The 576,716-nt window shown below is 43.4% G+C and overlaps 6 protein-coding genes, 1 long non-coding RNA gene and 5 other non-coding genes across 15 annotated transcripts; 4 read left to right on the forward strand and 8 right to left on the reverse strand.

Moving 5' to 3' along the window:
- Positions 1 to 73,997: 73,997 nt before the first annotated feature.
- Positions 73,998 to 95,765, reverse strand: SCARB1 (scavenger receptor class B member 1). 2 transcript variants are annotated; one of them, XM_052796847.1, is made up of 13 exons: positions 95,543 to 95,765; positions 91,463 to 91,620; positions 89,903 to 90,044; positions 89,243 to 89,446; positions 88,833 to 88,928; positions 88,113 to 88,225; positions 86,018 to 86,184; positions 85,248 to 85,366; positions 83,501 to 83,574; positions 82,510 to 82,561; positions 81,887 to 82,033; positions 79,388 to 79,513; positions 75,950 to 76,057 (listed from the first exon to the last, which is right to left on the reverse strand). In XM_052796847.1, exons 1-12 carry the CDS (start codon positions 95,660 to 95,662, stop codon positions 79,388 to 79,390), a joined length of 1,518 nt encoding a protein of 505 aa, XP_052652807.1. In that variant the 5' UTR covers positions 95,663 to 95,765; the 3' UTR covers positions 75,950 to 76,057. The 2 variants fall into 2 exon arrangements, with proteins under 2 accessions (XP_052652808.1, XP_052652807.1); XM_052796848.1 differs by lacking the exon at positions 79,388 to 79,513 and having other exon boundaries at positions 73,998 to 76,057; positions 95,543 to 95,763.
- A 3,277-nt stretch (positions 95,766 to 99,042) lies between these two features.
- UBB (ubiquitin B) lies at positions 99,043 to 100,572 on the reverse strand. The gene is made up of 2 exons (XM_052795575.1): positions 100,355 to 100,572; positions 99,043 to 99,822 (listed from the first exon to the last, which is right to left on the reverse strand). Exon 2 carries the CDS (start codon positions 99,814 to 99,816, stop codon positions 99,127 to 99,129), a length of 690 nt encoding a protein of 229 aa, XP_052651535.1. The 5' UTR covers positions 99,817 to 99,822; positions 100,355 to 100,572; the 3' UTR covers positions 99,043 to 99,126.
- Positions 100,491 to 120,644, forward strand: LOC128145462 (uncharacterized). The gene is made up of 3 exons (XR_008236481.1): positions 100,491 to 100,581; positions 102,989 to 103,229; positions 120,111 to 120,644. It is a non-coding gene; the product is annotated as an uncharacterized LOC128145462 (long non-coding RNA).
- Positions 103,706 to 103,777, reverse strand: TRNAA-UGC (transfer RNA alanine (anticodon UGC)). The gene has a single exon. It is a non-coding gene; the product is annotated as a tRNA-Ala (tRNA).
- On the reverse strand, positions 104,137 to 104,208 carry TRNAD-GUC (transfer RNA aspartic acid (anticodon GUC)). Its single transcript has one exon. It is a non-coding gene; the product is annotated as a tRNA-Asp (tRNA).
- Positions 104,446 to 104,518, reverse strand: TRNAF-GAA (transfer RNA phenylalanine (anticodon GAA)). The gene has a single exon. It is a non-coding gene; the product is annotated as a tRNA-Phe (tRNA).
- TRNAD-GUC (transfer RNA aspartic acid (anticodon GUC)) lies at positions 104,955 to 105,026 on the reverse strand. Its single transcript has one exon. It is a non-coding gene; the product is annotated as a tRNA-Asp (tRNA).
- On the forward strand, positions 105,257 to 105,328 carry TRNAA-UGC (transfer RNA alanine (anticodon UGC)). Its single transcript has one exon. It is a non-coding gene; the product is annotated as a tRNA-Ala (tRNA).
- Positions 107,294 to 126,529, reverse strand: DHX37 (DEAH-box helicase 37). Of its 2 annotated transcripts, none has more exons than XM_052795571.1 (27): positions 126,382 to 126,529; positions 123,814 to 123,983; positions 122,599 to 122,711; positions 121,530 to 121,857; positions 120,657 to 120,805; positions 119,757 to 119,849; positions 119,160 to 119,256; positions 118,649 to 118,762; positions 117,819 to 117,920; positions 117,199 to 117,313; positions 116,718 to 116,813; positions 116,022 to 116,095; positions 115,137 to 115,275; positions 114,799 to 114,875; positions 113,979 to 114,211; positions 113,429 to 113,540; positions 112,727 to 112,833; positions 112,134 to 112,322; positions 111,880 to 112,004; positions 111,476 to 111,592; positions 111,178 to 111,350; positions 110,664 to 110,778; positions 110,097 to 110,234; positions 109,652 to 109,746; positions 109,122 to 109,195; positions 108,305 to 108,402; positions 107,294 to 107,702 (listed from the first exon to the last, which is right to left on the reverse strand). In XM_052795571.1, the coding sequence occupies exons 1-27, from the start codon at positions 126,506 to 126,508 to the stop codon at positions 107,620 to 107,622; spliced, it is 3,453 nt and encodes a 1,150-aa protein (XP_052651531.1). In that variant the 5' UTR covers positions 126,509 to 126,529; the 3' UTR covers positions 107,294 to 107,619. The 2 variants fall into 2 exon arrangements, with proteins under 2 accessions (XP_052651531.1, XP_052651532.1); XM_052795572.1 differs by lacking the exon at positions 126,382 to 126,529 and adding an exon at positions 124,771 to 124,959.
- BRI3BP (BRI3 binding protein) lies at positions 125,201 to 131,678 on the reverse strand. The gene is made up of 3 exons (XM_052795574.1): positions 131,452 to 131,678; positions 130,450 to 130,552; positions 125,201 to 129,794 (listed from the first exon to the last, which is right to left on the reverse strand). Exons 1-3 carry the CDS (start codon positions 131,638 to 131,640, stop codon positions 129,376 to 129,378), a joined length of 711 nt encoding a protein of 236 aa, XP_052651534.1. The 5' UTR covers positions 131,641 to 131,678; the 3' UTR covers positions 125,201 to 129,375.
- Positions 131,679 to 138,370: 6,692 nt separating this feature from the next.
- On the forward strand, positions 138,371 to 182,492 carry AACS (acetoacetyl-CoA synthetase). The gene is made up of 18 exons (XM_052796778.1): positions 138,371 to 138,601; positions 141,932 to 142,035; positions 146,556 to 146,676; positions 149,668 to 149,781; positions 158,402 to 158,499; positions 162,360 to 162,474; positions 163,038 to 163,119; positions 163,807 to 163,954; positions 168,203 to 168,283; positions 169,404 to 169,528; positions 172,193 to 172,257; positions 172,440 to 172,562; positions 173,936 to 174,049; positions 174,559 to 174,684; positions 176,295 to 176,364; positions 177,292 to 177,350; positions 178,198 to 178,400; positions 181,121 to 182,492. The coding sequence occupies exons 1-18, from the start codon at positions 138,484 to 138,486 to the stop codon at positions 181,256 to 181,258; spliced, it is 2,004 nt and encodes a 667-aa protein (XP_052652738.1). The 5' UTR covers positions 138,371 to 138,483; the 3' UTR covers positions 181,259 to 182,492.
- A 19,877-nt stretch (positions 182,493 to 202,369) lies between these two features.
- TMEM132B (transmembrane protein 132B) lies at positions 202,370 to 462,857 on the forward strand. 2 transcript variants are annotated; one of them, XM_052797177.1, is made up of 9 exons: positions 202,370 to 202,625; positions 272,233 to 273,112; positions 315,178 to 315,318; positions 384,620 to 384,806; positions 417,764 to 417,907; positions 449,399 to 449,604; positions 457,707 to 457,980; positions 459,389 to 459,580; positions 460,848 to 462,857. In XM_052797177.1, the coding sequence occupies exons 1-9, from the start codon at positions 202,541 to 202,543 to the stop codon at positions 462,000 to 462,002; spliced, it is 3,264 nt and encodes a 1,087-aa protein (XP_052653137.1). In that variant the 5' UTR covers positions 202,370 to 202,540; the 3' UTR covers positions 462,003 to 462,857. The 2 variants fall into 2 exon arrangements, with proteins under 2 accessions (XP_052653137.1, XP_052653138.1); XM_052797178.1 differs by lacking the exons at positions 202,370 to 202,625; positions 272,233 to 273,112; positions 315,178 to 315,318 and adding an exon at positions 383,210 to 383,293.
- Positions 462,858 to 576,716: the final 113,859 nt, after the last annotated feature.

A 576,716-nucleotide genomic window follows, 5' to 3' on the forward strand; every position in this document is an offset into this window, starting at 1 on the left:
AGGAACTGGGCACTGAGGCAGCCCAGGTTGCTCCCACGCCATTCCCATCTTCCAGTTTCACACCCCAGCTTCTGATTTTTACTAATATCCCGCTTTTTCCTGCTTTTTCTTCCCCTCCATCCTCCCAGGGGGACCAGGGAGGTCATGCCCCCTCAGCCACCACCATTTCTGCTCCACCGTTGGGTGCCCCCTGCCCGGATGAATCCCCCCCCCCCCCCGCCGCAGGTGATCCACCACCCCAAAAGCTGGAAAAGCGCCTTGCAAACCTCCACTTCACCCTCCCAGCTCCAGCAAGTAGCAGGCAATGCAGGCAGAGGTGGACACTCACGGGTTCCCTACTGCTCTACCTCCCCGCAGTTTATTTATCTTTTCCTGCATCTCCACGAGTGGCATTTTCCTGGGGAGCGGGATAGCGGGGTGGGCAGCTCACGGCATTCCTTGTCCCCGTACAGCTGTGCCACTGCCGCGGGGCAGAGGGACTTTCCCAGGCCCAGACTCAGACTCCTTAAGTCACCCGACTTGATATGTAAGCACAGGCGTGTGCCCCCGTACAGCTGTGCCACTGCCGCGGGGCAGAGGGACTTTCCCAGGCCCAGACTCAGACTCCTTAAGTCACCCGACTTGATATGTAAGCACAGGCGTGTGCCTCGGTGCAAGCGTAAACGTCAGGAGCACGAGTCAAATTGCCTCAAAGGAGCCCAACGCACCAGGAAAAGTTGCCCTCCCCTGCCTGCAGCAGCTGGGTGTCCGGCGACTTTGGGCAGCACCTTCCATGCGGTTCAAGTCGTTGTTTGTAAGCGTTCATCTCACAGACTGACCATCTTGTGAAGCAAAGCGGCAGATCAAATCTTCCTCTCAAAGATGTGATTATCTTGGAAGATAAAGGACCGAATTTATCCGTGTTGCATTGCAGGGTGTCTCTGCTCCAGCCATTTAGCATTTCTTGAGCTGCTTTTTTTTTTTATATATCTGTGACGTTTCACTTAATGAATGAAAGGCAAGTCCCGTGCCGTGGCAAAAAGACTCAAGACATTAATTTTACAGGAGCCAGGAGCCAGGCTTTTAGATTCCAGTGACCTTAGAACAACATTATAATCAAATGTATTTAAAAAAACCCCTTAGGGTTGAACAGACTTTCCAGCAATGCTGAATATCCTGCCAGAGCACAGATGGATTTTTTGCCCGTGTTCCTGTGGTCCAGAAGGCCATGGTCCCGAAGGGAATCGCTGGGCTGGTATTGCAGTGTGAATATGGGCTTTTCACTGTGCCATTGCTCTTATAATAGTGGGGACGATTTCCTTTTGCATTTCTATGTCTTCTGGCAGCCTGGCCATCTGTAACTAGCAGCTACCAGATCCCAATGGTGTTTATAAAACCATTATGCAAAACCACTGCACCCAGTAATCCCAAAATACCAAAAATAATACCCAAATTATCCAATAATACCCCAAAATAATGGTTGCCCCAATGTTGTGGGGCTAAGTGACTTCAAGTGTGGGTCAAGACCAAGCAGTGAACCCCTCCGGCCCAGATCCTGTCTTCATCATCCTCACCTTAACAAGCTCCTAACGAGGAGCGTGTGACTCTCCTTAATGAAAGAGGCTGGACGTGTTTTTACAGTATTGCTGATCCCGGGAAAGCAAACCCCTTCCACGTCTCAAAGCAAGAACAACGAGCTTGGCTTTAAAATAATGACCTTGCAAATACCAGACAGCAACAGTGTGCTCTTTGCAACGGGGGTTCTGGCTTTTGGAACCTCGAGGCTTCGTGATTTCAAGTTTTTTCCCTGCGATCGTGGAAGCTGGAAGCTTCTTGTTCTGGTTAAATCATAGATGAGATTGCGGCAGCACCCCAAGGCTCTGGGACCCGCGGTTTCATGAAAGCAAAAACTATGGCAAGCCTGCCTTGAGCATCACGGAGCAGGAGGAGAGCTGGTGCGGGTCGCCGTGCCACAGCCAGACACGTACACACGCATTAAACACAGGAGACAGAGCCGGGCTGTCGCTGTAATCAAAGTATATCTGCGCTGCGAGTCTGCAGATAGCTTACACAGATTTTCCGTAGTGTTTCACTTCGAAGCTGCCGTTGATAGCTATTCCATCAGATAAAATGGTAATGCGATGTGCCTCTGAAACGTCCAGCAGCAAAGACAGGGATTTCAGATCTCAGTGGAAAACTGGAGTCTTGCCTCGGATTCTTGAGATGTTTTACATTAAACTTGCCCCATGCCCGGCACAAATGCAAGAAATTGGGCTGTTTTCTCACTTGGATTCACCTAAACTCCTCCAGGAAAAGAAGTGAGATGCAAAACAGGAGCCACCCTCACTTTGAAACCACCCTCCCATGGAAAGCTTCAGGGGAAAGTAATTACATTTAAAGCAAGCCGCAGCCTTTAAACTAAGTCATCCTGTAATTGACTTTATCGGAGCATCAGCCCACTAGGACCAATGTGTGTGAAAACCACAGCGGGGCTTTACCCTCCACGGCCACGTGTGACCCATGGTGCCGGCACAGAAACATGGGGGCTTGGACCCCCCGGGGGGGGGGATGTTCAGCAAGGGGTGGGGGCTGCAGGAGGTTTGCACCCCTGCCCTGCATGATGCAATGCGGCTCCCTCCAAAGCACCTTCCCACCACCCCGGTGACCTGCCTTTACTTGCTCCGGGCATGAGAGGAATTTGGTGGGACTCAGGCGGTATGAAAGGCCAGAGTTCACGTTGGGGAAGCGGATCTGTTTCGGAAAAAAAAACCCCTAAAATAAAGATCTCTGCCCGCCACCGTGGAGGAGGAGGAAAGAAAAAGCCTGGGGAGGTGGCTGGCGGTGAGGGGGCTTGCAACAGCTCCCCACAGCCATGCTCCATCTGCAGGAGACAACTGCTCCTGCCTTTTTCCATGCTTGCCTTCAAGCTGGCAATGGTTTACGGAAACAAATGACGCAACATGAATATCCTGAAGTAGGTGGCACTCAGCTATGCGCCAAGAAGGGAAAAACTGAAGTGATCCTGGATGGTGGCTGTAAAATGGGAAATGATCTAAGCAGTACCAGGGCTGCCTTTGTCCCCGAGGTGCAAGGGCGATCCCACCCGTGTGCATCAGCCCTGCTGTGGGGAAGGGACCCCCCATCAGCATCCCAGCATGCTGCGGTTGCAAAGGGGTTGTGCTTTCCCGGCCAGACCTGATGATGGCCACAAGGTTTGGCCTCTCCTCTTTGGCCGTTTCCTTGGCTCCCTCTCCCAAATGGCTGGGCCAAGACGTCCTGAGCAGCTGTCCCGTTCCCCCCCCGCAGTGGGTTTGGGTTGAGTTTGCAAGCCCCGTGCCAGGGCCCAGCAGTGGGTAATGCTCCATCTGGCTGCCCCAAAACACCCGTCACCAGCAGACCTGCACACTCGCATCAGCTTCTTCCAAGTCATGCTGAGGCTGCCTGCAGGTTTTAATGCGTCGGGGGGCAGACAGGACCCCAAGAGGGTTATGTCTCTCCTGAAGGGATCAGCTTTTAAATTCAGATAAATACAGATTGCTTTTAAGTTCAGCTAAAAGCAGCAGATGCATTCATGGTGCAAGGGCAAATGTTGTTTTCTGCTCTGCCATGGGGATGGGCAGAGGGGACATTTGCAAACCAACGGGGCTGGAGGGACATGAGGACTGGACTACCTGGCAGGGATAGCAAGCAGGGGAGAGCGGCTGGCTCTGGCCTGCAGCACACCATTCCCGGGCAGTAGTGCCTCTTCCCAAAGGACCTGCAGCTCCTCGGTGCTGCCGGCTAATATCAGATGCAGTGGTAGTGGCTAGAGACAGCTACCACGTTATTTCAATAAATGGCACGGGAATAATGATAGAGCGGATAGAGTGAATGCATTCAACTCCAGATCAGTTTGGAGAAGCAAATCACCTTAAAAAAAAAAAAAATACTCAAAGCCACCCAATGGCTCTTGCTGGGGAAGAGCCTTGAAGCAGAAGCATTTGTGCACTGCCCCGTGCCAGTGCCCTGGCAATGAAGGCATCGGGCATAGGAGCACGTCCTGCACCACAGAGGAGGCAGCCGGCCGTGCTCCGGTACCCTCATCTGGCACGGCATCCTACGGCGGGCATGTGTGTAACAGCGTGCGGCGACAGCAAAGTTGCTCCTCCAAAAAGACAGAAAAAGCAAACGTCCCTCACCAGGCAGCAGCGTGCTTTCCTTTGGTGCCAAATAAATGATGGTTTTACGGGCATCAGACAGAGAAATGGTTAAAACGAGCAGAAGATCGGAGCGGTGATTAATGCGCTTCGGTAGAAGCGCGGCGCATTCTCTGCTTCCTACCCACAACAAAAGGGCTGTGGCCCCACGGCTCAGCTCACCGTGCCTTCGCACGGCATGCCGGCCCGACCCCCTCCAGTGCCGTCCCCAGGGACAAGAGGTGTGCGGGGAGATGCTCTCCCCACCCGCAAGATGCATGATGAGCCCGGGGCTAAGCTGGCGCGGTACAGCGCTTGAATTTGGAGCCAGGTGCCAAAGCTGTCCCCATCAAAGCCAGCGATGGGGACACCGATGGGCAGGACGCAGGCTCAGCAACCGGTCCCACATGCATTTTGGCCTCCCAAATACACACCTCTGGCAGACAGGTTAGTGCCTCCCATGGTGCTGGGGCAGCTCACAGAATAACTAACTAGTCTTTACCACAGAAATAAATGGCCACAGCTTTATTAAATCAATATTAATTCATAATCTTTAACAGACAATTATAGTTATCTCACACACAAAACTACCCACCTCTTCAAATCTCTGATCTGACAGGGTTATAATTAGCTTATTACTGGCCATACATCTGCTAATAACTTTTCCCTCAGCCCTGTGAAGTGAATTAAGGAGCACTAATAAACCATGGCTCTTAATCCATTTATATGTCTTACGCTTTTGTCTAGGCACCAAATTTAAAGATACATAAAAAGGGGGTTTCTCCTTCCTTTCTTCCAAGGTCTCGCTACCCGGCAGCCCCTGGGTGCTTGCTGTGGACAAGGGTGGCCTCTCGATGTCCCGGCAGATGCCATCCTCGCCGGGAGCAGGATGCAATGGGAAACTTGGGAAAGCATTTTACAAACTGAAAAAACTCAGAATATTTGAGAGCAGGTATATTTTCCCCAATGCTTTCTTATTCTCAGCCCCAGTGCCTGGCACAAGGCAGAGGGTGTTTTGGGAAGGTCCACAGGCAAGGTTGTGAACCCCAAAAATATCACATGGGAGGGAATAAGGGGCAGACAGGCAGCAAACACGGGCTCTCAGCACTGTCTGCTCGCACTCCACTGCCACGGAGCATTACCGGTGTTGGTCATTAGCAATAATGAAAGTGAGATAAGACGCAGTTGGGGGTGGAGGGAAATGTTGATCTAAAACGATGGCCGGTAATAAAGGACAGTGGAGAGGCACTGTGTGATGTGACGAGATAAAAGCAGATGGCTGGCTGCTGCTTCTAATTATAGGTCCCTGCTAACGAAGAGGGTGCTGATTAGACTGACATTGTCCTAGGACATGCATTTCTAGAAGGATCTGACGCTAGAGCTCGGGGTGCATGGGTGCTGTGATGGGGGTCCCCACTGCCTGCCGGGAACTGCCCCAAAACCTGTTTCTGCCCCATCTCTGTTCCGCCACCTGCACCCACACCACCTAATGAGGTTTGCTCCTGCCACGGGGACAGTTGGGTCCAGGGGACTGTGGGGATGCCCGGTAAAAGCCAGCAGTGATATCCCCATGTGTTCAGGCTGTGGAGGGTGGGAAAGCCCTGAGGTCCACCAGCAGCCCAGGGAGGCTCCGAGGTCTGAGCCCCTGAAGACAAAAGGAAGCTCCTTTTGAGTAAGACATGTGGTTGAGTCTCATGGGTGAATAATTTATGGTGCTTACTGTAATAAGACAGAAAAAAACACATTCAGTTCTGGTTTCATCATATTTTTGGCTATGAGTAAAACAGTAGAAAATGATGAGGGCTTCCCACAGCAAAGCCAAACGCCTGAGACTGAAACTGGTAGCCAGGCCACTGCTAACCAGAGAGTTGATCTTCTGCATATTTTTGGTCACGTTGGCGCTTTTCCTCCTCCATGGAAGAGATCTGAAGTGTATTTGTAACCACAGCTCTGTCTCTTTCTCGGCTGAGCTCAGCCGGCGACGTGGGAGCCTTCCCCGACGGCAGTGAGGAGGGGACCCAGCCTCACCCAGCCTGCCACGGTTTGGTGGCAGCACCCCGGCACGCATCCACGCGGGGTGGCCCCTTTCCTGGGGAGCTCGAGTACCCCTTCACCAGCATTTCAGTCCATGGCCTCACTCTGCACCTTTTCCTCCCTTCCCCACGGTGGCCTTTGGGGACCTGACATGGCCCCGGAGCAATAACTCCTGCAGAAGGGGATTGCTCCCTGGCACGTGATCCCAAAGCCTCCCCATGCTTCCAGCCTCTGGCCCTGCAGGGATAGCAGGGTTTGGTTTTCTTCCCCAAAAAGCTGAGCTGAAGTCAGAGCAGATCCAAAGGCCCTTCTCGCCCCTCCAATGCCGTCCTTACAAAACAAGGGCTTCCCCACTTTGGATGTGCTGCTCTGTGCATGAATTGGGAAATTTTGTTTGTGGAGGTTTTTCATTTTAAAGAACATTTGGTATTTTTTGAGACTGGGAAAAACATATTTCCCTCTTCTGTACCCAGTTAAACTCCAGTGAGGGCCCTGCTTTGGGATGGAGAAGCATCTTTTAACAAAAGACAGAAGATGTGCAGCCCAAGGAGGAGCAAGAAAAAATGGGGCAGAAACTTTGCAAGCCCTGCAGACAGGAGACGGACAGAGCAGCTGGCCAGCAGCTGGCTGAAATTTGGCAAAATCTTGAAAAAAAAATGAACTCAGCAAAACCAAACTTATGGTTGGGAGTCAGTCTCTAAAAAAAATCCAAATATCTTTCAGGCAATGAGTTTTTCCAGGTGAAGTTCACAGGAATGACCCACAGGGCCCTGAATTGGTATTTTCAGTGTGGCTGGAAAGGCACAGAAGAGGCACACAGAGCGGTGGGTGAGGTGACACAGGACGGGGACCTGGGCACCAGGTCCCCAAGGGGCAGCTGCTCCTGTCTAGGAGAGCTGTACTTGCTTAAATTAGAGAAGCTTTTCAGGAAGGATCCTGTAGCTGTCAGGCACCCGGCTACAGGCATCTTCCCATGGACAGGGAGCTGGGCAAGTGCCGGCAAATTCCCCACACAATGACTGCAGCAATTTCAAGCCCTGCTTAGAGAGGAGAAGCAGTTGCCGGGGCACCCAACCTTTTGACGTCTTAATGAGCAAAGAGTTGAAAAGGAATCTCACCAGGATGTTGGGGGTTTTTTTTCCTTTTTTTTTTTCTCCCTTCTCAGAGAATGCAACTTTTCATCTCCCTCCTCCCAAGTACGAGACAGCCAAACAGGGGGATAACAAATGAGCGTCTCACTCCACCTGAGGAGTTCAAGCCGCAATCATCCAGCTCCTTGTAGCTCCAAAGAGCCGGGAAGCGCCGGCGCACTGGAGAGGAGATGTAATTAGGTGCAATTCAAGAACAGCTCATCAGCTATATTTAACAGACGGGCCGATTCCTCGGCAAGCAAAACCCCACGGAGGAGCTGGGCTGCGGCAGAGCTGTGCTCCCCTGGTCCCGGCTCTCCGGCGCTGGACCGGGCAAGAGCCGGTTGTATCACTGCCTGAAACACTGTTTATTTTGCAATTTTTTTTTTTTTATTTTGCAATTTTATTTTGTAATGCTTGTTTATTCTGTAAACATCTCATCTGAGCAGGACCCTCTCATCCAGGTTTTTTTAGTATTTAGAGTTTTCCCTTCACCGGGATTAAAGTTAGTTGGAGGGAGAAGAGGACAATAGCCCCTTTTATCCTAATCTCTCCGCCTGGAACAGATGGGAGAGTCCTGCCTGAGCCACGATGACGTGCCACAAAGGACACGGTAACAGAGGAGATACTGTGCCTTCTGCTGAGAGAGGGGAAAAGCGCGTGTGTGTGCACTGGCACGGGAGCACCGAGTGGGATGGGAGCGCTGGCACCCGGCTCCCTCCAGGTCCGCTCCCTCAGCCCGCCGGCCAGGATTAACATGAGGGACCTGGAGATTTGGGTAGCCCCCAGGAGAACTGGACACTGGGCAGGGGGGGTTGCAAGGCTGCTGCGGGTTACGGTGACTCTGACTTGTTCTCAAACCCCCTTGTCTATTTTCCATCTCAGCCACCGCCATGCTGGGAGGTGCTGCCCGCAGGGAGAGAGCCCTCCCTCAGTATCTCTGCCAGACCCCGTCCTGAGTCCTCATCCCAAATAACACCCGGAGACGAGGAACAGAGAAGTTCAGGAACCAGCCATGGCCCGCAGAGGAGCCACGGGCGAGGCCGAATCCGGGCTTGCCTGTCTATGAAGACCTCTTAAATACACAAACTGCATTGAAGTACCAGCTTAACTACAAAAATCACTGAAGTAACCACTGAAGCTCCCTGGAGGAACACTCATATTCTTCTTATTAATGAAAGTCATCAAGTGGATGGCGTATTTGTGTGTCAAACTTTGGTGATGCCTTCCCAGCCATCACCTGCCAGAGGATGGGACTGATAATTACCAGCAAGATGCTCAATAGCTGCAAGCAGCAAACCATGCTGGTGCCCAGGAAAACACCCCCATTCCCTAAAGAGACCCCCCAAGTTCAAGGACATGCTGACCGAAAGAGATACCAAAATGCCCAGGGCAGAGTCCTCTGGCCCATGGGGATGGGTGCTCGCCTCCAGCAAGGCTGGAGCCGAAGCAGGCGAGTCCATGGAAGGCAGGGCATGCTTCCCTCCACAGGGAAGGATAAAAGAGCTATTATGGAGGTGCAGGCTCTGTTCAGGCTCACACTAGGCTCCTTGCAAGCAGAGGGTAAAGAGCTACTTATGCTGGAACATAAAAGCTGGGAGACAGTGGAGTGCTATAAATAGGGCATATAAACTTTCAACTGACAAGGCTCTGATTTTGTTATTGGAGAAAAAAAAAAGAGAGAGGGAGAAAAAGTGCTTAGATGGAGCTGACAAAGAGGGAAATACATGCAGAATACAGGTTTGTTCCCAGTAACGCGCTTATTAGAAGTCAGATGTAGTTAGAGCTATTACTTTAGCTTCAAATGAATGGAAGGAGAATAAATCTGCCTTTGTGCAAGGCTGCCTGCAAATAGCATCTCCCTCTAGCAAACCTGCAATTGTGTTCACATGAGACATTTGTTAGAATAAATGCAATTTAAAAAGAAAAACAGTTCACACCTACGGCAAGGGAAGGCTGGTGGTATGAATGGCAACCGGCAGAGGAGGAGGGCGAAACAAAATGGGCTTCGTCAGCAGGGGGGCAAAGCCTGCGGCACTGGAAGGGCCTCTTCTGGGGTGGCTGGAAGGATGGAGATCCTGTGAACAGTTCATCCTCAGTCCCCGTGCCCATGCGTTACATCTTTACACCAATCACCCCAAACCACTGAGCCAGTTTCAACCATTTTCCCACTTTATGTCCCCAAAGGATGGTGTGATTAAACACAGGTTTTCTAGGGAAAGGATGAGGCACACTGGAGGTGGGGAGGAAGCATCTTCCCCCGCTGCAAGCAGTCGCACCATCACAGCCTTTGGGACCAAACCCTGAGGTTTGTCCTGCATCCGTGCAGCCGGGGCACACGGGGATGGGCATCCCGGGAGGGTCCTGGCACACTGCAGCTACACAGACACCAGCACTTTATGAGCAAGAAACGCATCCTTTAACTCCCTCTTTGTGAGCCGAGTGAAAAAGGAAAGCACTTCCTTAGAAGTTTTTGATTTTGCATCTTGTATCCCTAAATAACTTTCCCAAGGTATTGAAAGTGCTTGTGAGTTATTTTTTTCTATTTCAAACAAATAAAGGTTTTTTTCTCCCAGAGTACATCACCACCCCGTTCTGACCTCCACCCTGCACAGGTGCAGCAGCTTCGGGGAGGGGACCTGGAGGGGTGGCACTTCTGGGAGCTGCTTGTCACCTTGTGATACCCACAGGCACGTCCACGTCCACTGGCAGTGCTCCCCCCGAGCTGCCACGACATGGATGGAGTGTGGCCTTCGACTGGCAAATGCAGCAGCTTACTTGGGCGACGGCCTAAAGAAAAGGGGAGAAAACCCTCTGCAAAGTCCCCTTTTGCCTTCTTCTGTTATTATTATTTTTAACATTATGCCCACTGAATTTATAGGAGCAACTGCCTGGGAAAATGACTTTACCTCTGGTTCCTTCATAAATTTTTAATAGGGCAGGAATAGAACCAAAAGGGATTTAAAAAAAAAAAAAAATGCGTTAGCGTCAAACTCTGGCTCTATTCATAATTAATTATACTTTCAGGGGGAGGGGAAAAAAAGAGGAAACATAATTACAAGCTTCTAGTGAGAACATTCATTATCATGCTAATGCAGAAATCAGTACTGCTGCGCCTCTGTGTGTGTGTGTGCGCGCGCGCGTTCGGTCTAATTACTCCGCAGTGATGTGTGTCATTCCCACATTTACCTCAGTGCTGCATGGGATTTTGAAGTCAAAGTTAAAAATGAGAAGATTAATCGCAGCCTGGATCGATGGGGATTGGGACCGGCCAGTGCCGGAGGGATGCTGCACCCCCGGCAAGACAAGGGGCTGGGTTTTGCCTGTTGTTTCTCAGCACCGGCTCCCCGGACACGCCAGCCAAGGTGCCCATTAGTGAGTAACATCCCAGCTTCGATATTTTGGGCTGACAAACCATTACAGGGGTGTTAGGAGGCATTTCAAGGTGTGAAGAGCAGCGCACACCAGGGGAGGGAGGAACAAGCCAGGCCAGGAGAGGCAAGAACCCAGAGAGAGGTGGAAGAGGAGAAAAACAAGGCAATGGTTCAACTATTTAGTGCCTAACAGGTTCCTGAATTTGCCATGCCAAGGAGATGCTCACCTTGCAAAGCAGATCCTGAGCATCCATCCCAGGAGAAGCACTTGGGCTCAGCCGGGCTGCAAAACCGGGCAGGGCAGCCCGGCTGGTCTCAAATGCCAGGGAGGAAAGGGTGATTTTCTATAAAAGAAGAAGAGGCTCAATTTAACCCTAGACCATTGATATTGCCAGCAGTAGGGTTTTTTTTTCTTTTCTATCCTGTTCCATTAAGAACAACTGATGCCGGTGCCGAGGCTGGCAGTGTGCCCCAGCGCAGGACTCGACTGCCCAGCTGTCCCCCAGCTTCTGCATGAAAAAGCAGCCAGGAACCTGGGAAAAACATATTCCTCAGCATCACAGACCCAAACTGAAGGGCCCGGCAGTGCCTGGTGGGGTCAGGCACGCAGCCGAGCCTCGGCACATTCTGCTTGCGTTGGACACTTGAAGCTCCAGTTGAAATCAGGGAGGAAAACTGCAGGCTTGGATCCACGGCTCGAACATCAGGTTCAGTCCCAGACATGTTTATAGACATGAGTTATCTTAATCATATTAAACCTAAGTTAGGCATCTGCACAATCTGAGCATTTCTCTGGAATAATTAAACGGATCTCCCATTATTTCTCGAGCTGCCAAGCAAATGCCCTACTTTATAAGTTGGAGCACTGCATTTCCCCAGCAATAAATTCTCCTGCAGACTGCAGGAGCCAGAGCCTGGCAGGCAGAGCGGAACCGAGGGGGGACGGGGTGGTGGCGGGACACCCAGCCCTTCTGGGTATCTTAAAAGCCTTAGAGCAAAAGAGGTCTAAGGGCTGTGCCATGTTATGTTCCTGTCTGCAACTGCCTGCCTGCAACAGCCAGTCGGCGAGAGTGCAGTGATGGGCAGCTGGAGAAACTTGGGGCCAGGAGCAGCCAGTGCTGCAAAAAGGGATTAAAGAGGGGAATACGTGGAGCTGAGTGTCAGTGCGGTGCCATCTCTAATTCAATAATCCTCTGCTTGGAGGAGAAGGATGGTAATAATTAAAGCAAGATCACCGTTTCCCTTGCTCACGTGGGAAAAGCAACTCTTGTAGCAAATTGGAGGGAGAAAAGATGGAGCCAGAGATGCATGCTGTGGGATTCGCCGTGTCCCTGCCTGCCCCCAGCCCCCTGCAAACACCTTGTTCCTGAAATATCCTCCTACGCAGGACGAAAAATCCTCCTGGGCATTGCCAGGATCTGGGCTGTCTGCAGGGCATCACAGGTCCCAAGATGCAGAGATTCTTCTGGAGAGCTGCCGAAAAGGGCTGACAAAACTTCCTCGGAAAAACTCTCCCCCAGGCGTGGTGGCTCTCCCAGACCTGCGGCCTGGGGGCAGCGAGGGGAATTACTGTCCTAAAAACCAGTGGGTGCTCTGACACCCGCAAGCCTGTGTTCAAGCACCTCAGAGCACCCCCAGCAAAGCAGCATCCAACACCTTCAAAATTAACCAGTTTTTCTTGGCATAAAAGCAGCTGCTGGTGTAATGGGCTGAGCACATTAAATTTAAGTGGGAAAGCATTAAAAAACCTGAGAATTGTTTGCACAAAGAGCCACCGTTATCCAGGCACGACAAAAGTTCCCCATCCAAAGATGCTCCACTAGCAGCACCAAGACCTTGCTGTCGGCAGGGAGGGTGGGAAGAAGGGAAAGTTAATGCCTGGAGTTCCGAGGATAAGGTTGGAGATTTTTTTTTTTTTTTCCCCAAAGGTGGGCTTTGTCCAACATCTGGGAGCCATTCCCTTTCATGTGGGCTCGGGCAGCCGGGCAAGGGGCCCCTCTGGCCCTGCTCGAGTTCCAGCTGTGCCTAATCCCAACATTTAGGGTTGCCTTCGAAGCTCCCCGACCCACACCAGCCCTGGACAAATGGACTACGCAGCATTTTCGGCCGGTGCCCAAGCTTGGGGCTATTTGGGAACCTGCAGCGTAATTGCTCTGAAGAGTCTGCCAGCTGCTTTAAAAATATCCACCCCACCTCAGCACACCGGCACTCCCATTTTTATCCAAAAATGTATTTGGGAGGCGGAGGCTAAGACTAACACCGGGTGCTGTGGCCTTGAAAAGAGCTATTACAGGCACTGCAGGGAAAATAAGAGGAAAAAAGGATAATTTGGCCATCTCCAAGGCGTTGTGCAAGTGGTGCTCAGCGTGGAGCGTGGCCGGTGCTTGCACACACGCCTCGTCCTGGGGATCGGGGTCGCAATGGCTCTGCGGCGTCCCCAGGCTCTGCTCTGCCTCGTTAGGGCACTTTCCCAAGCCATAAAGCAGATCTCAGGTTTTCCATGAGGGTCTAAAATGAGTTATCACACAAGGGAGAGACAAGCCTACCATGCCCCCCTCCCTGAAAGCCCTTCCCCAGCAGATAAAAGGGCCTCACTGTTCTTCAAAATGATGAAATTGGAGCCAAATCCCCTGAAAGAAAACAGATGACCTCTTGTTCTGGGAACCGCTACAGTCCCTCCCTTTAACTTCATCACCGACTGAACCCTGCCCAAATGAAAGGCAATAAGCCGTGACATGAGCATCCGTGTCCCAGCCGCAGACGGGCAGGAGGGAGGGAGGCATCTCCCACCTGACCCCTAAAGAAGTGCTTCATTAGGGCTAATGGGGCCAAGGCTCACACATCCACCAGCCGGGCTGCCTACTTTCCCCAGGGTGTTTTTGCAGGGTCGATAGTTGCTCTCTGCTAGCGCAGGCTGATGTTTAAGGCCTTGGTGCAGCCCCCGGTGCCCACAGGAGTCATGTTTTTATGCAGAAAGGTCATGCTGAGCATCTCTCCCCTGCACCAAAATGTTGCCGGCTGCAGAGTTTCAACACCCATGTTTCATGCAAAGTGGATGCCGCCCAGGCCACAGTTCAAGTTTTTTTGCATTTCTAGCCAAGCAATGGGAGAATAAAATTGGATTGCGCACACGCTTTTTAGAGATGTTTTACGATGTATGAAAATAGCCCTAAAGCTTTTCCCAAAATCTCCCTGATGGGATTTGAGAACAGCCAGCCGGGGACAGTCCGGCTGTGCCAGGGGACCCGTATCCACTAAGCATCCCCGTCCTCCGCCCTCCACACGAAGGCCGTGGGAGCAGTCAGCTTTCCACTGAGAAAACTTTGCTACCAAGAAATGTTGTTGGGGATAACTCCCAAAATACCTGCTCATGGTGGTTTTTCACAGGACTGGCAGCTGCCCGTACAAGGATGCTGTGCCCACACTGCACCTACCCTGCGGGCAGAGGCAGCATCTGTCCCAGTGTGGGGTCCTGCCACAGCCTCCCCCGTGCCCAGGGCAGGGCTTTGGGAAAACACTGTAACTACGAGGGCACGGACAGCCCAGTTTTGCAAACTCCTTTTCTTCTTGTTGCACTTTCTCCATCTGTATCGAATAGCAGAGCTATGAATATTCAAGAGAAAAATGTGTTAAAAATTGGTGACATTTTCAGGATTGGCTCGCACTAGCCAGAGAACATCATTTACAGTAATTATGAATAAAATCCACAGCCCTTCACAGATGACAACAAATCCAAATGGCCTTTTTACACAGTGAAAATATTAGCCTTAACACTTTTTTTTTTTAAAATATCTTCCAACCAGTTGCTGCTTTCACAGGCACCTCTGAGCGAGCCGATTTCGGAAAAACTTCTCCCATCACGGTTGCATTTGCTGCCTCGTACAGAAAATGAATAGCACTTTTTTTTCCTCCCTCTCATTTGAGAGTTTTCTTGGTAGGGATGAAACCATGAAACAGAAGGCCGCCTAAATGAAATTATTAACCCAGAGAAACCACTAAAGGAACTTGATTAATTTGCCAAGTAACAGAGCCCGGTTTGTTCTTTTAGGCAACACATCTTAAAGTAATTGAATCACCCCTTGAAAAAAAAACAGTAGATGATTGAGCCCTGAGGTACACTCGTTCACTATCCTTAATAAATCTCTCTTTATGAAGGAGGTAGTACGCTTTTCTCATCAGAAACCTGTTAATTTTTTTCTCTTTTAAGTAATTGAATACAAAGTTCAAAATCTATCTGCAGCATCCTTCAAGAAAAAAAAAAATCAAAGGTTTATCTCCTGTTTCATCTCAGCAAGTTAATTATGGTCTCATAATTGAGTTAAACCAGCAGGTTATTAAAAATACCGCAGGATCATTTTTGTTTTTTTTAATGAAGTACCACAAGCCCCAAATCTTTGGCAGAACCAAGTATCCCAAGACCTGGGTCGTGCCCTGCACGCTGCAGGAGGTGCCCAGGCTGGACCACTCCAACCTCATCTAATTTAAGAAAAGTGGCTGGGGTGGTTTTTTCCTCCTTTTTCTGAAGCAGGAGGACGGGCCCACCCTCAGTCACGTTATCGTAGCCTCCACCGGAGCTGCAGAGCCGCTCGGCATGTCCACAGGCATGTCCCCAGCCCAACGGTGGCTTGCTGAAGGCAACGGTGCATCTCCTGCTCTGTCTCAGGACAAGCAGGTCTGGCTGTACAGGCTCCCACCATAGAATAGAATCATAGAATCACAGAATGGTTTGGGTTGGAAGGGACCTTTAAAGGTCATCTAGCCCAATCCCCCTGCAATGAGCAGGGACATCTTCAACTAGACCAGGTTGCTCAGAGCCCCATCCAACCTGACCTGGAATGTTTCCAGGGATGGGGCATCTACCACCTCCCTGGGCAACCTGTGCCAGGGTTTCACCACCCTCATTGTAAAAAATTTCTTCCTTCTATCTAGTCTGAATCTACCCTCTTCTAGTTTAAAACTATTACCCCTTGTTCTATCGCTACAGGCCCTGCTAAAAAGTCTGTCCCAATCTTTCTTATAAGCCCCCTTTAGGTAATGGCAGGCTGCTATAAGGTCTCCCCGGAGCCTTCTCTTCTCCAGGCTGAACAACCCCAACTCTCTCAGCCTGTCCTCATAGCAGAGGTGCTCCAGCCCTCTGATCATCTTCATGGCCATAACTGAGATATCTTTGACTGTTCTCCAAGAAACCTATGTTGAGCTTTGTCATGCCCTGGGATGGAGGAGGAGCGCCCAATGCTCCACCATGACGTGCATGGTGCTTCCAACTCAAGTATATTTCTAATCAGCATTTCGCTTCAAATTTTACCCATTCAACTAATTCCACTAATTCTAGGGAATTACGGAAATAATTGCTATTTTCCAATAGATACAGGCCTGCCTCTCGAGACAGAAAAAAAAAAAAAGGGCAAAAAAAAAAATCAATGAAGCACTGTTTAAGGAAAGTCAAAATAAGCTATTTCCATCTCCTCATTTGCAATTAACTTCAGAGCATAACACAGTGGGAGGTGGTTCATGGGAAAAGTACGACTTCATTGTAATCCTCCCTCCTTTTAAGTGGAAAGATCGGCGGAGATAGATGCACCCAGGCAGCTGCTGCTCCCTGCCAGGTTGCAGCCGCCTCGCTCCCTCCGGGCTGCCTGCCACTGGGGAGAGGCGAGGGCAGTGAGACCTGCCGGCCCCACGCTGCACCCCTGCGGTGCTGCCCTGGCAGGGTGCTAGGACAGCATCTGGGCTTCCTCTGATTGCCTGTGGTCACCACCTGCACCTTGGGAGACTGGTTCTGCGTGAGATGCTCCATCCCTGTCCTCAACCCCATCCCTGTCCCCCTCCCTGCCCTCATCCCCAACCCCATGCCCATCCCCATCTCCATTCCCATTCCCATTTCCATCCCCATCTGAACACAGATCCCACACCACAGTCCCCAGGAGACACCTTCTCAAAGCAAAGGGAGGAAAGGGATGAAAGGCTGATAACAGCCTGGAAGAGCAATCATCTTCTCCGGGAAAAATAGGAGCTGGTGCTTATCAGGTTGAAGCTGGCAGAGCGAGCGCAAGGCAGGGTGGCAGGGTGGAGCTGCCCTTCCTCTCACTGGGCTGAACACTGCCTAAAAGAGGGCTGGTTGTTATTATCATCTGCTTTTTTTCTTGCAAAAATTAAATCAGGATTTTTCTGCAGCAATGTCCTTTTCTTCTTCTCCACCAATGACAGTACCACCATGAGAAGAGGTGGCCCAGCAGCACGTCCTTCCCTGGAGAGCTCTGGGTACCCCTTGCAGCAGGGTCCCAGCAGGACTTTTGCTCAGTGGGGCACTTTTTGACACCGCTTTGGCTTGCATCAGCCCTGCTTCACCTAAAAAAAGCTCTCTGCTTATGGACGTTTCAGCCGCGTCCCCAAAAAACCCAGGCCAAGCAACGGTTTGGGGGCAAGAGGGACCTGAAAGAGCTGGTTCCCCCACATTGTCTCACAGGGCTGGGAGCTTTTCCCTGCCTTCCATGCAAATGCTCCCTGGAGGAGGAGGCCCAGACCCAGCCATGCGCTGGGAACCTCCTGCCAGTCTCTGCCCGAGGCAGAGAATCCAGACTGCGACGAGGATGTCCGTCATGTGCCTCGTCTGACTTTTGGGTTGTGGGTTGGTTGCAAACCAGCAAACGAGTGCAACATGCAGCTCAGAGGCTGGTGCCCGTTAGCAGAGACAGCACCCACCGGCTCCTGTACCCTGGCCTCGCTGCAAGCAAGAGCAGAAACTTGCTGCCGTTGCAGGATCCATCCTCAGGCTCCCCCTCCAGCGCCCAGTGACCTTGGCTGGAGAGGAGGGTGCTCCGTCCTCCAGCAATCACTTCCCATCCTTTGCCTTACAATATTAAAAGGACCGCTGACGTGGCGACCTGCTGATTGTGCATTAAATATTCACCTACATGATACTTCCTTTGAAGAATTTTCCTTTTAACTGTTCTATTTTCATCACTGTCTTCATCTCTCTGTAACGCCTCATCTTTTGCTTAAGTGTCGTCTTCAGATTTTGTTCCCAATTAATATTTCTATGGCAACTGCATTTAATTTTGAAGTGGTAGCACTCGCTCTGCATGGGGACAGGAGCCTCCTCCCCACCTCACAGCTCTATGCCCATGGTGGACATTTATGCCGTTGTGTTTGGTTTCAAAAGCCATGGTCCTCTGGAGCAGCTTCACCTGCTTGCACAGCCTTGGTGCCCCTGCCTTGCCCTCTCGATGCCAGCCTGGGTACAGCCAGCAGGTTGGTCCAGGCAAGGCTGAGCTCAAACCCATCCATCATCTTGTGATCCCTCATCACTGAGGACCTTTATTGGCCACAGCATGGGGTAAAGCACAAATATTTGGGAAACGCACTCGGTAGTATCGAGATTTTGGGAGCGTAATATGGACACACGTGGTACACCTCGGGGAGTGGCAGGCTTCCCAAGCAGGACAGCCAACACTCTGTGAAACAAGAAGTGATTGGGAATGCAGGAGGTGGCAGAAGGAATTGCTGTGTTTAGAAACCCAGCCTCGCCCCGTGTCCAGCTCCAGATGATGACCAGTGCTGGGTGGAGAGCTTTTGCCCCGAGACCCCGAGCTGTGAACCCAGTGTGATGGGGTGCAGACACCTCCCTGGCTTCTGTGGCCACCAGGCGCTCCCCAAAGTGATGGGGAAGGCACCCACTCGTGTCCCTGTGTGGGTGTCCTCCCCACTCAAAAGGTAGAAGCAATCCATGAAGGTGACCAGCAGCAGTGGGATGGGGACATCCCCCCAGCTCAACGCCACCGAGTGCAACCCAGGACCCTCCCGTGGGCTCTGCGCTGGCAGGAGGATAAAAATGGGCACTGAGTGGTTAAAATAAGCCTGAGTTATGGCCTGGAATGAGAAGTATTTGTGTGTGCTGGTTTCCCTGACATGGCTGCCTTTTGGTCTGTGCTGAAACCTTGCAGGCATCTCTGGAATGACAGAAATGCTGAACCTCCTGTTAATGGAGTTTTGCATCCGTCAGCACAGCCTGGCTTGTTTGTGCAGAGGAACCTGTCCGGGATCTGGCCCCGGGGGGGTTGGCAGCCTGACAGATGTAAAGCTGGGCTATTGCATGTATAACACAAGAGTTCAGAGATTAAGCTGTATAAATCCACCTTCAAAATCATTTTGTTCTGAGCCAACACCCCTGCCGTCGCCAATTCCCTCCCGGGCACTGTGAAAGCACCTCCTCTTCACACGTGGGGACGATGCATGCACAGAGGCCCCCCCGGCACCGAGCTGCTCCTCCAGCAAAGATCTCACGCAGGACGGTCAGAGGGGTGCACTGGGGTGTGGAGACAGTAAGCGCACATCCCTGCTAGTGCATGAGCTCAAACTAGAAGAGGGTAGATTCAGACTAGGTAGAAGGAAGAAATTTTTTACAATGAGGGTGGTGAAACCCTGGCACAGGTTGCCCATGGAGGTGGTAGATGCCCCATCCCTGGAAACATTCCAGGTCAGGTTGGATGGGGCTCTGAGCAACCTGGTCTAGTTGAAGATGTCCCTGCTCATTGCAGGGGGATTGGGCTAGACGACCTTTAAAGGTCCCTTCCAACCCAAACTATTCTATGATTCTATGAAACACACATCCAAGGAGCTTATTTTGCACCCTTTGGTGTCACCCGCTGAAACGATCACCACTGCAGTGGACCAGGGCTTTCATTCAATGAGCAGAGCAAGCAGGAGGCTGGAGGGGATGTCGTTGCTCATGTTCTGCCTACGTTGGGCAAGGGACATCATGGCTTGTGTCCCTTTGCTGCGCACAGGCTGTTTTCTGCAGCAGCTTGGGGCATCCCTGCAGATGCACCATCCCTGGCAATGCATGTTTCCATGTTTCTCTTCCTCCCAAACCATCTCAGACACCCCCAGGGGATATTCTGGGGGTTGCTCTGGTTTTGGCCCCGCATGTAAAGTTGGCATCCAGCTTTCTGATCCCAGACTCTGTTCCCTGCAAAGTGACTGGCTGAATTCCTGCCTTCACCCAGAGCCTCGCAGGCAGCTGGGACGCCCACCCGCCCGCTGTTCCCACCGTGCCACCGCCACCCAGCAAAGTGCCACCAGCAACGCAAGCGCACCCGCCGTAGGTTTGGTTTTACAAGCGCCTCCCAGGCAGGCTCTGCTCACAATATCTACATTATTCCACATTCAAATGAGGGAACCACAGAAAAATGTAATTTTGGAAGCCGAGTAACTTAACTCCCTGCAGCTGTGCCTTGGGCTGGGCTCCAGCTGCTCGGCCGCCGGCAGGGCTCCTCCACGCTCACACAAGCACCGGATTCCTCCTGAAACTCACTTCCCAGGATGGGCACTTACCATGAATGAAATATGGGACTTGGATTTCTTTCCTCAGCCAGTTGGGCCACCCCGCGGTGGTGGCATGAACATGGTTTTTTATTGAGCTCACAACTGGAAGTGGCTTATGGGCCACTGCCCTTCCCCAAAGATGCTGTTACCCAAACAAGTCAAATAAGATGCAAACTCTGGAGAGGAACAGATTCCCCCTCCGCGCTGGTTGAGCGTGTTTTTCCCTGCTCGCCCAGCCCTGCACCGCCAGGCAGGGAGACGCCTTGCAAAGCCCGTGCCAAGATGTTGGCTATGGATCTGACCTCACCCCTCCTGCGAAATAATTATTCCTATCACAATAACACACCAATATCATACCCAAAATCAGCCCCCCCCCCGTTGCAAGGCTCCACGTGCCCTAGAGATAAGACACAGCCTGGGGCAGGGTGACAGATGAGGGACAGCACCTGGGGGGGTCCAGGGCAGGGTCACCCCCACGAGACAAGCCCCTCTCTCCTCCATCTAACGCCGCAATGATGATGCAGCCGGGAGCACCGTTGCTGCGGTCCCTGAAACGCTAACTGCCCTTCTCATCAAATTACTCGGCTTGGCGGTGAAGGGCTGCTGCCCTGCCACAGCCTCCTGGAGAAATGCGCGCTCGCCAGCTCTGTAGCTGGGGGAAGGTTATTAATGCCTTTCATCCTGCTGCCAGGCTCCCGGGCAGGCTGGTGGCAGCACACGTCCCCCAGCCATGGTGCCACAGCCAAGCACGTCCCACATCAGGAGCTGCCGCGCAGCCGGCGCATGGCAGGGAGCGTGCCGCAGCGCCCTTGCCCCGTCGTTTCTCATTAACTTGAAGCAACTGTTCATACGGCTCGCTCGGTCAGGAGCTCGCCGGGTCCGTACACCCAATGTCATCCTTAAAACGCAAGCGCCGTCCTCCCCCGGGGCTCTGCATCAGGACGCAGGGGTGCAACGGGAAGGCGAGTGCAAACAGAGGCAGCTCATCGCTGCCGTGAAGTGGTTTTATCTGGTGTAATTTCAAGCGTGATCCATGCCTTCTGAGCTTCCCAGTGCATCCATGCCCTGACATCTCTGCTCCGGCTCACGTGTGGATGACTGCAGCCACAGCCTCCCTGTCCAGCAGCCTGGCACTGGCCCTGTGTCCCGGGGTTGGGTTTCCACCTCCCAGCAGCTCCCGTGGGTTTATCAGGGCTGGGGACCCCAGTGACACCCAGCTCAGTGCCGGCACTGCCCGATGGAGGCAGCGCCGCAGGAAACCCACTTAACAACCAATGCACCTCCAAAAATCAGTCTGATCCCTGTACGCCTGTCTTTGTGGCTGAAGGACTCCACACCATCCTGGTGAGCACCTGGGGACAGTAAATCACGAGTGAGCTCAGAAAACCCAGCTCGTGCACCAAAACCTTCCTCCACGTCTGCACTGGCCATGAAACACAGCACCGATAATAATGGGCACTGGCTCTCTTTTCAACCTGAGATCCTTAAGAGTGATCAGCAAATTTGAGAGGCCAATTAAGGAAAATCAGCACTTCATTAGTTTCCTGAAATGCAGCCACCGCTGGTACAAGAGACAGCAGGGCTCAGCACAGTGCTAACCTTCAGTGAAATGCGCAGGAGAAAAATGCTCCAGCCACTACAGAGAGAGAGAGAAATCATGATGCCTTACTGAGATGCCGTGCCATGGGACTGCGAGTGTCAGAAGAAGTCGGGAGTCCCTCGCTTGCCGGACACGGCATCCCCAGGGCCTTGCCAGCTCCCAGGCTGCAGACCGGCGCTGGGGGAAAAACAAATACAAAAAGGCATGGCTTGTTTAATGGTGTAAAATACTTCCCCACCACTTGTGCAGGCTGGCTTCTTTCCATCGAGTGAGGTCATTCTCCATCACACTTCCAAACCACTGTGCCGTGGCCCCAGTGCCGGGAGCTGGCAGAGCCACAGTGCCACCAGCACAAGTTAACCCCAGCCCAGCTCCAGCCATCGGGAAGTCCATCTTCCCCAGCAGATGAAAGGGAAAACCCTGAGGTTAAGACTTGGCAGTGAAGTGAGATACCGCTCCCTTCCCTGCATCCCTTCCCTGGATTATGGGAATGCTTTGTTTTCAAGACAGCCTTGCAAAAATGGCATGAAAATTTAATCGCCCCGGCACAAAATCTAATAGCAGCTCTTCACATGCACTTCACCACGATTTATTTCTTCTGCTAAAGGCTTCAAACTCACCACCCGCTTACAGCAGCTCAGCTGTCCCCAGGGAAAAGCAGTACCCGTACCACCCCAGCCTTTCCCCCGGTCATGGCACTGGGTTGCACTGGTCCTCGTGCTGCTGAGAAAAGGTGACCGAGCAGCTCCAGTCCCCCACAGGGTGGAAGGGCTTCAGGTGCAAAGAGCTTTTTACGCCTCTGTGAATATTGCTGTGAGCACAGTGGGGGGCTGGGAGAGTGCGTAGCATCTTCATGGGCCCGGACCACCCCAGGACGGTGGCATTTCCTGGGCAGGAGTCCCTGCAAGGCCCCACGGATCGCTCCCAGCTTGCCATCAGCTGCAAGGAAAAACTCCTCCATGGAAACCAAACGTGCACAGTGAGACGCCCAGTGCTGCGGGCGATGGGCTTTGGCTCTTTAACGTTCCCCTGGACTTGTGCTCAAGGAAAGCCGTGACATTTATCACGAGAATATCCTTCGCTTAAAACCAGAGACCTGATTCTGTTAACAATTTGGTAATGAATTAATGACATTTTCCAGTGGAAAAGAAATTGTGAAACTCTCCCGGGAGCTTCTGATCCGACCCAAACAATCTGTCAAGTCAAGCTGACTGCAGTCTCGCCGCTCGGCGTCTCGCGCGGGCTCTGAGCTCATCGCCAGCCTAACGAGCAATAAATAAGAAACCAGGAGGACGACGGCGGACGCCAGTTATGAGTCGAGGGTCTCTGGCTCCATCAACACCCCTCAGTGAGAAGACTCAAGGGAGGTGGAGATGCAGGTTTGCAGGAGCTCAGTGTGTTGGATGGTGGGTTTCTTTAAAATATCAAGACCTAACAATTTCAATATTCCTTAAAATCTCAATAAACCCCATGGTAAGGGTGGAGGTGCCACAGTCCTTCAAAACCTGGACTGCAGCACCTCCAAACCCAGCCCCACACGGTGAGTCGCTCCACTTTAGCACGGACATCCCTGGCCACCATTGACAATAATATCAAGAAAGAAAAGATGCTTAAAGCAACTAATAGCTAGAGCTAAAGGAGAGATTATCATTATCCAAATTGCCTGCTCCTTGGAGAGAGCTGGGCAAACTTCCAGGGATGCAGCAGATCCTATTTCCCTGGGCGGCCAGGGGATGCTGTGTGCTCCCCCGAGCAGGACGGCTCCGTGGTGGCACTGGGGTGATGGGGTGAAGGGCTGAGGACCCCCATAGCGTAACACCCCATGGGATCCCCGCATAGCAGGAGACAACCCGGGAGAGGCTTTCTGGAGTCAGAAGAGGATTGCGGCTCATTGCAATTCCTCAGCAGCATCTTGGTTGCGTTAGGATGGAGCGAGAGCTCAAGGGCGCTATATAGCAAATGGCCAGCTTATAAACAGGGAGATAAATGCTTATTTCTTGAGAAGATCTGCTATTGTGTCAGTCCCCACGTCCTGAGTCCCCTGATTTACAGTTAGAAAGTTTGCATTGACTGTGCTCAGAATCATTAAGCTACAAACCATACACTAATTATGGTGCCCTGGGCAAGAACGTTAATCCAAAGAGCATAAAATTATAATGACTTTCTTGGCGTAATTAGACCAAACAAGACAAACAGTCCAAATAGCAACTGCAGCTTTGGCACATTTACAGTCCCAGCTCAATCCCCCGCATGGCTGCAGGATGGTGGTGGGGAGCAGCGGGAGAAGGTCCCACCGTGCCCGTTCAAGCTCGCGCTAAGCCTGGCGTGGAGGTTCCCCATGGCAGCGGGGATGTTCCCATCTTTCACATCAAGCAGACCTACCCTGTGGTCCGGCATTTCCCCAGCCACCACAGGGACCAAACCCAAGCCACTGGCGTGGATGCAGTGAGGATGCAGCCACTGCCACCACCGCACCGTGCATCCCTCCAGCCAAACCGCCGCATGTCCGCAGGGACAGCACACCCCAGCACTCAAACCCAGGCCAAAACTCCCATCACATCAAGGCAGGCAGGGCTCGCCCTGTCTGCTGAATTCAGGAGGAGCCGCTCAGATCCCTGTGCCTCTTACCAGCCCTGTGCCAAGGGGCCAGCGGCCAAGCCCGGGGGCCCAGGGAAGTGGCCTCAGGCACGGTCAGTGGAGCTGTTTCCAAAAGCACGGCTTAAGTGTAATGCTCATTTATCTGCCTCTTTATTTATTTATTGCTGACTGGGAAGTGCAATACAAAAGCTAATTATTTGATAAAAGCTTTGGGCAGGGTATTAATGAGCCAGACTTCTAAGCAGATTTCTAAACCTCTTTTCTGTCTCCGGCTGCAGAGCGGAGGTTGCCGGGTTGGAGCGGGTCGGGGTGGCACAGGGCCCCTTTCACACGCGGCTGCAGCTCGCCCTGCTATGGCACGGGGTGGCAGTGCCCAGGGACAGGTGTGCCGAGTCTCCGCTGCAGTGGCAAAGGGCTGTTATCCCTTTTTTTTCTCCCTCCTGGACGAATGCCAATTATTCCTAGTGCTGGGGCCTGAAAGGAGAGGGCAGGAAGATGACGATGGGCATGTGGTTCAGTGGCTGAGCCGCAAATGCAGTCGCCTGCAAAAGCTGCGATGCAACGGGTCCTCTCAATACATAACCCATAAGGCCATATGCATTTAGCAGGGCTATATATATTTAGCAAGCTCATACGTATTCAGCAGGAGTGAAGATGACCAGCGGGGAGCTGCAATGCTGAGGAGGCCCAGCGTATCGCAAGCATCACCCTGCAGTAGGGCATCAGCAAAATCAGTGCACGGGGTAGGGCGAGCAAGGGGCCCCTGCACAGTGCATGGAGCGGCTCAGCCCCAAGGAAAGCAAGGAGGGGGGGGATGATGTCCAGCGTGCGGGCCCCAGCCCTCCCCGAGGGGCCACTGGGACCCGGCACCTACCTCTGACCCAACAGACCCAGGAGGAGCATCAGCATCTCCTTCCCAGACCCTGTTAGGAAGTTTAAAGCTGTTCACAGCCTCTCGCCAAGACAAGCCTTTGGACTCATCGTGTCCCTGTATCCTCGAAGCCGTTTTTTTGCCAGAGTACCCAGAAAACAAAAAGAGGCGGCTCGGTGCTGGCATCCCCTCTGATATGCCCGAACTGCCGACCTCAGGTACAGGCAGAAGCCCGCCTGCAGCTCAGAGCCTGCGGTGAGGGCAGGGTGCACGCAGGGTGCAGGAGCTGCTTTCTGGGCCAGAAAACCCCAGTTCGGCATCCCAACTGACCACCCCCGTGGCCGGGCCAGCGGGGCTTTCCTCTCCCTCCTTCCCTTCCCTCTGCCTCCATCACCAACGGGCTTTATGGGCACCAGCCGGAGCCATTCCCCTATAACCTGCTGTTAAATCCAGCCGTAAATCCCAGCTTTCAGCTCATTTCTGCCGCTCAAGGTGACACCCTCAAGATGAAAAGTTGCTCATATTTGTGGCCACGCTCAGCAAAAAAGGTCAGACCAAAAGCATGTGGCTGGAAGCCCCGAGGAGGGGATCCCACCCCTCCTCCCCAGGCTCTCCTCAGGTGCTTTCAGCCCACAGCTGGTGTCAAAACCCACCTGCAAGCCTCAAGTCTATTTTTTGGGGGGAAAATGAAATAAATTCATCTCTTTTTTCCTGCCGGTTTGTCTCCACGTGGGGCTGGGGAAGCCAGCCCTTATGGCAAACCCACCTCCCACCCACTCAGGGCAACGAAACCACTCAAACATTTTAAAAATAGCACGTTAGCTGATAAATTTTGTAATCACAATATAATGGAGACTATCTCCAGGCAGGTAAGAGATTAGGAAGATAAATGACCTCTATAAAGGGCATTTTAGCCCAAAGCAGGTCTATTTAAAGCGCAAATGGGAGATTGGGGGGGGGGGGCAGATCTGCGGATGATGGGGCTGCCCACAGGCAGGACTTGGCCATCGAGGTTTCGTGGGGGACTTTGGCCATCGTTCCTGGGGTGCTGGAGGGTTTCAATGGTTTCTCCTCAGGCAGCCCAGCCAGTGAGCGAAAAATTACTCTTACACTGGAATCTTTATTGGTTGAATAATTTGAATTTCCTGGTAATTGGAAAACTTTTGTTAAAATTTAGCGTGCCTTGAAACAGCAACAATTTCAAATAAGGGGGAACAACTGCACCTACGCTGAACCACAGGCACTGCCCACAAGCAAAGTGCATCTTCTATGTGTGGAAATGCAAACCCCTCATTTGTCCCAGTAATTAAATCACCATCAACACTAAAATCAATGCGTGCACACATGCCCTCCCTCCTGTCCGTGCTTATAAAACTCCCCATAGGGACACCCACCCAATGACTTCCATAGCCCACCACTTCTCTTTTTTTTAGTAAAACTTCAGGGTTTTTTAAGGATGTGACACATGAAAGAGGGCGACAATGAAGGGGGTAAGCAACATGAAAAGCCAATTCCAGATCTTGTGTGAGCAGAATGAATTGCTCTTAAAAAAAAAAATCTAATCAAGAACTTCTCCTTTCTTCCCCCCTTTTTTTTTAAACAAGGACGGTATGTGATGTGTATAGTCTCAAAAGGAGATTTACTAGACACCGCTGTGACTAAGGCAAGATGTAATTAGAAAAGGGGAGGAACATTTATCATTTGCCAGAGTGAATTAGGTATTTCGACTTCTCAAAAGAATTGAACACAGAGGGTGAATTTTTTTCCAATTTCTCTCACATCTCCAATATTATTAAGTTCAGCTAGAAAACACTCGAGACAAATTGACTCATCTGAGCCCATCTCTTTATAATTGTTACACATTTTAAATTGGCTTAGTTAAATGAATGCTTCGCATAGTGGTTGACAGGCTCCGTTGTCTGGATGCGATATTAAAAATATCAAAATCAACACGAGAGCTAGAGCAGAGCTTAGGGATATTGCTTTTCTGAGCGCTGTATATTGCTTTAGTTGAAATGTAGCATATATGTATGACTTTAAAGGTGATTTCAGACATAGATGAAGAGATATTATTCCTTTCCTATTAATAGTAAAGCATTTTTTTCTCTTTTCTTTCTACTTAGCAAGAAGTTTATAAGCTCGTGCTCTAAACGATGGGGCCATCAGCCATGGATATGTGTACAGAAATCATCCCTATAATGCATATTCACTGTGCAAGCCTACACAGAGTGCAATGCCTCAACATATAGTGCATTTGCAGTCGTTTGCATGGAATACATTCATCTTCATTCACAGCAGTCAGGAACCTCAAGCTGCCTGATCCTGCCCAGTTTTTAATGTACCCAGCAAGTGGGGACCGGGGACAGCCAGCACTGGGGGGGGCTCCGGGGCAGAGCTAGAGATGCTCAGCATCTCCCCAGAGCCCGGCAAATTCTTTCCTCCAGCTCTTTTCCCCAGTGTTGGTGCGCACGTGAGATGTTTCATGAATCTTATCTAAAGGCTACTGAAAGATTCAGAGAGAAGGGAAGGATTTGGGTCTGTGCTTTGCCAGCGTGATCTCAGATCGCATTTGCAAGACTCAAGAGCTTTGTGAAAACCCAAAGCCAGGCAAAATAATTGCTGATACAGAAACATTTGAGCAGCTCAGGCATGCATTAGATAAGGGATCTTGTTTCTTCTCACCCTCCCCTTGGCTTGCGTGCTTCCTTTCCACATTGTTTTATCATGAACAGAAAATAACCAGAGAGAGACAGAAAGGGAGAGCCTGCCAACTGTGTGATTTATGTTGACTTTAGAGCTGGAACCCTTGATAAACCATCCAAAGCCTTGGACGACTACGAGCGGGGGCTGCAGCAAAGCCAGGTACCTTCCTGCCCTCTCGCTGCCTGCAGAGCTGGCAGTGGAGGAAGGGAATGAGGGCAGAAACACCACAGCTGTGCTGGTTTTGTGCCGACACTGGCCAGAGACGCAGCAATGGTGATGTTGGGTTGGGCTCTCCCAATCTCGGGGTCCCTTCCTGCACCCACACCCACCTCTGCTCGAGCCCCTGAGTCAACCCACCCATCCCTGCCCTTGGGAACGACACAGAGAACTGCCTGCTCCGAAAAAAGGAAAAGCGGATAAAGCACTACACACCGAGGACACGAGGCTGCAGCCCGATGTTGATGATAAATATCACTCGGCTGTTCAATGTCTTGCTGTAAAATTCCCCAAAGATGGAGATGGAGACCATGTGTCTATGGTGGGATGGAGGGATGTGTCTCTGCAGGGACGTGTCTATGGCGGGATGGAGGCTTTGTAACTTCACAGCCCAGTTTGCTGCAGAGTTGCACAAATAATCATGTTTGCAAAATTTTTCACAGGCCCAGGATGGAAATAAACGGGTTACCAGAGCCCGATGTGTATTTATTCATTCCTATCCCAGCAGAAAGATTTCTCCCATATTTAAATAGCGTCTCCAAGGGCCTTACCCTTACTCATTTAATAAAGGAGCGTGTCAACACGAGTTCTGCATCGCAAAATGAAGGGCACTCAGCGATTCCCCCATGGGACAATTAAATAAAGAGAGAAGAAAACAAAGGATCAACTCCACACGAGCAAAGACCTCTCATCGCATGCGGCACCGCGGGGCTGGGGGGAGCGGGATTTACCCCGTCTGCACGGGGCACATCAGGCGAGCGCTGCCCTGACCAGCTTCGAGGGCAGTGGAGCCGGACGAGGGAATTAAGGGCTTTAAACCCACAAAATAAAAGCTCAGGGCTAATCCTCCAGGTGGGATGGATAGGGGGCTCCAGCAGCAGCACAGGACTGCCTGGCACCGCTGCACTCACAAGGGTCTAAATCAGCGGTGCTTTGAGGCTGAAACGGGAATTTGCTGATTTAGAGCAAAAAGCAATAGAGCCATGCAAACCATCTCAATTTTGTGTTGGGCCTAGCGACGCTCATCCTCGCACAGCCTGCCCGCAGCCCATCTACCTTTCCCCTTCCCTGCCCTTTTTCTCCCCCAGATATCTGCAGACAGGGTCAGGCAGCGGCAGCATCCCTGAGTTTAACACTGAGCTTTTTTAATTCTGTTTTTTTTTTATGAAAACACTTGAGTGCTTTTTTTTGCACGTCTCTGGCGAGTTGGTTGCCCAACAAAAAAAGGACAATATTTGCACTTGGAGGGTAGCTGAGACATCACCACCATTGGAAAATACAGTGCTCATATCCCCTTTGCACAGGAGAAGGGGAGGGAATGCCTCCTTTAAAGTGCCTTGAAATGAATTTAATTTAGAATGGATTTCACATTCGCGTTTGATGAATTAAAACCAGTGTGGTTTAACAACTATGTAATGGGTTATATATATGATCTGTTAAACAGGTGTTTGAGGTTTAGCAATTATCTAATAAGAGACTCATACATATTACAGTAGATAAACTTCAATAAATATGTTCTTAATCAACCAGAGAGCACTCAACATACAATTACCGTCCCTGCCACATCTTGTTGAAACGAGCAGCTGATTCAGTGCACAACGGGATTTTATGTGCTGCTTAAAAAAACCCCCTATGTCTCTTGTTTGTGCTGCCAGGGTGGGGGGCTGGACAGGAGGGGGGGCTCTGTGCTTTCCACCCAGGAGCTGGGGCAGCTCCAAGAGCTGAGTAGGAACCTCAGCGGTTGATTATCCCCCATGGGATATCTGTGATGGGGAGCCGTGTGAGCAGCACTAGCTCCTGCCCTCCTCTCCCCACCTCGCTACACACATACGTTTATTCACTGAGAGAGATGGAAAGGGATGCAGGATGGAGAGTTTCATCCCGACGGATGGATTTGCATTAGGAGGCATCAAAAGTGGAGCAATAGGCTTAATGCGCACCACAACGCCTCGAGGTTTTCCCCGTGGCTAGCCATGCCGGTGATCCATGCCATGCTCGTGCCTCCCAGGTTGCTCCGGGGAGGGATGCAGAAACCCAGCCCTGTCATGGGGTTAAGAGTGCGACACTTTGGCTAATTTGCCACGTTCCTAGCTCGGGTGTTAAATCTAATTAGCACGTTAGCGCTGGCTTTCCCAGCCGTAAAACAGTGGGGGGGAATCCCCACAAACTGCTGGAGACAAAGGCGTGCATCGTTTCGGCGGCTTCCCCGCATCCCTGCACCCCGGAAAGCTGGGTTTCGCCCCAGACCGGAGCACAAGCGGACAAAGGTGCCGGTGCCACGGCCTCCCACGGCCAGGAAAATAAACATGGGCTGTTGTGTCAATCAAGAGAGTACCCAGAAAGCACCGTGGGGCAAGCAGAGCTCATTTTATTTTGTGCACAGACCTCATGCAAAAGTTCGCAGTGGGTTTGAATCACTGCTGGGACAGAGCAAAATTCAACCCAAGGGGATGCAAAATTTTTACTTCAAACCACAAGGATCTTTGCACAAAAAGGCTTTTGAGCATCCCAATGGGGGAGTGGCACATGCCCTCATGTAGCTGTCTTGAACCCTCTCTTTCCCGGCCCCTAATCCCCACAAAAAGCCACGAAACCATCAAGCAATGGGGCAGCCCAAAGGGCCTCCTCTGGGTATTGCAAACACCCACAGCAACATCGAGCCAACCTCCAAAATTGCATCCACCACTCCATGTTCCCCCGGGACCTCCACCAGGTCCTCCTCACCCCACATTATAACCAGGTGAGCATCCCCTGCGCTGAATTAACATCCTCCCCTCCGCAGCACTGGTGGATTTACTCTCTGCAGCCCTTGCTGCTGAAATTGGGGAGGTTTGGGCCGTGCATGGGCTGCAGGACCCCCTCTCCCCCCACATACAAGGTGCGAGACCCCAGGGACACGATGCTGCTGACAATAGGCACAGCAAGGCAGGGAAGGCAGTGATCCCTCTTCCCAGGGAATTTTCCTCTCTCTCCCCTTGACTGCACAAGATGAGCACATTTTTAAATATAGCATTAGTGCTGTCTAATAGCCAGCTCGCTCCGGCTTGGAAATCTGAGTCGCTCTCATTGATTTCACAGCAGCTAAATGCACGGATACCAGGCATGCCCGGGGGACATGCAGCTCCTCGGGCACAGCCTGCCCCGGCTTAATGATTTCTGCCAACACACCATGGCTGTGGAGCACTCCCTTGCTGTGTACAAGTCAGTAGAGCTTTATATTCTTCTGGTGGTACTTTTTTTCCATCATTACCAGTGCAATTTTGTCGATAGCTGTATTGCTGGCTATTTAATTATTCCCTTTTAATCCCTTCAAGCAGATGAAACATAAAAGCAAAGGCCATTAGTGACTCTGGAGCGATGTGCAGGGGCATTAGCCTGGCAGGCAGAGCAAATCCCAGCTCGGATCATGCCGCCCACCTACCATCTCAGCACTGGACAATCACGTGGGAAGAGGCATGCCGGAGGGAGCAGTGCTTTAAATAGAGACATCAAAGGGGGAAAAACAAGGAGGAAGGTGCCAAGGGTGCCCCAGTCCCGATTTCCACCCTGCCGGGGGACCCCAGCCCACAGCCATGGGCACCCGTTGCAAAAAGCAGCCAAGGACTGAGCATCCTGGGTAGGTTTTTCTGCTGAGTCCATATTCACAGCACCCCAAACCCCTCCGGTTCTGCACTGGGGAAAGTCCCACGAGGCTGTCACCCCCGTCACCCCTCGGGGACACCTGCCGTGGCCCCACTGAGTTTCAGCTGACAGGCTCAGGTGGAGGGAAAACAAAAGACATTTTCTTCTTTTTTAGACCCGAACAGAGAAGTTGTACAATTTCAGCTTATAAATAATTGAAGGACTAATGTGATCTCAAACTGAGCACTTATTAAATGGAAACGTCCCTGTTGACAGATGAATTCCTGTAAATTTTCTTTGGTTGAGCTCAGATGCCCGTTTTCTGCTTTGAAGCAGATGAGGTCACCCTGGCTGGACAGCACACACTGTGCCTGGCAGGGATTTGGGCCTATGGAAAGAAAAAAAAAAAAGATAATAACAATAATAGTAGTAATAAAGGACTGAGGTTTTAAAGGCTGCAGAACGGCATATGCAGGAGCTCAGCGTATGCGTCTGCTTCTCCTCTTCTCCAAAGACCCAAGGAGGGTCCTCTGGGACGTCCCCAGGCAGTTGGGGACGTCCCTGGCAAAGCCACCGTGCATCACCCCGGGGACCGTGGTCCTGGCAGCACGGGAGGGATGGGGGGAGGAAGGTTGGGACCCCTCAAGGACGGGCAGTGTGGAGCTGCGGCCGCCCTGGCGTGCCATCACCTCCCCCCACACTGCCGCTGTGTTTACGTTCTGCCTTCCTTCAATTATAATTAATAGTGGCTCATTATCAGGAGGGGACCGTTTATAAGATTCAATTAGAAGCCATTTATTTTAATGCTTTTGAACACAAAATGAGTTTGATCTCAGGAAACATTTCATTAGCATAATCTTCCCATAACAAGATCATCTTCTGAGCTTGACATATTTACAAGCTGGTACCAGGAGGAGGAACCGTGTCCGAGCGGCCGTGGCCCTCGGATGCCGAAACTGGAGGAGGCGAGCGAGGCGCTGCCTGCACCCTGCCAGCTTTTCCCACTGTTCAGGGATGGGCATCCTCGGCCAAGGGCTTGGCTGTTTTGTGGGAGTTTGGCTCTCACCTTGCACCCTCTCCCCATCACCGGCACCAAACCACGGCTCTCAGAGCCGGCTCACCCTGGCAGGCACCAGCGTGGTCCGTCGTGCCGGAGCCACAAGCCCAGCGCTGAGTCACCAACAACCCTTTGCCTTTGAACAAACACAAACTGGGGGCTGTTGGCAATGCTCCCGCTGCCCTCCCCAGCTGGAAACTGGCCTGCTCCAGCTCTTGCGCAGAGCAAGAAGCTCTCAGCAAACCTCTGCCATGGCACAGAGAGGGAGTGAGATCATTTTATTTGACTGTTCAGCTTAGGAAATTTAGTCATGAAGCAGGAATGAAAACTTGCGCCTACTCCAAGTCAAAATACTCAATACAGCATGGCCATTTTTTTTTCCCCAAAGATAATCATCTCTGATTTGTTGCCCATATGGAAGATGTATTGGTTTTCCATACACCGGATGAGTTATACATTTCATAAACTAAGCTGTCCATATATTCAAAGTAATATGAAATCATGCACTTACACTTAAGCTGTATAGTGCACTGCCATGTATTTTGGGTATAAAATTATGCCATGAACATATTTTTAAATGCTTGGTCTTGATCAGAGCCCTGTCTGGAGCTATTGCCTTTCAGAGAATGATGCTCACAATGCTCTGCCACATCCACTGCAAAACAGACGGCTAAAACACCTCGACCCTCCCGGCAGGCACCGAGCCCAGGCAGCGCCTGTCCCTGGCAGGGGCCAGTTCGGCTCCAGGGCTTGTGGATACAGGGCTGCAGAGTGCAGCAAAACTGTGGCTTGTTTGCTGGATGGAGAAGGATTCCCTTTTGCCCAGGGTCCCTCAGACCCCACCTCCAGGCTGGGCTGACCCTGGGCTCAGACGTGCTTTTCCGTGCCTGGTGCTACCTCCCTGTTTAACCCAGGGGCAGGCGGGTTGCAAACAGGCAGGGATTTAGGTCCCCAAATCCTTGCAAATGAAGAGAGGAGAGGTTAAAAAAAGCATATTATTATTATTATTATCATTATTAGAGCATTGGCATTAGGGAGTGGGCATAGGCAGTGCCTGTGCTGCCAGCCCCTCCGCTGCCCTGTACCTCTACAGGCTGCCCAGCTCCAGCACGGGGCACGAAGCCAACCGCTCACTTCCCAGCTCTGCATTTCCCAGGATCGTGTTTTAAAGCCATCTAAACCACAGGGAAATAAATTCTCCTCCAAAGAAATCTTCGGTGCCACTGCTCCAGATTATCTGCTAGTACAGGAGGCAGTTCTCAAATATTTTAAATGTATGGGCCATAAGTTCTGGGAAACATAACATATACAGCGAAAAAAATATTGCTTCCCCATATGGGCTTGGAGAAGCCGTGGATTACAGCACACGGAGCCAGATGGCCGGTAACTCAATGCAGCTGAACAAAAATCTCCAGGCCAAATTCATCCCCACCACAACCACACCGAGCCTGAAAGGCTTACGCCACAGTTTTGCTTAGCTCCTCACGTTTGACTCCTGCAATATGTGAGTTATCTGCTCATGGAAGTTATTTTATGACGGGTAGCTGGAATCTTGTTTCTGCAGTTGTTCCTCCCACTCTAGCGCAGGTCTGTCCCTCCTCCCCAAGGTGTGGGAGCAGATGGAGTCCCCCCGGCTCTCTCACTCCTGGGCTGAGAACGGGGCAATTTGGGCAAAATTAGACAACGGATTCAGAAATGCCTTATTGCACCAAAGCGTTTCATGTATCCACCCTATAGGCTCTCCCTCCCTCTCGGGGCATCAGGTGTCCTTGGTTTGGGACTGACCATGTCCATGCGCCCACCTCCTCGGCAGCTGCCACTGCAGCTCTGTGCTGCTGGACACCCCCACCTGAAGCTTGTGGCTTTTTGACGTTTTGGACAGAATAAATTAACATAAAAATCTATTTTTGTGCTTAATTTGCCACATAGCTGTGGTGGTGAATAATCCCCGGGCAGCCCCTGCAAACCCTCTTGATGCCCACACCAGAACCAGCCGGCACCTGCCCGCCGGTGGCACGGGGCTGCGGTGGAACCTGGGCAGCACCGGTACGGCCAGGGCACCAAAACCGCTTCCCTGAAAGTCCCGGCGGTGCCCAAACCCACGAGGGGCAGAGGGGGTCCTGCAGCCATGGGGGGCAACAGGCATCTCACGCTGACGGCACCCGCAGCAGGATTAAGCAACCGATTGCACATAGGGATTGAAAACCAAGATAATTCATAAAAGGTGATTAAAATGCCTGTTGATACTGCACAAGATTTGTTTTCAGCTGTTACGCCAATGAATAACTGGCTCGGGAAGGAGTTAAGGCTGGAGCCGGAGCTCCCTGGGCCCCGGGCGATGCCAGCACTGCCGGGGCAGGCTAAGCCTCCTGCCGCCTTCGAGACACCGTTTTTTCCTTGGGAAGCTGGAGCGCCCGGCGTGCCGCGTCCTGCCCGGCAGCTTGCTGTGACTCACCCAGCGAGTCTCCCCGTGGAGGCACCAATCCTGCACCTCTCCCTTCGCTCTCCGTGCGTTACCATCGTTATGAATCATTAGTCTGAAATAAGGACACCAGATGCATGCAAAGATGAGTCATTTGAAGGAGGTGAAAGGAAAACCAGACCAGCCACATATTAAAACTCCCTGCAACGATAAAAGGACTGTGTACGTAAATCAGTTTATTTTGACTACGGCGAAAACGCTTTGCTGAGAACACGCTGACTTGCAGAGGGAACACTGAGTTGGACGTGATCCTGTTCCCCAGCCAAGGGCAGTGCCCTGAAGGCCACCAAACCCAGTGGCTTTTCTTAATATGGGGCTGAGATGGGATGCTGGGGGGCCCGGAGCCCACGTGGCCTCGGAGCAGGCACCCTGGCACACCGCGGTGCTGCCAGGACAGACTCTGCTCTTTTAAAATGGGTATGGAGCGGCTCCATGTGCATTTGGCCCATGTTAACACAACCCAGACACTTGGGCAATGCCTTCACCTTAACAAAGTTGAATTTAAACATAGCTCAGGGGTGGAACAGGTCCCGCGGTGCAGCACTGGGGTGCCCAGGTCCCATCTGCATGGTGCACGGGAGCCTGGGTGCTGCTGCAAAATCAGATCCCTGGGCTTGGGGACACCCACTGAAAACCCAGCCGAAGAGAAACAGCCCATCGGCACCACAGGTAGCTGCTGCTCAAGCCAATCTGCCCACCGAAGGGAAGGCAGGAGCTGCGATCATGGGATTAAAGTCAATTTACTTTGTGACATGGATTTAGATTACCGCCTGGTTACGGCGCGATTAGATGGGCTCAACGTCACCCCAGGGGGGAGGGAGGGAAGAGAAAGGGAGATGCTGCAAAAGGCCTGGCCACGCATTTAATGAAGAAAAAGGACACTTCCCCTCGTTGGCCTGGCTCCGTGATGGGACCGAGGGATTTTATGGGATTTTTTGGAGTACCGTGCACATTTGCAATCCCGGAGAAGGGGAGAGGGGAAGGAAGAGCCCCTCGGTGCACCGTGCCCTGCTCGGTGCTTTGCTGGTGTGGGGGCCTGGGGATCACAGCTGGTGGAAGGGAGCCCTGGCCGTGCCAGCCAGCACCTCGGCACTGCCGGCTCATCCCAAATTGTTCACATTCCTCCCCTAATCTCCAGGTTACCCACGCTGCTCCCCTTGGCACCTCAGAGGAGCTGGGGGCTGTTTTCTCCCCTGCCCTCCCCAGCACTTGCTGAGGGAGCTTTTGCACCAGTCCCAGAGAAAGCAGAGGATGGGACGGAGACCGATTTGGGGCTGACGTGGGCAAACATGCCCTTGCTAAAAAATAATATCCTTCCTCCAGCTAACAAAATCACTAAATTGGAGCAATCTGCTCCTCCCAGACCATATAGCTGAGGCAGGCATGCGATGCAACGCTGCGTTTGCACACTCGGCAAGGCAGTAAATAATGAAGTGTGGTCCTCCAGCAAGGAAAACACCAGGGAGGAGAGCCATTGCCAGCCAGCAGGATGCCAGGATTTGTGCATACTGAGTCTCTTACGTGGGTAAGACAGAAAGGAAGATGCAGATAGAGGTACGGAGAGCTCTCTGCAATCCCTCCGGCTTCACTTCACCAGGGTCTATGTTTACCAAGCCAGCTGCCTCCCTGCCAAATGCAAACATGATCCTTAGGGGAATAACAGAGCAAAGAATTTGGATGAAGAAGCTTTTAAAAAAAAAAAAAAAGGAAGACATCCACAAATACTTAAGGGAACAACTGAAGAAGAGATTTCCAAAAATTCAGAAGCATAAGGGGTTGCTCTTAGGGGAAAGCCAGTCTGAGTGGTCCCAGGAGCCGCTGTTTCAGCCCTGTGCTGGGATACCCCTGCCTGCCCCAACAGCCTCCAATGCCCAGTGAGGTTGGCTTTATTTCTGAGTATGCCCAGTGGTTACCCACCAACAGAAACCACAGAAACAACCTCAGGACATACACAGCAGCTTTTTAAAAAAAAAAAAAAAGAAAAGGCAAAACCAATTCCTGCACTTTTCATCTCAGAGAAAGCCCAAGGTCCTTCACCACCCTGTCCTGCCCTACAGGCTGAGCAAACCACCACGAAACCCCGCACACTTTCTGCAGGGCAGACCACAGCATAGCCTCCCAGCGACTGCGAGCCCCTGGGGACTGTGGATAAGCCAGACTTAATTACCTATCTATCTTCCTTTTTTAATTTTCTCTCCCTCTGGTCCTCTGTTTCTAGACCACAGCCACTGCTCATCCTCTGTGGCAGTGGAATGTGATGGTGTCCTCTCCTATGGCCCCATATATAGGATGCTGTGTCCGCTGAGCACATGGGGGGCTTTGAAACATCGACACCCACCCCCAAGGCTCATTCTCCGTCTGCCCGGCTCCCCGCCAGCTGACAGAGATGGATGGCCATCGGCCTGCAAGGTCTGAGCAAACAGGAGAGGGTCGAGGGGAAGGGAGCCTGCCCTTGCTTTTATTCACCCGGCAGCAGGGTCACGCTGGGGATTTGGTGCATTAACTCCGTATCGGTCCCGGCTCTGCCGCCCCGGTGCCATCCCCTGTCCCCCCACACCGCAGCATCCTCCTGCTGCACATGTGCCTGCCAAACAGACATTAAAGACCATCGTTCACATGCATTTAAATAAATGATGCTGCTGCAATATTGATTTAGCTGCGTGGTCCTCTGAATGCTACATTAGAGTCCTATTAACAGAGAGAGAAAAACCTCTCCTTCCCCCCGGCTGGGACGGAGGACCTGCGGAGCAGCCCAGCAGCCGTCGTGGTTGCTGCCCTTGGCAGGGCCAACAACGGCACTCGGGAGGATTGAAAGGGAAGTTTGTTTTCAAGTCAGCTCAGTCCAGGTTTCTGGGTTTTCCAGATGGTTTGGCCGTCTGGGGATGCCTCTTGATGCCTTTCACAGAGTGAGCCCTCCCTGGAATATGGGAAATGTGAACTAACATTGAAGTCCAAAGACAGATTGCAGGAATATTTTCTTCTATTCAAAGCAGGAGACTAAAAATACAGATGTGTCAAGAAATCGAAGGGCGGCTTTTCCCCTTCACCGCTATGGTTGTGGGATTCTTTTTATAGCCCGAATACTGATGTAAAATGAGCCTTTCCTAAAATGTCTAAAGTTAAGAGCCTGTTCCTGCAGAGGAAATTGCTATTTCAGTGCAGGATAGTCCCGTGTGCGCAAGAAACAGGAGGCTGGAGGAAAACCAGGGGATTCCTGGGGAGAGCATCCCTGGATGAACCACGGCCACCGAAGGGATGTGCAATATTGCAGATGGACTAGATGATCGTTGTAGGTCCCCTCCAACCGAACTGTTCTGTTCTGTTCTATCCTGTCCTATCCTACCCTAATATGTTTGTGCTGGTGACCACCTCTGAAGTAGCAGAAGCATCTCCAGATGCCTGTGTTGTGCCTGGGCAAGCATGGGATGGGCTCACTCCAGCCACGGCATGTCCAGCAGCTCCCACCGAGCACCTGAGGAAGCACCCAAGCCACTGGCCCATTTCATCTGTCACCCCTGGAGCCGGCAGTCCTCACAGGGACCTTATTTTGCACCCACAGTCCTTGGAAAACTTCCATTTCCACTTGCTGTTTTCAGGGAAAGTTTCTGCAGCTCCAGCATCAGCCCCATACAGAGGAGAAGGCACGCTCGCTGCCTGCTTTAAACAAGAAAATCCATACATGGTAGAAAAGTTTTTAGAAGGCATCACCATTTCAATCTCAGATAGAGCCAGCATGTGATGGAAAGAATTTCACAATTAGCAGGGCAGAAGAATCAATTTAAGGTGTTTACACAATGCAAAGCTCCCAGTGTATAATTATCATTTTATAGTCAATCAATTGTAATTCCGATCCAGGAGTGCAGCATGGGAAAATCAGCATTCAGGAGCACCTTTGATAAATTAGCGAGGATTATGGAGTCTGTGTTTGCAGAGATTTTGGTCTGGCACTAGGGGAGGATTTAAAAATGGCAAAGTTTTTGCCTCTGCAGCTGAATACACCAGGGGCTGAGGATTTTAAAGCTGTTTAGTTCTGGAAGAGAAGTGGGATTAAAGCTATGGAGAGAGGGCAGGGATCTATTCTGTATTTGATTAGGAGTTTTATGATGCAAAAAAGCTTTGGGGAACGCTTCAGCTCTCCGTGCACGGGATTATACACATCACTGTATTAATTATTAGTATTAGAATAATACCTAGAAACCCCAGCAGTGTGCAGAGCCCTCCTGTTCAAGGTACTGAATATTTCAGGTTTGATCCAAATCCTGCTGAAGCAACCCAGGATCGGAGCCCACCGATCTCCCCGGAGTCTGGATAAGGCCCCTGGAAGGGATGGCTGGACTCAGTGAAGGTGCTCAGCAGCTTCCCAGGGACCCCTCGCTGCTGCCACTGCAGATCAGGGCGGCCCCAAACCAGGCGCAACAAGAAGCTGCTTTCCAAGGAACAGTCAGATAATGATGAAGTTACCCCAAATCATTCGAGTGCAGCCACAAATCTTTCCCAAATGAAATCTCAGGCAGGGGTTGATGAGTGTTTCCAAAAAAGATCTTGCCTCTCAGCATTTACCCTGCAAGCCTACAAACCCGACATCATCCTTTGCCCCACACACATTCCTGCAACAGGTCCGTGTCCTCGTCCCCAAGAGCTGGATGCAGCATTTCTCCCCACCAAGGTACCATTTTGCAAGGGACCCTTGCGACCGTGGGGAGCGGTGCTGAGCCTGGGTAGATTGGGGTGCCTGGCGTGCGTTTCCCATGGAGGGACTGTTTTATCTCGCGTACCCAGCTCAGCCAAAAAGGCAACGCTCGGCTCCTTGCAGCAATCTCATGACCTGACCCAAGACCTTTTGGCAAGCTTCGGTCACCACCGGGCTTGCTTCAAACATGATGCGGACCAGAAACGCAGCCCTTTATTTTCAAAAAGGGAAAGTATCCTCAGCAGGGATGAAAAGCCAAACCCTCAAAAGCTTCAGTGGGGACTGATGAAACCAGCAGAAAACTAGTCCAGTAAAAAGAGATGTTTTTCTGCCAGGTGAATGACTTACACAGGCTCACAGACTCTGCACATCGAAAAGCAGCTTCCAAAAGCTGCTGAACTGAGAAGCTGAGGGTCAGGCTGGCTGCTGGCAGGAGGGGGGCTGGAAGGAGACATCTGGGGATGGGCAATACCCTGCACACCAGCCTGCCCCTCTGAGCCTCCGAGCCTTTTTCTTTTGGGTAAAGGAGGAATTTGGAAACTCCCAGCCCCAGAGAAGCCAGGCAGCCACCAGGCTTTCCCCCCACCCCAGCCTGTCCCATCACACTCCTTTTCTAAAGTGCCTTTTAGCAGCACAATTAATAGACAAAAAGGGATGACGAAAAAAAAAAGAAGAAGAAAAAGGGCCCCAAGCAGCAGCTGGGTACAGGAACTGTATGACCCACACTCCCTCACCAGCCCCAAGACAGTGCCAGGCTCTTTACTGCAGGGAGGGGAAGCTGCTCTGTATGCACAGCCCACCCCTCATCTGTGCTGGCTTTATCATGGTAATACCGGGAGCCCAGTCTGGTGGCAATAATATCCTCATTCTCTGCCATTTCCTCAAGGGGGTAAAGATCATGGAGCATTAACACAACGGATGTGCACTTTGAACCAGAAGCTGTTCCCTGGGCTATAAATCAGAGCCTGCCACCGCAGCACAATGGTCCTGAAATTAATTACCCTGTCGCTTTGCCAAAGAGAAAGCGCCTTGTGCCGCTGCGGATGCACGCACCGGCAGGCACGGAGACCTGCGGGACAGCCCTGGGGACGTGCCGTGGGGTGGCCAGAGCCACCGAAGGTGCCCAGAGCCACCACTGGTGCCTGGCTGCTGGCCGGAGGCAAACCCTTGCCGCCAGCCCAGGAGTTTTTTGGACACATATCTCCTTTGAAACCTCGTTGGCCATGTGGCTGTGCCTAGGAAGGTCTGTCCTGCTCCCTCGTCATCCCTACGATGCTGCTGGAGCTCCAGGAGAGCAATAAAAATACCAAGTTGGGCCACGAAGCCCATTCATCTTGGGGTAAATCCACATGGTTTTGGTCCCTGTGCTGATGTAATTAGCTTGCCCACAGACCAGAGAAACCTGCTTTCCACAGGCTTGAAGACCGGCTGCAGCATACAGCCCGGGCTTACGGGGAAGGCAGACTTAAAGAGCAAGCTGATAGCAAAAAAGGGCAGGGAAGGAAAATATTTTTTTCATTAAATCCTGCAAAACACAAGATATTTCTAAACGTTTTCAGTTTGAAGTGTCATCCACTCTTTTTACACCTTTCCCATCCTTTCTCACAGGCAGAAGGGAAGGGAACAGGGAAGAGCTAGGTCCTCGCACCAGGTCTCCCACAGCTCTTTTCTGGGAGACTCTTGGCTCCCGATAACAGGTCCCTGCTGGAGATTGGCCTGTTGCTGTTTGTCGCCCCAATTTGCCCATCGCGCATTCACCAGAAAGTCTCCCACCACCAAGGGATGCCGCCTCATCCCTGCAAACATGTACTTTTCCATCTAGCATTTTTGGCTGAAGCTCTCTGCCAGCAGACATCCCTCAAGACCCCCCAAAGAGCCATCACTTGCCAAATTTCATGCCCAGGAAGACACGGTGTTGCAGCGGGCATGCCAGCATCGCCAGGAGGGAGCATTGCCTGGGCACGGCGATTGGCAGCTGACACCACCGGCAGAAACCAGAGGCAGGGCTAGCTGTGAAACGGGGTTACCCTTGGGCTGCTCTGGGAGATGCTTTCCCTCTGCACCTCCTGCTGTCATACAAGATTGCTATTTATGAGAAATAGAAACCTGCTTTCCCTTCCCCGCAGCCAAAAAGGTCATATCAAGTAAGTGGTGAGATTTCCAGCTTGAACAGACTGTTCGGGGGTTGTTTGCAGTAATTTTTTTTTTTTTTTTTTAACATCTCGAGAAGTGGTGCAGCAGAGACCGTACGTGACGTTTAGTCCTCATCTTTCATGAAATAAAAGAAAGAAAAATCAAGTTACTGTGTGGTCCACCTAGAGCATCTCCTGCCTGGCTTCCAGATCCTCCTCTTACCCACTGCAAAATCTCACCTCGACTCTTCCCATCTCACCCTTAGTGCCAGGGCTGGCAGTGCCATCCATCCGTCTGCACATCCCAGCAGGATGACTGCTCCTCCGAGACATGCTGACAGCAGCCGTAACGAGAAGCCAAAAGCATCACTGCCTTTGGGAGCCAGCACAGCAAAATTTATGTGAAAACGAGACCTAAAAACATTGGTGCTAATGGAAGGGAGAGGTTGTATAGCGCAAATAAAAATATGATCCAAGTGATGCACAGTAAAATGGCAGCATCCATCAGTTCTGAGATGTTTGCTTGCAAAGTGGAGGATCTGGCTATTAGTTTTGCAACCATTACAAAAGGGAAAGGGGAAATTACCATGCTTTTTCAGCCTGGCATTCCTCCCATCTGTGCTGTGCAACCCATTCCTCTCTGCACAAAAAGGTGTAAAAGGACAAAGAAAGATGAACCAGGCAAATAAAACATAAGCCAAGTCCATTTATTTAAGAGACATTTACGTTTTAGGAAAGGAAACTAAATCCGTCCCCAAACGAACAGCGGTTTTTAGCTGCCGCTCCTCTCTCCGTTCCCATTGCAACCCAGCACTGACAGCTCAGTAAATAATAAACTACATCTCTTTTTCACCCATCATGAAACCCAAATACAAGTTAGGCAACACCTCTTGGAAACCTCCAGCTAAGTTCTGTTGGTCCATTGCATAGTGCTTGCCATTTAAAAAAAAAAAAAAGGTTTTCTTGGAAAATTAAGAGAGGAAAGACAGAAAAGCCAGCAAGGCAGCGCCCCACACCCATGCCCATGCAGGAGCAGCAGTGCTGGGGAGCACAGCTCCAAATTCACCATGGTGAAACCTGCCAGGATGTGCCAGCACCAGCTCCTCCATGGAGATGCTGTATCAAGAAGGCATCGTACTGGGAAGTTAAGGGGAGGTGGCCAAACCATGGCCTCGAGACACCTCTGCCCATGCCCTGGAGTGGGGCAGCACCGAGAGGAAAGCCCACTATCAACCATCACCAAACAGTGCACCCGTCCTGGATGCGTTTGCTCTTGGCCAGGGTCATATTCAACATCCAGGAGCTGCCTGGAGAGACAAGTTTTTAATTGTGTATTGTTCTTCAATTAAGAACCGCAATGCCCAGCTCAGAGACGACCCAGCACTGCAATCACGCCTGCCCTGCGGTGTACTTAACATGGACATAGCTGTCTTTTAAGATGAAAATCATCAGCATCTCGCAGGGGCTGCGGGCTCTGCACCCAGAAATACAAGGCAACCATCAAATACATTTTCAGGGCAATTCCCCTAGAAAAACCTCTTTGCCTGACATTTGCTACTGCAGCATTAATTCTTTCTATTCTGCTGCTTTATAACTGGGACAGAAACCAAAGCATTTTGTACGTTGACTCTTGCAGGAGAATCTCTAATAGCCGTTTATAGCTGACATGATAGAGCGAAAATAAAAACCCCCGCGCTCAGCAAAGCGAGGAACATCTCGCCTCTACGTTGCCATTTTTAGCTGTCCGATCGTACACGAGTATTCAGAGGCAGAGCCCGGGGAAGGGCCCACTTGTCAGCCATGGAGTAACTGATATTGATGGAGGAGAAAAAGCCAAAGCTCTACCTGGCTGCGGGGACGCTGCACCCAGGCTGTGACTAACGGCAGAGAGCATTTTCTGGGAAGAGACCTTTCGTTTAAATTAAACCCTGTTTTCTGCTCACTCACGGTCACACATCCATTGACAACCTGAGCCGATGTGACCACTTGATGAATTATTTTTTTCCTCCGAGTGTAAATTAGACCCAAAAGGAAAATACTGCCGTCCTTCCCCGAGAAGGCTGCTGTCACCTGTCCCACATTCTCGCTCACCGCTGAGTTGGATTTGATGATCCTTATGGGTCCCTTCAACCTGAGTTATACTATGATTCTATGAGAGTTTCTGCTACTGGAGCCATTTTTGGGGTCCAGAGGAGCCGTTGCTGCCCAAAGCCCTGTGTCCCTCCCAGCTTGCACGTGCAGGCTTTGCTACCCCGTAGACACCCCGTTACACACCTCAGTACTGATGTGCCTTGAAATAACCTCCTGATGGACAGAGCAGGAAAAATACATTTTTAATTAAGTGTTTTTGACTGTAGTTTTTATAACCTAAAGGCCCCAGAACAAGAACAAAAGCTTCCTTTCAGGCAAAATAAATGTTTGATGAGGAATTTAATCAAAACCAGCACAACTTTGGGGGGGGGGGATTGTGCAAAGACGGTGTGTTGCTGCATTTTGGAGGACATTAGGTCCCCTGGCCCAGGCCACCCAGGACAAGGCTCGCTTCTCCATTGGAACAGCATCTCCCCAACTGTCCTGTGCCTCCCGTTCCACCATCCTGATTTTACAAGAGACAAGCAACCAAACCCTGGGGCTCTCCTCAGAAACCCACAGGGGACCAGGGCTGGTCCCTTATGGAGGACCCAGAGCTGGTCCCACAGAGAACCCCGCTCCACAGGGCTGCTGAGCCCCCCCAGCCCCTCACCTTCCCAAACCAAGGCTGCTGCTTCAAAGCCCCAGTTCAGCAGATGAAAGTGGGGAGCTGGCTCTGGGCTTACAGGGACCCCACACCTCTTCGTCCGCTGGAGAGGATGCTTCAGGCCTCTTCTCCTCTTCAGCAAGTGACCCATGCAAGCATCACCTCATCCTGCTGTAGAGAACAGCCCTCCCAAAAACCTGTATCAAAGACCTGCCTTGAATATATATAACAGAATTTTTTTTTCCTTCTAATAATAAAACATTTAGTTCTAGGTCACTAAGCAGAGGAGATGGAAGAGGAGAGGGAGAGCTGCTCTGATCTCTTTTGCAGCTTTTTATAGAGAAATGTTCTGCTTAACTGCCTTTCTGAAGAAAAAAACACTGCCCACGGTATAAATGGGGACTGGCCATCAGCCAAGGCTGCCCAGCTTTAACCTGGCAGTGTTATCAGCTCTGGGGTCTCGCTGGTAACCAAAGGTAAGTAGTAATTTAAAGGAATGGTGTAAAAGCCCATTTTTCCTGGCTGGAAGAGCCAGATATTCACAGGAGAGCTGAACGGCAATAACCAGCCCTAAAAACATCCATTTGCAGCAGACCCTGAGCAAGGAGACGGGGAGAAAGGGCCCCAGGCCAGCTCGAGCTGGGGGTAGCGGGGCATCACCCGGACTGGGATCCCCCACAAACAAAGCACCCAAAGCACCACGGAGGCACGAGACCCAGTTCTGCCCCTTCCCTCCCCCGGTGCCCCAGCCCCATCCAGCAAACCATCACAGCTCTCTGGTGACACAACTCCCCCTTCCCACACGGGTCCTCGATTGCTTATTAATCATTTCCTATCAGTCACGCTCTCCATCACTTCACCGGTTTTTATTCCCCTTGCCTAAATTTCCTCTAATTTGTTGGATATTCCTGATATGAAGAAATAGCTCACGGGTGGTTTCTCCACCACCATGAGCTGCAGCACATCGTGGGAGCCTGGGCAGGGGCTGAGGCATCCATAAAGCAGATGGGGAAGAGGATGGTGCAGGGCTTTGGGTAGCAGTGGGTGATGTGAAATGCCAGACACGCAGGCTCAGACCCCAAAACCCACCAGGGACCATGACATGGCCAGGGCCACGTGCAACCTGCTGGTGAGACCCCGGAGAGCTCGCCCAGCTCTGCGACCCAGCAAGCCACCTCCGAGACCGCCGGCCACAGCGAGGGATCCGGATTTAGTCTTTTACTGACGCTTACGTGCAGGTAAATACTGCAAGAAATCAACTTGCTTTGCCACAAATTGCAGCGTTATTGCAGGAATAACGCTGCAGAAATAAAGGGAAGGGGAGCACGGAACTAGTGCTGGGATTCACATGGATTAAGCAGAATATGAATTTAAACTACTGGAAGTTTATACACTCCTGTAGCAATATCCTATAAAGCTTTATGCATATTGATTTAGATAAAGAACAGTTTGCTTATTTTTTACTCCGCATTATAAACCAATAAGCGAGCGAAACCCAAGTCATTACTGAAAAGCAGGCGCTCACGTAAGCCTTACAGAAAATGTCTGTCTTGTGGCTTGATAGCCATAACAAAAATGATTAATAATCTGCTGCAGACACTTATAATTGCGATAGCTTCCTCTTGTGAATTTAAATAGCTTTCTTGAATTACTGCCTTTGACATAATCAATAAAGCTGAGTTATTGCTTTATCACGCGGTTCTGTACAGCAGGGGGGAAGCAGAAACCTGGGGAGCCAAAATCCCTCCAAAAATTCAAAGCTGGGGGCTTGTCCCCAGTAGGGCTGGGCCACCATGGCCACAGAACCCCTCTGGGCTTATTTATGTCCCTTTAAACAGACTTGACAGAGAGCTAGAGACAGAATGGGAACCCATCACAGCCCAGCAACAAATATTTAACGACTACTTATAAACCCAAGCAATATGTTTAACTTTTCCCATTCCCTATCAAAGGGCTCTTATTTAGCCTAAGCGGGCTCTGAAGTTAAATATAGGGTATTACGGCATGCCAGGGACTCGGGGGGACATGGGGAGAGTTTCTCAGTCAGGATTTCCATCCTCTCGACGTGGAAAATGGCATGAGCTTTGTCCCAGGGTAACCCACACCAGCAGCACAGGGCAGCAACTCTTCCCTGTCCCCAAATGAGACTTTTCACAACAACCAGCAGCAAGGAGAAATATTTTATTTTCTAGTTTCAGATTAAAACCAGGAATTTATAGATTTTTTTTCCCCCCTCCTCTGAAGAAAATAATAATATTTCTTTCTAATAGGCAGAAAAAAGCAAGAACTCATTTTGAGCTTTCAGGAAAGTGCTCTGATTTGGCAAAACCCTGCTTTAATTCAATACCCTTTCACATAAGCTTCATAAATTAAAGAAAAACGCTCCAAAACCATCAACTAAATAACTTAAAGACCAGAGCAGAAAGTCCCAATGAGATGTTGCCCCGTGTACCTTCCCTCTCGACTTGCCAATGTGACCATCACAGCATCTGCTTCTCCTCCTGCCCCTGTAAAGATGGGTCAGGGTGGGTTTGAGCAACACCAACAAGCTCCTCAAGCAGCCCAGCAATGCTTTGGGGACAGATCCTGCCTTCTGGCCCCATCCCACTCTGGTGGGAAGAAGCCTAAAAATGAGATCATCTAAAAATAATCTCCTTGAGGTCAGCAGCATCTCGGGGAGCAAGTGGTCTCACAGAACAGAAAGGTTTCCATTTTTTAGGCCAAACTAAATGTTGACTTTTCATTAGTTGGGTTGTTTTTTTTTAAAGCTAGTTATCTCATTCCCTGACCGGGGATGGAAACAACCACCCTGGTGAGAACCCAGTTTCAAATTTGCCTACCCACCACAAACAGATAACGCATTGACAAGATTTTATGGTCAGATAAAGTAATTTTTTTTGTTTCTAAATTCATGCCTTTGATAGATTCTTTGAAGTGTAAAATATTTCCTTTCAATAAATGCTGCACTAGACTAGCATTAAACTAATTTTTTCCATGAGAATACTCTGCTAGATCTCCCCAGCAAGCAAAAACACCCCCAAAATTAGGAAAAAAATTCTCCTGAGGTTAAGGATTTCCCATAACTCACTCTGACTCTCTGCCCTAATAGAGATGGATGAGTCACAGGTGGGGCCACTCAGAGAAAAATCACATTTTTCATTTTGATAGCACCTTTTAACAGGAGCTCTCAAAGTGCTTGAAAAACCTTCAGTGCCGCTTCCCAGGCATGGGTCAGGGAGGGAAATTCCCCTTCAGGGAGAGGACTGAGGCAAGCTTTCTGGTTTTGCTCTCCCACTGCTCAATCCAGCCCAAACTCAGCCTGATTCCACGGAAAGCCTCATCGGTGCGGCACAGGAGCTCACACCGTGCCCTAGAGTCAGCATCCTGGACCAGCATTTCCCCAGATGCAGATGAAGACATCCCCAAGCTTTCCTGGGATCCAAAAAATAATAAATAAATAACATAAAAAGCACTACCGTTTCGCTCCATCTGTGCTCTCAGTACCGCAGGGGAGACAGCACAACAAATATTTCCAACAGGATCATTTATTTTAAAGAGATAAATGAGCAAAATCTTGTTAAGTTGAAGACTAGAGACAAGTATAAAGTGGGATTTTCCTGTCTGGGAAGGAAATGTTCCTTTTTCTTGACTAACCAAACTGTGCAGCATCTTCTCTTGTCACCTTAATTCCCCAGTTGTTCACACCGCACGTTGGGTAAAGCCTCGCGCAGCAGGAGAGCACCTACCGCACTCCCCGGAACATCTCCTCTGGGGCGAAAAAGGGGATTAACACACATAATCAAATCCAAGTTTTAGTGGAAACCTTTCTTTAATTTAATTAGCACCACGGATATTACACTAGTGACATGTTAAGCTAATATACGGGGACACCGTTGCTAAAGAATTAAAATGATTGAAAACCAGAGGCAACACGGGGGTGGTGGGACGGCTTGTGGAGATGCTCGACATCTGCCTATGGGTTCACCCGACCCTGAGCCCAGGCAGTAGGTCCCACAGTGCCCACGGAGGAACACACAGCAGGGAGATAAAGCTAAATTTAGGAGCATCATTTTGGGTATGAGCCGGTTTTTCCTTTTAGATGGGAGTTAAGCAGTAAGATGAAGCTGAGGCATGAAACAGCCACCAAATATGCCCTCAGCAACACACCCATGTGGGTTTTGGGTCCCATCAGAGGTGAAGATGACCAGACCTCAAAGCTGCCAAATGAACTACCTCAAACACAGGCTTCGTTTGGTGAACAAGATTGCCCGGCCCAAAAGCAGCTCCCGTATTCCTAGCTCAGCCTCAGAAAATCTCAGGAAATTAAGAAAAAAAAAAAAGCCTATTGCAGCAGTGACTGCCACCGAGGAGGCTCTGCGGGAACGGCAAGTGCTGGCAAGCAGAAGGCAACGTTCCTGTGTTAATGCCGGGGAGATGACATCTTCTTCAAGGACAAAAATTAAGATAAAGTTCCCATCCCCAGCCAAAATGATTGACGATAGCAAGGGAAGGCACAGGTTCTGGGGAAAGGGAAAAAAGCAGCCTGAAAATGCCTGGAAATGGGAGATGCTCACTCAGAACTGCTGTGCAGAGTAGCGCTGGGCCAGGTCCTGCCCCACGTGGGGTCACCCCAGCTGTGAGCCTGTGCTGCTCCTCACCCGCCTTCGCCCTGGCTTGTGTCCTCCCGAGGGGCGGCTGCCCCTCACCGGGGCCTCTTGGCACTGGCGCCAGCACCCTCCCCCTCTTCCTCCCCCCACGCTGTACCTTGTGGGATTGTGAATTTTTAGGTCATTTCCACAATGAAATGATTTAAAAAGCAGAGGGGCCAGCTCCTGCTCTTGGCTGCACAGAGGAAATTCCTGTCCATCTCTCAGGGGCTTTGCCTCATCCATGCATCAGCTCTGGAGTTGCTCCCACCACCACCTTTTAATCATTTTTAACTCTCACTTCCCCCAGCAACTGGTTCAGCTGCTCCAATCACCAAATCTCATGAATCCCTGAGAGCAATAAAAAAAAAAAACCCAACCAAAAAAATCTATTAATGCTGAAAATAAACCTATTTACAGGCTGCAAATATGAGGCTGAGTGATGTGGAGCAGCAGAGCAGCAGAAGAACAGCCAGAAGAGCTCTTGCCCCAGGGAGAGCCCTCCGAGTCCTTGGGCACGGTGGCCAAAAATTGTAACCACGGCATTCAGTGAGCGCTGGGACTTCCGTGAGGCGACTGCAGAAGGCGGCAGGCAGGATCGGAGCAGAGACAACGCGTGCATCACCCCTCACAGCCCTGGTCTGCTCCTCTGGGACGGAGCCTGCAGCGATGCCAAAGCAGAGCCCACGGAGCACGTTAAAATGATCGGGGCTGGTTTAAGTAGTCCCAGCCTGGCTTTCAGCAGCATGGTTTAAATAGGGGGTAATTGGCTCTTTGGGGGAGTTTTTGCTCTGAATTCCTAAGAAAAACAACTGCCTTAGCATCCCCCACCAGACAGGGTTGCAAATAGCCCTGAACTGACACCAGAGCATCCCAGGGACCACAAGGTACAGCTCCCAGGGTGAAAAGCTTGCTCTGAATAAGGCAAAAGCTTATGATGGGGGAAAAGAACTTGTGTTTTTTAGGCACAGATACAGCAAAGGTGCAGCAAGACGCAAATCAAAGCACAAGCCCTCCAGCCTCCCCCTCTGCCTTTTCCAAATAGGAGGGAAAAAAAGGCAGTGAGAAGAGCCGGCATGCTGGATTTAAGAGGATACCTCTGACCTGGTGCTTTCCCCAAATGAAGGCATCAGCTGAGGATGAGGGAGGAAGGCAGGGGCTGAATTCAGGCCTTGGGGATAGTTAAGGAAACATCCCCTCCCTCCTATTAGCGAGGCCTGGAAAAGCCCCAAGCACAGCTCCGGATGGAAAGTCTGGAGGTTGACGTGTTAGGTTTCCTCTTGCTGCTTCATGTGCCTTCTGCCATATCGCCATCATCTCTGGAACATTCACATCTCTCAAGCTGTAACACGCACGTGTGCCAAGCAGGAATATTTTAAGCAACCTTGGCACCCAGGTGCAATCGTACGTGCAATTATGGATGGAGGAAACCTGTAGAAATGATGATACGCGGCGCGCTCAGCAGAGCCCGGTGCCAAAACATTTAAAGGAGTTATAAGCTGGCTGTAGGAGCAGGCTTTCTGTAGTGTAAGAGTTATTCTCTAAAGGACAGGCAGGGATCTGGCAGATCTGCACTCACGGACGGCCACGCAGCGCTCGCCAGTCAGCCCATTCCCTGGGCACCCGGCTGCGTTTGGAAGAGCAGCCACGTAACAAGCCTGTCTCCATTTATTAATGCATATAAACATTTTTGTGCTGAAGTTTTTATGATCGCTTTAGTAGCAAAAATGCAAATGGAGCCTGAAGATACACAGGGTTTAACCATCTGCCTCGTGAGGCGGCTGCAAGGTCTGGCTGTCGTTGTATGCCATTGCTTCATGTCACCCATACCCACGGTGATGCTCCATGCCACCCGTACCCACACGGGGGACCATTGAGGGCTGGCACAGCTCCCTTCCAGCAAGGGCACCCAGCGGGCTCTCCGCTCTCACAAACACATCTGAAACTTGGTGAAAAACCTGCAAATATCCAAAGTCCAAGGACTTTTGCCTTTGGCTTCTTGGGAGGTAGCTGGCCTGGGGCACTGACCTGCTGGGTTCCTCTGGCTCAACCCAGAGCCAAAGCCCAGGGGAGTTAAGGGGATACCTAAAGAAGCAGGGTTTTTTGGGCGGGGTTGGTTTGGTTTTTTAAACCTCCAATGATCAAAAGACCTTTTCCAAAGCTTGACCTTGTGACACAGACCCTGGGGCTGGGGAAACACCCAGACTTGGTGTTTCCAAGACCCAGACAGTGCTTGCAAGCCCACAGAGGGGCCATGGAAGAGCATCCAGGGTGCCCCAGAGCTCCTCTCGCCTGGCCAGGCGTGGGACCAGGCATCGTGTCCTGCCTTCCCACAGCACAGAAAGGGAGGAAAGGAGAAGCACCTTCTGCCTGGCGACTGCCATCTCCCATAGACACATGTCCTTCAATGGGAGCAATTCCCCCAGCAAACGCCCACATTGCTCAGGCTGCATATTTAAAGGAATACATTTAAAGGCAGCATCTAGTACAAGTAAGTCGGTCTTGACAAGAACCAGTTTCTCTGTTTCTTGGCTCTTTCTCTGAACTTGTGGGGAGGTTGAAGCTATCACCTGCTATATTAAGCATGATATGTAGCTTAATGGCCAAAAAACGCAGATCTGGCCTTCTGCCTTCTCTCCCACCCATGCTCCCAGCTCTTAAATAATTTGCTCCCCTTAATGTTTTTATGCGAACAGGTTTTCAGGCATGGCAGAAATCCACCGTCAGCAGTTATGGAAAGAAAAGGAGAAAGAGACAGACAAGTTCTCTAAACCCAGGAAGACCTTGTTTGCAATTCAAGATAAGCAGGCACCATATAGTCAGACAATGAATCCCCGGCTTCCCACAGCTTTGGGACCTGTCCTACTGCAAGGGCACGCTTGGGGCCAGCCCCTGACATCCCAAACCCACACCAATGTTGGGGAGCACGTTAGCCCTCAGACCTCTGCAGAAACACAGCCCTCTCATGATATACCAGAAATCGGACCCCCCAAAATAAAGGCATGAAAAGCCCTTTGACTGCCGTAGAAAAGGAGGATTCAGCCTCCAGCAGCAAGGACAAGCCTCCACGGCAGCCTCTCGCGTGCCGTCCCCATCCCAGGAGGACGGGGAAGCAGCCCCTGCCAGGGCTTATGCCAATTAATGGGTAGTTGAAATACAAATTGCTTAAACCAGCAGCCGGAGGTGCCGGGGGACTGCCGGGACTGCCGTCCATCTCCCCCCGCACCCCGGCGGCAGCTTCAGGCTGACAAGAGCTTAATTGCAGCTGGGGGGAGAGAGGAGCCCTTCCCGCTTGCAGCTAAGCTGCACATCCCTGAGGCATCCTCCCTGGCGAGCGCATTGGTTATTTAATAATCTGCCAGAGTCAGGCACATTCCCAGGCCCATGAAACACCTCTTCATTAAGGGAAGGGAAAGCAACAACTTTTCCACCTTCCGAGCAGCTGCAGGGCTCACACCAAAGCCCCTCGCCCATGCCATGCAGCACGTTTTTCTCATCCAGGGGACCACTGCCATCTCCACTTTTCATCGCTTCACCATGGTGGTTCTTGCAGGCAATGAGCCAAGTGCATCAGTGCCGCAGCCCATCAGCCGTCTGGCTATGCTGGGTCGTCCTCCGAGATGCCAGCCCAGCACAGCCCCGCTCTCACCGGTGATGGGCATCCCTCCCGCACAGCTGCCCACCACCTTTGCAGAAAAGGAGGGGAAGTCTAGCGAATTAATCTGTGCGAAATGCATTAGCAATTTAACAGGGGGAAGGAAAGGACCGCAGATAAGCCTTAATGATATAAATGTATCCTATAATTAACAGTTAACATGCAGCGAACATAGCCCTCAGATGGAGTCATTGCTACCAAGGAGAAACATGGTCATTTATATTCCGTGTGGGTCCAGGAGCAGGCGAGGAAGCTCCCACACACACCACAAGCACTTGCGTGTGTAAATAACGGCTCCTTCCAATGAGGGAAAGAATATACAGCAAACAAAATTTTGTGCGCTTGCCCAAGTATCCTCTGTTTAAATAATACAAGCTAAGTGATGCGTTTCTGCTCAGGCACTAATCACTGCCAGGGGCCCGCAGCTCCGTTAGGGAAATTGCCGTCTTCAATCATTTAGGACCATCTACAGCTTCTCTGGACCCAGAGCTGTTCGTTATTAGTCTCGGTGTTCTCACTCACACATGGGTTTTTGGGGAGAAAATCAGAAGTGGGGATTTAATAGCCCATACATGACTCGCAACCGGCCTGACAGCTCCAGGTGGCTCTCAGCATCCCCCTGCCACGAAGCCTGGAGAAAGGAGCTCTGAAGGAGACTCCGTCCCCCACCTTCTGCCCATCTAATGCATCTCATCCAAGCCTGCAACACAGCCCCGAACCTCAGCCATGCCGGAGAAACACTGCGGTGACCTGTCAGTGCGGGTGGAGAGGGATGCCCAGAGGAGAAATAAAGACCAGAGCAGCTGAAAGCAATTTCTAGCGAGTGCAGCAAGTGTCTTTTCTTCTGCAAGCATACTCAGGGCTTTCATTGCCAACCTAAACATTATTCTAACTGTGAAACTGAGACCATAATACATGTCACGGTTGGAGACTAGCAGGTTTTTATAACCAAATCTGGAAAACAACAGTCGCACACTTATATTTAATACATTGCAGCTTTTCCCTAACCAGGTAAGAGGAGGAAATCCTTCCCCTGGGGCCTCGTGAGCTGCTTGGAGATGGTGGATCCCAGAGCAAACCAGCTGAGGGGTAGAGAGGACACACAGCCACCACACAGCTATTAAAGCTGTTGTATTTTTCCAATGGCTAAAATTGCAAGTACGCATTAAATATCTTATTGAGACTATCAGCACATACAATTTGCGGTCATTAAATGCATTTCCTTTATGTTTCCCTGAGGCTAGAACAAACCTTACTTTCAGATCATTTGCAAGAAAACTCTCCGAAGACTATAATTTACCTGCTGCCAACACCATAAATCTTTAAAATTAGTTAGTTGACTGTTTGTTAATGACCATAGATGTGTTCGCTAATACAGCTACTTTTTAATTAGCTCACAAGGAGACATTTGAGTGGAGAGGAATGCTCAGATTTTTTTAATGGAAGTCAATATTATCCCAAGATACCCGAGACAGCACAAGTTAAAGCATGCAGCCTCCTTCCCGCCAAGCTCCACGGTTTGGGGGTAATAACCCTGTCCAGTCTCGGATAGCCGGATCTGGGCTTGTTTCACTGTCCAGGGCTGGCAGCACACACAGGTACACCGGAGCAGCAAATAACCCAATGAATTGTGGAAAATGTGGGATATTCCCGCTGTCAGGAGGGCGGCGGGAATGCAAAGAGCGGCTCGGTCCAACGCGGTACCTGGGCACCAGCAGGACACGGCGAGAGGCACAGGGACCAACAGGGTTCCCCTGAGCCCTACATCCCCCTGCATCCCCACCCCAAAGCCATTCGCTTCAAAGCCGGCTCCATATGGTTATGCTCGCCTCCCGCGCAGGGCAACAGTTCTGCCTGAATTCCCACATTTATTCTTAATTACCTCGTGAAGAAGCCAGATATATTGACCGCTCCCTGTTCGATACATAATTCATGTGCCAGGAGAGGCAATTTCCAAAAGTTCACCTTGTTGGATCCTTCCAGGGGAAGGGAAAGTGGATTTTTTTCTGGGTGTCAGCAATTGCATGCTGTTAGCAGAGATGGATCCCTGCACGCTTTACAGGGGCAGCAGATTTCCAATCACTGTCGCAAAACACGGGGGCTGCAAATATTAGCGCTCAGAGGCATTTTGCAAGGCAGACATTTTAATTTAAATCGATGAGTTATTGATTCATTTTTCATGCTGGAAGGAGAGAGCACAGTGTGTATTTCTGCCACTCGATCTGTACTTCTGATGACCTCAGGCATACAGTATAAACCTGATGTAAAATATTTCCTTTCCTAATAGGGGAGCTTTTATGGCCTTGGACCTGAGTGAGCAGAAAGTCATCTGGGAAAGGATGCCTGAATAGGAAACCGTGGCAAGGAAGGTAATTAATGTTCAGCGCATACTCTCAAATTAGCCTATCCCTGAATAGGAAGGAAATGAATCACAAGTTGAACTTTTATATAGCCTCAGGGTCTTCTCAGACACTTACAAAATTTCCTGGTGTACAGGAGCTGATAAAGGGCTCGGCTCCCCACGCCTACGGGCTTGGGGAAGAGCAGCGGAACAAAGCCAGGGAGGAGGGACTCGTTGCCTCTCGGGGAAGCTGCCCCATGCCCACTGTTTGCTTTTGGAAATCGGGAAGCTGGCAGGGATTTTTAGGGGAGTATCTGCATTAGGAAGCTCGGGGGACACAGGGAAAACTGTCATTTGAGCACAACTCATCAGCACAATCCCTCTGCAATCAAAAAAAAGCCCAAAACATCATTGATCCTTCCCGCTTACTGATGGGAACCAATCCCTTAACCAAGCGAGAGCATTGCTTACGTTTCAGGCAGGGTCCCCCACTGTGTTCAGCCGCGGCGGGCAGGAAGGGGAGCAGGTGCCTTTCCCTGGCCATACGGAGAGGGGGACAGCTGCAGATACAACACTGTCTCCCAAACAGCCTGAGATTTGAGAGGACATGTGAAAGACCAGCCTGGCACAGATGTCTGCCAGAGGAGGTGCCTGACCACTCCTGGGATGCCTGGTTAGGAGGTACCTGCCATGCACCCCCCTTCCCTGAGCTGGGACCAGGGCCTGTGTGCAAGGTCCCTAAGGAATAGCAAGCTCCCACCCCAGGGACCTCATCAGAGCGCCAAAACCCAGCTGGAGAGAGGACATGGGGCAAGACAGAGAGTCAAGGCGCAGCTGTGCCCAGCACTGCCTGCAGCAGGAGTACTGCCCAGCTCTCGTGGGAAAAACACTCCCTTTTCCAGCCATTTTGCACTTTCCTGAGACAATTCTCCAGGAACGGCTCCTGTAAGTTCATCCTCTTTGACCCCGAAGCCATCATCCAACATTGGCAACATCACAGTGACTTCCATGGCTAGTCCTGCCATGTCATGGGGGATGAGGAAGTCCAGCCAAGCAAGGCAATGATGACCACAGGCACCAAAGACCTTGCTTGACTGCACTCTTCCCCAGAAATCAGAAATTTCAATGAAAATAACAGAAGTACAGCCTAGCTGTGGAATAGCTCTGAAGGCAAGGGATTTTCCACAATTTTTCGTGAGATATCAGCAGGTCTTTGCCGAGTCTGTGTAACTGCGTCCTTTGAAATCTGGCTCATAAAACAGCAACAACAACAACAAAAGTCACTTTCATGTCTCTAATAAAGTAGAACTATAAAACCATGAGCCAGCTTCCAAGAAAAGCTGCCCTGTGCAAGTCAGGGTGCCAGCCGGGGTTTTAACTGATTGCGCGGCTGCAGCCGAGGAGGCCAGGAGGAGCTGGAGAAAGTGGCGGCCGAGACAAGCCTGAGCGATGGGGCTGTGCCGGGGAGTGTGTCCCATTCCCACGTGGGATGTGGCACAGCCCGGGGGCTCAGCCTCACTGCGGTCACGGTCATTTGCACTGGGTGCTGCATCTTGGCCAAACCCGCAGGCAGAGGGAAGGATTAACACTGCCCCGAGGTGCAATGGAGCTGCAGAGGTACTGGACACCTTGTGGGAAGATTTGGTTTAGAAAGTCATGGAGGAAAGCCATGGTTTGAGAAGAGTGCTCAGCATGGTCCTTCTGGGTGTTACCAGTGTCCCCCAGAGCATCCCACACATGTGGGTGCCCATGGCCAGGCTGGTGCACCCCAGCGTGGCACCCAGCTCCGCTGGTGCACTGGGGCTAGGACCAGGGCTGCTCAGTAGGAGCAGGCACCCAACTCACTGCATTGCAGGTCCCACCCTGCAGATCTGCTTCAGTCATTACGGGAGCACACGCAAAGACATTTTTGTGCTGTCCCTTTTGAGAAATACTGTGGTTTAGGCCCAAAAGCAGCTGCCATGTCCCACCTTTGGCTGCTATTCGGGGAAAGCTGCACGCAAGTCATCTGTCTCCTTTTGTCTTGTACCACAGCCCACGCAGTGCTCCCGCAGCATCTGGGTCCTGCTGAACACCAGTGGGAGCTAGGGATCACCAGGATCAGCCCTTTTCTCTGCACTGGAGGGGTCTCAACCAGGACAGAAGCCCAGGTGGCTTCTGCCCCACTCTGTGCCAGCCTTTGGGGACAGGTTTCCTTCCCCCTGGGTGCCATGCAACATCTCAGCACTCATCTGCAAGAGCAAGTTGTCACCACCATGATAAGCAATGCAGAAGACCTCTATTCCCAGGGGCACAGCACGCCAGTACCAGTCCCCTTGTACCATCCAGGGGTGTCCAGGCACCTTGGTGGCCTTCATTCACCCCCAAATCCTTCCTCCATAGAGATGAATAAGGTCCAGGGAAACATTTCCCTCAGCTGCCAGATGAGAGATGCCAATGGGAAGGTGCAGTCCTGAAAAAGTCCCTAATGCAACATCTTCTGCAAGAGCACAGGTGTAGGTAGGTGCCGCATCGGGGCAGCCTCGGCTGGTTGTTAATCAAGGCTTTTCACTGAAGGAGACGTTGCGTCAAGGGCAGTTTTTCTCCCCAGCACTACAGCAGAGCACCAAACAGATGCCGAGAGAGATCTTTGCAGGTGAAGGGAAGAGCTACCTAACATAATCTGGATAATCATTTGGGGGATGTTTGTAGAAGAAACCCTTCTGGTAATATTAAATGATAAATTATGTGCCAATAACTTCCCCGGCACCGATCAGAAGACATTTCAGAGACGAGCAGGAGATGGGGCCAGTCCTGACAGTGACAAATTGGAAGTGCCGGCAGACACACCGCCCTTCCCAACGAGACGGTGAGGAAATGCCGTGTGTCAGCATTTACAAATTAAACCTGCAAGCGGCTGCCGCAGCCCTGCCAGACACAGCCGCCCGGTTCGCAAAATAAATTCCTCTGAGTCACTCTGGTTCAGAGGCGTGTCTCTCTGAAATTAGGCTGACTATGGGCTCATTTGCAGTGGGAAATGCAAAAAAGCCACATTTGTCATGCACCAGTGTCCCCAGCTGGCAACAGGGCTCTGCTTTTAACCCCTTGCTTTCCTGTCCCCATAGCTTCCCAAGAGGCACATTTTGGGCATTGCATTTTGACCCAGACCCTGACTTTGAGAAAGGCTTTGATAGTAAAGGACATTAAGAGATTTAACGCTAGAAAGGACATTAAGACTTCAAGCCCATAGCTCAGAATATTGCTCCCATGAAGAAATAGCCAGGGGCATCCCCAGGTCCCATCCCTGCCAAAGGATGGGGGCACTTCGCAGTGCAGGCTCACTGTGGGAAACTTCAGGATTACGATTAAACAAGGCAAAACACGAAAAGAAAATCCAAGCAGTGCCTTTGTCAAGGGACAAAGACTGCTTCAAACGCACCTGCACTTGCCAGCAGAGCAGAAGGACCCTTGGAGAACCCGCAGAGTGCTCCAGAAGCACAGCTACCTCGCCAGAACACAGATTCCGGAGCAAACAATAGCTCTTTGTATTGCTAAAACACACCAGATGGCCGATGTTGTGAGGATCCAAGTTTAAGAGATGCACTAAGCTGATGCAGAGGAGGAGCAGGGGTGAGGAACAGAGCAGAGTAACCTCAGGCTCAGCCAGTACTCGGGGTGTGGAGCCATAAGGAGAAAGGGCTGCAGAGAAAACGTGGTGTAAAATTCATCCCTGACTCACTGAGCACCCTTGCAGGCAAGCTCCTGCTCTGCCAAGACCTACAAATGCGTTCAAAGCCAGTGAACGTGGTCTACAAAGAGACCCAGGGAAGAAGCAGAGCCTAGAGGGGAGATGATTTACCAGACTCCACAGGGAAATACACCTCTTACGTCTCACAAAAGCAGAATGTAGATGTAGGAGAAGTAAATAGCAAAGGAGAAAAAATAGCAAAGGCTCATCCCTAGCGTGCTACAGAGAAAAACCTCTCCCAGAGAAGTGCCCTGTATGTGCTACCCCCTGCAACGCTTCCAGCATGAGGACATTATGCCAAAGTTAGCAGGCCGAAGGGGGGGAAAAAGCACCAAGTAGTGAGTCAGAGGAAGAGATTTTGCCTATAGATGGTAGAAATGCAACACAGAGTACGTGAGATGTAAAGGGGGCAGGTGGGGGGTGGAAATGGCCACCAGATGAGGTGACACATCAAGAGACACAACGAGCCACGAAATGCCAGCTGTAAAGCAGGACGAGCAGGGGAGCTGGCCTGAAGATCTCCACATTATGCAAGGCAAGACAGTAAAACTATAACAGCCCAGCCAAAAAACTTGCATTCTGCAGTGCTGCTGTCATTGTCCCAGCGGGCACTATAAACTGCAGAACAGCAAAGGAAAGATACAGGCGGATATTTTGAGTAGTGGAAAACCAACAATAATATCAGTTATAACCAACTGGATTCATGAATCGAAAGCGCCCAAAGCTGAGGTGAGTGGTTCCTACAAAGGAAAAAACCAAAATTCATGCCCAGAGCTGCTGAGACCCAGGGAGATCTATCTGCACTAGGGTTACCAAGGCATCACTGGAAGGGATGGGGCATCTCCTGAGCACAAGAAACAGTTTGTGCTTGAAAGTGTGAAACTGTGGCATCAGCTCTGAAAGATGTGCGGGTTGCACCCTCCGACACCTGGGACTGAAAGGGACAGAAGATGCACAGGAGGAGAGGACCAGGCACAGCCAGAGGATGCACAGGAGGAGGGGACAGGCACACACAGGCCTTCCTCACCAAGCACAGCGCCACAAGTCCAAACATGGCACCAGAACAGAAAAACGCCATTTTCAACCTAAAAACACTAGCGGAGCCACGTGCAGGCAGGCGCCTGGGTTAGGGAAAGGGGCCACTCGAGGTGGTGGCTGCTGCACCGCGCCGGGACGGTGGGTACGGGAGCTCTGCGTCCGCTGCAAAGCACGGGAATGTCCCCCGGCAGCGGGGTTTGGAGCGTGGCCAGCGTGAGGCTGTGTTTCCACTCTCTCATACCTGGCACCCAGCTAAGCTCGCCCAGAGCAGCCTCCAAAGAGTTTAATGCTTCCCTCAGCCGCCGAAAACCACATGCAGGTTTGCACCCTCACAGCCCTGCAAGACCCACCTGGCCCCTGGGACAGTTGTGCCCCTTAACCCATAATAAAACCCAAGTTGTTCTAAGCAACAAAACAATGCTTTCCCATGAATTTGTGCAATTTGTCCTGGCAGCCCATGCGTGCTCCCTGCCCACGACATGGGCAGGATGGCGGCAGGGAGCCGGCAGCGCCAAGGGTGCCACGCTGCCGGATGCCGCTGGGGTCATCGTGGGGCAACACAATAAATCTCCTGCAAACCCTTGATTTCCGCCTGTGCCTTGCTTTCCACCCCCAAATCAGACATGCTGCAGCTTTTTTTGCTGCAGCTGAACTCTAAGACAGAAGGAAGAAACTTCTGGTGATTTATTTCTCGACCCAAAGCTATCCTCTTCAGAGGAGGTCTCCCATGCCAAGTCCTAACTGGAAAAAAAAAAAAAAAAAAAATCACATTCATTAGTCAGCTCACTTGGCTGGATCTGTAATAAGAATGTAATAAACTTTCCATATGTCTCTGATAAACTAGACAGCTTAAGTTATGAGCAGAAAAAGGCATCAATTTTTTTAAATGTCAAAATTTGCCATGTAACTTGGGCCAAGCACTTGTTCTTAACGAGGCAGTGGAAGGAGTCGGATCCAAGTTGAGAGTCAAAAGAGCCTGAGGAGCGCATGCCAGCTCAACTCTTGTGGCTCCTTTTAAAGCCCCTGTTTTCACCAGCAGCATCCATGGCAAGCACATTCCCCTGGTGCTGACAGCTGGCTCTCCCTGCTCCCAAACCAGGACCTGACCCCATCCCACCACAGCTGGGACATGCTGGTGACTCCGGCAGGGCATCCCTCAGCACAGACCCCAGCAGCCCCAGGACGCTCCCCCAGGCATGGCCACCCCTTTGCTGCAGGCACAGAAGTACAGTTTGATGAAGAAGCTTTGTGTGTCCAGGCATGGAACTCTACCCTTTGCCCTCCAGCCCCAGGTATTCGATGCATTTACATTCACACTTGCCCCATCGCAGGAAGAAGAGAAACGGCAACCTTTCAGACTGGCGTATGTCCGAGGCTCCTTACCGTGAGTTCAGCTTTGATGAAACCCTGTATTTTAGCGTGCACGAAGCTAGCGATGCTCCTCTGGAAAAGGGCTCTTGAGAAGGACTGACACCCTCAGGCATGGCCTAAACTTACTCCAGCAGTCAGACTCACATGCAGCCATGGTGGGAGACCTTCACCTGCCAGATTCCTGATGCTGAGCCCCGTGAACGAGCTGTTCAAGGGATGGGGGCAAACCCTCACCCTGGCCTCTGAGCAATGGGCGCCATGCATGGTGCCCATGGATGGTAGCACAAGGGATGCAGCAGAAATGCAGATTTGGACCATGGGGTCTATCAAACAGTCTGTCCGGGTACAGACTGGTCCCCGGTCCCCATCCAAGCCACGGGACAGCAGGAGCAGGATGAGAACAGGCTGGGATTGTGTCTCTATATATTTTGCAACCTGCCCTCCTTGCAGCTAGGCACAAAGCCTGACCTCACCCAGGGGGTGAATCTGAGCACCATCAGCCTCAAAGAGCGATGGTCTTTCAGCACTTTAATTACAAAGCAGTAGGCGAGAACAGCCTGCCTGACGTTCAGCAGGAAATTGAACTGCACAAGCACGGCAGACATATTCCTGCATGGCTCCCCTAGCAACTCTGGGAAAGTTTCCAAATTCCTGCACCATTAACATTTAAGGAATCGTCTCTGAACTCTGGTAGTTAAACAGTGAGGAGAAACAAGACACTGTAAATGGATTTGTTCAGTGTAGGTCAGTTACTGAAGGGGCTGTTTAAATCAGGGCTTGCTGTTTCACACTGACAGCAAAGGTCTGGCTCAAAACACTTCATCATTTCAAGTTTTCAACCTATGTTTTTTCTCTTCGACCACTATCGGGCAATGGCAATATCTTACAGTCAGGCCCTCCTGCAGCACACAGCAACAGAGAGGAGGCAGAGCCCTCAGGTGAGGGTTCCTGTTCATATCTGCCCTGAGGCCACAGTGATGGGTGGCCCAGCAGGGCAAGCAGCCTCTTTGCAGTGAGCTGGTGGTCACATCCCAAATGCCCAGGGTCGGTCGGGTCCGTGGCCACGTTACAACCACGGCAGTCAGTGCTGATGGGAAGGGGCTGCAAGTGGCTGTGCCCGGCATGGGTGGCACACAGGAGCCCTCGCTCCCAGCACAGCACAAATCTGCAATCACAGCCCACCTCTCCTCTGCTCCCCCTTACACCGCACCAGAAGACACCTTGGTGCTCTGGGCAGGAAAAAAAAAATGCCATGATTTATTTCCCTGCACGCATCAGCTTGACATCTTTATTGGTGTTTGCAGGAGGAACAGACCTTGGTGCAGGAGAGGGACTGTGCATACAGACCCTGACATGCAACTGCGTTTTTTCTGATGCCCAGCACAGGGTGCTCTGGGGTCTCTGGATGCCCTTGAGCATCCCTCATTTGGAGTGAATCATTTCCTGGCTAAATCGCCGTATGGCTGCAGCTGCCAGGATAACAGCATGTGCAGGAGCTTGCTATGCCTCAGGCTGGGGTTGGCAGCTACAGGGCAAGGCTTTCTTCTGGGTTTTTTTCTCGAGCGCCCATCTTGTATTTGAGCTTGGTCTGAGTGCCCGCTCTCTGAGGGTCAGTGAGTAGGAGGCAGTGGAAATTGTCCCTTTTCAAACAAGTTGGAGCTCTCTGGCCTTAGAGATTAACACCAGCCCAAAAAAGACATAGTTTCTTCCCTCCCCTCTTTTAGTTAACCTGTCCAATGCTACACGGAAGCATAATTATAGTCATAAGCTCCTGATTCAGTGTCCTCAATCCCAGCTGGAAAACCAGTTCTCTATCTCCACTATCCTCTTGCAAAAGCACCAAGCCCATGGATTTGGGTATCTAAATCTAAGAATCTAATTTTTAAAATTTTTTTTAAAGTCAGCCATGAACAAAATGCACTGGTATTGGAAGCCAGCAGGTTCTGGGCCAGCTCTGTGCTGCGTTTTGAGTCTCCCAGTGCCGCAGCATGTTGTGAGTGGTGCACCCAGGCCAGGAGAACAAGCAAGGCAGCAGCACCCTCCCTGCTCCCAAAACGCAGCTCCCTGCCACGCTGCCCGACAGCATGCCGCAGCACACACATCTTTTACTCTTCCAGCCCGCCCTGGCATGCCTGGCTTTGCGAGACACCATTGTCATATGGCCAGGCTGCCCCCAAAGCAGCTGTGCTGGGGGGGCTCTCCGCAGCCACTTTTTGGGCCTTTTAAGGGCCCTTTACGTCACTTTGTGCCTTTCGGTCTCCTCCTGTAATAGTCTGAGCCGGTCTCACTCCTCTGCTGTGGCCATTCACGCGATGTTCACAGGGGCGATGTTCATGGGGCTGTCCTGGTGCAAGCTGCCAGGCAGCACACCCTGATGTGCCCCATGCCATGCCACAGCAGAAAGCCACAGCCTCCTCTGAACAGAGCATGCTCTCTATGGCCTCTGCCCCTTCCTAGAGCCGGCGAGTGAGAGAAAAGAGAAAAACACAGTCCAAAATGCACCCCCGCCTCAGCTGAGCTGCCCTCCCCATGCACCCAGCAGGATGCGCTTGCCTGCTCTGAGCATCAGGAAAAGCAGCACCATAAGGGCAGCTGTCTATAGTGGAAGGTTACAGGAACGACTGAGAATTCCCCAAAGCCCAGGGAATCTGCATGTCATTACACTGGGGATAGAGAGCACATGAATGCCATTTGCAGGCGGTTTCAGACTCACAGCACTGACCGTCACTGCGCTGGCACAGCCACTGCCTGACCCCAGCTACCTCTACAGATCTCTGCTGCTGCTCAAACATCAAGGGCATTTCTCTTCCTGCCCACTGTGCACTGCCTGCACAGTCAGCTCTGCGGACCACCTCCACCCCCCTGGCAGGCAGCCTCGCTGACGAACTCTGCTCAGGTGGCGAGACACACAGCTGGGAGTTATTGGGGAGGGAGCAGCTCCCCACCCTGCTCTGCAGGGAGACCAGGACCACCCAGAGCTTCAAAAAGCAGAGTCTGCACCCAAAAGTCCACGTGCATCCCAATTCTTGTCCTGTGTCCAAGCTGCTGAGGCATCTCAATGTAATGTACTGCAACAGAGGATTAATGGCCCAGGGAGAGGAGAGGAGAGGACAAGTTAACCGAGCAGATCGCTTGTCTGGACACCGCCTGCCACCATGGGGCTTTGATCCCGTTCAGGCCCTTCAGACTAGGGGACGATTTAAGAGTAACCCTATGTAATGAAGTCAAACTCACCTCCAATTAGTTCTTCCAGGACCACCCTGCATATAAAATACAGTTAGTTATGCTCCAGCCTAATCACCCCGCCTCTCCTGCAAAAGGCACAGAGCATATTGGCAGAGGGGACCGTCCCCCAGCAGGGCCGGGGGCTCGTGAGAACCAAATGTGCTTGTGCCAACAGGCAGCTTCTGTGCACAAGGTACCGGTGGCTGCTTCAGAAAAACAGATTTGCCGTTTGGAGACAGTACAAAGCACTTCTGTTCCTCTGCAGCCCAAATGTTTGCTAGATACGTAATTCTCTCCACTAACAAATCCAGGAGGAAAAAAAAAATAATTCTGGAAGGGCTTTTGTACACCCTCCTGGGACTTTGCTTCAAGTCTAATTGCCACTTACACATCTTTAATTTCAGGTGTTGACCTTGCAACTTCTCCTAATTCAAACTGAGGATGCACTGCAGAAGCTGCTCCTCTCCCCAGCCCTGGAGGCAGCAGTGATTGCAGCAGGTGTTGCGTCAGACAGCAGCGGCTTTGCCAGCTCCCCAGCCTTTCACAGTGCCAGGGACGGGGCTGGGGCTGCCCCAGCCTCTGCCGAAGGACCTGGATCCATGGACACTCACCTCGGCTGGGCTGTGGGCATTTATATTTGGCAGCACTTCAAACATGCATAAAGCCAGCAAGGTGCTCAGCCCTGTGCTGAGACACCAAACAAGCATGACCAGAAGGGCACAGCCAGCCCTGATGCTCAAAGGGGGGCCCCAAAAAACCTCCAAAGCAGTGTGAAATCAGGCTGGGGATGGGAGCAGACCCTGAAACTAGCCCAGCATGGTTAACGAATGAGCAACCCTCCAGCAGCTGCTGCAGCAGCAGGGCAGACACGGCCCCGAAATGCATCCTGGCCAGCCAAAGCCAGCACACACACAGCACTATTCACCTTTAGAAATAAAAAATCACATTTACTGACACACACTCACATGATTCAGCGCTCCTCAATTTACTATTATGTATTTCAACAAGTCAAAATTCACCTGGTCAATAATGCTGCAACGAGAGCCCATCTCTCAGCCGTACCCACGGCTCACAGGCATGATGATGCATTGGCATCAATCACCGCATGCAGGAGAAATAAAAGTGCTGGAATATTGTTGTCCCAGGATTAATGCCTCTTGCTGTGAAAACAAACGTCCCAGACTTGCCTCAACATTCATTTTTGATAAATGATTTGACTTCGCCTTGACACTCCTGTAGCAGCAGGAGACCATTATCCTGAGACAATGTTTTATTCTATTGACATTATCTCTTAATTATAATGTGAGTGATATCAAGGAGAGCAAGAGCCCACCAATTCCTCAGGCAGAGTTTTGCAGTTTCTCCTGTCAGGGTATCTGGGAGAGATTTTACTACAGCAGTTCAATGACCTGTTCTAGTCCAGCCTGTAAAGGGCCCATCGAGGAAGGGCAGGATCCTTACCTGACCCACCTCCATCACAGCCATGGGAGCTGCACCAGTTCATGCAAGCTCAAGGATTATATATTTTTATCCAGTAGCAAGTGGTTTGGCTTAGTGTGGTTTTGGGTTGGTTTGTTTGGTTGGTTTTTTGGGTTTGTTTTTTTGTTTGCTTGTTTTTTTTTTTAATTTCAGGAAGCGGGGAGCTTTTTAGAAAGACAGAAAAGTTGTTTGCGTATTTTAAAATGAGATTTTTAGGAAGATTCAAAAGGGATTTGGCATTTACCATACCTCAGAATATAGTTAACATTCAGGTAATTTTTTTGGAAGGGATCATAAACCTTATGCCTCAGGGATTATGCCAGTTGCTAACTACTGGCAGGAAACCAAGGAGGTGAGTTACACACTCACCTTTGCTATTCTGGGGTGCTATTCTGCACCCAAGAGCAGGCAGAGCCCAGACGCTGCCATGCACGGCTCAGCCCATACTCCGAGCAGCCGGGACTGGGCTGTCAGCAAGTCTGATTGGCACTAATTGTTTGCAAGATTTTGTTTTGCAAAACCGTTTTGCATGTGGTGAATAAACAAGATGAGGGGAAACCAAAGCACCCTCATCCTTAAATCCCTGAATCAGAGAAAGTCTGCCTGCTCCCATCTGAGAGCACTGCAGAGCAGCACATTGCTGCTCTTGAAGGAGGAAAATATCAGAGAAAGCGTTTTTAATATTTAAACTGAGCCAACTTAATTAACTTGCAAGAAAAAAAATGGCACAGCATTTTGTACTGGGATGAGCTTTCTCTACAGCAGAAAACAAAAGGGCTTGTCTGCTCACCAGCTCGGGATCCCATCAATGCCTCCCTCCCAGCAGGGCTGGTGCATGGGGCATAGGTGCCCGTGCAGCGTGGCGGGAGGGCTGGACTGGGAAAATCAGCTGTGACATGTTCAGCCAAGTGGGATCAGAGGGAAATCATGGGGCTCATCATAACATCTTCATTCCTACTCTGCAGCCTTAAGCCAAGGCATCTTTGCCAGTGACAGACAGCGCTGCAAGTCCCCCCTGTGCTGCAGGGGCAGAGCAATTAGCAGTGCCCTAACAGCGCAGGCAGGGTCAGGCATCCCTCAGCCACACGTTATGGGGGAGCACACTGGCAGGTAAGGACATCCCTCAAATAACTAGGAGCTCCATCAGTGACAGGGCAACGGGGACCAAGCCCTGTCTCAGTTTCACGGCAGCACTTACTGCTCTCATACTCAATCCATACCCAGTTCTCCATCAGCAGTTTGAAACCCGAGCGTGAAGCTCTCCATAGGGAGCACGTGTTGATTTGTTTCACGATTTCCATTAATTACCAGGTAAATGAGATCGCTGCACACTCCTTGGGCACCTTGCCTCATCTGTTAGGGCTTTTGACAGCTGCTGGAGCAGTAAGTATGTTTTCATCACATGATGCCTGGCAGGGCATCCTCTCCCTCACTCTGACCTCCAGAATCATCCCATCTGCTTTATTTCAGCATACCCCCTTGGAATTTGTTCTCAGCAGCTAAAATCCATCCTGGTACAGGCAGGGGAGCTCTGAGCCCTCGAGGCTTCAATTAGCTGGGGAAAAGTACCTTGGAGCCTCAAGGCTGGCCACGGCTCTTGGACGAACGCCATCTGGTACGCTGAATTTAGGACCTGGCGCAGGGCTTGCGTCAGGCTGAGCTAACGCATGTGAGGCACCAAGTGAATCGATTGCTGGTGCGTTAAACTTTCTCTGCTGAAACCTTTCCTGGAAAGCCAATTAACAGCACCTAGTGCCCGCTCTGGCTGCTCTTATTTTGTAATTAAAGTGAGGCCACAGCTGAGCAATAGTGACCTTTGGGGGGAGGCAATGGTGAAGAGGGGAATAATCTTTGATTTATTACAAGGGAGAGAACCCTTAGTCTGGCTGCACATGGGACTTGTGGAATGGCACAGGCTCAATGACTTAAAACCCTATTGCACAGTGGGGGCCAGGGAGGGAGGCAGGGCTGCTGCACAGGGCAGGGTTCCTTCTCTGTCCCAGGAGACTTCCAGTGATGGAAAGTAAACCGAGTAGGGTGGGAGGTGCAGAAGATGCACATGGCTGTGACTGCACTTAGCCACCAGGCAGCCCCGGTTAATGGGTGACTGAGGGAGGTCCTGGGGGACAAAGGCAGGGGTGAGCCGGGAGCACCCAGACCAAGGCACCTGGAGGACACCAAAACCATCCCCAAACTGTATCCCTAGGGAGCTACCCCTTGAGGGGAGCCCTCTGCTCCAGTCCCACATGGAAACGCACCTCCCAGGCCAGGCACGCTCCCTCCCCACCATCTATAATGACCCCAGCCCAGCAAGCTGCATTTCTGATTTAACAAGGATGGTTTCTTTCTGGGGCAGAGGGACCTTTCAGATCAGATTAAGGAGTGGGACATGCTCATGTACCCGCTCATTTACAGCATGTGACATGCCCCAGTGATTTACAGGCATGCAGAGGGCCTGCAACCCACTGCGGCTTTCAAGGATTACTTAACAGAGGATGAAGTAGATCAAATGCAAATGGGTGGATGGTATGTGAACTACTCCAGCCAGCCAGGGCTGCTAAACCCTCTGGTTTCTTTCACAAGGCTTTGAAATGGGGAAATGGAGCTTCAGATAATTTATTTGCTAGGGGCACTGGGGAGGGCAGGGGAATATTTATGAGCCAAGGAAAATCCACAAGGTATGTCTCTGGGGATGCACCCGCCAGGGCACCGGGCACTGTTTAGGGAAGGAGGAGGAAATGTGATCCCTGCCTTCAGCCCTGGCTGCCAGGGAGAGGGGTCACCTCCTTGGGAGCCTGGCCAGAGCCCCCCAGCCACCCCCACCAGGGCATGGAAATTAATGCTGTGCACAGAGCATCTTCTAGAGAAGGGGGAAGAGCAAACAGGGGGCTGTTTGGCAGCTCTCTGTGGGCAAGCAGGGACTGCCCCTTGGTCTCTGCCTCCCCGTGGGGTCAGACCAGCTGGATGGTTATCAGAGGTGCAGGCGAGATGGACCCCACAGGGGATCTTCTCTACACAGCTCCAGGATGCTCAGCACATCTGGACTCAGAGCAGGCCTGCGAGGGTCCCAAGTTACCAACACTGAGAACTGCTGTTTGCTAAAATAGTGCTCAAAACAAATCCTAATCACCATTTCTTTTTGTTGGCACTGAACGCAGTTTCACTGCTCCTTGTGGCATCCAGCACACTGGAAATATCGTGCTCACAAGGGAGATAGCTAAGAGGGAGCAGCTCAGCATCATAATTAGGAGCACTTGATGCAGATAAGAGCCATGTACTGTGAACCTGGCCAGCACCGACCTCCAGCCCCACCCCCCACCCCGACATTCCCATGGATCTACTCCGCTCCAGTTACTACATACATGGCCCCAAGCCAGAGCCTTACTTGGAAAAGCAGAGGAAGTCTTCAAGCGACGGGGGAGAGGGTAATTCCTTGAAATGCTGTCTTTGGGGATGGGATCTGCAGTTGCTGGAAATTCTTTCCCTGGAAGCTCAGTTGCAAAGCTCAGCTCCCTTTCCCCTGATGGCTGCCAGGCCCATGCATGCCTCGTGCTCTGCACTACGTGCAGCCGGACACCGCGACCCACGGCCCCACGGTTTGTGGGCACAAGGTGAAGCCTCCTGTCCGTGGCACCGGTGCGCTCAGCAGGCAATTTCCTACAAGAACTGGTCCAGAAACCAGTTCAAATGGAAAAGATAGAAAGCAGCTGGGTCATGTAGGGAGGTAGGGTTTTTAAGAGAGCAGTGCAGCCACAAGCAATGTTATTAAGCCCAGAAGTTCTGGATACCCCCAGAAATGGTGCTCAGCAGCAACACCTGCAGTCGCGGGGGTGGACAGTGAAGACAGGAAGGATCACCAGCCTAGGAACCATGGCTATTGCCTGCTGGGGATTGCATCTATCCGACAGCAATGACCATGCAGGGCTGGCAAACCCCCCGGTCCAGGATCAGCTGCTGGGGATGGTCCCTGGCCTGCAGGACCTGTGAAGCAGCCGGAGCAGGGCCAGGCACTGCTCTGCAGACCCTCCACACATCCAAAGCGGCAGCCTGTGCCATCAGCATAAAATCTGAAGCCAGCTTGCGTCTGGGAAAATCATGAACTTACAAAAGGTGAAAATAATAAACTTGAAAAAAAAAAAAAACAAACCCTCTAAAATAGCATTGTGTGCCTGTGTCCTAATCTCCAGGAACTACGGGTTGAGAGATCAAACTTTATTCCTCAAGGGACTGATATCACCATTTGGTATCAATTTTCCATGACTGCTCCTTTTTAGGAATTGTTTCTCTTGCTCCAGAAAACGAGCGCTCCCAGGGAGCCACGAGTGCAGGGAGCCCTGGCTCCATGCCTGCTGCACGTTGCCGCTCTGAGCCCCATGGCCCTGGATTGCAGCGGGACCTCCCCTCCGGGCACCACCCCACACGGATGCACATGGAGATGGGAAAGGGAAACAGGGACGCAGTACAGGGCCATGGTCTGGTTTACCCTAACAGAGCCAACGTTTGGCATGTGAACTGCCATGGGAAGGTGATGGCAGGGTGACTTGGGGAGCCCCGTGCCCACAACAGCAAGGATGGAGCATCCCAAAGAGACCATCTCTGATGCTCTGTGCAAAGGGCTAAGGCTATGGCTCTCACTGCCGGAACACAGCAGCATCTCGGTAAAAGGAACTGCTCAAAGCGGGGAGTACATTTTGGTTTTTTCCTTCCCTTTTTGAAGGGCAGGAGAATCTCTGACAGCCCCAGGTGGAGCTCATTCACACACAGGCTTTTTCCCAGAAATAGTCCAGCTCTGACTTTGGTGACTAGCAAGGCGATAAAATTAAGCTCCTGTGTCCTCACGAGCAGGAGGTAGAAGGACATTTAGTCACACTCTTTAAATGAGGCATTGAACACCATAAAGTTTAACGCCGACATTCAACGCACACTTGGGAGCAGAGACTTCTCTGCCAAAGCCCAGCAGCCATTATTTGCTTTCTGCAACGATAACACACTCGACGCGGGTCTCAACACATTTGCATGTGTGGAGGGTGTACCCAAAGGCACGGCTCACGTTGGGGGCAATACCAGGATCCCCCAGCACTGTCCCTCTGCCGCGCTGCAAGGGAAGGGATGCGGGCAGAGATCTCTGCATCATGGGGCACCTCTCGGGCAGGCTGGTTGGCAGCCAAGGCAGCAGACGGCAGCGCAGAGCGCTGTGCTGGCCAAGCACAGAGGGCAGCTGAGGGCCAGGGCTGCCGGGCACTGCTCGCGCCAGCACTGCGGCGCAGAGCAGAAAAACACTTTGTGCTCGGTGGCAGACTGAGAAAGGGCTTAAACCAGGGCAGATCCCCATGCACACCCTAGAGAGGGGGGCTCCAGACTGAACCCCCAGCTCGCACGCAGGAGGGATGCTGGTTTAAGCTGCACGTACCCATCCAGGACCCGAGTCCTGCACCACAATGCGACACAGCAGAGATCCCTGCCCAAGATAGGATTAAACCCAGCCAGCATGGGAGCACAGGCAAACCCCGCAGTGCCCAGGCACGGGCAGGCCACGCAGGCTCTCCTCCAAAATCACACAAGCTTCTTGTCCTCCCTCCAGCTATTTCCTCTCAGACAGAAAGGTTCATTGTGGCTAACTGCAAGAGAAACCAAGTGCCACAATTTACTTCATCTCCTCCCGGTACCTCTTGCCTGGACTTTGGGCCCTGCAGTCCCACACTGCAGCCTCACACAGGTGGCTGCATGCACATAAAGCTCAGTCCCCTATAGCTGCCAGGGAGAAAACCACTTCCCCATCAGACACCATGATGCCACCCCTATAAATGCAACAGCATCAGCTACACATTGCTTTTTTTGTTTGTTTGCTTATTTTTTGTGTTTTGTTTTGGGTTTTTTTTAAGCAATAAGAGCCACAGCTCTGCCCCAGGAGACGTGCCTGCCCACAACCTCTGCAGCAGCAACCTCACTTACCACCCTACGTTGCTGAAGGATTTTGTCACTGCTGTAAGATTCCTGCACACAGGGGACCGGAGCCTCAGCTTGTGCATGTTCAGGCGCAAACCTGGACGCGATGAGGAGAAGCAGAGCAGCTATGCATTACAGCAGAGCAAAGGCTTGCTGGGGCTCAAACCACAGGCTCAAACCAGACCTTCTTCTGCCTACTGGGGTTTTAACCCAACACAACCAGTGATGGGCACCTGGGAGCACTGGGACACAGGTGAAGAGGATAACAGAGAGGCTGCTCCTGGTGCGGGAGGATCTGAGCTGGGTCTGATCCCCCTCCCGAACCCTGCAGCCCCAGAGGATGGCTGGGCTGGGGGGTGCTTCAGGGAAGGTGGGATAGGGCTGGAGAAAGGGAATGGGAACAGTTCCCGTGCTGCATTTATACCATGTTTATAAAAGCACCCTACCTCCCATGCAAATGGGGAGGGCTGCGTTATCCATGGTCTGTCTTCCAGAGGAGCCGGTGGAGGGTCCGTCATACAGTGGGGGAAAATAAAGTAGGCACCAAGCCCTGAAAGTGCCCCCCCGTCCCTGCTGATCCCCCCACCTGCACTGCTGCCCAGTCCAAAAGGCAGCTGCTCTCAGCTGGAGACACTCTCGGCGATGAAGCACCAGGCTGGGTGAAAGGAGACTCCCAAGGCTCTGCACAGTAAAATGAGATTGTTGTGATAATTACTGAGCCTGTGGAGGCCAATTAAAATCCTTGGGAGAATGTAAATGACTTCAACCCAGCTTGGTGCAGGGAAGGGAGAGGAGATGCTGTGCTGGTCCCTCTGCAGTGAGGGAGTGTGTCGCATCAGGGGCGCGGGCTGTGGCTCGCTGGTGTTTGGGCTGTAACAGCCCTGAACATCATGTACAAAGGCAAAGGGAATTGGCCAGGGAGAATGAGTCAGGGCCAGGAAAGGACTTGGGGGTTACGAGAAGCATTTTAAAATGAATTGGAAACTTCACAAGCAGCCAACAAGGTGACTGAAGCGCAGGAGAAATATAATTGCAGTGTTGCGAGCTGATGAATAACCATATTGCAGCGTGGCCGACCAGCTGTGGCCGCAGCCAGTACACAGGGAGGGGGGACGAGCGCCAAGGAGCTCTGCTGATCGATCCAGCTTGGCAGTGGTGTAAATCAGGCAAGCGGGGGCTGCTGAGGCTGGAAAAGGGCCTGACAGCCTGCCGGGCCTCCTGCGCCCATCCAGGCTCTGGTGAGCAGGCCGGGACCTGGGGCCCTCCGTCCCTGCCTCAGCTTCCCCATCGTCACCGGGGCACCCCGAGCAGGGTTTGCAAAGTGCCCTGAGGTTAACGCATGGATTGTGCGTGCGCAGGCACCTCGTCTATAGGTGAGGGTCCCTCCCGGCTGGGGGAGCTCACGCTCCCCAGGGTAAGGAGGCCTTGGCGCCCGGCCTAGCCGGGCAGGGCAGCGGTGAGTCCGCCCCAAGGCTGCGTGGGGGCTGCCGGCCTTGTTCCTTGGGGCCCCCCCTCCCCGGCCGCCTCCTGAAGCCACCAAGCCGGGGAGGGGACGCCGGGGGCAGCACCGTCCCCCGCCTGCCCGTGCCCGTGCCCCGCTGCCCGGCCGCGGCCTCCCTCCTTCTTCCCTCCCCGGGCCCGGCCCGGCGCGTCCGCGGCCCCACAGCGCCCCCCGGCGGCCGCGCGGCAGCGCCGCAGAGCCCCGACCCCCCCCCACCTAACACCCCCAGGGCAGCCAGGAACCCCCCCAGGACAAAGGCTTACTACTGCAACGTGCAGATCTGTATTAAAAATAAGAGCTCTTGCACCGTGTTTTTCTGCAAAGACCAAAAAAAAAAGCTTGCCCTAGGACCGGTATTCCAGTATTTTATTTGTTTTCACCTGTACAACAGCAATTAGCACCAGTACATCATTAAAGCCTCAGGCAGGTGAGCCCAGGGGTAGTTATCTTTGAGCTACCGTTAGCTTTGCCGAATGCCGCCGGGTCTTATCGTGTGAGTCGGTGGGTCAAGTGTTCTGTAGTGCCTTGTCCGAGACGGTGCCTCTGCCCTCTTCCCATCTCACAGGTTGTGAGCCACTGTTTGCAGGTGGACAATTTTGGATTCAAGGCCAGACAGAGTTTACAGCTGTAGTTTAAGCAGCACCCTCAGCGAGGACTCATGCCATGGAAATAATCCAGCAGTACTGGCCACAAGAAGGGACTTGGCTTGTCCCACCTTAACTGTGAGACTCGCTTTGGGCATCTAGGCAAGTCCAGCCTATGGACCAAGTTCTGGGTAGCCGCTACCCTTCCCCTTCATGACCCGGGCTATGTCACAACTGCTTCCATGACAAGACAGCCTAAGCCCTGCTGCAGGACTGGGGACACGGCCAGTCAGGAATGCACCAGCATAGGAACTGCTGGTGTTGGTTTTAGCTCCTGTGCTCTTCCTGCCTAGCAAGAGAGACAGAGACGTAAGAGGAAAAGTAGTGCCTACCCCCCAGAAGGTCACAGGGCTGTCCTAGACAATTGCAACGGTTTCTAGACCACGACAGTATCCATGCCACACGCAGTGCAACAAGTGCCCAGGTCCAAGAGAGACCAGAGACTCCCCCCACTCTGTTTTGTCCTTGCCAGAGGCACCAGCACTGGCCCCTTTGGTTTTCCCAAGGGCTACCCCAGCTCCTGGTTGGAAGCAGGGAAGGCAGGTGTGGTAGACAACTACTCATTGGTAGTTAGCCAACACTATCCCTGGGCTTTGGGCTTCTTTCCTGCTGAAGAGTAACCCCAGCCCACTCAGATCTCCCAAGACATCATTTCAGAAATCTGCAATATTTTAATCAAAACCTACTAAGGCCATGGTTACTTTCACGATTGCACATAACTTCCTCCATCTCAAAAGCACAAGTTTCTTCCTTAACGTTCAAGGACAGGGTCAAACTTCTGCCTGCGCCCTTCCTGCATGCAGGCAGCATGGCCAGAGCGATGCGATGGCCCCCCAGCACCGATGGTGCATGGCCAGAAGAGCTGACCCTGGATGGCTGAGCAGGCAGCAGGGACAACTGTCAAGAGCTGAGTGACAGGTCAGATGTACCACCGAGTTTTTTGGCAAGGCTCATCTCATGCAGTCACCTAAAGCAACGAGAGGCTAAGTAAAAGGGCTGTGGGCTGGAATCACTGGAGCGCAAGGTCATGGCACAGAATTGGGGCTTTAAAAGTCACCACTGTACTCTCCAACACATGCAAAGGCTGGAGCAAAGCTGGGCAGGCTCCAGCTACCCTGGGAAGAAACATCATTGAAGTGACAGCACCCAGAATTGATTTGCGGTGTAGTCCAGTCACATCAAGTGGCAATAAAACCGTAAGTGGCTTCAGGATAGCAAGCCCCATTCGCGTGAGATGAACGGTGGCTTTTAAAAAGATCACTAAATCCCATCAGTGCTACGTATACAAACCTCATTTATTTTAAAGGCTCCTATTAAAGTGCCTTTTATTCCTAGCAATAGGCAGTTTTAAATTGCAAAATAACGACCATCTTCATTCCCGCTGGCCCATGGGGAGAGAGGCTGTGGCAAAGGCCGGCACCATGGGGACAAGGGTTCTTGAACACTGTGTTTCAGGTGTCTGGATGAGGTCTCCCGTGCCCCAGTGCGGGAGTGCTGGTGCAGCAGTGCTGTCCCGTGGCTTTGCCGTGGTGTGCAGGGTCTCCACAGAGTTGCCCAGGACGACTTCACCTTGCGGAGACCTCTGGGAATCCAAAGCAGGTCTCACCCCCAGCACTGACGTGTCCGGGTGGCATCGGCTCAGGCCTCGGCATCGTCCTGGCTCAGGGTGTCAGCGTCGTGTAGGAGCGGCGTTGTCTCGGAGGAGGAGGGCGGTTTGCTCTGCGTGGTGGGGTGGCGTGGGCTCTTCTCGGCAGTGGTTCTCTGAAGAGAGGACAGCGGTTACAGCCATGCGCTCGGCGGTGGCATTGTGCTCAGACCTTACAGTGTGCAGGTGTCACCACATGCCCACTTGGGATGTGCGTGCCCCAAACCTCACGGACATTAATGGGGCTAAGAACCCTTTTCTGAAGGCGGCTTAAATTGAAGATTTTTGCATCTCCTCTCCTAACAAAATGAAGTTACTTCCATTCCTGCTCACTGACACTTGTAACATCTCCCAAACACCCAGCCTAAAGGGCTGTGTCATCAAGTGGAGGAGCTACGGGACAAAGTCAGGATGCTGCACAGCATCAAAGAAGACGGAAGGGAGACAGACAGGGTCTTCTCAGAGACACGACATCTTGAAGACCCCCAGACCCCAGCTGCAGTAGAGACACAGACAGCACCCATCCCTAGTATAAAGGTAAGCACAACCTCTGGGGAAGGTGAAGGGTGGAAGCTGGTGCCTTCTGGCACCAAGAGGAAGGCTCCTGCTCCACGTAAAGGTTTACATCTACAAAATAGGTTCACCACCCTCAAAGTTGAAGAGGAGCCAGATATGCTTTCATGCAGATCATGTGGCCCCCCCAACCCTAAATCACGCAAGACCCCCCGGAGGAAGCAGCAAGTGACAGTAGTGGGTCATTTCCTGCTGCTGGGGACATAGGCACCACCTGCCCACCCATCTAGAGACGTCTGCTGCTTGCTAGGGACCTGGATCTGGGGTGTTGGGGAGGGACTGCAAGGCTTATCCAACCCTTTGGCTATTACCCGCTACTTCTTCTGTGTGGGCACCAAGGATACCACCAGGGCCACCTGGAAAGTATCAAAAGTGACTACAGAGCTCAGGTGGGGGGAGATAATCAGGGCAAAAAAGCTGGTTGATATTCAAGGATCACCTCCTCCAAGCTCAAGAGTAGTCCATCCCAACAAGCATCCCAAGTCAGGCAAAAATGCCAGCAGGCCTATGTGGATGAGCAGAGCGCTCCTGGCCACACTCAAACGCAAAAAGAAAGCACACAGAAGGTGGAAGCAGGGACAGGTAACCTGGCAGGAATACAGGAGCACTCTCCCAGCATGCAGGGATGAAATTAGGAAAGCCAAAGACCAGCTGGAATTGAATCTGGCCAGGGATGTCAGAGACAACAAGAAGGGCTTCTGTAAGTACACGGGTGACAAAAGGAAGACTAGGGAACATGTGGGCCTGTTGCTGTATGAGGCAGGGGACCCCAGAGACCAGGGGAAAGTCTGGAGCAAGGAAAAGGTACCCTTGGTGGAAGAGGTTGAGGTCGGAGAATACTTAAGCAGCCTAGACATACATAAATCCATGGACCCTGGCGGGATGCACCCACGAGTGCTGAGGGAGCTGGCTAATATCACAGCAAGGCCACTCCCCATCATCTTTGAACAGTCCTGGCAATTGGGAGAGGTGCCCAAAGACTGGAGGAAAGCAAGTGTCACTCCTGTCTTGAAGGAGTTCAAGAAGGAAGACCTGGGGAACTACAGGAGGCCAGTCAGCCTCCCTTCAATCCTTGGGAAGGTGATGGAGCAGCTAATCCTAGGAACTATTTCCAGCCACATGAAGGACAAGAAAGTCATCAGTAGTCAGCATGGCTTCACCAAGGGGAAATCATGCTTGACCAACCTGATAAATTTCTAGGATGCAATGACTGGCTTGGTAGATGAGGGGAGAGCAGTGGATATTGCCTACCTGGACTTCAGTAAGGTTTTCAACACCGTCTCCCAGGAGAACCTCATAGAGAAGCTATGAAGTATGGGCAGGATGAGTGGACAGTGAGGTGGACTGAAAACTGGCTGAACAGCCAGGCCCAGAGGGTCATGAGAAGTGGCATGAAGTCTGTTTGGAGGCCAGAAACTAGCAGTGTACCCCAGGGGTCGATACTGGGTCCAATCCTGTTTAACATCTTTATTAGTGATCTGCAAATCTGCTGATGACACAAAACTGGGAGGAGTGGCTGATACATCAGAGGGTCATGCTGCCCTCCAGAGGGACCTCAACAGGCTGGAGAAATGGGCTGGCAGGAACCTCAGGAGGTTCAACAAGAGGATGTGCAAAGTCTTGCACCTGGGGAAGAACCACCCCATACACCAGTACATGCTAAGGGTCACTCAACTCTTAAGCAGCTTGGCAGAAAAGGACCTGAGGGTCTTGGTGGACACCAAGTTGAACGTGAGTGAGCAATGTGCCCGTGTAGCAAAGGCAGCTAACCATCTCCTGGGCTGCATTAGGAGTGCTGTCAGCAGGTCGAGGGAGGTGATCCTTCCCCTCTATTCATCACTGGTGAGGCCACACATGGAGTACTGTGTCCAGTTCTGGGCTTCCCAGGACAAGAGAGATGGAGCTACTGGAAAGAGTCCAGCAAAGGGCCACTAAAATAATTAAGGGACTGGAGCATCTCTTACATGAGCAAAGGCCAAGAGAGCTGGGACTGTTTAGCATGAAGAAGAGAAGGCTCAGGGGGATCTTACCAATGCATACAAGTATCTGAAGGGAGGGTGTAAATACAGAGCCAGGCTCTTCTCAGTGGTGTCCAGGGGACAGGACAAGAGCCAACAGGCACAGACTTAAACACGGGAGGTTCCATCTGAACATTAGGAAACACCTTTTTTTTTTTTTTTTTTTTACTGTGAAAACTGTAAAAACTGAAACAGGGTGCCCAGGGAGGCTGGAGAATCTCCATCCTTGGAGATATTGAGACAAGAGAGATCTGGACATGGTCCTGGGCAACCAGCTTTAGGTGACCCTGCTTGAGCAGGGGGGATGGACTAGATGACCTCCAGAGATCCCTTCCAACCTCAATGATTCAGTGATTTTGTGATCCTGTAATACAAACCCAGATATTTTATACATCAGAAATTCCCTCTTGAAAGCCTTTCTGTTGAGGCTCCCTGCATGCAGGAGGGGAGTAACACCCACCAGTTGACTACCTCTGTTACCCCCATGAGTTTTTACCCATTCAGAAACTTACCTCTGGATCTCAAGCACTTAGAAGGGGGAAAATAGGCAAGAAAAGTGTTTCCTCACACCAATCCCACTTTTCACCCTGATCCCTGCTGATATTGTTAGGGCTGCAGATCAGGTACACCAGGAGAAACAATAAGAGCATGTGCTTGCAGCCTGCTTAAAGTGTGAGTATTAAGACATCTAAATTGCCTTGAATAAAGCCATGAGACAACATCATTATATCAAAGCTTGCCAAGAGGGCATGTCTGGTAGATGTGGACAGTAAACATTTCCATTTGATTGGTTTTAAGCACAGTTTAATCACATCAGGATGAGAGAAAAGTGTGTTACCTGGACTGGGTACCCACCTACAGTCGGGCTTCCCGCAACACCGTCCCCTTAACCGGAGGCAGATTTTTGCCAGGGGTGGCCTGGTTGGTCTTATTACTGTTAGAGTTCTTTTTATTGCTACTCCAAAATAAAGAGCATCTTTCCTAGAAAACAATCAGGCTAGTTTATGGTGCAATTGGACATGACTTCCATGAAGGTTCCAATTTTAGGAGGAGATTTTAAATCACTGTTTAACTAGAATCTAGTTTTTAATGAAGATTTCAAAATTTAGGTTAAACTAAGTCCTATTTAAGATTTTGGTCAGTGTCAAGCCAGTTTTAAAATGGTCTGTTTGCCTTTTAAAAGTGTCAAAGCCTGTGGTGTACAGGTTTTAGGCCATGTTAGCAGAGGAGAGCTACAATGCTGCATCTGGGCATGTTTTACACCTGTACAGATTTATGCATTTTTTAGAACTGTGGGTCCAACAGATGCATTTCAAACTGGTTCCACTATAAGCTAGACTAAGATTTAAGCATTTCACAGTACCTCATCTGGACTGGGTTTAGAGCATACTGCTCCCTCCAGAAGCCAGCGGCACACAAGATACTCCAGGCAGGGGTTGGGTTCAGGGAGACCTTCACACTGACAGGCACGTGAAGGTGCAGTCAATGCCCCCGCTCAGTGTCCTCTCTGACATCGCCTGTGACTTCAGGAGGGAGGACTGTGCATGATTAAGCAATCATTGCTAGATCAGCCACACTTCAATCAAATGAGGAACACACCTTGGCTGCAAATTGCCATCTTCCAGCTCTTATCCATTCATTAGGCAGAGACTTTCATGTGTTGTTGCACAGCTTCCTTAGAGATTTATAAGGTCATTGAGGGTTTTTAATCACTTTCCAGGTAGTCAGGCACTTCCTGCGGTTGATTTTTAGTTCTAGCACTTCATGACATTTTTGGCTGAGCACCCAAATACAGCTGGCTTACTCTTGGGTTTGGGATATTTCACAAGCAGATATTCAGTTGACTTGAGTGAATTTAAATTCCAGCTTTTCTTCCTGAAAAGCTTTCCTTTCTTCCCTGCCCTTTCTGGCATGGTTGAGGCTCTTTGATACCAGGAATTAAGACTTGCACAAAGCAGGGTGAGGAAATGCCAGCCCAGGGCTGCTTAAGGTCTTACAAATAGCTGCCTAGCAAATACAGACATTTTTCAGATATGCCTGTGCTATGCAGCAGAGCGAAGTCTGTTTGCCAGCAACCACTTGCTTTTGCCAGAGCAGAGAGGCACACAAAGCCTGACCATCCCCAGAGCACAGTCAGGGTTTAACGCTGAGCCCTCGGGTCCTAGCATCGCTCCCACCCTGCAGGGAAGTGCGTGGAGGAACAAGGGGATTTGGGATCATGTGTTTAAGTCAATTAAGCAGTTGTAGGCTTGGTTAAAATCCAATTACGTGATACTCTGAGAACCCTGGCACTATTTAAAGTGGGTTTGCGTTAGTGTTTCAGTAAGGGCAGTTACAGGAGGTTGAGAAAAAGCAGTCCCTTGCACGTGCTCTCCCCTTAGCCCGCTCTCATCCAAAGCATTGCCTTTTTATCCCCACAAGTAGCCTCTTCACTTCTGTAGCTTTAGAGCCAGCTCAAGCCGTTTGACTGTAGTGCAAAACTAAATAAGCTTGCTTTGATATAGGTTAGGGTAGGGAGCTAGATCTCTAAAAGCTTTAGCTCTTGAAGTAGAGAGCTTAGTGTTATCAGATGAATGTTTTGGAGCCGGAGCCACAGATCTCCATCAAGTGTTTTAGCTGCTTTATATTCTGTCCTTACAGCTCAGATCAGACTCGTGTGCCAGCCAGGCACCCTCCCTGCCCGCCCCATCACCGGCCAACTTCTACCCAGCTCCCCGCAGGTTTCAAAGGTCTTCGCTTCTCAGTAAGCCCAGATTCACAAAGGCCCTGAAGGTTTAACTGCCAGAGCTATTTGGAGTAGTTTGCAGAGAAACCAAGCGAGTTTCGGGAAAAGACAGAGCTCAGACTGGGTTGAGAAGCAGCCACGGTGTCTGTGCCCCTTGTGCAAGAACACAGCAACTGCATTTCATTTGTGAACAAGCTGCGCTCAAGTAGCTCCATCCCCTCGAGAAAGCTCTGTTCAGATTAGAAAACTGTTGGGACCCTGCAGAGATGCACAGATTTGTGCAATGGCACAGACCTGCTGCTTTCTATGGAGGCTGGGTTGATGAGCCAGGCTTGTTCTTTTATTAGCTGGATGAGCTGAGAAGTACCTCCTCCTACAGGAATCCACTTCTGTCACTGTTGTGCACTGAGAAGGCTAGAAATGCTTTTATGTTATCTATTTGCAGCCCAATTTCTAGATGGCCGAGGAAGTGCTGCTGCTATGTGCTGGCACCTGGCACCATTAGGACATTGTTCGTGGCATCAGCCAATGTTTCCTCAGGAGTGTTAGATTGTCAGCCCAATCTACATCATCTGATTAAGTCTGATTTGACTAACAGCATTTCCCATTAGACATCTGCAAGTTCTTACCTGACTTGTTGCCATGAGTACAGCTGCTGACATAATGAGCAGGACACTCAGCCCAAGGAAGATATACTGCAGGTAGTCCAGCAGGGACGGGATCAGCACCAGATTGGTGTAAAACTGCTTTAGGACTGAGCCTTCGATAGATCCGCTCTGCTCAAAAAAGCAAAGTTGTCAGTGGCATTTCCCTCCCATCCAGGGCTGAGACAGACCAGCTGCACAACTCCTCTCCCACCACCTCCCAGCACAGATTAGGTAATTTATGCAAGATTCAGTCAGGCTAGAAGCTTTTACTAAATAATTGGAGTCAGCTGGACACGCACACAGCTGGATGCTGCACTCCCTAGCCCACATTAGCATGGGGATGCTGGCAGCTCTGTTCTGGGCCCTATTTAACCCCACATCTAGGACAAAGCCAGAGGTTTACCAAGTATAGTGGAGGGCTTGTTCAGCTCAGAGGGATTAATGACATAGCCAAGTATTGCAAAGCCTTCTGTTGGTGCTTAATTAGTCTGTCTGGCTTAAAGCTTTATCCAAAGTGGAGTTTCCCCAGCACTGGGTGATGGGGAAGCAGTTCCCCCCTCCTGCAGGAGAGGCTCTGCAGAATCAGGTCGAGGAAGGCAGCTCACCTCTGCAAACCACAGCAGCGGCAGGACCACCGGCTTAATCTTCCCTGTTTGACTAGGCAGGGACGAAAAAAAAAAAGAAAAAAAAAAAAAGAGAAATACACACTTAGATTTCTGGTTGATCCAGGCCACAATTAGTGCCATAGTTCTTCCTAAAGGGACAGGCCTGACAGACTGATAGCGGCCAGGAAACCAGTGCAAGGAGGTAGCAATTCCTGCTGCTTCAGTGAGCTGCTCCCTTCCTTGAGGGACCAGGTCCAACTTGGGCCCTTCATGCAAGAGCAGGCCTTACGCTTCCATTTGTGCTTAACTCCCTGATGACAGCAGTAAGTGCCATCCCAAATGTGGGCTCCAGGGACATGAACTCAGTGAACTGGAATGCTAAACTTCATACAGCTCCAAGACATCTCAGTCACCTGCATGGTACCAGAGGGCGGTGCGGCCAAGTTCATGGTGTCAGGGCTGTCTGCTGGTGTATGCACTCGAGCCAGTCAAAGCAGCAGGAGCACACTCCCACCCTTTTGCGTATTTAACATCTGGCACCACACAACTTTGTTACAGAGCCCTTCTGTTTGCTTTCATAGAGCTGAAAGTGTCTTTTTGGACACAGGCTTCAACTGTCAACCCTGTAGGCAGAGTGTATTTTGCCTCTCCATGTTGGATGTAATACCTTCTGAGCAGCAGCCCAGAGCAGGCAAACCGCTCCTGTGCCTCACCAGGATCAGTCCATTCATCGGGCTGTCCAGTCAGGCGCAGGAATGCTGCAGGAGCCAAGCAAACAGGCAGCCACATGTTGTGCTGCTAAAGGATGGCAGTTTGAGGTCACTGGAATAGCTGTCATTTCACCACATAAGCCAGCTGGCTTCTGCAACCATGACAACTGGTAATGTTAAAGGTACTTCATCTTTGGGGAGAGTAAACTCTGCAGTGATCCCAGCATCAGCAGCACACCCTGCTCAAGGGAGATGGACATTTCCAAAAGGTGACTACTTACATTATACCAGACACCTGCTTTATGTACAGGTTCAGCTGGAGCTTGATGGAGCAGTTCATGGGGATGCCCGTCATCTGCATAGGAAGAGACAAATCAGTTCATAAGTGAAGCCAAGATTTGTCTGGAGAGTTTTGCAGAGGAGCAACCCTTTGCTTTCCATCATAGCTGTTCTGGGCACCACCTTCCAGAGCAATGGATTGGATCATCCAGAGATCCACTGCAGGCAACACACAGAAGACCAGGAGCATAGCTGGGGTTTCCACCAAAGCACAAGCATTGGTCAACCAGGTACCAGTCCCCAGGCCCTGAGGATGACCACTCACGAAGGGACAGCGCTGTCCCCATGGCACTTTGCAGTCTGTCCCCTTCACTTGAACGCTCACAGCAGCATCCAGAAGGGCTCACCTCCCTTGGGGCGGTCTGAAGGCACAAAGCGAACCTGAACGGACGTGGCTGCTGCAGAAGGCAGCGTGCATTCAGCGGGCAGACAGCATGAACCAGGGAGGCGTTGTGTGACCCATGGCTTGTGAGACTGAACAAAAGCAAGTTCAAATTACCAAGTAGCATATGCAACCTGTAAGTGATTCCCTAGGCAGAGTGTTTTAATAGCAACTTCAGTGGTTTTTGAAGCCTGATAAGCCTCTTCTATTGTTCATCCTACCAGCAGCAGGATGGAAATGCATCAATGCAAAAGATTCATGCACACAGCAAAGAACAAAACACATCTCATAACTAGGAACCAACAGACATCACTGTCCAGCAACGCCCTAAGACCATGAAAACACACTACGAAGTTGGTCTTGCTGACACCCATTAAGGCATTGGTTTCTCATGACACTGCAGTTTCGCAACACATTTTTGAGGATAGAAAGTTTTTGTTGGATTGCCCCATTTGTACTCAGCAGGCCTCAGCTAGATAAGAATTAGTTAACTGGACTGTTATCAGTAGATGTTTGATACTGTAATAAACTTAGATTTCCATAACTGTGATAAGAAAAGCAGAGAGAACCCAATGCCTAGATAAGCAGCACAGCTTACCTTACCTCAAAAGGGGGATTGGTTTCTTGCTTGAGCAAACATCACTGAACATTTGGAAGATCTGACCACATGCAACACAGGCCATGGGTGGAAGATCCCAAAGTCCCCTCCCCATCAGTAGCTGGGACAACGATGGCTCAGGACACCCCAACTCATCACCACTGGAGCGGTGACTTCACCCTTATGCTATAGACATGTGAGAAGTGTAACACAGCAGCAGTCCAGTGCGAAAGCAGCCAGTTAAGATGGGCAGGTTGAGAGACTGGAAGACACCAGCCCAAAAATGGTGGTGACAGCTTCAGCTTCAGCTACAGTGTGGTCTTCAGACTTTGCCAGTCAGCTCTCATGGCAATATGTGTTTGCAGATATGGGGTGTAACTGGGTCGCTGCTAGATACACTTCCTGGTGTTATAGACCTGAGTCAGTAGAAAGAACTTGACTGTCCTTATCAAAACAATTATGCTTATAATTAGTTCTGCAATTCTCTAGAAGCCAGGCTAGTTATTCAATTAGTTTATGGCTTTGACATTTTTATCTGCACATGTCCTCGCCAGTCTTTGCACTATGGAACCTGCTCAAATAGGTGCCATGAGAACAGAGCAAGGCCACCACACAGCCGGTGCAGGCTCCCCCCTCCCCAGCCCAGGCTGGACCCCCGGGGCAAGGCGAGATTCCTCCACAGGGTGAGGACCCCGGCAAGCTCACTCACCGGGTGCACGTCAAGGAAGAGCGCGTGCTGGTCCTTGCTGGGGTGGAGACCTTCGACAGCGTTCACCAGGGCTGGGTCAGCATTGTAGAAGTGAGGATGGGAAATGAATATTGGTGCATCTGGATGAGAACAAAGACACCTTAAGCTCATCTGAACCCATTTGAGACTTTTTGTTGAGGTTTTTAAGCCATTGCAGCACTTCTTCTGAACAGGCTTTTATAGTTTTCTCCTCCCAACCAGAAAGCTCCTTCCCTCCCTGAAGCTCATTCCATTGCTCTGGGAGGGTTAAGACTCAGCGTTTAAGCCACTGTCTCCCCCCAGGCACCATGCGATGCCGTGGTAACTTGCTGTACCCAGACATGGGTTAGGACACTAAATCTGAATTCTCACTCCACGTGACCTGTGCTCAGCATCCAAAGTTAACATTTAATTCAGCAGTTACATGACCTGTCTCTTCCTACCCTTGCTCCCCTGCCTGCTCCCTCCCCAGCCCGGGGGACGTAACGCCCCCACTGTATCCTTGGGAATTCCCACAATCGCCAGGCTGTCGTAGGGCCATGGACCAAGGGGACTTTGAGCACAAGGATTTTCCCTCTTTCCCTCCTTGCCGAGGTGCCTGCAGGGGTTGAAGTGAGAATGCAGACCTCAGCAGTACCTTTTAGCACTCCGGCAGATAGCAGAGCCAATTTTTCCAGACAGCCAAGTTCGTATCACATCCCCACAGTTTAATATTGGTACGGCAGGTCGAGCCCGGGGAGGAAAGGACTTACTTAGCCTACAGGTACTGACATTCTGGATGCCAGACTGCATGCAGGGGCAGAAGCCTTTGTTGGGTGGATAGTCCGTGCCATTGGCAAAGAGAGTTTTCGGTGCCACGAAGCGATAGGTGGGCACACCCTCGAACTTCCCAGATCGCTCGTACACCAGTGTCATGGATCTAGAATGGTTTCAGTGGAGAGGCATCAGGATTAGCCAACAGGTTCCCAGCCCAGAACTGGGCTCTTATCTTCACTGAATAAGACGCAGTTGCAACGTAACTTAGACTTTGAGATCAAGATAAACTCCAGAGCAGTGCTTTGGATAGGGAATGAGTATTTAAACCATTTGCTTTCCATGTTTTAAGCACAGATAAAGGGTTGGTCAGGACTAGTTATGAAGACAAACCACAGGCTTCTAAGTCTGTTTGCAGTATCCAGATGAGATTTGTTTAAAGGCATGTAGTAATCCCCAGGGCTGCTCTCCAAAAGATAATACCCTCTTTGTGCAAGCCTTGGCTCCGAGGTGCTCTGTCACAGGGCATGGACACTGGCTAAATCTCTTTTGCAGCACAACTCCAGCATATAGGCTGTCAGGGGAGTGGAAAATTTTACTACATTATGCAGCAAGATTTTTTCTTGATACAACAGGCTAGTGATGTTACGCTGCATTATTGCTACCAGCTGGCCAGGACAGATGCAAGTTTCCAGGAGGGAATTTTGCTCCCTTCACACTCCAGTGAGGCTTGCAAGGATGCAAACAGCCTGGGCAGGCCAAGGGGATGCTTATTCCTACAGCTGCCTTCTGACACCAGGACCAAGGATGGGGGATCCAGGGCCTGTTCAGCAGTTATGTGCATGCCTCTCAGCTGTGCTCACCTTCCAGCAAGGAGGCAGAGGCTGCTGCAGCACATCAGCAGGATAAAGCCTTGCCTACCTTGCAGGGACATCCAGGTAGTTGCATCTCAGCATCAGCTGCACTTAATGTGCAAACAGCATAGGAGATGAGCCCTGCATGCCCTGCAGCAAGGCAGATATGCTCTTAGTCTATCAACTGAGGTTTGTGACTCCTTCCTAGCCAGCCGGGCTAGCAGAGAGGCTGAGACAGAGATGTGGGGAGAAGAGACAGCACTGGCTGGTGAAGAGGCAGAGCCACTTCCCCCATAGCGTTATCCGGCAGGAACCTCCTGCGCTAACAAGAAGCCAAGCTTGGTTTCCTCCAATTCACTATATGCCTTGCCTGGAAACATGCTCTGTTTCCTAGAAGATTTCTGCAGTTTTACAGAAACAGGTATGTGTATTTAAACTTCGATTACCAGTAAACTTCCCTGTAAGTCCTTGGCTCTGGGCCATTTTGGTATTTGCTGATGTCCCTTGTGTAGAGGAATTCCTGCACTAATACTTGGCTCAGCTGACTTTGCTTGTTCCGTTGAAGAGGTCATTGTCCTCTATTCAGCAAGAGCGCTTGCTTGTTTTGCAGCACAATCTACAAAGCCTGAATTAACTTTATCTTCCCCAAGCTGGGGACAGGATTGTGTGCCACCTCCTGCCTCCTGGCTTCCCTTCCTTCCAGCCTCAGGGAGTTTCCACACAGGCAGGCTCTGCTGGATACTTTAACCCCTGTGTGATCAGCTAAGGTCAGGGTGTCTTATACAGGACAGACATGCACAGCAGCACATGAAGTAGGCAGCAAAAAAAGTGAAGCAGCCTGGAAACAGTGGCACAAGCCCCCCCATCACTTCTGCAAGCATTTAGTCAGCTGAAATAGTTCCGCAAATAGTTATAGCTGCATTTCCTTGTGACGACGCTTACTTCACCCTCTCACCTCCCACATCTTATCTAGACTGGTTATTTTCTACTGCTTCAACATGGGCAAGTTAGACTTCTCCGCTGATCTGGAAGGTATTTATGAATACCACAAGATGCTGCTAGTTAGACAACTACGCTGTTCGCAAAGCTCAGATACTGCAATGCTGAACGGCAGCTGAACTTTAACTACAGAAACAAGTCCTGAGCCCTCTGTGTCGCTGCACAGGTATCCTGTGTGCACGGGATGAGTGCTGCATCTCCTGGCACTTGCACAGGGACAAGCTGGCAGCTGTGGCCTCACCTGCAGGCATCAGGGCTGTAGAACTCCAGCGACGTCGGGGACATGAATGGTGGCCACATCTCCCCTGCGGTCCCATTGATCATGTTGCACTCGCTGCTCCGCCAGTAGTTCACCTACGGGACAGATGTAGAGAGAAGAGCTCAGAATGACGAGCTTGCTGGAGAGTTGGCTTCCACCCCTGCATGGGACGTCCACCACTCTACACTGCTTCCATAGCAACTTGAGATAGCAACACTAAAGAGCTTCCAAGATCTTTCCCATTCTAACATCTGGCCAATTATTGGAAAAACAGGACAAGATCCACCTGTCCCAAGTGTTCCCACAGTGGTTGATCTGTAGATTCAGTTGATTTTAGTTAGGAGTGGAATTCAACAAGGGAAGAATAAGCACCCCTTTAACAAGGTTATTTAAAGTAACGCCTTAAACACAGGCCACAGGAGCCTGGGACTTCAACCATTAGAAGCAACCAGCTCCAACAGCATTTCAAGGGAGTCAGAGTGACACCGATGATGAGCTGAACTTCATGCTTCATGACAAGCTTCTTGTCATATGGCTGCCTTCTGGCAATTTGCTAGAACAGAAGTTGCAGCAGTTGAAATCCCATAGAAACCTGCCTTCAAACCTACAACTCAAACATACAACATCACCAAGAGCTTTCAGTTTATCTTGCTTTAGATCAGGCATTGCCCCTGTGTTAGAGGTTTGTTGCCTGACACTCACCTTCTTTAGTCCATTCCATGAATCCACCATGTGAACTCTACTGATGTTCTTCATGCCCGTGTTCACTGTGAACAGTCCTGAATTGGAGTTATTAAGCTGCAGAGAGAAGAAACTAATTTTTAATCCACTATACACAGCAAGACTGCAATATGTTAATGACTTAGCATGCTTCGTCAGTTCTAGGGCTGTTTCACATACTGGAAGGTACTGAACTTTTACTTATTTCTGTTGCCAGCGACAGCTTCCAACACATGTGTTTCTGCCTGAGGGGAGAATTAAGGCAGCCTTACACAACCACCACCAGCTACACATGGCTGCTCCAAACGGTTTGTGAGGGGACCGTGTGTCTGGGCTATCCCCAAGACCAATATTGCTGTAATTTTAGTGTTCCCCACCAACAGTTTACTCACCTCTATAAATAAGCCAAACTTCCCCTTGAAAGGGATCAGGCCAGGAACAAACATATTTATTGTGTCTACAAGAGGGTCTTCATACCCCCACATGATCTCCCCCACTGTCCGGTTCATGAACGCCTCCTGTTTCAGGCCAGCCAGGGCTCCACTCAGTAAAAGCTTCACAAAGTTTGGCAGGTTTTCCATCATTACAGCCGCTCCCTGGGAAAGAAATCAAACCTCTGAGATGAGAGCCCAACCTTTACTAAAGCAGCAGCAATGCATCTTCGGTGGTCAGCAAGGTCTTTCTGCTGCACCGCTCTACAGCCCTGGAGAAATCCTTTGGACAAACTGAGGTTTGTGATTTATCCCCAGTTTGGGATGAAAGCAGTTGAGGCCTCACAGGCTTCATTTGCCCAGAGGATGCTCAGATGAGGTTGCAGACTCGAGCCCAGCTGCTTTGCCAGCCACTCTGCACACTCTGCTTTTAGAAGGGTAATAGCCCAACACGACAAGCAACACCCAGAAAGCAGAAAACTGTATTTTGTAAGCTTAACCCACCTCATGGCTTGATTAGCCTTAAGCTCTACAAGAAAGTAAGCTTTGAGTCAGCGCTGGGCATTATCACCCTCCCCGCAAGCTCAGAAACTGGTACCCATCCACGGAGCAAGTCCTTACCATCATCAAAATGTTTGGCACAACGATGTACTCATCTTCGCTGCCGTTGGACAAGTCCGGCTGGAAGAAGAGTTTCCGGTACTCCAGGAAGGAGACTGTGTCATTGTCATGGAAAGTGATATTTGTTTTATACCTGAACTCTCTGCAAAGAGATGGGAGTGATCAGAAGAACCTTCCCCCACGCAGTAACCCCGCAACGCCTGTGGAGCAAGGATGGGCTGCACAGGCCTGGGCATGCTTCTGAGGAGCAGAGGAAGGAGGCCGGACCCCAGCAAGAAGCCATGGGACAGCAGGGGAGGCAGCGTGCTGGGGAACAGGCAGTGTCAACCTCACACCCCAACCAGGGTTAGGGTCTAGCAGGAGGAGATGGCAGCCTGGGACCGAGGCAGCCCTGACAGATGGGATTCTGCAGCAACTCGCAGACACCAAGTGTTTCTTCCCAGCTGACGAGAAGGGGCTGCAATGCTCCACAGTAGCATGGTTGTCCCCAAAATCGTGAGCCTGTTACAGCTCCCAAGAGAGCTGCAGCTCAACCCACCAGCAAAAACAAAGTCCTTTATTGTGGAGCCTCTGATTTATGGCCCACATTAGGGAAGGGCACTAATCTTGCTCAGCGGGAACACAAGGACACTAATAAGCTTTGCCCCCTTGTTTATTCTTATTTACGGTAAGTGAAGCCTTTTCCCCAAGCCAAGTCACTGATGCGATCACAACATACAGAATCCACATGGTCTTATGGTGTGACCTGGCAAGCACAGGGGAAATAAGAGCATATACATACTGCCAGGTTTCCCCCAACGCCAATCAAACAGCTTTGGATTAAACCAGTAATCTCCCCACATGAGCTTGCTTAGGCTGCTGACCTGACTTTGCCTACAAGTGTAGGCACTAATGTGTTTAATATTGCTATTTATGGGTAAGTTCACACGCTCAACTCAACATCAACCATCACTTCATGTTTCGGGTTCAGAGAAGCATCTGGGGCTTCAACCACCATCCTCAGCCATAGCAAATAGACCCAGCCTTGCTGTAGGTGGGCCTGACCAAGTTTTAGTGCTCCATAATGGTTCTCATGGCCAGAGCACTCATGTTAGGCAGATTCTGGGTCTCATGTTAAATAAGAGGTCTTAGGCCAATCCGTGAAGTTTGATATTGAAGTGACTCCAGCTCTGGAGCTGGAGTCTTAAATGCCCAGTGAAGATGAAACAAGTCCATTCGGAAGATAAGGGCTGCCCACCACCACACCAACACCCCTCATGCCTACGTTTGGACCATATCGGCCCAGGTCTGGCTGCCCAACAGGTCCCCGCACGGGACTGAGCTCCACAATTCAGTGAAGCACAGACCAGCCTTACCACCCTGGAAGCCAGAGGTCCTACTTGTGGGTTTAGCAAGATCAGAGCAATTAGAGCACATTTGGGTTGCTCTAAAATCCTGTGCCACTGGACTCACACCAAGTATGCTAATGCCATGCCTTCCTGCCACAAGAGTCAGCCAGAAGCCTGGCAGGCAGCACAGTGGCCAGGCTCATGCCTAGCTGGACCACAAGCGGTACCTGACCTGTAAACATAGGGTCCACGCTGGTTCAGCACCGGCTTTGCGCCCTGGAGGACCTCCTTGGGGTTCAACACTTCAAAGAAGTGCACCGACATGTAGAAAGGAACGGGAATGTCTTTCCACATGCTGAAGGAGATGCTGCTGGGGTCGATCCTGACATTCTGCAAGGAAAAAAAAAAAAGAGTAAGGACACACAACTCTTGGGCTCAGTGGCTGCAGCTGAGCACATCCACCTTCGGCTCCATGGCAGGCCCAGCTGAAGGCAGCAGTTCCAGCAGGGGCTCTCCAGAGGATCCAGGCATGCTATGCAGACTGAAACTGAGCCAGATCTAACCCAGGAACTCTTACGTATGCAGAAGCATCAAGTTCATGCCACAGGATGTCTGTAGGCTTATTTATTCAGGCTCAACTTTCCAGATCCTACCCACAGGATTTCAGAGCTGTTTTGATGTGCTGGAGGCTCGCTCTGTGCTAGACAAGCCAGCACTGAATTATTCACAGCTCTGCATGTTTGACTTGCCTGGCAGAAACAACCCTGTCCCGAAGGCCTCTGCTCGCCTGCCGGGTTTGGCAGCTCCACGCAGCCAGAAGCACGCAAGGGCTGGGAGAGGTGACACCCATCTGCACAACTGTTTGGGCACAGGCCAGGGAGGGCCTGCTAAATTCCCCAAAAGCAGATCAAGAACTGGGATGGCAACCCAGCTGTGTCCTGACAGTGCTGCGCAGGACACCTTCGCTTCCTCTGAGCTGCCATCCTGCGGTGACTCGCAGCTGGTCATAGGGCAGGTCAAAGGCAACGCAGAATTGGCGTTTCCATATCACTCTCCTGTTTGCTGGGAAATGCCTGCAGGACCCCAAACATGACTTAAGCCCTCACCAGCTCCCCAGCCCAGGAGCTGGCATCTGGGCACATCTGTCTCTACTCCCTCCCTGCCTCCTGGGGTCTGCCTTATGGACAAGTGCCTGTTCCTTCTTGAGCATTTATTTTGGGTGTGTTCCATCATAATCTTCGCTTCCTCTGCAAGCACAAGCCCTTGCCGTGGTTAAGTAACCCAGCCAGCTTATGGAAGTGGGTTTGATCCACTAATTGGTGAAGGCACGTGGGCATTATCCCACTGCAGCTTGGCAGCCCCACAACAGCTCTCCTGCCCTGCAGCAGCTCGATCTGACTGTGCATGTATTTTCTGCCACAGGGGGTTGAGAAGGAAGGCTGCTGGAGGTTTCCCCGCAACACCCCATCTTTCTTTAGCCATTTCGTGGCGAGGCTGTGCCACCCACAAGCAGCGGGGCTTTGCAAGCCCCTTGCTGAAGCCCAGATGCTCCAAGCCCTACCCCTGAGCAGACATGTCCACAGTGCAGTGTAACCCACCTAGCAAACCCTCCCCACCTTCACGTCAGCACCCACCTGCTGTTGGCCAAGAACCTCCGTCCTGCCAGCCTCAAGGATTTCCATGGCAAAGCAGCAGTTAGATGACGAGACCCACTCAGATTTTATTTAGCCTGCTTTATAATCCCTACTCCTGAGTGTCCAATAGAGTCTGAAGCTGCTTTCCTTTACTTGCTTATTCTGCCTTGCACTCCCCAGATCCCTCATTGCATATGCATTTATTTATGTAATATGTACACAGTCAGATGGAGCTGCATCCCAGCTCCCTGCTACCTTTCTCAGCCCTCTCCCATCTGGGCACAGCAGCTCTAGGTACTCCACCAACGCTGCTAAGCAAGATCTACTTAACAGGGTAGCCTTACAATTAAGCTACCTGTAGGTCAAAACAAACATGGTCATACGTCTGAAATAAAAACAGAATATTTTTCACTTAGATGGGTTACAAAGTGTCACTGAGATGTTTGACCCCTCCTGACCAGGCTGATCTCTGTTTCTGAGGAAGCGCAAGGAACTGGCTACTGCCTGGCTCCTCCAGACAGCACCAGAAGAGCAGCAGCTCCATCAGCAGAACCCAAATCCTGCTTCTCCGGAGGCGAGGCTTCAGCCATCCTGCTCAGTAAAACCGAGAGTTGAGGTTTCCTCTTCAGATTGAGAGGAGCAGTCATGCTGTGTGCAACCACAACCTCAGTGTCACCCTCCACATCCTCTCGCCACCGTGCTCATCACCCTGCTAAAACAGCAAAGACTGTCAGTCTTCTCCCAGCTTTCAGGCAGGACAGCACAAGAGCTCCCGGGTGGAGCAGAAGTGGCAAGCGGCAGATGGATGAGTCCATGTGGTCTCACAGCGTTAAAGCTCATATCTTAGACAGGTCTGTGGCACTCCAGGTGCTTCCAGAAAAGCAATGTCCCCAGGTTTTGCAGGGCCGATGCCGCAGGCAGCCCAGCTGCCAGGACAGCTGCAGTTTCTGTAAATGGGGCAGGAGAGAGGCTCCAAGTTCCCCATTTCTACTGCATGTTCCCGTACGGACTTTACTCAAAGATATCCTCAAAACTACAATCTCTTTGCAACTAAGTGCTTTCCCATCAGGATACACCATCCAGACAGAGCTCAGGAAGCCAGGATGGGCAAACCAGCCTTCCCCTGCCTACCCCAGCCCTTCAAGGCCCAGCTCCTCTTACCTACACCACTCTCAATATCAACCCAGGAGTTTCAGTAAGGCCCTGGATATTTCTCATCACCCTAGACATCATTACTCAGTTATGTTTTCCATTTCAGATTAAGCCTCATAGGAGCTCAGGACTGTTTTGGGTCATGCTGAAGATGTGGAGACCAAGGGCTTGAGATGAAGGGAGACCTGAGGAGAAACAAGGGCTGGTCTTTTCCTCATCTTCTGTTCTCACCGCAAGTTCTTGGGAATTAGCTAATCAAGTAGAAAGAATCAGGTCTGGCTAAAAAGAAGAGGGCAGAAAGGTTTTTGCACCAAAAATGTCGTTCCTGTTCTGCAGGGGCCATTCAGCCTTTTCTTTGCAGGTACCAGCTCCTGATGCCCATGAAACTGGACAAAGATTGACCTTTACTGCTTAAGCCACAGGACTGTCTGGCTTTGCCCAGCCAGCAGCACTTCCAGAGGACAGAGTTAACTACAAGTTTGGTTTAGGCAGAGACTTTGCAGCACACGTAACCACAGCCATTGACTATGGGGTGTTTATTCACCTCTTTCATCAGAAGCACATTTCCAGGTGCTGCCCTGGGTGGGTGCAAGCTTGAAGAAATGCCCAGGCAGGGTGCACATCTCCTTTGGGTAGGGAGAAAAAGGTTTGGCTAAATGTGGGAATGAGCCCAATGGTTTGTTACAGCAGGATAACTGGTGCCCCAACAGCAAGGACAGGAGCACTGGTTCCCAAGACTGTGCAGCAGTTACTGGACAGACCAACAAGTCCATCCACAGCCCCATATCTTAACAGCGAGGGACAAACACCCCTTCAGCCCCAGAGCCTCCCTTGAGGTCTTCAGAGAGGCAGCTCTTTAGGTTTTCAGTGAAGGAGAGAATGACTTGGAGGTTGCTCCATGCACAAGGCTCCTTCAGAGCACTCGTGCACACCATCTGTGCCATTTCCAGTTTGGAAAGCATCTCACCAGAGTACATCTGAGCCTGCCAGTCTGCACGCCTATATGAAAGGAACAACTAGCGCTGCAGGTAAACGTAGTAGGGACAGGAGGAAGGGCTGCCACTTGCGGCAATGCTCAGCCCAGCACCACCAGCACCATCCCCCTGGCCGACTCCAGCTACGCAAAAAGCACTTGCTAAACCGGGGTGAGAGCCCATTCAGCCCAGGCACATTTGCTGTAACCAAGGGTGGAATATCCCAAGCCCGGATTTGCCCGCACTAAGATTCTGAGGCTGCTCAGAGCTGCAGCAGCGACACCGACGCAGAGACCCTTCGGTGCTCAGCTGTCTCGCGTTCCTCTGGATTACGCTGCACAAGGAGAACATGCCCACGCACCATCAGCCCTGGCTGCACACCGGCTCCGGCACACCGCGCTCTGCACCACCATCACCCCTGCACCTCGCACCGGCCGCGTACCAGCCCCATACCAAGCCCCCAGCCATGCACCGCCTCCACCCCCCCTCGGCCCCCATGCACCAAACGTGTACACCCCCCGGTCCCGGTCCCCCCCCTCCGGCCCCGCTGACCTTGATGACCTGCTCCTTGATGATGAGGGGCCCCACCAGCAGCAGGCTGACCCCCAGGAGGGCGCAGGCCGCCCCGGCCAGCCCCAGCCCCACCGACACCCTGCGCCGGGCCGCTGCCATGGCGCGGCACAGCAGAACGGAGCCGGCCCCCACCTGCCACCGCCGCTTTATGTCCCCGCGGCGCGGCCCGGCCCGGCCCGGCCCGGCGGAGGGGGCGGGGCGGGGCGGGGCCGGGGCGGAGAGGGGCGGGGCCGGGGGCGGAGCGGGGCCGGGCCCCGGCGGCTGGCTGAGCGCAGGCGGGGCGGGTGGACCTTACGGAAAACGGAGCCCTGTGTATAGGTATAAACGTAAAAACGTGTATTAATGTAGCAACGTATTTAAATAGACAAAAATATACAAGTGTGTGTGTGTGCACACATATATATGTATATCTATACATACATACGGCCCAGGCCACCCCCGGGAGGGACCAGGTCCCCCCGCGGCCACCGCATCAGCAGGCAGGGCGGCTGCGAGCCTGTTGTCACTGCAGGTGTCTGGTGTCTCGGGAGAGGGGACAAGAGCGGGCGGCTGTAAGGGGCTCAGCAGGCCGTCGGCCGGCCACCCAAGGCTCAACCCCAGGCTGTCCCCGAGGGGAAAACATCCATCGCCTCTTCACCCGCCTCTGTTTTGCCAAGGAATTGGGTGTTTTGTCTATCTTGTGCACCTAAACCGGCCCTGAACAAAAGCCTGGTCGAGACTCATCCCTAAAAGTCAGCAGAAAATAAAAAACGAAGGGAAGAGTCCAGCTTGTGACAGCCTATTTTAAAACTATTAGATGTATCATCCTGTTGTCCAAACTGTAAGTTGATCTGAGCTAACGGGTCTAGAAACTGGAGTGCACCTACCTCCAAAATGCTGTCCTCCGTGATGTGACGTATGGGTGCCATGGGGAGACACAAGCCCACGGGCTCCCACCAGCACAGCAGAGGACCCGACTGTTACCACAGCCTTCACCTTGGTGGAACACCTGTATTTGTGTCTTTACACTTAATTGTGTCTTTTTTCATTCTAGACCTTTTTCCTTGATAGTTGCCTTTGTTTAATTGCTGGAGCAATTAACATGTCTCTGTTCAATACCAGCCAGGTCTTCACAGGGGAGGCAGCTGCTGGCTGTACTCTATTTCCCCAGCAGCAATGCTTTCAGACCCAGCACAATGTAGGTGCTGTGTCTTCCTTCACTTTAAAACATTTTGCTAGAAAGAAATCCTGTGAAAGGAGTTTTCCTTCAAAAACCAATAAACCCAAGTAAGATCCAGGAGATACCCTGAGGCACCACGTGAATTGTGTGAAGCCGTCTGAAGCGAGACAGCAGGTACTTTCACGGTTAGAACAAAAGACATCCTTAACATTTATGAAACACTTTGCTGTTTTCATCAAACACTGCTGTTCTGTGGTTTATCCTACCCAAGCTGTGGTCTCCGCTCACGGGTGCCACGCTCTGTAAGTGTTTGCACTGCCACCGTTAACAACCCCTTGAAGTTCATCAAATCCAGCAAGGCGACCTGCTGAGATCAGTGCTTTGACACAGTTTACGAGACCATGACACAGGTTTCTCCTCCAACAAGCTCTCTGCTGCTCTGGTTGCAGCACATCCACTTGGATCACGCTCCAGGCCGTTACGTATTTGCACAGCATTATAGTTTTTAAGTACGGCATTGCAGGGTTTTTCTTTCACTGAGGCATTTAAAATAAAAGAATTTCTTAAAACACAGCACTGCAGTCTTCTGTATAGGCTTTTGACATTCCTTGAGTGTCCCCATGTCCTCCTGCAGCTCTTCCCCCCACAGCAATTGGGCCACCTTCAAATCGGAACCACTTGCAGTTGTTTTTTCCAGCTTTTTGGGGTTTTTGATCACCAGATTTCGAAGGAAGAGCTTCCCAAGCATGTAGAGAAAGAAACTAACCAGGCTGCAGCTTCTTCCTTTTTACATAAGACCAGCTCCATTCCAGAAACACCCACCCCTGAACTGGATCAGTCATCCACATTTAAGGAGCCCCATTACAGCACACCCAGAACTGCTGAAGGGCTGCTGAATTTTTAATTGCTGCATAAATTCAGACCACTCAAGAGGCCACAAAAACCATACAATGGCAAGCTTTACGGTTTGCATGTGTTGAGGGTTCGGTTACCTTAGTTAAGGACTACATAAACTGAGCGAGGGTCTGCTGTCCACCGCGAGGGCATGGCACCAGCACCACCCATGACGCTCCCACCCAGCCCACCAGCAGCACCAACCACCCTGTGGAGCCCGCATGCGTGTGTGGGCAAGGCCTGTGGACAGCCCCCCCGGGAACACACCAGGAACTCAGCGATGGCAGGACTCCAACTCTTCTTACCTGGCACAGGCTTCAGCTCAGCGGCATGCAAAAGCTTTCTCCAATTCAGCACGTCTCGATTATCCTGTTCCTTACAGGCCACAAAGCACTAAAAGCATCTTCCACCGTTCTTACCAAGAATAACGGACAGTTGGTGTTACTTCAGTCAAACCCTGCTATCCCACCCTTCCAACCTGGATGGTGTAAGGTCCCTTCACATCCCACTGAGGTCAGTGATCAGCTGAAACCATTACTCCAACTCCCACCACATCCCCTCCCAAAGGCAAGCCACATCACCACTCACATCCAGGGTATTTTGGGGTTTTGACTCTTCAGCATCCCCCTTTTCCCACTTCCCCAAGCCCAGTGCAGCACGGTCAACTACTCACAAACTCCTATGTTCAGCAATCTCTGCTTCACCACAAAATACTTCAGTGGAGACTTCCCTTTTGCCAGTGTTTTTACAGCATATGGGAACTGCTCTGTGACATTTTAGCTCATTAATACTGTATTTCCACTCAGCTCACAGGAGGAATGAAAGCTTGTTCCAGGCTAGTACATCTGAAATTACAAAGTTCACTTAATACACTTAAGCTTTTCAAAAAACATGGTATATCCTGTAACTGGATGACTCCTCACACTAGCCCTAACACTTTTCAAGCCCCTGGCCAAGGGCTGCAGGATCAGCAGCAACATCCTACCACCACCCACCATGCAACCACCCAACCATCAGAGCAGGCTGCTGGCCTTTGATAAACTGCCAGATTACCCTTTTGCTGTTACCTCATTACTGCAAAAACACTAGGGGCAGGACCTGGCAATTACTGGGCAAAGCAGTATTATCAGAGCCTGCCAGCTCAAACACAATAGCAGTTCCACATTACATATGCATACTTACACAACCCCAACAGCTGCATAACATCTGCAGACTCGCATTGAACTTCAGCCAGTGCTTGAGCTAGTTATGAAAACACTTATACAACCTCAGGAAAACCACGGCTGAAGGATCAGTTACGCTTGTAAGCCTTACATAAAGCAGTTTTGCAATACCTTTGTCTGTGGAAGCTATGTAATTGCAGTTTACGAGACAGCTAGATTTGGCTAACGGCATGAATAGTTGTTCACATAACTCGAGACATGAATTTTTGTGGATGCAACAACTTTATTGGAATGAACAAGTGCAGAGAAATTTTTACTTGGAAGGAAGCAAGCAACAACCAGCCAGTTCAATTACCACCCCTCAAGCGCAGAACAAGATGCAGGGTGGATTCCTTCTGGATGTTGTAGTCGGACAGGGTGCGCCCATCTTCCAGCTGCTTGCCAGCAAAGATCAGCCTCTGCTGATCAGGGGGAATACCTTCCTTGTCCTGGATCTTGGCCTTGACATTCTCAATGGTGTCACTGGGCTCAACCTCAAGGGTGATGGTCTTGCCAGTCAGGGTCTTCACAAAGATCTGCATGCCACCTCTAAGACGCAGCACAAGATGCAGGGTGGATTCTTTCTGGATGTTGTAGTCGGACAGGGTGCGCCCATCTTCCAGCTGCTTGCCAGCAAAGATCAGCCTCTGCTGATCGGGGGGAATACCTTCCTTGTCCTGGATCTTGGCCTTGACATTCTCAATGGTGTCACTGGGCTCAACCTCAAGGGTGATGGTCTTGCCGGTCAGGGTCTTCACAAAGATCTGCATGCCACCTCTAAGACGCAGCACAAGATGCAGGGTGGATTCTTTCTGGATGTTGTAGTCGGACAGGGTGCGCCCATCTTCCAGCTGCTTGCCAGCAAAGATCAGCCTCTGCTGATCGGGGGGAATGCCTTCCTTGTCCTGGATCTTGGCCTTGACATTCTCAATGGTGTCACTGGGCTCAACCTCAAGGGTGATGGTCTTGCCGGTCAGGGTCTTCACAAAGATCTGCATTTTTCTCTGGAAGAAGAGAAACCACTTAGCTTTGTCACTTTTCCCCTTCCTTCCCACGGGAGGCCGCAGCAAGGCCAAGCCGCAGGAGCCCAGCTCCCCCGAGGCAGCACACCGGCGGGTGCCGCTCCACGCCCTGTGACGTCAGAGTGAAGGATCCGCCCACACCCCCAAGGGAGGCGGGGCCACCCGCCTCGTTCCTCTTCCCGCCCAAGGCGCTCGCGCCCGCCACCATCTTGAAGGACCGCTGCGCCTGCGCGGCCGCCATTTTGCCGCTGGCTGCTCATACTCCCCTCTCCCGCCCATCTCCGCCGCCGGCTCGCGGTGCTGCCGCCACGGGGGAGGGGAGCGGAGCGTCCCGGCCCACGCCCCGCCCGCAGCCCGCCATCTCCTCCACCCGCACCCCCTCCCCCCTCAGCACACACGCGTCTCCCGCCCGGCCACCCAGCACGCATCTAAGCCCTGCCGACGCCACGACAAGCGGCTCTACCCTGCGCTTTCCCCGCGGAGGCACGGTGAAGCCAAGTCGCGCAGTACTCACCGCGGGGCTCGCAGGCCAAGCCGACGGCACAACGCTCTCCGAGATTTACGCAGCTGCAACTGCGCCACACATTCCCCTCCCGCCCCTTATATAGCCTCTCGCGCCCCGCCTCCGCGGATCAGATCACTCCGCCAGGCACTATTTCCCCTGTGGTGCGCGCCGTAGCTCTACTGTGCGAGTGGAAGGAAGCGAGGCCCGGCAGCGCGGAGGACTCAGCGCGTCGCGTGGTGAGGCGGCCTGGCCTGGCGGGCGGGGGGCAGCGGTAGTGAGTGCGCAAAGGGGCGTGGAGAAAAACCTGGCGTGGAACCCTCGGAGCGGGGCCGGGGGCTATGGTGCCTCAGCGAGCCGAGCCCTCTCGACTTCAGAGACGTCCCTGTGCCTAAAGCTTCTTGTCAGCGCCATACGTTTTATTCAGGTATTTAAACCCCTACAGTTGTCTCCCTGCTTCAAAAGCACCTCCTTGATTTTCTTCCCTCGGGCAGGGTGAGGGGCAGCTCTGCCCACAGGCCTCGTGGGGAGACAGTTTGTGAGGCGCCTGTAGGAAGAAAGACTGTTGTTTCAGTCAGAAGGACGCCGTGTAGTTCTATTGAAGAAGCCTCTGATGTGTTTTAGCATGACAGAGGGAGAGAAGTGGCAGGGGAGCCTGGTGTCCCCCACCCGGGACCGGTGTAAGCAGGCACAAACCTGCTGGGACCAGCACGGGCGAAGCCTGTGAGCAGGTTTGTGCCAGGCCCTCTGTGCCACCCTGGCCTGTGGAGCAAGGGACAGGGAAGACAAATCGCTGTCCAGCCGCTATAATGATGCCGGGACACCCGCCGGGGCCCGAGTCCCGGGCAGCGTGAAGGGCAGAGAGGGCACCAGGGCAGGGAGGCTGCAGGAGACTCCTGCCAGGGGATGGAGATCAGGCAGCCCAGAGACGGGAGAGCTGAAGTGAGGGACAAAGAAGGCCTGATAGATAAAGAGATCAGAGTCCTGCAGTCTGCCTGAGATATAATCAGTGAGTATATATATATGCATACGTAAAGTGGACTATGCATCTGAGATACAGTGGAGTTTATAATGCAGGACAAAGGCCTTGCCACTGGGGTAAAATCAATCATAAATAGAAATAATAATGCCCATTTCTTATTCTCTTCTCACTTACAGAGCACCTTCGGTAGATTACTGTTGCACTCAGTTGGCTCCTGTGCCATCCTTGTCAAACTATACAGCAGTTCAAGGGCATAGCTAAGAACAAAATGGGGCTTTGTTTGCAAGATTCATGAGATGCCATCCGGTTCTATCTGCCTACAAAATCCTTCGTTTGCCGGCACCCAAAGAAAACCGCTGCCTACCAGACGGACACAGATAACACTCTGGGCTGCACACCAGTAGGAAAGGAGCAGAGGCCCAGCAACAGCTTTGTGATTGGTTCGAGGGAAACCAGCCTGCATTTCCCTGACATATGGAGCTTTTAGAGGAGGGGAATGCTCTGGGGAGCTTCTCAACTGCTGGTGGGCTGGGTTTGTATTAAAACTCAGCATTGCACTAGTAATAATAATCTCAAACACCCGGGTTGTTCAACTGGGAAAAAAAAAAAAAAAACCAAAACCCCCACAAAAGTCTTTTGGTTTCTTCTCAGGTTAGAATCATGTTCAGTGGCTTATATTGTGTGCGTTTGGAGTTGTATAAACATAAAAGACTGGAATAGCCTTTCAGATTTAGGTCTGCCTCATCTGAAAGTGAATAATAATGCTAAGCTTATTCTTCTAGTTACAGAATGAGCACATAGAACTGGTCTGAAAATAGTCAAAAAGGCACGTGGCAATGTATTTTGTGACAGACATGATAATAGTTTTGTAATGGGAAAAAATTAAAATGATACAGTGCTGATGTTCATCTAATTAGGGTAGACAGCCAACCATTGAGCATCCTGAGTGAGTTTGTACCTGATGTCTGAAACAAATGGTGGAGCAGCACACCCCTAAAAGTTCAGATTTGCGTTATATTCAGGTTGCAAGGCAGATGTTAGGCCCTAATGCAACAGAGTCCTTAAATACGGCTGGCTGGTTTGCAGAAGGAACACTGCTTTCCCGAGCTGGGAGGGGCTTTCTGTGAACAAAGCCACTCCGTGTTTCTCCTACACTGTCTGTACAAGTACCCCTTGCTATGATTTCAAGACAAGCTTGGTGAGCAGTAGGATGTTGGTCCTAACAGACCATGACCTATTATACTGACAAATACTTATTTCCTGTGCCAAAAAGTCTTGTTACTTTGTCCCTGTTACTACAAACTCTCTGGGGCAGGAACCATCTCTTTCTTGTATTCCTGAAGTACAGCTGCCCAGAGAGATCCTGTCCAGGGAGTTATTTACAACAGGGATCTTCACACTTACTAGTGCTGTAGCCAAGCATTTGGCTCAAAATAACAACTAGAAGCAACACGAGTAAATGAATAGCACAAGGAGCATTTTAACCACTCTGGCAGGAAATGTCATTTTACATCTGTCGGTAGTCAGCTCTCCCTACCAGAGAGAGCTGGATACGCTGTTGATAACTGAACAGTGCAGATAAAACAGCTGGTAACTGAACTGAGTAGATAAAAGGTGTTTCAAGCTCTGCATGTGCTTTGGTCTCTCTGTGCCATACATTTCAGCTCTTGTGGCTCTGAAGAGTTTCCTGGGTAAGAGAGAACCGTGTGAGCCCGGCCAACATGAGGAGATCAAAGCAAGAGGGCTTTCCCGAGAGCTCCTTCTGACCTGTTCCCAGTGAAGCCTGGTCACGCTGCCAAGGAAGGGGCTACCACTGACCCTCCAGCTGGAGCAGGACAGCAGATGTGAGCGGACACCGCAGAGCCAGCTCAGAGCCAGGGAAAAGCTCCTGCACCATCACAGCCAGTGAGTCCAGTCACCTGTGGTGTGCTGGCATTTGTGCCTTCCCCTTTGTCTCTGGCTCTGCAGTGCAGACACCCTGAGACTCCTCTGTGCTGACTGCAGGTTTGCACGTAGCCAGCTCTGCTAGGTTCTGGGGTGGAGAGGTATCAGGCACGGCTGACAGGCCAGCATCCCCCTGCGTTTCAGGGTTTAGTGCTTCCTTCCTCCTTTCAGGCTGCTCTGCGTCTGCAGGGCCTTAGTGTGGCAATGAAATACCCAGAGAGACATGAGAATCCTGTGTGTTTGCATAGTCCTGAGGAGAACCGACTGACAAAAGAAAAAAACCCACAATTTTTTGCCACTAGGAAGCTGCCCACCGTAGAGCCTTTTCGGGCAGCAGGTTCAGCGTGCAGTTTTCTGTTGTTTAGTGTGACGTGGCAACTTTAACCCTCGATAAAATAAATCACGGGGGGGACGGAAAAGAGGACGAGGGCCTCTTCTGGAGATGCCGGGGATTGAACCCGGGGCCTCATACATGCAAAGCATGCGCTCTACCGCTGAGCTACATCCCCCTGCCCCGTGCGGGCCGCCCTGCCCAGCGGCCAGGTCCGGGAGCCGCGCTTTCCTTCCCTGATGGGATGGAGGGGGGAGCAGCGATGCAGGGAGGGCAGAGAGGTGCTGGGCGCGGACGGCACCCCGCGCCGTGAGGGGACACGGGCAGCCATGGGCCTCCCAGGCCCGGGATCGGGCTGTGAGCGGTGTACGGCGGTGTACAAAGCTAGGTGTGAACTCCAGGCAGCTCTTAGAAGTACCGGAACACTCTGGGTCCGCACACGCAAAACTGTACTACTTTTTTTTTTTTTTCCTTCGGAAATTAGAAAAATCCGTTCCGGAAGAAAAAAATAACTCAAAATAAGAAAAATTATGCAATCTCCCCGTCGGGGAATCGAACCCCGGTCTCCCGCGTGACAGGCGGGGATACTCACCACTATACTAACGAGGACGGCTTGGCGACTTCTCCCGGCGGGCCGGGCCGTACCCGAGCGCCCGCCGCTGGGCAGAGGTCCTGGCAGCCGCCCACCGCGGGGAAGCGGTTGCTGCCGCAAAGCCCCCACACGCGTGAGCGCTGACACCCGGGGCAGCCGCCCCTCCCCCGGCACGGGGGACCGCAGACCCGGCCCCCGCTCCGCTCGGCGGCAAAACGACCCGCCGTCAGCCGCGCGGTGAAAGAAAAAGGCTCTGCCGAAACCCGGGATCGAACCAGGGACCTTTAGATCTTCAGTCTAACGCTCTCCCAACTGAGCTATTTCGGCCGCAAGAAGCCCCCACGCTGGCCGCAGATACGACCCCGCCCAGCGCACCCGTGGGTGCCTGTGGCCCCGGCCCTTGCCTGCCCTCCCCACGCGGGTTTCACCCACGCAGAAGCAGCGCCCAGTTCCCGGGGCGTTCAGGGGTTCACCCCCTCCCCTTCCTTCCCACTGCTTTCCAACCTCCCGCAGGGCGGGGACGGGACCCCAGGCACACCCCCTCCCCCCCCAATAGCAGCAGCAGGGTGCTCAGAAAGCACCCTGGGAAGAGCGGCGGACCCCGACCCCCCCGACCCCCGGCACAAAAAGCAGTTCCGCCTGCTTTACCTCACCCCCCGCCGCAGGCTGCCCCGCAGCCCGTCGGTTCCACGGCCGCGTCACAGACAAATCCCCGCGCGGGGGCCGCCGGGGAAAAACGGCAGCCGGGGACAAAACAAATGACCTCCCCGTCGGGGAATCGAACCCCGGTCTCCCGCGTGACAGGCGGGGATACTCACCACTATACTAACGAGGACAGGCACACGGCAAGCTTTTCCCGCCGTCCGCTATAAGGCCGCGGCCGCCCCACGCAGCGCGGGCCTCGCCTCGGGAAAAGCTGCCCGCAGGCCCCGCGCTGCTCCCGCAGACGCTGCCGGCGCCGGGGCGCGGCGCGGGGAGGTGCGGGGCGGAGCGGTCCGCTCGCTGGGCCTGACGTGCGGCCCGCAGCATGTCTGTATGTGCTGCGCAGAAGTAATGCTGCAGCGAGGGGATGTAGCTCAGTGGTAGAGCGCATGCTTTGCATGTATGAGGCCCCGGGTTCAATCCCCGGCATCTCCACTTGTTTTGCCCCCGATCTGCCAAGCCGGTTGTTTTTGCTTCCTCTCGCCCAGTTTTCCAAAGGAGCCGTTATTTGTAAACGAGCTCGATATCGTCCTTTTATTTCCTTCCCTCCCATAAGCACAGAGCAGTTTGCAAACTTCTGCAATTCTTGCTAGAGAAAGGTGCCCAGCCAAGAGCTCACAGCACCCTCCTGCCCACAGTCATTGCTAAACACTATGGCGTTGCAGCATGTACATTATAAACACACAGCTACAACAGGCTTGCTTGAAAACAGAGGTTGCTGTTTCATCAGCATTAGATATTTTTAACACTTGCCTGTGTCCTGGCCTGCAGCCCCCGAAGCACGTGGGAGCAGAGGGTGCAGGAGTGCCAGCCTTTTCTGTGCTTGGGTTGCACCAGCTTCCTCCAGAACACAAGGACAGGAAGGTCACTGCCCACACCTCCTCATATTGCTGTATTACAAGCAACAGCAAATTAACACAGCATAAGCGCAGGGTTTACCAAGGAGGAAAAACCTTAGGTGAAAGGTGAACCTAAGCCATCCATTTTCTTCTGGGACTACCACACATTCTTGCTGCAAAATCACCAGATGGCATGGTTAGTCTGCCCCATTTCCTAAAAGCTGCTGCATTCCCAAAAGTGCTCCAACCCACAAAACGCAGGGTGGCTCAGGAGCACCAGGCTCTACAAAACAGTACTGCCAAACCATATGGCAGAGCAATGGCACCAGGAGATCTGAGTGCTTGCAGCACCAAAGCAGGTATGAGGAGAGATTTGAAAAAAAAAAAATACTGAAACCAAGATTAATGGATACTCTGAACTCATGGCAAACTCATAGAGAAGCAGGAAAAGAAATACTAGGACTGTACTGGGTCTGGCTGGGCTGGAGTCAAATTCTTCATAGCAGCCCATAGGCTGCTGTGTTTTGGATTTGTGACTAAAACAGTGCTGATAACACACCAGTGTTTTGGCTGTTGCTGAGCAGTACTTACACATCAAGGCCTTCTCTTTTTTTCCCCCATCATGGTTTAACCCCAGCCAGCAACTAAGCACCACACAGCCACTCACTCACTTCTTCCCCACCCAGTGGGATGGGGGAGAGAATCAGGAAAAAAAAAGTAAAACTCATGGATTGAGGTAAGAACAGTTTAATATAATAAAATAACAAAAGAATTGGAATACACAAAACAAGCGATGCACAATGCAATTGCTCACCACCTGCTGACCGATGCCCAGTTAGTTCCTGAGCAGCAATCCCCCCCCCACCAACTCCCCCCAGTTTATATACTGGGCATGATGTCACATGATATAGAATATCCCTTTGGCCAGTTGGGGTCAGCTGCCCTGGCTGTGTCCCCTCCCAACTTCTTGTGCCCCTCCAGCCTTCTTGGTGGCTGGCACGAGAAGCTGAAAATTCCTTGACTTAGTATAAACACTACTTAGGAACAACTGAAAACATCAGTGTGTTATCAACATTCTTCTCATACTGAGCCCAAAACATAACACTATACCAGCTACTACAAAGAAAATTAACTCTGTCCCAGCCGAAACCAGGACACCCACCTTCTGCTGCCCCCACGAGCAGGCCAGGGCTGGGCAAGACACTGGGAGAGGACACAGCCAGGACACCTGACCTGAGCTGGCCAAAGGGATAGTGTGTGCTGTATAATGTCAGTCATGTTCAGATACCATTTCGATTTTTCTTCTTTGTCTTCTTCGCTTCACTAATTAAACTGTCCATCTCAAACCCACGAGTTTTCTCACTTAAGCACTTCCTGTGCTGCCAGAGGGATAGGGAGCAAGCGAGCGGCCATGCGCTGCTGAGCTGCTGGCCAGGGTCAACCCACCACAAGGACCAAAGGTTCAGTCTGCATTTGGATCTGCAGTGACACGCGAGGAAGAGTCCACAAAGGTCTGAAATTCTGCTTATTGCAGCATCCCACATAGAAAACATTTCTCCCATCCAAACCAAGAACTATACATATTTATTACAGTCCATATGACTAATATAGTCCAAAGAGAAACTTCAGATTAAAAAAAAAAAGTCTGTAAAATACAATGGATAAAATTATCCAGACATTAATATTACAAAATACCAGCAAAAGAGCTGGTAGGGCTTCTGGGAACACAGAGGGCTTCCCAGAAAACCAGAATAACACCCAGTTCGCTTACAAAAAAGTATCGCTAACAGTTAGCGAGTCCATCTGTGTCATCAGATTTCCAAGGAAACACAAGCTCTCAAAACATCTTCAAGAAAAGGAGTCCCATCAAGAACAGAGCCAGGCACTTCACAGTGCTACTGGTGGCCACTTCTGGGCTAGATCATCATGCATAGCTTCGGGGATCCACTGACAATAGGCTGCAAGCAAATCTAGAATGAAAGAGAGGAGTGATTAGACAGCTATGGGAGTCAGGGACTGGAGCTGTTTTGCTGGAAAGACAAGGTCCTGTGGTGTCACCCTGCTGAGAGCAAGAACCAACTTTCCATCACTGGGACAGTGTTGGAGCTTGGACACCTGCATGCAGATATAAAAGTATCAAGTATGGGAGAATTACTGTGAAAGCCACCACTGCATCACTTTGCAGCTGCTTCTATGAAGAACTCTTATAATCTGGTACCCTAATATTGAACAAAATCCATTTTACCTGGAAAAAAAAAAATTTCCCGTATCCACTGACAGTACTGTCGTAGCCCAATTTTTCAAAAGTCCAAACCAAACATTTTAACTGTGGTTAGAATTACAGAAAATAAATTCTTAAAATACAAATAAATGTTACTTTCTAAAGTACAGGGAACTCCAGTTCTTCACAAGACCCAAACACAGAGCATTACTGTTTCTGGTGAGAAAATAGCAAGTATTTGGAGCTTATCAAGTGAAATCACCCATTTTTAAAATTACAGTTCAGCAATGCTCAAGGTACTACAAAGTCTGCGCTGATGTGACTAATAATTAGAGCAAGCAGAACACTTACATTTAGGATTTTTCTTCCATGCAGCCAGTAAAGCATCACGATTATCACAATTTTCTGCAACTAGAGCCTGCAGGAGGGATTCTGTCCTGGGCTGAAGTCTAAATCAGCCCAAAATAAAATGGTGCAATAAAACAATGTTCATTAGCACAGTTTAGCAAAGTGTTACAGCATTCACCTTACCTTTCTGAATTTACACTCTTAGTATTTTTAACAGGCTAAATATAGATGTAGAAATACATGACCTCTGGATACAGAGACATGCCATTGGCTCAAGAAAGTTCACTAGAAGTAGTATGTTCTCCCCACCACAACTTTATGTTGTTAAAAGAAGTAGCAGGTTGCTTGGTAAACAAGAGAGGATATTGCAGGGATAGCAAGGGAAGCAATAGCTGACAGTCCTTTTGAAGGTCACAGTTCTATAAATGTAATCAAAACCACAAGAAAAACACAGTCTGTTGCAAACATGTTTTTGAAAAGAAATAAAGACAATATAATTGGCCAAACTGCAAAGAAAAGCAAGGAAGGTAGTAGTGCTCATCTGACAGTTTCTTACATGTGAGCAATTTACTTGTATGAAGCAGCCTGCAGAGGTCAGTGTGACCAGTCGGTTGCCTGTTCTTCCACACTACGCTTAGAATAGCCCAATTCTCTTGAGACACAATTTTTCTTGGTAAGAAAACTCATTTTCCTCTCCCTGCAGCTACAGCCAAGATGACTATCTACAACACCCTTCCCAGCATTGAATTTTTTTAATGTAAAAGGAAGTTAAAAGTGTTCGGTGGAGACAACAACCTTAAGTTTGGTTTTAACAACTTACTTGGACCATGTCTTCAGCATTATGAGGGGACTGGACAGCAGACACGGGCTATAAGAACGCAACTTTTCAATGACCTGGAAGATTTGTTATAACAAGTATATAATGAACAATGTAAATTAACTGTTCTGTGGAGACAATCGTCAATGAACGTGGGACTGCTACAGACTTCCATCCCATATCCTCTATTACCACCTCTCTCCCATCCATGTGTCCATACCAATCTTGTCCTTAGTGGCTTGCTAGATGACTCTTGTGTCTCCAAATAGACAAAGACATGAGCTATAGTTTTTTTTTCCTTTGCAAAAACAGGACTTAAATTTGGGGTCACTTTCACCCAAATGCCGATTTTCATGTCGTTTCGTATTTTAAAGATATCTTCCCCACCCCACCAATTGCAGCAAACTCCTCCAATCACCAGCCAGTTATGAGGAATGGGCATGTGCACAAAGGCCCACAAGGCCCATCTCCAAAAACTGGGCTAAAAACTTATTGCTAACATCAAGGGAGTAGCGCAGCTGGAACACACTCACCTTTCCTTCAAGCAGGAACCTGGCAAAGTATTTGTAACGATCAATACCTTCTGGGTAATCAACTTCCACAGCAGGGAGCTGCCAGCTAACTCGATCTGGAAAGAAAGATCACACCAAGTCTCCTAAATGCTCGAAGAAGAGGGTACATTTCCAAGGGAGATGTGACAACAGAGGTGCTCAGAAGCGGCAAGGATACTGCCACCACCCAGCCAGCCTTGCTCCTTTACAAGGGAGCAGATGGGCATAAAATGCCCATGCCAATGGGAAGATGCTGATATTTAAGAGCTACGAATCTCATGGAGCTACTGAAACCACTGTTAAGCTCTTTGAGCAGTCCAAGCTGAGCTTGACCTTTCTGGTCTGCTGATAGTCTTGTTAAAAGCAGCATGACAATAACTATAGAGCAGCTGTCAGACAAAACTTTGACACTTTTCAAGACACTTACAAAAGACACTTGGTCTGTGACATCGAATTCGGCCTGTTTCGGAGCAGTAAGATGGAGGAGGATTTTCCAGAGGCTTCCCAAAGTGGCAGTATGGTGGCAGCAGGGCAGGAATCCACTCGGGTTCAACTACAGACACACCTTAGGAAGGGAAAACACACATCTGAATGCAGGCTTGCTGCCAAGGGCTGCCACCCACTAGCAGTCCCATGAGTACACTGCATGGTCAGGATCTCATCTCCACAGACTTACTTGTATCTCATTTTTCAAGTCAACTTTTTTACATTCTTCTGTTCAGAGACCAGCAATAGGTAGCTATTGCTGACAGAGCTGGTGCAGAGCAGCTATTTCAGAAGCTGAGCTTTGCTCCAGCCAATTCTGCTAGACAAAGAATAAACCAGGCCAATTTTTCTCCTGATCCAGATCTAGAAAGCTTAAGGATCCAAACCCCAGGAGGCACGACCACTCTGTAAGAACACTCAGCCACCATAGCAAGGGACACATACTGCTAAGGCATTTCTGAATTCCTCGCCATACCTGTGGAACAAGTAGGGACCGCAGCAGTCTCACCTTTCATATACAGTTTTGTAGTCTCAAGAATTTCTTGATACACCACAAAGTCTGGGAGTTGTTTGAAGAGGACTGAGCTCGGATGGATGAACACTGGGTCGTCCAGGAGAGCAGTCTTTCAGAAAGCACAGAAGATTGAAGCAGAGTTAAGATGAGTTACTGGCAATCCAATTTCTTGATTGCATTGAATTTCAGTCTCTCTCAGATGTACATTTATATGGTTTCCTTAAGTGATGGAGTTTTTTAATAACCCCACAATTTTCTGCTTCACCTTCTCTGGAGACATCAAGCACTTTGCAAGATGGACTAATGCTACTTCTTAGCTCTTTTATAACAATTCCTACATGAGGACTGGGAAATTGCAACACTGGAAACTTAAACTCTATGGAAAAAAGTTGTAGAAAGCCAGCACATGCAGTCCCAACGCTGCATGCAGCCATAAGCCCAGGCTTTGCACAGGAGTGTCTTTCTGCCACAGAGGGGAAGAAGAATTCAGTCAAATGAAGCTGTTTACCTTGTAGGCATTTTTCCATTTGTCATCCAGGAGCTCTTCTGCCTGAACCCTTCGGGCAACGTGATCCCCCAGCCCCGCCAGCACAATCTGTCTCAAGTAAGTTGCTTGAGCTTCTGTTGGGGGCTTCATCTTTGGATCAACATAGAGACCAGCATCAGTGCAGACTGAGTTCACTGCGAGGAAAAAAAATGGTGAGTTAAGATTCAATAGAAAAAAAGGTTGTAACAAACAGGCCAGTTGATTTGTCACCCCCTCCGAAAGAGAATAAACACAGCAATTCCTCTCAAAACCCACTTACCTGTTGTTGTCAGCTGCCCTCTCAAGCGCCTGATTTCCAGCATTGCTTTGTATCGGAGCCCATTTTCTTCACAGAATTTACGGGTACACCCAGCATATTCACAGGCTCCCACTGCTCCTGGAAGTGAACATTCAGGTGGAGAAAACGACTTAGCCGATCAGTTCTCCTAATTAAACCAAGTGTGGGACAGTACTGTCATAGTCAACACGTGCATATCACAGTTCCCACTCGTCATTAGCCTGGGACGCTGGCAGGCTGCCCACAGAACAGCCTAGAAAATATACTGCTGGACTCAGTCCTGCAGCACAAGGATGCCTTTGGTTGTATAAAGCTGAGAGCTCAGGGTAGCAGAGACGAGAACAGAATGGAAGTTAACAGTACAGGGAAATCACTGTCTGCAATACCTAACATCACCATGAGGTCTCCTAGCTTTTGCATCGGCCCCTGCCCAGCCCAGATCCTTTGCATCTGTAAAAGCCTTGCTTTCTTCCCCTTGAGTTTCGCTGTCTCTTCCTCACTTACTGCTGGCCTAAAAGAAACACAAAACAGCATAAATGAGTATTGTGCTTACGTGCAGAGGGGCCTCAACGTTAAGAGAGGCATCAGCTGTGACAAGGTGATGCATCCTGTAAATAGGATGTCAGGCTAATTCACTCGCCTGTCAAACTCTTCAAAAAGCTCCCGGACGGTCATGGCAGACACTATGGTAATGGCATATGGCAGGCAGTCGTGCTGCCTGCTTAATGCCAACATCTTTGCATAGCGGGGGGCTACAGGAAAAGTGGCCATTATTCTGCCCAGGGGACTAATAGGGCAACTCAGCTTTGCTGCCAGCTGCTGCTTCAGCCTGGGGAGAGAGAGAGAAGTCATGTAAGGAAGTAACTTCAGCATTAGAACAAGTTTGTGTTTCTGGTTGTGGCAGCCCAATTAATTTGATGTGTTTTCTCAGATTTTGTTATGTGCTGGTCCCAAAGGCTGGGGGAAAGATTCCTCTTCCTCATGCAGCTCCCACCTCCCCTGCACGGCACACTCCTAGCACAGTCTTTCCCTGCCCAAACACAGACAGGGCCAGTAAAACAAACACAGGTGAACCAGAGACTGTTAAAATGATGCCAGTCTCTGTACAAAAGCACATCCTCAGATGTGAGGGCTGAGATGAAAAAGCAGGCGGGGCGACAGCAGTGCCCACTGCCTTGATAGTGGAGGCCAAGCAGCAGTGCCAAGAGATTTGTGGGGGACCACAGATGTTACCTTCCCGTCATAGGGGGTTCCTTCAAGGCACCCAGGGCTATCAGCAACTCCTCAGCTGCTGCAAGTGCTTCTGTTGGAGGTGGTGTTGGGAATGGGAAGTTGATTACCTAGACACACCAAGAGAAAATGCCTCTCAGTACATCATTGACATGGCTCCCACTGAAAAACAGAGTCTGAACACAGTAAGAAGTCCTGGAAGGGAGCAAAACCCTCCCCTCCGGTTACATACGCCAAAGAGAAACATTTAGGATGTTTGCCAGAAGCAAGAGGAAAGGACATATAATGAGAGGAAACGCTTAGAACAAAAACATTAGGAAACAGGAATACCAGCGTCACCCTCAGCTGCCACTGACTCCAGGCACCGCCTAGGGCAGGCTGCTTTAAGGCCTAATGTTAAGTATTGTGCTTTCTGAAAGCGCTCAAGTATCTCTAAAACACAACCCCTGTTTGGACAGGGTTTTTTTTCACTACTAAGAATGTAAGAAAGCTCTTATTACCTGAACAAACATGTCTATTAAGGCCTGGTGGAATTCATAGCAGCTTCTGCAATTAGCAGAACCAAAATCAAGTCCCAGGATCCTCATTTCTAACACAAGGCACAGCCTCAAGCAATGACAAAAGGCATTTATTTGTGTTTGTTTCTGGCTCCTAGGGGCAACCACTTTAATGAGCACTGTAGCACAAAGCCAATTTACACCTCACCTTTTCTATATTTAATGCCTTCATTTGCAGAATCAAGTCTTCTACCGGTCGCTTTGTTATTTCTGGAGCAGAAAATTTCTCGAAGTCCATGAAGACTGCTGAAGAGTATAACCTAGTGGACCAGAAGTGCTGCTTAAAGACTTAAAAGAAATCTTAACTCAAAAGATACACATGAAAAATTGGCAAGGGATTTTAAAAAAAGGCAGCTGCGGGTACTATTTACATAACCATGTAATTATTTAATGGTTGGGGCATACCACCTTATTCACAAAAAGTTGACTTGGCTCGGAGTGGAATCCATGCTAATCTGGCCACCAAAATAAGGGTTTTCAGCCCCTGAAAAGCCAAACTGTCAAAGCAACATCACCAGCGACAGTTCATGTTTGGCTTCACCTCTCCTACTTGAATGAAGAGCAGACAAAACCAAAATGTTTCAAGCAGCGCTAGGTCCTTGTGAAAGGGGCAGCACGATGACAGAAGCTGTCAAATTCACACCAACACTCGTTGGGCTTTTTGTTTCTCCTAACCCTCTCCATGGCAGGTAGCTAACCTGTAACAGTGCCCTGGTTCCGTCCGGCCAGCCCGACCTGCTCGCTGGTTAGCTGAAGCTTGAGATATCCAGGTGACTCTGAAAGACGAAACCCCAGTAATTTTGTCATAGAAACGTTTCTTGACCTTTCCACAGTCAACCACATACTTGATGCCTGGGATGGTAAGCGACGTTTCAGCCACATTGGTGGCTACAACACACAGTCTCGTGCCAGGAGGAGGAGCCCTGAATACCTACAAGAAAGAGACGGGCATGTAAAATGCACTGCCAACAATGGAAAAAAGACAGGCAGTCAACTCAGATGGGTTGCAAAGGGACGACAACACATATGGCATTGCAGGCGAAACCCAAGAGTGAGACCAAAGACTTAACTCTGTCTCCAGCTCTAGAGATCTCTATCCAACTCAGTTAATCCCTCAGAAACATCCACAGGGATTCCAGGTGGAACAGACACCAGCATTGAGTCGTATTTAGACATACTGCTGCCACCTCCAAAGCCCAAGAGGGAATGCAAGAATTTGTATGAACTGCCTGGCAGCAGCATGATCCTGACGTGTCCCAGGGCCATGACTGATTTTAACACGCTGCAGGACTGTCACTTTTCATCTCTCCCAACCTGCTGAACTGGCACATTAGGGAGATCCCAGCCTAAGCAAGGCCTGCTTTGATTCCATCCCAACTTGCCTATTGGGCCATTCAAGTCTGCCACTGATGGATAGTCCAAGATGGAAATTTTAACTCACAAAGCACATGTGACTTTAGACAATGATCACACATATCTATAAGGATCATTTACTCACTGTGACAATAAATTCTTTACCTTTGCTTGTTTCTCTGGTGCTAGCAAAGAATAGAGTGGGAGCACATAGAGTGGAAGGGACGAATCAGATTTCTCATCTATGAAGAAACAAACCAATATTGTTAAATACACAGTAAGTCAACTTCCAGGCTTAGTCCCAGCAATGTCTTCACAAACATTTGTTTCATTTAAAACCAGTAAAGTATTTGGTACAAAGCTGAAGATGGAAAAATTTAATAGCTTTTCCATGACACAGGTCTGCTGTGTTATCACACCAGTTTAGCAAAGGACAACTAGCTTATGTTGCACATTTCACAGGTGACAGGAGATATGGAATTTTTATTTCATAAGTGCCAAACCTTCTTCTGAGTCTCCATCTCCTAAATCAAGGTCAATATCAGACCCTGCAATATCATCATCAGTTTCAGCATCTCTGTCTTCATCTCCTTCATCCACTGGTACAACAGAGTAATTGTCCAGATCAATTTTGGGGAGTGCCTGAGAAAGACAGGAAAGATGACCACAGAGCATTAAGGGGGGGACACAAACAGCACTTTTTATTGCTTTGAAAGCAAAGCTGAGCACTTACTCCAAACATTTGTTGACCTGAAGGTGAAAGAGGGATTGAGAGATTTCATTTGTATTTTAAGGCTGAGGATCAGCATTTTGTAATTGTGAGAGGCGGGGGGGAATAACCCAAGTATTTCAAACAATATTTTGTGACGAGCCAAGCTTCTTCACTTGGAGGACAGTGGGAAAGGGTAAAATTTCTTTACTTCAGGCCTCTTCAGCTACCAGGATCCAACGTCAGTGGACAGTATATCTATAACATCAAGATCTCCTGCTAACAAAGCACATGTAGGACTTGGGTGGAAGCCAAATGCTACCCTTCCTCACAGATGCATCAGTCCTAATTTTGGGTAACAAACGGCAAGATGAGGAGCAGCCCTGGAGCCGGCAAGTCTGGAACTCCTTCCATTACAGTTTTAATGGTCAGTACTCAACTGAAATCAGTCTCCTGCCCATAATATCCAGGGACATATTTTAGCACTCTGCTGCTCATAAGGCAGCAGTTATCAGCGTAGGTAGTATTACTGGATATCCTGAGGGGACATATGTAGGCTACAAGGCTTCATGCATGCCTAAAACAGTCTGGTGCGAAACAGCTACACAGGACTACTGTTTTGCAGGGAGGTACCTGCTCCTTCCTGTCTCTTGGAGGAATTCTAGCCATCGCACATTACCGTAACTTTCTTCCGCTTCCTTGATTTCTTAAATTTTCTGATTTCTTCCACTGATTCTTCTTTGTCATCATCTCCTACAAAAACAGGCAGTGAAATTACTGTTAGCTGAGCATGCTTTCCCTCGGAGAAGGCAGTGGGGAGAGTCTGGTCCCACTCCCATCTTTTGGGGGATTCAGAAAGTGTCACAGTGTGAAAGAAACAAACAGTCACATTGAAGGCAGAGGAGACAGGGATGACACACAAGTTTAATGTTGTAATTCCATTTAGGAGCCATACAGAGGATCGACAGCATCACACACAGCAACTGTATGCCTTGAGGTTTAGGAGACAATCAGCTGAGCTATATTAGAATTTGACTTTCTAAAGTCATCTTGGGAAATTCCACTATCCTGAAAATAAACAGTCACCAACAAGCAGCAGCATTTCCACTTTAATTCACAACCAACAGAGTAAGTGAAGAAATGCAATGGATTCTGGGGAACTGGAAGGGATCATACACACAAACCTTTTCCCCAAACTCAAAACAGCACAAACTTAATGATCAGTCATCAAAATCATCCACAACAAGCCCTTTCCCCAACCCTTGATTTGGGTTTTTTTTTAAATAAAAACTTATTTTTAGGTGCAAAGCAAGCTTATCCCACTTCTCAGTGGGATAAATTCAAAGTTTAACAGTCCTTTATTCTATAGCATTACCTGCAGTGTTGTTTTTTTGGAACGGAAAGGCTTTCCTTAGCCTTCTACAGAGAGCATGAACTTCTGCCTGGCCTGTTAAAAACACCAAAATCCCACCTGCAAGAGAAGAAATCACTCTCAACCTCAGCATAGATAATTCACCTTGGAAAGCTTCAGATCGCATGATTGATAAAAGACAGGTCAAATATACTGTGACGTAACAAGGAGGAACAGGGTGTTTGACTGCATCTGTCTTCTACTACTCCCTCAAGAAGCATGCTAATGCTATGATTTAATTGAAGGGTAATTTTCACATCAAAAGCCTTCGAAGTAAAAGCACACCATACATCATTGCAGTCCAATATTTAAACTTACAAAAAAACCCACCCAAAAACAAACAAAGAAAAGAAAAAACAAAAAAAAGCTCCCCCAAAAAACAACCCAGAAAACTTTAGACATGTTAAGTGTAAAGAATTTGAGAGGTTCTCAGCAATGACCTTACCTGAGGGCAACATTCGATGGATTTTACACACCTTCCTGAAGCACTCCCCACTGTAGTCATCTAGGGGAGTTTTCTTGTTAAAATGAACAGTTACAGGGAATTGCCTTGCATCTACCTAGAGAGGAAATACATAAAAAAGGGTTGGTTTGCTGTTGTAACTCAAGCACAATCATTACAGCTTTCATGGGAGAACTAGAAAAGCTCACCCTGTATTTCTGTTCAGCTCTTGGTTTTGATAACCTACAAAACACCAGACCCACAGAAGTTATCAGTGTTGTCTACCCTGAACACCACAAAACCAGGCTAGAAACCAAAAATTTCCTCTCTTTCAGATCAACTCAGACTGAGGCTTGCTAGTTCTCCTGAACTGTAACTTACAGTTTTTCAAGATAACCAGATTCTGCCAGGGCAGTTTTCTGATAAAAGTGGAAAGAAAAACACCAAGTCCCAAAAGAAACAATAGTCTAACAAAATAACTATTTTTAAATTGATATCTGAAAGATTTCAGCACCAACTGGAAAGATCAGAGTGCCTCTATTTTTTAATTGGTTTTATAAAGGAAGCCCTCACTGTATTTCAGCTGTTACATCTAATGCAGATCCCAGTAAGGAGAACGATACCTGAATAACAGGAGGTGTAACAGAAAACAGCCTGTTGTTATCGGTGAAATCTTCAACACGAAGGGTAGCCGACATGATGATCAGCTTCAGCGGCAGCCCTTTCTGCAGGGACATAAACGTGTTATTCTGTGCCTGAAAGCATGCAGCAGGTAAGCTACACAACACACAAACCCAGAGCTGTTAGCAGGACTGGATACAAGTTTCTGCACCAAAGCACTCAAAATCTAAGACAACAAAAGCACTGTGTCAAGTGACAGAGGATACACACAGCCTCAAATGCAACGTGTCTTAAAATACACGAAACCAGACGCTGGCAATCCTGATGCTGAGAGTGTCCTGCCTCTCAACACTGCATTCTCTCTCTATCCTAAGTAAAACAAACACAAATGCCAAGCACTGCCCTGCAGTCCACCAGCCCCAGCATCAGGCAGGATCAAACACTCCATGATGTCTCCTCCAAAACTAAGTCCTAAGCACTGCTGTTCGCAGCTTATTCCAGTGCAACAGTAAGCATCTTGCTTTCTAACAGGCTGCCAATTTTATTATTTACACGTGTCTTGTGGCACTGTAAGTCTAAAATTAACTGCATATTGCCTGAAAAATTATCTGTTGGTACTGATATGTACTATTTTTCCCCTTTTTGTAGGCTCTGTGCTTCTTCGATCATATGGAAAGACAAACACATTATCTGAGCATTATTTCATGGTTTCCATCAGATTTCCATCAACTGCCACACCACACAGAGTCCCTCCTCCCATAGAGCCTCTTTGTGTCTAACACCCTCCTCCCCAGCACATCTGCATCTAATACATCAATACTGCTTCTCTTACCTTTTCACGAAGAGGCACAATGCGAGACAAGAGGCCTATCAAGATATCAGTGTACATACTCCTTTCATGGGCTTCGTCAATAATAACGACTTTGTACTTTGAAAGCAGAAAGTCCTGAGAATAAAGATTGATTTCACCACATGAAGCCTCAACCCAAGGACATTTTTAAGTCAAGACAACCTATGGCTACACAAACACTGACCGCTCCCCCCTTCCCCCATCCTTATGGCTGCTGTCTCTCCCACATATTTAAGCACAGTTTAATGCGTTTACCCTACATGAAGCAGCCTAGTTCCCGAGAGTCTCCTCCTTGCTCTCATTTTACACAGCAATACAACCTAACTTTGAGGGACTTGGGCAGGAATATAAAGGGTTGAGATGAAATACATCTCCGGTGCTGAAAGGGATTTTGCTTTGAAAGGTTGGCAACAAATCCACACAAAGCCAACCGGCTCTCTTCCTAGCTATACAAAATACTTTCCTTTTTATAACACTGAGGACAGCAACTTACCTTCTGAATTTCTTTCAGCAGCACACCATCCGTCATGAACTTGATTTGTGTTTCATCTGTAACATTCCCTTCATATCGGATTTGATATGAAACCACTCTGTGAGGAAATGCCAGGGTAGCCACAAGAAAAAGCATGGTGAGAAACAGAAAATTCACATTCAGACCAGGAGGCAGCCTTCAGCCTAACTAAATTATGACTTGATGCCAAGACAAGACAAAAAGCATACCATCAGCTCCCCAGAGCCTAGCACACACAAAATGCTACAAGCTGGGATACACAGCAATGTCACTCTGAATTATTTCTCTGTTATGGGGTGCTTTCTCACATGGAGACAAACTAGGACCACTTCCCAAACTAGGACCACTTCCCAAACACCACCTCCACAAAGCTCTCTCTAAAAAGTAACTTACAACCATTAGTAGCAACAAATCTGGCTTTTTTATAGACAACCCCACAGAGGAGTTTATAAGTAACTTCCCCACAGTTCTTCGCCAAAGACTGAACAAGCAATGTGCAAGTCTTGATTTCAGTCTATGCCATACACAGAGCATCTCAGCCTTACCTTCCTAGCAAGGTCTCAGCTTTTTTCTCCTCACCTGTGTGACAAGTTCATTTCCTTAGCAACTCGCTGGGACATGGACACTGCAGCCACACGCCGAGGCTCAGTGATCCCAATAGTACCGTTTGAACTAAAGGGGTGAAGGAAAGAAAAGGAGGGGTTGTTTGGCTGCTTGTTTTAAAGGGAGAAACACTTAGAAAGATGACAACAGGATTTCTGCACAATGGTTCTAAATTAAGTAGCATCACTCACACAGTATCACTTCTAGTTGTAGTTAGAAGAAAAAGACAGAAAGAAAGCTTTGGGATTACCCTTCTATTATATGTGTATTGATCTGAAGATGCATGTATCACAGGAATTTTTTCCCCAAACATTGTCTCTCTAATTGCAGCTCACTGAACTCCAGTCTCCCTGGACATCCTTCTGGCAACAGGGTCAATTTCAGAAGAAACTCAGGCTGGGGCAGCAGCACAGAAGCTGGATACAACCTGATGCAGCTCGCAAGAAGCATCTTATGAAGTGCCCAAGCTTATAAATGCTACTAATAGTGCCAGACGAGCCACAGCTATTTTCAAAGATGTTCTTAAGAAATACGCACATTTTCTTGCAAAAGTAAAAACAAACCTCTGGAAGCAGAGGTTAAACTATGTGAGATGGGCAGACAATAAAGCCCCTCTGTAAAAAACAGGCCAGTGGCTTTGAAGGAAATTTTTACCCTAGAGGTTTCAAAAGATTGCTTACGTGGAGAGACTTTTGGCAAGTCAGTCTTACTCCCTTCAGATTTTTTAAAAGCCCATTCAACATGGCCACTACCACTGCACAGAAAAGACCAGGTTCAGTTCAGCCATATCAGAAGAAAAGAAACAAAATCAGAAGTGACTGAGCTGAGCTTGAATTCTTCTAATTACATTTGCTGAATATAAAAGACAACACATACCTGGCATAGCCAGCTTCATAGAGAAACTGAGGTACTTGTGTGGTTTTACCACTTCCCGTCTCTCCACATATGATCACAATGGGATTCTCACTAATGGCTTCCATGATGACTTGCTCTTCAGCAAGGATTGGAAGCTTTAGTCTTGCTTCCTAAATAATATAAAACACATATTTTAGTTGCACTTTTTTGTCTCTCTCTCCCTTTTTGTTTTCTCCAGGATTGAAAACTGATTCCTTTATCAGATTACAAAACCCAGAAAAAGGAATTCTGCAAACTTTGTGGCTCAAAAAGCTCTAAACCAGCTAATATCACACCAGCACGTCCCAGAACTGGAGTCATCAGAACAGCTTCCCAGAAAGCAGCTGGCAAGCCCTGCACTTTAATTTGTGAAACCAGAGTCCCTGGAGTTTACTAATATAGCACTTCAAGGAAAAACTCATTTCACAACTCTGTCTCGTCTGTTCAGATACATGCAGAGCTTTTCCCATTTGTACAGAATGCCTTACCCACAGCAAATGGAATAAAACTATCCAGCCTAAGATACAGCATAATGGAGAGCTGAAAGTGACATCACAAGATTTTCCAGCAAAGAATGATAAAAGACTGCTAATAGATTCTATATTTAAAACCAGAGACAAACGCTTATATCCTAAGACAAAACTAGTTTTCCTTCCGCTAGATTAGACAGGCTTAAAGCTCAGACATGTACATGCACAACTTGCCAGAACACGGACCCTAACTGCACGCTGCAGCCATGCAGTATTAGCAAGAGACACAAGATAATGCTACAGGGTCTGCAGTGACCTAATCTTATGGAAGATACCATAATTTCCAACCCCCTTGATAAGCACTTTCCTGTTCACAGAGTCTCACCTGAATCTCAGGAGACCTGTCCACTGGAATGAAAACTGCAGGCTTGCAAGATGGTTTGTTGGAGGCTGGCTGGCAAACTGGCACATGAGGACTGGCCAGCTTCTGGTTAGTCACTGCCGCCTTCATGCCTTCCTCTGGCTTTTCAGCAGTATTCAAATCACTGGCTGACGACTTTTCAATTTCTTGTTTGTGCTCTTCCTTCTCCTCCTCAGAGCTACTGGGTTCTTCCTCAGGCTCCGATTCTGAATCTGAGCTGTGTCTTCTCTTGTTTGCACCACTGATGCTCCTAATCTTTTCAGGTACAGCAGTCCCTGGCTCCTGTATCATCCTAGAACAAAACATCAACACGTGAACTACATTTTGGTCAACATTCTCCAGGACCTCAAGCCAGACATGTCTTCAGCACAAACCAGAAAAGTCACACCATCAAAAGTCACTGGCTGAGCCTGAACCCAGGTTTTACTCAAATAGGGAAAACTTCTACACCTCAGCTGTAGTGCAGCGCAAGAAGATGTTACGCAGAGAGGTTAACCGAGTTCTCCACAGATCTCCGTTCTTGGAGGTTTTCGCATCTCTGCTAGGTAAACCCTCAGCTGACCTGATTGCTGGATTCATATCTAAGCACACTCTATACTGATATTTACTCATTTCTTCAGAATATATGTCTGTAGTTTAATTTATTTCAACTTCTGCCAAAATGCAACTCTCGATAAATCCAGTAACTAAGGACAGCATCAATCAATATTTTCCAATACAACAAAAAAGTAAACGTTTATCCACCAATTATGTAGTTTGACATAAGAGTATGCAGATGTAATTGTCACCCGCCTTGTCCCTTATGAAAGGGAAGACCCAGTTATTTTAACTAACATCCCCTCAAAAGATTGTCAAACAAAATAACTACCATACTATCAGATAAAAATAGAAAATTATTTAACTCCATCCATTCTGAAGAACCTGTAAGCAGTAAGAAGAAAAAAAAAAAAATCAAGCAAAAAAAGCTAAGGCGGCTGCCAAGTTTTCAACCACAGTGATTAACCAGAATGGTTCTTTCCAAATAACGCTTTACCTTTTAGTCTGATACATGCGCTCCCCAATACCCAGTTTGGAAGTAGTGTACAGGAGTTTCATTTCTGCCTCAGAAGCTTGGACCTCATTCAGCTTGTTCAGCCATTCCGCTCGCTATTTGGGGAAAAACAACGAAAATCAGTGCTTATTTTCACCAGGAAATAATTTCCTTTCAAGATTTGCACTTGAGTTTTAAAGGGTGTGCTGTGGCAAATCTTGCTGGGAAGTTGTAAAGACGTTCCTGCTGCTACATGGTCAGTCCTCCTTGATGAAGATTTCAGCCCTGCACTAGAGCAAAAATACAAATGCAGACTTGACCCTTCATCGCTGCAATGAAAAGCTCAGCTGCACCCTTGAAACAACAGCAAAGAAAATGGATTTGAACTAAAATGCTGGAGTGAGGACTGGAGCAATGGAAGCCTCCCTTCAACTCCCACACGTGGGACATAGCGCTGACAGGAGGTCAGACAGACGCAGTCTTAAACCACCTCTAAAAATAGAGCTCGTTTGTCAAAACCATTATTCAGACACTAAAATGAACAGGAGTTTTGCCTGGAAAGCTTTTACAAAGACAGAAAAGCTCTATTTGCATACAGAAAATATACAAGAGCTGGAAATAAGTATTTCAGAAACACCAGCAGTAGCAGAGTTTGGGGCATCAATCTCTGCATTTTGCAGAAGGACAAAGCTTCTCATACAATCTGTTTCACAGAACAATGTCATTTACTCTGCTAGTGATGTACTTCATGAACTCATCTATTCACTCAGGGTCAAAGAGGGAATGGGAACCAGGACCCAAATATGACAAGTTCCTGCAACACCTGATCCATTGAGAGGGAGGGGAATGCTTTTCCCCACTGAAGTTAACACTGAAGAGTCCATGGGTGGTGGCATGTTTTTGACCAAAACGCCCAGCAACAGGATATCTAATGCTCTTGTAATGTGAACTCTTAAAATTCAGGATCTGCACGTCCTTGAGACACCCCTGAGAGTTCACATCCCACACACCGCTTGCTGGCACTGCAGAGTGGCTGCTCCACCTCTGGTTTTTCACACCAGCAACACAATCGCATCATGTATCGGGGATTGCCAGAGTCACAGTGCAAGGGAAACCTCAAAAGCTGCTTGTTAACATCGACCTTTTCCACAAGCCGATATTGAATTATTGTTTTAACAGAAGTCACAAAGCTGGAGTTACCAGCATGCAGCAACATACCTGTCTTTTCTTCTCCTTCTGCTCTAAAATTTTATGCAGGTTTTTCTTCTGTTTCTTGCTTAGGGGTTTCTTCTGCTGTTGCACAACACATGCTACTTTTTTCTTCTTTGCTTTTTTGGCTGGCAGGACCAGGGCATTACTTCCATCAATTCCCTTCAGCGTTGCTTCATCTAAAAGCATGTGTTTGATTATTCACCTGTGCCAGGTGGACTATTTTCAGCACACTGCTTCACAGTCTTATCACAAACCATGCTAGATTTAGCTGTTTTAAACAAACACAATCCTCACCCCCAGCCAAAAAAAAAAATCCCACATCATCAGCAAGGGCAAAAAACTGAACCATGAAGCTGGGTACATGATAACCCCGTGCTTACTATAACCGTGAGGATAATTTTCCTTGACTTACGTAACAACACTATGAAATCTTTGCCGTTTTCTTTAATTCCCCCAGGGGCAGGGGGCAGGGAAGCAGCCCAGGACACAGCGTGTCTCCGGGTGACCCCGCAGGCTCCGGGCTCTCCCAGACATAGGTAATTTTTAACCCTACAAATCTGTTCTGCTAAAGTTTGAATAATAAAAATAGTATAATAAAAGTGGTTTTTTTAAACTAACATTTGAGAACACAAATGGTAAACATATTTTTAGTAACTGCTTTGATTAGGAATTACTTAAATGCAGTAATGGCTTCGATAGAGCTATTGACGCAAAGCCTGTAAGGTACTTAGACGCTTCCAATAAAAGTATAATAAAAACACAGTAAAGGCATGACCAGAATTCTCATCTCAGCGACTCTACGGTCACGCTAGCAACGTTAACAACCCAAGTTTGCATTAACGAACATAACGCCCGAGGAGAGGGAAGGGGAGGGAGAGGGGAGGAGAGGAGAGAGCCGAGCCGAGCCGAGCCGGCCCGGCCCGGGCGGCCCTGACACGGCGTCCGGGCCGTGACCCGCCGCACCTCCCAGCTCCAGCGACAGCTCCAGCGGCTCGGCGGCGGGCGGAGGCTGCGCGGTGCCCTGCGGCAGCCGCGCCTTCCAGTTGTGCCTGCGGCGCGCCCGGCCCATGATGATGATGATGATGATGATGACGGTGATGATGATGGCGGCGGCGGCTGGAGCGGCCCCACGTGCGGCTGCCAGCGGCCGCCGCTTCCGGCCGTCTCACCGTCTCGCGAGAAGGGGGCGGTGCGCGCAGGCGCGGGGCGGCCGCTCGGCCCCCGCGGGGGCGGGTCCGGGGCGGGTCCCGGTCCCGTGTGATCCGGCGGGCCGGGCCGGCGTTGCCGGCCGCGTGTTTGAGGGGCGAGTCGGGCCCCGCACAGACCCGGCTCCCAAACGCCCCTCCGGGAAGCGTCCGGCGAAGCCCGGTCTCAAACGCGATTCATTTCTGGGTGCAAAGTTTCAGTAAACATTTATTGTAAGCTTTGTCACAATACCATAGTTGATTCGTGAAACCAGTCTACAAATATTTAACTACAGAGTACACTGATTGGGTGGTCAGATAAGTAATAAATAAAGGCATGTATAGCTCTGTAAAAAATAAGTTGGATAGACTTGTAACTACTTAACAATATTATCAGTAGAATCTAGTACTTCCCTACAGATCATATGTCAAAAGTATACATACATCACCTCTTCAGACCAAGTTATTTTTTACATAAACACAACTGTACAAACTTAAACACTATAATCTTGAAATCCGATGTACAAAACAGGATGTGGAATCACTAACATCAGTGCCGACAATGAGTGCTACTATAGCAAATACCATTTCTCATTAAAAGGAAAAGATCGATTTTTAAATGTGCTGTCATTACCGTTCAATGGAGTTATCCAAAAGTTTAAAATACATGCGGATACGATAAAACCTTTTGTTTTCCCAGACAAAGAGAACTTATGGTCATTTACGTCATTAGCTGCCAAATACGGATCAGTACGTGAGGCAAGTCACACTTAAAAACTTCTACACCATCAAAGAGCTAAGATTGATACTGGCCTATTTTCCACACTAACAATGCAACGAGTCTTTAAAAGCAAATCACAGTTTGAAGGACGCACTATTAAGTACAGCACTGAATTACACCAGATTTTATACATTCCACTCTGACACCCAATACCACTTTTAAAAGCATTGCATTCCAAATACAACAGATCAGTTACCTATAGGCGAAGCATGTACTTCCAAAGAAATTGCTACGGATGTTAGTTTGGCAAAAACGTGAAGGTACTGAAAACACTACAGTAGTTTCCAATATTAGGTCTTAAAGTACGAAGTTTAGAACACTCCAGACCCTACCAGCATTTCTGATACCAGACAGCCTGCAGCCCATCCTAAAGGGTCACGTCGGCCGATTACAGAAGGCGACATTCTTTCAAGCAGCAGCCGCTGCCAACGGGAAGGTCGATAAACAGGAACCATTCCGGATGGGTGGCCGAGGGGGGAGAGGACAGATGGGCTGCGTCTCCCACCCACCTGCCCCTCAGCTAAGCCACGCCACTTGATGAGCAGCTTGCACCAGGCCCGATGCCAAGGGAAGCGGACGTTAGAGGAGTGCATAGATGCTGCTACCCACCTTCCATTAAGCTTCTAGTGGTCGGAGCAAAAGGCTGGGAGCCGCAAGATCTGGGTTTTATTCTCATTTCTGCTACCGACTCAGGCAAGTCTGTCAAATTCTGTGTCCCGGTTCGATACCTGCACATCTCTGCAAATTCGTACGAGACGCTCCTAGCAATGGCAACACAAAAGCAGTGCAACCACTGTCATGAGAACGAGTTCTAAAAAACAGAGCAAAAACCTCCATGGATAAACTAGATGACTTGGTATGGAAAATATTTGTAAAAGGTATTTACAGAAGTTGAAAGAGATCAAGTACAATACCACATTCATATCCCAAAAGCGCTTTCACTACAGTGCATGTTTAAAAATACAGAGCATTTTTAAAGTATATATATATTGAAGATTAGATTGTGCTTTAAAAAAAATCATACTTCTGATTCTGACTAATGTGAAAACTGAGCGCTGGGAAAAATACTGATTAAAAATATCCAATTTTATACATATCGCTTTTCACATAACATTTTGCTATACATGGGATGCAAGTAAATATAAAAATACTTTTTTTCAAGCAGCAGGGTGATCAAAATTAAGCATATTAATATAGGAGGGCTGATTTTACAAAACTAAGATAAATGATTAGAGCGAGACAGGGAGAAACTATAATCCAAATTAACTTTTATATAGTATTTTAAAAGAAATCTTTATCATAGACAACTCTTAATATATAAACAATTCAGTATTTTTAACTTCAACATTAAATATGGATTACATAAAATACAATCTATGCAAAACTGACTCATGCAGATCGTCCTACGGAAGTCGATGGAGCCGCTTACACGAGCGAGGTTTGCAGACTTTGGTCCTCAGGCCTCAAATTTAGCAAAACATGTAAAGACCTGACAAGCTTTGCTCATCAATTTCTAATTTCCAGGTTGGTGTTTTAGCCCAGTCCTCTGTGCACAACAGTAGGGAAAACTGAGTTGACAGGGAAGACCTGTAATACTATGGAAAATGAGCTGTAAAAAGGAATATACCGTAATTTACATTTTCAGCTTTACAAAGCGGACTATTTGTTGCCACAGTACTTAATCTGTTCATGGGAAAGATTTTAAGTTAGGAAAAGCAGTTACTCGGCAACTCTAAATGTATATTTCTTGAAAAATCAGGTGCAGGGGGATTTACAGGTGACATAAAAAATTAAAATGGATTACAACGGTGCCAACTGCATATGAACTTCAACCGTGTTGAACTTAAGTGATCACAGTTTGGAGTAAAGGCCATTAACATGGATTTTAAAATAATCCCTCATGTAAATGTCACATACAGCCCAAAAGAGGTCAGGCAAGTAACACACATTTTAAGAAGAGTATTAAACTTCAGCATTAAGAGAAAAATAAATTCACCCCACAGTTACATTCAGTTAAGTGTCACATCCAACAAAAGCTCTACCCAACGAAACACCAAGCCCAAGCGCAAGCTGTGCTCAGCTGCCCCTGGCCGGTCCCACTGGAGCCGGCGCTCGCAGGTGAAGCAACAGCACATGGATCACCTATTCGTATTTGTTCCCCTTCCTTTTTAATCAGTCCCTGCCACAGACCAGTTTTTGTTGCGTTTTTTTCTTTACTTGTTCGTTTAGACGTTATGGAATATGTAGTTCTTCAGCTGTGGTCCATTTTACCTCTCACGGTATTGATACTGTGCTCATCGCTGTAGTTTAGATGCTTCCCCTCCCTCCCCCCATTTATACCCTTGGATGCTATAGGTTACCAAGTTAAACCACTTACCGGACTTTCTTCCCTGAGGTTACCTTTGTTTCGATGCATTTCAGCAAACCTTACAAAGCCAGTAGTAGTCTACCAAGCTAATTGATTCTAAGGTTACAAATACGTAAAATCCTTCAAAATAAAATTGCTTCTAAGCTCCTACACCACTTTGAAATGTGACTGTTTAATACAGCCTTCTTGTAAGGTGACTCACTTTCCCCAAAACCCAATATAGTGAGGACACAGACTTCAAGCAAAAAGCTCCTACAAAACTATTACAATTTTAGAAAAAAATCCAGATCTTCCTGAAGATAATTTATTGCCGCTTATTGGTCCTGAGAAAGCTTTAAGCAACAATACATTTGCAAGTGTTTTAACTGCTGCCTTTTTTGAGAAAGTTTGTGGGTCCTGAGATCAAAAATGTTTTATTCTATGCGCTTATGCTTGGAAAATGCTTCACCGTGAAGATGAAATATGAGTTACAATTTGCCAGGCTACATCTCTTCCCTTTGTGTCAATTTATTAAAACAGATTTCCTTTCAGACACCAAATTAAAGTTCTCGAGATGAAACGCAGTGAAATAATGCCACACGTGCACTTCTCAATTCCTCATACTGGACTGGCATTTATGGACTTCAAATTTATGAAATCTTCCTTCTCCCTTATTCCCCACCTCCTATTAAAAGCTATGGTGCGAATTTTTTGGCCTGGATACCAGAAAATTCCTCATCTGATACTCTATGAAAGGCAACTTCAAGGCAATGAAATAAGCCAACAATAAACCAAAAACATTCACAAATTTGAAAAAAAATGCAGACCCACAGCAGTTACTTCTCAATGGAAGTGTTTGGTAGCTTGATTTTTTTTTTTTCTTTTTAACTTTTTAAGTGTCAAATTTGCATATGTTTAGCTCAATTTCAATATTTGAAAGACTACTCAATTTGCTTTTTATAAAAACTTTACAAAAGATGTTTTAAATGCTTGTAAAAGTAAGCGTTTATCTACTGAGAAAATTCTAGTACTGGATAAAACTCTCTGAATATACAGCTGAATTTTTTAAATGTTTTTTTTTTTCCTACAAGTATAATGGCTGAGTGTATAATCTAGATAAATTAGTCTTACACATGATGAAAAGTTATAACTTTGCACACTTTTTACCATGTGATGTTTTGTTGCTTTGTAACTTCGAATGAGACAGTGCTTAGGAATTTTCTAGAGCTGGTGTACAGTGGTCTATAGGGGTTGGTTCACTGGTCACTGCCTCTGTCCAGGTTTTCAATCACCCTAGAAAGACGTATGTTCAGAAGTCTGATCTGACTATCAAGGTGGTCCATCTTCTCCTCAAGGCTGCTGTTGCTGTTTCTTCTCCAGTAAAATCCAACTGGCCCCGTCATGAAGTAGACTGCTACAACAAAGCAGAGGGGCAGGACTGCGTGTTCTGGGTCACCTTCATACTTCTGGAGGATGTACACACACGAGAGAGTGAAAAGGGCAACCCTTGCAATCCAGAAAAAGCGACCAAACAGCATGTGCAGGAGATAGAAGAAGAATCCAAGGAAGAGAGATAAAAACCAATAGGCAAGTAAAATGGCACCAATCAGCAGAAGAGCACGGGTCGGATTGTTGGCAATTGCAGCTGGGCTGAAATAATGAGTCAAGTTGGAGGCTGAAAAACAAAGGAAAATTTACAGAATATTAATGAGTGCACGCCAAAGTGGTAAGGGCAAAAATGCAAGCACAGCTTTAAAGGGTCATGCAGTGGGATCATGGCTGTGTTTTCTGAAGGAAGGGGTAAAGCTAGTTCCTCCATTTCTGGATGGACCTTTTTCAAATCACTGGCTCAGCTCCAATGGTGCAATTGAATTAGTTCCTTTAAGGTAGAGGTGCTAAAGGTTCTTTGAAGACAAACTACCATAGGGCCTAAGGTCGAAGTTCATACTGAGGCTAAAGATCCTCCTTTGTAAAAGTTACATTCTGAAGGCTCTCAATTGCACCTTTCCTTCTTCCAGTCCTCCTCTATTTCCCTGCACCGTTCCTGGCCATGTGCATCCATTTAACAATGATACCAAGAAACCAACCATGACTTGTAATGAGTTTTATAGACATCCTACAGATACATATGAAGAAACGGAATGGCTGGTTTTAGTCCTCTCGTTTGAAGGTACTAATAGCAAAATCAAAGCCACGTGAAGCAAATAGAGATACCACTGATGGATGTTTAATGCAGCGTGATAAAATGTAATTATTTTCCTACTCGGCCTATGCTTGTAAACATTGATACAGGCTGATATAGTTCAAGAGTTAACAGGCATCACACTTACCATCAATTCCAAGAACATCTAACAAATCAGTCCATATTCTCCAGAATGTGTCCATTAATATATCCACCCCATTCACAAACCTCTCTGTCAACCTTGAGAAAAACTGAGAAATAAAATTGAAAATTAAAAAAAACCCACCTCAATTCCTTAAACACACTTTGAGACTTATTAGTCATGAGTAGACTTATAATTCATTAAGCAAGAATTGCAGGCTATTTTGAAGTCCCTAAGGAAAAAATTGTAACTCTGTAAATGTTTTTTAACTCTGCAAATCATAAATTTACTTATTACGGTTGTCCTTATTCTAGGTATTTTGGCATGTAAATGTCTATGGTGACAGGATTTTAAAAAGCACTTCATTAGCTTTACCATTGTTCTGAAATTTAAAGAAAACACTATTGCCAGCAATGGACATTGGTAAAGCAAATGAGAGAATTAGTTTTATAGAGCAACTGAGAGACGTCCCCAGCATCACACCCAAATGTCAGTTTTACAGTATTTATTATGTCTTCCTACTGGCCGAGGAAAGAAGGAAGAGAGGAATGTATAGATCCGTCTGCCTGCATGCCCGATTTCCTGCAAGTTCATATGAGGCCCCGCAAACACAGGATGCTCTGCTGATGCAGACAGACCATATTTCAGTTGGAGGGCTCCTCACCGACAGCGGTCTGCCCTGGCCGCCTCCTCCACCTAAAATAATCTTTATTTACAGATTTCTGGTTTTAATATTTTTTGCCGTTTGCTCCACGTCAAGCCTGGCCTCCCGTCTTCCTTCCCAAAGCAACGCTCCAGCCGTTCCACCGCCTCACCGGCAGCCGGGCTCGCACAAGAGACGAGGCCGCCGCGGGTCCAGCACCGAGCGCCGCGCCGGGGGCGGCCAACCGCGGGGCTCTGCCTCACAGAACCGCCCGGTCACCCCCGGGAGCAACGGCGCGGGGAGAGGGCGCGAAGGGAAAAGAAGCGAAGGGTTTGTGGGGTGGGGGGAAGCGGCCGGCGCCTCACCTTCTGCAGGGCCCGCACGTTGTCCTCGCCGAAGAGGCCGCTGACGCCCTGGTAGAGACCGCTGGCGGCGCGGCGGAGGCTGTTTTGCTTCTCGGCGCCGCGGCTCCGCGCTGCCCAAGCGCCGGGTCCCGCCGTGCCGCCCAGCAGCAAGGCGAGGAGCAGCAGCGCCGGCAGCCGCCCCGCCGCCATGGCCGCCCGCGCTGCGCCCCGCGGCCAGGCAGCGCCGCGATTGTAGCGCCGCCTAGAGACCGCGTCGCGAACTCCGCCGGCGTCGGGGGGGGGGGGCGGTGCACTCCCAGAGTGCACCGCCCCCCCCCCTTAAAGCAATGGGTTTATTGAAATCACAAAATAAGAATTTAGGTTGAAATGGGGCAGCCGAAGGTCTTCCTGTGCAGCCCCCCCCGAGCCAAAAAGGTCTATTCAAGTCTATTGCTGTGTCCAGCCTCCGAGCAACCTGCCCCGGGATTTAGCTTGTCCTGGTCCATAACCCATCCCGATACATTTAACCTCTTCCAATATTTGACCAGTCACAGTATTTAGCCTATTCCAGGCTAAATTTTATATTTAATAATCCACTTGGCAAAATTTTTTTTCCCTACGTCTGATGTAGGGCCATTGACTCTCCTGCCGTCAGCGTGCACCTTCGAGAAGGTTCTGGCTCCGTTTTCCCTGTATCCTCCACTCAGGCAGGTACAGGCAGAGGTAAGGTCTTGCCTTTGCCCTCTCCAGGCACTCTCGCCCTGCTCAGTGGCCTCCGTTGGACTCGCCCCAGTATCAATATCCATCTTGCAGCGTGGAGCCCAAACCTGGCCACGCTACTCCAGACGTGGTCTCGGAAGTGCCAAACCGAGGGGAAGGATCACCTCCCTTGACCTGCTGGCTATGCTCTTACTAACGCAGCCGAGGATGCTGTTGGGCTTCTTTGCTGCAAAGGCGCATTGCCGACTCATGATCGACTTTCTTGGCCCCCAGATCCTCTCCTGCAGAGGTTTTAAATTATTCAGCTGTGTATTTGGGCTCTTGAGACTCATTACAATCTTTACATAGAGTACAGCAAGCTGCCTTTCCTGCGAGGGTATCCCTCCCTCTCTGAGGAGATTCCCAGGCTCAATCCCCAAATGACAAAGAGAATACAGAAGTTTAATGTCAAAAAATGACATCTCTCTTTTCAGTACACTGTCAACTTCAGGTCAAGGGTTTCTGAAGGACTCTCGTGTCTTTACCCTTGAGAAACTCTGACTCAGATGTATGTGCCGAAATTCAGCATGCTTAATTGTGCGACTCCCTCTTCTGACAGGTTTTATGTTGATTTTTCGTGACTAACAAGACTAACAAAAGACCACTTGGGAAGTATAAATTAGACAATGTTATCTGCTCTTGCTGGGTAGTGAAACCCAACCAGGATGTTAGCAGAGCGAAGTAAGAATCCCCAGGAGATAGAAAAGTACTTCATTGCCTACAGAGCACGTTCTGGTTCACCATTCATTGACAGGAGGCTGAGTTAGACAAGATAGGAACACAATGGTGGCAATATAAAACCAGATCCATAGGTCTGTAGTGTAGATTCTGCACCGACTGATGACGTGAGCTGGGGCAGAAAATGTTTGCTAAATTGCCCAACAGTAACTTCAGGGCACAGGGGATCCTGACACCCTCCCCAGAGCTTCTCCTTGTGCTTGGGAAGGTGTAGGTGGCCCATGACCATGTCTGCGCACCGTTCAGGTTCTCTGCTCTGAAAATTACAGGGCAGAGCTCTGCTTTTACTGGCCCCTTCCTGGGGAGTTCCCACAGAGTCAGGGGTGCAGCTTGTAGCTCTCCCAGTCACTGAAATAACTTGAAGTATCTCCTTCCGATTTTATACCCTGTGTCCTGGATGTTTAAACCTCATGGCTCGGCCTAAGCCCAGTTGCTGAGTAGCTGAGTAGACATCTAGAATACAGACATCTTTGCTATGGCCTTTTCCCCAGTTTTAGTCTGGCCAAACCACTTATTTTCACATTTAGCAGAATGGCCTAGACTTTTTAGCATTTATTTATATTTGGCCCTGAAAGGGTTGGGCCCAGATCCAGGAAGGTGCTTAGGATCTTACTTGATTTCAGTAGGATATAGATTCTTTATATATTTATAAATGGGGCTTTCATTCTCTTTTAAGGTGGTCTTGAAATTGCTGATATGTTATTACCTGTGTATATTCTGAAATCTATCTCATCCTCTTCCAAAAAGGGGCTGCTAATTGATGACAGGTATTTTTGAGGCTCTTACGAGGTTTTTGGTTATCTGCCCTCAGTGTCATGCTGTGCCTAGACTCCCAGCACACAGTAAAGTGTCTGCTTTGGGGCATTTCTTGCATGTAAAGAACCTTGCAGTACCAAAACACGACAGTAATGTAATTAACTGTCATGAGTGTTGTTTTCTGTGCCAATTATAATTCTTTGATTTGCTTCCATTTGGCATGGCCTTTTCTGGGTCCCCTTGTGCTGCTTCTGGTCCGATGGGTCTTGTTTCTGCGAATTTGGGGACGTTCTTATTTCTCTACGCAAGTTTACATTGTGGAATCCCCTCAAAATCACTTCAGCAAAGTGCTTGTTGTTTCTTTCCATCCATTCTCAGAGGCCTATTTTAGTGGCTGCCTTTGGAAGCCTGCGCTCAGGGTTGTCCTTCATATGAGGTCAGGATAATTTGGGAATCTTCCCTGGTATTTAATTGATTTCCTGACCTGTCTCAATGAGCCTGTTTCAGGTACATTCATCTCTCCAATTCCACAGCTCTTATGAAATTACACAGTATTTCACCCTTCTCGTTTAAATAAATGAAATCACGTCTGCTCAAAGAATACATTGCATCATGGCATGAAATACTGATCTCAACCACATTGAACTTGTTAATTAGGACATCTGTGAGGTTTCCAGAAAGGTCCTCTGATGGGGGTCTTACTGCACAGAAGCAGCATAAGTGTACTTCTCTCTTTCCTGATCTGCACTAGAAACTGCGTAAGATGTCTTACTCAGATATAGGGATTTGACAACAATCTGAACAGTGTTTAGAATAAATTGGGGTCTTCTAGATGTCAAAGTTTTAGCAGATCATAGGGTTCTCTCTTTTAAAATAATTTTTATGCTGAAAAAAATGGCATAGCCTTAAAGAAAGACAACCGGTGTTACTGTGGACCAGTCCTTAACCTCACTGACCTTTATTTTTCTGTCTTTACTTAATCTCACAGCCTCAACTTGTCACAGTTGATGGCTTTATGACCTTTTGTCATTTTAGCCCTTTTCTCTTCATGTTTTACTGCTAGGTCTGTGAGGCTTTTCTTGCAATGTGTCACTGCTGGTTTTCTTTTTCTCTTTCTCTTTTCCTTTTCCTTTTCTTTCTTCTTCCCTTTCTGCAAATGCTTTTGATTTTGATTCTGATTACTTGTCCTCCTGACACCATGTAGAGATTGCAGAGGTCATGGATGTCAAATGAGCCAGAAGTTTCTTATTCTTATATAGACTCTTAACCAGCTGGTTGCCACTCTGAATATAGGATTCTTTTCAAACTTTCCAAAATCTTTAGATTTCCTAATCCAGGTGTTGGATCAATGGATCATGGTCAGGCCTCAGCATACTGCACAGATTGCTGTGAGGAATTGTTACGAAACCTTTATCTTACAGGTCCATGCATTTCATCACTCATTTTAATTTCAGGCTGACTGCAGATTAGTTACCTCATAGACCACAAACGAGGTAGTGCCATCATCATCGTTATTACTGCTAATCGGTTCTGAAGCATCTTTTGACGGGCCCCTAATCTAATCTAAAGCAGAAAACATGATTTAATTTTTAACCTATTATTACTATTAGTAGGTATAAAGCACGGCTTACAAAGATTTGAAAATGGTCAATCCCAGTTAATCTTATTCAGGCTATTTTCCTCCAGCTATCCTAATCTAGTCTCCAAACTATGGTTAGTAGTCACTGCAGTCCTCTTAATGCCCATTTTCTCAGTGAAGGCTTGTTTAATTTTCCTTCTTTTTCTTCCCACTTTTCCAAAGTCACTTTTGAAAGAAGGAAAAACCAGCTTGGATAAGGCAAAACTGGAATGATGGCAAGGAACATGGAGGCATACCTCACTCCAAGCAAGGTTGCAATAGTGAAACTGCTGTTAATAAATGAGCTCTGTCAGGCTTTCCTAAAAGCCCAAGTTTTATCACCGAATTCCCAGTGCACCTCTTCCTCCTTGAACAGTAAGTGGGTCAGTACATTTTAAACTACGCCTTTTTCAGCTCAGCGAGAGGATTTTTGGGTCCCTTCTCAGGTGATTTGGCTGCGCATTTTCTTTTTAGATGCACAGGCCGCTTTGGGTGGAGGAAGGCTGCTGGTTTGCTGCTGCCTTTTTAGCTTAAAACGGGCAATACCGGCATCGCCGACGTGCCGCGCCGGTCTCGCCTCAGCGCTGAGGGGAATCACGGAGAGACCCCACCCCCTCCTGCCGAGCAGGATGAGAGCTCTCCTCCGATAAGGCACACCTCCCCCTCTTCCGGTCGCTCATTGGTCGTCAGAGAAGAGGGTTTGAGAAACCTCTGCGGCAATTGGTTCTTCATGGTGTCAGCTCTTCTCCCGTCAGCCTAGCCGTGAGGAGAGCGGGCTCTGGGCTGATGTGGGGCCAGGCGCGTGGCAGCCAATCAGGCGCGCCGGCGTCGCGGCCGCCGTGCGCCGCGCGGGATCCGTCCGCAGCGTGGGGCCGCCCGGTCCCACGCCGCCTGAGGGGCGGTGGCGGCTGGCGGCCTCCTGGGCGAGGGGACGGCGGGAAGCGTGGGGGCTGTGACTCCCTCGGGGCAGGGTTGGGGGGCGGGGGGCGGCCTCAGAGTCCGGCTGGATGAAACAAAAGTGAGGTAAAAATAGGAAATGACAGGTTTGCTTCCAGTACTCGCGGGGAGCGCATAACACCGGCCATGACAGGTTCACCAGGTATTTGCGTCAGGTGTAATTCTCGGAGAACTGTAGAAAACCTGACCAGAAGCTCACCTTTACACCCCAGCACAGGACAGACTGTAAATAAGTTGGGGGTAGACAGATGCGGAGCGCTAGGGCTGCCCTGGAGATCCCTCGCAGAGGGCTGTGGTGCAGGCGGGAGGCAATACCCTTGTAAAACCTGACCTTGACAGCTGCACCCCAAGACTTTGTGTCCCAATCCAGTATATATCCACGCTGGTTAACACTCTGCTATCACAATAAATGTCTTCACAACCCGAAGGGCAAAACCCAAAAGTTATCTCTTCCATGGGCGTGCAGAGATGGAGTTTCTAGATAGTTTGTTTTCTCCACCACAGGCTGTGGCTCCCAAGCCCAGCTGAAAGGGTGAAACGGCTGGGGCCCGTTCACCGGAGCACGCGTCCTTGTGTCCCTCCCGTACCTCGGGGCCTTGGCAGGGTGACTGTGCCGCGGGTTTCACACCTCCGCTGACCTCTCCGAGCGCCGCTGCCAAGGCGAGGGAGGAGCATAGAATCAGATAATGTGTCCTGATTCCAGCCCCAGCCTCTCCAGGTCCGCTAGGCTCTGGAGAGAGGTGCTTAAAAATATGCTATATATAAGGTCTTTCTTGAGGTGAATAAAAACTGCAGGATTGTTCAAATCATGTTGCCATGGCCTGCAAATCTAATAAAGTAGTTGTAGTCCAGTAGCACAAAAATCTAAATGAAATTTATAGCAAGTATACTACTATCTACTACATGTATTTTACTTTCACATTTACACTGTATGCCTGTACAATTCACCATCAAATTCGTATTTTTCAAGGCTTCTACGAATTAGAAGGGAAATCATGACCCAGAAAGTAACAGTTACATAAGCAGCATACATACACAGTGACTTGTGCGTTGTTACCAAGTACTTCGTTACCACCACTTCTTGGCTGAAGTCGGCCGTTGTGACATAGCGATTGTCAGTAAGGGGAAGACCTCACATTTTGGACGGAGAGAGGGGATCGAGTTTAATCCAAGGTGCAAGATAACGTAGGCAGAGAGCGTTACAAAAGCGTAACTGGGATAGCGAGGCTATGGAGAAATGTGTTTCTTGCCTCATTATTGGGTCAAAGACATTTGCCAGCGGGGACTTCTTCAGACCTCTCTCTCGGCGGTAATTTTGCAGAGGTGCCTTGAGAAGCGCGAAGCGATGGTTCCTCCCCGGTGCCGACACGGCGTTCGATGACCTTTAGCGGTGGCGGGGACCCAAGCGGCGGGTCTCCGCTCTCCAGAGCGCCCCGGCGGGGCGGCTCGTCGGCCGTGCCCTGACCGGCCTCCGCGGGCGGGAGATGGCCCCGACGCCGCAGGGCCCGCACGACACCTGCCGCCGCGGGGGCACGGGCGGGATCTGCCGTTTAATCCTGTCACAACCCGGTGGTTAAACAAAGTCCCGCCGCGGGGCTTCTGTCAGGGTGGAGACCGCTGGGCCGGGGCTGCCCCGGGGACGGGGGGGAGGGGGGGGGACACAGGACGCGGTCACTTGGCGGGAGGGACCCGGGGGGGGGGTGTCGCTGCCACCTGAGGTGAGGGACCGCCGAGACCCCCGTCAGGGAGCGGCCCGGCCCTGCCGCCGTGAGGGGCCTCACCGCAGTCCCCGGCTCGGCAGTGCCGTGGCCGGGCGCCAGCCGCGCCTGCCCCTCATTCATTCCGCACCGATCGCGCCTCCCCCCGCTCTCCTGAGGGAGCCGGAGGGGGATGACCGCCCTCCCCCGCCGCCCCCGCTCTCCGGGCGGGGACCGCTGGGGCGGTGGCGGAGCTGCGCCTCGGCGCCCCGCCGTGCTCGGCGCCCCCTCGGCGGGCGGGGGCGGGGCGTAGCGCCCCGCACTCTTTTCTCTCCGGCGGAAGGTTACGGAGGGAGGCGGATCGACGCGCCTTAAAGTGTGCGCCCGGAGGAGGGGCCCCGTAGTCAGGGCTGAGGGGCGGCGGTACGCTGGTGCGGGGTCGGCGCCTCCGCGGGAGGGACGGTTGCTCGCTCGCTCCGGTCGTTTGCTGCTGCTGCTGCTGCTGCTGCTGCTGCTGCCGCCGCCGCCATGTCCCGGGAGCCCGAGATCATGGAGTCGCAGGTGATGTGGGAGCCTGACACGAAGCGCAACACCCACATGGACCGGTTCCGCGCCGCCGTGGCCAGCAGCTGCGGGCTCCGCCTGGGTGAGCGGCGGGCGGGGGCGGGCGGGCGGGCAGCGCCCAGGCGGGGAGGCCCTCTGGCTTTGCTCGGGGCCGTGCTCTGGCTGTGGGGGCCGGCGGGGCTCGGCTTCCCCGGGGCTGGCCTTACCGCGGGTCCGCGGCAGGGCTGTGGGCCGTCCGTCTGTCCCTACCCCAGAGAAGGAGGACAGGGTGCCCGTGGGGTGCCTGGACACCCCCCGCACCCCGGAGGCAGGAGGGGGCAAAGTGGTCCAGGCTGCGAGTGGGATGCTCTGCTTGTGCCTCCTGCGGAGGCCTCCGGTGCAGCATCTGGCTTAGTGCGAGGGTGCGTGCTGATGGGAGATGCAAACAGCCTTATCTGTTACCGGTGCTGCTGCTGGGTGTCAGCCCAGGCAGCGTCAGCACTGGTACCTGCTGTGTGCTCCTGTCTGCTCGTGTGTGTAGCTGAGGCCCTGCTTGCAGGGATTTCCTGCGGCCAACAGCAATCCTGAGGGGACTTAATGTTTTAAGGGGATGTGGGAAGGAGGGATCACTGCCATCATGGCTGTGAGGTTAAGGTAAGCCTTAATATGGTGCTTTAACAGCATACGTGTGTGAAGTTTGAGTGAAGGCTGTGCTTGCATCCTCATCCTTGTTTGTGAAGAGTATGTCTGTAATTTCTAAGTATGCTGGGAAGTGAAAGGTGATGTATAATTTGGTTCAGTGATGGAAGCCAAGGTTTTTTGCTGTGTATCTGCCCAAGCTCTTGAACTTCAAGCTCTGATTCATGCTCGTTTAGAAATACCTATATAGCTGTGAATAGGTGTGCAGTGCTTTGACTTGAAAACAACCTATCAACTTTGAATTTAGCCCTGCTTTGAGTAAGGGGTTGGACCTCCAGAGGTGTTTGTCAACCCAGATTGTTCTGTTTCTTCAATGACTGCTAACTGTAGGTGGTGTCTCCAGGGTATTGGGAGTCAGTGGTGCCGGCTGTGTGGGCTGATTCACATCTTGAACCGGGTGGGCTTAAGTGCATGTGAGGGTCAAACTCTCCAGTTCTGACTAGCTTGTTTTATGCTGTGTGTTCTCCCTAAGTATTTGGGGACCAGGTTGCTTGTGTAGCTTTTCTGTGATAATTTGTCTGATGGGGGATGGAGGGAATAGTTTTGGCAAATGGCCTGACAAGTTTGCCTGTCCAGTATATGTCTGTGGTACAAGCAGGGGCATTCTGGAGTAGTAGCAATGTATCTAGTGCTTTTAGCAGTTCATGTCTAGAAAACAATTGTGTACCTTGATTGGGAACTTGCTATGTAGGCAAGCAGGTCACTATTTTGACTGCTGGGGGATTGCCCATTTGAACACGAACTTATAGTGTCTAACTCTCCTGCTGCTTAGGAAGCAAGTTACTAAAGGATTTTAGCTAACTCCTGGGTAGAAATGTCATCTAACTGGTACTCATATGATCAAGACGGAATGCAATTTCAGATGGGCTGCCCGTGTTTATGGCTGTAACAACTAGAACTCTTTTCACCCCATTTTGAAGTGGCTATCTGCATCCAAAGTGGATTCCTGTGCATATATAGAAACCTTTGTCAACTTCCATTAGCTCTGAACTGATGTTCATTGGTCTGTGTGCTATTCAACAACTAAGAATGGATTCTTTATGTAACATCAAGATGTGGACTGACTGAGGAGAGCTAAGGGCAATATAACCCTTTAAACAGCATGGCTCTGCCCCACCCTGAAAATGTAGTAACAAGGTGCAATATTTAACTGCTGAATACCAGGCTTGTGCCCTGAAGGGCTTGCATGCTAAAGCTCATTTGGGGACAAACTGTATAGAAAAGACAGAATAAACTCTTCATATTGTAAAAAACCAAATTAGTGTGATTTGTAGCTTTTTGCATTTATCAAGTGATTCAGAGCATGCTGTACAACTGGTTTTTGAAGGAGGAGATGGAAGCTTGAACTTTCTTATGGTAAAATCTTATCCCCACACCAGCTGATGTGCAGTGTATGGAATAGTGAAGAGTGACTTGGGTGGAGTGTAAAAAAGGGTATGTGGGAGGCTGAGGTTGATGCAGTATGTAGGCAAAAGCTGAGTTATGGAGAAGAGTCCTTGCCTTTGCTTCTACTATGTCAGTAATACCTAGGGAGTAATCTCACAATGATGGAAAAGACTGAGTAGAATAAGATGTGGAAGGGACAGACTGGGTGGGGAAACGGCTGTAGTGATCAAGTGTGAGGAACAGTGTAGAGATGGTTTTGAATGTTTTTTCTCTTGTAAAGCTGGAGGATGTCCTCCTTGTAGGAAGAGGTTGCAAAGATAACTTCTGAAGCAATCAGCTGGATAACAGGATGACAAACCAAAGATAATTGGAGAAAATGACTTCAGGTGCTTTAGCTGAAAGCATCAAATAGGGAACACAGTTGGCAGAGCAGAACACTGTTACTGCTGTCACTGATGGCAGGTATTCATATTTAATGTGGCTGTTGACACAGCTTCAGACAGCATGGACATGACTTGGGAATGTCACTTTTAAGCTGATGATGAGTAGTCAGCTTCAGTTATACCTAGAACTGCTGTACACACTGAGTTTCAGTATTTAGTTTGAATTGTGGGGTTTTGGTATGCATTCCTCAGGTAACTTCACCTGTCTTGCAGTCATGTAAGACTTAAACTGCTCATTTCCATGTTCTTAATGCCAGGTCATGGTTTTGATATCTGCCTAGTAAACATCTTGTTTCACCTCATTCATGCTGTTTTAGCATGAAAAGGTAAGCTGCAATCTGTCAGACCCCTTGTTTATTGAGGAATAATGTGTGCTTCCTTTAACAGTGCTGTTGATATTACAGTTAGATAACGAGTGCATCTAATCTCCATGTTACTGTGCTATTGGAGGTCTTTGGTCCCAGACTAGAACCATACAGCAAATGTCTTTTGTCAGGAAGAATTGTTTATCTTTTGCTTTATGAAAGCATCATGTTGATGATATGATAGGGAGTGGAAGTGTCAGTAAGCAGGACTCCATCCTGCTGTCTAATCTTCAGTTTCACTGGTGGGGGAAGGGGGGTAAATGTTGCATGGAGTTATTAAAGGCTCCTATCTCTGTGGTGGCAAATGGCTTGTAACGCAGTCAGGTGAAATGATGCCATCTGTTCAGGTGTTCAAGTAGACTATTTCTGTTGATGCCATAGTCGTGTGCCTCGAACAGAAGTGATCTATCCTGTGTGATCAGTTTTATCTTACTGGTTTTTTTAGCCACAAATTTTCTTTATCTGGGATATCCCTAATTGTAGTTTGTCTAAATTCCTGTGATTCTCCACATAACACTAACAGATATCTATTACTTCTAGCGAACTACGATGACTTATACCACTGGTCAGTGGAATCCTTCTCAGACTTCTGGGCAGAGTTCTGGAAGTACAGTAACATCATATGTTCTCGCCTATATGATGAGGTAAGTGTTTATCTTAAACAGTCAAGTGCAACACAATAGGGAGGTAAACCAGTTTTACAATCAATCTTTTGACCTGTTCCTGGAATCTTTGCAAGTGATACAAAGAATCTGTCAAGTGTATAGTCCTGAATTTGCTTGTGGTGGATGGTGGTGTTCTGTTGCTGGTACACTTTAGGACAGTGACAATCCTAGAGTTCTGTTGCCCTAAACAATTCTGCTGTAGTGTCCTTGTGGTCGTGTGCTCTCAAATACCTTGGCAGTCCTGGCTGCTTGTGAGGAGTCTACCAATATACTGCCTTCTGCTTTAGGATTATGCTGGTAGACTATTGTCTTGATTTTATAAATGCTGGCATGCAGTCAAGTTCATGTTTATGTTCCCTGAGTCAGCTTACCTGATAAGCACACCTGTTTCACTCCAGTTTTGTAGAACTGGTTATGGAAGTCTCTGCAATCAGATGTAGGCTTGAAATATCTCAGGGAATTGTAGTGGTTGAACACAATCACAAGTGGAATACTAGACCATGCCACAGTGTTGCTTTGAGGTAAAGGTGACTTCCTCTTGCAAATGGAGGACAAGGCTGGAGCCCTTGTACAGTCCTGGCATAGGATATCAACACCAGCCTGCAGTTTTCCATCTGAGGAAGATGATGGTCTAATTCCTTCAAAAGCCTGATGCAAAAGAACCTTTCTGGGACTTAGTAGAGAGAGGACTGGACTTGTACCTTAATCCCTGGAGGCCTTCTGTTCCAAGAACACTCAAGAGTACTGGCAGTTCTGCAGAGGGAACTGGTAAGTTTCTTTTGCCTTTTCCAGTCTTACAAATTTTTGTACTGCATGGTATGATAGATCAAGTGGTTCCTCCTGCCATGAAACTGCATGCTTAGGTGTCTTAATGTGACCCTTTAGAAGAGTGAATTTAGCAAGAATGTAAGAACTAGCCTGCTTTTTGAAGTATGTAGTCTGAAGACTGTAAACACTTAATCTTTTACTTTTTTTCTGTAGATGGTAGTTCATAATCTGGCCAGATTGTATTTGGGATACTGTCTATTTTCTTGACATAATCTGTGCTGCTAGCAAGGCTATTTTTCTGAATTTCCACATGAATGAAAATTGTCCTGAGCAAGCAGTTCAGAGGAGCTATTTTGCACGCTTGTATCTGTACTGAGCAAGCTGGACAGTAACTCTTCTTGTTCTCTTGCCTTGCAGGATTGGCACTTCTGGAAGTCTCCTCCAGACACCACCAATGGCTGGTGAACTGGAAGGGAGATGGAAGCATGCAATGGTGGCCTAAAAATGGATGTTTCTTGAGGATGAGAAGCAAGAAGATGGGGATGTCTAGGAAGGCTTTAACTAGACCACTTGAGAGCTTCTAGGCCCCTGCATGCCTATTCTGCAAGGGTCTTGCTGCGATGCGAGATCTTAAAACAGGAGAGGCAGAGTCAGCTAGTAGACAAGTACTGCAGAAGAGGATACTTGACTCACTTTTCCTGGATATTGCCGTTTGCCTCAGTGTCAGCATAGTGTCAGCTGCAAGGCTTGACTCCAGCTTTGCTGAGTCTCAAAGCTGACTTGCTGTTAGTCCTTACCATTGGTCTGTTTCTGTTGCATGTCAGGAGGAGAGGCTGATCAGAGTATCTGAGCTGTTCTGTGGTAGCTAAAGAGCTGAAAAGTTTGATCTGAAGTGTCTTACAAGTTGATCCCTGCTGCTTGTTGGAAGTAAGCATTATGCTTTGAGGAAAATAAAATTTTTCATGAACCAGAGTTGACTCCTTTGTTCCTAGCCAGTGGAACAGTTTCTACTTCCACAGGTTATTCTAAAAAAAAAAAAACCACAATAAAACATTGTGTATGTATGATACAGGCAGCCAGTGTTTGATTTAGACTTATAGACATGCTCATGTCACTCTATAGCAATTGATATCCATGTCACTTCTGAAAAGAACAAAGGTACTTCCAGTGTACAAAGCTATCCTGGCATGGCAGCGCTGGCATTATGTGAAGTTACAAGTAGCTGTTCATTTTAAATGAGGAATATAGTCTAAACTTATCTCTCTTTTTGCTACAAGAAGCACCTGACAGCTGTTCCTGTGGAGGGGCTGCTTTGAGCATTCTGATAGTATCTGCTCTCTGGCTTTGCATGAGGCATGCTCTTTTGCTCTTCAGGTCATACAGAGCATCACATGTACCATAGTAAGGCAAGGATTATCTGTCTCATGGTAATGGTGAGATTCATTCTCAAAGGTACAGTCTCTGCTTAGGATAAGCAGAATCTCTGGGGCATGATAATGCGTGGTTGTAGCACAATTAGCAAACCACTTCAAGGAGGGGGGAAATGCAGTAGAGGTGTGGACAGAGGGTATTGCTAATGTGATGCTTATTTGTAGTTGTTGAGGCTTGGGAAGTAGTCACTGATTAGCTGCTATGAAGAACAATGGTAGAACAGGAGCTGGTGGCATGGGAGTACAGCTGATAATTGGCATGTTCCCCTAACCACTCAAATTGGCCTTGTATGCCTTAATGCTGCTGTGAGTAGGAGTAAAGCCTTACTCATTTAATGAGGATGGCAGTCAGCACTATAGATTGCTCTTCCTTCCCTTACCTCTAGCCTTGCTAAGGGTTTGTTAGGACTGTATGAAACAAAAGGCTTGTTGCAAAGCTCTGCATTTTTACAGACTTGCTGGAACTGGGATCTTCCACTAAATAATGAGCAGACCTGGAGTTTCTGTTGCTTGGTGAGAACTTACCTCTAAGGGAGAGATCAGGTTGTTACATAACAAAGTACCACTACCAAAGAGACTGGGCTTAACTAGGAGTTATAGGTGTTACCCAAGTAGAAAATAACTGAGCATCGAGTATGTGAGTCCAGCACCTTATGGTAGTGGAGCTCTTTGAAAGGATGTTCCACTTCAGGAAAAAACAGGGTTAAATTAGATCTTGTCCTGGAAAATGCTGAAAATGTTCTGCTCACTTTTCTTCAAGCTAAGGAAGTCAGTAATGAGTCAGTTTTAAGAGTGGCTTCTAATTACCACAGTAATATTTGTTGGTATACAAAAAAATATTTCTGCAGCCTGAGCTGATAAACTGTAAATGTTGTAATGCAGTTCTAGCTAATTGTTACAAGCAAAGAAATCTACTTGAGTTTAGAAAATTCATTTGAAATAAAGTAATACAGTAGAGCATGTCACATGAGCTTTAACTTCTCTTATAAAAATTAATTTTAGGATTGCCTCCAGTAATACATACACTGCACATCTCAAAGCACAAAAATATTAGGTTTTCTGGAGTGGGAGGTATTTTGAGTTCTATCTGGCTTTCAGAAGAGCCTTTTACTTGGTCTGAAAGCATGCTGTTTCTGTAATGCATGTGTAGTCCATAAGGGAGAACCTGAGGGTATAAACTGAAGCTTTCAAAAACACGACTATAAAATAAAGTCTCAATTTGAAGATTACAAAATGCGTGTGCTGCTGGGCAGCTGAATCTCTAAAAGAGTGGGGCATTTTGCAAGGAGTTTACATACTTTTGTGGCTAATGCTAAGGGGCTCTTTACCTACCACTGATTAAAGTATAGTCTTAACTGCAACTTATCACAGGGTAATTTAATATTTTGAGGCTTAATTAGTTCAAGGTGAAGGGAAGTTGTTTCAGCTGAGCATATTTTTGTGACTTCTTTTCATTACATTTTTCAATTCTTTGCATGTCATAGTCCTAAATGGGGAATTGCTTAATATGGGTTTATTAGGTGGTTGGACCCTCTTTTTAGAAAATGGCAAATCAAGGATGGTAGAAATGTGCACTTGCACAGTTTGTAACACAGTATTTGTTAGTTGTAGAGGTTAGTAGCAGTACTTTGCATTCTGGATAAAGCTTTGGATTACTTGAATGTTTACTGCAACTTAATTGTAAAAAACGGAGAATTGGAATAAAAAGCTTGAACTTTTTGGTTACATTTGACTATACCATTCACTTATTTATCCTAGGGTTAATTTGAATTACCATTGTCTAAGTTCCTGATGTTGGTCTCTGTACCTTGTGACTCATGCTGGGGAAGAATGGGTACTCACCTTCCTACCTTTGGTTTTTGTAACAGGGAGGCTGGAGTGTATGGCCTGGTAGAGAGCTACAATATGCTGTAGCTCAGTCTCTGTTCGGCATCTTCCCAGAGGCAAAACCCCAGCCTGCACTGTGGTTTGTGTGTAGCTTGTGGTCTGGGTACAGTCATAGTGGTTTGCTTCACTTGTGTATTTGAGGCTGGTCCGAAGGTAGAACTGTCAGCAAGGAACTTTTTCTAGTTTTGTTGTAATGTCTTTGCTTGTGACAGTTAACAAATAATTAATCTTTCCAGGCCTGTAATTACAGGATTTAGTGTCTGTTTGCTATCTGTAAGGCAGGAGAAATGATTGTTGCCTACTAGAGTGTATAAAGAGCTTGGAATTGATTAGCTGATTTCTGTATGATGCTCTGAAAAAGAAATCATATTACAGTTTTCAAGGAATGTTTCTTTTTTTTTTTTTTTTCCTCAGGTGGTTGATACATCTAAAAGTATTGCAGATGTCCCGGAATGGTTTAAAGGTAGCCGTCTGAACTATGCAGAAAATCTTCTGAAGCACAAGGACAATGACAAGATTGCACTGTATGCGGCAAGTAAGAAAAAATTAATGGCTTGTATTTATTTATAGTTCATAGGACTAGGCCTTATAAAACAGCTCTGCTTTTTATGAAACCTTGAAATAAACTGTCTTAGATGAGGAGTAAAGAGGAAAATAAATTCAGTAACTCTGTAGAGTCTGTGATACAGCTCTACAAAAAACAGCAAAACATGCTCTGGGAATATAGATAGTTCTGAAAAGTCCTTGGCAAACTACATGAAGCTTTCTTAGAATGTGCTTAACTGCATTAAGGTAGTGGAGATCATGTTGTGTTTAGGCTCACTCAGTATTTGAGCTATTACTTCACATTTGTTATAAACACTTGCCTAATGCTTGCCTTCAGGAAGTATTTTGGCACATTTGCTTGATATTGTCCTTCCCACCCTCTTCCTATGCCTTTTATCTTAGGAATACTAAAAGAACTACATGGGGTGTAGGTAGGAATTAACTCTGCTTTTGACAATACAGAAAGGAAGGACAGTTATGTGCATGGAAGACTTGGAATTTCACTTTTCTGGAAGACTAAAGCTCAGTCTTAATTTTTTGTTATGCTGGACAAGATTTAAGTCTAGTGAAATCTGGGTATGCTCATAATGAGGATGGTAATGTTAAGACAAAGTCCTTTCCCTATATCTGCTGACTTTGGTAACTTTAAAAATTGATTCTAATCACTGTTAGATGCGATTAGCTTCTGTGCAGGTGTGTGAGTGCTTCCTTAGGGAGTTATATTCGGAGCTTCCCTTTTGCTGGACCTAATCCTTATCATAAGACAGACCAAGCGGTGATGCTTCTTAATAGATTAACAATAAACAATGCAGTCTTACAGCTCGTTAGCAGAGAAAATTATGCAGAACTATGGATTGATTGTGTAGATGTTAAGAGTCTTAGTTTCTGATTTCTGATGTGTGGAGATCAGTTTTTGAATTACATATGTATTACTGTTATTCTGATAGCTGTTTAAAAACAATGTGAGACAACAGAATAGTCTTTTGTAAGCTTACTGCTGAAGAAGGAGATACTTCTCAGTTGCATTTTACTGCTTAGAGGTAGTGAAATAAACCTCTCTGATCTCATATAAAATCAACTACCAGTTCAGAGAGAATGGGAAAATCTGTGGCCCAGTTTTGGTGTAATAAGAATTGATCTGGTGAAGTCTGATAGAAATGAGGCTTGTAACAGAAAGCTGGCTTCAAAGTGATGAACTCATTGCTTTCAAATTTTGAGATCATTAGAAAAGCTTCTTATATATTATTTAATGGAGAAAAAAATGTAATTAAGTACATCTTGTGCAACAGCTAAAAGCCAAACACTGATTAGTAAGTCAACTCTAAATGTATGTAGAATTGATGTGATTGATTTGTTAATGTTAGAAGCTAAACATGCAACTTGAGAAAAAGTGGAGTTGAACTGAAAGTATTTAAATTATTGAAGGAATTATCAACTTAGTGAATTATTTGGTTTGACATGTGATTATATTGTCCCTGTAGATCTTGTTTCTTGTTAGGAAGTCATGGGGTATACCAGAGATTTACTGGTTTGTGTTGCATAATCACAGGTGATGATACCAAAAGGAGCAAAATTTTTTTCCAGTTGAATAATGTTATCAGTGCTGGAGTGAACACATCTACTTCTCTGCAGTGAACAGACTTCCACCTGTATTTCTTTTCATGACCTTCTGCTGTATTTAATCTTCTTAAGATCTCTTAAGTCAGAGTATTTTTTGTTAACCCCTTGCTGCTAGGTCAGAGTGGTGTTCTGGGAACCTGTCAGGTGTGTGTATTCACTAGGGATGATTCTGTGGGAACAATGTAGGTGTAATAGATCACAGGAATGTAAATGTAACTTTCCTAAACAATTTCGCTTGTCACTGGCTCCCACTGTGAATCTCTTGTTTGTGACTCCCTTCTCCTGGGGGCTTTAATAATGGAGCAAGATCAGAGTCCCATTTCCTGTTGTTCTATGGGAACACAGAACCTGTTGTCAGTCCCTGCTCAGCTTATGAACTACATGTTACATTGACTTCTGTGCTCCTTCCCATCACAGCCTGCTCAGTTGCTCTGTGCAAGTCCAAATTTACTGGGGTGGAAGTTTAAGAAGGCAAAAGAGTGAAAAACACTGTTTGCTGCTTAAGGAAATCAGACTGATGGTAGTTCTGCAAGGACCCGCTGTAACAGGGCATGCAGTACGTTTTTGTTGTGACATCCTTGGCATATGTGTTTTCATAAGAAGTGCTGGATACTGGAAACAGGACAGGCCAAGTGGTTTGCAGGAGTCACATTGAGGAAGTGCAGGAAGGGACCTTTAAGATGACAAACTTTGCCTTTCATAACATTTAGATTTGTTCATTTTGTTTCACGAATGATTTAGTAACAGCTTACCTGACAGTACAAAAATGAAAACAGCCTGCAGGTCTTTTCAGAGATGCATGGAGTCCAGTTTAGTTTATTTGCTTTGTGGTATGCTGGCAAACACAGATGTTTAAAAAGCATATTGAAAGTCAGACCTTAGGAACTATATGTGCATGATTTTCTAGTCAACAGTGACTTGCTATAATAAAACCTAAAGTTGGCACCTTGATGCTGTTTCCTAGACCTAATGAGAAAATGGAGCAAAAAGGGAAAATGAGGTTGTTCTTTCCACCTTAGAAAGCAGCCTTGGTGAGTGCAATCTATTTATCATGAATGCTCTTTGAGGACACACCTTTCTCCAGTGAATAGTTTGCATTTTTGCAGATGTGTGTTCTGTCTTTGAAAATGTCCTGGTGCCTACTGATTGAGTATTACTGATTACTGCTTGATTCTCATTAAATAGGAAGGCTTGGTACAGCATAACAGGAACTTGAAAAACAAAAATCATGATTATTAGTGGAAACTCTTCTCCTAAAATTGCTTTGTATTTTTTCTTCCAGAATTAGTTGTTTGTACTAGTCTCTGCTTATGTTGTCATGCATAACTTCTGACTGGTTGTTTTAATTGTCTTTCCTCAGAGGAAGGCAAAGAAGAAATCTTGAAGATTACTTTTGAAGAGCTGAGACAAGCTGTAGCTTTGTATGCTGCAGCCATGAGGAAGATGGGAATAAAAGTAGGAGACAGAGTTGTGGGTGAGTAACTTTTTTCTTTTTTTAAAGGACAGGAGTTGAAATTTTCTTGAAATATGCAAGTGAGTAGTCAGGGTTACAGGAACACGAATATGAAATACTATTTCACAGAAACATTCTAAAGAAAAGGCTCTTATGCTGCTATGTTTACATTTGTATGAAATACACTTCTAGAGAGAAGGAACCTGGATTAGCCTGCAAGTTCTCTAGCACTGGAGGGGGAAGAAAAATACCTCATTCATAGCTTCACTAAGGTCTGCTTCATAAGCACTCCATGGAAACAGAAGTGATGGAGACTTTACATCTAGCTGAGCCTTGATTCACAAGGTCTAGCAAATTCACACGGGGGCAATCTTGGAAATTACGCTCCCAGGTTGGTTTTTCTAGTGCCAGCTGGCAGTTGCTGACCCTGCAGCCCCAGGTAATACGGTGCACTGTGAATTGCAGTTCTTGAGGAATGCACTTGTACTACCTTCTGCCACCAGTGCTTCTGGGAGTAGTGTCTTCTAGAATGGTGGTAGTGAACAGCTGGTGCACAGTAACTTTTCAAGTCATATCAATGCAGAGCTTAGTAGTTAGAAGCCTGTGATCCTTTCAGTAACTCACAAAATTTTCTGGAGTAGTATTTTCTGTCATAAGACTGTCATGTGGATTTTTCTGTATGAATAGTTTTTTGTCTTGTGAACAGCATGTATAGTATACAGTCCAGGCATAGAAAGGAGTTACTCAAGCTGGTCTCAGTCCATTTATTTCTAAATTCCAGGTTTTATCTTCCGGCTGAGCCACTTCATCTCTGTTTCATGTGCTCTGTAACATACTCTCTTCAGTTTTGTCAGTATGGTCAAAACTGCAATATCCTTGAAGCTCCTTCACTCTTACTTGGTAGTTCTGTTGATGTGCATATCCATCTTACTACTGGAATCACATGTTCTTTGAGCAATACTTGGCCATTATCCTAAGTATGTGTAAATTCTTATATGATGCAAACCCAAAGTGATGAAACTGGTTTGTTTTCTGCATGTTACAAACCAGAACTTGAACCCATGTCTTCAAAAACAGAAGGGTATGCATTATTATTTGTATTAAACCCACAAATATGACCTGCAAATGTAAAATACACTCAAGAGGGCTCATACTTCATGCATATGGTATGAGTATTCTATGGAACTGGTAACTGAACATTTAATTATCATAGCCGGTGGCTTGGTTTTTTACACAGAATTAGAGCTAAATCCTTAATTGGGTATGAACTGTCCAGTAAAGTCAGGAAGGTTTGTCTGAATGAAGACTTAAGATGCTCTAATTTTGTCGCCATTTTCAATCTTAACACTGTCACATTAGTATCTGACAACTTGTTGAGGAGCAAGTCTCTGTCTGAAACCAAACTAATGAATAAGAAAACTTACACTCTACAAAGTCTAAGTCTTTAGAACTTAAGTGTGGTGTTTCTTACTACGTGTCCTCTGATGTGTACATCAAATGGTAAAAGTGGGTTGCGTGTATTTTAAAAAGTTGCCCCAAAGACATTGGTAAAACAGTATGTAATTATGCATATAACTGGAAACTTGGACATTATGAAACCAAAGTCCTGGTCAGGTTTTTGTTGACCCCTTTTAAATGTTTTCTGTAAATGTTGTTTGTCATCGTGAAGCACACCGAATGCGCTCTTTTTTGACTTTTGCAGTGAAATTTCTTCTGATGTGTACAAAACAAATTCAAATGCTCTGTTTTGTAGACCGCTTCTGTGGATTTAATACACTATTCCTTATTGTTTTATAAGTAAGTAAAAAAAGTCATAACAGGGCTCAAAACAGTTCTCCCATATGTATTGCTGGTTATGCTAAGCTGAAGGATTGGATCTCATGTGTAAGTGGAAAAAAGGGTGCTCTGTACCAGTTTCAGATCCTGTAATATGATGAAATGTGTTGTGGGAAAGTGATGGACAATGCAGAAGAGTAATTACTGGATATGTTTTCATATTTTGTGTGAATGAAAACTGTGTGTGAACACACTACAATGGGGGAGCACAGTAGCTGTAAACTTGTGAGTAGCAACAGCTGTAGCTTTGATGTGTTCCTGTGAGTAGGAACCCGCTGTTCTTTGCTGCTGTCCTAATTCTCAGGTTAAAGTCCATTTCTTAGACTTTACGTATTGATGTCTGATGCTAGAAGAGAGGGTTTTAATCTCTGGGAAGAAAATACTCCTCACTAGGATAACAGATGTAATACTAATGTTTAAGTATGACCAGGTGCAGTCACATTTAAAGGGAACATTGATTCTGAATTATGATTAAAGAATTTTATCAACATTGTTTTGTGTTCTAAGGTGCAAATTGAAGTCCTGTTCACAACCTGGTTATCACTACTAGAACTCTTCTAATCAAAACCAGTTACAAATACTACGTTTGGGAAAATAAGACAACATATGATGCTGTCATTTTGTGCTCATCTTGTGAGAAGTTCTTAGTAAGGTATACTATGCAGGGGGAATGTGCTCTGTAGCTGGAGAAAACATGCTATTGAAATATAGCTGTAGTCAGTGGTGCTAATAATTAAGCTAATAATGCTATTATTGTAATTTTAATAATAGTTCCTTTTAGTTAATGGCTGTATTTTGCTTAGCACAACTGGAGGCTGGCTGACTCTTGAATCTCGTTTGTTGTTTTGGCAGCTGGCTTACCTCTTATTTAAATTAGAAAGTGTAGTTGATACTTTAAAAAAAAAGATTGTATGAATAACATAGTATATTTAGATACTGCTTATTTTTATTTATACAGGTTTTTTACATGCAGAAGGTAGCAATTCCAAGTTTCTGTTGAAAATTCGTCATTAATGTCAGGGCTTCCTTTCACAGAAAGGGTAGGATTTTAACCATGCATTTTGTCCTGTTCTTGGGAGAGAAAATGTGCGTGTTGACTCCAGTGGGAAGCATGGAAAGATTATTAGTGATTTCAAGAGGAGGCATAAATTGCAGTCTCTGGCTGTCTGGTGGTGTAACTGTTATTAAAACAACCAAACAAAAAACCCAACCACACCCAACATTGAAAATACAATGAAAAACAGTATTTGGATCCCAACTCCTTAAATCTCTGGAGTTAAGCTCCCATCATTGGAGTAAGCTGTAGCTTTGTTTTTTCCCTTGGCCTTTTTGTGCATTTCCTGAGCAAAAGTTTCCTGTCTGGCACTTCCACAGCAGAGACCTTTCTGCCCAGCTGCTGTAGGTACCAAGTATCTGTGCTGGGCCCCTTGAGCATTTCAATAGCTTAAGCATGTCTTTATGAGCAGTTATAGCTTATTTGTGGAAGCAGGCTTGCATTGTGCTTAAAGCCCTTACAAAGGCCTTTACTTTTGATAACAGAAAAGATTAATCAATCTAGGCAACCTCTTTGTTTCCTTAAAATCACAGTATGTTTTTGGGCTCAGGTAGAGCTTTTTAAATTATCCAGAGTCTTCATGTGCTTTTTTTTCCTTCTGGGCAATTTCTCACATTCTACTTTTTTCCACCCTGCCCTCTTAACCTGGCTGGTGAGAGACACTTCTTGTAATGTTCAGTCAGATGAACCTGTATCAGCTCCCATCAGTTGAGCTGTTGTGCAGTTCCCCCTCCTTCCCTTCCCCTGGTGCCCCCAGTCCTAGACTCCTGACTCTGACAGATTGCTTTGCCTTGGGCAGCAGCCCATATCTAGGGAGAGCTTCCCTGTTGAAAGAAATCTGATGGGCTTTTTAACAGCAATCCAACTATTTAGAGATTACATATGTATTTTTTTTTTTAAATTGGGTCTTGACTTCTTTCATATGTTTCTCCTGTGCCAGAGGATATTGCAGTCCTCAGAAGAGCTAAACTAACATCACAGTCAGAGGTTGAGGTTGTGGGCTTTTCTCCAAATTCCAAATTGAAATGAGGGAGAGATGTTAAGTGTGGGTGGGAAAGTTTGAGTCATACACCCACTTGTGGTATCAAGGATCAGGCTCTCCAAAGCTTGCCGAAATCTACTGGAACCTAATTTGTTCCAAAAATTATAGCAGGTGGCAGAAGGAAGGGTGATTCTTCATGTGGTTTATAGCAGTAATACAGGGCATGCTTTTACTGCTTCCGAAAAATCAGGTTTTAAATAGAAGGGAGATAATTTATTAATTTTATTATAGTTGCCTAACACCTAGTCAGCCTGCCAGGTTCTGGTGCCCTTTGTTGCCACTTTCTCTTAAAATCACTTTAAAATCTTGAGCTGTTAGAATTATGTACAAGACCATTAACATTGCTTTCTTCTTCTGAATTTCATCTCCATGCTTTACTGCCTCTAAGACAAGACTACTTTAACTTTTCATTATACTTAACATATCCCCTAGTTTGTTCAATACAATTTGTGGTTGCATCATGACAGTAATAGTATGTTAAAGTTGGAGGTGGGTGAATGTGGGTGGACAAGCAGCAATGTCAGCACTTTTTCAGCTTGATTTCATCCTAGTCTTCCCTTTCCATCACTAGGGAGATAGCACTTAATAGTAAACATAATTGAAGCAGATGGGTGGTGAAACATAGCTCTTTTTCTGAAGATGTCTTACAATACTGTCAATGATGCTTGAACGGTTGGAAGAGACAGATACAATACTTAACGCAAGCTACACAGATCCACATGTGAAGTACTTCTGGTCTCCCACTGGCTGTCTGTTTGGCAAATAATAATGACTGTAGCAGGAATAAAATAAAACTGGGAGTATCTGTGTTTTTCATCTCTGGATAGGTTGCTTCTATTATATCCCTGTAGCCAGCTTTGTTCTGTTACAGGTCAGCAGTTAAAAACAAACTAATCTTCCCCATGTGTTCACACAAAAAATCCTCAACAAAACATCAGTGAATTACATTGTTTAAAGCTGGTATTTTATCTATAGTAACTGTATTAGCCCCACTTGCTTACGTGGGTTTTAAAGCTAGCTTTGTAAGAAGATTAGCATGTTACTAATAGTCTCAGGCTGTAGTAATGTTAGGTAGGATGTCCTACGGGAGTATGAAATGCTGTATTAATATCAAAAAGAGAAACTGGAAGTCTGGTCTTTGAATTTTCTCTTCTGTTTGAGAGCTGGTGTAGATCAATAGTATAAGCCATTGAGAAGATATTTCAGTTGCACCTCCTTACTTCCCTTCTTCCTGATGCATTCTTTCAAGGCTCAAACTAAATCTTTGATGCAGGGCCCAAGTTTGGGTTGGTTGTTTGGTTTTTGTTTTTTTTTTTCATTCAGATGACTACAAATGTTTGGATGCCTCTGAGTACCCATTTATTCTACTTTATGAAGGCATTAGATGCTTGCAGGGCATGTGTTCTCAGAACTCTGAGAAATGAGACTTTTGATATAGTTTCCAGCACGATTATACCAGAAATTTTTGGACTACAGTTTTCACCTATTCTGTTGGTAGTGTAGTGTAAATGAACAAATCTAAGTTTAATCTCAGTGTATGGTAGATTAAGTAAATAGCAACTGACAGAAAATGCTGTCCTGAGCAGATCAAGCTGTAAGTGCCTCCTAAAAAAATCCATGTGGTGTTTTTAAGATGCCACTTGTCCTGCTTAGAGATTTGTCACAGGTTTTATGTCAAAGTAAAGATTTTATTTTTGTCCTTACGGAGATTTTATACATACTTAGGAGTCAGGAGGAGTGCTGCTAGGACCCTTGGTATGTCATACTCTGAATTCCTAGTTGCTGGGTTCCCAAATACTGTATTTTGAACCCTGTATTCTATTGCTTTCTAGTTCACCCAAAAAGGGTATGAAGATCTCCTCTTTCTAGTAACAGAAAGTAGTTTCCACCTTTCTTAGCAGCTTCAAGAAGGGGGTAAGTTAAGATACAGAGATCGAGAAGAACCTTCTGTAGACCTTTGTTGATGAATGCTAGTTTTGATCCTTAGCTGAAATACTGTATCAAGGAACATGGAGGCTCTAGTTCAATATGATCAAACCTATGATGAATATTTAAATTAGCTGTACTATTATCCTTCTGTAGTACAGAAGCTCTGTATTACACTACTGTTCTGTGACCCCTGATGTGAACCCAGTTGGATTTTTTTTAATCCTTTTTGTTATCCTTTTTATCCTTTTTTGTTAGCAACATTCCAGTTTACTAAGTTTTAGACACTTAGGACCTGTGTCAGCCTCCTGGATGCTTTGAGGACTCAGTTGATATCTCAAGGGGCACAGTCAAATGGAGGGAGTTTCATGTACATGACAGTTGCTGTAATTGGTTTGCAGAATCTCTGATGTGAGAAAGGGAGAAATCATTTTTATTTCTGAGAATCCAGTTTTAATCTGAAAGGCTGACGGGAGAAGTAGTTTGTGCGATCTAGAGTTGGGAGCTGTTGAGAGAAAAGCAACATGAGTTCTTACATTGCTATGTTTGGAGGATCTCTTTCCAGAATAGAACCACATTTTTATTCATAATACCTGGTGTTGGGGATTAGGACAAATATGTGAAAATCCCAGTGAGCAAGTAGGCTGGATGCCTGCAGTGATTGGGTGAAGATACAGAAATGCAGAGTAAGTTGCCTTGCAAGTTTCATACCTTTTGGCAGTTTTGGCTGATACTCTCTAAAACTCAAATACCACCTCAAAGCCAACTGACAAATGAAAGTAATGACTTAATTGTCTGGCTTACAATAATAAGCAGAGATTTGTGTTCTTGCCTTGAGGGCTTTTGTAGGAGTGGTGAAAAGGAGAACTTGCTTATAATAGAACTGATGCTTGTCAGCTATGGTAAGGTAATAACTGCTCCAAAGCATGAAGAGATGTTTTTCAGTTTTCATTGCACTCTGGCCTCCTGATAGTCCCATCCAAGAAATGTGCAGTGGAAATATTTGGCATCAATTAAAAAAGAACTGCTTCCATCACACAAAATTACATTTTAGTCTGTTCTGGTTCATGTATTTCAAATTTCAAATTATTGTTCACAGAGAAAGATTTCTCTTAGAAGAAAAATCACTAAAATTTTGGGATGCTGTACCTTGTATCATAAACTTTGACCCTAAGGGAAAAATAGCAAAATAAATAATGCCTTTATGGGTGTGAGGTGTTGCTGCACTTCATGTACTTAAAATCTTCACTGAACAAAACACCATAAACTGTAGGCAGTTCTAGGGAGTAATTTATATCTTAACATGATATGAGGTTTTTATTCACAGCTTCGTTTTCCAGAAATAGTTGAGCTTAAGTCATAATGCTGTTTTCAAAGTTGCTGCTCCCAAAAGTACAGCAGCTTACAGATTAACTGAAGTGGTCAAGCTGGTTTAAGAAAGTGATTTAACTGATTTTTGAATTGTGAAGAAAAACCTCGGTTTAAATTAAGACTTACTTTTAAAGTGTACTTTTTACGAAGTTGAAAAAGGATAGATTTTTTTCAAGCTGTGTTGACAAACTGGCAAAAATGAAGCTTAGTACCCTCCTACTTGATAAAGTTAATGTAACAGAAATTGCTACTAAGATCTGTGATCTTAGTTTCTGTCCTGTAACGTACATCCATAAATACCTTCGAGAAGTGCCTAGCATTAGTGAGTTTTTGCTGTCTGGTAGATAGTTCTGGAGCACCTGCAACTTGTACTGCAGTCCAAGATCTATCAGTGCTCACCACTTTGGTTAAATGGGTTGGAAAGCATTTTTATTGCCATCTAAGTTTGCTTTCAAACACTGAATTCAAATTAGATGTTGAAGTACTGCAATTAGGCCTGTCATGTGCCTTTTTTTAAGTACTTGGACATCTTTTTGTTTGCTTAAGAAGGGTGCTCTGAAGCTCCAGATCTTGGATCTGCTTTAGTGTAGTTTGTGAATTTCAGTTGTATGTTTTCATTTGTGGGTTGGATTCTGATCAGTTGAGAGTCAATTTTGGTCACCTAGCACCTTCTGGAGAGTTGCTCAAATTGAGCCCACTGAAAATCTAACTTCCTTGACATCAATTTCTTCTGTATGCCTTGATAAATTGAATTTGAGTCTTGAAATCTTGCTGCTAGCTAATGACATAAACCTGAAGAGCTACAATTGTGTGAGAATGTTCCAGGACTTGTCCCACTGTATTATTCCCTTATCAGCTGAGACACTGGTTTTGCTTGTTTGTGTTTAAGATTCTGGCAGTGTCTACCAGACAGCTTTGTAAAGCTGAATCTCTGCTTTTGAACTGAGTATTTATAATCTTTCCTTCCAGATACTTGTCCCTTCTCTAATGGCTGTTTCTACAGACCTGCTCTATTATTCCCCTGCATGGTGCTGTATTCTTAGTCTCTATGTACCCTATTCAATCCACAAACTTGCTCTCGTCTCCCAGTTCTTATTTTCAGTGTGCTGCCATCTTATCCTGAAAGTCTCATTAATTAAGCAGAAACATTTGTAAATTGGAAGTAACCATGTAGATACAAAAACTGATACAACTGTTTTTATTAATGGAATTATTTCTAATTCCTTGTGTAACTGATTTGACTTTGAAGGAGGACATTATAATTGTGTGGAAAACTTTTTAAAGGATGCTTCAGTCTAGGATTTTTCATTTTTTTGATCTGTTTAACCTGGCTATTGTATACATTACATTTACTGTAAGATTTAATATTTCTTAGTTTTCTTCCATCTCTAACCACTCAAATTCTGCCATAGGTTACTTGCCGAACAGCATTCATGCGGTGGAAGCAATGCTGGCTGCTGCAAGTATTGGTGCTATCTGGAGTTCAACATCACCAGACTTCGGCATTAATGTGAGTAGCCTTATTATTGTGTGTTGCAGAAAAGCTATCATTGCGTTTCAGCCATCTGTGAAGCTGATAAATTTAAGTGGCAGATTAGATTCTGTTCACTTTAGTCTTACTGCCACCTCCTGGCAGAACCAAGTACACCAGATTTTTTTCTAGCTGCCGCAAACTGAACAAAACCCTATGCTTTCAGTTGTCAGTAATGACTTTCAGCATAGTAATTTGAGTATCTTTAGCTAACTCACTGTTGGGATATTTTCAGGCAGAATCCATAGTCTTGGTGAGCTTTTATTATATTAAATGTGCAAATGAGCAGCAAGAGAATTGTCTGGGGCTTGGCCCTTCATTCCCAAATCTTTCCCCAGGCTGCTTAGCCACACTCCAGTTTCTTTGCCTAAGTAGTCCCTTCCTCTGCCTCCTAAGTGGGTAAACTGAGCAATACCCGACTTGGTCTTTTCCAGAAAGCTTTGTTTGCCAACAAGGTGAGGAATTTCAGGCTAATATCACTAACCTGTTTAACTCTTTTTTTAGTTAGGAATTTATTTGGGAAGAAATGCTGTGTGTAAGATACAGTAAAAATTATCATGGTATCCAAACAGACATTACAGTGTGCCCTGGAAGCTTTGGGAATATATTCTGCTTTCTTTGGAAAGTCTTTAGCACACATCATAAGCAGCAACAGATACAAATAACTTCTAAAGTGGAGTGTTGAACCTGTCTTCTATCTAAAAGTTTGCATGAAAGCATTTGGAGAATGTACTCTTTGTGCATTGCAGAAGACAGACAATACCAAAGTTTTTTAGGTAATATATATACTCTCAATCTCCGTGTTTAACTGCAGTAGCTGGTTAAATGTATGGAACTGTCATCTCTGGATTAGCGCTAGAGGGCAGCAGCATTCCACTTTCTTAGACTTGAGGTTGTGTCATTGGGGAAAAAAAAAGATTAAAAAAAATCATTACAGCATGTAATGATCAATCTGTTCTACAAATATTTTTTTGCTTGCTCAGAAAATGACAGTATGGAGTATTTTCTTTGCAATGTGATTTGATCTCTCATCTGAGGGAAGATTGTTCATTTTGCTTGCATTACAGAGTACTGGTATGTTTTCTGTCCATGTTGATGTGCTGTTATTTTCAGTGCCCAGCTTTATTTAGTTTTTGTGATAGTTTTTTAATGAAACTTAGCCTTGGAGCAGCAGTGCTGTTGATACCATTTATTCTCCTTTGGCTTGGCAGCATGGCTTGGCATGAATTCAAACCCCAAAATCTTGAGGGAGACCAGCAGAGGTCCTCAGGGGTATTGGCTTCCATGCTAAGGAAAAGATATTCCTCCTTGTGTGTAGCTGCATTGGTCCTCTTAACATAAATGAAGATTTTGTGTTTTGGGAAATAGTGTAGTGTAGTGTTTTCAGCATTTCAAATCCAATTGTGTATGTATGTTTTGTGAAGCTTAGAAATGTCACTTTTCAGAACTGCCTACACATTGCAGGCTTTGAATGCCATACATCCAAAGACTTTGCAAGCGTTCAGGAAGTCTGCTGTCAGAGAACCAGCGAGCTCCCTCCCACACAGAATGCCACTCTTGGCAGCTTTTGCTTCATTTCTCTAGTCCCTGTTATCCATTTACATGTATTAATAGGAAAGTGGTTCTTTGCAGCCTGTGCATAAGAAATTGTTGGATATGTAAGTTTTAAAAAGAGGCTCTGCTCTTAGAACTATGCGAGAAACCTTTGGTGAGCCCTAGCAAAGTCAGTGCAGCTCCGTTCATGGGGCCCTGCACAATTTTTAGTACTGGATTTGAGGCTCATAGAATGGAACGAGCCGTATCTGGTATACCTGAGCTTTTCATGAAAGCAATTCCTTGCTGAGCCATCTGGTTGGATTAAAGTTCCAGTGTAGCAATTACATGTTCCATCTGTTTGTATTGCCTTTGTATCGTACCAGGCTGCCCTGTGGGATTTGATCCTGCCAGTGCTAATGAATCCAACTGGGTGTGTTAGCAGGATTAGTAAAACCCTGAGAATTGTAGTCATCTCTGTTTCTGTTCACACTTCTGTTCAGATTTGATTCTTCTGTTAGAGTACCCTTAGTCCTCTCACTGGTCTTAATTTTTAAACATCAGGCAGCATGGATATGGGGTATGTATGCTCAGTGCTCAGCATGAAGGTGTATACACACGCACACACGCTGTGTGTAATTTGGCTGCTTGATCTGTCCTTGAAAATGGTACAAAGAAGTAGGTACGATAACATACCTAAGAAAGCAGGAAACTTGATTTCATACTCCCTTAGAGAGTAACTTTAATGTGTTAATTAAATCTACATTTCTGAGTTTGTTAGCTAATGCATTAGGGGTTTCTTCAAAAACCTCTTCTGCTGCCAAAACAGATTCTGGTGATTTTTGTTTTAAACTAATTGATAAAGTTAGGTGTCAATGCATTGCCACTGTATTTTCTTATGACGTGAATAAGGAAAAGGAAATGCATCTTTGGGTGATAGGAAAGCTGTTAAGCAACATATTCAGCAGAGGCAGTTGTATATTTATAGTTAGTCATATCCCTGTACCTTACCTGTGGTGTTCAGTGAGCTTTCCTAAAAAGACAACATGGAGAAGTTGTCAGGACAGGACCTCTGTACTTTTGCAGTAGGCTTTCTTGCAACCCTGACCAGCCCAGCCTGGAGAGGAGGAGTTTAATAGAGATTAGTTGGCTGCGATGTTTTTGCATTGGTCTTTTGATTTGGTAATAATTTGTCTCATTTTGGCTGCAAAGTAGAGGACAAAGCAGGAGACAGAGAAGAATAAAGAATACTGGGAAGAATGTACATGACTGAAGTCTGATTTTTGTGACATGGTTTATGAGATTGTCAGCTAACTATTCAAGAACAATTTTATAGTATTGAGTAATCTTATAGTTCTTAATGTTTCAAGTAATGTAGCTAGAAAGGGATGAACATTACTGTGTGCTGAGAGCTTTTACTAAAAGGATTTGCTTCTTGCTGTTGAATACAAAAAAGATCCATTTCTGGTAGGCTGCTGCATGCAGTGTACCTGGGGAAAAAAAAAAAAGCCAGAAGGTTTTTTCTCTCAAATATGGTAACAGCTGTGGTAAATTCCTGAAAACAGTGTAAGCTGGAGGAGACACCTGAAAATTTAGCATTTGAATGTGTCCTGCCCCAGAGGTTCTAAAGGAGCTGTGGTGTTTTTTGGTTGGTAGTATGTACGTGTGTTTTCAGTATCTAGTTGTTCCGGTAAAAATCAGTAGTACAATTTCTGTTGTTAATTGTAGCAGAACAAACCTGTTGGTTCCTGTGAAGTGCCACCTCGCCACAAAGATAAATGCATCTTCCAGACGACTGGTGTTTTTCAATTTTTGCCCCACTGCCACACTACTGGTATATTGTCCAAGCAGCATTGGGGGCAGTTTACGAGGGCACATAGAGCACCTGCCTGCAGATGCAGATGGGAGTCTTGTGGACTTCCAAGTAAATTAAGTGCCTAGCTCCTGCTCACATCACAGATGAGTTTAGATGAGTTTGTAAGTCTGATTCTCAAGATGAATTTTTAACTGCTTAGATAGCTTTGTGAACTTGATCCTTCAGTGAACAATGTTCTGTGATCTGTGGTGATTTTTATCTTTGTTATTGGCTGATATATTTGGGGGTCTTGAAATAGATTGTTACAGACCTGTTGTACTTTGAAGATCTTGGGTGAGTGAAAGACAAGCAGGCAGTCTTTTAACAATTCTTCTGCTAATTCCTGTCTTTATTCCTTGCTTGAATTGTGATTTGCATTTAGTGTCCAGTAGGTTTTCCTATGGTAGCAATTAATATCATTTTTTTAACTTGTTTTTCTCTTTGTCCCTAGGGTGTACTGGACAGATTTTCCCAAATTCAACCTAAGCTCATCTTCTCTGTTGAAGCTGTTATATACAATGGCAAAGAACATAACCACTTGGAAAAGCTGCTTAGTGTGGTAAAAGGTATTTCACTGCATACTAGCTACTCTTAGTTATGCTGTAGTTCTGTGAGCACTCAAAGCCTGTACTGCCACTAAAAGTGACGCTTTTGCTTGTCACTGTCTTTCGTCCTTTATGGTATCTCTGTGGCCACTTAGAATTTCAGAACTGGTTTGAGTAAAAACTAACCAGTTTTTTGTGTAATTCTAACAGTCTTTTGCTAGCTTAGCTTAAATTTACTGCTGACTAATTTGTGACAATGTAAGTGGGGGAACAGGGAAAGATGATACTGGTGTTTTTAAGCCCAGGTGAAGTGCTGCTGAAAACAAATGGAGAGGTATTACAGCACTAAAGCTTGCACATTTACACATGTATTTCTTTAAAAGGCTGGCAATATTGAGGAAATTGTATCTTAGGTAACAACTCAGTCTTCTGGGGTTTCTTAACATTTAAAACTATATCCAGTACTCGGTGTGTCAGAATTATTTCTGTTACTTAATGCATTACACTGTACGATCCAATCAGACAGAAAAGACCTTTGGTTTATGTAAGTGAATGTAGGAAATAATTTTTCTTCCTTCTTCCAGGGCTTCCAGATATAAAAAAAGTGGTGGTGATTCCATATGTCTCCTCAAGAGAAACCGTAGATATTTCTAAAATTCCAAACAGGTAATGGGAGCTTCTGAGCTGTGACTGTTCTAACTAGGGATTGAGATGTATGTTGATAGCTATTGAAACTGCCTGACCTCTTGAACTTGCAAAAGCTAGGATTTAGCCAGATTTCTTAATGTGGGTCCAGCTTCATACTGAAAACAGAAGTAGTATGTAGCTGCAGATGTTTTGCTTGTACAAAACCACTGTTGGTATTAATGGTTCTCAAATGAAGGAAAAATTCAACAGGATGTAGTAGGAAGAAGTGGCTTCCAGAAATAAATAATTAATAATTTAAGTGATATTTTTAGACATAATTTGTTTTGCTTATTTACTGGTCTGGATTACGTATGTTAGATACCTTTTGGAAATGGTTGAGTTCCAGACTTTGTGTTGAGGGTCCAACTGGTCCAGTCTGCTTTGAGCTGTTAAGACTGGCAGCTGGTTGTTGGTGCAATTTATAGGCTTGATTTTGTTGTGTTACATCTCAATATTATACTAATGTTCTATTTTAAAACAGAAAAAGGAAAGAAAATAATTAGCAATTCAAAGAGTAGAAAGACTAGGAATAAAAATAATATACATAGTTTGAGTATATAGCTTATTGTAAGAGAGCTATTAAGATACAGAGATAATCCTATATGTGGGCTGGAGTAACGCTTTCAAAATTTTTTTTAAATGTTCCTTTTTTCCCCTCTTATGCAGTGTCTTTTTAGAAGACTTCCTTGCTACTGGGAAGGGAGACCAGGCCCCCCAGCTGGAGTTTGAACAGCTGCCTTTCAGTCATCCTCTTTTTATCATGTATTCGTCAGGCACAACAGGGGCACCAAAATGCATGGTTCATTCAGCAGGGGTATGTCTTCCCTCCTGGACCTGTACTATCTATATTTAACTACCTGGGTTATATTTTCCCTTTATCAGTATCATACCATAATGTACTTTAAGGAAGAATTGATTGCTGACAGTTTTTCAGTAACTTGCAATGAAACTTTCTATTTGTGATGCTTTGAGAGCAAATATGGATTAGTAAGGATATAAAATAATTTGGTTTAGAGATTGGTGTGGAGACCTTCCAGATTTCAGCTATCTCCTGGGAGCAAGTGTCAGTCTCAAAAGCACTAGTAGAACTGGCCGGACTGATATTTGTAGAAGAAGGGCTAAAGAACTTGAATTGGGTGCTTGGAACTGATTTTTGGACACTTAAGTTGAGGCCCATAGGGAGCTTGCAATTTTTATTACCTAGAATTTTTTTGACCTTAAACTTTACTCCCAACATTTATCAGTTCAGAGCATGTCATCCTCATCAGTCTTTTTTAAGGAAGGAAGCCAGAAGGTTAGCTGTCTCTTTGGGTGTAGGTTTTGCTTTGTATGGAAGCTTTGCTTTATGCAGTGTCTTGTTGTGATTAATGGTATATATGGTGTTACTGCCAAAATCTCCCGTGCTCACATGCTTTCCGTTTACTATTCATGTTCTAAAAGTTGTTCTAGGCAACTTACTGAAGTTCAGGAAGTGACTCCAGCAGTCAGGCATAGTGTTGAAACTTTAACTCTGCCATTAGTATAGTCCTTCATAAAAGACAGGGCTTTTTCCCCTTAAGGCAGGCAGAATGTGTTGTCTAGCACATTTGTACCAACTTGTATACATTAAACTGTACAACTATTAGCTGGAGTCCATTGTTTCTGCTATTTGCTCTTAAAGTCAGGATGAGCATCTTGCAAGACTGGCTGTAGAGTTGTCTAGATAGCCTGAGGGCAGGAGCACTTTGATGTTATGCCCATAGTGTGTATGTTCTTGCCGCTCTTTGATGGCAAGAAATGGAGGATTTGCCCATAGACAAATCCCATGCTGCCTGTAAACACTCTGCTTGTATAATCTCCTATTGATAATATATAAAGGCAGCATGCGACATATAAAATGGTCCCTTTGGGACACAAATCTTATGTTGTGAAGAAGAAAGGAGGAGGTGTATTTTGAAGTTTGACAGCTGTTTTGAAGCTGTGCTGGCTTTAGACTGATTAAGTACTTGCAGAGATGGATTAGCAAAAACAGGATAGGTGTGTTGTTCAGTGATGCATGATAAACAGTAGGGAGATGAAAAACACAGATGTAGATCAGACAACAGGACTTTTCTCTGTTGCAAAGTTCTTTCTCTTCCCATGTTATCCGTATGGCTGCTTAGCTTGCCCCTAATCATGCCCCTGCTCTCCACCTGAATCACCTTTTCAGTTCCTACAGAGGTACCTTAGAGTTTAGGTACAGACCTTTCCTCCCCAGCAAGGATGAGTAAATGTGATGGTTTGTTGAATAGGATATGTTATTTATGAGGATTCTGTATTCCCACTGAGCAGCTCTGTAGTTCCTGTATTGCAGGGTGATTTTTTTTTTTCTTCCTTAAGTTCTGGTGCTAACACCTCTGATTGGCCTAAAAGCAAATTGTTGCATTGGAGGCTTCCTTGGTTTGCATGCTTTGTAAGTGTCAGTTTGAATAGGGCCTACAAATAAAATCCATGCAAAGAAATTCTTAGATGTCTTCTGCATGCTTGATTGGGTTCCTCTGTTCTTGGCTTAATCTTGTTTTCACTGTAATTAATAGGAGGATTCTCACCGATTTCAACAAAAGCAGAATTAGCCCACAGTCTGTCTCATTTTCCAGCCTCAGATTAACTGAAGTTTGGTTTTGATAGTTAAAAACGCAAGAAGAGATGACATTTCAGTGAAGACATTTCAATTATTGCTTATTTGCAGTGTGCTTCAATGCTGTTTTGTTACTGTACTGATCTTACAGATGCTAATAGGCAGCTTACTTCAAATTTGCAACTTGGTTTATTTAATTCTGCAGTATGTTTCTGGTCTGTTTTCTCTGCACATACTCTGTTTTCTTGACACACAGTGAAATAATGTATGTAAATAATGAAAATGAAGCCAGGTCATGGGAGATGATTTAAAAAGTAGTGCCTCAGAGGGAGTAAGATTTTTCTGGTGTTGGAAGCAAAGCTGTATCATATTGAACAGTTGAGTGTGCTACAGAAAGACATTTGGAGGGTTCTTTCTAATACTTGAAAAACATTAGTGAGTAATTGTTATTTTTAAGTCCTAAAAACATTGATTCTGCTTCCTACCTCATTCATACAGGCCCCTTTTCAGTTATTCCATATTCCCAACTATAGAAGGAGAGAATTTTTTGATACAGTCGTAATCAGTTCATTTCGATCCATCTTGAGGACTCACAAGACCTGGGCTTAAATAGTTGTGCTGCTATGGACTTCAGGTCTAAGTGTAGGCAAATCACTCTGAGGATTTTTTTCAAGCTCGGACTCTTTCTGAACACTGTATAGAGAATGCTGCTGGTTTGAGACCAGGACCAGCAGCCACGAGTAGCTGCTCTCTCCCAGCTATGTAACCACTTAGCACTGGTCCCTTATGTGCTGATAGTGTGGCTCAGGAGCAGCCATGCCTGCTGATTTTTTGACACTCCAGATGCTCAGCACTTTATCAGCCGTATGTTAAGCCCAATGAAGACAAGCAGACCAGTAAGTTTTTATCAGCTGCCAGATCTGTGTCATGAAATGCTAAATGCTTAGGATTTATTTTGAGGGTCATACAAGTCCTATAAATAAACAAGTCCTATAAATAAACTTGAGAGAGCATCTTGGGCCATAAGCTCTTTAGAACAGCTATGCCTTCTACCCACAATACTTTTGTTTCTGGACTGAGACTTAACCAGATTTTGCAAGGGAATAGTTCATAGCCTCTACCTAAAGTAATTGTTAGAAAATTTTCTTTTGGTTCTAAAACTGTGAAATAGCAACAACTAAATGAAGGAAAAAGAAAGCCAGTATTAATTGAATTTGACTTTTAATTTCACTATTTTGTGTGGCTATTTCCGATTCTCCTGCAGGGGCAATGTGTTTCCTTTTACAAATGGAATAATTGCTAACACCTGCAATTCTTTTGGTAACCTTAACAATTAAGTTAGATACAGTGTTTCTAAATCCTGATTTTTTTTTTTAATTTTTAAATGTAGGTAATGGTAGCTATAGCTAGGTGGCAGCATTGTGACAGCTTAGTGTATTCAAACAGTAGCAGGTGAATTCAGACCTCGTTCCTTTGCACTGCAAAGAGAAAATAAGATTTACTCCTTTATTTTTATTTAATGTTTTTTGCCTTTTTCTCCCAAAGTGTGTGCCAGTTTTATGACTCTCCTTTTTCATTTCAAATGTTTATCTGTAATCTATTTTCTTTCAGCATAAATCGTGTTTTATGCTTATGAGGCTCTTAAGAGTTCCACTGTAACTCCTTGCATAAATGCAAAACCCCTCTTTATTTTAAAATCAACCACATTAATTTGTCACTGCAGTGAAGTGACTTAATGAAGTAGTTTGTAAATTTATTTATCCTAACAAGTTATGTTTTAATGATGATCAGAAAGGTACTTTAGCAGCATTTCCAACAAAAGAGAAAAGGAAGTAATATATTTAACTACATTATTAATATTGATGCTTTGAGCAGTGAGATTTTTCACATTGCTAGGCACTTCAATGTTTACAAGAGATGTGTATAGTTAGGTCTTTTGTCTCCTAGATCTTAATAGATAAGATAGTTTGGATAAGTAGTGTTAATGTATAGCAGCTGCTGCAGTTTATAGCAGCTCTAGGTCCTTCATTCCTCCCAGTTGCCTAGATATACTGAAAATGAAACTCTGTCAAAGGGCTTATCTTCTTGGAAAAACTGGCTGGTAAAAGCATGCTGTTAAAATTATAGCCTGCATGGTGTACTATGCAACTCTGATGGCTGGCTAGAGTTGGAAGTGAAGGAAGTTATTTATTCCATGGATTAAAAATGATGTGCAGTGGGAATTGCTGAGGTCTAATGAGAGAGCCTGAAAAGTTATGTGAGAAAATGGAGAATGCAATTGCTACTGCTGCTGTAGATAGGCCTGGGATTTACTTCAGTTGTGGTTAAAGGAAATACTTGCCTTTAATCCTGGAGTATGTCCTGTGAAGTATTGACAACATTGGGTTTTTTGAAGTCTTAATGTGCTGTCAGTTTTGCTTTTCATTTATGTGAATTTTTTCTTTCACTATGTTTTTTTTTTTCCAGGGTACACTAATCCAGCATCTGAAGGAACACATTCTTCATGGCAACATGACCAGCAATGACATTATTATGTACTATACAACGGCAAGTGTGGCTTATTAAGGCATTTTTAGAAACACTTTAATATATTTTTCTTATAAAGATGGGAGAGCTTTTCATATAAATCTACAAGTACGTTTTAATGTATTCTTGTTCTGCAAGGGATTGTTCTACTTAACTGAGTTTAAAAAAAAATCAGGTGGAATAATAAAATGCAACAGGGACCTTTCTGATGAAAGGTCAAACCCATGTTAAACATTTCTGATCTAGTTAGTGAGGAAAATGGATTGATTTTTACAGTCTTTTAGGTTTATTGATCTAACTGCCTCATCAATATCACCTGCAATCTACTTTCCTGCATCATGCAAGTCTAGACCATACTGAAGATGAGAATTTGTTATGTCTTTCTGTTTTGGTGGGGAGGAAAGAAGCTCCACAACTCTTAAGTTTTGTAAAGGAAAGGGGATAAAACTGATCTATGTAGGAGTTCAGTTATGTGGTGGTTTTTTTTCCTAATGCTGTGGTAAAGAAAATTATTCCTAAGTCTTCTATTACTGTAATGGTTTCGGAAAGCTAATGTCTTTCCTCATGACTTCCCTTCTGAACTTTAACACTACTAGTCCATTTGCAATATCTCCGTGGAGGAATCGTTATAATTACCTTGTCCCAAATTTGTCCTGTCTCTTGACTTATGCTTTAAAGGTACGTGTATAGGGAGTTATGGAATCCCCATCTCATTAGGTACTTGTAAGGTTAAGTTAGATGAACATGCATCAGGAACGTGTAGCTGATCCAGTCTTGGGACAGGTGAGAGGACAAACAGTGCTCCAGCCTTATTTTCTGATTCCTAAATAATACGATAGGACGTAATCAGCAGAGGTGGGCATAAACTTAGGTGTTGGTTTAACAGTTTCTTAAAGCAGGAAAACTTTGGGTGAGGCAAGTGGAGGGGAAGATGGCACCTCTTGCATAAGGGCAGGGAGCATGCTTTGGTCCAGATGATTCTGCCAAGAGCTACACCTGTCCATCATTTCCTAGTTGCCTGTAGCTCCTCTACCAGCATATGACAGCAAGCAACACTCCTGATGCTGTGAAAGAGCCGCCAGAAAAGCGGGCAGTTAGCTGACAAAGATAGAAACTAATGTAGGTATTTTCTTTTTTCCAGACTGGCTGGATGATGTGGAATTGGCTAGTGACTGCACTTGCTACAGGAGCTTCAGTGGTCCTGTATGATGGATCTCCTCTAATTCCATCACCAAATGTGCTATGGGACTTGACTGACAGACTGGGGTATGTAAGCAAGATTATATGGAAGGATAATGGTCTTTGTTCCTGTTACAATAACCGCATACAAGCAACCTCATTAAAGGGGTTATTCCATTGGTCAGAAACTAGTATGTAGCATGATAATTTATCTTCTGGCTTAGCCTTGAGTGGAACTACTTTTTAAAATTTTGTACTAAAACAGTCTTTGAGAGAGAGCAGAAGAGACAAAAAGCTGATTGTTTCAAATTTGAGTCAAGTATTTGGATTCCAGGCAAACAAAGAATTTTGGTTCAATAGTCAGTTTTCAAGAGCAGCCTTTTCAAAAGGCAGTAATTGGGAGCAATCTGAAGAGTAATTTCTCAGCATACTCAGAAAATAAGAATACTTTATTTCAAGCAGCTCAACATAAGACTCAGTCAGTGTAGCACTTTGACTTAAACACGTAAATTGACTGGAAAGGCTCGGCAGGGTTGCTTATATTTTTATACTTTGCTTTTTAATCTATAATGCCTAATTCTCCCTGTCAAGCTGTTTGTTAATTGTTTTATGCAGTTCTTTGTCCCTAAAAATGCTCACAGTGCCCTCTCTCGAAGCCTAGAGAAATGGCAGTTATTGGATAAACTGCTGTAAAATCCTGTGGTCGTATTTAGCTTTGTACACTGGTTAAACTTTGGGGGTTTTTTTTGTAACTTTCCTATTTTGCCAAGGAGTAGATCTGAATGATATTACTGGTAAAATAATGAGTTCAATTTTTAATTGGTAATTAAAGTTAATTCATTTGTGGTGGAAAGTAGATGCCAAAAGATTCACTTTCTGACTCTTGATAATTAATAATTTAAACTTCACTCTGTCTTTTGTGACATGTAATATTTAAAGACTGACATTTTGTCTCTGGCTATTCTAATTGAAGGTTAGTGCCTAGTCAGAATCTTCCAGTAAAAAAAAAACAAAAACCCCCAAACTTAAGATGCTCCCTCCCGCCCAAAACCCCAGTAGAACAACAGGCAAAAATTTAGAATCAAGAAATAACACAGCTTATTTTTAAGCATTGTTTCTACATGCCAAAAGTAAGTGAAGATAACTGAAATGTGTCTGCATGTCTCACTTTTGTAATCTGGTGCTAAAAGCGGTGGCCATCTGTGTGGTACTTCAAAATGCAGTCTGTTCCCAACTCAGTCATATGTTAAGTATGTAAAAAAAAAAAGGCTTCAACATGTTAAGACTACCTTACTTCTCTGAAGATGTACCATACTTGCCTTCAGATAGCATATTCTTACAGTATCATCAAGATATCTCATACTGCATGACAAGAATTACTCAAGTGGACATTAATTAAAGATCTATTCAAGTGAACTGTATTTAGTCACCATCCACCAATTATATAGCCTTTGGAAGGAAGTAATAGGAGACTAGGCTCTACATGTGCTGTAGAGGATGTGTCAAAGAGCTTAAAAATAAACAGAGAAGCATTACGTATTCTAACTGTAAAATAAGCAATAATTTGAAGCATGGAAGGCAAGTAGAATATTACACAGGAGTAAAAATAGTTCATGTGATTGTGGTACGTAACTGGAGGAGCAGTATACTTCTGTGGGCTCTCATGGTCCTGTTCCTGTGTACCTGATAAAATGCTCTATGCACCAATGTGTTTCTGCAAATAGCCTGTCCCTGTCCCTCCCCAGGAGGTGGCAGCCTCTCAGTAACTGTCATCCACCTAAGTGGCAAAGGAAGACATCCCTTTTGATAGTGTTGAAATAGCCCTGTCTTTGTGTCTGAAACTATATTATAATCTCAAGAGCTGTTCTACCTTCCATCTTGCCTTTGGAGTAAAAGCAAAGATAGGAGGTTCTTATTTTAAGTTCTACTGATGTATGTATTGCCCATGTTCTGTGCACTCCGACTGTATCCCTTACCCTTATCTGTCTCTGTGCATTTTCTTGAGTGAGTTTATTGCTGTAATATAAAATAGAAGAAGGCAGGGAAGAGGATTTCCTGGAAGTCAGCAGAAACATTAAACTAGCATTTCCATCGATAGAGTAGGGAAAGGGTACAGCCTTCATCTCAAGTTTTAATTATGTTGTATCGGAGAACTCTAAATACACTTTTTGCAAGGGCAGAATTCAATTGTTTGGTTAGCTAGGCCAAATTTCCTGTTCAGTTAGGCACCTACAACTCACTTTCATCAGTGGAAACTGAACAGGTATCTAAGAGAAATTAACTGGCTGCTGTCTTCAGAGTAAAGTATTCTTTGTTAAACTGTGCCTTGAAATGGCAAAATTTGTATATGTGAGAGTGTAACAAGGCAGCAATTTTGTGTTAAACAGCTTAGTGGCAATTATGGCCCATTAATGAAGTAAATGTTATAACATTTTGTGATGTCTTTGGAGTGTTCTGCAGTTACGAATTCCTGTAAATGAAAGTGAACGTTTTCCACAAGGTGGGAAAGCTTTGCTTAATATTTAAAGATAGAATTAAAAGTTTCAAAGCTGCAGAAATGACATGTGATCTGACTATTTTTGTTTGCTCAAAAGGATGTTCGTTGCACTTAGAAAGCTTTAAGAGACTGCATTGCTTGACTAATCAATATAGAGTGTCTTAACAGCCTTTACTTACTGCAGTGGGAATTGCAGGTCGTTAGAGTCTTAGCATATTTAAATATGCAAAACACTTAAACTTTTTTCTCTCTAGGATCACTATCCTTGGAACGGGTGCAAAGTGGCTGGCTGTGCTAGAAGAGAAAAATTTAAAACCATGTAAGCTTCAAAAAGCTATTGAATACCTTCTGTCCTCCCTCCTACCTGTCCTCTGCAGGTTCTGGCCCTGTATCTTGTCACAAAGTCCTTTATGTAATTATTCTGGATTGTAGTGACAAGTAGTTACAAACTCTTGTAAAAATTCTACCTTAACCTATTTTCTTGATTTCCTCCTTTTTAAGGTGAAACACACAATCTCCAAACACTTCACACTATACTGTCTACAGGATCACCACTCAAATCTCAAAGCTATGAGTATGTCTACAAACACATAAAAAGCAGTGTCCTCCTGGGATCCATTTCAGGTGATGCTTTTATGCTGTGTGCATCTTACTAATTCTGTTCATTGCCTGTGTATTTCCTTCTTGCTTGTTTGCTGCTGTATATTTGGGAAACTTAAGCCTTGGATCATCCAGGCTTGGTTATAGTTAAACTGGAATTAATTGTCGTCTTAGCGCAGAGATTTTCTGTGTAATTCAGTGTGCCATAATGAAGCCCGTACACTCAAAGGCTTTTAGGTGGAATGTCTCTGACATGGTGAATGTTTTGGGTTTTAGCTTTTTTTTTTAAGTAGGATCATTTATTTTGACTGGCTGTCCTTAGGGGTAGCAGGGTGAGATCAAGGAAAGAGTCTATTAACCTACAGAACATACTGTTCTGCAAATAGCTGACTTTAGCAGAAAATACCTCTTGGAGAGGTTTTTCCATGTTCCCATTTCAGTTCTTTTGTGCCAAGTAATTGGCACTGCAGACAGATTTTTTTGTAAATTATATAATTAGAGAAATATCAAGCCCACATACTGTGCAGTTTGTTGTGAGGAGTGCTAGATGAGACAACTTCTATTCACATAAGGTCCACCACAGAACTCTTCATTCTGCTTTGTAACGAGGACCGACTTTTTCAAAGGGCTTTTTAACTCAGTTTAGTTTGATGGGTTTTTTTTTTAAAGTCTGACTATTCTGCTGCTGAAATCACGTCTGACTCTGGTCTTAGTAAGAGTAATGCTGAATCTTGAATTTGCTACTATAGACATTAATAGTCTCAAACGCAGAAGACTATTTTTAAGTAAAGCTAACATGATTAATTTGTCTTATAATTCTACTTTGTTGAAGTCCTAGAAAGATAACAAATATTCCAGTTAAGTAAGCATGTTGACAGTATCTGTTTTTAAAGTAACTGTCCATCCTATAGGCATGGCTCTCCTCTCCCCCCCTGCCCCTTGCTAAGGAGAACAAGATATAAAAGCTAGGTAAATATTGAGTGGAATAGCTTGACTGGTTACTTTAAACTAATGAAAACAAACAGGAAAACATTTCTAAGTGATCTTAAATATCTAAATCTGTAAACTAGGGCCTATTTGTTTTCTCACTATCATAAACAGAAACTTCCTTAAATGAGATTAAAGAGACTGTTGGAAGAAGCAAAGTTATGCCTTAAGCAATATTTCTGCATGAAGGGCATACATGTATAAAAAGACATGTAAAGTAAGAAAAGAAACCTTCTTTTATTAAAAGTTACATAACTTCCTAGATAATACTGTCTATTCTATGCTGCTTAATGTGGATCAGAAGCATTTGGCAGAGGTGGCAGTTTGCTGTTCTCGAGTTCTTACGTAGTTTTCAGTTTTGCTTTTTCCTGAAAGTACTGTGTATTCTAAATGGACTTCTTTTATTGTAGGTGGGACAGATATCATTTCGTGTTTCATGGGTCAGAATGTTACAATTCCAGTTTACAAAGGAGAAATTCAGGCCAGAAATCTTGGAATGGCTGTAGAAGCATGGAATGATGAAGGTAGCTATTATCCAAAATATTATGCATGATTATGAAATATGGTAGTTACATGACTTTTAAGTATCATTCATTGGATGGGTAAACAGTCAACTGTTAAATGCGTGATTTCACTTTGGAAACATGTTCCACAAAACCAGTGTCTGGATCCATCTGATCTGGATCATACAGGACTCTGAAGATAATCAATGTGTGAAAAGGCCCTCCTTTTCTGTTACTCTGTGAAAGCACATCAAGGCTAAATTCCAGCTCTGGTGTGCATGCTAATTAGCTATGTTGCTGTGGATGCCAGGTTGGCTTCCACCCTGTGGTGTAACTCTCCTGAAGTTACTGGGATTGAGATAGGGATGAATTTAGGAATTGAACATAAGCTGTTAAGACCACCAGTCACAACTCCTCTCATATCTACATCAGCATCTGGCATGTAAGTAATAACTGTAGATGCTCTTTGCTTTGGTACTCTCTTGTTTACAGAAGGGAAATGCAGAAAATACCTCTTTCTTTGTAAACAGGAAAACCAGTTTGGGGTGAAAGTGGAGAGCTGGTTTGTACCAAGCCTATTCCCTGTCAGCCTACGCACTTCTGGAATGATGAGAATGGAAGCAAATACAGGAAGGCATATTTTTCAAAATTCCCAGGTATGTAATGAAGGGCTTTGGATATTGCTTAAACTGACCAAGGACATAGATTGTATTGCTGCTCTTGGGAAGGTACAGGTTTATTCTTGCCCAGTGATAGGCAGGTGCAGCTTTGAATCTAGACTTCCAGGGTGAGAACTCCATGTTACATATTTCACTCTGTTTTCTAGTGCTTTGTTTGGAATATGGATCCAAATCAATTTAAAAAGAATTTCTGGAAAGCTCCAATCCCATTTTGCTCCTGCTCTCATTAGGCAGATATGACTGTAACAGCCTGATAATCTGTAGGGCAGACATAAACTGCTTGGCATGAGTGTGAAATGGAAGTGCTGAATAGGTCAGGGAGCAATCCTCCATAAATGAGTGCTACTGCACCTTTGCCAGACTGCTCCTACCTAGCTGGAGGAGTGAATCCTAAGGGATAAGTGCTGACCTGCTACCTCATTAGCATGAGGTTTAAGTATATGCTGCCTCAGACCTGCATATTCTGCATTCATACAGTCTTCCAGTGGTGGTAAGAATAAAGGAACAGGAACTGTGGGCCAGAGGCTTTCTTCCCAATAGTTGTGGAGGACTCTACTCATCCAGAGCTTTTGCCTATGTGGCACAGCAATGCTGAACCCCCTGCTGCCTACTGGGCAGGGTCTTTTATAGGAGCAGGACCTCAAGCTGCTTCTTTTTGGAGACAGAAGCTTTTTTATATATAGCAGCAATACAGAGTGGATTCACAAGAGAAGTCAGGATGTGCAGTAGGAAATAATCATATAGGAAAATCGAGTGAATGTGGAAGTTGCAGTCTGCACGTAAGCCTGACAACAATAAATGGGGGAAAAAAAATATCTGTGTGACAGTTGTTAGACTGAAATCACTGTGGTCCAGAGGTTCTGTCTGAAACCCCTTTTCTGTCTTTCCTTGTAAATGGGCTTAAGGTTGTAACAGTTAAGTTAGAAAATGATCTTATGTGCGTGTGCAAATAATTGAGGTTTGTTTCTTTCTTTAGAAAAATTTGAGTGGAATTGGCTTGTATTTCTGTTTGTGGCAGGCTGCTGTAGCGGTATCAGTCTTTAAAATAATACAAAAGTTATTCCAGCTCTGAAAAGTCAAATCTGATTTTACATTAACACAAATCAAGAACATTAAGCGCATAAGCTCCCTTGGGAATTATTGAGACCTATTGTGCAAGCTCAGAAAGCTTCTTGCACAGAATTATATGACATAAAAGAAGTGGATCAAGAAAGACTGGTGGGAATATTGTTACCTTTGTGGAAGATTCTTCCAGTTTCCTCAAAATTGGTGTTCAGAGCAGCTATTCATCTGTTTTCTAAAGGATGCTGTATAGTCATGCAAACAAGCAATTGGAAGATAACCTAGGGTTTGATCGTAATGTGTGAGCTATTCTTGTGTGTGCTAGCTCTTTGTAGTAAATGCAATGTGGATTGTTTGCATAGTTAAATACTGCTACATTTGCTGTGAGTAGTTCTCAAAGTATATCTGATATGTTATATTTTTGTAAGTATTTTACTAAGTTAATGTGAGTGGAGTTACACAAGTGTTTGCTGTGACTAGATGAATAAGAAATCAGCTGCTTAACCTCTGTCGTTCTCTAATAGGTGTTTGGGCCCATGGTGATTACTGTAAAATTAATCCCAAGACAGGAGGAATTGTCATGCTGGGTCGCAGGTATAGTATTTTGGTGAAAGCGTTCTGAGTAAACAAGTGTTAAAATTTGAAAACTTCACCTTAGAGCATAATGTACGTGATTCTCCATCATGCCTGTTAGCTTTATACTTGTTTTGTGAAATCCAGTATTGTGGATTTCAACCCTTAAATTAAGCAGAGCAGCTGGATTAGAGGAAGGGGAGCCCATTTCAAAGTTCTACTCCACTTTTGTATGTGTGAATGCAAGACAGTATTGGACTTGGTTTTGTGTTCCGTGGTTTATAATGATCATCTATAAGAGTTTGAGAGTGTAGCACATTCAAGGTGGTGAATCAGGAAACTTGTCTTCTGGTCTTGGCTTTGCCATTGACTTGCTTTACAGTAAAACTTAATTATAGAAGGTCAGGTTTTAAGTTGTGCTTGTGTTAGCAATCATAGGCATTCAAGATCACAATTGTGGCTAAATTTTCTGCTTGCATTTAAAAGTTGCTGTTTGAAACAGTTGAGTGAATGCCTTGAAGCTGTGTCTGGCATTGTCACAAATAGACCTACTCAACAGACGTATGGTGTGAGGCTGCTATACATGAAACACAAGTTCCAGCTATAAGAGACTGGAAAGTAATGATAGGCAATTGCAACACGATGGACTACTACAAAGATTCTTGGTCTGTTTTGTCCTCAGTGGTATGTGTGTGTATTTGTAGGCTACTGGAAAGGGGAGGGACTAGGAAAGGTGAATGAATACTGTTGAGGTTCTCTGTACAACTTCATTCTAATGAACAAAATGCCTTTTTGAGTCAAATTCTTTTAAAATTCTGTTTCTAATGTGGCTGCGTATTCACTGCAGGAAATGTAGAGAGACTTCGTTAATTGCCTCAATTTTTCTCTTTCCATCAAACTCTAATCACGTTTTAATGCTTCTTTGTTTTGTGTTTGTGTGGTTTTCAGTGATGGTACATTAAATCCAAATGGAGTAAGATTTGGAAGTTCTGAAATCTATAACATAGGTATGAAATTAACTTTCCACCTCTTTCAGCTATGACATTATTGCCTTAAATCTGAAATGTAAGCATTATAAAGGTGTTTGGAAGGATTAAGTAATAAAAGACTTGCCATTTTTCAAATGAAAGACAGTACAGAACATATTAGCATTAACAGTAAAATTCTGTTTTGTAGACTTGAAATTGGTTGCTTTCCTGAAGTATCTGTAGGGCTGGAGATGACTAGTCGAGATGTGTTCTCCATAAGATGTTGCTTTCACATAATAAGGCCTTACAGACTAATTATATCATGCAGATTTACAAGAGAAGACCTAATTCTGCGGCTTTTCTTTTTTTCCTCCAAGACAAGCTCTTTTTGTTTTATCTTTCCTAATAATTAGAAGTTCTTGAGCTTGTGCTTTATATTTCAAAGAAGGTCTATTTTGTGAAAGGTGGTGAAACTGTGTGCCTGCAAAGGTGCTAATCCGAGACTTAAGGACCCGTTGCCTCTCCTTGTTCTTGTGTGATCAGGCATGTTAGTCTTCTGTCTATGCAGCAATGGGGATTGTGAGGAAAGCCAAAGAAAATGGCTTAGTGTAAAAGCTTGTTACCTGTCCCAAAAGTGATAGCAAAATTTTTTTTGTCCTGGAGCTAAATATATATGGTCCTTAAACCTGGATTTTTCACCCGAGCAGGAGCTAAAATTTCAGACCACCCAGGGGGAAGCTCGTTGTAGAATAACCTAGCCAGGACATCTGTTTTGCCTTTGCAGCTCTAGGGGAGGTGATCTTTCTTTTGGTGCAACCACAAAAAATGTGCATCCAGAATAATATACAAATGCAAGTGCTAATAAGGACTCTTCCTTTATTTTCAGTTGAAGCCTTTGAGGAGGTTTCTGATAGCCTCTGTGTCCCTCAGTACAACAAAGATGGGGAGGAGAGGGTGATACTCTTCCTGAAGATGGCATTAAACCATGCGTTCAGTGAGGATCTGGTGAAAAGAATTCGAGATGCAATACGTATAGCACTTTCTGCCAGGCATGTTCCAAGCCTCATTCTAGAAACCAAAGGCATTCCGGTATGTCATGAAAACTGCTGCCTTCTTTTTTTCTTTGTCACCTTGAGTAGTAATTAGGGAGCAGTTGTCATTGCTCTTCAAACCCACATGCGTGGAAGTTTTAGCATCTCAAAAGTGTATTCGAGCTTTATAAATAGTTTGTCTATGTTGCCTAGCAACACCATTTCATCTCCTTTTCAGCTAAGCATGTTTTTGTTTTTTAACAATACCTAAAAATGCCCATTCTCAGTTTATAAATGTGTTGCATTTTCTCGGTAATATATACTTATGCCTTTTAAAGGAAAATATTAAAAAGGTAATTTAACTTTAGCTTTTCTGGCTACCCATAAGCTTATTTTGTTTTTGTTTTCTGGTTTCGAGTGACATTCTTATGAAAGCTGAGAGCACTGAGCAAATTTACAAAATCATTTTGTAAACCATTTCACTTTTACATCTGTTTAGCCACTTAAACGTAGCTCTATCACTGTCTTAACTGTAATGGTAACTAAAATAAAATCTTTGTGCTTATGAGAGAGGAGCGGAGATAAATTTGTATAGCTAAAGGTTCTGCACGCTCAGTCTGCTGGAGTTGTGTTACTCTACAGTGCTCTTCCTTGCTGCATGAACTCTTTAGTTGCAATGCCTGTTTTTTATAGTCCTCTCTGCTAGAGTCCTCAACAGCTCTATGAGCAGCAGAATGGGAGTGCAGAGTGTAGTTCTCAACCCCATTTGCATGTGGACTTGAGTGTGCCTAGAGAAAAGATTTGAGACTTCAGACCAATCATTTGCTATTCTGATACCCATTTACTGCCAATGTATGTTTCTATGTGAAAGTGGTCTAGAGTTCACGACTGCCAGCTTCCATAGTGCACACAGCGATCTGGTTCTGATCTGTTGAGTTACTTCTGTTTCAGGCCACTGTTGGCAAATAATACTTAGCGCAAAATGTTGTCTTTGCATGAGTGAAATCCCCTGCATCTGTTAAATAGTGAAGTCTAGATTTTCTGGGCTGCAACTTAACTTCTGCATGAAGTGTTGAACTTGTAAACCATGTAAATCACCTCAATGTGCAGCACGAATTTGATGGCAGTGAAGTGTTTGTGATGGGCTGCCCCTCAGGAAAGCCTGCTTAGATCATTAATTAGTTCGTGCTTTGACTGAATTTACAATTGAGTGAATTTTAATTACCTTTCAGGTAAATATGCCAGTGGTAAAGTGATCAAAGCTGTCTCCCATCTTTCTCTGAAAGTTTTGCTTGGAAGGGAAACCTCTTTTTGTTACTTTTAGAGATGTATTTGAATCCTCATCTGAAAATACAGTCTAATCCCGACTGTATACTGACACTGTATGCTGGTAGAAATAGTGCAGCTGCGTTGAAGTGATTGGGACTTTAGTAATACAAAGCATGGTTTTTAATGAGATATCCAGGTGTTAAAAAACACTGCAAACTCTTAATGCGAATCTTTGTAGTCCTGTCCTGACCAGATAAGCATTTTGGTCATCATCCACAAGATGTTTAAACAAATTTGCTTTGCTGAACAGTCTGTCTGATCTTTTTTAAAGGGGGCGGTTCCCTTGCAGGCCACTGAGGTGTTCTGGTTCTGAGCACTTGTGAAAATTAGGTTGCTAATCATTGAGGAGGAAGAGTGGTTGATTAAGGTGGTTCAGGAAGGTAGGATTGCACATGACTTCAGTAGTTTTAATAAGGAAAAATTTGATTTAGTATCAAGATCAATATTGCAAGAATGTATTGAGTTGAGAGGATTATTTAGCCTGGCTCTGAGAGATCTCTAATGAAAAATTGTGGTGCCCCAGAGTTCAGGAGTTTCAGTGGCTTTGGAGGCTGGGAACAACCTGGGTTCTTCAATCAGCAGATTCAGTAGTAAAGCAAGTGGTGCGGTTTCTGTTCCTGGAGCAGATGGATGAGACTAAGAAGGTATTTTGAGGTCAGCTTTTCAAAGTTGCCATCCTCCAGAACTTCTCAGTGGTACCAGCCCAAGGAAGGTGGTGTTGAAGCCTTGGAGCCTATAAAAGCAGAGATCATCTAAAATGGGCCCTGACAGTTCCTCTTAACATTGGAGTAGTTCTTACTACTTTACTAGTCAGAAATTACAGTGGTCTCATCCCAAGAAGAGAAGAATTAGGGTTTTATTTCTGAATGTCCTTACTTTTAGAGTAACACAATGTAATAGAATTTGTGTGATTCATAAGCCTCTGTTTGTTATGGTTTGTTTTGAAACATTTAAATGTAGAGGACCATTTAAGCTCAGTGTTTCACTTTACCCTGTTAGAAAAAGACTGTCCATTTAAGATATGTAAGTCATGGTTTTCTTGTCCCAAAGCCCAATGGAGGTGGGCTTTGTTTTTTGAGCCCACCCTTAGAAAAGTAAGTGTTGTTTGAAAATTGGATGTGTCAGAACAGTAAACATTAAAGATTTTTAGTGTTTATACTATGATTCTGATCTCATTTCATTGGTTTAAGTTGGGGCTTGATCGGGTTCTCACAGTACTACCACATAGGAGTAATAAACTAAAATCACATATAAACCCTTCTTTGAATTCCACTTACTTTTCAAGTGATTTTCAGAAGAACGGTTCTGGTGCCTTGAGTGTAACAGAGAAGGGAAGACATGGTGCTAAATTTTGATTGAGTTCTGGGATTGGTAGGGGGTTTAATGAATATTTCCATAAAGATACTACATGAAAAGTGTAATTTTATCATTGCTGGTTTTGTTTTTCAGTATACAGTAAATGGGAAAAAAGTGGAAGTAGCTGTGAAGCAAATAATTGCAGGGAAAGAAGTTGAGCAGCGGGGAGCTTTCTCAAACCCAGAGACTTTGGACCTGTACCAAAATATTCCCGAGCTTCAGAACTTCTGAAGTCGCTTGTTTGGTTTTGTTTTTTTTTTTTTGCATATGTCTTTGTTCTGTGTTTGTTTTGTATATACCAATACTGTATGTAAAGAAAAAGCTCTATTTAATACCAGTGGTTCTTTTAAAAGAAAAAATATTTCATTAAGTGCATTATGAAAGGCTTGGGTAAAGCTTAGCTCCCTTTTATTGGTTAAATATGCCATATATCTTGGAGTTTTTTCCAACCTGGAAGGAGGAACCTGCCTGTTTTGGTTTTTATATATATATATTGAGTGCATCTTTTCTTGTTAGATTTACATCAACAGCCCATCAAATGGGTGCACCAATAATGCAAGTTACAGTTGCAAATAGAATATTTCTTTCATAGAATGTTCGCTTTCTTTTTTTAACTAGATTTTTAGCAATATTTTTTCAGTCCATGTGTTTGTCACCTGTAAGGAATATACAGTGATTTTAACTACTTGACTGCGAAACATGAAAGTGTTCCGTATGTAGGGTGCATTTAAATGTTTTTATAAAGCCAAATCATAATGCACTAAACCCATTTGACTTGACTCAGAATAATTTCAGTCTTGAAATATCTCACGGTACCCTTGAAGGTAATTGCTGCTTCATTTTGTGATGTAACCTTCCTATTGTTTTAAGCTTTTAGTTGATGGACTTCTGGGGGTTCAGAAGATGAGGGAGCAATCACCTCCTTGTTATTCCTGGGGTAACTCCAGGTTATTTCCATGGAATTTACTGTCATTACTCTGGATTAACATCATTGCAGTTGAAGACAGCATTTTGCTTCCTTGTTTTGAAGTTCTTTATTGGCTATAAGGCAAGAATACAGTGTTATGTTAACTGAAGAATTCCAGTGTGTTCATTTATCAAAAGCTGTTGGTTTTTGTAACTTTTTTTACTAAATGTCATCTTGAAAGTGAAAGACTAAAATGTTTTCTAGCTCTGTATCCTTCCAGTTTATAAAGGGAAAAATACTGTAATGAGCATACTAAAACAGTAAAATGGAAGCACTAGAACATTGTTTTGTTTTTCATAAAATACAGTTGCAGTAGTTGTACCGAACCTCTGGCATTCAATATCTCCTGCACTATTTGAATTTTGTGGATTAAATATTTAATGCATTAAAATAATGGATGTACTTATAATTGTGTTGAATGCATTCAGCATTGATAAAGTTAATTAAAAGAAAATGATTCTTTATATATATTATATATTACATCTGTTTCAACTTTCAGTTATTGTCTTATTTTTATTTTCCTTTCGATTGGGTGTCATGGAATCATTTTTAGCTTAATTTGTTACTGATTCTAATGGTTTTAATCCAAACACCACCCCCACCCCCCCCCAAATTATTGTTGGCTGAAAGTTTTATCCTGTTTTCTTATGCAGAGCCCAGGACAAGTAAAACATTGCTGCTAGTTAGGTATGCATGGTTGTCTCATTGAGGAGGTCACAGGTGAACAGGAGTGGAAGAAAGTATGCTGAAAAAGTGCCTTGTGTCAGTACAGTACGAAGCTGTAGGTTGTGATACGTTAACGTTGCTAAAAGGGATACATCTGCACACTGAAAGGTGCGTACTCCATTACTTAGGGCAAAATCTAGATGCTCATGTTTAGCTGCAGCTAGTAAGTTTATTGTATATTTCTTCCACCCTGTGATAGATCTCAGCTCACTAGTTGCAGTAAGCTGAAGGCTGTTGCAGAATGTGCCAAATATTGCTGCTAATAATTCAGTAAGAGTGAAACTGCCTATAAATGCAGCTGAGGAGTAGCCCCTCTCAGGTGGTCTATGACTGAGTCAAAAGAACACAGTCATTGTGGATACCAGCTCCACATTCGCTACAGGATGCAGAAATGCCTCATTAGCAAATGAGGCTTTAAATTAGTTGGTCTCCATTTGACTTTTTGAACTGTACCAAGTCAGACAATATACCATGCTGGCATGATAAATGTGATAATATAAATACCAAGCACCCATTAGAAAAGTATAAAAATGAGCTATCCAGCTGCCAATAACCTATGATTAAAAGTACTTTTAAATTCCTTTCCCCTCTGGCATGCTATATATAAATTTTACATTAACTGTGACTTTGTATTCATTAAAACTTCATTATATTGTTCTTTAATTCATGCAAAATGTCTGGAGTTTACAAAGCCCACAGATCCTTATTAATAAGTAATTTTGGGATATTTCATTAATTAAAGATAGTTTAGAAGCACAGATACATTAAGAACATATACAACGCCTAGAGGCTGCTTTTTTTAATCCATTATCCTGCTGGAAACACTGCAGAAAGTTTTGTTAACGGATATAATTTTATCTCTTGGAAATGTCAGATGTTGCAAAGCTTTTCCCAGGCTGTAGTTACAAACAAAAAAGATAAATTTATATATTGATCTATGTACTGAAAATGATGTTACAGCCATAAAGCCTTGATGGGTGGTGCAAACTGTACTGTGCAGACAAATGACCTTTCTGTGCCTCACCTGGTTTCAAGGGTCTGAGTTTCAGAAGTGCTGGATGCTGACAGCTCCTGGAAATCCAGGGAGGAGGAGAGGTAAGTGGGTACTTGGATTAGGCTGTGAAGTGACTTGCACTTGAGGCTGTGGCAGAGCTGGGAATGCTGTCCAGACTGCCTGAGTACAGCTCCTCCCATTCCAAATCTCCTCCAAACATCCAACTTGCATTTATCTTTGCTTACCTTTAGCGTGACCCATTTCTTTGGATACTGCCATGGAGCTGTGAACGTGGCTGTGCTCCATCCAGTTGGGGATAGTTCAAAATATCACTGGCACGGAAGCTGGGAGCTCAGGTCATCACAGTTTGCAAAGCAAAAGCAGAGAACATCATTTTCTTTCTGCTTCCCATCCCAGGTTGTAAACTAGCTGTGTTCTTCCCAGGGCTTGGGCATAGGGTAATTGCAGTCAAGTGCGGTTTCAAGGGGGTCCTTGCAAACTGGTGGCACCCAGATGCGTGGCTATGATGATAAGGTCTGGCGTGGAAGTGTAGCTTCTGATACCATAGCATCAGCAACAAGAACTCCTGTGAGTACTGTGGCTCTGTGATGCTCCTAAGGCGTAAGCTGGGTAACCCTTGCAGAATGTGTCTGAGCCGATGGACTGATGACCTACCTCAGGTGTTCTCATCCAGAAAGACTTGATGCCTTAGAGCTGTTGGTGTGTAACTAGTTGTACCTTGAATGCGTAGCCCCCTTCATTTTTTGTTGCCTATTTATAATTTGGGGTTCACAGTGTTTTGCCTGGAAAGTTACGTGTGCAGATCTTAGTGGCATGTGTGGCATGCAAATAGACCTAGTTCTGGAAATTGCTTTAAGCTCTGACACCAGTGTTCAACAGCAAGGAAATTCAGAGCAGAGGTACTTCAGGCTAGTTGCTTTTCTCCATCTTTTGCAAATTTGAGAGTGACTGTTGAATTACATGATGGAATCAGCGCATTTGCCCTTGACTCATTGAGAGACATAGTTTTATCACTCCCCTTTTAGAAATGTGCTTTTGTCAGCTCCTGTTAGAGCAGGTACTTCCCCCTCCCACTACCTTATGATTTCAATTAATTTCCCTGGTTAGTGGTGGTTCTCGAAGAAATAAAATGAGCTGGTACACAACAGCCCAAGCAGGGCATAGCTGATAAAATTGTTTATTGTTATGTGCAAGAGAAATTGGTTGTGTGAATTACTTATTCAGTGATTTTAAAAACACAGGTAATTGCCTGATGGAATGCAACTTCCCTGGGGCCATTATTGTCTTTCAGTTTAATGCATACATATTTAAAAGGATATCATTTACAAGGCAGAGCAGTCAGTCACACAGGTAAATAGGTGTTAAAATAATATTTAAAATGCATTAGTAAGGAGTACCAGTGTACCAGTTTGTTCTTGAGACAAAATTGTAGGGTTTTGGATTGGGGGAAACCAGTGTCTATAGGGAATGCTTTGGCAGGGAGATGGTGTCCAGGTGGTGGATGGTGTCCAAGTGAACCTTTGTGGAAGATGTTTGGGAATGATCTTCCCCATGTCACATCCCTGGATGCAAGTGCTGCCATATTCCCTGTGTTGGTAAGTGCAGCTCCAGCTGGTGCACACCAGGGCTTTGGTGTGGCTAAATATCAAGAGTGAGTCACTAAATATCTTCTTAGATGATGTGTGAATCTTGGCTGCTCAACAGGCTGTTGAGGGAGGAGAAGGTTGGTGGATAGGGAGCACTTCTGCGAACGTGAGAGACCTTTGCTGGAGAAGGCTGGTGGTGGAACACAGTGCAAAAGCGGCATGAAATCAGGCCCTTAAATTCTGTGATTTGTCTCCTTGGTGCTCAGAGGTACAAGAGCTTGGGTGAGGTGGGAAAGAGATATTTGTCAATTGATGTATTTGAAATCGCCTGATGTGCTTGTGTCTGGGTCAGAGCATGGAACAGACATTGACTTGGAAGAAGTGTTTTGAATAACACTTCATTTCTCTGTTTCTGCACTTCCTTTCTTCTAGTGGGTCACTTTATTGAGCACTTAACCTCTGTCCACCTTTGAGACTCTGATCCAAAGATGTTTCAGTACACTTGAAGGCTTTGGTCTTCCTGCAGGTGATCTTTGGAGCTCTGCACTGAGCTATTTCTTCACTTAGATTTTTTTTTTTTTTTTAGCTCATTACTGGTTTCCTGAGGTGTCTGTCTACTGGCTGGATCTTGTGTCCTACAGAGCTGAGATGATAAATCAAAAAATGCTTGATTCGTCTTTCTCCCTTTCTGAGGAGCATATTCCTAGCTCTTAATTAATCAGGTCTTAAACAGCAACAAGATGCAACTTAATTTTCTTCTGCATCTTTTGTAGAAGGAGGAAGCTACATGTCATGCATTGTATTCTTCCAGAAATAAAATCAGGGTACAAATTGCTGTGAAGCATGGCCACAGTCCAGTACAGCAGCCTCAGAGCTGATGAGAGCACATGTATTTTCCTTGCTGGGAATTAAGGGCCTTTTTAGATTCAAATAATGAGATAATCAACATCAGTTTGAGCATCTTGCTCTACATGATCTGTGTGCAAAGTGGGAGTGACTCTGTTATGCAAAGGAGAGGGAAGCAGTCTCTGAAATGCTATTAGTGAGTCAAAGAGTGTCTCAGAACAATTTCAGTTGCAGAACAATAAGATGTCCCAAAGTATTAATGTAGCGGGCTGCAGCTGTCCACACAATTCCTCATCATTGCTTCTCATGGCCAGAGAAATTCTTCCAAACCACTGGTTGGAGATGAACTTAAGTGATAAAACAGTGGGGTGGGGGGGTGGGAAAATCCTTGGCATGCCATTGTTTAATGGGGTTATGTAGCACATTAGTGAAAGCTTAATTGGACCTTGTACTTCTTAATTAGAAGACCTTAACAAATTCTCATCTTACTACTTTTGACAAGTGGTTTTGCAAAGTTCAAGAGGCTTATCAGCATTCAGCCTGAGATTCCAGCTGAAAGAATAATGTCCCTTGGAAAAAAACATCATCTCCAGGTTCGTTGATTAGTTTACAATAGCGTATTAAAGTATATATGTAGAGGTTCACATCACTAATGAGGAGTCTGCTCAAAAAAAATTTCCCTTTTTCAGTTTTGTTCCTTTAAATCACTACAGAAGAGGGAAGTTAAGAATTGGTTGTTGCAGGGTAACAGTCCCACTGGTGGGTATATTCCTGTGTGTTTTCTGTTTTAGTTTTACAAAGAGATTGTTTTTAACACTTCTAGCCTATTGATCTACAGCCTGTGTTTTTGCCAAGGAATAGGAGAGTATTTCTTCTCATTGTATGGTTTGCATTGGCTTTGTTATATTACATTGTTCTCCAAAGCCCTGGATGCGGTATTATGGAAAACAGCTCAAACACCACCCTTTGAAAGAGGGTTTTGTTTTATAAGAGCAAGCTCTAAGCTGGGCAGTAAGAGCTGGTCAAGAGGAGAGCTGAAATCAGTAGCAATGTGAAGGTTTGAGAGTGGATGGATGGGGATGTGTATGTCTGGGGCAGAAGAAAGCGAAGCTGGAGGAGGTCATGGCGATGCTCCTCACTCTGCAGTCCTTGGATGCTGTGATGTTTGGGAGCCTGTAGCTGAATGCCCATTCCTAGGAGATGCCTGTTCAGTTTGGCTTTGGTACTTTGAAAAATATGTTTTGGAAACTATATGCAAAACCTAGTCTTAAGTGAGATAGTGATAAATTCTTCTTTAATGGTGACAAGAGCTGGAGGGTCGTGTTCAAACAGCCTAATTTTAATTAAGCCCCAGCTTAGCATGACAGGCTTTTTCCCTTTCTAAAAATCAGAGTTTATCTCAGGCTCTTCTCTCTAGAGCAGCCAGAGGAGGAGAGTCCCAGTCTGTTCGTAATGCTGTTACCTCTCATGATCTCTGCCTGTGCCTGCAGCATCTGTTGTTGCCCAGGAAAAGGTGTTTTTTAGGAGCTCACTGACATGTGAGGTTGTGTTTCCTTCCTTTGCAGTGGATTTTAAACTGATGGGATTTCCCTGGTGCAGCTGGTCCTGTGGGCACCTGGATGATGGGACTGGGACAGGCACAGACTGTGGCGGTTCAAGTTGGGTGGCTACATCCCCGAGCACTCAATTGTAATTAACTTCTCTGGCAGCATGTTTATTTCCCTTTAAACCAGATGTATTTCTCTTCAGCTTATATTAGCTACGAAGAGGTTAAAGCTAAATTGAAATAAATTGCGTGAAGAAAACTATGAGAATTTGTGCTAGTTTAACAAACTTGGTTTAAAAGGTGAGCTGAGTTTAAACAGGTGTGACTTCTAAGCCTTGATGGGGCCTAAGAAGGTGGCCTTGAGCGTGCAAACATGATACTCAACTGAGAATTTTAATTTGCCTAGTTCTCATGTATAATAAAATATGCTAGATACATGACACTTCATGAATTAATGCAAGAGTATAATGCTTGAAGAGAGATTCTTGTACAGGATTTGTCCTTATAATGCAAATGCCAAGCAAGGCTTTAAATGGACCTGGCTATTTGGAATCATGGAGCCTATTTCACGCTTCACTTCAGGGTTTGCTCCTGTTTCCTGAACCATTTTATTACTAGAGGGTGTGAGCGTGTATGTGGGGGGGAAATGAGGAAGGAAATGCCCAGAGCAGCACAAGCCCATATAAACCCCTGCACGTGTATGTGAGCTTTTAGCACATGGGGGGCCCTCGTTGTTACCTAAGTGATGAAATAGTTGGGAGGAAGCAGTGAGAGAGATCAGCCTGTCAGCCTGCTGTCCTCTGTCCTCAGTATGAGTGTTGGTGAAAGGCATTATTAAACTCCTCTGGTGTGAATTGGATGGCTGGGACTGTTGGGCTAGGGGAGAAAAAGGCCCGATTGCTTTTGTCCAGGCGCTTTACCTAACAGGGAAAGCACACAGAGGGATTTATCTTTAATTTCAAGCAATGGGCAAAAAATACAGGTATTGCCAGGGCTGGTGCAATGAGAATAATCCACGTCTGTAACCCGTGGGGGTACGTATGCTGCTGGGTGGCAGCCCCGCGGCTGTTGGGGTTCGGAGGCAAAGCATGGCTGTCCTGCCCAGGGTGAGGGAGGATGCTCCGGGTGTCACAGGGAGAGCTCGCCTCATCCCCCCTCCAGCTGACTCTGCTGGTTGCTCTGTCTCTGTGCTGTGGCTGTACACAGAGGCTGACGATATGTGCGTCCTTCCTCCACCTGGTTTGGGTAGGTAATGCTGTCTCAGAGGCACCGGCCGTCTCTTCCTGTGTGTCTGTGCAGTGCGGGGCCTCCCCAGGTTTCCAGGTGCCAGCATAAGGAAGAGATGGCAAGTTCACAGGTGATGCAGCAGCAATAAACTCTGCATCTCTACAGAGAGGGATGCGGGGCAGGGGGTGGCTGTGGCACTCTGCACCTTCCCCCTGCCCATGCTGGACTGGACCAGACCCTGCTCCGAGCAGCGCAAGCCAAAGGCAGGGCAGCCCTAGCCCCAGTGTGTTTGTGCCAGCAGTTCCAGGATGGCAGATGAAAAGACACCTGCAGAAAAACCCCCAAAACAAGGCTGATGGTGAGGTGATGAAACATGGAGAGTGCCAAAGACAGCTACAAACCTGCGCTGATACCAGGATGTTATCACTCCCCTGGTGAAACCTGTAATTAGATTGAGAAGATGACAGCTGGTTCTGATGGCATAAAAATATTGAAACATGGCTGCAAACCCAGAGATTTTTCTCCTAATGCGGCTGGAATTAAAACTGGGGAGGGGGGAATAGAGATTTCAATAGCTCATAAAAATAAAACTCTATTTTTCCTGAATCAGTTTATTACCTTAATCTTTGGGAAAGTAAAGCAGCTATGTTAATGGGAAGCAGAAAGTTATTGTCACCAGGGCTCTAGGTTGGGGTTACAGTGGTTACAGACAGCGAGTGTGATCAGTGTCACACTGTTTAATTTCTCCGGTGATGATTCTCCTTGTCTCCCCCACTTTGGTTATTGGGACCACATGTGCTTCATCCCTGCCCTGTGCATTTATGGTGCTTGACACCACGGGCTCCTGCTGAGAACTGGTACTTGATTTCAGAGTGCAAGAAGTACTGGAAACCTCTAGACATCTAAGAAAAGGTTGAACACGTTTCCACCCTAGCTTAGGAGTTTCTGCCTTTATTCCCTGATGCAAAGCCTCAGCTCCTGCTGAGTTCTATATGAAATAATTACATTCATGTACAAACTGGAGGAAAAGAAGTTTTTGAGCTGCGTGGAGTCTGACGTGACAATTCTATTAGGTTTCAGTGGGTACCTGCTTGACCCTGTAAATTGAAACTCTGAAAGGTCACTCTCTGTGTCTTATCATGATATTTAATTTTCTGTGCTTCAGCAGCAGGGGGTGAAAGGAAAGTGGAATGGGTTTATTCAAATCTATGTAGGAATTGAATGCGACGAAAATAACTCTATTTTTAAAAAATGGCTCTAATCACACAGAGAGCATTGCTCTTTCTGTTCTTCCCCATTTCTGCTTCCCTGGCTCCTGAACTGGAAAGGCAGGTTTGTGTATTGACATGACAGATCAGCTTGTCGGGGTTTTGTGAACTCCTCTGTCGGCACCACATGCTTGTTTTTCACTTTTAGCGTTATAAACCTGTCCTTAATAGAGGCTTTGATTTGTATTGTAAAGATGGAGTTGGGGACAGCTATAACACAATGTCCAACTCTGAGCTGCCTCACTAACAGGCTAATTCTGGAATTTAGGATCACTGTTAAATGCCATGTATGTACATTAAAGGCATTAATGTAATTAATAATTATGAAAATGCCAGGTTGACATAATTTGGGAATAGGTAATATGCCAAGAACTTCATCTCCTGGGAAGAAGCAGTTTGGTGGGAGAGAGTGGCATGATTTACTGACACCTCCTGTTCCCCCCACCCCAAACCTCCCGAACATTCATTATGCCTTAAATATTCTCACACTGAGTTTTTTCCAATGGTCTAATTATAAACTTCATTATAATTGTTCATTAGTTTTATTTTGTTCAATTAGCTTAACAAGTTGCCAAATGAAATACAAGACTGGCAATTAGCTTGATCTAATTGTAATGAGCCACTCAAATTGGGTCACCAAATATGTTCATTTATAGCACTACTTTTTTTTTTTTTCCAATTGGCGAACAATAACATAAATATTCAGAGCATCTCCTAATCCAAGTAGTGGAAATTTCCCACTCATTTATTAAAGTAGAAACAAAAATCAATCGTTTTGCTCTTGGCTGTTCAGAAACGTGCAGTCCAGGCACCTGGGTTGCCCTGGCTTAACAAGACACCGTCAGCAGCCGAGCGGGGCCACTGGCCCCAGTCCAAGTCCTTGTCCTGTAGAATAAAATGTGCCACTTGAGCTGCCAGGAGGGAGGTTGGATCTGGCCTAATGTCTGTTTATCTCCTCTGAATTCCAGAGAAATTTGGTTTTAAGACACCTTGCAAAAATACTTGAGCACCAAATCCTGCTGTGCTACCTCTGCTACGCAGGGAAAGAGCTGCTGGGCAGGTGACAAGAGCTGTTGAAACCAGGAGCAGCAGTCCTTGCTGCGATGGGCTGTTCTTAAATTTTTATCAGATATCGACTGCAGAGGGAAGTGCCTCATCAGCTGAGCTCTTCTGGTCTTAGAATGACCCCCCCAAGCCGCTAGCTCAGTAAGGTTAGACCCGTAGGTGAGGCCAGCGTGGTGTTAGCCCAGAGAGGCTCCTGGGGAAAACTCCTTGCAAAAAGGATTTCAAGTCCCAGTTTCTGTGGGGTTTGCAGCAACAACCCACGTTATACAATCATAGAGTGGTTTGGGGTGGAAGGGACCTTGAAAGATCATCTAGATCCAATCTGGCCAGTGCTCCAAGGGATAACCACAACGGTGCCATGCTCTGATGAAAGCTAAAAGGTAAAACTGTGCTACTGAAAGAGAGGAAAGCCCAGCGAGAGCTGAGCCATCCCCCTTGGGTGAAGGGTGGTGGGAGGCTTTGGGCAGCTGAAGACTTCAGTTTGGACTGCTCCTGTAGAAGGAAGGTTTTGGAGGCATTCAGCCCTGCATAGCAGGACTGCTTTTGCTGTGAGAAACCCTGAGCTTTCTTTTTTTGCCTGACTTCCCTTTTGCCATGCAGCTCTTGGATCTGTTCCTGTTAAGTAGCTGCTTAGCAGAAGCTCTTGGCTCGTATGGTCCAGTGGATTTGCTGCAACCTCTCCCAGAAGCTAATACGGGCAGGAGGAATTATTTGGTCTGAATAATTCCTCCTGCACATCATGTGCATCACATCTAAATCAGAGGGACGAGCAGCACAGTTGTGGCTCCTTAGCAAACTTAAGTGGTGGCATTAACAGCACTCAGCCCTGGACTTTGATTTCTCTAGGATCTTGTCCTGCATCTGACTGATGAAAACATGATAAAATATTAAACCAGCCCAGAGACTACTACTACCTGTAAGTAATTCATAAAACACTGCTGTGATGGCAAGTGCAATGGGTTGATGAAGCTGTGTGCCAGCCCAAATCCGTACTTCTTCCCTGCAAAATGTTGTCTACCAAACCCATCCCTGACAGACAGATGAGTTTAGTGATCTATTAATGCAATCTCTTAAAATTTCAGCCAGTGACCTTCTTTCATGTAGAAATGGGGAGAGGAGTGGCTTGTCCTGTCGGAAAGACAAATCCTCCACCGCAGACAGCGCACCCACAGTCACGTTTTGCTCCGCAAACCCGCTTTGATGCAGCGCTGTCTCTCGGTGCTGTCTCTAATTAGCCGTGTTTGCCAGCTGGGACACGGATGGTGTCAGTGCTCAGCTCCCTGAGCGGGTTGAGATTAAAGACGCCGACGGCGCAGAACAGGAGAAAATTCACACCTCTGCCTTTCACGCCACAAGCAGCTACATCAGCTCTTCAAATATCATCCAAAGGCATTGTTCGGCTTAATGAACGCACCCGCAGTTAACGTCTGCATCTGGGGCTGCTGCAGAAATGTGCTTTTACTTCAAGCGCATCCTGAGGGTGTTTTCCACTCCATTCTCTATGCCCTGACCTGACCCCTTGCTTGCAGCTGGGAGAGCCTGAGGGGCTTTGCTGGCCGGAGGGATGCAGGGGCACCTCTGCTGTGCAATGGGATGGCCCCTGCCTGTATGGTAGAGGAGACACCGGGCACAAACGAACAAGTGCTGGGGCTGGGATGTGTCCGGGTTTGTGCCTTTGGGCCTTCCCCTGGTATCTGCTGGGCTTTGACCCACCAAACACCAGCAGGACCCATCTGCCCGGTGCCAGGAGAGGGCTGTGCTCGGACAAGTTGTGTTAAGAGCACCTCTGCTCCTAATTCACTTTGCTCACTTTATATTAGTTTTATTCCTGCTGGGCTTAAATCAGGCAGGGACAGATGTAAACAGGCTTGTAATAAGCTGCTAAAATTGCAAAAGGTCTGTGTGACACATGGCTTTGCATTTGATTCAAGTAGTTACAGTCATAATAACCTTTAATTTTTGTAGTGCTCCTGAGGGCAAAAGTCTCTCCTTTTTATTAGAGACACCTGAATTTCTGAAGATCCCGGTGTTAGATACAGCCTGCTTGGCATTTGAGTTATGAAAACAACTCTTTGTTTATACAGATGATGGCCTGGGGTGGGGATGATCCTGGCACTGGGGCCACCTCCCCTATGTTTTATTTAAGGCTCTGAAATGCTCCTGCTCAGAGATCCTAGAGCTGTGCTGAAAGGTGAAGAGTGGGTGGACTGATTTAAAAAAAAAAAAAAATATTCTAGGCAAAAATTTCTCATTATAAATGTTGAAGTAAAGCAGCATCACAGATGACAGGTCTTCAAAGCCAAAGCACGAGCCACGCTCAGGGAGGGAGGAAACCAGGCAGATCTCCCCCCTTGATTAGTGAGGCTTTCCAGGCACTGGCTTGCTCCCTTTCTGTCTCCAGGCTGCCTTTGAAACAGCCCCTTTGACGGCTTCAGGCATTTCTTAGTTTAGCTGAGAATGAGCAAACATAAGAGAAGAAATCTGTAAGAATGACAGGTCCTGTGTGCATCTTTCATATGCATTTCTGGAGCACAAAGACTATTTTAATGAGTCGGCAGGCATGTAGCTTTGTGTGACTCCTGCTTTTAGCAACTCTTCGGTGACAAAGCTACCTGATAACTTTCCCAGCTGTGACCTCCATGGAAAACGCTCACTTTTTTGGGTTGTTTCCCATGGAACACCAAGTCTTGACTCCTTGAGGAGTGCAGGCGCGGGAGCATCCGCTGGTCCCAACTGCATGTGGTGTCGGGGGCTGAGCTCTCCTCATCCTCCTCCCAGGGTGGCTCCTCCAGCCATGGCTGTGTCCCTCCTGTCACCTTACCCACAGTGTTTGCCCTGTGCCCTGCAACGGGGTACATTGTCCCCCCACTTTTAAACATCACTGCTTTGCTTTGCTTTGCAGGGAAAACTCAAAGGAGGTGTGGGTGCCCAGGCTGAGTCCGGAGGAAGCCTGAATGGCACCAGCCCGAGCATCTCCGCTCAGGTCCATGCTGCCTTCGCGGGTTTGGACGGACCCAAAAATATTAACGAAGATCTCTCCGTAACGTTTTCAGGCAGCACAGCTCTGAGCAGGAGAGCTGAGACATCCCTGCAATCTGGAGTTTGGTGGCTGCTGGGAGGAGAGCAGAAGGTTTCTCAGAAAGGGCAGAATCGGGGCTCGTCTTTGCAACCTGGTCACGGTTGCAAGCGGTAAATGAAAGCCAGCTGATGGACCAGCCACAGGCCCTGCATTCACCAGATCTACGGGGCTGGGTGTTTTGATCTGTTCAAAGGCATCAGAAAATGAGGCAACCAAAACATGGTACGAGATCATTTCTCTTTATTTTGACAAAGCGAAGAGATAAAATCAGATTCCTCATAATTATGCAAATAAGAGCATCTACGTGGCATACAACTGATTTTCTTTGTACACAATTATTTCCTTAAAGAATGTTTTTTATGACTGGCTATTAGGAAAACTAAAGAAAGAATAATCAAAGGATGCTTTATGATATGAATTTCCAAGAGGCCTTGGGCTCCTGTTGTTTTCCTAAAGATATTAAGTTGGCTTGCAAGAAGTAGATCACATGCTTAGAAAAGCCTGTACCGCCCGGAGAAGTGTATTGCAAATTGCTGCCAGCACACGCTGTGCCGCTGACTGCGCATCCCACGAAGGGACCATGTCCAGCAAACTGCATGTCGAGCTGGCATATGCAGCATTTCTTGTAAAATATTTGCACGTCCACCACCAGTAATCTGTCTGTCCCCCCAGGGTCTGAAGTACAGAGGTGGGTCCCGGTCCTGCTTCTCCTGAGGTCAGTGGTGAAACTTCTGCTGATGGAAATGGGAACCAGATCAGGCCTTTCCCCTGACCTGACCCTGCCTCTGACCTCCGCATCCAAAACCCAGGGCTGCTCTTCTGGGGAATTGTGTCAGTGTCTTGAAAAACGCCTTCCTAGTGGGCAGACATCAGGGATGGAGCATCTGCCATCAGCTGAGATTAACTCGTTCCACTTCATTTTTCCTCCTTCCACTTCATTTTTCCTCCTTCCCGCCCTGGCGTGTCACATCAGCTCGCTGAGACTCTTGCTCCTGTGCTTACAGCATCCAAATACGAACTTGGTCCTTTTGTTGAGCAAGTGCTGGAAGAGCGCGCTGCGGACTGCCTGCCTGCTTCATGCCAAGCTGCTCCCAGTCCAGCGACAGCAACTGGGCAAAATCCTTCAGCAGCAGTAGGTTTCTGTGCAAGCCTGTCCTTGCACAGCAGTGTCTCTGGGCATCAGGGAACAGCGCAGGGGGACAGTTTTGGGCATTTTGGGAAGGTTGGGGTGTGAGCTGGGCTGGTGCAGCCTGGCCCGAGGGCAACACTGAAACCCTCTGCAGCTGTGCGAGCTTGCGAGAGCCCCCGGCTGCTGGGAGAAGCACAATGCATGCACACAGCGTGTGCTCTCCTTCTGTTTATATTTTTAGGGATTTTGTTCTGTTTTTCCCCAGGGCTGAGTGGCTCCCAGGCTCTTGCAAGCTCCCCGTGACTGTGTGAGCTTGACTCGGTGGAGGGGGGGGGGTTTCACGCGCCACCCTTTGAGCCTCTGGCTGCAGCCCGAGGGAGGATGAACATGTGTCCCCCGGACCTTTAGTGCTCCCCACTACCTGGGGTGCGTGATCACCCACAGTCCCGCTCCCCCCCAGCACCCTCCTGGTCCCCAGCCACGCTGGAAACCCTCCTGCGCTCCCTCCCCAGCTCCCAGAGCTGCAGGAGCAAAGCCGCTTCCGTGCCATAAATAAATAAGCTGTTCCTCTGGGTCTGATCCTGCCTTGGCCCTCTCCAGTGCTTCCTCGACCAGAGGAAGAGAGGAGACATCGTGATGGGGCTGGGGACGAGGTGCCCAAGCCCTGTCTCCTTTGCGGGGGTCTCAGCTGGTCGCTCGCAGCTGCAGGCAGCTGCCAGACACAGAGCATTTCAACCTGGCACACGCATATGGGTTTTGCCAAGCATCCCCCACCCTGCCTACCCCCCCATACAGGTGTTTTAAATTACACAGAGAGAAATCAGTCAGTCTGCTGCTCAGACCTGTCTTAAACCAATTTAATTAAATGCAGGTAAAGGAGGGAGCAGAAATTACGGCAATTCATCACCTTTTAGTCTCTGCAGGTGCTTGGCTGTAGCAGGGCACCACAATTCCCACCGCTCTGTGCTTTTCCTCCTGGGAGTGATCAACCCGCTCCCTTCCAGCAAGCAAAGCCCCCTCCACCTCTGGGAAGAGGTTTTAAGGATAATGAGAGAGAGAAGATGATTAAAAGCAAAAAAAAACCCCAACCCCTGATTCAGTTCCTGCCTTGCTCACAGGTTCCCTGCATGATGCTGGGTGAATCACTTACCTTCGTGACTCACGCTGGCCCCACGCTGCTGGGAGAACAGCGGCTCCTTCTTCCTGGCTTGGCCCTTTGGTTTCTCCCCCTGCGGCTGATGCCCAGAGGACCCCATTTCGTGTATCAGGCGTGCCATGCTGCAAGCTGTCGTGCAGGTGGTGAAGTTCCTACAGAGGGGGAAGGACAGCTCACGGGGCTTGGATTTCTTCAAAGTAGCCCTAAATAGCGGTGCCGATGTGCTTTCCTGCCTGTAAAATGGGGACCGTGATGATTTCTCTGCTCGTCGGCTCGAGGTAGAGTATAACAACCTATGGAGCAGGCACGGGGCATAACATCCCAAGGCTGGGCTGCTGGCAGTAACTTCCCTATCAGCAGCCACCAGCGACGCACCAGCCTCAGTCCTACAGACTGAGGATTCATTACCCCAGTGTTTTCCAACACTGCAAAATGGATGCAATTATATTTTTGCAAAATCTGGGCTTTCTCTGACCTGGAGCTAACACTCTTTCTTGCAACCTGCAAGCAAGCAGTCGGCAGACATGGTCTGATGGGACAGCATGCCTTAACGATGCTCTAAATGAACCAGGCTTTATAAGGAGGCCAGATGGCACCACTGGCAGAGTTTCTGGCTATCTGCTCTCTGCACGCAGCACTCGGGTGGCTTCTTGCAAGGAAACCGGCTGACTGATTTGCAGCTTCCAGTTGGTGCCGATTAATAGCCGAGGTTGAGCAGGCTGGCGGCTCCTGCAGCAGCATTTCATGTTTCCACCCGCTTGCTCCTAGGATGCCCACACTGAGTAACATGGTGCCGGGCTTTCGTGGGGTGCTGGAGCCCGAGCGTGCCGCGCTCGTCGCCACCATGTCCGCAGGGCTCGGGGGACATCCACGGGGACCGAGTTTTGCTTCTCTTCATTGCCGAGGTTTCTCTCCCAGAGTTAAATCTCAAGCCCCACACCAGCTATAGGACAAGGCGCTCTTGTTTGTCCACAAGCTCTGTTCACTTAAAGGAGGAAACGTTAAAAAAGGAGCAGCTTTCATCTCGGTCCTGTCAAAGCCTCTTCCCACCCATCGGGCAGCGGCCAGCAGCTTTCAGTAGTGGCAAATCCACCAGCTAAAATAGCAGTTTCTTCCCAATCTTGTCCAGTCCGTCAGGGCAGTCCCTGGGCACAGCCACAGAGCCAGGCTCATCAGCTTCCAGGAGACTTTACCACAGGTTGTGGTGCCAATGCTACCCATGCAGCAGACGGGACTCGGTTTTATTGCCTTTTTCCAGACCTGCTCACAGGTTTCCTTGTTTTAGAGGCACCTGGTGCCTTGACAAATGCAGCCCCTTTGATTTCACAGTGCACTGCAGGTCAAGGCTTGCCCAGCTGGGAAGAGTGTTTTGCTTTCCTATAATCTCCTCCTTTGTACTTAAAACTCAATAAGTAACTAAGGTTGATTTCCAAAGGCTGCTCAATGTACAAAATAAAAATATTTCTATTTCAAAGCACCAAAAATACTTAGATGTTACCATTTTCTTCCCCCAGCCCAAACTGTTTGCAGAGTTTGACCTGGATTCACAAGCTGCTTTAGTGATCCCCCAAACCAGCAGTTTTAGGACAAATCAGGCTAGGAATCACCTAACTGTTTTTAGGTCTGGCAGACTTTTATTATAAATGCTGATCTAATGAGCTTGGCCACAAGGGTACAAAGTGATAAAAGCTATGGGAAGCTTTCAAATACTGTAACACACCTCAAAGGGTAATTAAATTTAATTCTTTCCCATCGTCGTTAAACACTCGTGGAGGAAAAGCTGGGACAAGAAAATACTCAACTCCTGCCCCCCCTTATCAGATATCGCTCCGATTCTCATGGTAATTTTGCAGATCCTTTGCTGCAGATCCTCCCTCCCCTGCTCTCAAGTCCAAATGCGGAGAGCAGCCGGCGCAAACACCCGCCGGCTGGGCTCTCCAGCCTGGAGCCGGTGTCACCCATGTCACCCAAGGGTTTCACCCCAGGAGGGTGACAGTGCCGCTGTGCCGGGCGCTCGGATGAGACGGGGCAGGATGGGGAGGTCCCGCTGCTCGGTGGCGAGAGGGAGGGACCCCCAGCCCTTCCAAAAAGGAGTTTCTTTTTCACCCTGCTTTGAGTATGTGGTGACCGCGTGAGTCAAATTTAGCCCAAGAGATGGCATTTCTGTAGTCCCCTGTGTGCCACACAGAGCCCCGGAGGTATTCAGGGTCCTTATTCCCTCCAGGAAATAAGTCACTGAACACAGCTTGGGATCTGGCCTCCACCGTTACCCCCCCCCCCTCCCTTAACTCCCAGTTGGGTTTTTGCCTCCTAATATGCTAAGACATCTTTAAAATTCTCATCCTTGCTGTTTACCTAGGGGCGCTCCCACAACCTTCAGGTTTTTGACATTTGAGTGATGTAAAAAACCAACAGCTTTCTGTAATGCTGCAAAGTCTTTCAAGTCTTTCATAACACAGGTTGCCTCTGTGTGCAAAATCATGCTGGCACAAAGAAACTATAGCAACATCCTACCGGAATAACTTAAAAGAAAATCTCCTTTGGGAAAAGAATTATTTTGAGGATCACATATGGGAGACCCAGATTATGGCACCAACAGGCTCTGGGCGGCTCGGCTGTCTTGGCGGCATCTCCTCACTTAGCTTTTGCTGCTCTTGCACCAGAAGAAGATAGGAAAAGACAAGCCACGCTGTAAGCCGGCTAAGGAGCTTGGAAATGGCTCAGCAGCTGATACAGAAACCAGAACCTCCGATGAATTGTGCAAACTCAATGAGCATTTATTGTGCTGATGCTTTGATGAGGAAGCTGTGCTTCATCAGCTGTAGCTATTTATTTTGTCGATTCATCTGCAATTATTCCTTACGCTTTTTTTATCCCCAATAATCCCCTTCTGTTTTCTTACACCTCCTCTTTTAAACTCAACGACAGATATAAATCCCAGTTGCCCCTATAGTTAGTGATCAGCTGGATTTTCCAAGGGGTTTGCTCCCCCCCCCCCCCCCCCCCCGCACTGAAATGCCTGCAGCAATCCCCAATAGCCCCTATTAGGGGAGCAACTCCTTTGCCGCGGGCTCACCCCGCAAGGTGCTTTCTGTGCTGGAAAATCTCTAATTCTGACACCCTTTCTCTGTGATAACTTCTATTTTCACCTGTTTATTTGTACACAGTCCCTAGCGTTCAGTGGCAAAACCTTCAATATGGTTTATTATTGTTTGCATTTTATTTTGTTATGGTTTGTTTCTTGCAACACAAGCAAGCTAACCTGCAGGAAGAGGAGAGAGGTCAATGCTAGAGCAACCCTCTTACAATCTGTAGACATCACCTGTTTCCACTTCATTTTAACCTGAATGATATTAGCCTTCATTAAAAGACAATGTAAGCATTAAAGCAGTTTGTAGAGGAGGGAGAAGACCTTACTGTGTTATTTGGCTGAGAGGCACGTGATGAATCAGTACAGCTTTACTATTCATCTTAAGCACAAGTTTGGGAAGGCATTAACCAGACCAGTCCTATATGCAGCTAGCAGGAGCGGGGCTGAGCACCTCTCGGCCAATGCACCCAGACCTATGTAAGTAGGCTCGGTTCCTTGTCAGCCCTTCTTCAGTCTGCAAAATTTCTCACTTTGGATTTTCGTTCCAGTGTTGGTTATAAAATCACACTTTAAATCGTGTAGCTATGCTGCAGTGAAGTCTCTCCAGTGCTGCCATAAAGGTGAGGTTGTGGTCGAGGCCTTTGGCTGCGTGCAGGACTCGCAGGTGAGACGAGGGGGACAGGACAAGGCGCTGCTCTGGCGTACGCCAGCTGGGCCTCGCCTCTGCTTTTGAGCTGCAAAAGACATTTGTCTCGTACCGCCCGGCGCACAGGCCTGGGCGCCTCTAACCCCCCCCCCCCCCGGGAATGCAACCGAGCCATGGGGCAAAGCTCACGGACGGCTTTCGGATGCTCTTTGCAATCTCCTGTGCTCACGCTGAGGTCAGGGTGTGCGTACCTCCACCTGGCTGCCTGCAGCAAACCCAGTATTCCCTGCCCGCTCCCCAAGAAATAAACAGGGACGTCTGAAGTAGCTAATTAACTTATTTTGGATCACCAAGTCTCCGCTAGCAGCTAAATGTTCCTGTTGCATTTTATTATATCAAGTACCAAGAGCAGACGGCAAGATGATCTTTATTACTGCAGCTTTTTTTATTTATTAGTTTTATCTTCTTAGAGGATTTTTTTTATTTATTAGAAGAAAACTAAATTTTTGGGTTCTCTTGTCTGTTGTTCCCCCCCCCCCCCCCGCCCCCCGCTACCTGTGTGGGCTCAGTTTCTTCAGCCCAAGTTTGATTTCTCTGCGTGTGACTCTCATGCCACCATACGACATTTCCCTACCCGGGAGATAAGCGTTTATTCACGTTTCTGTTTGTGTGGAGCGGTAAAATATTAAACTTAAATTTTTTATGACATTCATAGGAGCGGTTATGGAGGCAAACAAGATTACAGCAAGTACTACATAAAAGCTTGTTTATGCAGGGAGGGGGGAAAAAAAAAATCAAACTCGGAAACACGTTTGCAAAACTGGGAAAGAACCCAAGGGGATGGTTTTTTGGTTTTTCAGTTTTTCCTCTCCTTTTCTTTTCCTACCTCGCTGGTTTTATTGCGACCGCAGTAACAACTCCCAGCTCTTAAAGGCCGAGTTTATTTTCAGTGAAATATTGGTTCCTGCGGTGGGGTACTTCTGGATTCAAGGGCAGAGGTCTACAGAAGGCGGCCAGCGCTCGGCTCCGTAATCCAAGCGTTCAGCCGCGGCTGGCGGCAGGCAGCTCACCCCTGCGGCCGCTGCCGCCGGCCACCGTCTGCGCGCGCTGCGGGCGCAGCCCCGCGCGCGCTCCTCCGCTGCCAGCGCGCGCCTCCTCGGGTGCCCCGTGGCAGGCGCTCCCCCGCTCCCTTTGCGGGGCTCCTCGCGAGCCGCGCGGCGCGCCCCTTTGCAAACGGCTCCGCGCGCGCCCTCTGCGAGCCCCCCTCCCCCCCCCCACGCGCCCCCGCCCGCCTCTTCGCGCCCCGCGGCGCGCACCCCCGCGCCCGGCTCCTCGCGCGGCCCGCTGCAGCCGGCTCCGCGCCCCGCGCAGTGACGGCGGCGGCCGCGAGGGGGGAGCCGTGCTCTTCCCGCCGCTCCGCGCCCGCTGAGGGAAACCCTCCCCGCCCCCCCGCCGCCGACCGCTCGGGGCTGCCGGCCCGGCCTCGGGCGGGCCCCAGCCCACCGGGGCTGAGAAACTTCTCCGGGCCGCCAGCAAGGTGTGGGGGGGTGGTGGTCCTGCAGAAAAGGGCACACGGGGCTCCTCTGCCACCCCCCCCCCGCCCCGCCCGTGCTCGCTGGCCCCGCTCGGGCTCCCGAGAGCCGCGTGTCCGGGTGGTGCCCCCTCCCCCCCCGGGGGGGGGCGCAGCGGGGCACCTGTGGGGCGGCTCCGCCGAGCCCCGGGCCCCCCTCACCCCCGCAGGTGAGCCCGGCGGCGGCGCCGCCCCCGGCTCCGGCTCGTCTGTCCGTCCGTCCGTCCATCCGCCCGCGCCGCCGCAGCCCCCGGCACAGCGCCCGGCTGCCCCGGGGGAGCGCTGCTGCTGCTGCTGCCGCCGCCGCCGCGGCGGCGGGCGGGGGGCGGCGCCCGCTGCCCCCCCCCCGGGGCAGCGATGCGGCGGGGGTGGCTGTGAGTGCGGGGCCGGTGGGGGGCCGGTGGGGAGCCGGGACACCCCCCCCCCCCCTCCGCGGGGCGCCCGGCCCCGCCGTCCGGACGGGCGGGCGGACAGAGCCGCGCAGCGGAGGGGAGCGGGCAGGCGCGGGGGGAGTGGTTAGCGGTTCCGCCGCGACACCCCCAGCACCCCCCCCCCCCCGCCCCGTTAAGCCGCCCCTCTCCAAATAAATCAGCACCATGACTACTTCTGGGCATGGAACAAAGAGGATGCTCTCCCGGGGCCCCGCGCTGCTCCTGGCGCCGCTGCTGCTCCTGTGCCGAGGTAACCCCCAGCGTCGCCGCCGCGACCCCGGCCCCGTGGTGTTTTGTTGTTTTGGTTTTTTTTGTTGTTGTTTTGTTTAAACTCCTTGTTTTATGTCTTCCCCTGTTTTTATTTATGGCTGTTTCCCTCTTCCCAGTTCTCCCACCGACGTGGCCGCGGAGGGTGGCGGGGTCTGTCCCCCACCCCCCCGCACGACTCCCCCGGGCGCTCCGCGCTGCTCTGCGCGCCCGCGGATGGGACGCGCGCAGATCCCCGGCTCTCGGGCGCACAAAGTTGTCCCCATCCATCTCCACCGCGGCAGCCCCCCCCGCCGCGTCCACAGTCGCCTCCCCGTGTTCCCCCACCGCCCCCTCCCCACGCGTGTCGCGGGGTCCCCGGCCCCCTGCGTGGGGGGCTGCCCCGCGGCTTCGGCCGCTGCCAGTGGATCGCTGCCAGTCTGGGGGGAAAAAGGAAAAGTTTGGGCTTCCCAGAGTGCTGGGGGCCGGGGAAGGGTCGCGGGGCTTGGGGCTTCCCACGGGACTCCCGACCCCCCGCTCTCCCCACCGCTCCTGGATATCCTCGGGTGGGTGGGTGGGGAATGAATGATGTACAGGAGTTAAAAAATAATGCTTGTGCTGCCTTTCCTGCACTTAATTTTAAGGAGAGTGGGTTTCCATGGGCTGGTGGGTAGCAGGATCAGGCCCTTAGGTGAGCTAAGGTGGGATTTCCTAATTGCGGCCAGCTGCGAGGCAACACACCTGGGGCTTGGGAGAGCGTGGCTTGGAGCAACTTGCTCTCTTTTTTCTTTTCTTCCCCCCCCCCCAGCTGAACTCAGGAGCAGCCTTTTGGGTCCCAGTCGTGGGTGCTTGCCGGGGAAAGGCTCACCCCCAGGCTGGCAAGCTGAATTGCTGCCCCTGGGAAAGTCTTTTGCAGGACTTCTCTCCCGGCACGTTTTCCTCTGCTTGCTCATGTGAGCTCCCTGGCAGATGTTGTTCTTAATAAATAGGGGTCGTTAAAAGCAAATTAATTAAGGTGCATCAGCGCTGAAGTTGCTCAGTGATTCGTTTGCCTTTGCTGCTGCTTGGGACGGTGCTCGTGTTTGGCCATAGTGTGGAGCCTGGGCTACTGGGGAGACTTCACTGAGGCTTTAGGAATATGCCTAAATGCAAGGATTTTTAGGTGAAAAAAGGAGTGATCTATGGGAGGGGTAATAGCAGCAGCTGTCATTGCTGGGGAGGGCACAGGGAATGCGTTGTGGTAGGGAAGTGTTTCAGGAAAGGTCCCTACAGGGACAGCAGGAACAATTTGCTAGGAAGGAGGCATCAGCCTTGGGGGGACACACACATGATAGACAGAAGGGGGTCCTTGCTCTGCTTACCCTAAAAAGCACTGCTTGCCCCTGCCCTCTGGCTCCCTCCTTTGCCTGGGGTGTGTGCGGCCATGGGGGCACTTGGAAATCCTGTTGAGCAGGACATGGGGACTGGGGTGCAGAGTGTGGGGTGCAGGGCACAGAAAGCAGGGTGCAGGTTGTGGGGAGTGGGGCACCAAGCATGGGACGCAGGGCATGAGCTGCCTGTGGGTCAGTACTGCCCCGGCAGAGTGATGGCTGTCCGTTGCCAGTGCAATGCCCTGTACTGTGTAAAGCTCTCCTTTTAACTGAGGAGAGAGTTAAGAGCAGCAAAGGAGCAGGTTTTCTTGGGGGTTTTTTATTTTTTTATTGCTTCGACACATTAATGGTAATCTTTTCTCTGATATTCCCCCCTCCCGTCTCCTCCTGTGTGGGTAGCTACCATGGTGAGATCGGGCTGTGGGTGTAATTCTTCCAGTGCTCTGAGTGCTTAAACATATGGAAACCCACTTTGAAACAGTTTGTGGCTGCAAACCTACCATCGTACCCATCCCTCTCCCCTGCTCTCTGAATGCCTCCCTGCACAATATGCGCGTTAGGAACTCACAGTGCGCTTTCAGCTCAAGCTGTGAATAATGAATCTGTCCCCAGCCTGCGCCTCTTTCTCCTCTCTAGACTGTAGCATCCCTTCGCTTTCGTAGCGGAGCGCTGCCCCTGCCCTGTCCCACCCCTGGTGTGGACCACAGCAACGTCTCTGTGTGGAGAGGGGGTTTGGGATGTGGGGAAACCTCTTCCGAAAGAGGCGAGTGGCGGCAGTGCCCGGGAACGCCTCCCTCTGGGGCTGTGCTGACCTTCCTGCAGCTCGCTGTGCTCCAAGTCACCTTTCTCCTCTGGATTACAGGGGTTAACGGAACACATCTTGGTTTGGATTGTTGCAGACGGGAGAGACACCTGCATGAGTCATGCCGTGGTGCTGCCATCTCTGCAAAGCTCCCAGCTCACACAGACGGTCGTGTTGGGCACTTGCCATTTTTCTCTATTTATGTGCCTTTGCTCCCTTCCCCCTTGCCGGGGCTGGCTCTGGGCAGGCTGCATTTCGGGGACCGGGGGTGCACCAGGCTGAGTTCCTCCAACCTCTTCAAAGCGGGTGGCATTTGTTCGCCTGTCAGGCAGGTTCCCTAAATAGCTTTGTGAAGGTCCAATTAAGAGATCACTCTCCTGTCCCCGGGTCTCTGGTGGCCCGGCTGCTGGCGTGCGTGCGGCTGTGAGCAGAGGGTGTGCGTGTGTGTTTGGCAGCCGAAGGCCGCTCACGCCGCGCTCGAGGATGTCTCTTGCTGGCAACAGGCCCCCGTTTGTTGCTGGCATCTAGGCAGGGTTTTTGGCCGCCTTCCTTGCCGGCGGCGGCGGAGCTGTCTCCGAGGTTATATGAATAGGTATCCTGTGAATGACCTGGATGAATACCTGAATATTTTGTTTTCCTGCCTGGTGCTGTCTCACCAGCTCGCTCCCCTGCCTTGTGCGCGGGCAGCGCCGTGCACCCAGGAACAGATGTGGGAACGTGGGGCTGGGGCTGACGGAGGGGAGTATGGCAGCACGGGGACCAGGCGTGCAAAGCTTATTGAACAAACTGACTGCTTCAGCCCCTGTAAGATGCACTTGGGCTGTCGTGATCTGTGCATGAGGAAGGACCTGCGAATTGCTTTTAGGCTCTGGCTCCAGGGAGGTGTGGGTGGAGAGACATTATGCTTATTTTATTATGTGTCCCTGTATCACTCTACATAATATGGAGGCACTTTTTATGCAGAGGCTCTTCAGGAACAAAAATGAAAGACCTCTATTATCTACTGTACAATAGATTTGCAGAATGTGATCATACAAACTGTTGAAATGTAGGTTATTTTCCCCCCGTTAGTGCAGATCTCAACATTTTATGCAATGACTGTCCAAACTGATGTGATTTGGGGGATAGTGTGGTGGGGGGAGAAGTCTAAAATTATTATACTGCCTCTTGCTCCAACATCCATTAGAGCAATATATTTCAGATATTCTGATTTTACTTCCCATCAGTGTAAATCCAGAGCAGCTCCTCTGAAGTCAGTAAAGCTGCTCTGGATTTATGCATCGCGGCTGTGACCAGCATTGGGCCCTCTGGGAATGCAGGAGGCAACTGTGTGACTTGCCCTGAGCAGCGTTTTTCACTTCAGAAATATCCTCTCACTGATGCTGCAGCCCCCTTTGTGTATTTGAAATGGGGAAGTCCATATCACTCGCTGTTTTCAGGTTTTGATTATTTTCTTCAATTTGTCAGGCTTGGTCGCAAAGCTCCATTCATTGACATCTGACTCTTTGGCTGATCAATAGAGTCTCTTGAGGTTTGAATGCCAAAATAGTTACATTAAAAAAAAAAATCAATAAAGTGCAATTAATTTGCTGTATTTTATTACCGGGAATGATAGACGCTCTTAAGACTCTCGCTCCAAGCCCTGTTATCTCCGTGTTTAAAGCAGCTTAGCATGGCGAGGAAGGTACGAACCCAGGAGCAGCTGTAGGAGGTCAGAGCAGAGGGTCACCGAGACGGGGACACAGTTTGTGTCTTGGGAAGGAGTTTTTGGATCAGGGATGCATTCCTGAGCCAGAGATGGCATCCATTTGTTTAACTGCTGTGATGGTTTTGCCATCATGGATTTGGTCACTCTTTTAGCCCAGGCAGATGTCTGCTGAGCACAGCATCTCTGGGCAAGGACTCCCTTGTTTCAAAGAGCCTGGAGAGAGGAGTCTGTGCACCACGGAGCATGGCAGGGATTTGGGCTATGTAGCATTTTAGGCTATGTAGGGTTTTGCCATTTGTGCCCATGGGATGGAGATTTCTACTCTGGTGACCCCACAATGAGTCGGGGCCCTCCTGCCCTTCTCCATAGCTCCTCAGAAGTGTGCTTTGAAGCCAGGCTGCTCGGGAGACCTGTGCTGGCTGCTGTCCCAGGAGGGTCCCTTTGCTGAAACGTGGAGGAAGTGGGGGGTATTGTTACTCATAGCATTGGGTTATGACAACGCATGGTGCTGCTCTTCAGACTTCAGCGGTTGATGCTGATATGAAGCACGAGTTTTGCCGCGATGGAGAGGTGGCTTCACCGAGCAACGTATCTTGCTTATGCAGGCGGCTGCAAACCTGTGCTGTCTTGGAGGTGTGACCAGGGAGCAAAGGGGAGGTGGCAATCTCCTACGTCGTGCAGGAAGCAAGGGAAACTAAAATCTTCTGGCCTTAATAAACAGCTCACTGAATGAGGAGCCATCCCACTGAAATAAATACCATCAGCTCAGCAAATTAAATTCACTGAACTTGATTCCCCCTTCTCCCCCCGCCTAAATATAATGTTTGTTAATGACAAGCGGTGGCTTGATTTGTTGGCATAGCATTAGCACTTACCCCTGTCAGTGGCTCAGCTGATGTGCTGGCACGTGGTGGTAATGGAGATGCTTTCCCGACTTCGGCTGTCAAATCCTCTCGCATTAAGTGCCACGGAGGCTGGGGAGTGTGAGTTACCATGTGGTGCTCTAGATGTCGTGGAAGATGCTTCGATTTCATGCTGTCGGGAGTTTTCCAGCTGGCATTTCAGAGGAAGCCGTTCGCACGTGAGGATGGGCAGGCAGAAATTACAAGTAAAGAGGTCCTCTGAGATAACTTACAGGGCTGGACAGGGATTGCTCGGTGTCTGGCTTTCCCTGGGTATTTCCGTTCCCCTCCGTGACAGAGAGTGCTGCAATGGGAAGTAATGCAAGTGCTGCTTGGAGTGTCTGCCGTGGGTAAATTCAACGTGGAAGGACTTCACTGTTTGCGCAGTACCTTGCACGATAGACTTGAGTCTCAGGTGCAATGTAAATATTAACGTTTCTTCCGCGCTATCCAAAAAATTCTCTTGCAGCACACTTTCAGCTTTTCTTTGTTTACGTAAGCATGTTTGTTTCTGACAGTATTCAGAAAGCTTCATGAATTTATGATGTGCTCCAGATTCGAGCACACTTTCTTTTTTCCTTTTTTTTTTTCCCCCCCAAAATGTTCTTTCTTCCCAAATTTTGGTGATGAAATGGCAAGAGGTATGCATATTTCAGCAGGCTATTGAGAGGCAATGTAAACACCATCTTTCATGGAAAATCAGTTTGTTCAAGTTCAAAAGCAGCCCGGCCTCCCCACTTGATCAATTTGCCTGTCATAGGAGATGATTTTAAAAGTGGCGATTACATCCTATCTTGTTGCTCGCAACTTCAGGCAAGGAGAGAAAAATGAAGTGTAGCATTTGATTTTTAACTCTTTTTTTTTTTTCCTGATTTTTTTTTTTTTGGTGATGGTGGTAGTCAGGGGTGAAGCAAAGGGGTGCCCTGAGGGGGTGAGGGATAGCCAGGAGCAGAGGGGTTTCCACGAAGCTGCTGTCTGCTGAGTAGACTAATTGGAAACTATGTGTAAACCAGCTCTGCTGATCTTGCTGTGCCTGTACCAACTGGCCTTTGAGAGCCGCTCTGCCCCATTGCTTCCCCCACAGTGGAGGAGGAGACCTGCAATGGCAGAAGGATGAACTTCTAGTGACAAAGATGCTAAATCTTGGGAGAGAGGGTGCTCAGGGCTCTGCTGTTGCTTGGCCACATCCTCCTGTCCCGGGGCGTTGTGCTGCCCTCGGGTTAAAGACTGTGAAGGGACCAGAGGTATGGTTACGGGGAGGGGATGGTGTAAAACCACCCATGTTAGGCAGCTTGACATCAGTGATAGTGCCACAAAGCTGCCCTGGATGGAACGAAATGCTGGAAAAACCCCACCGGTGCAATTCAAACTGGGGTTAAATGGAGAAGCAGGAACCAAAATCCTTATTCTGGCCAAGCCAAGGGGCTCGGGAGGCTCCAAAGACGGTGTTCCCACCGGCACCAGCCCACTGGATGGTGTGGGAGATGGTGCCTTTGGCCAAACAGCTGTCCCTATCCCAAGCCCATTTATCTGCACAGGGGTAACACGTACCCTAAATACACAACATTGGGAGAGTTTGGTCACGGGCTAAGGGAGCTCTGGGGGAAATTGGCCTGGAGGGGAAAAGCACTTCTGCTAGAGAGAGGGGAAATGTCATCCTCATTACCCAAGAAATAAAATCCTTCAGAACATTAAATCAGAGGTGCAGATATCTTTGGGGTTTTTTTGTTTTGCTTGTGTGGGAACATTTCAAAAACAGATGGCAAAGCAGAGATTTATTTCCTGTTAAGTGCAGAGGGCTGGTGCACAGGACCTTATCTGCTTGTGGGCCCTGTAATAAACCTGCCAGCAGGTGATTTAAATCCAGTTTTTCTGATTGGAAAGTAGTGGAAGGAACAGGGTTTATGTTACTTATGAATTTTATGGGCAATGTTAGATTTTTAAGATGCAAGAATGATCAGGGCATGGCTCTGTAGCACTGGAGACTTTCATTCCATTCATAAAGGATCTTCCCAGAGTCAGAAAAACGAACCATTTTACATTATTTAGCAGTTGGGTTGCCAAAGCCAGCTGTTTGCATGAGTGACAGACACAACTATTTTATATCTCAGTTTAGGAGCTGTTGTCAATTAGCCACAGCTTTTGCGTAGCAGCAAGACCTTTGCCACGATGGGGAAGGAGGGATGTTTAATGGATGCTGCAGCTCTCGAAACAAACATTTATGCTGCAGCTCAAAAAAAAAAAAAAAAAAAAAAAAAAAAAGAAACTTGCACCAAAAAAGGACAGAGTCCGTGCACCCTAAAAGGGAACCCTTGAGCAGATGGAGCAGGTTTCTATGCAACGAGTGGTAATTAGAAACTCAGCAAATAGTCAGTAGCTGCTGACTGTCTTTGGTACCCAGATTTTTTGATTGAAAAAGGAGCAAGTCCAAGATGAGTTTTGGAAGGAGCTGCTCTGGATGTGTGCACGGGGCAAGTCCCTGGCCAGTGTGGGTGCCTGGTGTGGCGAGAGACAACAGCCGTCAGCCCTCGGTGCCTCTGTCCCTGACTTTGAGGGGCTACAGCCCTCTGAGATGTCACTGGTGGTTCTGAAAGTCAGAGAGCTGGGGGTAGAGGACCAATAAACACAGAAAGTCTGATTGTCTTTCATTGGGTGCAAAAAGGATGCAATGCAGACCTGCCCAATGAAACAGGCTTTTAAAATGTTGCCACAGAGGCATCTAGAGAGGATGGTAAAAGCTGTCTGAAAGCAGCGGAGCTCTGTCGGCAAGCTCAAAGGCCAGCATGCCTCAACCATCCCCAAATCACTGGAATTAGGGCTGGAAAAGTTGGCGAATAAGCTGCCTTTCCCATCTCTGACAGTTGTTTGGTACAGTCTGTTCCCGAGTGTGGCTGGTTTTCAGTGATGCAGGCAGCAGGACTTCTGCTGCTTCCTTTGGCAGAGCGTTTCACAGCCTATTAGACCTCTCCCATATTCCGCCTACATTTTTTCTTCTCTGCTTCGTTCCGTCATTTATTGGATGACCTGAATCCACAACTTTCCATCCTTATCACCCGTCCAAAACTGAACCCAGGCAAATCTGCAAACCAGGGTTAAACAGCGAGTGGGAAGTGCTCAAAAGAAGGAGCTGAGCCTGGCATGTAAATACATTTACATTTGGAGGTTATTTGGAGCATAAAGGGCAAGGACTTGAAATGCACGTGGTGATGAGCCATAGATTACGCTCTGAAAATACTCAGAAGGCAGTTACAGTCACACTATCTAATTCATCTCCCACTAAGACATTCTCCTCCAAGGTGTTTGGAAATAATGGAGTAGCTTAGTTACTAACATTATTAAATCCTCATCTCTGACAGCTATGAGAATTAATATACAAAGGTTTCCTCCTCTTTTTTTTAAATGCAGCTCAGTTACTCATTTCCTGTCTTTCGCTTAGGAGTAGCCCGCTGAAAGTTATTAGCATGAGTATTGGTGCAAAAAAGGCTCAACTCCATTAAAGAAGAGAAACAAGAGAAAAACAGAAGATAGCATGAATTTTATTGCAGCTGGGGCATTTTTTTTCTTTTCAAACTTTAATCATTCATCATTCTTCCATGTGTAGATCTCAAAGGGCTTTAGAGAAGAGAGCAGGCACCATCGAAGATGTGGTCTGTGCTCTCCCATTGTCCCCATGAAGGGGCCCCAGGGCAGCAGTCCCATACCGAAAGCCCTGCTGGCAGGGAGAGCAGAGGTGTTGGGTGAAGCTGGGCTCGGGGGTTATTTTTTGAAGACAGCTTATTTAATTTCTTTTGCTGCTGCTCTTTGAGGAGTGAGGCTCACCTTGGATGGGAGGCTGCTGAGGTAGCATGGCCAGTCCGTTGGCCCTGGTATGCTAAGCACTGCTCGGGTGCCATCTCCTCCTCTGTGTCTCAGCCTGGGCTTGTTTTGGTGGCTGAGCTGCTTGACATCTCCAAGCCCTGTCCTGGGCACTGCCGAGGCGTGTGGGTGGGTGTCAGGGCTTTCTCAGGCTGCCCCAGAGTTGGCATCGCAAGGCTGAGTGCCATGAGTTATGTTAGGGAAGGGCTGAATTAGCACTTGTTTCTTTTGCTGAGTTTGATTTGCACCAGCCTGTTAAAACTGTTGTGGGAAGTCTTAAGCAGAAATTAAGAGGTGGGAGCTAACGTTCTTTATTGCTAAAATCAGACAGTCCTACAGAGCAGAGCCCAGCCTGTGGTGCCCACCCCATCACCTCCCTGGTGTGATGGAGCCAGGCAGCTCATGGGGATTGGGGACATCTTTTCAGGGACTGCACTGAGGAGCTGTTCTTCAGATGTGCCCTTTTAAAACCCAAATGTCTGTGTTGTGCACCTTATTTCACCACAAAGCCCTCCATATTTGCAACACTACTAGTGTCGTAATGAGATTAGTGGTGTCTCTTGTAAGCCCTGGGGGATGCGGGGCTTTGATGAGTATCAGCTCCTGGGTGCAGCTTCAGCTATGTCTTGCCAAAGCATCCTGCTCATCCAGAGTTAAAATATCTTTCTCCCTTTCTCTGAGCATATTGCAGCCCAACACATTAAATGCATTAGAAGGCTTTATTGCATTTAGCCAATTAACAAAAAGGGAAAGTCAAAGAGAAGTCATTGCTTTGGTTCTGATACCAAACAGCAAACTTTTAGATGGTTTCCCAAATTCCCCTAGGCTCTCTGTCCCCACACCTTCTCACTTGCTGCATGGCAGTCCCCACTAGCCCTCCCGTGGCTGGCGGTGCCAATAAAGCCAAGTCCGAGTGTAGATCAGCAGCAGCCGGGCTCCCTGTGTCCCCTGGCTGAATGCCCCATGCAAGGGCCTTGCCTGCAAGATGCAGAGTCTCTGCGAGGCTGTGCACAGCCCAGCAGTGAGCCCCGTCTGACATGAGCAGTTTACTTTTGTCATGATTGAAAAGCCCTCAGCCCTCCTGTGTGCCTGTGGTCTAATGTGCTTAAAAAGCTGCTGATAAATTGCAGCTCTCCCGGCTGCTCCTGATGCATTTCCGATGCTCAGCCCCAGCTGAAGGTTAGCTGGGAAGGGGGTCTGCAGCCGGCCAAGCCGAATTGACCCCGTATCGCTACTGTTCCAGCTGGTTACATGGGCTCGCCTGAGGCAGTGATCATGGTGGGTCCGTGGCTGTCATGAGCAAAGGGCTGAGAGCCGGAGCAGCCCCAACTATAAATGGTATCCATCTAAACGTTCAGCCCGGTTAGGTGTGCGGGGTCTGGGAACTGCTGTATCAGACTCCAGTCTGTGGGACTTCATCGTCTGAGTTATTATCTCCAAAACACAGTTATCTCCCTGAATGGCAGTCTCCTATTGAAAATGATCTCTTTCAGCAGGGCACTTGCATTTATTTACTGCACAGCTTCTCCCATTAGTATAATCATTACTCCTTGGACTGGGTTTGAATTCAGAGCATCCCACTGTGGTACTTAAAGAATTAATTACAGCGATGAAAGAATTCCTCTAAAGACTTCTATGAATTGGTCTGGTTGAAGTGTTTTAGCTTTGCTTCAATTGGTGCAGCTCTTGTCAAAGGATTGTGAGAAAATGCATGGGTCAGTGATTTAGATTAGGCAAATTACGTTAGAAAAATTGATTTGATTTAGAAAGTGAGCTTTCAGATCACAGGGAATTGCCTGCTTCTTTCTCTGCTGTGCTGCTTCTCCCTGAAGATGAGCAGAGGCAGATAATTCAGGGTTAAAGTAAGTAGCTATTGTAAAAGGTTTGTCTGAGAGCAGAGGAGAGATGGGTTGACACATATCTTTAGATAAATGATTATTGACCCATATATTGTTATCTGTGCATCAGCTGGAGATACAGGCGGATGGGATTGCTTATAAACAGCACTCATAGGCAGTTCATGTGGCTTGCTAAAGAATTGGGTCCTTAATTTTAGGTTTAGGTTTCGGGTTTTTTTGTTTGTGTCGTCCCGTGCCGCCCCCCCCCCCCCCCCCCCCCCCCATGGCATTTCTGTACGGCATACCTTCAGAGCTGGTGCGGCTCTGGGAATGTGTGCCTGACTCTGTGCTTAGTCATTCCTGGGGCTGGGATTTTGCTTTTCATGGGGGTTTTCTACTTCCTCAGATCAAACTGAGTGTTTCCTCCTTCTGTCCCTCGTCCTCGTCTTAAAGGGACTGCAGTCCCTGGGCTACAGCAGGATGATGCCCAACAGCAGGCAGTGTCTGCTCAGAGGACCGGTTCCTAAAAAGCGCCTTCTGAATGGGCAGTTCCCTTCCATGCACGCTGAGGAGTTTCTTCCAAGTTTTTCTCCTGACCAGCTGTGTTTTGCCTGTGAGAATGGGTTGTGAAGGCAACGGCTGCTGGCCGGAGACCCAAAATGTTCACGACTGTTCATGAGTCGCTTACCACTGCGAATGGGCTTGCCGTGTTCGTCAGGGTAGCAGGGATGAAGTTTGGCAGCAAGAGTTTCAGTTCTCGCTTTGTAAAATTTCTCTTTTAAAAAATAGTTAAGGAGATGGGTTGCGTCTAGCAATGCTTTTTGTTTCATTGCCACCTCGTAGAACCCTTTAAATTCCAGCTTGTTTACTGGGATGCTGGAGAGATCTCATTGCTGGTCTGGCTAGCGCTGGTGGGATTTCTTTCCGTAGCATCACCACCATCTCCCTTGCCACGAAAACCCAGATTTGGGGCTCTGGTGTGCCTGTGCCGTTTCCTCTCCCCCAGCGTGGGCACGAGAGGTGCAGGACTCCGGCGGTGCTCATGTGGTCCAGTGCGTGCTTCGGCTTGGCAGGTGCGTGCGCATTCCCACATCGTGCAGAGAGCCTTTTCCGTACCCCAGCCTCAGGCTGGGAAGCGAGATGGTGAGTGTGAGGAAATGATGCTGGGGAGCGCTGGACCCAGGTGGGGAGGCTCCAACCAGCAACTGAATTCAGCACTGCAAAAAAGAAGTTGCAGAAGTAGCAATCTGTCTGTCCACTTAGTGGGAGAAACCTAAGATCATTTCACAGTAATCAGCCCCCTGGTGTTTAAAAAAAAAACCCAAATACTGCAGGTTTTTGCTTTAATGTGGATAACTGGCAAAATCTAAAGCACATTAACGTGCTCAGAGTCTGTGGGACTTTTTTTTCATCCTTTGGACAAATAGAAGTTGTATCAAATTGAAAAATAATATAAGAAAAAATAGATTGCCTTTGCTTTTTAGATACCACGTATCTGCCATAACATTTCAGAGGTATCCTTTCCTCCCTGAAACTCTGTAGTTAATTACCAGCAGGGTTATTGGCAAGTGACTATTTTTCTTTGCTGCAGGTACAGTCCGACGGTGAACATTGTCATTGTCACATATCTCACGGTAATACATTCTCAAGGTGATGTATTATGCAGGTGCATTGCCATGCTATAGCTGTTTGGCTATATCAGTGTCTTCATTAAAACCTACAATTTTCAGGAATTTTAATTTGGTTGTAAAAACTTGCTCCAGGGGCTACCTCAGATGACCAGGAGTGTTGGGTTTCTTATTTTTTTTTATTGTAAAGATTTCTGCCTCTGCGTGTTGAAATGGTCATTCAGATTAAAAGAAGGGTTACAAATGGTGGGATTTGAACATGGCAAGCTTGAAGGTGTCCATAAGGAGCCCTTGTTGCAAGTAGTTGCTGGGGGGAGGTGTTCAGGGTGGGCATTTCTGCAAGCCAGGTGCAGGTGGCATGTCCCCACTGCCTCTGGAGGGATGCACCCGCTGTCCTCAGCCAAGGCTGCAGTCAGCTGGGTCCATGCCACTGGCTTGGCCCGGCGTTTGAGGGGGGCTGGGGCTGCGGTGAATGGAGCTGGACGCTGAGCACGAGAGCGAGAGGCAGCAGGTCTTTGCTTTGGGACCGGCATCGTTGAATTGCAGCAGATGCTTTGCTGCTACACAACAATTTGTAATTAAAACACAACTTGCCATCCTGATTAGATTAAGCAGTTAAATTCATTTGCAATATTTTTTCCCCCTGCATTGTGTAATTAGCAACATATGATGGTTACATTAGCTCAATTAAAAGTTATAATGATTAATTTGCACATCAAAGCCTCCCCATGAATCAACTGGTACAGCACACCAGAGCAAGCTCAGTTATGGTGTGGTTGTGTGAAGTGCCCGCGTGAACATGTCCCCTGCCTGCTCCCGGGGCATGATGGTAGTGGGTGATGGATGCTCCAATGCGGGGGTTCCTGGTGTTTCAGTCCTTCTGGAAGTCAGCAGTATCTGTGTGCCTTGTGTCACTCGATAAATGATAGGGCGATGCTTGCCAGGACATGGCAGTTCCTTCCTTACATCTGAGTCGGGGTGATGCATCCCAAAGCACCTGACTGACCATGCACCTGGGAGCACTTAAAAGTAATAATGTTAAGATTACTGGTGGTTCTTGTTGTTGCTTTGTGAATATAAGCATAGTTCTAAAGTGTTTTGGCCAAATTCTAAATGTTTTACCCAGGTTAACCTTTGATTAACATGAGTTTTGCCTGAAGGCTTTTTAAGTCAGATTGGGGCTCTAACTAGTAAAGAACCTCATTTAAGCAAGCCAAAACCAACAAGAAAACTACTATAAGTTAGTTATAATGAATTATTTTTTTCTTTCTTATATAGTCATAATATTGCCTTTCTTTCCACCTTCTGCTGAGCTGTGAAAATATTCTGCAAAATGATATTTTTGAGTTCATGGAAAAGTACACCCCTGTCAACAATATTTTTCTATTGTTCATCAGAGACAGGCTTCATAACAAAAGAGATCCGTGTTGGAAAAGTACATCAGCTGCAGACAGTTTATTCAAAGTCTTCTCAAATAGCAGGGACGGTTTATGAGTTCCTGCTCCAGCTGAAGATGAAATGCAGAACGTGGCTTCTAATCTTTCAGAGAAGTGGACGGGGCAGGTCATAATAATGTATTGCCATTTTCACAAAAGATGGATTTCATATTAAAGGTTCCAGTGGAAAAAGGTCTGGAGGTGTTAAAATATTTATATATTGTTTAAGTTACTGTATGAGGGTGCTGTCTCCTTCCCTAGAGCTCTGTGGGGGTTGTGGACACATAAGCGAGCAGAAAATGAGCTCCCACCTTTTTTGGTCTGTGTACATGTCTGTGTGTACGTGCATGTGCGTGTGCCGATGTTAAATTGGTAAGGTGGTAAATGTTTCACTTTTCCAACCATCAATTTCAATTGAATTTCATAAGCCATTAAAGTTCTCCGCTGCTTCCTTTGCTGTTCCAGTTACGTGAGCTCCAGCCATTTAGCTGCAGGTCCTGGGGCATGATTGCTCTGTGGAGCAGCAAAAGTAAATTGGTTCCTGATTTAGAATCTTTTATATATATATATATACTTTTTTTTTTTTTTTTTTTTTTAATGTCTTTAACTCACTGTGAGTGATGATGTTGGGCTGATGATGTGAATCTTCAAGCTTGGCTTTTTCTGGTCCAGTTCTGGATGCCCCCCAGACAGCATCTTTTTTAAAAAGCTTTTGTGCTTAGCTTGAATGACAAAGTCTTATATGTAGAGGAAGAGGATTTCTTTTGTTGTTTATATATTTATCTTTAGAATCATGGTGGAAAGATTTTACTGGAGTTTTGGGTTTTCTCTGTGTAGATTTGAAATGTTTATGAGAATGATACTTACCTGGATCAAAGGAGATCATCTGGCAGTCCTCTGACTTTGTTTCAGTACTGGCACTGTGGCAAATAATGAAAAAGCAATCATTTCCCCTTCTCCCACTTTTATTCTCAGGATAAATGAATGGTTAAGATCTCTGTGCTCAAAAATAATTGCTCATGGCCCTTACAAAAAAAAAAAATCCATAACACTTACCCTTTAAATAGATGATTTGATCTTTTCTGTTGGTTTGTGTTTTGCACTGGTGAGCGCCTTTGCTGCCAGTCTGAGGCTAAACTTGACAAAGTTTATATGGAAGCTGAGCAGGTTGAGTCTGTGGGAAGGAAAACTGGATAAATAATTGTACTGCTTTAGAAGGCAGTTCCTGTGGCAGAAGCTGAGCAGCAGGGGATGCAGCAGGGCCATGCCACCATGGTCCACCAGTAGAATTGTTTTGCACAGCGTAAAGCTAAAGGATTTGCCAAAATACAGAATGAATGGAAAAAAGAGTAATTTTCATTTGCACGTGATTTAAAATAGCTTAAGCATCTTCTAAAATGGGTGTGAGCGGCTGCTGAGACCTGCTGGGCAGGAGTTCATGGCTGGATGTTCCTCCTCCAGCTGCCCTTGGGAGTTGATGAACAGAGGGAGGTGTCCACCAGTGCTTTGCCAGGATTTCTCTTTTTCCTTTCTTTCCTTGCGTTTATGGCAGTGGATGTGAGGATGAACTGCCATATTTTACATCTCTCCTCCCCTAGCAGCCAAACGGTGCTGTGCAACCAGCCGGCTTGGGTCTGCAACGGCTGCATGGGGGGACTGAGCTGGCTGCCCATCCCAAGTACTGCACACTCCACCTTCCCAGAGCATTAACCTGCCACCGTTTCCAGCAAAGCCAGGCATAAAAGATTAGGCTGGGCCTGTACTCCTTGTTTGGGAATAACTGCAGGGGTTTAATTCCTTTTTTTTTTTTTTTTTAATGCTGCTAATTGGTGTTCTCAGCTCCAGCTTATGAAGGCTGCTGCCTGGGAATCATTGCGAACAGTTATGGAAATGCGTTTAAACACTTAAATCTGTTGTATTTTTCTCTTTATGGGCTTATTCCTTCAAAAAGGATAAATATGACCCAAGTCTCCACCTGCCCAGGATGAATGCTTTCCATGAAAAGCAGCGGGGGCTCCGGGCACCTCTGCAGCCGTGAGGGTAGACGGGGGCTTACCACTAACGCTAAAGAAGCCCAGCCCCACTGCACCCGTTGTGCTGAGGAATCACCGTTTTCCGTCTGTTTGCTCCATACTCCAGACGGGGCCTTTGAATGCAGGGAGTGGGAACTGGTAGAGCATCCAACTTCCTTCCTGCCCAGGGGAGGAGAGCATCCCTCCTCCTCTGACCTGCCCATCACAAGCATCAGTTACTCAAGCCAGTGGCGCTGTTAAATCAACAGGGCTGGTAATTGGATGCTAATGCAGTGTGCCTGCTATGGTCCTTCCTAATGCCATGTCTGTACCAGTCATGTTGGTCTGTCTGGCAGTCAGTGCGTGTCCCTCTATTCTTCATGGTGGGGACCCTGCACTTGCACAGAAGCAGATAAAGTTTAAGCTGTGTCTGCACTGAAAGCAAAGGAAAAGGAAAAACACATCACTTGATGGGTTTTCTCATCATGGCCATACATTCCCCAGGTTTGGAGATGCATGAGCCATTCCCGGTGGTCCTGGCAGGGGGTTTGGATGAGGGCTCATGGTTTCTCCTGAGATGGAGAAGCACCATCCAGTTGGACGTATGCTCTCGCAAGCCGGGCCAATTAATTCTGCTCCGGGCATTGAGCCAGCGATGGTAGGAAGCAATGATGAATAGCCAGGCTGTTGCTTCCTCCACCGAGAAAGCGTTTTGGGAACTCAGGAGCTGCCACAGTGGGTGTGTTTCCGGAATGGTTTGCAACTTGTTTCTGTTGGTGACACATGGAGCTGACAAAGGTGCTGCTTCCATGAAGCATCCCCTGAGGATAATGCGTGAAGTTGGTTGGTTTTAAATGCCTCTTTAAAAGCTGGCTCTCCACCAAATTTATTCTGCTTTTACTAAGTTGTGAGACCCCAAGGTGGTGACTCTGTGCCCTTGGAACGGTGTGGTTTGGGATTCTTTTTTTGAAAGCCCCATCTGGTGCTTGCTTAGGGGTCATCGATGGGAACCCTGTGCCAGCCAGTGGTGTCCGGAGGTTGTCACCCCATGGTGGCCTTGCCTTGGCTCATCCAAAAGGAGCTGCAGGTCCTAGAGCAGGCATGTGGATCTCTGTTAGTTGTTGGCAGCTTTAATCAGCAAAACTGGATTGAGCATCAGCTTATCCTCTTATCCCAGGAAGTGGTTGCTTCAGGCTGACGATGAGGGACAGGACCTACGTTGTCCCTCACCTTTTATCTACAGCCTTTCACTGGCAGGAAATGCAAAATCCTTCCCACAATATTGGGGGGACCTTTGAGGCTCATGGATTTCAGCCCCCCGCAGCCTTATATTTATGGCAGGGCTACAACCTTCCTTGTGAGAGCGCCCATTCATTCAGAAGCCTTTCAGGTAGGGATTTCAAAGGTGCTGGGGTAGATGTTTCTCTGCCTTTTTGTCTGCAGGCAAAAAAAGTGATTCTGAGTGCTGCTGGTGGGAGGAGGCATCCAAGCAGAAATGTAACAGCCCCGCCAAAAAAAAATTTAAAAAATTGTCATGTTTGTATGGAGGTATAATTGTCCAGGCTGTCTCAGTGGTTGCAAATGACTCCAAGTACATGGTGCTTCAAGACCAAGAAGGTGCCCAGGGCCTCCTGAATATGGCTGTGAAAGTAAAACAAGTGCTTATGTTTAAAGAACAACGTAGGGTATTGTTTATTTTTGCTCCTAATTAAAGGGAGATGCGAGTGGTCCAATTCCCATATTTTAAGAGCAACATTCAGCCAAAATGATGGACAGGGAAGATGAGAAGAGACTGCTACAAGCCAAAGGCAGCAAACCCATGAAGCAGAGCTAGAGACAGCTTTAAAGCTATGAACATAATTGCCCGAGGAGTCTGCCAAGGAACCAGATGCTGTAAATGAGAGAATAACTTCCATGGCTTGGCATCTGCCTGCGATCCAGGGAGAGGAGGAGGAGCAGAGGAACTGCATGGAGAGGTGGGGAACAGTTGCTCCAGCTGCAAAATGGGTACCTTCAAAAATATTTGGTCCATACTGATATTTTTGGATGGAGGAGAGTGAACCTGTTGGAAAGAGGAGAGGTGATGGTTAATGTGCCTGTCTTCTGGGCTGTTTGACCCTGTTCAGCGTGTTTGGCGTCAACATTACGTGGCTGTTTGGCTGTTGGGAAGATCCGGGTGCTGCGGCAGCTTAAGCAGGTGGTGGTAAATGAGGAAGATGTGGCCGGGCTGAATTCTGAACCTTTTGGGACCCATTTCTGCCCAGAACCCTGCAGAGCAGTCTGTTTTCCATGCATGGACAAGCTCAGTTGATTTTTAAAATAAGTGGCTACACGTGATTTGTCTGAGGTCAAATCACGCTTGGCAGTGCTGCAGTTTTGAAAACCAAACTGGAAAGTTCCTGTTATTTTTCTCCCCAGTTTATTTTTACAATTACTGTTAAAATAATTGCAGTTCTAGCAAAGGTAAACGGCTGGGTTTGACATAACCAGTACATAAACAATATCCATCATTTACATGGTATAAAACCTCTGCAACACAAAATATTACTGAGGCTGCATTTTAAGGAAAAAATAAAAGGCCTTTATGGGAAGGGGAGCAGAAAATCAGCTGGGGTTCTACTTCTGCATTGAGTACATGTGGATAACGACATCAGTGTTTGCAGCAGCGATGCAGTCTCCTTTCTGCTTGTGCTTGAACCAAACACCCCAGAATAAAGTGTAGTAACAGCGCTGTGCATAGGGCATCTTCAGAAAGCCATACGAGCAGTGCTGCCCGGTGTGCGTAAACATAATGTGCCTTTCACAGCTGGGGAAATGAAGGCAGGGAGCAGTAATTAGAGGTAATAGGGGAAGTTCATGCAATTTCAGGCAAGGACAAGGAGGATAGCACTGTTTTTCAAGTCAGGGAAAGGAAGCTTTGTTCATGGGTTAGGCATTTTTTTTTACTGTTTTAATAGCCTTTTGTTTTCTACTCTTGTTTGGCTTTAATCAGTGGGGAAGTTCAATGCGCTCCTTGGGTGCACAGGGATGCGATGGAGGTGGGAGTGGGATGGATGGCTTGGGGACATCCCGAGGAGCCTGGCAGGGAGTGGGGGGAAAGTGGAGGCAGCTGGGGGCAAATTCAGCCCCTGCCTCCACATGTGTGTGGCAACCTGCTACGTGTGCATCCGTGTTTGTAAGTAGTTGTGGATGTTTTGCCTCGAAATAACAAAGTGTTTTTGCAAGGAGGGACAGGGGGAGGCCTCTGTATTGCCATAGCTTGGGGACACAGTCATGTGCAAGTCAAACAGCCACATCATGTTGAGTGCTGAATGACTCTGCTTATTAATATAATAAACCAGAGGAACACGCTGTCATGACAGTCTCTGCAGCGAGAATCCAGGGGGTTATTTTAACCAAGGCGGCATTAAATCTTTCTGTCTCCTGAAAATTGCACCCTGAAGGTATGGGCTGTAGGGTAGGAGGGTAGGAACATTTAACAAGGGCTTCCAGGAGTTTTTATGCATATTGTGGTCTCTAGAACAGTGCTTTGCTGTCTGAGGTTTTTATATCATGCTCATCACTATAGTTAAGTTCCTGAGACATGATAAGGAGCAAAGCACTCTCTCTCTCTCTCATTTTTATTTTTTTTTTTTCCCTTCCCTCCTTAGTTTCAAGATGGAATTTTCTCTGCTGTAGCACTGATACAAGACCTTTTCTTCAGATGTACTATATGAAAACATGCTGTCATCTCTGCTTTGGAGGCTGGGAAATGTGTGCGTGTGTATGTATATTCTATATATACACACACTATAGAGATATGTGTGTGTATATATAGATCCCCCCCCCCCTCCCCACTTTCTCTCTCACGGATAAAATAGGCCTTTCTCATCTCTTTAACAAAAAATGAGTGTTTGTTAGGTGATGGAAGATCAAATCTGCCCCAGGGTCCCCTGATGGGCTTTCAGCCCTGATCAGCTGTGATTGATTCAAGGGCAATAGCACTCCTCTCCCGCACACCCCTGACACCAGGATTTTGGTCACTGGGCATATGGGTAGGTTCACCAAACCCTTGGAGAAGACCTGATGTGGGGTTGGTTAATGCCGACAGCCTGGCTGCCTCCCTCAGAGCCCGGGAAGTCTCTGAGCCCACAGAGAGACCTTTGTGGCTCCAGACGGCCCCATCATCGGGGGCTGCCGACTGTAGACAGGCCTTTCCAGGAGGCTCTGGTCCCTGCTAGGGAGGGGGATGAAAATGAAAAAGGCAAATCTCAAGGAGAGAACAAGTTGAGGGGAGTCCCTGCAGGCTCCTCTGAGGTATTTTGCCTCATCCATGTGCCAAACGCAAAGCACGTTGGGCTTGTCTGTGTTACTTTATTCCAAAGTGGAGCTGGAGCACCTTGGAGCTTAGGATGTGATGGTCTCCCATTTGTGAGCTTCTGGTGAAAAATGCACCTGAATCTTCATGTATTTCCTAGGTGTTAGCTTGTCACGCAGGCAGCTTTTTCTTGTCTTTTTCTTATCATGGAGAAGGTTCAATACATCAGCTGAAATAACTTTTTTTGCCTCGGCAGGGAGGTTTCTTGAGGCTGTAATTGACTCACTCTCTCTTTCAAGCAATGGCTTTTTACCTGGGAAAGCAGCCAGTTGGTATTTTCAGCACAGTAGAATTCTGCCTTGCATTAAAAGGAGGTGGTTCCAGATCCTCCTTGGGTTTTTTTCCCCATATGATTATCTCATTTTACTTCATGCCCTCTCTACCATCCTATCCACAGTCTCTCCAGCTCCTTCTTAGCAATGCTCGCATTAGATGGGCACTTCTTTAGTTTCATTGAAACAGCACCTGCAGGACCAACAGATGAATAATCTGGAGTCCTCAGCTGCATCATGATGGGCAGCTGTGTCCTGGTTTCAGCTGGGATAGAGTTAATTTTCTTCCTAGTAGCTGGTATAGTGTTATGTCTTCAGTTCAGTATGAGAAGAATGTTGATAACACACTGATGTTTTCAGTTGTTGCTAAGTAGTGTTTATACTAAGTCAAGGATTTTTCAGCTTCTCATGCCCAGCCAGCAAGAAGGCTGGAGGGGCACAAGAAGTTGGGAGGGGACACAGCCAGGACAGCTGGCCCAAACTGGCCAAAGGCATATTCCATACCGTGTGATGTCATGCCCAGTATATAAACTGGGGAGAGTTGGTCGGGAGGGACGGCCTGCTGCTCAGGGACTGGCTGGGCATCGGTCAGCGGGTGGTGAGCAATTGCACTATGCATCACTTGTATATTCCAATCCTTTTATTATTATTGTCATTTTATTAGTGTTATTATTATAATTATTAGTTTCTTCTTTTCTGTTCTATTAAACTCTTCTTATCTCAACCCACAAGTTTTACCTTTTTCCTTCCAATTTTCTCCCCCATCCCACTGGGTGGCGGGGAGTGAGTGTGCGGCTGCATGGTGCTTAGTTGTTGGCTGGGGTTAAACCACGACAAGCTGAAATCTCCTTTAAGTGACCCTGAAATTAGGGCTGAATTATTACTGATGTGTTTTTCTTTTCAATGAGTATGTGTGATAACACTGAAGGTAAATTGAAAGTGAAGAAGATGCTGGATACTGGCAGGAAATTTGAAGAGGCCAGGAGAGAAGAATTTCCAAAGCAGAAACAAACTGTTCTTTGTTCTTAGTTTTTCATGCCAATTTAACGTATTCCTGAAAATTGCCTCAATTTAACTTCAGGGGAGAAGAGAAACTACAGGGTTGGTGTAGCTGAAAGGCTGCATCCTGTTTTAGCAAGTTTGCTATACTTTAGATTTTTACCTAGAGGTTTTTTTTTTTTTTATGGTACTTTCTACCAGCACTTTTCCACACTTTGTTCTTTTTAAAAAGTGCTCTGCAATCTGCAGGAAAAAGATGCTACACACAGTTATCCCTGTTTCACAGGTAGAGGGAACTGGCAGAGAGGTGCAGTAACTTTGGTCCCAGAGTCAGGAATAGACATGAGCCTTTAGTTCCCGCATCCTGTATGGTGCAACACCGCACACCTCTGCCTGGGAGTCGTCCCGGCAGTGTGTGACTGGAGCAGGGGGTGTAGGGCTGAGCTGGTCGTCCCGCTCGACTCAACCTCGTTTTATGTGCCTGCCCTTGGGTACAGTGAATTACCCTCTGTGTGATGAGCAATGAAAGCAGTGGTGAATATTTCGGATTATATATACCTTGTACAGCTAGACACGGGAAGCCTCGATAGACTTGGCTACTCGTCTGGCCTCTCTTGCTAGTTAAATAATCTGGGGTTGAATATCTCCACCCCTTTGGGCATTGGTTTTCCCCTCTAGCACTCTCCCTCCTCTTCATTTCTCCATTGTTAATCTGCCCACATTCAGTTGGGATTTAAGAAGTACTCACTTGGCTTTGCACAATGGAACTCGCAAGTTCTGCTCAGGTCATTGACGTACATAAAAACACGCTATGAGTCTGCAAATGCTGCTGGTTTTACTGCTTCCTTTGCAAGGTCCGTGCAGCCACCCAGCAAATCAGTGTTAGTCACTGCTCTCTCTCCAGGATAGTCTTGCTTGGACCTGCAGGGGTGGGAGATCTGTTGGCATCTGGAATTATTAGGAATTTACTCTGAGGTATCTTGTTAATGTAGCAGCACCACCTCTGCCTATCCACCTCCAGCACCTGCAGAAAGTGAAGGTTTGAGACCACGTGGGCACAAGCCAGCTTTGTTTTCCAGAAGGTTTTGATGCTCGAAATGCAGGGACAGAGTTTCCTGCCTGGTACCTGGAATAACATGATCCTCTGCATTAAGTGAGCAACGCTGCTCTGCCCTTTGCTTAGGAAAGGGCTTCAAGGAGTTTTATTGTGCAACTTGTGCTATGCCTCTTGTGTATGAGCTGGAGACTTCAGTTTCTGGGTCTACTATATCTTCCTCTAAGTGTAAAAAAAGAAAAGTCCTTAAGAAAAAGAATAATACACTGTCAAATTTTCATTGCTTCCTTTGCACAAGTGTCACCTTATTGGGGTGATCACGATACTGATAAGCACAGATCCTGCAGTGTGCTTAAGCAGAGGCATAAAAGTTTGCAGGATATGGGTTGTAGATTTTAAGGTCTTGCAGCCAAAAGGCATTTCTTTCCTGTCTTTGCAAATGTTTCTGATGCTGTATAAATACTGTCTTTGAGGTTTACAGGCAGCTAACATTATCGCATGCTTTCATTTAAAGCAAAATCAGAGTGCCTGTTTTATATCTCTAAGAGAATTATGAAGGCCCTCTTTGCAGCATTGCAAACAAATGGAGATTGACAGTTATTAGTTTATGATCTAACTGCTCCGACAGTGTTTGACGCAGAGGGATTTTCAGTCATTGACTATGAGACATCCCTTGTATGTGCTTGAGAGGGATGCTAAATCCGTCATACCATTGCTGTCCATTTACTTGGCCCCTGCTGGGGATCTCTAGGTCCTGAGGGGGTGAAGGTACCAGTACTGAGCAAACCGGGCAAGCAGTGGAGCAGAAACCTGCTTATTGCAGCAGATGCTGAAAAGGGGCTGTAGAAGCTGGTTTTTTTTCCATGCCCTTGTTTGGGGGTATTTGGGAGCAATATAGAAACTGAAGATTACGTTATGCACATTGCAGGTCACTTTTAGTAATAATCAGCATGAATTTAGCACCTAATAAATGTCTAATAAATCTGAATTAAATCTTTAATTGAAGGGCTTAATGTGAAGAGTAACCAAAAAAATAAACAATCTGTTCAGTTGCTGTTGCTCTGCTGTTCACTGTCTCTCCTGCGTGAGGCAATTGCTGCAGGTCATACAGCTCATTTTATCTAAGTAAAAGCAGCATCTCTGCTGGAGTAAGGGTTCAGGCAGCATGGGCCCCTCTCTGCACCGTTTGCAGGCACAGTGCAGGCCGCTTCTTGCAACCCAGAGCACCGCTCTAAAGCCCTGCCCGTCATGTCCTGCATATGGCATTGCAGCCCTTAAATATGATGGTTTTCATTTGTCACAGCTGTCAGTGACTCAAATCAATCTCTGGTGCTGTTAATCCATCCTGAGTGGAGATCCCAGCAAAGCTTTCTGGTAGCAGGGAGAAGTTTACTCTCTGTTGATACTTTGCAACAGAAAAAGAGACAAGTATGTTATTGATTGCAAATGACTGTGGATGTGCCCAAGCACTCAGATTCCCAGTGCAGGCTGCTTTCTGGGGGGACAGGAAGCTTTGCAGTGAAGTCACTGGGACGCCAGCAGGGAAAGCAAGGCATCACCTTGATTAACCAGCACCATCCGCTTCCTATGATGCTATGGCGAACTGGGAGTTAAATTTTCGTAAATCACATAGAAAAGGCAGAGCACTTATTATTCATTTTGCATGTAGTTATTCCTCCTGCTTCTTCTCGTCAGTATTTTGATTGCTGTCGAAATCTCTCTCCTCCCTGGGTGTAGGCAGCAGCGTAAGGATGGGCATGCATGGGCTATATTGCTAAGCAACACTGCCAGAGTGCTGTGTACCCCAGGCACTGTTGTTACCGCACGTCCATTTTGCATTGTCTGTTGCCTCAGTGCTGTGCTTGCTGGATTTTGATCTCGCAGACCTGTCGATATCATTGATTAAGGGAGATTACAGTGATCATAAAGTTAAGCAGAAAATGGCATTGCCTGTTGCTGGTGGGAGGCTGATGGCACAGGAATGCTGTTCACAGGGAATTGATGCTCATGGCTATTGATTGGCAAACACTTTGCATTGCATTGAATGTCAGTCTAGTTAGTTCATAAATTTATGGATGTCATTCTGCTTTTGGCACAAACTTTCCTGCTTTCTGTGTCATTTTGTCTGGAGAGTTTGACTAAAATGGCAACGTGATCTGCTATGAACAAAATGGAGATGTGGGAATAAAATACTAACTTTATCATTTGCGTTTACTCTGCATCTTGAAGAGCAGGGTTTAGCATACCTCTGCTTTCTAATTTTATTTTTTAACATGGTTTGAAGCCCAGGGAGACTCGTTATATGTCAATATAATGATATTGGTACAATATTGGTAAAATATTGGTATTGGGAGATGGTTGTCAGATAACTTTCATTTTCCAGGCACAAGCATATAGGAAACACACAACATTTATTTAATACTTTGGGGACAATTTTAAGTCTTTCAAATATATGCTGGGTAATTGAAAACAAATGTTAGCTTCTCTTTAATAGCGCTTCACAGTAGTCACAGTGCAGTGTGTCTGAGTTTTCATTTTAGTATTCTTTGGAGACATTTGAAGTATGTGGCTTCTTAAATCTGAGCTGACTTAGAGCATGGGGATCGCTCTCTGTAAAATGCATTATTGCAGCATTTGGTGGAGAGTCTGCAGTAAGCAGTGTTTGCCCCTCTGGGTCATGCCTCGCCTGTTCAAATTGGATGCACTCCTTGCAGTTGACCAACTTTCTGGGCTGCAATTTGGTAAAAACTTTGGTAACAGAGGCTCTCAAGTGGCACCTTGCAGCGGGGAGGCAGTTGTTCTATGTGGCCTTGGGGTGTGTTGTGAGCTGTGGCAGCACAGGGTCTCATCATGCCCGCTCAGCGCTTGTTGTGGGCCAGATCCAGCCCATGGGGTGTTGCATTTGTGTTTGTGTTTTGCAAGCAGCGAGGCAGCGAGGCTTGTTCAGAGGAGCTGACCTGCATTTGGAGCAAGGCTTGAGCTGCTGCATCAGCAGTGATTCCGTATGCCGTGTACCCAGGGGGCCACTGGGCTCCAGGTGGACACTGAGCCATTTTGCTGTGGGGAAGGGACTCAAGAAGCAGCTTGGCTTGGCTCTGGAGCAAAGACCCATCTCCGGACCGCTGCTGCATGGCTTTTCACAGGTAGCCAAAAGACAGCGATGCCTTTTGCTCCCCCCAGCATGTTGAATTTGGGTTGGTGATGCTGAGGAGCGTGCCACATGTGGGATGTATCTTGTCTAACAGTTAGTCATCTAAAAAGGGCGGTTTGGTTTTCTGTTAAATTGCTGCAGAGGAGTTGGCCGCTTCAGAGGTAATTTGTCCTGCTTTGACCCACGTCTCTGCGCACAGGGGAGCGGGCTCCCTGGTCCTGCTGGGTGGTGAAGGGCAGGCGTGGGCACAGCTGTGGGGTTGGTCTCTGACTGGACAGGGTTTTCCACCCCGTGTGTGCTGACACCCAGCCCTTGAGCCGAGAAGTATCCTCTTCCCCTGCTGCATCTTCATGGGAACGTTTCAGAGGTGGGGAAGGGACCATCAAGCTCCCTGTGCCACTGTGGGAAGAGGAGCCACCACGCTCCTCTCCAAGGCACGGCAGTTGTGCTTTTAGGAGAATGAACCATTGCTGAAGAATGGGACCTAATGAAGAGAATTTGAAGTGCATTTATCCTTGGAAAAGTGGGTCTAAATATAGTGCTATGGAGTTCCATATCTGTCTCTCCAAGACGTTCAGATCTAATGCACCCATTTTGAGATTTTTTTTTTCCTCTCCTTTCTGTCAGCCCAACGTCCTCCCCTGCGAATTTAAGTTCCAGTTGAGCTCCTTTGGACTTGTGAATCACTTCCAGTTACAAAGGTACCATGGTGTAGTTGGGATGTGGGTAATTATGTTAGTGTTTGGCAGGGCATAGTAAAACCCACCTCACCTCCCTCCTATTGTATCCGCTTTTGATGCTGACTTGGGAATAATAATAATAATAATAATAGCAGCAATACAAGGGCCACCATGAAAGCTGTGGGACTTGACTCAATGCACGCAGGTAAGAGAGAGGCTGGGGAAGTGGCAGTCCTTCCCAAGTTCTCCCCTGGCAAGTCTTTACTGTCCTCAGCCTTTTTTTTTTTGGATGAGCTGGGGCCATGATCAAGCAGCAGCTTCTTTTGCGAGACAGGTATACCCAGAAAGGCCATTCTCATACGCTGTATAAAAATGGAAATTCATCCCTAAACATCCACATTCATTTGTAAAACAGTTAAGAAATGAAAACTGTCAACACCTGAGACTGAGGGTCCGTCTGGCCCCCTGAAAGAGCTCAATTTTCCCTTTGCTGATCTGGGCTAGGTATATAAATGTGATTGGCAAAACAGCAGCAGAGGTGCCCAGGCTCATTTCTGTTTGCATCCATCCACTAGAGACTTCTTTTTAAGGATTTGCTAGGCTCCTGAATTGTCATCTTATCGTAAAAAGGGAAATAAATCCTTTTGTTTGCCCTGTGCAGCCATTCTCCCCAGATCTTTTCCAGTATTGGAAAATTCTCAGCCTGTTATGGTGAAGTTTGAAAACCAACTTAACCTGTGCCTTGCTGTGCATACTTTTGAAAAGATGTGCTGAAGATTTGTTTTGTTTGTTCATTAAATAAAACTAGCAGAGAAAAAAATCTCATTCAAATGCTTTATTTGCTGAGAGTGACATATGCTGTTGACTCACACAAATATGTCTCTTCTGGAGAGTCCCTCGTGTAAGAAATCTCAGAGCACTATGTTTTCGGTCATTAATGAGACTTTTTCTTTTCCAGAGCTATTAAAAACTCTGATCTTAATTCTCAAAAAATGCAGATGATGTGAAATTATACAAATCCAATATTCCATACGTTAATAACCAAATAGGTTATAAGAGGGGGCACGAAAATATAACCTGAGGAAATGCATTGTCTTCTTGGTGGTGTTTTTCCCCTGGTTGCTGTTTATTACTATCCATGTTACCTTGGTAGCAGTTTCCGATGTATCCCTAGATAATAACATGCACACAGTAATATGAAGCATGTATGGCATACAGGAATACATACAGTACATGCAAGTGAAATGAGGTGTATTTTTTTTTTCCTTTTTCCTTCTAGTATTCTTGAGGCCATAAACTCCTTAGAAGTACTTTCTATACCATCATGAGGGTGGTGTTTCTGTACCACTCCCAAGGATTACCTTTGAGGGCTGTGTCCTGTCTTGAGGTGGCAACAGTCGTGGTCCTGGCTGTAGGAGCAGAAACTGCATTTTCCCTTTTATTTCAGCTGACAACTAGCATCTGTTTGTGGCATGTGGCAAATGGATTTTACTTCCTATCTGAATTATAACAGTATAGTCTATATAAAGAAAAAAAACATCTCTGAGGTGGTACACGCTCAAGTCTTTGCCTTGCAGGATGTGTAAGCAGTGGATGACTCGGAAATCTCAAGTTTTGTCCTGCTTTTGGTCAATCTTTTGAAAGATACTCTCAATTGCCAGCTCAGATGTTTCTAATACTGTATTTCAGCAAAAAGTTAACAAGTGTTCCTCCTTGGATCCATGTGCAGTGCAAGGTCCTGTCTGGAGGTATGGGTCAGGGGTTTGCTAAATTAGATTTATATTGGTGGTTAGGGCAATTAGTCTAAACCAAGCTGAAGCATTTCAAATCCTCACCCAAGTAAATTTTTTTCCCAGTGAGATAGTGCCCCTCTCCTAGCAGTGGGAATTGTTGTTTCAGCCAGGCAATTAAGAACGATCTTAGGCAGTGGTGTCAGGCCTGCTCCATGCAGGGTCGGTTTGGTGTCACGATGATACTTTTGAAGGTTCCAGTCATATTTATAGTGACATACTAAATTAAACAGAAAGTAGTTACAGCACACAAATGGCAAAGGGCATAACAAAAGCTAAAATCCATTTCAAGTAGGTATGAAATTCCAGTTAGGTATTTATTTGTGCTCACGTGGGAAATTCCATGGCAGTGATGACAATATGCCCCCGCCCCCAGCCCTCTGTACCTACCATGAGCCATCCCCTCCTGGCAGCGGGTGGTTCCTGGATATATCTGGGCTATTTTGTGATGCCACTCACAATAATAGTGTTAACTAATGAAGTTGGTGGGTTTCCCCATTGTGCATCCAGCCTGACATGGATTTCTCTGGTTGCACGTGTTTCTAGTCTGCAGCCTGTATCTCTTGTTGTGTTGCCCAACTTATTCCCATGACAGTGAACTGGAGTTTGAGTTAAAGGAAAATGCAGAATCAGGTCTCTCTAGTGCAAATGGGCATTGGGTAGATTGCTTTCTGGGACTGGTTAGGGATTAGTGGCTATTTTAGGAGCTTTTAGAGTTCGTTTCCTTTAAAAAAGTTTTGTATAAAAAATTGGTTTTTGTGGTGCAAAGTTTTATGGAAAGCAGAGAAAATAATAAATCTGACAGGCCCTGCTCAGGGAAGTCTTCTTTCCCCGCAGTCAAATATGGCAAAGTTATGGCTGCATAAGGACTGGATCTTCAAAAGCTTGTCTAACTCTTTGGGAGTCAAGCTCAGTCCTGCAGGATGCTGATTTCCTTTTTTTTGCTACCGGAGGATCCTTGCAATGACTTCACGGATGCTCAAGTGCTCAACGTCTCCAACTTCAACCAGATTTTTTCAGCCTGATGTTTTCCCCTATTGAAGTCTGCTCCCATTGTGGGAAAAAAGAGGGTGCTTATTGCTGAGCAGGGAAAGTAAGGCGTACCCATCTTCTGCCTTTGAATTGCGTTAGTTGATGTATGGGCTTGAGGGCACTGCCGTGCTGTGGTGGATATTTAGGAGAAAGCCAGCTGTTTTCTGCAGGTTGCAATAGATGGGAAGTCTTTGGGCTTTTGATTTCAAGATGCCTTAGTTTGCTGCTCTTCTGGAGTTATGAAATACTGTACAAATGCTGACAAATTAATGACTTGGAAAACAAGCTCTCATAAAGAAAATGTCAGGGTTTGGAGACCTGCTTGGCGGCTAGGGAGAGTCCTGTGTTTTTCACCATTGATTACAAAGGTGCTGGAATGGCTAATTTTGTGCTTTCCTTTGCAATATTTTATGACACGTTATATACTTGGCAGAACAAATCAGGTCACTGTCTTTACTATCTGCTTGTGCAGTGTGTAACTCTTGGGACTGGAGGGCAACATTTGAAATTTGCACAGAAATTGGAATTTAGCTGTGAGGATTCAGGACACTTATTTTGCTTGGATTATGTTCCTGTTTATCAGCATCAGGAGGTATTTGAGAGACCTAAAAATTGAATTCTAGGTTTTGCATTAAAAAAAATATTCTGTTAGAATGAGTTTTTCTTTGTGAAAGTTGGATATTGAGTATAGATCTGACTCTTCTGTGTCTGCAGAAAGAGGATAAAGGGTAAACCAAGCTTATTCTTAAAAGGCACATAATAAAAAAAGAAATGAGTTTAAAAAAAAGAGTCTATTGGACTGCTTTGAATCAACAACACTGAACTGGGAACTTTGAGAAACTTTTTAGAACAAATTGTACTTGCTTTCTTTTTATTTCCATAAAAACTAAAACTTAAACCCCAAACCAAAAACTAGCCACTAATGAAAACACTGAGGCAACTATTAACTATCATTTTCGATTAAACCATCTAGTGAGGAGCCTGTGGGAGTTGGCTTGAAAAAGGATATTATTATTACATTGCTTTATAGCAATACCAATTTTTAACCACGGAATATGTTCTTTAGGCATTAAGTACTGGGGAGAGCAAAGAAAATGAAGATCCTGAATTACATAAAGCTGATGAAAATACATTTATGGGATGATCTTTCTCTGCTGGTGAGAGAGTAAATGCTAATTTACTCTTGCTGTCTAAACTGAGCTGGAGTAACAGGCACACCTGTGGTGAATGTTATGACCTTTGTGTAGTGCTGCTGTGCCGCCTCCCAGAGATGGTAGCGTTTTGTGGATCAACAAAGTACTTCCCATTTACATAAAGACTTTTAAACTCCTCTCCTGAATATATGATTCACTTTAGAGATGTGCAGTTGTCTAACAGAGCAATGGCTGTTGCAGTTAGTAATGTATTTTGAGATCTTTGAGATTGGAAGATGCTATCAAACTCTATGATGTCTGTTATTTTAATTTTATGTTCTGCTCTATACAGTCCTGAAGCCTAATATATCTTCTATTCTGCTAGAGGGAACTGGCTTCTTTTTAAGATTTTACAGGCTGTTTCTGTTGTGCAGTGGAATTCAAATTAGGAATTATTCTGTTCTGTTCAGAAAAGAAAATCTTATGTTAGGATGGAAAGATAGGCAAGGTTCAGTAGCAATAAAATTGTGGGGGAACCGAGTCCATGGCAGTTAGTCACCTGCTGTAAGGTCCTTTGCATACAGATAATAGCTGGGATTTTCAGTCTGGGTCTTAAAGAATACAAGCCCCTTTCATGTTATTTCGTGTTCCTTCTAAATAAAAAAGTTTTATCTTCAGTCCTTGTGCCCCATTCTCAGGGAACAAACTGGTTTAGTCAACCCTTTTCTCGGCTTTGCAAAGAAAAATAAGGGATGGTTCCTGTTACGTGCTCAGGGTACTGGTGTTCAATCACAGCCTTTAGGGATGACAGATATGTGCCTGACAGCGATGTATTGATGCATATTGATCTCAGAAAACTGATGAGGGACCCAGACTCGAGCGGTCCATGTACATGGAAGCAGCTGCAGTCTTATCTCACAGTTTAATTGATTATTGAAAGCTTTTCTGGCTTGCAAGCCAGAATGAGTTTTTATTAGATTTGGCCTTTAATGGCAGCACAGTTACCTAAGGGCAGAACTGCAATGTTACGGCTCCTGAATGTTTACTGACTCCTCCCTTCCCTCCTTAATGCTGCTCAAGGTGACTGTCGAACCCACAGAAGGCTTTCCTAATGAAATGTAGAAACTGTGTAAATCTATCTTCTGCACACAGAAGGTGGTTGTTTTTTTTTTTTTTTCCCCCTCTGTTCTTTTTATCTCCTAGTAATTGTTCCCCCTAGGATCGGCTGCATGATATTAAAGAATCTTTTCTTGTTGTGCAATTAGTTTCAAAATGGCATATTCTGCTGGTGCATCAATCTTGTTCTGCAGAGGCAGGCGGCCATAGGCCAGGAAAGACCTTGGCACTGCTCCTGGAGGGGCTCTTTTTGCCCTTGTAGGCTCTGTTTTTTTTAAGACTTGATGGTGGGGACGTGTGCCCTGTGCCAGGTCTGCCTCCCATCCCACATGAGCATGTGTGCTTGGGTGTTTACAGGTGACTTTTCATCTCTCATCTTCCCTGGGAAGTGCTGACATAATCCCATGGGATGAAAGCAGCAGCATGGAAAAAACTAATGTCCAATAAGGTATTTAAGCACCTAATTCCCATTAAGGTCTGCAGGGCTTCAGCAAGCCTGGTTTAGTGAAGCCAAGCGTATAATATTTGACCAGAGTTGCATAGGAGGCAGTTGGCATCAAACTTGGATCTTCTAGCCCCAAAGCCAATTCCTCGCTTGTTGCATCATTGTCCTTTTGCGGCAGCGGGCGATTGTGTTGCTGGAGGAGGAGCAGCCACCACTATTTTTGTTGCTTGTGCTGTTAATGCAGGTTCCTGCGCTAGCAGATGTGCTGGCAGGCTGTTACGTGAGCGGCTTCGAGCCTGTGCATGCCCTTGTGTCTCTCTTATGCAAATTTAAAAATGTGGCCCCTGCTACCTGTATGGTGGAAGCGCAGCAGGGTGGGTGGTGGGTGTGAGGTTTGCTGGTGGCTTGCTCCATAAAAAAAGAAATAGGTCTGTGCAATTCCTTCATGTCAATGAACAAACTCAGATATATTGTACAAGACTTTCTGGGCTTCTGACTTGTCTAGATTTAGTCAGAAATTCAGTGTGGATGGACTGAACACAGAAACAGTTGAATGAATTTAGCTGGACCAAATTTTCAAGGAGGGTGACAGCAAGAGCTATCTGCTTGAGTCAGGATATTAGAGCTGTTTTCTACCATTTTGAATAGGTTTCATATGCCTGCAAGCTCTGGATCCTTTTTTGGTTTTGTTGAATATATCCTACCTGTTGTAAAGCAACCTAGCCTTGTTTTAATAAATGCTACATAGCTCTGTACTGTAGCTCGACAGCAACATAAGAAAATTGGGAAAAAACATTCTTGGCTTTCGGCAAGCCTGCAGAGTGACTGAGTTGCTATGGGTTGTATTCTTGCATGTGCCACTGTGAAATTAAAATATCAAGAAGGCTGGAAAAAACCCAAACCAACAACAGCTATGCCAACCTTCTTATTCCTGTCGTCTTCAGCTAGTGATAACTAGAAAAGATCTTTTCAACTGTCTTTCTGTCTCCCATTGAGAAAGGCAAAGCTAATAATGTTGCTTTGTAAAGAGTTTTTACACTGTGAATGTTCTCCTGCACTGATCTAATGTTAATCTAAAGTTTGGACTGCCAGCCATGGGAAAGAATATTTATTTAACAAGCCACCCCCATCACGAAATCCCTTTGGACTTAAGGAAAAGATGTATAGAATAGAAATGAAATGTAGCAGAGGTAAACAGAAATTTAATAAGGTTCTATAGGAATTCCTGTACAAACCTAAGGAGTTTAATAGAAAATAAGAGGTTATTTTTAATCATCTTCTGGAACTCTATAGCACGGTTTTAATTAAATTATGTAGGATGGGTAGAAGAAAAACCTAAGGAAAGATGACTAATTTTCTATTAACCTTTATTCAACTTTTTCATAAAATGAATTAAGTTAATGACTCATTTCTGTTTGTGTGGTCTCAGTGAAAGCTCATATTTACAAAGTTTAAACTGTCTCCAGTATTTCCAGTCTGTCCTTGTCCTTCTACCCCTCGTTCGGTTATTCCGTGCCCCCAGTGCCCCAGGCATTCAGTAGGAGGATGACCTATAGATAACATGCGACTATAGGGTACTAAGCCCTGCTGACCCTTTGATTTATTGTGGGACCATGGGGTTTTTTAGAATTTTTTTTCTTTTTTCTTTTTTTTTTTTTCTGATTTGTGTGATTTTCCCTGGAAAGGGGATGGTCCTGAATTCCAAGTTCCTCCAGGCTGTTTTGAAATGGGTATCTAAAAGAACCACCTTGGTTCTGGCCATAGCAAGTCAGAGTGGACCCATATGGACCCACTGGATTTTTTTTTTTTTTTTTTTTTTTTTGGCCGTGTTGGATTTGATTCACCGTGCTGCTTTAATAGTTGTAAAATGGAGTAATTAAAGAAAACTTGAGAAAGTCGTCAACCTTTTGGACACTTGTAATTTTTCGCTAGGCCGCATCTGAGCCTGGTAATGATTGCACTCACATGGGCCATTGGTCTCTTAAATGAAATTTCATCCTATGCTTTGAAAAATGCTTGATGTTTCCTTTAGTGTGAAGGAAACCAAGTCCATAGATACCCCCTTGTAAACGGCTTCAGTAATTAATCCCACGAGGCTCATCAATGTTGCTGGTGTCTCCATTAGTTACATGCAGAAATAAAGACAAATTGCTCTTGTTAATAGCCCCAGGAATGCATAAATCTTGCTTGTTTATGGCAGAAGGCAACACAAGGAGACATTATGTTATGAGGCTTTTTGTTCGATTTATGGCGTGTTGCCTGCCTCTATGGTCATGGATTTAAGTCAGAAATGTGTGGATGGGTACAGTGTCCTGGTTTTGTTTGTATTACCCAGAGGTATGCCCTGCTGTTGCTGCAGCCCTGGGGGTGGGAAATACCTCTGCTATGGGATGGGGAGGCTGGAGGATGCAGCTGGGTTGTGGGAGGCTCTCTTTGGCGGTCCTCCCCATGGCGGAGGGCCTTGAGCCTCCGTCCTTGGCTTGAGTGGGAAGGGGTGTAGATGCTGGCTGAGCGCTTCCCCTTTGCTGCACGTCTCAGCTTGTTGCCCTGCAAAAGATCAGACTGTTTTTATAGAAAAGCTGTTTTTGTAGAAAGGCATGTCATCCTCAAGGCTTTAGCCTCGTACTTTTCCTCTTCTTCATGGCCTGTGCTTTCCTGCATCCTCCCCCTACCAAATGCATCTCATTTAATCTCACACAGGTGGTATCTTATGACATTGTAGAAACATTGGTTGGCAGGATCTTCTGGAGGTTTCCAGCCCAGCCTCCTGCTTGGAGCAGGACAGTTGCCCACATGAGGTCAGGACAGCAGTGGCTTTGCTGAGCTGAGCCCCAATCCCCCCCTCCAGGATGGTGATTTCTCCTTCCCTGGGGCCTGTTCTGGTGCTCCCTCTGAGGGAAGGAAGACCTTCCTGACCCCTAGACTAAGTCTTCCAAACTGTGACTTGTGGCCATTGCCCCTGTTTTCCTGAGGGATCCCCTTCTGGGATCACTCCATCTGCACTCAATTCAAGATGCTTCTGCTCCCCTCCAGTCCTTGCTGACCTCTTATCATCTTCCCTCCTGCCTGCCGAGGCCCGCCCCCCCCCCCCCCCCCAAGTCCAACAGGGTGAACAATACATCATTTCCTGAAAATATCTTAGTTTTTCGGCTGTCACAGCTCACACCGTTCTTTGTCCTTCTGTTGTGGCCCTGCTCATCTTTCATTGCTTGTCTTACAAAAGCACCGGTCCCCTTGTTGGGGACGGGCAGCCGTCTGATGAGGAGCTGGCTGTGGGTGCTCACGGTGGCTGGGTTCATCATCTTACCAGAAGGCTGGATTTTTCTAAAAGGGTGCAGATGGGTACTTTTGAAAATCAGTTTGGGTATCTGTCTTAGAAAATTTTGGCGTAATTTTTCTCTGTGACTGAGCAGTGCTTCATGGAGTCAGACCTACTGGAAATCAGTAACGTAGTGGGAGGGGACTGTGGCTCTCAAAGCATCACTCGTTCCTCAGTGCAGGAAGGACTGAGGAATTTCCTCTTGATTTTGAAGTAGAAGAACAACCACTTTGTGTAGCTTGTTTTAGCAGCTGATGTAATTAATTCTGCTCTTTTAGCTGGGGCTGCTATTTTTATCAGCCCTGGACTTGTGTACTGCTGTAGTAACAGCTCTGGGGCAGACCTCCTGTTCCTCCCAGTCCCGAGTGTGAGGTATGGCTCTAATTATATTTACAGTTAATTCACAGTTCACCGAGCGGAGCTTGGGGCCAGTTTCACAAGTGCTTCGCTTTGTTATCAAACTGCTAATAAATATGGGGAGCCGTTGTGAGCGAACGCAGGCAGCAAAATCCTAACAAGGGTGGAAACTCGTGTGTCATTAAGTCCATGCTACAGCAGTTGATGAAAAGCAGAACCCTGCAGAAGTGCACGGGATATCGCAGTGCATCCATCACAAAAATGATATTTTACTGAAACGTGATTTAATTGGTGTGTAGGCTTTCCTGCTCCCTTTTGAATCTTTAATGATTGCTGAGGTATTTGGATGGAGGAGAGTAGGAGATATTCTTGTGTTTTAAGTTATTAGACTGGGATCAAGAGATCTGCACTCAGTTCTGCGCAGTGGCTGGGCTTTGCATTTCAGAGGACGCTACACCTGTGCGAGTCTCAATTCTCCAGTCATAAAGCAGAGATAACGTTTGCAAAATTAGGCTGCCATCCTAAGTCCTGCCTGGCTGCCTTCAAGCCAGACGGAGGTGCAGCTCCTCCAGCTGACAGCTCCGGCTGTCTTCTCTCCCGCTGCCTGGCCGAGGGCAGTCCTGCTGGCTGGGCAACCACAAGACTTCTTGCTTTCCCACGCTGGGTGGACACCACATGGGCAGTGCTGGCAATAACTGGGGTGGGCAGCGTGGCTGGGGGATGCCATCAGCCCTCCCACAAAGTTGTTTTGTTGGAGCATGTTAAGCCAGCTCCACTGTTGAAACTTTCCTGCCTGGGCAAGCCCTGTGCTGTATTTGCCTCCAGATCTGTGTTATTTCCATCCCCGAGTTGTCCCTGGTGTCCCATGGGTTTTCCTGCGGTGGGATGGTGGCTCTGGGGGGAGTATCCCATAATCCCTCCCTTCCTTTACTGCAGTTGCATCTGTGCACGGCAGCTCCCCAATTGGAACCTGATTCTCTGCAACCGTTTTCAAAGCAAACTGTAGGAACAAGGAATAATGGGAGAAGAGGGGTTTTGGGTGGTGGAAGACTTCTGTGCACGTCTGTCTTACCTATTGATTTAGTCAGCTTTTACTCCAGCACCCCCACTTCTGAAGACTGAGGTTTCTTCCCTATCGTGTCTCCCCAAAGCTCTCAGTGCATTTCTCCATTAGGTTTTCTCCTCTCCAAGCTGGTTACAAACTCAACACCTGGAGCTGATGGGACCAGAGATGGGACTTCAGAACAAGCAATGCCAGCCTTGTACGTCAGTGGGAGCTTCCTCAGGGGGTGGTGCATTTTTTCTGAGTCCTTGCTGTTGAAGCTGGGGTTAACTGTGAAATTTTGTAGCAAACACATCGAGGTCAGGTCACCAGACCTGTTCATTCTATTATGGAAATATTTTCAGGCTGATTGAGAACCCCATGCACCAGTGAGGAGGAGGAAGGGTATGGTACAGCCTGGTGTTAAGAAAAATCAGGAATCATTGATTTGTCTGACTGGGATAATGAATATATAACGTGGCACCGTTATGCCTCACTTTCCTCCCAAGGATTGGCTGTGTATCGATTAGAAGCTCATCTGTATTTTCAAATGTCTTAGGCAGGCTGTAGGCGTTGAAGAGTTTTTCAGTGAGTACGACAAAATGTCAAAGTTATTTTGTGGATTAAGCCCTCTCCCTCAACTAAAAATCCCCTCCTGACTTGACGCTCTTTGTGATATGGATGTCAATGTTTATATTTTACAGATAAACAAAAGTTGGTTTTAGACTGCTGAGCCAGATCAAAGGGAGAAATTGGACATAGGCAGTAGGCAAAAGGGTGCCCATTAAGAGATATGGAAGTCATGCAGCTTTTCTGTGGCAGAGCTATGCAGGACGCTAAAGCCCCAGTAGTAACTTGCTTTCCCGAACTCCACTCCTGGCTGCTTAGTGTGAGCACGTAATTTAGGTCGAATTATGCAAAAAGTGAGGAAGAACCCCCATGCAGCAGGTCTGTGCGTCCCTGGTCACCTGCCCCGTGGTGGTGGAGCTGGTGTTATCCACTGTGCAGAACTGAACACCATGCAATTTTTCTTGCATTTTTGGGTTATTTGTGTGTCTCAATAATATACCAGCTTCCTTTGCTTGATAAAATACCGGAACCTAGTGGCAGGGAGGCACAAAAGACTTAATTCACCTTATACAAAATTGGTGCTCTGTGTTTATCTTTCCGTGCTGGTTGCCAGCCATAGGTTCCTGATTAGGTTTTATCTAATTAGTATCTACTGTATTTATTTAGTGTTTGGATTTGAATTAGGGTTTGAGTGCCATTTCCCTGTACGTGCTGTCAGAGAAAGGGCGAATGCCTCAAGTGCGCTGATGTCCCATTTCTGAAAGCATTGGCCGGTGGTTTTGTCCACCTGTGAGTTACTGCAGAGGAGGAGAGGGCAGAGCTGAAGCTGGAGCAGCTGCTGTTGAAGCTCTCCGTCTGCAGACAGCTGGTGGGGCTGGTCAAAGTGTTATTTCCCCATGGACTAGCCCTCAGCAGCTCTCTCGTGGGAAAGAGTGACCTTTTTTCCTTTTTTTCTTTCTTTTCTTTTTTTCTTTTCTTATTCTAGTCTGCTCTAGAAGAAGATCATTGTAAGTCACCAAAAGGACAGGGCTGGTATCAAGCCATACCTGCTGTATCAGTAATTATAATTAGCTGTTACAGCAAGAATTATACTGGGAAGGCAATCTCTGAGCCATTGAGTCCTCGCTATTATTTAAACTGCTTAGGTGCTTATGTTGCTCTTGAGAGTCAGAGTTGAGCTCTTAAATCACTTTGAATCCTTTTGGACAAAATAGTTATTAGAGCTGGGGGCTTTTTTACAAGACCTCATATGCGTGAGATTTCCCAGTGACGCATAGAGGTATTTGTAGAGTCGTAGCCTATGTGTTTTAATGGAAGAGATGTGGCAATGATTAATAACTTGGTCAGCCCACGCTGGCCCTTCTAAGGCAGCGGAAGATGGAAAATGCTGTGCAGAGAAACATGTCTCCTCTTGGGATGCTGGGCTGGAAATGCCTGGTGAGGCTGAACAGAATACCATGTAAATAGTATAATAATGCTGCTTGACTGAGGGGTTTGTGTAACTGCAAATAAAAATTTTGGAGTTGCATAAGAGCCTTTGTAAAACCTGAGACTGTGAGTTCTTCCCTGCCTTCAAAGGTTTAAGCACACAGTGGAGTTCTTTAATAAGCTGAAGTCCTTAATTGTGAAGTGCTAGGACTGTCCTCATGCTGTGAGTGCAGAGCTACAAGTTATTAGAGGTTATGTACGATGACAGTGATGAGATGTTGTGAGTGCTGGAGTTGCTTGAGACCATGTGCCCCTCAGCAAGGATTGAATTTGGCACCCTCTGGTCTAAAAAGCTGCTGACCCTGTGCAAATTTATGGCGGTATTGTCGCGGAGGAGAGTTTGGCATCAGGATTTCTGAGAACATGGGTAATATCAGGGATTATGGCCTCTATCAGTGAGTAGCAATTAAGGGGTGTCAAGATCATTAATGCATAATTAATCTTAATCTTTCTACGGCTGTATGTACTTAAACTAATACAGTAGCAGGGATCCATGCGCTCATTTTGACACTTCTGATAATAGAGGCCAGCAATAAACTTGTTCACTGCATACTTCTATTTATCCTTGTAAGTAAGTTCTGAGCTCAAACAATTAAAAATTGCCTTAAAATTTATTCCCATTAGAAATCACACTGAGACTGATGAGACTACAAAAGGAAATGCAGTGCTGGCTTTCAGGCTGTGGCCTGCAATAACTGTTTGCCTCTGAGTTGCTGATTGAAGTGCAAGGTAGGTATTTGGAAGGAAATACAGAACTTTTAATTTTTTGCTCATGTTTATGAGCAGTCCTGAGTTAGCAAATCACCAGGAAACTGGCTAAAAAGAAGTGATTTCTTAGCAAATGAATTGTTAATTATTGAGCTCTTGTGAATTCCTGTAATTTTAAAATCATGTTGGCAACGGATCAAAAGAACATGTGGTGCCACAGTGTTAGAGTATTTTTATTTATATCTGATTCACAATTGTCTCCATGGCAATGTGAGAGATGAAGGCAGAGGAAAGAAATGAGTTATCACATTATTAAATGACCCAGTGGAAAAAAAAATTAAGACATGTTAAGGATTAATTTTACATTATAGAGCTGCCTAGCAAGCCATTATCATTATAGTTAAGGATTTGTTAGCATTTCTATTATAAACGTGTTTTTGAAGTGTTTATTACTGTTTTAATTTGCATCAGGCTGCAACTTTGCATACAGGTTCTCTGAAAAATGAATTCTAATTTTAAAATGCACCGAGTAGACCAGTTTATTAATTTTAGAACATTTCAGTGCTCTGTGTCTTGTGGAGAGTGATATTTCTCCACTCTAATAACTAAATAATGGCTTTTTCCCTTCAAAAAAGAAACCCCAGTCCCTCAGTTGGAGAAGCAGCCTTTACTAGTTTTTTTTTTTAGTGGAATTTGGGGCAAAACTGTATATGGCTTTTGTAGAGGTGAATATAGCCCAGCTTTGCGAATTGAGCTGTTTCTGCTCTGCTTTTGTCAGAAATATTGTCAGTAGATGAATGACTAAAATGGAACAAATAGCTGGTAAAAGTGAACATCTCTTAGAGGACAGAGGTTTTGTTTGTTTTGTGTGGGTTGATTTGGGTTTTTTTTTGCCCCCTAGCAGGGAGAGGGGGGGAAATGCTTTTCATTACAGCACACAGTTTATGCAAAATCCCCTGCTCTCAGTGGATTGTTGCATAATGCAGTATAGCATTTTCAAGCTTGGCTAGCTGTGATTAGGAAGCTAAATGGGGAGAAAAAAGCAACAATTTTTGTTCTAAAGCAAAAGCATATTTGCATCTTTCACCAACCAGGGTGCTAGTTGTGAGTGCTGAGCAGGAAAGGGCCAGAGGTGCCGGCGTGCCAGGGTTTCTCAGCAAGGGCGCGGCGAGTGAGAGGCCCTGCATTTGCCTCTAACAGAGGGGAGACCTCCTTATCGACTGTAATTTTAGGTATTTTCAGCAGGGTCTTGGGAGCTCCAGACTCCCCAGAGACCTGGCTGCAGTGTCACAGTGCTGCGGGGGAGCGCTTTGGAGGTGTGTGTGAGGTGGAAGTTTCCTGGAAGAACGATAACAGTAAAAGTGGTACCAGTGTTTAAAACGGAGGGGGAAGAGGAGTCAGGGCTTTGTGGACCGGCCCGTTTAGCTTGGATTCCCAGAAAATCTGTGAGACTCTGCAGGGTTGGCTCCTGTCCATCTCTGTTCAATATTTTCATTATAAATCTGGGTAATGGCATGGAGAATACGTTTGTTAAACTGACAGGTGATAAAAAGTTGGGAGGGACTGCAGATTCTTGGGGAAGAAGAACCAGAGCCCTTTCTTCAAATAATCTGGACAGATTGAAATGGTGATCTGGAAAAAAGGATAAAGGGGCCAAGTGATAGCTTGGGGCAAGAATTGCTGCAGATGGCACGTAGCAGGCTAGGCAACACTTCAGGAAAAGGATCTGGGGTTACAGTAGGCTATCAGCAGGACAAAAATCAGCATGTCATGTAGTACTAAAAAGGCACTCTGCAGGGCTGTGTGCAGGGAAGACAAGTGAAGTGATGCTGCTGCTCCAGCAGCCCTGGGGAGGGCTTGGTGGGATGCGGGGCACAGTGTGAGAGACTGTGACCACTGACAACCCGGCTGGGAGGGAAAGCAAGCCTTCCAATCTTATTTGAAATCTCGAAGCAATTGAGATAGGCTAGATGGCTTGGTGTGAGAAGACGCTGGAGGGAGCGTTGCTCCTCCTTGGAGATGCACCGTATAATCTGGGACCGCAGGAGCACTGAACCTTGCTTTATATTTCCTCCAGAAGCCGTGGTGTCTGGCTGGGGTGTTTATGCAGAAGAAAGGATCGGTAATACACAATTTTTCTGCACCTTGCCCTTTTTCTGGCAGGTGTCTCTCTTCTGAGCACTGACCTAACTTGACTTTTCTTAGCTTTCAACTTTAATTTTTAAAAAAGTTACTAGCATGGTAACAGCACTAAGCAGGACAGAGCTAGCTGAATTCCCTCTATGAAATGCTACTTCACTTGATTAAGTCCAATGACATCTTTGCATTCGGCTAACTAGCTCTCTGCAGGTGATAGAATAACTAATCAGAGTAAAAACATCAAATGAAATGAAATATAGACTGTAAACACCATTCTAATTAGTAGCTTTATGGGACTCTGTCAGTGAATGATCATGGAGCAGATTTCTTGTTTTCCTTCTTGTGACTGTTTGGGGTATTAGTCATGGCTGAATGCCTGCTTGTGTCTTCCATTCCGGGATTTAGGATAAGTTTAATCCTGGTTCTCTGTGCAGGCCCTGTCTATGATGAAGTGCTGAAAGGTGTCCTTGGTCTCACACTGACCTCTGGTTTTGCCTTTGTATCAGTCAAATAAACTTGAAGAAGGTGGCCTGGGTTTGGTGCGATCTCCACTATCAGGGTGGTTGAATGATTTGCTGTTTTAACTGAGGAGTCTTCTCTGGGTGGTTTTGTTTGGGGTTGGGCTGGAGGTGCAGGTGAACAGAGGAAAGCACAGAATTTGCAAGCGCTGTGGATGTGTGTTTCAGCAGGACATGGGGCTGGGATGAGCATGGCTGTGTGGGGATTGCTTTCCATGGGTGGTTAGGGCTGCTGGTGGGATTCCTGATGCAAGTAAAGCAGCTTTTCTTTGCATACTCCAGTATAATGTATTGATGAGGCATTAACATCCTCTTTGTCTAGCCTTGGTCCAGGTTTTTAGTAAACATGCTCATCTCGTAGTTGTTGAGTAGAGCTGTTCTCTACAAAGGATCGCTGTGGATGGTTTGAGCTTTGTCGACCAAGTCTGGGCACAGGCTTTGCTTCGAATGCTGGCTGTGAGGATAAAACCCACACTTTTTATTGCCTGCACTTCATTCCCAACTCCTCTATCTCCTCTGTCCACTGAGCAGCGCAGGGGGATGGGGAACGGGGGTTTGTGGTCAGTCGCTAACAGCTCCTCTCCGCCACTCCTTCCTCCTCACACCCTTCCCCTGCTCCCCCGTGGTCTCTCCATCATGGCTGCAGGGGACTCTGCCCCTGCGCCTGCACCACCTCCTCCTCCTCCTCCTCCTCCTCCTCCTCCCCCTGCTCGGAGCCGGGTGCTCGCAGGGCTGTTTCTCGCACTTTTTCCCTCACTCCGTGCAGCGTTTTGCCCTTTTTTAAACGTCTTTTCCCAGAGGCGCTACCACCAGCCTCGCTGTGGGGCTCAGCCGTGCCCGGCGGTGGGGCTGTTGGAACCGGCTGGAACCGGCTGTGTCCGGCGCGGGGCAGCCCCGGCCTCTCCTCACAGAACCGGCCCCTGCAGGCCCCCCAGCTGCCAGCGCCTGGGCACGGGCACCCAGCACAGTATTTTAATGGGTTATATTTTGAGCACTGTTATTTCTTCCTCTCTCTTTGGAGCCAAATCAGCCCTGCTCCGTTTCTGGAGCCAGCAGCCTTCATCTTTGGAAGTTCATCAGGGTGATTTTCAGTAATTAACTTTCTAGCCTGGAAAAACAAACAGAATTTTTTTGACTGCAAAATTACTGCCTGTTATGTAAGCAGAAACTTTTTTTAGAAAAATACCCAAACACTTCACATTTACATCTATCTATCTATCTATAGACAGAGAAGAACAGGTGGTTGTGGCTACGCTCTGCATTTGATAGCTAATGGCTCCTGAGCTGTAGCGGTATTGCACATTTGAGAAGGAGAGTGGTGTAGCAAATCCAGTGATCGCCCTAATGATGTATTAAAATGAAATATTGTGGTGGTGCCCAGATATTCCAGTCGTGTCAGCCCACTGCTGTGGGAGAAGGGCAGCGGGGGGCACGTGTGGGCTTTCATGGCCTGGCAGAAGGAGCTGCTGGGGCTGTGGTGTGCTTGGGGGGGAGATGTGGCGTGGCTGATTGCTGGAAAAGTGGTAGAGCAGGGGGCTGTTTTTTTTTTTTTTTTTTAAAGCCTTTCAGTAAGATGGAGAGGAGGAATGATTTCCATGACAACAATTCAATTAGGGAGAGAAATGATGGCTCTTGGAGAGGGAATCTGAAGGGAAGGTGTCACTGCTGTGAACCTGGAGGGGGCTTGGGGGAGAGCGGGGGACTGAGTACACTCAGAACATTAAAACACAAAAGTCTGATTATTGCTCGTGAATCAGCCCTTTCAAAAGGAAATAAATGATGGGAAGAGCTGTGTGAAGCAAGCTGGTGGTGAGGAGATGGAGAGATGGCAGGGAGGGAAGGAGGGAGGGAGGAGGAGGAGGGCACACTCCTGCCTGGTGGTACCTGGGTGTGGGAGGGGAGCGAGGATGGGAGGGTGGCCGCACACCCGTGGAGCTGCTTGGCTTCACTCCACTGCTGCAATTCCTCGATATGTGTAAGTGAAACCATCTTCTCTGTGGCTCAGTGGACATGGCAGGTCTGGGGTCCAGCTCTGAGAGTTCAGGCTCCTCCTCTGTTACTTTGCACACATGTGGTCCATTTTTTCAGGCTTTCTTCTCTTGCCCTGAAGTCTTGTAGCTGTGTGTGTCCCAGCAGTCTGGGTGTCCCTGCAAGCTGCTCCCCAAGTCAGCCTCTAACTATTTTCTTTTCTTTCGTCACTCTTCATTAGCTGATTTTCTTCCTATATCCTTGAAGCCCAGCTTCTTTTAATGCTAACTAGAAATGGCCTATCATCTCGAAATTACTTGGATTATGATTATTCTTCTTTTTAGACACTATAATTTTGGGCAGTATGTGGATGGGGAGACTTGGTTCTGGCACTGACACTGTTGATTTGAAAAGTTTGCTTGGCCTTAAGAAGCCCATCCTAAGACAATACTGATTAACAGAAAACAAAACAAAAATGTGCATCACATCAAAACTAAACTTTGCAAGAACGATGTTCACTGAGCTATTTGAATTCTGTGCAGCAAGAGCAGGCTTGAAAGGCACTTGGATGCATTTTCCTGCCGTAAAGCAAACAGGTTGTCAACTTGAAAGGTACTTGGTTATTGCTGATAAAAGACGTGGCCAGTAAAAGGCAGGAAGATACACTGGGAATAAATAACCTAGTCTATAAACAATTGGTGTTTGTTATATGTCTTTGTAATGCAGTGTTTTTGCAGACAAGTGTACTGAAATTGCAACTTATCAGATTAAAACAAACAAACAAAAAAGTAAATAAATTCTGCTTGGGATGGGTGAGATAGTGTTCTGCAGGGTAATCACTCTTCTCTGAAAGTGCTGTGGGAATATGTGAGCATGAAGTATTGCTAAGCTCACAGCAGCCCCAAGCTGCTGAGGGGCTGTGCTGGATGCAGCCAGGTGCCTGCAGTGTAACCCTGTGCCTGGTGGCATTGAGAACCTCCCCAAGGCTGCCTGCCCCTGGGGGGACTCACACCAGCACGGCGACTAGGGCAGGAGCAACTGGTGTGAATTGGTTCTGGTGGGGTGTAGGGCTTACACAGAGCCTCCTTCACAGGGGTGTGCTTGTGGCCATGTGGCCGTGACTGCGTAACACGGTAATGGACGGTACACAGTCCCAGGAAGCACTAATGGAGAAGCAGAAGACCCCTTTGCTTTCGGTAAGCCCAGACATCAGCACTGCTTATAATTAGCATTGCTATGCCCACCCGTCTTTTAAGGATCTGGCTTTCAGCAGCTTTTAACTCAGCCGGTCGTTAATCGTTTGGGCTGGAACGATCTATGGGCGGAGAGATTGCCATTGAATTATGAAACTTCTCTCCCTGCCTTCACCACGGATTTTATGTGCGGTGCCAAAGAAATTGGTGCAGCTCACACTGCCACGGGGATCTGTGGTTGCTTTTCCTTGTTCTCTGGGGTCCCACCTTGGCATTCCCAATTTGCCTCCCAAGAGGCATCCTTGGAAGTGAAGTGCAGAACAGATGTGATTTGAGCACATGCTGTTACATATTGGAAGTAAAGATCTGGGTTTGAGGCACCCCAAATCATGTGCCTGGGATGCTGGGTGAGGTTTTAGGCTTTTGCCTTGTTCCAGCTGTGGAGCTGAGCAGAAGCCTCGCTCAGAGCTGTGTAGAGAAGATCCAATAAGGTTAGCTGCGCTCTGGGATGCAATGTGGTGAAAGAAAAGCCATGAAGAAATGAGCTGCTTTGTGCTCAGGGCAGCCTAAGCAATGTGCTGGAAACAAAGCACTGACAGGCAAGGAAGGAGTGAGAGGAGCAGTGACTTGCAGCTCCCTAAGCGGGCACCCCATTTGCCTCACCCTGAGCAAGGCTGGTGCAAAAAGTCTAATTGTATATAGACTGTATCATAATGTGACGCCAAGCAGCTGTGCAGCCCTCGGCCATGGCCTCCTGTTGGAGCTGTGAGAACCCCTGGTGCTCCTGTCCCCAGTGTGGTTGTACAGGGAACCCTAATTCTTGAATTTTTTGATTGCTGGCTTATGTAACTCTGAGGTTGTTTGGGGGTTTTGGGGTGGGTTTTTTGTTTGTTTGTTTTTGGTTTTGTTTTTTTTTTTTTAAGTGTCTCGTTGTGTGGAATAATGATGGCACCTTAATTTAGGAGCAAAAGCTGCCCTGTGACAGAGAGTCCTGGACTGATGTCAGGTTTTTCAGTGCAGCATCTGCACATGATTGTGTGCCATTCCTTTGCACTTTGGCATGACCCAGCAGTGTCTGAAATGAATGCCAGAAGGAGAAGTCGGCGCATGGTTCTCTTTTTTTATTTTTAACTGACATTTACGTACAAGGAGGATTTCACAGACCCCCCCTGGCGGTGTAGCAACCTTGCAGAAAATAACCTGCTCTGTAGTGTATGTTGTCTTTGGAGAGCTGCAGAGGAGCAATGAAGCCACATGTCCATGTGGAGGAGCTGGTAAGCAGAAAAAAAAAATCTGTGTAGGCTCCTGTGTGTGGGACATGAGGCACGTGTCTTCCTCATTTTTGTTTCAAACCTTTTGGGGTAGAGCGGGAAGGGAGGAGAGGAGAACCAACTGACTCATGTTCAAAATGCTCTTCAGTGTTGATAGGAAAAGCAAGATTGTGTGATGGCGTGTGAGGCATTGGGAGTGACTGATGAAGCACGTGGGCCAATATTTCCTGCTTTCTTTTTTTTCTTTCTTTTTTCAGGATACGATCTCACTTCTGTTTTCTGACCTCATTGGGTATTAGGAACCATACACCTTGCTGGCTCCCGCCCTGTCGCTGTTCTGAGTTTAGTCCCAGGTCAAAAAGTCCCAATAACCCTGGCAAGAGTGGAAGGCAGAAGGGCAAAATGCTCTTTCACATTCCCAACATACAGCTTAGCCATGTTTTTCCAAGTGGCATTGTTAAAAAGTGGATATGCTTTAAAAACATGCACAATACTGAAGCCCCAGTTTAATTGCTGGTTACAGATGCTTCTTTTGATCCAAGCTAAACTTCTGAGCCAAGCTGAAGTTCTTACAGAGAAGAGTTTGTGAAATTCTAAAGAGGAGGAAATCAGCATTAAAATAGCGTTTGCAGAGAATCTTAAGCAAAATGTGCACTTGTCAGTAAAGGCCTTTGCATCATAAATTAGCAACATCTGTCCTCCTATTCTATATGTTATTTCCTCTCCAAATCCCCTCCAGAGTCTGCCATTTTTCAGAAGTATTCTTGGATACATTGAACTGTGGTTGAAGATGCTTCATAAAATATGCATAAGCACTTGTCACTTGGATAATGCTTCTTAGTATTTGCCACTTTGCTGTATTTTAACAAATTAACCCTCCAAACATGACTGATAGCCATGGTGAATATGGGTTGGGTTTCTCAAGGGCTCGGTACCCACCATGGGTAGCAAAAAGCTGTTGAATTAATCCCCTTTATTGTGGTTGTGGACTGTTTTTTCAGAGAGCCCTTAGCTCTTGCATATGCCACCATTCTGAAAACCTGCCCAGGCTTATTCCCTTCCCTGGGGTGTGGGCTGAGCGCCCCTAAAAATCTGGTGGCAAGGGCCAAATTTGACTTACAGCTGCGTTGGTACCCAGTCCTGGGAGCTGCAGTTGGAGAGAGGTGGGGCCAAAACTCAGAGGTTTTCTGCAATCTGCTGGAAGGGCGAGGACGCTTTTGCTATATCGTGCATTGGAAAAATAACAAGGGGAGGAATTTTGGTGCAAAACTCATCAGGTTGTAGCAGTGTAGGGGTTGGGTTTAGGAAAAAACTCAAACCCGTTTAAAAAAAAAAGGCATCTTGTGTGTGACCGCGAGGGAACATGTCCAATGGCAGAGGGGTTGAATGGTGCTGGCTCAGCTCTGTCTTGTGAAGTGTTGAATCAGCCTGAGCCTTGACTGGAGGAGAGCAGCAGGGTTTATTGCTTCTGTGGGGGCAGAAGGAGGGTTGTATCCATATTATCTCTCTGCCTGTGGATGTTTGACTGTAGGCGAAGTTATCTGGAAGCCACTCCAGGTTTGGTCATCTGTGGTCAAAGTGGTTAGTGAAAGAAGTGTTATGGGGCATCATCAGACAGAACCTTCCTGCAGTAAATCCAGCCTTTAAAGGTGAAGGCGGTTGAACAGCTGATGTGCCACACTGCACTGATTCACACAGTGAATGACACTGACCTTGTAAGAGTTGCAGGTGGTATGAGTCTTCCTCTCAACATTTTCTCCCCTTTGCCCATAGGGAAAGACTGCACTATTATCTCCTGTCCCATATCCCTCATGCGAAGCAACAGCAGTATTGTTGCATTCTGTAACTGCACATTAGACTGTTGCATTTAATAACACGAGCAGCAAATTTTAGAAGTTGTTCATTTTGTCGTAATAGTCTCAAAACTGTGCATAGGTAAATATGTGTATGTGTATTTCTGGTCTTAAATGAACAGGCCAGTATGAGGACGAGACTATATTGGACCCAGGAAATCATGTTGTAGATGTGTGTTCAGTTCTGAAAAGTTGCTGCTCTTTTTGTACAATATATTGTGGGTGACTGTTAACATCTGAGAAATTCAGAGTATGGTTTGCAGATAAGCTCCAAGATAACCAGATTTTAGGAGGATGACATAAGGTAGGATAACCTGTCATCTTCCCCACCACTGAGACACTGCCGATGTCTTAAAGGGCAGATTAACTCTCTTGGTTGTTTCAAGTGCAGAGTGTGATTGACTGCTCAGAGAAGTAGGGTTGGGAGGGGACATGAAGGGTCATCTAGTCCATGCCTCTGTCCCAAGGAAAGCTCAGCTCTACTTATGAAATTCCTTGCAGATAGCCTGTCCTTACGGACTCCCAGTGATGAAGACCCTGTAGTGCTCCTAGGCAATCTGTTCCAGTGTTTCACTGTTTGGTGGGTAATATTGAAGAATAAAGTCCAATCCTGGAAAGCTTCTAAGTGTGAATGAAAACATTTAAAAATCAATACTGTGCTTTACAAGGAGAAGATAGGTGTGCAGTGACACTGGAGAGAGATACGAGGCAGATTTAATGCCTGATCCAGAAGTCCTTACTCAAGCAGAAGTTTCATTTTATTCCTAAATTCTTTTATTTCTGCTTTACTGACTTAATGGCTGCATGGATCCATTAGCAGCACAGGGGCACATCTTGTGCTTTGGGCCACACCGAAGGCAACTTTGGGGTGGACTGACTGGTGTTTGCGCTATTTGTTATGAAACCACCAGCAAGTGTCCCCTACTGCGAGTATTTGAGTGGGATGGAAGCTGTCATTGTCTCGGGGTGAGCAGGACAGGGACTGCCTATCCTCAGTCCCTGCAGAGAGAGAGTCTTTCTCGGTGACCACGGAGTCCCTGTGTTTCCACATACCCTCATGTCCGGCCAGGCTTTGCTTGCATCTGTTCTGCAGGTGGAAATAGCTTGTAGGTGTCTTTGTGTTTCCCTGTCATTTGGCCCCACTGGACTAGGCAGGTGTGATCAGGAATTACGTGGCAGAAGGGAGAAGCCAGCTTTGAACTTCACCGAAAAGCCAGGCTTTGCTTTTTGGAAAATGCATTGCAACTACTGTAAATCAAAGAAAAGAAGGCAGAAAACGTGAAGTTTTGTAATGTATGCTACACTAGTCACTGAAAGGTCAGCTGGCTTCATGCACATTAGTAAGATGCATAAAAAATTAATGAGTCTCACTAATTGGTTTGTTGTGGTGGAATTTTATTAACGAGACACAATCGATTTTTAGTTTATTCTAAAAACATAATAAAGTGCAGTGAAAGCTGGTCTTCGCACATTTCTGGTTCTCATTGATAAAATGACAAGATTTGAAGCTGGTGTGAGCTACGCTGTTGGAGACAGCATAGGCACAGGCCCAGAGCTGGGGATTACGCAGGTCTGTGGTAGGGCATGAATTCAACCTTCACTGCCTCCGTTCCCCACTGCTGCTCCAATCGCCCGAGCACCCGGATGCTTGCCCTGATAGCAGTACTGTCAGGAGCCCAGACTTCCTGGAACTTAATTTCCTGCTGTTGTGGGATATCTTTATATTCAGAAGGTGAAGATTGGCTTACTTGCTTTACAAGTTTTGTAACGCTTTTTGCTTTTGGAAAATTAACTAGTTTGGGTCTTTGTTGCAAGCTGTATATGCTGGAAACGTTGTGATTAAACGTTCAGGAAAGAGTAAGATAAGGCTGTTGATCAGTTAAAATTGTATTTTTCCTTTTTACTGCTACACTTAGAAGGAGGAAAGGATATTTTTGTTTTTATTCCAATCTATCCAATTAACTGCATGGATAAATATACTGCATTTCTGAAAACTAATATTCCTGAAGAAAACTGTGAACAGGTTCTGTTTAAAATATGATCATCTCTTGCAAATCCTGCACTTACCTATGTTCAGACAATAAGCCTCTAAGACACTAGTGTTATGGGGAAAACAGGGTGAGCTCTAGGGCTGAACAGATGTAAATAAATTGGTTGAGACAAAACCTACCTGCAGTCCATGTCAGGGGTCCAGTTAAACATCTGCACCCCTCCTGGTGTGAAGAGACAAAACCCAATAAATCCAGACATGAGCCAAGAAGAAGAGGAAGAATGTTACCTCTTCTGGGCTATCATCCATTCCTTGGCAGATACCTCCAGTTTCTGTGGACACGTGTTGGGGAGCTCCCTGACATGCGGACCTTGCATTCCTGGATGGAGTTGCTTTAAATTTGATGCTTTCCCCACCGTGCTGTAGAGCCTCTCTCAGAGTGTGTTTGACAGCACGGTGTCCTTGGAGCTTGGTGTGAGGGAAAACACAGGATCTCTCCATGTGCAACCTTGTGCCCTAGTCAGATGTGGTTATGTAAGAAGTGCTGTATTTTTTTGACAAATGATGTGCCAGGCACGTAGGGGAGCATTGTGGAGCCTGTATCTGTATTAATCCTTTATACTGTAGTTTTTCTTCTCCATAACTTACTTAGAACTTGTTGAGAATTCATTTGGTTGCAGACTTTGGGAAGCCTTGATGGATGTCTAGCAGACAGGTGCATTTTTCTTTGCCAAGTTTCAGAAAGACTTCTGCAGCATCCTTGTTCTTCAAAGCAGGTTGCTGACAAGCAGTCAAAGTGCCACATTATGATGAGTGGTCACTGCTGAGGTTAAACCGGAGTTTGTTGTGGTCTTGCATTAGCAGCTTTGATTGACAAGTTCCCCCTCTCGAGCTAATTCACCCTCCGTCTTCATGTTTCTGTCTCACCCAGCCTTGAACTGAAGGCTAGGAGGGTGATATCAAAAGGGAGGTTCATTTATAGTCTGGTGCCTATAAATATTTGGCTCTAAGTTTCATCTAAAATTCAGTGGAGATGGTGAGGTTCAAAAGGTGTGTTTGGAAGGTAAGGACTGGGATTTTTGCTTTTTATTAAGTAAGTCTTTATTTTCCTACTCTTTGTTTGCTTTTTCGAAGCTTGCAGCAGGCTTTTATAAGAATTCTTAAAAGTAGTGGCTCTCAGAAGGGACTCTTGGTAGATTTTGGGGTCTGGTGATGGAATTTTCCATGTTGGGCAACAAAGGCTTCTGGTCTGAACCCCACTGCGCAGAGCAGTATTTTCTTATGTTTGCAGTTCTTACAAATTTTCTGTGTGAGTGGCAGAGCATTCCTTGAAGATTAGCCAGGAATAGATCTAGAATAGGCTGCCTTTGGGAGGCAGTGCTTCCTGTTGATTAATTTAGCATCCCACCTTGGTGATCCAAATGTACTTGGTGTGTATGAGATGTTGGGTGACTAAAGATGGCAAAATAAGTTTTTTTGCCAACAAATGGATTTGCAGTGCAGGATGCATCCGGGCCAGTTATTCCATATCTGGCATTTGTATATAGAGGCAGAAATGCCTGTGACTTGGTACATAAGCCTTGTTTCTGTACTCTCACAACAGGACAACTGAGTCATTCAACTCCTTGCCCTGAGCTGAAATGCAGAGACAAGACTGTATGGGTGGTGAGGGTGCCTGCATGTCCTCAGTGGCTGCTCAGAGTGGGACTGTAGAAATGGGGGTCTTGGTGCAGATTTCCCTACCTGGTGTGTTTGGTGTTCTTTCTTCTTGTCCCAAATTAAGTCTTTGTGTCTTATCTCTTTGCTGATGCATCTGACTGGCAGAGCAGTGGTATGGATCAGGCAGTGGTTGTGCTTCAGGGCTGAAGACAGCATGGTCCCCATGTACTGATGGGAGAGAGTGTCCTCTCCTTCTCTTGTTGTCCCGTGCCTGGTTTCTCACTCTGGCTGAGACCTGTGCTTGTGCCTCAAGTGGGAAGCAGGGGAGAGACTCAGACTTCTTGCCATGACGTCCAAGTCCATCAGAATAAGGGTGGTAAAGTTTGCAGAGGACAGTCTCCACCCAACCGGCATGATGTTTGTCATCAGTCAGATGTTGATTTTTATGCTCAGGCAGATGTTGAGGCCAGCAGATAAATATGCTGCCTGAGAGGTTATCTACATAAACTTTCTGGATCAAGGCACTGTGCAGGAGAGGAACCAAGAATAATTAATCTCAGAGCGCCTGGGAGAAGCAGCTGTTCCCCCAAAGCAGGGGGAGAAGCAGAGGTGGAAAGGGAGGTGAGCATGCTCCCAGGTAATCCAGTGCAAATAGTGCTCAAGACCAGTGGTGTCTGAGGAGCTTTAGCTCCTGGGGAGGATGCTGGGCTGGTGGGACCTCTGAGGCAGGAAAGCCTTTCTCCCTGCCTGGCCCAGGTGGGTTAAGGGCAGGACATCTTCATCCCAGGAAGGAGGGAAAGGCTTCAAAGTGGCTTTTAGCTTTTTGGACCAATGATTGATGATTTTTTTCTTTTTTTTTTTTTTTTTTTGTTTAATGGCAATAGCAAGTTTTCAATCTTTGTACAGTCAAGCTTCATTCCTGCTCCTGCCGACTCCTCTTTGCTCACTGCTCTTCCTGTCACTCTCTCCTGGACTGTTGCCTCCTGCTTTTCCTTGGGACTGTTTTCCCTGCCTACTGCTGTCTCTTTTCTCCCTGTGCTGATTCACAAGCCCAAACCTGTCAGCCTTGAAGAGTGTACGAGCTCAGGCTCTGTGTTGTGCCTCTCCTGCTATTGGCACGTTCCCCCTAGAAAAGCATCCTGCTGCGGTTGGGCCCCAGTCTTCACCTGTGAGTGTCTAAAAGGAGTGGGCCCTTTCCTTGGCATCCAAGTCAAGGCCACCCCAATTAGCAGAAGTGGGAAGCATCTGCATTTCCTTTAATGTCAGTGGGGGCTACAGGTATTCAAGCCCTTTTGAGAGCAAGCAACTTTTAAACGTGTGGAGAAGTATTGGATTTAATTTTGGTTTTCAAGTACTAGCATTTGAAATTTCTGGTCTTGCTGCCGTGTGTTTGTCAGTAGAAATAAATATAGCTGGGAACTCAGATGAGACAGTTTCCCACCAAGCTTGGGGATGTCTGGCTTTATGAATCCCAGCCTCCTGGCGTGGCCCATGGCAGTCACTGAAGGCTTGTTAATTCTGAGAACCAATCTTGAACGAAATCCTAGACTAATATTTGACTGCATCCCTTTAAAGATTCAACATCTAGTGTTGTGTTAGTAGATTTCTGGCAGTTGCTTCTGATATAAATTTGAAACGCTGATGTTACAAGTGAGCTCTGATCCAAAGTGCTCATCCTGCAGGTGAAAGTTTTAGCTCATAAGTTCATTAATTGTCAGATCGTGGGTGTTGTCTATATTTTAAGTCCACATTCTACAATGAGGTTCCTATCCCAGCTCCAAAGGAAAACATAGGACCAATTTTAATGACAATGTACTATTGTACCGACATGTCCCAAAGCCTGGGGAAACCTGTCTGTTAAAAATTAATGGAGTAGGAAGTCCTGGCATAAAGTAAAGCCTTGAGTGAAATTCCATGGCTTCAAGGACTGTTAATTCTTTATTAGGTTTTCCTAAGACTGAGATAAAAGGCATTTTATCTTTTTTAAGGTTTGCATTAACGTGTCATTGAGTTTTATAGATACATTGATCTTCATTTGGCTAATCCAGAAAGGGTAATAGAAATGTGTGTTATACGCTAGAGCAAAGATAACTCCATAACACTTCAGATTTTTTTTGTTATTTTTATTTATTAAGTTTTCTTCAGATACAGAACTGTGGTCAGTGTCTGGAGTTGTGAAATTCAGCTCACTGTGTATTTTTATTGGCTATCCTGTCTAAGTTTCTCCCTTTCCTTTTTCTTGATTTTTTTTTTTTTTAACTGCCTTTACTTTCTAGCTAATTTGGCAGTAAGGTTGATGTGTCTTCACTGAAAACTAGCAAAGAGGTTTGGCAGTATTTTTTTAAAATACTGTCTGTGTCTGTGATGGATTCTTGGCTTTCTTGGTTACCTGACAGGTTTTTTTTTTTAAAGTGTATTCCAGTCTGAGATGGAGCAATGAAGTGTGTCTTTGGATTCAGAGAAAGGACCTGAATCTGACTGATGTCAATAGTTTTTTCGCTGCTGCTGCCCATGAAAAAGATTAAGTGCTGGGTCTGCAAATTTCTGGAAAAAACGTACCATGCCATAGGATGTAGCTGGGACAATGGAGGCAGCACACAGAGCATCTGGGAAGATAAAGACAATTCTTATCCCCTTACCCTAACAGTGAAATCTTGGCTTGGTAGAAGTTGGAGGGGCTTTGGCAAGTCAGGGATTTATCTCTGCTCTTTCGGTCAGCAGCCCTTGGTGATCGTTATTGCCTCGCGCAGCTTGGGAGGCTGTGTCTTCTTGCTGGGGACTTTTAATTGCACCTGTCTTCAAGAGAAACGAATCATCCTCACCAGAGTCACTATGTGCATTTATTAAGAAAGCCTCTATGGAGAAAACTTTATTAATAGCTGTCATTATTAATGAAGATTGTGCTGTGGTCCGTGTATTAGCACTATGTATGAGGGTGTGTGAAAGGGGAACAAAATCACAAATTATTTTTGGGTTCTGTGTGTCGAAACAGTACATCCTTTTGTCAATGCTGCACATGCATAAAGTAGGGCCAGGGAAAAAAAAGGTGGCTACGGATCTCTGCAGCTGGAGAGAGCTCAGCACTGGGTTGGATGCTTGTTCTCAGCCTCGTCAGATCTCTGCACCTTGACAAATGGGGGACAAATCAAGCACTGAATTAAGTCCCCTGTGCAGCACTGTGTGACGATCACCTTTCCTGCTTGTTAGCTCTGAAGTGGGAAATCTTCCCTTCCTCCACGCTGGATGGACTGCAAGGACTACATTCACAGTGAAAGGGCACAGGTCAGTTGATTTTGGATATGGTCCCCTTCATATCAGGGATTTATTTGACCCTTTCCTTGCCAACCAGTCTTGCCAAGCCAAAGTGTCAGAGCAGCTTAGATCTCACTCACTTCTCATCTTTGGCTCCCACCCTTGCAGCCTCTAGCAAATGCTTATTTTAGCACCAGCTGGCTGTGATCCCTTTGAACTCTCAGATATGAGATTAAATGTTAATTTATTACATATCATTATAGGATTATATGTTATCTCTAAGATAATGGAATCCAAATGTTAGAATAGCATGTTTGAGATTTAGTGCTTGCACACATTTTCCTCCGCTCAGGAAACAAGAATAGTTGAAAGTAGAAGACTGAAAAAGAGGTGAATTAATCTGACTGATCACAGCTAGCCAAGAGCTCAACCTGAAAGAATATAGCCAGAGATTCATAATCTTTTTGCAGAGTTCAGAAGAAGCAGAGAAGTTGTTGACTGAATTTTCAAGAAAATAAATAAGTATGAAGAAATTGTTATCTGCTTTGGGTGTTCCATGGGCTAAATCCTGTGGATAAATTATGCAGTGTGAATTATGTGCCTCACTCTAGTTATAAATGCCTGACGAAGCAGAATGCTGAAGTGACCTGTATGCTGAGTTTCTGCAGAATTTTATTCTCTAGGCTATGGGTAGGTGAGCAGTACTGGATGTAATAAGATATGACTTGAACTTGAATTGACTCAAACTTGAACTGCACTTGTGATGTTTCCACACAAAGGTTTATAGGAGATGCCACTAAGCAGAAGGTAAACACAACTTTTTTGCTGCTCCGTCTTGCTGCCCATTATGGCAGCTTCAAACGGGCAAATGCTGGCATTGAGCTGTAATGGAGCTGCATCCTCAGCATGCACAAATGCTGGGCCGTGCCCATGCGTGACTGCTGTCTGTCATACATGTGCAAAACCCTGGGCTGGCTCTCCAGTGAGCCAAGGCAGTTGAAGGTGTGTTTGCAGGGCCTAGGGTGGGACCAATGCTGCTGCCTTTGGCAAGAGCGGGACAGGCTCTGCGGTCAGAGGCACATTGATGAGATTGGGGTTGATGAGGTCACATTGGATTTATGGGGTCTAATTCCAGCCAGAAACTGGGCCTGCAGACTTGTGTCTTGTGATTTTCCCTGAAAGAGCTGACAACTACTACTACAGGCTAACCCTATGCATAAACACTCCTGGTATGGAAAGGTTGTTCTCAGACTTTCCAGATCTCTCAATCCTTAGTCTTTTTCCCAAGCTGCTGCAGATTGCTATCAGTGAATTGTTTCAATTCAGAGGTAGTAGGGCAAATTGGGAAACACTGCTGTAAATTAGTGTGCATCCAATTCACACCCTTGGGGTAGTTTATCCTGGTAGGTGAGCACTTTCTGCTCTGGTCAAGGCACTGGCCTAAACTAATCCTAAACTAATCATCATGTTGATGATCTGGAGTTTCCTAACTAGTATGCTGGGTTGGGCTATGATAACGATGTCCTGTGACTCTTTCTCAATTTTATAATTGCCCTGTCATTGAGAAAAGAATTAGATCCAGCTTTTTGCCTTTTCAGACAATCTCAAATCTGATCTAATTTACTTCTCTTGACTCTTGAAGTTTGAAAATGCTGTCAGCTAATGCTCATTATCTTTATTACCTTAATATATTAACACAAGTGAACCACACAACAAGTGTGACCTCATCCAACTTTGTTTTTTGCTTGAGAGTTTTTATTCTTTGCCTATAAGTTAGTAATTGTCTGTGAGCAAGATAACTGTATTTGGTGCATCACAGTATGAAAGCCATAATAAGGTTTCACTTTCTTTACACGCCAATATTTTGACAGGATCTCCTTGAACTGCCTCCTCCAGAGCTATTGGGAATTTTCCTTGTGCTTATAAAATTGAACTCTAAATTGCTAATCGGCAACAGACAGAGAAACAAACGCCCGAGAAGTCCTGGATGAGGCTGCAGGTTCCTCCTCCTCTCCCAAATAGGAGCCGTTCGCCTCGTGTGAATGACAAGCTGCAGCCTTTGATCATTGTAGTAAGAGAAAAGTGGTACCGAGGGATGGTTATTTTGTCCGTTTTGACAGCATCTGCCATGAATTTGTAAAATATGTCAAATGTGTATTCATAATGTAAAATAATGCATTCAAGCGTGAAAAATTAGGCTTTGTTCTGATACCAGGAAGTGCTTGAGCAGGACTGTTTCAATAAGCAAGGGAGCAGGGGAGGAGGTCAGCAATCACCGTAGGAATGCAAAGCTGTTTTATTCCGTAACAAATTAATGGAGTTGCTCGAGGCTGTTGTCATTCTGAAAATAGAACATTGAATTAAGTAAAGGAGTCTGAGAGAAAACAGAAACTTTTGTTCTGGGTATTTTGGGGGGGGGGGGGAAGCTGTCATTGGAAAGGAAGGATTTGTGTTTTCATATGCTGTTCCTTGAAAGGCAGATATAAATTGATAACTTAATGATGTCTGAACTGCAGAACTAGGCCTGTGTGGTTGCTCCTATGAGAGTCAGAGAGCACATACTGCTTTGGGAGTCTGGTTAGTGTAATATTGGTTGCCTGTGAGAGCAATGCAAAGCGCAGGTTGAAGATTGGGTTCGGAGAAAAAAGGCGCGGATATCTCTGAACTAATAGTGGTGAATCTGTAAAGCCAGGGAGCTTTTTCTGAAGCAGCTAGAAGGCTGGGTAGCCTCGCTGCTCTCTGTCCTGCAACTTTGTAGCTTGTGCTTAAATTTCCCAGTGGGAAAGCTCCCTGACTTAGTGAGACTGCACACACACTTGAAATGATATATGTGCATGCGTGTTTGCAGGGTGGGGACACAAATTTTGCTGGAGGCAACAGCCTGCACCTCTGGAGTTCAGTGGTGAAACCTAAGTGAAAGCTGACTTCTTTCCACAGACCTAAACACTCCAATGATTTAACCAGGAATTTAACTATCTGCATTACTGACAGTCCCAAAAATCAGCATGTGTAGTCAGGGTTGCTATCCAGGTGAGAAATCCAACAGTAATGGGGAGTGAAGTAAGAATTACTCCCAGGGCTTGGGCAGAGCTGTGGGGCTGGTGCCAGACCCAGGATTTTGCTTTGCGTGTCTCTGCATCTTGTTTTGTTTTATCACGGTCCCTCAGCGGGGCCGTGAGTGGCATATACTCTTCCTGGGATTACAGTCACAGTGGGATATGGATGAGTGCTGGTAAGACAGAGGATTTTCTGTGCATTCAAGATATATCTGTGTTCTTAGTAACTTTACAGGGGGTTTATTGTAAGCTGCTTTTGTGGTTTCCTACGGCTGTTTGGGCCCATCAGTTTGGAGCTTGTTTCCTCCAAGAGCTTCAAAACAACCAGATGGAGAGTCCAGTGAAAGCCCATTGCTCTGGAGAAAGGCTTTGGACCAACCTTACCTCTTTCTGACAGTGCCTTTGGAGAATCTGCTGCCAGCATTTTAATATCCTGTAATTTCTGGCTCGTGCAAGGAATTTTTCAATATCACCAAAGGCAGAAGCTTCTGTGGGGAGAATCAGAAGTGCTATAAAATGACATACCTGTGTAACCTGTGGATGCAGGAATGTAGAAAGTCTGTAGTATATAGAACTTCAAGTTACTTTGCTTCATTTTGCCTTTAGGTGTAATACTTGAGGCCATTGACTGCAGTCAAAAGCTGGGGTTTGCCGAGAGAAACGCAGCCAAGATCTGGTCCTCCAGGAGCCGAGGGAGAACTGCCAGGGAGGGATAAGCCCAAACTGGGGCAGAAGTTATTGCTATTATTACTTAGAGGAAAAACTGAAAATGCTGAAGCAGATTTAGGGAAGGATCCTTTTGAAACAGCATTTGCTCCTTAAATGGGAGTGCAAGCAATGCAGTCAGCACTGTGTTTCTCTGTATTGTTTTAATGGTGAACTCAATCTGGGAGTAATGGCAACCTGTGTCAGTGAATCGGGGAGCAAAATAGGCTTCCTGAAAATTTGGGAAGTAGAGTTGAGAGGGACTTTCTGGTTCCTGGAAGGCAGCTGTGCCATGGTGTCACAGGATGCTGTTTATACCAGTGCCCCTTGTTCTTGCCCACTTCCTTTTGGGGTGCCATTTGCTGGGGTTGTGAGGGTATTTACTCCAGTCCTTCACTGCTTTACCAGTGAGTAACTTTGTGAGAGATGGGGATGCACTTTGCTATTCAACCTTAGCTGCTTAGATCAATATCTGCAGTGGGAGAGTGATTTTAATAAAAGGACTCTCTCTCAGCTTTCCTATCTCCATGACAGATAGACCCCAGCTAACATAAATCCTGGCCTTTCTCCTGTCAGTCTCTTGGCTTTGTGTGACATAGATGTTTTGACACTGAATACAAATATTTCACAGTTGGCTAATAGTTTAGAGCATATATTTAAGAGATTTACTTTTGCAATCACCTGGTGCCTTTAGTGAATGTGTTTGCCTTGTAAGGCCTTTCTGTTGTTTGGAGAATATATCCACACACTCCCATACACATATTCATTTTCTGTTGTTTATGAAATATCACTAAGGGAAAACGAGTTTTGCTTTTGATAACGGTAGTAGGGAGCCCTATCCTAACCTCCTCTTTAGCAACGAGAACCTCCAGTAGCTGTGACAAACCTTATTTATCAGATGTCAGCAGGGATGCACAGGGATTTGCGATGCTGGCAGCTGGAAGCACCAACTCTGCACTGGGGTAAGAAGCAATGCCAGGACCAGTGCCCTGCAGTGAGGAGCTGGGCAAGAGGTCTGGCAGCCCTGCTGTGGCCCCTGGGACTGTCACCCAGCTTAGCTTCACCCAGGGTGGCTGTGCCTCACGACTCCCCCCATAGCAGTGGTGTGCTGCCTGGGGATGCAAATTACCCTTCCTAAGTCGGTGGTGCCCTGGTGGTTTTCAGGGTTGGTTTTGGCATCTCCACCTCTGGCCAAGAAGAGCTGGGGGGTGTCTGGAAGGGAGAAGGAGGTTTTAGGACATCCTAACGCTGCTCATGCCTGGGGGAGGCACCTTAAGGTGGGATGTGGTGGTCATGGTTTGTGTTTATGCGGTTTCTGCCTACCAAGCAGCAGGCCATGCAAAACCTGTGTGTGTGTGTGTTTTCACGGCTTTAGCAGTCGTCTCTCCCCTCCAGGTAACCAGAATAGAAACCCTCCTTGGTTAATCAGGTGTTTTTAAACTTCGGTTTAGCTTGCAATAGTGGCTCTGTCATTCAGTTCTTTCAGCTAATGAATTTGTGACCTTTAGCCACTGTGCTAATGCCTCTAACTGTAACTGGCAGGACAATTTCCCCATTGCTGTTGTATGAGAGATGCGGAGAAACTCACCAAGAGCAGCCTGTGACTTTTAACCACTACATCAACACCCCTGATCAAAACTAAAATGGCAAGTTAGGCCAGTGATCAGCCCAGCAGAGCAACCTGAGTGATTGTAACAGCCACATGAAATGAGAAAACTCATGGGGGATTTCCTCTCTTGGGCACCCTCCCTGCACTGAGGTTTGGGCAGTTAAAGCAGTTTTATCAGTTATGTGCACCACCGTGGCCTTGGCTGTGCTGAGTGTAATATGGAGGAAGATTCCCTTCCAGTACTCAGGGAATTAGTCTGAGCTGGAAAACCTTAGTTCTTCAAATACCTGTATTGCCTCTGTCAGAGGAGGCAGGAGCTGGAGACGGCTGATGGAGACTCGAAAGAGAAACCCTCTGAATGTCTCATCTCATTTCTGCTTGGTTTTTGGAGACGGAGTGTTCAGTGTCCCTGTGCTCTCTTCGTGGTCACACTTTTTCTCTATAGGTTCACCCTCAGCATTTGTTCTGTGTCCTTCACCCATTGGAATGATCCCCTTCTCCTCAATGGAAAGAATATCTTACGCCCAAGAGATTTGGGCAAGAACTCACTGGCCCTGGGAGGCCATGAACACCTGGCTTAAGAACACTGTTATCCTGTGCTTTGTACAGACCGTGGATGGGACCACATAGTGCTTCTGCACAACATATAGGTAGTACTACGGGAGTATATTTTATCTAACTTCTAGCTTTTTCTATTAGACATGTTTGAATAAATGTTTTTAACAACGAAGACTTCGGCCAGAAGCATGTGTGTGAGAGTGAGGCAAAGATGAATAAATAGAATACGTGATGACATAAAGATTTTATGGGGTATTGGGATGGGCACATTACTCACAGATGGTGAAACCATCCCAGTATGTTTCAAGAAAAGCTATTTTAGGGATGTTTAGAGAGTTTTTAAAATTCTTTTATTGTGACTATTTTTTCTATTACTCCAGCCCATAAAACCAGGTGCCTTAGTTACCATGTTTCCTGCTGTACAGGGTTCAGAGGGAGCAATAAAAGCCTCTAAAACTTCCCTGAAACAGCCTTCCTACAGTTACAGATGTCACAGGTTTAATGTCCTGTATCTCAGGTCCTTCCAGGCCTTGACACGATGGTAGCATTTGGAGGAAAAGGGATCTCTCTTCTCCCTGGTGGAATAAAATTTCCACTTTATAACCTATAGAGATGCTGGATCTTTGGCTTAGAAGCTGTGATAAATTTAACTTTAACAGCCAGTGTTAATTTGCACTCCTCAGGTTTGGACAGCATAATTTTGGGCAGTTTCATATTTGGGCAAGAATTGTGCTCAAGTCTGGTAGTTCTCAAAAAGAAATGATGATACTGGGGCAGCAGAAGGGTGTCCTGTCTAGGAAAGTTAAACCCTTATGAGAGGTGAATTTAAGTTGTTATAGCGCATTTCATCCATACATACTCTTATTTCATCCTAAAGAAATTTTTTGTGTGTTTGTTTTGGACTGGGTCACGTTTAAACTAAAAGAACTCCAGTCTTTGCAAATAAACATATCCGCTTGGAGAACCATTCTGCTGTAATGATAATGGTTCAGCTGTAGCTTTATACCTGATAAAATCTTCTTATGCAGGCAAGCCTGATGTCTGCATGGGCTAGCACACTAGCTTTATTGCCTGGGTTGCATGCTATTCCCTGGTTAGGATAAATATGTGTTCTGTTTTGATAAACAAGCCTGAACTCTTCCATCCCAGTAACAACGTTGTTAACAATCATTTTCCCAGAGAATGGCAAATAATGAGGTAGTGGCTTAACAAAGCAGTTCCTCAACCTTTTCTAAGTAGAGCCTTGTTCCCTTGGGAAAAAAAAAAAAATCTCTAATCTGCTGGGTATAGTGCTGCTATAAGGGTTGTTATTTTCAACTAAGTAAAAAAGTCGGGGTAAACTTTGTGTATGTACTTGATGCATTTACCCCATTTTGTTTCTGTGCTTGCATGTGCTTGTTTAATGTTGTGTTGTCTTGTTTTGCAATTGCTTTAGGGATGACGTCTAAGGTGTTGCAGATGAGGGAGTGCAGATTAAGAATGGTCTACCATGTCAGAGCATGGATCCATCTGGCCCAGCAGCCCGTTTCTGATAGCACCCAAAAGCAGATACTTGGTAGGAAAGAGTAAGATCAGGCAAGCAGGGAGGATGCTTCCCCTAAACATGCTCTCAGCAGCCCGTGACAGAGGTCCTGTCTTAGTATAATGCTGATGTAGGGAGTGCAGCGAGGAGTATTCTCTCTGGAGTCCAACACTTCACATGCTTTCCTTGCCGGACTAATGGCAGTTTTAAGCCTTTTTGCTTTTCTCCAGTTTTCCAAACTTTTGCTGATAAGAGAACCCTGAATTAATCTTCAGGCCCTTTGGGTATTGGATTACACTCTGCCTCACTCCTTTCTGTGCCAGCTGGCATGGGATGCTAATCCTGCTGTACCTATTCACTCAGCTGTTGAGGAAAATGTATGAAAACGAATTGCTAGTCCAAGCTAAATTTAGATTTATTCAGTTGGAGTTAATTATAATCTTTATTTAGTCCCAAGTGATGCCTTCTTATCATACACTTATTATAGCTGAGAAAATTAATTTTTATTCTACCATAAAGGTGAATGTAATAATCTGGGTTCAGGGAAGGGATTACTTTAATAAGATTTATAGGCAGCCTTTCAGACAGTATGGTTTTATTACTATCTGTAGGTGGCCTTGCTGTACGTATGTCTTTCAGTATGGGTGACTGTGCAAAATGCATGCAAGCTAAAAACTGTATTAAGCACCAGCTCAGAAACTTCCACATCCAACTTAATTTTTTGGCAACAGTAAGCAGGCAAAGCACTTGACTTGCTTTGGAACAGAATAATGCAATTTGTTACTGAACCTGTGGCCTGATCAGGGGGTTCATTCATATGGATGGTTTAATTTCACACTGAAAAATATATTTTAGTAGACAAAAGATTGATGAGGCCCAAGATGCTGCTTTCAAGCTTTTTGGAAGCAGAGTGATGGACAAACATAGGCATGCAGTGTGGGAAGAGAAACTTTAGTGAAGAGTGAGCCATCAGATTTGATGCTCCAGGACTCCTTTGCCCATAGACATCTAAGCCTCCAGCATGCAGGTCTGCACTGGCCACCTTTAGCAGTTGAGTTAATGGATAGGAATAGGCTCCTCCTAAGAGTGATTTATCACCCCAAGATATAATTGTTTACGACAGGGTGAATGAATTCTGGAGACACCCGTTTCTGTGATTTACTGAAAGGGGAGCCTGGAGCGTGTGCTGGGCTTAGATACCTGTCTAAAATGAGATGCGCTGACTCCTGTGGAGGGTGGCCAGAACGTGTAGCTGCAGCGAAGCTTGGGTAACAGAAGCTTGACGGAGACATTTGAAGATAGGTACATGAGACATTGTCCCAAGTCTACAGAAGTTAATTAACTTCCCTTCAGTTTTAGATGTTAGGATTAAATAGACTACTTTTTAAAAAAATTGCATCCTTTTTCTTGTCTTTCAAAACAAGCTGCCAGACTAGCAATGTTTTGCAAAGCGAATCTCTGGTTCCACAACTGTGTAATCAAGACTGAACATAAGGACTGTAAACTGGTTGTGAGTCCTACATCAAGTTCTATCCTTACATCAGACTAGAATAACAAAAAGAGAGAATGAGAAAAGCTTAAAGGGATCCTATCATCTTTTCTCATGCTACAATTTTTTGTTGACAGCTTCTGGGCTGACTTTAATGTTAAAAAAGTATTGGGAACTCTTCTTAGCTCTTTCTTGCAGTGACATATCTTCAAATTATTCTGTTACAGTTGAAAAGACTGTTTGTTATTACGTTTTTGTTCTTCTGTGCCAGTGTGGTTCACTGCATAACTATCTCAAGTACTAAAGGAGTAAGTCTTGTTTTTGAATGGTAGGTGATGAAAGTTGCTCCTCAGTGGGACTATGGAGGGTTTGTCTCCTCCTTTTCCTCCCTAATGTAAAACCGAGGAGGTGAGTCACATGATGGACTCTGAATGTGGAAGGTAAACAGTGACATCGTCCTTTCATGGTTATTTTATTAAATTTTGAATGAGTCAGGGAGGGCGTGAGGTGGGTGTTCATCTAGGGTCCTTAAATCCTCCTTGCACAACCCAAACTTATCCTACTTATACCGCTCAAATGAGGTCTAAACTCATGGTAGGTTTTCACACTGTAATCATCCTCCTCATTTTCCTGCTGCCAGGATTAAGAGTCAGAGTTTCCCCATCTGTAGCCAGGCCAAATCACATTGCACAGCCTCTCATCGCTGGGGTCCCTAAACAGCATCAGGTCTTACCCCTTGCATGTATGAGAGAAAGTGACCTACACAGCTGGTCCAGAATTAATTATTCTCCTATAATTTATCAGTTCCAGAATAGCTTTCCTTATGTAGACACCATATTCTGGGATACAGTGTGTTTTTATTCAAGGATAATGCCTGCATTTCCAGAGCAAAATAATTATTATGAATAGAGCCATTTTTATAGTGGAATAATGTACATGTGTACTTTGGTCTTTATGGTCTTTAGTCAGGGCTGGTGGGAAGGGCTGGTGATTTTTCTCCTATACAGACAAGCCATTGATTGCCTCTGTGTGAGTCATGGATAACATCATAGTACTTACTGGCACCACATTACTTGAAATTATTCCTCTTTTACAAAGAGGAGTGTCTGTATGATCTCATGCTACAATTCTGATGATGCTGCAGGAAAGAGGAATTTTAACATTTTCACAGTTTTTCCACAGGTGCAGGATTGGCTTTCTTGTTTGTTTTCAGAGAAAAAGAGTATCGAAAAAGTTGCAATTTTAAATGCTTATTGTTCCCTACACCTCCGACTTTAGAATTACTGAGGGCTTATGGAAGACCTGGCTCCTGTTAAGTAGTTAGCTGAAGTAGAGGGAAGATTTAGATGTGAAGTTTGGATTTGTGCTCCAACAGGAGTTATTTTCCTTTTTAGTTACAAATTTATGAACTTTAAAGACTTTCTTCTTACTGCAGCTTAACATAGATGCGTTAGTTTTTAATGCTGACATGCCACTGCCACCACTACCTTCTAGGAGGACATTTGTTTTGCTTCTTACTAAAATGTATGAAATCTAAGAAATATAGCTTGAATGGAATCTTGAGTTACATGAATGGCAGATTTTTATTGCACAGTGTGACCTAACGCTATGGCTTCGCATGTGCCTTAGTTCTGTGCTGCTTTTTATGGCATCAGTCCAGGCTTGAGTGAGATTAAATGCAAAAGCAATGGACAATTTTATGTTTAAATAAAAAATTATCAAGGCAACAGAAAGGAAGCTTCATTTGAGGTCTGAGCTGGTCAGAGTAAGGCCCAGGAAGGGGCATCTCCCTGAGGCACAGCATTGCATGGTTGGTTACATGCACGGTGGCTTCCTCTCTCTCTCTCTCTCTGCTCTTCAGAAACATCAGAAGGGTGTTTCCTTTTTGTGTGCACTCTCAAAGTTTGCAGGATGAACTGGGCTATGAGGCTATTGCCCAGATCTGGAGAGAGGAGTTTTGGCATAAAATGAGAGTGATAAGATTTTACAAGTTGACCTGTTGCTCTAGGGGCCTTGGTATTTAGCTAGTCCAAATAGGTGTTTTAAAAGGGGCAAAGCACCTGCTGAAAACCTGTTACAAGGTAAAAGTTGTAATAGAAATTCAAGCTAAATATCCCAAGTCATGTCCAACAATGTATTATTTCCATACGTATGCCCTCAACGCCCCCAATGCCACAGTAGTCTGAGAAACAGACTGTGTTCAGGCTTTGAGATAGCACTGGGCTCTGGGGATGCTCATTTGGCCTCCATTTACTTTCTTCAACTCTTGCTCTCTTTTGTTACATAATTAGGACTAACCCACATTCTGATCTAATGTTCTTCCCTCTTTTGATCTTGCTGGAGTGCTTATTAAAGGAGCAGGTTGGTGATTTATTAGTCACTTTGTTGCATGCCAGAAAGCTGGAAATGTGTCCTGTTTCTGATTGTTACTGTAAGGAGATTGATGCTGTGGTGCTGACGTGCCGAATTAAAAAGGCGGGGTGTTGGCCTGCCATCGTATGAAGTATTTCTTTTTAGATGTTCCTACAGCGTCATAAAATGCTGCTAAATTCAGATATCATATTTTGTTGCAGGCTGGTTCTAGGACAAAGCCCAGCCCTGTCTACTGGTGTTTATGGCTTCCCATATAAGCTTTCAGACAAAATTTGTGTCTCATTTTGTTTGAGTTACAGCAGGCTGATATCCTAGTCCTCGTACCAGTTCTGAGAAGAGGCACTGAATGTTGCCACTGTAATGAAACAGAGGAAAGGGAAAAACATACCTTTTAAACTTCCTGTAAATCACTGTTTGAGAGACATAAAGTATCTGCATAAAAGGGGGGGGGTAAGTCCTATAATGTAAACACAAATACATTTAAGCCATGCCTTGGTTTTGGTTCCTCTTTAGGCTCAGGAACTATGTCAGTGTTTAAATCTTCTTTGCAACCTGGTGTGTCTAGGGAGAAGGCAAATTTTAGCTCTTCCGGAAATCAGAGGATACTCTTGCTTGCTGTGTGTCCTTTGCTTATCTGTACAGCTGCACAATTTTTATGGTAAATGCAACTTCACAAAAGTATTGCTTTCAAATATAGTTCGATTTATCCACAATTAATCCAGGAAGGTGCTTGTCTGCATTTGACTTCTCAGCGAAGAAACAATGCCCTTCCTCCCCTCACTGCCTTGACTTTCACAGGAGCAAAGTTCACTTTCAGCGACTGAGTTGTGGAGTTGCACAATGGCATGGCAAGCCATGCCGTGTCAAGGTGCTCTATAAATAGCAGAGCAGTAATGGAGCTGCTAAAACATCCCTTGGTGACTTTGGTTCTAGAATTGGCATTGATCTTCTCCTTTCTCCCTTCTCCTCCTGCTAAGAGCAGGACAAGGTTTGACCCGCAGAGTGTTTCCTGAGCACTTTGTTATTCAGTGGTGGGATAAAAGCGTTGGGGCTCCCACAGAGCAGCACAGCAAGCAGTAGTGGGGCATTGCCTGACCCCTGCTAAATGGTGATCACCAGCTTCTGCTCTTTGCCTCCATCCCTGTTGTAGGTTGCTCTGGGTTCCTTGCCTTGTGCAGCCTCCTGTGTCCGGTGCTAATGGGCGGTGGTGTCCATCTCGGTTACATGGCACCTACTGCTTTCTGTGGTGTCTGTCTCACCTGTGCCTCCTGCCTCTTACACTGCTTGCAGCTTGGTTAGCCTCTTGCCTGGAGAGACTACCTCTGTCCTTTTCCAGAATTGCTTATTACGACTCACACCCTATGGCTTCCCATAGAGAACTGGGGTCTCTGGTTTCTGCATGCTGCAGGGAGTGTGCCAGCTGCCCATCGTTCGCATCTGAACGAAAAGAGATGTGGAAAGGAAAAGCTAAAGTCAATTTTCTCCACCAGAAAATTGGTTGTCCCCTATGTGAGCTATGATACCATAGCAAGCTGGCCCAGGTCAGTGCTCACATGGGGAAGGGAGGAGAAAGTTTCTTATCATCTGGATTTCTGCATTTCAGCTGGGTGCCCAGGTCCATGGCTGCATGCAGCCAGGGGAAGCTGATGGCTGCACTGGTGTGTTATGAGAGATGGGCCGAAATGTTTATGCATGGGCATATACGAAATGAGAGGATACCCAAGTAGGGTGATTGCATGGCAGCTGCTCTGCAATTGCATTTGCTTGTGGAGCTGAGAGGAAACCCTGCTCTGATCCCCATGGGGAGCAGTGAGAGAGGAGACTGTTGATACTGTTTCCTGGTGAGAATTTTTATGCTTTTGTATATTTTTTTGCATATTTACTTGTTCCCACAAAGAATATTCCAATGGCTGCAGAAAAACCTTGACACAATTAAATATACAGCAAAAGTAAAGGCAGAAGGATTGTGATGAGATGAGAAGCATTTAAACAAGCGTAGATAATATCAAACCATTGAAAATAAATGAGCAGAATTTCAACTGAGAACAAGAGTGGAGCAAAGTCAAATGGATGAGATTTGCCCTAGAATCTGTCTTCGATAAGTATAGGCTTTAAAAATACACAACCTGAAAAAAGAGCTTAAATATTAGAGCTCTTATCTGTGCTAAATTGTGGCTGCAAGTATCCGAGTCATCTGGCTTGTAACAGGTGTAATTGTTTGTGCGGTTGTCACATTGTGTATCTGCTCTCCCCAGTCCTGACAAACAGTAAAATTGCTGCTAAGCTTCAGCGAGAGACAACAAGAGCTTTGACCTTAGGATCTGTCATTGTTCCTTTGTTATCTCTGCACATTATGGAACTGCTTCATTTTAATTCATTTGGTTTCTGTTTATTTCTTCTGTGGCAGTCCCAGGAGCTTGCATTCACTGGCTTTTTGTTGGAGTGTATGAATTGTTAGTTTGAAAGACCCAGCATTTCTTTCTGGTAGAATTGCAGCCCAGATTGAATATATCTCACTATTAATTAGCAATTGGCCCAAACCAAAGATGTCTGTTTGATCCCTCCCTCCCTCCGGACTCTTTTCTTGCCTGGGAAAAATTGCTCAGCGCTGGCTGGAGGATTGACCATTGTGTTGTAGAGAAACTTCTGTGGTTTCCAAATGTGTTTCATTCTCCTCTGGAATTAAACCAAAAAATCCTTCTAAGCGTCTGCGAACCTTCTGCATGTAAAGGATTTCTCTCCTTTTCTCAAGTTCACTCTTGCCTATAAATCCATCCCACTGAGACCTCTATCAAACCCCATATTGTTTTGTGTGAAAAGTTTTGGTTTCAAGAACACAAAGCTTTTATCAGTTTGCTGCTAACTTCCAAGCTGCTGACCTGGCAAAAGTGGATTGGGAGTGATGTAGATTTGCACCCCTCCATTGCATTGTGTGTTAGCAATGTTAGACTAAAGAAAATGTTCTGGTTTACTGCCTGCTAATTTTCAATATGCCAATTTCTTATGTATATTGAAACATGGATGAGAAAAAGTCCTAAGTTTGATCTGGCAATAAAAGAATAAAAACCAACCAGTGAAAGGTTTTGGAACTTAGACTGGGATCTGACCAATCAATCTCCTCCTTTTTTTATCCAGTACTTGATTAATGGCTTTGAAGTAGATATTAGATTGGGGATGGTGGAAATGGACCTGTACAGCTGATGCAATGGGATGTTTTCAGCGTATGAGATTTGAGCCAACAATGTTATTCCATAGTACCTGTGTCAGATTGTTTCATAATTGTGGCTTACAGTGTTGATCTCTGGTAATACATTGCTTTTGAGAAAAACTGAGTGGCGTGCTAAGCAAACATTAGAGTTGTCTTTCTGTTTCCTTTTATCTTTGGCCTGCAGTGGTGGAGAGCCGAGGAGGGATCATGGACAGCATACAGAGATTTTCAAACCTGCCAACGTATCTCCCCGCAAGCTATCACATCTGCAATGCTGATATTTTCTTCTTCCTCAAAGAAGCCAACCAGGATATCATGAGGAACTCCAGTTTGCAGTCCAGGGTGGATTCATTCTTTATATACAAAGCCAAACTGCCACCTGTCCTAAATGCCACATATGGACCCTTTTCTGTTGAGCAGGCTGTTCCCTTGGACCTCATGCTGACTTCTGCATCTTTTGGTTTCACAAATAAATTCACTTTTAATTGGAAATTAAAATCTCACATAATCGACAGCTCAATCTATTCCAACAAACCTAAAATACAAACCTTGTTCTATATCGCGGGGAAGGACTGGGATGACTATAATTCTGCGGAGAGGTTGCCTTGTGTGAAGATGTTTGCTTTCCTGGAGTCTAGAGAAGTTGTGGCCAGCTGTAGATTGACAGGTCATCTAGGATTATGTGTTGCGGAGCTGGAATTATCTCCTAGCTGGTTCAGCTCCCCTCCACCCCTGGTCTCAGAGGAAACAGCCTCCCTGGAAGGGATTACCGTGGAGCTCTTCTATAAGATTTATACACCAGATGGGGAATGTTCTCCAGAGGATGCAAAATGGGAAAACAATATCCATGCAGGTCAAGATAATGAACACAAGGCTTTGTCAGCTATGGAGAGGATTGGTAGCATCATTGTTTACCCAAATCAAGACAAATTAAAACAGTCTTCCCTGAGGCTGGATGAAAATGTCGTTATTCGCTTACCACTCAACCCGGTCAGAGAAGGTGATGTTGTGACCTTTCATGTTTCCCTGGCTGATGACTCTCTAGCAGACCAGTTTGTATTAAGGTAAGAGAATTTTTAAACAGTCTACAAATAGGGACAAATAGATGTCAGGTGTAATTTCTTTGGTTACATTCAGTATTTTCCTGAGAGAACTTAAGCATTTCTTTTCCAACTGGGGAAAACTATAAATAGTCTTGAATTATCTGTGTGGATGACACTTTTTGGAACATGGGAATTGATTTTAAAGTATGAGCTATAAATGTTTGTATGATTATTTTTTGTTTTAATTCCATTTGCTTCTAGTCATAATTCTGCCTCTTAAATTATGCCTCTGTAAGTCAGCCAGGGTAACTGTGGCAATCCATTTTGCTAGACAGTTTGCAGGAGGGTTTTCTGTTTCTTTGGTGAAGCTTCCTCTCTTTTTATCAACTTTCTTATCATCTTTCCAAAGTACATGGGATACATCTTGCACAGGTCATACGTGGTGAGGAACTATTTTGTTGCATTGTACAGGGGGTAGCTGAGAGGTGAGAAAATGAGATGTGCCTCAGCTTGTGTAGGAAGTCTTTGGCAGAGCCAGGAATTCGATTCAAACTTTGCAAGTTGTCTTCAGTTTTTCTGTAAGACAGCCCATCCTGCTTTCTCAGGCTTTTGACTGCTTGTTGTGTGGCCCATTTTTGTTTTGAGACTTTCTGGTGACCTTTACTTGTGAATCTGCCTGTAATAGGAGAATTCAGGCATTTCTAACCACCTCGAGGGTTAGTGCTGCATATTTGTTATGTCCTTAGCTGTCAGACTGTGGGTTCAGAGCTGCATAGAGACCAAATTCAGAGAGAAATGTGAGCCAGACTGGGGGAATAAAAGGGCCAAAAGGTAATTGGAAAGTGTCATATTCTGTGAGAATGCGAGACACTTGGGAAAGAAGGAGTTGCAGCCTGTGCTAGCAAACCTCAAAACAAATTCGTGCCTTACTTCTAACTTTTTGATCTGAGAACGATGGGAGCAGAACATGACAGAAGTGCACTTTGGGGACAGACGTTGAGAAAATAGACAGCAAACCTTATGCAGCACTTTCAAATCATTCAACATGTGTGAAATAGCACATGCATATTAATAAACTTACAGATTGCTGCATGAATCAGGACAAGTGGTCCTGATTGCAGGACAAAGGCAGAGGGAAGGAAATGGTCCACAATATCCCAAGCACTTCGATCTACTCAGGGTGGTGGGGAAATGTGTGAGAAATATCACAGGATTTAACCAGACTTTAAAAGGTTTGGGTCAGGAAGGGTCTTCATAGGAGGAAACCCAACTTATTCTTGCCTTTACCTGGCTTTACTGGTTTTAATTCGTTAAATATGGTTTTGGCCAGCATCCACTGTCAGTAGATGGACCAAACTCATGGAGCAGTCAGGTTTCAGCAGCTGTGTATTGATCCTCAGTGCTATAGCAGAGAGATTATGGAGTTTGCCTAAGGCTCTGCAAGGATTTAACATCAGCTCTTAATTCTCGTTTTTTTCTTCTCTTTGCCACACCACAGATAAAATTCCCTAGGTATTAGAGACAACCTAAGATGAGGATGTTTTCTTTCCATTGGAATTTCTAAAATAATACTTACCTTGTAACAAACAGTGTGAGGGAAACACCAAAAACTTCTTGCAGAGATAGTTTTGAAATGCTGTCTTTCAAAAGCAAAATAGTTTCTGGAAGCGCTGAGCACAGTAACTAACCTGGGGTTTCGAGGAAGCAGAAGGAAGAGTCGAGAGCCTCCAAACTGGGGAGCCCCAGGATGAGCCAGAAGAGCCTGGCTAGCACCAAGACCCTCGTTCTTCTCCCACAGGCCCCTATGACATGCATGTCTTCAGCTGTCAGGTGGGAGTCACTTTGCGGTGCTCTCCCAACACGCGAAGCATGCATGTCGGTGCTCCTGAGCTGCTGGGAAGGCAGTCAGGTTTCCATGGGGATTTCTTTCTTTGAAAAGTGTGCGGAATCGGTTCATCTCCAGAGGATGTTTCTGTTACAATAATTCAGCATGTTTTACGTGCCCAGAAATATTTCCTTGGAAAATTCACTATTGGCTCTATGAAGTCTAGCCTGTTTGGTCTTTTATTTGGCTTTGCTTGCATTGTGCTTTTCATCACAGAAACTGCAAGTATTTTTCTTTAACCTTCAGTTGAATGCTGGAAGTAAGAGACAAAATGCAATTCTGCTGATGGTTCACCCGTCCTTCAGGATGGAGAGAGCACCAGCAACTGTTGCTATGATTATTTCAAATGACATACGTGGGGCCTATGGAGAGATTATTCAGCTGAAGTTCACATAGTAGGGCAGGGAATTATGCTGAGGAAAATACAATCACTATAGCGCCTGCACCTAATATATGCAGTTTCCCTCACAGGCTTTCCCTGTTTTTCAGCTCAATGCTAATGTCTGTAAAAACCCAGAAGGTTTTTTATATATATAGAATTTCTGTGTGTTATAGCCGGAGAAAAATACATTGAAGTGAATGTTTGCCTTGGGAAATATATTTTTGCCTAATATAACTTGATTGTTTTTAATCATATTTGTTATAAGTGTAGCAGGGTGAATTGCAGTCTGGCTCATATGAAACAATAGATCAAAATCAAGTCATTCTCAACACAGTGTTTGATGCCAACCTCAAGCTCTGACAGTATGCAAAAGAACAGATATGCTCAATTTTATGCACCTCTCTACTATTTCATGCTGTGTTGTGTAGTATTTTATGTTGGATTTTGTTCTAGCAAAACTGACTACAGTTCTCATATGAGAGCAGATTCTTCCTCATTTTGGTAAAATTTGGGACTCTTAACCAAGCTTGGAAACTGAAAAGCAATTGGAAACAGTTTCTTGATTCAGCAGCGTGATGTGTTGATACTCACTGGTAAAACCCCCATTCTTCCGGTAATATCACTTACAGGGCGATGCTGCCAGTTATATGTGAAGCTCCAGCTATCACTTCCAGTCCCTTTTATCAGTCCAAACTGGTTTTCCTCCGCTTAAGCTAAGTCTTGGTTATTTGTTTTAATTCATTAACTAGAATTTAAGATTGAGTTGGAGCTCTAGTTGTGCTGTGGTCCGGGGAATTTGTTTCTTTTCATACTGCAATCCAGCCAGCATGGCTCAGTGTAATTGAAGGACCCAGATATGTCAAGGGGCAGAATTTGGAGGCTAAGCGTGCATTTAATGCTTTTGCTGTGCCTGACAGTCATATTGCTCAATTTGTTGACAGATGATCTATACATGTGCGCAATGAAATTCTTGACACTGGAGATTAATTTGTGGCCTTGCCGGTCTGGTCTGTACTGTAAAAATTACCATCTGTGAACATAAATTTTGCCCATTATGTTAGGTGGGTTGCCACTAAACATAGTTTAACCATAAAGATAGGTGAAATGGGCTATGTTGCCATGATTAAACTTTTTTATGGGCTACCTAGTTTAAAGAAAAAGGAAAAATGAAGCACAGCTTTGAGATTCCAGCAAGACTAATACACGCAATAGTGTCACAAATTTTCAGGCACTTTTTGTCTTTTGATGCACAGGAGTATCTGTGTTACCTTCTTTACTGACAAACTTAGATGAAACATAGTAAATGAGGAAAGATGGAAATCACGACTAAACAAGGGCTAACACCAACTTTTGTGCTATTTACTAAACAGAAGAAGTCTCCTGATATACATGGAAGAGTTGTAAAAGAGACAGGAGAAACCAATTCTTTCTTAACTGGAAGGACAGAAATCTCATCCAATAGCACTGCGAATGGCTTGCATTTCTTTTGTGGTGTATGTTATTATTTTACTTCATCTTGAGACTCAAAGGGTATATTTAAAAGAAAAATGGGAGTAATTTTGTACAGCAGGAAAACGATTAATGGAATAAATGGACAATCATCCTCGGTTATAGGAAAGAAACCAGGACACTCTCTTTATAAATAAATGGCAAAATTTTGTCCCGTTTTCCAAGTCTCCCCATTTAAACCGTTAGCAAGGATGTGCTGGTAATGAAGGCTGAGCACTAATAGCAATTTGTCGAGTCACAGACAAAAAGTGAGTTTGTTGGCATTCGTTACACATCCCTAACAGAACCCATCCTTCTTTTATGCCCGATCAGAATAGAAACGGAGATTGGAGATATTCCAGGAATAATAGTAAGGGGCTGAAACCAGGTAATGAATCCCACGCTAGAGAAATGAAAGTGACTGCGGTTGGGATGCGGTCCTCTGTCTGGAGGGGAATGGCAGGACCGTGCAAAGAAACCTTGCTGTCATTCGGTGCCTAGGCAACCTCAGGGAAAAAGATTATCCACTTCTCTCTGCTATGCTCCACATATTGCAGGGCAAAGATTACTTTTTGATTTTTGGATGAACCAGTACAAGGTGTAATACACGCTGGTTGGCTTTTACTGATTATTCTCACTAGGAAAAATGATATTAAGGATTTATATTAATAAACATATATCCATATGGAGGAGGTTATGTCTCCTACTAAGGAATAAAAATTGCACAGGCCATTAAAACTGACTTACAAGGCTTCTGCGTTAATAATGAAAGATCTGTAGAAGTCTGAGCAGTCGTCTAGAAGGCCAGAAAAAGATCATTAAGAGGATGTCTCCTGCCAATAGCTGCCAAGAGCAAACAAGGGAAAGAAAACAGAAGGTTTTAGATCTGGAAATGCATAGAAAATGAGAGCATACAGACTGTGGGGAATGCAGCCTGGCTGCATGTGAGGAGGAGGCTCCGTGTGGCCGTCATCGCATGTAACCAAGCTGGTATGAATGGGGAAGCAGGGCAGGATTATTACTGGTGAGAGAAATAAATGATTAACTGAAGCATAATTTCAGGATGAAAATTCAGTATAAGTGAAAGTGTTGAGAAAGGGGAAAAAATATACTTCTGAAATTAATCAGAAATGCTCGTTTAGATTTAGAAATAATTACAGTATTAAAGCATTACTGGCAACTTGGGAATATTTGTTTTTTACGCAAAGTTTTTAATAAACCCAGAATGAATGTTTAAATTTGGTATTTCGCTCTTTTCTCTGAATGTACATTGAACTAAATGTAAAATATAAAATAGTAATATGTAATATTAATAAAAAATATCAAGCACTGCAAAGTCTGGAAATGCCAGAGATGTCTGTGCAACCTTAACTTGGTCCCCATGTATATACATACACATTATAACATATTCCTCAAAGACAAATTCACACTTTTTTTTTTTTTTTTTTTTCAGATCGCCTGCTTCATTCAATGCATCCATTTTCTTCCTCCTACTGTTTTCTTTTCTTTTTGTCACTGAACGGGAAAGGGAGTAACATCCTTTCAGGACACTCCTGTGAAGCCTGGGGGAGCTGTCACCAGAATTTTTTTTAGCTTGGATAAACCATTTCTATAAATGCTCTTTCAGAAAGGGTTGCACCATTCTTTTTATTTTTCTTATTTCTATTTGAGACAGGCATGTGGTCCAGAAAAAGTGGCTTCAGCTGATGAAAGCCTGGCATGATGGTATGGAGTTACAAATGTCACAATTTGTGTGTTGTATGAAGTAGTTAGACCTGAATCTTTCTTGACTGAAGTGAAAAAGGCATCCTCCCTGGGTACCTGCAGGCAGTGCATGGCTGTGCTGCACCCACATGCACAAGCGAACTTGCCCTGGAAGTAGTTGTACCACACTGCCAGGTTTTCTCTTCTTTTCACGTGCTTTAAGATAACCTTCTCTGCCCTAGCCACACTGGAGAGGGAGAAGAAGAGAAACATCCCCCTCATACAGTCTTAAAAACAGCTAAAAATGACCAAAAAAATAGCCCCTTCCTAGAGCTCGAGCAGTCCTAAAAGCTTAAAAACCGATGGATATCCGACAGTGAATAAATGACCCAGTGAATCCTGAAAGACCCTGCAAGACTACAGTCAATAAAACTTTTTAATGGAATTTTAGATAAAGGTCAACTATCTGCTACAATAATCAGCCATCCGCAATCACTCTTCACAGGAATAAAACAGGCAGAGCAGCAGCCCCACGCGACAGTAAGAAGCTCTTGTTAGTTGTCGGATATTGGCTTTGAAGCACTTCCAGACGGGATCACAGCGTCATGGTGATAAACCACTCTTTTTTATTGAGACGTTTTCTGACAGTGACTTCTGTTGCCCTGCAAAAGGGGTCCTGAACATGCCGCTTTGTCCAGAAACACAGCTACTCGTTACTGCAGTGTTATTAAGGTGTTGTCACGGTAAAGGAGGATGAGACAGTGACGGGAGGCTGTGGTGCTGAGTTTGGGTGACTGTGGCAAGTGTCCCCGCTGTCTGCCCCTTCCCTCGCCCTCCACAGCCCTGGCTTAGGGATGCTCCCTTCTCCCACAGGAGCGGGGAAATGTTCGTAAGAGTTGGAGGGGAGGAGTTGACCAAAATGCAGAATTAAATTAATTAAAAATATTTAACCTGCGTGTATATTTCACCAGTGTTTTTCACTGAGAAGGTGAACAGTTTGACTGCTAGTTATTTTTAATTTTGACAGTTTGGGAATATTTCACGTGTATGGTGGGGGAGCACTGAGTACAGCTGGAATGAAACAAGGACCCACTTTCCATTGGTAAAGGTGTTTGGTTTGCCTTGAAACCCTACTTTTTCTTCTATTCGAGTCCTGCCAGCAGCACAGCTATCTCATTCATCTTCCCATCTGCATCTATGAGCGCTAAGGGATGTGGCAATGTTATGTAAATTAATTTGCTGTATCTCATATTCAGAATCATAAAGTGGAGAGAAAGAGAGTTATGTTGATTTTAAGTCAGTTGGTGTGTGCCCTGGTTTTGTCTGGGATAGACTTAATTTTCTTCCTAGTAGCTGGTATAGTGTTATGTTTTGGATTTAGGATGAGAAGAATGTTGATAATGCAGTGATGTTTTTAGTTGTTGCTAAGTAGTGTTTATACTAAGTCAAGGATTTTTCAGCTTCTCATGCCCAGCCAGCAAGAAGGCTGGAGGGGCACAAGAAGTTGGGAGGGAACACAGCCAGGACAGCTGGCCCAAACTGGCCAAAGGCGTATTCCATACCGTGTGATGTCATGCCCAGTATATAAACTGGGGAGAGTTGGTCGGGAGGGACGGCCTGCTGCTCAGGGACTGGCTGGGCATCGGTCAGCGGGTGGTGAGCAATTGCACTGTGCATCACTTGTATATTCTAATTCTTTTATTATTATTATGGTGGTGATATTATTATTATTATCATCATAATCATCATCATTCTTCTTCCTTTCAGTCCTATTAAACTGTCTTTATCTCGGCCCATGAGTTTTACTTTTTTTCAATTCTCTCCCCCATGCCACTGGGTGGGGGGTGTGAGCGAGCGACCGCATAGTGCTTAGTTGCCAGCTGGGGTTAAACCATGACAGCGTGTGAGCAGGCCTCTCGTCTCAGCAGTACTGAACTACAAGTGGGTAAGCGGTGCTGTGTGTAACTGGTGGCAGTGCATCTTGTTTGACGCATCAGATCGTTTTGCACGTGTGTGACAAATAAGGTTTATAATAGGAGCCCCGACAACCTCTTGTCTGCCAGTGTGTTAGCAGACACTGCTGTACCCTGCAAATGGAGATGATGTGAAAAGCGTTTCCCGTGGATTTGGAAGATGCCAATACACCATGTGACTTGACACAAACTCAGCCTTGTTGATGGTAATGGAAAGAGATTTTACATTTTTAAATGGTTTGGGTTCTACAAGCTTGTTCCTAGGCTGATCCCCGTCTCCGAAAACTTCAACATGACAGCTCCTGCTAATTAACTCCAGGCAGCTCCTGCACAACGCAATGCTTGCTTCGGGGCCAGGTGCGGATCTGCAGAGCACTGTTGGCAGATGTGGCACAGTTGCACTGAGAACAAGGTGTAAGCTGTGGTTAAAATGCTTGCGATGCAGAGCGTGCCAGGGAAGGAGGCAAGTGCTTTTTGGAGGAGACCACTGCTAAAAGGATGTCCTTGGTTTGTTGCATCTGCTCAGACTTCCTCTATGCAACGTGAAGGTGTGCTGCGTAGTGATCCCTCTTGGATAAGAGGCTGCATCTAAGGGGCTTGCTGTAGGTTCAGCCTCTCCAGTCTGCACAGGGCATCGCCACTGCTTTTCTCCAAATCTTTCTTTTGTTGGGGGCTATCCTGTCTGTAGTTATTGCCTTGCAGGAAGGGACAGATGATTTACCCCCGCTGTGATTAACATCGGTGCCGCAATGAAATGGGAAGGGTAAGCCACCAAAAATGGAATTAGTTGAGTTTTGCCTGTGAGCACCTGGGTCTGAGTTCAGTTACCTGCGTTAATGAACACAAAGCTGCCTTGAGGTGACAAAACTGCTTAAATACACAGTATCACAAAGGGTAATTTAAGGAAGACAGCTGCAAGATAAACATTTTCTTCTTTGTTTGGTGGGGTTTTTTTGTTTTTTTTTTTTGTTTTTTTTTTTTGTTTTCCTCCACATCATACTCAGGTTGGGAACACAGGTCAGAAAAGGTTCCGGTCTTTGATCATTTCAGGTTCAGGGACACGCTGTGGCTTTTTGCAAACTGTCCTAGTGAGCAAGTCCCTGGTGGGGAGCTTGGGGGAGGGTCTTTGTTTTGGACAATATGCTGAGTGGTCCCTGGTTTGTGCTGCCAGACAATGATGGCATTGATCAGCTTCTTGTTCGGCTCTTCATTAGCTGGCAGTGCAGTAAATCACAGTCTTGTTTAAACAAGTCAGACACAACAGTGGTTCGGTTGTTGATGCAGTTACTTCTAGTGTGTAGTGAATAGTATTAAAAGAAAAGTGTAAAAACGTGTCTACTTTGAAATTTAACTTCTTCCTGAGATAAATGTTTTGGGATGTGCGTTGCTGTCATTTTATCCTGGTAAAAAACGGATTACTATCCCATGAGGCTGATGAAGTATTGCTTTGAGTGAGCACATTGTTCTCAATTTCTTCGTATTCTCGCTGATGCAACAGAGAGTTGCTTTTGTCCTTGTGTTTACCTGTAAGTTTTTGCATGGTCTGATACAAGAAGGCCAGTGTGATGGTTAGCTGACAGCTTTGTGGAGGGAGGACTTTCAGAAAGAGCAGGAGACAGAATATTGCAAGAAAGTTGTCAATGTATCTTGTTTTGGGTGCGCCTCCTGCCCCCCACGCAATTTATGTCAATAAAGGACTTGTAAAATGGTTTTGGACAAAGCAGAGTAGGGAACTGTGCTTTGTGTGAGGTATTTAATGCTTCAGATAGCTGCCACGTGTGCCTTGGATGCTGTACTCAGCCAGGGTATGAAAGAAATCTTATTAACAAAGTTATTGGATCCCAGATGAATCAAAAGAGCTGCAGGAGAAGAAAACAGTGACAAATGAGTCTGCCACCCCAAGGCACAGCAAATAGTGCTTACAGTTAAAGCTATTTCACTTTTTGCACCATTTGGCTGCCAGCCCTCCAATGCTGCATGGGCAGTGGGGACCGAGGCAGTGCGAGGAAGGTGATGCTTCGTGCCGGCAGAGCTGCAGAAAGCCCCCACACAGTGGGGCCAGTGTTGTTTCACATGGGAGGACTGCAGCGGGAGCTCTCCTTGAGCTCCCCAGAGCACAGGGAACTGCTCCTGGATGGTGGGGTTCATCTCTCATCTCCCCCCAGCTTTCAGTCTGCCACTTAAAAGCCCCTTAACCTGAGCAGCGCTGGGTGACAGTGCCCTGTATGGAGCAGCGCTTCGTCCTGTGTTGAGAGTTACAACCACATAAGAGGAAAACATCTCTAAAATATATTCTCCTTGGGATCCCTGTGGAGATTCTGTGGATATTCCCAGCAGAGGAGGAATTGGTCAGAGCAGCAGTATTTTCAGGGGTCTGCCAATGAGGAGGGCCATATTCAAGCAGTCCCATGTTTGCAGGGCAACTTTGTCAGCCTTATCACTCTGAGCCATCAGGTGTGGCTCCAACAGGTCTCCCTCTGCTCCTGCTGTGCTTTCATTTAAGTTGCTCAGTAGGACCAAAATATACCTTCCCCTCTCCACTACATCCTTTTTAAAATTTTCTGCCAAGTGAACTTTCTAGGTTACTTTTTTCTCACTGTGTGGCCCAAGCTTTTGTGGTATTAATGAAGGAGTCCTCAAATGTATTTTCACTGAATCCTCATCTCTAATTGCACTGGTCCTAGAAGACAGCAAGTGGGAAAGGAAGAGAAGCAGAAGTATGGGGTAGACGATGCCTTGTTCATGGGCTTTCTAAGCATCTGCTCAAGTTAATGAGGGTCTGGGCAAGAAGTGTGCCAAGCGGCCACAGGAAGCACATGTATGAGCGCTTTGATACAGATCCCTGATGGAAGACGGTGATAAAATGCACCAAGTGATGCTTGGGGACAGTCTGAAAAGTTTGTCCCATCCTGGGAGGTGGCAGAGCGTGAGGGAGAAGCAGTAGCAGACTGTGAGAATCTGGACCAGGATCCAAATGCATTGTGAGTTTTGGGTTGTTTTGGATCTGGGAGTTTGGCTCTGGCCCATCTCTAATTTAATTTGCCTGGCCAGAGTCTTCTCTCTCTTACACAGAAAAGAGGGGTGATTTAATTGACTTCCATAGAGTTGCTTGGGATTTGTTCCAGTAAAACTATTTGAATTTGGTTGTGTGCAAGGCACGTGTGTGTGCCAGAGTTCTGGCTTTGTATTTCTGATAATTACTGGGAAAGTTGTTAGGGGCAGTAGTAAACCTGGGTGGGTGGGTGGATAGGACACAGATGGATAGGGAACGGTCATGTTTTGGGTACTGTTTTAATGACACACAGTAACACTAGTAGTACAGTCTTAATTATGGCATTTCCTGCTGTTGTCTCCATAATGTGGCATAAGTACCTATGCTTTTCAGCTAAGATGACTTTTGACTCATTTGCCAAAGCTAATAACCCTTTAAAATAATTTAAACCTTTTCAGAAGTATTTCACTGATGCTCTTGGGACCAGCAGTCCTTTATTTGCTATGGAGCAGATACAGAATGAATAGCAGTACTGTGGACTCCCTCAAACAGCGACCTTATGTGAGATGTAGTCATTACAGCAATTAAATCCTCTTTGCCAAGGCAACCAGGGCTTTATTTCAAACTGAAGTTAGAATTTTTTTTTTCCCCCCAAATGAATCTCTTCTGCATGTATTATTCATTTTTCTTTGGATCATTTAGCCTGTACGAGTTGCACGAGCTGAAATTCGGTATTATTATTTATTAATTATTCCATTGAGGTAACGTCTAGGACAGACAGCCTCAAGGGGTCAGAGAGCACAGAGTTCCCCTGTGCAGCCAGAAGCAGAACAAGGCCATAACCCTTGTCTTGAGGTGGGGGTTGAAGACTTAACAGCATTTCTGGAACAACTTGTGAAGGGTTTGCATGTGCTTTTCGCTAGACTCCATAACCCATGTCAAGGAAGTTTGGGGCATTTCAGTCCAGTGGATGTTTAGGCCAGTACAGTTTTGACCATACTCAAACCTTTTACTTAAGTATTTGAAAAAAAGTAGGTCATGTCAGCTCAGGCTTTCTAAGTTCAGCTACGTTTGGGTGACTTGAACGCTAACTTCTTGTCGCTGTGGCTCTTGCTTGGAGAGGCAAAGGTCAGTGATCAAAAACGATGGTTAAGATGGAATGTTTTCTTCAACAATTTTGGAAATTCTAGCTTAGGATGTTTTTTTGATTCCTTTTTTTTAAAGAAAAAACATGTTAAAGAAGTGCCTATAACCCTTGCCTTGAATGTGCTACACCCTCATTTTAAGATTAAGCGAGTTCACTGTCTGTTTCTGCTATTATATAGATAGCATCCTGATTGACAAGAAAACTGAAATGATTCTGTTTAAATCTGTACTGCTCTCCTAAGAAATCTCCATTCATTATTCCTGGGATGACTGAAAGATTTACAATAGTTTGTAATCTGGTATCATTTTATCCTTCTTCTTGGTATTATTAATCACCTTGTCATAAAACGCCAGGAGAACTTTGTTCAGCTTGCATGATTTGGGCTGAGAAAGCCATACTTTAATATTAATGTTTCTTAGGAAATTGGGTATATATCTTTGCATTCTGGGAAACATAAAATGGATGAGTGATGTCCTTTGACTAGACATTAGATGCTTACAGGGTACTGAAGTTGAAGAATGGTTGAAAAACCTGCAGCTGTACCACCTGGGGAAGAAAAATGACCATGCAAGGCAGATCTGGTTCAGGTCAATATTTATCATAGAATCATAGAATTGTTTAGGTTGGAAAAGACCTTTCAGATCATCAAGTCCAACCGTCAACCCAACACCGCCATGCCCACTAAACCATGTCCTGAAGTGCCTTGTCTATGCGTTTTTTGAATACCTCCGGGGATGGTGACACCACCACTTCCCTGGGGAGCCTGTTCCAATGCCTGACAATCTTTTTAGTAAAGAAATTTTTCGTAATATCCAGTCTAAATCTCCCCATGCGCAACTTGAGGCCATTTCCTCTCGTCCTAATTTCTTGTCCATTGGGTTGTAGATGTCTGAAATCACGAGTACCGTGGAGGCTGGTGTTTGTGGTTGATCCTTCTATGTGTTAGCGCTGGACTGCTGCCCTGGTGTGGCTGTGTCAATGGTGGTGTTTCATTGGCGACATGAAACCCAAGTCCCAATTATTTGCTCATTTAAAGATTCCGGGTTGCATTTCACAAGCCTAGAGGCAGTCAACCAGGATCCTGGCTGGGTTTCAGCTTCAGTAATTACAACTTGCCAGTGCGGATTCTCTCTGCCTCTTAAATCACATCCGCTATTTTTCACTTCCTTTGCTAAACTGCTGTGTCCCCCGTGCTGTTGTTGATGATAATAGTTCTAATGCTATTTTTGTAACGTTATTTTATCTGTAACGTCTCACAGTGTTTTTACAAGAAACATCTGTCATTGCTTTCATTTTACAAATTATTTTATTGCTCACGTTCCAGTGATACACCTCAAACAGTAGATGCTTTCCAAAAGGAGGAAGGCAGTGTCCCTTCTACCCCCAAACTGTTAATTTTCAAGGAGGACTGTGGGGCCAGGGGGATGTTCCTGCCCTTTCCTTTAGCTCTCTTACCAGGGCAAACGTATTTGGGATGGCCAAAAGAGTAGCACCACAAGGGTGGTGAGTTTAGTGGGCAGGGAGGTGCCGTCCTGTGCGTGCATCCTGTGCTGTCCTCCAAATGGTGATGCCCAGTCCATGTTCCCTTGGACTCTGCCCTTCCATCTGTCCCTTAGAGGCCCGGCTTTTCCCAGCCCACCTGTATCCCCTCCGTCCCAGGCCTCTGCACAGGGGAGATGCAGGACGGCTGCACAGGCTAGGATCTGTATGCAGGCCAGGAGAGGGCAGAGTGGACTTGTGTCTGGCTTGTGTCTGAAGCAGAAAACCCAGGCAAAAGTCAATAGCAGGTCGGGAGGGGAATGATTTTGGGCTAGGATGTGGGTTGGTGCTGGCACAGGTGCCCCGGCTGAGATGGGAAGCTATTTCACCAGCTGTGATCCCCCTGAATGGACTCAATGCATCACCTCAAAAATGCCTTTATGGGGGAAGATTTAGCAACTTGTTCACCTGGTGGTGGAAGCTGTCTGCAAAGGACCAGAGACCTGGCAGCCTGGAAGGCTCCCCCAGGTATTATTTCTTACTGAAGAGGAGCAGGTCTCTGCTGGGGTGTCCTCCACACACCCTGGGGTGCACCTGGGCAGTAGACAATGGCTGTGTGCTCATGTATGCAGTATTGCTACCCAAATTTGAAATGCATGTAACATGTTTTCCCCCCCCGCCTCTTCCTTAAATGATTTCTGAAAGCTTTTTATGAATGCACTGTGCCCCTTGTGTGTGCTGGACATTGCAAATGCACTTAATAAAACAAACTTATCTGCTGGTCAGTAGGTTAGGAAGCTATAAGTGAACTTGTCTCTTGCAGAGCAACTTTCTTTTTGGACTTGAAAAACAATGGAAATGTAGTTAATGTTCAGCCTGACAGAGTCTTAGCAAACATATTAAGGGCTTCATTTAATAAAATCATATTTCACTTTCATAGACAAGAAGCAGAATAGAGTTGAGTCTTTTTTAATGAATAAAGTCCTTAGTAAGGCACTTGCAATCTTTCTTTATGTGAGGCTTATTCTCAGTTTTTTTTATTTTAGGAGCCAGGGAGATTTAGTGCAGCATTTTCTAAATTGTGTCGTGCTTCCTTTGGAACAGAAGGGAAAGGGAAATGTATCTTAATGTTAAACAGACGTGAAACAACAATGTGGTTTTTCCCAAAAGAAAAGTTAAACATTTGCAAGAAAAATGTTCTTCATGGAAATTTCAATTCTGTTAAAAACACTTTTACTGTCAGAAAATAATGGTGCTGGATGAGCTCTAATAATAAACCAATTTGTGTGTACCATGGGAGTGGACTTTTTCGGTCGTTTCTTGTAAGTCATACTGGAAGGGCTGCTACTGGGCTACAAGAGCACAAATATTTTCACACTGGGATTTGTGTCTACTTGCATTATGTGAATAACTCCATTGAAGTACAACTGGGAAAAAATTCATCATGTGACTTATTATGAAAATGTTGCTTTTTACTCCATTCAATGATGTTTGAGCAGCTCCATGTATTTTTCGCTCAGATTTTTTTTTTTTAAATTCTTTTTTCTTAAATGCTCTCTCTGCACAGTGCCTTGGTTGTACCGCGCACAGACCATGCAACAGCAGACTCCTGATTTCTGGGTAACTGGACTGCTGCAGCTAACAAATAACATTAATGGGCTGGGTGTGAGCTGCTTTCCCAGGGCACCGGGTATGCGTCGCGCTCTCCTTTCCTTCATTGATCCAATTTGTTGAGATCAGCAGGTGCACCAAAGCATGCAAATTTAAAATTTGCTTTGAGGAAAATTGAGTGGCATTTTTCCCTGAAAGGAGCTGTTTCTCTCAGCATTGCTGCCAGCTAGCTTGTTTGGGAGAGTATTTGCAGAAATGGAATGCAAAAGTGGTACAAACGCAGCCAAACTGAATACATTTACAGATGTAAAAGGCTTGGCTTTTTTTAGGCTTGCAAAACTCTTTGCGGTGACGACTGTCACTTTGTGTAGATTTATAGCACCTTACATAATAGGTTGCTAAACACATTGGCCTTCAGGTGCCACTGCAGTCTGATGGGTTTAATAATGGTGACAGTGACAACGCTGGTCCCACCCAGATTGTAGACCCGCAGGTTTCTAAGACAGCGCAGGTACCTTCTATCCTCTCCGGTCCACAGTCAGTCATGCTTGATAACAGTGTGAAAATTGGATTTGTCAACTAGTAATCCCTCAGTGATCAATGATTAGTTGTAATTATGTGCTGTTTAAGTGCTATGGAGAGAAAATTGATGTTTGTGGCCGGAGTAGGAAATGAAGAATGGCAGTTATACCAAGCCATTTGATGTAAGAGAAATTCATTTAAAGAACTGAATTTGCACAAAGAATGGTGAGTTAAACTGCCTTCTATAGCCAGGCCACATCCCACAGCTGTAGGGGTAGTAGTGTTTAGGCTGAGCAGGCTAATGTAGTCCTTAGTGAGCTTGCTGACCATAAAGTATCATAACTGGGACAACAAGGAAGATTGCTTTTTATTTATAGTCTCCCAAAAATGTGCCCAGTGTGAAATGTCATGAGCAAGCCCTTATTTGTAAGGAAATGGCCTTTGAAACTTCTACTGTGTTTATAATCCACGCTTCTTCCCTCACCCTGGTTTAAATTTTTGTCCAAATGTATGTGCTAGGAGAAACTGAAGTCACTGCTTGAATATTCACTCATGGGACTATGCCATCCTTTTGCACTCTCTCTGTAAAGGTGCAAACCTAGACACGTGATTTGGTTTCGGATGGAGGAGGAAAGGTCTTGGTTTGCTTCTCTTTGCTTTCTTCTCTGCTCAGAAGAGCACAACAGACCAGGTTTCTAGATGGGCAGAGGTGTTATTCTAGCTGTTTCTGTGGAGGCTCTGAAAACCCAGTTGTGTATGTCTTGGGATTTCTGTACACACTTTGCAGTTAAATCGGCCACCAGTAGTTCTTCTCAGTCAAGGAGCCAGAGACGGTCTTTGTTCCTTTATCTGTATACCCATGGGTGATTTGCACTACCTCATATGTCTGATTGTCATTCTCTAAATAGACATGCAAAATGAAAGTGTTTAACTGCAGGAGGTGGGAGTGAAAGAGCTGGAGCAGACCTATTACCCAGTGGTATGTGAGAAAGAGCCAGCAAAATTTATGGTTTCTGAAGGACCAGTGTATTTTTAAGCTTCTTGTATTCTACACTTCACAGCCAAGATTAGCAGATTGTTGACAGCTCTATGATATATTTGCTGTCACCTGGCTGGAGTCCGAAGCAAGTGATAAATTTTTAGTTTGAATGAGCTTGTGTGACATGCAATGACAGATATATTTTTGTTACTACAAGTATGTAGCATGTCCTATGGTTGGGGATTTTGGTGCTATTCTTGGTGTGGCCTTGAGTGATTTGCTTGCTTTCCTTGTGCTTCTGTTTCACCATCCAAGAAAAGATGGAGAAAATGACACATTCCTCATTTGCTGTGATGGCTCATTCTTTTTCTGCGATGTTGGAGCCTGACACAGGCTCGTATCATTTTCATTGAGTTCAGTAAAGACTGTCTGCTGGCAGGAGGCAGTAAGTGCTCTGCAGAAAAGAATCCAACATTTCCAGTTGCTGTTGCTGAATTTCATGTATCTTGGGTACATGTCACATGAACTTACATTCAAAAACTTGGAGTGTTTTTGGAGTGATAATACTATATTCTGGGCAGATTCCCCTCCCAGAATACACATTCAATATGGGAGAAGGGACAGTGTGAATCAGTTTTATCTTCATGTGACTGAACACGTAGAGGAACTAAATTTGCACATTTTGGCATGTGGGTAAAACTATAGTGTTATATATTGGTGAACTCTATTCAAATGAAGAAGAAAGATAAATGATAGTTTATTGGATTCCCTTGTCTTTATAGCTTCTGGTGTCTAAATTTATCTCAACAAAGTGAAATCTGTCTTCCCTAGGCCTCTTAAAAGGTCTCACATATATCAGCATTAATAGGATGTAGCTGTGTTGAAGCTGGTATTGTGCTGCTTGAAAAATCTGAGTCAGGCAAACTGGCTTTGCTTGCAGCAGGAGAAGGAAGAGAAATGTTACACCCCAAATTGGGGGCTTCTATTTGCTGGGGAAGCTGGAGCTGGCTACGGACTGTGCTGGAGACATTGTCATCCATGGCAGATCAGCAAGGGAAATGATGACACAAACAATGTTCAAAACCATTGCAAAATGTAGCTGAGAACTGGGAGGTCTGTTTAGGTCTAGAAATTGTCTATCACTTGTAACAGCAGCTTTTATCATCTTGAAAAACAGGAAGTTTGAAAAGCAAGTAAGTATTTTATTCCCTGGAATAGGAACATTGAATTTTCTCACTGAGGACTGTTCAGAAATGTATGCATGCTGACTACTTCAGTTCTTCACCTGGAGGATAAAAGCAGCAGCTTCCAAGCCAGGTAATACAGGCCTGTTTGATGTGACTGCTGGGAGGAAGCGAACAGAGAAAAGAAATTCTCTGAGACGGCTGCTGAGTCTGCTGGGGAGGAGAACGGACAGAAGTGCAACACTGCAGCACAAAGGCATTTGAAAGCAATTCTACTTGTGTGTGCAGCACAGGGACTGTGGGAAGCCGGGATGCTGTCTCTTCCCTTCAGTCACGTGGTGAAGCAGGGACCTGCTCCTGAGGGTATACATAGCATATGTGTGGCAAATGGACTCGTGTGGGGCCCCATTAGCTTGTGCTGTCTGCTTTCTGTGGCTGGCGTGCCATGGGGGAGCTTGGCAAAGGTTCATTTCACTGGAAGATAGTGCTCTGTAAGGGGATTTTACAGTACATGCACATGCGGACTCCCTGGATCAGGCCTGATTAATGGATTTGGCCAGAAAACTGAAGGGAGTAGCCAGTTTGGGAAATGGCACTGCTGTTTGTGTGAGTCTACTCGAGAGCTTGGAGCATCTGTGCCCTCCAAACTGCCAAGGAGGGAGAGCAGCAATCTTACAAAGTGGGTAAAATAAGAAGCTATGTATATACAGTAGGTATATGTGTAAAAGAACAAAGCCCCCGCCTCTACTGGATTGCGTATTTGTACTGTTCTAGTGAAAGGTTCAAACTGTATCTAGAAATGGGTCTTTCTGAATTTGAGAGCAGTTTACCAGTAGAACATAACAAACAAACAAAAAAAGTGAATATGTCTAAGTAAAATGCATACTTTAAACTTCATGTCATATGGGATTAGATTTCCTAGACATGTTTTCTGAGGTTTTGAACCCTGGATGATTCCAGAGAGCAAGAGATCTGGGGCCACAAGTCCATCATGTTATAGGGCCTATGCCACTTCTACATACCTTGGGGTGAAGGGTACAGGAACTCATAGATTACAGGGGTTAAAATTCTTTCTTTTAAGTGTAAGTATGCAAGGCAAATGTATTTGAAACAAAGGAATTATCCATGTCTGTACACCCTGTTTACTTTGAAACAGCTTAGTTGTTTATGTAAATTATTTTGCCTTTGTGTTGGGGAGTGATGCTGGGAAAACCAGAAGAGGACAGAGAGCAGAATTAGCTTGAAAATGCAAATCTTGTTGGTGGAGGCTGAGAAGCATCAAGGGACAGGGAGAGCTGGCTCTTTCCATATCAAGGAATTTTTTTGCTTTTGTGCAGGCAGAACAAGGGATTAAGACTGGGCAAAAAGCTTGAGGGTTGTGTCTGTTTAGCAGTACCTTGAAAGTTGCCACATGTGGAGCTGGCATCCTCTGTCTTGTTTTAGTGTGGCTGTGTTTCATGGGAGAAACAAGGGGCAGGAGATGAGGCACCTCTTGTTCGTGTTTAATTCTGCCTCCATGGCAGTTCTCTGCTGCCTGCTTCTCGCTCAGCTACCCACGTGTCCTCCTCCAACAAGGGTAGAGACACTCTCCAAAGCACCTCCAAAACTCTGATGTGCTTAGACATCAAAAACGAAAGGTGTACCTCTCTTGCTACAGAGTCGTGGTGATCGCTTGCCTTAGGGGGGAGAGCATATGTACAGCAAATGGACACTTATATAACCCTATTAGCTTATACTGTATGATTTGAGCTGTTGGTTTGCCACAGGGAGTTGGAGAAGAAGAATTAGGTAATATAAATAGAAAGATGACATCCTCAAAAAGAGCGCCATTCAGCACATATTGCTGGCTGGCCTCATGGTTCAGAGCCGATAAGCAAATTTGGCCTGAATCCTGTTGCAGCATTTTACGATGGCACCAGCATAGCAGAAGAATTGGCAATATCAGCAGAGGTGGACGCTGTGGATGTGATTCCTGCCATCCGCTGCCTGCAGCTCTGACTGCAGGAGCCTGCCTCTCAGTGGCAGAAACCTAGGGCCAAATTAATTGTGATTAATTTTGATTATGGACCATTCCTTTTGAAGTGACTCTTGAGATGAATTTGTCCCATGTGTGCTTTAAATGGCAAGTTGCTCAGAAGTGCTTCTGCTAATGCATCCTCCAGGTTTATTTCAAATATCCTTCTTTTTCTTTCAGCAGTTGGTTCCTGGTACAAATGAAGACACTTTGCATTCATTCTCCGCAGGGCTTCTATGCCATATTTTTAGGCTTTTGAGTGGCATTGTGGAAAACATGAAAGCATCATGGTAATGATCAGGGCCAATTCTTCATAGAATAGAGTATCAAAGAATGGTTTGGGTTGGAAGAGACCTTAAAGATCATCTAGTTCCAACCCCCCTGCCATAGGCAGGGACACCTTCCACTAGACCAGGTTGCTCAAAGCCCCATCCAACCTGGCCTTGAACACTGCCAGGGATGGGGCATCCACAACTTCTCTGGGAGACCTGTTCCAGTGCCTCACTACCTTCACAGTGAAGAATTTCTTCCTTACAGCTAATCTAAATCTACCCTCTTTCAGTTTAAAGCTATTACCCCTTGTCCTATCACTACATGCCCTTGTAAGAAGTCCCTCTCTGGCTTTCTTGTAGGCCCCCTTTAGGTACTGGCAGGCTGCTGTAAGGTCTCCCTGGAGCCTTCTCTTCTCCAGGCTGAACAACCCCAACTCTCTCAGCCTGTCTTCATAGAAGAGGTGCTCCAGCCCTCTGATCATCTTGGTGGCCCTCCTCTGGACTCACTCCAACAGATCCCTGTCCTTCTTGTGTTGGGGCCCCAGAGCTGAACGCAGTATTCCAGGTGGGGTCTCACGAGAGTGGAGTAGAGGGGGAGAATCACCTCCCTCAACCTGCTGGTCACACTTCTTTTGATGCAGCCCAGGATATGGTTGGCTTTCTGGGCTGCAAATGCACATTTCCGGGTCATGTTGAGCTTCTCATCAACCAACACCCTGAAGTCCTTCTCCTCAGGGCTGCTCTCAATCCATTCTCCACCCAGCCTGTATTTGTGCTTGGGATTGCCCTAACCCCTGTGCAGGACCTTGCACTTGGCCTTGTTGAACTTCATGAGGTTTGCATGGGCCCACCTCTCAAGCCTGCCAAGGTCCCTCTGGATGGCATCCCTTCCCTCCAGCATGTCGACAGCACCACACAGCTTGGTGTCGTCAGCAAACTTGCTGAGGGTGCACTCAATCCCACTGTCCATGTCACTGACAAAGATGTTAAACAGTGCCAGTCCCAATACTGACCCCTGAGGAATGCCACTTGTCGCTGCTCTCCACTTGGACATCAAGCCATTGACCGCAACTCTTTGAGTGTGACCATCCAGCCAGTTCCTTATCCACCGAGTGGTTCATCTGTCAAATCCATCTCTCTCCAATTTAGAGACAAGGATGTTGTGCAGGACAGTGTCAAATGCTTTGCAGAAGCCCAGGTAGATGATGTCAGTTGCTCTTCCCTTATCCACCAATACTGTAACCCCATTGTAGATGGCCACCAAATTTGTCAGGCACGATTTGCCCTTAGTGAAGCCATATTGGCTGTCACCAGTCACCTCCTTATTTTCCATGTGTCTTAGCGTAGTTTCCAGGAGGATCTGCTCCATGATCTTGCTGGGCACAGAGGTGAGACTGACTGTAGTTCCCCGGGTCTTCCTTTTTTCCCTTTTTAAAAATGGGGGTTGTGTTTCCCCTTTTCCAGTCAGTGGGAACTTCCCTGGACTGCCACGACTTCTCAGATATAATGGATAGTGGCTTAGCAGCTTAATCTGCCAGTTTCCTCGGGACCCACGGATACATCTCATCAGGTCCCGTGGACTTGTGCACCTTCAGGTTCCTTAGATGGTCTCAAACCTGATCTCCTACAGTGGGTGGTTCTTCATTCTCCCAGTCCCTGCGTTTGCCTTCTGTGACTTGGGTGGTGTGGCTGGAGCACTTGCTGGTGAAGACTGAGGCAAAAACATCATTGAATACCTCAGCCTTCTCCATATTCCAGGTAACCAGGTCTCCCATTTTTTTCTGGAGAGGGCCCACATTTTCCCTAGTCTTCCTTTTATCACCAACGTACCTATAGAAGCTTTTCTTGTTGCCTTTGATGTCCCTGGCCAGATTTAATTCTGTCAGGACTTTAGCTTTCCTAATCTGATCCCTTGAGTTCACACATACAAAGTCATGTGTTCTTTATTCAGATGTCAGTTAGGAAAAAAAAAATCTGTGATGCTTAATCATACAAAAATCCTACTAAGAAATCATTTAAGGGAGGGTTTGAGTGGGGACCTCAAGGTTTGGCCAACAGTGCATGATGGATTTTAACAACAGCTAGGTAGTGATTAGGTGAAAGAATGTAAGTATAAATGGTTGAACTGCTGTAACGAAAAAAGAGTTAATAGTATTGTCTGTTCAACAGCACAAAGAGCTGTTGCATATTATTATATTCAAAGAAAAGGAAAGTACAATGAATGCACTTTTAAGCCAATTCTTCCCACTGTTCTTTTCATTTGTTTGTGAATATTCTGTGGGACTGACTGAAGGCTTTGTCTGGTCTAGCAGGAGCCTCTCAGCTGCCTAATAGCAGTGCAGAAGATATGGCACAGCACCTTTTCTTATTTATTTATTTACTTACTTATAAAAAGGAGCATTTACAGAAAGCTGTGCTTTGACCCAGGCTTTAAGTAAAGCCACCTGTGCTTCACTCCTTGTGGTCTTCTGAAAGCTCATGTGATGAGAAGCACTTCTCACCACGAACAAACTGCCAAATGCATTTGAAATGGGAAAATTTCTGATTGAAATGGGCATCTTGGAGCTTCCAGCTGCTGGCGACCGTATGGCAAAACAGTTGCAACGTTTGCAATCGCTTTGCAGAAGCTGCTTATCTAACAATCAGGACAACTTTAAATATTTATTTGAAACTGTTTGGTTTTAAGTATTGAAGAGCACTGCTTTTTTTCCCCTGTTTGTCTTAATGAAAACAGGGTGAAGGCAGCCAGGGATCCTGTTTACCCACGTCATGAATACTGAAGGTAGGTCATTTCAGGCCTTACAGGTCTCTGCATAGAAGGAAAGGAATTTGGAAATGCTTAGGTTCATTTGAAAGCTGTATCTTGAAGACCTTTCTAAATGAATGTGAAAATTTCAGAGGAGGGATCAGGAGCAGAGGAAAACTGCAGATTTTTTTCCATTCATAGGCAGAGATTGAGAGCAGCAGGAAGCTGCCCGTTGCATGGTGGGCAACAATGCCCGAGGCTGGGGCACTGGCCAAGGGCTCAAACTTGAATTGGGTTGGTTTTCCTTGTCATCTTTCCCCATTTTCAGCTAAGGTAGACACTGACCTCCAGCTATGCTACCTCCTGCGTCCTCTGTTCACCCTTGAGCTCTGTGGATGGGTAGTTTGTACTTGGGAGACTTTTGGGTGTGTGGAAGGGGGGAAGGAGAGCATTGCCCCTCACTTCCTAGCTCCTCTTCCACAGCTTGTTCATTAGTCTCCAGCAAAGCTTCTTCTGACTCCACAACTGTATGTGTCAAATGCAGGACTTTGGACAAAAAGTATTGTGCAGCCATTGAGGTGGCTGCAGCCAGCTGCCATGTCACAGGCTGATGGCAACTGGGAAGAGAGGGGCTGTCCATCTTTGTGTCCCAGAAATTCCTGTATGTAGGTGGAGAGGCTCTTTGGTGCAGTAAGTCCTCTACCAACTAGCAAATGTGATTTTGAAAGTTATCCTTACAAGTCCTTCTGACAACTGTTCCTATTAGGAACTCAATCAGTACAGCATTGTGAATTCAGTCAAGTTTTCCCTTGACATGCTATGAATGTATTAAGTGATGAAACGTCAGTCAATCAAAGCAAATTTGCACTTATTCCAGAAAGAAATCTGAATATGTAACTGTTGTAGTGGTGATTGAGTGAGCAGAGGTTTTCAGTCGTTTTGCTGCATAATGGAAGTCCTGAATAGCAGGGTGGACCTTCCAGCTAATGTAGTGGTAATCCTGCCATAGCCAAACTGTTTCTCATTTCTAACTATTTTTGTCCAAGTTTGAATCACAATGTTTCTGTCTGGTTGGTCCTGGTTTGCAATTGAATAATTTAACCTAATAAGGGTCCTGATTCCTCTGTTGTATTTCCATGTACTCTTTGCAGAATTCTCTTCCTGCGCTGTAGAAGGTGATCAGGGATGAAAAGGGGGCCTTCTGGCATCCAGCAAATCTCTTACTGTTTAAGCAAACGGCCTCTTGTCTCGAGTCACCTTGAAGAAAGTAGGCTTTTCAGTAAACAAAAGGGAAAATCTGCTTAGTACATTTTTGGTTTTGATTAAGACCATAACTTCTAGGAGGCCCTGCTGCTAATCTGCCTGATGTAGAAATGGGTACCTTTTAAGAAGCTGCAGCCCAAAATTAATTTCTGCAAATGTATTCGCTCTTTGAAGAAACCCTATTAAGGATTTGAAATCTGGAAATGCTGAGGCTGTTGGGAAGCTTGTCCAGCTCAGGAAGAAGGAACTGAGATGTAGTGTGTGTTGGACATGTGGTGGGGTTGAGTGTATTGGTGTTGGCTGTGGCAGGCAGACGTTGCAGCTGAGCTTGAGCTGCTTACCCTGCTGCGCACTGTGGGACCACGTGCTGGGGTCGCAGGGCGGGCATAGAGCTGAAATGCTGCCTCTTTTCAAACCTCTTCAAGTCCTTTCCTGACAGAGAGATGACAAACCCATTATCCTCTCCACGCGCTGGAGCCTTCAGGTCTTCTGGCTGCTGAGCCATCAATAATACATGCCGTCGTTTCCCAGACAAAGCTTTTCCATTCTTTGTTTTTTTTAACATGTTTGCGTTTGTCACTGCCACTTCGGTGTAGCGTCGCCCGGCTGCGCGAGCCTTTCACAACACATTGCTTTGCTCAGCAGTGCTCGGCATCGACAGTGTTGAAAAGCATCTTGAAGGCACTGAGGTCTCCTCCTTGGCTTGCTGCAAGCCTGTACATCTTGAGATTTTTCAAGAGTTTTGTTCATGCCAAAGAAAACTTGCATGGAAGGAAGAATCTCAGGATTTGGCTTTATAACCTAAATGCAGCTGACTTTGCTACACAAATGCAGGGTGGTTTATCTGAGCGAGGGCTGCAGCACTGGCTCCTTTTACGGGCTCTTTTCTCCCTCGTTCGCCCTCCCCCTCCGCAGCATGTAATGCATTTGGAGCTCTCAGAGGCCATTTCCATAGTGTTGTGATTCATCAGTAATTATACCACTTTAAATCTATTGTTCGTTTACTTTTCATAAAAGTCCCCAGCTTTAAAACCTGCTTTTCAACTTTTATTTCATTCAATTTTATACTGGTCTGCTGAAAAAAAAAAACCAAAAAAACCTATGCACTTTCATTGTCTTTTAGCATCTGCTTCATTATCCATTAAATTTCAATACTTATTTATTCCAGTGAAGGAATATAAATGTTGAAGCATTCTGCAGAAAGCTAAATGAACTGCCAGCAGTAAATAGCATTTTTGATCAATTTAATAATTTTTCTTTCTGTTTGCAAATCGATTGTAAATATACCTCAATTTTTAAAACTTTGGTTGCTACTTGAAATTATTCTGCAAAGAGATTACTTGAATTGTTTCATACTAGGTGGGCTTGCAGGATTTCGTCTGATCAGCTATAAGTTTAGTGGTATTTTTTTTCTAAGAGTAACTCTTATGTAATATGCTTTGGCTGGCAGTATGGACTCTCCCAACGCATTGGCTTGCACACTTTCTTTCTCTAGACCAGAGTTTAACTGATTTGCAGGGGTTAAATGAGTATCATTGTCTGTGCTGTTTTATTCCTAACTTTGATAAATTTCCAGCCCTTTGTCCTTGTGTTTGTTTTTAAGATTCAAATTCTTGGTCTGCATTCAGATTGCAATTACTTTTTCCCCCAGTATTTCCTAGCTATTCTTAATGGGTATGACCTGCTGTGTCCACTTATTAGCCTGCTCTTTATAAAAAGTCTTCAATATAGCACCCTCAGCAACATGTACAACATACGAAAACCTGAAACTCTTCTGCTAAGAATTTCCCTTCAAATTTCTTTGCCTCGTAGAGCAGAGCTGACTTGTGCACAAATTCTTAAGGTCAGCAAAATTGTTCCTTGTGAGATATTTAATGAAAATGAAATCTAAAATCAGTGGTCATCTGCTGAGACAGCATCTTCCTAGAAATTTAAGATTTGAACTTACTGGTACTTCATGACTGACATCTTTGTGTGATGGTCTTGGGGAATTCAAGGAGTCATAGCATACTTTCTCCCCTTATGCAATGCTTTACCTGGCTACGTAAAAGTAATCTTGCATCAATTGTCAGGTTCAGCGTAAATCGAAAATGTGGAGGAGGCTGCAGTTTTAAACCAGTGGCAGGAAATCACATTAAATTCAATGTAATTACATTGTTCTAGAAATGTGATTATGTGTTTCAACTACCAGCCTCCCACTAAATTACTTCAGATCAGTCTCAATCTGTGGAATGAAATCTGCCTGATTTAGATGTAAAAGATGTAATAAATATGAAGTGCATTTTGCGTTTTTATTTTATATTCACCTGTGACTGTTTATTACATTCTCCAGATCTAGCCTTTCCCAATGCATATACCTCACCCGCTGCACGCAGGGAAATTGAACCTTGACTTCCCTTAACATCACGATTTAGTCTTTGCAGCACCATGTGTATGACATTAGCTACTTAACTTCATATAAAACTGCAGAGAGATCTTAACTGCAGGAATGTTCTGTAAAGAAGGGGTTTCCCCATGTGAAAATAAGATAAAATGTTCCCAGGAGTAGGTACAACCTTGATTGTAATGGTACTGCTGAGGTTTCACAATTCTTAAAAAGTAAAAAAGAAGGATAACATTGGTATTTCTGATAGATGAGCTTTAGACTATAGCTTGAAGGCCGGCTTTTTGAAGCCTACTGCTATGTCGGCAGGCAGAGTGTTATACCTGATAATAGTTGTGCCTGAAATTAATTTAGGATGATAGCTTGACATCGAAGATTCAAGTCAGGAAGGCAACGCCACCAGGAAAGAATGGAGCACTTTCTCAACGCCACTTAAAATCAAAGGAAGTCATCCATATATTTAGTGATTTTTTGAATGGTGCCTTTGTAATTTGAGCTCTTCATCAGCAAATCAGATAATTTATAGCCTAACTATCAGATTAGAAATCAATCTCAGCCCCAGTAACATACTGGCTTTGCTTTTAATATCGACAAGCTATTGACGTTAGTAATTGAGAATAAGGTTTTGTATCAGCAATTACTTGCACAGAAGATATTGTCATCTTAATGCCTCGGTACTTGACTCTAGGATAAGGTCAGATATAGCGACAGTAATTGCTGGAGGAAATAATTACAACCACAATCAAGCAGGCATCAACAAACATACCTTTGCAGGAGACTGATCTGAAAGCTGAGCTCTAACTTGATGTTAGTGTTGCGACTAGAAAACAATTGCGATCTGTAGGTGCAAAATTGTGTCTACAAAAATATGAGGCAAGTTTTGTTGCTTTCGCTTCTTCATCCCTTGGTTCTTCTGTAGGAACAAGCAGAGTCACCCAGTTGTCAGAGCAGGCTGCGTTTCTCAGTCCTTTAGTCCCAACAGCATCTCCTGTGTGCAGAGCACCATGAGGATAGGTGACTCTTCGAGGGTGGAGAGTTTGATTTATGAGTAAATCTTCTCCAACTGTCTCTTTAACTTAAATACAAGATAACTTTAAACCTCCCTCCCCCACCTCCTTTCCATACTAAGTCTCAGTGGATGGGACTTCCCCTTAGGCTTAATGAGTCTTTGAATATCTCAGCAGTACAATCAAAAGGACCCTGGAAATAAAGGTTTCACAGCTGTAGAAGCTGCTCAGATGTGCCATGAAGATGAAATAGGGAGGAGCAAAATTAATCCTTCTGTCTTTTTCAAGATGAGTTAAGATCAGACCAGGTCATTTTCTCTGAAGAGCTGGGGAGGAGCTGGGGCGGGAAAAGGGCTTGTCTCGAGGAATTAATCTCCTGGTCTCCAGGATTAGCCTCCTGAAGTATGTCTGAAAGTGACTGCTGTAGCAGAACAAGGAACATTTATGCCATCTTGGTGCATTTTATAAACAATTTCAAATATAATTAACCTCCCCTGCCACCCCAAATTATTCTCGAATATTGATGGGCACATGATGGGTGATTTTATTTCATGAAAAATACTATCTTTTTGTTTTTCACTGTTTTATCAGATTTTTTCATGGCCTGAGAAATATATTTTCTATTAGGGTCAACAAGAAGGCTGGGCTGATGAGGCTGCATACAGAGCCTTCTCTAGACCTGCTGTCAAGCATGGAGAGGAGAGCTGTCCTGCCTGTCCCCATGTCCCCAGCGGAGGAGGAAATCTGCTCCTCTGGACACCCTGGGAGAGGAAGACTCCTGAGGGACAGTTCTTCCCTTCCAGGCACAGGGAAGAAGAGCCATGAAGGCACTTGTTTTAGTTGTCCCCTTGAAGCAGGAGAGGAGCGGCTGCTCCTGCTCAAGCATAACTAGTCATAATTAGTTTAGCCCTGGGTTATTGGTCCTTTGCTGTATTAGATCAAAAGTGTATATATGTGGGTGTGTATGCATGTATGTTTCTCGTAGTTAAGAATTCTGATGGAAAACCACACTTCCACCATCCTCATTTCAGTCACAGCCATTTTTTGACCAGCCCCAGATTTACAAGCAGATGTTAAGCATCCTTAACACATGAAGATGATTTTGTCCCCAGACGCCAAGCTGTGAGACCATCATGTGGCACTGCGGAGCTGAGAGCACAGCATGCTGCCCCTTGTTAAAATGACTTAACAGCTGATTTCCTTTATTGAAGGTTTGGAATCCCCCCTAAGCACAGCAGATTCCCTCGCTGAATTAGATCGTCTTTCTGTGGTTAGAGCCCGTATATCAGAACAATTTCAGTATACACATCCTCTAAACAAGGCTCATTAATCGCAAATTCATGACTAACAGGGTTAGGGACTAGTTAGAATTGAAAAAGCAGAACAGGAATGGGAAGTGCTTAATGCTCAGTGGGATACAGTATCTGACTGTGAGTGTTTTTCACTGAAAACCACTGAATGCGTTATAAAGGATTGTAGCCGCTTTTATAGGTAGTTGATTCAGTGTCCTCCAACTCCCCCAGTGGGAAAGCCTGTTTTTAGAGTGTGTGTTATTGCAAACACAGTGTATGCTTTGAAATGCTGAAAGTTTAAGTGACTTTTTAGTAGCTACCACCTAGGCATGTGTAGTCTTCATGAAACATGAATTGTTTCTTCTGCCCCTTTTTCATTTGTGACCTTTTGCAGAAACGATTTTTCATCTAGTTTCTGAGGATGTATAGGAGCTTGAATCATAAAGGCTGGTCAAGAAAACAGAGGCTAACCAAAGTCAAAACTATGGGAGTGGCTCATTCCTATCCTCAAAAGTGGTATGTGATGTCCCTTGCTATTTGTCTTACTGAAATTCCCTGGGGGCAGTGCTAGGTGTTGAAGCCTGCTGTGCTACTGCTTGTAAGAATCAGCACCTTTTTTTAGTCCTTCAGTCTTGACCTGCCAGCTAATGAATGAATGTTGTCTGCCTCCAAACTATTGAAGTAGCTCATTTAACAAGGATGTTGTGACTGAACCATGATGGAGGATCTGCCATCCATACAATACAGGGGGAACGCTGGTACTGCAGGTAAAACCAGAACAGAGCAGTCCTGGTGGCAAACAGACCAGTTGCAATGATAAAGGAAGACTGCTAAAGGATAAAGGAAGGTTTAGTACTGGTGTTAGGAAGGAAAGGGAAAGCCACAGAGGGAACGATCCTATCAACTCTACTGATTAAGGAAGTGAATTGACCCCCTATACTGCTATACTCTTCTTCTCATATAGACCAAATGGGAGCACCTTCCTATACCACTTACATCAGTTGCCTCCACTTTTTGATTAAGGCCTTTTTGTCCTGTTATTTCCCCGACTTTTTGTTACATGCACAGTGCCAGGACCTAGGTCTTTGTTGGAGACGAACAATCTGAAAATGCATTTGGCCTCCTGAAATCTGTAAACTTTTCCAAAAAAGTCAAAAGCGCAGTGTGCAGCTGCCTTTCACTCTGTTATATTGCTGTGCTGGACCTCTCTGCCCGTGCGCTATATCGTGTTTGAATCCATCCTGAAGCAGGCTGCTGTCTGTGACTGGTCTTCAACCCTGCAAACACTAGAGTTTAATTTAAAAGTTGCTGCAAGGATTAAAGAATTCTTCCCCAATCCTGGCCCAGGGTGAGTAATTTCTTTTGACAGGCAAGTAAAATGCCATTAGTTTCCTGCATTACCATCAATCACTGTGGTAAACGGCAAGGAATTTTTGTGCGGTGGCTGCTGAATTTTCCTGACAGCTTTGCAAGGCTGGATAAGCTTTCTGAGCTGCGGCAGCACTGTGAGCAACAGACTTCGGAGGCCTGAATCCTTCTGACCTCTTGTCGTGGTTTAACCCCAGCCAGCAACTAAACACCACGCAGCTGCTCACTCACTCCCCCCCACCCAGTGGGATGGGGGAGAAAATCGGGAAAAGAAGCAAAACCCGTGGGTTGAGATAAGAACGGTTTAATAGAACAGAAAAAGAAGAAACTAATAATGATAATGATAACACTAATAAAATGACAACAGCAATAATGAAAGGATTGGAATGTACAAATGATGCGCAGTGCAATTGCTCACCACCCGCCGACTGACACCCAGCCAGTCCCCGAGCGGCGAATCCCTGCCCCCACTTCCCCGTTCCTATACTAGATAGGACGTCCCATGGTATGGAATACACCGTTGGCCAGTTTGGGTCAGGTGCCCTGGCTGTGTCCTGTGCCAACTTCTTGTGCCCCTCCAGCTTTCTCACTGGCTGGGCATGAGAAGCTGAAAAATCCTTGACTTTAGTCTAAACACTACTGAGCAACAACTGAAAACATCAGTGTGTTATCAACATTCTTCGCATACTGAACTTAAAACATAGCACTGTACCAGCTACTAGGAAGACAGTTAACTCTATCCCAGCTGAAACCAGGACACCTCTTTGCCCATCTCAGGCTCTGGGGCTGCCGGGGTCTGTCTGTTAGGTGCCAGCGTGCAGAATGATATTTTGGCCAGATCTGCAGAGCAAAAGCTGAGATTTGGAGCTTCAGGGCATCCAGAGGGGAAAAACTGTCCCCTCATCTTCATGGTTAGAAATATTGCAGGCAAATCCAGCAAGCCAGGGCTTTGGCACCGTTCATTTGTGGGGCTTTCTCTGGACTTTATTGCAGTAGGTTATGGACCTAGACAGCCTCTCCTACACACCCTGTCAGCTGTGCTTGGAGGAGAGACAAAGCTTGAGACTTGCAAATCCTTGCCAAACCTGCTGAGATCCAAAGGGGGATTCAAAGAGTCATTGGTGAAAGCTCAATCTACCTGTAGAGAGTCTTCAAAACACTTCTGAGAAGCACCACCCAAAGAAACCAAACTGGGGCTGTCAAAGATAAAAGCCTGTTGGGACAGTGGCCAAAGGGCTAACTAGGGCTACCTGAGCACCAGAGTGGGATAATTTTATTATGAAGTGCTTACTCTCTAGGAGAATCTTGGAGAGCTGTTGTCTGCAGCTAGAAGAAAATCTTATAGTAAAGAAAGCAGAATGGAAAAAAAATGGGGGGAAAAAAGCCTTTGATGTTTTATCCCAGCTGGAGGGCTGGTTCTCATCAGAATTCACACATTATTAGCCTGCTTGGTGGTCATTGGTGCCTGGAGTACAAACCACATAATCATAATGCTCACTAAAGTTTTCACTAGCAGCAGAAAAATGCTTTTTTGCTGTAATATATGGTGCCACCTTTTCAAGAAAAGTACTGGTCTGAGCTATACTGGAAATTGAATTCTATCTTGTGGAAAGGGAGATTATTTCCTGAGCTTTCCTTATTCACCGTCCTAGCACATACAGCTCAAGGTAAAGGTGCACTCCAAGATGATTGATTGGCAAGCGTGAGAGGACCGCTGTTCCATGTGACAGGGATATAAAGAACGATATTTTTATTTTTTGACAGTGAAGGGGAAATGGCATTACTAGCAATATTCAGCAATGTACTTTGCAGCCCCAGTTAGCTCTGCATATTTTATGGCATCCATTTTCTTTCTTTGATTAAACAACATAAAACCCCATAAAATAATCCAATAAAAACAACAACTACTAGTTCAGGCAAAGTTCTTGTGGCCTTTTTAATTCTGGAAGGATTTTCATTGCTGTGCTTTTTTTCCTCTTCCCTCTAACTCTGTCCCTTGTGCTCAGGTCAATGTCTCCTTGCCACAGCCTAAGTAGAGTTCCTAATAACAACCTTTTCTGTGCTGCTTTTTTATGCAGAGTACTGAGCAAGCGTGGAAGAATGTATGATAGATCCCTCAAAGACCACTTCATTCTGTTAAGCAATCGTTGGATGCGCCAAGGGTTGGGACTGGTTTCAGTAGAAGTTAGGGGTGTATACATTTAAAAAATCTGCTCTTTTTATTTTTTTTTTTTATTTTTTTACTGGTGCAGTTTTAAGCAATCTTTTTGGTAAAGATGACCATTGCTGAGTGTCCTCTTGCTTTTAGCCTCATCTCCGAAGAGGAGGAGACATGTCAACATGTTGTCAGCCCATCAACCTTACTGCTGGTCTTCTCCCTTGTACTTTTTAAACCAATGAAAGAGGTAGATTAGCTGTGTGAACGCCAAGGTGAGACCCCATTCAGTGCATGCAGACTGACTCTCTTATGTACTTTTTTGGGCCAGACTACTCGTGCTGTCTCAAGACTTGCCACAGACTGGCAACCACTGGCCTCTTCTGGGCATCTGCCAGTCGGGGGATTTGGAGTCACAACCTGCCCAGAGCTGAGGGATTGTGCCCCAAACAGTCCGATGAATACAACAAACTCCAGGGTTGACTGTAGTACTCGGCAGCAACCCAGGAAAGTTTTTCTGATCCTAAGTCATATACATTGATGTCTGGTAAAAGATAATTATATTACTCTGAATTGTATTTAATAAACTTTTTCCTTACAGAAAATGTATGAGTCTCCAAGGTGGTGAGCAAATTTAGCCACATTTAGTGATGGACTATTTTAAATGCTGTAAACCCCCTTCCAGTGTTGACCAAGACAATGCTACGGAACTCATTACCTAGTTTTGCAGGGAGAGGGATGGAAAGTTTTTACTTTGTTGTTGTTAGGTGTTTCCAGAAACCATGACCTTCTGGGCTTTTTTTTTTTTTACTTGAAAGGTAGAAAAATGACCCCTTTATAAAAATTCTTTGTCTCCCGGGAGGCCTGAACTCTATTCAGGCTGCAAACATTTTTGCAGTGCTGATTTCTGAAAGGAGCCTTTCAGTAAAAGGAAACCTGTAAGTATCTTTGTCTTTGCAGGAGGAAACCTCTGACTTACTTTGATTTTTTCATTATAGTTTTCAAAGCTGTGTTTGTGCACGATTGCAAGAATTCCAAGTTCAAATACTTTGGACACCTTCAGACTTGGTAATGCGTTTTCTCCTGTACTTGTAGGCTTTAAGGAAGAGTTTCATCTATTATAGCATTGCATTGGTTTCAAGTTAAAGGACATAGTCTGAGTGTTTTAGATCTTTCAGAGAAAGGCTGAAGAGACTGAGCAGGCTTTGATTTTTGTTCTGTAGACATGTGTTACAGAAAACCACTACAGCATTTTACCTCTTCTCTCTACAGAGATGGTACACCACAGATTGTTGTGTTGGAGAAAAGAGTGTACATACTTCAATTCTTGGAGATGTCTAAGGGTGCATGACAGCAGGCACTCTTGAGCTCTTTGAATAATGATCATAACTCAGTTAACTGAATGGAGGCAGTGGAATAAAGGAAAATATCTCTCCTCTTTCAGGGGAGGCAGAGGTGTGAGCTGGTTGTGCATCCTAATGAGAAAGGGATGTTATGAGTTGTTTGGTAGCACGAGGATCATTTAGGCTTGGAAAGACCTGCTGTCTCCTTTTGATCAATAGTAATAATGGTTAGTTCATGTTTATTGGATACTTTGAAAGTGTAAAGTGTCAAGCCAGTTTTAGGAATTGTGTATTTATTTGCAAATTATGGGCAATGTTTCCTGCCCTCCAGGCAGGCAAAGGACAGAGGACCTGATCTGCTTCCCCGTGCTGGTGTAGCAGGAGTAGCTGGAGCTGTGCTAGTGGGATGCCGCGGTTGGCAACCCAAATGTCAGACCTGTTCTCTTGGTGTGAAGAGTTTGCTGGAATTTAAGAGCTTTCAGCACAATCTACGGGCATATTTGCTTATACTATAATTAAAATAATTTGTATGTCAAAGGCGCAACAATGTTTTCAGGTGGACTCAAATAAATTTTGGCTTTTAGTTTTAGTAAGAAAATGCCAATTGCTACAGAACTCTTTGACCTGCAGTTTTAAGTACCTACTGGGAAATTACAGAAATACATTGAAATGCAGTATCTGTACAATTTTTAAGTATACAAACACTCAGTGTCTCCATAGAAATAGTAATTTTTTTCTTCTCCTTGGATGAATTTCTGAGCAAAGGTGAGTAAACATCCTTATTCCCATTTTGAAGTTGCCCAGATGGTTAAATGGTTAATAAAATGTCTTGAGTCAATAAAATTGGACCCAATGTCTCCTGCCCCAGTGCCTGGCAACCCTTTTTCTCCCAGAGGGACAAAGTTCCACTGTTGAAATATATCAAAGAAAACAGTGTTCACTGTGGGAGATGGCATTTTCATCTCATATTACATAAAGACTTCAGAACCTCTCAGGTTTCCATAGCAGTGTTAGAAACCCCTATAAACAGGTCTGGTTTGTGACAGGAATAAATAAGAATAAAAATTAATAGCTTTAATTTCAAGCCAATTAGGATGTTTTTCTGCTGGTTTTCTAAGCTCTATTTGCTTACCTGAGTGAGAGAGAGAGCAGATTGAAAAATGGAGTTTCTGCTGAAATATGAAGATGAAATCTTAAAATGTCTTCTCTCCTTTAAAAAAATGGCAAAAAAAAGGGGGGGGGGAATTTTCCATTGGATATGGAAATCCAACATGATGTTAGACTGCTTTGAAGACGTTCACATACTCTCCGATGATTTCATGAGCATAGTATTATATCTAGAAAATGTTTCTGAGACACCTTCCCTTTCAAAAAAATTCATAAGGGGTGACACCTCTTTTTCTGACCTTGCTTCGCAGATGTGAAATTTAACTTTTCAATTTTAAACAAACACTATAAAATTCATCAATCTCTGGTGATTTAGACCAGCTGAGGATCTCTCCTAAAATGTTTAGACATTCTTAGGAAAAATGGGGGGCTCCTGAGAAAATCTGCTGCACTTTTTTAGAGAAGTTATACGTACAGTTTGATGTAAAGAAGGAGGGAGGATTTTTGATAAAATACTCCCTCCACATCATCTCCTATTTTTCATCCTGCCTTATTTTGATCATGCTTCTGTAAAAGCTTCCTCAAAATCATAAGCCATCATACTCAAGGGTAGGTTGTGTTAATTTGTCTTCCTTAATAGTTAATTTATCACATGGAAAGCACTTTACTGTCAGAATCCAAATTAAAATCCTGTTTACTCTTTTCATTATTCAAAATCCAATATGCTCATGAGCTTGATGCTTAGCATATTTTGAAACATTTGATGGGCTGAAAAAAAATAGGTTGATAGTTTCACCTTTTTGGGTAGAAGAGTGGTAATTGTATCATTCTAAATCTTTAGCATTGATCCCCTCCACAATTTCAAAGGGTTTTCTGTTCTCTGAGTTGTTGAGCTTTTTTCATGTTAGCCACCATGTCTGTTGAGCAACTTTGTTCCTGCCTTGCATTGTGCTGGGCACTGTACCTATTTTCTCTGCTTTGTCCTACCCAGTGCTTTGGCATTGACTTTCTTCCTTGAGTGCGTGTTGGATAGAGATATTCTGATATATGATGGTAATAACTGCTTTCATAGAAACCGCATTCCCAAATGCTTGACAGGGTTAAATAAGACAGCTACAAAAGGTTATATAAAAATAACAGATGCAGAGAGAGATTGAGGTATACCGGAGGGAGGGAAAGGCAAATTTCCTGATGCGGTGTAAAGTTGAGAGAGTGCTGAGGTCACAAGATACAGAAAGGGCATTTCCACAGGGTGAGTGGTGGCTGAGAAAGCTTTGGCCCTGCAGTGGGGAGGCATTTTGGGGGAAAATGGGGCCAAGGCAGGCAGAGCATGGCATATCCATATCTTGTTTTGAAAACAAATTTGGGCCAGTTATACATTGGTCTTACAATGAAGGGGCAGTCGCTGGAGTAGTTCTGAGCATGGATGAAATGTGGAGGTCAAATCTTAAGTAAAACTCCAGTTGGCTTTGAAAGTTGCTGCCTCTGTCTCTAAATGTTGAGCTGTCTTTATCCCCAAGGGCAAACGTGCTTTTCATTGTCCCACCATGAGTTCCCACCTTGTTTCACTGGTAACACCTATTGCCACTGGCTTTATACCAGGGCCATGTTGAGTTTTTTACCCACCAGTACCATTGGTCAAACCCTTTTACTTGGGGTTTCCTTTTGTTCGATGCATTGCAGTTGCCCTCTGTTCCATGTTGCCATCTGCCTGCCATCTACATACACCTCTCCGCAGGGCTTTGCAGGCTGCTTGTTTTACTTTGCAATAAAGCAGCATATTATTTGTGCTTCTACACTTGTGACCTTTTGGAGAGGGCTTGGATCTTTGCAGGATCTTTGTGTATTTTGATGTGTATTTCACATACTTAGAAAGATAGCTTTGCTTATAGTGACATTAATACGGAATCGTGGAAACAAACACAGCTGGCCTTGTGTTGCTATTTTAAGGAGAATTTGATGGGGAAGTAGTTTGCACATAAATCTGTGACAGGTCTTTTAAAATATAAAAGAACAAAGAAGTAAAGTTCTTGGAAAAATACTTTAGCAAATAAACACTTGCTTAGCTTGTGAAGATTTAGGACCCGATCCTCTGAGTTGTTGCAAATTTGACTTCCATAAGAGGTGACGCTGTGCAGGATGATTATCTGCTAGGTGGGACACTCTCATTTCACACATACTGCAAGCCCCCAGCAGCAGAAAGCATATTTGCCCACAGGCTGGTCTTGCATGGCCATTGCAGGACACACCGTCTGTTATTAGTGCATCTAGAGTAGGAGCAGGAGAGCTGGGTAGGTTTATGGTAAAGATATCAAAATATTGCTTGGCAGCTCTAGGCGTAATTCCTGGTTCTGCCATGTGTTTTCTGGGTGACTTTGCATCACCTCATTTTCCGCGTGTTTCTGGATTACCATAGAGAATTTTAGCCAGGAAGCTTAGGAAGACACAAAAGAGAGGGATGGTGCCTCTCCTGGGGGAGTTCTGGTTCCACCTCAGCCCTCCATCTGCTGTAACAGTGTTTCCCAGACGGTTTTGCTTTCATACACTCACACCAATGAACTCCTGACTGTGCCTCTCTCCTAAATGCCATGGAATGCGCTTGGATGTGGCAACTGTGAATCACATACCCTCGTCTCCTTTTGTCTCCCAGAAAACTCCACTTGCTTCCTCCCCCTATACAGGGATGCTTCTATTCCTTCTTATATAGAAACACTGCCCATCTCACCCACACCCCAAAAGTCCCCAGATGTTATGTCTGAATTCAGTGATTATTTTAATTTATAGTGCTTGGCTTAATGTATCTTAAAACACATGTATTTTAACTAGAAACTCCCCAGGGACCTCCTTCAGAACTAATTGCTTGCTGTTTGTGCAATTCTTCAAATATGTAAAATGCCCTGTGAGGGCTTGGAATTACTCAGCTCTGCTCTGGTTTGGTCTTAAAGATTGGTAGGGGTAGCTGCAGTGTAAGCCTGGGAATCAGGATGTACCGACCGTCATTTTGGCTCTGCAGAGACAGTATAATTTTAGGCAAGTTAACTAAACTGGCCTACAGCTTGGATTTCCTGTAGGGGAAGGATAATGATTTTATTTTTAATTGGGCTAAAAATGCATGTTGAAAGGCCGACTACAGAAATGGTTGGAAATTACAAATGAAATTTATTATCGTAACTGTTATTATTAGTACGTCATTGAGAGTGAATTTAGCTCAGATCATGTTTTCCCCCATAATGGGGAAGGGGGGAGATAAGAGGATTTCTAAAATAGCTCTGAAAAAGTCTTTTTTCTCATCATTTTGAGCATTTTCCATCTGCTGTGAGCACATTCCTGTTTTATTTCCTAAATATCTTTTCCTTCTGTTTCTATTTTAAAGTTCCTTTTGCCAAGATTTTGCTTCTCAATTACTGCTGCCGGGAGTGTTGCTGGGGTGTATTGCAAGCAAGCATTTACCTTTCAGATTTTGCAGTTAATTGACTGGGATGCAGTGGAAGTCCCTGCACCACTTCCGCTAAGTGCTCAGCTGTTTAAATCCCTCTTGCAGCCCTTAAGTTACTTTCTAGCCCTGGTGATTACTTGTACCTTCTCCTTTCCTTCTGTTGTAATAACTGAGAGAGGAGGTTTAGAACGGCTAAATTCATGGGGTCGCATACGTTTAAGGATGGGAATGCATTTTAAAGTAGTTTCTGGTCGTTCCAAGTTGGCAGGCTGGGGACGCTTCTGCTTGCCCGCTCCATTCTGTCTATCGTGTTTCCAACTTTATATTCTACAATAAATGGAGGACACACTGCTCAGGGAAAAAAAACACTGCCAGGGATACCAAATGTATTCTGCAGTCTAAAGTGAAAGCAGCTTCATCTAGTCTGCCTTTATAGCTGGAGAAGAGGACTAAATTCACTTGTGAAGCAGTTGTTTCATTGATTCCCTGTTCTTTATAGCTTTGACACTCCCCCCACCCCCCAGCTACCTCCTCTTAAGATCTTATGGGCATAAGTGTCATGAAAGGCACTGCTTGAAGGTGTCCCGTTTCTGTTGGACCTCCTCCACCCCTAAAGAAGAGAGTAGCGTGAATAAATAGTGATCACCTGATTTGTGATACAGGCTGTGGATATAGGCTGAAACGGGGGGCCCTGTTGCCAGCTAACTTCTGGTGAGCTCATTCAGTATTCCGCTGTCTCATTTACATCTCTGCTAATTGCATTATCAAAATGCCATGTAAGTTGTAATGTTTGAAAGGTGGGCAAGTGCTTTTTAACAGGACAGTTTTCTGTCTGAAAATTCTGCTTTTCAGAAAGCAAGTATTTCATGGAAATGAAACGTCAGTTTTGCCAAATTTTTGGCTATCATGTTTTGTTCCTTTTTTTCTTTTTATTTTCTTTTTTTTTTCCATTTCACAATTATCTTTATAAAAAAGGAATTAAGCTATCTTAGTGGTTGTCCTGGTTTCGGCTGGGATAGAGTTAATTTTCTTCCTAGTAGCTACTCTAGTGCTGTGTTTTGGATTTAGGATGAGAATAATGTTAGTAGCACACTGAAGTTTTAGTTGTTGCTGAGCAGTGCTTACACTAAGTCAAGGACTTTTCAGCTTCTCATGCTGCCCTGCCAGTGAGAAGGCTGGGGGTGCACAAGAAGCTGGGAGGGGACACAGCCAGGACAGCTGACCCAAACTGGCCAAAGTGATATTCCACACCATATGACGTCATGCTGAACAGCTGGTAAATTTAAAGGACATCAGATTTTTCTCAAGCAATTCTATTTATCCTTACAGCTCCCTTTGAGTTGGAAGAGCAGCACTTCCCAGTATTTTATATGTGGGGAAGGGAGGTATAAGAAAACTAAATGATCCACCCAAGCTTGTATTTGAAGCCTGGCACAGAGCAGGGCAATAAACCCAGCGCCTGGGCTCATACACTAGCCATTCACCGTCCTTTCTCCAGTTAATATCTGCTCTGGTAGGAATTTCTTATGCTTTTGCAAAGCCTCAGTCCTCAAGACTTGCAATAATTTTTGTGCCTGTGGAGTTTGGGGGCAGATTTAAAGATATGAATCACTTATCTGAAGCACAGTAGGCTCAAACCTCCCATATGTAGGCTGGTTTAATTTGAATTTCTTGACTTTTCCTAAGTGAGAAGCTGAATTCAGTTTCTTCCTTCTTTCAACCTTCCTGGCTCTACTGATGTCCAAAAATGCAAAATGACATCTTGTCTCAGCCCACCAGAGCAGATGCATTGCAGGGGATTAGACTGGAAATTTTCCTAAAATGCAGCATTCCGAGACGTTTTTGGAAAAAGTAGCTGGGGAGGAGAGTATGCGATGTTCACTTGGTGCTAACCCAGCAAGACAGTAGAGATGCAGCAAGCAAAAGCTGTAGGCACAGTCAACAAGACAGCATTGTCAAAAACCAGAAGGCCTCCCGTTAAGGGACAGTGCCCTGAAGGAGAATCCAAGTGGTGAGCCAACAGGACAGGCATCAAGAGAGCCTCATCTGATGTCCAGACAGGCAACAAGCATCTCATAGCTGTATTCAGACACAAGAGAAGAAACAGCAAAGCTCCCCAGCTGAGGGAGGTAGACACGGCTGAGGGGTTGGCCCAAGAGGGAAGCCAGTGTTTTGGGGTGCAGAGTGTCTGGAGAGGTTGGAACAGCCGGGCATGTAGATAGATGCAGATATTTGAGGCTCTTGCATCCTTATGCATGTGTTGTATGTGAGGACCACTGATGGAGGTAAAGAGGAGCAGCAGCTTCCGCTTCCATGAAGAAGGGAGCTGCAGAGGAGTCCTGCATGGTTAAAGCCTGCTCAAGTGTGGCAGGGAACTATGCCATGTTGCTTTTCATTGTCGTTGGGGTAAACTGACCTCCTAGATTCGAATCAGAGTAGACGAAAGTAAATGTTGCAGAGTGAAGGTATCTGTAGAAAGCTGTGTAGAAGAACACAACAGCTACTGACACATGGAAAAAGGCTGATGAATCCTGAAATCATGGGTGAAATCCAGCTGTCCTGTGTCATGCGCTGCCTTCTCCCCACCCTGCCCCACAGCATCTCCTACCCTTCAGTTAACCTTTAATTAACCACGGCTTTGACTTGGGTGGAAAGTTGAGGTGGAGGTTTCTAGACATATTGTAAAAAAACCCATGGGAAATTGAGGGGGTGGTGGGGAGGCAAATTTGTTAAAAAAAAAAAAAAAAATTTTGACTGGGAAAGAGAAAATTTAAAAAGTGGTGTGGATTTTTTTTTTTTTGGTCAGGCCCTAATGATTTTTTTTCAGGAGTGGTTGACTAAGTCTAATGAAAAAAATTATTGAATCCATTGCTGAAGGCCTAATTCTCTATCTCATGTAAATTACAAGTCAGTCTGAAATGAAGCCATGTAGGTGTCTTGCAGGAATTATTTGGTCCAGTGTAATTACTACAGAATAAATGAATGTTCATCTGAAAAAAGAAGAGGAGATGATAGGAAAGGGGCACATAAGCTTTGAGGCATGTTGTTTGGAGATCTGAATGTCTGTGGAGAAACACGAAGCAGACAATTAGAAAAATATCAAGTAAAATTCTCTCCTTACAGGAAACATTTTTCATCAGATTGGTTATGCCAGGCATGAATTTGGCCCATGAAGTAAGTAAACCCTTGCAGGCAAAAATAAGGATATCATAAAAGCAGGATGAATTAATTCCTTCTCCGAGGAAAAGACCACCCATTGAGTCTTGAAGTTACTTTGATCCAAACCCATGAACTCAGCTAGAACTTAAAGGAAATTCTTGGCCACGAGGCATCGGGGCAAATCCATCACAATTCACTGTTAAGTAACGCTTCAAGTCTCAGCAGTGCTGTTTCATTCCACCATACAACTAAGAGGTCCCTCTTGGCTTTGCTTTTAATTAATTAAGTCACAGTAGTGGTGAACATGGCACTACAGCAGTTGCTTTCTGCCTAATTGTTCTCCAGGCATATTTGCAGCACTCCTGTTGAAATCCCAGGCTTGTTTCAGGAGTCAAGCTGCACAAACGAAGTCCCTGCTATTAAAAGCAGTTGTTTCCTATTCCTTGGCAATCTGTTCCTAACACTGAGCCGCAGCAGAGCATGGACTTTTTTTTTTTTAGCAAATTTTTTTTAAGCCAAAAAATGGTGACATTTGCCAACTACCAAACTGCTTTCAGACCCTAGCCGTGCTTAGGAAATCAAGGTTTCCCATGTCAGCATCATATTATTTTCAGCAGCAAGAGTTTGATGTGCCCAGTTTGATAGATCCCAGTACAATGGCATAATTATTTTCGTCCCTCAGTCCCAGATCTAGGATAACATATTCCTTCTCTCTCCGTCCTGCATTATGGTCTTTGAGCAGTGAAACACATTTTTTTCCCATGCAGATCACCCTAATATTAAAAGGCACCTTGCTTCCAAAGGTTTTCAAGCAGGAGGATATATTTTATACCACAGTGCTCTGATTCTCCATCTTAAACTGCAGGACAGACGCAACAAATTAAATCAACTTATGCTTAGTCACATCTGTTTCATTTATATCAAACTGGTGCCACTGAAGCAGAAAGCATTCTTATTCTCTCCACATTGTTCAAGCTGAAAATTAACTGGCTTTGTACATAACGAAACTCATACTTCATCTCTTTAAAATGATTGGACCTGTTTTATATTTTTAAAGCAGAGTGACTTATACTTGCAATGTATCAGTCTATTACTAATGGAAGAGGAAATATTTCCTTTCATCTTCCTTGTTTACCTCTCTGGATTTATTGGTAGGAGGTCTGTAACTAAAGCAATCCCTGTTGTTCCCCAACAGAATTAGGACAGCCCCAGGTGTGAAGATCATGGACATCAGAGTCAGTGATGCAGACCAATGGGGGGTTCAAGAAGAGACGGACAGTGCGAGGACCACTGCCACGATCACATGTGTGCACAACGACCCAAATGCAGAGAACAGGTAAGCTGCCAAGCGCTTTTGTGCATTAACCCTTGCTAAAATGCTGTGAGAGACATACAACAGCTTCTTTAATGAGTTGTATCGCTCTTTTAATAGCAGTATTTTTTCCTCCTCAGCCTCCTTGGAAGAGCTACAGGTGATCTGATGAGAGGTTTTTCCTTTTGTTTCACTTCTGAGCTTTGGAAGTAGATTATCTAATTAAACTGGAGGCAGCCGACTAGTCCTGGCTCACATTTGCTTCTCATGCACCTTCAGGGTAGCAGGAGAATTCCTGTTGCCAAAGAGCCAACAGAAAGAAAAGGATTAAAACAGAGAAATATGAAGAATAATTGAAAGCAATATAGGACAATGCTGTCGTCTTTATTTGAAAAGCTATGAAAGTAATAGCTATTAAGTGTTATTCATTATTGCTGCAAAACACCTATGAGTGTCTATGAACTGTCTCATGAATGCTGTGTACGTTTGTTACGGTAATGGTCCCACAAGCTATATCAAAGTTAATGAGAAATTTACATTGTTAGTCAGAATTATGTATTTTACAATACAAGCAATTTCTCTCCATTATCATGCAGTTACTCTACACTTAAAGTACACTGTGCATAAATTTAGCTTGAAATTGTATCATCATTAGGAAATCACAAAACTTTTGTCAGAATTTTTATTTGAGGAGTCTTTTGCATCCATCTTTTTCTAAAAGCTCCTGTAAGGGACAAAAATGGTTGTTAATAATTGTTTCGACCTAGGAGTGCAGAGTTTCTACTCTGTTTAGTTTCTGAAGCTGTATTTGAGAAATAAATTAATCCCACCTAGCTCTGGGTATCTGCGATACAAGTGTTGAGGTGAAAGCTATTTAATGTGAGTTTGCTTTTTAGCAACAGGGATAAATAGGCACTGCCAAGGTGAGAGTCCTCTTCGATGTGTAAAACAGGCCTGATGAATAGCAAGCGAAAAGTGCCTGTTTCTCTCCAGTAAAGACGCAGAGTGGAGGCGACTGAGTGGGATGCAGACATTTGCATTGTAAACGCGTGAAGTGAGGGGAGGTGATTCCCCGCTCAGTGTCTCTGGTTAAGTCAAGTGCTACAGAGCTTTGTGGCATGAAATGCCAGGCAAACCTTTTGGTTCATTAGCTGTTTCATGCAATTCCTGCCCATTTAAAAAAAAGGGGGGGGGAGGCAGAAAGTCCCCTCTTGTTTCCTAAGCACATTTGTCAAAGTCACAATTCTGAGGTTGTGATGTAGGAAATTCTAGCCACCTTCCATCATTATTTTGCTGGGGTTTCACAGGCTACGGTACTGATAAAACAGAGCTCTGGCAGCCAGATTTGGTGCTGTATGCTTTGTCTCCAAACCCTTTGTCTTTTGGCAAGATTTCCCAGTTCCTCCAAAAAGCTGTTAAAGAAGCCAGCGAGTCCCTTTGGTGGGGCGAGAGCTCAGCCAGCAGAGACGCTGGCTTGGAGGGAAATCTTCGCGCTAGTTCTGGAGCTGCATGATGACATATGATGGCTCCAGCAGTGAAATCTCAACCTGAATTAGCTCAGGTGGCTGATCTGGGTGGTTGTGCAGTATCTGCTCTGTGCTGAACGTTGCAGTCAGGTTTTTTGCTAAAACAACTGTGACCTCTGTTCTGTTCAGAGCAAGGTGGAAAGCCATCAATTTGAAAATGAAATGCTGAGGTTGAAGGAAGACTTAAGATCATTTGGTGTTACAGAGGAATCTCTCTATTGAAATGAAACAACTATTTTTAAAGTTAGACAAAAAATAAGATGAACACTGAAACTTACTGCCTTGTACGTGGTTTCACTAATCCATGAAATTATACCTGTCACAGTAACTTAGTTTTTATTAAAACTGATTTTTGCTTTGTGTTGAACTGTTAAATTGCACAAAAGCAACAAATCTCGAGTTAATTAATACTTTGACCCTTTCCTTTGTGAGATTAGTTTAATATTTTTGGATTAATTAAAGTATGCAAATAGAAACTGCTGAAGATCATTTCCAGATTTGCAAATATTGTAGTGCTCAGAGTAAATATTTAACTTTTATCTTTACTTTAATTTGCCTTTTTTGTTGTAATGGTGGCCCTCTTGTTTCTTTTGAAGAATGTTATGTGTTTATGTGGGGGTTCTGCTGTTTCATTTAAATGAGCAGAGGCCTGAACTTGCTTCTGTTAAGGTCAATGTGGCAAAACTGTCACTAGACCTGATTCATCTGTTCCTCCTTTTAGTAATTCAAGGAGCTTCATTAAAGGCAGTTTATGTATGAGTGAGAGTGCAGGATCAATCTCTTTCATTGCAGAGCAGAAGCTATTAGTAAACAGAACGGTATCTACCTCGAGGGAGACAGTTTTTTCTCTCTTGGAAGTAATTTCAGTTCTGCTGACTTGCCTGGCGTTACGCTGGTGGTAGAGAAGTGTGTAAGCCAGGACTGAGCCTCTGAGCATAGCTAGTTTTCTCCGAGGAGGAGACGGTCGGGTTTGCTATGGTTTTGCAGCCTCCCTTGGGCTTTGTGAGTGGGCGGAAAGCCACGGCAGCCCTGCAAGCTGGCTGGACTGGCACAGCTGTGGGAGGTTCGGTGAAAGTGAGAAACTCCAGCAAGTCACAGCTGCATTCGCTGAAATCTCTGACTATCCTTGTTGCCCTTAGCTCAGAGAGAGGTCTGTTCTCCAATGCTTTGCACTCTGGTTGCTCTTTCTTCCCCAGTGTGCAGCTCTGATAAGAGCCACCGACAGACACTGCCTGCAAGGAGAACAGTGGCTTTGGACTGTGACATGTTCGTAATCCAGTCTGCATTCCTTTTAGCCAGCATTATTGGCTGGAGCCTTTTCAAATTTGCTTACTTTTCTAATCTTTCTCCTTCTCCCCACTGCAGTGTTATCGTTATCATGAGTTTTTCATCTCCATTTCTCACATTTCCCTACGCAAATTGAGTGTTCATTAAAATGCTTTAAATTAAGACCTTTCCTCCTTTCATGCAGAGTGCATCATGCCTTTTCTGTGCATTACTTAAAAAAAAATTCCTTATCACAATGTTTCAGGCAGTTTACATTATATTCTATTAAAAATCCATTTTGTCCAAGGTTGTCACAATTCATAGATTAAAGCTTTCCAGAGTGTGTTTTGTTAGGAATACATTCATAAATTCACCTCTTTAGTAGTCCCATAAGCTTGTATTTAAAACCCCTTTTTGATGATGGAGTTGAACAAAGAGCATAAAACGAAGAGATTTATTTTAAATATACACACACAAGTATATATGCACACATCTATTCTGCTCTGTGTGGAGCCTTGCTTTGCCCTTACTGCTGCCATCTCAAAGGACTTTTTTGGTAGCTCATTGAGCCAGGAGATTGATTGTTGCCATCTGCATTTATTCTCCCTCATATTCTCTCCTTGGGGCAGAACTCTGTGAATCTCATTTTGGTAGGGTTACTTGAAGCAGCGGTGTGTTTTGTTTCAAAAAGACACGGTTTCTACTTCAAGCGCAAATACTCTTGCATTACACCTGCCGCTGGGACCCAGCACTTCCATTCCATAGGAAAGGATCTTTATGGATTTCTGCATTGAGTGCAAAGTGCATCTTGAAGGAGTAGAGGAAGTCAGGGCTGGTGGCTTAGATAAAAATCGAGTGCTTTGAGCCTCCCATGCAGAATAGCTGTGTTTGTGAAGGACTGGGATCTTACCCTGTGGTGTAGGGCTGTATGTTGAATTATTGCAAAAAATGCTTTTGAAATAGAAGGCCAAAATTTGGGAGTCTACCAGAAACAAATCCTTTGTGGTTTCCAGAAAATGTTTTATAAAGACCATGCAGGCTTTTTCCACTGTATTTGCCAAGAGATGGATTGAGCCTTGCAATTCTTCTGTCCTTTGCACCGCGGAGTTCTCTGGAAGCACCTCAGGAACCGCCACAAATTAGGCTGCAGTAGGACTAGGGCAAGAGGGCTTGAAAAGATGCCCTGAGAGCGTGGTCTGTCTTTGGCAAGCTACGGTACCTCATAACTCAGCACTGATACCCAGAGGAATGGGATTTCAGGAACTTTGCCAGAGTGATTTAGCATTTTATAGGATTAGGTTATTTCAAATCATTGGTGAGCCGGAGCTGAGTTTCCATAGTCTCATTTGAAAGGCCCCACAATATGACGTATTTCATGGCGCTCGGTGTCTCCTTGCTGGAAAGCCGAAGAACAAAAACTTAATGTGACCTGGCCTTTGGTTCAGGAGAGTTGCGATGGCTCAAACACAAAACCTTAGGCCAGAGAGTTGCGACTCTGCTTTGAAAGGGAGTATATGAAGAGATCATTTTCCTTACTCACGAAAACTGTCATTAAATTGTATTGGATTATTATCAGGTGAGGAGAGTCTGATTATCTGACAAACTAGTACTTTAATCAGAAAGGTTATATTTATGCTAACTGGCAAAGTTAATATTTATGCTAACTAGCAAAGTTAATGAAATTGATTTTACCTGCAGTGCTGAGTATAGTGTTATTGAGACCAAACTGGTTCTTCTCACTCAGGGATTATTTTATCTCCATGTCTGTAACACAGCTTCTATCTCTCAGGATATCCATCACTGCATAAATTAAACTTGCATGAGGGACACTCAGAATGCAGAATTAGGGAGGGTGAAATCTTCAGAGGGATTTTTTTTCAAGTGTCCTCAGAAGTATTTATTCTGTTGCCTGGAAATTTATATTTTTTTAATTGATGCAGACCAGCTCAGCTGTCTGGCATTTGACATCATCTATCTTTAAACTTGAATAAAAAATTAAGATTCTATAATAATAATACAATTTCTTTACCATTTGAAGAGGTGCTTACAGAATTCAAATAATTTAAATGACTTTATAAAATTGTGATTGTAGTGTGTGTGTGTATATATATCTTTGAATTGGGAAAAGCAGTTACTTCATGTATTTATAGGTATGCAAATAGATCCTCCTATTTTAAAATAATTCTCTTCTTTTTCTGTGCTTGGGAATACCCTTTGAACCAGAAATATCACTCAAAAGGAAGATGTAAAGTTGGCTGCCAGTTAAGATATGTGCATATATTTATTTAAAGTAAATATGTGTTACTGGAGCTGATGATCAGCTGAGCAAACAGGTATCATTTGGTTTTGTTTTTAAAGCTTTGGGTATGTCTCGAAAATAAGAGCTGAGGTTCTCTCCTCTCCCTCCTCTCTTTGACAGACAGCTTTGAGACTCTTATCCCTTTATTGTGGGAAATACCATTTTCCCCACTACATATTCCAGTCCCCACTTTACCGAGGGCAATAGGAAAACACTCCACCTGGAAGCCACTTGGGTGTTATGAGGCTTCCTGACCGTACTCGGCGCTAGCTCTGCCAGATTTGAGCTCTCTCTCACAGCTTTTTGGGGGTGTTTCTGCACTGAATTCCCCACCACTCTACTCCAGGATGACATACTTGGGTCCTGTGTTGCCTCCGAGCTCATATGCTGTCAAGAAATGGCAGTGCGGTGCAGAGATTCCCACTGTCCCCAAAACAGAGCCTGCTGCGATCCTGGTTGTTTGATGAGCTGATTTACTTCAGTGACTCGGCCTTCCGGAGGATGCAGCTTGGTTGTATCTGGAGTGCCTGTGCTCTTCGTTGGTATAGCGCAGGGCATGCTGAAGCTAGAACGAGGAGCTTGGTTGCTTCTTCTGTAAGATAAATAAGCATATAAAGATGGGTGGCTGCAGCGTGCTGTAGCACACAGCAGCGTGCTGTTAACCACACTGGGGAAGGCATCAGGACACACAGTGAAATACTTACTGATGTGTTTATTGCCAAAGGAACTTGCTTGGCCCCAGGACACTGAGCGTGTAAAGTGCCATCAGCAACAAGAGTTGACTGACAGAAGATCAATTGCATCTGTTGCTTTACACAAAAGAGCAGTAACTGGTACAGCCAGCCAGCCTTGCTCTGTCTTATTTTAGGCCCATGCAAAGGCAGTGGGCTGGATGCCATTAAGTTCACATAGTACTAAAGTGAATGAGTAAGAGGAGTGGAGGGAGCAAAGAAACACAAGGAGATGTGTAAAGCAGACAGGAAAGAATAGAGAAGAGCTGAGGAAAAAAAGCCAGTGTCGTGGTTTAACCCCAGCCAGCAACTAAACACCACGCAGCCGCTCACTCACTCCCCCCCCACCCAGTGGGATGGGGGAGAAAATCGGGAAAAGAAGCAAAACCCGTGGGTTGAGATAAGAACGGTTTAATAGAACAGAAAAGAAGAAACAAATAATGATAATGATAACACTAATAAAATGACAACAGCAATAATGAAAGGATTGGAATGTACAAATGATGCGCAGTGCAATTGCTCACCACCCGCCGACCGACACCCAGCTAGTCCACCGAGTGGCGAATCCCTGCCCCCACTTCCCCGTTCCTATACTAGATGGGACGTCCCATGGTATGGAATACACCGTTGGCCAGTTTGGGTCAGGTGCCCTGGCTGTGTCCTGTGCCAACTTCTTGTGCCCCTCCAGCTTTCTCGCTGGCTGGGCATGAGAAGCTGAAAAATCCTTGACTTTAGTCTAAACACTACTGAGCAACAACTGAAAACATCAGTGTTATCAACATTCTTTGCACACTGAACTCAAAACATAGCACTGTACCAGCTACTAGGAAGACAGTTAACTCTATCCCAGCTGAAACCAGGACAGCCAGGGAGATGGGGAAGGGAAAGCTGATGGCTGTCACCCCCTGCCAGACTAGTCTGTTGTAGGTAAAGTAGTTGGACTTCCTTAGGGCCTCTTTCCACCATGAAAGCCATACTTCCATGAAGCCACACTTAAGCTACTTTGAAAAGGAAGGTTTTGAATTAAAAAAATAGAGGAGCTTAAGGTGTGGGAAGAAGTCATAGACTATGTGGTGCAGTGTACTGGCTTGGGTGTTTCCTTCCTATTCTTATGCACTCGCTGCTTTCCTTAGGTCAGAGGCGTCATGGGCAAAGAAATGTGCTTTGAGTATAGAGTGCGCATGGCCTGTAGATCCTGCAAGGAGTTAATTCTCTGGCCTGTGGCCAGACCCTAAGACAGCACTGTCTCTTGAGCCATTGATGAAGAGGATTTTATCTTTAATGCACCAGTTTTAAGGTCGTGACCTCTATTATGAGCGATGGAGTCTGTTCTGCTTTGTGTAAAGAGTGTTCCAGTGAGAAGCATCCACACACATTTTCAAACATAAATGACTCAATAGAGTCACAAAGAAAACCTGAGTTATAAGAATTTTAACTAACCTTTATTCTTTACATGTATGCCTTTTTGTGTAAAAGAACCCAAGCCTGCTTGGAAATGTTTCTGTAAGATAAAAGCACTGACACCTCACAGTAGCTTAGAGAGGACATAAAAAAAAATACACAAATTAACAGCGGTAGGAGTGACAAATTATTGTAGAAAGCTGTGGTTCTAGGATCAAATAGGAAAGTATCGATTCTGGAGGGGTTTTTTTTTCCCCTCTCTCTCTTTATTTTTCTCCATTCAAGGCCAAGAACAATGAAATTGTCTGTTCATCTCCTGTTGGGAGCCTAATAGCCCGGAAACCACATGAATTCTCTCCTGGCCATCCAGCTCTTTCGGATGGCTGTTTCTTCCTCTTTCTTAGTTAGGCTCACTGCTGCTCTGGTAAAGACTCCAGTAGAGCTGGGTCGGAGAGATTACTGACTGGTAGTCCAGATAATTGCTTCCTGGCCCCAGTTCACCAGTCCAAGAACGTAATGACTTAGTGACTCTTCTTATTCCAACCTTGCTGTGCTGGTATGGTACCTTTATTATGACCCAAGGATATCTTTTTGAACAAATATACCTTTGGTAGTTGGAAAAACCTGTTGCACAGGGCAGCAGGGTACCCTGCCAAAGTAAATATACTTCTGTCTTGAAAATTTGGAAAATGAGATATGTCTTGTTGGACGAGCTCAACAGTATTCACCTGTATTCAGTGGAATAAGATGATACAATACAAACAGAGGCAAGAAAATGACTTAGAAAATTAACATTTGATAAAGATCTCTTAACTTGCCAAACTAGTAGAAAGCTTTGTGTAAATCCCGAGAAATATGCAGAAAATTCCTTCTGACAGCATTTGTTTAATTGGCATACAGTGAATTGGAAAAATATTTTTTTTTGTCTTCTAAAAGTTGCATCTTGTTTAAAAGGTTTGGTTATGCTTCAAAAAATATTTCTACCTACCTTACTAAGTAGAATAGCCTCTGATTACAAACTGTCTTTGTACAGGGTAGGTATGATATTACATGGGAAGCTTCAAACTCGGGCTATGTATAGCATATCTTGGTGAGCAAGGGCCTGAGGAATTAAAAGACTCAGAATGAGGAAAAGAGAAAATTCCTTGAGTGTAGAAGAACGTGTGCTGAGAAGTAGCAAGTCCCTTCTCGCATCCCATCCTTTTTGGTAGCAATGGGAAGAAAATTATGACAAATAGCAGATTTGTCATGAGAAAAGGAACATACAAGTTTGACTACCTGGTCACATTCATGCCCAGTTTTGATCTTTGGCTCAAAAAAGCAAATTCTGATTCCTTGGTGAACTCGCTTGATAGATCAGGCAGTTGATTGTCAGTTGTGTTTGTGGTTGAAGACTTTCTTCCAGAAGTCTGGTTTCTACTTCTAGAAGTGGTTTGACAGGCAAATTTTTAGCTTATAATTTAAGTCCTTTCAATCTGGATCTCCTTTTTCTGTGTTGACAGTTTATATATAATAATGGTATAAGGAAAATAGAAGCCATTTCTTAATATCTGACTTTGCTTTTGTATATAATATGGCGTTAAAGACAAAAAAAAAATCAGTGGAACTCTCCCTGATCCTTTAGTCTCTTCCTTGATGCAGCAACGAACATGCAAAGAAGTGGCTTAAATAAACTCTTCACAAGGGTGGTCCACAGCACCTGATCCAAAGCCTATTCTGAGTGACATTTCTTTTGAAAGATGAGCCCAATCATTCTGAAATGAGTCTTGTTTTTTAATTTGACCTAATTAGCTTCATTTGAGTATATCATTCCTAGATGTGAACCTTAATATTGATGTAACAGTTGGGAAAGTTTAATTTCAGGGTAGGGTAGTCTGCATAATTAGGACTGCAAGAATATAGCAGGGAGGCTGGGAGCAAATTTCAAATGCATGCTGATGAGTGAGTGACTGTTCAAATAGTTATTCATCCATCGGTGCTTGCATGCTTTTTCCATATTGGATGCCAAAGGGAGTGATGGCATATTCAAGAGTCAATGGGCTTCTCTGAGTCTCTACTGGTTTACTGTCTGTTATTTCCTATGCAGTATGTTTTAATGGTCATGTGGATGATTGCACGTGAGTTACCACAGGAGCTCCATGACAAAAATCTGTACATTTCTGGAAAATTTCTTAAGCTTTACAGAGATATGTATGCACATTCCAGCCGTGCTTAATTGATAACTTAAGACTGAGTGATAAAGCCCAGGTAAGCATGGCTGCTGAACTCATCACTCTCATAACAGATGTTCTGACTCAAGGAACAAAAGTGATTGTGTTGGATTTTGGGGGTTTGTTTCTATAATTTAATCACCTTTTTTTGCTCCCTTGATAACTTAGACTTGAAGAAGCCTTTTCTTTGGTGTATGCTGGTCTCAATATCCAGGAAACACAATTGTTAGTCATACTTCATCTCTTAAATGTGGGCTCTGCACATATTTAGGTATCTGTGCAGCACCTTTAGATATCTAACATCACCTTACTAATGGGAAGGTTTCAGTGAGCCTTACAGAGATTACAGAGGGAGGGAGAAGACATGATCAAAACCATTATGCCACAAAAGCGTTACCTGATTCTTCTGTAAATATTATACTTAATTATATAGTCCCAGATTAAAAACCTATTCTTTTGGCAAATTTATGTCTAGATTCAGAAGAGCACCTTTATGTAGGGTGCCACTTAAGTACGTACTTTGTTTTAAGTACCTACCTTGGTTCTGTTCATGCCAGGTATAATGATAAAGGAGGTACTCAGAGTCAGCAATTAGAGACAGCAATATGCAGAAAATGTAAGTCTTCATGGTAAGCCATGTTGTATATAATGAGAGGCATTAGTGTGTTACACCTGAAAATATTGAGGAAATCAGAAACTGAAATCTTCTGTAGCGCAGAAACCTTTCTGAGTGTACTGGAAGTGTTGCTAAGGAATTTATTTTTGGCAACTGTACACAGACATTTAAGTACCATAATTGGGTTGTCCTTCGATATAATAGGACTTCAATTCATTATTGAATGAATGTGAAATCGGGGAGCTGGTATTTCAGGTGTGTTTAATTCCCACTTTTACCAATTTATGAGTTTGACTTGTAGCGGAGCCTACTGCACACGTTTGAATTCCATTCGAGATGTGTTGACTTGCTTACTTAACAGCCAGTGCATTAAAGTACAAAAGCTAACAGCTCATTTATTAGGCATTTAGCCAAAATTTAAACTCATTTTATTGTTAGGAGGTGCTGTTGCTAGGTGGGCAAATATTAAGTTTGTTACTTTGATTTATTTGAATCCTCTGTGCCAAATCCTAGCATTAACTTTGCATAAATTATTTTTTGCTTTAGTTAGAATTTTTCACTCATTTTGCCATTGATATTCATCACCTGTGTTTATAACTTAGGTTATAAACTCTTGTAAAATTAAAAAGTAAAAATTGACTGATGCTTCTGTCAGTGTCAGCATATGATTTTTGTCTGTTTCTTTTAAACCTCACTGTTTCCTTGAGAAGAACATTAAGATGGAGTTAAGCTAAGAGCCCTCGCACATTCATTAGTGTAATGAATCTGTAAACTGAGACTTGGCCACTTTTGTAAGATCCCTGGTCCTTCAGGGTGTCCGAAGGATAACCGTGTCAAGGTTATACCACTCTAGAGGGCAGCTTGTGCCAGTACAGAAAAGCCAGAGATAAAATGGACCTTCCAGGGAGCACTGGTAATTAGGAGAGCTCTGTAGCAAGAGGCAAAATACTGGGGAGCACATTTGACCACAGTAGCTTCCCTGTTGGAGGGAACAGCTTGCGTCAGGACTGTTTACCAGCTCATCTCACTAGGCATGTAATAGGAGAAGAGTTATGTCCCCCTTGTCACCTGGCTGAAAATGTAGGACACCATTTTGTTATAAACTTGGACATACTGTCTTTGGGAACTTGCACACAGCTGAAAGCTAGCTGTGTTTGTTCTTTATATACAATTTGGTCTATGCAGATTTTCCCAGGATACTTGTTAAGGGCTTTGCTGTGAAATATTGCAGTCATTAAGGCAAATCGCTAAACCTTTAGCAGAAAAGCTTTCCTTAAAACCAACTGCCAATAGCTTGATCTCGCAAAAATTCCTTTTTTTTTTATTGGTATAATTAATGAACAGGTTTGATCCTTCAGAAGTTCTTGGACTCACTGGGCTCAAAAGCTTGGCACTTACAAGTCTCACAAAGAGCTTTGTTGTTGGGGGTTGCTCTTCTGCATGTGTTGTCTAGGTGCTGCATTTTTTGGTTCTTAGCCTGTGCCTAGATGGTGAGGGCAGGCAAACACAGATCCTCCCTGATGGTTGCTAAGGCTCTGTTAGGCTGGTGTGCAATAGCAGGACCAACAGTGTTGCACTCTCTCTGATACCGTATTTCACAATGCTCCTGCACCTGCCAGGATGATACTGACACTGCCAGGCTCCCCCAAGGAAATGTCCCTGTTACTGGCAGCCAGGAAGGTGGCTACCTCCCATCACCTGCATGCTTAACACATTTTAGCTCTTCAGCCAAGGGAGTGCTCAGCATTGCACAATCAAAAAGAATTATTTGGTCTTTTCTCTTCGGAGTTTTCAGTGCAGAGATTTAAGTCTAGAAGTTACTGACCTCAGCAGTGAGTGGATAGTGGAGGTATTTGGAGATACGGGTTCCTATTTTTGTTCTCCCTCTTAGGCAATTTTTGTCCATGCTGGTTTTCTCAGTCTGACTGGTGTATCTTTTTGTTAGACAAGGACTCTTCTTAATGGTGTACCATTTAATTTCTCTAGTGACAAGAGGAAGAAATAAGTTATTCCTCTTTTAAAAAGAGTGATTTAAGTAGGGAATAATGAATGCAAAATGCTGTCATTAAAAATCAGCAGATAAGCTGATGGATCATCTGTCACTCCCAAGCATTGCCATAAAGGAAAGGTAGATAATAATTTAAAAAAAAAAATAAAAATGGTAATGATGAGTATGGAACATGTTGACTGTGAATGCCTTAATAATGAAAACTGTTATTTATTCAGCGAACAACACCTTGCGACTCCCTCCTGACCAACAAACGCATTGTAGGATAAAATAACTTCTTTCAAGAGCCTTCCAAAAAGGGTCTAGCATGAGAGATGGGGTATTTTTGTCTTCTCTGTATTTCACCACTTCTCTTGTGGCAGATATTAGTTCTGTACCATAGCAGCATACTGGCATGAAATTGGATTTGCCACAGTATATACTCTACTGGTTTTGGTGGGAATCATGTGTCTATGCTGGAAGGGGCATTTGGGTGCCTGCAGTGGGAGATGCCTGGGTCTGTCCTGCCTACGTTCAGGTTCAGTGCTTCCAGATATGATTCATTTCAAGGGAGGTACCTAAATCAGCCCCCCAGTAATTGTGCAATAAAGTGCTTTTTCTCTGCGCAGAACATACAGGGAGGCTACTGGGCTAACTCAGATGGATACACCTAAATTAGAGAAATATGAAATGGACTGACGTTAATCCAAGCCTTTGTTTCTTGGAAACTTTTTGCTTCCCTTTTGATACCACTGAGGAGTTAATAATTTGTGGGATTCCTCAGCTGGGACTGTTATCTGGGATACAACAGCTTTCCCTTGGTTCAAGGCATGGCTTAGCTGAGTGATAGCCCTTGGCAAATGTTGACTCTGTTTTGCCGAGTGTTGTCCTTATTGACCTACCCTGAGCTGCTGAAAATGCATCAATTGGGTTTTCCTGTTGGTTCTATATAAACTTAGTGCTGGTATAACAATGGAAAAATAGTGACTCAGGTAGTTCATAGGTATGAGGCTGGTTTTCCCATATATAGGTGAGCCCCTCCCCGGGCTGTTGGGGAGATGGATCATAGAATCATAGAATCATTTTGGTTGGAAAAGACCTTCAAGATCATCGAGTCCAACCATTAACCATGCCCCCTAAACCATGTCCTGGAGTACCCTGTCCACTCGCTTTTTGAATATCTCCAGGGATGGTGACTCAACCACTTCCCTGGGCAGCCTATTCCAATGTTTGACAACCCTCTCAGTAAAAAAATTTTTCCTAATATCTAACCTAAACCTCCCTTGCCTCAACTTGAGGCCATTTCCTCTTGTCCTATCTCCAGCCACCTGACAGAAGAGACCAACACCCACCTCACTACATGCCCCTTTCAGGTAGTTGTAGAGAGCGATAAGATCTCCCCTCAGCCTCCTCTTTTCTAGACTGAACAGCCCCAGATCCTTCAGCCGCTCCTCATAAGACTTATGCTCCAGGCCCCTCACCAACTTGGTTGCCCTCCTCTGGACACGCTCCAGCAGCTCAATGTCTTTCCTGTAGTGAGGGGCCCAAAACTGAACACAGTACTCGAGGTGCGGCCTCACCAGTGCCGAGTACAGGGGAACAACCACCTCCCTGCTCCTGCTGGCCACACTGTTTCTGATACAGGCTAGGATGCGATTGGCCTTCTTGGCCACCTGGGCACACTGCTGGCTCATATTCAGCCAGCTGTCAACCAGCACACCCAGGTCTTTCTCTGCCAGGCAGCTTTCCAGCCACTCTTCCCCAAGCCTGTAGCGCTGCATGGGGTTGCCGTGACCGAAGTGCAGGACCCGGCACTCGGCCATGTTGAACTTCGTACGATTGGCCTCAGCCCATCGATCCAGCCTGTCCAGATCTCTCTGTAGAGCCTCCCTACCCTCAAGCAGATCAACCCTGCCTCCCAACTTGGTGTCATCTGCAAACTTGCTGAGGATGCACTCAATCCCCTCATCCAAATCATCAATAAAGATATTAAACAGAACAGGGCCCAACACCGAGCCCTGGGGAACACCACTTGTGACCCGCCGCCAACTGGATTTCACCCCATTCACCACTACCCTCTGGGCTCGGCCATCCAGCCAGTTTTTCACCCAGTGAATAGTGCACTTATCCAGGCCACGAGACACCAGCTTCTCAAGGAGTATGCCATGAGAGACAGTGTCAAAGGCCTTGCCGAAGTCTAGGAAAATAACATCGACAGCCTTTCCCTCATCCACTAGGCGGGTCACCTGGTCATAGAAGGAGATCAGGTTGGTCAAGCAGGACCTGCCTTTCGTAAACCCATGCTGACTGGGCCTGATCCCCCTCTTATCCTGGAGTTGCCATGTGAGTGCTTTCAAGACAAACCGTTCCATAATCTTCCCCGGTACCGAGGTCAGGCTGACAGGCCTGTAGTTCCCCGGATCCTCCCTCTGACCCTTCTTATAAATGGGAGTCACATTGGCAAGCCTCCAGTCCTCTGGGACCTCCCCTGTTGACCAGGAACACTGATAGATGATAGAGAGTGGCTTGGCAAGGACCTCTGCCAGTTCCCTCAGTACTCTTGGATGGATCCCATCAGGTCCCATAGATTTGTGAGTGTCCAGATGGCGTAGCAGGTCCCTAACTAATTCCTCCTGGATTAAGGGGGGTATGTTATGCTCTTCATCCTTACCTTCCAGCTCATGGGGTGGAGTACCCTGAGGATGACTGGACTCACTATTAAAGACTGAGGCAAAGAAGGCATTAAGTACCTCGGCCTTTTCCTCATCACTGGTTGCTACGTTCCCTTCTGTATCCATTAAAGGAAAGATATTCTCCTTGGGATTCTTTTTACTGTTAACATATTTGTAAAAATATTTTTTGTTGTCCCTTACGATAGTGGCCAGATTTAGTTCTAGCTGAGCTTTCGCCTTTCTAATTTTCTCTCTGTATGATCTAACAAGATCCCTGTACTCCTCCCAAGTTGCCTGCCCTTTCCTCCAGAGATGATAAACTCTCCTTTTTTTCTTAAGTCCTAGCAAAAGCTCCCCATTCAGCCAGGCCGGTCGTTTTCCTCAGCGGTTTGACTTGCGGCACATGGGAATAGCCTGGTCCTGAGCCATTAAGATTTCCTTTTTAAAGAATGTCCATCCCTCCTGGACCCCTTTGCTCTTCAGGACCGTCTCCCAAGGGACTGTCTCAACCAGTGCCTTGAAGAGGCCAAAGTTAGCCATCCGGAAGTCCATAGTGGTGGTTTTGCTGACCACCTTCTTTGCCTCACCAAGAATTGAAAATTCTATCGTTTCATGGTCACTAAGCCCAAGATGGCCTCCGACCATCACACCTCCCACCAATCCTTCCCTGTTCGTAAACAACAGATCTAGCAAGGCTCCTCCCCTGGTTGGCTCACCCACCAGCTGTGTCAAGAAGTTATCTTCCACACACTCCAGGAACCTCCTAGATTGTTTACTCACTGCTGTGTTGTATTTCCAGCAGATGTCTGGAAAGTTAAAGTCCCCCACAAGGACAAGGGCACACGATTCTGAGACTACTGCCAGCCAGGATCTTGTAATCCTGCAGTTTTCAGAAAGACGAGATTTTTTTACCTGAAGTGAAAAGAATGTATCTCTTACAAACATTTTTTTAAGGAAAAATCTTTCCATCCTTATGCTCCTTTTCACTTCTGACATATACTGAACATTTTCATTTGATTAACAATTGTCATCATATTCTTGTTATGAACTGTTCATTAATCAATACTACAGGATTCCAAAAAGTATTTCCACCTCTGGCATCTGTGTTAGGCACTGAGTGCATGTGTAGGATGCTGTCTTCAGAAGGTATCAGTAGGCTTGTACTTGGTTCAGGGACAGGCTTTCAGAGAGCTCATTACAGAGCCTCAGCTGAAGTTCACAAAGCCAAACAGCAGTTGTCCGCTCTGTTTGTATGCCTTTAGTTTTTTTTAAATGGGGTGCTCAGCTCCTCTGCAATGTGGCCAGTAATCTAGATAATAGACTGAGAGTTGTTTGGAGTTCAGTAACGTTGAAAACTTGACACATATTTAGTTGCATGAAATAGGACCTGACTGTCCCAGTCCAGCATCTGATTTAGCCAGATACAAGTGCTCTGTTCCTCACTGCACACCCTGGAACATCTATTTTTCTCATTCATTACAAGGAGACAGGGAAGGAGAAGTTCAATCCCTCATGACAGTATATTCTCCATCCCACAAAAGCATTTCTACTGACTGTGTCCAAAGCTTTGTGAAATGATGCAGTCATTGGGGTAATATCAGTCCTTGACCTCTGGGAAGAAGACTGTCATAGATACAATATAAAAAATACTTTTATTCTTGGTGGTTGCAACCAACAGTACTTCCCTACCTTCACTTTCCCAAGTTTCTCAGAATATTCACCTGCATAAAGGTGGTTCACATCATGGCTCATGACAGAGAAGATACAGTCTTGCATGGCTGCATGAACTGCCCTTTCATTTTGTAGGGGTAGCAGCAGAACAGAATGGGTCAAGTGCAGGGCTGCATCTCCCTTCTGATTCACCAACCCACTATTAGCTCAACTTTTCCAGTTACTCATGTTTAACATATATTGTTGCCCCAAGCCAGGTGAACATATCCATGTTCTGAAAAGACTATGGTGGAGGGAAAAAAATGTCAAATATGTTCTTAGATGCTGAAAATACCAGCAGATTTCTGTTGATTTGGAGTTGTCCAGGCAGTTGTACCTTTATTCTTTGCAAAAGTGTTTAAAAACACTGTAGGACTCCTTTCTTTTATGTTTTACCGAATAAATTCTCTGATTTTTTTTTTAAAATGTATAATAACAATAAATATCATAAAGAGCCTGAGAACTGGATGGGTGGGAGCAGGATTTCTTTCAACCAGTTGAATGGAACAAGAAGTTGATCACCTGCAGTGGGACAATTTGTGCTTTTGCCTCTTGTGATTCAGTGAATTCATGAAGCTTTTGGGTTGGTGTCAGTTAGTCCTTAAGTTTTACTTTTTTGATGAAGGGATGTCTGTTGGACTTCTCCCCTCTGCCTCTTCCTCCACCCCCAAGCTCCAGCAGAGATCAACAGAACTGATGTGGTGATGTGAGCTGTAATTCTGTTTCAGCCATGATTATATGTCAGTCTGCTGCACACCGTAAGTGGTACTTCTGGATTCCTGCTGTGAGCAGTTGATTAGATTCTAGTACCTTTTATTCTATACATAAGGTTTTTTTTTTTTTTTTAACAAAGCACAGTAACACACAAAAGCTCTAGTTTATTCTTTAATCTCTTTTTTTCACTAATACCTCATGCTTAAATACAAAACTAAAATATTTTTTGGCATGCCTGACCTTCCTTAACTCCATCTGTCCTCCTGTTCCAAATAAAATTCAATTTAAAGGTTCATGTGGACCCTAAATTGTAGGTTAAGTCTGTGACCTAGGTAGAAATTTCCTACAAAATGCGAATCTTAAGTTGAATTTTGAACTCTCTCTAACAAAATGAATGCTAACTGCAAGTTTATTTGTAGTCCCACTTGTTAGATTTTCTTTGTCAGCACAAGCTTTATTCCTCCAAATATATTATTGAATGAAAGAAAGAAGCTATTCTTTTATCTGTTAATGCTGATGCCTGTAATCCATCCTGTTCATTTTCTGTGCTGCTATTTTCTTTGTATGGTTCTTCTCCAGCTTATGTAGCACAGAAAAACTTAATTGCTTAAGTCTGATGTACTTTTCTATTCCTGGCAACAGTGTAGGTTGCTAAACCATTATGTGGGAGATGCCTTCTGGAATATGAAGTGTGTGTTGCAGTCGGGATATGGCAGGGTTAGGGCCCGGTCCAGGAGGAGCCTTTTAATTAGCTTTTTGGATATTTTCTATAGAGCTGCCAATTAGATTGTCATTTCCTGAGCAGTTTTTGCAAGAGGAAGGTGTTCTTTCTGAAGGTCTCATGTCATAAGCCTCATAAGGGCTTTCTTAATATATGTGATACCACTTAATTTGGGGAGATCAGGAGTGAAACCCCTGAATTTATACCAGCAGCTGATGTTTGACAAAAGCCAGGAAACACCTCTTCATCTGATGACATGAGGACAGATCTATTTCCCTTCATAGCAAATCACTTTCGATTTCTTGCTGTTCAAAGCTTTATTTGGTTGTTAATATTTGCAAATAATATGCTTGGTGCTGGATAGCATATAACACTGGAGACAGATTGTGCCCCAAAAGGCTGGGGCAGCTTACGTTTACTCATTTGCACATACTGTACCTGAGTGTTAATTTTCTTTTAAACAGAGCTTTAATTGGGTCTCTAGATGAACACTTACATTCACTTCTGGCCAGGTGCAAAATGTTATCTTGTATAATGAAGACTGTTCAGAAGCCCAGACCCGGGGGTCAGTCAGGATTGAATTTTTCCCTGATCTGCACCTGGCCCTTGGGCAACCAGTTAAACTCCTCTGTCGGTTTTCAAAATGCTATAGAGGAGTGACTTGTGTGATACATAGGCTCTTTGTGGATTACATGAACGAGGTTAATTTCAGCTATAGTTCTACTTATTTACCATAAAATACTAGGACAATGCTGGTATTCTTATGTACAGAGGAGTTTTATTAAGTAGTGATGGTGATGCATATTGACGTCTTGCAGTTTTTATCATGTCTTTTCAAATATTTACATTCTAAGTCACTGACTCCTGAAGTCAAGTGATTTTGAAGGATTCCACTTGCATTTAAACGTAAAAGTAAGATTCTGCTTGTTGTGACTGATGAAAAATCTTGAAAATTTCATGAGACTCAAAAGATGAGAAAGCAAAGAAAGAACACTTAAAAAATGTAGGAATCCTTAGGATGAGCTCATGAATGTGCAGGATCTGATACATCATTTTTGCATGTTGGTGATGCAGAGCACAGCTGCTCTTACAGCCCTTGTATTAGGAACAGTTGGACTTCATGCTGTGGTAAGGAGGGCTTCCACGTTTTTGGGCCTAAGTTATCTGTCTTCTGAACGTGGTCATTTGATTTCCTGTCTTGGCAATTAATGATGGAGCAGACAGTAATTTTAAGATGAGCATGGTCAGTCTACTTGTTAATACACCATGAACACAAACACTGTAAGTTCTGAGGAGCTCTGCACTGCTAATTAGTATTTCTGTGGTTTCACTAATCACTTGAACTGGGAACTTGGCCAAAACTAACAGAAGAGACTTCCAGTACAATAAATTGTTTTAATTTTGTGATCTGATCTTATGCATGGCTCAGTGTTTCTGAAGGCAAGGGTAGAATAAAATGTCATTTTGCATGATAACATATGCAAATCAGAACTTTTTGGTCCCAGATGAAGCTCCACTTCTATTGACATGGTGCTAGGAAAATGCTGTCAAGAATAAAAAGCCACTAAAACTTTATTTTGCTGATAATATTTCATTATTGCTTTGTAAGCTACCTTATCCATAGGGCAAAATCTGCCAAAGAGATAAGATCCCATAACTCCTGTTTGCTTGTATCATTCCTTTTATGATTTATGGAGTACCGTAGATGTTCATGGCATTTTGCAGACATATAAAAGATTGACATGTTCTTGCCTCAAGTTTAGCAGCAGTCAGCAGTTCCTCCTATCTGAGTTTTACTTTTAATGGCACTGTATAAAATCACTATTACACAGCCACCAAATGAAATGACATTTTATTTTTAGTTACAAATGCAATGTTTTTAAAATGTTTGCTAAAGGTCCTAGACTGTCTACATGATGGGCTAGAAGGCTCTATTCTCTGGCCTGAAGACAGAACAGAAATGGTACAAAACAGCCCCCTGTCCTCTGACCAGGAGAGATTACCTGAAATGTCTCTCTGACTGCCAGTAAGGGGGCCACATAACACTAAACATGGTAGGGACATTTATGATATGGGTAAGACTCACTGCTGAGGAGGGGAAGATTCATAGCTCCTTTCACAGCAGGAGCCAAACTGCGTTCCTGTGGTAATGACTCCCGGCCATCACTGGTTTATATGAGATGTGAACTAGTGACTGAGCAATGAAACTCTCTGTATCCCGTTACCAACTTTCTGGGTCTCAGAACACGCACTGCAGACTTCTAGCAAGTGGCTTAGCATGATTTCTGTAGCTCTTACGCAGGTCAACCAGCTAATTCTTTGCAAACTACCCTGAAAATCTTTCCATTAAAGTTTAAGGGCCTAGGTGAGTAAAATTTTTGATGTGGATAATGTCCCTGTCTGAAAGAGAATACAGTCACCTGCTCAACTCTTTACTTAATTGTATGTAAAACCTTTTCCCACCCTTGACTTGGATATCATTTTATTACCAGTATTTGGAATGTTGCTTTGCTACTTGACACATCTTTACATTCTGCGTTGTGTCCTTATAGTCAAATGTGAGTGAAGTTCCACCTTTATACATGCAATTTTAGGATTTCCAGGCAGTTGTATAAAGTAAAATCCTTCTATATCCTGCCCAGGTAATTTAACAGAATTATATATATAAACATAACATTAAAAGCAATTTTCTGAGCCTCATGATTACACTGATTTTGTTTGTCACACACCTGCATGTACTGACTTAGCATATTCTGTCACTCATAGTAAACTCTGTCCCACAGTGTAATGTGACAGATGCTAATGAATATGATACATCATAATTTTTCAAAGCAGAGCTACTTGGAAAGGTCTTACTTTCACCTTATTAAATGCTTTGAAAATTAATTTTATTGAAAATAAAGTAAGATTCTGGGGTGTTTAAGGGGCTGTGCACTTGACCTTGAGCATAAATGAAATTCATTTAAATTTTATGGATTGGTTTGCTGAATTCCAGCCTAAAAGATTTTTGAGCAGCAGACTGGTGGGAGGCTGGAATTACTTGGAGGGGGTTTGTTTCTTAAGGAGGCGACTGAAAAAGCTCCCTCTAATTTCAGTGGGAACTCAAGCAAGCTGTTATGCTGTTGTCCAGTTACATTTTCTCAGTGCAAGACAGCAGCAGGGGTGGTTTTGTCTGGATTCTTGGGTATAACATAAGGCACTCAGAGGATCGCAAGGTCAAAACTACTCGCGTTTGTCAGACACCCCGCCTTTCTCTTTGAACAAAAGCTCAGCAGAGAGCACGATGTAACAGAATTAACAAAATACACCATTTCAAAGACAGCAAACTTTCTTAAGGACTTTGGGAAAGAAGGACTACCGTTGATTCTTCTCTCATCCTTGAAGTGCAATGTTTACACTGGTGCAGATATTCTCACATGGAAGTGTGAGGATAGAGATGGGTGTAACAACTGTCTTGTAATTCCCTGATACACAGGTTTTTATTCCATATTTGCTGTGGGACATTAGTGGATGTGCACACTGTGCTGGGCGAACACCAGCTCCAAATCTCTGTGCATCCACAGGTCTGTGTTTGCTTTGTTCCGTTTTCCTCTCTTTGTATTTCTTTGTTGTTTACCATCTCTGGTTGCCAGCAATGGGTAATCATGCTCTGGTATCGGCTTTTTATGTTTTGCTGGGTGGCACCTTCCTTTTAAATTGTTCTCTTTTTCAGCGCGGTGAGTGCTGATCTTGTTATCATCAGGCTTTGGTCTGTGGTTAGGGAGAACTCATGTTGGGCAGGACTTGGTTTTCACCCTGTATCTACACTGTGAAACACCTTTTGATTCCTGGTAGCAACTTGGGGTTGCCCAGTTGTGTCCTTAGTCGAGGAAGAAACAGCTGAAATAGGTTTTAGTAAATCTTTAGCTGCTTGTTGCCCGCTTTAACCAGAAGCGGGGTGAGATGAGGAGGGCAAGGCGCAGGCTGAGGGGCCCTTTCGCCTGAGGGGAAGAGGCGGAACATTCAGGAAAGAGGATGCCCTGCTTGTACAGGCTCCTTGCAGCAGGAGTGCCTCCCAGGGACAGCACACCGTGCCTGGCTCTTGCCCCGGGGATTTGGGAAGAAGCACCAAAAGCAGAGGAGGTGTGTGAGGAGGTGTTCATGCATGGCTGGGCTGATGCACCACCCTGCATGGCACTGAGGTGGGAGCTGCCAGCACTCCCCTGGGTCATCCGGGGCGCTTGCTCAAGGCCGCCATGGTATGAACCAGATCAACGTCTCTCTGATATGCACAAATGTTTTATCAGTCATGCTTTAAACTACAGGGATCGTCAGCATTTCAGTCACAGCTCTGCTGGGGGGAGTTAATATCCTTCCTGACTGAGTACATTGCCTAGAGGGACCATTTTGTGTGTAACACTCTGGTAGAGAGAGCGATACCAGGCACCGAGCGGCGCAAGGTAAAAGACTAATGTGCGCTATGTTAAATGGTGTCTTGGGTTTTGCTGGGTCCCTATTCATAAAACACAACAAAGTGGCGACAAGGATAAACCTTGTCAGCTAAAGGAGCTGCTGGGAATACCAGAGAGTACTTAGTGACTAAAACAAATCAAATTTTGAAATCCTCCCTTCCAAAGGAAGGCACAGAGGGGATTTAACTAGAGTGAACAAGTATATTTGCAGTAAAATGGCAGCGTGTGCATGAGCGGGGCGGGGGAGAGGAGGCTCTAGGATTAGCTTGGCTGTACTGGGGCAGAGCACTCTCTGATGGCGTTGGTGTGATGGCTCCAGCAGGTGCTTCGGGAGGAGGGATGTAGAAAAGAAGGGCTGCCTGGCAGTTGTGGGTGACCATCTTGAGCAGCGAACCTGGGGCCTGGGTTATTGCTGTGCCCTCAGCCTATGCTGTGGTTGTGGCAGTGGCAGTCAGAGCAGCAGGTGCTTTCCAAAACCCTTCTGGATGGTTAAGACCCTGCCTGCTCAGTGTAGGGTCCTACTGTAAGGGGTTAACTATATGGTGTGTGCTGCTACCCTATTTGTTTCTGGGAAGATTCCTTTTTAATTGTAATTAGGCTATCCTTGTGTTGGTGGCTTGTTTCCATATGGGAATTGTTCCTGACAGAAGCTGTTCCAGGAGTTTGGCTGCTCGCCTGGCGCCAGGGTGCTGGGCTTCAGCTCTCTGCTAAACCAGGTGCTCCCTCTGCAACTCTGGCCAAGTTGCTTAGATTCTCTGTACCTCAGTTTCTAATCATAAAATGGGAATATTAGCATCTACCCGTCTCACAAGGGACTTAGGAACACAGTAATCAAAGAGAGTTAAACACTCAGAGGGAGTGTTGGGGGTAATGGTACATGTTCCTCAGACGGGCAGAGAGCAGCACCCATGGATTTGACTCTGGCTTGGACCATGTCCTTAGCTGAGGGAGACTAATGCACTGGTTACAAGTGCTGACTTCAGTTCCCCAGCAAAGCTTCAACTGAACCTGAAGTCTTTGATAGCTATAGAAAGAGAAGTAACTAAGGTGAATAGATGCTGTCTTCGTCTGCATAAAAATACAGATAAACTTCCTTGGGATTTTCAGAAATATTTTGCACCTAACTCTTGTTGAAGTTTGCAGCAGTATGACAGAAAATTCCACTAGGCCCTTACCGTTTTTGTCTTCTGGTACTTTTGTCATTCTTTTCACCCTTTAGTCAAGGGCTATTTATTTCCTTGCATTGTTCCTTGCAGTGTTGCCTCATGAGCCTCAGTTGCACCACCATTAGTCACCTCATGGTACTTGACTGAAGAGGCTCTCAGTCCTCTCTGGCAGCCATTGGTTTGTCCAGCACAGCCTGGTCGCTGGTGTCCTCGTGCTCTGGAGATAAACATGTGCTATGCAGGTTGGGACACTGAAGTCCTGCCAGGGCCGGGCCCTTTCTTTGAATGGGCCACAATGTATCACCAAGTGATACTTGTATATCACCAAGTAGCCCAGAATGCTAGGCTGAAAGTCAATTTGTATCTTGCATTGATTTACCTTTTTTCTGTTTCATTTTTTTCTCTGAACTATAGCATTTTATACCCTAAGGACAGGATAGGGCCTTTGCTCTATTACGTGTAAAGTTATTGAAAACTTGTAGAAAATTATGTTCCCTTTCACCATTCTCTACTGTTGTATTAACTTGTTCAAAGAGCTCCAGCAGGTAACTGAGTTTTCTCCAGCAGAGACTCTGCTGCCTCAAGCCTATCATGTTACTCTCCCCTTAATTAGATCCTTCATCTCATTCTCAGGAACAGATGGGAGGCTCAGGGCTGTGAAATATTTGGGATTTCCTGAGGGACTGGAGGAGTGGTCCTCCACGGTCTTCCACCCCTTCACAAATTTGGCATCAGTACCAGTCATCCCCGTCAAGGCTTTCTGTGATGGTCCACGTTGGCCTTATGGTGTTCCCCTCCTTTCTGCTGCCTCCATCCTTCTCCCTGCACCTCAGCAGCCCTATGGAAGTGGTGGGGTGAGCTGCCCATCTTTCCTGCAAGGATTTCTGATCTTATAATGGATTTTGGCTTAGCAGGAGCACACACCATATCTTATTTAATCTGCTGCTTTGTTACCAGTGCAGATGTCATCTTTTCACATGGCTATATGAACCGGTTTCTGTCCATTTTCCTTCCTCTCAAAAACGTGCTCTCTCTCTACAGTTCCACGTCACAGCTTCAATGGGTACTGTAAGATCTTTCTCATGTAACACATACAATGTCACATACTCAGTGGTGCTCACATCTTCTAATAATGTCCTAATATCTACTAAGACCAAGTGGAGAAATAGCCTCTCTCATTGCTTTAGGATTTGCTCTAACAGTCACTGGTTTACAGAACTGTTAAAATGAGTCTTGTATCTTTCTGCCTTGTGCTGAATGTTGATATTCACAAGCCTGTGAATGGGTACCAGGCAAAAAGCAGTAAACGGTGCCTTATTGGTTAAACTATATGGTAATGCATAGCCCACATTATTGATGAGAAATCCAATTACCACTGGATTTCATGAGCTTTTCTACGTGCTTCTTTGGTATAGCATTGGAGTATTCTGCCAGAAATTCATAGCAAGTTGTGTCCCTGTCATACATCCATAAACTAAGCTAGATACAGCGCAGCTGACGAAAAGGGGATGTTGACAAGGGAAGGAAACTGAATCACAAGAAATCTGACCCCTTTTCTCCTGGGTATTGTAGTAGAAGATATACTGCTGTGTGCTCATGGTGACAGTTATTTTTTGTTATTATTGTAACCTGTTTACTTTCTTGGCTTGTCAGTCAGATGTGCTAGTCAGCAGTCATCTCTGTCTTTGGATCGATACCTGCTAGGAGCTGTAGTTTTTCTGATAGAAAACCTGATGTACAGTTTTGTTGGTTTATCCCCTCTTCATCCCTTCCCTCACTGGTCTAAGCCTTTGGTCCAGCTTTGCAGATTCCAGAGGGTTTTAAGTGAAACACCTGCACACTTGGATTTTAGTCTGGAACAGAACATTGCAACCGTCATTTGGAAACTATGGGAGATGGTTCAGACACTCTGCTCAGCCTTTTAAGATTGGGTATGTAAAGGATGAGGAAGAGCTGTGAGTGAAACACCTTATGGAGGGGTTTGATCTGTTTTGTTTGCTGGGTTTTGGAATACAGACAAACTCATTAAAATGAGACCATAAAACAAGCCACTGGTTTTGGTATATGTACAAGTTTGGCAAGACCCAAAGCAGAGAGCAACAAGATTTAAAGCAAGTATCCTTCTGAAATTATAGTTTCAAACAGGGAGCTCCATGCCAATCGATGGAAGTCTGCTTTTGTTATGGTCACAAAAATCGTGAGTCTGACTCATGCTATTACAGTGATGCACAGTGTTGTCAGGGTAATGGATTTGGGCACTTGGCGTATACAGGAAGGGTGTAAAAGGCAAGGAGGTATTCTGCAGGCCTCCAGGAACAAGCTTCATATTAAGGATTTTTTTTTTTTTATGGCTGAGATAGGGAATACTCAATTTTTGTTGTGGAAGTGAGAGTTTTATGCCCTGGCCTATTGCTGTTGTCATGCACATCACCCATGGGAATGCTGTCCTTTCCTGTATGTAGCAAGGTTTGTGAACTTCTGCTGCCTTGCCGCCTCCTGCTGGTACCTAAGAAGCTTCCCTTCACAGGGCTGAAGTAGAAATTAGAAAGGGGGAGAGAGTAGAGATATCATGCATATTTCAGTTCCTTAGAAAAAGAGCTTGGCTGTAAGGGAGTTTTGGACTGAATTCTGAAGAGACTGAGGTAAGGAGTAAGTCTTTAAGGACCATCTTTACATTCTAATCTATCAAGGCCTTTTTTCCCTTTTTTTTTTCTTTTTTTTTTTTTTAACAATAGCAACAACATTTTAAAGCACTGTTTAAAGACGAGCTTGAGAAGATCAACCAAAACAGCGAGAGAAGTGGGGTTTCTGTTCTCAAAACTTTGCAATCCAGTCAGCCTGCTTAACTGTACTTCGATAAAGAGAGAAACTGATAGGAGGAGGGGAAAAAAAGAAGAAAAAGAAAGCAACTACCTGTTAAAAATTATCAAGATGAGGGATTGCTGTCTGTAAAGCTTCTTAAGACAAATCCTTCCTTATATAACTCCTTGTCTTTCTTTTACTAACTTAAATGAAATCAGAAATTGACAGTAAAAGTGAAATGTCTGCACTAATGAGATAATCTGATTTATAAGGACCAATAAGGCAAAGGATGTGTTAAGTATTTGAATAATAGAACTGAAGACTTGTCTGGAGAAGTAAATGCTTTGTGGGAATGCAATGCAAGAGCAGAGTCAGGGGCTCAGAGGAAGAGCAGGAAGTAGTATGTATTGGTATGTATGCAAAAGTCAGTTCAAGTCAAGGCTGGGAGTAGAGCTGTGCAGACAACCAGTTTTGCCTACTCTGTAGCCTTTTTTTTTTTCCTCCTAAAAGAGACAAAGAATGGCAAGGGATAGGAAATGCAGAGAATGAGAGGAGAGAATCCATCCAGAGGTTTGGAAAAGGAATGTTGTGCGTTTTGGAGATTAAGATATATTGACATGAATTGCCAAGAGTAAGTGGCCTGTTTATCCAAACTTACTGTTCCTTTTCTGAGGGTCCTAATCCAAACCCCAGCAAAGCTGGTAGGAAAGCTTCCACTGTTTTCTTGTTTTTTGGATCAGGCCTTTGGTGGAAGAAATCTGGAATCATGGTTTGATACAGGACAGGACTTAAGTGGAAAGGAAATGTGAGGAAAGCACTTATGCCTGTGTTTAACTGCAAGCTTACAGTTAATTATCATGAGCATCATGGCTGACTGTTTATGAGACTTCCTTGAACAAAATCCAAGGTAATGTTTGTTTTTATGTGGTACCAACAGCATGCACACAGGTTCTCTAATAGCCTCTGGTTTTGCCTGAGATGGGAGATAGCTGGGGCTGGCATCTGTGGGAGATTTATCTTCCGAGAGGTGCACTTTCTGCAGCTCAAAGTGGATGAATTAACTTACAGTTTGAAATGTCAACCTTCTCCATGAGTGTTTAGGATGCACAAGCACTTTTATATTGTAAAGCCATTTTGGGGGTTTTTGTGTTATATTTTGGCAACAGAGATGTAGCCACTTCAGTCCAATAGCCATTGTGCCTGTTGGCGGTGAGGCTCTGGAACACTTACTGCTCCCTGAGGAATAGTCAAATAACCACTGCTAAAACAGAGCTCACAAATGGGATAACACAGTGTGGTCACCTGTGGTAGCTAGCAAATGGCCTAGATAATTCCATAGGTCACCTTCAATCCTGCTTTGTCCTTTCTTGTCCATTAGGAGGTCTCTGAGTCAATTTAGAGTGTCCTGAACTATGTTAGCAGTGACAATATTTTACTTTCCAAATCACAACACCCAATGAAGTTGGATTATACATGTAACAATTCACTGAGGCTAAATAAACGTCTGCTTAAAAATAATATGGTAGTAGACATTTAATTGTCACAATCTAAGATACAGCAGTAATTCTTTTGTTTCAGTAAATAAATGCCAACAGGAAAAGCAAAAGGAAGTGTGGCTGAGGCACCATGAGAAACATGGCACAGTACATTAAAAACCAACTGTGGAGAAAGGTGATTCATTAAATTAAATGCCAACTTTGAAAGAAAGACTATAACAACCTATTACTGTAAAACAAATAATAGCTTATATGTGGTCTTTTGCCATCCCATATTCTGTTTTTTCTCCTTCGTTAGGGAATACAGAGATCTGACAGCAGTGATGGAAAAACTCATGAGTGGCAGACTTTAGATTGCTTGGACAGTGTCAGCATTTGCCAGCCTAAGTAAAGATATTAAAAGTCAGCACACCATCTTTAGAGGTAAAAGTTTGGTGTTTAGGAATCACTCTGAGCAAAAAGTTTAACCAGTGATGCCGAGTCTCAGATACGTTGCTAATTAGCTTTGCAGAGCTGCAGGGACCCACTAAGATTTATAGCAGCTGTAGAAAGCTACAGATTTTATATGATGTCTTTCTGTTTTCGGTGTTACTTGTGCAGAAATTCTATTTCTGTTTACCTTAAGACTTGAATTTTTAGGTGAAAATAGTTTCTCTAGCCAACAAATAAATAAATCCTTCAGCAATTTACTTAAGTTGGAATGTCAACTTAAAAATCTATTTCCCGAGAGAAATGATGGCACACCACAATATCTACATAGAATTATCTTACAGTTCAGTGTCTTTTCTTTTGAAGGATCTCCAAATCTTTTACAAATTCTGATCCACGTTTCCTTCTCTAATCTGCAGTGTATTTCATAACTTTTACTGTGTTCTCTACAGTACTCAGAATGCTATTGATGTTGATTTGCCATGAAGATTGTAAGGGCTGCGTTGTATGTATAGGTTGGGTCTCTGACTTCCTCTGCATAGCATATATATATATATCTCTCTCTCTATCTGTTTGAGCACATGATAGATACTTATAAAGCATCTCAGTTTCACCAGAGCAACATAGAGGGACAGTAATGTGGTCCTTTCATTCATCAGAGAAGTACACTCTTAGCTGTGTTGAAAAGCAGCTGCTCTTTAATAACAGATAGGAAACCCTGCGATAATCCGGCTGTCGTTGCAGTGCCTTAGGAAGCAGAATAATGCAGAGTACAACAGGCCAGAAATGCAGCAGATACAAATCAGCATAGTTAGCTGAAGCTGAGGGAATGATGTTGATGTGTGCTCATTTTGGTTGTCGTATTGAGCTAATCAACATAACATTTTACCTCTAGCTGAGATTCTGGCCCAACATCACAGTTTCCAAACCATACTGAACTGAATACAGAGTTTTAAATACAGTGTTTTATTATATGTATGTATGCATAAACACCCACCTTTAAAGACCTTTTCTTACGAGTCTCTGTTGTGAGGGAGTGAAATGTAATCTCTTGTCCTGGGCAAGTAGATACAAATCACTGATTTAAATGCTAGCAAATATAAGGAGTCTCTCAGAGAAAACCAATATCCTGTGGAAAGATCTTTTTTTCCTCTTTCTTTCTTGAGTCTGTTTTCCCTAACGTCGATGCCTTTATTTCATCACCTTTACTATTACTACATTTGACATACAGTCATAGGCTTTCCAAGGCAATGGAATATTAAATTCATGGTCGTGTAAGAGAGCTTTTTCCTGATTCATCCTGGGCATGTAGAGCATCACGATGAGTCTTTCCTGGCTCTTAGCTAAAAGGGACTGTGGGAATGGCCAAAGGGAAGGGAAAAAAAAGTCTCTCTGCTTTGTTGCCAGCAGACAGGCCTTTCCTTTCTGCCACTGGGAGGAGCATGAAAACAAGAGAAACCACATCTTCCTCCTTAGGAGCAGAAAGCTGCAACTTCCAGACTGGAAAGACTAAAGTTGACGTGTGATTAATTTTCCTGCTCATGTGTGGGTATTAGTGGTCTCATCTTTTGGGATGTCAGCGAATACAATTTTTTTGGCTTGAATACTGAGATTATTGGGGCATTGTGCTTTTGTTTCCCCTTTCCAGCCTTACAAACTGCATAGGAATGTTGGAAGTTTGTCTACGTGTGCCATTAAAAATGGACCGGATGTCACTTTGTGCAGTCCCAGCTCTGTTACAGCTCCTGGGCTGGGATGTAGCTGTAATCCTGCTGGCCCTGCTTTTGTTCTGGGGCTTCCAGAACAGATATGCGCCCCCTCAACGTGGCCTAAAAACTTCAGGGATAGAGAGGGTGTTGAACGATTATTATTATTATTGTTATTACCTGTTGCTCTGTTTTCCTGTCTTTAGTTAAATTAGCTGGGCAGCTATAAGCAGGCTGTAAAAAAATGGATGTTCTCCAACGAGTTGAATTTCTGTTCTCAGATGCAATCCTGCAGTCTGGGAGCTCAAGGGCAGAGGCTCTGCTCATAACAAGAGTGCAGGAAGAGCAGTGCTTATTGAAGGAGGGGTGATGCTGGAAGTGACTGTAGTCCTGCTGTGCTAACATTTATGTTTCTGGACAAAAAAAGAAGTCAAATTGCAGTAAGTGAATTAATGCAGACCCTTTTGGGTGCATAGGGGAAACACTAGCTTTCCCACCCTGTGAAATAAACCCACACTCATTATTTAAGACCTGCCTGTAAGGTCTGAAGTTTCGATGGCTGCCTTGGATACAAATGTATATGTATATAAGGCAGTGTAATGACTGGTATTCACGATGTGGAACACAACAGGATAGAATGTCAATGCAGTGACTTTGACGTTCAGTACAGTAAGAGGGCAGCACTATAGGGATATGGTCCCATAAAATGGAGGTTTAGAAATGACAGCAAGGGTTTCTGCCTGATGCTACAAATTAACAATAAACCTCAGGGGCACGGTGTAATTATTTACTTTGCTAAATAACACAGAGGAACTATGGTTTAATTACAGTAGTTTAGCTATGCAATAGAATTGCAGAGACTGTAGCTTCAGTGCATTGCATTAATGAGCCTTCCTAACGGTTACTTCTAATATTGGGTAATGTTTCTTTTGTTTTAAATCATCCTTTTAAAATGAGTTCCATGCAGATGAGAAGGAACCTTTCCAAAGTATCACAATGGATTGTTTTTGTTTCCAAAAGACACAACCCAACAAGGCACTTGATATTACAATTATACTCAGTAAAGCCAGATGCATTTGGCTCTGCTCTTGTATCATTGACATCCCTTTTGTGCTAGCTTTTGATGAAATTTAAGCAAAAAAGGATGTAACTGGGCTTCTTCAGATGGCGAGAGTCTGTATTTCTCAATCCTATCATCAATCCAATCAACTCCTTTCATTTAAAGATTGGAGAGGAGAATAATGCACATTAAGTAATAGCTTTTTCTGAACATTTAGGGCATACTAACTAATAAGTAGTTCATTACAACTTTAAGGCCCAATTTTATTTTTATTGAAGTCAATGGCCCGGCTCCCTCAACTGAACAAGAATAGTCTTAGCCATTGCTGTATAGTGTCCCAGAAAATAGATCCTTCCTCTGTTGCTACTAATCCCTTCTCTCTTCTAGCCTTTTCTCTAGCTTGTCTATCCCGCCTGCTCTAGGATGGTCTTTCTCCCCACAATTACAAGCCTGCAGACATTTCTTTAGGTGCTGGTATCCCACTGACAGTCCAAGAAAGTCTCATTTCAGATAACAATAATTTTGTACTCTGTGGTGGAAGATGCCATACAACATTTGTATTGCTGTCACCATGTAATTGTTGAAGGTATTTGTGGTCTTTCCTCCCTTTCTGCAATAATTTGCAGCTCCTTGGTTTTACTTGCAGGCCTCTTTTACTTCTTATACCAAAAGCTCTGCTTGTCTCTTGTCCTCTGCTCTGAAGAGTCTCTTCTAGATTATCCTGCATAAGTTTGCCATCCTATGCTATTAATTTTTGAGAAAGGAGAGGGTTGTTTTGGTTTTCTTTATTTTCCCTCTTCATCCCAGCTTTTATTTTCATTATTATGAAACACTTCTTACAAGCCCAGAGCCTCTCTGCGTTGTTGCAGCATTGATCAATAGTTCAACATAATCTTTGTCTGAGAAGCTCTTCTGCATTTTTGATGCTGTGTAATGTACAGGAGATCGTTCTTACCCAGCTGGTTCGAGCTGGGAGCCCTCTTTTTACTGGCCATGATCAAAGTCATGGTTAGAGCTTGCTGAGGAAGGCTCAGCAAATTGTTTTGTGGAAATGAGAGCAAAATCTTTCCAACTCCAGAAATTAGCCATTATCCTTTAATTAAATTCCTTTAAATTCTAGACCTAAGTGGTATCTTGGGCCAGCCAGTTCCTCAAATAAACTCTACAATAAATTAAGATTGAACTGTGTACAAATAAAAATATTTCTAAAATACTGTTGCTTTTAAGTTCAATTACATGTCCCATGGTTTCCTTTGTTATGAGAGGTAGGAATCTGGTTTTTTATTCATCGGTTCGGTGCTGTTCCTTATTTTATGTAGTGGTGTCCCATTCTCTCTTTTTTCATACCCTCATCAAACTTTTAAGCTATGACAATATGAAACATGCATAGTGTGTGAATGGAGCAGGAGACTGCATGTCAAGAGCGGTTACCAGTTGGGCAAGGCCTGGCAGTGATGGATGTCTGCATTTCTCGATCAAGTTGGCTGCCTGGGTGATGTATGGCTTGGGGGAGTGAAGAGTGAAGACTGTTCCTTGTACTTATTTTGAAGATTTTTTTTTTTTTTTTTTTTTGGTAGGCTTTGCAGTTGGTCTCAGAGGAACAGTTTATTTGCCTTCCTTGTAGGTGTTAGAGTGAGCTGGACTGGAGGAGCATTTGGAAGACAGAAGGGGATTATGGTTAGTGCCTGTAATTCACACCTGACAGGCCGTTCATTTTAGTTATGGATGCTGATCTAAGCTGTGCATCTCAAGTATTCATGGTAAATTCATAGTTAGGCAAAATGTGCTTTCCTTTTTCTGCTTTATACCTCTGAAGAGATCGAATGCTTTTCACAGACAAGCTGTTAAAATACCTGAAGTGCTTTGTGTCAAGCAAGGTCGTATTAACATGGAAATCTAGGTTGTTCACTGATACAGCTGTCCAGGCTTAGTTAAGTTTCATGTATTGGGAGCTGGTAATTCTTCAAACTGTCAATTTTGGGGGTGGATGAGTGACTGAAACAGATGTATTAATGTCTGGCAGTTGGCGTACTGTAGCCTGTGGTTATACAGACTAGGTTAGCATCTTGCCGAGATTCAGAAAATAAATGGAATAAGTGGTAAAAAGGGGAATGCTCTGCAGGAGAAGCTCTGGTGTTTCCTCTCAGAAAGAAAAGGAAATGAAAGACTGGTTTAGTGCTAATTTTTGCCATCAGGGGTAAAAATAAGACTCTAATACTTAGAGATACAAGGGAAGTTGGCATTTTCTTCTCAGAAATGTGGCTGTAAGGCCCCATGTCCTGGCCCAGTTGTGGTTTCAGTAATCACATTTTGTAGATCCAAATTTCCATTGTTGTTTCAGTTATCTGAAGCTATTGATTGTTAAAGGTTACGAAGTAATTTTCAGTTCAAAATGCAAGTGAATGACACAAAATAACTATGTTCTTACTATTGTGGTTGTGAAATTTGGCATGGAAGGAGCATGGCAGGCACTTGGGAACTACTGTGGTATACTGGGAGCTAGAGAGAAGAAAGAAGTTCTCTAGTCTCATTACCTTGCTTTTTTTTGTTTGTTTGTTTTTGTTTTGAAACTGTCTCATCTGTTCTGAATTATCTGTAATTACTTGTGGAACTAGATAAAAATTTATTCGTTCACTGAAAAAAGTGAATTTTTGTGTCAACCAAAACTAGTTATACATATATACCATTTAGGCTAAAAATAAGGAGAAACATTTGATCAATATTTTCTCTAGACCTTGGAAAAATAGATGGGTTGGGTGGGTTTTGTGTGGTTTTGGGGTTGGGTTTTTTTTGTTTGTTTGTTTGGGTTTTTTTTAATATCCTTGCTTTGAGTTGTTTGGTTTTTTGTTTTTATTTTTTAAATTTTCTTACTGTGGCTTTCAAAAGGTGCAGGCTCTGACCTTCCAAGAATGATATAAAATTTTTAATTTTGGTTGATGTGATCTGAAGAAATACTGCAACTTTTTTCTATTTCAGATTCAGTCACATTAAAAAAATTCTTTGCACAAGTCTATTTTCAGTGAACTGGGTCTAGGAGCCATCTAGGTAAGACAACAAGGGCACAACAGTAAATATAGCACTGGTATTTCTGTCAGGTTTGCCCGAAGAAATGCCAAGGGTTGTGTACAAGGAAGCCTTGTGCAGCTGGGAAGGACATCTGAATTCACTCTAGCTCACGAGCAAATACAAGCAACAGCAGGACTGAAAATGCAAATAGCATTCAGACAGGTCTGAAGAAAACTGCGGCAGAAGCAGTTAAACCAGCCTGTTTGTTACCAGGACCCCACTGTATGGCCCATGCGTTTCCTGTTCCTGTGACCAGCACGCTGTACGTTCGGAGTTGCAGAAGTGATGATTCATAAAATTTATAAATATAATAAACTCAGACAGCAGCAGTGGAGTTAGAGAAGCCTCATGCCACAATCTCCTGCTTCCCACTGTTAAAGATGTGTAATGAGAGCATTGTTGATCTGCCTGGTATAATCAAAGATGTTTGCATGCTGCACTGAACATATGCTCTAGGTACTCTCCACAGGGGCTGGCAGATTGCTTCCTCTGTGCAATCATTTGTGGTGCTGCTGCTGCTGCTCCTGCCCAAATGCAGGTCTGAAACCGACACAATAATTTTCAGTTCTGCTTTAAATATTCCTGATGCTGGGACTCTCAGAGGACTGCACTTTAAAAAGCTACTATTTCTGGGCCAGCCCTAAAAAGCAGAAATACCCAGACATCTGGGACTTGTATTTTGAAAGCTTTTTTTCATTATTTTGGGCTAGAATTTTAAGAGTCTAGCTTACCAGCTATTTGAATAAAAATTCAAACCTAGCTCTAGTTTGGCTTTAAACCCAAGTTCTCCCCTAAAACTGATCTTGGTGCTGAAGACAACCCTCTTTATTCAGCTCCTCTATGTGTGATATATGAGCAGCTTATGAAGTGTACTCTTTGATAACAGCTTGATGAAAAATTTTGCCTTATATAAATAGTGTCATGAACTCGGTGTGCCATTTTGCCTTTATTAGATATATGTGGGCTGCTCAGATCTGCAACATGCACTCTGTGATCCCAGCAGGTCTCAGAGGTCCGTCGTTGCAGGAGGTTGGGCCCAGAGGGGGGAAGGAAAGAAGAAGCAAGAAGAAATTGTTGTGCTATGTCTGTTCAATTCCTAGCCACTGCATTGTACGGCAGAATGACTAACTTTACATTTACACTGCTGAGGTGTTAATCTACTTTCTGTGTTGACAATCCCTCTTTCCTTCCAGCAGAAACAACTCAACTTTTTTTTCCTCTACTTTTTTTTCCCATTTCTTCTTTTCCAGTGGCCATATGGGCATTTTGGCTTTGAGTTGAAGCACAGGACACTATGGTGCAAACAAGCAAACTTTGCATATGGGCTGCTGCTTTGTTACAGCAGTTAATGTCTGTTCAACTGTGAGCAGAAATCTGTTTAAAGAGGATATGAGATAGCAATTCAGCTGGTTAGGCAAAAGTTTCAACTTTAGAAAATTCTTGAGAAACTTCTTAAGAGGAAGAATGGAGTAGGTGCCAGAAGAACAAAAGAATGATCCTAACTGACATCGTATTATTAGGATAAAATCACTCTCTGGATCCATTCAGGCAATGATGGATGGGATGTGTACACAACATTGATCACTGCACATTTTATTTCCTTAGCCTGTCTATTATCTACCAGGAGGGTGTAGTACTGTATTCTTAAGCAGTTTCTACTTATCTGTAAGAGGCTCAAATTTCATCTACACTGAGACTCTTTTCCACTATTTTGGCAGTGTGAAAGGATCTGTGTATGGCTCAGAATCAACCCTAAGATCTTCGTTAAGCTCCTTTTCCTTTCCTATCCAGCATCAAGCCAAGATCAGAATGTGTTCTTCTTTTCTCTGTCAAGTGTTGGTATCTGTTGGACCCCTAGGGTTAGTCTCCTATCCCCGCTTACTGGAAACGGTAAGGGAGCTTCAAAAGCACAGAGCCATTGAACAGCCAGGCATGTTAGGAGATGCTGCATCCTACCTGGATGAAACAGGTCAGAAGTGGGAGTGGAAATCAGATGAAACGGCAAGAAGTCAAAACCTCAGTCTCTCTCTCAAACACCCCTCTCATCTTATTCTGAAAGATGAGTTTTTTCAGGTAGGTTTTTTGTCATTTGAAAAATTATTTGTATTTTCCTGTTCCTTTTGGAGGCCTAACCAGTAATGATCCCAAAGATCGCCAGAGATTGTTTCTGCTGGAAACAAGAACTAGCTCTCCCAATAAAGTGGGTTTAGAGGTTGATTTTCTAGGCTGTGGGTCAGGTCGTTTTCAAACAGACACTTCTGCATCTTCTAGGAGTGGACTACAGGGCGCTGAAGGATATCTTTTAATTGATATCATTGGAATATATTGTAAATACTCTAAGAAGTGAAGAACAAATTCTTGGGTACTGTGAGCACCACAGAAAATCAATGTCAAACAAATCCAGAATGTGCCAAATCTAGCTTCTTTGCCATTTCTGCTTTGGCCATCTTTAGATGCAGCAGTGCCGCTCATTACGTGATACTGAAATCATCTGTTGAATTTTAAACAAATCCAGACCTTCAGATTGTGGCTCTTGTTCAAGCGAAAGGCACAATTATCTCCTCTATTAAATATGCTAATGATGCCAAAATGGCATTGGGTGGGGGGCAAAGCCATTGTTTGATTTTAATGAAACATATTTTCTTTTTGCATTTTATTTTAATGAGATATGTCCTATTAAGCTTAATACAGTCAAACTTCTGATAAAAGCCCTTATCAAAAACCATGCCATAGGAAAATAAATTAATTTAATTGTGGCAGCTAAACAAAACGGACCATTTTCTTGCATTGGAAGTGAAAGGGAATATGATCTAATAACACCACACTTATTAGTATTTCTGATATGTAAATTAAAAGCATTAAGTGAATAGCAAGATGATCCATAGCTTCCCTAGACACAGTAATAAATGTGAGCCAGTTTTTTTTTTTACACAGAAAACTGATATAATTAGAAGACTGTTAACATTTTTTTTTTAGCTGCATGAAATGAACAAGCCACAGGAGACCAGTTCATCATAATAATTAAAGTTCAGGAATAGTTTTATATTACCATAAGTGCGATTTGATAGATATCTTTTTAATTTACTGTAAATAGCTGCTTCTTGTTTGTTTGGTTTTTTTTAAGAAACCTTTTTTTTTTTTTTAAATTTTAACAGAAATATGTCTCATCTTTGGGTGATGGTTCTGTTTGTTTCAGATGCTCCAGTCTGTTATTTGCCAAGGGCATACATTAAATATCTTCCTAATGTGAGGAACATATGGGTTACCACTTCACAAAAGCAAACAGGCACAACAATTTCTCTCACATGCAGAGTACACACTGAGTATGATCATTGGATATTGCTGAATTTCAGAATTTCTTTAAATTCCAAATGCATTCTTTACAATAAAAGTTTATGAAGTGTTGAGTACGAATTAATGACAAGGAAATGATATCTGGGCTAGGCATACTTTGTACTCTTTGGAATTTAATAACATTTACCGTAATTTTGGTGTGGTTGGCATGATCTGCATAGTGCAGTAGGCAAATAGGACCATGCGGCACGATGCGACCACGTGTCGGACACAGCCATTCCTCAGCTTGGGCGTTGGGGCTGGCTCCATTATGACACATGCTGAACAACAACCAGCAGAGGGGCTTGTGAAGCTCGTGGGAGAACACCGTAGTGAGAGACAAAGGAAATTACATTAAGGCTTTCTGTTTCAAAATGTTACTGTTTTGGGGCATTATGAAATCAACAGGATGGTAGTTTTGGTTTGGTCACTGCAATGAAAAATCCCTTGGATGGCTCTCATGGCTGTCCCTTTTGAGAAGGGGCAGGGTCTGCTCCCCAAATCCTCTGGTGGGTACGGAGGCAGGGGAACTGTACTGCTCCTTGGGACCCCCCTCCGCTGACTTCGTTTTCAGGATACGCCTTGAGCTGCAGGTCCAAGGAAATCTAAGACTCGTGTCCCTAAACCCTATGTAAAAAACATGCCCAAAAGGGAGGATGTATGTAAGGAAACCCTTACTAGCTTGAACTGGGTCCTTCAGTAGCTGTTAGGGTCTCTGAAAATCCCACCCCAAGTATCTAGCATCCCCACAGCCTGTGAGACTGTGTGATCCTTCTGGCTGGTGCATGGCCTGCTCTGAAAGTCAAAAGTTATCTTTGTGCAGTGCCCATAGGAGTACTGGAGGCAAGATTGCTCTTTCATTCTAAATGTTGCTTTCTTTACCCCTGGCCCTTAAATCTATCTTCACTCATGTTCTTTTGGCGTATTCAGTCCTGTCTTTCTGTATTCAGTCCTAAATCCCTTCTTGATATATTTGCAGGCTTTCTTTAGTTGTTCCTGCGTGGATGATTTAAGGCCAGCAAATAACTTTTTCCCAGAGTATGCAAGTGTCTTCTCCAATAAATAAAAACCACATCTCACATCAGTGGGCACCTTGGGACTTATGTAACAATTCCACTCCTGTTTAGTTCAGACGGCATGGAAACACAGTTCAATTGTGTTGTATGTTGCAAAGGCCTGCTGTTTCAATGCAGGACTGGTTTTCCACTTTACTTATAATGGACAATAGGACATCACTGTGTTGGGAGGGAAAATACAAGAAGCCATTGTAATCTGCTTTAGCTTGTGGCTCTTCCGCTCTATATAGGTCTCTAGCAGAGTTTAAGTAACTTTAGTTGTGTAGTGCAAGTAGTACAAGAAGCCAAACCTAGAGTTAAAAGTATTCCTCCACAGTTGTTCAGAGCAGCTATGGGTGCTGTGAACCCATAGCTATTGTCTGTTCCCAAACATTGACATTCAATTTATTTTGGTTTTCAATCATCATTTAAAAAATATATATCTGTGTCAAGAATCCTGTTTTCTCAGTAATGTCCAGGGACATACATCCGGAAGCATGCGTTACAGGCTATAGAAATGGAAGCGGAGTGCAATCTTTCTTTGTGACACTCGCAACACTTTCTAGACATGAGCTAGTGAAGAGCCATTCTCTAGGAGCTGTATCTCAATAGCGTCTTTTAGCCCTGTTGTGGAATGGAGAGCAAAGAATAGCATAGATGGACCATAAATAAGAGATGTGAGTTAGTATTGCTTGGGAAGTGAGCATCTGGAGAAAAGGGTAAATTCAGGAGTCAAAGAAAATATTACTGGCAAACAGAAACTTTATCTGAATGTATTGATTTATCTGTAGATTGTAAATAAGCTGGCAGTTTTGATCTCTCCAAGCACTTTAAACTTGTCATGGTTACTTTTTCCTAATTCCCAAAAGAGGAGTTAAGATTGGTCTGGGTTAAAACTATAGGGAAAAGTTGAAATTATCTGGATTAAATTCCTGGATCTGTTGTGGACTTACATACTGCGCTGAGTACATCACTAAATTATTGCATTTTGCCTCGATTCTCCATCTTTACAATCAGGGTAACAGGCCTTCCCTGAGATAAAGAGCTGGCATGATAGGAACTGAAGCCATGCTTGCTAGGCTGATAAGACCTAATTGACATAAACGTTGAGAAAAATCTCACAAGTTGACTTAATAATGCTTGTCCTCAGTGAGGTAGAGCCAGGAACTCAAGCAAATGTTTGTGGTGAAGTGCCCTCCACTTACTGCAATGGTATTTGTGCTATCAGTTTAAGTTCTGTCAATGTTACAGCCTTTGCTATAAAAACAGCTGTAAAATTTTGCTTTACATTAAAACTCCTCATAGAAAGCTGCCACTTGGGAGACAGTAGACCTTGATTTCTGTTCTTAGCTTTGAGAAGAGACGAGCAGTGAGGTGAGGTGATAGCCATTGCTGTCTTCCAGGATGATTTCTAGGTGTACGTGACCACTGTGCTTTACGGTAATGAAAACTTGTGGTGGTGCCCAGCTGCTGCTGGTGCCTCACCCTGATCTTTTTCTGAATGGGACCTAATGATGGAAGGGAAAAAGATCTGCACCCTCCCAGCTGTAGAGAAGCAGTTGTCTGCATGCTGACTTGGGGACCAAGTCTCTGAGAGAGCACAGGGGTTTCTGTATTCTCCATGGTGCCATGTTTTCCAAGGGGACTCAGCACAGTTGTGTTATAGTTCAGAATTTTCAAAGGAAATTCATAGCCACCATGCTGAGTGATTTTTGAAAGTCCGGCTCTGGTAATGAGTGCTAGGCTCCATTTCCCAGTAGACCTGGTATTACTGTTAACGCTGCTGCAACCTGATTCAGAGGATGATTGTGAGATTAAATTTCTTCTTTTCACAAAGACTTGGAAATTTGAGGATGACAGGTATTCTACAATCATAGTTGATGGGATTAAGAAGATACTTTATTGATAAGGATGTATTTGGGGAGCATAACAATTTACCTCTGAGCTCCCATACAAACTAGCCTTAATTTTCATCTGCCATCTTGAGGCACACTAGGGAGGAGAGTAAATTCCCACAGTCAGACTGGAAAGAGCATTCCTATAATTCTGATTTAGTACCACTTCCTATTAGTCCCAGCCTCTCATCAGCTATACTCAGATGATAATTTATGTTTTAATGGGCAGAGCACTTTACTGCCCACAGGGTTCTAAAGCAAGCCAGAATTTATGTCCTATGTGTCTGAAATACTATATATTTATTTCCCTGGCACTTGGGGGTGGTGGAGTTGAATCTGTAAAGAGCCCAGCTCTGTCCCTGTGCTTTGCTGGGAAAGGGCCTCAAATGTGGTTTTTGTTTGAAACCAGACACAATTGGTGGCAGATGCAAAAGAAAGCAGTTTAGTCCTGTAATGAGGATGGGGGAGGAATCATGGAAGGAAGCACTGTCATAGGGTGGTTATGATGTTTTTACCTTGTCTTACCTGTGAATTTGTTCTTTCCTAAAGGTACAGCCTTCTGGTTTTCCTGACAGAGGGCAGGGAATTGCTGCCTGCAGCTGCCGTGGCAAGAGTGCCCTCCCGGAGGCACTGTGCTCGGGGCTGCGAGCCGGAGCACAGGGCACTGTGCTGGTGCTCTGTGCTTGTGCTTGCCCTTTGCTGTTGTGTTGCAAGGAGTCCTAGGATGATTTTTCTCAGCACAGCAGTGACAAAGTAGCAGAAAGGCTTTTTAAAGAAATAGGAGTATTAGGTGTATTTAAAGCTATTTGTATTTATCCAGGCCAAAATCCCGCAAGAGGCAGAGTCAACAGGAGAAGGCACTGTGCAGTGCTGAAGCAGCATGAGAGGGAGTGTTGAGGGAGGTGGTGAAGCCCGCTACATCTCCTGGTTTTTCAGGCCTGTAGCATGCCAGCCCTCTCCATCACGTCAATTTAGAGCAGCCAACCAACATTTGGGGCTGGGCTGGGAGTTGGTGCAATTCTCAGAGCACATTTAGGCATTGATTTCCTTTCCACCTGTTTTAGGGTTCAGCACACCCTGATGGCAGAGATGGGGAAAAGCTAGCCATGGGCCTTGCCTTAGTCTTTGACTCTGCCAGTTTGCTTCTCTCTGTGCTGAAGGCAACAGAAAAGTTAATTTTCTTGACTATGCTAAAAGTTGAAGAGATTTTTCCTTTCCTTCTAGCAAAGAGGTGTTAGGAGGATTCCCATTTTTAGTGCTGAAATTAGCACTATTGCTTGGAGCAGAGTGAAGGTGAAGCTCTTGTGGACTGACGCTATCAGGAAGGACAGTTTGACAATGATTGCAGTGATACCAGTCCTTGACAACTTGTGATGTGTGCCAGTCAGAACTAGCAGCTCTGCAGTTAAAATTGTTTCTAAATTATCTGCAGGCCTCTATTTCCTGAATCTCCAATAAGTCTCAATTAAAACTTCCCACTCGGGCTATCCGACCATTAACTGCTTTCAGTAAATCTTCTTCCGCTAGTTTCCAACTAGTAAACTCCACTGGGCGTTTAATTTAAATATGTGGCGGCCAAATTTCTTTGCTCTAGGTGTGGGGTGGGATTCTTTTGTATAACTTATAAAGATAAGTTATATAAAATCAACTGTGGCAAGTTTCTTCTGTTTTATTAGACACCAAAACTTTTCCCAACATTTGAAATGCTGTCAGGCACTTGGTGACAAGAAATGTATATATGTGTGTGTGCGCGCGCGCGCGCACACTATATAAAATAATTACTGTTTGTAGTGCAGAAGACTGGTTTCATCTAAAAGAATATACAGATTTTTTTTCTTAAAAACATATTACAGGTAAGAAATAGACAAAATTTAAGATGTTGGAAAGAAAAATAGAAAACAGAAAAAGAAGTCATAAAGGAGAAGGAGAACTATGATGGTAAAAAAAAGATAAATGTATCATTGGAATTAGTATTTACAGCAGATAGTGCTTCCAAACCCTTGGAGAGGTGAGGAATTATAAATGACAGATGCTGTAGAAACAAAAAAATAGTCCCTACTGCTAGGCTTTTGTGAACTTGGTGTGAGGCAGAATGCAAGGAGGGGACAAAGCAGGCAAATGGGAAGAGGAAAGGTGTAGGGTTGCTAGGAAAACAGAAATTACAGCTTGCCACTGATGAATAACAGCAGGGGCTGAATTGCAGTCATTGCAACTTGAACTTTTCAGAAGCTTTGCAGAAAAACTGGGGTTTTGTTCTTGCTTAAAACGAAGCAAGTGCTAATGCTCAAAGTAAGAGGTGTTGGAAAGGCTGACCAAAGCTTAAACAGACTGGACTAATTCTCCAAATCTGAATTTGGTTCTGTCTCTGTGTGGCATCATTTATGTGCTGTGATGCATAGCAGAAAACACAAGTCATGCTGTGTTAGATGCCCTTCTGTTACCCCGAGGACTGGTTGGAGTATCCCCACTTCTCATGGTCTGCTACCAATTGGCAATCATGTATAACAAGGTTTTGTTTTTATTCGTCTGCCTTGGGAGTGCCCACTATTGTACTGGGCTGGAGGCAGGCAGCTGGCCCTGCCGATGAGATTGACAGTGCTCTGTCACAGTAACTCCTGTGTTGTAGAGGGTGTTGACTCTCTCTCCCAGACAGGGCATCTCCTGTCCTGAGAGATGCTTGAATTAGGAGGTATGGTTATCACTACTTTGTTAAAGGATTTCAGCCACCGAACATCCCATTACTGTTAGCAGCTCCTTAGATGATTTAAAACCCAGTAGTTTTGTAGATATATTTTTAACATGTGCAAACATTTTTCTGGCTTTGCCCAGACTCACATCCCCAATGTTTGCTTTGTATTTCACCTTTAAGTGAAACCAGTAGCAAGGTTTAAATAGGGAATCCTGGGAAGAATTTTTGGCATCCCAGCAGAAAAACAGACAGCTGCTTTGAGTTTTACTGGCTCAAAGGCATAGATCAATTGCCTATGACTTGGTGTACAACCTTGTCACATTCATATCGATATGGGATGCAGGGGGATGAGGTAATTGAAAGCTTGTGGCTAGTTTGCTGTATTTTTTCTGCAGAGAAAATTTAGGAGATTGTTTGTGCATAAATAATTGTTAAACCAATCATTAACACATAGACCTCCCCAGCTAAAACACTGGAGCGCATGATTCATCCTAGCCTCCCCCAGCACCTGACTGCTGCAGCTGGGCTCAGGCAGCCATTCGCTCTGGGGTGAAGGGAGGATACTATCTCCATTCACCAAAGACAGAGTATAACAGCAACTGACCAACACAAGGAATTAATGAACTTGGCTCTTTTCCAAGAGCTCTTATCTTCGCAGCAAGTCCTATCTACCTTAGGAGCTGTGCTGGCTTGATAGTACCTCACCTTCCCTGAAGGAGCGCTGCTTTGATCTTGCTGTTGATGAGCTTTGGGTTGCTCCTTAGACTCCTCTTTGGGGCTGGATGCTCAGTCCGACCTGTCCTGTGTATGTTACTGTGCTCAACGTAGGTGCTTTGAAGCTGGACTTAAAAGGAAGTCAAATCTTTCTTTCCTGACAAAGGATCATGCCCTTTTAAATATGAAAGCATTTTACATTTATTTAATCACTGCTGCCTGAAGGAATTTCTCTGAGCATTTAATACACATTATTGTTGAGAAGCTGTTAAAGAGGTTTAATTCATTTATATTCATTTATGTTATATCACAACAGAACATCCACTTCCCTCTAAAATTACATCGTGCTGAGCACTGGAATTCCTTTCTTGTAATGCTTGGTTGAAGGCTTATTCAGTTGTACTGTAGTTACAGGTTTCATAATATTTGGCAGTCATTGTTGCTCCAGGTTTTTGCTGCTGCAGTATGGGACTGGAGATATTTGCCTCTCTTAAAGTATATCAGCTTATCTTTCCTTTTGGATCCTACAGTTCTTTGCAAGACACATTGCTTGTTTGTCAAGTCAGCACTGTTAGCCTTACTTTGTATGCTAGTATCTCATCTTCACAATTGCAAAAATTAAAGACTTTAGTTTTTGAATGGGTAGAAAATCTTTTTCTGCAGGAGATAATCATGGCAGTATTGATACAGGTCCTCACAAAGATCAGTGCAAGCTTGGCTGTTTGGATGGGTGGCAGGTGGACCCAAATGCACATATGCTGGTAGATAGGGTTCTCGGTAAGTCAAAGCTACTGTATTTCCTTAGATGCAAGAGCCATTTAGTTCTGCATCCTTACAGGAGGTCCAATGGCATGAGCTGAATTAGCTGAAATTGTCAGGTTGACTGCCTGAAATGCTCCCACGTCAAAAAATAACATGATACCATGTCTTTTGCAGCCACTGAAAGAACCAACTTTGGACTGCTTTCTAAATTCGAAAGAAATTATAATTTTTAACCATTTAATTTCCAAGTACCATAATTTCAATTGACTTTAATGGATATCTTTCTAATATTTATAATTTAAAGAAGTTTACCTACTTAATTCAACTGAGTTTGTATAAACTGCATTACTGTCAACATATGGGACATTTAGTTATAAAACTAAAGATGCAGAAGGTAATTTCAATTAAGAGAAAAGATAAAAATTAGCAGCAAGGAAGGCAACATCTGTGTTCTTCTGCAGGAAAGGGAATATATCCACTGGCACGAAGATGACTATCTCAGTGAGAATGAGTCAGGTCTGAAGAAATTAACATTGCATCAGGTGAATAGGGAAATTACTGTCTTTTCCAAAAAAGAACTGGTGACATCACTTGAAACCAGCAGCTAGCGGTTCAAAATGAAAGGAGGTACTGCTTCACCAACTGCATAGCCTGTGGAAGTCCTTGCCAGAGGATATTGTAGATCATAAAAGTTTATGTGGGTTTGGAAAGGGAAGGGGCATCTTTACAGAAAAATCCGTTCAGTAATACCAAATTTCCTTTTTTTTTTCCTTTGGAAAGTCCCTGGACTGTAGGCTGCTGCTGGCTGGCTGGCTGAGGGCTTGGGGGGTGTGTCGCTGCATGCTTGCCCTGTCCTGACATTCTCCCTTAGACATCCTCCCCCCAGGGATCTTTGGGATCATAGAGAGGAGAGACGTGCCTGTGGTCTGACTCGACTCCTAACCACAACAGTCGCACCAGCACAAAGCTGATGTCAAAGACAGGCCTAAGGTAAAACAAATAGTCCCTATTCCTTCCTCTGCACAGCACTGCCTGTTTCATAATTTGTTTTGAGATGGTGAAATGAGCTGGGACCAGGCAGGGATGTGACCTGCTGAACCCACAGTGTTTCTTGTTTTCAGTTGCCTCCAGAAGGAAGGAGCAGTTCAGCAAATGGGAGTCTGCTCTGTGTGGGATGTTTTCTCTTCTCCCTCACCTCAGTCTAGCTGAGTAATTGTTATTTATAGTGTGCAGTTCACTGGCCTTCATGTGGCTGCAGAATCAGGTCTTGTCCTTTAGTATGTCCCTTACCTAGAAGCCATCTGATAAACTGCTGACACGGGATTTGAATTTTCCTAAGGCAAAGCCTCTGTCTAATTCTAAAACAGAATTAGAGGTGGTGTGGGCATGCCTTGGTTAATGTAAATCCCTAGAAGGGAAGTTTAAACTTTTCTGCCACATTGTCATGGGAAGACGTAGGCTGCAAGCATCGAAATGCAAAGCATCAAAATGATCGGTTGCTTTAAAGCACTTAATGTATAAAGCAGAGACAATGCACTTGAGTGAAGCTACTAATCTCCATTCCTGCTCGCCCCCTGCATAGCAGGCTACTGTGGAGATAAGCAGGGGTCGGCTTGCCTTTATTTTTGGTTACAGCACGCTGCAATCGCATCATTCCTGTTCCGACACACCCTCTATGGGGCCTTGCTCTTCAACCTGCCACCCAGGGAAACAGTCTGTCAAATCACATGACTGCCATGACTTTAACTTCAAGCTGCTCCATTTTCCCCATTAACCCTCTACATTACACCCTCTTTCAAAGCCTCACTGCAATTTTCTTCTCTTCTTTTCCCTGGGAGTTAAATCAGCAGCTGTTATATCATTCACTGCAAATTTTAATCTGCCTTTGCTTCCAGGATATCTTGGTCACTTAAGACTGAGTTAAGTAGAAGCAAAAGAGAAGGAAGAAAAGGTGGAGGAGGAAGAGGAGGAGGAAGAAACAGATGGTCACTGGTGTTGCTGAACACTATCATCCATGAAAATCTCAAATTGGCAGCCACAAAGCGTGGTGGTGCCAGACTGCAGATGTACTGACATGGGCTTCAGGCTTTCCATTTACTGTGAAGCTGCACTTGCAACAGTAAAGGCTTAACGGTAACCCACAGAGACGGTATACATCATCCTCAGTAGTGAAAGAGTAGGCCAGAGCGGGCCTTTTTCTGCATGGCATTGTGTGCATGCTTCAGGAGATGACATTCTGAAGTTTTTATGGTCCTGTTGAAGAAAGGTTAAAACAAATTGAAGGTAGATGTAGTTTCTGCTTCTGCTCTGCTACAGTTCCTGTGTGATTTTAGGCAAATCATGAGAGGCCTGATTCTGCTGCCCTTGCACCTCCAGGGAACTGTGTTGGCTTTGATTAGTTGGCCATCCATGTGAACATCAGGTAATGATGGCAATACGGTGCCCTTTTCCCTGAACTTTCTGGAGTGATGCAGTTCCTGTTGCAATAGTGTGCAAACTGTGCAGTCTAGTAGTACCAAGTCATTTCTCTTTTTGATAATACTCATCAAGAACTGATAAATTCTTACCTCTCTGTCTACCAGTACTTCATTCTTTAATTCTGTTCCCAAGTAAGTGCCTCCAGTAGTCAACTTCTTTTTCTAGATTGTCTGGCTTTTATCACTGATATCGCCAGTAAAACATGCAACCTTCTCCTTGCGGTCCTGCTTGAGTCCTGTCAGGAGAGGGATTATTACAATCCTGCACTGTGAAACGTTTCCAATTTGTGGTGCAACCTTTGCACCAGCTTTTTTTGCAGACATAATCTACTGGAAAATCATGCTTCATCCTTGCTGGTGTCTAAATCTGTTGGTTTGGTTTTGGCCTGCTTTCCTAAAGAGATGAGATAGAGAGGTGTGTGTCCTGTTTTCAACCAAATCTGACAAAGGCAGATTTTTCAAAGATACTGAATTCCTGTAAGTTTAATGAAATAAAAATGCTAGATATAGAAGAGAGTCTGTATTAGGGCTCCTTCTGACAGAAAAGCCACAGCATCATCTCTGTGCCTGTTGGACACCAGAGAACCCACCAAGGAGAGCACCATTATGAAAAGCCAATGTCAGGAAATGTCTCACTTAGACCTTGTTAGATACAAGTCTGAAGCTCAGTTTCATTAGTTCTGCTGCTCCCTGAACCTCTTGGCATTGTTGTAGCATAGATGTACCACTTTATTTTTATTCTTCCACGTAGATCGTTATTTAGTGCTTATGTATATCATCTCTTTAGGTGCTTTTTTCTAATTCTTTGCCCTTGCTAATATTTGCATTTCCTTCCAATTCAGTATTGTACATTTAATACTATACATTTTTATAGATAAAAAGAAAGGCATGCTAAAATATATTACCGATCTAACATCAGTTCTGTTTTTTTCCAGAAACTGAACAAGTTTTTTAAAACTGAGTTTATAAACTGAGCTTGTTTATGCAACTTACTAAGGGTCTTCTGCTTAAATAATTACACACTAAGTGTCCTTACAGTTCATATTTTCTCATAATTTCAATTTGCGTGCTGTTACAGTCTTCAGAAGCATCTTTATTTCAGCTGAGTAACAAGCATGTGTCTACTTTTTCTATTTAAAAAAAACTGGCAGTTTTCCAGACAGTACCTGTTTTATAAGACTGTTTATAGAGATCTATATTTCAAGCAACAGGGATCATGGTCTATATTTCACCCGTGACCTACACCTGCAAGCCATATAAAATCATTGCTGAATGGAACTCTAAATAGGATACATTCATTCTTCAGCAAAGATTTTTGCTCTGTGCTGTATCATTACAGGTGACAAACCAAAACATAACAGTGAGTTATTCAACCTAATTTCTTGACCTGGATGTACAATTTGTAGCAAAAGCTTTGTTTTGCTTCTGTTTGTTTTGAATTGTTCACAGGCTGTTTGTTAATTGACCACATTATTTAACATTTGAAATTATTTGTCAAATAACTTTTGCAAATCACTTTATTTTGTAGATTTGTGTGCAAGTGAGATACTGTGAGTTTTCTTACTGCATGCAGTAATCATCTTGAGTAGGTAAGTTCATGGCCAATGCCATTGCTTATTGTGGCTCTGGATAAAACCCTTCTTGAAAAGCTTTTCACACTCAGAATATGTGAAATTCTTGTGAACATGATGCGCAGGCAGTAAGTGTGGTGAGAAGCTCTCCTGTGGATAGGAGGGTCCTGCAAATGTGACATAGGGTCTTACTTGGTGCGCACGGGTTCTTCCACCTTGCTCATCCATGTCCGATCTGCTTGTGGCTGAATAACAGCAATATTTCCTCCTGGCACTGTGTGATAGCTGCTTTTTTGGTTTGCTGGTGACAACTCCAAAGCCATTATTAAAAATGGCGATAAGTGGATATGAAGTGACGATAAATTGATTTAGAAGGAATCGAGGCCCAAGTAGGGCAAAGTTTCAATTTTTTTAACTCCCAGTTAAGTTGAAATCAAATTGAAACATACTCAATTCAAATTAAAATAAAATGTTTTGTTTTTAAAGCATAAGCAGTCTTTTAAAACAACAAAAAAGGACTTTTAAATTGATTTTGGTTTTCTTCACTGTAATAACTGAGGTGCAGGCACTTGCAAAGTGTGCTGCTGCAGCTATACTTTTTAGCCCAAAGGATTATTTGCTCTACATGCATTTTTCTAGCTCTGAACAGATTTGCGTGCATCTAGCTGAGTAAAATGAAAGCATTTATGAACTGTTGTCCCCTGAATGTAAACTGTTACAACATGGTATAAAGATACATATAGAAGACACGATGAGTTAAAGAGAAAATACCATGAGACTGTGTTATTTGTAATGTATGCAAATAAATTTACTCTGGCAAAGCTGTCCTAAATTTTTAATTCATAAGTTTGTTAAAATAGTGAAAGGTAATTATCCTTTTAATTTTAACAAAATAGTTTCCAGATTGCCATGATAATAGTTAAATGTATTTCCCATAAATTTATTATGGTGATTGTAATGACTATTAGCTTTAAATCCTTTTTTCTTTTTTTTTTTTCTTTTTAATTACAAAGCATAGGATTTTTTTTCCAACGTTAAAAACCAGAAGTAAAGGTGTGGGAAGGAAATATGTTATATGTGAGAGAAAAAGTATCATTATGCTACTGATTGTAGTGCTGATGGTTCAGTTGGTAGCAATTGCTCAACTGTTCCAGAACTGGAGCAATGATCCAGGTGGATCAAAGATATCTTCCTTATAAATCAGAAAATGATGGCTCTCCTGACTGGTTCTCATATCTATAAGTCTCTAGTATTCTTTGCAGAAATATTGCTATTAGTTCCCTTGTCTGATTTGATTGAGTACATGCCCTCTGTCTCCCTAAACTTTTTTGTATGCTGTGTGGGATACGATTCATTTCCATTCTAAATTTATGTGGGGTATCGTAGTGTGGCTGCTATGGGGCTGCTGCCTTTCATGTTAGTGAGTCCTCTGATGGTTCCATGGCAAGCGGAGAATCAAGGTAACAGTGGCCATCAAGACAGAAGACGAGAGTCCGTGTACATTAAAGTAAATAGCCAAACCCTACTGAACGAGCCACCTCTGTAACAGCCCTGTGATAACTAGAACTGCTCACCAATTTGTTTTTAGAGTGGTTTCCTAACAGGAAATCCAGGATATTGTATCTTTTATGCAAGTGTTTAGTGTTCAGCCAGGAAACTATTAATGCAATGCCTTATTTCAGGTAAATTTGCTCTGAATTGGAGTATTTAATTTTATTGGACTGGTCTAAAATGTTTCAGTTGAAATCCATTCAACAAAACCATTAAAAAGCTTGATCCCAGCAGGACATTGCTGTATTTGGTTCCTGTTTTCTCTTCTGGGTCAATAATTCTAGATGGAAAAACCTTTCCCATTGATTCTCTGGGTCACCTTAGAGTCTGCAAGAGTCATTTAGTTGTAGCTAGCACATCTGCTGGAGGACCAGAGAGATCTGGTGTTTGGGTATCTGGCCAGGAGTCCCTGCAGAGAGGCTGACGTTGTGCTCCGTATGGCAGAACCGCCTCTTTCCTCCGTGGTCTGAGACTGGTACTGAAGGGTACTGCAGGGTGCAGCTTGTGTTCATGTAGCATGAGGGCTGCCGCGAGTGTGAGCAGCTGCTGTCCATCGTGACCAGGATCAGACCTGCTTTGTTGTATGCGTCTCAGAGGATGTAACTGAATGGGGACTCAATATAAAGGAAATAATGTTGCGCATGTCTTCAAGAATGAGAATAGTATCGGGCCTTATCTGATTACCCTGCTTTATGGAAAATCTCCTGTGCCTGCAGGCCTTTGAAGCAGGTGGCCTCAGTTGTCTTTTCTTGGCAGCTAAGGACATGAGTGCATCTATAGAGACAATGACCAAAGCACAGGAATCGTTCTGAAGAGATTATTTATGCATGTACCTTCATCAGAAGCAAAACCACTTCATTAAGCACCCAGGGAATGCAAAAGTGAGGAGAAAAGTGGTTTTCTTGATGAGATAAACATATTACAAGTTACTCATTATACATAAAATAATGGCATATACCACATGTTCCAGGGAGTTCAGGCTCGAAGATGTGTCACTATTGCCATGTTCCTCTCATTTCCTGTGTATTTATCTAAAAGGTACTGATTCAGCCTCTGTAATTGGCCTGTTATACACTTAAAAAAAAAAAAAAGCACCCAAACCCACAACAAAACTCTTCAAACTTTTACACTGAAAGCTGTGCTGTGTGCTTGTATGTGTTTCAATTTGAATATGAATCGGAAGAACAAGAACTTGAATTTTCAGTACTCCAATGGTTAGATGAATAGATGAGTGAAGAGAGAAAGAAGAGTAAACAAAAAAAAAACCCCCTAAGTAAAATAAAAGGCTTGTAATAAGCCTCGTTTCTGTGCACCGCTCTGGGAGCAGAACCATCTGTCCTTTTGCCTCAGACACCATCCCTTTTATTCACATGGTCTTCTCAATTTTAAATTAAAAGAAAAAAAAAAGAGAAGAGTTTTTAGGGATGCCTCATTATCTGTATTTTCTTTATGGAAACAACTCCCAGTGCAACTTGATGTTTACTTCATTGCCTAGTATCTGAGCAGGGTCTGGATGGGAAGGAAGGCCTTTTGGATGCATTTTGCTGCTTGCTGTTTTAATTGGAGTATTGTCATCTCTTGGCTGCTTGCAGATCTCCAAAGAAACATTGTGGCCTGCTGGGTTATTCACCAGACATTTGTGTGATTGATCTTCTTGCAGCTTTTCCCTATCGTGATTCTTTCATTTCTGGAAGCAGGTTTCCAGGCGGGCTTTTCATCCTTGGTAAATAAGACTGGAAATGGAGGGGGGAAAAGACATGGTCCTTGCCCAAGTGGATTATTTGTCTTTTCCTTGCCACCCCTGATTCCACGGCAGGACTGGGCAGGGCTGTGGCCAGGGATCTGGGCTCTGTCTTTGCTTCACGCTGAGGAGCTTGGTCTGGTGCTCCTGGGAGCTGACCTGGAGTTGAAGGTCTTGTGTCCCACACAGATTGTGTCACTTGTATGGGACATGGACCCCTGCTTTCTTCTGAAAGGAGAGGATGGAGGGGGCTTGTTCTCAGTGAATTGAAAGGGCGCTTTGGAGAGATGCCACCAAATCCAACATTGCAGCTCACAATATGCTGCTTTTCACTCACAGGAAATACTTGGTTTAGGGGGAGGTCATAGAGAAGTAAAGTCTAGGAGACAAAGAAAAAAAATGAAGAGAGGGCATTCCAAGAAAATGAAGCTTCAACCTTAGACTGGTTCCACAAAGGCCTTTGTGTTCTCAGTCCCACAAGCCAAATGCAGTTTGTACAGACCAGTGTTAAAGGTAGCTTGAAACCACTGTGACTTCAAGTACTGTGCAAGGGGAAAGGAGCCTTTATATTGTTTGTTCTGCTTTGTAGGTCTTCTTGGAACACTTATGTTTTAACTTTCAAACTGAAAATTGTTTTATTTTAAATTAAAGTAAGTAATAGCTCCTGCAATCACTCACAAATGGTAAAAAACCCTAGTATTAAGACAGTTTGATGAAAACAGGTGTTAGTAAAATGCTCTATAGACTGCCTTCAAATCCGCTTCCTCATTTTAAAGGTTTTTCTGCTTTTTTCATTGCCTCTGCTGAAAATCATATGCAGAAGTACAAGTCTTGCAGCTAAAGCTGATAATCTACACCTACCTCCCACAGTCTACTTTGTTTATATGGTGCCCTGGTGAGAAGTATTTTGAAAGGTTGGGGTTCTGAAGGCAAAAGGTTTGAATAAAAAGGGGTGCTAGAAAGTACTGTGGTTTGTTGGGTTTTTTTTTTTGTTTTGTTTTGTTTTGGTTTGGTTTGGTTTTTTTTTTAAATAAATAAACTCCCAGTCTCTTTTCCCTCTGATTCTTCACTTCAAAAAAATTTCCCATGGTTTCTGAAATCTCTCATTCTTTTCATAAGTTCTTCCCACACTCCTCTGATGTTTAAGTATATCAGGATTGCCAGACTTTCTTGATTGTTCCACGGTCCTATGCTGAAGATGTCATTGTTTCACCCCAAAATAAAGAATGTGGCATTACTTTATTCTTTAAAAGAAGCAGACTTATACACATGCAATGTCTGCTTCAGTGCCTCCAGTCAAACTGGATAAAACTCATTAACCTGATGTTCCTGCGTTAAAAGCAATTTAAAAACAAATATAACTTGGAAACCTAAGAATGCTGTTTAATACCACATTGTGAGAAACATGGTAGAGGTTGCTTTCCTCTTGTAACCCAGTTTCAATATTCATTTTATGAACAGAGGAAAATACCCTCAAGGTTTTTTTGTCTTTCAGAAGTAATTTTTGAAAATGGACTTATTTTTAAAAAAAACACCCCTCCTGCTCTTCAGACCAAATCTATGTCAAAAGCTAAATTTGACCCATGGTACAAGATTTAGGTGCTGTAAGCGGCTTCACAAAGTGGGTAAAAACCCTATAATTTTTTGTATGTTTTATTGTCTGTGTTAATTGCACTAATAATAATTCACTTTATATTTGTGGTCAAGGTATGGCAGCCAGCGCAGCACTTGTGTTTGCTGCTGTCTCTGAAATCATCATTAGAAAGTGAGCTGATAAAGATTACCCTAAATTCTGATACAATATTGAGGATTACTGTTGATCCTTCACCCTGTTTAGCTTATGCAGTTTCTTCTGCTTCTTGGTGGTGTTTCCCTCTGCGGTTAGGATCCTTTGTACGCTGGGTGATGGTCACTAAGTTTTTCAAAAAGCTGCAGTTTGGTAATGGTGATTATAAATGAGATTGTAGGGGGTGGCGAAGGGAGCCAAGCCAAGGGGACCTGGTGGTGCTGCTGGAGCAGCAAAGAGGTGACAGAGTGGGGATGGTGAGACGGGGTTGGCGTCAGAGTGCTGCCGAATGGCACAAAAAGGGAAACAGAGGTGAGAGGTCAGGGAAGCAGCATGGAGAGGGATGCTGCAAGGAACAGTGGGTATCTTGGGGGACAGAGGTGAACTTCAAATGAGCAAGAGCAGAAGAGAAGCAATTTCTGTGCGTTTCTAAGGCCACTGCAAAGGGGCAAAACCAGAAGGGATAGATGTCGCTGCTTTCTCCTAGTACGTGTTTGAACCCTTATCAAAGCAGTTTATCAACTGATCTCATTTTCAATTATAACCTGCAGAAGCATTCATATAATTAGAAGTGCTGTTGTAATCCTCTTGAAAACAAAATATGGGCATGGTGCAGCTGATAAATTGAAGTAGTAGGGAACAGCTAATATATATTTTAATAAGCAATAAGTCTAAAGTGTGTATCTAATGAATTCTGATGGTATCTTGTTTTTCTTAAATTTATCTTGTAAAGGCAGAAGTAAACTTTGAACTTGATATTCTAGCCAGAATTTATTATATTTTGATTATTACTTTTTTAAATTTAGGATCCTCCTCAGGAAAAAGGATTAGATTTAGATGCAAACAGATCTTAGTCTTCTGCCCACTGAAAGCAGCTGTAAAGCTCACATGGACTTCAGAGAGTTAAACTTATTGTGTGGTCCTGCCCTGTCCATTGAGCATCTACTCTAGGGAGTAATCTCCTCAATGCTTCTTGGTCGAATAACTAGTAGCTCTTACTTTGGTAAGTATTCTGACCCCAAGAGATTGTACAAGGATGCTGAACTGGGAGGCCGTCATTATAATCCAATAAGGGGGGCTCAAAACAGCGAGCTGGCAGTGAGACTTGAGATGCTCTGCAAAAAACCTCCCAGGGAAGGGAGGATGCAGCAGTGTAGAGGGGCCATGGTAAGAAGCTGGTCACTGGTGGCTGGTGCAGAGATGCACAGGGGAGCAGGAGCAGGCAGCCAGCTATAGGAGGTCATAGAGGGATCTGCCTGGGGACCACCAGGTGTGGGGCAGGGTTTGCTGCAGCTCAGGAAGTCTCTAGGTTAGCTGGGACCAAGTGTGGAGGACCTGCCTGCAGGGACAACATGATCTGGGGGGACAGCTGGGTATAAGTCTTTTTATTTCTCTTCTGTTTGATCTAGTTGCTTTGAGTTTTCCCTGTTTAATAAGTTACATATTCAAGGTTTATTGTGATGAGATCTGGCTTTATTTGAGTTATAAAGGCTTTTGGTCTTCTTTAGGGAGCTCATTATGAAGAAAAATCGTAGGCAGTGGATGTCAAAGCTCTGGCTGACCCAGGAGCTTATTATACCTGGTTTGAAAAAAAAAAAAAAAGTGGTCACAGCATGAGCTCTCCCTCCTCGTTTTGCAGGGGTTACACAGGAACTGGAATTTCCTTCCAGCCTAGAGAATGATCCTGCCTCTTTGGGCATACACATTCTGAGCTGTTCATGCTGGTTTTATGTCCCCTCTCTCCAGGGATGCTGGAGCATCGTGGTTTTCCTTCCAGTGGGAAGAGCTGGACAGAGCTCCTTCAAAAATCTTGCAGTGAATCCTTTAGTAAATAAATCCTCAGCAAACTTCAACATCTAGTTTTCCCTCTGTGGGTGGAATGTGAGAACAAGAGTGATGAAAGCTGAGAAACAAATGAATTTCATTTGTCAAACAGTATTATTTGCAGGGCTGTGGGGTGTTTTGCACTCTGTCTCCCTGCTTGGTGCAGATTAGCTGGGAAACACAAGCCGAGTGGTTGAGGACCATGCAGGAGGATGCCAGGATCTACAGGGCCATTTCTATCATGCAATCTCCCCGACGATTAATTTACTATAGGGCTTACCTCTCGGGGTCTGTTAATTCCCATCATCCTTTTTTATCCAGCGTGAAGCGTTGGACTGCTCATCCAGGATGCCAGGTTTGCTTTACAATGGTTTTGTTACTGAAGTGTTTTATGTTCTGTTCTACAATCAGGTTGCCCTTTGGATGATTTTTTTTCCCCCCTCTTATCTACATTCAATAAACAACTTCAAGTTGTTCTGTCCTGCTATTTAGCAAAGATAAATGATTTGGGAAACTGAATTCTTGCAGTGCAGCTGACTGTCCAGAATAAAATTATAAACACGTGAGATAAGATGAATAAAAGCACCAAACTGCTGGGTGGATATTCCCATTACTGTATACAAGCTAGACAACATCCTTCTCCACCAGTTTCCTAGTTTGATAAATGCCTTCAGCTGATTTAAAAATGTGTAGGTTATTTTTAACCATGGTAGCAGAGCCATCTGTATTGTATCTGATGAAGTTCTGTGATAGAGCAAATTGATTTATTCTATCTCCTTACAAGTTATACTAAGCTTTATGTTATAAATAAGCTGGTTTGAAGTACATGATGTCATTGAGCTTGAAAGTCTCTGGATAAATTTGTACTTAAAGGGTTTGTGCTTTCTGTGTGAATTTAAATTGGTGCAGATTGTTATATCTCTTTTCTGTCTCTGTCTTGTGGACTGCAAGATCTGTGGGGTCAGGACTGTCTTTATAGTTGTGTTTGTATGAAATACACAAAGGGCCCAAATCCAAGACTGGTGCTTTCATATGTTACAGCAATAAAAATAAGAGCAATCAACAAAAACAGAAGCACACATTTGATGGCAGGATTTTCAGAAGCACTGCAAGGAACTGTGTGCCTAAATCCTACCATTTGTTGTTATAAAATACAGGAAATTAACAAGGAGCTCATTTTGCTTGGGGTGTGCCTTATGCCATGGCAATTCTGAACTGAGGTCAGATTTGAGATCTCTGCTTTGATTTCTGCTCCAGGAGGTGAGCGGGGCTGTTGGCAGCACAGACCTGGCACTTCTTCCCCTTGCCTTGCTCTGAGGTCACTGGGGCTTCTGTGAAAGTCCACGGGAAAGGTGACCATAGCAGTAAGAAGAGGGAATTAATCAAAAGCTGGGAAGAATACAATAAATCCTGTCTTAGTTGACTGCTTACAGAACCAGCAAAAATGGTGGCTTAAATAAGGTAGAACCTCTGAAAGAGGTGGACTAGAATCACTGTCCCCACAGAAATCACTGTGTTTAAGGATAGTTTTTGAGAGACCAATACTGAAGACAGGATGTTGCCTAATGAGTGCCATGTATGGTGCAGATTTCGCTGTAATTAAAAAGAAAATGAGCAATGCTTTAATTGCGATCTGAAGATTAAAAGTTAAAAGCTCAGTATCCTCTATTACTTATTGTCAGATAGGAATTACGTTGCATATGTGTAACAAACCATTGCATTTTAAAAATGGAACCATAAAAAAGCTGCTGTAATTTAAAAGCAGCCAATTTACTAGGAGTACAGTTTGCAGCTCTGTCACTTGCTAATCAGTCTGTTAAACATAATAGCCATTCTTGTCTGGAGGCAGTTAATCATGTTGTGAATGCACTTATCAGCGCATATTAGAAATACAATACAAGACTTTCCGACAGAGGAATGGATGCAATTACTGCAATCAGTATACATTTAGCTACTGTCTTATACCATGTTTTTCTTTCCATTTCTTTTTTTTTTTTTCTTTTAAGTAGTCCAGCAGTGACAGATTTTCTCTTAGAAAAAATATAAAGGACACACTTGAAAGTGTTGTTAAACTCAGCGGACATGCTCAAATGCAACCTGTCGATCTAAATGAGAGATGGGTGCTGGCTGGTTGAACCTTTCCTGGACCCAGCAGTGTTGGAAGCTGCTGGCTTTGAGTGTTGTGGTGATGGTTTTCAAGGCCTTTGAGCATTTTCACTGATGGGCTGGGAATGTGTCTGTAGAGGCATTCCTTAGGTGGTGGGGAGCTGAAGTTGCTGCATTTGTGCATTGAATTAGACTAAAGGAGCTCAGCATATGTATGAACTCTCTTTTTTTTTTTTTCCTCTGTGCTTCTCTACATCTAAATCAATAGCAATGAGGGATCTCAAAGTTTTTGAAAGGGGATATTGAAAAAGCATGAAAGCTAATTGCTTCCAGCATGACTACCCACCAGCAATGGGTGTAAATACAGCTGTCTCAAAGAATGCCAGGACTCGACAAAATCTAAGGGTTTCAGCTAAACAATTTTCCAGGGCTGAGCATATTCTTGTATGGGGAGGAAGGGAGTTGGGAGGGGGGCACGAGGAGGGAAGGGATTATGAAATCCTGAAAAGATTCAGAAAAGGGAGGAATAGAAGGAGGATGATTTTGTAAATTCTGCTTTACATTAACCCTTTATGTTAGGGATACTTTATGTAGCTTAGCGTGATTTTCAGTGCTTGCAGGAATCTGCCTTCTTTTCTAGAAATCCTTTTATCTGACTCTTTGTTCTTCATGACAGCTGGTATTTTTGCTTAGGTAACATTTTTAATTGTAGCAGGGAAAATGAAAACGCAAAACAATCCCCAAATTGTGTGACTATTACAGGGGGTAATAAGGGAGTCAATATAACATCATATCCACTGCACCAGTATTTTTGTTACTGCCATGTTCAGATCACACATTGCTCAGACTCCCTGAGAAAATGTGGGAGGTCCTCAGTGCGATGTCCTTAGCAGTGATTCTTCCCAATGGCGCAGGCGTCTGGCCTGCCTCACACTGGTGAGCAGTTCAACTCGGACGCTCAGCCCCACTCTGTCTGCAGGTCGTTAAAGCCTTCGTTGCTGAGGAAATTCATTGAAATGAAGTCCTGGGGGGACTTCATATCGTATCTTTTATATCATATCTTTTATATCTTCATATCATACCTTTTATCTTTTATCATATACTTTTTATCATATAAACAGGGGTGTGGGGAAGGCAGGATGGAACACCGCTTCTCCCCTTTCTGTTTCTAATTATTCCTTTTCAGAGCCTAAATGAATTAACCTCACTTATTACTCACTTGTGCCTGAACTCATTTATTCATGGTATGACCTTAGCTCTAAGCAATATCCCAGCAGCCCCCCATTAGCTGTCACTACATTTGAATTCATCACGTGTTGGGAAATCATTGTCTTGCAAGTGTGACAAAGTAGTGATTACCCTTTGAAAAGGTGACCTAGAGACAATGTTGTGTTGACCTTACTTTCATGCCATTAGAAAGTAGTTGTGGAATGATTTTTAAAAAGAGAAGTATTAATCCACCCCTCTGCTTTTTGTTATTTGGAGTTATCTTTGCACTTCTAGGGAAATTTGGAGTCATTCTTAGGATGAAAATAGGCTTTTAATGGAGTGACTTACATTATAACTGCTTGTTTCTCTCTTGCTTTTGGTTTTGTTGTGAAGATTGGGACTTTAAGCTAGCAAAGGGTAAAGGTACATGGAATTACTGCAGATGGCTCTTTCTGTTCATACGCTGAATGCAGACCCTGATGCGCCCTGTGTTTGCTCAGCTGGATGAATTAATCTTGTTTGTTAATTAAAACACAGGAAACTGATGTTTATATGCCAGTTTCACTTTCACGTTTTTACTGTCTGTTCAGTGGGTATCAACAGTGAGAGGAAAAGCTTAACTCTTTTTAAAAACATAATTATCGGCCTATAAAATAAAACGATTTTATGCACACCATGTGTCTCTCAGGCAAGTGAGGAGAGAGGAGGTCCTGTTTGTGTTAATGTTAATGGGCTACACTGATCCCTGCCTTAACTTCTTTGAGGATGTTGTCATGGCCACTTATTTCTTAGCAGAAGTGTGAATTAGCCACAGGACACCCTGAACATTCTCTCTCCATCTAAGAGTACCTTAGATTCAAAGAAAGCTACATCTAATTCATTAGATGCTTAATCTTGTTTAAATCTGAAGAGAATGTAGGAGGAATAAAATAATTCTTACCCATATTCCTATTTTGATTTGTTCTTTAATTATTTCATGCAGGTGGTATTGCAGTAGCTTCTACAGCAGACTCACGAGTTCTGTGCACTCTCAGCAAGCTTTAGGAAAAAAAAAAACAACTGTTTTTTAATTTCACATTGTCCTTGCTAGCTGCTTGGCATTCTGTTATTTACTCATTTACACTGTCTGCCTATTAAGCAAAGGATTAAGTTCAAAACGTGTTGAATTAGGCTTTTAAAATCCTCAAGTCCTCAAGAGGAGAGCACCATTTGTCACTGTTTTCATGTATCCTCCAGCACATTAGGTATATTCCTGTCATAGTCTGCAGCTTGTCTCCCCTTCCCTTTCATTCATAAATTCAGTGCATGGGGAGTTTGCATCTTTAGATCCCCTCTGGTTGATTTTTCTCCCCAAGGAGATCCAGCTGTCAGCCTCAATTGTAATTCTGAAATGAAAACAGCAACTGGATTGCTAATAACTTTCTCATACGTCTAGTCCTGTTTTTCTTTTCTGATGCACTTGGTGTATACAAAAGAGTCTGATCACTTAATGCTAATGTCAGGCATATAAAAATCATAAGGTCTTTAAAATGCCAAGGAAACATGTTGTCGGAAATGTGGTTCGAGCTGTTAGGGTGCATCCAGGTCACTTACCCAAGCTCTTACCTCTATCTAGGAAGATGAGGAAGCTGCGTACGTATTTGTAAATATAATATTCAAGACATAATTGTATAAGTTCAGGAGCTGTCACATAGAGTCACTCTTCCCGAGACTCACAATAAATTTGGAAGAGTGTACAGGTGAATTAGCTGAATTGAAGACTGGCCTTTTTCTTCTGCTTAATTACCTGCAGGAAACTAATGTATTTGGCTGTTATGTGGTGGCACTATAGACAGACCCAGAGTTTGTCCCATTGCATTGCAGGGTGTCACCAAGGTTTTCCAGCAGGTGACTTTTAGGGTATATTCCCTGTCTCCACCGTTGAGACTCTGGATGCCCCTGACCATCCACTCTGTTTTCTTTGAGGTCAAGTGAAGTGTTTGCTGCACTGACTTTACATGTAGCTTGGCTGAAGATACCCATGCCTTGGGTTATTCAGCTGCAGCACAAGCCATGGTAAAAAGTGCCTCCCAGACTCGTATTCTTGTTCTTTTAAAGGTCTTTTGAAAGTCTGTGGAGGGAGGGACTTTGTATGTGAGTGCCTGCATTGCAAAGAAGTTCTTATATCACTGAACTGATTGTCTTGAATTTTCAGTCATTGGTTCTTTACAAATCCATCTCTGCTTTATAATGTATTTCAGCTGCTTGCACAGCAATGTTGAAAATACACCATGTGATTATGGTATGTAAATATGTAAGAATTTCTGAATAGTTAAAGAAAAATTATAAGCACCATTTGGGCTGTTGATATTTATTAACTGGTTAGGATTCAGCATAAATCTTTCATCATAAAATCATTCTTATTTTTTAAACAACAATAGCTCCCTCTATATTTGCATCCAACATCAGCTAAACCCTGGCCCCAATTTCTTACTGGATGTGTTTGTTACATTCGCCAGCAAGATGCTTTCTCCTGGCAGAGAAGCTTTATTTTAAGAAACACACAGCGCAACAAAAGAGGTTCTAAATAGTAGTCAGAAAAATATTCTAGTGCAATCAAAATGCTTTTTTAAACCCCAAAAGATCACATGCCGTTTCAAAAGGGGAGAGTCATGACAAAGGAAGAAATGGGAGTCCCAGCGCCCAGCAATACATGCTACCAATGGAGCACACCAATTACACTCATACTGAATTTGGTCCTAAAAGTCCTGTTTTGTTAAAGGCTAACTAAAATAGTATCAAAGGACTCTTTTACCAGAAGAATTTCTGTACACTGTCACAAGGGTGGAAGCAAATAAAAATAATTGAAGCAATTGTCTCAGTTGTCTCCAGGGTTGCCATGATGATGTTGATAAAATCAAATAAAGTGGAAGTTATTGCAAGTTGTTAGTGAGCAGCACAGTTGTGAATTGGCAGTGGAAGAAGCTGAAGAGCTTAAAAGGTTTGCGCATTATCTAGATTTATTGTTTTCAGTTGTGGGAAAATGTTGGCTAAGCAAAATAACATGAATAATATCTGGTCTTGGTGGTGTGTTTTGAACAAAAATATTTTTTTCTTGTTTTTATAGTTTTTACTGGATTATTAAAAAGTGCTGTGTCAGTCCATACATTCTTAACAGATCTAGCAGCTTGGTTTTGTCCTCTGTAGCCATTTACATTGCCTATGCATTTGTGAAGAGCATGAATTTTTATGGCAGTGAAAGAAAAACAAGATCAGACACCAAGAAATGTTTTGAAAAAGCCTGTAGTTGGTATAAAGTAAACTAGACAACAGAGCAAGTTCTCTGTTAGACAACAGAGCAAATTGTAAATTGTGATTTTGAAATGCATTGCATAGGGAAACCAAGCAAACTTTTTCCATCCCTGCAGATTTACTTGCAACCTGCCATCCATCCTGTCTTTGTTCACTGTTTGGGACTTGGGCCTTGTGCTGTGCCATGGAAGAAGAGTGAGCAGGGCTTTTTTCAAGTGTTTGTGTCTCCCTTGCAACCTCAACTGTCCCATTTCCCTCAGCAGAACAAAACCCTGTGGGGACTATGCAGTAAGGGGCAGTGGCACTGTGTCATCTGAACATTTTTGCATTGATACAAAAGCTTGCAGAGATACTCAGGACGTGTAGGTAGTTTGCCCTGGCTTCTAGGGACGTTCATCCACACTGCAACACTTGACAGGGACACCTGCATTTACCTGTGCAGGGCTCCAGCCAGGCCCGTCTCCAGTGCTCCTCAGGATGAAGCCCTTTCTCAGCAAACTACCCTGGGAGAACAGTGCGAGTAGGCTGCTTCCAAGCTTGTATACAGCTTTGTGTCCTTACAGCCTAATGAAAATGATATATGCCGGGAGAAAAGGGGTTAGGTTTTAACATCCATTACCAAGTCAAACTTCGTATGTAACACAAGGTGTAGCCATTTCGCCCCAGTAAATTGTTCTCAAGTAGGATCTGTGCTTAAGGATGGTGTAGCTGCTAGAAGATACCCTGCCTTTAAAGGTGTTAGCTGCTGCCAGTTCCTGCTACCCAGTGCCCACATTCAGGAAAGTGGCACTCGGCAAGGCATAAGGGCTGACAGTATGCAAAACTTCATAATTCAGAAACTGGATGCTGCTCTGTTAGTAGGTATTTGCTCTCATTTCCTTCATCTTGGGCTGCTGGGATCTTAATTTCCTAAGGGGAGAAGGTCAGGACCTTTAATCTGGATCTTTTCCCCAAGAGGTCCTGAACGTCTGCTGCTTCATTTGACTTCAGCAGGAAATTAGGGTCTTCAGCATTTCCAATCAATCGTTGAAAAGCCTCCTCTTGTAAGTGTTTGATCTTCAGTAAACCGTACTTATGAAATTAATCCTCTTGAGATCAAAAGAGTGAGACCCGTATTACTGAAATATTTTATAAACTAATGTACCTTGCTTATGTAATCCTGTTCTCATTTAATTTGGTGACAATTTGTCAGAGAGAGTAAGAATTGACCATTATTAACCTTGAAAAGATTCTTAAGCAACATGATACCAGACATTTTATTATTTTCAATTACCTAGTGTCTGCTCCATTTTTTTAGAGTTTTGTTTACACTACTGTGGGCCTCATAAACAGATTGCCATTTACTGAAAACATTATTTTATGAATGAATGAAACTTATGATTTCCTGTAATAGCCAACTGCACTAATAGAAGGGTCTGACTTTTATCAACTAAATTGTTGATGAACTGGCAGTGTGAGCCAGCAAATCCTCTGTGCGCCAGTGACACACCCAGCTGAATGCACTGCAGAGTGCCCTGCACTATCATCCTTCACTGTGGCATTCTGCATATTTCATTCTCTCTAAAAATACAGAGGGCAGGCTCTTCAGTTTGGTTAGCAATGTAAATCTTTCTTCATAGCTAGTGATAGGCATTTATTTATTTAAGGTAACTACTAACTATTTAGACTGTCACTGCCATCACAACATCAATCACTGTGTACCATTCCAGTACTTAATTCAATACTTCCATGTTTGGCTTAGACAAAAATTAGGAATAAATTGAAGTCAGTATTATTTCGATGCCAGGTGATTTTGTAGTACTTATTAAAACCTCTAACATTAGAGCTATGGTGAACCTTCACAGCAATCTATTATTTTGTGAAAAAAAAACCCCAAACAACCCTATGCAGTTCCATATAAATACTTAATAAGGTAATAAATCACAGAAACACAGAATGGTTTGGGTTGGAAGGAACCTTAAAGATCATCTAGTTCCAAGCCCCCTGCCACGGGCAGGGACACCTTCCACTAGACCAGGTTGCTCAAAGCCCCATCCAGCCTGGCCTTGAACACTTCCAGGGATGGGGCATCCACAACTTCTCTGGGCAACCTGTTCCAGTGCCTTGCCACCCTCACAGTGAAGAACTTCTTCCTTACAGCTAATCTAAATGTACCATCTTTCAGTTTAAAGCTATTACCCCTTGTCCTAGCACGACATGCCCTTGTAAGAAGTCCCTCTCTGGCTTTCTTGTAGGCCCCCTTTAGGTACTGGCAGGCTGCTGTAAGGTCTTCCCGGAGCCTTCCCTTCTCCAGGCTGAACAACCCCAACTCTCTCAGCCTGTCTTCATAGGAGAGGTGCTCCAGCCCTCTGATCATCTTGGTGGCCCTCCTCTGGACTCGCTCCAACAGTTCCATGTCCTTCTTATGTTGGGGGCCCCAGAGCTGAATGCACTACTTCAGTGTAAAGAAACAAAATCTGATACTGGATTTTTTTTAGATTCAGGTTTAAAATACATATTTTTTTCCTACTCTTTGCATACACTAGCAGAATCAAGAAGAAAATCAATCAGAATGTATGAAACAAGGTAATGTGATAAGATAGCTGTCCAAAACCAGCGTGAATCTTTATAAAGCATCTGAATGCCCAGGCCTTATTTTTCTAGTGGTTTGTGCAGCCTGTGATGTGTTCTACTGGGAGAGTGTTTTTAACTGAGGAGAAGCTCCACCTCTGGGTGGAGTGCTCGCTCCTTTACGGCTTAATGTACATCCAGAGGAAATACTTGAGGTTCAACTTGGTAAGCAGGCAAGGCAGTTGGGCTCTACATGCCTGCAGCTGCCTGCCTGGATGTGTCCCTTGCAGGACAGTTCTGGGACTTAGCAACATTTTCCTGTCCTGATTAACTCTTCTTATTCTGGAGTTGGTTGGAGCTAGACTTGGCTTTATTTGGCATGGATTTACCATTCTGTGCTAAAACTCTGTTCTCTTCTATTCCAGGTTGGGATCACAAACATGCCTACTAACTGCTGGGTACAGAATGAAGACTATATGTTAAAAGCTTGTCTGGGCTGTTGGGGCCCTAGTTTGAATGCATTAGATATATATGAGGCTAGACAACAGGAAACTGTGTAGAAATCTCAAGGGTTTGGGGGTTTTAGCATCTAGCAGAGGCAGTATTGTGAAAGTACACAGATAGGATTATAAATCGCAATTTAAAGAAGAGGGCCTACTTACTGGAGTTTGCAAGAGGAAATAAATCCAAGCCCATGGTTTCTTTTTCTCCTCTCACCAGAGAGAAAAATGTGTAATGAATGTCTCATGTCTGAAACACTGGGCTGGATTCATCAAAGGGAGTTAGTAATTACCAAATTGAGAGAATCATGAAGCGCTTTTCTAAATTTGAAAGGCTCATCAAGAATAGATCAGGAGCAGGCAAAATTAATAGTTATGAACTCATTTCCATAGAAATGGACTTATTAGCAAGCATGCCAGCTGCCTAAAATTATAAGGTCTTCTCCTTGTGCTTGCAGGAAATAATCTTTTTTTATAAAAGTAATTTTGACTTTTTATTTTTTATTGCTCCTCTAAACTAGGGTTTGGCAAAATCCTTCTAAACCGGGAAAAGACTTCACTGGACAATAGAAATGTAACTAAAAAGAGAAGAAAGATGTGGAAAGAAGTGATTTATAGTCCTTGGATTCCATCAGACTCTTCCCAATAGTGCTAACTTATTTAAGAGAAAAATGGAATAAGACTCAAGAAAAAGCTGAAAAATCTTTATAGGATAAAGTTTGGTTTAGCAGGATTTAATGGCTGATAACAGCATGAGTTACAGTCGTTCGTCTTCTGTGCTAGTGGATTTTCCCACTGGTGTTTTGTCTTCACCAGGCAGTTGCAGATCGACAGTGACTACAAAGACCAACATACTGGCCACCAGCTACAAATCAGACTAAAAGCTGAAGATTTGCCATGGCTGGGTGGATTTACTCCTTTTCAAAAGGGTTATAGTGTAATGCTGCATAGCCAGGAGAGAAATTTAGATACAGGTGTTGCAATGTGAATTTATCAGCTAATGGAGCTGACATAAGTAAATGCTAACCTTTAAGGTCTTGATTATGATTTAATTTATTTCTGGTTTTACTTTAGCAACCTCCATCAATTTCAGTGGAAAAAGGCAGTGGTCTCCCACACGGTATTATAGAGAATGGTTAATAAATTGCAAGAATTATGAATATAGTACCAATCTTCCTGTTAAGAAAGAAGCCCCTGTAGGATAGGAGATGCAGCAGCCAGTAGGAAGGCACTAGCCTGAGCAAGAAAGAAGTTAATTTTTCAGGTTTATCAGGGTTCATTATAGTTGTAACCTGGGAAGAGGCTTAATTCACAAAGAGGGTGGATTAGTCTGCGGGGTACTCTGTCTCCCAGATACTGTAACACTTGGCATTGCTTGAAGGCTGAATCTTTGTCCTAAAGAGGAAGAAAGGGAAACCATAATTTTAGAGCAAATTTACTGACTTGCTGTTCCGAAGGTAACTGGAAACCTGCTGGTGAATAAAGAAGTCCAGAAAGTTGAATACTGGTTTGCTAAGCTATACACTCAGTGGAGAAACTCCGTAAGTGAAAGATGGTTAGATAGAGCAAGTCTATCTCTCTCAGCAAAAGTCCAAATGAAAAGAAGTGGATCCTTTTTTAATCAATGTTAATGTGTCACGCTGCATGATTTGCTTCTGAGACAAAGCAGAAAACATTTGACAAGCCACATTGTTTTTCCAGGTGATGATAAGTATTCATTTTGGAACCAGGACCTAGAAGTCCTGGATCCTGGGAGACCTGGGAAGTCAGCTTTGCTTTAGTTCATACATTAATATTAGTTAGATCTGAGGAAGGTTTGTGTATGTGAGTTGCTGCTCTTTTCTAGATGCACAGAGACTCGTTTCTAATCCAGCAGTGTATAACGATGTCTGCCTTTAAATGAAACTTATGTCTTTTATAGCTATATAGCTGTGCTAAGGATGCAGTGAAGGTCTTTGCATATTTACAGGCACAAGAGTCATTTTACTCCCTAGCAATTACTTTAGCTTGCTATATAGGCAAGACACATACATGCTTTTCTTAGGGAGATCTGAGTCCCAGTCTGTCTTAAAAATATAAAACCACTCTTACGGTTACTTTTTGGATGTGTAAAAAGAAAACCAGGAAAGGAATAGCTGAAGGCATGATGGACCGAGCTCAAAGAAGTGCCATCGGTGGGACGTGTAATGGATTTATCAGTGCAGACTAACCTGACATATTATTTAAGTGGTGAATCTAAAGCAAAACCCTCCATCAGTGGTTTTGTTCTGAATCTGAAACCACTCGTGGGTGTTTTTGTGAGTGGCAACTATTGACTTGAACAGATTGAACCTAAACTGCAGATCTAAACATACCTTGACAGGCCCAATACCTAGATCCATAGTTAGCGTAAAGCTCATCTAAATTTTATTTCTGTGTTGTGAGCAAATTAATTTTATGTAATTTAGATAAACTGCCAGAAGTGATACTCAGAAGGCTATGAAGTTGAGTACTCCATCGTGGTGCCCGCAGTGGTTATGTTTTTAACAGAAATGGTTTAATTACATCCCTAGTATTGTGTAATAATATTTTTCTTAAAAGTTTTTTGCTGATTGTCTGGTTGGGCACCCAAAAGATGCCTTAATAGCTTCTAGTTTTGCCTGGAGGTGGATATTATCTTCTGTCAGCATGGAAAATATTTATCCTTCAGGCATTGAAGCATATGTTTCTGGTGTTTGTTGTCAGAAAGAAAACATGAAAATCAATAATTCCTGTTCAGATTTTTTTCCTTTACAATGTGGCTTCAAAAACATATGGCAAAACCAGATTCTGCCTCTGTGCAGTTGGGAAGAGGAAAAGGATGTTTTAAGTGTCTGTTCTTTGTAGTGGCAGGGTAAAACTTTCGATGAACACAGCTCTTGGAGTCACTACTTTAGGGTAAGGGCACACAAATAATGTACTGTGGGAGAGGGCAGGGGGTGAAATCACAGAGCGTGGGTCATTACTGAGGGGTGCCTGCATGCACAGGACACATCCCTAGATCGGGAACAAGCTACCTCATGCTCACAGGAAGAGCACATTCAAGTCATTACGGAATGGCCTAACATGCTGCAAATTTAGGTTTTAACCTATTTTATAAGCACCTACCCTGAAACTTCAGTAATACTGATAACATTGGTTGTCTCTTCAACGGAATACAGTTAACCAGTTGGGTCTGCAGTCAGGTTAGGTGCCTTCCCATCCCGCCTCTGTGTTTTGTAAGCTGCATCAGGTCTCCACACTGCAGGCGTCTGTCTGGGAAATTGGGACAGGAACTTGTATGCTGCTTTGTAAAGTACCTTAATTTTAGTGGAAGTAAAGCTCTGGATGAGCAAAGGTCTGTTTTCTAAATAGGTCCCTGCTGCGTATATCCTGAGTGCTGTTGGTTAAATCTTGGTGTCTGTTTTCTTCTCTGTAACATGAAGATAAGATCTGTCTTTCTAACCTGATGATTAATTATTAATATTTACATAGTGTTGGACCAAAGGAGAGTGCTAACTGTTGTTGTTAACAAAAGAAGCAGAAGTAATTTTTAAATACAGTTCTGAATGCTATGCATTTACATCCATTTCTTTACCTTTAAACTTTTATTTCCAGATGAGAAATATATAATGATTGTCATATAATTACAAGTCTGCACCACTGATGAGAAGAATATTTTCATGAATTGAAAATAAGGATAATCTACTACGCATTTTTTGTCATGTATTATTTCTGCAAATCCATTTTTTCACTGAGATAAAGACAACTTTGGGTTTGAAAGACTTATTCCCCCCCCACCCCACCCCCCCGCCTCCTAACAAAAGCTCATTTCTGATATGGCATGAAGAATAGCCAAGTATTCTGTTGTTTTGGAGCATTGGTATTTGCAGCAACAAAATTGTAATAATGCTAAATTAAATAATTTAGCAACATCTGTGCAATGCAGTTCCCAGTGTTTGGGACTTACTCTGTAAGTTCATTGTGATTATGGAGAATGAATGCCTGAGTTTATTGGGAAAAATGCCTCCATTTCAGGAAACTAAAAGATACAGTGTCACCTTACCTATGAAGTATAGCTGTTGTCCAGTGTGTAGTTTGATTTAGGTGTCTGTCAGTGTCTTCAAGTCTGCATGTTGAATTTAATGGTAAATCTTCTGGTGAATAGAAAAGAGAAATCAAAATATATTTTGTTATTAACATCCTACTGATGTGGGAATTTTTTAAATTTTTTTTTTTTCCCAGAGCAAACATGTCCTCCTACGAGATCCTGCAGATGGACTTTGAGATCGACAACACTAGCAGCCTGGCAGGGGCCCAGCAAATTACCTGGCAGGTGGAATACCCTCGAGATGACTCCGTGAGCGAACTGGTGGTCTCCGAGATCTTTGTCAGCCAAACAATGTTTGTGGGAATTGTTCCTCTTGCGATGGTAAGAACCTGCTGCTGCTTCTTTTTGCTAAATGTTTCCGTTGATTCTCGTTAGTATTCAAGGGAATGTGAGCCATTTTATTATATGCTACTTCCTATGCACCTGCTGCAAGTGATTTAAATGCGAAAAATACATTTCAATAATATTTTATTTACCTGATATGCCATTATGGCTCCTTGGAAACCATTTGAGTCTTTTGTGAAAATCCTTTACCGTTTGTGGATTATTGGCCTGGTACATGGTAATAGCTCCTTTGGAGCCATTGTATTCTGGTGTATTAATGCGACTGCCATGCATGTGCTCTAAGGGTAAATGTTGCAATTAGTTGGGACATTTTCAATGAAATAAATTAGCATGCATGTATGGGAAGCTTCATTGCTAAACCAAACAACTGGACTGTTTTCTGCTTTGCTTTTCCCCAAAGAGCCACACAGTCTAGTAAGCTGCAAAGTGTCAATTTAATAAAAGGTCCATTTTGAGTTACAGAGAAAGGACAAAATACTTTCTGAAGATATAGGTGTCGGCCATATTTTCCAGGCAGGTTTTAAGGTGTACCTGTGCAGAAAGCTTGAAGCTGATGGTTTGTTTAAAAAATGCAAATATCTCCTTCTAAAATCAAATCTACCTTTTGTAGGAGGGACCTTTGGCCTACGTTTGGGCCTGATGGACTTTTTACTACTAGAGCTTTAATCTTACACATGACCAGTGATTTCAGTGGGGATATTCTGGTGTAAAACTAGAGGAACAGCTAGAGAGCCTGGATGTTACATGAGTTCCCTCAGAAACACTCTGGTAACTTTTGTTTAGTTTCTCATGAACATTTGCCCTTCCTTTCTGAGTCAGTCTGTGCTGGTTTTCTTTGTATTACACCATATAATAAATAAATATCTGCACGACCACTAACTTCTCCTACTAGAACAGAAGCAAGGAAAGATGCTTGTAAAGGTAGACAAAACCCTAAATAATTTTAATTTCCAGTTCCTACTGCCAAAGGCTACACATGATGGCAGCCCGGTGATAGAGGAGAAATTATATGCAGAAAAGTCAACAGAGAATTTTCTTCTAGTGCTTTTCTTTTGAAGTATGTAGGAGATGAAACAAATAATTGTATGGATGGAATATTATCAAGCAGCAATGGTGAATCAGATGTAATAATGACAGAACGTGGTGCGTGAACAGTCTTGCATAGAGCATTGCTGGTTTCAAATGGATAGCATGGAGTTTGTGCCGTGCATAGCACCACAGATAGAAAAGCAAAGCAAATCCAACCCAAAAGCCCATTGTGAATGTTGGATCAGAGCTCTGCTGTTGCCTCTGCCAGGGTTTTGCCAGGGTTTTACTTCATCTCTTTGCAGTTGTGGCAGATGTTGGCCACTTCAGCTGTCTCTAAATGTCCTTGGACAAAATCTGAGGCTGAACCTGAATTCAAAGTGGAGCTAATCTAATCTCTGACACTTTGTCATTGCAAACTAACCGTGGAGTAAAGCTGAAAGCTTCTTTTGTGAATTTATGACCTTAGTCCTTAAATGGGGGTCTCATGTGGGCTGTTACTTTGCTGTTGCATGTGGGCATCCTTGACTGGCTTGGCCCAAGGCTGATAGGAGAATTGATGACAGCAGTGGCAGGAACAACAGCTTGTATTTGCATTTCTTTCCCTTATGTTTGCCAGTTTGCAGTGCTGCTTCATTTAACAGTCACTAACTGGTGCAGGTTCTGGCACTGCATTGCCCAGTCAGGAGCAAAAAATAATTGCTCTATGCATCATCCTGTGTTGTTCAGAGAAACACATTCCTGAGGCCCAGAGTTCCTGACTGAAGTAAATGTATTTTAACGTTCATTCTTCTTCAAGATTTGCCTGGCTTGTTGGTAAGGCAGTCTCCCTCCGAGTGCAGGTGGTGTCTAAAAAGGAGAGTTTTGTCATCTCCGGGACCTTGGTCCCCCAGAAGAGCACCACAGAAGCGTCCAGAAACCAGTGTGTTTCTATGCCTTTGCCATTGCATTGAACACAAATTACTTGCTGTTCCTTTTCAGTGTATCCACTCTTTTCATTGTAAACATTGAATATTTATAGATGAAAACAAAGAGTTCCTTGGAGAGTTTAAGAGTTGAGCAAAACATTTAGTCCTTCATTTGCAGGAGTGAACTTTTTGGTGGGATTACCAAAACCTCATAGTGTTTCAGTGGTAATGGCACCGGCATTTGCCTGAAGAAGTGCAGCTCAGTGTCATGAAGAGGAAAAATTTCTTTCCAGTTAGAAGACTGAGGTGGATTCTGTAAGAGTTTAGTGGAGGAGAAATTAGCTGTGAAATCCTGCAAAACAAAAATGAACTTTAATGTGTGGATCTCTTTCTGTAGGCCACTTTGGTTCTTTTAATAAAAAGACATCCTCTTCCATATGGTTTGGAATATCACTGTTTTGTTGCTGCAGCTGGTCATGAGTTTATCTTTGTTTTCCATGCTACTTTCTTAAACAAACAGGAGAAAATCAAAAGAGCCACCAGATAATTTATTCTGTCATTGCATTGTGGTGACTCTGGAGATAGCGGTGGGGATATTTTTCTCATTACTAGCTTGCTTTTTTTTTTTGTAGATAAAGATATGGGAGACTGCATGGTAACATTTGAATAATAGCCTGATGAAAAGAGCTGATTTTTTGCTTTAGTGAGTTTATGAAGCCCTTAACATCAAATCTCATGTTCTTAACATTTACATTTGGTAGCAAGCTTGAAAGGCTTTTTTTGGGGGGGGGGTGGGGGGGTGTTTTTTTGCTGTTGGGTTTTTCTAAGTGAAGATACAGCTGATTTTTGCACATTATGTAGCAAAAAATAGCTCCTTATTAGCAGACAATCTTGCTGTAATGAATTGATATTGCAGATTATTTCTGGCTAGTCCTTTGGTATCAAATCAGCAATGCCTTAATAAGCACTGTTCTGAAATGCACAGAAGGAAGCAGGGCCAGGGAGAGTCTACAGGTGAAATCCTGGCCAGGGTAGCACTTGTCAGCTGTGCTCTGTGGCTGCTCTTAGCCTGCTCCTGAGATGAGGTTATCCGACATAACTTGGTGAAAGAACATCATGATAAACTGTAATGCCTATATGCTGTGACTAAAAAGGAACAGATTTTTAAGCCTTGATAGGGACATTAGGAAGTAACCGGAAACTTGTTAGCTTGTGAGAAAAGTAGGAATACTTAGTGTAGGAAAACCAACTGTTCTTTCTTCTGTATGATAACTGTAAAAATGTTGTGGGTTTCCTGGGGCGGGGGGGGGGTGTGTGTGTGCATATTTTTTGGAAGAGGACTAAAATACAATCTTGGAATGTTGGGAATTCCACCCAAACTATGCATTTTAATTTGAATGATCCTCCATATAATAAAACTCAGTGTTATTTATGGCCAAATTCAGTGCATTCAAAATATGCAAATAAATAAAACATTTCCACTAATGAGACACAATAAAAAAAAAATTAATAATGAAAGAGAGCCCACTTTCTGCATCATCTGACTGTTCTCCCCAAATCCTTGAGCTCCTTCTAATTGAAACATCCAGTTTCAACAACTGCGCAGGGCCAGACAGTTGGGATTTCCAAGGGAGCTACACCCAGATGGAAACGGCACAGTCCAGTAATTTAGGATTTGCTTCTGAAAGTCTTGTCTCTACTTCTGGGTGAGCAATGTAGACTCTGTGTACAGTGGGGAAGCGCACAGAGAGGATGCAGTGGGAATGCAGACCATCCCTAGCTGACATGGCAAAGAAAAGAAAATATCAAGATGGGTGATCACAATTGCATGCAGCCTACACCTCTCAGGAGCTGATTTGGATGACAGCTGTGATAACCCTACTGCTGCTCTAAGGGTCAGCTTTCTTTGTGGAATTGTTCTTATGGCTCTGCCTGTAAATCAGATGTCTGCTGAGAGGCTTCAGTCCTATAGCACTTATTATAGAGGAACATAGTGGGGAATGTTCTTGTTAAGCTATACTGTCATTTCCATCATTCCCAGCTGCTGCGAAGATTGTGGAAAAGGAAGCGACCCAGTCTGCGTGCAACAGCCAAAGTTTTATGGGAAAACATATTTGGTTTTATTTGGGGAATGTTTTGAGACGTGAAAGGACATAAGAGGGTAGACCGTATCTTTCAGCCTATGCCACCCCCAAAAAAAACCCCAAACCAACCCCCCAGTTTTTGTTTAGTCCAAACATGGCCGTATTACCTCTTAGCAGGTGACTAGAGCACCAGTTCAAAATCAATTCAGAGTGCAAAGCACTTATTGTGTCTCACTGGCACTGTTTCCAGCCTCATGTATGATCTGATCCCAGATGGTATTGCTGTGTGCATTTTACACCATTTTAGAAGCAGATTGTTTATTTTATCTAGTATTCAATGTGACTTATGCTGAGATGATCAGATGGGATTCTGGGGCTCACATACCTATCCTACCTAGCCTTTGTTTTATGAACTAACTGATCTTCTGAAGCGCTTATACCAATATCCTGCGTTTTGTTCCTGGAAGGTTTTGTTTCTGTAGATGAGGCTAGATGGGGAAATTTACCCCTTCTGAGCGTGAAAATTGGATATATGCATAACTGTCTTCTTGCATACCTGTAGAGGTTTAAAAACATATGTATCAAGACAAGGTGTCATAAGATACTCAGATATAAGTATGTAGGGAAACACATGATTCTTTCTTAGTTACTTTTTTTCAGACTGCTTCAGAAGTGGTCAGTGAAATTCTACGTTCTTTGGACAAAAGGCTGAGAAAACACAAAGTCCAAAAGGTAGCAATCTCTGAAATCCTTCAGAGTGCTGCTGTTTTAATCCTAGAAGCTGTGCAGCTAGGTTCCTGTTAGGAGGGACACTGCATTTGAAAATGAGTGAAAACCACCTGTGTGTTGTATTCCTCTATAAGTGTAACTTTGCAAGTCATTCTAGATTCATTTTCTGTGAACTGTGGCACATAAAATACATGAAGGTGCATTGTCCTGTAACTGCTAGAGCATTTTCTGATAGCTAAAAGGGATTGGATGGGCCTGCTTACGTAGGGAAAATAAATAAATGCTAATTCCTAAAACTCCATGCAAATTAAAAAATTATTTTTTCCCTAAGTACTCTATTACTATTTAGTATTTATGTAGGGTTTTATATTTTCAGAACACTTTACAGACATTAATTAATCAGACCTGAATAAACCAAGCTTGATGAGAATGGAAAATTAAATGGAAATGAAGTCACTCTTACTCAGTTTTACCTGTTTCTGAATGATTTGTAAGTCACTTTTCATACTCCTAAAGGTACTTTTTGAAACACTTAAAAAAATTCCTACAATGCTATTGCTTATTATCTCTAAAAACTGTTTTGGTTAGAAAAGAGGTAGGATTTATACCGTCAAGAACTAATGACAGTACAGATGAGTGGCTTTGAAGAATGTAAATGCTGTTTTATCACCTAAAGCTGTGCATAACTATTTAAGCCGATTTAATTCAGGTAAAAATGCATGGATGGGAGGATTACTCCCTTAATTTGAAGCCTATTTAGAAGCCGGAATATTTGACTGCTGGAGGTTTCTCTGGAGGAGAGTGGAAGGAATATTTAGTTTTATCTAAGATTTTGTCATAAGCTTTTAAGATAAAAAACTGTTTAGAAATTTTGTCTATAGAAAATGAATGAGACTGAACACTGTACTGAGGTGGCTAATTTGGAGATTGCATACAAGCTTCTAGCTTGACCATTACTTCACCGTCCTCTTGCAAGATACAAACATGTCCCTAAATACTTTTGAGGATCTGGGCCCGGCTGTTCAGTTTAACGTTCCACGATGCACTGAGTGTCAGATGAAAATGTCAGCTGATTTGCTCCTGTGAGGCTTATCTTGTTTTCTTTTTAACAATAAATGTCTCTGATAATTGATTCTTCCAACATCTGGTGTACAGATTAACACGTGGAACTAATGTCCCAAAAAGTAGAAAGGTGATCCATTTTTATCATGTTGAGTAGAATAACAGAGTAAGGTGAGGAAGTAGAACACAACCACATTTGAAACTCTTTCTGGTTCCACTCTTTCATTATGTTACTGAATATCAGGAAAAGAATCTGCCTTCTGATACAACAATTATTAACTATAAACACTGCAGGTGATTATTTTAAAGTAAGTGTTAAGGCATTGAAGTAGGATGTGAGTTGTGAATCCGGTTGGTATCTAATGCATCAGAAGGTGTGTTTTAGGCATCCAGCAGATCTGTCAGAACATTGTAAAGTTGAATCTAAATTAGACGCCTTGATTTGTCTTAATATAATAATCTTGTAAAGTGGCTGTGTATGTCCTGCTAATTACAGAAATTGATAGTAGAGATAAATCTGTTCTATCCAGTGGTGATACAGTTCTCACAGTTATCTCTCTTGATCTAAATAGACATACCTTGCAGTTTCCATAGTTATGGGAAGTTGCTGGTGGCAAGGTAGTCAGTGGAGTCTGACACTCCTGGGGTACAAGAAACAAACACTTCACCAGCTTTGAGTCTGTCATCCAGGTTTCTGTCACAAATAAATGTGATTGGATTAATCTGTTACCTAACTTACAGTTGGGGAAAAAAAAAAAAAAGAAAAATCCAGGTCTTTTAGGGAGTTTCTAGGCAACCAGGAACTTAGTCAAAGTAAAGAACAAGACATTGAAGAGTTGTATTTTAACTGTTTTTTATAAGAAGGCTCTAGCTGAGGCTGAAGGCTTGAGGAACAATAGGTTTAGTAATAGACGAATATCTAGCACTCTCTTCTTATCTAGGAAAATGGTGGCTTGGTCTCTGACTGGCAGCACTGGTGTTTTAGATAATATGTGCTACAGATCCTTCCTTGTATAGTAATAGAATTGTAATTCCCAGACTGTCATTATTCTAAAGTGTTTTTCAAATGCAACAATCAATATTTCACCAGTGCTCTGAGCCCCTCAGCCTGAAACATTTCTGTATATCCTACAAGTATTTAATCTGTGTCTTCAGAAATCTTGTTTCCTCCCCAAAAATGTAAGCTATTGGTTGACTAATGGTTTACTAATGTTGTGAATCACTTAGAACCACAGATGGCTGTATATATTCTAGTGAGATTTCTTTTAAATGGGAGGCTGAATAATAGCATCTCCAGTTGCTGCTAGCAAACATACTGACAAGAACACCCGGAAAAATCATCCTTAAAGATGCCCATTTCTATAACTCAGGCTGAAAGGGGATTGCTGAGTGCAACACTTTGCTTATTTGTTTTAGAAAAAGCAGGAACGCAGGGTGAGGGGGCTTTGTTGGTTTTTTTTTTTTCATGTACTGCTACCTTGGCTGCCGAGTATCCAGTGAGGAATAGGAGGGTTATTGCAGCTTGGGATGAATGCCACCAAATCCCCATTTGCAGAGGACATGGCATGGCCTTGCACTCTTATTCATGGAGAGTCCACCGCTGTCATATTCTGATCTATCTTTCCCAGTAAGGGCTACACGCCTTTCCAGCTTAAAGGTTCAATTAAAGATGTAAAATATATTTGTGGGAAGATTTTCAAAAAAAGATTGATGAAATAAAAGCCCTCTCTAAAATATTTAGTTTTGTCTGTCCTGCATAAAAGAGACAGGACTTGGGTGCCTGGATTGTGCTGGGAATGTTGTCACATGCCTGGAGAGCAGTAGTCTCCATGTGCAAGCCTTCAAGCAAGCTGAGGCCATGGCACAAACTCAAGATGGATCCACGTGCAGCCACATCCAGCCATGGTCTGCAGTGGTTCTCCATGCTGAGCAATGCCTGTGTGACCCTCTAGTCAAATAAGCAGTCATTCTAAAGTTTAGAAATCATGTGTTTCCTGGTACTTCTCTTGTTTTGTAGCTTTTGTCTATGAGTCTGCTGAGGTTACGTCCTGTTCCATTATTCAGATTCCACCACGGCTTTCATTCATGACGATTCTTGTGCCTTTCTTTGGGGAAAAGATTTCTTCTGTGCATTCATTTTAATTCAGTACAAGTTAAAAGATGTCTGAAATAATGTAAATTTGAGTGTTCATGTTCCTACATAGAACACTGTTGAATCCAGCTATCAAAAAGGGAGTGTTTAAAAATAAAAAAAACCTTTAAAGAATTTATTTTTCCTACAGAAATAATTTTTGCTAATGGCAATATAGCTTATATTCAGACACCAATTAAAGGAGCACATTCATGCCAAGATGGAAATTGACCCAGACTTAGAAAGAAGCTTACCTTCAGCTTAAAATAAAAGAAAATGTCAAGCTTTAGCAGCCTCTTTTCTTCGCTCTCTCCGGGGTCAGTTATAAAACCCCAGAACACTTAATCCTGGAGTGTCAAAAATAGTAGAATAGGATCAGTCATTTCTAGCAAACCCAGATGATTTACATATTTTTTAGATGTTGGTTAAAATGTATTTATGTGCAAAATGTCCCATATGTGTTTATCCATTGCACTTAATGCATATTTCTTACTTGAAATAATTTTGACCTTTGGCCTTCCAGTTCCCTTTAAATTATACAGTGTATTTCTGTTTTACTTTACATGCAAAGTGAACTGTACAGAACATGATTTTGTCATTCACAAAATTCACCATTTCATGGAAAAAAATATTTAAAAGTAAATTCAATATAGAGGAGATCTTAATCCCAGAAATATCAGGGATTATCAAGATTTTTTTTTTTTTTAATAAAACTGGAATCTATGACTCCCAGATCACAGATTTCAGTGTGAATTTGAACATTAATTAATGGGAGCAGGACTGAAGCCTTGAGCTTCCCTAAAACCCCACACTGGAAGGATTGATTTTAAACTCAAAGCAAATTAACTACTGTGGAGAGAGTACAGAATAAGAAAAAAGGAATTCTTCTTTTGTATTACTATATTTCCCATGCCCACAGCGAGTGTTTTATGTCTCTGTAGCAGAGATAGTGTCTTCTGCAATTAGTACCGTCTTCAAATTAATTGTCACAGGGAATTAAATAGTTTTGTTTTGTAAGGCTGTTCTGACAATCACAGGGTGAATTTTATGGAGAAAGATGAAATTTTAAAAGATTTCTTGAAACATATCAGCCAAAATACAAACCACTGAAGATTTTATTAAGTTTGATCCAGGGGAAGACTTTGACTCTGAAATACGCTGGAAGAGAAATGTGTGGGGAGCGCATGTCATGAGGAATGCCCACATGGGCTTCACTCTGACTGAACAAAGCTAGGAGATTTCAACATGCTTTTGTGAACAGACATTCAGAAAAGCTGATTTGGATTGATCAAAATTGTTTAACAGTGGAAAAACATCTTTCCTTGTAGAACTGAGGTGTTTGATTAAACTTGATTAAATAATGTGCAAATATTTAACTTTGGGGAAAAAAAAAAAAAAGCTTTTTTTCTTAAGTGAAAATGTCCCATTCTGAATACAGCGGAGTAGGACCATTTTGATAATGTCAGCCTTCTTTCTCAGTGTTCTTCTGAAAATGAAATTCCAGCCAAATCTCCTCAATTTCACGAAGTGTTTCAATTTTAACTGGACTGTATTTTCCAAAGGATATCACATTTTTTCTGTTTCAGTCTCATTCTGGGCATCTGAACTAGATTTTGGAATTGCTCAGTGTGAACCATTATCCCTTTTTCCCTCTGCTCAGTTAAACATACTCTACTATTTAATTCTGGGAGTAAAAAGGAAAGAAAGAAGCCAAAAGAGAATTTGCTATTGGTGGGACAAAAATAATGGCATTTTGAGTGTTTCCATGAAAGCAATGTGACATGACAAATTTTAAGAAGCTCTGTGAATACTATTAATATTTATGATGCACTCAAGAAAACAGCTATTGTGTGCCACATCCATCAAAGATAAGAATTGTATTCAACTGTGTTGGATGATAAACATTGAATGACAATAGCTGGAGATTATATGAGGGATTTCATACTCATGTTTTATGCCTGCTTGAGTAAAAGCATCATGTTATTCCACTGCGAACCAATAATTTTCTTTCATGAAATTAGATACACTTGCTGATACTTGTTACAACCATAGTCCAAAATATTAATGAATATGCAGGGAGTGCTGATGCCAAGTGTTTCAGAGATCCTGTTGCAAGCTACTCAGGATCAAGTCCTAAAGGCAGCATTTTCCACTAATCCTCCTCTTGGAAATCACTCTGAAGCTTACCAAATTGCAGTGATTTGAACACATATTGCTAGTTGTTTGCAGTTGGATGAATGCTAACGATTACCCCATGAAACGAAGGCCCTTCCAGCGTAGCAAGCTGGCTTTTTATATCCCATGTTTCTCTCTAAAAAAATTCCATCTCTCCACCACCAGGAGTGGGGCAGAATTGCCTGTGCCATGGGAATGCCTGCTCTGATTGCACACCGGCATCTGTCTTTAGATGATGTGCCCACAGGTGTCCTAAGTCAGGCATTGTTTTTCTTCATTGTCATTGCTGTAAAATGCAGTTTTGGAACTAATTTATGATCATCCAGGCAAGCAACTGCTGAGGAGAGATAAAGGGGACATCTCTCCCCACTCTTGCTCTTAAACACCGCACGTCTCCTCCCCGCACCGTGCGGCCGTGCCTGGCAAGCTGCATGGCCTCGTCTTCCCCCACTCCCGGTCGATGCTGTGTCTGCTCCTGTGATTAATCTCTTTGACACAGGGGCTGCGTGCATTGCCACTTCCATGTTCTTTCTTCCCTGCCTTCTTATTAAGAGTGTAATGCTCTGGAGATACTTTTTTCTGAAGATCAGGCTAATGATGCCTAAATTCTGCACTGCACACCCCCGTCTTTGGAAAGAAACTGTAATTCTGAGTTGACTGACGAATACCCGTAGCATCTTTGGTCAGGTATTTCTAAATAAAGCTGTATTAGGAAGAGTTAACATGCTGTCCATATATCAAGGGTAGGAGGACGTCCAGGTATTCTTGCAGCCAGAGTGATCTCGGGTCTCTTTGATCCATGTGGAGAGATACTATTCTTAGAAAACCCTCTCCAAGGATGCACAGGCACTAAATTCTTGTTAGAAGTAAGTGGTTCCAATAATAAATGTGCAGAGGAAAATGCTAAGAGGTGCTCTTCCGCTGAGTTGATACGGCTGTGCTGCCTCTGGAGGGCTATTTGGTTACCTCTGTTCCTTTAGGTTTGCTTCTTCTATCTTTATGAAAAATTTGCCGATGGGAGTTCAGTGCAAGCTGATGGAGGGATCCCTTGACAGACTATCAAGAGTGGTAGGACCTCCTGCAGGCCAGGAATAAGGGCACAGTGAACCTCTTGACAGAGTGATTGCAAGAGGGATGAGCTGAGCCAACTGAAGTGATTTTGTGAGCAGTACAGACCATTAACAGGACCCAGATCGGGGAAACACAGTATGCTGGAGTGAGCTACAAAGCTTTTACTTTATCTACCTAAAATGAGACTCTTCTTGTTCCTTAACAATTACCCAATAATTTGGCTCGTCTGTAATTTTTTCCAGAGTGCTCATTCTGGTTTTATTGCCAATTAACGTAGCATTCTAGTCTTGCTCTACAGCTGATTGGCCAGTAATTTGAACTAAAGCCCTCATCAAAAGGGCATCATTTGTAAAACAGAGAAGAAATCTCAGAGATACTGAAATTACTGTTAATTAAATCAGCACATGAATATAATGGGCACACATGAACAAAATTATGTTTGTTTTTGAGCTGTTCTGCTGGCTGGAGAGTAAGTCTTATTAGGACTATTTAATTGTCAGCCTGTATTTATAAGATGTGCAGTGAGCAGAGTCCTTTCTGCATGAATTAATTTTGTATTGTGTATACATATATGAGTGATACATATAGTTCTTAGCTTACGCAAACAGACCATGTTCTTGCCAAGCAGATGCTGCACTATATTTCTTATGTACATGTTGTACTGAAAGCTTTTCTTTTTAAACAGTCATTTGTATTTAACACAACTCTTGTTCAAAGCTGGCATTGACCTTAATGTAGTTACTTCTGATTTACATGGCCCCAATATCAGTTAGGCTTAGGAATTATTTTACATGTAATTTCTATTTTTTTAATTCAATTAAAATAGCATCATAAAGATGGAGCAGAGCAGCAATCAGAGAGCTTTAGAAGTTGTAATGTAGCCTATAAGCAGCTATTGTGTATAAAGAAATTTCTTCCAAAGGTGCCTCAGCTCTACTGAAAATGCTAAGCTACAGCTTTATTAAGATAATCAAGATACTCTAACATGGTGCTTTGGGACAACCTCGTAATATTCTGTGTTGCTCGATTCTGAAGTTCTTGAATTAGCAGTTTCACAACTCTGCCTCCTGTGGAGCTGGAAGGCAAAAGTGCATTTTGTATGGGTTGGCATTTGTCTGTGACCTCTTTCAAGATCAGTCCAAGGCAGAAGACAACACTCGCTCGTGGGGGTGGCAGGAGTGAGGGCATCAGCACTGATGAGAGCAGAGAGGAGCAGGCGTTGCAAATTCCAGGTTATTTGAGAGGGAATAAATGCATTCCCTGGTGTGGCTAGGGGAAGAAATGGATCCAGCGAGTTTCAAGGGATGAAATGTTGGCATCATGCTGAAATCTGTGGTCAAGGACAGGGAGAAGCTAATCAAGTTTTGCGTGATCTTCGGGACCTTCTAATTCTGCATTGGTAAATGCATTGAAATGGCAATGACTCTTGTCATTCCAGCTTGCTTTCCACAGCTTCTGGGAATACCACTGCTCAAAACCTCAATGCCATGAGACCAACAGTGGCGTGGCTCCTGTACTGGAGCCTGGGAGAGAGCCCAAACCTGCTCTTCTCAGTTCCTGCAGAGGAGGAACCTTGCCCAGACTTACACAGTGATCACAGAGAGTATTTGCTGTTGCTGCTTGTGCAGTCTCCCAGTAGGGTTGTAGTAAAGAGTAGGAGGAAGAAGGCAGAGAATATAATCCAAAAATCGCACCTCATTCATCCCCATTCCTGCGCATGTCCTTTCTCCTTGTGTTGTTTCTTTGTGGTCAGGAGCAAGCTAATTCCTGTAGTGTTGGCTTGGCACTTGTGAAAGAGGAGGAGAATTGAAGAAGAATTGAAGTTTGATAGGAAGAAAATGCAGAGCCATTTGGTCACTGCAGCGTTTTGGTGTGCCAAGCATGGGTTAACAGGCTTGATGTACTTCATGTTGCTAGAGATGTAAGTGACAAACAGAGTATTTGATCTCTGTCTCTCATTAGTGTGTCATTTCTTCCTTAGAGTATGGATGTCAAAATGCTTTTGATCTGCTGCGGAGTTAAAAACACTCATTGTTTCAGCCTCCATTTTGAAGCTCACCTAATGAAGAGCAAATTTCAAAGGGAAAAATATGCCATTAAATTCTGTGTCAGAATAGGGAGCTGTAATGGTTGTTTATCTTTTTGCCTCTAGATTGCCAGCTCAAATCTAACTCCGCCAATAGAAATCAGAAAAGTTTACTGTGTAATATTATCTGGTTTCTAGGGACCAGCAATTTATGTTAAAAGCAAAACTCCAGCCCTATGAAATGTGATAGCCCTATGACTGTGAAGTACTGTGAGCCATGTTTATAGAATTTGAGATGAGAGCACCTCATGGCTGGATTTCTGAAAGTTATTAAGACACCAGGAGCTACAGATAGTCACTTCATGGGATTTTTGAATGGACCTTGCTGTTTAACTCTGTTAGACACCTCTCTGCAAATTGTGGCTCTTACAGATAGTAAAGAAGGGTATTTTCAGTGTACTTTCAGTGAGTTGTGTGTGTCTAAGCCCAGTTATGTTGACAAGAGGACAGGGTACAGTGGCACCGTGATAGCGGTGAGCAGAAATTCAGCTGCCTGGTGGTATCAGGAGTCCTGCACTGGGTCCCCAGCACCTCAGAAGAGCATCCTTCAAGGTGGTGGGATGTGGGAGCTTCCTAGTGGGGCCAGTGCAGAGAAGGGAAAAGGGAGTGCATCTTATGTGGTGCTGGGCAATATCTTTTAGTCAAGTAGCGATGTCACAGAGATTTTAAGAGAGTACATAGCTTAGGAAGGTAAGCCGAGACACAAATACCTGTTTTCATTTGAGCCAAATGACACATTTTTCCTGTGTTCCCCCAGTTCAGCTATTGCTTATTTTTTCCCTTTGCTTGTGGGGTTTTAAACTCAAAGTGAAGGTGATGTACTTCTCACTTAATCTCTAGTTTATGGACTGTGAGGAGCAGCCTGCTTTCAGTCCCTCATTTTGAACCTTTCCTACTCTACTCAAATACTCACAAAATGGGTATAACTTTAGTGGTTAGGGCAAGGGGGAGACTTGGGGTCCAGTCTCTCTTCCAGTTACTTTTCTAGAAGTCCGTAATGCACGTATGTACCTAGGGACTTCAGTAGCTCGGCTTAAAAGGAGCCTATGAAGGATTTTTACCAAGGTATTTGCATAACAAGTATGTCCTTTAATAAAACCTTAGCTGCTTTGGAAACTCCCACCCAACATCCAGGTCTAGGCTCTCCCAAGGACTGACGCTGTTCAGCGGCAGCTCAAGTGAATAGGAAGTGACCAACAAGTAGTTTGTAAAAATAAGTGTTAGAGATCTACAACACAGCTAGAAGTACTGTGATAAATTCCCAGAAACATGTGCATACTTAAGCTTTTGTAGAACAAATAATAGCATTCACAAAGGTTCATATTTATCAGTTATTTTCAGTTGTAAATTTGCCATTTAAAATTTAGAATTAGTTATTGCTTTTAAGTTGCATAAGTTGTTTTCTTAATTACATAACTCATATAACAAAATGAGCTGCAAACTGGGGTTTTTTTTTTGTATGAGCACTTTTGCATTGTTGCTAGTTATATGATTTTCTGCCCAAGAAAAAAGAACAATCCCAATGGCGTGCATAGTTTGTATCCCATAATGTGAATTTCAAACCACAAGTTAGAATAGTTTTGTTCAGTGGAAAAATATTCAGGTTAAGAATTATTCACAGAAAAGAATTGTGATAAATGAGTACATTTTCAAGTTTTCCATGGTCCTGATCAATTCACAAAGAGGAAAAGGAATGCAAAATTAATCAAATAAATTATTCATTATATTCACTCAGCTATAGCTAACAGTGAATTGTCTAGACAGTAATTACTAATTTTTAACCTATGCATGTTCATATAACACTATTGTGTGAATAGCTTCAGTATACAGCGGCTTGAGATAATAGTAATGGATGTAAGTCAACTAGCAGGTGATTTTAATTGGGAATTATATTGGATTTTTCTATTGAACTTCCATAAAACATTACATAAATATTGAATCTTCTTAATGTTTTTCTCCAGTTGAAAATATAGGCACACAGAGTTCTATGCTAATTTGATCAGTGGGTAAGCAAACATCTCTTTTTTTTTTTTTTTCTTTTAATTCTGTTGTAAAATTCTCCAAAAAACCCATTAAATTCAGAATACAGCAAGAATCTGCAAGGATTCTCATGCAATAACGTTTTCCATTTCAGTGATGATTTTCCACTAACTAGTTTGTATGGCTCCTTAAGGAGGGTTCACGTCTATCTGTTTCAGTTTACTGGCATGCTGTAATGCACTCCTGATGGCACAAGGAACAGAAACCTTAGTCCTTCCTCTTTATTGCTATGGCAAAAAATCAAGACTTTGGGGGGATTCCCTTCGTTTCCTAGGCAATGCAAAACCTCTGCAGTGATGGATCTTGCCTCCTGCTTAGCTACCAGCTGCCTGGGGGTTGTGGTTGCTGGGATTTGCATGGTGGAGCTGGTGCTTGAGAGGGGACCTCGGAACAGTTTCACAAGAAGATGCCTGGCCACAGCTGTTGGCAAGCCGGTGGTCCTGCAGGTCTGTCAGCACTCAGCAGCAGCACAGACCTGTGCTACCGATTGCCAGTTTTGTGGGTGTGACAGTGAAGAAAACAGGGGTTTATATTCCTTTGACTTTTTTGCAGAAATCTCTATTACTATTACAGTTAGTTAGAGAAGAGTTGGATTGAAAATAAAGCAGAAAATCATAATCTCGAATGGATTTGTTATTGAAACATGTGCCCCGTGGACTAATTGCAAGTTAGTAATTTTGTGGTGCTCAACTGCTCTGAGTTGATCAGAAACTGTCATTTATAAAGCTCTTCCATTTTACTTAGGGTAACTTGCCTTAAAGAGAAAAATAGCAGGAAACCCACACAAACAATTGGAAATGATGCAAAAACTAGGACATTGTAAAAGAATATTTACATAAAGTTTTGGTTTTGTGCGTGTCAGTTTAAGCTACATCCTTCGGGGTAAGGTTTATAGAGAGGTGCGTTAAAAACTAACCACGTGTAGCTCCCATTAACCCTAATACAAGCTCGAATTCTGACTTCCTGTGTGCTTAAGGTTATCTTAATGCAATTTGATTTGATATTTAATTGCAGTAATTTAATTAATGGTTCTGTAAATAAAAAGGCTAAGTTGTGCCCTCCCACACACACAGATATGTGCAGCAAGCAGCTCTAGCGGCTCCTGTGAGACTTAAATTTATGTGTCTTGGAGCAGAATTTAACCCTAAGGATGTATGATAAAATGCCCAAATCCCAGAATAACACCGTAATGGTGTTTGCATTGGAAATGTTACAGTATTAGTTCAAGCTTACAGGAGGAGAGTGGCATTTAAAAACCAAACCTACAGATTTCTCCCTAATACTTGTCGACAGGATAGGTCACAGAATTGCTTCCTTGTATAACAGGATTCCATTTAAAATAGTTTACAAAGACTTAGTTATTAATAAAACTGTTATAAATTGGATAACCTGCTATTAAAATTGTTACAGAATCTTGTTGGCCCAATGGGTTACTTACAAGCCAGAGCTTGTAGGTGTTTATAACCCTTCTATTGATGTGCCTGTAACCTTCTCTAACACATGCTACTCATGTCTGTTGCACACTTAAAATGCCTATTAAGTATTGATTAGTGTCCCTTATAAACCATTTATAAATAGAAGCATGTAATATAAATTGAACCTAAAATCATTAAGGCTACATGATGTGCAAGTTAATAGTAGCAATCTTGAAAAGTTAGGGAGTGCATGAATTAAGGGAATTGTATTCATAAACTATTTTCCTAGTGCAAGATAGCAGAGCTCCCACAGAAGTCAGGGATTTCCCATAGCATCTACTGAAGATTTTGCTCTTTTTAAAGATCTATTTATAAACAAGAGGTGACATAATGCAACTTCAGATCTACCAGGTAAGCCGAATTCTTTTTCTGTGTTTTTTAGGGTAGAGTAGAGCTATGTAGACTACAGCTCCAAATATTTATGCAGAGGAGGAGGAGCATCATGTATTCACATATGGAAGCGAGGTCCATGTTCCCTGGTGTTGCTGCTGTGAAATGCATAGGTATTCTGCTGATGTTAATTCTACTGTATTCTCTATATAATAAATCACAGACAGCTCTTTCTAAATCAGCCCCTATACTGAACCAAATTCAGCATAAGTAGTGTCCCACTTCAGCATAATTGCTCGCTATTAAGCTTGGAGGTAAATCACATCTATGTCCCTTCAAATCCATACCTGGTATAAGTGAAATCTGAGTAAGACCCTTTGCCTGAATTTGCCTTGCCCTGAGTTTGCATTGCCATTTAACTTAGTATTATTGCAAATACCCGTAACATGTACTTTAAAAATAGGGTTTATTTTGGAAATGGCACTTGACCCCTAAGGCTAGACCAGAGTTGTGTGTACCATCATTCTGTTGTGATTAACAGGATATTTAGATAGGCAAGAGCCAACTCTGGTCCAAAGTCTGATGTACTCTGAAAACCTACAAAACAGTGTGGGAATGACAAGTACAAACCCCTCAGGCAATAACGGCAATCAGCAGGCCTTTTTGTTATGCAAAGGAAAAAAAACCCCAGATAGATGGAAACAACAATAAACCAACAACGATTCAAAGTGCTTTCTTTCAAAACATCTCTTGCAATTTCCAGCTGCCTCCCTTCTTTGTCACATCCGACTTCTCAGATAAACAGCAGAATCGGTCAGACTCTTATTCTGTCTTTGCAGTTTTCACTCATTACTCAGTGTCTGTACCTGACCCCCAGCTCTTAAAAGCCCAACAATTAAGTGAATTCCAAAGAGGATTACAATTGAAAATCAGAGGATATAAATGTGATTTAGCATGGAGTGCTGAGCATGACAAATCATTTTTGTGCCTAGGCCTTACTTGTTCTGAAATGAGTTTCATTGAGAAACACAGAACAGATTCAGCCGTGTTCCACTGCAAGCGTCAGGTGCAGCCATGCAACTTCTGCAGATTGGCTCTTGCAAGTCTTACTGAGGCTATAATACCTTTCCTTAAGAGCAAAGTGCCGCCGTTTTTGTCAGCTGCTTAGTCTTGGGAGGAAATAGAGAGACATGCATGCGCAAAGCAACCTCCCAGGTTATTTCCTTCTCTTTGGAAGAGCTTCACTGAAAGCATTGCTTTGTAGAAGGAAAGCACAAGAATACGGGGAGGTGGACTCAGGATTCCTTATTTATGTGGCTAGAAGAGACAGGAGATCTTGATGCAAAAAGTTTCCAAAATGTGTGGTCTAAGTGTACAATGGAAGGGAAAAAGTTCCTTGAATGTTTTCCTGCCGTGAGTTACTCTGTGAGAAGTTTGTCTTAGGCTTTTACTACTACAGAAGCTGGCTAGTGTTTCATTGATAAATGAAGAAATCTCTCACATCAGAGAAGAATATTAATAGTATGCTCATGTGTATTTGCATGTGTCTGTGTATTGAGTTGCCTTGGAAACAAGGGGAGAAAGCGCCATGAACTGGAACATGCTTTCCATTTAAGGAACAGTTGTGCTATTGTAAAACTACATACAAAAATAATCAAATTCATTCATCCATTCTGTAAGCATCTTGCTACAGATAGCAGCGTGCAGTGTGACTATGTGGATCCCATGCAAAGATGACAGAAAGCCACTTGACTTTGGTTTTGAGCATATTGTTGAACAAATGAGCTGACATTGGTGAAGTTGCTAACAATGTGGAAAAAAATGTATGCAAATTATAAAAAATTTTGGTGATGCTCCAGGTGTACATTAAAGTTACTAAGATACAAAATAGACCTAGAGTATTCTCATTGCAAAACAAAGCAGACAATTTTACCTTACATATAAGAACAGTTGTTTCAGCATATTGGCCTCAAAGACAGTATGTTGAAACAGCTGTCCAAGTGTTTTGGAGGTTAATCTACTCAATTAATCATTGTGTATTTTTTTTTCAATTTATAATGGTGTTCGTACCATTCCTTGTGGGCATGTGAACAAAATATGAAATAGAAAGTTTCAGTCACCAGTGCAACACATATCAGAAAACTGCGTGAGAAGAAAACCTGTCTTCAAACTGACACTGGGTCTTGGAGAGATAAATGTTGTCAATACAGACACTGATCTCAGCAGCCAAATTATGGTGGTTTTTTAAACATAAATTTCAGGGGAGAATCAGTAGCAAGATTGGTCTGTAAGACACAAAAAGCCCGGACTATTGCTTGAAGTTCTGTGAAATAAGTGAATAAGGACATTCTCTGTTGGCTGGTGTTTCCAAGTCATCTAGGAGCTTCCACCTTGAGTAACCTGCAAGCTGCAATTTCATGTGGTCTAAACCAAAACTCTTAGCCTGGAAGTGCAAAGCAGCTAAACCATTTTGGTCTTTGTCAGTGTGGAGATTGCATGGCAACCTGAGCTGTCTCGCTCTGGTGCGTTTGGACGTGTGATGCTCAGGATCAGGTGCAGAGCAGCACGGTGCTTTCCTCATTGCCCATGCAAGAGCCCCTTGGAGTGGCTGGAACTTGTGCCTCAGCCCCCTTCATGTGGTGCTGCAGAGGCAAGAATGAGAGAGATGCCCTACGATTAGCACAGGTGTGGTTGTTGCAACTGTCAAAAATAATGTTCAGTGAGACTTTGCTGTGGGGAGAGCTGTGTTCTCAGGTGTGTTGTGCTCCGAAAATCATGCACACATGAAAAGGCTACTGCTCCCACCTCATCTGAATTCATTTTGCAACATTTTATGAATGAAATCCTAGAACCTAGCACATTTTCTGCATATTCACTGCCATCGAATTGCAGACAGCCACTGTCAGAAAAATCCTCTGGCAATCTATTTGACCATAAATAAATAAAATCTAAACATAATTTCCAACCTTTCTAAATATCACCACACATGTAAAAATAGCAAAATCTTTATATATCACATCCCAGTCCACCTTTCACGTCAATGTTTTTTAATCAAATATAGGGTTTCTGGCTTGCTTTTCTTCAAGAGACCATGGAGAATAAGTGGGAAGAGTTATCATAAAAGTTGGTGAAATACAGACTACAGCAGCAACGCACAGCTATGCTTAATGGGTTCTAAAGTCTTTTCCTCTGCACTAATTTTCCCAGATTCTAGGTTTATTCCCCTCTGGAGTGAATAGCAATGCATGTTGGAATGAGGCTTTTTAGAGTGAAACTGTTTATGAGATTCTTGGCCAAGAAAAGAGAAAAAACCAAACCAAAACAAAAATGCTGCTGCAGAGGAGGAAGCTGCTGCAAGCCATGGCTGCCTGGAGACAGCGCTGTCAGATGGCTGCCTTGTGAAATGCTTCTGTTTAATGTGTCCGAGGTTGATTCTGTCTCAGGCTGTTGCTGTTTCTCAGCCTCATCAGTGACACAGCCCAGTGCTACCTGGCCAGGAAACTTGCACATCATCTTCTCTTCCACTCCTGTCACAACTTGTCATTAGGAAGAAGTAAGGTTGCAGTTTTATTCTGGGTTGTTCTTTGTAATAGCTTTTGTCAGATTGCATTGGATATGCGTACCAGAGTTCAATTACAACACTACCGGGAGGAAAATCCAAAACTAAATGAACAACAACTTGCACAATTGCCTTCATTAACAAAGAGGAAGAAAAACAGTATTAAAATGCTAGGTACTGCTGCATTTAAGAGAGTATAACCTTTGGGCAGTTAGTTAAATGTCAATGTCATTTAACAAAAAAATGAAAAAGAAATAGAAAGGTATGTTTGATATAGTTGTTGTGGTCCTATGACTTTAGAAGTTGGGTATTGGTTGACCACTTTGGATCATTTTGGCCATGAAAAGAACAAATATTTGTCCTTCAAAAGTAACCTGCAGTAAAGCAGGAGAATGTGGAGTGAAACTTTTGATCATCTTTTTCTGCTTTTTGTAACACGGTGCCTTCTGGCGATAGTTCTTGGGTTTTTGGAAAATGATGAAGTTGTATCATAGCGAAGGAGCAAAGATGTATTGAAAAACAGGTTTTGTTTCAAGATCCAGTTTATCTGTTTTCAGATCATTCCTGTTGCCTAGAAAGTTTGAAAATTCAGTACTGTGAGTGAGATACTTTACTCACCATGTTCTCAGTAATTTCTTCATGGGGACTTTCTTGCTCCCAGACCCAGGTTCAGCTTTTGTAGGTGAATACTCTCACCTAGGTTTTGCATTCGTACCTTCAGGGACTGGATTTAAACATAAACACGCTTCAGCTGTGACATGACCATTGATTTTATTCCAAAAGTGTTGTCCATCAAAAACCTGAAAAGACCATGTTGAGGCTGTGCTGAGACGGTGTGGGAAGTGGTGCGGTGCTGGGAGGAGATGTTCCACCTCTGGGTCCTCAGCTCACCACGAGGTCACAACACATGCAGAGCTGAACTTGCTTTGCTATGTTGCTGTTTGTATTCTTATGAAGTAGACGTAAAGTATTAGTGGTCTTTGAATGAAAGAGTTTATAATTGGATTTATGTAAGACCCTCCGTTTTCGGAGGAAGACTTTGAAAACAAAATGTGGGAAGTACTGGCCCACATCTGTGCCATGTGAGCGCATTTGAACCATCGAGGAAGTGAGATGTCATCAGGGAGGGAGAACGTGGCTGAATACTTCAAGGTGTAAGAAAAGACAGGAAAGAGCCGAAATTATAAGGAGAAGTGGAAGGTGAGGAGAGCTTGCTCTTTTCTGTGTGGTACTTGTGTAGGGGTGCTTTCAACTGAATGTACTTTTGAGCTGGAATTCTGTGTTACATTAATGAAGGCCTTTAGGTGCAACACTTTTTCCTTCTTGGTCAATCTTTTGCTAAAATGATGTGCCAAAATGCCAGAGAACCTTATCTTTTCTTAAGCTATGTCTTCTGTCAACAGCATCTTCCCTTGCATTTGTCCATTTAGCAGGAGCAATGACTATGCAGCAAGAGGACCCCATCAGCTGCAGTACAAGAAGGAATATGGCATTAGACCTGGCCTTCTTCCCACCTTACAACAGTAAATAATTTGAAAATGGTACTGCAAAAGAAGAAATACATGTATTATCATTTGGAAATCTGCCCATTGTTAGAGGAAAAGTAAAGAATGAATGGTTAACAGCCAGTTTTAAGGAAGATAAATTTCCTTAATGGAGGCGAATAGCAAATATTCATTCTATTTGAACAGTCCAGTAGTGGTGATCTAATTTCTCTTCGCAGCTGAGTCAGGCTCTGTAATTTTGTGTCTTGCATTAAGTAAAATGGCAGCAAATGGGAAACGTTTCCCTCCACTGAGATAGTTCTTGTAGATGAGTTCTTCAACACGAATTGGGTAATTCTCCCTTTCCTCTCTAGCTGTACCTAGTTTATCTTTCTGGAAGATCAGTATTTTTTCCATTACACATAATGTAACAGGTTCTAAAGAAATAGATTGTAAAGTTTGAATTTGAATAATGTCTTAATGACTTCTAAAGGCTAATTATGAAGATAATACTTTGGAAGCAAAGACAGAAGTCTTTTTTCATTTTCCTTCTGTCCTTCAATGTCTTTTGCTGAGATGGAAAACCAAGTCAGCCACTACTTCATATAGTTTACAAATAGTTTAAAACTAAAAGTTTTAAAACCATGTTGCAGTCTCCTGCTTGGACTGAGTTTGGTGCTGAGGGGTAAGGACAAGGAACCATTGTTAAAATTCTTTATCAAAGAAACATGCTGTGATTTTGATACATACTTGCTTCCATAGAATAATAAATGGAAGACCTTTGTCTGTTTACAGAATGCTTCTATTGAAAACCAATAATACTGTCACTTTCTATTTCTATTCCTGAGAAACATTAATGTCATCTCCCTTGTCCGCTATTGTCTTGCCCCATTTCCAACCACCTGTGAGATGGCATTGGAAGCCCTCTTAAAATGGAACGTTTTGCAGTAGTTTCATATTAAGAGGTAGTCTGATTTTTCTCTTAAGTGCATTCAACTGTCTGTGGCATTAGAGTATATGCTAATATGCCATTAACATTTTCCACTTAAGAAGGGTGACAAGTAATACAGTATTTCTGCCTTTCCTTGCATCTGTTACTGGTTGCTTTATTTGTAGCCCTCTATATTTCTTTACAGTCACTGATACTTTTTTTGCTGCACAGCTGAATTTCAGTTAACCAACCAATAAATTAACTGTTTGAGACGTCACATGCTCAGCATTTACTTGTTATGCAAAAAGGCCATTTAATAGGAAAGATGTGGGAATTGGTATTTAAACTGTACAGAACCAACAGCCTGAAGACAGCAAGTTTGAGCGTAATCTCTCAGAAAAAGCATGGACCTAGGACATTGGGTATATGGACGCAGTTTCTTGATTTGTCACTGGCCTGGTGGGATTTCTTCTGCCTCAGTTATTTTAACTGTATAATGAAGATAACCATCCTGTTGTCCTTGGCAGAGCTGAGAACTGGTTTTGCAGTATCGGGAAAGACAAGATACTATAAGGAGTAATTCAAATAAATCATTCAATATGTAATTTTTAGAACAGATGAAAGAGAGACAGGGGAGAAAGATGAAAAATTAAATAGTTTGATCCTGATTTCACAGGACTTTTACATTTGTGTAACTTCATGGTCTTTATTATAATTACTCCCTCTTGCACCAGTCTAGCCAAGAGCAAAATCCAGTCAGACTTTTTTTGCTCACAGGTTCTTAAAACATTCTTTAGTTTGAGCGACTGTGTCTACTAAAAGCTGATGGACTCTGGAAAAATACTGATGTTCTGAAAGCACTGGCTCAGCTTTTGAAACACAGATGATATTCTCCTAGTCTGCAGGAAATAAATACACTGCACAAGAGTTCACTGAGAAATTCAATCATGAAAACAAAAAAGGGATTTCATTCTGAACTTGAATAAAAAAGAGGTTGTTCTTTATAAAAGTTGAGCAAAAAAAGAAATAAGCAGACATAGGGGCATGTCAGAACAAGGCAGCGCTTCTGAACAGGTACAAGGTGAACAGACTGAAAAATTAAAACGAAGAACAAAATTCAAGCCAAGAAGAAGCAGAGGAAGGAAGAAAAAAAACCCTCAAGTAGTCCTTAGATCAGTCAGAAGACACTCAAAACCTCACCTCAAAAAAATCAATATTCTTATTTGAAAAAAATCATAATTTTTAATTTTAGCTTTTTTCAAAAGAAAATATTCTCAAAGGTGTCTTTTTTATGCTTTTTGATTTTTGTCAAGAAACTTTTTTTTTTCTCCTTGTCAAAAAAGTTTCCAGGCAGTTCTAAACACAGGCAGGAGACATCTGTAGAGTTTGTTTAAGTAGAAAGTAAATGTTGAAGACTTGAAAGGCAACACTTCATTCAAGTGGATGAGCAATATACAGTTGATGGATGCTCCCAAAATCAGTGAATAAAACACCAGAAAGCTCTGGTGTGCAAGGATAGTAAAGGCTGATGCCTGGACTGGCTACAGATGTGTTCTCCTGCTTTTAATTTTCACTGCATCAAATACAGCAGTAGGCAGCTTTATGAAGTAAAGTAGATAAAAGGCATGGTTGTATCATCTGTGAAGTCCATGTCACTGTAGGAAACATGCAGTGGTGTAAAAATTGTTAGGAGTGAAGGCGCTAACAGTAACATACAGGTACTGATTGTTTATAATTTCGAAAGCGGGAAGGGATAGAGTTTCTCTCCCCTAATTCTAGACATCAAGTCTAAGCTAGACATCTGAGCCCTGTAGAAGGCAATGGAGAGAGGTAAAACTTCCAAAGTGTCACTTATGCTGTCCTAAGACATGTGCCTAAGACAGGAACTGCCAGAGAATGAATGACTCGCTGCAGGCACTTTGGGGGAGAATGGCCTTTCTGAGGGAGAGCAGACAGTGGGAAACAGTCTGCTTCCAAAGTGTTTGCTGTCTGAAAAGCCAGTCCTGCAGCAGTGTGTGTGTATGCTTTACATCTGAGAGTAGTTGAATGCAAGCCCATGAAATCATTTAAATAGGTAAAATAAATAAGTACAGCAGTCTGGTCCTGACAGGTAAGACAGACCATCTTCACGAAAAAAACAAACCCAACTTCTTTGGTTAAGGCATGGGTCTCTCCTGTCAGATCCATGTTCTTCAGAAAATGACACCCTACTTTTGCAGGATGATGAATGTGAGCATCTAGTAGATCTCTATTCCATTTTAAAATCCATAATGTGCTTCTCAAATAGAGTTAATAAGTATATGCATCTAGCTTTGTCCAGAAAATACAGTTCTTTATTGCATTTACTTGGTACGTTGTGAGCTTTGGACTTACACCAGTGTTTGAGCTATGCTGAGGGAGAAGATATAAAATCCAGTTCTTCTGAACCCCCTGTCTAGCAAATGCTAGACAACTGTCTTCTATCAGGGGATTTCAGAGGACTTTGCATGATGTCACAGTCGCTCTCCAATGTATCTTTTTCTGCTCATAAATAGGTATTCTTAAGCTGTAGCCACTCTGTGAATGGCTTAATGAAGCAAGTCACTGTGTCTGAAGCAGGAGTAGAACCCACACTCCCTCCGTGAGAGGATGCTCCTGCAGGATGTTGGGAAGTCGTGTAGACATGCTGTAATTAATTTGTGCATTCTTCTATAGCATTAAACAGCTGTTATTACAGAAGGACATGGATTTCTGCCCAGGTAGCACTCATGGTAGAAGATGAGCACACAGATTGCGGCAGTAAACTCATGTGATACGCAACCTTATGTTTCAATGTCTGTAGTTTTGCACTTGTGAAACTGAAGCCTTTTCAAGCCGGTGAGTTGCCAGGTCTCCTATTGTACCGGTGGCATAGAACTTCCTCCAGAAAACTCTCCTTCCAGCCCACTCCGAAAGAAATTGTGATGACTAGGAAAGCAATTGGAGAAGTGTCTGAAAGAAATTCTTCAAAATGGCCATCTGCAATGTTGTTAAATATTATTAAGCTTGTGGGACAAAGATATGGAGTTAGAAAATTGTATCTTTGACTACTGTTGGTACTCAAGTGAATCCAATAGTTATGTTCCATAAACTAGGCAAAGCATGGCCTCCCTAGATTTTTCTGTGGAAAAAGCAATGCCTTTGAGGAGTGTTTATATTGTCATTTCATGGCCATTTGAAAACAATCATTACTGTATCAGTTTGTACTGAGGCTCATGTCATTGCTCTTGAGTAGACAGCTCTACCCGTTTTGTATCCTCTTGAATTCAGGGTGATATTGTTTGATTTCAGTTGGAGGAGACACACAATTTTATTAAGTCAGAACATGATCATGTTTTTCTGGAATAAAAAGGGAAAAAACAACATCTGTAAATGAATTGTGAATTTCTAAATATGCTTGAAAATGGTTACCAATCACTTACTATTGAGAAGAACTGGTACAAGTCTGTCAGATGAATGCTGAGGTACTATACAGATCTCTAAATATACTGTATATTCCAACGTGAATGACTGGCAGAGTTTACCATACTTTTAGGCTGACTTCAGGTCCTGTATTTCTTGGTGTACTAAAAGGTCCTGAAACACAAGCTGGGAGCTCCTGGTGTCTCTTCTCTGTGCAGACAACTAAAATCAGATGTGTGATAGTTGCTCTCCAGCTGTAAGAATTTCTCATTCCTTCTATCCCAGGTATGCACTTCAGAGCAATGGTGTCATGATGTTTAACACAGCAGGTTTGGAGAATACACTTTACTGGGACATAATGGGCTGAAGCAAAATAGCATGAGCGCAGTCTCAGGAAAGGTCTTTTGCTCATGCAGAAGGCACTGGTACTTAGCTGAGACAGTGGAGACTGCCTGACAGGTTGCAATTACTTCTGCCAAGTGCACCAGGCTGTGTTCTGAACCTTTCCTTAATGGGGGCAGATCTGTTCTGAGTTATAAAAAATAAAATAAAACTGCCTCAGGTCATAGATATGACAGTATCTGTGCTTCTAATCAGGTTTCACCTTCAGCAGCAGGTTTTGCTTATTCATCCTACATAAACCTCAAAATGAGCTGAATTTCCTTCATAAAAAAACATGGAAATGGAATAAATCTCAGCTTTAGTTTCCACGAACTCCAAGACAGAATTACCACTCTGGCTGCTCGTGTGTGCCAGGTACACTCTGCTAATATAAGAGCTTCCTTCGGCATATCTGCGGCAAAAAGACAAGTTATGAAATAAGATTCCACTTCGGAGTCTCTGTATCATGCTTTTTTGTGCTATAGCAAATTGTTTTTGCAGCACACGCTAATATACATCTAGAATAATATTCAATTAGGCTAATAGTTGCTGCTTACATTGTTCTGTAAGAATTGGTGATTAAGAACCTCTCTGTATGGTTCAATCTACATTAATTAATTTCTCCTGTAGAATATATGCACCTGCCTTTTCCTCCTTTGGGATCCCAATATGAAGTAGAGCTATTATGCAGGTAAACAAAGGAGATAAAGGATGGCCTTTAACTTTGACACGATAGCCTGCAGTATTTGTGATTTGCCATCTGTCATAACTGATCACTCCTAATAACGATATGCTGGATAAGAAGCTGAAATGAGGAAACAGCCAGAGGCAGAGGAAGGTTGGAGGGAAGTGGGAATGACCTAGGAACACGCGTGCTTGTCAGGGCAGGAGGACTCGTGTGTGGTTACACTTTAGGCCTCGCTCTGACACCTGAAAACTTGGTAAACAGTTGATTCCACAAGTGGCTGCACTGAAGTGATGTTTGCAGAGTAAGGAATTAGCCACTGTTCGGCCCTTTATTAGGACATCTAATGTAACTCCTCTCACATGCACAGCCTCTGCAGACTTGAGGCAAGTCCTGGGCAGGCAGGATTGCCCATTCAGCCCACAAATAACAACTGATCAGCCATCTGCCAAAGCAGCTAGCAGCACTCCTGCTAGCATTACTGTGGGGTCTGGCTCCCTGGCATGAAGTGGACTGACTTTGTGAATGTAGGGAGGAGAAAGGGTCAAAGAACAATGTGAACTCTTTGCAAGATTGTTTATGTTTTCTAATGTTTCATAAACACGTAATCTCAGTTGTTCATTCTCACCATTGGGTCGCAAAATGGTATATCTTACCTGATATAATGGTGGAAAATATAAATAGCTTTCTAGCAACCAGGCTTCATTAATATGTATTGGACACCTAAAATGATATTCAGCTAGGAGGGGGAAAAAGTACAGAATTGCTTTGGATTATAATAATTTCAGCAAAGCATCTAATTTATATATTAAGCTTGCTTAATGGACTTATATTGCCTTGCTCTTTGATCTGAAGAAAAAGGTGGTGAATAATTTATCAAATAAAAAAACCTCCCCTAGCCCAGCCCACACGTCACAATCTGCCCTATAATTTACATTTTTTAAGAGATGCTGTTTCCAGGCAGGAGAACTGGTTCCTAAAGCTTCCTTCTAATATTACAAATGTATTTTTGCGAGGTACACTCTGGGAAAAAAAATAATAATGAAGGAATGCAATTCTGCAGACAAATGTTTCAGCTCTATGCCTTCTTCACTAAAGACAGTCATTTCAACTAAATGCCAAAAGGCATTTAGCTGTAGCATTTGTCAGTGGAACAGGGTTGGCTTTAGGTTTCCCTCTTGATTTACAATTGAGTGTTTATTGGGTTTACTGTACTGTAGCATGTTTTGTTAACCTCTAAAAAACCACATCCAGCTTGTGCATTCATCACAAGGATGATATCTGTCACAGTAAACTGAGCTGGCGTGGGGCCTTGCACCGTGCCAGACTTCGTGGAAAGGATGCTGGCTGCTCCTGGAGGGGCAGGAAAGATGCACTGGCGGCTTTGGGCTGGGGTCTAGGTAACCTGTGTCCAGCTCCTGGCTCCTGAGATGCTTTCTTTGTGAGATGCATTATCTATTTCTCCATGTCTTTATTTTCCACCCAGAAGAGGGGGGAAAACTGTGTCATGTTGGCTCACAGTAGCTGGGTGAGCTGTTGTAGGGTCACATGCCTGAGGAGGATTTAGGTCGGTGTGGTGTTGTTTAGAGCCTAATTATTGGGAACTTTATGCCTGGAGTTCCTCAATTGGTTCGTGTCTACCTATTGCAGTCATTCCTCAGTAATCCCTGCTTCTGGTCACATACATAGGTAACAGCAGTGTAGGTAATCACAGCTCTATCATGACTCTTGACACGCCTCCCATTCACGTTTCCCCCCATTTGTCCAAAGCAATAAGTTGTCAAACATTTACTATGGCTGTGCGCAGGGTTTTTTCATATTTAAATAAAGCCATTATCCTGGCCTTGAGTTTCGGTAGTTTTCTGCTCTTCCTCTTGAGTATTTCTCTCCGTAGTGCCATCTAATCAGCTTTAGGTTTTAATTAAACAGCTGTCATTTGCTTCCTAGTTCTGTTGCGACCTGATGTTGTATTAAATTTTAATTTAGCCTAGGCTGGATAAGAAGTAGATTCCTTCAGACAACAAAGAAATGCTATTAGCAGGTTACAGTTGTAATTAAGAAGAGCTCTGCTGAAGTGCTAATGCATTCAGGTACAGAGAAGGAGCTGGAGATAAACACGCACATAATTATTATTCAGGGATAGAGCCTGCAATATGAATGTGTAGCTTCCACCCAGGCTGCTTGAATTGAAGGTTTTGGTCAAGATCTGGCAGCTGAAACCCTCGACAAAAGAAATAGGAAGAGATTCCCAGTTTTTCACCTGGGACCTTGCGGTGTCAGCAGTTAGAGGTTTGTGCTGGTGGTCGCTGGGTGTTGTTCAGATGTTTCACTGATGGTGTGCTATGAGGGAGGACCTGCCCATGTAAATCAACATTATTACCCCTCTCTTCATTTCAGATGCTGTTAGTAATAACCAGCACAGGTATCTTAAATGCAGTAACACATTTCTTCTGCAGTAAACCCCACCATGGAAATATAAAACAAGCCCAACAGAATCTAGGTTAAATGCTATTACTTGTTGAAGATGCACTAAAAAAAAAAAAGTCCGTTTATAAATCTAATGGACAGTCAATTAGTCCAGTTCTGCCTTCATATTTCTTCCTCAGAGGAAATACATTTTTTCAGTCTATAAATAGCCAGCTCTTAAAAAGGTCTTTACACAGCCTATTATACTTGTGTAACACTCAATCCAGGTATCAGGCATCTGAAATATTAATTTAGATAGTAGAATTGCTTACCGGTGAAGTGTAGTTTTTGTGAAGCAGCATCAGCTAATTAGCACAGTGGGTACCTGTACATGCTGGGAAGGAGGGAAGGTTCAGGACAGTGCTTGTGTCAGGAGTAGGATGAGCATATTTCAGAGTGCCCACAAATAGCAGGGTCGTGAGGTGTCTCCTTTAAGACCTTTTCTCTCATGCTCATCTTCACAGGGAGTTTACAAAAGGAATGCAAATGTCTTTGTAAACTTTGCATTATCCTTCAGAGCATCAAAGTTTGACTTCAGCTTGGTAGCTAAGCAGCACTTAGTGTTAAAAGGAGGCTAGAAGTTTTGTTTATGCTTTGTCACACATGAAGGTCAACACTAGGGTGATGCAACAAACAGTGCAAAAACCAAAGGAGAAATTAGTTCAGGCCTGTTGAGAACCTGGTTCCAAGTCCACTGAAGTAAAAAAGAAGCCTTTCATTTATGACTCAGTAGGGCTTTGGATCAGACCGTAATTGCAGTGCTGCCTGCCCCTGACATGTAGGAGTTACATAGCTGTGCTAACAGAAAGTGGGTTTGGAAGTAGAATTAGTCACACGTTCGTAGTTTGTGACCTTGGCAAAAATACTGTTTCCCCTGGTGCACTGAAAAAGACTGACTGTGGTTGAAGAATGGCTTAGAAATAGCATGCTGGCAAAGTGCTTCTTGGGAGTGTTTTAACACAGGACCACCATGTCTTCATCATATATCTGGCATATGTTTATATTGGATCGATGGCTTAGGATTTATGGGATATTTGCAGTTGGTTTGGTGAAATCTAACTATCTCTTCTCTGACATACTAGTGGACAAAGCACCCTCAGCTTCTCTTTTTCTGTCTTATACAACCTCAACCTCTTTTCACCTGAGGTGCATCTGATTGTTTTCTTTCACCTAACAGTGCATTTTCTTCTTAGTTTTGTTCAAAGCTCAGTCTTTGTAAAGGTTTTACAGTTGTTCTTTCACACTTCCACTTTTGTCACATACTTCTGTCTTTCCCAGTGTCCCTCCCTCATGGATGGCAGCTGGTTATAAATGAGCCCATTCAGCATAAACAAAAACTAGACAGTCATTTACTGTGTAAAACATCTGGTTTGTGCCTTGCGGAGAACAGAACAAAGGCAGTATATTTATTTCATGAGGTATTATTCAGAAAAGCATCTCTATTCAGGACAACACTTAAATGCATGCTTAAATCACATTGAAATCTAAGTGTCAAGTTGAGCACATACTTTTAGAGCTGTTCTGAACAGAAATGGACTCGAGTACATGCTTAAATGCTTTTCTGGAACATGACTGCCCATAAAGCTCTAGTAGACTATATTAGTTAGCTGGCACTAGTGTTATTAGTACTTCAACTCATTTAATTCAGGGTGCTTTTTGTAGAAGTTTCCGAATATTGATTAATAATACATCTTAGTTGCAAGTATTTATTGGTCTTCTCCAGCTGTCCTTAGCTTGTGGTCAATGCCCATTATTTTCTATCAATCTAGCTAGCAGACAGAAGCAAATGATAGTGAATATATCTCCCTATGCAAGCTGCCATCAAATTTTTCACTAAAATCCATTTCTTCTTCCTCCAATTCTAATAATGGAATTTAAAGTTAGATTAGTTTGAAGCAACTTTTTTTTTCCAGCTGGCAAGCAATTAGTTTTATGGAAGTTGAAAAATGAAAAGCAGATTGATTCAAAGCAGTATTTCCTATTGCAGGCTTTTTGAGAAGGCCAAACTGAATCTCTATTCCTTGCTCTGCGTGTGTGTCAATTTTGGGCCTGCGGTAAGCACTGCTTAAGCAGAGACAAGCTGCTCTGTAGGCCTCTGGAGGCTGTTCCCCTCCAGTCTGCATACCTGCTTACGCAAGGCAGGGACCTCTGTAGCAACTCATTTGGAGTAATTAATCAAACTGCAGCCATACTGAGACACAGAGGAAGGCTGTGTTAATGGAGTCATTAGAATGCCAGCACTGTGAATTCATCAGGATTAGAGATAAATGTGGTAAAACATCTCTAGGTGGGATTTTGATGGGGAAAGATTAAAAAAATTGTATATGGATGGCATTGCTTAGTTTCTAATACCCTACCTCATCCATAGTTTTTCTCATCATGTATTTATGTCCCCAAAAGGGAAAATGGTCAGCTCACAACACTGTTAGCTGGAACAGTAAGGAAGAAATGCTGTTATTGTAATGCTTGATAATCACCTCCCAAATCAGTGGCATGATTTGGGGCAAAGGGGTGGGAAGAGTCGCTGACACCCTCTGGAGATCAATAACTGAATAGCACTGTGGTTCTGCCAAGCTGCAGATGTGCCTTTGCACATAACTGTGTTACAGATTTCATTGCCACAGCAGCCAAACCTGTAAATGGGCTCAAAAAGAGTAAATCCGTGTTTGTCAAAACCAGAACTTGATGGTCCAGATGCAACTTTTGGCTTAGAAAATTGTTAAACCATTGACTGCAAGGACCTCAAAGGGTATGTGCAAGGAAGGGTTGCTCCTCTGCTCCTGCCCCTGTCAGAGGCAGCGTTTTGGTTCATCGGTCTGACCCCTGCAACATTCTCATGGTTTTGTGCTTCTGTAACGCCCATCCTTTGTTTGTGTGTGTGTGCATACAGGACACAGAAGTCCTTAACACGGCCATTCTGACGGGCAAAACGGTGTCTGTTCCAGTCAAGGTTGTTGCCGTGCAGGAGGATGGGTCCGTGGTCGATGTTTCAGACTCCACTGAGTGCAAATCAGCTGACGAAGACGTCATAAAGGTAAGGCACCCACATGAGGCGGAGAACGGAGTTTTCACCCTTTTCTCCTCCACCACCACCATATTGAGACCTAGCCCACATTTGGGACTTTACATCAACCAGTTGTTTTACAGTCATGGCTGTTTCTGCGGCGGTGGGTTGTTTCCACTGTGCGATGAGGAGAGTGGTCTCCAGAGGTTATGCAGGGTTAGCACGTTTCCATAGACTGATGCAGAGCCATTTGTGCCTGGTGTGTTCCATATGGGAGAGAGGGCCAGGGATGCTGAAAGAGCAGTCCTAGTCTTTCTTCTCTGGCCAGCCAGTGCTGATGAGAAAGAACATGTTGTCTGATACATCACACTTGGGAAAAGTCAGCTCCCCACCCAGGGAACTTTGTTCTTGTGTGGCTTTTCTGCATCCATTATTTAATAGTGATAATGCAGTATGTTGTTACAGTGTAGAGCAAAGTTTCCTACATGCTTCTGACTGTATCACCTGCTTTCCAGTCAGAAATTTCTTATAAGTAAAGACACTGAACTGTACCAAAAGCTAGAGGAGAATGACAGAGAGTAGAAAATAACCACATGGCAAAAGTTCTTAAAATGAGAGCTGGGAGCTTTTAAACAATGTTGTGGTTTGTGGGGGTTTTTTTTGTAAATAATATGTTCAACTGGCATTCCCTCTGACATTGAGATGAAAATAGCATTAATATGACTTTATCAAGACACTGACTGCATGACTTCTGACACCATTGCATGGCTTTCAGCTTTTAGCTGATTATTATTTTTAGGCATAAAAGAGGTCCTTTTGAATAACTTTTAATAGGTTTAGTTGATTTATCATGTGGTTTGGGGGTGATTTTTTCTTGATTTAAATGAACCTAAGAATTGACTACAGTGAATTCTGTATAGGGCTGGGGTTTTTTGATATTATTTATGAGTTTCTTAAGGTAGTCCCAGAAAGATAGTTTCTTTGTTTCAATTCGAGGAAAGTGCAGTATATTATATATAAATGCTATAAAAATAGAGTAGTATAGTAATCCTGTAACCTGTAGATCTATGATAAACTCTCTCTGTAGCTTTCAAGAAGCAAGTTCCTCCCCATATTCTAGCTATCAGTTGTGTCATAGAATCACAGAATGGTTTGGGTTGGAAGGGACCTTAAAGATCATCTAGTTCCAACCCCCCTGCCACAGGCAGGGACACCTTCCACTAGACCAGGTTGCTCAAAGCCCCATCCAACCTGGCCTTGAACACTGCCAGGGATGGGGCATCCACAACTTCTCTGGGAGACCTGTTCCAGTGCCTCGCCACCCTCACAGTGAAGAACTTCTTCCTTACAGCTAATCTAAATGTACCATCTTTCAGTTTAAAGCCATTACCCCTTGTCCTAGCACGACATGCCCTTGTAAGAAGTCCCTCTCTGGCTTTCTTGTAGGCCCCCTTTAGGTACTGGCAGGCTGCTGTAAGGTCTCCCTGGAGCCTTCTCTTCTCCAGGCTGAACAACCCCAACTCTCTCAGCCTGTCTTCATAGGAGAGGTGCTCCAGCCCTCTGATCATCTTGGCGACCCTCCTCTGGACTCACTCCAACAGATCCATGTGCTTCTTGTGTTGGGGGCCCCAGAGCTGAACGCAGTGCTCCAGGTGGGGTCATGTGTGAATGTATTCCAGACCTGAGCACTTTAATTTCTCTTCAGATTTCATTTGAAACCCACATCCTATACCTGTGTAGTTTTAACCTATTATTATAACCTCTTTGTAGATGAGACTGCAAAGGTCCTAACAGATAGCTTGTACTTTGTCAGATAAATTTTTATGTTCTTTATCTGCCTAAAGAATTGCACAGAGCAAAGCTATTTATTTTGAAGATGATATGCTGGAACAAAAAATTCACCTTTTGACAACTCTGAATAAGCTTGTTACCAATTTGGGGGATAAATTACATTTTCTAAAACAAACAAAATTTCATTACATTTTAGGTCCAACAACAAATATTTATCTCCATTTAACATGAAGGCAAGTAATTCATAAATAAGATTCAAATTGTTGGGCAGAGGCATGTATGCCATTGTATCCTCAGAGAAGTTGATAGCTTAGGGCTTAGTTATACAGTAACTATAACTTTTCATACCTCAAAGCATTTTGCAAAGGACGTAAGTGTAATATTCCCTTTTCATGAAAGTGACTATTCCAATGTTTAGATTCAGCCAGTGATGGAATAGGTCTCTTGAGTCTCTAGCCTGTGCTCTAGCTTCTATATTTTCCCTTATATATCAGATGAGGAAAGAAAAAAATCATTTTCTTTTTCTGGAAACCAAATTTCCTTGAGAGTGCTTACCAGAAGGAACATGAATGAGTATCTTTGTTTATGACTAACTTAATTGTCAAAGGAAAAGACTCTCTTGATAAATTTTGCTATTCTTTTTTTGCTGTGTGCCATACAGCTATTATCTGATTAGTGGCTATTATTTATCAGTTGATAAATACAAATAACGAATTGTTATATTATAAATGCAAGCACCAAGTTATATATCATCAACATATTGCTGAGACTGTCTTCTCTTTGCACTCCAGAAAACCAGAGCAAGAGCTAAAAGACAATGTCTGTGGACCTTTGTTTCTATTAATTGAGTTTCTAGTATTTCTAGGACTTGCTGTAGTTTAGAGAATACTGGACTGAACCAGATAGGAAAAGGTCAGGAAAAAGACTCCTATTCCTTTTCCACTAATAAAATTAGTATCTGCAGTGTTAGGGAGATGTTGCATTCAAAACACTCTCTGTTTAAAGTCCATTTAGTTCATCAGCAGTCGTCCATATGGATATCCTGTCAAAGCTGGACATTAAGTTGTTCTGGTTCCCAAATTTAAAAGGTCCACTGAAGCTAGCAAGTAAATAAGGCTTGACATGACCTCTGTGAGCAGAGACAAGATTTCTAGTTGCAGTTGTGGATTTATACAATTCAAGAAAGCAAAGCTCTTGCCCTTTGACCATCTTCCTGTTTTTGCTTTTTCAAAACTGGTTGTATATCTACATGGAATTAGAGCTGCTCCACAGCACCTTCCAGCTGATGAGTGTCTTCCCACTCCTTTGAGTGATCTGGATAGAGCAGACCAAAACACTGGCCAAAATTCTGAACAGGTTCTACAAGATTTGCACTATAATTCCCCCTTTTTTTGGTAGTGACTAAGTAGGTATAAATCAGGTCTTCATTTGACTGCTCTGTGAAATTATTTGGGTATCAAATCACTGACAGAAGAGAATGCCTCTGGGACTCTTTCCTAGACCTGGTACCTGACTCTCTAATATACTGACTTAATGAACAAAAACAAGAGGTCTGAATGTAGTCTTCACTGAGTTCATCTTGCCTCGTCCTGGTGATATAAAATGAGAGTAATGTTATATTTGTGAAAATTGCAGCATACGTGTAATGGATTTCAGTCACCAATTACTGAGAGGTGCTCTCAGACTGAATGCTGTTAAACCATAATTTTTTAACTGGAAATATATGTATTGGTTGCAAGATTGAATCCATAACGATTAATTAGCTGAGTTAAAATTTAGTACAGGGTTTATGTGCCTATATTTTTTCAGAAAAATGCATATTCCCTTTACAAGCCCCTTTGGTAAAGTCAATATTGACTTCGCTTCCAAATTTGTGTTGCCTTTTCTATATAGGTTGTACTGCTAAAACCTCTAATAAGAGTTGTCAGGCATTTTGGATGTAATTGCCTAATCTTAAGCTTCTTTTCACTGTTAATTCTGCCTTTATTGTTTCTTTGTAATTGGAGAGATATTCATATTCTTTTGGGCAGAACAAAGAGTGTTGCATTCTTAACCTTTTATTTCTGTTTAATAGCTAATGATTTAATAGACAATTAATGAGACAATTCTTTGATCACTGATGTAACACCATCATTTGCAATTAAGACACAATGAATTGAAGCTAGTTTAAATAAAACCAGACTTTGGCCCAGGCTATTATGTATTTATACAAAAAGTGCTTCTCTGGGCAGCTACCTAGATATCACATTAATATAAATACTACTCAGAGATGGTCAGATAGATAGATAATGTACAAGTGATTTATTTGTAGGCAAGACATGTGAATCTTTCCTATTCTAAGCCATATATTCCCTCAGCCTAACAGTTTGATAGCTTCCCAGCAAGAGAATATTTCAGTCTACATTTTTCAAAGCGTACCTAATTAGTAGTAAATATAATGAAACACACGTAGTACTTTTTGACCTTGCATTTTCTGACCTTAGCAATGACTTGATCCTCAAAGGAATCTCACAGGTAAACTTGCTCAGTTCAACTACAATCCCTGGTCCCTACAATTGCTGATCCCTACAGTTGGACATAGGTCGTAATACTGACCAACCATTTCAACTTGAACTGGCTACCCTTTAAATATTTTGATGGAAGCATTACTGTAAGTCAGTGAAACTCTTATGCTTATTCCATTATTGAAAAGGAACATTTAATGCTGTTGGCATTTGAGGGGAAAGATTGGCTTTATGATTAAGGCACTGAAATGCTTCTCAGCATTAATTTCCATATCTCTTGCTGATTTCCTGTGTGACTGTGGGTAAATCACTCATTCCCCTTGGAATCTCACTTCCTTATCTGCAAACAAGGTGGAGAAATACATCCTTTTCCCAGCCTCAGCCTGCCTTATGTAGTTTCTGAAGCTACTGTTGACTCTGAACGGACAAAATCCTTATCTCCACTAGTCTCATTAACTTCAGTGGTCTTCTGCCACGGACTCACTTGAAGGACTTCGCTCCCAGTGTCCTGCTTTTCCTGCAATCCACAGCTAAATAGGCTTGTGAACCCGAAAAGAAAGAAGTGGTGGAAACTTGGAAGAATTTATGTATAAATTATTCAGCTACTCGGTGATGGGTGATACAGGGAGAGATAAAGGACCCCATTGTGGTGGGATGAACCTTTCTATATGTATGCTGAACCATGGGGCCTCAGTCTTCACAGGTGGGGAGAAAAGGCCTTGAAGAAAAAGATTAAAGCAGTTGTACCATGGCAAGGACGTCCTTTGCTCATCCATCCTGGCAGGAAGCATAAGCACTGCTGAAGCTTTGCTGGACTGTTATGCTGCGTTTCACTTGCTCCCCACTGGCCTTCGAGCCATAGTTAGAGGGAAATAAAGAGTTAGACCAACATCAGTGATGGAGGAAACACCTTGAGATGGTTTATTACAGAGGGAAGACACTATTACAGGAAGGTCCATGCACTCCGTTTTCTCCCTGTAAAAGTGCCTTTAAAAGCCTGAACTATACTAATTTCACATGAAGAAAAATTCTGAAAACATTGTAGTTGTGTGGTAGTTGTAAACATCACCCACAAAGCAGCATCAAGTGAGGAAATTATAATGAGGACAGCTTCTTAGTCCAAATGTTTATCTCGGTAGCATACAAATGAAAGGGAGACAGCTGCCCAATTAATTCATTCTTAGATTAGTCATATTTTCATGTCCTTTGCAAGTTGTGCAGAAATTGACTGATGGTTCAAATTAATCTCTGCAGTAATGCAAATGGCTTCCATGGAGTTACACCATGGACTAGTTTAGCCTAATTTTTTTGTAACAGAAAGGGCCCTCAATTGAACAGAACGGAGTCAGAAGGCCTCATCTTGCTCATTTCTGCCCACATGTAAAGTGCAATAGAAACAGGCTCAATGTGTCCAGGCAGAGGCATACATTAAGAACAAAGGTGCTTCAATAATGTGCCTTGAACTTCATCTGTATGAGAATGCACTTTTCTTGTTAGCTTGCTAGAGGAAAGCACTTCAATGAATTATTTTTCACCTTTTCATAATTTCCTGTCTAATTATAATGAAAGTAAAATTCAAACCATTCCTACCCCCTACTTTTCTAACACAAACCTTATCTTGAACTCTCCATAATTAATGTTAAAACAATAGAAGACCTAATTTTCCTAACAGCAGCCAGCTAGGCTTTATTTAATGTGCAGTAAAAATAGTGTAAGAAAGACAGGAAAGGTAATAGCTGAAATAGATTGAATCTGAGGAAGGTTCTTCCATCTTCCAGACAAAAAGCAGATGAGCAACTGAGGACCTTATTCAACAACCCAGGGCACAGTGATCGCTAACCCCAGCACGGTAACTGCTACAAGGAACCACAGGGAAAAAAAACCTAGGGAAAGGGAGTGATACTGCAGTTCTCCAATTTAAATGATACTGAATTTTTGGGAACAGTTCCTTGCTGCAGACTCACAGCACATTCTTAGGACAATTTACAGAAAGAAGCGCCTGCCTGGAGTTGTTAAATACAACTATTTATGCAGGAGCTCTGAAAACAAAGCCAGAGCTTGTAATTTGCAAGTGCTGCAGCTGCTTCGCCATTAAAGTATGTGATGAAGAATGTAATGTACTTGTACATAAAGTGCAGCTAATCTTATTTCTCCATCTATCATACTTTTGAGTACTTATCACTACATTACCTAAGAGCTTTATTGTGTGGTCACTCGCGCAGAAATTAGCTCACTCCAGGAGTCCAAACTCTTTCTGGAAACGGTGAAAATACTCTCTACTTGTTTATATGATGGATTTACTTTGGTGCCAGGTGGTTTATCACACAATTCATTTTGAACTAGATCTTATTTTTTAAGTGATTTTTTCTTCAGTGCTGCTGAATGGTTCAAGATTGACAGCCCTGGAGGCTTACCCACTCCGTCTTGCCCCAGAACAGGGGACAGGTTGGGGCTGTAGCAGGCAGCTGTTCAACTAGAAAGCTTTTGAAGTGCGAATGTTTAATTTGGTGAGTCTGTCTCCCTGTCCATGCTCTCCTTTTAATCTCACCTGATTAGTGCCAGTGAGTCGGTATCATCAGCTCCATGAAATCAGCTGTTAACTACCTCAAGTTACTGTCAGCTTCATCTCCATCCATCTTTGGGAGGTGGGAGGTAACGGACTCTGCAGTCCATTATAAAGCCCCTGAAATGACGACTCCCCTGATGCCTGGCAGAGGCAAGAGGTTTATGGCAGTGAAGCATTCCTCAGCTGAACAGAAGGATTACTTAGGAGGTGAGGGTCCTGCCTGGGACTGAGTAGTTCAGGGTTTCCTCTTGCTTTATTCCACACCTCCTCTGTAAAGCTGCTGCTCTTTGTCTCAGTAGCGCCACAATGATGATAAGGATATTCTTGGCCCAGTAGGATTTATTGGCAAGAAACCTGTTGAAGACTGTGTATCTTGTCTTTTGTATCTGTAGACAGGTATGCCTAAGTTAGAGCAATAATTAAATATTACTGAGCTGCTTGCAATTCATCAAACTTGTAAATTAGAGCTTCTTATGATTTCTAGTTATTTTGGCAAAAAACCTCACCCTCTTTGCCCCCATACAAAGTTCATGAGTCATAAGAGATAGGCAGGAGAGTATGGCAGATTTCTACAATACGTCGACTGTTGAATTAAGGATTTTGCTTTTTGTTGAAATATCAGAGGTTCTGACATTCAGGTCACCAGATTCTGCTAATTAGTTTCCTAGCTAGACAAAGTATGATCAGAAAAGAGTGACATAGCGACTTACTGCATATTAAAGATTTATCTTTAAAAACACTCCTGTTACACAGCGACAGGTTGAAATCTATATTGTTTTATGATTGTGCCAAGCTAAAACTTTGGGTCTAGAATCATATTTGCACACAAACCAGCTCCATGTATAGCAATAACGATGCCAATGAGGCAATCTCACAAAATCACATATTGAAGAATTAATATTCTGTACACAGTACACATTGTACACAGTTTGTAGCAAAATATATGTGTGTATCTTCCTGAAGCTATTTTTAAACACACAGTCTTCAAAGCCAGCTTGAGAAAACTGTTTTGTCTGGGAGAGGATACGTTAAGAACAGACCACGCCGACATGTGCAATTACACAGATTTCGGCAGAGATGCTTATGGTGTCTTCCAAGGGACCAGCTGCTGCTTCAGAGGAAGAAAACAATTCTATGGCTTAGCATTTGGCTGCTCTGAGAGCAGAAATGCAAAGGGCATGGATCCCAGTCCTGGGAAACAATCATTAGCCTGAACCGTGATATTGCTTAGGATAAACTCTGAATATTTTATACTAAGAGATGCAGAGAGTAAACAACTCAGTCCAGGCTCAACAAAAACAAATGCAGCAATAAGTAGTGTTGTCAGGAGAAAATGACAAACTTCTGGAGGCTTTTTCTCCAAGTTCTGTAGGAAATTAACTCTGTTTTATAAACTTTAATGCAGCTGGCCATTTAAATATTTTAATTGTGGATGTGTGAACCTCATGGATTCTGAGGCTTTTATACCTCTTGAACTATCAGTCTGGCTGGGAAAATTAATTCAGATTCCCATTGTAATCAAAACCCCTGGGGCCAAAACATGCTCTCAGCTAAAGTCATGCAACTGTGTGAAAGGCATTGGAGTGACAGAGGTGTTCCAGAGGGCAAAATTTGCTCCACGTGAAAGTTAAAACAGCCATTAGCTGTCAGCTATGGGATGAGAAAAAAGTAAAGACCTTCCATCCTCTTCACTGATGTGATAGTTGAGAGAAGTGGGACTGGGCAGCAAATGATGCTTTCTGGATGGCACAGCATCCCATTTTAATTAAGCAACAGTGTTTTGGGCACCAAAAGTGTACGTTAAAATGTACATACAATGCTGAATCTTTCAACCCACAAACAGGCTTTATTTCCAGAGAACTTTGTGCTGAGGCAGCTTGGGAGCAATTGGCACGCTCAGCAACCAAACCTTTGCATTCCCCTGGCTCTGTGGGTCACAGTCGGATTTTGAATGCAGCTTGAGTATATGTTTTTGTGGTTTAACTTATCCACACCTGTGTTTTAGTAATATGTTCTGGGATGCATTCCCTTGAGATACATAATTGGACTTGAGGATGGAGATGATGAGGCCGACACACCACCATCATTTTGAAGTGCAGTTAATTTATTTGACATAAAAAGCACCTTCCATTGACAGTAACCAGCTCCCTTTCTCCTCTGTGGTAGAAGGCATTTTTTTCTTGCTATGTTTTTAATTATTAATATTTTTGCATTCTCATAATATGGGATTGGAAATCAGAATAAAAACTATTTTGATTTCCTTCGTAGGAACAGCAGCAAGAGGAGAAATAACATGTAGCTAGGCAGATCTGTACCTTTGTACATCAGGATTGGGGTGTATCTGGGATTTTGAGGGGAATGGGAAAAATCCAGCCTTAAGGAATAGTAGCTAAATACTGGATTAATGAATCGGACAACTCATTAAATAAGGATGAAAGAACAAAGTGAAGTTATGAATGGTATTTCTTTTGCCATTTGCCTGAAGTACAGGGGATGGAAAATACGCACTGGGATGTGGCTTTTCTCTTCTTCCAGTTGCATTATGCACTCTAGTGCCTGTTGGCTTCAGTGGGAACAGTGGCTTCAGGGTTAAATAAATGGCAGGATTTAGCGTTTTGGTTTGTGTTGTGGATTCCTAAGGTCTGATTTATACTAATGTCACTGTACCTAAACATTCACTCCCACATCAAAGACTTCCTTTAATTGCTAGAGAGGTAGAGAGTTGCTTTTGTGAGTCGAGTCAGGCTATTGGGGCATGGTGCAGGTGTATCTTTAAAAAAATCAGAAGTGTTAAGCAGTGATTAAAACTTTAAAGTTTGCATTTGTTCAGTAGGAAATAGAAACTAAATCCATCATTTCCACATTTTACAGCTCCTCAGTGGGGCAGATTTGGAATTCTGTGACACTTGGCTGGGGAATTAAGCAGCTTTCCACTGAATTCAGCGTGAAAGTGAATCACTGTTTTGTAAATATTAGGTTGTTTAATTTTACTCCTTTGATGAATTTCTGCTGAGGAAAAGCATTGGAAGTGCTCCGCGATTCTAGAACAAATAAACATATTGTTCGTGTGTTGCTGTTGAAGTAGTCAGTGGTCAAACAGCTACCAGCGTTGGCACTGACAACGCCATCTCCTAGAGTCCATGCCCTGGAAGACAAACAGAAACTTCAGTCACCTGAGTACCTGCGTTCCAGTCAGCTGGTCAACATTTTTATTTTACATTTGGTACAGATCTATTCACAGCTGTATGGCAAAAACTTGGTTCTGTTTAAAAAGTATGGCAGTTTAGATTCAAAAGCAAACATACAGTACAAAACCAGATTCCCTCAGCAAACTGTGAGGCAGTAAAATACTGGTGCATAGAAGGCGATATGTATAGATACATATATGTATAGAAATTAATAGATGCGTGGGGGCCATATAAACACCCTACACACACACACACCCTACACCCACCCCCACCCCCACCCCCCGTGGTCAGTAGACATACAAAACGAAGTCTGTGCTTGTAAGAGTTTACAGCAGAGTCTAATCCTGCTCTGACATTCTTCTGCATCCTCTACACCCACCTCTTTCTTTGCCATGTTTTAAAAACACAGCCTCCAATAGACGTTTTTACAAACTTGGTTTATTCTGTCATTCCACAGGCAGCACAGTGAATCCCTCCAGTCCCACCACTCTAATCTACCATGGCCTCTGGAGCTATGGAGAGGATGGGCTCCATGCCAGGCTGGACAGGTTACTGCTGTCTCATCAGCGGTCTGAAATGGGGGTGCAACCGCCAGGCACCTGCTCTGCTTTTCAAAACGTGCCCAGAGAAAAGGTCTCTGGCAGTAACTGACAGATTCGCTGGGTGACACATCTGGGTGGGAGACGTCCTGAGACCCAGCATTTGTAATTAGCACAGGGGAGGCATGATGTCCAGAAGAGTGACTGATGCGTTTGGGTGGTTTGGCTCAATGGGAGGCAGGCTTTGTAAACACAACTGGCACTTTTAGAGGTGAAATGCTCTGCTTTGGTTCATCCACTCAAAATGGGAAGAGCTTGCAGGTATGCTCTGACCAGTGAATGAGTAACACTGCAAAGAGGGCAAAGTCAGACAGATCCATGCTATATATATAGATGTATCTATCCCTGTGTATAAAATCTATGTGATATACATTACAGATATTATAATGCTCACTCCTGTTCTGGTTTTGCTCCCATAATAATTGTGCAAATAGCCCCATTTCCTGAGTGAGAGTAAGGACTCCTCGTGTGAGAAGCATTGCAGGATATGGGCTTCCAACTCGGTAAAAATACATTTTAGCAGCATGTAGTCAGCAGCTAATGAACTCTGCAGCTCCTTCAAAGGGAATTCCAGCCTGCTCCTGCTAGAGAGCACCTGTGATGTCCTACGGGCTGAGTAACACAGTGCTGCCCTGGGCTGGAGAATAAAACCTCCCTTAAACATGAGCCTGGATCCAAAACCTGTCAAGAGTCAGAGAAAAGGATGTATTGTAATAAACAGGGGAATAATAAGCAGAGATACATGAACTCTTGCAAGTGTCAAGAAAAGGCTGTAAAATGCATGTATACTTCTTTGAAGAAGATTTGGGCGTTTGAGTTGCATGCATTTATTATTTGTGGAGTGCTGACAATATACTCAATATAAAAGTGGACACAGTGCCTACCCTACAGATCTCACAGCTGAACAATCCTTCAGTGAGTTACTCGCACAAATATCTGGTGCAGCTTAGCAGTGAGGAGGGGAATGACATTACCCAGGGAACAGAGAATGGAGATTGCCCAGCAGGACTGCCAGCAAGGGGGAGTTCATTGTTTGAGATGCATTGTCAGAAATGATAAGTTCCTAGCAGGAAATGCTATCTCCTATTTATATGCTTTATTTATTTGCTCTTTTCCAATTGCTGCTTCTGAGATTACTGTTTGGATTTAATTAGCAACCCCTCTCCAATGGCTGTTTTTCTTCTGAAAACGTAAGAGAAAATCCTTAATACACACAGTTCTTCCTTAGATCTCTTACACTCAACATTATCCACTGCAGAGCAAAATTAATGTATGCCCTTCCTTATTGTTTTCCTTCTTAATTCATTTCTTTCCATAGAGGCTCAGCAAGCGCCAATTTTCCAAGCGAGTTTTTAATCGCCTGAGCCCAGCGTGATTACTGTCTTCCAATATAGTTGCCATTTGATGCAATCAGTATTTCAGAATACAATGATTATTTTTTTTTCCCCAAAACTGAATGCTATATGGCCAGCTGATAACACTTGGCTGCAAAGAAACATAAAATACTGATAGCGCTGTGTGAAAGAATATAACCTTTGATTGTGAGGTCTTCCCCAGCTAAGTGCATGAAGGTGATAGGAAACAGTTTCATAAGATGGGGCACAAAGAAATTTATTATTCCGATACTAAGAGCATAGGCCGGGGAGGCGGTGAGGGAAGGAAGGAGGAGACCGGAACGCAGTGTTCTGAAGTATTTCTCACTGCTGGAATGTTCGCTTTGAAAGGGCCTTTCAAGAGTACATGTTGCCAGGGGAGATTTTCTCTCCACATCTTTTATTGCCACCCCACAAATAAAAGATTTCAATACACTAATACTGGAAAAGTGCAGATTTAAATAGTCCCTCCCATGCAGAAGCTGTAGACTTTTAGATTTCCCCAACCTGTAGTGAGTTTAGCATGAGAGATTATCAGTGTAAAATGAGAAAATCCTTCCTTGGAGTAAATCCTTCATTGCTGTGTTTTTAAGCACATTTTGTGCACTATAAATGCCAAGCAAACGTGCAAAATTACTGAGTGAAGATCTGACCGGAGTACCATAAGTGAGGACAAAGTAACACTGAAGCAAATAAAGGGTAGAAGGGAAACAGCAGCTGCAAATATGGAGCTGCATTTTTCTTAGAGCAGACTGCCAGAGTTGTCTCTCTCCTCCTTAAAGCCTATCCTGTGACATCTCCTCTGCCAGCCTTCTCCTGTGGAGGTCCAGGGATGGCTTTTTGTCTCTTTAGGCAATGTAACACTGGGAGAAAACCACATGGGTGCAGCTGGATCCTAAATAATTGCACTTAACCATGGTGAGATGGGGAGGATCCAGCCAGCACTGTTACAGTGGAGAGTTGAGATACCGGGAGGCTTCTTTTGTGCTATTTGTTTAATAAAGCAAATGCCCACAACGTATGGATGTTTCCCAGTAGTCTCTGTGGATACCATGCAACTATAACTTTAAATTACAGATTGTTTGTTTTTTACAATGTTGTTGGTGAGTATGGTTGTCTAAAGTCTAGTAGACAGCCATTTGCTAAGCCTTCTGTTCTTAGCAAACTTGACAATGTGGCTTGTTTAACCGCCTTATGTTATTATTGATATTTTCATCTTGTGTAACTAATTTTGCTGAGGAAAAATATATTATTGCCAACTTTGAATTCCTTAATTCTTGTAAAAAAATGCCGCCAGCTTTGGCCCATTTGAAGAACACACAGATGGTTTGTACAGCAGCGTGACTCCTCGGAGAAGGTTGCTGACATTGTGTGTGTCCGTGGGTCAGGATGGGAAGGGATCCTATTTAGTGAGACTGAAGAGATTTTGAAGGTTGCTGCTGCCTGTCTTTCAAATAATTGTTTTTCTGTCTGTCACTGGGAGTTCAGAAAGAGCTGCAGCAAGCTCAGGGAAAAGCCTAAGGTACCTGAAAATGAAGATGATTCTAAATAAAAAAGGCTAGGATGAGACTGAAAGACAAGAAAAGAACTAAGGAAAAGAAATATAAGGTATCCTGAAAAGCAGGAAACCGACTGGAGCAGCCCATCCCTTCCCAACTCCCTAACTCAGTGCAGCATGTTGGTGCAACCTTGCCTAACTCCTTTGCTGTAGCTACAGCCACTGTGCGTGTGCTGCTTTCCGAGGCAGAGGAGATACCCACTAGTGCTATCTAACCATTGTCAACTGAGTTGGCCTTTTTACCTCATGAGAAACGGAGCCTTTGTACCAAACCTTTTCCATGGCTTCTGAAGACTCTCGCAGTGCCTTTCAGGTACTGTAAAGTGTGTGAGATGCAACCCTCAAAGTGCAAGTGTGTTTTCTAGATAGCAGTCTCTTGAGTAGTGCAGGAAACCAGAAGTATGTTTTGGTTATTGTAGTTTGAATAAAATCTTTGCTGAATAATCCCCTTGAACCTGAGTGCATAGCTAGAAGTGAAGTGGACTATAAACTGGCAACGCAGAATAAATCTGCACAAGAATGGCCCTTAATGCTGAATCAGTAAGCACAAATGCCCTGCGTTGAACATGAGTTCACTGAAAACTGGTGACCTATGCCTGCTGCAGAGACTGTCATGTTAGGCAACATGGAAGGCAGCAAAGTGTAGAAAAGCAAACATCTTACTACCACAAAAAAGGGTGCTCTCTCAAGTTAAATCAATAGGACTACATCTATGACCTGCATAAAACATGAGACTTTAAATAGAGTTATTTCAGTAAACAGAATCTAATAGCTTTGGTAGCCACAAACTGACTTCGGAGATGGCTGCTGCAGGGGGATGTCATGCTATAAAGATGAGATTATTGGTAGGCAGAAATAATTTCCTTTAAACTCATGAGCTCTCCCCTCCTTGAAAGTTTGGAGTACTTACATTTAAGGACCATGTCAGTGGTGAGAACCCTTCTGTCCTTTTTCATGTCATCCTTTAGCAAACAGAAAATAAACTGGATGTACGGAACTCCCTGGTACCTGCCACGCTGGCCAAAGTGATTTCGATGGAGAGACTCTGTTGGCTTTGTCAAAGATCAGTGCATGTCCAGGAACGTGTTTTCTCTCCAGCATGTCTGCAGGCAGAGCCCCAAGCTGGGATGCTGCAAGCCCGGCTGCTCAAGCAGCATGGGCAAAGGTCACAGGAACATTGTGACTCTGCCCCCAGCTGCTCAGTGGTAAAAGACATTCCTGAGCAAGACAGGAGTTTTGGGGACGAGGTTCCAGTTACTCTAGAAGCTCGAGAGCTCATCTTTGAAAGATGGTTTTGATAATCCTTCCTTGGATGTTGAAATTTCCTCAGGCACAGGGGTGACACGTCCCCTGTGGCTGCATATCCCACTGGATCGTAGGCTTCTGTGCAAGTGCAGTGAGACTTTTGGCTTTGAGACACTGACTGTCCAGCTCTCAAATGCCTCAAAAGGGTCATCTTAGGCACTCATCACCAACATAAACTAAGAGGAAGTGGGGATCCACTCTCTTAAGCCCCTTTTGAAAGTCTTTATGTGTGGAGAATAAAACAGATAGGGGAAGCCACATAGCTATAAGCTCTAAGAGTTTAAAGGGACAAAACTGAAAGAAGAGCTGAAAAGAAAAAGCAGAAAGAAACAGCTGAAAGGGAAGAATATGAAATCTATTAGAGAATAAGGTGAATGGACAGAAAAAAATGTATGATTATTGGCAGCAGGTGTAGTTAAAATCCCAGACAAAACTTCACTAAGCCCTCCTTTGCCACAGAAGTGGGAGATCAATGCAAGAAACTATTTGAAGATTTCAGGATGAAATAGGAAATGAAGTCACAGAGGAGGAGATGACAGCTATCCTATCACAGCATCCAAAGTGCACTTGCAGCATGAACATTGTAAAAAAAATAAAATCCATGTGATGTCAGCTGAGAAGCCAGTATTAAGAAAACTCCAAGATCAGTGAAGAAGAGAGGGAACATGAGTTTCTTAAAGAAAATAAAGGCAAAATCTAGTGAGCCTTCAGTGCTGATTTTCACAGAGAGTATAAAACCATAGTACAGCACCTGCTACCCTGTGGTAGCGATGCCTGGGATACAGTATTAGTTGCACAGGACTTGTGTTCTGCTTGGGCAGAAATGTGACAGTCATAGCACTGGATTACATTGTCTCTGTTTAATTTGTACGAATAGGGAAGGAATTGTCTCCAGAGAACAATAGTACAAAAGAAAAATTATACATTAATTAAAAAAAGAAACCTGTGCTTCAGATTAACTTGGGTTTTGTAGCTATAGCAAGCTAGGAGATGAAAGTAAGATAACAACCTAGGATTTCATGTGAAAGTGGCGTTTGTATTTGCGCATGGAATACTTCACATCTGGATTGCACCTCTCTGGTTGTTCATCTAATCATATCCCTCTGAGTAAGCCTGCTTGGGACCGGCAATGTGACTAAAATTCATATAAAATCTCTGCTAACTTTAAACAAACTAGTTTGGGTCACAGCCATGGCAAAGAATTTATCTTGGGCTAACGGACCCGAATCTGCAATACATGTAATACATGTAGAATTGTAACACATTTTTTACCAAAACCCAGGCTAACTAATGTACAGCTCGATCAGGTACATTTGCCAGTGCTGTCAACCTGCTTTGTATTTGAATTACCTAGCTAGTTTATTTCCATTTTGCTTTCCCTATCTTTTCTTCTAGGGACTTTTAGCATAGGCTCTTCCTATCCCTTTTTTTAGGGATTTTTAACAAAGCATTATTTTTAAGGACATCATTTCCTTTTCAGACACAATGTGGAAGTATTGTCTTTTTTTTTACATTGTCTATATCTTCATGCATTCAGTAGCTCTATGCGTGTAACAACAGCAATAAACCCAACAAATTTACTGTCTAAGCACCTGTTTGCCCCAGTGTTTGAGCAGCTTGCAACCCCGACATCATTTGACCCTCTGAATGGGGAGTGGCAACATCTCTTTTTCCTGCAGCCAGCCACCAGCGATATCGTCTAATGAAGCTGTCAGGCTCCGTCTATGCTGTATCAATGGCAAAGGCTTCAAATGAACCCCAATGTCCTGAGGCCTATACCAGAGGCTTTTAGGGAATATGTCTGGGTGATTAGGCAAATGTGTTATCATTAAAGAAATATAAAGAAATGCACATGATCAGGACAAGCAACTTTTCCTGGTTTGCCTATCCTTGTTTACACTGCTGATTGAATAAACTTCCCATTAAGTCCATAATGTGCCTTTAGGCTTTCTGCTTAGGAAAGAGAAATCATAACTGCCAGTAAAAGAGCCAAACAGATTCATATGTTTTCTTTGATTTCAGGGTTTGGGATACATTTTTATGTTGTATGTGGCTTTTACATATACTTGTTTTGTGATGAAGTGAATCGGTCTAACTTTAAGAAAAGAAAGAAACCTTTTTGTACTGTTCCCATTTTTTTTACATTCTTTGACTGTGGCATGTTTTTCTGTATCTACACAGCCCTAAGGGAAGATGTTAAAAAACAAACCAAAAGAGAAAAATCCGAAAGTACAACAGAAAACTTATGGCAGCACTCTGCGGTTTGTCACTTATCTTTCATGCATGAGTTGGAACGGTTATTTTTTCCCAGATTCAGTGGGGAAACTGAAGAGCTTTACAGATCTACCTTGGCATTTAGGTAGAGTTCACACAAGTACATGCACTGTGGCTGTAGATAGGAGAAAGACTTGACAGATAGGAAGAACACTCATTTGTAGCTGGATTTTAACAGGGTCTTACTTGGTGAGAGAGAAGCTCAGTCCACCCAGGTCATATGGGCTTTGGAGCAAAGATGATGCAGTGAAGAGAGCAATGGAGGAGTCAGGTAGCTCTACACTGATTTTTTCTGATAACTCAATCTCTGCCTTTAAGTTAAAGTCAGTAGCAAACTATTGATTTTGATAGGTCATGGTTTCTGAAGAGCTCTGTGGAAAAAGGTAAGTTTTGTGTCATCCAAAATGTAGGCATTTTGACATTTGTTCTCGCTGTGATTAGCAGGTTTTAAAAAATTCTCCTCAAAAGAGAAAACTCTGTGGTCTGTCATGTGTTTTGCAGACCGTAGTAGTCCTTATGTCCGCAGCCCTGAGCACAGTCTTTTTGCTGTGATGTTGGGAGCTTTGGACCTGGCAACCCTGGGCTGCTCAATACAGGGCCACTGGCCCAAACGCTACTTCTGAGCCACACATCATGTGTCCTCAGGGCTCCTCTTCTGTTTGAGGGTTTTAACAAGCTGTGTTCCCTTCTTGGTAAAAAGAAGGCTTATGACAGTTAATTCTCTTTGTAAAATACATTGAGATGACTAGCAGAGAACCTCTAGAGAAACAGAAACACTGTTCAATGACTTGTGGCAGGTATGTGTCACATGGGGCCAAATTGCATGTTTTAGTAGTAATGTGTAGGGAAAGATGTCATCCGTGGCAATGCCATTTCCTTAACACTGTCCTTTGCCCACGGTTGAAGACACTTAAAGGTCGAAAGCTCCGGCATGCTAATGAAATAAGAAGAAAGGTGGGAGGAGTTAGCAGGAGATGTCAGCAGCCCCTTAGTCCTGCAGACCCTTTAGATAGAGACCACTTAACACCATTGGTGCACGTCAATGAAAAAACATTTCCATCTTCACTACAACATATTCATTACTACCAATGCAGTAGCCAAACATTTGTATTACAGTTGCACCAAGCATTTTCTTATTCTGCTCCGCATAGACACTCTAGCCAAGATGTGCTGCTTTCCCCCTTGTTGGAGTTAGGATTTATCAACACAATAAAACCTAAACAACAGACAGCAACAGAGCAGACTTCACCCTGAGTGTTCTCCCCAAACAGGGCTACTCCTGCAGGATTTGTTCTGTTCCACTCCATGCTTCTTCCTGCACTGGAGGGACAATTCCGTCCTCTCCTGCTCCAGGTGGAGAACACAAAGGCGGCGGCTGCTGTGATCAGAACAGATTTTAATTCTTGTAACTCATGAGCTATCTGTAACCCCCCCTGTGACTCAGAAGCAGCGCAAGTGCTGTCCCTGTGTGGGTAACACAATGGGAGCTTTGCCCCAAGGCACCCTCTGGCTCCGTTGCCTCTGATCCCACACAGGCTGTTCCCTCCATCCTTAAGCTTCCCTTGTTTTTACCTTGGATTTCTCCTCCCCTGGTCTGGCAAAAAACTTTAGCTAGGAGTAGGAGTATTTGTAGGTGTACAGCCGTCAGACACAGTGGGTTATATAGGGGCCTGTTTTCAAGGGATTCCATCTGACTGAGGTGCAGCTTATGTATGTATGGTATAGTAATTCCTTTGCATTTATATGCAGAATTTAAGCTTCTAAGTCAAGGCTGCGTCACAACCGAAACATGCCATCTTCAGCGCAATCTCAGATCTGTTTATATACAGAAGCAAATCCAGCACTTTGCATTAAGGAGTTAAGCTAAGAAGTCTCATGACTGTGTCATTCTGACATTAAAGAGAGATGAAATATTTTCTTGGAAAAGATCTGCTGTGTCATTCAGTCACTTCCTGACAATTTCAAGAGCCCCGAGACTGTACAGTTGAATGAAAATCTGGCTGTATTTTTGATACACTGAGACTTTTTTCTTTCCAGTGCATTCATCCTAAAGGACCTCCCTCTGTTTCCCTGAGTGAATGTCCAATAGTATTCCCTGCAAGTAACCGTCCGCAGCAGCACAGCTCAGCACAAGCAGTCACCAAGGAAATGACACAGCACAGTCCACTGGGAAGCTCCCAGAGCCAGCGCTCGCATGGGAGCTGGGACACCTGGGACAGGAACGGAGATGACGGGAAAGAGCAGAACTGCCCTTTTTACCTTTACCATCTGCTCCTCTGTAGCCAATGAACTTTTTTTCCTCTCATTTTCCCTGTGCTGTTACACAAAGCACCCTGTATTGTTACAATACTGCCGTCACTGAAAAAGTGCTTTTTGCTATACACGATATATAGGAATATTGTAGTTACAGTACTGGCCTCACAGGTATACACAGACCCTCCCTCCAGAAAAGTGACATCACTGGCTAAAAATCAGGTTCAAAATACTTTTGGGGCCCTTTTGGAGCCCATCTGTATTTTCAGCCTTTAGGGAGTCCACATTTTTAAACTGTTCGTAGTACCCACTACAGCTAGATGCTTTTTTTCATTTGAAAAATTAAGTTCAGTTTTTCACAGACTAATATGACTCCAGGAATAGGAATTTTCATAGAAAGCACCAAATATTTTGAGTGTTGTGCTAAAATTACAAGCATTAACAGGACTGTAGTGCATGCAGTGCAACAGAATGTGTGATCTAGTCATGTCTAGAAATTGTTTGACCATCTTGTATATGCGAGGAACTTGCACCATCTTTATATATATCTAAATTTGATTCTTTGAATTATATCCATCCATGTTGCTTGGCTGCTTCTGTTTACTGAATAGGGAACTCTCTCCTAATGTTGATCTTCTGCATCATCATATATTAGATGAATAAACCAGTCTAGTATAGTCTAGTCTTGTAAGAGCAGAGAAGGAAGGTAATTTTTTTAGGTAAAGGCTCTTGACATGCTCTCCAAATAATTTTATTGAAGCACTTGGCTGAATGAATGCAGTTTGAGGGCTGCTTTTGTTGGCTGCGTTTGCTGTCTGAATGTCCTTTTTTCCTTTTTTACTAATTAATGAATTATTTGTTGCGCAGAGACTAAAAACTAGCTGGGAAGACTTATGAATGTCAATGCACTACTATCTAGGCATAGGACCAGAGTTTTCTTCACAAAAAAGTGTACTCTGTGTATTTAAAAGCTCTTTTTGGATTTTTTTCTGGGTTTCTATCGATCCTTTGGGATAAGGATGGTGTATCCTTTCATTACTGGGACAAGATTAAAGGCTAGATCAGTGTGGCTAACATTCATGACTTACCACGTTATTCTTAATTCTATGTTAAGCTCACAAGCTTTAGTACTTGGCTGTCTAGTCGTCTTCTGGGCTTGTGGCTTTACAGTGCTGTTGTAATTGCCATATATTCAAATGGCATTCATAGGGAAGGGGTGCAGTTGTCCTTCAGTGGGAGAAGCAGCATTTAGGGCTCCTTTCCCCTGCAGAGTAGTCCAGGAGCAGCACAAGGACTTTATGTGCAGTGCTGTTGTGAGCAGCCTCCCATTTACTCCACAGTGTTTCTGTGCAGCTGGGAAGGGCTGAGTGGCCGGTGTCCTACTCAAGGGCTGTACACACTTAGCGTCCTTGAGCTTTTTGCATACTGTGTTGTAAGATCTATGAAATATTTGTGGGAGGTGAGGAAATCTGGAGGTGACTTGCATTCTCCAGGAACATCAAGAAACCAGCAGGCACAGAAGAGCTGGTTAGCTTCAGCAGTTAAAACTGACCTGCTGGTTTTTTTCAAGTACATATTCTTTAGAAATCTCTATTTCCCCTGTTAAAATTTTGTTGGAAAAATTGAAGGATACGCAATACATGAAATTGAATGAATACGCATGTAATTGTTTCTTTTGCTTTTAATTTCATGGAGCCTTAGATCTTAAATTTCAGTCACAGGGATTAGAGCCGTGAATCACGAACACTGAGTTTACTTAGTACACAGAAGATTACCATTAAAGCCCATTATTTTACAAAGAACTTCAGTGGAACTGAAGTATGTTACATCTGCCTAAATATTCTCCCCTCTTACTTTTCTCAATGATGTGTAAATTATTCTGTCAGCCTATAACCCCATTTGTGTGAGTAGTTCAAGTGGGGGTAAAAAAGAGAGAGGGGAAAAACCCCTACGTTAGCTTATAGCTCAAACATAAGTTAGTTTCACCTAATTAACAGTTTTTACAGAACAGGTTCAGTGTTTGCAGTTAGAATTGGTGCAAGAAAGAGCTGGCACCATATGCTGGGGTTTCACCAGATAAACAACTTTTAATCCCTTCTGGGATACCAACTGATGAATATGAAGCATGTGGATGTTTCAAGTGTCGGTAATGCCTAATCTGCAGAAGTTTACGGATCAAACACTTAAGCAAAAGCCACCTCAGACAAGCATGTGCTTAGAATTTGTGCTGGTGAGAGATCCTTTATCTCAGTGCAAAGAGTGAAGATGTCTGTCTAGAGATAAGCATGCCTGTCTGGGAAGGATGTTAGCCTAGGAGAGGTACTGCAGCATGGTGACAAGGCAAGTAGAAGCCATGCTGACTTGCATACTAGATTGCTTAAGAGAAACAAACTCATGGAGCAAGAATGGGATTGGCACAATTTCAATTGCAAATGGACAAGGAAGCAGGAGATCCTGCTCCGAGCTCTGGTCCATGTGTTCTCATTACCAACAAAAGTAGTGGTTGAATGAAAAAAAAGAGTGTTCCTGAAGCTTCCCCCAAACACAAACTGTGCTGAGATTTAAATGAGCTTGAACCACATGAGATAAGTTTCATGTGCACCTGCTCTTCTGTATCCTGGCAGCAGAACTGCTGCTCTATCAATAAAGAGATAATTGCAGTTTGTCCAAACAACTTGAAGTATGATATACCACAAAACTTCAGCCGCTGAAAAAACACTGCCTAAAAAGCTCCGTATTCTGAGTTTGTGCCACAGTTGGCTGTCATTGTATTACAATAGACAGTGAAGTCCTCGCATCCTTTAAAACTCCTGGTCTGAGGCCAGTAAATCAGTAGAAAGTCTCTCATTTACTTCAACGAGGGTTGGAGCAAACCTAAAAAAAGGCATGCTGTATCCCCTACCAGTTACATCCCATTTTTCTTTCACACGTCAAACTAGAGTCCCATCTGGTTTCCCAACCGACTGTAGAAATGTCTGGGCTAAGACCAATAGCAACACAGCCACCACTATCTTTTAGTTATTAGTATCAAGCATCATTTCTTCTTGTGCAGGGGAGCTAACGTTCCTGATGGACCAACCACTATCTATTCCAGGTACTGTGAACAAAGGCATTCTCTTACCTTCCAAAGACACCAGTGTCTTAATACAGCCATTGATTTGACCTAATGAAGATGATCTCTCTTTCTTAATCTGCACATGGTGATGGTAAATCAGTGGGAGAGCAGAAACAGTAACTTTTAATTCCAACAGAATTCCTCGGCTTGTTTTTTGTAGAAAAAGTGCAATTAAAAGCTCAGCTGATTAGTAAAGGAACTTGGTACATGGAGCAGAGAACATTTTGGCAGCCACCGTGTACTGCTATTAGCTGGCCCCCAATCACTTTCAGTATTCACTCTCCATAATCAATAAGAACGAAATGCCAGAGCATCTGCCCTTCCTAGCAGCTGCACCACCGCTGTGGATGCACAGCAGTTATTACTGAGCCTGAATTAAGTCAGGCCAAGCAGCAGGCTGGAGTCTGAAAGCACACCCACCTTCTTTGGTCCTCCCCTTTCAACCTGTGCATCCGCCAAACTTATCATCTCCAGCAGGAACGCCCCTGCACGGCATGCCGGAAAGTGAATGAGAGCAGCTGCTCTGCACCTGGGACTGAAATCCTGGCAGATCTCATGTGTTGTTTAATAATTTTGCATAGATCAACAGTTTTTGAATAGTGCACACTTCATTCAGTACAGCAGGTTTTTAAATTCTCATTGTACATTCATGGATCATTGCACCTTTTCTAAGCCACAGCAATTGTCTCTATTGTTAAACCAAAATGTTAATGTCTTCAATGCTGTCCTTCCCTCTAGTTCAGTGCATTTCAATGGGGGTTAAAAGGTAAAAACACTCTAAAACTTCAAATACCCATTCACATGATTACAAGCTATACCTAGTCTCATCTCCCTCCTCCCCCAATATCCTGCTTCTCTTCATCAGCAGTGTTAAATAGTGACATCTACAGAGAAAATGAGCAGAGGCTTCTTCAATAAAACAATAGGGTATCACTAATTCTATTGTGCTTATTGCTGCTGAGCTGCTCTTAAAATGGTCTCATGTTGTCCATGTGGAGCTCTATGCATCTGTGTAACTGATAATCCCCTCCACAAGCCTATCACTCAGACCATCATGCTTTTCTGGTCTCTTGAACACATAGCACTTCAGTTTATTATCTGGTTTTCCAAATCTGTGCTTTCCTGGACAAAGGGTTTTCCTTTCAATCTTGCTTCTAACTCCTTGTCATTACATTTCAGACCCAAGTATAAACTTGTATTTTGTACCACTGCCATTAGTCTTCAGGATAGGCCCAGTCTGGCAAACACAGTTATGGATATTGTTATTATCTGTATCTGTAATGTTCTCTGTGCAGCTCATTGTAGCCATGGGGATTGTTCTTATGGGCCTTGAACTGGGTCTGGGTTGGGCTGAGTGCTGAAGCAGTTGTGCTCCCACTAACTCCTCACTTTCAAAGGAAGCGGTTGTCAGATTGCAATTCTATCTCCAACGAGAGAAACTTGAAGTCCAGACATGAGTTTTGAATCTCCCACTTTAGTCCTTTAGAACAATAAAACTGGGAAGAATGACCATTACAAAATGATAATTTCAAAATGGCCTGGATTCCCCAATGGATTTGTTCATGTGGTTTTGGAAACCTCCACCTACCTGGTTAAATGCCTGCTAACCTCTGAAACTCTGGCCTTTGATGCTTGATCATCCTCCTCTTAATTCAATTGCCTTGACTTCAGCAGTTGTAAGATCAAGACTTGGGGTAATTAAAAAAAGAGCAGGTGTATCTGAAAGTAAGCCAAACACAGCATACATTCTTGCTGACAGATGATGTGACTGGCCTGTTGTTACAGGATACCACAGTGCTGTGGGGCCTGAACAAACTTTCCTGCCCCAATCCAAATTTCCCCAAACAACAAGATTAGGGATACTTCTTGTTTCAGTGTAGAAGTATGTGGTTTTCTTCTCGGTAGATGTTGCAACTTAAGACTACTTAAGATGAAGAGCATTGGAAATGCTTCAGGCTCATCTTGACATATTTCAGTTTTTACATTCTCTCCAGTGAAAGCTGATAGTAGGGGGAGAAACTAGAGAAGGGGGAGTATTATATTCATATTTGTAAGTATAGCTATTGGACTGCATTGAATCACGCAGTTTGTATACTGTTTCTGTGTAACATTTATTATTCACGGATAAGATGAAAAGCAAACACATATCGAACACATGGGATGGGGAATACTTCACTTAAACTCTTGCTATTGTTTCTAAGTAGGAAACAAACCTTAGAATATATCTCGAGGGATTCCTATAGCCAACACTTACATCTGAAACTACAGCAGCTATTCCAGAGAACAGTACTTGGAGAACTGATTTGCCAATAAAAGCAAATTAACGTGAAAAGATGTTTCAGAAATGACACTTCCAAGACTATTCTGCACATGTCTAAAATTAAAAGGGAATAAAACTTCTGTTTTCATTAGTTTCAATTTCAGCATCACGTCATTTGCCATCCTTTACTCTGTATATTCTTAATCTACCATTTGCCTCAAATTGCTTGGAGACAATATCTACAGACCCCAGTACACATAATTAGCTGGGGCAAGGGGAAGCAGAACTATTGCCAGAATTAACTGCATAGAAAAATCCCTGCTTGTGGAAAAGGCTGAAATAAATGCATTGTTAAGCCTAGCAGGCCACATATAATGGTTTGGTACGTACAATGCAAGAACTGCTTTGAACATTGCACTGCATTGCTGCATGGGTGTCAGAAGCAAAGGCAATGTCTCCTCCTCACGGGGTGCTTCTCCCCTCGCTGGGTCCTGGTGGACAACACGACCTCTCACCGCAGGAGTCCCGCACGGCAGTGCTGCCACCTGTACAGGAAAAACGCGAGTCTCCCAGACTGGCCCAGAAGTGCTTTGCAGAGGTTTGTGTGCAGTTAACAGCACAGGGAGAGACACCGGACTGACTGTCTCTGCCACACAAGCCCAAAAGGAGACAGGATGTTGTTCTGGGGCAGAACTGTAATTCAACCATGGCCAATTAGTTTTAATTTTAAAAGGGGAATAAAATCTAATGAAAATGTCTACTTTTATATTATCACTTGACACGTGCATATGGACAAATATCGTGCACTAGAATAATTAACATTTCATGACATAACATACAACTACAGCCAAAACAAGAAATCTGACATTTTCTAGACTGACTACTATCAGGCATAATTCTGAATTTAAATAAACACAGCATTTCTTAGCTGAAAAGGGTTTGGGAAAACCCTTTGTTTATTTGTCTCAAGACTTGAGGCATATCTTTCCATCCCTTTGTTGGTTTAGGAGAGACTCCAGCAATGGCCTCAGGCAGTGCATAGTGCAGAAGGGGACAGGAGCCAGGGAAGGCACAGAGGTAACTAGCTGTTGGAAAGAGGGAGAAAGAAGAAGGTAGGAAGAAGAATAATCCTTCTTTTTGTCTTCAACTATTACCCAAACACTAAGCCAGATTCCTCAGGCTGAGGAAGTAATTTCAGACTGTGCTTCTAAAGCAAACGTGTAGCAATAATAAAAATAAAGTAGAAAATTATCCAAAACAGAAAAAAACCTGATACAGCCGTGCTGTGGCTATATAAAAAGATGCAAGAGGCAGAAGAAAAACACATAGTGTAAGGGTTTGAAGTAGCTCAGCAAGTCCTTCCTAATGGGCTAACAAGACAATGCCAGGAACAACACCGCAGAAAAGGTGGCATTCAGGAAATACCACAAAATTACAGTTTTAAGATTATTATGAGAATGAGCCATTTACTGTAGGCACCATTCACTCACTTTAAAATCTTGTTACAATTGTTCTCTTTATAGCCTCAGCCACAATAATGAGACTTTGCATCCCTTACACACTCACTGCAAAGCAGCACTGTGCACTGTTCCTTTGACCTTTTATAAATGTCCACAGTTTGCTGATGTCTCATTCCTACCTCCTCTTCCATGAGAGCTCTGGCTCCCGACACCAATGGTGGGAGAGCCTGTTTGCAGAGGACTTAGGTAGCTGCAGCCAGACTGTGTTCTGGGCTCTGCCTCGTATGCTGGACATCAGAAATAGCGTTGTCTCGGGCAGGGATTGGAATAAGGTTGGGTTTTGCTGTTGAAAGACCAGGGTTACAAAACTGAAGAGGTCTGCACATCTGTCCTATTAAACTTAAGTATTTTTAAATGCTGGTAGATCTTGACTCCAGGCAAAAACTCTTCTTGTAAAGGCCAGTTCTGCTGAAGTACTGGTGAAAGCTCTTGTGAAAGCAAGTATAAAAAGGACCTCTTTCCAAGGGTGAATTTGAACTTCAGATTTAAATCATTTGGGGACCTGACTGGATAACCAAATGGCTATAGCTCTCAGCTGAAAAGACTGTGTGTTAGACCCAATTCTGATACACACTGCGTGTGCCTCAGTTTCCTCTTCTACAAATGGGTTGTAAAAATACTACCCTCCTTTTGGTTTTTGTGTGTCAAAAATTCACAGATGAAAAGTGCTATAGAACAGTTTGGCATTGTACTTGGTACCACTCTTACATCTACTTTGTCACTGTTGCTTCATACCAAATTAAACAGAATTAATTCCTTTGGGTAGTTTTTCTGTTAAAATTCGTTATACCTGTTCATACACAGCTGTGTGCGCACATACCATTCACATAAATATCAGTGAGAAGTGTATGTCTGAAGGTGAAAAAAGATGAACTTGGAGATGAGGTACGGTCCGGGAAAGTGCTGAAGTGCTGCCAACTGGAGACACCCGTGTGGTAGGCCTCTCCTGAAGCCATCTTGCTCTCTCCTCCTACCCAAGAGAGTGCTGGGGAAAAAATGGTTGTGCCAAGCAGGCATTCAGCAGCAAAGTCTTGTTTAACCGAAACACTCCCGAGTGGTTAACAGCCACAAGGACTGCGACTGTTTTCTGTTACATCTATCTCATTCAGTCTCTTTACAAAATGACCTGCAAGCTGAAGGTAAGGCACGAGCTTTGGAATCAAACCTGTGTGCAAAGATGAACCATGCAGCAGGCATTATTTGTTTTCTTGTCAGTTCACGTTCCCTCTGTTTTACCTGTTCACCCAAAGGGTGTGTAAACCTTTGCTGCCCTGAACATCAAATGCTTTCCCAATTACTCTTTTGGACTGCTAGCTACTTTTGTACTGGATTAGTCTAAAACGAGGAGGCTGTGACAGGCTGTACAGAGCAAATTGTGCTTTTTACAATTATTTGTGGGGATTGGAGCCAACCACCTGCTTCAAAGCCTGGAGAGGTTAATTGCAGCTCTCTTTCTCTTGACCTGCATACCAGAGCACATTGCTGGCCGTCCTGCCCTCCTGGTTGCAAACTGTCTCAAATAGCACTTTTCTGATTTTGTCAGGCAGTTGACAATGGATAGCGACAGACTGTTTTAAAGAGGCTTGCTCTGTGCATTTTAGATGAGAGGGTGGCATTCTAAGTTTTTGCTGTGTCTTCTCACTGTGTAGTGTTTGCAGGAGTGATTTAACAGCATTTTCCCTCTTTGTTCCCTCGCAACCAGCAGCTCAAAAGCAAGCTGTGTGTTAAGTCACCTGCTAATGTAACTCTGCCTGTGTTGCCCTGCTGCGTCAGAGCTTGCCCTATGGCGAACCTGAGCGCCTTCTGATGTAAACAGGCATGCACTCCCCAAACTGCAGCTGCAGGTCGTACGAGTTCCCCTTCCAGCAGCATCACGAGCCACTTCTGGCAGTCAGAGTGTGACCAGAAAAGTATGGAGGAGACTTGAAAGGGGAGAAAGTGAAGGGGGGAACATTTGCAGTAGGCCATCAGCCAGAGAATACAGCTGGCACCAAGTCCCCAAAGCTTAACATGTGCTTCTCATTCCCTCTTCACTTTGGAGGAGTGTCAGAGTGCTGTTAGCATTAAATCAACAGCTCTCATCTGAGACCTGGATGAAATGAATTCTTTGTCCTGGGTCTGTAGTAGATCCCAAGTGAAATAGGAGTGCTGGGCATTTTCTATAAATGCTCAAGGTTCTCGTTCCCTTTCAGATGAACCAAATCTACTTTCAAGTAACAACTGCTGTAAGGTGTAGTGAATGAAAACATGGCAGTAATTAATGCATTTGAGTGTAAGAGAGGCTTCCTCAGGTGAGCTTTAGTCTAGCCTGAATGGTTAACAGTGGTCATGGTTTCACATACTTTATCATGGGATTCAGCTGACGGCTGTAGTTTTTGCCCTTATTTGCACAAACTTAATTTTCCTTTAAATTCTTTGGTTTACTTGTACCTAATAGAGTAAACCCAAATTCCAGACAGAGAACTGAAATAACAACGTGTCTGTTCAAGTTTTCTTATCAAGGCTGGATTATTTTCTGGAAGATATGCTTAAGTGAAACATGAGCTCTGAACTCTACACAAGAACACTGGGTGAACTTCTATAGCATAATTATATATACTGATGTATATTTACATCTTGGTCAGTATATAAATGACTGAATGGCTCTGTCTAGACATATAATCTATGAAATTTGTAAGCCTAGCCTGATATTTTTACAGCTACAATTAAAGTCCATCTTTCAGTTACCTAATTTAGCACCTTTCTTGCCTGCTGACAAGAAGACAAGAACATTTTAAGCAGCAAGAAGAGAATCTAAAATATTAGCTGCTGTCATGTCAGATACTAGTTATTCCCCTGATCTGGTCTTGATGTTTATCCCTCCCTCTCTGAGTTTTCTTAATTATTTCTGTCTTATATTAATTCTCACAAAACTCCCTAGATGTAGGCTTTATGATTTAGAACCTCAACTACTCATTCAATTAATGGGCTTGCTTAATGTGCTTAAACTTTCCAGAGACACTTGTGACACATTATGAAGGGGAAACAAAGATTCTGAGTATGTTCCATCTCACTTGTGGTACTCCTGAGCCTGGAGTCCATTTTAAGCTCTTTATCAGATAGGTAATTTTTTTTTTTTTTAAATTCTTGTACTCATTAAGCATTTATGTGGAAGGAGTATTCTCTCCAGAAGAGTGACTTAGTTTCCTTTGTCCTATCCCTTGCAACCTGGCTTAGTCCTTTTGTAAAAAAGCAATTGATTGTAGTTTCAGTACATTGATTAGGATCTGAGAAGCTGACTTGAAAATGGCAAACATGGAAGTGCAGCTCTTTTACTTTATATATGGGTATTGCATATGGAGAGAAAAACATTAGACAGTGAGCTTTTCTAACAAGAATTTCAAGGCACTTGACAATATTTTTAGCAAAGCTATTAGCTAATAATAAACAGTATAGGAGAATGACATTAGTGGTACAGTGATGTTATAAAAGGGACAATCTGAAAAGTTTGGCTGCGTGGTCTCACCAAGTGTGAAGCAGTCATTTGATATGGTCAATGTTCAGTGGATATATACCAACAGCTCAGCGGGCACAATGTTTCCCAAATGCTTCTCCTTCCATGCTTGGCTTCAGAGTTGCCATAATTTTCAATGTCATCACAATAATTCTGGAAATAAAACTTGTCACCAAATAACCTGCATAAAGCTTGCTTTTATTCTTTTGCTTCTGAAGTAGCTGATTCTTAGGCAAGTTGCCTATAAATCTTAAAAGCATTATGAGACCCATTTAGGCAAAATTTTGTTATTTAAATGTCCTCCATAGTGATAGTAGAACTCAGGTATCGTCCATCTAACAGTAATATAACACATTACAGCTCAAGAGAAAAACTGAGATTATTCTGAGATTTAAAGCAAGACAAACTTAATTTCAAAGTCATATGTGAGGACTGCCTTTGAGGAAAAAAATGGCTGCTACAATTTTTCTGTAGTTTTTCTTGGCTCAGTAACCCCTAATTTCTGTTAAGATCAGAAAAGATTTGAGGTACATTTGCAGAGCAAAATCAGCCTGTATTTCAGCATATTCCCCACTGAAGTCTACATGAGTTATCTCAGTAACTCCAGTAAACCAGAATTTAATCACTGGCTTAGCCAGAATCCCTTCAGATCTGAGTCCCAATACATTATACAACATGACATAGAACAGTCCTGACAAGAGAACAAAGTCCATTTCAGTAACACAACTACATCGCATAAGCCATGGTTTTAAAAGATTAAAACCACAGGACATGGACTCTGCTGGAGACCATCACCCCTCTCTCGCTTCAAAGCAGAATGCAAACCTGTATATAGATAAAAATACATGTACATATGCATGTACATACATACACATATGTACATGCATATAGATATATAAAAAATGTTATACATAATCTAAATGTGTGTGTGTATATATACATATAATCTAAAAGTATACACACATGCATTCATAAATATATTAAAACAATGTACCTCATGAAGAAGGAGTTCCGTTTTTCCAGGATGCAGGTCAAATGCATTGCTACATCATGTTCTTTATATAAATAGGATCTGTGCTCAGGACCTTGATTTTGTGCCAAAGGATTCCTGAGACCAAGAGGGTAGATGAGTTATACTATAGAGCCCACGTGCTAGTTTTGGCAGTAATTTCATATAAGGACACAAAGCAACTATGAAGACATTTTGCTAAAACAATTACTGAGAAGTTCTAAAAATTAATGCTTCTGCTGCACTTCTGCTCATGAGCCATAAGGGGATCTTTGTCTTTCAGCAGTACAGTGCTCAAGGAAAAAGGAAAGGATTCTGTTTTATGGTTCTGAGTCAGTCTTTTTCTTAGTAACATATGGCCCCATTTTTTCCAGGTTCTTTAAGCAAGTTGTAAACATAAACTTTGATGCACATGGAGTTTGATTCATGAAGAGTTTAATTTGCCTAGTATAAAAGATTCACATAGGTTATATAACATCATTAAATTATTTTTGTAGTTTGAGTAGTATCCATTGAGGAAAGCAGAACTGTTTCCCTGGGGTCCATTTATCACTGTTTGCTACTAATTAGAAAACTGAAAATGCAATATGCATGACTCACATTATCAGTGTTGTCTTTGGACTGATGTATCATTCCTCGTGCTTCCTCAGGAACTTTTATTCATTTCCTAATTAATCTTCCTTTTTCTTTTTCTTTTTTTTTTTTTTTTTAAGGTTTCTGACAGATGTGACTCCATCTTCGTTAATGGCAAGGAAATGAAAAGCAAAGTGGATACTATTGTTAACTTCACTTATCAGCATTTTACCACCCAATTAGAAGTGACGGTCTGGGTTCCAAGGCTCCCACTGCAGATAGAGATCTCTGATACAGAGCTTAGCCAGATCAAAGGCTGGAGGATACCTGTCACGGCCAATAAAAGGTATGCTTACAGCATTGGCACAGTCCAGATACATGCCCAGGGCCTCTGATTTTAGAACACAACAAATTTTTAGAGTATTTCTCAGACTCTAAACTCTCCTGTTTAAAATTAGCTTTAGAGTCTGTCCTAGGCTTCATTAAAACATCCAACAGTGGTATCAGCAGGCTATATTTTATCCTGATCTATATGGTTTAAAAGTCAGTGGCTTTGCCTAGAGCATTAATCAATTCCACACTATCTGTCTCAGGAAGTCGTATCATACACTCTGATGTGCAAAAAGACCTGGACCTCTCCCATCTTGTATGTAACATCTTCTGGGGGGGCGGGGGGGGGGGGGGGGTGGAGATCAAGATCCAGTGCTTAAGTTTCTGGCTATAGTGCTAAATAAAATAGGGCCAGGGAGGGAGTCAGGTCACTGGGCACTGGCAGGGAGGTTGGACTGGATATCTTTAAAGGTCCCTTCCAACCCAAACCATTCTATGATTCTATGACTTTGGATGATTATTCAGTCTGTGTACAGATGCACTGTACAGCAGACCTGGCTGAAGCACTACTTAGCAAATCTGAATTAGGCAAAACACCACTTATGCTCCTGTTGAAGACTATATTCTGATGAATGGATTCTACCAGGATAAAGGTGGATGGGGTAAAAAGGAGGGGTAGGGGGGCGGGTATTTTGAGCTCTGTTCCCATCATTCCCTACTGAAAATACCCATTCTAGAATAACCATCACTTGGACAATTTGCAAGATTAAGAACTTCCAGGAACACTGCTATATTGGTGGATTTCAGGCTAAGTTGAAAAATAGTACTGGAGAACAAGGCATGACACCAGCTCAGATTTATAACACAGTGAAAAAGGATTTCTGGCAGCAGTAACTGTAGAGCTAAACACTGTGGCAGTTCTAGCTAAAGCACTCGATTTGCCCAGGAGAACATCTCAGCTATTGAAGAGCCTTAAAGAGCCCATACAGACAGCAGTGGAGTAGAATTATCTAACGCTTTATGAGGGCATAAAACCAAGGGTAATAGGACACAATTTACAGGATACTCAGATAATGAGCTCCAAAGAAGGGGACTGACTTACCTCTTGGCTGTGTGGACAATTTTTCTGGTTATGACAGAAGAGGGGGTGAGGATCTGGCACAAGAGAAATTTGTGTGTTTGCTTCAGTGATGAAGGCAAAGTTGCCATTTGTGGCAGGAAGAGATTTGCTAGGTGAGGAATGAACATATGCCGGCTGCTTAAAGTTTCACTTACTTAACTTACCTTCTTCTGCCTGTAATGTGCCTAGTGCTGTAACACTCCCTTAGGCACAGCTCCTACTAAAACCAGTGGGGATTTTGCTGAGTAAATGGCTGCAAGATTAGGCTGTTGATGTTTATTATAGGAGTAAACTTTCAGCAGCAAGCTCAGTGAGTTAGACATTCAACTGTGGTTAACGGTCGTGGACATTCTGACTTTAAACCCATTGCACACAGTGCTGGAAATTTACCCCCTGGTGTCTAGTTCTGATTTATTTGGCCAGCTGAAATAAAGATAATGGTCTGAGAGTCTGCTCTGTTGGCAAGCTGGCAAGCGGTGTGAGTTTGCTGCTGCTCAGATTGCATCTGAACTGCTGGCACATCTTCAGCAAGCATTTCCCGTGAAGGGTGGAAGAGAAAGTATGGACACTGTATTATTCCCCAGAATTGCAGCTGGTAGTTTATGACATTGTGTGTCAGCAGCCCATGCCTGTGTGAATGGGAAAGGTTTCAACTAGAAATAAATTATCTCTTGTTTTATGGAACATTCATGTGGATTTTTTTTTTTTAACTTTGGGGGGGTATTCTAAATCAATAGGCAGTCTAGGACTAGCATTAGTTGTGCTCGCTCTGACATTTCCTTTGTACTTAAGGTTTTTACATTTCCTTTATTTTTAGATTTGGATGGGTTTTCCCTGAGATTTAGTGGCTTTTCCTTTTGTTTTTTTTTTTTTTAATTTTTCTCTTTAATTTTTAACCTGCTTATGCCTCCATCTCCTTCATAGCTACATGTTTCCCAATATCTTAAACATGGGGGAGTTTTTATGATGAATTTTTATGTGGTGACCTGAAGCACACAAGCCATTCGGACTACAGTCAGAAGCTGCAGGATGGTTTCCTGAATCCTCATTCAGTGATACAGCCAGAAGGCCACATTGGCTTATTCTGAACAATGCTTCAGCCTGTAATTCTTCACAGTGCCTGCCCGGGATGTATAATACAGTGTTAGTGCTGTACAGTGAGAAGGTTGTCTTGTGTGATACCTGAGGATAGGTTTGAAAGAGAGAGAGGAGAGTGCTTTAATCTTTTATAAAAAAACCAAAATCCAAGCATTTCCCAGCAGGTGTGGTAGCCATAGCATTGTATTGCTTCAATTTCATTTTCATGTAAGAGCCAGTATTTGCAATTTGCATGAGATTTTTGATATCTGTCCTTAAAGGAAACTAATTTGAAAAGAAGAGGGCGTCTAACTCATGGATTATTTCCACAGTCCCTGCCAACAGGCTTAGGCAGTCTTAAATTTAGGTTCAGTCGCACATGGCCCACAGATCAACTGAAACTATATCACTGTCCTCAGGTTTAGTCATGGGAGCATTGTAATGTGTCTTCTTCATTCTTCACCTCACCACAGACAAAACAATCTTCTACTCCCCTCCTGTCCACTAGGGTTGGTATCTTCACACCGCTCCCTTGTCTTCTTGGCAAGAACTAAACATTGCTATAAAGTAATTCATCAATACACAGAAGGTAAAATTTTTGAGCATTTCTTACAGGGATTGTGCAGAGATGCTTCAGCAACCTCCAAACATTCCTTCATCTCCTCTGGCTCCCCCACTGCCTCGTTCCCACACGCTCAGCGTGGCCATGCTGGTTCAGTTGTCTGAGGGGCTGAGCCAGATGGCAAAATATAACCCAGTTTACAATAATCTTTTAAATGTTTTTATTGGTGCTGTCGACAAAAGAAATGCTTGTGGAAGTACTGCCTCAGCATGGCTGTTCTTCATCTGAATATAGCTGCTTCTATTTCAGACCTGAAAAAATGTTTATATGCCCCAAATCACATCTGTTCTTTCCCATGATGTTTGTTGACCTAATAAAATTTATTGCTTCTCCCTGTAAACCCTGTCATGTTTGTAATTGTAAAATATTTGTGATTACAGACATGTTTGCTTACCTAACTTCTTGAATAATTTGCACAAAACAATGAAAAAGACAGGGTCTTTACAAAAATTTTACAAACACCACTTGCCTAGCTCAGTTAGAACTGTGTTGGTTTTCACCAGGCCTGAACTGCTGTGAGAGCAGGAACTTGCTAGAGGACCAGAAAGGAAAAACAGGCTGCTTTTATGCCAGAAACTGGAAAAAAAAATAGACTCCCCTATGTAAGAGCAGTAATACAATTTACCAGGTCAGTCTGCAAATATATGGCAAACCTTTAATATTATCCAAAGGAGAATCCAGAGGAGAACTTGATCTGTGGTGTGTGCTGCTGCAGATATGAAGAGCCTCCCTTTCCAGATGAAAGTCAGCTCCATGGATCAACTCATGACTAATGCATGGTACGCGGTCCTTGAACTAGCATGGGCTAACAGAAACTCTACTGCTGCAATGGGCTGCAAAAAAATCCACAATCTCAGCAAACAAAAGGTGTATATTTAAATTAAAGTCAAATATTAGAGTGTAGAAGAGGTCCAGGCAGACTCTGCTAGTCTAACAAGAACATTTATTTTGTTTCCTCATGTATCTGCAAAATAATTGGCGCCTTCTTTAAGTTCCTGCACTGGCTCTATGCACATACATTTACACAGGATGAGTGGCTTCAGCTTGCATTAATAGGAATTGCATGGCTAAAGTCTCACAGAACAACCTAGAAATTTAATTTAACTAAATATTTGCAACTGGGATATCACAGTGTTTTCATGAGGCTCCCAAGGAGGCAGACATCAAGCAGTATGACTCCAGCATGTGCTTCAGTATCAGGCACATACTTTACTGGACTTTTACCGGCATCTGGCCTTACTGAAAAATAGCTGATAAAGCCATTACTAAGTCACGGTGACTGCAAACCTCTGAGTAGCATAAACCTTCAAAACAGAGTTAAGCCAGACATGGTGCTTATGAATGGCAGTCTGGTGAACTAATGGTTAATTAGGTGGTAGCTCTGCTTTGGTCCTGTCCAGTACTAGAGGCAAAAGCAGGAAAGTTAGCATAAGTTAAATGCAGGAAAAAAGTAAATGGCTTTAGTTAAACCTCTGTGTGAGTGCCGCCACTCAGAAATAAAGCCATAGTTTAAGGTGAATTAAGTGAAACTGGATTCAAACCATTCCATTTGTAAATAACATCATCTGCATAAAGCTTGGACACGCTGTAAATTCACTCCTTTAGTTAATTGACTTTAATGTCCTATGGAGATAAGGCCATAGAGATTTTTGTAATAAGTAGACTGTATTTTCAAGATCTGTAAAAATTGCATTTCTTCTTGAACTGTGAGTGGAGCTACGTGCAACTTAGTTCTGTAGCTTCCACTAAATCAACTTCTAGTGGCTTGTATTTTGTATCCAAAATAGATCTTTTTTTTCAATTAGGGTGTTGCAAATGTTTTTTGAATACATGACTCTTTTTAATGAGTATTTCAAATTCAAAACCAGCAAAACTGATTTCTTTAGGGTTTTTTTAACAGGAAATTAGCATCTGGCTCAAGAACATGATGCCTGGTTTGAGAGTGGTGCAAATTAAGAGAGACATACTTAAACTGCTCACAGACAGTGTCTATAATATAAAGTTGACATCGCTGATTAGATCAGTGCTAGCAGGCACCCTTGTAACAGGGCTGCTGTTTTAACTCAGCTCTCTGGCAAAGGCTTTCTCTGTGTGAAATGTAAATTAAATGTAGTTCTGGCAACCTTGGTTCACTCCAGAAAAGCAAAAAATCTTACAAGCAAGTTTGCCAAGCAGCAAGAAACAGGATAAGAAGGATTCTGAGAGATATCCAGGGCTAACCATGGAGATGACCAAGGGGAAAAAAACCACAATATGCAGCAATAGCTTATATTCATGAGGACATGTCTTAAAAAGAAAATGAGCTCACTGCTTAATGAAGGATTTTAAGCCTACTGAAAACACTGTAACAAGAAGTTTAAGGCTCTAAAGGGAACTATGCAGTTCAGTGGATCTCAAACATTTTGTTGCACCCATAGAGACAAAATACTGAAATGCTCTGACTTACTAACTGAATCATGGATTTGTGGCTTTGAAGTGGAAATGGTTATCATTTGTTTAAAAAAAGAACGAACTTGAGTTGGTACCTGTAAAGCAGACTTGCAAAGCTTGTATTGAAAATTCAAACACCTCTCTTTTTACTTGGCACTGACGTAAGAAAGTGCCTTGCCCATTCCATGGTTTAGGGATGCTCTTCTGGTGTTCCACATTTGCATGCAATAGAAACCATGTATTTCTAAGGAGAAGTATACAAACACCTATAAATGTTTCTGTAATGAAATGGAGCCCTTACCTTTGTTTGTTAGAGATACCATAAGGAAAGAGTTGCACTTGAATCATCTTTTTGTAGTTGGTAGTACTGGCTGCCCATACAGTCTCAAGCCTGGTAATAAGGGCAGGAGTGCTCCCTCTGTGCCCTTATGCAATGCTCCTTATCTCTGGCCATTCTTCCCACGACTCACATTTATGAGCTGTATGGGACTGGGCCTGAAGAATTCTTTCCCTCAAAGTTGTTTTGAATATATTTCCTCTTGAACAGTCCAGTAGTCTAAAGTTTTAAACAGTGAAAGTAGAAATAAATAAGCACAGAAATAGATATGAATAACAGTAACACATTGGATCTGAGTAAAACATCTGGTTATGTAACAGAAACGGAAACCAGAGTTGTGTAAAAAACATATTAAGTCAGCATCGATGTTGAACCTGTGAACATTTTTCTTCAAGCCACAGAACACTGGTTCTGTGTCTCTCTTCCCATAAGAAAACTGGTTCCCACTGGTTCTGTGGCTCTTTTCCCGCAAATCCCATAAGTACTTCTTACCTGAATAGCTTCTGCGCATTTTTCTCCAATTCTGCATGGGTACTAAAGTTACTGTCTGTATTACTAAAAGAATGTCAAATCCCAAAATCTCAGAGGTGAACCTGGTTTTCCCAAAGTCTGAGATTATTCAGAGCTAGGTTATGGTTTAGATGAGCTGAAGAGGGTCAGAATACAGGAATAAATTGGAAGTGGGAACATTAAGGAGTTCATAAACTCTTTTATAGCATTATAAGGCCAAAACCAATCTAAATAGGCATGGACCATGTAAGCTCTATGAATATTCCCCTCCTAGTACTTTCCTTGCGGCTGTTTTGCTGACCGGCTGGCTTCAGCTCATAGTCCAGATTGACACTTGTGTTGGGAAGGAGAGAACAATTGAAAGTTTCCCTGAAATACCCAGCTTGTCTAATTCTGTAAGACTAATTTCTTTGTGTAATGTAAATCCTATTTTAGGATCCTAGTTTTTTCTTAACAATTTAGTGGTTATTCAATGATGCTTCATTCAGCTACTAATGATGGACACTGTTGTTTTACACACACAAACCCCAAAAGCCTGTACCAAATACCATTTACTTGAGGCCGAATATATATATTCAGCTAAGAAGTGATGCATTGAAAATGTATTTCCAATGTATTAGATTCTGTAACACAAGGACTTTCTATCATTTTGAAGAGCACAAGGGCTTTTCTTAGATACGTTTTCAGCTTGCTGTTTGCCAACTTTGTCATAAAACAATTTATAACAAAAGCAATTCTGTTTTATAATAGTTTTTCATAGCTGGTATTTCAAGGGAGAAGATAAAGGAACACAGTAAACACAAAACTACTTCCCAAAATACTGTGAAAAATAAGAAGCTTACCCTGTATTTCCCACCCTGGCTATAGAGCTGGCTTCAAGCTCAATAAATAAGTAAAGGAGGAAGGCAAATTATTTCTGAGCAATGAATTCCACAGCATGGGGGTATAATGAGTAGAAGTGTGACCACCTAGTGCTTAATACCTGACTTGAAAGAGGTAAGAGAATCCATGTGTTTGTCTGAAGGAATAAACAATAGCAAAAAAAAAAAAAAAAGATAATTGATGGGAAACTGGGTTTTAAACCAGACAAAATTCTGTGAGGTGCGACAGCACTGCTATCATGTACAAATCACTGTGATGCCTTATATAAGGTTTATGGAAATCTGTTATATTGCCACAGGTTGTATTTTGCAAGGGGGACAGCTAGTTAGAAAATGTGAAAGAAAGCGTGTTTAATGCTACAATTGTTTCTGTGGGGTGAGAGGTAGTCTTACCAGCCTAGCATGGTGTAATCTGAGTAACTGATGTCCTGAGTGGCAACTTAAGTGCCTAATTTGGTTTTTTGGAAGCCCCATGTGGTCATTACATGACTAAATATACCAGACACTTGCATGAACTGTATGAGAGTTAAGGTGAAATCATGTTATATTTCTCAAATACAGAGGGCTTAATAAACCTTTGAGATAGAGATGTGGGATAAGGTGGGGCAGCATTACCTCAGCAGGGACTCCCAATTACAATGTTACAATGGTTTTGAAGAGATGAGCAAAGTGATACAAAAGTTATGGGCAAAGGTGGAGAAAAGGATGTTAAAACATCTCCCATGCCTGCTGAGCTGCTACATGGGTTTGTTCCAGAACTGCCCTCTCATAAACATTTTGCGCTGCTTTCCTTAGCCCTCTGCAAGATTTGACTGCCGCTTGGAGACACGGTGAACAAGCGGTGGTTCCACGGAAATCTCAGCAATGGCAGACGTATTTTCAAGTTGCTGGGAGGTCCCACTCAAACAAAGAATTCCCTAACAGAAATGACAGTAGCTTTTAAATTGTACAGCACCAAAAAGCTGTACAAGCATCTCGCCCAGATTTAGTAACCTACACATCCAAAATCTAGTTTCCTATTTCTCACACAGCAGCAGATGATGATAACATTAATCAAATTGAAAATACCATGCAACTGAAGCTCTGCAGTGTTGTAGGGAGATCATGGCAATGCAGATAACAAACCTGGATCTATTTACAGGCCTACCCGTGACAGTGAGGATGAAGAGGATGATGAGAAAAAAGGAAAAGGTTGTACCCTCCAGTATCAGCATGCCATGGTGCGAGTCCTCACACAGTTTGTAGCTGAATCCTCTGAGTTTGGAGGCCACTTGACCTATATGCTAGGCTCTGAGTGGCAGTTTGACATCACTGACCTTGTGACTGATTTCATGAAGGTAGAAGAACCCAAGATTGCTAAGCTTCAAGATGGCCGAGTTCTGGTTGGTCGTGAGCATGGCATCACCACGGTCCAGGTATAGCCTAAGATGTATCTGCAGCTTCCATAGAGAGAGTTCTGGATGCACACACACAATGGCTAGTTAGCTTAGAAAATTAATTGCTCTCCGAAAAAAACAAGCTGAAAAAAATTTACATGCTAAACATAAAAGGAAGTTTGAATGGGGTTTCATTTTTTTGCTAGTCGTCACTTCCATAAAATACCTTTAGGTGAAACTTAAGGGATTTATCCATGTTAATCTGACTAGCAACACAATAAGATTTTCTGAACAGTGAAACAGGTTACATGATGCACACAACTAGTTTCTTTTCATTTAAGTAGGACCTTATGAATCTAACAGTTGGGAAATTTTACCAAAGATCTACATGCATCTTTATATGCTTAAACCGTCTTTGAAAAATTAGTCCCTTTATGTTTGCAAAATGAAACACAAAAAATGGACACAAAAATAATCTTCAGAAATCTTTCAGGGTGTTCATGTTCACCACCTGTATCTCTATCTAACTTCATGCATATTTCTTAATCAAAATAAAGGAATACAAGCATTGGGGCTGCTCTTATTAACGGCAAACATCCATAATGTTCCAGTCACACTAAGTTTCCTTTGTAGTCAACATAAAGAAACCGGTACTTTTAGGGCTCAGGTCCTTTCAGCCTAAAACAAACATCACAAAGAGGTCAAGGGATTTCTGCCCTTAAAATGTCTCTTTCACTCCAGTGACTATAAAAGAGCAGAAGGCAGCTAGCTCCGAAGCAGGTAGCTACGCTTTCTCATGTTAGTTTAGACAAATCGCACCTCAAATATTTTGGGCTTGAACCAGCTGTTTCTGGCATCAGTAGAAAGACAACTGTCTCCTTCTGAGCGTGTTAGAAACAAGGTCTTAGAGCAAATTGACAGGACTATTTTGGCATTGAAAAATGCAGACAGGCACCCCATGGGATTTTCAAAGTCCCCTTTTGCAAATCTCACTTTCATTTCATTCAGGTCTTCTGTCCCTATAAAGGCATCAGGCCAAGTTCCTATCAGCCAGGCTTTGTACACTTATTTATTCCCTTATTAAGTTTCAGCATTAATCAGTGTCTTACACTATGTCTTGTGCTATACTGCATTCATAGGAGGTTCTATAGACCACACAAAAATGACTTTTTTTTTTGAAAAACAAATCTGTTTAGTTTAATCTATGCTCCATTGTTGAGATGAAGCTGCAATTTGAAGTGATTGGTTGTTTTATTAAATTATTTTTGTAAATAAAGTAATTTAGCAGCAAATGAGTGTAATGTCTTGGGGGAAACATCAATTATAGCTTACACATGGGTGTGGCAAACCAAGATTAATCCAAAGTGTTATGCCGATTAGAGTCTAATCTTGCTTTACAACACAGTTAGTTGCTGTTTCATGCAAGGCATTTGCTTTCTCTTTCAAGGTTCTGTCACCTCTTTCCGATTCCATCTTGGCAGAGAAGACGGTGATAGTTCTAGATGACCGTGTAACCATTACAGATCTAGGAGTACAACTAGTTTCAGGCTTGTCCCTCTCTTTACAAATCAGCAAAGGAAATAAGAGAGCTATCGTTTCTACCACCTCTGCATATGATATCCTTCATACTCCGAAACAGGTATGATCCAAAATAGTATATAGAATTAATTTATCTGTTTACTGTGCTTTGTCAGAAGCTAGGGAAAAGCTACTTGCTGTAAATTTTAGACAGCACATACAGCGTATGACTTTGAAAAGCAGTAACTTCACATAGTAAAGGCTGTTCATCTTACTGACCAACTCCTACAGGTGCAAACACCCATACAGAGTGACCGTTAAACTCTTCGGAACTAGTTTGGAGACCTGCGCAGCACAGGGAAAGTGATAGACACGTCTGTGCATGCATAATGCTGTAGAAAGCATGTATGTGCCACTCAAGACAATTTTTCTATGGGAAAATACAGCTTAGCTATGGAAGCAGAGGTAGAAACCCCATGCCTTAATAGTCTCACTAAGTCAGTTCAGCCAAAAGGACTTTTGGCTGCATGTACAGAAGTTTACATGATCTGCATTGCTGAAATGTGATGAGTTCGTGCTTACTTTGAACTGTATAATCTGAGGAATTAAATAGCTTTCGATGAGACCACAGAATAAATTACATATATCTTTTTTATTTTATTTATTATAGAATTGAGACTCTTCTATCACTAGAAAAAGTGTAACTAGCAATTTGCAGTAAGACGACAAATTGTTTTGGTCAAAACATCCTTAAAAATGGCAGTTTTGTGAGTGTTTCTATAGTTCCCAGAAAAGACTACAATCACTTTTGTATATTTCACATAATCTTGTATATTTGAAAGCATGACAGAAAATTTAAAATATTGCATTGAGATGTGTTCTTAACCAAGTTTGTTTCAATGGGCTGAATGAGATCACCATTCTGACACATAAGAGCTCTGCACGTTGTATTAAATATGGCATTAGAACTGCAGTATTACAGAAATTCCCCATTATAGGTCCTCTATAAAATTAATTAACCAGGACTTTGGAAATATGGTAATTTTCATCATGGGGCCCTGGCATTCAAAAGAGGCTTCTCACTTCAGACTGAAAAAAAAAATTGTCAATTTTTTTTTGTCAGCACCTTTTATTAAATTTAGATTACTACGTCTTTCATAGTTCCTGAAGATGAGATAAATGCCTAAGTGGTCTAGAGAACACAAATCTGCAAGAAGAAAATGAGAAGCAGAGTAGATGTTTTGATTTTCTTTTTTTAAAAAACAAAATAAACTGAAGTTAAACTGTGTATTTATTTTGCCAGTGTCAAACAGACTTAAAAAACTGAGTGTCTGATATGTGCTCTCTTACCTTTCACACATTTTTTTTCTCATCCTCTCTCCCCCCAGGAAGCCATAGTCAGTGCTTGGATTTTGTTCAGTGATGGGTCAGTGACGCCATTAGATATCTATGACTCCAAGGACTTCTCAATCACCATCACTTCACTGGATGAGATGGTAGTGTCTGCGCACCAAAACCTTCAGTCCAAATGGCCTGGGATAGTGGCGGAAGGGGATGGGCAAGGACCTCTGATTAAAATTGAAATGGTCATCAGTGAGCCATGTCAGAAGACTAAGCGGAAGAGCATTCTCGCTGTTGGGAAAGGAAGCGTTAAAGTGAAGTTTGGTCAAAAAGATTCTGACCAAAAAGGAACCACTAATGACATTGATGATATGGATAGAGATTTTAAAAGCCATGCAAGCAATTCTATAGAGAAACCTGCAGAACAAGAGAGGACAGCACAAGAATGGTCCAAAAACCATGAGGACACGTCCAGTCATGAGGACAATGCAAACAAAAGCACAACTTTCATATCTCCCATTGATCAGGAGTCCCTGGAGGATGGCCAGCTCCAAAATAACCCAACTGCCTTCACAGGTTTCCCTGCGCAAGTAGAAATACCAGGAGAAAACAATCCCAGTGATCTTACATTGACTTCAAGAGGATTAACAGATTTGGAGATTGGCATGTATGCCCTGCTGTGTGTTTTCTGCTTAGCAATCTTGGTCTTTTTGATTAACTGCGTGGCATTTGCTTGGAAGTACAGGCATAAAAGGTTTGCTGTGAGTGAGCAAGGCAACATCCCCCACTCTCATGATTGGGTCTGGCTTGGAAATGAGGTTGAACTGCTGGAAAACCCAGTTGACATTTCGCTCCCGTCAGAGGAGTGCACTACCATGATTGACAGAGGAATGCAGTTTGAAGAAAGCAACTTTCTCCTTAATGGGAGTTCTCAGAAGACTCTTCATAATCATATCCTCAGATCTTCTGAGTACCTTTGTGAAAAAGAAGTTAAAAGTGAACCTATAAATCCTTCTGGGCCAAAGCAGAAGCGAGTAAAGTTCACTTCATACACAACAATACTGCCGGAGGATGGGGGCCCCTACACCAACTCAATTCTATTTGACAGTGATGATAATATTAAATGGGTATGCCAAGATATGAATCTTGGTGATTCCAAGGAACTTAGGGACTATATGGAAAGACTGCAAGACAATATGTAAAACTACTTTCTTATGTTTGTAATCACCTTTATGCCTTCTGTTTATGGATGGTGGAGCAGTCAGTCCAGTCAGCAATAGGAACAAGACAGTCCAACCTTGGAGTTACTGAGATGATAACCTGATATCACTGAGCAGGTACAAGAGGCTGGCTGAGTTAAACCTGTTTCACCACAAACCAGGATGTGCCCCTAAAACAGCTACCTGTAGGTGTTGGAGGTGTCACACATGATGGCTGTTTTTGTATACTGCCTGGTACTAGCAAAATGCTAATACAACTACGCTCAGACTCAGAGGAGACTTCATTTGTTTGTCATCTCATGATAAATGGTAAATCAGAAAACAAAGGGATATTTGTCTGCATTGATTTTTCTAGTCGTCATCCTTTGTATAAAGCACAGTGGACATTTCTTGCTTACAGCCTGAAATGAGGCTTACATTAAAAGGGATCTGAATGAATCTAATTTTATTGCCTATGTGCAATGCAGCCAAGTAGTCTTATTATTTTTTACAGATATAAAAAACCCCATGTGGTTAATTTCTTCTCCTATTGTTTATGAATTTTATTTGACTTAGGGACCATTAAATATTTTCTTTAAGGGGTTTGTTTTTTTTTTTTTTTGGTTGTACCAAAGTGTAGTACAGTAATATTTATAATGATTTAGGTTTTCTATTCATCTGCATCAGCCCCTAGAGATACCTCCTTCATCACTGATTATCTTTCTCCTTTCCATATGGGTAGGTGGGTCATTAGTATTTGAAAACATAGGAAGGTATTAGGACTCTTACTGGGAAAGGGTTGTATCTTCTTACAGGGAACTGTAAATACAATAATAAACCCTGGAAAATAAAAATCAAGGAGTAGCCCTGGGTTTACTTTTGTCATTGCTAATAAGAAAAAGTAACCTGCAACAAAACAACGCATTACTTCAAGGGAAAATGCTTTGCTGAAACAGCAGCTTGGTTGACAAGACACATCATTGTTATCAGAATGAGAAAGTCAAATGTGGTATTGAAATGCATAGAATAGGAAGGAAATTTCCTAGCAAATAAGCAAAAGCTTGGAGTCACTGTTACTCTGTACTAATTAATACACTGATGGTAGAGTTTAGCAGGACAAAGTCGTCCATGCTTAATGGCTAATGCCCCAGACCTTGTCTAAAACATCTCTGACCATAAGGCCGTTAAAGAGAAAAAGAAGGAGGAAAGAAAAGACACGCTGGGCACATTATGAAGTGACTATTCCCAATTTTAACAAGGAAAACGTGCTGGAAATTCAAAGCTGCCATTTCATATGCATTACATGTATTTTTTTACTGAAGGATGACTGAAATAAGTTGAAAATTACAGTTAGAAAAAAAGGGAATCTACGTAATACTTAACAAAAACAATAAAGCACATGTTCTTGTGATGGATCCTGTGCAATAAACACAAGATCCAAGTTACAACTGCCTTACATACTGTAGTTCCCATCTTTTAGGTAGATCAAGATAGGATTTGAATTTTATAATTCAGTTCTGATATTAGAACAGACCAGACAACCCTAGCTGTGGGAAATCCTGCAGTTGGATCCGAATCCACAACGGGGAAAACGTTTAATATAACTACTGCAAAATATGAGAATTTTAATGGTGAGACTAGAAAGTGAGGACACCAGGCTTATATAAGTGATGAGAGACTTATGTTTGCTGGCACTGAACTGCATAGTGAGGGGATGGCATCTGTTATAATCTAATTTTAAGTAGAGAAAATAATAGAGCACAGAGATGCTTCTATTTCATAAGGGATGCAGCACTTGTGCGTCAAATGAAATCTTGGGTTGTTTAACAAATGTTCTCTCCTCTTTAAATGATCCAGACCTCGTAAGGAGATATTAATTCCTACTATGATCCTTATTACTAACAACATAAAAATCTCTTTTTAGAATTTAACATCTCTTCCCAACATGTTATTTTGTATGTGGCCCAACCATAAAGCAAGCGGATTGTTTGCACAATAGTAAAAGAGTATAAATGAACCACAAATAAATTTAGTTTTGAAATCTGAGGAAACAACTTGCTGATGGCAGTTGCAGAGCGCAAACAGCACAGCTGTTTTCATGAATGCAGTTTACCAGTGCAACTATGATCTCACAGCAGTGGACTGGACTCCATGACCCGTTTCTTCACGATGGCCCCAGTTCTGCTAAGTACACCAGCAGATGCTGAACTCCATCCCTAGTCAGTGCCATGGGACTTACAGGTGTGCTTAGCTGCTCTTCCGACTCATTAATAGGTAATGGCAGGCAACAGCTTTATTTACTTGTTCGGGAAATTTCCCTTCAAGGGCTATGACTTGAAAGGCTGAGGATCACTAAGTTAGGGGGCTCGCTACTGTCATATTGGTGTGGCCTTGAACTTGTGCCTAAGGCCTAATCCCTGGTTGTCTGTAGTACTTACTTACAAGCGGCTGGATACTAGCATGTGGGGGAAGGACCGTCCTACCTGCAGTGTGGTCACTGCTAGAAGCCACCAAAGGAGACCTCAGGCCTTTTCAGCACTTAACTTGCCACGTGGCTTGCAAACCCCTGTGCTTTCAGATGTTGCTGCTGAAGACAGTTACAAATGCAGGGTTCCAGGGCTGTTAGTGTTGGACCAGAAATACTTCCATTCTGGTGTTTGACTGAGCATGTATCTAAAATACACTCTGGAGTAGACTGTGACATGTAACTAGGGCCTGTGTTCTATTTACCATAGGTAAAGTCCTGGCTCGGTACAGCATCTGTCAGTGTGGTCGTGAAGTTCTTCAGTGAAGTTCTTAGGTGGCTCAGTGGCTGAACGTGGGGCTTCGTTAGAGTCATGACTTTTGCAGTCATAGGCATCATACTATCCCAAAGTTAAATTACAAATACAGTGCATTAGAAAGCAGTACGGCCACTACTGGTGATCAGTTAAACAATAGAACTGGATACAGCTGTCCAGAAAAAGCCCCCCCCCCAAAATATGGCAATGGGGGAAATAAATCTACAACTGCAGATTCATATAACCTTTCTTTTTTTTTTTTTTTTTTTTTTTACATCACATGTTGTTACATGAAAATTCTTACGTGGAAAAATGGCAATACAGAAAACGAAGTGGGAAGAGAGAATTCTATTCGCAGTAAAACTGGGGTAACACCAATAAAATGGAGTTATTCTGGATTTATGCTGGGTTAAGCACTTATGCTAATTCTCATAACATCGAAAGGAAAATAATTTAGATTAATATATTTGATGCAAAATACAGTTCTGAGTTGATCAGTCCTTTTTCAATGAAATACCTCAAATTTTAGTTTCAAAATGATGACATACTTTAAATGTAAGTAAATTTAATTTAGAATTATTTAAAAAACCCCCACAATTTTCTGATTCACCTAATTTTTTTTTAAATGACTCTTTTAAAGTCTTTTATTCATGGAATAAATAATATTTCACTTTTTGCTGTTAAATGAACAGCATTTATACATTGAGAAAAGAGTCTCCGCTTTTGAGATTACAAAGCAAAGGTAACCAAATGATCAAAAGACACAATATGTATGTATGTATGTATGTATGCAGGAAACTAGAAATGTCTAAAAAAGAAAATGGAAACTATACTGACAGATTAATTAGAATTATGCTTTAGTAGGTGCCCAGGAAAGCAACACCTGTAATTTGATACTGAACAAACAGCGTATCTTATTTATGGCATGTATAGAGAAGACATTGTGAGCGAATTTCTTTGCCTGCTATCAAGGAAAGACAGTATGTATTATCAATACATCTACCAGGAGACACCTAGGAAAAATTCTGTAAGCAGAGTGGATTAATGGAACATGGGGAGTTTGCGAACTTTAAAAATAAAGGTCTGATACCAGACCCTCAACTCTTACAATCAGAGCTGAGTGATTTATGGCAGCTGAACACTGGCATACAGAGAACGGAGAAGCAAGAGCTAGTAGTTCTCATCTGTGCAGAACTTTTTATTTCATTTGGCCGTCACACACAGCCTAGCTCCATGTGCCCTGTCTACGCCTTCTTTCTCATTTAAGAAAGAACTTAGGAAACCAGTGCCCTGCTCTCCTCTTGATGTAGAACCACATAGATTAATGTTTTGAGCTGCTGTTTCTTAATTCATATTGGGGAATGTACAAGAAAATCTTACAGCCATACAACACAGTACAAACAGTCCATTATATAATGGAAAAATCCCTGTATTTCAAGGTAGAGTGCCCTATGAATGAAATACCAATTTTTCATAGCGGATATGCTGTTTTCTGAAATAGAAATCGTGTGCACTACATTGAAATACACTATAGTGTATTGTGAAATACATACATTAATTGCTGAATCTATAACACTGAATATGTATATACATCACACCCAAGATATTTATACAATATAATAAGTCTTAGATGTATAACATAATGAATTCTGTACAAAATAAACTGTAAGTTAAGACAATGAAAGAGAACTTTTATATCTGTGTAATTTGTATGCTTATTAAGTTATTCAAGCCTCAGTTTTCATCTTTAAATGTGCCCTTTAAAAAAAATACTTATTTTCTGTAGGCAGATATCTGAAATAAAGACTTCACTCTTCAGAAAAGAAGCAACTGAAAGACTGTGAAAGAAACAGATTCTGCTGGAGAAATAAACATAAAGTTCATGTGATTTTTTTTTTAAACTGACTAAACCATTTTGCATTTATACTGGTCAGGGTGAGCTGCTCGTTGGGTTGAAGGTGATGTGCTCCTGCAGTGTGAAATCGGCAGAATCACCAGCATATGGATTGCTTGTGTCTCCTTGCTCAGAGCAACACAAATTACTGGAGCATATAGTCCAAGGGTTTCACCCAAGCTTGCCTGCAAATGGTGCTCCAGCCCTCTCTTCCTGCGGTGAGCAATCCTTTCCCAGCAACAAATGTAAAGAACAGATGAACATATTAAATGACCATTGTCTTTCAAAGAACAGTAGAGAGGTGTGTTTAGATTTAAAGGAAAAGGGAACAAACTTCACCCGCCCCTTTAGCTCTCCAGTGTGAATCATCACAGGTCAGGTTTTTGATTCAGTGTTCTGAATTTCTTTTGTTCCCATTAGAATCAGAGAGTCTCAAAATTATGAAGTGACCACTGACCTCATCGCAAGAGCTATAAGAAAGTACCTTGCTAATGCCAAAACAGGAGCTTGAGCCTCAGTTTTTAGGTTTTGCTGAAGGTCTTGGTGATGGTGGCAGAACCAGAAACACAGACTCTCCTGAAACCTCCCGGGGTAATCAGGCGTCCCACAGACAATATAGTGCTGGACACCAGCACCCAGGAGGTGCTTCCATCATCCTTTTGCTGGTTTCAGCTGGACCCCATTTGAGATCTGACTGTACAAACCCACTGCAAAGGTATGGGCTGCTTTTGTACTAATGGGAGCAATTTAACATCATCTGAATGATTTAACGATCGCTATTGTCATTTCTACTGTATTGAAATGTGGCTTTATATAAAGTTAGTTGGATGAATGGATTGAAAACTGTGATTTAGGGAGTGCCTCAGAGAGCCTAAACTTTAATGTGCTTTGGGCACAAATTCTGGTCGGTCACCACTTAGTATTCTCAACAGTAAAATAAGAAACAGTTTTCGTAAATGACACTTTTTTTGTACCGGCAGTTGTATTTGGGCCCTATTTGACCATTACGATGGCATCCTTCCCCTTAGCAGCATCTTACTAAAGAGATGCTAGTGGATCTAGTCACACTGCAGTGCTCTATTCAGTATAACTAAAGGTATGAGACTGTGAGCTTTTACAGAAAAATAGTCTTTACGGTTATATTTTACACATACACTCAACTGTTCAAAACACCTACCATAGGTGTAAATTTTAACTACCAATGTGTGTGTGCTGTGTAACTGAAAATAATTACCTGCATTCATTTGGGAAAAAAATAGCCCAACAAATACAACTTTTTTCTTTCAAAAAAGTGAGCCCTAGGATTTGGCAGGCAAAAGACCCGCATAGCGATATTTATCACAAATTAAATAGGCCAAATCCTGAAGGCTGTCTCAGTTGAAACTCCCACTGGTCTTGTTAGGAGCTGGACTGAGACAGGACCAGAAACAGATGATTACCAATCAGGTCTGGAGCCCGAGCAGTTGGATATGTCCTTGTATTACACAAAACTGGACCCTGCTGTTTCCAATCAGTAGCACCTCTAGCTGGTACCAGAGTGATGGTGTTTAGAATTTACGTTAACTGGTGACACATTGCATTATGTAGTATTCGTGAAGCTTAAGAGATTTTCTTCAGTGAAAATAGTCAGTGTGCAAAACTAGCTACTAATTCTGCACCCTCCCAATATAGTTCTTATAACATAACTTTTTTTTTTTTTCCTATTCCAGTGATCCATGTGGCCAGCATCCACAAAAGTTTGGTTACTGAGGGAATAAAATTGAGCTGTCTTATTGAAAGAGGCAGCTTATTTAAGAAATTAAAGGGAAGCGGATGATGTTTTGAGACCCTTAAAGTGCATCATAGTGTTACTTGCTTCCAAAACCATACATATCGGCATAAGGATTTATAAACCTTTATATTTATAATGCAGATGAAGACTTGTATCATTCCTTCTGATAATCTTGGGTTAGTCTATTTAAAAATCAATGGGATCTGATGATATAAAAACCAAGTAAGGAGCTCAAGATTTAGTGGAAATGACCAATGGATATTTTTAATCCTCCAATTTAAAACTGTGGTAGGCAGAGCAGAATACACTCTCCTATGCCATAGTATTATCTATAGGAGTGGTTTTTTTTAATCAGTAGGATTTAAAAACAAAAAATCATCGGCCATATGAACAAAATTCTGATCTCTCTGATCTATGACTATTACAAAGCATTCATTTTCAGCTAGGTCTAGCTATACTATATTTGTAATTTATGCATTCATTACGAAGAATTATGCCATTTTACAATATATTTACACTGAAATCTTAACCATTAGTTATTTCTTGTGCTCAAACAGCACACAAGCAGGAGTCACAGTATGCTGTGAGTAGGATATAATCTTGGTCCCACTGGAGTCATGATGACTTCAAATACAATCAGGCTTTCCTGGTATTCTGGGTACCGCTGCTAGCCAAACCAAAGCCCACAGCGGTTGTACTGGCCAAAGTCTGACCCTAGCTAGTGGCAAAGGGAACACACATACACACCAATACTTAACAATAGTAAAAAGTTCTGCTGCTTATTGTTCCAGGCTTGCTTTTTTTCTGAGATGTGCCAATGGAATTTATAGTGTCTGTATTTTCAAGTGTATGTACATTCTTCATAAAGAGAAACAAGTACTTTGTAGAATGGATTTTTGTATGAGTTTAGGTTTTGCTGTTTTAGACACTTCTAGCTTAAAATGGAAAAAAGTCCATTAAAATGCATACCAATTCTTCTTGAGAAGGGATCCATATACTATGCACCCAGTACTGATCAAGATACTAAATACAGTCTGGGCACAAGTCTAGTGTGGATTAATGTCAGACCTCACATAAGAACTGAAATTTGTTTTATACTTAAAGTTCATGGTCTATAATCTCTGCAGTGATTCTCTCTCATCACAGAAAATGTCACCTATCATGAAAGGTGCTTAAAAAAGGGAAGCATGAGTTAATCGCATCATCTTTAAAAAGAATAAACAAACAGAAACCCAGAAAACCCATGATGAAAGCTTAACCTCTCTGAAAAAGCACAAGGTGGCATTATTGTTCATTATGAATTAGCAACTTATTAAAATATTCAAAAAATTGTAACGTATATAACAGATGCCACTTACTATACTGCAGGCTATAAATCAACCTTTCACTTGAGGTAAAATATTCTTCCTTCCATGGAAGATTAATTTTGATGAGGTACTTAATTTTATTTCCAATAGATAGATTAAGAGTGTGTTTTATTTTCATTTTCACAATTTAATTGAATTTTGGTATACAGTGAATGGTCAGAGCCAAAACCAAAACAGGCAGGCAAACTAAGTAAAGCCACCTGGCTAGTGCAAGGGAATAAAACTATAGAAGGGAACTCTGTCTAATTATAGTTAAGCCTTTGTTAATGTTTCCCCTTGGTTTGTATAAACTGGGTATAGGTATCACTTTTAATCCCAGGAACAGTAAATAAGACATATTTATACCACTTATACTATGCCACATATGCATGTAGCATACATATGGCATCATTACTAATATCTAGCTGATAGCACTAAATTGTCCTATTTAAATGCAAATGTTGTGGGATCTGTTTTTTTAAATCTAAATCACTTGTTCACGTCCAAAAGCCTGATTTACAAAGATAGGTTACAAGAACCATTTTTTCTGGAGGAGTTTAGCAAGGACCGAAGAGATTGCCACGCAGCAGGATACAGAAAGCAAAATTAAGAACTTTATCCAAAGCCAGAGGATGTTAATTCCATTGATATCAGTTGTTGAATAAAATGGGTCAGCTAGGACTCCCCACCCACTTCTGTAAGCACAAAAGGCTGTTGTCAGCAGCTGTTTTTCACTGAAGAGTAAAGACACATTAGTACTGCTACCACTCCCCCCTTACAGAAGTCTGCCTACAGAACAACAGAAGGGCTCTGCGCAAAGAGGAAACACAGCGGTGCTGCGCTCCCTTCAACTCATAACCTTCCCGGCAGGAGAGGGGAAGGGGCTCAGCAGGGGCTGGGAGAAATCCGAGACTGCCCAAATACCCCATTGTTGAAAATACCCATAGCGGCAGCATTAGCATGTTGTCTGCTGGCCACAGCGGAGCTGTCAGACACCATGGCCTCACTGATGACTCAAGGTGAGCCTGACTCAGGGGAGGGCTGTCTGTAGGACTGCACCCAGGAAGAAAGGAGACAGCAGACCATTGCCTATCTGACCAGGATCCATAGGATGACACACCGTCTTCCTCACACATTACCGATCCACATGGATGCTTTTACTTACCTTGCTGAGGCTTATTCTGGAATTAGCCATACAGTTGTGCAAAAGCACCATTTTGGTTTGTCGTTAATTAGCTAGTAAGTGCCCCGTATGACGGTGACACACAAGAAGACAAAGACACAGCATGCACACACATACACGCATGGCGTGGCTCTTTTTTTCTTGGTCTTTGCCAGTGAGGGTCTATATTGATGTTATTTCAGTGTCCTGAACATCCTGTGTGACACAAAAATGGCAACGGCTGCTATGGAGCCCAGTGCCGCTACACAGCAAGTTTTGAAAACATTGCTCGCACAAGGCTCTGACAAAGTCAGACTGCAGTGAAAAAAAAGCTAACCTGAGAATTGCTACATTGGCTCACAACAATGGCCATCTAACGCTGACATCCTATTGAAGTTCATAACCACAATGAGATGGCTCAGCAAATGTCAAGAAAACCTACAGCACGGGTTTGTGCAATAACATCTCTGTCAGACCAACATGCAAAAAAAGTTTTTAGCCAATGCCAGATAAATACAGGCTGTGGTTCAATACAGCAAATGCAGTTACTGTTCTAAAACTGCTCCGTAATGTAAAAGCATGGAGGTATATACACTTCTTTAGGTACATGGTTACATGATTACTGGAAATAAATGCATAAAATGAGCTCCTTTGTCTGTCTGGCATATTTGTAAATAGCGTATGGTGCCTGTGTTGACTCTTGGTTAGATCTGGCTCAGTGCAGAAGAGGGTTGCTCAAGTCCTCTTCTGGCTTTGAGCCATCTCTAATGCATCATTCTAACTTAGCAAATGGTTTAAAAAGCACCAAAGCACACATCACCAAAATATAGACTAGCAAAAGATTTCATGCTTTTAGGGTTTGTGCCAGAAGCAGCTGAGCATATAACTAAAGCCATTTAATTTGCTGCTGCACAGAAGCTGCATTCCTCTAGATAAGGCTTCTAAATGCCAAAATTTCTAAGGGCATTCCCTAATTTGGAAGGAGTTCATCTTATCTTGCTGCATTTCTTTCTGTCGACACCACCAGCAGGAAGTATCTTGAAAACGAAAAGTTGGCAGGATACCTGATCACAGTAGGGATGTAATGAGCCATTTCAGGATTTCTGATTACTCTTCCAATAGGAAGATGCTGATGCCCACCATGCCGAGAACCATGTGACTGCTCCCCACCTCCTGGACCCTCTCTGAAGTGGGATGGACACGGGCATCCTTAGGGGGACTTGCCTGCACATAGGTGCGGATGTGCGGTCCATCAGAAACCAGACAGCGGCAGCATAGGAGGCAAAAAACCCTTTATAGTAAACACAGAAGCCTCATGTGCTGGTGAGGATTTTGCACATCAGTAACAAAGTATAGATCAGCCGGTCCTTTTCTTAACAAGTTTATTATACACCCAGGAGCCACCGTGGCATTCCTGAGACAACTGCTTCCACTTTAAACTAAGCTTCATTTAAATAAGGACACTTGACATAGTATTTCTGAAGGCAAACAAGGATCAAAGCAAGGATTTTGCTGTATGTTCAGCTGTTCTTTGACTGTGCTACCTTTTTTTACTGTGATTTACTTTGGTATGCTCTTGGTCATTGTAACTCATGAGGATGTACACTATTTTAAAAGGAAATGCTAGCGATCTGAGTCAGCACTGTATGTACCAGCAATCCAAATAATGGAAGTATGTTTTTGTCAACATAATAGAGTTTGTAAGTCAACTAGTTCCCTTGACTTACCAGAAGCTGATAGAGCATCCCTACCTAGAGACATACCAGTGCATGGGGCTGCCTTTCGCCTTCATTTTCTGCCATTTTTAAACATGAAAATTTTGAAATTACTTCATTAAAGCCCTTGGAGCCATTCAATCTGGCCATAATTTGGACACATTCTTAAAATTAATCACCTGCTGCTTATGCTCACAGGCTGTTTTTTTAGCAAGGATACAGGACTTTCCTATGACAGAAGTCCCCCTCTCCCTAGGACCAGAGCTAGCCTCTAGCAAACAATGCTCCTCCTATTAAAAATTCAAGCCAGAGGATCAGTCATGTTGAGAAGGCGGCTAGTACGACTCACATTTAAATGCCTTATAGCTGCAGATTACATAGATATTAAGTATTTTGGCATTTAAAGGACTGGCAAGTTTCATGGATTAAAAAAAAAAAAGAAAAGATTTCTACCATCTTTCTTGGAAATTGCTTTCATAAAAGGTAACAACACGTAGCACTAGACAAGCATTTTTTTTTCCTGCCAGGAAAGAAAAAATAGAGGCTAGAAACACTGAGGTAGCCACATCGGTACAGAAGTTGGGAATAGTTGGCATTTTCTCAGGAACAGCATCACATACTCTGTAAACGATACATCATGCAATTATCTGCACAGTGTAAAAAGAGAAAACAGATTCACAGCTTTTTTCTTTTTCTCATGAATGGGGCAAATGTGTTAGAAGTGTGCCAGATCTCCTAATTACTTTAAACTATATGCTTTTTACTGAATCTCTTTCTGCCTAGTTTAATCTTTTTTAACACCACTTTTATATACTAAACCTGGCTTGTCTTTACTGTTAGACTTGTTTGGCTTTGTAGTCAGGAAAAAAAAAAATCTCTCACAGACAAAAAATGTTGCAGTTGTGTTCCTACGCTGCAGTAGACCAGAGAAAGGCAGCAGTAATGGACACTTCTGCTGTTCAAGGGGGAAGAAGAGTGCACAGGCAGGGAGAAATACAGCAGATACCAGAGCCTTGTCTTCCTGAACAGTGTTAACAACTGTCTCCAGTCCAGGTTGAGAATGAGGCCCCAGTAAAGATTTTCAAATATTCTTTGGCATCTGCATCCATTTTGACATCTCTTACAGTATCCAAATATTTTTAACAAATCTTTAAAGTGGGAAGAAGGCTAAATCTTCCTGAAAGCTAACAGGACTTGTGTTCCCGGGTGCCACGGGGTAACATTCTCCAAAGCATCATGAATGATTTATGACCTTGACCTACCAGTCAGGCAGCAGGACTTAGTCACATTTGCAGTTTTTTTGCTTGAGCATTACAGCAAGAAGAGCTTATCAGAGCCACAATGACAGATACCTGTCACTCACTTTGCCACCTATACTGAGATGCATTTGGTTCAACTATTTTGCTATTGAACAATATTAGCTTTGTTCTCTTTCTAGCAAAAGAGGGCACTTGTCCATACACTAAATTAGAAAACACATGCTCTGTCATTTCTATTGTAGTCATAACTTAGCGTTCCATTAAATGTGAACCAGTTCACCGAACGGAGAACCTAAATGATAAACAAACCCTCAAATTAGTAAAAAGAAATAATAAAAATAATGCTTTGGGCAACAGCTTTTTATTTTTAACTCTCAATGAATGCATCCAATTAGTTTCAAACCACGCATCTGCTGCCTCCTTCTCTTTTCTTCCTCCTTTGGCATGGAGAAATCTTTCCAAAGCCTGGAAAAACTACTTAGCACTGGTGAAACCATATCTGGAGTACTGTTTTCAGTTCTGGGCGCCCTACTATAAGGAAGACATTGACATACCAGAGCAGGTCCAGTGAATGGCCAGTAAGACGATTAAGGGATTGCAGCACCTGACACGTGAGGTGAGGCTGAGAGAGCTGGCGCTGCTTAGCCTGGAGAAGTCTCATTCTCTCAGGGGCAACCTTAACAATGTTTGTAAGTATCTGATGGGAGGGAATAAAGAAGATGGAGCCCGATTATTCCCCATGCCTTTCAGTGAAAGGACAAAAGGCAAAGGGCACTAATTGGAATACAGAAAAAAATGAGGTAGTAAACACCTGACACAGGGATATTGCAGACAGGGCAGAACTGTGCTTTGCTGTGTCCCTAACGAACAAAATACACTGCAGGGAATGAAGAACTAGGAGTAACACAAACTACAGAAAGGAAAACATCATTATATGAGCCTTGGTCAACATCAGCTGCTATACATCTTTGTAGCTATTAATGTTTAACTGTGCAACAAGTGCTTAGCTACAGAGGTGTTTTGTGCACTGCATTCTGGGTAAGGAAGATAACACAATTTAAAATTTGTTTCCTGAATTACTATCTAGTAGTAGTAGGCAATGTATAGACAGGTATGGAGACAGGAAACCTCATGGGAACTAGGGACTAAATGCAAAGCTGAGCCAGAGCTCGGTACATCCCACACTGCGTCAGACTTGTCTACACGCAAAGGGGTTTTTTTAAGCTTAGCTGCACAGTGATTCTGGCTAGGTCAAGGCTATGGAAGTATGCAGGTGAAAATCCTGTATACACAGGGGCTGGGTAAGACTAAACGCCTTCAAAGATGTGCATTATGGTCCCTGTTCTAGTGTGTTTGAAAATGCCTAAGTAAGTCACAGAGGCAACGTACAAGCATACAGTAGGGTGGAAGGAGGAAAACAGTAAAGGTAGCATGACTCAGTGCTAGCCAAATAGCCCCACAATTTTTTTAAGGGTACAATGCTAGTTCAGCATCTACTGAGTCATCTGTGTCTGAAGAGGGCTCTAACAAAGGACAGTATTTTGGAAGCCAGAGGAGCTTTGAATCATGATGGCCTGAATATGACAGCTCTAAATAAAGTTAGCAGGACTTGTTTCTGCTTCCACAGCTGCTCACGGTGAAGGCACGATAGATAGCATCCCATACCGTCCATCCCTGGGGGAATGTTGCAGAGCTCTCAAGTTGATATGGCCTGCTTTTGACAGTGGCTTCCATGAAATGCTTTCTCTCCTCTCTCCGTAGACATGCACCACTGCCCAAGGGAGCAGAGCCCTGGCTGGCCACAAACCATCTGTCTTCTCTTGGCTACAGATTTCCCAGCAGCAGCAGAGCAGGACCCACCTCAGACTGCACTGCTTGGCTGGTTCCTCATGGCATGTTCTAACAGAATGTCTGATTTAAGATGTTTCGGAAGGGGCTATTTTTAGTGACACACATTACACACTTTGCACATTTGCCTCCCACAGAGGCCGCCCACATTTGTTGCTTCATTGACCCTGTTCTAATATTAGAAAGCACTTTGGATGTCCCTCTCTCCTTTGGTGTAATTTCAGGATAAATTAGAGGAGACGATGTACAGTAAGTTTTTTTGCATCACTTTAGCAAATAGATATCATCTGAGTCTGGAGCTTCAATGTGCAGAGTATCTTCTGTGTGGTTCCTGCTTTTGGGCATGCTATACTCAGGTGTTAGCATGTCTCTTGCACACTGGAAAAGGTAGGCAGCATTTTTTGTCACCTTCTCTAGATCTTTTTGCGCTAGTCTTGCTGAGATAAGGTCGCCTTTTCCTAGCCCCCTTCACTTTTCTTCAGTTACTGTAAGAGGCATAGCAACTTTACTAATTTATTTTCAGAAACCATTGAAGATTACATCTACTGTGATCAAATCCCCTTAAGTAAAATATAAACCGCTACTTCTCTGAATGTAAAGCCTAAATCAATAATGGACATGAAATCATCAAGTTTAATCTCAAACACAGTGAACCCAAGTAATCACTCTTCTTGATATAAAACTAATTCTGTTTGACAATAAAATACTACTAGTCTGTGCCATAAACCAATGGAACAAATAACTTTCTTAACCCTGACAGTTGCTGTCCAAAATCATTACATCTTCTCTTCTTAGTAATCAAGCATGTCACTATAGTACTATTTCAGCTCAATTCCCTTACTATAAAACACATCATATGCACCAGAACTTTGAAGGAATTTTTTTTTAAGCAAAGTGTTACAGTATTTTCTCTTCTTCCTATTTGCCAGAATTGCACAGGTTGTACACAGAACACACACCACCACTTAAGATGTTGCTTGGCATATAGCTAGATTGTCTCTCAATTTGTCAGTGATGAATGAATCTGAGGCCCAAATGCAGGTATCACAAAATCCATAATCAATAGCAGTGAGGCTGAGGTTTCTTACAAATGTGCATCGAGGTAATTTTTCCAGGAGCTGCACGTTTCCCTCCTGTGCTGGCAAACAAAGACTCAGAATTCAGAAGGCTTTGCGAAGGGGTCCACCCACACAGGCTGCCTTGTAGGTCAGTGCCTAAAATGCTGCAGCATTTGTTAGTGCATAGGAGACTGAAATGCATGCCAACACCCAGCCCAGCACATATGGATGTCTGCAGACACATGCTAAGAGTACCTGGCCACATTCTTGTCATGTTTCTCATAACTAGAGCTCCTTGTGTAATCTTGACACCAAGCCCATAAATTCCTGATGTTATTGATAAATAATACACCAGACATCCAAGCTACGAAAGCTGCCTCAGCTGCCCATACACTCCAAGGGCTGCAATTACAGAAAACTGAGCCTTGTTGATCTTTAGGGTGGTAGCCAACTAAAACCCAAAACACTACCACTCCAGAAAACAGGAGTTATCTAAGTAATAACTTGTCCTTGCAATAAGATGGAAGGCAGGCCAGCAGAATGGGAACAAGGACCGACTGAGCAGGCGCACCCAGCCAAGGCTACAAACAGACAGTGCTTCTCTGCTCTGCCTTGCTGGGGGGGAGGCTGTATAATAATGTACACCCAGGTGTTTGCTATGGGAAGGCTGTTTGCCAGAATACATCGCACATGCAGCAATAGAAAAGTTCAGGGGACATCATCAGTTCCGTTTCTTGAATTTCCTTGTTCAAGAGTCACTGAATCAAGAGATTACATGTTATTATTAATTAACTTGGCATCACTAAAGCGTTGCTGCATTGAGGGAGCTTTTCAAAAATACAAATTTTTGATTTAAGACGCAAATATGCACCAGTGTCTCAGTTATTTAAAATAACAAGAGGGACCTAACTCCTTTTAAGTGTTAGCACTTAACCACTGGGTTGTCTACATACAGTCAGAAATCACATCAGGAAGAAAATCTGAAACAAGATCTGCAGGTCTTCTCACCAGTGCTTCTTGGTTCCTAGTTGCAACTGGAAGAAATGATGTAAAAATCATCTTATGAACTCTCAAGTTTTGGTAACATCTTCCATGCTTGTAACACTCTTTCAAAGCACGAAGCCACAACATGCTTTTTAGAGCAAGAGCAATGTCTGATTTGGTTTTTTCCCTATTGGCAGAATATTTCACATTGAGATCAGCACTAGCTAGATCCTTCACTCTCCCAAGCTTTCAAAGCTCTGGATTTTCAAGAGCTCTGCTTACGACATCATGTGAGTGCAGAGCTAATTCAAGGATCTGGACTTGTCTGTGATTTACCTGTCTGGCATACAGTCTCTGCTCTTGAAAACCTCACTCGGGGCGTTATTATTTTTGTCAAAACTCTTCCAGCGAATAACTCCACATAATAACAGACAGGCCAAAGAGCAGAGTCTGATCCAAGTCAGATCCCTTCCCATACAAGCCAGTGAAAGTCTGATTATCTCAATGCTGAAATTCTCGGGTGGAAGTTAGTGAACAAGAGCCAATGGCTGTTATCATCTTGTTAATGTCAAAGCTTGATTTTTTTTCCCCCTCCTTTCAGTATTTCTGAAAATTTATACCCTGTCACAGTCCTTGATAACAGTCTGTTATCTCTGAAGCTGAGAAGTTTTAATATTCTGTGGGGTTTTTGTTCCCGCAGCACTTCTTTATTTTTAAGAAAAAAATTATTGGATATGGTCACTTTATTGTGAGAGGAGGAGCAGGAACATTTGCTATTGTGTGAGCAAAAGACATGTTCCAAATAAGTGTTGCAATTTCATAATTATAACTTTTTGGGGTAACTGTAACAGGAATGAATAGCTTTGAAACAGAATGGGCTTTTACATTCTGTGCAGGTAGGATATTTTTATTTCATTTTTTGCTTAGACCTTGATATTTAGATTTAGGAAGATCATAAAAATAGAACAGCCAATAGTCTAATCCCTTGTCAGAAAAAAGAATGTCTGTTTCTTTACACTTGCAAATGTATTCAGAGTGATAGTTTAGACATATAATTATAAAGATTCTGAAAGATAATGAATTTAGTATTTTAAACAACATGCCAGATTTTAAATGACAATTATGGCTTTCTGTAGTTCAAGAATCAACATGCTGTTTTTCTTCTGTTGGAGAAATACTTATCAGCACCACGATGGCATTCTGGCAGTAATTATTTAGAGCTTAGTCAGAAATAGATTTCCAGTATTACCTATCACAAATGATGCAGAAACCTGTCTGGCACTGAGGTACAAAGCTTAAATCTTCTGCCTGAAAAATCACCCCCCCCCCCCCACTGGACTACTTCTCACAGGGCTGGATACATTTGCAGTTTGGGTAGGTGGAACAATGTAGTCCGGGCACTAGTACTTTCCCGCATCCAGGAGAGCATTTGTCCTACCAGGCAGTGCTTCAGGGAGGGGAAGGATAGGGATGGGAAGTGGAGATTGCTTTTCCCATAGGCTCACTGAGTCCCATACTGAACTGGAAGCATGTCTTCCAGCTTTCCAACATATTCCTATTTTATAACAGGACAGGATCAAAGCTGAGAGACACCCATATGGCAGTATTTGAACACCCTGATGATGAAAATGCTCGTGTCTGCAGTGGGAGACCTAGATTCTACCTGATTCTCCTGACAACCCAGCTGTTCTGTTCTACTTGCATCAGTGATTCTTTTTTGCTGTGCCATTCTCTACTCGAGAAAACTTCCTCAACAAAAGGTTAATCAAAAGTGGCGTGTCCCTGTAAATCCCAGTGTGTTTTCACAGAGAGTTCTGAAGAAAATGACCAAGAGAAGTTGCAATGGGATCTATGCTATTACTCCACAAGTGCAGCAGGAAGCTCCAATTATCACTTTTCTATTATCAGCAAGCTCTTTGACTGTATTCTTTTTTCCAAATTGCTATCTGCCCTAGTCTAAACTGTCACAGCACACTGTTACACACCATTTTATACCATGCCCAGTCAGAAAATTTGATGCTTCTTTGGCGCACCTAATTACTGGTGTTGATAAAAGCAATTAGTTCTAGTGGGTGGAAATTACATGCAGATCTGTAAACAAATGGTATAGTTACTCTACACAGTCTATCATTGTCAGCCGCAACTTGCTCTCTTGAGAGTAGAAAAAACTTAAAGGTACTCTGTCCTTAGCAATGGTGTATACTTGCTCATTCATATGGATTAGTAAACCAACTGTGATAGTGTCAAATAGACCAAGTTAAAAAAGGAAGAAGTATCCCCAACTCCCAGGTAATGTTTCTACACCTGAAAAATGCTGGTTTGTTTAAGCAAAACATTCCATTTAACATTATAATCATGATGAAATTTCACTGAAAAATACTTGAAAGGAAATGTTTTAATTAGGTTTCCTTTAGAGATGGGAAGAAAACATATGTTTAAAAGTCTTTTAGAAATTAAGGGTTTGTTTTGATTTCTGAGTCTCAACTGGAGGTTTCCTATTTTCCTCCTTCTTCACCCCAATAAAATTCTTAGTGAGAGGGATATTTTGGAGAGAAATTTCTAAACCACGTGGCTCTTTCCACTTGAGAGTGAAAATCAACACGGAATTGTCTGAATTTCCTGCAGAGACCAAATTCTGAGTGTCAGCTAATGTTAATTAGCCCTTTTAATTCCTGAGTCAAATTCAAAGCCTGGTGTAACCCTGCCATGGTAACTGAGCTGCTCCAAGAGTGGGCTTGACTCTGTTTGCTCACCAAATGAAAGAAACTAGAAGAAAAAATATCACTTTTACATCCTAGACTTGAATTTTGTGCTGTTCTAGGCAAAGCGTGTGGCCCACTATGGTTGGAACTGGAAGTAGGTCCTGACAGAAGATCCCTGCATGAAAGAATTCCCAGGACCTTCACTCCAGTTTTAGCCATGGGGAAGAGTGGCTGCGCAGGTTACCCACCTGTAATTAAGTGGATTCTAGCATCCGCTGAAAGCTTTGCTCAAAACAGGATAAATTTTTAATCCCTCCAAATTGCCTCTACAGCTGCAGAAGGTTTCTCTTTCTTTTCTAAAATATTGATAAGGTGGGAGCAATATTCTGCAGGGAGAAAAGATCAGCATTAAAAATGAAATCTCCACCTCCTAAGCAGCTACCATTTTAATGGGAGTTGTTCATGGATTATTCTTCACGGATTAGCTTCAAAATGTCTGTACTGGCTGTTTCCTGATGAGTATCCAGACTTTCCATGGCAATGACATGGGCATCTTCTTGGGGACTTTGAAAGGCTATGAAAATGTAGGCAAAACATCTTGTGACATACATAGCAAAGTTAATGACAAGGTCTGCTCTCACCTAGGGTAAATCCAGCATACTAATTTCAACTTTCTCCCAAAGAGCAACTTTTCCCCTCTTATATGCACTTTCTGCTAACTCACTGCCTTTCTAGGGTCTGCAAGCCCATGAAACAGGGTAATCCAGACATAACAAAGCACTGCATCAGAAAAATTTAACTAGTGTTTTCCAATGTTCCAGGAAAGTTTAACCTAGGTCTTTATCCTAATCAGAAGCTGCAGAGATTTTTAAAATCCTCTCCTCATAATTATTGTTTACAGTTAATACCACAGTAGTACCCAGAATAGAGCTGGCTGAGTATCTTCCAACAAAATACATTTTCAGAAAGTAAAGCAATTAAAATTGCAACTGGAGAGAAGGTTGGTTTTGCTGAGTTTTATGGGAAGGCTGGCCAAGTCTGTGATGGAATTTCTGGCCAAAACAGAGCAAAAGGACACCTGACTATCCACTAGCACGGGCTATAGGGACTTGAACATTAAGCAGGGACTTGAACTTTGCTCTCCCACAAAACTCTAAGATACTAGGGATTCTGATGGAATTTCTGCATGTAAAATATTCAACTGTATTTGGTTCCTACTGAAACAGACTTACAATTTCTATGTGAAATATCAAAAATGTTTCTGGCAAAGTGGGACAACTTCCTAACCAAGGCAAACCTACAAGACCCCATACGTGGTGGGATGTAGTAGTGGGACTGGGCCAAGTGCTGCTGAGACACACACTAAGAAATCAGCCTCTGCCCTGAAGTATTGTCATCCTTGTAACAGGAGAACCGGCCAACTGACATGTGGTCATACACAGAGTTTCACCCACACAGGACTGAATCCAGAACTTCAGGACCCTGTCCAATGTCTTTTGCACGAAATCGTCATTTCACTGCCTTCCAGCTGACTGGCTGTCTAGCATAAGGTCATATCATCAGTTGCAAACTACCCTAAGGATGAAACCATTGATCTCTAATCTCTAGCTTTGTTATCTGTTACACTCTCTTTCATAGTCAGATTTCTTCTGCTTTTATTACTTTGCCAAACAACATGCTTTTTCCTTTAAAAAAAGTTTTTTTTCTTGCTACTGGTGTAACTTTTTTGATTAATGGTATTTGAAAAGATCACAGATGGGTGAACAGGCTTGGAGAAACCAAAAAATGACCTTTACTAAAATGTCCAAAATGTGTCAAGCAATCCTGTCTTTATTTTGATGTTAGATAAAAATGCGAGTACTCACTTTTCCCAACCAGAGCTTGTTAGAATTCTTTTAATTAAAAACATCTGGAAAACTTTCTCTGACTTTCTGTACAAGTGCTAAAAATTTCAAAATGTCATCTTTGACTTATCAGATTATCCTCAAAATGTAACCCTTCTTAGCTTCTTAATTTTCATCCTCTCCAGTTTTTTTCATGTTTCCATAACATAAAATTACTTGTAATTTCAGTTGTACTTCTCATTTATATTTTTAGGTTGAGCCATTGAGAAACTGTATGTGAGTTGCTGAAGCAGGTAGGAACTGCAGTTCTCACTTAAGAAATGTAGAGAAGGAGCAAGCATAGATCCATTAGAAATTTTTCTGTCAGAACTAGTTTTCCAATGGAAAATTCAGTTTCAAGCAAAATCCAATTTTTGCAGAAAATGCTGTTTTCTCACTGAAAAGTTGAACCATCAAAATGCAGTATATTTTAATTCTGAAATACTGCAGTTATGCTCTGTGAGAACTGTAGTTCATTTGCCTTTTTCCTGTTCTCCGGGCCGACATCTTCCAGGATGTGGCCCAGATACTTGGCAGACATGAATCATTACCTATGCTCTGGTCATGAGCAGAGATGCCTCATGGGATGTACAGCCTGACCCTGGAACAAACACTACAGAGAGTGGCAAATTAGGATGATAATGCCTATGAGGAACCAACATTGCAATGAAATACATAAAGTTATATATATAAGTAAAATTAAAGTCTAAATAATAGAGATAAAATACATGATTTCAAACTTTCATGGAAAATTCCACCCTTGCAAAGGAAGATAATTTCCACTTCCTGACTGAATCCAGGTAAAGATTCAGTTTATAATCCCTCTGTAACTCAGGAGTAAATGCAGGACTAGAATTCTGCAATGAGATTTTGGATTGTTTTGGATGCATTTCCATTGCAAGTTCATGCCTCGAATTCTTAAACTGCTTCCTGCTTTCAACCTATTGAAAACTTAAATCTGATTTTGAGTGCCTCACATTCTGAAACTTGCTAGTCCCTCAAGGGTCAGCATGTGTAGATGACTTGTAATCCAGGCATATATGCTGTTTAAATGCCCTTGAGTCACCTTATCCAATGTTGCAACTACCCTCTTTCTTACACTGTCGTAGGTGTACGTGGAATTTTCTCTGATCCCCAGCTGCTGCCACCCACGTTTATAACTGAGCAAAAGAATTTCTCACTCTTAGCTCTACTATATGATTCCATGTCACAACTTCTCAAATATAAGCGATGAGAAAATAATTTGAAAATCAGAAAATCTCTCAAGAGCTTTATTAATTGTTAACAGGTAGCTGAAAATGAGCACACCCATGGCTATGCTACAGACAAGGAGAATTAACATTTTACCAAGTATTAGAAAAGACTGATAGTATAGCTCTAAGACAGTTATAATTATTAAAAACATCCCACTATGTGACATAAGCCAATACGATTCCAAGCCGCTTTCACTACCGCTCTAGATGAATTCTGGGTATAATGCTATAATAGCTTGATCTAATCAAAACACGGATGGGAAGCCATACCAACAAAAACTATTTTTTTTTTTTTTTTTAATTAGGTTAGTTTTCAGCTGGATCAGCTCCTTACACCTTCTCACTTTACAGCTGCACACACAAGGGAAGCTATGGGATTGCACAACCAGGGGCAGAAAGACAGAATTTGTGGCAGTCTCCATCACACAGTTTTAGCTGCTAGGTAACCACAGCTTAGAATTTACTAGTTTCCTTCCCTTCTACTTCTGGTTGCATAATAGCAGACCTTTTGAAGGAGGGATATAGTTTGAGAAGCATTTAAACTGTTAAATTGGCCTATCTGCTAGCAGAAGTGTCTAGGGTAGCACGAATGCTGCCAAAACATCATGATGTTGCAGCAAAACACTAACAACATTTATCCAAGACTTGCAAATCATGTTGCAAAGCTCATAGTAGGTTTGCTGAATCCTAAACTTCTCGTTAGAGCTGCACTAGCAACTCTATTTCAGGCAGAAAATACTAGGGCCAGCCAATCTGGGAGCTATAGTTTTAGCCCAGGTCTCCTTGTCTTACTCATACACTACCAATGAACACATACCATCACCCCACAAAGAAGAAAAAGGTAGCAAGAGCCTCCTACTCAGCAGTATCTCAGGGAAAAGTGGCAAGTATATGAACAGCTGTCACCTACTGAAAGGAACGTTTCATTTTACATTAGGCCAGGTGAGTGTATTTGCCAGCAGGCTCCAGGAATCGGCTCTGATGTTAAAGTAGTCCCCTGGGTTGAAATAACTAGGGTACAGAAGTACTTTATTCTTCTGTAACACCTGATGCTTTGGCTTCACCACCGTCTGAGCCCAAACTTTTCTTTAATCTACTGTGTGGGCCAAAGGAGAACAATTTCACTCAGATCTAGGTCTCTATAACACTGCTGTTCAGCCACTTCCCTCAGCTGAGCCTGGTCCAAATGGGTCTGTAATTGGAATCAGAAAAAGGAACATTCAGCTACAGTTAGCAGTGTGTTAATTATTAAAGGCTAATGGGCCCTACAGTTATTAATATTACAGTGTGAATTTCTCTTCCTCATTTGGGGAGGAGAAGGGACTCTGTAGTGCTGTTTAAGAATTGACAGAGGTAGTAACACAATTTGGTTCTTTCTCCACTGTTAACACAGTCACCAAAGTAACTGTGTCAAACAAAACCAAAAAAGGATGTGCTTCTCTTTATTGCTAAGCTTCCTCAAAGAGTTCAGTGCAACACTTACAAGAACAAAAGCACAGCTATGTATCCCTGGAGGGAACGCAGAAATTGTGCTCTTCCTCTGGGACATCTAGAGGTCCTTCTGTATGTCCTGATTTAAAAAAACATTTATGTACATACTTACTTTGAATATCTCTATGGAATTTATCTTGACCTAATTAGGTTGATTTCAGTGAGATGACTGCATATGCTTAAGCATTTTTTGTGTGCTGTTGCAGTAGTTGTGCCACGCAATCCAGAGAGACACCGGCTGCTCATAATAGCTTATATGGCCATTATTCACTTCCAATTAGAAAACAAGTATATTTATGGATACTGATTCTGGATCCTCTAGCCAACATCCCTGTCACTAGTTTTATTTCCATAGGGCCCCTGTGTATATCACTCTAAATTCTACTGCTCTGCATAGTGAAGCTGTAGCAATGCTAACTTGACATGAAGTAGGCAGAATCTGAGAAGTCTGCAGTAACTGCAATAAGTTTTGCATATGGCAGAATGAAGCATTTGGGCTTCCTCCAACAAGACTGTATGAGAAGTCACTATAAATAACCTACCCTGTCTATGTAGAACAAACCCGTATTTTGCACATTTGCCACATCAAACAAAACAAGTCATATATGAATAAATAGTGATTTTTTTGTTTTGGAAGACAGAAAAAGGGAAGGCGTTCCCTCTCCATTTCATCGAGTTCTCTTTCCCTCTGCCTCCCAGTTTCTGTGCTGCCTTTAGTCATTCTGTAAACACCCATCACTCTACCATCTCATTAACTTACAGAGACAGTGAGCTGTTCCTAGCTGGACGCCATCAATTGGTTATTTTGAAAAAGCAGTAACTACCTGAGACTACAGCCCCATGTTGGCACCATTTCCTGCCCTTGACAGCTTACAAAGACACCAAGGCATGGTGCCACCAGCCTCACACCACAAAGTAATGAATGGCTCTTCGGAGCAGGACTGAGATGTCCCTCCATAGTGCATGTTCTGCTGGGTAGCACTGCCACTCACATGGCACCACGAAACAGCATCTCAAAGCACGTTCTCTTGTCAAGACCACCCATTCAGAGCAGGTCAAAATACAGATCATCCAAACCATACAAAATGCAGACCTTCAGAAACATAGTTCTGTCCCACATTGAGAGTCAAAGATGATATTTTTCCTGGGACAGCATTTGAAAGGCTTTTAAAAATTACTATTATTATTATTTTTAAAAATACAAAAATGTTTCTTTTTCCACAAAGTAAGACCATTTAATTTTTGAGAGTTTAAGTCACTAGGATAAAAAACTATAAAATTAAGAATTACATTGAAATTGCATATCCATATAAACTAATAAACTGAATCAGTAAGATAAGGGAAAACGAGCTAAACTGCAATTATAAAGTCAAACTGAGTAATTTACATTTTTCCCCATTAAAAATTCATTGAGAAGCGACATGTGCCATGAAATGTTTCAATTTCGACAAAACTGCTGTTTTCAATGGAAAGCTTCCATCCAAACATTTCTGAAGTGTTACATGGGGGTTATTTTAAGTTTCCTTGCAACAACAGTGCCACCAGCTGGCTGTTGCAGTGCTGGCTGTGCACAAGTCCTTCTTCACACAAGAACACTTGCATCTAACTCTTTGTTTCTCTAGGGAAAAAAAAAGGTTCCGGTCTTGTCCTGCCATCACCACTGACCAAAATACTGCAACTGAAGACCTGACTCTTCTCTTCCAGAGCCTACAACAGGAGTGCGTTAACCAGCTTGCTAGGGCAATGACAGCACTGCAGAGGATGGTATCTTGCTAATTTTCACCATCATTACTGCAGCAGAGGACTGTTACCTTGTCTCCATCTCCATAATAGAACATGAGAGGTAGCTGGATATGCCAAAAATCATTAGGATATTTATCTTAATCTCTACTGATCAGTCAGTGCCAAAACCCATAAGGACAACAACAACATGGCATCAGATCAAAGGTGCATCAAGCTCAGGATCCTCCTCTGACAGTGGGCAAGACAGACTGCCCAGATAAAATGTGTAAGAAATCAGATCAGTGATCCTACCCCTTTTATGACCTCTGAGCTTCCACTGGCAGTCAGTGGTTCAGTGACTTCTTCAGCTGGAAACTGCAGCCACGCTATTTTCTTTAAAAGTCATTTATACCTAGCCAGTCTCTCAGGAATTTGCCTGAGACATACTTTTGGCTTCTACAACATCCTATGGTACCAAGATCTGCAGTTTAATCACACTTTGTATAAAAAATTAATTCCTCTTAGTTGTTCTGAACCAGCAGTTTGAACAATGTCACTGGGAACCCCTGTGTCTTGTGTTACAAAAAGCAATAAAGTAATGAGTAACTATTCTCTATGTGCCTTCCCCATCTCCATGATTTTACACGTCTCACACCTACTCCAGCTCAAGCTGGTAAGTTCTGCCCTGTTTAATTTCTCCCCCTCTGTAACCCACACTCTGCCTCTGAGCATCTCCCTGCCTTTTTGCAAATTTTTGGCAGTATCCATATGTGGTCTGGTGGCAAGTACTGCCCACAGCATTCCAGCCAGGTATGGGGGCACCACAGATTATAGGGCAGCACAATTACTTTTACTCCAATTTCTATATTCATTCCTACAATTCTATTTGCCTGTTTGACTGCAGCTAGCACTGAGCTGTATTTTCAAAGAGCCACCTTCACAATCACATCAGTGTTATATTTTGCCCTCTTCTATGCTTTGTGCCAGTGGTGTCAAGCAACCAGCCAGAACCTGGATTAGGTTCAGGACACTAAATCCTTGATTGGAAAGATGGCCATAAACTGCAGGCTGCCTGGTGTTCCTGGATGAGCCCAGTATCATTATCACCTTAATACATCCAGGAGGCAAATAGAACTAAAAGCTATGAATAAGCGGCAGGTCATACTCAGGGCCCAATTCTGCAAACATTTTTAAGTGTAGCATTTCCCTGACTTAGGCTTGAATAGCTTGGTTGTAAATTCTCACAGTATCAGAGATATCATTTGTAGTCGTGTGGTGATGATTTCTTCACTAAAGCAATGCATTGCGTGAGGCAGAGTGCAAGAATTGCCATTTTTTAAATGGACTCAGTTTGTTGATGCATACTTTGTTTTTCAATATTTTGTTAACTGACCAATAAGGACATGCAGAACCTCAGGTCTGACAGTGGTTTTCCAAATATTTGCAGTAATAGATATTGCTTCGTTCCATTCTTCTGCACTTCAGTAATCTGCGGGGTGCCTGCATCTAGCATGTTACAGTCTAGTTTCCTTCCAGTTAAAATGCACTAGACAAGTATTGCATGCCACAGCCTTTGTCAATTCACTGGACCATATTCACCCCAGATGTAAATCTACTGCAATGGACTTATGTCAGAATGAAACAGCCTACCTCTTCTAGGAAGAGAAGGCGATTTTGTTAATGTATTTGCTACTATTGTTATTTGCAGATTTCTTTGCTTCTGCTTTGATGTTGGGTCAGCTGTTTTCCTTTTTACTAATATACATTTTTCCTTGTTTATAATATTTTTGTTAATTTCATGGTAAGGGAAATATAACCACAAATGTAAATCAGAATTCTGAAGCAGTTATCCATGGATGTCAGGAGATTTACAACAATGTGCACGTTTTTGCTTTTCTTTCTCATTGTGTTATGTGTCCTTTCTCTTCCCTTATTTCAGTATCTGTACCAAACTGCAGACACTGATCTGCATTTTGTCTCCCTCCTCTACCTTTCTGTATGCGCTATAACCATTTCTGTGCAGCAAGTCTGCCCTCCACCTGCTTGTGCCAACAACTCCATTGTCAGAGCCAGAATGGCTGACTCTGGAGTAACTCTTCAAAGCTACAAGGGGCTGCTCAAGAGTTGCCTTGTCTTGCTCCTTCAATCATTTATTAAAATGACCTTGCACAGTGGATTAACTGATTTTCCAACTCACTTAAAGTCACAGAGCAAACTGAGAAATGACATGCACAGAAGCAGGCTTTATAAAATGTGAAGCCCCTTTTTCTGCCACCCTTCTGTTACTACTCCTGTGGCAACTCTGCCCTCGAATCCCCCAGCTCTGCCACTTACAGCACAGTTTACATACCTGTAAAATACAGCCTATAATTCTCATCTGTGTCAGTTATCAGGTAAGATTTTGTGAGTTGGCTCCACAACATTACCATTGATACATAATTCATTATTAATAGCTGCCACCCGAGATTCAGACTCTATTATGAAAAGCACAGCAAACATCAGGAGAACCAATCCTTGCCCTGCAGAGCCTGGCAATCTAGGCAGGCAAATACTGGAAGACAGTAAATAGAAAATCAAAGTGGGAAAGGATTGTCCAAGAATTTACAGCAGGTCAGCGTTACAATCCAGCCTTTACGACTACAGTAATCACTGCCTTAACTCTAACTATGAGGCCTGTTTTTGTTTTCACAAAAAGCCACTTCATATTTTGCTACTGTTTCTGAAAGCAGCAGGATCAAGCTGGAAAGAGGCAATACTGAATGTCTATATGCAAGTTAATGGGGCTACACACTTAATAGGAAGTGTTTGGCTCTTACAAAATCAGACCTTCAGTTATTGAGCTTTATTGCATACTTGCCATAACACAGAGGGTGGTTCTGATGTCTCTGCAGAAACTTTGTGGTGTCTCTTAGGTGACGTTTTCTCAGAACACAAACATAAAAGAGAGGTGAGATTTCCTACCGCAGATTTGTTTGGTGTGAAGTCTTCACATGTCGGTATTTTTCCCCCCCATTAATGAGATTCCACTGTCAGGTTTAGACAGTTCTTTAGATTCATCAGATGAAGAAAGGGGACATTTTTGCTGACAGCCTAGATTCTAGCCCGTCTCTCCAAAACTGAAGGCATTAATATTAGATATAAACAGATAGCTCTAACACTCTGTCTGTCATGGGAGCCAACTCTAGTGACATCTTTAGGAGACCCATTACTACTAGCTTCTTCTGAAGCTTTCTATGTCATCCTGTAACGTGGAGGCAAATTGCTTGGGTAGCATCACACTTTGAGGAAGAGCCTCTAAAGGCAACCTTTGGGACATCAGTTTACACTTATACTCTCCATAAATCTGAAAAGGTAGTAGCCTTTCCATTCAGGGCAGTGTTAGAAGAGCATATTCCTCTCACAAAAAAGAAATCATTCAGAAAGAGGCAGATACAAAAGAATCTATCACTACCAGTAGATAAAACTAAATAATGCTTCAGAGTTCTCCAGTAACAGCATCATCATCTGTCAGTTCCTTGGCTGGATCCATCAACCTGTTCAGATCCTAGCTCATACAAATCCTGCCCTTTTCCCTTTCTCCTACCCTCACCCTAATAAATGCACAAGCTCTCATCCCTACAACTAATTCTTTTGCCCTTGCAATATGAAGGAGCTTTGTCTGTAGTGGAAGTGGTCCTTGACTACTCCAAACCATGGCCAGGCACTGTCTGGAAAAGGGCCAGCTGATGCTGACCTTAACAGTGTGAATGTTAAGGATGGTCAAGCACTGGTGTGGGAGCCTGTGCCCAAGGCTCATTTAATTTATTAGTATAGATGCAGTCATGGAGTCCCAGGCAAGAGACTGGGAGCGTGGTCTCCCTCACTATTAATACCAGAGACAGGTAATTATCTCACTGTCTGCAGGCTGGAAAACAACAAATCAGATTCTGAAATGTGTTCAGCACTTACAGCTGGGGTCAGATTTTTCAAAAGAGCTCTTCATCTGTTCAGGTACTAAAATAAGTGACCAGCTTCTCATAAAAGCATGCCAGATATTGAGCTCTTTTGAAGATTATTTCCAATCAGAGATCATGAGGGACATGCGAAAACCTGCCCTGGAATCTTCAGAAAAGGAACTAGTTTTCAGACATAGCTACAACTGTAAAAAATGTACCAAAACCTAGCCATTTCTCCAGGATCACAACGGTCTAAATCAAGAAATGGATTCAGTATGTCAAGGACAGAAAGATTTTGCAGGAAATAAATTAAATTAAATCAAATCATTATTTTTGAATAAAACTTAAGAAGAAGAAAAATTAGTTTTTATATTAGGTGAGCCAGACAGAAAGGACTGCCTGTATAAATATATAAAAAGCAGATATAGTGTAACTTTTAGGAATCCAAGAACCGTTTGTCCCCACCAAGTTTAACCCAGTCACCTTCAGCTAGCAAAAGTTTCTAATTTTGATCCACAAAGAATCTGTATTTAATTGGAAGCACTCTTCTGCCAGTTCTGTCATAAGAAGCTCAACACAGATTTTCAAGCCATTACAGAGAGAATAAATGGCCATGCTTAGGTACTCCCTTTGAATCTAGGTCCTTCAATTTGGTTTTATTTCCCACTTTAAAATTAATGATATATTCCACATGTCTGTGGAATAATGGGAACAGAAGTTAAGCAAAGAATATAGCTGTTTCTAACTATTCACTTGCTCTAGAGATTCAAACCATCCATCTTCCCATAATTGCTATCATGGTAAACAGTTCTTTAAAAATACTGTGTTGACTTTCACTACCACCAGTTTGCATGACTATATTTATTTCAGGTACTTAGGATGCTGAGTGTATTATAAGTACGCAACAGCATTGTTCTGGGTCCAGAAAGAGAAGGCTGTTGCTGGTTGTCAGGCAAGCAGGATCAGGCCTGGGAGATTTCCTAGCTGGCTATGCAAAAAAATGACTCCTTGCCATTGTACCTGTTTGAGAAAAGTTCTGCCTGGCTCCTCAGTAAGGAGGCCAATACTAAATAATAATTTTGAAAATGCAGCCTTATATAATCATCACATCCACTTAACTGATGAGTCACAAGACCTGTTAGTGCTCTCTCCCATTAGTGCAATAGAGAATGAAGCCTGCCCTGAATTAGATACCAACAACGTTTGCAAAACAGTTCCTTAAGGCTACCAAGCCAGGAAAATGTTTAAAACTGTGGTAAAATCATACATTTCTGAAAAATACTGAGAAAAAAAAGGAAAATACTACCTTGTTATGATAACAAGAAAAATTAACTCCTCTCTGACAAATTATACGCTAGCGTTCAACTCGGCACTAACCAAGGCTGTGAAAGCACATAATATAATTACTCCAACACAATGATTAGCCAGTAATTAGCATTGGCCTATCTTACATTAGAATCCTAGTTTTCTGTAATATGTTTTTATCTTTACCTACATTCATTTAGTACAAAAGCTGAGACATGCACATCATGGCATATAATTAGGGCATGGATTTCAGCTTAGTACTTTGCAACAGTGCACTACAGGCCAATAACTGGAATAGAATTTAATGTATAACATAAGGGCTAATTCACATTATCTATATGCTAATTATTCATTTGTTTCTTTACCATTTAATTAAAAAGCTAACTGTTATATATTGCCATCAGTAGGCAACCAAGGTTCTCTTATTCCACGGAACAATGCTTTTGGACATATCTGCCAGATAGTTCTCAACATATCTGGAAGGGGGTTTAGGTTTATTCTTGCAGATGAGGAGGGGCAGGCAGGACAGATTCAAATTGGATTCAGTCTGCTGGAATCAGCTGCAGCTGCAACAGCACAGGGAAGCTTATTGCACTAGGGCAATTTTATCTCTGACACTGAAGCACTGCCATGGTCAACAGTGTTGAAAAAAATATTTGTGATGCTAAGGGGTGAGAAGGGGAAAATCTCAGTTGCTTCCAGATTTTGAAGGGATACAATGCAATGGAGGATAGCAGAGAATCTGTCCCCTTCCTCAGCAGCAATTCCATTATCACTAAGTGAAAAATTAAAATTCTAACAGACTAAATCTTTGGTTTGGCCAAACTATTCTGGTTCCATTAAATTTGAAAAATGATGTAACCACAACCTCAAATTTCAAAGTCACAGGCATGCACTGTGGTCACAGAATTTGTCCTTCTGGGTGTCCCTGCTGTGAAGTCCTTCCAAGGAGAGTCTTTCAGTGGGTCCAAAATATTCTGGCTGCCTGGGAATAAATACCATGAGCTGACAGTCAGGCAATCCTATTAAGACCTGGCATTGCGAATCCCTCGGGGTAGTCTGCTGTACTACTATTCTGTAGCATTTCTAACCTCTGACCCTTCAAAATGCAAGAAAACATGACCAAGAAATGAACTTTCCCCTTGTTTATCATAAATAGCATGAAACACTTAGACGAACGCGTGGGAGCATCAGAGCCTATTGCTGATGGTACTAGACTTCGTGACCGTACAGACAGGACCAGACATTTGCTGAAAGCTTACAAAGATTTTTTTTGTTTGTTGAAGTTAGAGAGGATATTGTTCGAGCGTGGCACTCCCCAAATCTCCCCACAATACAAACGTGCAGTTTTGTGTGAGGGTGGCACATGGTAACAGATAATCCCACATTACTTACAATGCTTTACACTGCTGCAGTGCTTTCCAATTAATTTTCAGAGCATTGCATAAACATTTTTGCTAAGTCAATCAAGCTCCTGACTCAAACATTTTGTCCTTATTTGGCTGTTCTTCCCTTCTCTTCTTCAGTATATGGGTCACAGATGATCAACTCTGTGGTTCTGTTACCCATGTGACTTACTGTAAGCAATTAAACTTATGATAAAACCTTGGCAGATCCTATTAATACACAAGGTGACAAGAATTCGTGACCCAGAAGAGGAGCTATCATTTGCTGGCAAACTCTTTAAAACGACTCATCCTCCTAATCTAGCTCCTCTCTAAGAATAGAGCAGTACTGAAAACAAGATCCGTCAATTTGCTTTTCCTGCGTTGCTGGTGTAAGTTTGAAATCCAGAAGCGTGGCTCCCAAAGCACTCCTTCATTGCAGCCACCAGAATGGTTACCTCCCTGTGACCGGAGGTAAGCATCCGCAAACTCACATGGGAGAGGCTAATAGTGACAATAACGAGCTCAGCTATTGAAGAACATTTTTGGCCCACGTGCTAAGAGCCATCAAATTACATATAACTGCTGTAATGTGATTGGAATTTATTTTCGAGGAAGTGTTTTAATATTTGACATTAGGAGTTTCTGTTATGGTGCTGAAGAAAACATTCTCACTGTGGTAAAAAATGACACTTCTGATGAGAGTCTTTAATTTCCATTCTGTTTTGTGTTTATCTCCACAAACAGCAGGCACATTTTTCATTCATCCCATGCTACGTTTTTTCCAAAACACTTTTTCTTGAACAATAAAATGTCTGATAAGGGGGAGAAAAAAATTACAGTATGTTTCCACTATAGCATATTGTTGCCCTTGAAGAACAAGAATAAACCTCCCTCCCATAACTTTGCCATCAAGCCACCCAAGTCATTACAGGAAAAAAACATGCTGTCCTTATGCAGAAAGAATATGTTAATTGCATTACTTCACCTAAGAATGTTGCTGGTGTTATTACTTTGCAAATATCACCAGACAAAATCAAGTTGTTATCTTCTGTGTATGACTGGCTCAATTTTTTTTTTGGAAATGACTAGTGGAAAACGTGCAAGATTTCGACCACTTCATTAGGACAAAAAATAACGACATTCCAGATAATTATACTGCCTCCAAAACAATTTGAGATGCTCCTGTCCAAATGGTTTCCAGGGTTCTACTCATTGTTGCAGAAACCCAAGCTCCTGTAATGACTGCCAATTAAACAAATGGTGAACCAACAGCCTGTCCATCCTCTCTGTACACAGTGTGTCCTGATCATACAGGAACTGAGGCTATGGCTGGAGTATCACTGGGCACTTGTGGTCTGCATTAATGTTTCACTGACTTTAACAGGTAAGCTATATCTCAGAATTTGGCTCCTGGACTCCATATGGTTTAAAGCATCTTATTTAATTATTAATCACCTTGTATCAGTGCTCTAATCCTTCAATTGCCTACTTCTAGTCTTCACTATTTCTGCATTCTTAACAGAGAGAAACTGGTCTGAAAAAGAGATACATTATATATATACACACACCCCCCCTGGCCAGGCAAGTACTAAATAATCCAGCACTATAGTGATCACATGGTTACTGATTTTGGAGACACTTTCTCTGGGTAAATTGAGATACCTAAGGTGGGGCTTACCTGTTAGAAGGCAGATATTCTGTCCAAAATGCCAGGTGCCTTTGCAAGTGTCTGTCAGGGAACAAAAAGGGAACTGCATTACCCTAGAATCCTTAGCCCTTTTAAAAGTCTTGGTTTATGCTTTATCGGTCACTGTCAAGAAGATCAGCCTGAAAAGTTCTCACTCTCAGATTTCAGCAGTGGGAAGTGTTCTGCACTGTTCTGCTCTCTCTGCAAGGAGGTGGTGAGAAATAGCAGCAGCTCCCAAAAACCACATTTGCAAATTATGATCTGGCTCTAGTATAGCTCAGGCACAGCAACATTTCTTGTTGCAGTCCATTTAGCATGACACTGCAAGCTGTAGGAAAACAGGCCTTGGAAGTTCATTATCATCAGGATCCAGCTAAAAAATACTTGGAACAGATCCTGAAATAATTACAAGAGTATGTGAATAATATTACAATTAACAGGAACAGGTTAGTGAAGGGTTTCTTTCCTGCTCACCTCTAGAAGAAAAGATACGAGCCTTTTCTGAAAAATATCATCAGCCTGCAAAATCTGCCAAATGATATTATGAAAAATTAAAACTGACATTCTCATTCAGACATTATTAAAGCAAATATATACATCCCTCTCTCTATGTGGGAGTCACTGTCTCATTCCCAATGGTGACACTTCTCTGGTACATCGTTTTTCATCTATCTTGACATTGCTCATTGCTTTAAAGATGATTGGCATCTAAAATACAGCCCAGTTAATCTCACTAAATTTTACCCTATCCATTCATCGCACAGCACTGTTTAATGAAATCTGAACTTTTTTTAGCAGGACTGCAAAACCATGACTGATGAAGTCTTATTGGAGTCTTAGCACTGCAACACATGGTGGTGAATGCTAAACAGTGATTAGGTGAGGAGGAGAATGGGATTTTGTTTTTCAAGGGCCATGCTCCTGCTTTATTTCCATGGGAGAATGCAGTCACCTGAAAAAACGGTAGAAGTTTTTCTTCCAGTACAGGCTGGAAGGACTCAACTTCTTGCTGAGTAAAGCAAGCCATATTGGCATAGTGTCAAATGGTGCAGAGAGCCTGATGCCCTTCTGTAACCTCCTATATAGGCTCATAAAATAAAGGAAAGACAGAGGACCCCAGAGCCAGCACTCTCCTTTCTATTCTGTATTGGAGTGGAAAAAAGCAAGCTTAAGGAGTGGTGGAGGGAGATACAATCTCCTTTTCTTTGTTGATATGATATTTTAACATTACAATGCTGACATAGGATGGATTTTTTGAAGCTTTATGATGAGATACCACTATGGATGGTGACAGCAAGCAATATTACCATCTGGGGACTGTAGCAGGAGGTAAAACCTCTTCCCTCACCATGCTCTAAACAGAAATTCACAAGTATGGTTCTTGTTCTCAGGACTGTGCCTATCATTTGATGGTCTGAGAGATAACTAATGAATATTTATGATCAAGAACTAATCACTGAAAACACAAACAGCATTTGACAAATTGTGAAATTAAGCAGGGTATTTCCAAATGCACAGAAAACCAACCAAAATGCAATGGATTCATATGCTTGAATCCTTTATGTCAGTTGGAAACCTCTGCTTTTGGTCACAATCTTTTCCATGTAGCCACAGCCACTGCACTTGTGAATGCAGACTTTTGTCCTGTTCAGTCACTGTCAGCACAGAATTCCAGTGGACACAGAGATAAATGCTGTTGATGGCAAATAGTCAACACAAGTTTAACAACAGGAATCAAGGCAAACTACTGTCTATCTCTTGATATACTCGTTGATTTATGTCATTCTTAAACCTGGGACATGGAGCTATTTATCAACAGCAACTTAACTTACTAATTCTAAGAGCCAAAACCTATTTGGGCTCATACTGTTAGGGATTGCTCTTACTGACTTATGCTCTGAAAGCTATCCGTGGTATCAGATTTCTACTGTGTTGGATATACAAAACAATTAAAAGACATCCCAGAGTAGTTTGTGGTCTACACCCACTTTCATTATGCTCACTAGAAGCAAGATTAAATGTGGTATAAGAAAACACTATGCAGAATCCTTAAGACATATCCACGGAGGAATGCCCCTTCGCTCTTGTGGTAATGGATAGCCAAAATCCAGTTATCCATTAGCAACAGCATATATAGTGAAAAAGGCTTTGCATTTCACTTCACAGAACACTGATCTTTGTTGTCAGAAGTCAACCCTTTCCTGAACTACCTGGTACCTGGATGCTGTTCCAAATATATTAATGTAGGTGACCAATAAGCAAATGAAGAAGAGCAGAGCACAGCTGGGCATAGAACATATATAGCCAATAATTCAGTGGATTCCCCCTCTCTACTTAAAAATTCTATTTTGGACAGATGTGCTGGTTTTGGCTGGGATAGAGTTAATTTTCTTCACAGTAGCTACTATGGGGCTATGATTTGGATTTGTGCCGAAAACAGTGTTGAAAATGCAGGGACGTTTTTGTTACTGCTGAGTGGTGCTTACACAGAGCCATGGCCTGTTCTGGTTCTCACCCCACCCCACCAGCGAGGAGGCTGGGGGGGCACAAGAAGTTGGGAGGGGACAGAGCTGGGACAGCTGACCCCAACTGACGAAAGGGATATCCCATACAATATGACATCATGCTCAGCATATAAAGTTGGGGGGAGAAGAAGGAAGGGAGGGATGTTTGGAGTGATGGCATTTGTCTTCCCAAGTAACTGCTACATGTGATGGAGCCCTGCTTTCCTGGAGATGGCTGAACACCTGCCTGCCCATGGGAAGCGGTGAATGAATTCCTGGTTTTGCTTTGCTGGAATGCACAGCTTTTGCTTTACCTATTAAACTGTCTGTATCTCAACCCATGAGTTTTCTCACTTTTACCCTTCTGATTCTTTCCCCCATCCCACCAGGGGGGAGTGAATGAGCAGCTGCGTGGGGCTTAGTTGCCCGCTGGGGTTAAACCACAACAACAGATCAGAACATTTAAAAAAAAAAAAAAAAAAAAAAAAAAGCAATCAAAACCTCCCAACTCTATCAAAGCAAATGAATTCTGGTGAGTGATTCCTGAACTTTCCACATCTCAGGGACATTTTTCCCCCCTTGATATTCAAATTTTCAATCAGTTGGCACTGGACAACTAGATTATGTGTTCCCGTGATTAGATAAATCTACAGAGAGAAAAGGTCCTGGCATGAATACTCATGGTGGTGAATGCAACACTGTTTTGTTTATTTCCTCTACCCTTTTCTATTAAAAAAGAAAAAAAGGAAATTCAGTAAGCATTCCTGTCATCACAGTCAAAACCTCAGAATAACAGTAGAAAATCAAACCTAGGGGAAAATACAGCTGAAGAAAACTGGTTTAAAGATTCAAATAAGTATTAGCCAAATTTTGCTTTGCTGTGGTTCAGATGCATAAACCCACTTTCAGTGGAGTAGGAAGTGATGATGGATATTATCATTTGCAGTTGGGTCCGGCAGCAGTGAGGCTCTGTTTGGCTTACACAAAGTCTCCCAGTGTCCAAAATAGAGTGTGGGTGGTGCAGTACTCAATCCCCATTGGGGCAATTCACATGCAGAGCCATTGAGAGCTCACAGACTGACATAGCTGAACCCTGCCAGGTAGCCAGTGAAAGGCTCTTTTGGACAACTCTTTGGAGAGTGACAGCTGGTGTAATCCAGTGGGGTGAGGATGATTTATAACAACTAAGGACCTGGCTCATCATGTTTATCATTTTTGAAAGCATTTACAAAAGCTATCAAACAGTGTGGCAGGCCACTGAAGAGGGCTTTTGTCTTCTAAATGCTCTTTCCAGAAGGAAGGAGTAATAGAACATAGAGCTGTGATACATTCGCTGCTCAGTAAACACTAACAATTAAAGGTATACTGTGAAGTTTGACTAATTTTTAAAAAATTTATCAGTTCACAACACAGCCCATCACTTAAGGTCTAAATCCCCTGGCAAGAAATCAATGCAGCACGAGTCATGACCTTGAATATATCAATCTCTTATAAGGAACAGAAGAAATTGTGGTAATACTTGCTTAAATAATTTCAATGCTGTGGTGCACTTTTAAAGCTAGGAGCTCTTGTACTGAATCCCATAATTAAAGAACAGGCATCTTTTCTTTGTCTGGACTTGACTCTACACAAAACAGACCCTTGTGTACATTGCAGCCTGTGACTCTGCTCTGTTGAAACCTTCATGCCAAGGTGAAGAGTACCCATCTGATCACTACAGCCACCTGTCACAGCGCACTGCTCCATAGAGATCGAGCATGAAGGCTAAGCGATGAGGAGGGAGCCCTGCTTCACCAACACACAAAGCAGAACACACCAGTCCAGCTTACCAAAAATGCCTCCAAAAGGTGAAGATGGCCCAAAGCCAAGAATGACATATCAGGGAAGATATAAATGACTAAGGCCTTGTTTTCCTAGGTGTTTCAGTTTAGGGACACAAGTTTTTATATTCAGCATGCAAGAGATGCCACGAATTTCGACTCAGTCATATCTATTTGTCAAGGCATTCAAAGAAACAGCTTCTTGAAATTAACTCCTAACTCATTGCTCCTCATTTTTCCTGTTATGGCCCGCATTCCCAAACAGGTATATACTATATACTGTAACAGTCCTGACAGGTGCCTCCAAGAGAATGGAGAACAGTCAGCCACCTATTCTGACACCAGGTTAGAGCTGGGGAGTGGTCAGACATCCGTGCCTTTAACTTCAACAGCAGCACACACTGGCTGAACAAGAAGGGTCAGGCTTGGGTGTTTTAGTTTGCTGCGCTGAACTACTTGTTGTTGGGGTATTGTATTTCTTCATTCTGTGTACAGCCTTAGGTATCGACAGCTACCTCTACACATTCTGAATACTTAAGTTACCCCATGGCTAGAGTAAATGCCAAGGAGGCCCTGCAAGGGCAGCCAAGTGCCACTATCCAGCTGGCTGAAATACTTTTATTTTAAATAAATTAACTGGCTGCCTTCCACAGAGTTAGGAGAGGGTAGCCACTCAAATGCTCTCTGCCCTCAATCTTTCTGTGTGTGCGTGTGTGTGTTCAGTTTTATATGGCTGTTCTATGAGACTTGAGTCACTCTGGCTTGCTGACAGCTATACAATAACACAGCTAAATGGATATGGGTATGGATAAAGGATGCCAAATAATTAGATTTGGATTTCAGAGGTGGAACTTTTAAGGCCAAATTTGTAAGCTTGTAACTGCAAACATTACTGGAAAAAGGAAGATCTTCTTCCAGTAACACTGGGTGAAGGCAGGAAAACACTGCTAGAGGAAAGAATTGCAGACTGGGAACTAGACCTCTGAGGATCTGCAACTGATCAGTCTGGCAACCCTGAGCACATTAGTGGACCTCTGTCTCACACTTCTCTCTAAGTGTTCGCACTTACTTGACAAGTGTTACCTTTTTCAGGAAGTTTTGAGTTTCTTAAGTAACAGAGCTTTTATTGTTGAAAGTAACTTCAACAACTTTATTACATTTTTTTTCCATCTCTGCCAATTTTGGCTACCTCTAGTACAATTTATTTAAATATCATGAAGTACTGTTAAAAAGAATCCTGCTCATTTGCTGCTGCTGTTATGATTGTGTACTGGTGATAAACATTCAAAGAGTCTTTTATAAATTGTGACACTGGAAGGTAATTTTCTACACTATGGCTGACATAAAGGCAATGATGACTATAATGCATTTCTCTAAGTAAATATAAATCATAGCAGCTGTTTTGGTGTTTGGTTTAACTCTTTCACAGTTGCAGTTTACTAACTCCTGTAGCAAAGATCAGTATTTCTGTTTGGATTAAATTGATATAGGAGGCCCCACTAGAGAGAGAGAGAGAGACTTCTCTCATATAAATGTTACGTGCATCATAGTGGATTTTTGGGTTCCTCGATGTTTTTTAATTTCTTATTATTTAACACAAAGATATAAGCTCTGTCCTAGTGAAAAAAAGAAAACTAAGTTACCCCAAATAAAAATAGGACACCTTCCAACATTTTTAAAAAAAATATTTGTGAATTTAAATTGAAACCCTTACTGTTTGCTATTGCCAAGATGAAAAGATATGCCAGGGGAGATGTCCACGGACACTTTCATTTCTCTCCTCTTCCTATAGCACTAGATGGGTTTCTTTTTTCCTCAAAGACAGAAATTAATATCACACACATATAATAATGGAAACAAGAACTAGGATATGAACTGGAGACATTTTGGCCTCCAAACAATAACTTCTCTGGATGAACTAAATGCCTTTGACTCAGTCAATAGAACATTTCTATCTATAGAGGATAATCACACCCTCCAGCACAAATGATAACAGATGTAATGTTTGAAGTGGGGAAAAAAGACAATGGGAAGGTGGACCCATCAAATTACATTACTTTAATATACTGGTTAGTTGTTAGGTTGAAAAAAGAAAAAAGGCCAAATACTACACATGATTTGAACAGCATATTTCTGAAAGTCAGAACTCTGAAAGAAGAGGCAGGACTAGTGTTTTATTATAGAGGCACTGGCATATACTACTCATTTCCTCCATCAGACTCCCACCCCTGTTCCCAGGGACCCAGTATTGCAACAAATGTGGCCTGAAATAGTACCTCTGTAACAGATCTAAAAGCTAAATGCCAGTTGGGGCTGAACTTGAATACAACTCTTCCCCCCCCCCCCCCCCCCCCCTTAGTAATCTGAAGAGCAATCTGAAGAGCTGGGGCCATATGATGTGGCACCTGGCACACTGCCTGTAGCTACAACTCTCTAGTAAGCTAGCACATTTCCTCCCACAGTGAACCAAGGTGATGTATTGTGCCTACTGCTGCCCTAGAGCCCAGCTATAGCATTTCAAACCCTTGGAAAGAACACATTTTTTGATGCCCTGCCCACCTGGCTAAGGGCACCTTTAGGACCAGTGTCTTCTGTATTACAGCACCATCTGCAGAAACTCTGTGCTTTCTGATGTTAAGGATTCCTTCTGTACTTCATCCTTCTGTGGTGCAAGAGAAAGAAAGCTTCTTTAGCAAGTTTGTGCTCTTTTCCGCTACAAAGTGCTTCTGTTCAGTGTTCACTCCTCTCAGTATTTCATATCTTCAGATGTGTTGGCTGAAGATGAACAGACACATTTTCTCTCAAGAGCATCAGCAGTGTTTCCCCAACCAGCACTAACAGCCCCACCATTTAAGCTGAAAGTTAAATCTAACTTGTAGGGAAACATGAAAAGGAATCTGCCCAAACTGTCTACACTGGAAAGGATCCTAGCTTCTGACGATTCTGATGAATAAATCTTCTCAACACCTTAATAAGTAAGCAGTAAATTAATTTAAACAGAAGCGCTTGGCCAGGTAGAAATCTGGTTTTTCCATCTTCTCCAGTCTTTCTTCTGATGGATGCAGGAATCCCGCTGGTAATCGATACATGTCAAACAATTCAGATATTTATAGTGCAGTCCTAACTTAAACCACTAGTGTGAAATTTCTTGATGATGGATGAAGGAGGGGTGACAAGGTCACTGCTTCTAGATCCTTCATAAGATGGACTCCCAAACTAACATTCATAGCTGCTTTAATGCAGTAACATTTATAGGGTTGAGAATTCAGCTCATTTTCTAGATTTTAAGATCCAGATTTTTCTCCCAGTAAGGTAAAAGGAAACAGTTCAAGTCAACACACTTATGTCTCACTTGTTAAGTATATAGTGAAGCTCTGTATGCTAGGTAGTATGCAGAAGTGGTAATTAAAATGTTATATCAACTTTGGCCTGTTCAGAAGGACTTGGGTTCACTTCTCAGATAGATAAAAAAAGCCTTAAGTCTAATACAGGAGGCAACTGTACACTTACAACATAGATCAGTTTTGTGATCTACTCCCTTCATTGCCTTGGTTAATTCATTGAATCTTTTTTCCCCTGGTTTCCTATGTGCAGAACAATGAAAATGACATTTTCTTTTCCCAGCCATTTTACTTCTGTATTACCATGTAACTTCTTTAAACAGGAGCTCTCTGTCAGCTTCAGAGCACTGTAACTGCTACCTTACATCGGGGATGAGGAATACTAGGTTTTAGAAATTGTAAGAAAAGGGGAAACCACACCCCGAAGACTTTCTTCTTTGATTACTTAGATTCAAAATGGGCCAATAGTTACGATACAAGCTCAACAGAAAGACTGAACACTCGAATGCAATGTGTGCCCAAACGGAACGGTTGCCAATTCAAAACAAATTTGTTCTTTGCCAATTGTCTAACTATGTTGCACAGCTTTCTCACAGAAGCTGACACACAAGAAAGCCTTGAAGACCAAATCAATAGGTGGTTCATCTCCTGTCAGCTTTTCCCTAAGGTCTAGATCAATGCTAAAGATAAAGCCAGTGCTTTAAGGGCTGGCAAAGCAATTGGTTTGGCATCAGCATTAGGTGTTTGCCTGAGTTCATTAATGCACCATTCTTTACCAAGTAACTACAATGTCCTGCACTTCCTGGAGGGAGTACAGAGCCATATTCTCCTTCTGTTATTCAAGCTTGAAAAGTTCTTAACCAAGGGTGAAGAAGAACAGTGCATGTGAGGACAGACACGGTGTGTTAAAGTGGGAGCTGTGAGAAACAAACACAGTGTATTTATCCCATACACTGCTTCAACAGTCTGACAGTGTTAATAACTTACTTTTAAATAAAAATACCAGCAAATCAACAGTATTTAGTTCTGAATTACCCTAATTTCAACTTAAGTCTCCTAATGTCACAAAGTATATTCACTTTTTTTTTTTTTGTCAGGACAGCTAGAAAATAAAGACCTAGAGAAATGAAATCACTTTTTAAAGGTTTTTCAGGAAAACAAGCTTTAGCATGCCTGCCCTCTCTCATTTCTTACACAGGATACCTTCCTGTCAAAGCAAAGAATAATCTGGAATTGGACACCAGAAGTTACAAAAGTAAGAGCTCAGGCAAGGGCTCAGACAGAGGTAACTATAAAATCACCATGTTAAATTGAGAGCTAAAAAGTTTCAGTTACAAGCTGGAGATTAAAGGAAAAAAGATGTATTGTAAGAGGAGTGGGAAGGCAGTGATGACCCAAGCCATTGGCTGTGGCAGACACAGGACTTTTTAAGCTGACAGAGCGTGCCAGCAATGATGGCCTGCAGAAGGAGAAAATAAAGCTACAGGAGGATATAATGGCAAAGACAGAGAGATGGTCTGACGTCTAAGGGGGATAGAACTTGGCAAAGAAAAGAACAGCATCACTTTACTAAGAAAAAAGTGAAAGAGGCCTGCAGGCAGCAGTAGGGAGGAAAGGCCTATTAGAAAAGACAGGAGATGGAGGGGATGGGTTGAAGATGACAGCAGAATGATATCAAAGGCAACAGGAGCTTGATGGAAGAAAACCATATTCCAGGGAAAGAGTAAACATCAGAGGAGAACCTGTTGGGGAGACAAATATGGGACTGCCCCTATACAGATTATTAGCTGCTAGAAGAAAGAACAATTATAGCTTGTTTTTATATAGATACACATTCAAAATACTGGCACCAAACCCTTAATAATAAAGAAGATCTTTACTTCACCTTGAAAGAGATTGAAAAAGATTCTTCTGGTTAAACAGGCCTTCCCAAATTTCATTAAAAAAAAAAAAAAGAAAATAATTACATGGTCTTACAAAAAGATACACAGTCTGTTAATAACTCATCAAATGGAATGACAGTAGCAGTCTCGTACTTCAGAGGATGGTTTCTATCAAGTGTGATATTCAAACACAGCATTCCAAAGGTTCAGGGATCTAAATTCTTTTCACAAAAGAAATTTACCTGGATAACATGTGGAAAATATTTTGGCAACATTTTCAAATTCTGGGGCACATTTTGCCCTCAGATATGCATGCCTGAAACACATATGGGCTTATGGCTTATTACATTCCTTTAAAAAAACACCAATTAAATCCCTTTATAAATATCTATGACAAATACAACTGGTACTGTCAGACCTTTGTAGGAAGGCCTTCATAAGTTGTTTACCTTCAAAGTTTAGATGCCATCATCGCAGATACCTTTTCATGAACTCATGAGCTTATAGACACCTCCAAGGAAATAAAAGGCTTTCCTTTTTATTTGGTACCAGGAAGAGAGGAGGAGGAATGGAAGACCATTTAAAAAAAGCTAATTTTTCAAATAAAATGAAAAATCAATTATTTTAATTGGAATTCTTATTTTTAAAGTTCTCATTTGTCATCTTCCTCCTCTGTTTGCTCTTCTGAGCCTGTTAAATAAATCTACAGGCAGCGTTGAAATTGTATTGCCATGGCAAGTTTATTTCACTAGAGTCCTTCTAATGGTTGCTCTTGATAGAACAGCATGCAGTTTACATTGCTGTAGATGAGGAGTAACTCCATTAGGGTCCATGAAATTACACAAGGTATGAAATAAAGCTAAGTGAATCCAAGATCAGACCTTATATTTTTCCCTCCTTAGAAGACAAAATAAATAATCTCTAAATGTAAGTAAACAGGCATAGTCAAAGGGCAATTCTAGTTCAGTATCTGTACACTAAGTAGAAAAAGACTCTGGAAGTATGAATGGCTTTAGTGGAGCAAATTCTAGCTTATGCCATATGAGGTTCTAGATTTATAGGATATAAATTGTGAACTGCACTTTTGATTGTGCAAAAAGAACTCATTCTTCAAAGCAGATTGGTAAATGGTATAGTAAAGATCCCAGGATAAGAAAAAATATTTCTTCTTAATCATACAACATTGGAACAAAGTTAGGTAAACAAGATTAAATATCAGTGTCGCATGTGAATGGATAATGGAATTATGGTAATTAACAGAATTCAGTATCTTGAGTTTAGTGAGGATCATATATATCTTAATGAATATGTGGCTGTGTGAGAGATGAGGAAATGTAAAGATCGGACTCATGGAGCTGTTTTCTGGGGTACCACAACTGAGGTGCTGAGACCGTGAGTGCAGAAACTTTCTATGAGAATGAATTTCCACGATCAGCTAGCTAATCCAAAACCATCTCTTTGTAATAACTTTAATATTAATCAGTGACTATATAAAGGGATGAATCCAGCCATTAATGAACTATAGGAATAAATAATTAGGACTTCACTAATGGTTACAGAGGCTATTCTGGACTATAGGACCATGCTATCACCTTCCCCAGTCAGTTACAGCACAGGAAGGGCTGGATCTCCTGTAGTAAACAGCTAGCCAAGTGAAGTAAGTGTGAAAATCTGAGTGATTTCTGTGCAATATTCTTCTGAAATTTAATTTACAAAAAACCCAGGACTAGGCTCCCTGCCCATTGCATAAAAGGAGATTACACTTAAAGGTAGATTTCTACACTCATATAGAAGTCTAAGAAATTAGTGGACTGTATGCAAAGTAGGACACTCAGGGTCTATGTCTTTAGCTAAGGTGACTGTAACAGTAGCAATGCTTTCCCAAACATCTCCTAGTCTTCAAGTAAATCCCAGAAACATTGTGAGAGGACTGATATTTTTAGCTCTCCCCCCTCTGAACTTCTTCTCAACTGAGATCCATTAGACAGATTCCAGGTTCCAGCACATCTTCTAGGTAACTCTCTACTAACACAGCAGAGGTAGTTGCAGTGTGGTAATTATTAACAAAACGTATCAACTGAAGGAAGAGGTATCAATATGACAGTACAAAATTGGCTTTTTTTAAAAGGTGGCATTCAGGCATATGGGCATGTACATTTGAATCCAAATGTATCATAAGGATCAGGCAGTGATCCTTACTTTAAAAATCAGCTGTGTACCCATGAATTTAAAGATATGCAGACTATCCACCACTGTGTATGACTGCTTTCTGCTGGAAATTATTATTTTTCATGTCATATAATTGACTTGTCACTGTAATAAATTTATCTGGCTATGCAAGAAGTAGATGACAAAAGACAGCTTATGATGATCTCATTTGTCTACTTTTGATGAAACAAGTGGTTATCATTAGCACAGACTTCCATCTTTTTAACTAGAACACGCCCTGCATGTACATGCATGTATAGGTGCAAATAAATGTATAGAGTGTGATAAATTGAGGGAGGAGCATGTCAATGGTGTTTAAATACAGAAAGAAGTGCTGTTAAGAACAAGGCAACAGTATGTTCATTGCGAAACATGAAACAAAAGCAATAAGGTAAAAAAAAACACAACAAAAAACGTACCAAAGAAGCTTGGGGTAGATAGCTGGAAGAGCTTTCAAATGTTAGAGGTTATTTCAGCACTGGAACAAATGGGCTGCAAAGTGTGTGGACTCTTCATCTTTGTACAACCCTAAGAACAAGAAAGAAAAACACTTCTCTTGACAGATGCAGGGTACTTTATTGTCCCATAAGGCATGAGGATTGTCTAAAAAGACCTCTTGACATCCATAAAGCTTTGAGGCCTAGAATATGGTCAAGGCGACATCTGAACTCCTTCCATGAAAATGAATGTCAGCAACAGTGTCATTTACACCTAATTTTAAAAACTGAAAGAAAGGAGGTAAAGATAATTTCTTCTAGTTTGAATCATGACTGAATAATTCTGAATTGAAACCCCAATAGCCCTAGGAAATACAGAAAAGCAAAAACCAAAAAGCAATGCTATCTGGCCTCCCCAGCAGCCTACACAAACAGCTGATTTTGTCCAGAGGAACTGCGTGCAAAGTACTTGAATCAGACAAAATGTTTTTTGTTTAAATACCAAGGAAAACAAACTTTGCAAGGGAGAAACATGCCAAGTCCTTTTAAGTCATTGAGATTTTGACATGCTATTTTTTGAAAAACTTTCCCTCATCCAAAATAATGTAATATGATAGCGAAACTTGAAAAATTCTGCATTAGCCAAGTGAGAATGCTCATTTTTCTTTCCATTTAAAAATAACTTTCCAGAATGAGATGTACTCTATTTTCTATTAAAATGTCTAGTATTTTAAAAGGTTAGGCTCAAAACAAAATGCCTCAATATAACTGAAATGTTAAGCTTTTTTTTTTTTTAATCAGAACGCTATATAGTAGCACCAAAATTAAACATTCTTTTTCAGAAACTAAGAAAGCTCCTAGGAAGTAGAAGACCCACCTTATACACAATTCTGTTTTAAGAGGGACAGAATTAAAATTTTTTTCCGTAAGAGTCTACAGCTTCTTTTTCTGATATTGCAAATCTAGCAGCTCTCCAATTTTCAACTTTTTTCTAAAATAAATAGGAGAGGATCAGACTTCAATTTCTATCATATAAAACAAGTCTTAAAGAATGTAACACTATTTACAGGATAGATATCAGAAACCTTCTGTTTGCATTTTTAATTATGTACCGATAACACTGCTTTCACAAACAATGTGACATAACCACTGTTCTTAACATAACTCTGGGCTGTTATCTCAGTGCTACAAGGAACCTCCTCTGGACAAATCTTACTGATCACTCTGACAAGAAGTACAACTCGTAACACTTCTAGGGAAGTCATGACCTTCGAATACCTAAGAAGCGGTGCCCCTCATTAATTGAATCAAGAATTGTATTTTAACTGAACACATTTTGACTGATGTAGGATCAACAGTTGTGGCAGCAGCCATCCCTGGCCCTACACCCTGGCTTGAAACAGAATTTAATAAGCATGAACTGCAGAAGAACGAGGGGAAGACACAAAGTTCTGAAGCTGGAGGTTCCAGCAACCTTTACTTATTCAGGATAGGGCATTAGGGTCCTATTAGCCCATCAGTTAAACACCATTCAGCTAGTGAGCCATGAGAAGAATCTAGGTATTTTAACATCTTCGTCAGGTGACCCCCACAGCATGCTATTGGGAGATTATTTTGTGGCAAAAATTACGTAGCTCCATTGATGTCCCTGCAACTTTGGCAGTTTATGCCAGTAACAAATTTTATCCACAGTTTCTTGCACATGCTCCTCAAAATGATGAGTTCTGTATTTTTCCAGCTTAAAATAAAAACTATTTGGTCGAATTGTAGAGGCAAGATACCCAGTTGTACACAGGGCTTTCAAATGAGTCTTGCTTAAGATGTGTAAGGGCCAGCTTCACTGCATTTCATTCACTTAGAATGCATTTGTTGATCATAATAGATAATTGTGATGCCAGGATTACATCAGTTGTCGCAATTTGGATGGAGTCCACCTCTCCTTTCATGGATTGAAATGTGTGAAATTCAATTGCTCTGGTGAAGTCTTAATTTTATACCAATTTACTTACAAACATTGAAAGGAAAATAAAATTTAAAATGTGCAAAAGATTCAAGGACTCTTGTGCTAATGAGAGCCATCTGTTTATTTCTTTCCTTTTTAAAGCATTTTCAATAGGTGGAAATGAAAGACTTCAGACACATTTTCATGTCTTGAGCCTCAGCAACAAAAAAAAATAAAACCACAGACTTATCTTCAGTCAGCAAACTTGTACTAAGAAAACAAGACTCATTCCAGCTTGCCAATTGCTTCAGGGCTAACTTTAATTGCACCACTGATGTGAAAGTGGCTTTGCCCAACACCAGAATTCTTATCCATGTCAAGAATGCCTTCATTTTAACTGTGTTACCATGGCTGAATGGCCCCCTGGTCGCAGGTTGGTCACTGTATGTTGCTCAGTATTTAGAGGGTGACCAGTATCAATGGAAGCATAGCAGCCAGTCCATCTACCAACTCTTGGCAAGCAGGGGCAGTGGGTTGCTCTGCTACTGCAGTGTTGTGGCACCAGTCTTTGGTACTTCATCATCAGCATATTGCAGTATCATGAGGTCTGTCCAAAGCAGGCCATATATAGCTTTTATATATAAGCACCACAGCACATATATTTCTCTCTCTAAAAAAAAAGAACACCCCCCCAACACAGGCCAGAGGACTATGGCCATATCAGACCATGTTTAAGTGGAACAGCATGAATCCTCTGAACATGAAGTCTGGCAGTGGAAAGAAATTGCACATTAGTGGACCACTGCAGCCTCAACTCCAGCCTACAGAGCAAACCAAGAAATTAATTGGCAAGTTATCACTTCAAACAATTTTTGAATGCCAACCATACATTAGACATCTATATGGATTTATAGCACTGCTTGAAATTGCATCACAGTAGATATATGCTTAACATTCAGCCAAAGGTGACTCTAATCAGATATATGCTCCAAAATGACATAAGTCTTAGCAATCAACTGATCAAGCAAAAAATTACTCATTTTTTTGAGGACGGGTTATTTTACAGTTAGATCAGTCACCTCTTCCCAGTATAATTTAGTGAATGGCAAAAAACAGGAGTGATGAGCTGGTGACAGCCACCTGGAGAGCTGCAAAAGCAGTACCATCACACATTGTCACATTCTGGTCTAAGATGTAGTAGTGGTCAAATGCGAGTGAACTATTTAAATAGCCAGACAGCCAACATTCAGAGAAAAATAAAGACAATTTGAAGTGTCATCAGATATATAAAGGATCTTTTCTATCCTTACAGAATTTTTTGAAGTTTCAAAAAACCCAAGATGCATAGATTATTGAAGATTAGGGCACTCTTAAGAATCCTTATGTTTTATAACAACTGCTACCTATACTCTGTTATATAACTGGAGTTGCAGATTTTAGGACTATTGACATAAAGTTCCCAATGTATCATAATTAGAGCAGCATCTGTGCTAAATGCCCATATGCTGTTGCTGAGGGAGAATTAGTAGAATGTTTCCTGGCCTTTAAAAGGCCCATTTCCTACATAAGCCCGTTTGGACAGTATCACAATGCTCTCTAAGGACTGACAACACAGTGACATTTTCTAAGGACTGCATATTAATGTTGGAAGGAGACAGGGATCCAAGATTCTTGGACGTTGCTTGTCACATGTTATTCACTTGGTTTCAGTCAATGGCTTTTGCCATGTTTATTAGCATCTACAGAAAAAAGAACAAATCTCTCATAAAAGGCATGCTAGGGCATGCCTGAAAGGAAACAGCTCACTTCAGTTTACATGAAAATATTAATCTTTTGCATAAGTTTACTCCTATTGAAAGCTTTGTTGGGACCTGTATAGCTAAAAAAAAAAGTTCCTGTCATTAGGAATTATGAAAGAAATAAGCAAGACAGAAAAAAGCATAATAAGCAGTCACCTAAGTACACACAAGAAGTCAACAGCTCAGCCAAGGCTGGAATCCACCTTCCCTGAGTGCTAACCCAACAATTTAACCATGGGACTCTGCTGATTTTTTTGCAGAGTGCATGTATGAACAATCAGAGGAGCTGAAGGAAGTATTTTGAAACATATATTTTGGCAAGAATTAAACTAGATAGAGTACGAAAGACTTTAGTTTATTGACAAGAAACTGAACCCGCATTTGGCCAAACTAAGATTTTACTCCACTGACGCTATAGTATATAACCAACTAATAATGATGTATGGATTTTTAGCAGTGGCCTGCTGTGTGAGGTGTGAATGACATGTAAACAAGCATCTGGAGTGGAAGTCAGATGAATAAAATTACTTGATTCTTTAAAGTATACAGATTATGAAAATCTCTCAAACATTTAATATTTGCAGTAGCATTCCACCTTTTATTTTTCTTCCTTTTATTCAACTTGGCACGAATAGCTCCCTAATAAATTAACACAACCTTGATTTGGCAAGCTTTTCCCCAGTTGCATTACAATGTCAAGTACCAGGGCCACTGCCTTCAGCATAGCCTTGACCATTTGTCATTTTCTTATAATTAATTACAGCTCTCTCAACCAAGGCTGCTACAGAAAGTGATAAGACTATTATACAGCTTTCAACATTGTCTATGGGATTTTCACTCTCTTCATTGTTCTCCAAAGGGGCATTGTCCAATGTTTTGGATATAAAATTAATTTTACCATTAATAGGAATCCAAAGCCCAATTTCTTGCATAACTCTGGAACTTTTTTTTTTTCCTTCATATTTTGCTAATAGCTGGCATGGTAAAGAATTTGGCCTCAGAATATGCAGTACTTACCCATGCTGCGTTGGATCACTACTGACTTGAGGCAAACTCCAGAATTTTCAGCTTGCAAAAACCACCAGTATTTCAAAACTTGCTTCTCATCTGAATCAGAATACTTTTCTCCTTCAGAGTTCCCAGGTAAGAGACATCTAGAAAAAAGCCTGTGTTGGAAATTTTGTAATCTAATGTTTTCTTCTGAATTTCACTGTACAGGTTTCAGCTGGCTGTATCTATTACCTTCTTATATCATGTCATGACACAGATGTCTAAACTTCTGCCAAGTATGGAGTTAAAGAATTTCAAACAGGACATTCCCTTACCACTTTAGCAAGACCCCTTCCTTTCCCTCTCACATATCTATCACATGCTTTGAAAAATTTCTATTCTTACTTATGCAATACTATCTTGACATTTGGGCACAGATTTCTCAGGGTAAATAATTTTTACCATATCATTATCTTGGATTTCTAAATTATGAGATATTGTTTGTATTACAATAACACTTGCTAGCTCCAGCCAAAACTGAAGTCACAGCCACCTGAATCAACCCCTCCCCTAAAGATCTTGAGATTTACCAAGGGCAGACAAAATGTAAAAAGTGAAAGAACACCACATATTGGGAAAAATATACTCAGCTGACTAGAATTAGGCCTGGAAAGAGAAACCAGGTCTCTGACTTTGTTTCAGTATTCAGCCTACTAATCCAAACCATCAGTCATGACCTTCATGAAATGAAAACCTGCCAGCCAGGTTTCCAGCAACACAGGGTATTACTACCTTTCCTTTTCTCAAACTGTGCCATGCTTTGAATATTTTCTGTACAAACTTTCAGTGCACTTCTTCAAGAAGTAAGATTTCCTTTACTTTTATTACACAATTAGGTAAATTGGACAGATGTTCTACTTTATTTTCCCACTCTTTACCACTGGCATCTATCTGTGTCATTCCTCACTAGCCTGCTCCTTTCAGCTTCCCATATTGCTCACTTGGGTTACTAATTGTTCTATTTTTGCTTCAGTGGCCACAGTTATTGATCGTGCATGGTGGGAATTTTTGATCGAGTTCTGCAGCAACACAAACACCAAATCTGTCAGGGAAGGTACTTCTCTCCCTGGATTGTGTCCTGACCTAGATAAGTATGGGTAAATGGGTTCAAGGACCACACCTACAGCACAACTTGCCCTTGTCTCTACTTTGTAAGGACAGATGATAAATTCCTGATACTTTCACAACAGGGTGTGGATACACCTGCCTCATTATTAGGCACCCTGAATAAATCAAAATCTGGCTATTTTCAGTACAGTATTTCCAGATGCATTTGTATGACTATAAATACACTTCTAGACACTAGTATGTGTATTATAAATAGCATTTTAAAGGGAACACATTTTAGACATCTCTATTTCTGGAAAGCTTAATTCTAAGAAAAGTAAAGGGCAGACATTGAACTGAACCTTAACCATTAACCTCCGGGAAAATATTCTAAGCATTCAACAAAACTAAGAAGATCTCACCATTTGTAATTCTCTGCCTGAACAAGTTATATGAATATTATAAGACTTCTGGCCAAGTAACATATACCATTTTCCATGAGAGCTTGTACATGTTTTGTTTTCACCCCTAAAGCTTCCAATGAAGTCTTTCCATTTTTGGATGAAAACACAAACCAAAATGATGCCAAATATTCAACTTTCAATGAGAAAGTTCAATGAGAAAAGCTAGCTTTTAGCTAATAAATTATGTTCTCACCTTTTCAATGAGGAAGCAGGGATATTTCAAAAAAGCAAAAATCTCCCCTTAAGTTCTTTATTTTGATTTGAAAAGCTGATTCTTATGCAAAAATATTATTTCCCAGTAAAAGTTAAGGAGGTGAGAGACCTTTTAAAAGCCCCTCTATTAAGGAAGAAGAGATAGTATAGCAATAGACAAAAATAAAAGGGACCTGAAATCTTATCTGATCCATCATGGCAAAAAATTTTTCATTAAGTTGCTCTCCTTGCCCAATTGCTTCCACACTTTCAAGTTTTGTCTGCTACATGAAAGTAAAAGAGGTAACACAAGAATGCTGCAATGCCAAACCTTGATCTGAAGCCCAAGTTTGTTCAAGACACTCTCCACTCGGGGCTCCACTCCACACAAGTGAAACTCTCATTCTTCTGAAGTTCTACTTTCACCAGCCATTATATTTGATGTTTTATCTTTTGGGTAAAAGCATCGCCCAGAATTGTAAAGGGAACATGTTCTGCTGCCATTGAATTTATTGGCAAAGCTTCATTGACTTCCTTTGAAAGGGATCAACCCTTTTACATGTAACACTGCACAATTCATGTAACAGTCGTATTTCTTCCGTGTGTCAATGAATGCTGCGCTATTGGCTATTTGTCTTTTTTCTTAAATCCCCATTCCACCTATTTCCACTAATCTCTCTCTCATGAGACTCCCTGTAAGACTTCAGTTTGTATATATTTAATAAGACCTTCCTCTCCAATTAATCTATTGTTCTATCGATACCTTGGAAAATTGGCTGAAATATCAAAGTAAAAAGTGTTTATATTTTTATCTAAGATTGTCTCCCCTGCTACAAATTTTGTGGGGGTATTATTTGCCATTTCAAAGTATCCCTCTACTTTTAAAAGAAACACAATATCAAGATAGACAGACATGGTGGTTTACTCCCAGAGACACCTGCTATTATTCAGCACCTCCAAGGACAAGTAATTTCAGTTTTAAGGAACAGTTAAGCCTGACACCAAATCGGAGTTGCTAATGGTTACAGAAGCATTTTCACAATAAAGTGCTGTTCTTCTTCAGTTCCCGAATTGTTACTAATTCAACCATTGAAGTAATACAAGTTTTTATCTTATACAGTGCATGAAAATGACCTGCTAAAAAAGGCTATTCTTGAAAGGTAAGGGGTGTCCCATCATACACACACACAAAAACATCATAAATATACAAATCACATGGAACAGTTTTGATAACAAAAACATGTACAGCAAGACTTTCACAGCTTTCTCTGGTTTTATACCTGGCTATTGGATGGCTCAATAAAGAGAAGCACCTTGTCAAGGGGATGAACCCCTCAATAGAAACTGTACAAAGTGTAAATTATGCTTATCTCAGTTTAAGGTCAAGTCCCTGAGGCTTGGAAAGATCCCTGCAGCTCAAAAGCTACTGTTCTGTTCTCCTTTCTAAAAAGGGACTGCAGGTGGTTGGTTTCATCTTCATCTTCAAGGTAAAGCCTTTAATGCAGGTCTCTTTTGCATATCCAATGCACCTCCTGTATTGTGGGGTTTAGTGGTTCTCTGTGCTACGACAGGATAAAGGATTAAATAAGAGTCTGTCAGCTCTTTATCACCAAAGTTCTTTGGAATTAATGGTGGTACAGACTCCACAATTTAAAAAAAAAAAAAAAAGAAAAGAAAAAAAAAAGAAGTTGATTGAGGTGGCAGCCAAAACTAAGCAATGAATGACATCCAGAAAATTCAACTTGTCAGAAAACAAAAGCCTGCCCAGCAGTGAAAAGTTCCTCTATTGCCACCTCTAGTCTAGTACTTCTGGCACTTCAGAGCGCTCTCTGTGTGGCTAATGTCCCAGTATTCCAGAGCTGAGGCCTCGCTTAGATTTTCCTGAAGTGCTGCGTGAAGCCTCACCCATTACTCCTAGAAAAATCCCTTTTTAGCATTCAAAATTCCACTCCCTCTTTGGTGCTTAGATCCTTCAAACATTTGTGTGCTGTTATGTCTCTCTGGAGCCACTGCTCAGCCAAACTGTATGTATTTCACTCTTTTAATGTTTCCTTTTATACGAGTCCCCACAGCTCACTCTTCTCTCTGAACTACGTCCAACATTCAATACCTCTTTCTGATTCCAGAAATTTGACAATGTTTGAGTTGGATTCTGTTTCCTGCAGTCAGGAACATTCTGTACTGAGTTATTCTTGTGATTTAAACTATTTCTATGAACATATTTTAAAAGTTTTATCTCTGTACATCTTTTTTGGTACCAAACTACAGTTGTGTGTGAGAGGGAAGCACTGATATGGAATTACTTTATGTACCTAGTCTAGATGGGTTAGAGAGGCACAGAAGTCTGAGGGGAATGGGACTGGGTGGACAACACAGGAGCTGCTGCAATTCTGACCATAAGGTTAAATCTGTGCCAGTACTTCTCAAACACATCCATCTGCCCCTGCATACAACACGCTGAGCATTTCAGAATTGACTTTTGCAATGCACAATGCTGTTTAGTTACTTTATTTTATCACATAATCATCCAAGCTGAAATTGAAGTGGGAGGCACACAGTAAAAAGAAGCAGAAATGGGTGGGGTAGATAGCATAGCTTTAGTCCTGAAGTCAATGAACTGTTTATTTTATTTGCACTATTGACAGACATTGGGTCCCAACAGCTAAAAGCGATATTGCCTAGCTCTATGGGTGTTATGATTTTGGCAAGAATCTCTCTCTCTTCATACTCCTACAGAATCACATGTGGCCAGTCAAAATTTTTAATAAGATTTTTCCAGAAAATTAACATGCTGATTCCACATCATAAGAGTGGTGTGGAATTTCAAGAATGGCCTGTTCTGCCAAATTTCACGTTTAGGTTATTTCTGAAAACTCGAAAATGCTTCTTCCAAAAGTCTTCTAGTGAAACTTTTACATTTTTCTTTGAAATTATTTTGGCTCTAACTTTCATGTATTCCTTTTTTATTGTAAAAAAGCAAGAAGTCAAAGAAGTAAAGATTCTTAAAACAAAACCTCAGCTAGAAAAAAAGTTTAAAGTTTCCTGAATGCAGCTTTAAAGAAAAGTCTAACCCAGTCATTTTCACCCTGAATTTCATAATTGCCAGAAGGCTAAGAAAGTTTCCATTTTCATTCCGCTCCACTCAGCACCTCTAAGGACAACGTCATAAACAGCACATATGGCCAACCTATAATTTTTTTCCTCCACTAGCATCTGCCAATTTGGTAAATTATAACAGAGCAAACAAATGTATTTGTCACAGCTGTAATAAGATGTATCCATGCTACCTACATTGATTGTTATTAAAGAAGGAGAAATCTTAACACTGGATTAACACTACTTTTGTCTGATTGAACAATCTACATTATATTTATTTCTGCTAACTCTGATTAAAAGTATAATGACAGCCATAAGAATTATTCTGCTTGATTGTCATTCTACTGACACTCCCACTAACCCATGCCATCCATAAATTAGCTGATGTACTGAAGCACTTCGACTCTGCTGATACACAATGGTAGTAATTTTAGCAGGGCTGAAAAATCAGAAATACTTAATGACAGATATAATCATAATCAATGCTTTGCAAGGTTTCCTTAAAACAATGTTAAGCTCAAAAAATACAGAGAACAAAATATTTGAATACACCAAAAGACAAACACTACAAAAAAACCCTTTCAGACATAAAACAAGAACATAAGCAAGCAAGAAAAAAAAAAATTATTCTCATACTCACTAAAACTGTCTAGGACAGACTCATGTATTAGAGTCATGGCATGGTCATTTTTCCTTCAGAGACTGAACCTGAAATGTATTTATTTCTTCCTTCCTTCCCCAAATTCCAGTGAGATCCAGTTTAGAAAATAAACTTTTATCTTAACACTCATGAATGAGCTGAAAGAAAAACAAAACACTTTTCCTCTGGAGAAGCCATTAGATTTGGGGAATTTTTAGTCCTAGCAAAGGTGTGCTAAAGATGAATAAAATCATAACCAGATTTTCAAGGGCTCAAGTTCTTCTCTGGCAACATCCCTTTGTTCCCAATGAGATCTTCCAGCTGTGTAGCCACAAAACAAATGTGGCTTTACTTCAATTAGGTATCAGTATGGGAGATGACACTTTCCAAAAATGTGGCTTTGTTCAGTCTTTAAAGGACACTAAAGATATCTTGTCTGTTTCTTTCATTTTACATCTCATTTGAAGGACAGAGAAGACATCAGGTACTAAATAAAGACAGTGCCACAGTCTTCAGTGTAAGCAGGGTGCAGCAGAAAGAAATGCTGCATTTGATAAATTACTAAGGGCGAATTGTTTGGAAGCATTTGATGTGGAGCCTATTCTGGGTAAACTTTTAAGGAGAGATGCCTTGCACTTTAAACTGTTGTTACTTTGCAATCCAGGAGAAACAAAAACATTGCTGAGCCACAGCTTGGTCAAGCTTTATGTTTCAGGACAGCCTTTTCCTTGAGGGTAACTATGTAAGTACTTTTTTTTTTTGGACAAGGGTTATTTAGTTAAAGAACTGCATAATGTAAATGAAAGATGAGGGAATTTTGCAGGAAAAGGTAAACCTCAACACCACACACCAACAGCTGGCATAAACTGTCTTGCCTCCAGGGGAGTTAACTGCAGTTAAGACTAACAGTCTGAATTTAACTCTTGGAAAAAGTAAGACAGTTGGATTTGTTTTCAATGACTTGATATTAAATAAGCTTCATTTCTCTTCATACGTTAGACAACCCCATTTTATATTTTATTTCAGAGATACAGCCACGACCAGTGTGGAAGACTCCATACCTGTCATAGCGCCAAGGCAAGTAATGTCAGGTTCCCTTGTTTCTAATAATGGTATAAGTAATTTACAGGAATAAATTACAGTAGAAGTAGAGTTATATGTGTAAGGTCATACACACACGAATGGATCTATGGAAACATTTGTGTGAGGAAAGTGGGAGACAAGCAAGTCAGTCTGACCATCACAAGTTACCTTAACTTTGTAATCTAATGACACAAAATATCCGGGCACTTTGAAGACAAGCATGACCGGGCGTGAAGTTAACCCAAATAAACTAATTTTACAGCAAGAACAAAATTCAAAGGGCAGTAGTCAAATATATATTAATATCCAATGAATAGTTATTGGCTCTTATTTTTGTAAAAGGATACAGAATATTAAAAAAATCCAACAAATATCTATTTCAGTCATTACTAATGCACTGTCACTGACCCAGGAAAACTAACATCAGATTTTGGGTGCCTCAAATATATGCTGTCAGGTGTCTTATTTTGGATTTATGCAGAGAAAGTGTCTGCTAAAATAATAATTAAAAAAAGAAGCACAATTGCACAGTTTCACCAAGAATAGATCTCAACAAGCTCTTTTCACAACTCTCTGCAGGAAGACAGAGGAGGAAGGAAGGAAGGAAGGAAAGTAATTGCTATTTAATTATATCATAAAAACATCAGCTGACATTGCCAGTAAACGTGCCACCCCATGTACAATTTCTCAACGAGTGCACCTTTGGAGCTCACAGAAGCCTAGACCATGGACAGAGTAAAAGGCAGGTAGTCTAGTTCAGGATGCAGTCCCCATGCTCACACCCCAAAGCCCAACACCCTGAACCACATACTTATTTACTACCTCTCACCTCACGTCCCAACATTTTTAGTCTGTAGGCTCACTCAGGCCCTTAAGCATTAACAGGAAGCCACCTGGCAACAGAGCACCTGAGTTCAATTATACCCCTAATTTCTGCAGCTCTCCAAATCTCTACACCTGGCTGATTATTGGCTTTGCCCTTGATTTTTGGCAGGTGTGACCCCTAATATTTAAGGGTTCTCCAGCTAAAACCAGCTGCATATGCTAAAAGGTTAACAGCAAATAGGTTAAGAGAGCTCACAAGAAAGCAATGTAAAATGCTCTTTACGGAGTTAACAGCAACGTCCACAAGGCTAGCAGTAAAGATACCTACCACATTCACAAACAAAAGCCTACACCCACAGCAAAACTTACCGCTTAGGGGAAAGCAGGGACCCTGACACGTGAATGTAGTGGGCACTCTCCCCAGCACTTCTTTATGCTATTTCACTGTAGGGTTCCCCATCAACCACTGCCCAATATGCTACACAAGACACCAGAGCCCAGAAGACTATCAGGAGTTACTGGGTCCTCTCCTACTGCAACTGGCATTCAGCCCTGTGAGGCCACAGAGATGCCACTCTGAACCCAGCACCTCATCATCAGCCACAAACCTTGTCCTTAGCTCCAGCTCCTACAGCACACGGCGGCTCAGCGGGAGCCCAAAGCCCTCAGGAATTACAGTGCTGGCAGCCACGGGGTATTAAACAATTGCACGTCTTAATCAAAGGGCAGAAAAAATACACACACACGTAGTCATCCTCACCTCTGTCCAGGGTGCTTGGCCAGCCAAGTCAAAAGGCCCTTGCAGAGCCGCGGTTCCTGAGGTGGACAACAAGCCCCAGCCCTTCGCCACCGCCATTTTGCAGCCACCCTCAGCCAGGCTCGGCCAATCCAGCTCAGGCTGGGGGCTGAGGTTTTCCCTGATTGGTGCGCTCAAATTCCTCCCCTGCTCCCGGCCCCTCCCTCAGCCGAGGAGGTGGCGCCCAGCAGAGCCGGCAGGTGTGGCTGGGCCAGTGCTGTGTGATGTGTGGAGCTCTGCTGGGGAGCCCTTTTTCGTAGGACGTATTTAGCACTCAGTAATTCTTTAAGCTACTGAAAGAAAAAGGAACTTCCTCTTGCTATAGCCCAGTGACCAGGAAGTTCCATAAAGCGGAAGACCTTCGTTTCACATAAAAGGCTCGTGTATGTTGTGCTTTCCACCAGCAAGCCTAGTTTTGAAGATTCTGTGTGTTTTCCTCACATACCAGATCAGTGGGTGTTTGAAGGAGCCCAGTTGGTGCCTAGGGTGTGATACCTCGGCTCTGCTGCAGAGCTGGAGCTGCGTTTTCCTGTGTGGAGGCACCACGTGTCTGGGAGAGCTGCACGAAGGTTACTTCAACACAGTCAGGCTGCGCTGGCTGACGGCCGGCGGCCTCCTGTGCTGTCCTGCAGCATCTTCTGCTCGGCACAGTGTTTGTCTTGTTCCCACTCCAGCCACTGTCTATATAATAAAAGCTTTTTTCGCCCTCTTTTTTCTCCTGAGGCACAGGAGTGTTTTTTAGTACATCTCTGAGTGCGTCTTAATACAGAAGAGATATTCATTTTCATTCAGCTGTGTCAGAATATGTTTGTTCTAGATGCTGGGCTGTAGAATGCAGATGGAGTTTTGTATGAAACTCAGGCTCCGTATCTTAGCCTCAGCGGTGCCTTATGTGATCCACTAAATAAGCAGAGCAGTGAGTTTCAAACAGCAGGTCTGCGGCATCGACAGTTTCTACACTGCTGGGTTTCCACCAAGGAACATGAAGATCTCACCGGTATTCCACTGAGTTTTCTGGCAGGCACGTGTTATCTTCCCTCATTTCCAACAGTTAAACCCTATTAAAATAAATCAGAAAAGCATCAAATATTTTTCTAAAGTCACCAGCCTGTGGAGCAATTGCTTTAGCCACTGTGGTGAAGCCATTCCTTTTCCTGTGTCAGGGGAAATGATATACATGAAAAAGGAGAGAAGATCAGGCTATAATACACCCACCCAGGATATCCAGACACACTGTGGCTTGTTCCAGCTTTTGTCCGGGGACTGCTCTTTTTGCTCACATTTCTTAGCTCTGCAGGCACGACAGACGGCAGCTCATTCTACTCGGTTGTGGCAGATGTGCAGTTTTCTCCTCTATTCACTTAATTCAGCTTGAGAGAGTTGTAAAAAAAAATGCTAACCTGCCTTCCTTACTGCAGACTGCCTCCTTGCAAGACCTAGTCCAGATCCTCAGATCCTTTATCCTCTTTTCAGATGGCAGAGGTATGAGAAATATAGTCTCACAACTCATACTCTGCTGGCATGTGTAGGACCAAATAGCACTTGCTACTGGTCCTACTGCTGAGGGGAAACAGAATGAAGAAACAGGCAAATGAACAAAGTGAAGGAATTAGATTTTAGGAGTGCTGAGGCTTTCCATATTTGAGGATGCTGCTAGCATTGGATGTTTTGACTATAGCTTTGAGATTTGTATCAGGACCTCTTAGGAAAGGACTTGAGTTTGGAGGTTCAGGTCAGGCAAAAACCACAAAGAGCTCTATACATACAAGTGAGCACTCCTTCGGTCTCTGCAAGACTTTTCATCACACAACTTCACAGCCCAGGATTGTAGTGTTGATTTTGATTCTGTTCATGTAAACACATTCAGACCAGAACATTCCAAATCACGAGCTTTCAGCTGGAGCCAAACAGAAAATGCGACATCAGAGTCTATGAAAGGCAGCTCAGGCTTTTTTATACTCCAGCTTACGCAAATGCTTTGGTAAACTTCTTGTGAATTTGGAACTGATACTGAGGCACAGTAGAGTGAATTCATCCATTTTGTGGTTTGTTTTGGAAGTTTTGCATTCCTTTCAGAAAAAGCTATCAGTAGTGTATAATACCACCATTTCCCCTTTAAAATATGTCTCCATAATGAAAGAACTTGGATCCTCCAATCAAAAAAATAATGTTTATAGGCCTCTTTCTGTAGTCAGTCTTCACCATGTGAGAGGATATGGATGTGGGATTGAACTCCTTTTCATTTTGTATAATAGTCAATAATGGCTAATCACATATTGCATTTTTACTTTGGGCAAATGATCTCATTATATCTGTTTTTGATCTCCCATGATTCCTGAGACTCAGTAAATGGGAAGGTTTCCAAGTGAGTAAATGCATTCTTGATGAAACTGATCTCTTTTTACATAATCCCATAAAAGACATCTTTCCTCATATTAGTTAGTTAGCACTATGTAATATACAGTGTTTCATCATTAGCTAGCCTAAATGGACATTCATTGGATTAACATTATAATGTTTAAATTCCTCCTCCAAAATAATACATTAGAGATTATTGCTGTAGTTTTTGCTCCAAGGCACTACTGCTTGTAATCAAAATCTCATTAAAAGGAATTCATATATTCTGTAGCCCAAAGGATCTCAATTTCATTCCTTCTCCTGTCCCTGTGCCTCCTATGCACTGATTTATATGGGTGTTTTATCTGAGGAAAAACTGTCCAATTTGGCTCTTTTAAGAGCGAGTGTCAAAGGTACAAACAGAATTAGACACCAAGTTGTTTACATACACTGAAGAGCTTTGAAAAAATCTTAGTTCTCTCTCTTTGCCAATTTAAGTCAAACATTTAAAGTAATAAGAACTTTTTTACACATACTGCTCTGATGTATGGTCAGAGGAGAAAATCCTTTGACATTATAGTCTATTTGACTAGAAGGAAACACAACTTTATATAGATATCTGGCCTTGTAACTACCTATCTTATCTTCTATTTTTGCCTCTCCACTTTGCCTAAATTTCTTCCAAATAACTGATTACTTTTAAACTGAACTCAGTGATTCCTGGGATCAAATCCTATTGAAATGAGATGTGAAATCTTCTGGATTTTATATGGAGTGGTATTTGCCTGTCACCAAGCAGAAAAAATAGAGGATGGTTTGCAGTAATCACAGGTTTATTAATCCCCCCTTTTTTTACTTGAACATCAAGATTATCAGGAGAACATCTGCATTGTTTATTTTTTTAGGAAAAATAGAAAACTTAATTTTTCTCCTCTCCATCAGAAAATGACATGCAGGAGACAGTCATGAAAACCTTGGCTGGGCAGAGCCTCTGGTCTAGCTTGTGCTTTTTTCTGTATTTCAGATAAGTCTTTCTTCTGTGATCTGTAGTGGTACAAGTGGTACAAAGACATTAAGGTACTAAAGGTAGCAGTGCCTTGGTATGATCCATGAGGAAATGAAGTTCCTGTACCTCTTCACATTGAAAGTGAAATCACAGATGGAGTCTGAGGGAAGGCAAAACTGAAGCTTGAGTCCAGAACTCAAGCTGTGTTCCTGAACCCTGTTTTAATCATAACTGTCCTCTTTACTTGGGATAGTCTTTTAGTATTTTAATTCACATTGTTAATTCACAGCCCACCTTAGTGAAGGTGTTGCTTCTGCATCTAACAGATCTTGTGTCTGGAGAGCATAGCTTCCTTCAGACAATCACAATGTACAGCCTAATTTGAACATGATTAAAAAAAAATAAAATCCAACTAGGTCTTTGCTTCAATTTTGAATTCTGTAAATTGTATATTAGTATCCAAACCCAGCAGATACAAGATGCTGAGGTTCCCTAGGAACCCCTCCTAGGTCATTTTACACATCGATTGCCTCAAATACAATTTTGACAGTAGATCTATTATACTTATTTCTTGGTCTCCCCATTTTTCTCCTCTCTGGCTTAACAGTGGCCAGGTGGTGACGAAAGAGTTTGATAGAGCAGCATGTACAAAGAGTGTGAATGGGTAAGTCTTTGAACTGCTAGAGTGGCACAAAAAATATTGACCTCAATTTTCGGTCAATTTGGAATCCTGAAATATTTTTAAGATGAATGTGATGCTTGAGAGCTGTTGGAGGATTTGAAAGGCTTTGCTGTTTTGTGTACCTTTTGGCCCCTTTGAACTTCCATGCTATATGCACTGAATGCAGGAATGCTGTTTGTTTCCTGAACCCAAGCTGACAATTCACATTGCCCAGCTTGTTTCCTTGGCTGGAGAAAACTCCATAGATTTCCATGCCCATCTTTGAGCTGTGAATTTTCTTTGCACTTGCTAATGTAGGGAACACAGTTTAATGACATTCCCAAGTGCTAAAAGTAATTCATCACTAATTGTTTTTAGAAATAGGTTTTCTAAGCTATCAGTTTAAACTAAGCTTGTTTACCGATGCTCACTCATCCATATGATTCACATCTTGCAACTAAAATCACTTTTTCTTTAATATAATGAGATTTTAGAAAGTCCTCTACAGGTTTCCCAAATGTTCAGAGAAAATACCAGAGTGGCACATTGGTATGTTAATAAACATTTTATTTACTTCACATTCAACACAGGGATGTGTAGCTGGAAGAGGATATAACCCACAATTTAGGAAGAGCTGCTCAAAGGCAATCTTATTCATGGTCCTTCAGAGCAATGCGTTCTAAGTTTTTTAACCTCACTTAAAATCTGTGAGATTTCATTGCCTCTCACCTAGTTTAAACAAAGCTTTTTTACACAATATTTTAAGGCTGTAGAAAGTTCTGCAATGAAAGATGTTAGGTGTTTATCTAGTTGACTGTGTCTAGTAACAGATTTTCTATTGAACTTCATGTTCATCAACAATAAAGTAATAATGGGCTCATAGGGGATGGTCTTCCTGAAACTTAGGGAGTAATTGCTGTGCTTGTGCCTTGCAGCATTGCAATTTATGACACCAGTGTGCACAGAACTAAAGCACATGTTAAATCTAAAGCAGATGATTAGTACCAACAGTTTTAGTGAAATTACTCATGCTTAAACATAAGCATCTCAGCATTACTAAGTTCCTTAAGGATATCTTACATCTCCAGTTAGATTTTTAAAAAAAGTCTGTCTTTGAGTAAGAAGATGATTAAGCTGTCGGTAGGTAGTAGGATACCTTTCTCTTAATGGCACTCTTCAGATTTTTGTCCTTAAAAAATTATTTGAGCTGAAATCTTTCTCCTCCTTTCCTTTGCAGTTAATTGAAGGTTTTTCTCTGATATTACTGGGGACAAACTTTCACATACGGGGAGCTTTCTTATATTTATCTATCCAGATGCTGTCATCACCACGATATATGGGTGCTGCTGCTTTTCTGAAATACTTATATCCGCATACAAAGATCAAAAAGAAAAATATTTTCATTAAATCCACTTACCCTTCTTCTCGGAAAGAAGTCGAATGTTTTCATTATGACTTCTTTCTCTCTCTTTTTTTTTAATCACATCTTAGATTGGCTTCATTTGATCTCACCTACCTTTGTCCTAAAGCTATCACTTTTGTCTTCTTTTTCTGAAAACCAGAGTTTGTGATTTTGGGAAAAAAAGATAAGCCTTTTTCTTAAGTTTTCTTTCATTGCTGTGTGCTCCCCTTGGAAGCCTGTAGCTTGAGGACAGAAAGTTACATTGATGTGGGAAGAGGATGAAACTAGATACAGGAATTCACATTTTATAAGCAAATGTTAATTCTGCTTCGATTTCAGTCACTGACAGAATTTGCTTGCCAGATTCTATGCTCTTGACAATTATTTTGGAATTCAGAATCACTCCATAATCTCCCTCTCATCTTGTTTTTCCTTATGAGTTTTATCTGAAATTGGTGATTATTGAACATTAGTCAAGCTGCCTTCCCCCTAAATGCCTGCAATTCAGTATTTTAAATTTGTTTTCATGGTCCAGATGCTATTTAGAGCTATATTTATGCTCACAACTGGAATTGTAAACCCTCCTCTAGCCTCTGGCTAAGGGACATATGTGCTTAGGCAGATGTTTCATGACTACAGAAGAAACCATCTCTTAAATACATGACCTGCTTAGCAAATGGATCCTGTTTGCCCAAATATCAGAGGATGATAACACTGCTAAGAAATCCTCTCTGAAACATCAGTCTGCTCTTTAATGATCACAGACAGTGATCTGTTAACATGGGTTATGAATGCATGCTACTCAGGGTAGAGTTTTCAGAGAAGTCTCTGGCACTGGGCTTTCTTTAATCTCTTCTGAAAACACTTGCCCCTGTGCCGGTCTGTGTAGGTACTGTGCCATTCACATTCCGCCTGGCTCAGAATTATCCAGGTTAGGGTCAGATAACCTTTGTCTGCCAAGACAGTCCTGGAATACAGCCTTATCCCAACATTACAGTCTACCTTCAGGATACAGAGTTTCTTATCATGCACCCCAACACTTGAGGAAGAGCCTCTCACATGATCTGCCTTCAGATGGGCTTATATTCCATGTCCTGTTTTGCTTTTCTTATACCTGTATGCCCCCAGTCTAAATATGAAGTACTGTGCTTAGAGTACCTGGGTATTATTTCCTTAGTTGGAAAACACTGTTGTCATTCTAGATTTGAAGCCAATCTTTGAATAGGTCATATCACCCCACAATGATTAAGGCACTCACTGAAGAAAAAAACTCAAAAAATCAAGGTGCCCATAATGTTTCAGAGATGGAACGTTGCATTATTATTCACTTTGATACCCCGCACCATGATAGCAGATGCATCTGCTTTAAGCTATTAGTCAAAATGCTTTCCATTCTTAACACCAGAGAAAAGAAAATAAATAAAGGTGAACTTAATGCCAATGTCTAAATAACTATTATGACACTGGGTTGAACCATACATACCATGATAGGTAATTATTTTCCTGAAGAAACCATTCATCTCCCAACTCCTTAATACTCCAGCATTAAGCTCCTCGAGCAAAAAAAAGCTAAGCAGCATTATTCCAAACTTTACAGTGGAGGTATAGTGCAGCTATTAATTATTTGTGTTGCAATTTGTGTGCCATCTGAAAAGAACAGACTGATGTTTCAGAGAGGATTTCTTAGCAGTGTTATCCTCTGACATTTGGGCAAACAGGATCCATTTGCTAATTTGTGTTGCAAAGGGAAAGGAGATCATAAAAAAGGAACAAGGTAGATGAAACGACCTACCCTAGGTTGCTCACAAGGTCAACAACAGAACAAGGTAAATGTATTTTGTTCATTTTGCCCATCAACGAAACCTCACTTTCTATCATACAGTGTACAGTTCAGGCCAAAACTAGTACTACAATGAGACCTCCAGGCTCATCTCACACCTACAAATCCAGGAAGCAAAAACTACAGTGTGAAGAATCCAGTCTGTACTATACTATCATCTGCTCTTCCCTTCTATATCCCCTATATCACAAAGGTAAATGTGTGGGACCTATCCCAGTATGTACGATATGCCAGTTCATTTGCTACATGTCTCACCCTCATCCTCAACCATTTCTTCACTTCACAACTGAGCACAGGGCCAGAAATATGATTAACTGTGAAATTTAATATATGTCAATTTATCTGCCATTTGCTGTTTGTAGCGTATTGTGAATAAAAGTCTAGACTTTCTCATTTTTTCTTATCCTTCACTCATGTCAGAAATGCCAGATTCCTGAGCTGTACAGTCAGAGAAAAAATAACCAAAATGTCATTTCCTGAATCAATCCTGTCTCTGCTGACAGGGCAAGACGTCACAAAATTCTGAAGATGAAAAATTGCTTACTGTACACAACAGCAAATTAATAACAGTACAAACACTGGAGCCAAATCCTACAGGTGTTACTCAAACCTGATGCCCATCAGCTCCAACACAACCTATTCAGCTAATACCATAGGCTGTATTCTTCACACACTAGTGCCTATAATCATGCAGTATCCATAATGGATTTGCAATACTAGAACACAGTGAAACTCACCTCTGGGCACAGTGTTTGCATATGTAAAACACAAACCAGTAAAGTCCACTTTGGTACCTCGAAAGAAGGCTTAAGCGGTACTTCGATTACTGGGATTTCTAAATGTGTTTCAAGCTGGCTTTATGTGCCTCCCATTAAAGTAATTTGTATCCCATTCAAGTCACTGGTAAAATTTGTTAGTTTGGTTTGAGCAGACTCAAGTTGAAAGCAGTACATTTCTGAAAGTCCCTTGCTAAGGCTAATAGTCACCACTGACATAACCATGATGAGATAGAATTTTCTTTATATAGTTGTAGCATGCTGAGGCCCTAACCAAGATCGGAGTCTCACTGTCCAGGAGGAAAATAACAGACAATTGTATTCTCGTGAGTTTTCTATCTAAACGTACAAGGACAGGAGAAAAGGAATTATTATTAATATCCCAATTTTACAGATGGCAGCTGAGGGTAGCAACTTGTCTAAAATAGCCGTTCCTGTACTTTAGAAACACAACAGATTTTCCCTTCCAGGTTTGTTCTCTCAAGGTATCAGAGACACTTGTGAACAAAGACTGTTATGGTACAAATATCTCATTATTGCTTCCATTAAAGACAGTGGAATCCAGGGAGGGCAGGAGTTAGCTTGCAATAGTAAAAACAACAGACGGTTACAGAAAAGAGACACAAAAAAATCAGGTGAGCAGTAGCATAGCTGCAATTGCTAGCTCCCTCCAGCAACTTGCCAGCCATTCTTCGTATCTTTTTAGTTATTTGGTTTTCAGCCTGTGGGCAGCAGGAGCCTAAAACAAAATTTGGCCAGTTAAACTGGAACTTAAGTGCAACTCCTACAAGTGTTACTCCTAATGAACATAGACCCGGCTGTCATTCTTAGCCTTACAGCAAATTTTAATCCAATCATAGGACTTTAAACAAAACAGCACAGACAAATCTTTTTGCTAATTTATCCAGTCCTGATGTTTGCCTAGTCTTTAGGGAATGAAGGCTGACTCTTGGCCCCTGTCCCTGCTTACTTCCAAACTTTCCAGGAAATTACTAGGCGAATTAAATTCGTCACTGTCACAAACTATAACAGGAAACAAATATGTCTTCCAAACAAGCAATATTGCACCTTTTTGGATGTATTTCCCTTTCTTTCTCCATCCTTGACTTCCTACTAAGTTAAGTAGGCACCCATTTTTCCTATTCCTAAAGCTAGTTTTGTATTTATTTGTTTGCTTAGAAAGATACTGTTTTTCATGATGTTTGACTACAACAGAAATATATAGCATCAAAGACTGGAATGATCCTTGGCCAAGGTAAGACATTGTCCTAACTTGCAGCTGAATAAGGGTATGTTTTTAAACTCCTACATTTTTGGGGTAATTCTCATCAGGGATTAAAAGCTGCTCTAATCACTAGATAATACAAGCCTTGAGCAAAGGAGCACATACAGTTACTGCCAGGTGTTTCCATATCCAGTTCAAACATGAAAAAACCAATCAGCATCTGAAATTTCTTGCAGAATTCATCAAGGTCCCAGCAAGCACTCCATGAGTGTCAACTTTGACCTCAGCCAAATCATCCCTCATTTACCTACTGGAAAAGAAAAGAATTTTGGGAAAAAAGCTAGAAAGTGACTGATGATGTGCTTGTGATGCATTTATGAGGCAGGATGTTAAGCTGCAATAGCAGAAAATTTCTTGCATAAAACAGATTAAGAAATCAAAGCCGTACATCTTCCGTACATTTTCAGATCTACAATTGGAAGACACAGTGCATACTTTTCTGTCATGGGATAAGGCTGACCTTGAACACAGGAAAAAAAGAAAAATGCCAGTGATGTGCCAGAGATGATTAATGGGAAAGAAAAGAGAGCTCTTTCCAAACAGCATTAGTGATCAGGTAGGGGAAAACTGTGAAAAAGACTAGAAACACATCAATGCCCAAGCCAAGAGAGCACACAACAGTTCCATCCCCTCTAAAGCTACCTGCTTCTTTTCTCTGCAGTTCATCCATCACTCCCTCCAAAAGACCTCTACAGAGAATCTTTTCCAGCTTGTGATCTGATAAGCGTGGCCAAATAGGATAACAAGGTAAGGAAACTTCACCATACTCTCATTTCAGGTGGAGTACCTGCAGAGAGGAAAACAAATACAATTTTGCTTTTAAAGCAAAAGAGACCAGAAAGAAGTGAGAAAATGCAATATGGATTCTCCTATCTCTGTGCTGATAGGTGCTATTGGCTGCCACCTCATAAGATGAACAAATTGCTCATAAAACCCGTCACCATCAAAGGCTTTTTCCATGCCCAGGACAATGAGAAATCAAGTCACATGACGGTTGGTTTAAAACTACCTTTGTGGGTGCTGAATGGTAGAGCAGAACGAGCTAGAAGAAGGAATGCTGATCATTGAAGCTTTAGAGGAACCAGAAGCACAGATGATCTGAACTGCCATCCTTGAGATTTCTCAGCAAGTACTCTGCCTTCTGAATGTGAATGAGATCACTCTTATTTTATTCCCAACCTGATGGATGAGAAAATGACTGCAAAACAGAACAATGCAGCAACATGCAGCAGGGAGCTTACAGCTTCCAGTTTTGATCTTTTGCACCTACTCTATGTCTGCTTTTTTTTAACTTTCTTTTCACTGTTTTCATTTCAGTTTTGAACTTACTAAAAACAACAGCAGTTTGACTGTGAGGTCTGCCACAGAGTAACACCTCTATCATGCTCTTTTACTTGTGGGGGTACTTGACTTGCTTCCTAGACCAGATCCTGCTTTCTGTTGTATAGGTGCTCAGATGTGGTAATTCATTTTCTCTGAAGTTACTGAATATTCTTGATTAGCAAAGAACTCAGCCTTTTCTCGAGTTGTGTGATAAGCCTAGAAGTGGACATTTAGATTTCAGTCGACTTTTGGGACTTTGTCCTATGATAAATGGTTTCTTTACATAGGATTGCTGCTTGCTCCCTTCATTTAATCTTCCCTGAGGCAGTGGAGAGATATGTAGTAAATTTCTATAGACTGTATTATCCTGCACCTAGCACAATTCAAAGAATTTATCAGAAAGACTGCTTCAGAATTCTCTGCACCAGCCAGAACTGTGCACCTTGTAGGTTGGCTCGTTAATGTATAACTACGGATGGACCAACAGAGATTGATTTCAGCTGAAGGTAGGATTTCAATCTTGCATTTCAGAATGTAACCAAGTGAGACTTGAATTCACTAGTGCAGCTTTCATGGGTAACACTCATATAACAGGGAGTTGTTCATGAGCAGCGGGATCCACTGTCCTATCTTCTAGACTGGATGTTGTAAATGATTAACTCCAGAAGAGAAAGCCATACAAAAGTCAGCAGATGTTAAGTCTTGTTTCTGAGGCTAAAATATGTCCTCATGTGTTGCTTTTACATTAGGTTTCCTTTCCCATTCCACACTCCTGTGCAACACATAGTTGAAGACTACATTCAGTCTGTTCAGCTGACTTGCTTTCCACATTGTACCCGCCACCCATTTACAGCCAAGTTTGCAGTTGGTCCCATCCAAACTGTAACCTTGAGACATCCTCCATGATCAGGCTAAAATTTCATGATTGTTCCAAAAGATCATGTCTTGCAATAATCAGACTATTTTCAGTCACCATCTGTTTTTTTGGCTTTCTTGGAAAGTGGCACCCTCAGGTCCCACACAGAGATGGAGTGTTTCCAGTCAGCAGTCTTATCTGTACAACAAACCTCCTCCTTCCTCAAGCTCATCTCCTTGCTAACACAGAAATGTTGAATTTTGCTGTAAATATTGCAAAAGCCAATATGTGAGTAATAAGAGAACTGAAACAAATATGTTTTTCTGCGTTAAGGAACATGAATTGCCCCTGCAGCTCCCTGAAACTTTGACAACCATTAAACTTGTTCCTCCATGCATTGTTTTTGCTGGTGTGTATTTTTAATCCTGTTCTTCTTGCTGCTAGATGGATTTCAAACCATCCCATGCAACACAGAAAAGTAAATTGAAATTAGCATTATCTACACCTGTAATTAAAGTAGTATTAATTTTTCTTCGCTGAAAAATTAAAGGGAAAAATCCCACACTTGACAAAAGAAAATGCGTTGTCACATTTTTAAGTCAAAGTTAATTATGAATTATGGATCATTTGCAAGAAAGCAATACAAAAGTACCCACTGGGCCTGTATCCAAAGTAAAAATGAATTTATGACAAAGCTGATATTGACCCATCATTTATAAAGTCTGTTAAATTCATCTTAGACTGGGCTTCTAGTGGAAGATGATTTATTAAACAAAGTAATATAAAACATAATGAAATAGATTAAGTCTCTTTTGAAATATTGTTATCCATTAGACCTGGTAAATTTAAGTCTGTTTAAACATGAAAAACCACTTTAGCAGATACTTCAGCTCCTACCTAAATGTGGGGTTGCTAATGCTTTAGTCTCCTATGTTGAAAAATCTTTGTCAGGAGAATAGATGGTGGTAATGATTTTATTTATTTTGGGGCTTTAAATTAATAATCTTTAGGATATCTCAACAATTGCAAATCTTTTCTGCCTCCACAAAGAAAACAGATTTTACCTAATTTAGACGCAGAAGGTTTCCCCCCTGGTTATCAGGGCAGCTGAGCAATGGTGTTAGTTAAGCAGTCTTCCAAAGAGCCTTGCATGGTCACCAGGGGTTTACCCACACTGTAGTGGAAATAGTAGCAGCAGCATAGGAGATGCTTAATTTGGCATCAAGAGAAAGCAGTGGCAGTGAAGATGCATCAGCAAAAACTTCACCATGGGTAAGCAGCTGAAACGTATTCACTGGCAGGCAAGTACTTGTAGTTGTCCCTTGCAGTATGTCTGCATTGTGCAACAGGGCATGAGGCAGTCCTCTCTAGGCTGGTGATAATCCAAGCCAGGAAGACCATGTGTTGAAGAGCAACATGGTGGTTGTCAGGCATGTGACAGGTTGTTGTGCATGTGAGGTTGTCATGCCTGTGCAGTGCTGGCACTGGGCTGCCAAGCTAGCGTAAATGGAGCTAAACTGCTTCCAGGTCTGAGTGGATGTGTGGTTACCTCTGCTAAAGGGTTTATGGGCTACCCTGCCATGCAATATAATTTCCTGACATAGTTTGTGTCTCCACATCATCTCCCTAAGGCTGCCAAGTGTTCTAGTGCATTTTACTTTTGGATAAAACAAACCACAATGCAGTTAGGAGTAGATGTAACTTCTCTTACCCGTGTTGTGTAGACCTTGGCTCTGGGTACATTCTCAAGGGAAAGGAGGCTGGAGGCAGCCCATGGTCCCACTCAGTAGATAAATGTTTGGGAAAACTTGTCACATCTGTTAACTCTAAAGGAAGACAGACATTCAGGGACAAAGCCAGGTACACACATAGAGCCTAGGAACAATCTGAAGTATGTGAGCAGCCTCAGTGAAATCAGAGTATCCTTCATAGCACTCAGGTAATCTATTGCTGCCAAATATAAAGATGTTCTTCACTGCTGAGTTCTGCATGTGTGCTTTATGGTGTAAGGCCCCATGCATTTCCTGCACACCCTTGGCTGGATCTCTGGTTACTAATCTGTTGCTACAAGTGCTAGGATTCATTTCTTGAAATAAATCTCTGGTGTACTGGCTTGAATGGTTTATAACCTTGCTTCCCTCTGTGTTCCAACAGCATTAATTCTGTTGTAATGACTCCTGTAAAGATATCATTTGAATAGTAATGTTTTATCAGTTTTACTTTCGCCTATTTTCCAGAATAATCCATCCTCTTATCTCACTTTTACTTTTCAGCCTTTCAACATTTCTAAGCTTTAGTGTTTGTGCATAAAGCAAAATCTTATTGCCAGAGGAAAAGCAGTTTCTCTTTTTTTTTTTTAATTTATTCATAATTAAAACTCTCATGTTAGTGACAGTTTTCAAATCTGACATGACGTTTTTATAATCTAGTTAATATCTCAAAAGGGTTTTCTGCATTGCAGCCTGGGAATTATGCAAATTAAGGTAAGAAACAAAAAAGCAGTCTCAATGTTGTTTAATCATAAAGCTATGACTGAAGAATTATTATTGTTTTTATTACAGGAAAACTACATTACAGGTTTTTTGCCAAAAGCAGGTGATAGCTCAGTGCATTCTGCACTGTAAGAATTCTCCCTTTCCTACAGTTTGCTTTTGCAGACAGAAAGATATAATAATAGATTCACTGCCACTGCAAATACACCTGGCCTTAGTCCAAAGCTAGAACTGAAGTTAATAGAAAGATTCAGTAATGGGCTTGGGATCAGGCCCTTTATAAATATAATTGACTGTCATACTTTCCTCCCATTTTTTTCCATGCCACTTGACATTTTACACTGCAAGATCTTATATGTACAGACATGTTTGCAAACCATGTGTTCAGCCTTGGCTGAGGAGCTAGATGCTATTGTAGGCTAGGTACTAAGTGGGCAGTTGTTTCTTTATAATGACTCTAAATTTTTAATTTTGTGTCTCTACAGTTAATTACTGAATTCTTATCCTTATATTGGGTTGGGATTAGTGGGACTCCCTCAGTGCAAGGGCAGCTATGAAATGCATCACAGAGGTAATCCATACATCTCATCTATCCCTTAGCGGAGATTTGCTTTGGCAGAGGCAGGCACAGGCAGTTCAGAATCTCCACAGAGCTCTACTTACAATAAAATAATATGGTTTGATGGCATGAAGGGCTGGTAACTTGAAGATCCATGCTGCTCTGTCACACTAGTGTATTAAGGGAGGAGGGAAGTACTGAGGTTTGGCCTTACTTTTTAAGGTAGAGGAGGGGCAGAAGAGGAGAGACTGACCTATATTTGAAAGTCCCAGGACTGCCAGTGGAAAAGGATGGGACAAAGATTGAGGATAGGGCATGGCCCAAAGGTGCACAATATTTAGAAAAGAGGATTATGCATTCCTTATGCAGTCACTACAGCCACCTCCACTAGAGCTTTTCTGTGAGTGAAAGTAAATAGTGATATGAGTGCTTAAGCTGAGAAGCATGCCTAGAGCCGAACTCCTGCAGCCAAATGATTTATAGTATATTTACTTTTCCTGGCCATCCAGCCAGCAGTCGCCTTTAAGCTACCATCATTACTGTGTCACTGGAGAGTCTATTATTGCTCCAATCTCTTACTCATTTTCACTCTGCTCTTTCTAATAATTGAGGGCCAGGCAGGATTCATTACACCGAGACTTAGACTATCACAGAGTTCGTACAATGTCTGCCACTACCAGGTGTCTTTGGCCTTGTAAATGGTTTCCTTGCACATGCCCAGGTGGCCCAAAATGTATTCAGTTCAGTTACCTGGTGCCTGTATTTGCTCAGTGTCTTACGTGACATGCAGAACTGGACAATTTGTCCCACAAGAAATCTTCCCCAGACCTGTGCAGAAGAGCTCCTGCCACTGCAAGCCTTAGGGCAGCCATATAAAACTGGCTTGCTCCTCTGGGATAGAGTATATGAGACTTTATTTTGAGGACTTACGTTGCCAGATGATCAGTTATGTCTTCAGATGCAAAAGCTGACCCGAGGCTCTTTCTTTCCTGTCCTTTCCCTTCATCAAAAATGAGTCATTGAGAGTGAAAGATCAAAAGTAAAATCAGTGCAAGGGAGTAATGAAGTGCACAGTTTGAGTGTGTGTACATGTGCTTCTAGCTCTAAAGGACTGCAGCTGAGTGCTATGAATTTTAAAGAGATGGCACAGAGAAATGGAGCTCCTTATTCAAACCCCACAATGATGGAGCTAAGGATTGTCCATGGGGAATAACTGACCACTGGGCTCAAGCCTGGACTCTGACTAACAACTCCTGCTTAATCTAAATAAATTGCTTAACTCCATTTGGTCTTACCCTGTAAAATCTACTTGTATAACTCAAGCTAGACTACCACAATATCAAAGAGAAGACTGTACGAGTAATTTCTCTACAGTGATGGGTTCTGTCTTATGGCTTCACCAGTGAGGACAGCAGTTTTCTTGAGTTCAAAAGCATCCGTGTTTGCTTGCTGCAATATTGAGCTTGTTGCTGCCTTGTGAGGACTGTGTGCACAGTGCTCAGAGTAAAGCATATTTATAACATATATTTGGGTAACATCTTTCTCCAACTGTACAACATCTGCACTATAAACCTTCCCTATTTCTTATACATTGGCAGATTGTGCCACGCTGTAGGAGAACTATAACAGCTACACTAATGGCAAGGTCAATTCTGCATGTGTGCTATAAAGAATACAACATATATGTGTTCATACTACTGTAAACTGGAATGACCCTTAAATATAAAACTTTACATGCCATACATTCACTAGCTTTATAATAGTTTACAAGTATCTGATGGCAGAAATTAATTTACATACCAGAATAATTCTCATATAACTGAGAAATGCCTTTAGCATAATTTATGAAGGTTGCTTAGCTGATATTTACAGCAGCTGCAGTAAATCCAAGATGCAGCTTGAAACACAACTCACAGTATCTCCCTAAGATGTAACCTAATACTGTCAGGAAGTGTCAGCTTTAAACAAATAACTCAACACAACACTGTACTAAATAAAGATTATGACAATCTAATGCTGATCTTCAAACTTGAGATGTTTAGGCAAAACAGAATTGATTTTTTTTTTTGCTCTTTTAAAAGCAAAAGGTCGTCCAGAAAAACAGTATTTCAGAGGTCAATCAGTTCACAGCCCTCAAACGTATTTTGCTATATCGTAAAATTTCACTACAGAAAGAACATTATGACCATTTGTCTTGTCCCGCCAAGAGGGCAACAGGAAAGATGATGCAGCATCTAAGTTTTAGTGAAATAAGTATCAGTAATTTCACTATTTGTAGAAAATAATAAAAAAAAATTGCAAAGTAACACTGGGTTAGTTTAATGATAAAGCTCACAGCCATTGCACTGTCTTTTATTGCATTTAACAAGATCACATATCTTGCTTTTTCTGTATACCCATCTTCTATGCTTTATTTTCACATACTATTAGTGTTATAGTGATAACCACAATCCCAAACAACCTTAATCCCCCCTCAGCCCACCGCAATTCATTTCTCAATGGTCAAAAAGGGTTAAGGCAAAACCAGGCAGAGAAGGGAAGTGATAAGGCCTATGTCACACAGTGGCTTGATACCAGAATCAGAAATAGAACCCAGGTCTCCTGAGTCACACGCTAGAGCCTTATCTCTTAGATAATGCTGTCATCAGAAATAAATACCAGTTGTAGGTTAACTGGTTGATGAGCATGCACTGGTTTGCAGAAGGGACAAGTGACAGGCCTAAGCTTTCTCATCTTGTCATGACTGCTCCTTGTCAAGGGGAGAGATGTGTTAAGAGAAGAGATTTGTTGCCTTTGGAGATCCATTTTTTAGAAGGAGGGAAAGGGGTCACCAGTCCCCTGAGGAATGTGGATTTGGAAAAGAAAAATTCCTAATAAGGGGATCTGATAAATATTTGCTATTTGGAAAAAACAAACAAACAAAAACCCCCAAGTGGACAGAATTTAATACTTCAATAAAAATCAGATTTTAGATCACTAGTAAATATAGCATTGCTTTTCAAAGGCTGAAAATTTAGGTCTTCTCCTTTCTCCCACTCTCTCCTCTTTTTTCTTTGCTTACTCAATTTTGCCACTGTAAAGACTTGGGGGAGGCCTTTATGCCATTTTGAATGCATTTACCTGGAAAGTCAAAATCTACTTTGTAGCTTTCCACAAAGGCAGTTCCAGAAGCAGTAAAGGGGAAGGCAACAGGCACGCTACACTGTTCAACTGTAATAGTTTTAGTTTGGCAGTCCTTGGTAAACCAGTAAGTGAATACGCTGAAAGAAATTTCAAATATCAGATGATTTCACCTATGGAGCTAATAATCCTAACTTTTCTCTCTTCCTCTCCAGGCAGGATCCTATACTTAATTTAGTATTTCAGGCTTTATTTTACTGCTACAAACAATTTGCATAGTCATTGCATCTCCACAGTCATTTCACTTGTCCACATCCTTCTGACATGCAACCGGCTGTCACACCATGTTTAAAAAGATCCAAGCTGTAAGAGGTTCTCTTGCTTATTATTCAGTACACAGACCTGTATACCCACTTCAGAGCCAGAAGCCACCTGGTATCAGTTTAAAAGTATCATTTGGCTTTCTTCCTATTTTCTTTCCTGGTTTGGGTTGAAATTCAGAAGCAAGTAAGATAGGAGAGGGGTGGGTGTGTTTGGAGGGGCCTTACAGCATGTTTTACAGGAGTAACAACTGGAGTTTTTGTTTAGAAACATATCCAGATGCACACTCACTCACCCATCTTCACTGAAAGATCAATCTGTAAGCAACTGAATAGAGAAAATACCTCACTGGTATCCCTGGCTTCCCAGGTACCATGCCACCAGACCAAGAGCCTCAGGAAGTCAGTCCTAAAATTTGTGTCCTCTGATTACATTATTGGAGACAAAGCCTTCACGAAGATATACATCAGGATCTCTGAGGTGAAACTTACATAAACCACAAAATATCGGAGGTTTTCTCATGCAGAACAGCTGTTCTCCTTTACCTGTGCCTCTAGGAACAGGGTCATTTTATAAATAGTTTTCATTTCAGCAATTAAGCAAGAGGTCTTACCAGCAAGCTAATGTTTCAGCAGGTTGTATGATTTCCTTAATAGAGTTCAAACACTCTTTATCCCACTGCTTTGATCAGCCAATCTGGAATTATATCCCTATTTCTTAATGCTAAGTGCAAATTTCATTTTTAAGTTTGTCCCATCTTCACTTTGATATCAGATTGCTTCCCTTTTGTCCCTGCTGTACTAAGGCTGTGATAATGACTAGTGATTAACCACATCTTTATATATCACCTAAAATGCTTGCCTCAGGAAGATGATATTTTAGAGAGGAAAAAGTATAATAAATTGCTAAGTATATTATTATGAGACAAGGAACAGCTTAGGTAAATAATTAGCGTCTTACCTTATGTCATGACAGGGTATGAATCAGAGGTAACTTGTCATGCTACAGCAAAAAAATTATTCAAGCATAACTTTAGATGTCCATGGGGGGAGAAACAGATTACAGCCCATCCTGTTGTTTATTTTTTATTCTCCTGGCTCTGCAGAAAAGAAAATATAATATTACAGCTGACTAGAATTTCTGATGGAATGCAATGGGTTGTAACAAGTTTATCAATTGAGCTAGGATCTCCCACCACCGGAAAAAATAAAAGGCCTGCTTGTGCAAAAGCTATCTTTTCAGTAATCTGTGTCATTACATTTCCGTCTTCAGGGAGTTGAGCATGCATGCAGCGTCTAGGTTCAAATGGCCATGTAATGGTTGATTGCCTCCCATTCCCCAGGCAAGTTGGTGTTCTGCTGATGATGTTACTAGCTAAATAATCGGGAAGTGATCTCGTGCAGAGAGTGTTAGCCTAATGCTTAGTGAGATTAGTGAAATAATTAATTGTATCTATTCAGGACATAACTGGTTGGTGTAGAAGGGAAATTGCCTTCCCTTCAGAGTAGGGAGAGCGTACCATTAAGGAACATTAACTTCACCATAGATTAGGCAAGGATATAATAGTTTTTCCTATTGCACATCAAAGGTGAATCAAGACACTTGTAGGAGAAGTAAGAACAAAAGGAGGGTATCGAAAGAAGTGAGCGGCACTTGAAGACAAGAGCTGTCTGGAACCTCAGTCTGCCAACAGTGGCAGCAGTCGTTGTACCTTTACAGGCAGTGTGTTGGCCATTGACTGGCTATGTCTACACACAGCACGGCAGTGCTGTGCAGGTTGCAATGGGTTTGGAGTGGAATAAATGTATTTCTGAAGTATTGCTGCTTCTCTGAACAAGGTCTGGTATGTATGCAGAAGGTAGTCCTGGCAGTGTAGACATGATCATTGCAAGATGGAATTGGAATCAACATGAAGCATCATTAGTATTTGGGGAATCACATGGGGCTGTGCATTTCCAAAGGCATCCAACTACTACCCCTTCGCTTCCCCTTGGGGCACCAGAATGGCTGATGTAACCAAGGCTACTGTAGCCAAAAAACAGTAGGGAGAACTAAGAGCTTGAGAGTTTTAATTTTTAATAATAATGCTAATATTTTTAAATGATCATGCTATAATTGTTCAGAAAACTGTTACTTAAATGTAAATTCCATGAGTAAAGGAAGATAAAACAGGCATTCAAGGCACATTTGGTTCGCATTGAATTAAAAAATGAAATTATCTGTTCAGTTGAACTAGTTTTCTAGCCTGTAAAAATGCTGTAGATTCTTGTACCTGACATGTAATACTCTTTTGTGATTAGATTATTAGTTTAATGAATAATGAAATTATCTCACTGTTTCTTTCTGATTTTACTGCATAGATTAAAAAAAGAAACAAGTAGGAAAAGGGTCATACATGAGTAGTTGTGTTTGACTTACAAATCTTATCCAAACCACATTTTAATAGTGAACTGCAACAGCAGTCACTCCCCAAGAGCCAAAAAAAATGTGTTTTCAGTACATAAAACAAGATAAGAAAAAAACATTCTGGACTGTAAGGACACATACTCTGTTGGTGTAGGGTGGAGTGAGGAAGAGGGTGAAAAGAAACAGAGGTGTATGTGACCATGGAAAGTCAACAATCAAAGGACAGAAAAAAAATTCAGAGGTTGCCTGCTCAGGTCCCATTCCCAAGACTGTCAGCAAAGGTCTGATTCCTGTGATTTCCTAAACAGTTCCTAAAGAAGGTGTCTTAATGAGCATGAAGATGTGACTTTTCTCAGCTTTATGAATGATGCCTGTAGTGCATACACATTAACATGCATACTTACGTATATGAACGTTTTTGCCCCAACAGCAATGTCCAGAGAGTTTTTAAGAAGTGTTCAAAGCCCAGATCACTGCATGGTTTTTAAAATATTTTATTCGGGCTACTAAATTGGCAGAACTCTGGTCTTGACCTTGTACACATCTATGGGTTATTCACTATACATGATTTCCACTGTACTTGGACTTCTACCATACAGTGTCAGCATGCAGCTTTTACAACCTCTGAAAATAAGTCTCAACCACTGACTGTGTCCCAGGGAGATCTATAATTTTTTTCAAAGGAATACTTGTTAGTTTTATAACTGAAATTTTATGTCTCCTTTTTTAATAAAAGAAGAAAAAACAAATGTTGCAGAGGTCTCAGTCCTCCTTAACTGGCATGAACATTGTCAGAGAAAGAAAGAAGGAAAGTGCAAAACTTTTAAACTACAGTGCTCTGGAAATAAAAAGGCTAGACTTGTAACTATTTATAATTATTTAATTGGGACTCTTCAGTTAATGCTGCATTAACACTTTGCATAATCTAATCTCTGCCTTACAGAAGTGCTATTTTAAGCTTTAAAATTTCATGTCGCAATTTTCAGGATAAAGAATTTTGATTGTAATGATAGATCAGAGACTGTTTGAGAAAAGTGACACGAGACAAGAATGCAAAGCTGTGTGATTTTTCTCCCTGGCCACAGCTTGTCTCTTGTACTATGCTCCACAGAATAAGGAGCAAAGAGTGAACCTGCAATTAGATTAATCCTACAATTGATTCCCAAAGGTTCAGTGATTAAAAACAACTGTACAGAACCAACATTTAGTAAAAAAATCAAACACTATTTATGCACCAGTAGCTTTCTTAAAAACAGGAAAAAAACCCTCAAGCCAGAGGAACAAGCCCAAGGTTTAATTTATATAAATTGCAGCCACCTGCTCACTCAATTTCCAAAAGAAAGCTTTTTCTGCATGCTATAAATCAATTTCTCTAGCTAAAGAAATCTCTGGGAGTCTCACTCATTTAATCTTCCGTCTAAGGTTGCCAACCTTTCCCCTTAAACTGTATGTATTATTAGAAAATTAGTAAGTGATTACCTTCAACCAACTGACCATTACCTGTCTCTAGACAACCAGATGCATACATACATTAAATGCAACAATACATTAAAAAAAATGTATAAAGGCAGGGAATCCTGCTGCACTAATAAAATATTGATTGTTAGTGTAGGGCACTGTACTAATGCCTGTGGAATGAAATTCTGACATAAAGTCTGAGGAGCTGTTGGTACATGAAGCCTTTTATGATATCTCATTTGGCACTAAAACATTTCCACAAGGTGGGTTTCCAGTTGATTGTCACTAGCAGAGAAGCAGTGAGTGTCACTTAAAAGAAATAGAAGTTAGTGGAATGAATTTAAAGAATAGATTAATGTTACTAGTTCATAAAACCACTTAAATGAGGGTGTGCTTTGCTATGCTATGTAGGAATAGATTTCTCCTTCGGGAGCTAATTTTCTAAACCTAGTCACAAGGGACTCACATGATCCAAAGTGCTGCCCAAAGAACAAGATGAATATTTTCATCCTCCAATAGGTCATCTATTGCCTCAAGCAAGCAAGTTTATTTTTGGTCTTGAACTGTTTGCAGGTCACTGGAACATTTGGTTCTTAATTACCGGGCCAAATTCATCCCTTGAGTAATTCCACAGATGTGTAGGGAAAATGAACACTGCCGCCTTTTAAAAAGTCTTTGTAGATACTTTAAAAATATTTCTTCAAAAATACTTTAAATGTGCTGTCTTGGAGGGACTACTTGAAGTAGGGTATATTTAGGAACTGAAGGATACTGGACTAGCACTGACAAATTTGGACATCTTTCTGTCACTTCCAATCTTAATTCATTGTAAGGGAAGAGCAAAGGAGGAGAAGGATTGTATTTATAAGCCACTATTATTTTATGTCAATTGATATTCTCCATGGCTGCTGGTCATGACTCAGATTTCTTTACTATTTAGATTCTTTATTCCTTAAAAGTACTCAATAAATGAGTCATTGCCAAGAGCTTTTACAATTTAAAACATGCTTGTGGCAGAATTGCCAGAATGAACATGATTATTTCCCTCTGAGCTCTAATATGTGTTATCAGTATTGGAATAGTAAAAGAAAGGATAAAGGAAAACAACATGTCCTTCTCTGAATTTGATAACTGCAATATGCCATGCATGCCTGCTTCATGTACATACCAGTATATAAACCGACTTTAAAATATCTAGAAGTAATGCCCAAGCCTAAATGCACAGAAATCTTTACATCCGTTAAACAATAACTGTACCCTGACTGAAAGTAACTCAGTATGGCTCTGCTCATTGCATAATGTTACAACCCACATCGGGATGAATTAAGCTCTAGGACAGGAGGGCTCTGGGATTTCAGTTATCAGAGATATTTAAGAACTGTCAGGAATGGTTTGGGTAGAGCTGATCCTTCTTCAGGGTGGGCTGTAGGCCTAGAGGATGTCTTGAGCTCCTTTTTAGATGTATTTTCTATGACTCTCTGCAATTCCATGAGACATTGCCCCCGAGGAAAAGCCCTTAGATTGACATTGCCTATCTTTACTAGATGAAGTGGGGAATAAAAATCTCTCAGCTGAGAATACCTACCTCAATACTGCTATGCCAGGGACACTCTACATCAGCATGTGCAGAGGCTCTAGCTGCTACCATCAAAGCTCAAACAAGAGCCATTCAAAGCTGCTCCATGGCTGCCCTAGTAGTGTGGGTTGGTACAGGTTACCCCAGTGCTCCTTTCCAATTTCACATAGAGAGCTTGTTTACATTCCTCCTTTGCAGAGGAAGAGAAAGATACATGTTCAGGAAGCTGTAAAAAAAGAGAAAAACAATGCCATATAATCAGTGCTGCTGCTGCCCTCCTTCATTCAGAACTATCATATAAGTCATTTCTGCCCAGATGCTGTCCCCAGAGTTGGTTTTCCACCTTCAGCTTACCTCATGGTTTCCAAACTTTCATCTTCATATTTTTTCTCCATTTGAAAAAAAAAAAAAAAAAAAAATTGCAAAGAACATTTCTGTGCAGGAAGAAAACTACTGTTAAACATCTGTGACTGGGGTCACTTCTATCTTCTTGTCTGGCCTCTCTCTTATTTTGCAAACTTGTTTCTTGCAGCTGAGCTAGAACTTTTCTTCTGAATTAAAAAAAAAAAAAAAGTCCTCTGTCACAATTTCTGGAAATGAGTCTTCCTGTAAATGACATTCTTTTTCCTCCCTTGAAATGGCTGCTGCATGATCACAGTGTAGGACAGGGGTGGGATGGGTTCAAAAATACTTTCCAAATATGTATCAATGCCATCTATTTCCTACCTGGAAGCCTCTCCAAAGCAGCAGTTGGATTTAATCATATTTCTAGCAGACATGCACTTGACCACAAAAAATCAGGTCTAGGCAGCATCCAGCTGCCAACGGAGCCAAGATCTCAGCAAGCATAAAAGCTGACTTTCACATTCTGTGACTGCAGGGATGCTAGTGCCTAAAGACCAACCAGTGGACTGTGACAGCACAAGGATGTTCACCCTGGTGCAGTCTATACTTGACCTACCTGGGGAGCTCAGCTTCAGCACCACAAGGGCTGAAACTGAGGCTTCGCACAAGTCTTAGTACCCTACTAGAGAAACTATACACCCAGCACATTTTATCCCTGGATGGACAGCATACTTCCATCTATATCAGTGGTTAGACTGAATGAGGAGCAACTGTTTATATCCCATGTGATGTTAATGTGTTGCCAGACCTTGTCGCTGAAGTATACATGAAGGATCTGTGGCTCTTTATTAATAGATACAATGCAGAGCTAATTCAGTCAAAGCTGGACTTACTTGGGAGTTAAATAAGGAGGTGGAATTGCAAGTATAACTGCAAGCCTAGTAGGAAACTCAGAATCAGAATCTTCGTACTAGTGATTAATCTCTGGAATCATATTGAAATGCAGGTGATCTAAGAAAATAGAGCTGTGAGCTTTTGGCAAGAATCAGAACTATTGATTTTGCTGGTGTGCAGAAAACATGAAAATAACAGTGGCTTAACTCAAGGTATTTTTTCCCTTTGTTGCAGAAAACTTTTGCAGGTGGGGGAACGTGTGGGAGATGAGAGTTGCTACCTGCTATTAAGTCAGCCCATTTCACCCTGACTTGAAATTCTGCTATTTGGTCAATAAGTGATCAATTCCACTTTTAACAGGTTTTTTTTTTAAGTGCCTCTTGAAGGTAGTGCCTCTAAACTTCCATTTGCATTTTAATTAAACCTGATTACTAAAAATTAAAAAGCTATTTGCTAAGATTATAATCATTTAAAAAAGAAAAAAAAAAGATGTATCAAAACATCAAATTAAATACTTTTTGTCATGATTTACCGATGAATGAGTACCTGAGGCCACATTCCTCCCTGCTGCAGATGGGGTTCACTCCTTCCATCCTGTGGAGTTCAGTGTGATTCTGCCCACATATCATCCTAGGTGGTCTCATGAAAACATTGTAAAATGCATTTTAGAATCATAGAATCATTAGCATCTGATAAGCGGTGTTTTGCATTCTGACTTGTACGTACTTCAATATTCTCATTTATATTGCATATTTGTTGTTTGTGGGTGATTAATCTGATTTATGAACTGATGTTAATGTACATTTTTAACTTGTATAAACTCAGATTTTGTGCTACATGTCTATCAGTAGTTAGGTATGGGAATCCTCCTGGTTCTGCCTAAGAAATGACTAAGGAGTCTAAGGAGTCTAAGAACTTGGAGGAGAGGGAATTTCTACTGTAATCAATGCTACATATGCTGAAATTAGCAGTGGCCTTGCTAATGGCTTGTTTAGCAGTAGGATTTATGATGATGCCTGTGGATGTACCTTTGAATCAAAATAAGACTGTTAGCTTAAAGCTAACATTTATTTTTGGAAGAAAATGATCACCATTTAGAATTATGAGCTGACATGTCCCTCTTATTATTCTTCTTCCAAATGTTTTTACAAACACTTTTGTGAAAATTCTCCTCTTTTCAATTTTTCACAGTCTTGGGATTAAATCTTACCAAGAATTTTACTGAGCTGTTTCTGATTTCTCAACCAGTCCTTTTTGGTGTAATTTCCCCATTATATAAAATCTTCAATGTTTCCAGCTCCTACAAAAATAGACAAAAATTTTGAGGGCTATACTGTAAATACACAAGTTAAATTCCCTTCAGCACAAGCCTGTGTAACTTGGATACTGCTGTTCCACCCCAGTGAACATCTCATTTGCAGCCCATGCCATGACTTTAGATGATTTTTTAAAGAGCAAAATGACAAATAATTGCAGGTAATGCTATGCAACTTACCATCAAATCAATACAGCAGAACGAAGAAAGAATGTTAAAAGCAAGAGTGTTTCCCTGTTCATGCTGGGATCAGGCACATATCAGATATGTGTATGTGTTTAAAGAATGAAAAACATTTGACTGGATTATAAGATGTTTGCCTTCTGTCTTAAAGATGTTATGCAGAAAGACTGAAAAAGCAGCTATAGCTCCATCAGGAGGCATTATATTCTCATGTTCCATCCCTATTCTCTCAGGGCTTTCATAATTGGCTGTTGAATTGGAAAAGACTTGACCATAATCTCATATAACTATAAATACCAGTACAATGCGGATGATAGTAAGAAAAAGGACAGATAGTAAAATAGAGAAAACCATGATGAGAATCATACAGCTGTTAGGAAAGGAAAGGGCAAATCCCGACTAGTGTAGAATTGAATGTGTTCAATTTCTCTCAGGATTTGCTTTAATTGCCTTCATAATGGCTAAGCCTCCATTTGGTTTTCAGTGACTTTTGAACTTAAAGCACTCAAATATTATAGTAAAAATATTTATTACTGAAGAGACTAATTCCACTGCCAGCTAGAGCAGAACCTAATCTTTTTGTCAGCCAACAGCAGGGAATATGTCCTACACCCCAAAGACTGTTCCACTGGAAAGGTTGGGACTGGTTGTGAATATATCCTGACAGGACTGATAAAGCACACCAAAAGGACCGTGCTAATGCAGGAAAACCACCTTCATGGGGTTAGCACTGATACTGGAGCTCTGCTCCAGAGACAGCTTTATTACAGTGGTGAGCAGAGCTACAATACTTCTACATCCACACATATAATCTGCTGAACTCTGTGATAGAATTAGGCTTAATTAGATTGCATTTGGAAGTCTCAGTTTTGGTGGATAGAAGGTGTTGGAGAAAAACAAATGACTAATTTTTAATTTACGCTATTATGCCTTTCAGGTATAGCACATATGCTGCATAAGAACAGAGTGCAGAGAGATTTCATCAACACTCAGCTACAATAGCATATGCTAGTAAATATCTGCTTTATTCTATTTCTTTTTTCAAATTTGTCTTGCAGCTTTGAGTCAACTTCATGTGTATGAATCTGATCTCACTGGCAATCTTATAGTCAGGAATAGCATCATGGAAGCCAGCAAAAGTACATCAGTGTAAAATTAGGATTTCTTAGATCCAGCATCAGATCTGCTATTTGTTGCATTCAAGTATGAACATTCAGAACGGAAAAAGGCATACTGACCAGTCATAAACTTCGTATTTGAAGGTAAAGGTTTCTTGAAAAAAAAGTCACTTATAAAAATATTATAAAATGCCCACTTTCAACTTTTATTCTAGTTTGCACAGTAGGTCAAAATGGAGAGGGGGAAGATATTCCAATCATCTAATCCCAGATGAAGTGTTTCTTACCTAAGGATTTTAAGACCAAAGAACAGAACCCTCTGTCCTTCAACACTTCATGAGATTGTACGTAGGACAGGTCTCTAAGGAGAACCTTTACATCGAGAGACTGAGGTTTGTATGTCACCATCTATAGGAGACTCAGTTTTCTCATGCTGACATATGCCATTAAGAAAGTACTGGTCCTCCAATTCATGTTTATGAGAAGGAAGGTTGAGGCAGACTGCCTTGAAAGAGATGCAACCATGAGATGAAATGGACACGATCTTAATGCAGATTGGGGATACAAGTTTACCCTTGTTTTCAGAAGCAAGAATGATTAATGGAGTACAAGCGTATGAGACATGAGTGAACTTTAACAAACTCTGTAGCATGCTGAAAGATATGATTTGTGAGCTGTATTTTCTCTGTGGGCCTTTCCCATCTATGCATCATAAATATGCACACTGGCTACAAAATGAGACAGAGAATTCTGTCCTGGCCTTAAAATCTCTGATCCCCCTCCCTCTTCGTCTTGCCTGTCTGTGCATGTCTCACCCTCTTCTTTGGATAATTTATAGGTGTATCCTCTTTATAAGCTAAGCTTGAGGATGGAACATAAGAGCTAATAGTTGGACACTGTGAATGCCAATGAACTGCAGAACCCAGCTGCCATTCACAGGTTTCTTATTCTCTCCGAGTGTAGTCATAGGGCAGGCGGCAATTTTACCATCTACCCTGAGAAAGGAGCAGTTCATAGCTGCCCCGAGGGGCAGATCAGAGATTAAGTGACACCTCAACCTCTTGTTTCTCTCATTTCATATCTTTCTGTAGAGAAGCTGAACACTCCTTCTGCATGCAGCTACTTGAGCAGACTGCAGCAAGGACTGGGAAGCAAGGCTCTGAACCCATCCATCTCTCCTTCTTGCCTCTCTGCAGCAGTTTAGCAGTCTCTGTTCTCTATTCAGGAGCTGTAACCACTGAACAAGGCACGACAGAGACATGGAGTGTGCTTGCACTCTCCCCAGGGTCTCTAAATAAGCCTGGGACAATAATGTTTACAACAGTATTTCCTGCTTACAGGTTTGTAAATCTAGTTGCCTTTCTAAGCTCCCCTTTTAATCCCTGTTGGTTTTTGGCTGCAGGCATAGTTTGTTGTGAAGATCAGCCCCTGGACCCCGTGGGCGTTTTTCATCCAGAGACCATTTTTGCAGAACAGCAGCTGGAGTGTAAAAAAATAGTCTTAACTCCAAACAGGTGCTGAGATCCAGGCTTCTGGTAAATGGTCATCTCAAACCAGAAACAATTCTGGCAGCCTGTCCCTTTTTTCCTGGGTTAACTGTGAAATTCAGGGAAGAGCTGACAAGAGTGGAAATATTTGCAGTGCAGGTTAGCAACAGCTGCGACAGTCACACTGTAGTGCCTGGAATCAAGGTTCCTCAGCACCTCTCATATCCTAACTAAGGTCAGGGAATACCGCTTTTCAAAAAAGGGGATTGACGTGGTTTTGTTACAAGAAACTGCCCTTCACTGACTTCATTGCTGTAAGACTGTTCTTGAAAATATGCTTAAATATATCCAAAAGGAGTCTATCCCTGTTTGTTCATTCTAACCTAAGTCAGCACAGAGCCTCATTGACTTCCAGTTGCAAAATTAGAGCCTATAGTGATTTAAAAACCAAATCAAACAAATACTGATCTGTTACTGTTTATCAGAGCTGGAGTGAAGAAATTTCTAAATGAAAAAAGGCTTTTAAATCATCAAGTGAAAATAGAAATTACACCATGAAGCCTTTTTTCCCAGGAAGAAATAATCAGGAAAATAATATCTTCCCTCAAATATAATTGTCATTTTTAATCCAGCTAAGCAAGAGCATACGATCTATTCAGATGGAAGGCCTTTTTGTCAACAGATTGTAAACTAGTTTAAAAAAAAAGAAGAGAACGCTTTGATTTTAAACTGTAGATAAAAGTTAAACCCACAAAGCAGCTGAGAGGAAGCAGAACAATCAATCATTCCCCTACTTCCAAATGCAGCTAATTGCCTCCAGCACCATCTTAGCACTATGGAACAAATCAGAAATCAAAAGCTATTTAATGTCAACACATCTAAACTATAGCAGTGGTTTTCACCAAATTATTAGAAAGCAATTTTCTTTAATTCAGTGATGGAACTTGCATCAAATTTCAGCCTTACCTAAGCTTTGGCAATGCACCAGAAGACTAAATGCCAACTTTGGTTCCACTGAGAATGTTTTTTTTCTTGTATTTCAGAGATAGCTCTGTTTCCTGCATCCACAGAGACCTGGTTTACCCTCAAGGGCACTTGGCACCTAAATAAAGAAGTTCTATTAAAATTGCGCTTTCTTTCCCTTCACATTATCTAAGTATTCCAGTAACAATGTATGGGCAGGCCAAATGTTTGAATTATAGCACGATGAAATTTTAAATCATGCTTGTGCTGTTTTCCTCCCCTCCATTCAGAGCTATTTCTATGACTGACACTAATGATATGGTCAGGGAATAGAAACCCCAAAGTTAGTATATCTTATGTTACCTCCCTCAGATCAGATGTAGTAAGTGGCATTGTATGCCCTTGGCGCAGTACAGTGACAAGAATAAAATCCACTTACATGCGCTTCCAAAGTCACGGAATATTTTGGCCACTGTAAAAATCCCTACCCATTAGCTGCATACAGTATGTTACATATTGTAGCTGAGATTTTTCTCATGAAATTTTTTTCCACAGGGAAATGTTTATTAGCCCGACTAACTTTTGCCAAGGAAGGGGTTGGGAAAGGGAGCCAAATAAAAAGAACTATGGTGCTAAGGTTTCATGTCTTACTTTCCACCAGGCCGGAACTTTCCTATTCTATTTGGTCTCAAAGTACATGAGGAAGTTTTGAACTCTAAGGAAGTGTAAAGGTCTTCAGCTCTTCCTTATTAAAAGCGTATACATTTTTTTGAAAATGCAAATGTTTTTGAATCATAGAAAAATCAGTTTCTGCCTGTTTCTATCAGAGCCACACTTAAGAGGTCCAAATTTCTTCCAGTAGAGGGCTGTGAGATGCATACAGCACTTCTTAGGCAGTTCATGACAATGTTTTCATAACCAACTGTGACTTACACCCCGGGGACATATATGTTGTACTATGAAATGGAATGAGAATATATGTTTAGCCAGGAATTTTCATTGTACGTAATAGTTCAATGGCCATTTTATTTCTCCAAATTTAGTGCTTTCCTTTCAGAAGTGTACACTGAGCAGGCACCTGCAGCTGTGTTTAAAGTGGTTAGGTTTCACACAGGCAGTCTTTGTTCTCAGTTTTGTTTTAAGTATAAAAGTGGGTTCTGGCTTGGTAAAATATATCCAATAGATCAAAAGATGGCAATTATTTAAAAGCAGCAGTTTCCAAATAACATTTTTACCACACAGAATTAACTCCTTAGCTATTTCTGACATTAGATCATGTTTTGGAGACATTGCAGTGATTGCCTTTTGAACCAAGACTGATTCAACCTTGCTGAATCCAAAGCCTAGTGTAGGACAGCCTGTCTGTTAGGCAGAGGGCAGGAGTTACAATATGCTTGCCTGTGGTTCTCAGTGTAGTGCATTCTACTACCAGCATGGTGTTCTTCATATCAGCAGTGTACCAGAATACACCATTTCATTAAAGGGATACTAAAGATACTCTTGTGCCTTCCTTCTCTTCAAAAAAGATCTAATACACCAAAAGCCAGAGAACAAGCCAAATCTCCCCCAACAACAGTGAAATATGTGTCAGAAAAGAAAACAGATTAGTTTCAAGTTTTGGAGAAGTTATTAAACAACAGAGAAAAATGGGGTCAGTCCAACAAAGTTTTAAAAATTCAACTGAAAGTCCTCATTACATTAAACACTTTGGTTGATGGAGTATGCCTCCTCATCCTTCTCTCCTGGAGTACCTTAAATGTTGTCCCCTCTCCCCAGCCAGTTCACTTTTCCTCCATTCCCACACTCACACCCTCTCTTTGTCTCTTGCATTTGTGTGTGTCCATCAGTACTGCACTGTGACCCCCAACAGGAGAACTAATGCTGCTTCCCTCTGTGCCAAGGGAAATGGAGGTGAAAGGGGTAACGATTGCCATGGCCTATGTTGATCATGGTCTAGGCCTTGGTTTAGAGAGCACTTTTGAGATGTATGATGCTCTGTGCATGTAAATGCAGTATAGAGCAACAGTAAGCCTCTGAGGGTAAAATAAGGATACAGCTGTGAAAAGGATAGGTGCATCCACACTTTACAAGAAATGGCAAACTATTAGTGTGGAGTTTTCCACTGCAGAAGTGATAGGCCTTAGGGCAGCTTAGCTATTACTAGTGACCTCAGGGAGCCACTGGAGCCCTGTCCGTGTAGTGTGGTTGAGAACTGCCCAGACAGTGCCCCAGGCAGGCTGCAAACCTGCACACTTGGAGATTGCCTGCCAGGGTATGCGGACGCCCAGGGTTGAGAGGACATCCAGGGACACAGTAGAGCAACAGCAACGGCTCCAGAGAAGCCAGGGTCATGGCACAGTCTAAGACAGGCAGCAGGAAGAGCTCTCTGAAAGTGGATCTTTTTCTCTTCGGGCTTTATTTGAAGTCCCTATGAAATGTTTAGAATAGGGCCTAACCTCTGGAACGTCAGAGATGGGTAAAATATAAGTCACAGGCTTCCTTCAACAATTTTAGCCACATGGGTGCTCTGGGTAATATTCCTTAAGATAATTAATTAAGATTAATAATTAATTAAGATTATTATCTTTTCAGGATGGAGATCTTCCACAGATTTTTCTAGCGGACAAAAAAAGCAGAATTTTTTGTCTTTGTGTGTGTGTGTGCGCCACACTAGGTTTTACAGAATTTGGCAGCTTGAGAAGGCTGATATGATTGCAGTGATTTCTTTCAGTTTTGCACTTCAAATTCCATACTTTTTGCTAAAAAAGGAAGTATCTTCTGTCATTAATTTTCGCACATTTTTCCAAAAATGCGGTATCTCTTTAGCACTCCTCTTTTGTTGTCATATTACAAGTCTAACTGACATTTCTGTCAGGCCTGGGGGGCATGGCCAGCATACAACATTCTTGGTCTCAGCACATACTTACCAATAGCGTCAGTAAGAGATGTTCACATGGATTGAAGACAAGATATTAAAAATTGAAGTTAACAGAATAAAAACACTTAAAACTTGCTTCAGCATCCTCTGACATCAATAAGCATCTTTTGATTGGATTCAGAAGACTTCAGGTCAAGTCCATAAAACATCCTCCAAAGCATGCTTGGTGTCTCTAGCACTTAACCGATATATTAGCATGTGAGAGAAAACTTCTTTTTTTTTTTTTTTTTTGTACAGGTTAGTCAGCTACTGCCATATCTTTTTACTTTACCAACTATCATGTACTTTGGTGCCTGGAGACGGCCACATCATTCCCTTTCCCTGAGTAATTCATTCATTCAATGGGAGAATCAAACAAGTATCCCTGACTGTATTTCAGCTCCCTCCTTCCCCTCACAGTGATTTTGTACTTTATTCCATAGCATTAAAAGAAGTGCTATCACTCATCTGTCCTACTAATGCAACAAATGAAAAGTGCATCTCGGAGGAAAAAAACACCTTCAGCAGTTCAAAATGCCATTCATATTTATGTTGCAAGAAAAGATGAACTACATTCTTCTGAGATGAGGAGCTAATGTAAGGTAGGTCAAATATCTTGGGCTCAGAGGAAGTGCTGTTTTCACACTACATTATACTATATGTTACTGGTGAGCTCTGCGAATCCATGAAATATGAATGCATTTGCCTTGCAGAGGATAATCAAGTAGCTAAATTAGGGTTCACTTCATCTCCAGCATCTTCATGTGTTTGTCAGAATTCCCTTGACATGCATCCTAATGTGCTGAGTTAAATATATTCATAAACATATGATTATTTATAGAATAAAGGTAAGCTCCTATTCTGGACAGGATGTTTTTCAACACAGGGACCGTCCTCTGTTTGGTGTTTGTATATAATTTAATTTAGTTGGATCATGAATGTAACATTGACAGTGGACACTGGTGCTACAACAAGAAGTCAATTATCATGGTGATAACCTTGACGCATACAAAGCTCCAGCTGTTTATAGGGTTTTACTCGAAGGCTATTTGAGTCAGTGGGAAAACTGCCATTGACTTTACTGGGCTTCTGGATCAGGGCCCTCCAGAGAGATAATTTCCTGAAAGAAAAACCAGCAGATTTATGCATCAACATCCCTCTGGAACAGAACTTAATAATTACTTTGAAAGGCCTGTACTTCTTGCATTTCATCATGGATTTAGTGAGAGATTCTGTGCTGCTTCCTTTCTACTGCAAATATTTAAACACATGCACTATTCTCTCTCTCTTTTTTTTTTTTTTAAAATTTCCCTGCTCAGGCTATATACCCCAAAGGGATCAGAATAGAACAGGGATAAATGTTAGCTTATTAAAAGAGGGAAGGGAAATATTCTTCTGATTACTTCTTTACTTCTCTGTCCACTGTTATACCTTGCTTTCACTGCTCTTAATGATCAATTTTATCATGAACTGTAAGGCACTTGTATGACATTGTTGACCTAATTTTTGGTCAACAATACTTTGCTGCATAGGCTCCTGGTCTCGTGAGATAACAACCTCTTTCAGTCGATATGGGCTGGAAGTATAATAGGTTGAACATCAGCCAGCCTAAACAGAAAGTCTGTCAGCAGACAAAGCGCTGTACTGGAGACTGAATGGACTAGAAGGAACAGAGTGAAGTGAAGCGTAATTAAATATGTAGGAACTATGTTTGAATCTATTGAAATAGAAGACAATTGAATGGAAAGGAGCCAGGAGAGATTCAGTTATGTTAGAGATGGACAAGAGAAGATGCATAAAAAGGGTTTGGACCCAATCATCATATGTTTGAATTTTGAAAAAGATCAAGACCTTGCAGCCCCATAGTTTGGTTTAACTAAAGAAGAAATGGGGCTAGCAAAGATGATGGCAGCTGCAAATGGACCACACAGCCGTGAGACCTTCAGAAAGAAGAAGAGTGAAATAAGCATGAGTTCCTAGGGAAAAAAAAAAAAAAAAGAAAAAATCACAACACGGAGAAATGACAATATGGACCTGCTTTTTGCAGATCTTTGGGTAACTATAGTAATATTTGGGTCTTTAATGCCCTGGTACTGAGAAAGCAGCTGTGATCTCTACTTGGGAAACACTAAAAGAGCATAATGGTTTTTACCGGCCTGTGTGACATTGATCTGTGAATTTTGCTGAGAGTACCTATGGTTTCAGATGTCAGCAGCAGTGGATTAATCCAATTGTGACAGACAAAATGACGTTGCTACACAGAGAAACTGGCTGCCTGGTCTGAGAATTTTATTTTGATGTGAATTTGCTGTTCCTTCATCAGTACACAGCTGTATCCATATTGCTGAATAAATGCTCAGTTCATTGCCAGTCATTGCTGAGCCACTCCCAACAGCTTGAAACTAAACTGGCTGTACGTGTTCTTGTGCTTTGCCTTAATCTTTGAGAAAATACAACATGACTGCAAGAAGTTCTTTTGGTCTCAATCCAGTCCAGCAGGCAGCTTCTAAGCTGTAACACATTATCCCCAAGCAAAGTGAGACTCGCACTACATAGAACAGGCAACTGCAAATTAGAAAGTGTAAACTGTGCTCAGGAGGAGGGATACTGAAGCCAGCATCACTCCTTTTCAGTACATTCCCACACAGTATAAACAACTGTAAAGCAGAACTGTCCCACACAGATTTCTGTGGATATGTGATTGAAGTTCCTCCTAACCTGGTTGTTCAGGTTGTGATCCAGCTTAAACCAATATTAGCCATCTCCACAGTTGAGAGAGAGGGGAAGGTGCTTCCAAAGGATTAATTATCCCTGTGTTTTAGAAACCTGCCATTGGCTCTTGAAGAAAGCTGGGTGACGTGCTTAGACAGTATTTTTAGGTGGCTGAAGCTTAACTTAAAGAAGTTAACATCACAAATTTTCTGGAAATTTGGCACCGGTGCCTTTCCTTGGTTTATGCTCCTGTTCATGGAAAGACTTCCTTGGGGGTCACTGCAAACAGTGCACAATGAATATCGAGCTAAGCAAGAGGACAAATTTTTGCTAAGAACCAAAGCCAATGTATAGTGTCCAAATGAACTCTTAGAAACTGTTCCCTATGCTTCAGTCTTTTTGTACTTTTTTAACTGAATTACTTCTTTCTAATTTCCCATACATAATTTGATTACTACTGGTAAACTCTATGATTAAGACTTGTAAAAGCGAAAAATTATAGACCAAAGGACTTGAACTCAATTTTCTGGAGTTTTAGTTTGGGACACTCGTGGAACTAAACACAGAAATTTAGGAACACGCTGGTTAGTTATTTCTTGTTCAAAGAATCTGCACCAATTAAACCTCTTATAGGTATTTGGATGAACCATGAAGTTTGTAGAGTTCATTCCAGATCATAAAAATAGATAAAGGAAGAAAAACTATAAAAACACCCTTCCTAGGCAGAATAAGTAAAAATGGCAAGCGCTTACATTTTCTTTTTATGAACTATTTAGTAATATTTATTTAATGATTGCCCAATTCAGCTACTGTAACATTCTTTAATAACTCATAAAGCATATTTTATGCCAGCTATGAGATTTAATGGCATCACAGTGGGAGGAAAATCTATCTTGACATGAAGCTTCTGAAAGCAATGGGAAAAAATGAAGCTGAGGGTTTTGGAAGGGAAAAATATTCTTTTTATTGAGGTAAATGCTTTCTATCAGTTTCTTTGTCTGTGTACTGTAGCCAGGCAGCTATTATATGCAATTCGAGTTTGTCTGTTGAAGAGCATGATGCATATTAGAGTGGGTAAAATAGTTGTGAGCAAGTTAAATTTAGACCTTATTACCTGCATTATGTTAATGCCTCTAGGTGCTAACAGATTGAAACCCGTTGTGATAGACACTGTACAAGCACATAGCAAGACAGAAGTCATTCAGGGCATGGACTGAATCAAAATAGACAAGACAGAAAAAGGGTAGGAGGTTTGGGGATGAAAGCAGAGAAAAATAAAGGAACAGGCAGAGCCAAGGGAAAAAACGGCTTATGATTTTTTTGGCAAAAAATATATTTCATCTATAAGTGAACATTTGTCAAAGCCGTAAAATGTTTTCATGAGCTATATTCTTCCCTAGGCATGTGAAAGAGATACACGCCAGTTAGTGTAGACCCAGGTTCAAATCTGGTCTTCAAGGATTAAAAGACTTGGATCTTTGGTGTCCTAAAGAGTGACCTAATGACCAGGGTACTGTAGTTCCTTCTCCCCCAAGACGTTTCCGTGAAGACAAAACAGTGAGGCTTTTCAAAACTTTACAGGGTTTTGTGGCATAGGAAAAGGATTTTCAAGACATCTCCCACCAGGAACATCAACCTGCACCCCCAGAGGCCCCCCTGCAACCCCAGCCCCGTGCTCTCCCCAATGGACTATGCAATCTTACACTTTAGAAGCACTATTTTTCTGTTGTTTTGATTTTTCCTAACCACAAGAACCACTGCTTCCTTTGGAGCTTAGCTTTCTATTCTGACCTTATTAAGCAAATAGCAGCAAGTTTGTAAACTTTTCTAAATACATGCACGGGGACTCTCTTCTTGTTAGAGTTAGAACCACTGGTAAAATAACTCACTGACAGCTCTAACTTGGGTTTAACTCAATATGCCTGGTACAACACGTAGTAAAGTTTAACACAGAACCTCAAAACAAACCAAAATTACTTAGTAGATTACCCAGATCTACTAATAAGAATCACTGAGCTCTGAAATGGCATGATCATAACTTGAAGCTGTGACAAAGGAGGCAGGGAAGAGAAAACTGATACTGGTCTACTGATTAAGGTCATGCACTGTTTTATTTAGTAGCTAAATACTTACACTGATTGATTTAATACAAGGAGACACAGAACATGTATGTGCATAGATATCAGATTAGTAGCTGACAAGCTCCATCATAGCGTGGCTTTATTTCTTTGGCTGTTATACAATTTCTGTTTTAATGTCCTGAAAGGTGACTATTGCATGGTGACAGACAACAGAGAGAGTTCCCGTGTCTGAGGATTTGGAATGGCTGTCATCATACAATGGTTTGAGGCTTCTCTCTAGGCTTGCATCGCAAGGATGTTAAAAAATACTCCCCCAGGAACAGCCTAATTCCTCACTGCAGCAGCAAACAAAGTGCTGTCATTTTGGTGAGTTTTGTTTTGAAGCTTATACAACGGCTGATGGCATGCCTGAAGGAAGGCAAATACCTCTGAACTGTCTATGTTTCCCCAGAACTCCTTACATTTCAGCAGAAGAAAAATTGAATCTTCCTTCCCTGTCCCCTTTCCAATTGTATCTGCGCTCCCTGGTACCCAAGAGGCTGTCTGATGTCACCACAGGGTAAGTTGTAAAAACGGATGGATCAGAACCATTTTCCTCTGGCAAGTTCATTTTAACAGTGTCTTCGACTTTACCAAGCTTAATAATGGCAACAGGAAAGCCTAATAAATACAACACCGGGCTTTGTCTTGGATCTATCAATGGGAATTTACTTTCTGCAGTATTGGAGTACAAGGATGGGTGGAAAAGTGATAAGTAACATATAAGTATTAACACTTAAGCTTTGATATTTTGCCAAGTTTCTCCACCTTGTCTGACTTTGTTGAAAACTATTGATAGAGAAGCAAGCTTTACTGGGTTTATAGCAAGCAACTCTGTGCCTTCCTCTTTCTGATAAAACCTCGTCTTGCTTGTCATGGTCACATTCTGCCTTCCCCCTAATATACAGAAATGTGTCATCAAGAAAAGCTAATTCCAGTCTAGTCCCAAGAGCAGAATAAAGTATGAAACTGTGAATGTTTTTTAAAAAAAACCCTCATTTTTTCTGTAGTTCTCAGGAAGATGGAAGATCTTCCAGTTTTATGATGAATCAATCTGAACTTCCAGATACCTTCATTCTGCTGAGGTTTGCTTTGCATACTCAATTGTCTCAAGTCCTGCAGAACCCAAACAGTCATCACATAGTTCTAATTACATTTACTCAACAAACCACCTGGCTTGTTTCTGGTTGCAACCTGGATGCCTGGGGACAGCAGGCGTAGAGCTGAAAACAAGATGCAATTCCAGACCATTGCCAGTTCTGTGCAGGAAAACATTTTTCCATAATTAAATGCTGATAACAAAGAAAGATGCCTTAACCTAGCCAGTACCTTTCCTTCCTTTCCAACTCACCCCTCTAATTAGTTCCTTAATTTTCGTAAATTTTTGAAGAACTGAATTACCAAAGTTAAAGAGGTCAAATCAATCAGTCAGGTCAAGCCCACGAACAAGCCCATGAACACTGAAATCAAAACAATCCTGTAAAGCAAAACATCTGAAACTGTCACAGTTTGGAGTTGGAATATGTGCCAGCAGCAAATGAGTTACATAGCCAAGGTGAGTACCAAGAACACTGCTTTGCAATTTTCGATAGCAGGTTATATGGCCCCTATTCATATAAAGGCCTCCAAGACTTTAATTTATTTATCCTCACAACATATTACACTATGAAGAATAAAGAAATATTTCTCCATTCGTTAAGACAGAGAGGCACTGAGAGACCAGACCAACATAGAATATATGTAGCCACTTACTTCCCATTGAAATGGCATTAAGGGAGAATTACAAGTAACATGCTTACATAATTTATTTACCTATGTTGCTGTTACCAATAAAACTCAAAAAAACATCCTGGGGAAAAACTATATGAGCATCTTCTGCAATATGAGAGCTCAGCAAAGATACACCAGACCGTGTACCAAATACACTCCTTCATTTGGTGTGTCCCTGACCCTTTGTGTTTCTTAGTGACTAATATATATGCAAACCACCACCTCAATTAGAAACCTAGTGGGATTAATTGGATGGAAAAATACTTGCAATGCAACATATGAAGGAAAAAAGAATCAAAGAGTGCTTTTCTCTCTTTGTCTGTTGCCACCAAAATAATGCAGGCAGTTACAGGGTTAGTACAGGGATGTACCCCCTAAAGTGTTTCCAAACTAATAACCTTTGAAACGGATTTACAGCCTTGGAGAGGCAGCAGGGATACACAAGGGAATAAGATTTGATTTAAGATGAACACTGGCTCATGCACTCATTAAAGTAGCCTGCTCTACAACATAATGTCACAGGGTCACATCCAACCTGTATACTCAGAAAAATCTCCCTTTTGATTATTTTACCCGCTCAACCCCATGGGCTGCATGAAGTTGCATGAAGTGAACCTGGTGCCTTGATCCTGGAATATCAAATCATTAGGAGTGGGAGCAAATAGCCGTTACAGCCACATTGCTGGCTACCCTGTGGTAGCATGGCCGTATGTAAGGTACTGTATGCACATGTACAGCAAGGGGCTTCAAATCTCGGGTTTGCTTTTTTGCCATCAAACTTCTAAAGAATATCACACTGAGATTTCAGCTAACATTTTTTTGTGTGTGTTCGACAGGCTGGTTCATGTTTAAAAGGAGGAAAAAAAAAAGGTATATGAAGAGGAAAAAGAGAGAGCTCCAAGTGGCTCCAGGATAGATTAAAGCCCTTGCTGCAGACTGCAAGCCATGGAATTCCTTCTACTTCCTGACTACATTCCAGTGGGTTTGTGTAACACATCTCCTATAGATCACAAACTCTCCCAGTAGCAGGAGAAACTCAAGATCACAGACAGGAAACTTCACTTTTCCACAGTTTGCTTGAACAAAAAGAAATTATTCACTAAAGGCACCCTACCTCAGTGCTTTGCCTGGTAGTCTTGTTCCACCGAGAACGCAGGGCCTCGCTGCTGGCGAGCTTAGGGCAGAATTTCGCCCTCACCCACCGAGTGTTGCACAGATACAGAATGAAGCTGAACCTAGACTAGTTGCTGTTGCAATAGGTTTCCCCTGTTGCAGATTAGGTGCTATATTCCCTGGATGCAAAACAATGGGGTAGATTCTGTCTTATTGGCCTCTAATATACTGGCAGCTCTCAACATAATTCTATCTAACCATCTTCAAAGAGCACCACGCATGAGGGGGAAGCATGGTTAGCTTGCTAAGCCTTTCACTTAGTTACAAATGTGATGGTAACTCCATATTCGCAGAAACATTTCCCAGACCTTGTCCTCATTTTGAGCACTCCATGCTGACTTAAAGTTTTACTCAAATGTCAGGTAAATCTGATGATAAGGGTTAGATCTGGAACTCCAGGTATTCGTGGACCAGCACCTGGGTATGAGCAGCACTGAACTTTGTGTTTGGCTTATATTCACACAACAGTTTAGATCAGAATGATTGATTAATGCGATTCTGGGCATTTTAACTAGTGGGAATAATGGTCTGGTGGTCTGGACTCAGATTTCCTCAATACCCTTAAGGTAAGGGCTGCATGGCAAGCTGGGAAGAAAACCCTAGATTGTGACCTGTTCTTCAATAGCAGTTTCCTTACCAGCCCTGCAGCCATGGTTCCCCCCATTGTTCATTTCCTCTACCTCCATGTAGATGCCACACAAGTGTTCACGTTCATTGTTTAGCATTTACAGCTCCATTTTTTAAACTCAGCTTAAATATAAAAAAGGAGGAAATTGCTTGCTGTGGGTTTTAATGTTACCACTATATTTAGACAATGGCTTCACAATATTTCAATTGCAAGATAGTTGTGAAGAATCTCCTTTCATGACACAAACTCACTAGTGGTAGGTATTACCCAGAAAGAAAATTCTCCCTAGGCTCATATCCATGAAAATAAAGATGCAATTAGATATTAGATCTTTGCAATTAAAGAGAACATTGCAAACATCTATTTCCATTTTCTTGTGTAATTTTTTCATTTATGTCTCCAGCATTGTATCACTTATGCTAAAAACTGAGCCATGAAGCGTAATATTTACTATTGAGCCCCGGGAATACATGCTGCTCTTATTTACACCCAGGAGGCCTCAGGTCACAACCTGATGTGGAGCCAATGCCAAAAGCTGTGGGATGGATATAAAGAGTCATCAGTTTAAAGACAAGCAAAGCCAAGAAATAATACACGTTGTTAATCATTATGGTTCATCCTATCTGGGTGACTAAATACAAGCCCTGCTGTGTTATCAAGTTGTAATGTCACGCAACGGGAAGAAAGTCCACATGCTCTGGTCTGCGGTTCAAGAAAGTATGCTTAAGTAAGTGAACACAGTGAGGTAGGATCAAACATGGAACATAAAAGGACTTTTTATTACACAAGATCTTGTATTGTTTTCAGTTAGAACTCTGTTTACCTACACCATACATTAGTGTAGAACCTGATCATTTTTTTCATAATACTTTAAATAATTGCCTACATCTCTCACTTGCAATTTGGGCAGGGGATTTTACGTGACCAGAGCAATGACCACTGAACCTGTTTTGTCTCTCATTCTGCAAATGTAGCCCTCTCCAGAAACAAGGAACCTGGATCTTTCATCAGTTTTCCTACAAGTATAATTCTATTATCTCAGAGAAACTTTCTGACCATCTGCATCTGAGTGAGAAGAGAAGCAGGCCCTAACCCTCTTCTACATGCATGAGCTTCCCAGTCAGATTCACAGAACGAATACATAAAAATCTAAGAGATCTCTTGTAAGAAATCAAGTCCCTTTCTTCCCTTCATTGCTAAAACAGTGCGCAGTTGCTTGAAAAATAAATACCGCATCTCTCCCCTCTCCTTTTTCATGCCAACGGATCATGCTTTTCCTCAAATCCTGGCTCCAAATACCACCACATTAAAACATTGCACACAGTATGAATAAATCAGGTCTTCTAAACAAAAAAAGTTTGAAAGTGTTAAATGGAAAACTCAGCTTCATTCTGCTGTCCTTTAAAATGGTTATTGTGGATGATAGAAATAACTGTTTGTCAACAGAAAAAAATTTTATGGGGCAAAATGTTTCAGCCTAAATTATTCAGCTAATGGTTATTACCTCTGCAAAATGGAATAAAGAGCCATGCTATGCTGCTATGGCTAAAGCAATTTTGCTGTGGTACCTACAGAAGTAGTGTGAAATGCCTCCCTCAAGACAGCACTCAGAACTTCAGCTTTCTTGGAGAAAGAGCCACTGCAGAGGCACTTGCACAGTAGATTTGAAAAGCTTGATTACACTCTCGCGTACGCTGCTTTTTAACTTTTGGCAGGAAGCTAGGAGCTGTCTACATGAGCTCAGAATTTTATTTGCAAGGTTCTGCTGCTGGTTTTAAACACTGTTTTTTGCAATGCTAGTTCTTTCTTACTGCCGTTTGGAGGTGTTTTCTGCTTTGATGGACAAGATGCTGGGTATGTGCTTCCTTCTAACAGCATAATTCACAGATTCCTCATCCTTCTTGGCATATCAAGCGGGAAATAGCTTATTGTGCACTCTGTGTATGTGCGCTAATTTTGGCAACCTTCGCACTTAGCATAAGGAATGTAGGATGCCTTTGGCTATATGCCCTCCTCAACCCCTAAAAAAAGGCACCTTGTCAGTGGTTAGCAGTGCTGTCAGAATAGGAAGTTTGCCTCTCAGTTTCTGTTGAAATGGCTTCAGTTGGAGTGGGCCTAGACTAGGTTACGGATGGGTTCTCTATCTGAATCCTGCTCCCACATCAGCTGGTGCAGCTCCAAGAGGGTCAGGGGAAATCCGGTTTCTTGCACAACCCAGGATACACCCAGGCTGTCTCTTTGCATCTCTTCTCCATTGCACGTTCTGCTGCTCCTTTCCTGAGCAAACCTCTGTTGTATGGTACACAGGTGTGCCTCCCATGTTGTCACATGAGTTTTTCTAACTAGCTCAGGACAACAGCTTTTCCTAGGTGCATAACTTCCTTTCCCACCTACACTACTACTTTCTGCTTAAACAGCAGATGGAACAGTACATTGTGGGGAAGGAGGACTTTGACACAGCTTTAAATCCCACACAGACAATACTGTTTTCTCTTCAGGCTGCCCACCAACAGGAGATGCCTGGCACTGCCTCTGTACTAGCACAGGCGCACCCTCCTCCTTTTGTCCTCATTAGGAGCATGTGGGTGCTGCTTTCCACCAAGCCTCTGTGTGCTCATTCTGGCAGTTCTGCATCGCTAGCAATGCCAACAGGTTTCACAGCACCCTTCTGGCTGTCCCTCTGCCACCACCATGCACAGCTGAGCACAGGAAGAGAACAAAAAGATGCTGATCACAATGTGTGGGTATGATGTCTCAAAAGCTCAGATGACCCTGCAGCTCAAATAATTACCCTCCAAAGCTCCCTCACATAGATATATGTATACACACACACACACACATGTATATATATGGCTCAGTTCTTGGATGGAACAGTCATCTGTAGTGCTAACATGTGTTTGACTACCTGTTAAAGATCAGGATTTAACATCCCAAGTGTGTGTTACAGTAAGAGATCCACAGGGCAGAACTCATCTGGAAAATCTTTATCTAAGCTGATCTAAACTCAGTAGTGAAAAATCTGCTGCTGGCAGATCTCGATTTTGGGGGAGTGCTAAGTGTCTGTCATCCGTCCATATTTCTTTGTCACTAGGCATTCCTAAAAAACTTAAGCCAAAATGTATTTAATATGCTTCTGTAGACTAGTCATGGGCCATTTACCATAGATTCACAGCATAGCAGTGAGCTATAGATCATACTTTCAGATCCATTAGAAGGGATTTAGCTGTTCAGTAGTTACGAACTTTGAAGGGGACAGGTATGGTCAAAAACATTGTGCTCTTTCAAACACCCCTGCTCAGCATTACTAAGTAAAGTGCTTAAAATCAGGAAATGTTAATATTAGGAACACATATATCACCACAGAGCCACTTTCTTTAGTGATGGATTATGTACCATGACATTGTCACAATCTATTTCAAAAGTGATCATGTAATTTTTTATCCATGACAGGGATCAGAAGATGTAACAAAAATAATAATACTGATAATAGAGTGGCTGAAAGCAGAAATTACTGTTACAGTAAGGACTGTATAGCATATTCTTCTCCTGGAGTAATTATCAAGAGCTCTGAGCTAGAGTGTAAAGCTGTGATGAAAAATGAGTCTTCAGTATCTGAGGGAAGAGAAGAGGATGCTTCCTGAGCAGTCTGAACATCCAGAAGTATATTTTCATACCCAACATTTCAGCAACACTACCAGCTGCCACCATTACCTCTTCCTTTCCCACCACCAGTATGGAGGGATGTTCAGCTTCATCAGATTCTGGCTTTGATCAACATGACTGTGTAAACCCTTGTCAGAAGAGCGGCCTGAGGCTGCCAGCAAGTAGCCAGTGCCACTAAAGTACTAGACATCATCATGTGGGTCAAATTTAGCCATTTAGTAGAAGAACACAATTAATTTGGGAAAGTGGAAAAAATAAAGATAACTACACATTTAATGAAGCTCTGACATTTCCTTCTGAAGCATCTAATGACTCCAGTGGACCCAAATCTCTGGAAGAGTCAGTGTGACCTAAATGGCTCACAAGATCAAGGTTGAAATTAAAAATTCTAATGACATTCACTAAGATTGAAGATACTTCATCTCCTTTCAAGAAAAAAAAAAAAAGAAAATATTTAAGTACTTTTGAAAATACTGCCTTTTGACTTCTAAGCCACTCAGGACATCCAACAATGTACAGGTGCAGTGTAAAATTTGAAAACACTTGCAACATTAAAAAACCTAGCCTAGACAAGGCACTAAATTATATATTTTGGGAGTCAATCTGTAAGTGGAAGAAGAATGAAATGGGTTACTTGCTATTTGTCATCACTACGTCCATGATTTCACTATTCAAATAAACATCAAACTTAGGAAAAGTTATGGATCATACTTTACACATTAATTGTTAAATACCAATTGATAAGTATTTGTATATCACATCATATCATATTTACAATTCTTAATATACCCATTGGGAGATATAAACTCAGATCAAAAGCTCTCTGATAAACTATTGGTCAGCAATTGCTTAAAAGGTCCTTAAATATTCAGTCATGTGCCCACTTTTTAAAGTAAACTGACATCAATGAAGGCAGTTTTCTGCAGACTTTCATTGTTTCTCATGTGGATGATGCAGCTTTACCCTATTGTAACCACAAAATCTACACATATACTGACAAGGTGATAACCCGCAGAATCATAATAAAGATGTTTTAAAACATGGATCCAATAAATTGGAGATTTGCTACAGTCTTCAACATCACCAGTATTCACTTCACTGTTAATCTAGAACCTCTCAGGCAAAACAAGTGTTTTTGTCACGTATGACATATAGCCAAACTTAAAGTTTCTTACAGGAAATACTGGATTTTTTTCCCCTAATTTCATAATGAAGAAAAGATCAACACCATTGTAAAGAGATTTCACTTTTTTGACACTGAAGAATTTGAGAGAGCAACTACTACGGTTTTAAAGTTGATATGTGAAAGAGATGCAAAGCTAATGTTACCTATTTATGAAAAATTTTAAAATAAAAAATTCCACACTCAAAGCCTGAGGTAGGCAGTAATTTTCTTCAGCTGTGGTCAGATGGTCACTGTGGAAATTAATGTGGTAAGTTAAGAACTATCTTCCTCTTATTACCACCTATTTAGCTGAAGAGCTAAATAAATAAGTAAACATGAAAAAGGTTGTAACCCACAAAGAACAAATGCAAATTTCTACATTCAAGATCAGCCAATTTTACAAGTGCAGAGTGGAAGACACAGGCTGGTCCCTTTTCTGCAGAAAGAAAAAGCCAGAGATTATAGAGAGTCAAAAGCAGAATATGAACCAAAAGCTTGATAAACTAGATGGGAAACACAAACAGTAGTTTAGCTGCAAGCCATGTGCCACACCATGTCATTCTCTACTCACCTATAACTGTATTGAGCTTTGGAAACTACACTTCAGGAAAAAAGTTGACTCATTCCAGCAGTGAGAAAGATCAAAGCACTAGACTTACGAGGTAAGGTTGAAAGATCTGGGGCTGTGCAGACTAGAGAAGAGAAGGCTAAAAGAAGGGGTAACAGGCTTCAAAGTACATAAAAGGCTGCTGCAAAGAAGAAAAGGAATAAGCAGTTTTTGCATGCTTATTTTAGGGAGAAGTAGTAGTAATGGACTGAATCTGCAACAGGGGAGAATTAGATTAGACATAGGGAACATTCTGTAAAACTAAGGATAACTAAGCCCTGAAATAGATTGTGTGGGGAGATGGGGAATCTCCATCTTTGGAGATTTTAAAGAATGTGTTAGGCAAACACCTGACACAAATTATATAGGTATAATTTCTCATGCCTAGGGGCAGGGAGATGAACTACAGAAGCCTGTGGATTATCTATGCCACAGACATTAGCTCAGAGTGAAGCTGAGGAGCCTGGAAATACTTCACGGACACACCCAGGCTACCCCGAGGTCCTGCCAGGCTTGGGAGATCACTTCACCATGGCTACTGGCCTGGCCGACAGCCGCAGCAATTCCTGTCTTGGGAAAGGGTGAGATGCCAGTGATGGTAATTTTCTCTGCAGGGTTTACTGTTATTGCTGCAGAAGGGTGCGATGCCCAGAGCCACCTCTGAATCCGTGCTGTGCCATGCTGGAGCACGACCTTCTGAAGGTGGTGAGAGTAAGACACAGACACATTGGGAGCAAAATGTGGTTCCATGCTTTGCTGTCACTTAAGAGTGCTCTGCAGCTCTCATGTTATTTGGGTCTCCCTACAGTCAGGTAGTCTCAGCCTCCTGCTGATGCCCCACTAATAGGAAGTTGACTAGCAAAACCTTCTTAATGCCTGTCCAGTCTTGTTTTCTGTGACTAGGACACTGACATGTTTAGTGAAAGAAATGCAGCCATTCTGAAGTTTTGGGTCTATCAAATGGAATTGTGGTGGACAAAGCCCAGGAAAAAAAAATTATTAATTGAAGGGATACTACAAGGGTGAAAATGGGCTGCATAAGAACATGGGAGAAAGCAGCCTCTTTGCTTAAGGGTGTTGTTAATGGTCCAAGCTTGTCCCAATGAAAGACATTCTGTTTGGTTACAGGGTTTGGTTTCCTTTGGGAAAGGATGTCACTGAAAGGCATCTGTAAAAAAATCACCCCCAAGAAAGAGCAAGACCTGTGATGTTAATGTCTCGAAAACCATTTCTATAGTGTTGCTTCCCTCCTCCCCCTGCCTGTGAATTTGAATAAATTATACAAGCTGGCATGACAAGGGAGCATTAATGGGCCATTTACCACCTGAGAAGTGCATTAACGGGTCATTAATGTGTACCCTGCAGTGTTCTAATGTTAGGACTCACTAGATATTTTGTATTTTCGAAAAGATTATTCTTTTTTTTTAAGTAACCAAAACTTTTTACTCCCGTTTTTCTCCTTCTTCTGAATAAATCTTTAGGTTCTAAGGAAATAACAATTCATGGAAAGAGAATGAAAAGACAGGGTAAAATAAGAACAGCAGATTTCTATTATTCTTTGGATATAATTCTCCCAGCTGATGCACATAGCAGGAGGAACATGTCAATTCTGTGATCTCATCTCTTCTCACAGGAATATGACACATTTTCACAGAAGCATCAGTTGAGATACTAATGTCCTTAATTAAGCAGACTGACCAGAAGAAAGGCTGAAATCAGTGAAGTTGAGGGCTCTCCCAGCTCCTAGTTATTACATGGAGAACTGAAGATGCCCAGCACTTCATACAAGTAGGCCTTGATGGAAAAAAATGAAGAAAACTCAGTACATGAACTTGTGCCTGGATTAGTCTTTGTATGGAGGAGAAACTGGATGGAAAGATCTTCTCAGTCCTGCTCTCAGTGAAAATGGTGCTTTTTGAACGCATGAGGCACTGTTGGGTTGTTCAGTGCTGAAACGAACAAGAACCAAGAGTTGACAAAAAGTCATTATTGCAATATCAGAGATGACATAATTTTTCTCTTCTGCATCATCTCTTACTCCTGTCCATACAAGTTTGGGGATGAAAAAATAAAGTGTTAATACCATCAGAGAATTTATTGTTCTATCAGAAATGTGTCTTTTGACAAATGAATGCAGATGTTCATGCCAGGACAGGAGTACTTTGTAATTGGAAACCAGTTGAAAATAGAAAAAAGGAAATTAATTCCTACCATGCCTTAAATTGCCTGTAATCCTTGAAACACAATCAATTGTATTCAGCTACATTGAAGTCTTTTGCTTGATTACTTCTCAACCGGACAGCAATAGCTTGGAATTTCTACAAAGGGAGCAAGTGCTTTTCTGAAGATAATTAGTCCACTTCAGTGTCCTCTGAGATTTTCTGGAAGAGGACAGTACCTGTCTAGTTCTTATGTGTTCACTGAGTGTAAGAACAAAAAGACACCAGAGTAAAAGACACCAGAAACTTTTAAAATACATTCTGAGTGTTTTCCTCCAGAAAGCAGACCTGACACTGGGATCTGCTCAGCAAAAGAGGTACACTGAGAATGGAAAATGGACAATATTATCCTCTTTGGAATTCTTTCTTTATGCTCACTTGTGAGCTTTATTTCTTACAAATAAGTAGAAATGTTGTCATCAGGGGTAAAGACTGTGAAAGTTGGGTTTTTCAGTTACTGAAAATAATGACGTGGACCCTGACTGCTACAGCAAAATACTTGCACGTGTGAAAGAGACCTACTGAATCATTAGGTCATAAAGCAAAGGACCAAGGACAAGAAGAGTGATGTAACTTAAATTTCATCAAGCTTCAATTTCATCAGAGGACTGAAAACAAAAAAAAAGCAAATAAACAAACAAATGAACAAAAAACCCACAGAAAATCTAAGAGTGAAGGAAAGAAACAGATAGAAAAAGCCTAACAGTTCCAAGCCTTGCTCCAATTAGAAAATTAACAGGTAAGACAGCTTCAGTGTTTTTCCTTCATGTACTTCTTTCACTGGTGCCTGCATTTAAGAGAGGGCTGGCCTGTATTTACAGATGATCTTTACCTGTTGCTTTTCTCTGAAGTACAAGTATGTGTAAAAGAAGTCATAGCTCAGAAGATAGCATCTTTTTACGTGCTTGGAGCTCTATTACATATGGGGCTCAGAGAAGGCAGATATGAAAAAGTTTTTCATAGCAGTTTGAGACCCAGAAAGCAGCTCATCAATGTCAGTGCTAATGAACTGAGCACTGATGGTAATGTGAGGCCAAAGATCAGGTTAAGTACTTATGACATATTCACACACTACCAGGATCAATGAAAAAATAGGTCAGTGTCTTGCTTTTTTAGGATTTTTCATGGCTCTGTGTCCAGGTACTTGCATATGAGAGAAGGAGCCAGTCATGTAAATTGAACTAAGGTCTTATTAACACCTTATCTAAGCTCTACTAAATTTAATAGCCCAAATGAAACATGTCACTCCATCCCGCTTCATCTGTCAGGCATTATTATTGAGTTTGTAGTGAATAACTATTTATTATTTTCTTAACTTTCAGCCACAGCACAGTATATTTTAACATAGCAACCTTCCAGTGAGTTTGGGCTCCATGCTATATGACTGTCTTTTAAAGTAAAAAGCACTGGCAATATAGTGAGAGGAGCAAGCCAGCTTGCAGCCTATAGATTTTCAAGAGGAAATAGTGATTGAACTGACCATGCTGGGGATGGCTTTTAGTTTGAGCTGAAGGAAATGGATGTGGTAATAATTCCATGTTACCTATTGAATGTTAATTTCAGAGACATTCTTTGCTGAGCATTTGAAAGGACAAAATTTGAATTCTAATTTCCAGAGAAGGCAAAGGCATTTATAGCAATTGCCTTCATGTAATTGCTAGAGTACAGACTGTATGCAGGGGCATAGGACAATGCATGTCATAAGGAGTCAAAGGTAAATGACTTAATCTGAGATCTACAACTCTAATTATATACATCTCTCTATCCTAAAGGGTTTTATTTTGCTATGGTTGCTTTTACAGCCATTAACAAAATGTTACATTATAACTCTGTTAGTGTGGGGGCATGTGCAAAGACTGCATATACGCCTAAAGCCTGTTTTTATATTGAATGAGTCCTAAAATGGAATTAAAATCCAGCTTGTTTCTGTTACAGTGCTGTGATCACTACAAGTTATTATTTTTTAAAAATATTGGTAATCACATTTACACATTGAAAGGATGTGTAAGAAAGGAATAGAATTCTTACTAAAAAGGTGAATTAGGAAATATTTACAAAGGAACAAGCAAAGAATGAATCTGGCTACAAATACATTATCTCCTTAGCAACACAAATCTCAGCCTAAGCTTTCTCTTTAAGCTATTGGCTACAAAACCAAGATCTCCTCTTCTTCCACACCGAAATTGATACTCTGACTTCTCCATCCTGGTGCAAATGTGTAAAGATTTGCCTGCAAGGATGGGAAACAACGGTTTAGCTGAGAGACGCAGATCATCATCATTCCAGGAGGATCCACGTCACTTAGCAAGTCTGTTGAGCTATGTGATGTAACAAATTATGGGAAAATATTACTGCTACTCTGAAGTCTGAGTAGCCAAGGATGGCTCAGAGGCATTCAGAGAACTGCCAATCAGCTATGGAAAGTTTGATATTAATGTGACGTCCTCTGCTTCTGCTGACAAAGGGTCACAAAATGCACAGAAACAGGTTCTGCATCTATAAAGTTCTCCCTCTACCAAAGCTCCTGTAAGTTAATACTCGTATGTAAAACTTTGGGGGGAAGCAATCAGTATCATGGGCCTGCAGGTCTACAAACCTTATGCATGAGTTGATACCAATGCAGATAATTCCTGTGTTAGATCTCCTATGGTCACATCAAAGTGGAATTCCTGAACAAGGGATTCTTTTGAGGACAAGTTTTCTTAAGCCCTACGTTAGTATAAGAGAAGGGAGATGTATCTTTTACTTGTGTTATTTCCTGCCCACTAGGTAGATATATTTCCTATGGAAGAAAAGGGCTGTATACCTTCATAATAAAAAAAAAACCCTGGGAGAATGTTTAAATCTTTTCTAAATCAACGCCTTGACTCAGGATTCTTACATTTTCCAGGAGAGCAGAGTACCATGTGCATTGGTCATTTCAACCCTGAATCAAAGTCCTTAAGCATACTGTTACAGGAATTGCGGGGATGCCATGCAAAATGAACGGGATGTGAGCAGATGCTGATTTGTAAGCATTGCAACCAAGTAACAACTACATAACTTTCAAAAAGAAAGTCAAAACTACAAGCGCCTCTCTAATATTAAATGAATATAAGATGTTCATATCCTCTTTTTGTTAATGACTTAAACCAGTGGAATGTGCTATGGGAAAATGAGAAGGGGTGTACATGAATTGGCTGCTATCTTTCAATTAAACACTGCTAAGTGTCATCCAGCACATTGGGTGTTTGCATACCAAGAGGTTAAAGTACAACAAAACAGAATTCCCAAATAAGGCGTTGACTGAGAATTCACCTCATAGTCCTATTGGACATTCAGGACAGGTCTGCAGTGTGAGAAGATGATCAGCAATTTACGAAGCCCAAATAATAGACCACAGAGATTATCTGACAGAAATCAGAGCTAATGTGACATCTCACATGTCTGCATGAGGCTGTTTGAAGATGAACTTCGATCAAGAAGGTCATCTTTTCAACAGGAAGAACATGAGGTTGTCCAGATGGGATCACACAATTAATTATAGATCGACGCACTACTGATTTTTACAGTTTTCCAAATTAGCTGGTTAATTCTAACGTAACATATCAGAAGTAGTCTCTGCTCATATTTCCATCACTTTCCAAGTTTTGGAAGCAGCATGTTACATTGAGGATCATACATGGACTTGCCTGCTTTATGTAGCCTTTTGGAGATGACCTGGATTATAGTAATTCAAAGGTGAAAATGCTTTCAGAGGGCAAAGAGGAGGAGTGAAAACTTAGCAATGTACCCTTCTCTCCTAAGTTCTCCATCTAAAGTGGTACTTCCCAACCGTCTTTTTACTATGTCACACAATCAATTTTATTTGTAACCAAATAAAAATAAGGTGTAATGTAGGATGCTTTCCCTATTCTTTTCTTCCTTCCTTGGGAGTGTTTAAAATTTGGAAGGGAAAGAGATGGTTGATTTTTGTTTTTTTGATACTTGTTTTGTAAACCACCTCCTCAGAGGCAACTAGAGACTCTCAAGACCACCACTTAACCACAAACTCAAGGCTGAGTAACACTGACCTGGAGTAAATTCTTTCAATAGCAAGAAAGTCACTTACTCTACCCTGATGGAAATGAGGGAAAACAATAATCCTGCTTTGCGATTTCATCTGCTTATGGAGCTGAATGGCCGTGTTCTGTCCCCTTCAAAGGCCATATTCTAAAGGTTACAGTCTTGTTCTAGAAAGCAAACTCTTTTGTTTCAAACTGGTTGACAACTTAAAAGGCTTATCTGACTTTTACAAATCCATGCAGGTTTCATTCACTATAAGCTGTCTCTCTTGTTTTCTTTAGAAAAATGAATTCAGCTAATACTTGATAAAAAATGGATCTATGCCTGTTAACAAACAGCAGCTGTTCAAAGAGGAGCAAAAGTGAAAAAAAAAAAAAAAAAGATGCATTTTCACTGAATTGGAAATATGGTATAAATTTTTTTTGTCTGTTTTTGTCCTAGTCAATCAACTCTTGTACCTACATACAGTCTGTGGAGTGCCACATCCATAAACTGTAACACATGAAGAAAAAACATATACATGTACACAAATCACCAGGAAAGACTTTCTTCAGATTTGAAACTAGACACATTGCACCATGGTGAACGTCAGCCAGTTTTTATGCTGACAAATACAATTTATTTTAGGAAAGGAATACTCCCACCCCAAAAGGTCCTGTAAAACAAACTGTGCAACCTCAACTACACAAACTAAAAATCTCAGTTCTTATTAGCATAAAGGATGCACTTAGCCCTTTCCAAAACTTTATTGAAAATGACTATGTTTTAGTTTTTTTAAAAAAAGTAATAGCAAAATTTTAACAAAATAATTTGTGTTATAAACTGCTACTACAAGTGATTCCTGGTGACCAACAGACTTGAATGTTTATCTTACTGTCACCAGCACTATAAAAGGCCACAGCCATGAAATTTTGAGCACTCAATATCTTACCCATTTTGTTAGGTAGTGCTATTTGGGTCCACACCATTTGACTATGCACTCACCCTAGAATTTCACATCAGATTTTAATGACAAGGTGTATACTGTAACAAAAGAAGAAAAAAGCCTTTGAACATAGACAAGTAGAAATGCAGGCTAAAAAAAGAAGCAAAATATGCAAATTAGATCTAAACTGGTTTACTTGATAAGTTTTCACTACAAATCAGAGATTCAGGGCAAGTTACAAACAAGGCTGATTCTACCAAAGTTGTACTGGCTACTTAAGAGATCAATTGCCTATACTGTGTCTTTGACCAAGAAATCCAGAAGAACAGACTGGCTGCACAACCATGGCATAAACAGCATTTACCATACATAACCTCAGGGCTCTCAGAATAGGTTATAAGCATCAAGCCAGAAGAGAATTACTGAGAACAACAATCAACACAATTCTTTGTTATTTTAATCCTTATGGTCTAGCTTTGTGTTCTCCAAGCTACTTGACCCTTCAAAGCAGAAGAGGTAATTGAATTTCAATCATATCATGGTCTGATTCAAAATAACCCATAATGGCACTCATTTCAATATTGCACAGTGCTGATTTTTATTCTGGGTGTAGTGTCTGTTCTTTGCTGTAGGAATTTCCATATGCTCCTTGCCCTGAATTTTAAAGAATAAGTTTGTCTAATGGAGCTGAATATTGAGATTTTTTCCCCCATGACTTATGGGTGCAATTTGAAAGGGGGGGGCAGGGAGAAGTAACATGTACATGAAAAGCACGTACAACATTATGTGATGATAAACAGCCCTTGCAATTTGCTTAGCTATAGCTTGTTCTTCATTCCCAGAGGCACTAGTCACTTTTATTATGAGATGACAGCTGAGTTTTATTCTCAATATTGTGCAGATTTCTCACCTGACTAGCTCATGACTGTATATTTCAGGTCAGAGAGCAACACAAGCTGGGGTCTATTTTTCTTCTTCTCATGGCTGTTCTCCCCTGTCATTCTTCATGTTGATTATCCATTTCTCAGCTCCACCAATAAGTTCCATTTTCTCAATTTATTATTTTTTTAAAGCAGATTTTAGAACAATCCGCATGCCTTCTTTCATCGGCATCTTGTGCATGGTCCACCCTCCATACCCTAAGCACAGACCAGTTATGCTGTGTCCATGAACTGAGTTGACTGGTATGTGGATCAACAGATGTCTGCTTCTGTGTTCTTTCATCACTCTACCCATCTTCATATTGTGAGTATTTGGAAGTCACACTTTCTGTGTTACTGCAAGCAGAGAATTTGCTGTAGTACGAGAGTTAAAGGACATGGGAGACTATTAGTGACATTTAACAGTAACAATTTATGTAACTTAAAGGGTAGAGCACTGACTGCAGTTCAGAAGTTCAATTAGAAGCTCTGCTCCTGGTCTGCAGAGATACCTTGGGCTAGTTGCTGCCGTCTGGTGTTTTAGTTTTCCACATGTAAATTGGCAAATTATGCTACTTTGTGAAATCCTTAAATCACGTATGCCTTGCATATGAAAGATTGGATGCCTAGATTTAAACATGCTTATAAACAACTGGCAGGGAGATATTTGCTATATCAGTTCAATAGAATAGCTTCCATTTCTGAGTCCCTGGCTTTGAACCAGATTGCTAGCATCATCTCTACAACTCTGTTGAACAATTTGTAATTGGTTGTTTCAGGACTGGAATGATAGTAAGAATAGGCTTGAAATTTGTTCTACCAGTTTCTACAAACACTGACCTCCTTTTTCAGGGCTATCAAATTAGCATTACTCCCTGCCACTGCTTTTGCTTAATAAAATAAATATGAATTAAGTACACAATTCACATCTGCACAGACAGGTCGAGAAATCAGAAAACTTGGATAAACACCAGCCAAGCCAGATGGAACATTTAGTTAGCAAGGAGACTGCATTAAAAAGCCATATTAAATCACAACGGTTGTTTTTCAGGGTTGGTAAGATCATCCTTAAATATTGTTGCTGTATTTGGCTATGTCAATTACTGTTAAGATAGGCTTTGGAAACTTCAAGGTCCCAAAAGTGAAAAGTAGATTGAATCCATTCCAGAAATTTTGCTTCACTGATTAGAATCTCTGCAAGCTTCCCACACAGCTCATGCTCTGTTCACCAGCTCACAATATTGAGAATATCTATGTCTTTGAAATAATCTCCATCTAGTAACGCACACTATTTAGGTCATTTTAACAATAAAATTCAGACTCCATGCTGCTCTTGCAATACCACTCATAAGACTTAAGACCATCTCTCTATACTACAGGTTCAGGATCTAGTTTAAGAATGAAAAACCTCCCAAATCTGAACATTTTCAAGGAGATCTTTTACTTGTCAGATGAGAACATGGTTTTCACATTACCCATGGCACTTGAATGTATTTATTTATTCCTCAAAATATTCCTTTGTAACCTTACCATGTGTAAATTTTATTATTTTCCCCTCTAAATCTTATCTTCAGGGAACTAAGAAACAAATTTATAAAATAATGCAACAATTTCCAATTTCCCCTCCAATTGGATGGGAATTGGAGGTCAAGCCCCTGAGGACCATCCCATGGTTTTGACCATTAAAGGGACGAAGGATCAGGTGAAGCATCCTGGGGACATGCATTTTGATATTCTAAGCCATCTACTGGGCAAGTAGAAGCTCAGCAGACTTTCTCATAGATTCTTACTTGTGTTCATGTGATAAATTCATAAATCCCC

This window comes from Harpia harpyja, chromosome 9 (assembly GCF_026419915.1).
Source record: "Harpia harpyja isolate bHarHar1 chromosome 9, bHarHar1 primary haplotype, whole genome shotgun sequence".
Taxonomy (NCBI): domain Eukaryota; kingdom Metazoa; phylum Chordata; class Aves; order Accipitriformes; family Accipitridae; genus Harpia; species Harpia harpyja.

Excerpts from the sequence above, each read along its gene's own strand:
- SCARB1 (XM_052796847.1), bottom strand. The coding sequence starts at position 95,662 with ATGGCAGCGGCCCGGCGCAGGGTGTCGGTGGGGCTGGGGCTGGCCGGG. Across the intron at positions 90,045-91,462 it reads CGTGGACCCTATGTTTACAG|AGAGTTCAGGTATAAAACAA; the intron begins GTCAGGTACCGC and ends ATCTCTTTGCAG. Across the intron at positions 86,185-88,112 it reads TACAGCCCTGATGCCTGCAG|ATCCATGACACTGGTGTACG; the intron begins GTGAGGCCACAG and ends AAACCATTCTAG.
- UBB (XM_052795575.1), bottom strand. The coding sequence starts at position 99,816 with ATGCAGATCTTTGTGAAGACCCTGACCGGCAAGACCATCACCCTTGAG.
- DHX37 (XM_052795571.1), bottom strand. The coding sequence starts at position 126,508 with ATGTGCAGGTATCGAACCGGGACACAGAATTTGACAGACTTGCCTGAG. Across the intron at positions 123,984-126,381 it reads CACTAGAAGCTTAATGGAAG|ATGAAGCAACGCTGAAGGGA; the intron begins GTGGGTAGCAGC and ends ACATGCTTTTAG. Across the intron at positions 115,276-116,021 it reads GGAAGCGGAAGAAAGTTACG|GCACTCCCCAAAATTGATCT; the intron begins GTAATGTGCGAT and ends TGTCTTTCTCAG.
- BRI3BP (XM_052795574.1), bottom strand. The coding sequence starts at position 131,640 with ATGGCGGCGGGGCGGCTGCCGGCGCTGCTGCTCCTCGCCTTGCTGCTG. Across the intron at positions 130,553-131,451 it reads ACGTGCGGGCCCTGCAGAAG|TTTTTCTCAAGGTTGACAGA; the intron begins GTGAGGCGCCGG and ends TTTATTTCTCAG. Across the intron at positions 129,795-130,449 it reads AGATGTTCTTGGAATTGATG|CCTCCAACTTGACTCATTAT; the intron begins GTAAGTGTGATG and ends TTTGTTTTTCAG.
- AACS (XM_052796778.1), top strand. The coding sequence starts at position 138,484 with ATGTCCCGGGAGCCCGAGATCATGGAGTCGCAGGTGATGTGGGAGCCT. Across the intron at positions 169,529-172,192 it reads GACTTGACTGACAGACTGGG|GATCACTATCCTTGGAACGG; the intron begins GTATGTAAGCAA and ends TTTTCTCTCTAG. Across the intron at positions 174,685-176,294 it reads ATATTTTTCAAAATTCCCAG|GTGTTTGGGCCCATGGTGAT; the intron begins GTATGTAATGAA and ends GTTCTCTAATAG.
- TMEM132B (XM_052797177.1), top strand. The coding sequence starts at position 202,541 with ATGACTACTTCTGGGCATGGAACAAAGAGGATGCTCTCCCGGGGCCCC. Across the intron at positions 273,113-315,177 it reads GCAGACCAGTTTGTATTAAG|AATTAGGACAGCCCCAGGTG; the intron begins GTAAGAGAATTT and ends GTTCCCCAACAG. Across the intron at positions 449,605-457,706 it reads CCTGTCACGGCCAATAAAAG|GCCTACCCGTGACAGTGAGG; the intron begins GTATGCTTACAG and ends ATCTATTTACAG.